The sequence below is a fragment of the Zophobas morio genome, unplaced genomic scaffold (genome assembly GCF_036711695.1).
Source record: "Zophobas morio isolate AGI-343-1 ecotype UQ-CSIRO unplaced genomic scaffold, CSIRO_AGI_Zmor_V1 ptg000018l, whole genome shotgun sequence".
Taxonomy (NCBI): Eukaryota; Metazoa; Arthropoda; class Insecta; order Coleoptera; family Tenebrionidae; genus Zophobas; species Zophobas morio.
The window spans coordinates 1,671,589-2,114,280 of record NW_026972123.1 but is presented as its reverse complement, the minus strand read 5'-3'; the positions used below and the strand labels follow the sequence as shown (position 1 = coordinate 2,114,280).

The 442,692-nt window shown below is 32.3% G+C and overlaps 51 protein-coding genes, 1 non-coding gene and 1 pseudogene across 74 annotated transcripts; 17 read left to right on the top strand and 36 right to left on the bottom strand.

Annotated features, from left to right (window-relative positions):
* Positions 1-4,007: 4,007 nt before the first annotated feature.
* On the top strand, positions 4,008-9,320 carry LOC135130863 (brachyurin-like). Of its 3 annotated transcripts, XR_010280846.1 has the most exons (7): positions 4,008-4,092; positions 4,162-4,331; positions 4,387-4,553; positions 4,621-4,713; positions 4,766-4,905; positions 4,958-5,169; positions 9,258-9,320. XR_010280846.1 is itself a non-coding variant. In XM_064058309.1 (6 exons), the coding sequence occupies exons 1-6, from the start codon at positions 4,033-4,035 to the stop codon at positions 5,099-5,101; spliced, it is 765 nt and encodes a 254-aa protein (XP_063914379.1). In that variant the 5' UTR covers positions 4,008-4,032; the 3' UTR covers positions 5,102-5,265. The 3 variants fall into 3 exon arrangements, 2 of the variants coding, with proteins under 2 accessions (XP_063914379.1, XP_063914378.1); XM_064058309.1 differs by lacking the exon at positions 9,258-9,320 and having other exon boundaries at positions 4,621-4,715; positions 4,777-4,905; positions 4,958-5,265; XM_064058308.1 differs by lacking the exon at positions 9,258-9,320 and having other exon boundaries at positions 4,958-5,262.
* LOC135130861 (leukocyte elastase inhibitor-like) lies at positions 8,337-15,082 on the bottom strand. Its single transcript, XM_064058306.1, has 3 exons — positions 14,300-15,082; positions 14,100-14,250; positions 8,337-9,402 (listed from the first exon to the last, which is right to left on the bottom strand). The coding sequence occupies exons 1-3, from the start codon at positions 15,080-15,082 to the stop codon at positions 9,254-9,256; spliced, it is 1,083 nt and encodes a 360-aa protein (XP_063914376.1). The 3' UTR covers positions 8,337-9,253.
* A 26-nt stretch (positions 15,083-15,108) lies between these two features.
* LOC135130763 (serpin B6-like) lies at positions 15,109-23,238 on the bottom strand. Its single transcript, XM_064058182.1, has 4 exons — positions 23,044-23,238; positions 15,678-16,550; positions 15,481-15,631; positions 15,109-15,429 (listed from the first exon to the last, which is right to left on the bottom strand). Exons 1-4 carry the CDS (start codon positions 23,236-23,238, stop codon positions 15,275-15,277), a joined length of 1,374 nt encoding a protein of 457 aa, XP_063914252.1. The 3' UTR covers positions 15,109-15,274.
* A 955-nt stretch (positions 23,239-24,193) lies between these two features.
* On the bottom strand, positions 24,194-28,632 carry LOC135130762 (antichymotrypsin-2-like). Its single transcript, XM_064058181.1, has 4 exons — positions 28,438-28,632; positions 24,772-25,644; positions 24,565-24,715; positions 24,194-24,513 (listed from the first exon to the last, which is right to left on the bottom strand). Exons 1-4 carry the CDS (start codon positions 28,630-28,632, stop codon positions 24,302-24,304), a joined length of 1,431 nt encoding a protein of 476 aa, XP_063914251.1. The 3' UTR covers positions 24,194-24,301.
* A 1,132-nt stretch (positions 28,633-29,764) lies between these two features.
* Positions 29,765-33,669, bottom strand: LOC135130761 (uncharacterized). The gene is made up of 6 exons (XM_064058180.1): positions 32,448-33,669; positions 32,242-32,392; positions 32,040-32,187; positions 30,357-31,215; positions 30,150-30,300; positions 29,765-30,098 (listed from the first exon to the last, which is right to left on the bottom strand). Exons 1-6 carry the CDS (start codon positions 33,303-33,305, stop codon positions 29,869-29,871), a joined length of 2,397 nt encoding a protein of 798 aa, XP_063914250.1. The 5' UTR covers positions 33,306-33,669; the 3' UTR covers positions 29,765-29,868.
* Positions 33,670-34,807: 1,138 nt separating this feature from the next.
* On the bottom strand, positions 34,808-38,420 carry LOC135131074 (antichymotrypsin-2-like). Of its 3 annotated transcripts, none has more exons than XM_064058601.1 (4): positions 38,338-38,420; positions 35,452-36,357; positions 35,245-35,395; positions 34,808-35,193 (listed from the first exon to the last, which is right to left on the bottom strand). In XM_064058601.1, exons 2-4 carry the CDS (start codon positions 36,307-36,309, stop codon positions 34,964-34,966), a joined length of 1,239 nt encoding a protein of 412 aa, XP_063914671.1. In that variant the 5' UTR covers positions 36,310-36,357; positions 38,338-38,420; the 3' UTR covers positions 34,808-34,963. The 3 variants fall into 3 exon arrangements, with proteins under 3 accessions (XP_063914671.1, XP_063914673.1, XP_063914672.1); XM_064058603.1 differs by having other exon boundaries at positions 34,808-35,187; XM_064058602.1 differs by having other exon boundaries at positions 35,452-36,344; positions 38,338-38,356.
* A 520-nt stretch (positions 38,421-38,940) lies between these two features.
* LOC135131001 (antichymotrypsin-2-like) lies at positions 38,941-41,018 on the bottom strand. The gene is made up of 4 exons (XM_064058494.1): positions 40,854-41,018; positions 39,629-40,476; positions 39,422-39,572; positions 38,941-39,372 (listed from the first exon to the last, which is right to left on the bottom strand). The coding sequence occupies exons 2-4, from the start codon at positions 40,460-40,462 to the stop codon at positions 39,143-39,145; spliced, it is 1,215 nt and encodes a 404-aa protein (XP_063914564.1). The 5' UTR covers positions 40,463-40,476; positions 40,854-41,018; the 3' UTR covers positions 38,941-39,142.
* A 161-nt stretch (positions 41,019-41,179) lies between these two features.
* LOC135131002 (antichymotrypsin-2-like) lies at positions 41,180-42,716 on the bottom strand. The gene is made up of 3 exons (XM_064058495.1): positions 41,780-42,716; positions 41,574-41,724; positions 41,180-41,519 (listed from the first exon to the last, which is right to left on the bottom strand). The coding sequence occupies exons 1-3, from the start codon at positions 42,635-42,637 to the stop codon at positions 41,365-41,367; spliced, it is 1,164 nt and encodes a 387-aa protein (XP_063914565.1). The 5' UTR covers positions 42,638-42,716; the 3' UTR covers positions 41,180-41,364.
* A 1,418-nt stretch (positions 42,717-44,134) lies between these two features.
* Positions 44,135-47,727, bottom strand: LOC135130962 (antichymotrypsin-2-like). Of its 2 annotated transcripts, none has more exons than XM_064058452.1 (4): positions 47,649-47,727; positions 44,720-45,625; positions 44,513-44,663; positions 44,135-44,461 (listed from the first exon to the last, which is right to left on the bottom strand). In XM_064058452.1, the coding sequence occupies exons 2-4, from the start codon at positions 45,575-45,577 to the stop codon at positions 44,232-44,234; spliced, it is 1,239 nt and encodes a 412-aa protein (XP_063914522.1). In that variant the 5' UTR covers positions 45,578-45,625; positions 47,649-47,727; the 3' UTR covers positions 44,135-44,231. The 2 variants fall into 2 exon arrangements, with proteins under 2 accessions (XP_063914522.1, XP_063914523.1); XM_064058453.1 differs by lacking the exon at positions 47,649-47,727 and adding an exon at positions 45,846-46,388.
* Positions 47,728-48,235: 508 nt separating this feature from the next.
* On the bottom strand, positions 48,236-49,800 carry LOC135130915 (antichymotrypsin-2-like). The gene is made up of 3 exons (XM_064058376.1): positions 48,928-49,800; positions 48,717-48,867; positions 48,236-48,667 (listed from the first exon to the last, which is right to left on the bottom strand). The coding sequence occupies exons 1-3, from the start codon at positions 49,783-49,785 to the stop codon at positions 48,438-48,440; spliced, it is 1,239 nt and encodes a 412-aa protein (XP_063914446.1). The 5' UTR covers positions 49,786-49,800; the 3' UTR covers positions 48,236-48,437.
* A 676-nt stretch (positions 49,801-50,476) lies between these two features.
* On the bottom strand, positions 50,477-52,000 carry LOC135130916 (antichymotrypsin-2-like). The gene is made up of 3 exons (XM_064058377.1): positions 51,067-52,000; positions 50,861-51,011; positions 50,477-50,806 (listed from the first exon to the last, which is right to left on the bottom strand). The coding sequence occupies exons 1-3, from the start codon at positions 51,922-51,924 to the stop codon at positions 50,652-50,654; spliced, it is 1,164 nt and encodes a 387-aa protein (XP_063914447.1). The 5' UTR covers positions 51,925-52,000; the 3' UTR covers positions 50,477-50,651.
* A 1,465-nt stretch (positions 52,001-53,465) lies between these two features.
* On the bottom strand, positions 53,466-57,055 carry LOC135130963 (antichymotrypsin-2-like). The gene is made up of 4 exons (XM_064058454.1): positions 56,774-57,055; positions 54,110-55,015; positions 53,903-54,053; positions 53,466-53,851 (listed from the first exon to the last, which is right to left on the bottom strand). Exons 2-4 carry the CDS (start codon positions 54,965-54,967, stop codon positions 53,622-53,624), a joined length of 1,239 nt encoding a protein of 412 aa, XP_063914524.1. The 5' UTR covers positions 54,968-55,015; positions 56,774-57,055; the 3' UTR covers positions 53,466-53,621.
* Positions 57,056-57,495: 440 nt separating this feature from the next.
* LOC135131025 (antichymotrypsin-2-like) lies at positions 57,496-59,299 on the bottom strand. Of its 3 annotated transcripts, none has more exons than XM_064058537.1 (4): positions 59,221-59,299; positions 58,051-58,894; positions 57,843-57,990; positions 57,496-57,793 (listed from the first exon to the last, which is right to left on the bottom strand). In XM_064058537.1, the coding sequence occupies exons 2-4, from the start codon at positions 58,768-58,770 to the stop codon at positions 57,564-57,566; spliced, it is 1,098 nt and encodes a 365-aa protein (XP_063914607.1). In that variant the 5' UTR covers positions 58,771-58,894; positions 59,221-59,299; the 3' UTR covers positions 57,496-57,563. The 3 variants fall into 3 exon arrangements, with proteins under 3 accessions (XP_063914607.1, XP_063914606.1, XP_063914605.1); XM_064058536.1 differs by lacking the exon at positions 59,221-59,299 and having other exon boundaries at positions 58,051-58,233; positions 58,357-58,951; XM_064058535.1 differs by lacking the exon at positions 59,221-59,299 and having other exon boundaries at positions 58,051-58,951.
* Positions 59,300-64,195: 4,896 nt separating this feature from the next.
* Positions 64,196-66,129, top strand: LOC135131086 (intracellular coagulation inhibitor 2-like). Its single transcript, XM_064058617.1, has 4 exons — positions 64,196-64,738; positions 64,794-64,944; positions 64,999-65,663; positions 66,041-66,129. Exons 1-3 carry the CDS (start codon positions 64,292-64,294, stop codon positions 65,151-65,153), a joined length of 753 nt encoding a protein of 250 aa, XP_063914687.1. The 5' UTR covers positions 64,196-64,291; the 3' UTR covers positions 65,154-65,663; positions 66,041-66,129.
* LOC135131085 (antichymotrypsin-2-like) lies at positions 65,670-68,004 on the top strand. Its single transcript, XM_064058616.1, has 3 exons — positions 65,670-66,887; positions 66,948-67,098; positions 67,148-68,004. Exons 1-3 carry the CDS (start codon positions 66,030-66,032, stop codon positions 67,375-67,377), a joined length of 1,239 nt encoding a protein of 412 aa, XP_063914686.1. The 5' UTR covers positions 65,670-66,029; the 3' UTR covers positions 67,378-68,004.
* A 105-nt stretch (positions 68,005-68,109) lies between these two features.
* LOC135130920 (brachyurin-like) lies at positions 68,110-82,479 on the top strand. 2 transcript variants are annotated; one of them, XM_064058383.1, is made up of 7 exons: positions 68,110-68,186; positions 81,362-81,427; positions 81,478-81,650; positions 81,702-81,868; positions 81,935-82,027; positions 82,072-82,211; positions 82,266-82,479. In XM_064058383.1, exons 2-7 carry the CDS (start codon positions 81,371-81,373, stop codon positions 82,428-82,430), a joined length of 795 nt encoding a protein of 264 aa, XP_063914453.1. In that variant the 5' UTR covers positions 68,110-68,186; positions 81,362-81,370; the 3' UTR covers positions 82,431-82,479. The 2 variants fall into 2 exon arrangements, with proteins under 2 accessions (XP_063914453.1, XP_063914452.1); XM_064058382.1 differs by lacking the exon at positions 68,110-68,186 and having other exon boundaries at positions 81,276-81,427.
* On the bottom strand, positions 73,611-75,266 carry LOC135130933 (antichymotrypsin-2-like). Its single transcript, XM_064058401.1, has 3 exons — positions 74,256-75,266; positions 74,050-74,200; positions 73,611-73,995 (listed from the first exon to the last, which is right to left on the bottom strand). Exons 1-3 carry the CDS (start codon positions 75,111-75,113, stop codon positions 73,841-73,843), a joined length of 1,164 nt encoding a protein of 387 aa, XP_063914471.1. The 5' UTR covers positions 75,114-75,266; the 3' UTR covers positions 73,611-73,840.
* LOC135130919 (brachyurin-like) lies at positions 82,421-83,590 on the bottom strand. Its single transcript, XM_064058381.1, has 6 exons — positions 83,486-83,590; positions 83,258-83,430; positions 83,034-83,206; positions 82,898-82,984; positions 82,707-82,846; positions 82,421-82,653 (listed from the first exon to the last, which is right to left on the bottom strand). The coding sequence occupies exons 1-6, from the start codon at positions 83,558-83,560 to the stop codon at positions 82,489-82,491; spliced, it is 813 nt and encodes a 270-aa protein (XP_063914451.1). The 5' UTR covers positions 83,561-83,590; the 3' UTR covers positions 82,421-82,488.
* Positions 83,591-91,099: 7,509 nt separating this feature from the next.
* LOC135130997 (brachyurin-like) lies at positions 91,100-92,226 on the bottom strand. The gene is made up of 6 exons (XM_064058491.1): positions 92,147-92,226; positions 91,912-92,099; positions 91,697-91,863; positions 91,554-91,640; positions 91,361-91,500; positions 91,100-91,311 (listed from the first exon to the last, which is right to left on the bottom strand). The coding sequence occupies exons 1-6, from the start codon at positions 92,207-92,209 to the stop codon at positions 91,147-91,149; spliced, it is 810 nt and encodes a 269-aa protein (XP_063914561.1). The 5' UTR covers positions 92,210-92,226; the 3' UTR covers positions 91,100-91,146.
* Positions 92,227-98,481: 6,255 nt separating this feature from the next.
* LOC135130891 (brachyurin-like) lies at positions 98,482-99,624 on the bottom strand. The gene is made up of 6 exons (XM_064058339.1): positions 99,514-99,624; positions 99,278-99,465; positions 99,063-99,229; positions 98,930-99,016; positions 98,737-98,876; positions 98,482-98,687 (listed from the first exon to the last, which is right to left on the bottom strand). Exons 1-6 carry the CDS (start codon positions 99,574-99,576, stop codon positions 98,526-98,528), a joined length of 807 nt encoding a protein of 268 aa, XP_063914409.1. The 5' UTR covers positions 99,577-99,624; the 3' UTR covers positions 98,482-98,525.
* Positions 99,625-107,073: 7,449 nt separating this feature from the next.
* LOC135130941 (brachyurin-like) lies at positions 107,074-117,826 on the bottom strand. Its single transcript, XM_064058412.1, has 3 exons — positions 117,567-117,826; positions 107,419-107,782; positions 107,074-107,360 (listed from the first exon to the last, which is right to left on the bottom strand). Exons 1-3 carry the CDS (start codon positions 117,797-117,799, stop codon positions 107,193-107,195), a joined length of 765 nt encoding a protein of 254 aa, XP_063914482.1. The 5' UTR covers positions 117,800-117,826; the 3' UTR covers positions 107,074-107,192.
* A 354-nt stretch (positions 117,827-118,180) lies between these two features.
* On the top strand, positions 118,181-119,213 carry LOC135130942 (chymotrypsin BI-like). 2 transcript variants are annotated; one of them, XM_064058414.1, is made up of 5 exons: positions 118,181-118,257; positions 118,307-118,458; positions 118,508-118,668; positions 118,716-118,914; positions 119,023-119,213. In XM_064058414.1, the coding sequence occupies exons 1-5, from the start codon at positions 118,201-118,203 to the stop codon at positions 119,150-119,152; spliced, it is 699 nt and encodes a 232-aa protein (XP_063914484.1). In that variant the 5' UTR covers positions 118,181-118,200; the 3' UTR covers positions 119,153-119,213. The 2 variants fall into 2 exon arrangements, with proteins under 2 accessions (XP_063914484.1, XP_063914483.1); XM_064058413.1 differs by having other exon boundaries at positions 118,716-118,933; positions 118,982-119,213.
* A 4,541-nt stretch (positions 119,214-123,754) lies between these two features.
* LOC135130959 (uncharacterized) lies at positions 123,755-133,752 on the top strand. 3 transcript variants are annotated; one of them, XM_064058445.1, is made up of 4 exons: positions 123,755-123,808; positions 123,872-124,024; positions 124,144-124,568; positions 132,177-133,752. In XM_064058445.1, the coding sequence occupies exon 4, from the start codon at positions 132,183-132,185 to the stop codon at positions 133,692-133,694; it is 1,512 nt and encodes a 503-aa protein (XP_063914515.1). In that variant the 5' UTR covers positions 123,755-123,808; positions 123,872-124,024; positions 124,144-124,568; positions 132,177-132,182; the 3' UTR covers positions 133,695-133,752. The 3 variants fall into 3 exon arrangements, with proteins under 3 accessions (XP_063914515.1, XP_063914516.1, XP_063914517.1); XM_064058446.1 differs by lacking the exons at positions 123,755-123,808; positions 123,872-124,024 and having other exon boundaries at positions 124,143-124,568; XM_064058447.1 differs by lacking the exons at positions 123,755-123,808; positions 123,872-124,024; positions 124,144-124,568 and adding an exon at positions 126,573-126,634.
* LOC135130961 (THAP domain-containing protein 1-like) lies at positions 129,224-138,748 on the bottom strand. 3 transcript variants are annotated; one of them, XM_064058448.1, is made up of 6 exons: positions 138,618-138,748; positions 130,196-130,320; positions 129,876-130,142; positions 129,743-129,811; positions 129,627-129,683; positions 129,224-129,579 (listed from the first exon to the last, which is right to left on the bottom strand). In XM_064058448.1, the coding sequence occupies exons 2-6, from the start codon at positions 130,264-130,266 to the stop codon at positions 129,237-129,239; spliced, it is 807 nt and encodes a 268-aa protein (XP_063914518.1). In that variant the 5' UTR covers positions 130,267-130,320; positions 138,618-138,748; the 3' UTR covers positions 129,224-129,236. The 3 variants fall into 3 exon arrangements, with proteins under 3 accessions (XP_063914518.1, XP_063914519.1, XP_063914521.1); XM_064058449.1 differs by having other exon boundaries at positions 129,224-129,573; XM_064058451.1 differs by having other exon boundaries at positions 129,224-129,567.
* A 782-nt stretch (positions 138,749-139,530) lies between these two features.
* Positions 139,531-147,440, bottom strand: LOC135130849 (uncharacterized). Its single transcript, XM_064058282.1, has 2 exons — positions 147,300-147,440; positions 139,531-141,233 (listed from the first exon to the last, which is right to left on the bottom strand). The coding sequence occupies exon 2, from the start codon at positions 141,225-141,227 to the stop codon at positions 139,716-139,718; it is 1,512 nt and encodes a 503-aa protein (XP_063914352.1). The 5' UTR covers positions 141,228-141,233; positions 147,300-147,440; the 3' UTR covers positions 139,531-139,715.
* Positions 141,538-143,375, top strand: LOC135130760 (synaptonemal complex protein 1-like). Its single transcript, XM_064058179.1, has 3 exons — positions 141,538-142,060; positions 142,543-142,671; positions 143,173-143,375. The coding sequence occupies exons 1-3, from the start codon at positions 141,538-141,540 to the stop codon at positions 143,373-143,375; spliced, it is 855 nt and encodes a 284-aa protein (XP_063914249.1).
* A 626-nt stretch (positions 147,441-148,066) lies between the features above and the next one.
* LOC135130943 (mRNA-capping enzyme) lies at positions 148,067-157,063 on the bottom strand. The gene is made up of 7 exons (XM_064058417.1): positions 156,640-157,063; positions 156,233-156,537; positions 156,019-156,183; positions 155,447-155,962; positions 148,642-148,908; positions 148,406-148,596; positions 148,067-148,352 (listed from the first exon to the last, which is right to left on the bottom strand). The coding sequence occupies exons 1-7, from the start codon at positions 156,823-156,825 to the stop codon at positions 148,231-148,233; spliced, it is 1,752 nt and encodes a 583-aa protein (XP_063914487.1). The 5' UTR covers positions 156,826-157,063; the 3' UTR covers positions 148,067-148,230.
* A 6,623-nt stretch (positions 157,064-163,686) lies between these two features.
* LOC135130907 (uncharacterized) lies at positions 163,687-175,903 on the top strand. Its single transcript, XM_064058367.1, has 6 exons — positions 163,687-163,845; positions 163,961-165,851; positions 173,909-174,456; positions 174,517-175,267; positions 175,320-175,584; positions 175,635-175,903. Exons 2-6 carry the CDS (start codon positions 164,016-164,018, stop codon positions 175,838-175,840), a joined length of 3,606 nt encoding a protein of 1,201 aa, XP_063914437.1. The 5' UTR covers positions 163,687-163,845; positions 163,961-164,015; the 3' UTR covers positions 175,841-175,903.
* A 1,604-nt stretch (positions 175,904-177,507) lies between these two features.
* On the top strand, positions 177,508-183,868 carry LOC135130759 (uncharacterized). The gene is made up of 5 exons (XM_064058178.1): positions 177,508-177,640; positions 177,713-177,765; positions 182,736-183,230; positions 183,285-183,549; positions 183,600-183,868. Exons 1-5 carry the CDS (start codon positions 177,508-177,510, stop codon positions 183,803-183,805), a joined length of 1,152 nt encoding a protein of 383 aa, XP_063914248.1. The 3' UTR covers positions 183,806-183,868.
* Positions 183,869-183,918: 50 nt separating this feature from the next.
* On the top strand, positions 183,919-189,073 carry LOC135130758 (uncharacterized). The gene is made up of 4 exons (XM_064058176.1): positions 183,919-183,951; positions 187,953-188,435; positions 188,490-188,754; positions 188,805-189,073. The coding sequence occupies exons 1-4, from the start codon at positions 183,919-183,921 to the stop codon at positions 189,008-189,010; spliced, it is 987 nt and encodes a 328-aa protein (XP_063914246.1). The 3' UTR covers positions 189,011-189,073.
* Positions 189,074-197,570: 8,497 nt separating this feature from the next.
* On the bottom strand, positions 197,571-198,471 carry LOC135131027 (uncharacterized). Its single transcript, XM_064058541.1, has 2 exons — positions 198,197-198,471; positions 197,571-198,140 (listed from the first exon to the last, which is right to left on the bottom strand). Exons 1-2 carry the CDS (start codon positions 198,434-198,436, stop codon positions 197,673-197,675), a joined length of 708 nt encoding a protein of 235 aa, XP_063914611.1. The 5' UTR covers positions 198,437-198,471; the 3' UTR covers positions 197,571-197,672.
* A 6,760-nt stretch (positions 198,472-205,231) lies between these two features.
* On the bottom strand, positions 205,232-206,558 carry LOC135130858 (uncharacterized). 2 transcript variants are annotated; one of them, XM_064058303.1, is made up of 3 exons: positions 206,316-206,558; positions 205,846-206,081; positions 205,232-205,783 (listed from the first exon to the last, which is right to left on the bottom strand). In XM_064058303.1, exons 2-3 carry the CDS (start codon positions 206,026-206,028, stop codon positions 205,319-205,321), a joined length of 648 nt encoding a protein of 215 aa, XP_063914373.1. In that variant the 5' UTR covers positions 206,029-206,081; positions 206,316-206,558; the 3' UTR covers positions 205,232-205,318. The 2 variants fall into 2 exon arrangements, with proteins under 2 accessions (XP_063914373.1, XP_063914372.1); XM_064058302.1 differs by having other exon boundaries at positions 206,305-206,557.
* A 6,705-nt stretch (positions 206,559-213,263) lies between these two features.
* Positions 213,264-214,708, bottom strand: LOC135131019 (uncharacterized). 2 transcript variants are annotated; one of them, XM_064058529.1, is made up of 4 exons: positions 214,603-214,708; positions 214,143-214,442; positions 213,846-214,081; positions 213,264-213,794 (listed from the first exon to the last, which is right to left on the bottom strand). In XM_064058529.1, the coding sequence occupies exons 2-4, from the start codon at positions 214,174-214,176 to the stop codon at positions 213,345-213,347; spliced, it is 720 nt and encodes a 239-aa protein (XP_063914599.1). In that variant the 5' UTR covers positions 214,177-214,442; positions 214,603-214,708; the 3' UTR covers positions 213,264-213,344. The 2 variants fall into 2 exon arrangements, with proteins under 2 accessions (XP_063914599.1, XP_063914598.1); XM_064058528.1 differs by having other exon boundaries at positions 214,143-214,707.
* An 8,882-nt stretch (positions 214,709-223,590) lies between these two features.
* On the bottom strand, positions 223,591-225,451 carry LOC135130957 (uncharacterized). Of its 3 annotated transcripts, none has more exons than XM_064058442.1 (4): positions 224,618-225,451; positions 224,456-224,569; positions 224,167-224,402; positions 223,591-224,115 (listed from the first exon to the last, which is right to left on the bottom strand). In XM_064058442.1, exons 2-4 carry the CDS (start codon positions 224,514-224,516, stop codon positions 223,651-223,653), a joined length of 762 nt encoding a protein of 253 aa, XP_063914512.1. In that variant the 5' UTR covers positions 224,517-224,569; positions 224,618-225,451; the 3' UTR covers positions 223,591-223,650. The 3 variants fall into 3 exon arrangements, with proteins under 3 accessions (XP_063914512.1, XP_063914513.1, XP_063914511.1); XM_064058443.1 differs by having other exon boundaries at positions 224,456-224,550; XM_064058441.1 differs by having other exon boundaries at positions 224,456-224,557; positions 224,618-225,450.
* A 21,257-nt stretch (positions 225,452-246,708) lies between these two features.
* On the bottom strand, positions 246,709-253,228 carry LOC135131092 (uncharacterized). 4 transcript variants are annotated; one of them, XM_064058624.1, is made up of 4 exons: positions 247,736-248,563; positions 247,574-247,687; positions 247,285-247,520; positions 246,709-247,233 (listed from the first exon to the last, which is right to left on the bottom strand). In XM_064058624.1, exons 2-4 carry the CDS (start codon positions 247,632-247,634, stop codon positions 246,769-246,771), a joined length of 762 nt encoding a protein of 253 aa, XP_063914694.1. In that variant the 5' UTR covers positions 247,635-247,687; positions 247,736-248,563; the 3' UTR covers positions 246,709-246,768. The 4 variants fall into 4 exon arrangements, with proteins under 4 accessions (XP_063914694.1, XP_063914693.1, XP_063914695.1 ...); XM_064058623.1 differs by having other exon boundaries at positions 247,574-247,675; XM_064058625.1 differs by having other exon boundaries at positions 247,574-247,668.
* A 37-nt stretch (positions 253,229-253,265) lies between these two features.
* Positions 253,266-254,500, bottom strand: LOC135131093 (uncharacterized). The gene is made up of 2 exons (XM_064058628.1): positions 254,166-254,500; positions 253,266-254,057 (listed from the first exon to the last, which is right to left on the bottom strand). The coding sequence occupies exons 1-2, from the start codon at positions 254,191-254,193 to the stop codon at positions 253,354-253,356; spliced, it is 732 nt and encodes a 243-aa protein (XP_063914698.1). The 5' UTR covers positions 254,194-254,500; the 3' UTR covers positions 253,266-253,353.
* Positions 254,501-254,649: 149 nt separating this feature from the next.
* LOC135131090 (fatty acid synthase-like) lies at positions 254,650-261,318 on the bottom strand. Of its 2 annotated transcripts, none has more exons than XM_064058622.1 (7): positions 261,156-261,318; positions 258,687-261,107; positions 258,379-258,637; positions 256,804-258,323; positions 256,463-256,748; positions 255,947-256,415; positions 254,650-255,885 (listed from the first exon to the last, which is right to left on the bottom strand). In XM_064058622.1, exons 2-7 carry the CDS (start codon positions 261,095-261,097, stop codon positions 254,720-254,722), a joined length of 6,111 nt encoding a protein of 2,036 aa, XP_063914692.1. In that variant the 5' UTR covers positions 261,098-261,107; positions 261,156-261,318; the 3' UTR covers positions 254,650-254,719. The 2 variants fall into 2 exon arrangements, with proteins under 2 accessions (XP_063914692.1, XP_063914691.1); XM_064058621.1 differs by having other exon boundaries at positions 261,167-261,318.
* Positions 261,319-261,563: 245 nt separating this feature from the next.
* LOC135131089 (fatty acid synthase-like) lies at positions 261,564-270,389 on the bottom strand. Its single transcript, XM_064058620.1, has 8 exons — positions 270,249-270,389; positions 266,496-268,912; positions 266,188-266,446; positions 264,608-266,130; positions 264,267-264,552; positions 262,129-264,219; positions 261,841-262,080; positions 261,564-261,788 (listed from the first exon to the last, which is right to left on the bottom strand). The coding sequence occupies exons 2-8, from the start codon at positions 268,907-268,909 to the stop codon at positions 261,657-261,659; spliced, it is 6,945 nt and encodes a 2,314-aa protein (XP_063914690.1). The 5' UTR covers positions 268,910-268,912; positions 270,249-270,389; the 3' UTR covers positions 261,564-261,656.
* Positions 270,390-270,735: 346 nt separating this feature from the next.
* LOC135130757 (fatty acid synthase-like) lies at positions 270,736-275,442 on the bottom strand. Its single transcript, XM_064058175.1, has 6 exons — positions 275,263-275,442; positions 273,683-275,205; positions 273,342-273,627; positions 271,204-273,294; positions 270,916-271,155; positions 270,736-270,869 (listed from the first exon to the last, which is right to left on the bottom strand). Exons 1-6 carry the CDS (start codon positions 275,440-275,442, stop codon positions 270,738-270,740), a joined length of 4,452 nt encoding a protein of 1,483 aa, XP_063914245.1. The 3' UTR covers positions 270,736-270,737.
* On the bottom strand, positions 275,439-277,981 carry LOC135130756 (fatty acid synthase-like). Its single transcript, XM_064058174.1, has 3 exons — positions 275,633-277,981; positions 275,571-275,580; positions 275,439-275,521 (listed from the first exon to the last, which is right to left on the bottom strand). The coding sequence occupies exons 1-3, from the start codon at positions 277,979-277,981 to the stop codon at positions 275,439-275,441; spliced, it is 2,442 nt and encodes an 813-aa protein (XP_063914244.1).
* Positions 277,982-278,045: 64 nt separating this feature from the next.
* On the bottom strand, positions 278,046-286,786 carry LOC135130754 (fatty acid synthase-like; annotated as a pseudogene).
* A 78-nt stretch (positions 286,787-286,864) lies between these two features.
* Positions 286,865-287,679, bottom strand: LOC135130999 (uncharacterized). Its single transcript, XM_064058492.1, has 3 exons — positions 287,531-287,679; positions 287,279-287,475; positions 286,865-287,229 (listed from the first exon to the last, which is right to left on the bottom strand). The coding sequence occupies exons 1-3, from the start codon at positions 287,598-287,600 to the stop codon at positions 286,909-286,911; spliced, it is 588 nt and encodes a 195-aa protein (XP_063914562.1). The 5' UTR covers positions 287,601-287,679; the 3' UTR covers positions 286,865-286,908.
* A 7,695-nt stretch (positions 287,680-295,374) lies between these two features.
* LOC135130873 (uncharacterized) lies at positions 295,375-296,494 on the bottom strand. Its single transcript, XM_064058322.1, has 3 exons — positions 296,221-296,494; positions 295,931-296,166; positions 295,375-295,878 (listed from the first exon to the last, which is right to left on the bottom strand). The coding sequence occupies exons 1-3, from the start codon at positions 296,252-296,254 to the stop codon at positions 295,408-295,410; spliced, it is 741 nt and encodes a 246-aa protein (XP_063914392.1). The 5' UTR covers positions 296,255-296,494; the 3' UTR covers positions 295,375-295,407.
* A 2,911-nt stretch (positions 296,495-299,405) lies between these two features.
* LOC135130874 (uncharacterized) lies at positions 299,406-301,068 on the top strand. The gene is made up of 3 exons (XM_064058323.1): positions 299,406-300,076; positions 300,149-300,315; positions 300,361-301,068. The coding sequence occupies exons 1-3, from the start codon at positions 299,637-299,639 to the stop codon at positions 300,363-300,365; spliced, it is 612 nt and encodes a 203-aa protein (XP_063914393.1). The 5' UTR covers positions 299,406-299,636; the 3' UTR covers positions 300,366-301,068.
* Positions 301,069-307,299: 6,231 nt separating this feature from the next.
* LOC135131088 (uncharacterized) lies at positions 307,300-309,203 on the top strand. The gene is made up of 5 exons (XM_064058619.1): positions 307,300-308,464; positions 308,537-308,633; positions 308,686-308,796; positions 308,842-308,997; positions 309,048-309,203. Exons 1-5 carry the CDS (start codon positions 308,025-308,027, stop codon positions 309,087-309,089), a joined length of 846 nt encoding a protein of 281 aa, XP_063914689.1. The 5' UTR covers positions 307,300-308,024; the 3' UTR covers positions 309,090-309,203.
* A 592-nt stretch (positions 309,204-309,795) lies between these two features.
* Positions 309,796-311,645, top strand: LOC135131087 (uncharacterized). The gene is made up of 7 exons (XM_064058618.1): positions 309,796-309,844; positions 309,903-310,090; positions 310,140-310,627; positions 310,690-310,786; positions 310,837-310,947; positions 310,994-311,149; positions 311,213-311,645. Exons 1-7 carry the CDS (start codon positions 309,814-309,816, stop codon positions 311,252-311,254), a joined length of 1,113 nt encoding a protein of 370 aa, XP_063914688.1. The 5' UTR covers positions 309,796-309,813; the 3' UTR covers positions 311,255-311,645.
* A 6,228-nt stretch (positions 311,646-317,873) lies between these two features.
* Trnaf-gaa (transfer RNA phenylalanine (anticodon GAA)) lies at positions 317,874-317,946 on the top strand. Its single transcript has one exon. It is a non-coding gene; the product is annotated as a tRNA-Phe (tRNA).
* A 1,445-nt stretch (positions 317,947-319,391) lies between these two features.
* LOC135131113 (uncharacterized) lies at positions 319,392-320,625 on the top strand. Its single transcript, XM_064058663.1, has 4 exons — positions 319,392-320,064; positions 320,115-320,225; positions 320,273-320,428; positions 320,484-320,625. Exons 1-4 carry the CDS (start codon positions 320,044-320,046, stop codon positions 320,523-320,525), a joined length of 330 nt encoding a protein of 109 aa, XP_063914733.1. The 5' UTR covers positions 319,392-320,043; the 3' UTR covers positions 320,526-320,625.
* An 886-nt stretch (positions 320,626-321,511) lies between these two features.
* Positions 321,512-329,543, top strand: LOC135130753 (uncharacterized). Its single transcript, XM_064058173.1, has 12 exons — positions 321,512-321,853; positions 321,906-322,002; positions 322,052-322,162; positions 322,216-322,371; positions 324,985-325,493; positions 325,539-325,635; positions 325,688-325,798; positions 328,699-328,829; positions 328,881-328,977; positions 329,028-329,138; positions 329,186-329,341; positions 329,398-329,543. The coding sequence occupies exons 1-12, from the start codon at positions 321,654-321,656 to the stop codon at positions 329,437-329,439; spliced, it is 1,818 nt and encodes a 605-aa protein (XP_063914243.1). The 5' UTR covers positions 321,512-321,653; the 3' UTR covers positions 329,440-329,543.
* A 9,422-nt stretch (positions 329,544-338,965) lies between these two features.
* LOC135130752 (uncharacterized) lies at positions 338,966-347,398 on the top strand. The gene is made up of 10 exons (XM_064058172.1): positions 338,966-339,002; positions 339,183-339,405; positions 339,458-339,554; positions 339,604-339,714; positions 339,764-339,919; positions 346,291-346,775; positions 346,826-346,922; positions 346,981-347,091; positions 347,141-347,296; positions 347,357-347,398. Exons 1-10 carry the CDS (start codon positions 338,966-338,968, stop codon positions 347,396-347,398), a joined length of 1,515 nt encoding a protein of 504 aa, XP_063914242.1.
* A 29,257-nt stretch (positions 347,399-376,655) lies between these two features.
* LOC135130834 (proliferation marker protein Ki-67-like) lies at positions 376,656-394,558 on the bottom strand. Its single transcript, XM_064058264.1, has 6 exons — positions 394,436-394,558; positions 394,162-394,362; positions 393,971-394,108; positions 380,753-380,844; positions 380,301-380,706; positions 376,656-380,246 (listed from the first exon to the last, which is right to left on the bottom strand). Exons 2-6 carry the CDS (start codon positions 394,345-394,347, stop codon positions 376,740-376,742), a joined length of 4,329 nt encoding a protein of 1,442 aa, XP_063914334.1. The 5' UTR covers positions 394,348-394,362; positions 394,436-394,558; the 3' UTR covers positions 376,656-376,739.
* Positions 394,559-399,955: 5,397 nt separating this feature from the next.
* Positions 399,956-401,441, bottom strand: LOC135130852 (nucleoporin Nup43). Its single transcript, XM_064058294.1, has 3 exons — positions 400,908-401,441; positions 400,392-400,860; positions 399,956-400,337 (listed from the first exon to the last, which is right to left on the bottom strand). Exons 1-3 carry the CDS (start codon positions 401,127-401,129, stop codon positions 399,973-399,975), a joined length of 1,056 nt encoding a protein of 351 aa, XP_063914364.1. The 5' UTR covers positions 401,130-401,441; the 3' UTR covers positions 399,956-399,972.
* Positions 401,442-410,778: 9,337 nt separating this feature from the next.
* On the bottom strand, positions 410,779-434,964 carry LOC135130854 (zinc finger protein 335-like). 2 transcript variants are annotated; one of them, XM_064058296.1, is made up of 3 exons: positions 434,848-434,964; positions 433,966-434,790; positions 410,779-411,614 (listed from the first exon to the last, which is right to left on the bottom strand). In XM_064058296.1, the coding sequence occupies exons 2-3, from the start codon at positions 434,775-434,777 to the stop codon at positions 410,885-410,887; spliced, it is 1,542 nt and encodes a 513-aa protein (XP_063914366.1). In that variant the 5' UTR covers positions 434,778-434,790; positions 434,848-434,964; the 3' UTR covers positions 410,779-410,884. The 2 variants fall into 2 exon arrangements, with proteins under 2 accessions (XP_063914366.1, XP_063914365.1); XM_064058295.1 differs by having other exon boundaries at positions 434,852-434,964.
* Positions 434,965-442,692: the final 7,728 nt, after the last annotated feature.

Below are 442,692 nucleotides of genomic sequence, written 5' to 3'. Positions count from 1 at the left end.
AGAAATATTGATTAACAATCGTAATTTATCTAGAAAATAGATTAAAGACAATTATTATTATTTATTAATAAACCGATCGGACTGGAGCGTACGATATTGCAAAAAATACTTTGTGTACCTTCATTGCTTGCAAATATCTTGTATTATTCATAAATCGAATATCGTAACTATCAATAGTTGTTAGTTTACAAGCTACAACACATATTCATCTCCACGGGGACGAGCTATTACATAATTCACCGCATTATCCTCTAGCATCATATTAATTTAACTGATGATAATTTTCAAAGTCTTTTCTTGCAAAATGGACCAACGTTTAGGATTAGTTTACATGCTATTAATGAATTTTAAGTTTGTTTTGGATTTTTGTCTTTTTTTCTTAATATGTGTAGTCATCTTTTCACAACAAGTGACTTAAAACATGTCTAAAATGGTAAATTTGTATAGAGAAATATCGATTTTGTAATTACGCTCGAGTGAAACATTGATCACGTTTAAGATTGAGACGGATAAAATTATATCATCAGAATTGAGGTAAGGCGGGTGGGCGGGGCTACATTTTTCGTTATTATAACCACTGAGAACTTTAAAATATTTAAGAATTTTTTGAAAGTTTTTAGAAACTCAGGAACTTAGAAAACTTATGAGAATTTTGAGATTTTTCAGAACTTCGAAAATTTCGCCAATTTTGCGAACTTAGAGAATTTTGAGAATTTCGATCATTTAAAAATTTCAAAAATACAAAAAGCTTTTAAATACTGGGGACTGCAAAAACTCAATCTGAGAATTTTGAGAATCAGAAATTTCGATAAGTTTATGAGAATTTTGAGGACTTTGGGAACTTTAAAACTTAACAAACTCTAAGAATTTTGTGAATTTTTAGAAAGTTAACACGATTAAAAAAAATTAAATTTTTAAGGGCTATTAAAATCAAAAAAATTAAGGATTTTAAACGCTTCGAGAACTTCAAGAACATTGGAAATTTTGTGGAGTTTAAAATCTTTGAAAACTTATTTTAAGAATATTAAAATTATTAAAAACACTGAGTGCTTTAAAATATTTAAGAATTTTAGAAACTGTCAGATTTTTGTAAACTTTGGGGGGCTTGAGAATTTTGAGACTTTTGAGAACTTCGAAAATTTCGAGAATTTTGCGAACTTCGATCATTTAAAAATTTCAAAAAATACAAAAACTTCGAAAATTTTGGAAAATTTTAAAGGCTATGAGGACTGCAAGAACAACTTAAGAACCTCAATGAAGAATTTTGGGAATCAGAAACTTCGATAAGTTTATGAAAATTTTGAGGACTTTGGGAGCTTTAAAACATAAAAAACTCTAAGAACTTTGTGAACTTTAAGAAACTTAAAGCAATATTTTTTTTAATTTTTAAGAACTATTAAAACTAAAAAATGTTACGATTTTAAAAGCTTCGAGAACTTCAAGTACTTTAAAAACTTTTGTGAAGTTTAAAATCTTAAAGAATTGTAGAAATTTTGAGAACTTTGATCATTTAAAAAGTTTCAAAAAATACAAAAACTTCGGAAATTTTGGAAAATTATAAAGACTTCGAGGACGGCAAGAGCAACTGTAAGAACCTCAATTTGAGAATTTTGAAGCCTCTGAGAGCTTTAAAACTTTAAAAACTCTAAGAACTTTGTGATCGTTAAGAAAATTGGAACAATTAGAAATGTTTAAATACATTTTTAAGAACTTTTAGAACTAAAAAATTTACGATTTTTTAAAACTTTGGGAATTTTTAGAACTCAAGCTTTCATTTCTTCGATAAATCCAATGGTTCTTCCAGAATCGTCCTTCGAAACTTTCAAAAATATGCAAAATACCCCAATTTTCGACCAATTTTCAACAAAATTTTCGAAATTTCACTAAATTCATTTTCTTGTAGATTTCGGGCCGCAGAAGTCATATCCGCTTTCATTTCTTCTACAACTCCAATGGTTCTTCCAGAATCGTCTTTTGAAACATTGAAAAATATGCAAAATACCCCAATTTTCGACCAATTTTCAACAAAATTTTCGAAATTTCACTAAATATATTTTCTTGCAAATTTCGAGCCGCAGAAATCATATCCGCTTTCATTTCTTCGATAACTCCAATTGTTCTTCCAGAATCGTCCTTTGAAACATTGAAAAATATGCATAATACCTACCCCAATTTTCGACCAATTTTCAACAAAATTATCGAAATTTCACTAAATACATTTTCTTGTTAATTTCGAGCCGCAGAAGTCATATCCGCTTTCATTTCTTCGATAACTCCAATGGTTTTTCCAGAATCGTCCTTCGAAGCTTTCAAAAATTTGCAAAATACCCCAATTTTCGACCAATTTTCAACAAAATTATCGAAATTTCACTAAATACATTTTCTTGTTAATTTCGAGCCGCAGGAGTCATATCCGCTTTCATTTCTTCGATTACTCCAATGGTCCTTCCAGAATCGTCCTTTGAAACTTTAAAAAATATGCAAAATACCCCAATTTTCGACCAATCTTTAACGAAATTTTCGAAATTTCACTAGACACATTTTCTTGTAGATTTCGGGCCGCAGAAATCATATCCGCTTTCACTTCTTCGATAAATCCAATGGTTTTTCCAGAATCGCCCTTTGAAGTTTACAAAAATATGCAAAATACCACCAATTTTCGACCAATTTTCAACAAAATTTTCGAAATTTCACTAAACACATTTTCTTGTAGATTTCGGGCCGCAGAAGTCATATCCGCTTTCACTTCTTCGACAAATCCAATGGTTTTTCCAGAATAGTCCTTTTAAGTATACAAAAATATGCAAAATTCCACCAAATTTCGACCAATTTTCACAAAATTTTCGAAATTTCACTAAACACATTTTCTTGTAGATTTCGGGCCGCAGAAGTCATATCCGCTTTCACTTCTTCGATAAATCCAATGGTTTTTCCAGAATCGTCCTTTGAAGTATACAAAAATATGCAAAATACCACCAATTTTCGATCAATTTTCAACGAAATTTTCGAAATTTCACTAGATAAATTTTTTGTAGATTTCGTGCCGCAGAAGTCATATCTGCTTTCATTTTTTCGATAACTCCAATGAAAAATAATATCCAGAAGTTGAAAAATTGAGAAAGCGAAGTATAAAACACTCGAAAAATTTGAAAATGTAAAGTTTAACGGAAAATTAAAAATCCAAAATATAAAAAATCGAAAAATCAAAAAATACAGGAGTTTAAAAATCGAAAAGTTGAAAAATCGAAAAATTGAAAAATCCCAAAAATGAAGGAAGAAATCGAAAATTTGAAGAATGGAAAAATTGAAAAAACCCAAAATTTACATATTGAAAAATTGTGACATCTAAGTTGAAAAATCGAAAAGCCGAAAAATCTCGATAGCGTATTTAAAAACCACAGGTGTGATACTTTTAACATTTAAATAACATTTATTCGACAAAATTGTAAGATGACATCATCAATTTCTGGGGGGCATGGATGGATAAATTTTGACTAATGATTTAATATGCTTCCAGTAATTATAAATGTAAAATGTTGACTTTTTCCCAAAAATTTGAGGTCTAAGGTAAAAACTCAACACTGCAGGGTTTCTGTAAATGATTATAGGATCGAAATAGGTCATGAAAACGTGCCGCCTTTCAGTTTTAGACTTTACTAAACGCCCAAGGACGCACGACAAATACCAACGCATCTGTATAACTGGTTGCCTAAATGCTTCATATATTACAACAAAAATAAACAACTTTATTGCGGTTAAACATGACAGTAAATGTTGTAAAACTATGACCCGTGTGTTCTACTGGATTTTGACGGCGCAGAAATTGTGTAATTTTTCTCTTTTATAGTTTTTAGACATTATAAAGAGGCTTTATTGATATTTTTAATCCGCAGCAAGATATTATCTTTATCTGTCACTAGCTAATAAAAACCAATAAATTTTTATGTGTCCAAAATACGTTAATCCATATTGTAACCATTTTCTTGTTCTATAAAAAAACGATAGTATAAAAGTTTAGCTGGAATGTGAAACATGACACAACATTATTTCTTATTTCTTTGTATAACAGTCCTGGTACCATTTTTAGAAACTGTAAGTACATACTTAAATTATCGTCATAGTACTTGGGGTACCAAAAACAACACATTGTGAAAATATTAGCGTCAAGTTCCACCTAATGGAGGCCGCATTATTGGAGGTACAGACGCAAGAGTGGGACAATTTCCCTCAGCTGCCGCCATCTACGCAACAAAAGCAGACGGTACTTACTTCTGTGGTGGCACACTCACCAATCCCCAGTTTGTTCTAACGGCTGCACATTGTGTCACTTCGTACGTAAAACTACATTGTTAAAACAAACCTTCAAAAATAGTACCGTTTTTGCAGAACTCTTAACTGTCAGGTGGTCTTAGGATCCACTACGTTGCAAGGCAGCGACCCAAATCGTCTAATTTTGTCTACAAATTCACGGGTTATACATAGAGATTTCAATCCAGAAACTCTTGAGAATGATATTGCGCTCCTCATGTTCCATGTACCCATAAAACTGACAGGTTGTATTTAATAATAATAATTATTATTATTAAATCGAGTACCTATTTGGATTTTTTTTTTGTTTAGATTACATACAACCTATTAATCTACCCACTGAAAGAGATGAATTGTTTGCCAACACTGAGGTAATGGCGATCGGCTGGGGTCAAACCAGTGATGGTAAGTATTCATATACAGGGTGTTTCGACTGATGTCCTTTACGTTGTTGTAGATACCGCTGGTCTTACCAATCACCTAAACTACGTCACCGTTAGTACTTTATCTAACGCGGAATGCCAAATTAGTTTCGGTGATGCAATAATCAACAGTATGGTTTGTGCTGTTGGAAATTATAACGAAGGAGCTTGCATCGTAATTATTTTTGTTATTTTATTTAAATCAAGGATTTGTTTTTCGTTTTTAGGGGGATAGTGGTGGGCCGCTAATAGCGGAAATCAATAACAAGCAGTACGTTGTGGATATCTCCAGCTTTATTAGTACCCGTGGTGCGAAAGTACAGATCCGTCTGGGTATACAAGGACGTCGCCTTATTACAGCTGGATCGTAATGCATATGGATACAGCCTAAACATAAATTTCAGTTTATGTACAATACAAATAAAAATTAATTAGTTAAGTAAGTAAGTAAGTTTATTATACATAAAAAGTCGGAGACGTATTACATGTCATTTAGTTAATATACACATACATACAACATACTTATAACAATTACAACTGGGTATTAAGATATTCTTTTATATTATAATACGCATTTTTTAACAAAAAATGTTTTAGTTTTAATTTTATATGTCTTAAATTTCCTAATTTTAATTGCATTGGTAGAGTGTTATATATTTTTAATGCTGAAAATAAAACATTTTTTTGGAGGTAAGTGTAGTTCATCATTTCACAATCAAAGTTATTTTTGAAGCGTGTATCATAAGTGTGAGTGTGCTCATGTTCTGTAAAAAGATCCTTATGAGTGAGAATAAACATGACACATTCATATATGTACAGGCTTGTTAAAGTTAGTATTTTTTTTTCAAGAAAATATGGTTTACAGCTATCTGTTTTCTTAAGATTGAAAATGCTTCGAATACATCTCTTTTGTATAATGAATATCTTATTTACATCTACAGAGTTTCCCCAAAATATTATTCCGTATCTAATTCTACATTCTACATATCCAGTATACGCCATCATTGCAACTTCTGGTGAGGCTGATTTGGATAACATTTTCAGAGCAAAGCAATACTTTGATATTTCAGATGATAATATATTTATGTGTTCTTTCCAGTTAAGCTTTGTATCGATCCACAATCCTAAAAATTTGGTTTTATTCTTAGCTGGTGGTACGCTTTGATTTTGTGTTGATATATCACAATCTGTATCCGACTTATAATTGAATTTTAGTATAATAGTCTTATTATCGTTTAGCTGAAAATGATTTAACCTACACCAGTGTTGTAGCTTCTGTAGATTTCTTTCAATCGATTTATTTAGATCTTCACAAGACGATTCGCTAATAATAACATTAGTGTCATCAGCAAATTGCACTGAAAAAGATTCACTATATAGAACAAGATCATTAGCATATATTAAGTAGAAGAGCGGCCCGAGAATAGACCCTTGTGGGATTCCTTTACTAATGGGGAGTTTGTTAGATTTAACTTTCTGTCCCATATAGTAATCTATTACACATTGTGTTCTTCCATTAAGATAGGATTTAATGAGTTGTAGAGGGATGCCTCTCACTCCATACATTTCAAGTTTTTGAATCAGAATTTGATGATTGACAGTATCAAAGGCCTTTGTCAGATCGAGACACATCATTGCAGTCTGCTTACCACAGTTTAAAGATGTTATAATTTTGGATAAGGCTTGATAGATGGCTCTTGTTGTAGATTTATTACTTCGAAAACCATTTTGTACATTTACTAATAAGTTGTTATTTTCAAAATATTCCGATATTCGTTTGTAATATATTTTCTCAAAAATCTTTGAAATATTTGAGAGCAGGGCTATCGGCCTATAATTTTCGAAATTGCATTTAGAACCTTTTTTATGAATTGGTTTTATCTCTGCTATTTTAAGTTTATCTGGAAATGTGGCTTCTATAACTGTTTTATTAATGATGTCGGTTAGAGGGTCACTTATTTCGTGAGCTACAAATTTTAATAGTTTAACTGGTATTTCGTCTTCTCCAGTAGATGTTGTGTTAGCTAAACTATTTATAACATTGAAAACTTCGATAGAGTTTGTCGGTGACATAAAAAGGCTTTTATTACATTGGTCTTCAGTAGGGTAGTAATTAGAATTTGTGGGTTTTGACGCTAATCCTTGATTTAGGAAAAAGTGATTTATACTATTTAAAGTATCTTTAACGTCTACATTATTATTATGATTGTTAAGATTGTGAGTGAGTGACACCTGCGTAGTATTTCGTTTCATATAGCTATTTACCAACGTCCATATAGTTTTACTTTTATTTCTAGAGTTTTTAATCATCGCTGCGTTACTCATTCTTTTTGCATCCATTATGACATTTTTCAACACTTTGCAGTAATAGTTATAGTAATCCTTATCGATAAAGCCTCGAAGTTTTAAATGATGCAGTTCACATTTTCTTTTACATGATTTCTTTATACCATTTGTTATCCAACTATTTGTATTGTTTGACTTTGTTGCTAGACGTTTAACTGGAAATATGCGATTAAGAAGGGAATAAATAATGTTATAAAAAGCGTTATATGCAGTATTTGGGTTAGATTCTAGGTATACGTATGACCAATCAACTTTTTGTAATTCCTCTCGATACATAGCTAACTTATCAATAGAAATAATCCGTTTATAGGTTATGGTTTTTTGTTGAGATTTAATTTCAGAGGTAACAATGTTTATGATTTGACCATAGTGGTCAGACAGTTCAAAGTTAACTACGGAGCAGTCACACTCTGTAAAATTGACAAATACATTATCAACTATTGATGACGTTGTGGGTGTTACTCTAGTTGGTTGATCTATTTTTTGTGACATGTTATAGCTATTTAAAATATTTCTTAAATTATTACAATCATTTTTGCTTTTTATGGGGTCTACATTAATGTCTCCACATAAAATAATTTTATACAGATTAAAATTTCGTTCACATTCATCTAAAATCAAACACAGGGTATCGAGAAATGTAGTGAAATTAGATTTCGGTGGTCGGTAAACGCATAACACTATTAATTTTAATTTAACACTTACGACACCAGAACATTCACAGTGGCATTCGATGTTAAACAGTTGGATCTTCTCTATATCTTCAAATCCTAAATGATGTACATCATCAGTTCTCACGTAGATGCAGGAACCTCCATGTTCGACTGTGAGCCTCGTATATGCCGACATTAATGTATATCCGTTTATATTGATTAGGTGAATATTTTGCTTACACCAATGTTCCGTAAAACACATTATTGTTGGTTTAATGTTCATAGTAGATAAGATGACTTCGATGATTAGTGTTTTGTTTCCTAAGGATTGGACGTTTTGGTGTAATATCTTTACTATGGTCGTGCATTCACTGTCAGAAGAAGAGGTTAGGATTTTGTAGTGCTTGTTTCTTTTGGGTTGTCTAAAAAATGTTCACCTTTTCGGAAGTCAAAACGGCTGAATCGTATTCCCATGGGCCAGAATGACGGATTGTATACTGCCTCCTTATGCAAATATTCGACACCGACGAAAAAGCATTTATTGTCAATTTTTTTATGGAAAGTTTTTAATTCTTTCACTTCAGTTTGAGAGGAGTCCTGTAGTTTGCCATTTATATACTGCTTTACTATTGTTTCAGTTACGTGCTCCCGTGCACCCGCAATAAATAACCAGATCTTTTTGTTACGTTGCGTACCTATAAATGAAGAGGTCTCACTAGGGCTGCTTTCACATGCACCAACCTTATAATTACGTTTTCTTGATCTTCTAGGACGGACTTCCTCAAATTTATTTTCTTGGGTTTCACTTTTTTCCTTTTCAGTCTTAGGAGTACGAGAGAATTCGTTTTGGGGCTTTTGTTTCCTATTATCACTTTGGGTTTTCCCGGTTGCATTTACCTTGTTTTCCAAGTTTAATGTCGTACCATTTCTATTTCTTGTTGTTGTTTTAAGAGTATTTAAGGTATCGGTTTCAAGCTCTAGGTTGATGATGTCAGACATCAATTGTTGCTGTTTATTGCTTAATTCCGTTAATGTGGAGGTATCCCTTTGGTTGCAATTTATTCTCGGCAGGGCTTGCCAATCAGCTGATGATTCGTTTGTTTTCATTTCAACACTCATCATCTTTTTCTTTTGATTGAGGTCGTCAGTTTTTGTCGTTTTGTTATCAATTTGCAGGCACTTCATATCATCATGGGTCGCATTTTTACATGTTAATAAGATTTTAATTTCCTTCACTTCTTCGTGCAGATTTTCAATTTTCAGTTGCATAGTTGACACAACAGCATCTAATTTTTCACTAAACATTCTATCGATGTCCCTTGTTTCAGTTTCAGTTTCATTGATTACGTAGTCACACATTAAAAATTTCTCGTTACAACACGATTTCCTTTGGGCACAACTTTTGTGGCACCATTGTTCACAATTTAAACAATATACACGTTTTTTCTTTGCAATATTTGCACACACATTGCAGAACGGATTCTCGTACAACTTGTCTGCGTGCGACATTCTCACTCATTCCATTTAGTACTCTGGATGTGATAACTTTCCACAGAATAAAATGGTTGTGTTTTCACCACTTCCTGCCACGATCATAAAAATGGCTGGGTGGTCAACAATAAATCGACGAGCTGGATATATTTTGGCCCCCGTTGATACTGTAGGTTCTATTTCTACAACAACACTAATACTAGTACTAGATGCAATACGATGAGTATTATAATAACGGGAGCCTGACTAATTTTCAATGCAACACAACATACATCTATCAGTTATTGCTAGATTCCAAAATAAACACATACGTTTTTAGGATCAACGTATTATCCGTTCACGATCTTTATATAGTAGGGTTAGCCATGAAAATCTAGTGAGTTTGTTTTTTTTTGTTGCTTTTTTGTATCTTTTGTTGGTCACGTTTTTATCTCCCTTTTTTATCGCTTCTTTATCACTCTATTTCTTGTGTTTTCTGTTGCCCCTTTTGTATTTTTTTTGTCCACCCTTTAGTAACTTTTTTGTCGAATTCATTTTTTTATTGATCTTTCCCTTTGCTGCCCTTTTTTGTCGTTTTTACTTCCCGTTACTTTACGTTTTCTCGACCATTCATTACCCCTACAGGACGAAGGAATAGGTGCTCCTTCTTTTTGTTCTTGTTTATCGTCTTTTCTTTTGATGCCTTTATTCTCGCCCCTTTTGTGCCTTTTTTTTGTTTTTTTTATCCGCCTTTTAATACCTTTTCTTGTCGATTTCTTTTTTTTTATTGCTCTTTCTGTGGTTCCTTGTGCTGCCTTTTTTGTAGTTTTTTTGTTACCTTTAATTGTGGCTCTTTTGTGGGTTAGGTTTTTGTCTCCGTTTTATCTCCTTTTTTTTCACTTCTTTGTTGCTCGCCTTCTTTGGTGTTTTTTTTCTGTTGCCCCTTTTTTGCTATTTTTTATCGTTTTTGTTGTAATTTTTTTGTCCCCATTTTCATGTTCTTTTTGTCATCTCTTTTGATAGTCTTTCTGTCGCTCCGTTTGCCTTTTTTAGCTTTTTTCAATATTTATGCCTTTTTATAGTTTTTCTGTAAATTTTTGTCGGTTTTTATCGCCTTTTTTATGTCATTTTTTCTCTCGCTCTTTTTGCATCCATTTTTGAGTCGGTTTTTTGATTTTTTATCACTTTTTGTAGTTTTTTTGTTTACTCTTTCTGTCACTCCGTTTGCCGTCCTTTTTTGATCATTTTTGCTTTTTTTTCTGGTTTTATTCTTTTTTTATCACTTTCTTTGTTGCCCTTTTTTTGGTTTATCTGTTGCCTTTTTTGTCATCCATTTTTTTTGTTGCCTTTTTTATAGTTTTTTTGATAGTCACGTTTTTGCCTCCACTTTTATAGCCTTTTGTATCACTCTTTTTGTTGTTTTTTCTAGTCCTCCTTTTGTCGCTTTTTCTGTCCTTTTTGTTCCCTTTTTGATGGTTTTTTTCGTTAATTTTTTTGCTTTTTCTGTCGCTCCTTTTACCATTATTTTTTAACGTTTTTTCACTCTTGTGACTTGTTATTCACGTTTTTGTCTCCTTTTTTTTCACTTTTTGTGTTACCCTCGTTTGTTGGTTTTTCTTTTGCCCTTTTTTTGTCCCCATTTCAATGCTCTTTTTTTCCGCCCCCTTTTTTTGAATCTTCTTGCCTTTTTGTGACTTGGGTTTTTCACGCTTTTGTCTCTTTTTCGCCACTTTTTTTGTTGTTTTTTTTTTGTATCGCTTTTTTATTCTGTCTCTCCGCTTTTTGTTGCCTTTATGTATTTCTTGTTGCCTTTTCGTTCGTTTTTGTCTCCATTTTAAAGCCCCCTTTTGTCATCTTTTTTTGCTTGCTCTTTCTTTTAATTTTTTTTGTCGTTTTTTGTTGCTTTTTTGTATCTTTTGTTGGTCACGTTTTTATCTCCCTTTTTTAGCGCTTTTTTATCACTCTTTTTCTTGTGTTTTCTGTTGCCCCTTTTGTCTTTTTTTTGTCCACCCTTTAGTAACTCTATTGTCGAATTCAATTTTTTTATGGATCTGTCTTTCCCTTTGCTGCCCTTTTTTGTCGTTTTGACTTTCCGTTACTTTACGTTTTCTCGACCATTCATTACCCCTACAGGACGAAGAAATAGGTCTCCCGTTTCCGTCTGTCTGTCTGTCCGTCTGTCCGGATTTTTTTTTGTATTTTTTTTGTGGTTACGTTTTTGTCTCCGTTTTTAACTCCCTTTTTTATCACTTTGTTGCCTTTTTTTGGTGTTTTTTCTATTGCCTCTTTTTTGTATCGTTTTTAATGTAGTTTTTTGGTCCCCTTTTATGCCTTTTTATAGTTTTTCTGTAACTTTTTGTCGGTTTTTATCGCCTTTTTTATGTCATTTTTTCTCTCGCTCTTTTTGCATCCGTTTTTGAGTCGGTTTTTTGATTTTTTATCACTTTTTGTAGTTTTTTTGTTTACTCTTTCTGTCGCTCCGTTTGCCGTCCTTTTTTGATCATTTTTGCTTTTTTTTTCTGATTTATTCTTTTTTTTATCACTTTCTTTGTTGCCCTTTTTTGTTGTTTTTCTTCGTTATTTTTTTTTGCTTTTTTGTCGCTCCTTTTACCATTATTTTTTAACGTTTTTTCACTCTTGTGACTGATTATTCACGTTTTTGTCTCCTTTTTTTTTTCACTTTTTGTGTTACCCTCGTTTGTTGGTTCTTCTGTTGCCCTTTTTTTGTCCCCCTTTCAATGCTCTTTTTTTTCCACCCCCTTTTTTTGTAATCTTCTTGCCTTTTTGTGAGTTTGGTTTTTCAAGCTTTTTTATGCTCTTTCTTTCCGCTTTTTGTTTCCTTTTTTTATATTTTTGTCGCCTATTTATGTCATTTTTGTCCCCATTTTAATACCCTATTTTTCGTCCTTTGTCGTTTTTTGTTGCATTTTTTGTGGCTTTTGTTGATCACGTTTTTTTTCTGTTTTTATCCCCTTACTTTGCCTTTTTTGTCCCCTTTTTTAATAACTTTTTTCTTAACTTGTTTTTTGCTTGCTTTTTCTGTCGTTCCTTTTGCTGCCCCCTTTTATTTGTTGCATTTTTTCTTATTTTTTTTTATTGGTTATGTTTTTGTCTCCGTTTTTATTTCCTATTGTTATAATTTATTTGTTGCATTTTTTGTAGTTTTTTTATTACCTTTAATTGTGGCTCTTTTGTTGGTTAGGTTTTTGTCTCCGTTTTTATCTCCTTTTTTTCACTTCTTTGTTGCTTGCCTTCTTTGGTGTTTTTTTTCTGTTGCCCCTTTTTTGCTATTTTTTATCGTTTTTGTTCTAATTTTTTGTCCCCATTTTCATGTTCTTTTTGTCATCTCTTTTGATAGTCTTTCTGTACCTCCTTTTGCCTTTTTTAGCTTTTTTCAATATTTATGCCTTTTTATAGTTTTTCTGTAAATTTTTGTCGGTTTTTATCGTCATTTTTTCTCTCGCTCTTTTTGCATCCATTTTTGAGCCGGTTTTTTGATTTTTTATCACTTTTTGTAGTTTTTTTGTTTACTCTTTCTGTCGCTCCGTTTGCCGTTCTTTTTTGATCATTTTTGCTTTTTTTTTCTGATTTATTCTTTTTTTATCACTTTCTTTGTCGGTTTTTCTGTTGCCTTTCTTGTAGTTTTTTGATAGTCACGTTTTTGCCTTCCTTTTTATAGCCTTCTGTATCACACTTTTTGTTGTTTTTTCCAGTCCTCCTTTTGTCGCTTTTTCTGTCCTTTTTTGTTCCCCTTTTAATAGTCTATTTCGTAATTTTTTTTTGCTTTTTCTGTCGTTCCTTTTACCATTATTTTTTAACGTTTTTTCTCTCTTGTGACTTGTTATTCACGTTTTTGTCTCCTTTTTTTTCACTTTTTGTGTTACCCTCGTTTGTTGGTTTTTCTGTTGCCCTTTTTTTGTCCCCATTTCAATGCTCTTTTTTTCCGCCCCCTTTTTTTGTAATCTTCTTGCCTTTTTGTGAGTTTGGTTTTTCAAGCTTTTGTCTCTTTTTTGTTGGTTCCCTGTTACCCTTTTACAGGCACTTTTTATGCTCTTTCTGTCCGCTTCTTATTTTTGTCGCCTATTTATGTCATTTTTGTCCCCATTTTTATACTCTTTTTGTCGTTTTTTTGTTGCCTTTTTTGTCCTCTTTTTAATAACTTTTTTGTTAACTTGTTTTTTGCTTGCTTTTTCTGTCGTTCCTTTTGCTGCCCCCTTTTATTTGTTGCATTTTTTCTTACTTTTTTATTGGTTATGTTTTTGTCTCCGTTTTTATTTCCTATTGTTATAACTTATTTGTTGCCTTTTTTGGTGTTTTTTCTGTTGCCTATTTTTGCCGTTTTTTATGTCGGTTTTTTTGCCGTTTTGTTGTAGTTTTTTGTGCCCATTTTGATAACCTTTTTTGTCATCTTTTTTTTTCTTTGTCGTTTTTTCAGTGTTTATGCCTTTTTTATAGTTTTTCGGTTGTTTTTGTCGTTTTTAATCGCTTTTTTTCTGTCGTTTTTTGTCCGCCTTTTTGCTCTTGTTTGCCATATTTTCTTTTGCCGACATTTTTTCTATCGTTTTTTTGCTTTTTAAATTACTTTCTTTGTTGTTGTTTTTTCTGTAATCCTGTTTTTGTTCACATGGAATTTTGCGACCATTTACTTCCCTGTGTTTATAACCCTTTGACTTAAGAATTTTGTATAATATGGTTCGCCCCCCTTTAAATTCCAACTGTTCCCTAGAATATACCAAAAGAGTATCTACAGTGAAATATTCGTTTTTTTCATTAAGTTGCCAAATTTGTAGGTAAAAATAAAATATAAAAAGAGTTACATATGAGATATTTATTTTGTGTTGCATTGAAATTTGATCAAGGTCCCGTTATTATAACACTCACCCTGTATATAAGCACGTACCGGCAACAGCAGCTGCTTCTGTTCCCTTCTCATTAACATCAATACAAGCTTGTTGAACTATTCCATTCACATATAAATTCTCGCCCGTTTCTAGTTCAACCACACCCGTAAAATCCGCCTTGTCTTGGTCATAAATCACTCCAAGTCCCATCTAGAAAAATTACTATTTTATGCACAACGACGACATCGATAATCCACACCTCTTTCACCACGTCGTCCATTACCGTGGACCTCTCGAATTTAAACCTTGGTAAAAACACATCCACTTTCCTGTGACGCAATTCGGTGAAGACTTCCCTAAGATCCATCTTACTCAACGCCACTTCCAGGTTTCCAATCCCATTTTTTTCTTTTGGTAGTATGATCACCATATGGACTTCGTCACCCGCGTATGGCAAAATCAAAATTTGACTATCCAGGTCTTTGTCGTACTTATAGGGAACTTTTTTCCGATCTTTCGTCATCTGCACCTGCACTACGTCGTCGTCATTCAAATAAAAAGATCTTTCATGAGTCTTGCTTTCACAAAAGGGTAAAGCCCAGTCGCTTTTAAAGTAGAGTGTGCTACGAAGAGTCAAAAAAGGAAGAGATACCAAAATTTCGTCGATGCTATTCTTGGTTTTTCTTGTGGTTTCGGTGTTCTGAGTAAAATCCATGGGTTCGACTTCAGAGTCAAAATAGTCTTTGGCGGTGTTTTCAAACGACACCAAGAGTCGTTTTTCTTTTTTAAGGTTAATTTTGAATGCTATAGATAGCTGCACATTTTCTAAGGTTGTTAAGTGGTGGATTATATTTTTGTAACTAGCGGCCGGAATTTGAAGCACTTTTTGGATTGTTTCTAGTGTCACATTTCTTGCTCCTTGGTATGCAATGGCGAGCAAAACGTGGAGGCTGAACGGTGAAAAGAACACATTTCCGGGTTTTCGGGAAAGGATTTGGTAAAGCTTGTTGGTGAAGGCGAAGTTATTTTGACCCGAAGACATTTAAAATAATTTAACAGACTAGAGCACTCATCACAATGTTTACAAAACTTCAGTCTAAAAATAACTACTCTAAAATTATCCAGACATAGGTACACAATTTATTCGAAAAATTAGTATTTTTTAGATAGTGTGACATCTGTTGGAACAACACTCAGAATAAAGCCAGATATCACTAATAAAATTGCTTCTTAATTAGTATTTGGGTTGGGACAATCTTCCATAAAATAAAATGTTTGTTGCTTCACCTTTTCCGGCAACAATCATAAAAACGGCAGGATGGTCCACAACGAATTTATCAAATCGAGGTTTTGGGGGTGGGTGAGATATTTTCACTGACACTGATACAACTATACCAAACATTAGTTGGATTCTCTATGCGGATTAATCAGTACACGTACCTGAAGCAGCAGCAGCTTCTGATCCCTTTTCATTAACATCGATACAAGCCTTTTGAAGTATTTTAGTTACGAACAAATTCTCATACTCTTTGAGTTCAATCATCCCCTTAAAATCGGCTTCGTCTTGGTCATAAATCACTTCAAGTCCAACCTAGAAAAATCACCAAGTGATGCACACTAACACCACTAGAACATACCTCTTTTATATAGTCATCCATGTCCATGGTCGTCTCGAATTTAAACTTAGGTAAATACACATCCAACGTTTTGGCGTGCAAGCCACTGAGAATTCTACTATGATCTATTTCAGACAGTGCAGCTTCCAGATCTCCAATCCCATTTTTCTCTCTTGGTAGCAAGATCACCATGTAGACCTGTCCGCCTTCATACGGCAAAGCCAAAATTTCAGACTTTAACTGATCGTTGGTTCCAACCCTACCAGTTTTTCGACCTTTCATCATTTGCACCTTCACCATATCACTACCATTCAAATAAAAATCTCTTTTCTTAGTCTTAGATTTAGAAAAAGTCTCATCCCAGTCTCCTTTAAAGTAGATCGCATTAAGGAGAAACAAAGTAGTCGAAGCTACCAATTCGGCGTTCACCATATCCTTGATTTTTCCGTGTGTTTTCTCAGCCACCCATTTGTTAATCTCTTTGACACTTCCACTTATCTGATCAAAATCCAAAGCTTCCACTTCAGAGCGAAAACATTCTTTAACAGTGTTTTGAAACGACGGCAAAAGTTCTCGTTCTTTTCTGAGGTAAATTTTGAAAGCAGTATGTAAAACTACTTTTTTTAATCTAGTCAAGTTGCGCGTTATTTCTTGGTAACCATTGGCTGTGCTTAAGGGGTCAGGAATTTGAAGCACTTTTTGGATGGTTTCTAGGGTCCCGGTTCCTGATCCTTGGTACGCCATGGCGATGACAACGTGAAGACTGAACGGGGAAAAGAACACATTTCCGGGTGTCCGGGAAAGGATTTGGTAAATCTTACTGGCGAAGGCGCCATTTCCTTGGAGAATTTCTGTGGTAAAATCTTGAGTGGAAGCCATCAATGTTGTTAATAGCTGAAAATGCACAACTATTCAAACTAATCAACTTTGGAAGTTTACGTCATAGTCAGTTGATGAAGGCTTAAATATTTAATTCGCTTTTCTATAAATCGGCCCCTAGTTTTCTTTGTTTAACACGATTCCTTAAGAACATATTTCACATGGTAATTTCTCGTAGAAAAATAACGATTTTACAATTAGCTCCGCCCCTCAGCTAACGACGAATAAAAATAATCATCAGAATCGAGACAGGGTGGGCGGGCGGGGACTATATTTTTTTTTCTTAATATACACATCCATGTTTTCATCATGAAAGACTTCAAACATGGTTAAAATGATTTTGCAAGGAAACATGGATTGCAAAATCAATATTTCCTTAAACAATTTTTCCATTTTAAACATGTTTTATGTTTCATGTTATGAAAAGAAGCCTACACATATTAAAACTAAAAGACAAAATGTAAGCCCGCCCACCCGCCCCATGTTAATTGTGATGATTTTTTTTATTCACTGTGTACCAAGGAGGCGGAGCCTAACTGCAAAATAGTTATTTTTTACAAGAAATTAAAAACATGCTTTTGAGTATCGTGTAGTTCAAAGAATACTATGCAATTAAGAAAAGAAAGCAAAATATAAACCCCGCGCACCCACCCCATCTAAATTGGGATGATTTTTTTGTTCATAGAAACTTAAAACACGTTTAAAATGATAAATTTTTGTAAGATAATATGTATTTTACAATTAGGCTCCGCCTCTGGGTCTGCCAACGAATAAAAACTGCATTACTATTTAAATCAGAGCAGGTATGGGTGGGGCTTAATCTTTGGCTTCATTTTTTTAATATACATAGTATTCTTTGAATAACACGACATTCAAAAAGATGTCTTATATGGGTAATTTCTTGTAGAGAAATAATAAGAATTTTGCAATTAAATAAAATTAAGATAAAAAAATCATTACAATTGAGATAGGGTGGGTGGGTGGGGCTTATATTTTGCCTTTTTTCTTGATATACGTAGTCGTCGTTTCAGAACAAGAAACTTAAAACATGGTTAAAGTGATACATTTTTGCAAGGAAAGATGGATATTTCCTTATACAAATTTTTCATCTTAAACATGTTTTAAGTTTTATGTTGTGAAAACAAGTCTACACATATTAAAACAAAAAGACAAAATCTAAACCCGCCCACCCGCCCTGTCTCAATTGTGATGATTTTTTTTATTCGCCGTTAAGCAACGGGGCGGATCTTAACTGCAAAATACTTATTTCTTTGCAAGAAATTAAAAACATGTTTTTGAGAATCGTGTTGTACAAAAAATACCATGTACATTAAGATAAAGCCGCAAAATATAAACCCCGCCCACCCACCCCGTCTCAATTCTAATGATTTTTTTATTCTTAGAAACTTAAAACACATTTAAAATGGTAAATTTATGTAAGGAAATATGTATTTTACAATTAAGCTCCGCCCCTAGGTCTGCCAACGAATAAAAACTTCATTACTATTTAAATCAGGCCAGGTATGGGTGGGGCTTAATATTTTAGTATTCTTTGAATAACATGATACTCAAAAAGATGTCTTATATGGTAATTTCTTGTAGAGAAACAATAAGAATTTTGTAATTAAATTAAATTAAGATAAAAAAATCATTACAATTGAGATAGGATAGGTGGGCGGGGCTTATATTTTTCCTTTTTTCTTAATATATCTAGTCTACTTTTCAGAACAAACAACATAAAACATGTTTACAATGGTAAATTCTTGTAAAAAAATATTTATCTTGTAATTAAGCCCCGCCCTTCAAAAATATGTTTTTAATTTCTCGTCGAGTAATAAAGATTTTGCAGTTAAGATCCGTTCCCATGATTCACGACGAGTAAAAAAAATCATCACAATTGCGATAGGGCGGGTGGGTGGGGCTTATGTTTTGCCTTTTACTTCTTAATATACGTAGCCATCTTTTCACAACAAGAAACTTAAAACATGCTTAAAATGGTACTTTTTTGCAAGGAAATATGGAGTTCGCTATTTTGGGGCGGAGCCTAATGGCAAAATTATTCCTTAAACAATTTTTCCATTTTAAATATGTTTTATGTTTCATGTTGTGATGAGAAATCTACACATATTAAAACAAAAAGGCAAAAGATAAGCCCGCCCACCCGCCCTATGTTAATTGTGATAATTTTTTTTCATTGACCGCCGCTTATATTTTGCCTTTTTTCTTAATATACGTACTCGTCTTTCCAGAACAAGAAACTTAAAACTTGTTTAAAATGGCAAATTCTTGTAGACAAATATTTATCTTACCATTAAGCCCCGTCCCTCAAAAATATGTATTTAATTCCTCGTAGAGTAATAAAGATTTTGCAGTTAAGCTCCGTCCTCTTGCCTCAGGACGAATAAAAAAAATTATCACAATTGAGACAGGGTGGGTGGGCGGGGCTTATATTTTACCTTTTGTTTTTCTTAATATACGTAGCCATCTTTTCACAACAAGAAACTTAAAACATGGTTAAAATGGTACTTTTTTGCACGGAAATATGGAGTTCGCTATTTTGGGGCGGAGCCTAATTGCAAAATCGTTCCTTAAACAACGTTTCCATTTTAAATATGTTTTATGTTTCATGTTGTGATGAGAAATCTAAACAAAAAGGCAAAAGATAAGCCCGCCCACCCGCCCTATCTTAATTGTGATGACTTTTTTTTATTCACTGTGAACTAAGGGAGCGAAGCTTAACTGCAAAATAGTTATCTCTTTACAAGAAATTAAAAACATGCTGTTGAGTATCGTATTTTCAGAGAATAATACATATATTAAGAAAAGAACGCAAAATATTTATTAATACCGCCCACCCACCGCATCTAAATTGTAATGATTTTTTTTATTCTTAGAAACTTAAAACACGTTTAAAATGATAAATTTTTGTAAGAAAATATGTATTTTACAATTAGGCTCCACCTCTGGGTCTGCCAACGAATAAAAACTTCATTACTATTTAAATCAGGGCAGGTATGGGTGGGGCTTAATCTTTGGCTTCATTTTTTTAAATATACATAGTATTCTTTGAATAACACTCATCACAATTGAGACAGGGTGGATGGGCGGGGCTTATATTTTGTCTTCTTTTTTCTTGATATAGACATCCATGTTTTCATCATAAGAAACTTCAAACATGGTTAAAATGGTGTTTGCAAGGAAACATGGATTTTGCAATTAAGGGGCGGAGCCTAAATATAAAATCTTTCCTTAAACAATTTTTCCATTTTAATGTATTATGTTTCATGTCGTAAAAAGAAGTCTACACATATTAAAACAAAAAGACAAAAGGTAAGCCCGCCCACCCGCCCTATCTTAATTGTGATGATTTTTTTATTCACTGTCAACCAAGGAGGCGGAGCTTAACTGCAAAATAGTTATTTCTTAAAAAAAAATTAAAAACATGCTGTTGAGTATCGTGTTGTTCAAAGAATACAATGTTAATTAAGAAAAAGAGGCAAAATATAAACCCCGCCCACCCACCCCATTTACATTGTGACGATTTTTTTATTCTTAAAAACTTAAAACACATTTAAAATGGTAAATTTATCTAAGGAAATATGTACTATACATTTAGGACTCCGCCCCTAGTTCTGCCAACGAATAAAAACTTCATTACTATTTATATCAAGGCAGGTATGGGTGGAGCACCATGTCTTACAAGCTTATTTCTTGTAGAAAAATAATAAGAATTTTGCAGTTAAATTCCGCTCCTTTGGCTCTCGACGATTATAAAAAAAATCATCACAAGTGAGATAGGGCGGGTGGGTGGGGTTATATTTTGCTTTTTTTCTTAATATACGTAGTCGATTCTTTAAAACAAAAAACTTAAAACATGTTTAAAATGATAAATTCTTGTGGACAAATATGGATCTCGCGATTAAGCCCCGCCCCTCAAAAATATGTTTTTAATTTCTCGTAGACCGTAGAGTAATAAAGATTTTGCAGTTAAGCTCCGTCCCCTTGATTCACGACGAATAAAAAAATCGTCACAATTGAGACAGGGAGGGTGGGCGGGGCTTATATCTTGCCTTTTTTTTTCTTAATATACGCAACCATCTTTTCACAACAATAGACTTAAAACATGGTTAAAATGGTACATTTTTGCAAGGGAATATGCATTTCGAAATTTTGGAGCGGACCTAATTGCAATATTTCCTTATAAAAATTTTCCATTTTAAACATGTTTTATGTTTCATGTTGTGGAAAAAGTCTACACATTTTAAAACAAAAAGACAAAACATAAGCCCGCCCACCCGCCCTATGTTAAGTGTGATGATTTTTTTTATTTACTATGAACCAAAGGGGGTGGGGCTTAACTTCAAAATAGTTATTTCTTTACAAGAAATTAAAAACATGCTGTTGAGTATCGTGTTGTTCAAAGAATACTAAGAATATTAAGAAAAGAAGGCAAAATATAAACCCCGCCCACCCACTGCATCTAAATTGTGATTATTTTCTTTATTTTTAGAAACTTAAAACACGTTTAATATGGTAAATTTTTGTAGGAAAATATGTATTTTACAATTAGGCTCCGCCTCTGGGTCTGCCAACAAATAAAAACTTCATTACTAATTAAATCAGAGCAGGTATGGGTGGGGCTTAATCTTTGTAGAGAAATAATAAAATTTTGCAATTAAATTAAATTAAGACAAAAAAAATCATTACAATTTAGATAAGGTGAGTGGGCGGGGCGTATATTTTGCCCTTTTTTCTTAATATACGTAGTCGTTTTTTCAGAACAAGAAACTTAAAACATGTTTAAAATGGCAAATTCTTGTAGACAAATATTTATCTTGCAATTAAGCGCCGCCCCTCAAAAATATGTTTTTAATTTCTAATAGAGTAATAAAGATTTTGCAGTTAAGCTCTGTCCCCTTCGCTCAGGACGAATAAAATACAATTATCACAATTGAGATAGGGCAGGTGGGCGGGGCTTATTTTTACCTTTTTTGTTCTTAATATACGTATCCATTTTTCACAACAAGAAACTTAAAACATGGTTAAAATGGTACATTTTTACAAGGAAATATGGATTTCGCAATTTTAGGGCGGAGCCTAATTGTAATATACAAATTTTCCATTTTAAACATATTTTATGTTTCATGTTGTGAAAAGAAGTCTACACACATTAAAACAAAAAGGCAAAAGGTAAGCCCGCCCACCCACCCTGTCTTAATTGTGATAATTTTTTTCTTATTCACTGTTAACTAAGTGGGTGGAGCTTAACTGCAAAATAGTTATTTCTTTAAAAAAAATTAAAAACATGCTGTTGAGTATCGTGTTGTTCCAAGAATACTTTGTATATTAAGAAAAGAAGGAAAATATAAACCCCGCCCACCCACCCTTTCTCAATTGTTACCATTTTTTTATTCTTAGAAATTCAAACACGTTTAAAATCGTAAACTTTTGTAATAAAATATGCATTTTACAATTAGGTTCCGCCTCTAGTTCTGACAACGAATAAAAACTTCATTACTATTTAAATCAGGGCAGGTGTGGGTGGGGTTTAATCTTTGCCTTCATTTTTATAATATACACAGTATTCTTTGAATAACGCGATACTCAAAAAGATGTCTTATATGCTAATTTCTTGTAGAAAAATAATAAGAATTTTGCAATTAACTTGGATTAAGATAAAAAAAATCATTACAATAGAAATAGGGTGGGTAGGCGGGGCTTATATTTTGCTTTTTTTTTTTTAATATACGTAGTCACCTTTTCAGAACTTGAAACTTAAAACATGTTCAAAATGGTAAACTCTTGTAGACAAATGTGGATCTTGCAATTAAGCTCCGCCCCTCGATCTGACAGCGAATCACAATTGGGAATTTTTTCCTAATATACGTAATATTCTTTGAACAACACGATACTCAAAACATGTTTTTAATTTCTCGTAGAGAAATAATAATTTTGCAGTTAGGCTTGCCCCCCTTGGCTTACGACGAACAAAAAAAAATCATCACAATTGAGATCGGGTGGGTGGGCGGGGCTTATATTTTGCATTTTTTCTTAGTATGTGTAGACTTATTTGGACAACAAGAAGCGTAAAACATGTCTAAAATTGTAACTTTTAGTAATAATCAACTTAAACGTTCCACTCTTCTTCTACAACCGCTTTAAATACGGCAAAAGTTGAACATCAAAGTTAGTTTCAACGGCAACTTGGCAAAGGAGCTTATAAATGACAATTTTCAGCTCTAAAAGCGTCAGCGGGTGAATTTAAAAAGAATTAAAGGGGTCCACAGAGAAATTCGAATTAAAAATCGATCTCAAAAGAGGAATGAAAATAACATTGTACACCTAAGTAATTTAGATTCGTCAACCATAAATCGAAATAAAAAAGTCGGCCTGCGTTTAGAAGAAATTTTGTCTTTTGATCGTAAAACTTTTCATCGTAATTAGAAAGCTGCTGAAATGAATCATGAATTCTTGTCTGATTATTTTTACGAAAGCAGCTTTAACTCACCCAAGATTTCACTAAATTTTGTTTGTACCTATGATGGCAGTGTTGTGCGATATACCAAAAATATAAAGTACCAATCAATAGTTTCGCTATACCAGAGAGCAAGTCTTCGAAGCGATTGCGCAGAATTGTGATTCGTTTTATTAGTGACAGTTCAGTTGTAGATATATTGAGATGAGGATTTTCGTAATGTGACATATCAACATTGTTAGATTTGTTTAATTTATAGTGAAAAAATGGGTTTAAAATTTGATCTACCTGTTCCCAATACTTATACTAATGAAGTTAAAAATATTTGCTTTTTTGTTCATTTTTGCAGATTACTTTTACAAACAGTTCTGGTTGAATCAACATTCAGAAGAGAAAAACATCGCTTCAACAATTAGTTCATTTTAAATAGGAACATAAGTGCATTATTAATTGAACATTACCGTATATGAACAGGACTTTCTATGTAACAAACACTTTGAACCATGACTGTCCAGAATTCCAGATGTCAATATTCCAAGTTCATGAACTCCAAGAAAAAATGTGTTATGCAACCAGTGATACTCAAGCGTATGCTTATTCCGCAATCAACAAAATAGCTCAGAACTTCGAGCATTTTTTTATGTCACTAATATTCCAAGTTCATATACACCGAGAAAACAAAATGTTAGAAGATCACTGATGCTCAAACAAGTGACAATCGAAATCACAGAATTAAAAACATTAATAGATTCGAATCGAACAAAAATCAATATATCACACTACAGAAAATGTAGCTTGGTGTAATATAATAACTAAAACGCGGGAGAGTAACACTAATAAATGTGTAAAAAAGTAATACATATTTAAAAACTTGAAAATTATAGTCGAGGTTCTAATTTGTTAGATTATTCCAAATACTTTTTTAGTGAACAATTTTATACAGAATAAGATATTGACTAAACAAAAGTTTGAATTAAGAAAGGGATAATTTCTTTAGTAAAAGCCTTAAAACTAAACAGTTATTCGACAATCTTTCCTGATTTGATTGCATAAAGTAGAATATTAAATACTACCTATTGAGAAATGGATACCGTTTTTTCAAGGTAAGAGCAAGAAATTTCTGTTATTACAATTTTGTAAATTATAAAACGATTACACACAATAAAATACCTCCTCTGATCACTTTTTTATTTTAATTTTCATTTCTACAATTATAGTTTTTCATGTAAAAAAAGTTTTGTAAGAATGCACAGCCAGCGAGTGGATGTTTAGCACATTTAGAAAATTCGCTTTATATTAAGGGGTTTCTCATGAAATTTGCGAAATCACTCAAGATGCCACTATTTGTTACTTCTTCAGGGTGGGACAGTCTTCCATAAAATAAAACGTTTGGTTTTTCAAATAATCCGGCAACAATCATAAAAACGGCAGGATGGTCCACAACAAACTTCAAAGGTTTTATTGTTCTTCCTTTGCTAGATACCTGAACAATCGTTCCTACAACTATACCAAACATTAGTACGATTTTCTATAAGAATTCATTGGTACATGTACCTGAAGCAGCAGCAGCTTCTGATCCTTTTTCGTTAACATCAATACAAGCCTTTTGAAGTATTTTAGTTACGCACAAATTCTTTCCCTCTTCGAGTTCGATCATCCCCTTTAAATCGGCTTTGACTGGATCATAAATCACTTCAAGTCCAATCTAGAAAAAATCACAAATTGATGCACAATTACCTCGCTGATACCACTCGAACATACCTCTTTTATCAAGTCATCCATTTCCATGGTCGTCTCGAATTTAAATTTTGGTAAAGACACATCTACTACTAAAAAATTCAATTCATTGAAAGTTTGAATATCATTCGTTTCAGATAGTAGAGCTTCCAGTTCTCCAATCCCATTTTTATCTTCTGGTAAGAAGATCATCATGTAGATCTGTTCACCCTCATACGGCAAAGCAAGAATTTGAGACTTTAAACGTTTATTGTACTTGTAAAAACCATCTTTTCGACCTTCCATCATTTGCACTTTCACCACATCGTGATCGTTCAGATAAAAATTTCTCACCTTAGTCTTACGTTCAGAAAAAGGTATATCCCAGTTGCCTTTAAAATATATCGCGTTAAGAAGAAGCAAAGAAGTAGAAGCTATCAAATCGTCATCCACGATATCCTCGATTTTTCCGTGTGTTTTTTCAGAGACCCATTGGTTTATGTGTTTGACCGTTGCGCTCCTTTGATCAAAATCCAGAGATTCCACTTCAGAGTCAAAATATTCTTTGACCGTGTTTTCAAACGACGATAAAAGTCGAAATTCTTTTCTGAGGTAAATTTTGAAAGCAGTGTGTAAAACTACTTTTTTTAATCTAGTCAAGTTGCGCGTTATTTCTTGGTAACCAATGGCTGTGCTTAAGGGGTCAGGAATTTGAAGTACTTTTTGGATGGTTTCTAGGGTCACGTTTCCTGATCCTTGGTACGCCATGGCGATGACAATGTGAAGGCTGAACGGAGAAAAGAACACATTTCCGGGTGTCCGGGAAAGGATTTGGTAAATCTTATTGGCGAAGGCGGCATTTCCTTCGAGAATTTCTTTGGTAAAATCTTGACTGGAAGCCATCAATGCTGTTAATAGCTGAAAGTGTAGAACTATTCAAACTAAGCAACTTTGGAAGTTTACGTCATAGTCAGTTGATGAATGATTAAATATTTAATTTGCTAGTTTTCTTTGTATAACACGATTACTTAAGAACGTATTTCACATGGTGATTTCTCGTAGAAAAATAACGATTTTACAATTAAGCTCCGCCCCTCGGCTTACGACAAATAAAAAAATCGTCAGAATCGAGACAAGGCGGGCGGGCGGGGGTTATAGTTTACCTTTTGTTTTTCTTAATATACACACCCATGTTTTCATCATAAGAAACTTCAAACATGTTTAAAATGGTGTTTGCAAGGAAACATGGATTTTGCAATTAAGGGGCGGAGCCTAATTACAAAATCATTCCTTAAACAATTTTTCCATTTTAATGTATTATGTTTCATGTCGTAAAAAGAAGTCTACACATATTAAAACAAAAAGACAAAAGGTAAGCCCGCCCACCCGCCCTATCTTAATTGTGATGATTTTTTTATTCACTGTGAACCAAGGAGGCGGAGCTTAACTGCAAAATAGTTATTTCTTTAAAAAAAATTAACAACATTGTGTTGAGTATCGTGTTGTTCAAAGAATACAATGTATACTAAGAAAAAGAGGCAAAATATAAACCCCGCCCACCCACCCTATCTCAATTGTAACGATTTTTTTATTCTTAGAAATTTAAAGCACGTTTAAAATCGTAAATTTTTGTAGGAAAATATGCATTTTACAATTAGTTTCCGCCTGTACGAGTAGTTATGACAACGAATAAAAACTTAATTTCTATTTAAATCAGGGCAGGTATGGGTGGAGCTTAATTTTTGGCTTCATTTTTTTTTTATACATAGTATTCTTTGAGTAACCCGATACTCAAAAAGATGTCTTATATGGTAATTTCTTGTAGAGAAACAATAAGAATTTTGCAATTAAATTAAATTAAGACAAAAAAATCATTATAACTGAGATAGGGTGGGTGGGCGGGGCTTAAATTTTGCCTTTTTTCTTAATATACGTAGGCGTCTTTTCAGAACACGAAACTTAAAACATGTTTAAAATGGTAAATTCTTGTAGACAAATATTTATCTTGTAATTAAGCCGCGCCCTTCAAAAATATGTTTTTAATTTCTCGTAGAGTAATAAAGATTTTGCAGTTCAGCTCCGTCCCTTTGACTCACGACGAATAAAAAAAATCATCACAATTGAGATAGGGCGGGTGGGCGGGGCTTATATTTTGCCTATTTTTTTCTTAATATACGTAGCCATCTTTTCACAACAAGAGACTTAAAACATGGTTAAAATGGTACATTTTTGCAAGGAAATATGCATTTCGCAACTTTGGGGCGGAGCCTAATCGTAATATACAAATTTTCCATTTTAAACATATTTTATGTTTCATGTTGTGAAAAGAAGTCTACACATATTAAAACAAAAAGACAAAAGGTAAGCCCGCCCACCCGCCCTATGTTAATTGTGATGATTTTTTTTTATTTACTGTGAACCAAGGGGACGGAGCTTAACTGCAAAATAGTTATTTTTTTACAAGAAATTAAAAACATGCTGTTGAGTATCGTATTGTTCAAAGAATACTATGTATATTAAGAAAAGAAGGAAAATATAAACCCCGCCCACCCACCCTTTCTCAATTGTGACGATTTTTTTATTCTTAGAAATTTTAAAGACGTTTAAAATCGTAAATTTTTATAAGAAAATATGCATTTTACAATTAGGTTCCGCCTCTAGTTCTGACAACGAATAAAAACTTAATTTCAATTTAAATCAGGGCAGGTATGGGTGGGGCTTAATCTTTGACTTCATTTTTTTAATATACGTAGTATTTTTTGAGTAACACGATACTCAAAAAGATGTCTTATATGGTAATTTCTTGTAGAGAAATAATAAGAATTTTGCAATTAAATTAAATTAAGATAAAAAAAATCATTACAATTGAGATAGGGTGGGTGGGCGGGGCTTATATTTTGCCTTTTCTCTCAACACACGTAGTCGTCTTTTCAGACCAAGAAACTTAAAACATGTTCAAAATCGTAAATTCTTGTAGACAAATATAGATCTTACAATTAAGCTCCGCCCCTCGATTTGACAAGGAATCACAATTGGGAATTGAGATCGGGGCGGGTATGGGCGGGGCTTATTATTTGGTGTTATTTTTTCCTAATATACATAATATTCTTTGAACACGATACTCACAAATAAGTTTTTATTTTCTCGTAGAGAAATAAGAATTGTGCAGTTAGGCTTCGCCCCCTTGGCTTACGACGAATAAAAAAAATCGTCACAATTGAAATCGGGTGGGTGGGCGGGGCTACATTTTGCCTTTTTTTTAATAGTATGTGTAGACTTAGTTTGACAAGAAACGTAAAACATGGCTAAAAGGGTACATTTTTGTAATCAACTTAAATCCTCCACTCTTCTACGACCCCTTTAAATACGGGAAAAGTTGAACATCAAAGTTAGTATCAACGGCAACTTGGCAAAGGAGCTTATAAATGACAATTTTCAGCTCTAAAAGCGTCAGCGGGTGAATTTAAAAAGAATTAAAGTGGTCCACAGAGAAATTCGAATTAAAAATCGATCTCAGAAGAGGAATGAAAATAACATTGTACACCTAAGTAATTTAGATTCGTCAACCATAAATCGAAATAAAAAAGTCGGCCTACGTTTAGAAGAAACTTTTCTGTTTTGATCGTAAAACTTTTCATCGTCATTAGAAAGCTGCTGAAATGAATCATGAATTCTTGTCTGATTATTTTTACGAAAGCAGCTTTAACTCACCCAAGATTTCACTAAATTTTGTTTGTACCTATGGTGGCAGTGTTGTGCGATATACCAAAAATATAAAGTAGCAATCAATAGTTTCCCTAGACCAGAGAGCAAGTCTTCGAAGCGATTGCGCAGAATTGTGATTCGTTTTATTAGTGACAGTTCAGTTGTAGATATATTGAGATGAGGATTTTCGTAATGTGACATATCAACATTGTTAGATTTGTTTAATTTATAGTGAAAAAATGGGTTTAAAATTTGATCTACCAGTTCCCAATACTTATACTGATGAAGTTAAAAATATTTGCTTTTTTGTTCATTTTTGCAGATTACTTTTACAACCAGTTCTGGTTGAATCAACATTCAGGAGAGAAAAACATCGCTTCAACAATTAGTTCATTTTAAATAGGAACATAAGTGCATTATTAATTGAACATTACCGTATATGAACAGGACTTTCTATGTAACAAACACTTTGAACCATGACTGTCCAGAATTCCAGATGTCAATATTCCAAGTTCATGAACTCCAAGAAAAAAATATGTTATGCAACCAGTGATACTCAAACGTATGCTTATTCCGCAATCAACAAAATAGCTCAGAACTTAGTGCATTTTTTGATGTCACTAATACTCCAAGTTCATATACACCGAGAAAACAAAATGTTAGAAGATCACTTATGCGCAAACTAGTGACAATCGAAATCACAGAATTAAAAATATTAATAGATTCGAATCGTACTTAACAAAAATCAATATATCACACTACAGAAAATGTAAGTTCAGATAAGTTTAATAACGTTTTCAACCATGGCGATTAAATAGTACAAGAGATAATCTCCAGCAAATTTTCTTCGTATGACTTAAACATATACATAAATGTTCAGTAATATTTTTTCATTGGGTAATTGAAGATTATAATATTAAAACAAGTTACAACCAAGTTGACTGAAAATGACCATAACTCAAGTACGAAAGTAATGAAATGTGCTCTGACCTCTTGGTTTAATATAATAACTAAAAAGTAATATTTAAAAACTTGAAAATTATAGTCGAGGTTCTAATTTGTTAGATTATTCCAAATATTTTTTAGTGAACAATTTTATAGGGAATAAGATGTTGACTAAACAAAAGTTTGAATTAAGAAAGGGATAATTTCTTTACTAAAAGCCTTAAAACTAAACAGTTATTCGACAATCTTTCCTGATTTGATTGCATAAAGTAGAAAATTAAATACTACCTATTGAGAAATGGATACCGTTTTTTCAAGGTAAGAGCAAGAAATTTCTGTTATTACAATTTTGTAAATTATAAAACGATTACAGACAATAAAATACCTCCTCTGATCACTTTTTTATTTTAATTTTCATTTCTACAATTATAGTTTTTCATGTAAAAAAAGTTTTGTAAGAATGCACAGCCAGCGAGTGGATGTTTAGCACATTTAGAAAATTCGCTTTATAGTTATTAAGGGGTTTCTCATGAAATTTGCGAAATCACTCAAGATACCACTATTTGTTACTTCTTCAGGGTGGGACAGTCTTCCATAAAATAAAACGTTTGGTTTTTCAAATAATCCGGCAACAATCATAAAAACGGCAGGATGGTCCACAACAAACTTCAAAGGTTTTATTGTTCTTCCTTTGCTAGATACCTGAACAATCGTTCCTAGAACTATACCAAACATTAGTACGATTTTCTATAAGAATTCATTGGTACATGTACCTGTAGCAGCAGCCGCTTCTGATCCTTGTTCGTTAACATCAATATAAGCCTTTTGAAGTATTTTAGTTACGCACAAATTCTCTCCCTCTTCGAGTTCGATCATCCCCTTTAAATCGGCTTTGACTGGATCATAAATCACTTCAAGTCCAATCTAGAAAAAATCACAAATTGATGCACAATTATCTCGCTGATACCACTCGAACATACCTCTTTTATCAAGTCATCCATTTCCATGGTCGTCTCGAATTTAAATTTTGGTAAAGACACATCTACTACTAAAAAATTCAATTCATTAAAAGTTTGAATATCATTCGTTTCAGATAGTAGAGCTTCCAGTTCTCCAATTCCATTTTTATCTTCTGGTAAGAAGATCATCATGTAGATCTGTTCACCCTCATACGGCAAAGCAAGAATTTGAGACTTTAAACGTTTATTGTACTTGTAAAAACCATCTTTTCGACCTTCCATCATTTGCACTTTCACCACATCATGATCGTTCAAATAAAAACACTTGATTTTAGTCTTATTTTCACAAAATGGTACAGCCCATTTGCCCTTAAAATATATCGCGTTAAGAAGAAGCAAAGAAGTAGAAGCTATCAAATCGTCATCCACGATATCCTCGATTTTTCCGTGTGTTTTTTCAGAGACCCATTCGTTTATCTCTTTGACCGCAGCGCTCGTTTGATCAAAATCTAGGGATTTCACTTCAGAGTCAAAATACTTTTTGACCGTGTTTTCGAATGAGGATAAAAGTCGAAATTCTTTTCGAATGTAAATTTTGAAAGCAGTGTGTAAAAGTGCGTTTTTTAATGACGTCAAGTTGCGCGTTATTTCTTGGTAACCAATTGCTGTGTTTAAGGGGTCAGGAATTTGAAGTACTTTTTGGATGGTTTTTAGTGTCTCGTTTCTGGCTCCTTGGTACGCCATGGCGATGACAATGTGAAGACTGAACGGAGAAAAGAACACATTTCCGGGTGTCCGGGAAAGGATTTTGTAAATCTTGTTGGTGAAGGCGGCATTTCCTTGGAGAATTTCGTTGGTAAAATCTTGACTGGAAGCCATCAAAAGTTATTTAACACTGAAGAATGCTCCTCACACTGTTGTTAATAGCTGCAATTGCAGAACAGTTCAAACTAACCAACTTTGGAAATTTTCGGGACACATTGATTTGATGAATTTAAAACAAATTAAATCCACATTAGTTGCGTTGTTAACGAAATTAGCATTGTGTACCTAAGTAATTCTGATTCGTCAAATAAAAAAGTCTGTATGATATTCAGCCTACGCTACGTTTAGAAGAAGCTTTTCTCGACTTTTCTACAGACAGCTCTTTTTGGTCGTAAAACTTTTCATCGTCTTTAGAAAGCTGCTAAATTATGATGTGATGCTTCATTATCTTTACGAAAGCAGCGTTACGAATAACTCACCTCAGAAATCCCTAGATTTTTTTGTACCTACGATGACAGAGTTGTGCGTTATATAAAAATCATAGTGGACCAATCAATACTTTCCCCAAATATCAGAGAGCAAGTCTTCCAAGCGATTCACGCTTGCGTGGAATTGTCTTGTTTTATTGTTGGCAGTCCAGTTGTATATTGACATTTTGATTAAAAACAAACAATTTTGGAAGTTGCGAGTTCAAATTATAACGTTGTTAATTGGTGGCTAGGACCATTAAATTAACTATTCTTCATGTGAATACTATTACGGTGACATACAAAAATCGAAATGAGAATTTAGTTTAAGAAAAAGATGTCTCGTACGAATTTATTTATAATAAATCCAATTATATATTTTTTTATAAAATAAGAGTGTCTGTTTACCACAATTTTACGTATCAAAATAACCAAAAACAACATGTGGTAGATCTTTCTTCTTAATTAGTACTTTGGGTGGTACAACCTTCCATAAAACAAAATGTTTGTGTTTTTAGGCTTTCCGGCAACAATCATGAAAATCGCAGGATGATCCACAACGAACTTATAATTTGACTTTACCACGTCCGTACAGCATACTTCGACTTGCATTTCTATAACTAAACTTCAAACATTGGCACGATCTTGTATTCGAGCATGATCAGAACACATACCTGTAACCGCGGCCGCTTCTGCCCCCTTTTCGTTAACCTCAATACAAGCCTTTTGCAGTATTTTACTAACGAATAAATTTTGCCCGGCGCCTAATCTTATCATCTTCTTAAAATCGGCGTTCACTTCGTCGTACATCACGGCAAGCCCCATCTAGAAAAGTCACCAGTTTATACACAACCACCACATCGACCGTACCAAGACATACCTCTTTTACAACATCGTTCAACTCGATGGACGTCTCGAATTTAAACTTCGGTAAAGACACGTCCACTTTTCTTCGACGCAAGTTAGTGAAGATTTCGCTAAGATTCATCTGACTCAACGCAGCTTCCAGGTTTCCAATCCCATTTTTCTCCTCTGGTAGTATGATAGTCATCTTGATCCCGTTATCACAGTAAGGCAAAACCAAAATTTGACAATTCAGTTGTTCGTCGAACTTGTAGGAAGCGTTTTTTATACCCGTCATCATCTGCACCTGCGCCACGCTCTCGTCATTCAAATAAAAAGGCATCTCTCGAGTTTTATTTTCAGAAAAGGGTGAATCCCAGTCGCCTTTAAAATAGAGCGCGTTAAGAAGAAACAGACAAGAAGACTCAACGGATCTTTCGGTGACGATCTGTCTGATTTTTCCGTGTGTTTTTTCGGCTACCCATTCGTTTACCGTTTTTGCGGTTTCCGTTGGTTTTTTAAAATCGGCGAGTTCGACTTCTGAGTCAAAGTACTCTTTAACGGTACTTGCAAATGACGGCAAGAGTTGTTTTTCTTTGTCGAGGTAGATCTTGAATGCTGTATGTAAGAACCCATTTTTTAACGATGTCAGGTTGCGGATTATTTGTTTGTAACCAATGGCCGTATTTAAAGGGTCAGGAATTTCGAGCACTTTTTGGATACTTTCTAGTGTCTCGGTTCCTGTTGCTTGATAGGCCATGGCGAGAATAACGTGGAGACTGAACGGCGAAAAGAAAACATTTCCGGGTTTCCGGGAAAGGATTTGGTAAATTTTGTTGGTGAAGGCGACGTTACCTTGGAGAATTTCTTGGGCATGATTTTGATCAGAAGACATTTAAAATGATTTTACACGAAAGACCAGTTTTAGCACTGGTGTTGATAGTCGAAATTATAAGAATTCTGTACACGCACTAGCCGCTACCGAGTTCAATTTAAAAATAAATTTCTCCAAAATTACAACTGCTGTGTATTTCGCGACTAAATATAGTTCTTGGCAGACTATTTTTTATTGCGACCTATAAATATTCTTCAGTCGAAAATTGGCATTTTTTACATAGTGCTGACATTTGTTTATAACATCACCATAACATTTTTACGGCAATGATTCCTAGAAAAAAGTTTCGGAAAACAATAATTGATACCTGATAATTGGGAAACGAATTATTTCTTCCACAAGCAAATATATTTGTGAAAGTAAAAGTTGCCAAAACAAAGAGCAAATTTATGTTTTAACTTTGGTTCAACGTTTTGTAAAAGATGGTTCATTCAATTATCTATAATAAGCATACCTGTGCGTAACGCCTGATGAGAATTTTTAATAATAACAATAGTAATAATAATAGTTTATCGTCTAACAGATCAATGCTCCAATAGAGACAACAAGAAAAAAACATGGTTAAAATGGTACATTTTTGCAAAGAAATATGAATTTTGTATTTATCGGGCGGAGCCTAATTGCAAAATCGATATTTCCTTATATAAATTTTCCATTTTAAATGTTTTAAGACGACTATGTATATTAAGAAAAATGGCAAAATATAAGCCCCGCCCACCCACCCTGTCTCAATTCGAAATCCTTGTAGACAAATATGGATCTTGCAATTAAGCCCCGCCCCTTGATCTGATATCCAAAAACAAGTTTTTAATTTCTCGTAGAGAACTAATGATTTTGCAGTTCAGCTTCGCCCTCTTGGATCACAACGAATAAAAAAAATCATCACAAATGAGATAGGGTGGGTGGGCGCGGTAACATTTTGCCTTTGTTTCTTAATATATATAGTTTTTTCGACAACAAGAAACTTTTTTAAAATGGTAAATTTTTGAAGTAATCATCTTAAATCTTCCACTTTACGAAAATAACTAATTGGCACTAAATTTAAATCCATTTAACTTGTCAATTTTCCAGTTGGTGTGACCTATTCCAATTTCTTGTTACAACAAAAATACAGTTATTTTTTATGAATTAGTTTATTTGCAGATCCAGATGAGTCTCCGAAAGTAGAGTGTAGATTGTGAAATGCTTACCAAAATTTGCTTTAATCATCCCTCCAACTCATCAATTTTATAAAATAAAGTGTTCCTGTACTTGTGCTTTATGAATTGGTCTTGTTTTTGTTAATTATTATTATAATTTTTGTTATTTTTTGTCGAATACTCTTTTATCTTAATTTTCATTTCTGCAATTATAATAAGTTTAATACGATTTACTACATCAATGTGGAATATAAAATACGTTATAATAAATTTTATATAAATGTATAATGTATAAAATTCTATTATACTGGAAAATTTGGTTTTTTAATTTTTTAATTTAGAAAATATCATGAGGACATAAGAAGTGAGAGTAGGTTACTTAAATAATAAGAAACAATATTTTATAAAAATACATAGCTTGTATTGATTTGAACAAAAAAACAAAGTTGATCTTAGTTCGTTTTAATAACTTTGCAGTTGAAACGATGCCCAATCTAGCGCGGGGATGTTTTAGCACATTTAGAAAAGTCGGTTTATGGTTATTATGGGGTTTCTCATGAAATTTCCCAAATCACTCAAAATATCACTACTTGTTACTTCTTCAGGGTGGGAGAGTCTTCCATAAAATAAAACGTTTGGATTTTCAAACAATCCGGCAACAATCATAAAAACGGCAGGATGGTCCACAACAAATTTAAAAATTTTCTGTTTCCTCCTTTTACTAGAATACAGAACAATCGCCCCTACAGCTATACCAAACATTAATACCATGTTCAATAAGATGTAAACAGTTCATGTACCTGAAGCAGCAGCTGCTTCTGATCCTTTTTCGTTAACATCAATGCAAGCCTTTTGAAGTATTTTTGTTATGCACAAATTCTCTCCCTCTTCGAGATCGATCATCCCTTTAAAATCGGCTTCATTTTCGTCATAAATCACTTCAAGTCCAATCTAGAAAAAATCACCAGTTGATGCACAATTACCTCGCTGATACCACCAGAACGTACCTCTTGTATCACGTCGTCCATCTCCATGGACGTCTCGAATTTAAATTTTGGTAAAGACACATCCACTGTTACAACATTCAACTGCTTGAAAATTTCAGTATGATTCGTTTCAGATAGTAGAGCTTCCAGTTCTCCAATCCCATTTTTATCTTCTGGTAAGAAGATCACCATGTAGATCTCCTTACCCTCATACGGCAAAGCGAGAATTTGAGACTTTAATTGTTTATTGTCGTTGTAAAAACCATGTTTCCGACCTTCCATCATCTGCACTTTCACCACATCGCGATTGTTCAGATAAAAATATCTCACTTTAGTCTTATTTTCAGAAAAAGGTACAGCCCAGTTGCCTTTAAAATATATCGCGTTAAGAAGAAGCAAAGAGGTTGAAGCTATCAAATCGTCATTCACTATATTCTTGATTTTTCCGTGTGTTTTTTCAGAGACCCATTCGTTTATCTGTTCGACTGTTGCGCTCGTTTCATCAAAATCCAAGGATTCCACTTCAGAGTCAAAATATTCTTTGACCGTGTTTTCGAATGAGGATAAAAGTTGAAATTCTTTTCGAAGGTAAATTTTGAAAGCAGTGTGTAGAAGTACATTTCTTAATGATGTCAAGTTCCGCGTTATTTCTTGGTAACCAATGGCTGTGCTTAAGGGGTCAGGAATTTGAAGTACTTTTTGGATGGTTTCTAAAGTCACGTTTCGTGATCCTTGGTACGCCATAGCGATGATAATGTGAAGACTGAACGGAGAAAAGAACACATTTCCGGGTTTCCGGGCAAGGATTTGGTAAATCTTGTTGGTGAAGGCGGCATTTCCGTGGAGAATTTCTTCGGTAAAATCTTGACTGGTAGCCATCAAAAGTCATTTAACACTGAAGAATGCTCCTCATACTGTTGTTAATAGCTGAAAGTGCAGAAAAATTCAAAGTTTGGAGATTTTCGGGAGACAGTTTAAGGTCATGGTAAGTTGATGAAGGAAGAAATATTTTTGATTTTAAAAAACGACGAAAATATAGAGATCAACTACAGTAGTTGAGAGTTGTTTATAAAAAATGGTCAATATACAACTGAATTTGATATATGCATTCAAAATTATAACAATGTTAATAACATAATAATATTACCTGTCTTAATATTAATAAAGTGGAATTTTATCTGGTAGAAACTAAATCGTTATAGTTATTAAATAAACACAAAAAATGTTTTTTATTAAATTTGTAAAACATTGTCCAGAAAATCCACTAACCATATAAAATAATTTCACTCTTGTGTGTTACAGAATATCTAGTTTGTCGAGATGAGATTCGTCTTCAATTAAGAGCCAATGAAATTAATCACTCAAGTTATTGGTTGTGGATTTTATATAATAAGCAACAGAAAATAGATAAAAACGTCTTTAAAATTAACTCCACCCAACTGCGCATCTGTATTTCATTGGTTTGTTGTATTAACTATGAGATGAAAATTTAATTATATTTTGTCCAATGTATCCTTAAAAAAAATTAAAAATGGCCCTGCAACTTACTCGGTCATTTTGTTGGACACAAAGAGGATTTTCTGGTAATAATCTATGGAATCTAGACAAAAACGGCAACACTAATCCCACCCACCTTCGCTTTCGAATTTCATTGGTTCTTTTGATTAGATGAAGACCGAATTTTATTGCGTCAAGTGAAGAACTAGGCTTAAAAAAGTCAAAGTGGCCCCGCCCACCCACCCGGTTTTCTTTTTGGTTACTCATTTTATTGGACGAAAAGTGTATTTTATATTGAAGAACGGTGGGATCTAAAAGTGAAGAAGTGAATTTCTTTGGCTTATTTGATTAAATGGAAATTGAATTTTAATTTGTCGTGTGGCCAAATGCACTTATAAAAATTCAAAATGACCCCGCCCATCCACCCGGTTTTTCTCCTGATTACTCATTTTATTGGACAAAAAGGGGGTTTTATTTTGATAAACATTGGAATCTAGAGGAAAACTTAAAACTAACCCCACACACTTCCGCTTTTGGTTTTCATGGGCTTTTTTTTATATTTTGTCTTTTTTTTCTTAATATACGTAGCCATCTTTTCGCACCAAGAAACTCAGAACATAGTTAAAATGGTAAAATTGCAAAATCGACATTTCCAAAAAAGCGGAAATATAAACCCGCCCACCCACCCGATCTCAAATGTACTAATTTTTTTATTCTTAGAAACTTAAAACACGTTTAAAATTGTAAATGTTTGTAAGGAAATATGGATTTTGCAATTAGGCTTCGCCCCTAGCTCTGCCAACGAATGAAAAAGCTTCATTACTATTTAGATCAGGGCAGGTATGTGTGGGGCTTAACCTTTGGCTTTAATTTTTTCTTAATATACATCGGCATTCCTTGAGTAACCCGATACTCAAAAACATGTCTTACATGGTAATATCAGTATAATTATATATATTATTATATTATTTACAACCATCATTTTCTAATTCTTGTTGATGCCAAATCCAAATAGCCAGAAGTAATTATGGTTAAAAATTCTCCTACATCAGCGAGCACCATATATCATTTACGACAAATCTTGGATTACCAGAAATATTAGTTAGTGACAATGCAACTATCTTCAAATCCAATAAATTTAGAGTATTTTGTCAACGGAATGGTATTAAACAACGGATGATTGCACCAGGACATCCAGCCAAGAATGGTCAAGCAGAACGATACTGTCAAACATTAAAAAAAATATCTAAACTGTTAAATATGCAACACATAAATACAAAAATAAAAGTCTCTACGTTTAGAAGAAAATTTTCCCGGGTTGTCTACACAAAGTTCTTTTTGATGGTAAAATTCCTCATTACCTTTAAGAAGTCTTGCCTCATTATTTTTACGAAAGTAGTTTTAACTCACCCAAGATATCATTAAATTTTGTTTGTACCAATTATAACAGTGTTGTGGGTTATACAAAAGTTACGAACCAGTCAATACTTTCGTTAAATACCAGAGAGCAAGTCTTCGAAGCGATTCACGCTTGCGTGGAATTGCGTTTAGTTTTATTAGTGACAGTTCAGTTGTAGATTGAGATGCAGATCTTTGTAATGTGACGAATCAACATTGTCAGATTTGTTCAATCTATATTGTGAAAAAATTGGATTAAAATTTGATCTACCAGTTCATAATATTCATTTTTGCAGATTACTTTAACAAAAAGATATACTTGAATCAACATTCAAAGAAAGAAACATCTCCTCAACAGCTGGTTCAACAATTCCCTTCAAAGTAAACAGTTGCTAGAAATTTAAATACCTTGTATCTCTTATGAGAGAAGGATAACCATATTTTCGACGTAAGCGCGAAAAAGCATATCATTTCTGTTTTATATTTTTGCACCAAATTAGACACCTGTTATAACAGTTTTGTAGATTATAAAACGATTATACACAATAAAATTACCTCTGAACACTTTTTTATTTTAATTTTCATTTCTACAATTATAGTAACAAAAGTACGATTTGCTACACGAATATGGTATATAATATCATAAATATCGTGTAAATATATACTATATGAACAATAAATATTTGAAACATTTTAATTCTCAACACATGCTTTGAATATCACATTATCTTTAAATATACACAGCCTGTTTTAGATTTCAGCAAAGAAACAAAATTAATCTTAGTTGGTTTGCCGTTGAGTGGATGTTTTAGCACATTTAGAAAATTCGGTTTATAGTTTTGAAGGGTTTTCTCATGAAATTCACGAAATTACTCAAGACATCCCTCCTTACTGCTTCTTCAGGGTGGGCCAGTCTTCCATAAAATAAAACGTTTGGTTTTTCAAACAATCCGGCAACAATCATAAAAACCGCAGGATGGTCCACAATAAACTTCAAAATTTCTCGTTTTATTGGTGGGTTGCTTACCAGAACACTCTCTCCTACAACTATACTAAACATTAGTACGATCTTTTAGCAGTTGATTAGTACATGTACCTGAAGCAGCAACAGCTTCTGACCCCTTTTCGTTAACCTCAATACAAGCTTTTTGAAGTATTTTAGTTACACACAAATTCTCCCCCTCCTCGAGTTCGATCGTTTCCCTAAAGTCGGCTTTGACTGGATCATAAATCACTTCAAGTCCAATCTAGAAAAAATCACAAATTGATGCACAATTACCTCGCTGATACCACTCGAACATACCTCTTTTATCAAGTCATCCATTTCCATGGTCGTCTCGAATTTAAATTTTGGTAAAAACACATCCACTGCCGTATAATCCAATCGACTGAAAATTTCACTATGATTCATTTCAGACAGTAGAGCTTCCATTTCCCCAATTCCATTTTTATATACTGGTAGGAAGATCACCATGTAGATCTCCTTACCCTCATACGGCAAAGCGAGAATTTGAGACTTTAATTGTTTATTGTCGTTGTAAAAAACATATTTCCGACCATCCATCATTTGCACTTTCACCACATCCTGTTCGTTCAGATAAAAATTTCTCACCTTAGTCTTACGTTCAGAAAAAGGTATATCCCAGCTGCCTTTAAAATATATCGCGTTAAGAAGAAGCAAAGAAGTAGAAGCTATCAAATCGTCATCCACGATATCCTCGATTTTTCCGTGTGTTTTTTCAGAGACCCATTCGTTTATTTTTTTGACCGTTGCGCTCGTTTGATCAAAATCCAGGGATTCCACTTCCGAGTCAAAATATTTTTTGACCGTGTTTTCGAATGAGGATAAAAGTTTAAATTCTTTTCGAAGGTAAATTTTGAAATCAGTGTGTAAAAGGACGTTTTTTAATGATGTCAAGTTGCGCGTTATTTCTTGGTAACCAATGGCTGTGCTTAAGGGGTCAGGAATTTGAAGTACTTTTTGGATGGTTTTTAGTGTCTCGTTTCTGGCTCCTTGGTACGCCATGGCGATGACAATGTGAAGACTGAATGGAGAAAAGAACACATTTCCGGGTGGCCGGGAAAGGATTTGGTAAACCTTGTTGGTGAAGGCCTGCATTTCCCTGGAGAATTTCATTGGTAAAATCTTGACTGGAAGCCATCAAAAGTTATTTAACACTGAAGAATGCTCCTCACGCTGTTATTAATAGCTGCAATTGCAGAACAATTCAAACTAACCAAGTTTGGAAATTTGCGGGACACATTGAGTTGATGAATTTAAAACAAATTAAATCCACAATTAGTTGCGTTGTTAACGAAATTAACATTGTGTACCTAAGTAATTCTGATTCGTTAAATAAAAAAGTCTGTATGATATTCAGCCTACGCTACGTTTAGAAGAAGCTTTTCTCGACTTTTCTACAGACAGCGCTTTTTGGTGGTAAAACTTTTCATCGTCTTTAGAAAGCTGCTGAATTATGATGTGATGCTTCATTATCTTTACGAAAGCAGCGTTACGAGTAACTCACCTCAGAAATCCCTCGATTTTTTTGTACCTACGATGACAGAGTTGTGCGTTATATAAAAATTATAGTGGACCAATCAATACTTTCCCCAAATATCAGAGAGCAAGTCTTCCAAGCGATTCACGCTTGCGTGGAATTGTCTTGTTTTATTGCTGGCAGTCCAGTTGTATAGTGACATTTTGATTAAAAACAAACAATTTTTGAAGTTGCGAATCCAAATTATAACGTTGTTAATTGGTGATTATGACCAATAAATTAACTATTCTTCATGTGAATGCTATTACGGTAACATACAAAAATCGATATAAGAATTTAGTTTAAGAAAAAGATGTCTCGTACCAATTTATTTAAAATAAATCCAATTATATATTTTTTTATAAAACAAGAGTGTCTGTTTGCTTCAATTTTACGTATCAAAATAACCAAAAACGACATGTAGTTGATCTTTAACTTGAGACCATTTAGTACATACGAATCAAATCAGTTTGCTTCACTGCGTTGCATTTCTTCTTAATTAGTACTTTGGGTGGTACAACCTTCCATAAAACAAAATGTTTGTGTTTTTAGGCTTTCCGGCAACAATCATGAAAATCGCAGGATGATCCACAACGAACTTATAATTTGACTTTACCACGTCCGTACAGCATACTTCGACTTGCATTTCTATAACTAAACTTCAAACATTAGCACGATCTTGTATTCGAGTATGATCAGAACACATACCTGTAACCGCGGCCGCTTCTGCCCCCTTTTCGTTAACCTCAATACAAGCCTTTTGCAGTATTTTACTAACGTATACGTTTTGTCCGACGCCTAATCTTATCATCTTCTTAAAATCGGCGTTCACTTCGTCGTACATCACGGCAAGCCCCATCTAGAAAAGTCACCAGTTTATACACAACCACCACATCGACCCTACCAAGACATACCTCTTTTACAACATCGTTCAACTCGATGGACGTCTCGAATTTAAACTTCGGTAAAGACACGTCCACTTTTCTTCGACGCAAGTTAGTGAAGATTTCGCTAAGATTCATCTGACTCAACGCAGCTTCCAGGTTTCCAATCCCATTTTTCTCCTCTGGTAGTATGATAGCCATCTTGATCCCGTTATCACAGTAAGGCAAAACCAAAATTTGACAATTCAGTTGTTCGTCGAACTTGTAGGAAGCGTTTTTTATACCCGTCATCATCTGCACTTGCACCACGCTCTCGTCATTCAAATAAAAAGGCATCTCTCGAGTTTTATTTTCAGAAAAGGGTGAATCCCAGTCGCCTTTAAAATAGAGCGCGTTAAGAAGAAACAGACAAGAAGACTCAACGGATCTTTCGGTGACGATCTGTCTGATTTTTCCGTGTGTTTTTTCGGCTACCCATTCGTTTACCGTTTTTGCGGTTTCCGTTGGTTTTTTAAAATCGGCGAGTTCGACTTCTGAGTCAAAGTACTCTTTAACGGTACTTGCAAATGACGGCAAGAGTTGTTTTTCTTTGTCGAGGTAGATCTTGAATGCTGTATGTAAGAACCCATTTTTTAACGATGTCAGGTTGCGGATTATTTGTTTGTAACCAATGGCCGTATTTAAAGGGTCAGGAATTTCGAGCACTTTTTGGATACTTTCTAGTGTCTCGGTTCCTGTTGCTTGATAGGCCATGGCGAGAATAACGTAGAGACTGAACGGCGAAAAGAAAACATTTCCGGGTTTCCGGGAAAGGATTTGGTAAAGTTTGTTGGTGAAGGCGACGTTACCTTGGATAATTTCTTGGACATGATTTTGATCAGAAGACATTTAAAATGATTTTACACGGAAGACCAGTTTTAGCACTGGTGTCGATAGTCGAAATTATAAGAATTCTGCACACGCACTAGCCGCTACCGACTTCAATTTAAAAATAAATTTCTCCAAAATTACAACTTCTGTGTATTTCGCAACTAAATATAGCTCTTGGCAGACTATTTTTTATTGCGACCTAAAAATATTCTACACTCGAAAATTGGCATTTTTTACATAGTGCTGACATCTGTCTATAACATCACCAAAACATTTTTACGGCAATGATTCCTAGAAAAAAGTTTCGGAAAACAATAATTGATACCTGATAATTGGGAAACGAATTATTTCTTCCACAAGCAAATATATTTGTGAAAGTAAAAGTTGCCAAAACAAAGAGCAAATTTATGTTTCAACTTTGGTTCAACGTTTTGTAAAAGATGGTTCATTAAATTATCTATAATAAGCATACCTGTGCGTAACGCCTGATGAGAATTTTTAATAATAACAATAGTAATAATAATAGTTTATCGTCTAACAGAACAATGCTCCAATAGAGACAACAAGAAAAAAACATGGTTAAAATGGTACATTTTTGCAAGGAAATATGGATTTTGTATTTATCGGGCAGAGCCTAATTGCAAAATCGATATTTCCTTATATAAATGTTTTAAGACGACTATGTATATTAAGAAAAATGGCAAAATATAAGCCCCGCCCACCCACCCTGTCTCAATAGTGACGATTTTTTTTAATCGTCGAGAACCAACGGAGCGGAATTTAATTTCGAAATCCTTGTAGACAAATATAGACCTTGCAATTAAGCCCCGCCCCTCGATCTGATCACAACGAATAAAAAAAGTCATCACAATTGAGATAGGGTGGGTGGGCGGGGTAACATTTTTTCGACAACAAGAAACTTTTTTAAAATGGTACATTTTTGAAGTAATCATCTTAAATCTTCCACTTTACGAAAATAACTAATTTGCACTAAATTTAAATCCATTTAACTTGTCAATTTTTCAGTTGGTGTGACCTATTCCAATTTCTTGTTACAACAAAAATACAGTTATTTTTTATGAATTAGTTTATTTGCAGATCCAGATGAGTCTCCGAAAGTAGAGTGTAGATTGTGAAATGCTTACCAAAATTTACCTAATCATCCCTCCAACTCATCAATTTTATAAAATAAAGTGTTCCTGTACTTGTGCTTTATGAATTGGTCTTGTTTTTGTTAATTATTATTATAATTTTTGTTATTTTTTGTTGAATATTCTTTTATCCTAATTTTCATTTCTGCAATTATAATAAGTTTAATACGATTTACTACATCAATGTGGTATATAAAATACGTTATAATAAATTTTTTATAAATGTATAAAGTGTAAATTTCTATTATACTGGAAAATTTGGTTTTTTAATTTTTTAATTTAGAAAATATCATGAGGACGTAAGAAGTGAGAGTAGGTTACCTAAATAATAAGAAACAATATTTTATAAAAATACATAGCTTGTATTGATTTGAACAAAGAAACAAAGTTGATCTTAGTTCGTTTTATTAAGTTTGCATCTGAAAGGATGCCCAATCTAGCGAGGGGATGTTTTAGCACATTTAGAAAATTCGGTTTATGGTTATTAAGGGGTTTCTCATGAAATTTCCCAAATCACTCAAAATATCACTACTTGCTACTTCTTCAGGGTGGGACAGTCTTCCACGAAATAAAACGTTTGGATTTTGAAACAATCCGGCAACAATCATAAAAACGGCAGGATGGTCCACAACAAATTTAAAAATTTTCGGTTTACTTCTTTTGCTAGAATACAGAACAATCGCCCCTACAACTATACCAAACATTAGTACCATGTTCCATTAGACATTAACAGTTCATGTACCTGAAGCGGCAGCTGCTTCTGATCCTTTTTCGTTAACATCAATACAAGCCTTTTGAAGTATTTTTGTTATGCACAAATTCTCTCCCTCTTCGAGATCGATCATCCCTTTAAAATCGGCTTCATTTTCGTCATAAATCACTTCAAGTCCAATCTAGAAAAAATCACCAGTTGATGCACAATTACCTCGCTGATACCACCAGAACGTACCTCTTGTATCACGTCGTCCATCTCCATGGACGTCTCGAATTTAAATTTTGGTAAAGACACATCCACTGTTACAACATTCAACTGCTTGAAAATTTCAGTATGATTCGTTTCAGATAGTAGAGCTTCCAGTTCTCCAATCCCATTTTTATCTTCTGGTAAGAAGATCACCATGTAGATCTCCTTACCCTCATACGGCAAAGCGAGAATTTGAGACTTTAATTGTTTATTGTCGTTGTAAAAACCATGTTTCCGACCTTCCATCATCTGCACTTTCACCACATCGCGATTGTTCAGATAAAAATATCTCACCTTAGTCTTATTTTCAGAAAAAGGTACAGCCCAGTTGCCTTTAAAATATATCGCGTTAAGAAGAAGCAAAGAGGTTGAAGCTATCAAATCGTCATTCACTATATTCTTGATTTTTCCGTGTGTCTTTTCAGAGACCCATTCGTTTATCTGTTCGACTGTTGCGCTCGTTTCATCAAAATCCAAGGATTCCACTTCAGAGTCAAAATATTCTTTGACCGTGTTTTCGAATGAGGATAAAAGTTGAAATTCTTTTCGAAGGTAAATTTTGAAAGCAGTGTGTAAAAGTACGTTTTTTAATGATGTCAAGTTGCGCGTTATTTCTTGGTAACCAATGGCTGTGCTTAAGGGGTCAGGAATTTGAAGTACTTTTTGGATGGTTTCTAAAGTCACGTTTCGTGATCCTTGGTACGCCATAGCGATGATAATGTGAAGACTGAACGGAGAAAAGAACACATTTCCGGGTTTCCGGGCAAGGATTTGGTAAATCTTGTTGGTGAAGGCGGCATTTCCGTGGAGAATTTCCTCGGTAAAATCTTGACTGGTAGCCATCAAAAGTCATTTAACACTGAAGAATGCTCCTCATACTGTTGTTAATAGCTGAAAGTGCAGAAAAATTCAAACTTTGGAGATTTTCGGGACACAGTTTGAGGTCATGGTAAGTTGATGAAGGAAGAAATATTTTTGATTTTAAAAAACGACGAAAATATAGAGATCAACTACAGTAGTTGAGAGTTGTTTATAAAAAATGGTCAACATACAACAGAATTTGATATATGCATTCAAAATTATAACAGTGTTAATAACATAATAATATTACCTGTCTTAATATTAATAACGTGGAATTTTATCTGGTAGAAACTAAATCGTTATACTTATTAAATAAACACAAAAAATGTGTTTTATTAAATTTGTAAAACATTGTCCAGAAAATCCACAAACCATATAAAATAATTTCACTCTTGTGTGTTACAGAATATCATATTTGTCGAGATGAGATTCGTCTTCAATTAAGAGCCAATGAAATTAATCACTCAAGTTATTGGTTGTGGATTTTATATCACAAGCAATAGAAAATAGGTAAAAATGTATTTAAAATTAACTCCACCCAACTGCGCATCTGTATTTCATTGGTTTGTTGTTTTAACTATGAGATGAAAATTGAATTATATTTTGTCCAATGTATCCTTAAAAAAAAATTAAAAATGGCCCTGCAACCTACTTGGTCATTTTGTTGGACACAAAGAGGATTTTCTGGTAATAATCTATGGAATCTAGGCAAAAACGGCAAAACTAATCCCACCCACCTTCGCTTTCGAATTTCACTGGTTCTTTTGATTAGATGAAGACCGAATTTTACTGCGTCAAATGACGAACTAGGCTTAAAAAAATCAAAGTGGCCCCGCCCACCCACCCGGTTTTCTTTTTGGTTACTCATTTTATTGGATGGAAATTGAATTTTAATTTGTCGTGTAGTCGAATCTACTTATAAAAATTCAAGATGGCCCCGCCCACCCACCCGGTTTTTCTCCTGATTACTCATTTTATTGGACAAAAAGGGGGTTTTATATTGATAAACATTTGAATCTAGAGGAAAAGTTAAAACTAACCCCACACACTTCCTCTTTTGGATTTCATGGGCTTTTTTTTTATATTTTGTCTTTTTTTTCTTAATATACGTAGCCATCTTTTCGCACCAAGAAACTCAGAACATAGTTAAAATGGTGAAATTGCAAAATCGACATTTCCTTATACAAATTTTCCATTTCCAACATGTTTTAAGTTTCATGTTGTGAAAAGAAGTCTACACATATTAAAACAAAAAGGCAAAATGTAAGCCCGCCCACCCGCCCTGTCTCTATTGTAATGATTTTTTATTCGCCGTGAACCAAGGGGGCGGAGCTTAACTGCAAAATACTTATTTCTTTACAAGAAATTAAAAACATGTTTTTGAGTATTGTGTTGTTCAAAGAATACAATGTTTAAGAAAAAAAGCGGAAATATAAACCCGCCCACCCACCCGATCTCAAATGTACTAATTTTTTTATTCTTAGAAACTTAAAACACGTTTAAAATTGTAAATTTTTGTAAGGAAATATTAATTTTGCAATTAGGCTTCGCCCCTAGCTCTGCCAACGAATGAAAAAGCTTCATTACTATTTAGATCAGGGCAGGTATGTGCGGGGCTTAATATTTGGCTTTAATTTTTTCTTAATATACATCGGTATATCTTGAGTAACCCGATACTCAAAAACATGTCTTACATGGTAATATTATAATTATTCTATATATTATTATATTATTTACAACCATCATTTTCTAATTCTTGTTGATGCCACATCCACATGGCCAGAAGTTATTATGGTTAAAAATTCTTCTACATCCAGCCACAAATGGTCAAGCAGAACGATACTGTCAAACATTAAAAAAAATATCTAAACTGTTAAATACACAACACATAAATACAAATAAAAAAAAAGTCTCTACGTTTAGAAGAAACTTTTCTCGGGTAGTCTATACAGAGTTCTTTTTGGTGGTAAAATTTCTCATCATCTTTAGGAAGCTGCTAAAGTAAATAATCAAGTCTTGCCTCATTATTTTTACGAAAGCAGTTTTAACTCACCCAAGATATTATTAAATTTTGTTTATACCTACGATGACAGTGTTGTGGGTTTTACAAAAATGACACCGAACCAGTCAATACTTTCATTAAACACTAGAGAGCAAGTCTTCGAAGCGATTCACGCTTGCGTGGAATTGCGTTTACTTTTATTACTGACAGTTCAGTTGTAGATTGAGATGCAGATCTTTGTAATGTGACGAATCAACATTGTCAGATTTGTTCAAACTATATTGTGAAAAAATTGGTTTAAAATTTGATCTACCAGTTCATAATATTCATTTTTGCAGATTACTTTAACAAAAAGATATACTTGAATCAACATTCAAAGAAAGAAACATCTCCTGAACAGCTGGTTCAACAATTGCTAGAAAATTAAATACCTTGTATCTCTTATAAGAGAAGGATAACTATATTTTCGAGGTAAGCGCGAAAAAGCATATCATTTCTGTTTTATATTTTTGCACCAAATTAGACAACTGTTATAACAGTTTTGTAAATTATAAAACGATTGTACACAATAAAATTACCTCTGAACACTTTTTTATTTTAATTTTCATTTCTACAATTATAGTAACAAAAGTACGATTTGCTACACGAATATGGTATATAATATCATAAATATCGTGTAAATATATACTATATGAACAATAAATATTTGAAACATTTTAATTCTCAACACATGCTTTGAATATCACATTATCTTTAAATATACACAGCCTGTTTTAGATTTCAGCAAAGAAACAAAATTAATCTTAGTTGGTTTGCAGTTGAGTGGATGTTTTAGCACATTTAGAAAATTCGGTTTATAGTTTTGAAGGGTTTTCTCATGAAATTCACGAAATTACTCAAGACATCCCTCCTTACTGCTTCTTCAGGGTGGGCCAGTCTTCCATAAAATAAAACGTTTGGTTTTTCAAACAATCCGGCAACAATCATAAAAACCGCAGGATGGTCCACAATAAACTTCAAAATTTCTCGTTTTATTGGTGGGTTGCTTACCAGAACACTCTCTCCTACAACTATACTAAACATTAGTACGATCTTTTAGCAGTTGATTAGTACATGTACCTGAAGCAGCAACAGCTTCTGACCCCTTTTCGTTAACCTCAATACAAGCTTTTTGAAGTATTTTAGTTACACACAAATTCTCCCCCTCCTCGAGTTCGATCGTCCCTCTAAAGTCGGCTTTGTCTTCGTCATAAATCACTTCAAGTCCAATCTAGAAAAAATCACAAACTGATGGACAATTTTACCTCGCTGATACCATCAGCACACATACCTCTTTCATCAAGTCATCCATTTCCATGGTCGTCTCGAATTTAAATTTTGGTAAAAACACATCCACTGCCGTATAATCCAATCGACTGAAAATTTCACTATGATTCATTTCAGACAGTAGAGCTTCCAGTTCTCCAATTCCATTTTTATATACTGGTAGGAAGATCACCATGTAGATCTCCTCACCCTCATATGGCAAAGCGAGAATTTGAGACTTTAATTGTTTATTGTACTTGTAAAAAACATATTTCCGACCATCCATCATTTGCACTTTCACCACATCCTGTTCGTTCAGATAAAAATTTCTCACCTTAGTCTTACGTTCAGAAAAAGGTATATCCCAGCTGCCTTTAAAATATATCGCGTTAAGAAGAAGCAAAGAAGTAGAAGCTATCAAATCGTCATCCACGATATCCTCGATTTTTCCGTGTGTTTTTTCAGAGACCCATTCGTTTATTTTTTTGACCGTTGCGCTCGTTTGATCAAAATCCAGGGATTCCACTTCCGAGTCAAAATATTTTTTGACCGTGTTTTCGAATGAGGATAAAAGTTTAAATTCTTTTCGAAGGTAAATTTTGAAAGCAGTGTGTAAAAGGACGTTTTTTAATGATGTCAAGTTGCGCGTTATTTCTTGGTAACCAATGGCTGTGTTTAAGGGGTCAGGAATTTGAAGTACTTTTTGGATGGTTTCTAGTGTCTCGTTTCTGGATCCTTGGTACGCCATGGCGATGACAATGTGAAGACTGAACGGAGAAAAGAACACATTTCCGGGTGTCCGGGAAAGGATTTTGTAAATCTTGTTGGTGAAGGCGGCATTTCCTTGGAGAATTTCTTTGGTAAAATCTTCACTGGAAGCCATCAAAAATCATTTAACACTGAAGAATGCTCCTCGCACTGTTGTTAATAGCTGCAATTGCAGAGCAATTCAAACTAACTAACTTTGGAAATTTACGGGACACATGGAGTTGATGAATTTAAAACAAATTAAATTCACGGAGGAATTAGTTGCGTTGTTAACGAAATTAACACTGTGTACTTAAGTAATTCTGATTTGTCAACCCTAAATCGAAATAAAAAGTCCGTATCATTTTCAGCCTACGCTACGTTTGGAAGAAGCTTTTCTCGGCTTTTCTACAGACAGTTCTTTTTGGTCATAAAACTTTTCATCATCTTTAGAAAGCTGCTGAATTATGATGTGATGCTTCATTATCTTTACGAAAGCAGCGTTACGAGTAACTCACCTCAGAAATCCCTAGATTTTTTTGTACCTACGATGACAGAGTTGTGCGTTATATAAAAATTATAGTGGACCAATCAATACTTTCCCCAAATATCAGAGAGCAAGTCTTCCAAGCGATTCACGCTTGCGTGGAATTGTCTTGTTTTATTGCTGGCAGTCCAGTTGTATAGTGACATTTTGATTAAAAACAAACAATTTTTGTTAATTGGCGACTAGTACCATTAAATTAACTATTCTTCATGTGAATGCTATTACGGTGACATACAAAAATCGAAATGAGAATTTAGTTTAAGAAACAGATGTCTCGTACCAATTTATTTAAAATTAATTCAATTATATATTTTTTTATAAAACAAGAGTGTCTGTTTGCTACAATTTTACGTATCAAAATAACCAAAAACGACATGTAGTTGATCTTTAACTTGAGACCATTTAGTACATACGAATCAAATCAGTTTGCTTCACTGCGGTGCATTTCGTCTTAATTAGTACTTTGGGTGGTACAACCTTCCATAAAACAAAATGTTTGTGTTTTTAGGCTTTCCGGCAACAATCATGAAAATCGCAGGATGATCCACAACGAACTTATAATTTGACTTTACCACGTCCGTACAGCATACTTCGACTTGCATTTCTATAACTAAACTTCAAACATTAGCACGATCTTGTATTCGAGCATGATCAGAACACATACCTGTAACCGCGGCCGCTTCTGCCCCCTTTTCGTTAACCTCAATACAAGCCTTTTGCAGTATTTTACTAACGTATAAATTTTGTCCGGCATCTAATCTTATCATCTTTTTAAAATCGGCGTTCACTTCGTCGTACATCACGGCAAGCCCCATCTAGAAAAGTCACCAGTTTATACACAACCACCACATCGACCCTACCAATACATACCTCTTTTACAACATCGTTCAACTCGATGGACGTCTCGGATTTAAACTTTGGTAAAGACACGTCCACTTCTCTTCGACGCAAGTTAGTGAAGATTTCACTAAGATTCATCTGACTCAACGCAGCTTCCAGGTGTCCAATCCCACTTTTTTCCTTTGGTAGTAAAATAACCATCTTGATCCCGTTATCACAGTAGGGCAAAACCAGAATTTGACAATTCAGTTGTTCGTCGAACTTGTAGGAAGCGTTTTTTCTACCCGTCATCATCTGCACTTGCACCACGCTCTCATCATTCAAATAAAAAGGCATCTCTCGAGTTTTATTTTCAGAAAAGGGTGAATCCCAGTCGCCTTTAAAATAGAGCGCGTTAAGAAGAAACAGACAGGAAGACATAACGGATTCTTCGGTGACGATCTGTCTGATTTTTCCGTGTGTTTTTTCGGCGACCCATTCGTTTACCTTTTTTGCGGTTTCCGTTGGTTTTTTAAAATCGGCGAGTTCGACTTCAGAGTCAAAGTACTCTTTAACGGTACTCGCAAATGACGACAAGAGTTGTTTTTCTTTGTCGAGGTAGATCTTGAATGCCGTATGTAAGAACCCATTTTTTAAGGATGTCAAGTTGCGGATTATTTTTTTGTAACCAATGGCCGTGTTTAAAGGGTCAGGAATTTGGAGCACTTTTTGGATTCTTTCTAGTGTCTCGGTTCCTGTTGCTTGGTAGGCCATGGCGAGAATAACGTGGAGACTGAACGGCGAAAAGAAAACATTTCCGGCTTTCCGGGAAAGGATTTGGTAAATTTTGTTGGTGAAGGCGACGTTACCTTGGAGAATTTCTTGGACAGGATTTTGATCAGAAGACATCTAAAATGATTTTACACAGAAGATCAGATTTAGCACTGGTGTTGTTAGTCGAAATTATAAATATTCTGCACACGTACTCGCCGCTACCGACTTCAATTTAAAAATAAATTTCTCCAAAATTACAACTGCTGTGTATTTCGCAACTAAATATAGTTCTTGGTAGACTATTTTTTATTGCGACCTATAAATATTCTACACTCGAAAATTGGCATTTTTTACATAGTGCTGACATCTGTTTATAACGTCACCAAAACATTTTTACCGCAATGATTTCTAGAAAAAAGTTTCGGAAAACAATAATTGATACCTGATAGTTGGGGAACGAATTATATATTTCTTCCACAAGCAAATACATTTGTGAAGGTAAAAGTTGCCAAAACAACGAGCAAATTTTTGTTTCAAATTTGGTTCAACGTTTTGTAAAAGATGGTTCATTAAATTATCTATAATAAGCATACCTGTGCGTAACGCCTGATGAGAATTTTTAAAAATAACAATAGTAATAATAATAGTTTATCGTCTAACAGACCAATGCTCCAATAGAGACAACAAGAAAAAAACATGGTTAAAATGGTACATTTTTGCAAGGAAATATGAATTTTGTATTTGACGGGCAGAGCCTAATTGCAAAATCGATATTTCCTTATATAAATTTTCCATTTTAAATGTTTTAAGACGACTGTGTATATTAAGAAAAATGGCAAAATATAAGCCTCGCCCACCCACCCTGTCTCAATTGTGACCATTTTTTTTAATCGTCGAGAACCAACGGAGCGGAATTTAATTTCGAAATCCTTGTAGACAAATATGGATCTTGCAATTAAGCCCCGCCCCTCGATCTGATATCCAAAAACAAGTTTTTAGTTTCTCGCAGAGAACTAATGATTTTGCAGTTAAGCTTCGCCCTCTTGGATCACAACGAATAAAAAAAATCATCACAATTGAGATAGGGTGGGTGGGCGGGGTAACATTTTGCCTTTGTTTCTTAATATGTATAGACTTTTTTCGACAACAAGAAACTTTTTTGAAGTAATCATCTTAAATCTTCCACTTTACGGAAATAACTAATTGGCACTAAATTTAAACTCATTTAACTTGTCAATTTTTCAGTTGGAGCGACCTAATCCAGTTTCTTGTTACAACAAAAATACAGTTATTTTTTATTAATTAATTTATTTGCAGATCCAGATGAGTCTCCTAAAGTAGAGTGTAGATTGTGAAATGCTTACCAAAATTTGCCTTAATCATCCCTCCAACTCATCAATTTTATAAAATAAAGTGTTCCTGTACTTGTGCTTTATGAATTGGTCTTGTTTTTGTTAATTATTATTATAATTTTTGCTATTTTTTGTTGAATACTCTTTTATCTTAATTTTCATTTCTGCAATTATAATAAGTTTAATACGATTTACTACATCAATGTGGTATATAAAATACGTTATAATAAATTTTATATAAATGTATTATGTATAAATTTCTATTATACTGGAAAATTTGGTTTTTTAATTTTTTAATTTAGAAAATATCATGAGGACATAAGAAGTGAGAGTAGGTTACTTAAATAATAAGAAACAATATTTTATAAAAATACATAGCTTGTATTGATTTGAACAAAAAAACAAAGTTGATCTTAGTTCGTTTTAATAACTTTGCAGTTGAAACGATGCCCAATCTAGCGCGGGGATGTTTTAGCACATTTAGAAAAGTCGGTTTATGGTTATTATGGGGTTTCTCATGAAATTTCCCAAATCACTCAAAATATCACTACTTGTTACTTCTTCAGGGTGGGAGAGTCTTCCATAAAATAAAACGTTTGGATTTTCAAACAATCCGGCAACAATCATAAAAACGGCAGGATGGTCCACAACAAATTTAAAAATTTTCTGTTTCCTCCTTTTACTAGAATACAGAACAATCGCCCCTACAGCTATACCAAACATTAATACCATGTTCTATAAGATGTAAACAGTTCATGTACCTGAAGCAGCAGCTGCTTCTGATCCTTTTTCGTTAACATCAATGCAAGCCTTTTGAAGTATTTTTGTTATGCACAAATTCTCTCCCTCTTCGAGATCGATCATCCCTTTAAAATCGGCTTCATTTTCGTCATAAATCACTTCAAGTCCAATCTAGAAAAAAATCACAAATTGATGCACAATTACCTGCTGATACCACTCGAACATACCTCTTTTATCAAGTCATCCATCTCCATGGTCGTCTCGAATTTAAATTTTGGTAAAGACACGTCCACTGTTACAAGATTCAACTGCTTGAGAATTTCAGTATGATTCGTTTCAGATAGGAGAGCTTCCAGTTCTCCAATCCCATTTTTATCTTCTGGTAAGAAGATCACCATGTAGATCTCCTTACCCTCATACGGCAAAGCGAGAATTTGAGACTTTAATTGTTTATTGTCGTTGTAAAAACCATGTTTCCGACCTTCCATCATCTGCACTTTCACTACATCGCGATTGTTCAGATAAAAATATCTCACCTTAGTCTTATTTTCAGAAAAAGGTACAGCCCAGTTGCCTTTAAAATATATCGCGTTAAGAAGAAGCAAAGAAGTAGAAGCTATCAAATCGTCATTCACTATATTCTTGATTTTTCCGTGTGTTTTTCCAGAGACCCATTCGTTTATCTGTTCGACTGTTGCGCTCGTTTCATCAAAATCCAAGGCTTCCACTTCAGACTCAAAATATTCTTTGACCGTGTTTTCGAATGACGATAAAAGTTGAAATTCTTTTCGAAGGTAAATTTTGAAAGCAGTGTGTAAAAGTACGTTTTTTAATGATGTCAAGTTGCCCGTTATTTCTTGGTAACCAATCGCTGTGCTTAAGGGGTCAGGAATTTGAAGTACTTTTTGGATGGTTTCTAGAGTCACGTTTCGTGATCCTTGGTACGCCATGGCGACGATAATGTGAAGGCTGAACGGAGAAAAGAACACATTTCCGGGTTTCCGGGCAAGGATTTGGTAAATCTTATTGGTGAAGGTGACATTTCCGTGGAGAATTTCTTCGGTAAAATCTTGACTGGAAGCCATCAAAAGTTATTTAACACTGAAGAATGCTCCTCACACAGTTGTTAATAACTGAAAGTGCAGAAAAATTCAAACTTTGGAGATTTTCGGGACACAGTTTGAGGTCATGGTAAGTTGATGAAGGAAGAAATATTTTTGATTTTAAAAAACGACGAAAATATAGAGATCAACTACAGTAGTTGAGAGTTGTTTATAAAAAATGGTCAACATACAACAGAATTTGATATATGCATTCAAAATTATAACAGTGTTAATAACATAATAATATTACCTGTCTTAATATTAATAACGTGGAATTTTATCTGGTAGAAACTAAATCGTTATACTTATTAAATAAACACAAAAAATGTGTTTTATTAAATTTGTAAAACATTGTCCAGAAAATCCACAAACCATATAAAATAATTTCACTCTTGTGTGTTACAGAATATCATATTTGTCGAGATGAGATTCGTCTTCAATTAAGAGCCAATGAAATTAATCACTCAAGTTATTGGTTGTGGATTTTATATGACAAGCAATAGAAAATAGGTAAAAATGTCTTTAAAATTAACTCCACCCAACTGCGCATCTGTATTTCATTGGTTTGTTGTATTAACTATGAGATGAAAATTGAATTATATTTTGTCCAATGTATCCTTAAAAAAAATTTAAAATGGCCCCGCAACTTACTTGGTCATTTTGTTGGACACAAAAAGGATTTTCTGGTAATAATCTATGGAATCTAGACAAAAACGGCAACACTAATCCCACCCACCTTCGCTTTCGAATTTCATTGGTTCTTTTGATTAGATGAAGACCGAATTTTATTGCGTCAAGTGAAGAACTAGGCTTAAAAAAGTCAAAGTGGCCCCGCCCACCCACCCGGTTTTCTCTTTGGTTACTCATTTTATTGGACGAAAAGTGTATTTTATATTGAAGAACGGTGGGATCGAAAAGTGAAGAAGTGAATTTCTTTGGCTTATTTGATTAAATGGAAATTGAATTTTAATTTGTCGTGTGGCCAAATGCACTTATAAAAATTCAAAATGGCCCCGCCCATCCACCCGGTTTTTCTCCTGATTACTCATTTTATTGGACAAAAAGGGGGTTTTATATTGATAAACATTTGAATCTAGAGGAAAAGTTAAAACTAACCCCACACACTTCCTCTTTTGGATTTCATGGGCTTTTTTTTATATTTTGTCTTTTTTTTCTTAATATACGTAGCCATCTTTTCGCACCAAGAAACTCAGAACATAGTTAAAATGGTAAAATTGCAAAATCGACATTTCCTTATACAAATTTTCCATTTCCAACATGTTTTAAGTTTCATGTTGTGAAAAGAAGTCTACACATATTAAAACAAAAAGGCAAAATGTAAGCCCGCCCACCCGCCCTGTCTCTATTGTAATGATTTTTTATTCGCCGTGAACCAAGGGGGCGGAGCTTAACTGCAAAATACTTATTTCTTTACAAGAAATTAAAAACATGTTTTTGAGTATTGTGTTGTACAAAGAATACTATGTATATTAAGAAAAAAAGCGGAAATATAAGCCCGCCCACCCACCCGATCTCAATTGTACTAATTTTTGTATTCTTAGAAACCTAAAACACGTTTAAAATTGTAAATTTTTGTAAGGAAATATGGATAAACTGTTAAATACACAACACATAAATACAAATAAAAAAGTCTCTACGTTTAGAAGAAACTTTTCTCGGGTAGTCTAGTTCTTTGTGATGGTAAAATTTCTCATCATCTTTAGGAAGCTGCTAAAGTAAATCATCAAGTCTTGCCTCATTATTTTTACGAAAGCAGTTTTAACTCACCCAAGATATCATTAAATTTTGTTTGTACCTATGATGACAGTGTTGTGGGTTTTACAAAAATGACACCGAACCAGTCAATACTTTCGTTGAACACCAGAGAGCAAGTCTTCAAAGCGATTCACGCTTGCGTGGAATTGTGTTTAGTTTTATTACTGACAGTTCAATTGTATATTGAGATGCAGATCATTGTAATGTGGCGAATCGACATTGTCAGATTTGTTTAAATTATATTGAAAAAAATCGGATTAAAATTTGATCTATCGTACTAGTTCATAATATGCAATTTTGTAGATTACTTTAACCAAAAGATCTGGTTTAATCAACATTCAAAGAAAAAAACATGTCCTCAACAGCTGGTTCAACAATTCATTTTAAAGCAAACGGTTGATTTGATTGCATTAAGTAGAAAATTAAATACCATATATCTCTTATAAGAAAAGGATAACCATATTTTCAAAGTAAGCGCGAAAAAGCAAATCATTTCTGTTTTAGATTTTTGCACCAAATTAAATATCTGTTATAGCAGTTTTCTAAATTATAAAACTATTATAAACAATAAAATTTCCTCTGAACACTTTTTTATTTTAATTTTGATTTCTACAATTATAGTAACAAAAGTTCGATTTGCTATGGTATATAATATCATAAATATCGTGTAAATATATACTCTATGAACAATAAATATTTGAAACATTTTAGTTCTCAACACATGCTTTGAATATCACACAATTAATCTTAGTTGGTTTTAATAAGTTTGCAGTTGAAAGATGCCCAATCTGTTTTAGCCCATTTAGAAAATTCGGTTTATAGTTTTGAAGGGTTTTCTCACGAAATTCACGAAACCACTCAAGATACCACTGTTTGTTACTTCTTCAGGGTGGGACAGTCGTCCATAAAATAAAACGTTTGGTTTTTCAAATAATCCGGCAACAATCATAAAAACGGCAGGATGGTCCACAATAACCTTCACAAATTCTCGTTTTACTTTTGGGAAGCCTACCGGAACATACTCTTCTACAACTATACTAAACATTAGTACGATTTTTTAACAGTTGATTAGTACATGTACCTGGAGCAGCAACAGCTGACCCCTTTTCGTTAACCTCAATACAAGCCTTTTGAAGTATTTTAGTTACGCACAAGTTCTCGCCCTCTGCGAGTTCGATCATCCCCCTAAAGTCGGCTTTCTCTTCGTCATAAATCACTTCTAGTCCAGTCTAGAAAAAATCACAAATCGATGGACAATTTTACCTCGCTGATACCACCAGCACACATACCTCTTTCATCAAGTCATCCATTTCCATGGTCGTCTCGAATTTAAATTTTGGTAAAAACACATCCACTGCCGTGTAATCCAATTGACTGAAAATTTCACTATGATTCATTTCAGATAGTAGAGCTTCCAGTTCTCCAATTCCATTTTTATATACTGGTAGGAAGATCACCATGTAGATCCCACCCTCATACGGCAAAGCGAGAATTTGAGACATTAATTGTTTATTGCAGTTGTAAAAAACATATTTCACCCCATTCATCATTTGCACTTTCACCACATCGTCATCGTTCAGATAAAAATTTCTCACCTTAGTCTTACGTTCAGAAAAAGGTATATCCCAGCTGCCTTTAAAATATATCGCGTTTAGAAGAAGCAAAGAAGTAGAAGCTATCAAATCGTCATTCACTATATCCTCGATTTTCCCGTGTGTTTTTTCAGAGACCCATTCGTTTATCTCTTTGACCGCAGCGCTCGTTTGATCAAAATCCAGGGATTGCACTTCCGACTCAAAATATTTTTTGACCGTGTTTTCGAATGAGGATAAAAGTCGAAATTCTTTTCGAAGGTAAATTTTGAAAGCAGTGTGTAAAAGTGCGTTTTTTAATGACGTCAAGTTGCGCGTTATTTCTTGGTAACCAATTGCTGTGCTTAAGGGGTCAGGAATTTGAAAGACTTTTTGGATGGTTTCTAGAGTCACGTTTCCTGATCCTTGGTACGCCATGGCGATGATAATGTGAAGACTGAACGGAGAGAAGAACACATTTCCGGGTGTCCGGGAAAGGATTTTGTAAATCTTGTTGGTGAAGGCGGCATTTCCTTGGAGAATTTCGTTGGTAAAATCTTGACTGGAAGCCATCAAAAGTCATTTAACACTGAAGAATGCTCCTGACGCTGTTGTTAATAGCTAAAAGTGCAGTTGATGAATTTAAAACAAATTAAATCCACAATTAGTTGCGTTGTTAACGAAATTAACATTGTGTACCTAAGTAATTCTAATTCGTCAAATAAAAAAGTCTGTATAATGTTCAGCCTACGACTAGAAGAAGCTTTTCTCGGCTTGTCTACAGACAGCTCTTTTTGGTCGTAAAACTTTTCATCGTCTTTAGAAAGCCGCTGAATTATGATGTGATGCTTCATTATCTTTACGAAAGCAGCCTTACGTGTAACTCACCTCAGAAATCCCTAGATTTTTTTGTACCTACGATGACAGTGTTGTGCGTTATATAAAAATCATAGTGAACCAATCAATACTTTCCCCAAATCTCAGAAGGCAAGTCTTCCAAGCGATTCACGCTTGCGTGGAATTGTTTTGTTTTATTGGTGGCAGTCCAGCTGTATATTGACATTTTGATTAAAAACAAACAATTTTTGAAGTTGCGAGTCCAAATTATAACGTTGTTAATTGGGGGCTACTAGGACCATTAAATTCACAATTCTTTAGATGGATGATACCCAGTAAACACACTTAACTCTGCCTACGAACTTGTTAGCTGTTACATCCCAAACTGGGTACATTTGCTTTCCCTGTGGTATGTAATGTAATCAACAGTGATCTATGCTTGTAACATACTGGTGACATCCACATTGTTTCAGACTAGAGACGTGCTCGTTGGTACATCATCATAACGTTGTGTTAGTATGTCGCTAGATTGTCTATATTTTGATGTATCTGTTACGTTTTATTTCAAACGCCAATATAACGTATTAAATGGACATAGACGTTACGTATATATCGCAACATCGTAAACATATGACTCTCAGTATATTTTATTAACATGATCTATGCGATATGAATAGACATTTCAAAAAGTCTAGTTACCATTTAGGGATATGGATATGGAGAGTAAAATTTAGAGCTTACAGTAAATTATTATTTTATTCAATGTTTGAAAAAATATAATATGTAATAAGTAATAAAATACAAAAATTAATATAAATTCATAATATAAATAAATAAATATTATATATGATTTCCTAATTCGAAAATAATACAATATAATTTACACTTAAAAAAAGACACAGAAACCATAAACTGTCGTTGTTTTTTCTTTCTTCAGGCGTTGACTAGAATGCCGTAGCCACTCTGAGCAGCGTTGTTCTACTTCTTTTTCTATTGCGGAATGAGTCTTCATTGTAATTTCTTCACAAATAAAAACTGCAATAATCATATTTATTGCAAAAAAAATACCTTTCATGATATTCATTGTTTTTGTCCCAGTCATTTTGGAATTTTCCAACCGAACAAACAAGCTACAGCAAATTCGCTGATTTTTTTTTTTTTTTTTAATACACGCCCCACATTGTTCTTTTTTCCATTACCACCTATCTGGGACAATAGCAGTTCCTGAAATAAGAAAAGAAGAAAATATTTTAATGTGTATATATCGAGTGACTCTGAAATAAGTTCGGAAAATAAAACCACAACATCACGAAGTAGAGAAAATTTTAAGTAATTTCTTTTATCTAGTCCTAATTCAGGGGAAAAAATATCAAGATCTACACCTCATTCAGTGCCATTTGTTTTCATCTAAGCAACACACAGCAAAAACAAAGAAAAAATTTAATCATTGCCGCATCATTTACATTTAACAAGATGTTCCGTATTTGTTTCTTGAAACTGGAGCAGCAATTTAATTACTTTGAATCCGTGTGACAATTAAAGGATTTTTTCTCCGAATCTATTTGAAAGTCGCCGCGTATGTATAACATACAGGGTGCTTCACTATAAGACTTTTCTGCAACCCACTATGTATGTAACGTGTTAATCGAAATGTGTCATGTTTAGTAGGTTGCTAAAAAGTGTTATAGTATTACAGGCATCTACCTGTATATAATATCCAAAATTGTGTTATATGTGAGTACATATAAATTTATTGTTTTTTTTTAACTTACAAAGTAACCTGCTTGTTGTAGTAGGTAGAGATAATCTTCTAATTCCTCAAAATTTGTTTACCTGTGGTCTTGGCGGCATATCTTCTATTACTGTTTTCTTTTTGATTTGTCACATTTGATGACGTTTTCATATTGGAGATTTGTTCACTCATTTCCTTTAGAATTTCTTTTGTTTCGCACATATTTTTTGTATTTGTTTCAAGTCTAGAGTAAAATAATGTTCATTAGCACCTAGTTCATAAAGAATTGCAGTAACATACCTTTGCAACATGTTATGGCAAAGCGCCTCACTTTCAAAAACAATCACCCTAAGTTCTTCAAAATCAGCGGGAGTATCTTCAGTGATTAATGGTGGTATTTCCAGCTTATCTGAAAAAACTGTTGCTGTTATTTACGTACAGTTATCAAAAACAACAGAAGCATGTCAAAATTAAAATGATTACTTCATTAGGATTATATTAACTTACCTAGTGTAAATACAACCCACACTGAATGGCACAATTTTCACAAAACTGCATTAAAAATGAAGTGAGTTACGGATTCACGACAAAGGTTCGGTGGTTGTGAACCAAATGGCCAAATGGAATTCGACAGCTTCACTGTGAGTGTGAAGTGCAATAACCATAAATACGGAAAAAAAGGATCGTCCGACTCATAGACAAACCAAACCAACAAAGGTCCGACTGCACCCCCCAAACATCTGGTGGATAGTAAATGCAGAAGTTGAGCGTTATTTTTTCATTAGATGAAATAAATTTAATAAAATCAAAATTAACCACTCTCTAATTTTTTTGCTACCCATCATCGCTTTATAAACGTCTTTCTGAAATCAAAATTCGACGAATGAACTCTTCAAAACCTTGTCCCGTTTCAGGGACAATGGGCAAAGAATTTTTATGGTTTTGTTTGTGTCGTTGGGTCTTCCCTATATTACCCCAGATGTTTAAGGTGACCAGACGTTCCGATTTGATCGGAACTGTACCGATTTCAGTACTCTAATTCCGATTTCAAATTTCGTCCAATAAATGTTCCGATTAAAACATTCGTTCCGTGAATGTTCCGATTTCTATAAATCTGATAAGAATAAAGGTAAATCCTCGGATAAATCACTAATTTTCATGAATAGTAATTTTATTTTGTGAAAAATTGGGAACAAAACTTGTATCAATACGGTTGTCAGCACTGTTTTAAATGTCAGCTGATGTCAGTACTGTTAGTATATTACAACTAAAAATTTTCAAAGCAGTTATATATCAGATTACGATGGAAATGGAAACTAATGTTCCAATTTCGGACTTTTGAAATCTGGTCACCTTACAGATGTTCTATTTATAATTTGCCGAGCAGGTACTTACAAAATAAGATTTCAAGTGAACAAGTTTACAGAAATAATTCTTAGAAATTATTACAATGAAAAAAACTTGTCTTTGGTGTATTTCTAATAAAGCCGTTGTATTTTTCGCTCTGAATATAATTATTAATTAAGCATTACGAACTCACTGACGAAGGTCACTTTTTAAAGAATACGACGACCCACATCTAACTGACCATATAATCTTTAACAATAAATTTCAAATAATACCATAGTGGTTTTTTTTAATTTTGATAAGGTGTTGTAAAACTATTTCTGTTTCTGTCTTCATTCCAGATACTGTATTTACGTGGGCAAAGGATGCCGTACGTGGGATTTCAGGGGCGGAAACGTATACCTGCTTAAATACTGTAAATACAGTGGTGTCGAACGAAGACAAAAACAGAAACATACCCGATGTATTGGTTATTAAGTTATTATACATACACTCTATTACCGACATTAAAAAAAGTCTACACTATTTCATCATATCTGCTGCTTTATTATCACATTATCCCAAGGTATACTTGACAAGTCTAACTGAAAGAGATCATTATTTATTTGCTTTAAATTTCGTAATGTAATATACTTTGGTTTTTGTATCGGCGAACAAATTTTTAATTCAGCAAATACCAGTCTGTGGTCTGATATGGCGTCTGCATTTTTCGTACCTTTGTTCAAGACTAAACCCGGTTTGTTAAAAAAAATATGGTCAACTAAAGTCGTTGATGTAACAGTGACTCTAGTAGCTTCATCGATAATTTGAAACATGTCAAAATTAGACATAGAGTCAGTTAGCACATTAGTAATATTTAATAGGTCAATGTTAAGATCACCTACGATTGCAACTATGTCGTACTCTGGTATTGCTTGGGACAAAATATCTTCTACTAAGTTAATAGTATTCATTAAATTACCTTCCGGTCTGTAAATCACTCCTATAAGAATGCTTGTATATTAACCTTATATTTAAGCCACATATGTTCCATACAATCATTATGATCAACGTCAAATTTAACAGTATCACAATTTATGTTATTTCTTACATAAAAACCTACTCCACCTCCTCTTCGCTCATCGGGTCTGTCCATACGAAATAAGTTGTAACCATTCAGACCTACATCAGCAGAAGCAATCTTATTTGAAAGCCATGTTTCGCTAATCCCAACGAAATCAAAGTTATCTGCATTAACCGAGTCACAAAAATCGACAAAACTAGCTGTAAGTGACCGAACATTTATTTTAAATTTTTTTTGAACTTTATGAACCATAGTCAATCTTATTTTGTAAATATTTAACTTTATTTCGGTACACAAAACATTTAGCTTCATCTCCGCAAACATGATTTACGTCTATATTGGAAGATTTGTTTCGTTCGTGGTACTCAAGACACAGATGTCAGCACTATGTAAAAAATGCCAATTTTCGAGTGTAGAATATTTATAGGTTAAAATACACAGCAGCTGTAATTTTAGAATTAATTTATTTTTAAATTGAAGTCGGTAGCGGCTAGTGCGTATGCAGAATTCTTATAATTTCGACTATCAACACCAGTGCTAAAACTGGTCTTCGGTGTAAAATCATTTTAAATGTCTTCTGATCAAAATCCTGTCCAAGAAATTCTTCAAGGTAACGTCGCCTTCACCAACAAAATTTACCAAATCCTTTCCCGGAAACCCGGAAATGTTTTCTTTTCGCCGTTCAGTCTGCACGTTATTCTCGCCATGGCCTACCAAGCAGCAGGAATCGAGACACTAGAAAATATCCAAAAAGTGCTCCAAATTCCTGATCCTTTAAATACGGCCATTGGTTACAAAAAAATAATCCGCAACTTGACATCCTTAAAAAATGGGTTCTTACATACAGCATTCAAGATCTACCTCGACAAAGAAAAACAACTCTTGCCGTCATTTGCAAGTACCGTTAAAGAGTACTTTGACTCAGAAGTCGAACTCGCCGATTTTAAAAAACCAACGGAAACCGCAAAAAAGGCAAACGAATGGGTCGCCGAAATACACACGGAAAAATCAGACAGATCGTCACCAAAGAATCCGTTATGTCTTCCTGTCTGTTTCTTCTTAACGCGCTCTATTTTAAAGGCGACTGGGATTCACCCTTTTCTGAAAATAAAACTCGAGAGATGCCTTTTTATTTGAATGATGAGAGCGTGGTGCAAGTGCAGATGATGACGGGTAGAAAAAACGCTTCCTACAAGTTCGACGAACAACTGAATTGTCAAATTCTGGTTTTGCCCTACTGTAATAACGGGATCAAGATGGTTATTTTACTACCAAAGGAAAAAAATGGGATTGGAAACCTGGAAGCTGCGTTGAGTCAGATGGATCTTAGTGAAATCTTCACTAACTTGCGTCGAAGAGAAGTGGACGTGTCTTTACCGAAGTTTAAATTCGGGACGTCCATCGAGTTGAACGATGTGGTAAAAGAGGTATGTCTTGGTAGGGTCGATGTGGTGGTTGTGTATAAACTGGTGACTTTTCTAGATGGGGCTTGCTGTGATGTACGACGAAGTGAACGCCGATTTTAAGAAGATGATAAGATTAGGCGCTGAGCAAAATTTATACGTTAGTAAAATTCTGCAAAAGGCTTGTATTGAGGTTAACGAAAAGGGGGCAGAAGCGGCCGTGGTTACAGGTATGTGTTCTGATCATGCTCGAATACAAGATCGTGCTAATGTTTGAAGTTTAGTTATAGAAATGCAAGTCGAAGTATGCTGTACGTACGTACAAAAGTCAAATTATAAGTTCGTTGTGGATCATCCTGCGATTTTCATGATTGTTGCCGGAAAGCCTAAAAACACAAACATTTTGTTTTATGGAAGGTTGTACCACCCAAAGTACTAATTAAGAAGAAATGCAACGCAGTGAAGCAAACTGATTTGATTCATATGTACTAAATGGTCTCAAGTTAAAGATCAACTACATGTCGTTTTTGGTTATTTTGATACGTAAAATTGTAGCAAACAAACACTCTTGTTTTATAAAAAATATATAATTGGATTTATTATAAATAAATTGGTACGAGACATCTGTTTCTTAAACTAAATTCTCATTTCGATTTCTGTATGTCACCGTAATAGCATCCACCTGAAGAATAGTTAATTTAATGGTCCTAGCCACGAATTAACAACGTTATAATTTGAACTCGCAACTTCCAAAATTGTTTGGTTTTAATCAAAATGTCAATATACAACTGGACTGCCAGCAATAAAACAAGACAATTCCACGCAAGCGTGAATCGCTTGGAAGACTTGCTCTCTGATATTTGGGGAAAGTATTGATTGGTCCACTATAATTTTTATATAACGCACAACTCTGTCATCGTAGGTACAAAAAAATCTAGGGATTTCTGAGGTGAGTTACTCGTAACGCTGCTTTCGTAAAGATAATGAAGCATCACATCATAATTCAGCAGCTTTCTAAAGACGATGAAAAGTTTTACCACCAAAAAGCGCTGTCTGTAGAAAAGTCGAGAAAAGCTTCTTCTAAACGTAGCGTAGGCTGAATATCATACAGACTTTTTTATTTAACGAATCAGAATTACTTAGGTACACAATGTTAATTTCGTTAACAACGCAACTAATTGTGGATTTAATTTGTTTTAAATTCATCAACTCAATGTGTCCCGAAAATTTCCAAAGTTGGTTAGTTTGAATTGTTCTGCAATTGCAGCTATTAACAACAGCGTGAGGAGCATTCTTCAGTGTTAAATAACTTTTGATGGCTTCCAGTCAAGATTTTACCAACGAAATTCTCCAAGGAAATGCCGCCTTCACCAACAAGATTTACCAAATCCTTTCCCGGACACCCGGAAATGTGTTCTTTTCTCCGTTCAGTCTTCACATTGTCATCGCCATGGCGTACCAAGGATCCAGAAACGAGACACTAGAAACCATCCAAAAAGTACTTCAAATTCCTGACCCCTTAAGCACAGCAATTGGTTACCAAGAAATAACGCGCAACTTGACGTCATTAAAAAACGCACTTTTACACACTGCTTTCAAAATTTACCTTCGAAAAGAATTTCGACTTTTATCCTCATTCGAAAACACGGTCAAAAAGTATTTTGACTCGGAAGTGCAATCCCTGGATTTTGATCAAACGAGCGCTACGGTCAAAAAAATAAACGAATGGGTCGCTGAAAAAACACGCGGAAAAATTGAGGATATCGTGGATGACGATTTGATAGCTTCTACTTCTTTGCTTCTTCTTAACGCGATATATTTTAAAGGCAGCTGGGATATACCTTTTTCTGAACGTAAGACTAAGATGAGAAATTTTTATCTGAACGAACAGGATGTGGTCAAAGTGCAAATGATGGATGGTCGGAAATATGTTTTTTACAACGACAATAAACAATTAAAGTCTCAAATTCTCGCTTTGCCGTATGAGGGTGAGGAGATCTACATGGTGATCTTCCTACCAGTATATAAAAATGGAATTGGAGAAATGGAAGCTCTACTGTCTGAAATGAATCATAGTGAAATTTTCAGTCGATTGGATTATACGGCAGTGGATGTGTTTTTACCAAAATTTAAATTCGAGACGACCATGGAAATGGATGACTTGATGAAAGAGGTATGTGTGCTGATGGTATCAGCGAGGTAAAATTGTCCATCAGTTTGTGATTTTTTCTAGATTGGACTTGAAGTGATTTATGACGAAGACAAAGCCGACTTTAGAGGGACGATCGAACTCGAGGAGGGGGAGAATTTGTGTGTAACTAAAATACTTCAAAAAGCTTGTATTGAGGTTAACGAAAAGGGGTCAGAAGCTGTTGCTGCTTCAGGTACATGTGCTAATCAAATTTTAAAAAATCGTACTAATGTATAGTATAGTTGTAGGAGAGTGTGTTCTGGTAAGCAACCCACCAATAAAACGAGAAATTTTGAAGTTTATTGTGGACCATCCTGCGGTTTTTATGATTGTTGCCGGATTGTTTGAAAAACCAAACGTTTTATTTTATGGAAGACTGGCCCACCCTGAAGAAGCAGTAAGGAGGGATGTCTTGAGTAATTTCGTGAATTTCATGAGAAAACCCTTCAAAACTATAAACCGAATTTTCTAAATGTGCTAAAACATCCACTCAACTGCAAACTTATTAAAACCAACTAAGATTAATTTTGTTTCTTTGCTGAAATCTAAAACAGGCTGTGTATATTTAAAGATAATGTGATATTCAAAGCATGTGTTGAGAATTAAAATGTTTCAAATATTTATTGTTCATAGAGTATATATTTACACGATATTTATGATATTATATACCATAGCAAATCGTACTTTTGTTACTATAATTGTAGAAATAAAAATTAAAATAAAAAAGTGTTCAGAGGAAATTTTATTGTTTATAATAGTTTTATAATTTAGAAAACTGTTATAACAGATATTTAAATTGGTGCAAAAATCTAAAACAGAAATGATTTGCTTTTTCGCGCTTACCTCGAAAATATGGTTATCCTTCTCTTATAAGAGATACAAGGTATTCAATTTTCTAGCAACTGTTTACTTTGAAGGGAATTGTTGAACCAGCTGTTGAGGAGATGTTTCTTTCTTTGAATGTTGATTCAAGTATATCTTTTTGTTAAAGTAATCTGCAAAACTGAATATTATGAACTGGTAGATCAAATTTTAATCCAATTTTGTCACAATATAGATTGAACGAATCTGACAATGTTGATTCGTCACATTACAAAGATCTGCATCTCAATCTACAACTGAACTGTCACTAATAAAACTAAACGCAATTCCACGCAAGCGTGAATCGCTTCGAAGACTTGCTCTCTGGTGTTTAACGAAAGTATTGACTGGTTCGGTGTCATTTTTGTAAACCCACAACACTGTCATCATAGGTACAAACAAAATTTTATGATATCTTGGGTGAGTTAAAACTGCTTTCGTAAAAATACTGAGGCAAGACTTCTTAAAAGTGATGAGAAATTTTAACATCAAAAAGAACTCTGTGGAGACAACCCGAGAAAAGTTTCTTTTAAACGTACAGACTTTCTTCCCAGTAAACACAGTTGTGATGTTGACGTGACTGGTACGTACTCACAAAAGAACAATAAGTACATCGCATGATTATGTCTTAACGATATACCTGGAACGTAAGCTATATAACATCACAATGGAGTACTCATGCTATGTAACCAACACGTAATGTTGACTACATTTACTAGATATCTCATTATTATGTCGCAGCGGTATAGCTTGCATATAAGCATTTAAACATCACACTGTGGTATTCCTGTTATGTAACTAACACCTAATGTTAACTGCATTTACTAGATATCTCATTATTGGGTCGCAGCGATATAGTTGGCAGGTAAGCCTTGTAACATCACAATGGAGTACTACGGTTATGTAACCAATAAGATATATTAACTGTAGTTACTAGATATCTGATTAATATACATATACATGCTTCGGAATGTTTTATTTTTATTAGTTAATTATGTAAAGTGTTTTTCAGTTCATTTTACAAAATGGCATGTTAAATCGAAAATTAACGTTTCTGACAGGGCAACAGCAAAAAACATTTAAAAACATACATATCGAGTATTATATAGCTCTATTTTATATTTATTATTTATGTTTGTGTTGCAAGTAAATAGTATATTCATAAACAAAAGATGCTGAGTCTTAAAAAAAGCAATTTCTTCCCTGTCTTAAATCTGGCACAAGCGAGATGACGCCAATAGTGAGTTGCTCTTAATTTTTTTTTTCATATTATATTTCCTGTAATTATATTTATTTATAATTTTATTTTTATACGTCCACAACGACCTGCGCGTTATAAAACAGGACAAGAGACTTAATGCACATAGTTTATGATCAGAATTAAAAAGTGTCCCATCTAACAGGTAATACGAATTAAGACTAGTAATGAGAGATTATTTTTTAACGTCTGCCTATGCGTCACTTCCAAAACGGAACAATTATACATATACAGAATTTTGAAATGAGCTCGAAAAATAAAATGATATATTTCATTATTTTATTAATTCTAATGCAAAATATGTTGATCGGCAACAAAAGCAACACAAAGAAAGAATCGAAATTAAAAAACTAATCTATTTCAAGGTCAGCGATATCGTTCTTAAATAAAAATGAATTAAATAATTTCTTCACTTTGATCGTAAGGAAAATAGATAATAATTTGAATACGAAACAATAATTGATCATCGAGTTTTGTGTATTGACTTTCGCACTCAGTTATAGGTATCATCTGTTTAACATTAAATTTTCAAAAGTTTAGATTTTTCCAATGTAATCTTGGGCTCTAAAATAAACTGGTAATGTATAATGTATAATTATAATTGAGTATTTTCGTGGTTGATTTTTAAATTATTATTTATTCAAAAAATTCACTTAATTTCATATCCAATATGTAGCTAACTGAAAACTGATAATAAAGCAGCAGATATGACGAAATAGTGTACACTTTTTTTAATGTCGGTAATAGAATGTATGTATAATAACTAGAAAGCGGAAAATATGCAGCAAAATTTTGGGAAATATGATCATATGACATGCATCAAATCTATGCAAATGTGCAATAACTTTCTTAATATATGCAGAGATATGCAGTTACATATGCTCCAAAAATTAAAAAAAAAAGCGTAATAACTGAACTAAATTTATTTACAAATTGCAAAAACACCTTACCTTTTATTACAAAAAATACATAAATCACATTGCAAAGTGTTTAATTAGATCTCACTGACAAATAAATGACATTTTTTAAGATAATATTCTTATCCTAAAAAATAAATATAGGTAAACAGAACGAATTAAAAAATAGTAGTAATCGACTATTTAATTACTATTTTGGTAACAATTTATTTTTAAAATATCGAAATATTCTAACAAAAATTTGTCCGGTGATTCTAAAGTATGTACCTATTTGTAAATAGAAAAACTGCGTACTGCGTCCACAGATGTAAAAATACTTATCGGATTAGGGCAGGCACAACAAAACACAGTTCCTTCTTGAAGAATAAGTTAAGGAAAAGGTTTAATTCATAAATTAATTTGAGTTATCTACATATTGACACACATCTCTATCGCTTTAAATACTTAAATGCAAACTCACGATGAAAAATAATAGGATAACGTCCCTTCGACCACCATAAAACATACCATTAATACACTTAAGTAACGAACAAAAATATTGAAATGAACGGTATTTCCAAAAGTAATTAGGACCCGAATTTACCTGGAAGGATGGTTTAACACCAAGTGGTTCCTCCAAACTACCATAAAACCCAAAAATTCCCAGTTATTTGAAGCTCAGGACAATATTTGCAATATAATTTATGAAATTTCCTCTTTCTAGAAAAATGCCGATCGAATGGCATTTTTTTTTTTCAAAGTAGCACAAAAATTGATAAAAATTCAAAATATGCACCCGTTACGTGAAATATGCAGCATGCAAATATGCAATTTTTTTATAGCTGTTTTCATTTTTAATTAGCATGATTCGTTCACATATTAAATATCAAGACTTATATGCAAAAAATAACGGATATGCAAATTTCATAAAATCCTTTCTCTATTAATAACCAATACATCGGGTATGTTTCTGTTTTTGTCTTCGTTCGACACCACTGTATTTACAGTATTTAAGCAGGTATATGTTTCCGCCCCTAAAATCCCACGTACGGCATCTTTTGCCCACGTAAATACAGTATCTGGAATGAAGACAGAAACAGAAATAGTTTTACAACACCTTATCAAAATTTAAAAAAAACACTATAGTATTATTTGAAATTTATTGTTAAAGATTATATGGTCAATTAGATGTGGGTCGTCGTATTCTTTAAAAAGTCACCTTCGTCAGTGAGTTCGTAATGCTTAATTAATAATTATATTCAGAGCGAAAAATACAACGGCTTTATTAGAAATACACCAAAGACAAGTTTTTTTCATTGTAATAATTTCTAAGAATTATTTCTGTAAACTTGTTCAGTTGAAATGTTATTTTGTAAGTACCTGCTCGGCAAATTATAAATAGAACATCTGTAAGGTGACCAGATTTCAAAAGTCCGAAATTGGAACATTAGTTTCCATTTCCATCGTAATCTGATATATAACTGCTTTGAAAATTTTTAGTTGTAATATACTAACAGTACTGACATTTGGTGACATTTAAAACACTGCTGACAACCGTATCGATACACGTTTTGTTCCCAATTTTTCACAAAATAAAATTACTATTCATGAAAATTAGTGATTTATCCGAGGATTTATCTTTATTCTTATCAGATTTATAGAAATCGGAACATTCACGGAACGAATGTTTTAATCGGAACATTTATTGGACGAAATTTGAAATCGGAATTAGAGTATTGAAATCGGTACAGTTCCGATCAAATCGGAACGTCAGGTCACCTTAAACATCTGGGGTAATATAGGGAAGACCCAACGACAAACAAAGCCATAAAAATTCTTTGCCCATTGTCCCTGAAACGGGACAAGGTTTTGAAGAGTTCATTCGTCGAATTTTGATTTTATAAAGACGTTTATAAAGCGATGATAGGCAGCAAAAAAATTAGAGAGTGGTTAATTTTGATTTTATTAAATTTATTTCATCTAATGAAAAAATAACGCTCAACTTCTGCATTTACTATCCACCAGATGTTTGGGGGTGTAGTCGGACCTTTGTTGGTTTGGTTTGTCTATGAGTCGGACGATCCCTTTTTTCCGTATTTATGGTTATTGCACTTCACACTCACAGTGAAGCTGTCGAATTCCATTTGGCCATTTGGTTCACAACCACCGAACCGTTCTCGTGAACCCGTAACTCACTTCATTTTTAATGCAGTTTTGTGAAAATTCTGCCATTCAGTGTGGGTTGTATTTACACTAGGTAAGTTAATATAATTCTATTGAAGTAATCATTTTAATTTTTACATGCTTCTGTTGTTTTTGATAACTGTACGTAAATAACAACAACAGTTTTTTCAGATAAGCTGGAAATACCACCGTTAATCACTGAAGATACTCCCGCTGATTTTGAAGAACTTACGGTGATTGTTTTTGAAAGTGAGGCGCTTTGCCTAAACTTGTTGCAAAGGTATGTTACTGCAATTTTTTATGAACTAGATGCTAATAAACATAATTTTACCCTAGGCTTGAAACAAATACAAAAAATATGTGCGAAACAAAAGAAATTCTAAAGGAAACGAGTGAACAAATCTCCAAAATGAAATCGTCATCAAATGTGACAAATCAAAAAGAAAACAGTAATAGAAGATATGCCGCCAAGACCACAGGTAAACAAATTTTGAGGAATTAGAAGATTATCTCTGCCTACTACAACAAGCAGGTTTCTTTGTAAGTTAAAAAAATACAATAAATTTATATGTACTTACATATAACATAATTTTGGATATTATATAGAGGTAGATGCCTGTAATACTACACTTTTTGGGAACCTACTAAACATGACACATTTCGCTTAACACGTTACATACATAGTGGGTTGCAGAAAAGTCTTATAGTGAAGCACCCTGTATGTTATACATACGCGGTGACGTCCAAATAGATTCGGAAAAAAAAATCCTTTAATTGTTAAATGTAAATGATGCGGCAATGATTTATTCAGTTTCCATTGTGACTAAATTTTTTCTTTATTTTTGCTGTATGTTGTTTAGATGAAAACAAATGGCACTGAATGAGGTGTAGATCTTGATATTTTTTCCCCTGAATTAGGACTAGATAAAAGAAATTACTTAAAATTTTCTCTACTTCGTGATGTTGTGGTTTTATTTTCCGAACTTATTTCAGAGTCACTCGATATATACACATAAAAATATTTTCTTCTTTTCTTATTTCAGGAACTGCTATTGTCCCAGATAGGTGGTAATGGCAAAAAGAACAATGTGGGGCGTGTATTAAAAAAAAAAAAAAATTCAGCGAATTTGCTGTAGCTTGTTTGTTCGGTAGGAAAATTCCAAAATGGATGTGACAAAAACAATGAATATCATGAAAGGTATTTTTTTTTTTTGCAATAAATATAATTATTACAATTTTTACTTTTGAAGAAATTACAATGAAGACCCATTCCGCAATAGAAAAAGAAGTAGAACAATGCTGCTCAGAGTGGCTACGGCATTCTAGTCAACGCCTGAAGAAAAAAAAAACAACGACAGTTTATAGTTTCTGTGTCTTTTTTTAAGTGTAAATTATATTGTATTATTTTCGAATTAGGAAATCATATATATATTTATTTATTTATATTATGAATTTATATTAATTTTTGTATTTTATTACTTATTACATATTATATTTTTTCAAACATTGAATAAAATAATAATTTACTGTAAGTTTTAAATTTTACTCTCCATATCCATATCCCTAAATGGTAACTAGACTTTTTGAAATGCCTATTCATATCGCATAGATCATGTTAATAAAATATACTGAGAGTCATGTGTTTCCAGAACCTAAAACAATATGCAGTATATCTTGATACATTTCATACATACGAATCAAATCAGTTTGCTTCACTGCGTTTCATTTTTCCTTTATTAGTACTTTGGGTGGTACAACCTTCCATAAAACAAAATGTTCATGTTTTCCGCCTTTCCGACTACAACCATAAAAATCGCAGGATGATCCACAACGAACTTGTAAACTTTGCATTTCACGCGTACACTGCACTCTATGATGTCCATTTCCACAACTAAACCCTTATCATTAGAACGATCTTGTGTTCCAGCATGATCAGCATACTTACCTGTAGTCACAGCCGCTTCTGCCCCCTTTTCGTTAACCTCAATACAAGCCTTTTGCACTATTTTAGTAACGTATAAATTTTGCGCAGGGCTTAATCTAGCCATGTCCCTAAAATCGGCCTTCCTGTCGTGGTATATGAGTTCAAGTCCCATCTAGAAAAGTCACCAGTTTGTACACAACCACCACATCGACCCTACCAAGACATACCTCTTTTACCACATCGTCCATCTCGGTGGAACTGTCGAATTTAAACTTTGGTAAAGACACGTCCACTTTTCTTACATGTAAGTCAGTTAAAATTTCGCTGAGATTGATCTTACTTATCGCAGCTTCCAACTTTCCAATCCCGTTTTTCTCTTCTGGTAGTATGATAACCATGTGGACCTCGTCGCCACAGTATGGCAAAGCCAGAATTTGACTATTCAGTTGTTCGTCGAACTTATAGGGAGCTCTTTTTCTATCGGTCATCATCTGCACTTGCACCACGTTGTCATCATTCAAATAAAAAGGCATTTCTCGGGTATCACCTTCATAAAAGGGAGAATCCCAGTCGCCTTTAAAATAGAGCGCGTTAAGAAGAAACACCGAGGAAGACGAAACGGATTCTTCGTCGACGATGTCTCTGATTTTTCCGTGTGTTTTTTCGGCGACCCAATCGTTTACCTTTTTCGCGGTTTCGGTTCGTTGCTTAAAATCCACGAGTTCGACTTCAGAATCAAAGTACTCTTTGACGGTGTTTTCAAAGGAGGGCATGAGTTGTTTGTCTTTTTTGAGGTAGATCTTGAAGGCCATTTGTAAGAGCACATTTTCTAAGGTTGTTAAGTGGTGGATTATTTCTTTGTAACCAGTGGCCGTGTTTAAAGGGTCGGGAATTTCGAGCACTTTTTGGAGTCTTTCTAGTGTCTCGTTTCTGGCTCCTTGGTAGGCCATGGCGAGGACAACGTGGAGGCTGAACGGCGAAAAGAACACATTTCCGGGTTTCCGGGAAAGGATTTGGTAAATCTTGTTGGTGAAGGTGACGTTACCTTGGAGAATTTCTTTGGCAGGGTTTTGACACGAAGACATTCTGGCACTGTTGTTGATAGCTGAAAGTGTAAAAATTCTGCACACGCACTAGCCGCAGAGAGAATTTCAGTCTAAAAATAATAATAAAGTCCGATTAAATATAGGTCTTAGTACACTATTTTCTATTGCGATCTAAAAATATCCTACACTCGAACATTGATTTTTTACATAGTGCTGACATCTGTTAGAACATCATAGAAAATTATTGTGGCAACTATCCCCAGAAAAAAAAGTTTCGGGAAATAATAATTATTGATATCTAATAGTTGGGAAACGATTTAATTTTTTCGCAAACAAATTTATGTGTCAAGCAGAAGTTTTATTCCTTGCCAAAATTACGAACAAGTTTAAGTTTCAACTTTGGTTCAAAGTTTCGTTAAAGAATCTGTCTGGAATCCATCTAGTGATTTTAATAAAGTTTTTGGTGTTGAAAAAGGAAGAAATATTTAAAAAATTCCTTCACATAAGCTGTTTCCAATTTGTATTTTTTGGTCTATCTATACCATTGACCCTTTATAATACGAGAATAAAGGGTAATGATCTATTTATTATACACATGAAGAACTATATTTATCTTTGTATCTCTCCGCCCAAAACTGAGATATCTAGTTTTGTCCATATTTTTGTAATTTACAGTTATTTAAAGGAAATTTCGAACATTTGTTGATCTTTTGAAAAACTTATTACAGCCTTCATTGTCTTTCTATGGAATCTACATCTTCTACGTTTGGAAACTTGAAATTGCTAGGGAAAAGTCTGGAAGTTCGAAAATATTAAACTTGTTTTATATTTAAAATCATAGGTTTTCAAAAATTGGTTACTTCAAAATTCTGTCTTATTTATATTCCCCTGTTTCCTATCTAACTACTAATTCTAACTAATTTCCAAAATTATATGGATGAAGGATCAAAGATGAAGAATCACGGATGAATGATCAAGGATCAATGAACCAAGATGAAGGATCAAGGATCAAGAATCAAAAATGAAAGATCAAGGAAAAAAGATGAAGGATCAAGGATCAAGGATCAAGGATGAAGGATCAGTGATGAAGTATCAAAGGTAAACCATCAAGGATGAAGGATCCAGCATGAAGGATCAAGGATCAAGGCTGAATGAACGAAGATCAAGGATCAAAGATGAAGAAGTAAGGATCAAGAATCAAGAATGGAGTATCGAGGATCAAAGATAAAGGATGAAGGATGAATGAACAAGAATGAAAGATCAAAGATGAAGGATCGAGGATTAAGAATCAAGAATAAAGAATCAAGGACCAAGAATGAAAGATAAATGATGAAGGATCAAGCATGAAGGATTGGGGATCAAGAATCAAGGATAAAAGATGAAAGATCAAGTAGCAAGGATCTCAATGAACCAGGATGAAGGATCAACGATCAAGAATCAAGAATGAAAAATCAACAACAAAGAATGTGGGATCGAGAATAAAAAACCAAGGAAAAAAGATCAAGGATCAAGGATGAAGGATCCAGGATGAAGGATCAAAGATCAAGAATCAAGAATAAAGTATCAAGCATCAAGGAAGAAAGATCAAGAATGAAGGATCAAGGATGGAGGACGAGGGATGAAGGATCAAAGATGAACGATCAAGGATGAATGAACAATGATCAAGAATCAAAGATGAAGAGACAATGATCAAGAAGCAAGAAACAAGGATCAAGAATCAAGAATGAAGTATCGAGTATCAAGGATTAGTGATGAAGGATCAAGGATAAAAGATAAAGAATCAAGGATGAATGAACGAGGATGAAGGATCAAGGATCAAGAATCAAGAATAAGGGATCAAGAATCAAGAATGAAAGATAAATGACGAAGAATTAAGCATGAAGGATCAAGGATCAAGGATCGAGGATGAAAGATGAATGATTAAGAATCAAGCATGAATTATCAGGATCAAGAATGAAGAATCAAAAATCAAGAATGAGGAATCCAGAAGCAGGAATGAAGTATCGAGGGTCAAGGATCAATGATGAAGGATGAAGTTGAAGGATCAAGAATGAAGGGTCAAAGATGAAGGATCAAGAATCAAGAATAAGAGATCAAGAATCAGGAATGAAAGATAATTGATGAAGGATTGAGGATCGAGGATGAAAGATGAATGATTAAGAACCAAGCATGAATTATCAGGATCAAGAATGAAGAATCAAAAATCAAGAATGAAGAATCAAGAAGCAAGAATGAAGTATCGAGGATCAAGAATCAATAATGAAGGATCAAAGATAAAGGATGAAAAATTAAGGATCAAGGATCAAGGATCAAGGATGAAGGATGGACGATCAAGGACGATCAAGGATAAAGAATGAGGAATGAAGTATTGAGGATCAAGGATATAAGATCTAGTATAAAGGAAGAAGGATCAAGGATGAATGAACGAAGATGAAGGATCAAGGATGAAGGGCAAAAAATGAAGGATCAAGTATCAAGAATCAAGAATCAAGAATGAAAAATAAATGATGAATGATCAAGAATCAAAGATGAATGATCAAGGATCATGGATGAAGGATCAAGAATCAAGAATGAAAGATCTAGGATAAATGATCAAGGATGAATGAACAAGGACGAAGAATCAAAGTTGAAGGATGAAGGATCAAGAATCAAGAGGGATCGAGGATCAAGCATCAAGAATGAAGGATCAAGGATGAATGATCAAGGATGAAGAATCAAGGATGGAGGATAAGGGATGAAGGATCAAGGATAAACGATCAAAGATGAATGATCAAGAAATAATGAACAAGGATCAAGGATCAAAGATGAAGAGACAAGGATCAAGAATCAAGAATGAAGTATCGAGGATCAAGGATAAAGGATGGAGGATCAAGGATGAATGAACGAGGATGAAAGATCAGGAATGAAGAGTCAAAGTTAAAGGATCAAGGATCAAAAATCAAAAATAAAGGATCAAGAATCAAGAATGAAAGATAAATGATGAAGGATTAAGCATGAAGGATCAAGGATCGAGAATGAAAAATGAATGATTAAAGAATGAAGGATGAATGGTCAATGATCAAGGATGAAAAATCAAGAATCAAGAATGAGAGATCAAGATTGAAGGATCTAGGATAAAGGATCAAAGATTGAGGATGAGGGATGAAGTATCAAGGATGAACTATCAAGGATGAATGAATAAGGATCAAGGATGCAAGATGAAGAGACAAGGATCAAGAAGCAAGAAACAAGGGTCAAGAATCAAGAATGAAGTATCGAGGGTCAAGGATCAATGATGAAGGATGAAGTTGAAGGATTAAGAATGAAGGGTCAAAGATGAAGGATCAAGAATCAAGAATAAGAGATCAAGAATCAGGAATGAAAGATAATTGATGAAGGATTGAGGATCGAGGATGAAAGATGAATGATTAAGAATCAAGCATGAATTATCAGGATCAAGAATGAAGAATCAAAAATCAAGAATGAAGAATCAAGAAGCAATAATGAAGTATCGAGGATCAAGAATCAATAATGAAGGATCAAAGATAAAGGATGAAAAATTAAAGATCAAGGATCAAGGATCAAGGATAAAGGATGGACGATCAAGGACGATCAAGGATAAAGAATGAGGAATGAAGTATTGAGGATCAAAGATCAATGATATATGATCAAGTATAAAGGAAGAAGAACCAAGGATGAATGAACGAGGATGAAGGATCAAGGATGAAGGGCAAAAAATGAAGGATCAAGTATCAAGAATCAAGAATCAAGAATGAAAAATAAATGATGAATGATCAAGAATCAAAGATGAATGATCAAGGATCATTCATGAAAGATCTGGGATGAATGATCAAGGATGAATGAACAAGAATGAAAAATCAAAGTTGAAGGAGGAAGGATCAAGAATCAAGAGTGATCGAGGATCAAGCATCAAGAATGAAGGATCAAGGATGAATGAAAAAGGATGAAGAATCAAGGATGGAGGATAAGGGATGAAGGATCAAGGATAAACGATCAAAGATGAATGATCAAGAATGAATGAACAAGGATCAAGAATCAAAGATGAAGAAACAAAGATCAAGAATCAAGAATGAAGTATCGAGGATCAAGGATAAAGGATGGAGGATCAAGGATGAATGAACGAGGATGAAGGACCAAGGATGAAGGGTCAAAGTTGAAGAACCAAAGATCAAGAATCAAGAATAAAGGATCAAGAATCAAGAATGAAAGATAAATGATGAAGGATTAAGCATGAAGGATCAAGGATCGAGAATGAAAAATAAATGATTAAGAATCAAGGATCAATGATCAAGGAACAAGAATAAAAGATCAAGAATCAGGAATGAGGGATCAACAATGAAGGATCTAGTATCAAGGATCAAGGATTGAGGATGAGGGATGAAGTATCAAGGATGAACTATCAAAGATGAATGAACAAGGATCAAGAAGCAAGAAACAAGGATCAAGAATTAAGAATAAAGTATCGGGGGTCAAGGATCAATGATTAAGGATCAAGATGAAGAATCAAGATGAAGGATCAAGGATGAAGGGTCAAAGATGAAGGATCAAGGATGAAGAATCAAGAATAAAGGATCAAGAATCAAGAACGAAAGATAAATGATGAAGGATTAAGCATGAAGGACATGGATCGAGGATGAAAAATGAATGATCAAGAATCAAGGATCAATGATCAAGGATCAAGAATAAAAAATGAGGGATTAAGAATGAAGGACCAAGGATGGAGGATAAGGGGTGAAGGATCAAGGGTGAAGGGCAAAAGATGAAGGATCAAAGATCAAGAACCAAGAATAAAGGATCAAGAATCAGGAATGAAAGATAATTGATGAAGGATTAAGCATGAAGGATAAAGGAACGAGGATGAAAAATGAATGATTAAAGAATGAAGGATGAATGATCAAGGATCAATAATGAAAAATCAAGAATCAAGAATGAGAGATCAAGATTGAAGGATCTAGGATCAAGGATCAAAGATTGAGGATGAGGGATGAAGTATCAAGAATGAACTATCAAAGATGAATGAATAAGGATCAAGGATCCAAGATGAAGAGACAAGGATCAAGAAGCAAGAAACAAGGGTCAAGAATCAAGAATGAAGTATCGAGGGTCAAGGATCAATGATGAAGGATGAAGATGAAGGATCAAGGATGAAGGGTCAAAGATGTAGGATCAAGAATCAAGAATAAGGGATCAAGAATCAGGAATGAAAGATCAAAAATCAAGAATGAGGGATTAAGAATGAAGAATCAAGGATGGAGGATAAGGGGTGAAGGTCTAAGATGAAAGATTAATGATCAAGAATCAAGAATAAAGGATCAAGAATCAAAAATGAAAGATGATGGATTAAGCATGAAGGATCAAGGATCAATGATGAAGGATCAAGGATTAAGGATGAAGAATCAAGAATGAAAGATCAAAGATGAGGGATCAAGGATGAAGGATCAAAGACGAAATATCAAGAATCCATGATGGAACCTCCAGTATCCGGGACTCGAGCCTGGGAGGCAAAGGGTCAGGAGTTAGAAATCATGTTTGATGTTTCAACACTCACGATTTTATCGATTTTATTATATTTTGCCTTTTTTTCTTAATATCATAGTATTTTTTGAACAACACGATACTCTTTTTTAATTTCTTTACAGAAATAATTATTTTGCAGTTAAGGTCCGCCTCCTTGGCTCACGGCGAATAAAGAAAAATCATCACAATAGCGATAGGGCGGGTGGGCGGGCTTACATTTTGTCTTTTTGTTTTAACATGTCTAGACTTCTTTTGACAACATGAAACGTAAAACATGTTTAAAATGGATAATTTGTATAAGGAAATATCGATTTTGCAATTAGCTCCGCCCCATAATTGCAAATTCCATGTTTCCTTACAAAAACCATTTTAACCATATTTTAAGTTGCTTGTTATGAAAAGATGGCTATGTATATTAAAAAAAAAAAGGTAAAATATATTTCTCTACAAGAAATAAAAAACATATTTTTGAGTCAGTAAATTTTCAAAGTTATTATAATAAATCTACTTCTCTCGAATTCACCAGTTTTAAGTTAGACATTAATTTGTACAACTGAAAATAATGTATAAAAATATAGTAGAGCCATAAATTAAACATTTAGGAATGCGTAGTGGTATTCGATACTATCTTTATTAGTTAGAAAAGTCTAATCTACCAAAATCCTTGTTGTCACAGCGATCTCTATTAATCTACATTACAACAATTTTCTTATTCGATAAATAAAAATTGCAACCTAATTCTAAATCGTAAAAGCAGTACCCATCTTCAGTTCTAGAACATGAAACGACTCAGTTTATTAATTGGCATTATTCTCCTGGTACCACCTTCCAGTTCTGTAAGTACCTCATCATCGACACCACCAGCACCTTATTCTGAAAATATTAGACCCTTCAAGCCCAAAACAATGTGGCCCGCATTATCGGGGGATCAGAAGCACGACCAGGACAATTTCCTTCAGCTGCTGCCATCTACGCAACCAAAGAAGATGGTACTTATTTCTGCGTAGGCGCTCTAGCTAATCCCCAGCACGTCCTCACAGCAGCACATTGTGTGATATCGTACGTAAAACCAATTTTAAATTCAAACATTAATACAGTTGTTTCTTACAGTACTATCAACTGTCAGGTGATTTTAGGATCCACCACTTTGCAAGGCAGCGACCCAAATCGCCTAGTTTTGTCAACCAATTACCGTTCTATACACCCATATTACAACCCAGAGACTCTTGAGAACGATATTGCTCTTCTCATGTTCCATCTTCCTATAACTCTGACAGGTTAATTATTTTTCGTTTAGTATGGTTAGAGTTAGAAGTTTGAAAATGTTTATTATTGTTGTCTAGATTATATTCAACCCATTAATCTACCAACTGAAAGGGACGAATTATTCGCAAATACAGAGACAGTGGCCATTGGTTGGGGTCAAATCAGTGATGGTAAGTACTCGTATGTCTGTACGGGAGTCATTTTGGTTTTGTAGATACCGCTGGTCTTACCAACCACCTAAATTACGTCACTGTTAGTACCATATCCAACGCTGAGTGCCAAATTAGTTTCGGTGATGTAATAGTCAACAATATGGTGTGTGCTGTGGGAAATTACAACGAAGGAGCGTGCATTGTAACCACCTTCATTATTTTTTCAAACCTAGATTGTGTATATTTTCGTTTTTAGGGAGACAGTGGTGGTCCTTTAATAGCGGAGATAAACAACACCCAGTACGTTGTAGGTGTTTCCAGTTTTATAAGTACCCGTGGTTGCGAAACCACAGATCCCACTGGATATACAAGAACGTCGCCTTATTACAGCTGGATTGTGATGAATCTGGATACAGCTTAAACTTTGTTTTATTAATTAAAAAGACAAGTACAACTTTATTTTATTTGTATTTTGATTATCAGTTTACCCCTATATGATTCCTAACCCAGCCGGCATAAGGAAACGTTCTGGTGTACCCAGAAGGGTCGGTACTTTCACAACCCCGATTGCTAATAAAGCTAGAAATGCCCACATGGTACTGTTTATTGTCAACTTCCAGTATTAAAGGACCTCCACTGTCCCCCTAAAACAAACAACCGTAACCAAATTTTCATACCCTAAGAGAATGCGACTCACATTGCAAGTACCTTCGTTGTAATTCCCCGCTGCACACACCATATTATCAAAAATGACGTCAGTAAAACTGAGCTGGCATTCCGTATTTGAAATAGTACTAACAGTGACGTAATTAAGTTGACTGGCGAGACCAGCAGTAGCTGTAAACATAAACCCACAAAATCTCGTATCAGTACCTTCGTGGTACTCACCATCATCGGTTTGACCCCACCCAATCGCCACAGTTTCTACATTATCAACGACTTCTTCAGTCGGTAGATTTATAGGCTGTATATAGTCTAGAAACAACTTTATACATTTACTCATACCTAGTTTCACGTTTCTCACCTGTCAGTTCTATCGGAAGATGAAAAATAAGAATAGCTATATCATTCTGAAGCGTCTGGTAGTTGTAATACGGATGGATGATACGAGAGGTCGCCGCCACAATCACCCGGTTTGGGTTGCTAGCGCTACCTTGCAAACTATTCGAACCCAAAACCACCTCATACTTGAAGCCTCTGCAAAAATTTTGACAAGGGTTTAAGTTAAAAGTGCTTTATGTCGTCTACGATATGACGCAGTGTGCAGCTGTTAAGACGTGTTGACGACTGACCAGGGAACCCCCGCAGAAGTAAGTACCGCCTGAAGTGGTCGAGTAGATGGCAGCAGCTGACGGAAATTGTCCAGCTCTGGCTTCGGTTCCCCCAATAATGCGACTTTTGGTTTCGTCATGGTACGACATCTGCAACAAAGTTGGGGATTTTTGACACGACATTAGTGAAAAGTTTGTTCATTACGCAGATTGAAAGTGCGCTTGTTAGGCACAGGATGGCTAAGTACCCTGATGCATGGCAAGTTTCGTGCACTATCATTAATAGTTGTTACTATAATGAATTTTTAGTAAGATAAGCGGGATTAGGTCATATTTTAAATGTGTCATTATTGAATGAACACTAACTACCTGGTGTTTATTACGGATAATCCGTTTATTAGCCAATAATTGTGTATGTGGAAGTCCACAGTTAAATTAATTGTATTGATATTATTTGTAAGATAGAGCTACGGAGATAATTTAGCTGCTATCATTATTTGCCGTATATTTTCGAGGATTATAAGACAATAAAATATAAGTGCAATTCGCAATGCACCTGACCCAATTTTCAGGTTTGTGTTGTCTATGGTTGTAGAAAACTACAAGAAATGTATTTAGTTTAGTTTCGAAAATGTCAAAACTTGGCCGAAATTTGAAGAATTTGGAAAATTTTCGCTTTTACAAACGTTGTCTTAAAATTCTGAAAAAATTCAGGGACGTAGATCTCGACACGCTGATTGCAAAAATATAGAGTGTGGATGGTCAGGTCAGGTCAGGTCAGGTCAAATCAGGTCAGGTCAATATTTTCCGTTTTTTTTTTAATATAGATAGACATCTTTTCATACCAAGAAACTTAAAACATGGTTAAAATGGTTTTTGTAAGAAAACTTGGAATATACATTATGGGGCGGAACTAATTGCAAAATCGATATTTCCTTAAACAAATTATCCATTTTAAACATATTTTAAGTTTCATGTTGTGAACAGAAGTCTACACATATTAAAATAAAAAGGCAACATGTAGCCCCGCCCACCCGCCCTATCTCAATTGTGGTGATTTATTTTTATTCGCCGTGAACCAAGGGGATGAAGTTTAACTGCAAAATAGTTATTTCTTTACAAGGAATTAAAAACGAGCATCGTGTTGTTCAAAAAATACTATGATATGAAGAAAAAAAAGGCAAAATATAAATCTTTGATCCTTCAATCTTGATCCCTCATTTTTGATCCTTCATTCATGATTCTTTATCTTTGATCCTTGATCCTTCATTCTTGGTCCTTGATCCCTCATTCTTGATTTTTGATCTTTGATCCTTCTAAACCTCGAATTCTAAATTCGAATGTTCAATTCTAAATCATAACTCCTGAGTGTTGAAACATTAAACATGATTTCTAAATCCTGACTCTTGGCCTCCTAGGCTCGAGTACCGAGTCCTGGAGGTTTCATCATGGATCCTCGGTTCTTCGTTCTTTATCGATTTGTGGTCGTTGGTCCTTGTTCCTCGGTAATGATTCTTCATGCTTGATCCTTCATCCTTGATCCTTCATCTTTCATCTTTGATCCTTGATCCTTTATCCTTTATTCTTCATTCTTGATCCTTGATCCTCGATCCCTCTTGATTCTTGATCCTTCATTTTTCAAATTTGATTCTTCATCCTTGTTCATTCATCCTGATCATTCATGCTTAATTCTTAATCATTGATCTTTCATCCTCGATCTTTGATCCTTGATCCTTCATGCTTAATTCTTCATCATTTATCTTTCATTTTTGATTCTTGATCCTTGATCCTTCATCTTTGACCTTTCATCCTTGATCCTTCATCCTCGTTCATTCATCCTTGATTCTTCATTCTTTATCCTTGATCCTTGATACTCGATACTTCATTCTTGATTCTTGATCCTTGTTTCTTGCTTCTTGATCATTGTCTCTTCATCTTTGATTCTTGATCATTGTTCATTCATCCTTAATTATTCATCCTTGATCGTTCATCTTTGATCCTTCATCCATCGTCCTCCATTCTTGATCCTTCATTCTTGATCTTTCTTCCTTGATGCTTGATACTTTATTCTTGATTCTTGATCCTTGGTTCTTCATCCTGGATCCTTCATCCTTGATCCTTGATCTTTTTTCCTTGATTTTTTATTCTCGATCCCACATTCTTTGTTGTTGATTTTTCATTCTTGATTCTTGATCGTTGATCCTTCATCCTGGTTCATTGAGATCCTTGCTACTTGATCTTTCATCTTTCATCCTTGATTCTTGATCCCCAATCCTTCATGCTTGATCCTTCATCATTTATCTTTCATTCTTGGTCCTTGATCCTTTATTCTTGATTCTTAATCCTTGGTCCTTCATCTTTGATTTTTCATTCTTGTTCATTCATCCTTTATCTTTGATCCTTGATCCTCGATATTTCATCCTTGATCCTTGATTCTTCATCCTGGTTCCTTCATCCTTGATTCTTCATCCTTGATGGTTTACCTTTGATCCTTGATGATTCATCCTTGATGGTTCACCCTTGATCCTTCATCTTTTATTCTTTTTCCTTGATCTTTCATTTTCGATCCCTCATTTCTTATTTTTGATTTTTCATTCTTGATTCTTTATAACTGATTCTTCATCCTGGTTCAGTGATCCTTGATTCTTGATCATTCATCTTACATTCTTGATTCTTAATCTTTGATCCCTCATGCTTGATCTTTCATCATTACTCTTTCTTTCTTGATTCTTGATCCTTTATCCTTGATTTTTGCTCTTTCATTTTTGAGCCTTCATCCTTGATCCTTCATCCTTGTTCATTCATTCTTGATCCTTCATCCTTTATCCTTGATCCTTCATCATTAATCCTTGATCATTGAGACTTCATTCTTGATTCTTGATTCTTGTTTCTTCATTTTTGATCCTTGATCCTTGTTCATTCATCCTGGTTCATCTTTGATCCTTCAACCTTCATTTTGGATCCTTCATCCTTGATGGTTCACCTTCGATCCTTCATCCTTGATCCTTCATTCTTCATCCTTGATCATGCATCCTTGATGGTTCACCCTTGATCCTTGATCCTTGATCCTTTATTCTTTTTCTCTGATCCTTCATTCTCGATCCCTCATTCCTTATTGTTGAACTTTCATTCTTGATTCTTGATAATTAATTCTTTATCCTGTTTCATTGATTCTTGATCCTTGATCACTCATTTTTTATCTTACATCCTTGATCCTTGGTCCTTTATGCTTGATCCTTGACACTCGATATTTCATTCTTGATTCTTGTTTCTTCATCTTTGATCCTTTTATAGAGTGTGGACGGTCACGGAGCAACATTTTCGAAAGAATCGGTACGAAATGCGTTTTTTTAAGAATTTCAAAATATTTCAATATTTCGACGGTTGATTCCGGAAAAACGGTCGCAGCTATCAAAGAAACGAGTCCGGAAGTGACTTCTGTAGCTCGAAATGTACCAGAAAATGTATTTAGTTAAGTTTCGAAAATGTCAAAATTTGGCCAAAATTTGAAGAAGGAAAAATATCACTTTTCAAAAGTTGTCTCAAAAATTCTAAAAAAATTCAGGAACGTAGATCTCGACACGCTGATTGCAAAAATATAGAGTGTGGATGGTCAGCTCAGGTCAGGTCAGGTCAGGTCAGGTCAATATTTTCCGTTTCTTTTTTAATATACATAGACATCTTTTCATAACAAGAAACTTAAAACATGGTTAAAATGGTTTTTGTAAGAAAACTTGGAATATGCAATTATGGGGCGGAACTAATTGCAAAATCGTTATTTCCTTAAACAAATTATCCATTTTAAACATGCTTTAAGTTTCATGTTGTGAACAGAAGTCTACACACATTAAAATAAAAAGGCAACATGTAGCCCCGCCCACCCTCCCTATCTCAATTGTGATGATTTATTTTTATTCGCCGTGAACCAAAGGGATGAAGTTTAACTGCAAAATAGTTAATTCTTCACAAGAAATTAAAAAAGAGTATCGTGTTGTGTCAAAAAATACTATGATATGAAGAAAAAAAAGGCAAAATATAAATCTTTGATCCTTCAATCTGGATCCCTCATCTTTGATCCTTCATTCATGATTCTTCATCTTTGATCCTTGATCCTTCATTCTTGGTCCTTGATCCTTCATCCATGATCCTTCATTCTTGATTCTTGATCGTTCATTCTTGATTTTTGATCTTTGATCCTTCTAAACCTCGAATTCTAAATTCGAATGTTCAATTCTAAATCATAACTCCTGAGTGTTGAAACATTAAACATGATTTCTAAATCCTGACTCTTGGCCTCCTAGGCTCGAGTACCGAGTCCTGGAGGTTTCATCATGGATCCTCGGTTCTTCGTTCTTTATCGATTTGTGGTCGTTGGTCCTTGTTCCTCGGTAATGATATATCATACAGAATCCTGCATCCTTGATTCTTTATGCTTGATTCTTGATCCTCCATCTTTCATCTTTGATCCTTGATCCTCGATATTTCATTCTTGATCCTTGATCCTTGTTCATTCATTCTTCATCATTCATCCTTGATCGTTCATCCTTGATCTTTCATCCTTGATCCTTGATTCTTCATCGTGGTTCCTTCATCCTTGATTCTTCATCCTTGATGGTTTACCTTTGATCCTTGATGATTCATCCTTGATCTTTCATTTTCGATCCCTCATTCCTTATTTTTGATCTTTCATTCTTGATTCTTGATAATTAATTCTTCATCCTGGTTCAGTAATCCTTGATTCTTGATCATTCATCTTACATCCTTGATTCTTGATCTTTGATCCCTCATGCTTGATCTTTCATCATTACTCTCTCATTCTTGATTCTTAATCCTTTATCCTTGATTTCTGCTCCTTCATTTTTGAGCCTTCATCCTTGATCCTTTATTCTTGTTCATTCATTCTTGATCTTTCATCCTTTATCCTTGATCCTTCATCATTGATCCTTGATCATTGAGACCTCATTCTTGATTCTTGATTCTTATTTCTTCATTTTTGATCCTTGATCCTTGTTCATTCATCCTGGTTCATTTTTGATCCTTCAACCTTCATTTTGGATCCTTCATCCTTGATGGTTCACCTTCGATCCTTCATCCTTGATCCTTCATTCTTCATCCTTGATCATGCATCCTTGATGGTTCACCCTTGATCCTTGATCCTTGATCCTTTATTCTTTTTCCCTGATCCTTCATTCTCGATCCCTCATTCCTTATTGTTGAACTTTCATTCTTGATTCTTGATAATTGATTCTTTACCCTGGTTCATTGATCCTTGATCACTCATTTTTTATCTTACATCTTTGATCCTTGGTCCTTGGAAGGATCAAGCAATCCTTCATCATTTATCTTTCATTCTTAATTATTGATCCTTTATCCTTGATTCTTGCTCCTTCATTTTTGAGCCTTCATCCTTGATCTTTCATTCTTGTTCATTCATTCTTAATCCTTCATCCTTTATCCTTGATCCTTGACACTCGATATTTCATTCTTGATTCTTGTTTCTTCATCTTTGATCCTTTTATAGAGTGTGGATGGTCACGGAGCAACATTTTCGAAAGAATCGGTACGAAATGCGTTTTTTTGAGAATTTCAAAAAATTTCAATATTTCGACGGTTGATTCCGGAAAAACGGTCGCAGCTATCAAAGAAACGAGTCCGGAAGTGACTTCTAGAGCTCGAACTGTACCAGAAAATGTATTTAGTGAAGTTTCAAAAATGTCAAAATTTGGCCGAAATTTGAAGAAGGCCGGACCATTGGAAAAATTTCACTTTTAAAAAAGTTGTCTCAAAAATTCTGAAAAAATTCAGGGATGTAGATCTCGACATGCTGATTCCAAAAATATAGGGTGTGGATTGTCACGGAGCAACATTTTCGAAAGAATGGATACGAAATGCGAATTTTTGAAGATTTCTAAAAATTTCGATAATTCAACGGTCGATTTCGGCAAAACGATTGAAGTAATCAGAGAAACGAGGCCGAAAGTGACTTCTAGAGTTCGAAATCTACCAGAAAATGTATTTAATTAAGTTTCCAAAATGTCAAAATTTGGCCGAAATTTGAAGAAGGGGGGACCATTGGAAAAATTTCACTTTTAAAAAAGTTGTCTGAAAAATTCTGAAAAAATTCAGGGACGTAGATCTCGACACGCTGATTTCAAAAATATAGGGTGTGGATGGTCACGGAGCAACATTTTCGAAAGAATGGGTACGAAATGCGAGTTTTTGAGAATTTATAAAAATTTCGATACTTCAACGGACGATTCCGGAAAAACGCGTACAGCTATCAAAGAAACGAAGCCGGAAGTGAGTTATAGAGCTCGAAATCTACCAGAAAATGTATTTGGTTAAGTTTCGAAAATGTCAAAATATGGTCGAAATTTGAATAAGGGGGGACCATTGAAAAAATTTTACTTTTAAAAAAGTCGTCTAAAAATTCTGAAAAAATTCAGGGACGTAGATCTCGACATGCTGATTACAAAAATATAGCATGTTGATGGTCACGGAGCAACACTTTCGAAACAGTTGGTACGAAATGCGAATTTTTGAGAATTTCTAAAAATTTCGATATTTCGACGGTCGATTCCGGAAAAACGGTTGCAGTTATCAAAGAAACGGGGCAGGAAATGACTTCTAGAGCTCGAAATCTACAAGAAAATGTATTTAGTTAAGTTTCGAAAGTGTCAAAAATTGGCCGAAATTGAAGAAGAGGGGACCAATGGAAAAATTTCCCTTTTAAAAAAGTTGTTTAAATATTCTGAAAAAATTCAGGGACGTAGACCTCGACATGCTGATTCCAAAAATATGTGGTGTCGGATGGTCACGGAGCAACATTTTTGAAATAATCGCTAAAAAATGGGAATTTTTGAGAATTTCTAAAAAATTCGTTATTTCAACGGTCTATTCCGGAAAAACGGTTGCAGTTATCAAAGAAACGAGGCCGGAAGTGACTTCTAGAGCTCGAAATCTACAAGAAAATGTATTTAGTTAAGTTCCGATAATGTCAACATTTGGCCGAAATTTGAACAATGGTCCCTATTGGAAAAATTTCGCTTTTAGAAAAGTTGTCTCAAAATTCTGAAAAAAATCAGGGCCGTAGATCTCGACACGCTGATTACAAAAATATAGGGTATCGATGGTCACGGGGCAACATTTTCGAAAGAATCGATACGAAATGCGAATTTTTGAGAATTTCTAAAAATTTCGAAATTTCAACGGACGATTCCGGAAAAACGTCTGCACTTATCGAAGAAACGGTGCCAGAAGTAAGTTCTAGAGCTCGAAATCTACAAGAAAATGTCAAAATTTGGCCGAAATTTGAAGAAGGGGGGACCATTGGAAAAATTTCACTTTAAAAAAAATGTATCTTACACGACCCGTTTAATAAAACATACTGTGTAAAAGAATACATCAGTTTTCTATAGAATTTTGTCAACACTCTGCACATTGATATCAAGCGTCTACGCCTTTGTTCCTGCCTGAATGGTCCAATTTTTAACCTTGCATTTCTAGATTTTTACATGAAATTCTAAACTATTCAGTGAAACTTGCAGATTTGAAAACGCGGATCATCAAGGAAGTTTTATCTGTCGAAAAAAAAAAGTATGCACTTAATATTTTCCGATAAAACACAATTATCCACTTGACGTTCGCAATTGCACTCATAACTCATAATTTATCATCCGTTTCCATTCATAGTTTTTTTTCGAAAAGCTTTAGATTAAAACACTTAAAACTGAGTAACAGCAATGGAGACACGTAGACTTAGAATTTGCTGTTATATTTCTGAGTCAGTTATTCCAAACACTCCAAAGAAACACAGCTATACTTAAGAAATATTTTATTAGTTAATATGTATACAATCTCAGTGATTTAAGGAATTCCAGCAGTAGTTCTGACCCAGTCGATGTATGGGAAAATTCTGGTGTACCCAGAAGGATCCGACGTTTCACATCCATCGGTACTGATGAAGCTAGCCACTCCCACGATCCAGTGATGATGGTTGAGAACAGTCAACAACGGACTACCACTGTCGCCCTTAAAAACTTCCATTAGTACCATCCTCAACCACAAACCAACAACTTACTCTACACGCCCCTTCGTTGTAGTTACCAATAACACACACCATGGTAGCAAGAATAGGATTGGAGTAACTCAGTTGACATTCCGTGTTTGAAACGCTGGTTACGCTGACGTAGTTGAGGGTATTGCTAAGACTGGGGGTTTCTAGAACAAGAATATAAATAAAAATTGTTTTAAACGAATTAAATTTCGAGTACCATCGTTAACTGAGCCCCAACCGATGGCAAGATTTCCCATGTTGTCGGCCTGGTCCACAGTTGGTAGATACACAGGTTGGATGTAATCTAGAAACCAAATACACGACTGTTTTTTTTTTTTTTTTTTTTGAAAAAGAGCTCACCAGTGAATTCGATAGGAAGATGGAACTTGATGAGTCCAACGTCGGCTTCGAGGGTATCTGGGTTGTACGCTGGGTGGGTGAAGTAGACAGAAGTGGTCACAAGCAAACGATTGGGGTCAATATCAGTCAGAGTGTTAGATCCGAGACGAATTTGGAAAGCAGTACCGCTAAAAGTAATCTGTTACAATCTGTCTTAATTGAAGTAGTTGAAGTACCCGGTGATGCAGTGGGCGGCGGTTAGAACGAACTGGTTGCTGACTAAAGTACCACCACAGAAGTAGGTACCAGTGGGGGTGCTGGCGTAGATGGCAGCAGCCGAAGGGAATTGTCCAGCGTTAGCTTCCTGACCACCGATGATGCGAGGACTCAGTTTTCTTGTAGCCTGGAAACCGGCAACTGCTTTCTGTAAAAATTTGATTAGTACTTAACGAGTGTGTTGGACAATGGTACCCTTGCGAAGGCAAGGTCCGACAGTACTGCCACTACAACAAGTACGAAGAGAGAGAAATTCATAGTTGATGATTTACCACAAGTCACAACCAACTGCCCACAGTTTGTCAGTTCCTCCTTTTATACCAAATTATAAGCAGCCGCAAACATCGCTGGATTAAAGGATTTTTGATAAGATCATCCCTCTCGCTCAATTTATCAGCGGATAAAGTTTTTACCCAACACCAAGTGCATGAGAATGCCAAATTCCAGAAAAAAATGTCAAAATTATCTACAAAAGATAATAGTTACATTGTATTCGAATGGTTCGTTCCGTAAAAATGAAAATGTTATCTTGAAGATAGTAAATCGTGTTTGAGTTTACCTTCTCTGAAAAGATGTTTTGGTTTAGAACGATTTTGAAAGTGATAACGAGTCTAAAAAACCTTAGAAACTGAAAACATCTTGAGAATGCTTGGTTTTTTATTTAGAAGAAAAATTGAAAAAAACTTGGGAGCTCTAGTGTTTTGGAACGATGTTGCAAGAATCTTGAAAACCTTTATTGTTTTGTTCTAGAGCCTATTGTATTATTGTTTATAAGTAACCATAAATTAGTGTTAAATTTTCAAAGTCTTACATCTAGGGTGACCAAAATTAACATGCAAGATATCCGTATCTTCATCTCTACAAGTAATATAATTCAACAAATGAAAACAAGCTACAAGGTTTCTATAACCGATTATAGGGTCGAAGTAGGTCATGCAAGCGTGTCGCCTATCACTTTATATGGATTTTGCTAAAAACCCAAGATTGTTTCAGCAGTCAGGAGTTCCTGTTGCAACATGAAATTGAACAATGGAGCCAAAGCATTTACTTAGACGTTTAACCACAATAAATTTGTTCTTTTTCATAATAATGAATTAGTTTTATTTTTTACTGAGATATGAATAATTTAGGCGACCAGTTATACAGATGTGTGTAGTATCTGTCGTGAGTCCTTGATCATTTAGTAAAATCCGCATAAGTGATAGGCGGCACAAGTCCAAGACCTACTTCGACTCTATAATCATTTATAAAAACCCTGTATAAGGGAACTATTGAAGTGGTAAAATATATTTGGAATATTATATGAGAAACTTATCGACTACGACTGGTCGATCTAGGTATATAAAATTTAATTTCACTGAGTAAAATTTGGCTATAAATTTGTCCAATTACAATCTTTTTTAAAAATACGATAGCTTGCTTATAAAAGACTTTAGGAAAAAGTTAAACTTAGAATCACCCACCCAATAATAAGCTACAATAAGACTGATTTTGACAATTAACATACCTCCCAATAAAATAGTGGCTAAGTGGGCGGGGCTAGTACTTGCTAAGAAAAGACGGAACAATATTTGGAGTACTCACCAGAATGAAGAGAGGGTGGGTGGGTGGGGCCACTACATATTTATAAAAAACTGTAGAAAAAGTTAAACTTAGCCCCACCCACCCACCCGTTTTCCTATTTTATTTTGGTTTGAAATAAGAAGTAAATTTTATAGCAAATAGTACAAAAAAAGTTACAGTTGCCGCATTTTTATTTTTTTTTACAGCCTAGTTCTATGAGTTCCCGCTCTCATTCTACAGAAAAATGTATGATAATTCCCACTCTACACAAGAATAAGTAATTAACCCCGCCCATCCACCCGCCTCCATTTCACTGATTAATTTTATCTGCTCTGATTAGAAGGTGCATATTATAGTGAACAATAATAAAATTAGTCGCTAGAATAAGAAGAGGGCGGGTGGGTGGGGCTAGTACTTGCTATGAAAAGACGGAACATTATTAGGAATAATCGCCAGAATGAAGAGAGGGTGGGTGGGCGGGGCTTATGCATGGTCATAAAAATCTAAAAAAAGTTAAACTTAGCCTCTCCTACCCACTCGTTCTCTTATTTTCTTTTGTTCTGAAATAAGAAGTAAATTTTATAGCAAAAATATTACAAAAAAAGTTACAATTGCCGCTTTTTCATTCTTTTTAAAGCCTAGTTCTATGAATTCCCACTCTCATTCTACAGAAAAATTTATAATAATTCCTACTCTACACAAGAATATGTAATTAACCACGCCCACCCACCCCGCCTCTATTTCACTGATTAATTTTGTCTGCTTTGATTGGAAGGTGCAGCTTATTCTGAACAGTAATAAAATTAGTCGTTAGAATAAGAAGAGGGCGGGTGGGTGGGGCTAGTACTTGTTAAGAAAAGACAGAACATTATTAGGAATAGTCGCCAGAATGAAGAGAGGGTGGGTGGGCGGGGCTACTGCATGGTCATAAAAAACTGTAGAAAAAGTTAAACTTAGCCCCACCCACCCACCCGTTCTCTCATTTTCTTTTGTTCTGAAATAAGAAGTAAATTTTATAGCACATAGTACAAAAAACAGTTACAATGGCCCGCTTTTTTTATTTTTTTACAGCCTAGTTCTATGAGTTCCCACTCTCATTCTACAGAAAAATGTATAATAATTCCCACTCTACACAAGAACACGTAATTAACCCCGCCCACCCACCCCGCCTCCTTTTCACTCATTAATTTTATCTGCTCTGTTTGGAAGGTGCATCTTATACTGAACAGTCATAAAATTAGTCGTTCGAATAAGAATAGGGCGGGTGGGTGGGGATAGTATTTGTTAAGAAAAGACCGAATTATATTAGGAGTAGTCGCCAGAATGAAGAGAGGGTGGGTGGGCGGGGCTACTGAATAGTTATAAAAAACTGTAGAAAAAGTTAAATTTAGCCACACCCACCCACCCACTTGTTCTCCTATTTTTTAGTCTGGAATAAGAAGTAAATTTTATAGCAAATTGTACAAAAAAAAGCTACAATTGCCGCTATTTTTATTTTTTTTACAGTCTAGTTCTATGAGTTCCCAGTCTCATTCTACAGAAAAATTGATAATAATTCCCACTCTACACAAGAATATATAATTAACCCCGCCCACCCACCCCGTCTCCATTTCACTGATTAATTTTATCTGCCCTGATTGGAAAGTGCATCTTATACTGAACAGTAATAAAATTAGTTGTTAAAATAAGAAGAGGGCGGGTGGGCGGGGCTAGTACTTGCTAAGAAAAGACGGAACAATATTAGGAGTAGTCGCCAGAATGAAGAGAGGGTGGGTGGGCGGGGCTAATGCACCTATTCTCTCATTTTCTTTTGTTCTGAAATAAGAAGTAACTTTTATAGCAAATAGAACAAAAAAAAGTTACAATTGCCGCATTTTTTATTTTTTTTAAAGCCTAGTTCAATGAGTTCCCACTCTCATTCTACAGAAAAAATTATAATAATTCCCACTCTACGCAAGAATATGTAATTAACCCCGCCCACCCACCCCGCCTCTATTTCACTGATTAATTTTGTCTGCTCTGATTGGAAAGTGCATCTTATACTGAACAGTAATAAAATTAGTTGTTAAAATAAGAAGAGGGCGGGTGGGCGGGGCTAGTACTTGCTAAGAAAAGACGGAACAATATTAGGAGTAGTCGCCAGAATGAAGAGAGGGTGGGTGGGCGGGGCTAATGCACCTATTCTCTCATTTTCTTTTGTTCTGAAATAAGAAGTAACTTTTATAGCAAATAGAACAAAAAAAAGTTACAATTGCCGCATTTTTTATTTTTTTTAAAGCCTAGTTCAATGAGTTCCCACTCTCATTCTACAGAAAAAATTATAATAATTCCCACTCTACGCAAGAATATGTAATTAACCCCGCCCACCCACCCCGCCTCTATTTCACTGATTAATTTTGTCTGCTCTGATTGGAAGGTGCATCTTATACTGAACAGTAATATAATTAGTAATTAGAATAAGAAGAGGGCGGGTGGGTGGGGCTAGTACTTGCTAAGAAAAGACGGAATAATATTAGGAATAATCGCCAGAATGAAGAGAGGGTGGGTGGGCGGGGCTAATGCATGGTCATAAAAAACTAAAAAAAGTTAAACTTAGCCTCTCCTACCCACTCGTCCTCTTATTTTCTTTTGTTCTGAAATAAGAAGTAAATTTTATAGCAAAAATATTACAAAAAAAGTTACAATTGCCGCTTTTTTATTCTTTTTAATGCCTAGTTCTATGAATTCCCACTCTCATTCTACAGAAAATATAATAATAATTCCTACTCCCACAAGAATATGTAATTAACCCCGCCCACCCACCCCGCCTCCATTTCACTGATTAATTTTGTCTGCTCTGATTGAAAGGTGCATCTTATATTGAACAGTAATAAAATTAGTCGTTAGAATAAAAAGAGGGCGGGTGGGTGGGGCTAGTACTTGCTAAGAAAAGACGGAACAATATTAGGAGTAGTCGCCAGAATGGAGAGAGGGTGGGTGGGCGGGGCTACTTCATGTTTATAAAAAAACTGTAGAAAAAGTTAAACTTAGCCCCACCGACCCATCCGTTCTCCTATTTTCTTTTGGTCTGAAATAAGAAGTAAATTTTATAGCAAATAGTACAAAAAAGCTACTCTACACAAGAATATTTAATTAATCGCGCCCACCCACCCCGCCTCCATTTCACTGATTAATTTTATCTGCTCTGATTAGAAGGTGCACCTTATGCTAAACAATAATAAAATTAGTCGTTAGAATAAGAAGAGGGCGGGTGGGTGGAGCTAGTACTTGCTATGGTAAGACTGATTTTGACAAATGACATACCCGCTAAGAAAACAGACAGCGGGTGGGTGGGGCTAGTACCTGCTAAGATAAGACTGATTTTAGCAAATGATATCCTCTAATAAAATAGAGACCTGGTGGAGGCGGGACAATTTTAAGAGAAGTCACTAGAATGAAGAGGAGGTGAGTGGTGGCTTCTGCTTGCTTATAAGATTGTCGAAAAAAGCGAAATCCAGCCACGCCCACTTCTTTTCTCTCACTGACTTATTTTGTTTACGGTAAAAGGGGAATTGAATCCCCGCCCATCCACTCCCCTTCCGTTTTGATCATTTTATTGGCTCTGAGACAGAAGTTGGCAAAAAAAGACTCAGTAGAAAAAAGTTAAACTAGTGTAAAAAAATTACGATTAGCGCTTTTTTTACAACGTAGGTTCTATTACTTTCCATTCCCACTCTACAGAAGAACATATAATTTACCCCACCCACCCCGTCGTCGCCACGTGACTGATTTTATCAGCTCTGAATGAAAGGTGGATTTTATATTGAACATAAATAAAATCAATAGAATGACAGCAGCTCGAGTGGGTGGGGTTAGAACTTGCTAAGATAAAACTGATTTTGGCAGATGACATACCCTGTAAGAAAACGAAGGGTGGGTGGGCGGGGCTTATATTTGCCAAGGTTAGACTAAACAATATTAAGCGTAGTCATTGGAATGAAGAGGGGGTGGGTGGGTGGGGCTACTGCTTGCTTAACTGACTTATTTTTTTCGTCATCCAATGGTTTGTAAGATAATAAAGTAACATCATTAATACTATTAATGGCTCATGATAAAACTAGAAATATTCCGTGTTATACACTAATTAACAAAGACTTATTTTCATTCAGAACGACTCCCCAATCTATAGCAAGTGAAATTAGATGTTTAATATTTTTCTCTTGTTAATATATGTAGTTTTAACTAGAATTAGGATTTTTAAGAATGTTAATAAAATTCAGTGGTCTTCCAAAATTCAATGCTCTTTCGTTAGTAGGTAAATATACTTTTTAGAAATCTTTTAATTTTTATTCTTTGTGTCAATGCAACTTATTAGAAGTTTCGCCAATGATCAATTCACTAAAGAAAAATCGATAAAGTAATTGTCGAAAGTTACTATTATAGATACTAGACTGGTCTGCCTCCTCACTGGGAGTTTCCATAATCTCTAAACACTTTAGATAGAATAAAGTGGACTAGATTCAAAATTTCCGAATTTGATTACAGAGAACTTTGAATTCGAAACGAAAATGTTTTGAGATAATATCTTAAACCGCGCAATAGATTGTTTGTTTTTTTTTAATAATGATTCTTTATTTAATAAATTTGTTATTGGTTTTCGCTATTTCTGGATCAATTTTAAATTTTCAAGAAGGTGCATTAGTAGAAATTGTATTAAAAAATCCATTGCGCTTTACATAAATAACATATCTTAATAAATAACTGAGTAAACAGGGGCAGAATATTCAAAATTTGTGGTCAAACAAACTTTAGACATTTTTCTGGTCCACTCAAATCTGTTACAGATAACTGAGAGAGCCCATCTTTTAGACAATTCATAATCCGACAATAAAATTGTGCAAAAACTACTAAAAGCACTGTTCCATTGTAACTGAAGACTGCCTTAAATTTTAACTATTGTAGGAAGAATAAGAAAAAAATGACAGATGTAATTATGAAAAATTATATTAGTCAATATGTTCAGTCTGGGGATTTAAACTCCAATAGTCGTTTTGACCCAGTCGATGTATGGGAAAATTCTGGTGTACCCAGAAGGATCCGACGTTTCGCATCCATCGGTACTGATGAAGCTAGCCACTCCCACAATCCAGTGATGATGGTTGAGAGCAGTCAACAACGGACTACCACTGTCGCCCTTAAAAACTTCCATTAGTACCATCTTCAACCACCTACCAACAACTTACTCTACACGCTCCTTCGTTGTAGTTACCAATAACACACACCATGGTAGCAAGAATAGGATTGGCGTAACTCAGTTGACATTCCGTGTTTGAAACGCTGGTTACGCTGACGTAGTTGAGGGTATTGCTAAGACTGGGAGTTTCTAGAACAAGAGTGTAAATAAAGATTGTTTTAAACGAATTAAGTACCGAGTACCATCGCTAACTGAGCCCCAACCGATGGCAAGATTTCCCATGTTGTCGGCCTGGTCCACAGTTGGTAGATACACAGGTTGGATGTAGTCTAGAAACCAAATAAGCGACTGGTTTTTGCATTAAAAAGAACTCACCATTCAATGCAACAGGAAGATGGAACTTGACGAGACCAACGTCGGCTTCGAGGGTTTCTGGGTTGAACGATGGGTGGATGAAGTAGAGCGAAGTGCTCAAAGTCACACGATTGGGGTCATTATCATTCAAAGTGTTAGATCCGAGACGAACTTGGAATGCAATGCCGCTAAAAATCATCTGTTACCATCTGTCTTAATTAAATTGGTTGAAGTACCCAAGGATGCAGTGACCGGCGGTTAGAACGAACTGGTTGCTGACCAAAGTACCACCACAGAAGTAGGTACCATCAGCGGTGCTCACGTAGATGGCAGCAGCCGAAGGGAATTGTCCGGCGTTAGCTTCCTGACCACCGATGATGCGAGGACTCAGTTTTCTTGTAGCTTGGAAATTGGAAACTGCTTTCTGTAAAAAGTTGTATTAGTACTTAACAGGTGCGTTGGATAATAGTACCCTTGCGAAGGCAAGGTCCGACAGTACTGCCACTACAACAAGTACGAAGAGAGAGAACTTCATCGTGATGATTTACCACAACCAACTAACTGCTCACACTTTGTAGGTTTCTGCTTTTATAGAACCTTATCGGATGCTGCAAAGGTCGGCTAGATTAAAGGATTTTTGGAGGATCATCCCTCTTCCGCGCTGATCCTCAACTAGATTATGTACTAAGCACCAGGTGCACGACTTCTCGTACCAAAGGTCAGGGAAAAATCTCAAAGTGCACTTGATGGGATTTTGATAAGAATATGTTGCAGGTGTGACAATTTCGAGTGGTTGGGTGCAAAATTTATTGTTATTGATTGTTTTCTCACGTGTTCTGGAATTTTTTGAGGTGATTTGCGCTCAAAAGGTATTTCTATTGTATTCGAATAGTTCATTCATAAATACGAAGATGTTATCGTGAAGATAGTAAATCATGGTTTATGGAAAGATGTTACTTAGTTAGCTTTTAAAACTTTTTTCGAGACAGTTTCTACTATATAAATATTACAAAAACAGTAGAACTTTTAATTTTTTATTATTCTCGTAATTAAGTAATATTTTCGGTGGCTTATCGAATTATTAATATTATTGCACTTATAAAAAGTTATAGCTACAATATTATCTTAATTCTCAACGAGTAGTTAATACCCAGGATTACAGTTAGATTTTACTTACCCTAAGGTGTGAATATTACTTTACCAAAGGTCGATTGGGTGCTACACTGAATTGACTTGAGCGGTTTTTTTATAGTATCCGTTCATAAAATGGATCTTTTTTACGACTTCGTAACCCCACAATTCCCGAAATGCACACATTTTCAAAACGATTCAAAATGCGGCTTCCAAAGAAAATTACCACGAATCTCGAATACGTTAAAAATTTCCACTTAAAAAAACCCGTGCGTCATAAATTTTACAGATAGGTAAAATTTTAAATGTAGATTTTTATCTAGATGACACTTCCGTTTTAAACGGTTTTAAAAAAATGGATTGGTGTTTCATCTTAAGGACTGCTCACGGGCCTTTATTTTGGCAAAATATTCTAAGACATTATCAAAATTTACTTTTCTCTCTTTTTCTGATAAATTGAAAATAGTTTAGTCGCGCTTTGCTGGTTGTGGACAATAAAGTAAAAACCGGTGGCGTAATTCACACTCCCGAAGTTTTTTTCGTTTCTTCAATTCATTATTTCCAATTTTACTAGTTTTCATGTTAAATGTGTAATAATAATTGTAATTTTAAAAAATTTTTCTTTTAAAATAGTTGATTTTAAAACTTTTTTATTTTTTCGCTTTTTTAATTTTCGAGACGACGGAACAAAGACTAATAATAAAGGTCCCTTAAGGGTCAAGAGTCATAGATCAAGAATCAAGGAGTCCAAGATGCAAAGTCCAGAACTCGGGACTCCAGTCTCGAACACCAAATTAAGATAGGGACTCAGTACTGAGAGTCAAAATTCAGAGTTTATGATTTCGAACTAGATTTTCGAATTTGGGATTGAGAATTTAGAATCTGGGGTGCGGGATTTCGGATCCAAGAGTCAGGACTTGGCATTAAGAAGTAGGCATTAACGATTAAGGATCAATGATGAAGGATCAACGATGAAGGATCAAAGATCAAGGAAGAAGGATCAAGGATGATGGCTCAAAGATGAAGGATCAATTATCAAGAATCAAGAATAAAAGATCAACAAAAAAGAATGAAAGAACAAGGATAAAGGATTAAGGATGAAGGATAAGGTAGAAGGAACAAGGATGAACCAGCAAGGATGAATGATCAAGGATGAACGAACAAGGATGAAAGTTCAAAGATCAAGAATAAAAAATCAAGAATGAAGAATCAAGAATGGGAGATCAAGGATGAAAGATCAAGAATGAAGGATCAAGAATGAATGGACAAGGATGAAGCATCAAAGATGAAGCATCGAGGATCAAGAATCAAGAATAAAGGATCCAGGATCAAGAATGAGAAATCAAGAATGAAGGATCAAGAACGAATCATCAAGGATGAATGAACAAGGAGAAAGGATCAAAGTTGCAGTATCAGGAATCAAGAATCAAGAATGAGGGATTGACGATCAAGGATGAAGGATTAAAGATAAAGGATCAAGAATCAAGAATGAATGATCAAGGATGATGGATCAAAGATGAAGTTTCAAGGATAAAACATCAAGGATGAAGGATCAAGGATGAAGGATGAAGGATCGAGGATCAATGATCAAGGATCAAGGATGAAAAGTCAAAGATGAAGAATCAAGGATCAAGGATGAAGAATGAAGAATCAAGAATGAAAGATCAAGGATGAGTGACCAAGTATTAAGGATTAATGATAAAGGATGAAGGATGAAAAATCAAGAATCAATAACAAGGATGAATTTGTTCATTCATCTTTAATCGCTGAATAATGAATAATCAAAATTGAAGAATCAAAGATCAAGAATCAACAACGAGAGATCGAAGATCAAGGATCAAGAATGAAGAATCAAAGAATGAAGGATCAAGGATGAACGATCAAGGATGAATGAACAAAGATGAAGAATTAAAAATAAAGAAGCAAGAATAAAGGATCAAGGATCAAGATGAAGGATCAAGATGGAAAGGTCAAGACTGAATGATCAAGGATGAATGGACAAGGAAGAAGGATCAAAGTTGAAGGATCAAAGATCAAGGATCAAGAATAAAGTGTCAAGAATCAAGAATGAAAGATCAAGTATGAACGATCAAGGATGGATGATCACGGATGAAGAATGAAGGATCAAGGATCAATGATGCAGAATCAAGGTTGAAGGATGAAGGATCAAGGATGAATAAACAAGGATCAAGGATCAAAGATGAAGGATCAAGGATGAAAAAGCAAGGATGAAGGATCAAGGATAAAAGATTAAGTATGAAGGATGAAGGGTGAAGGAACAAGGATGAAAGATCAAGGATAAAGGATAAAAGATCAAGGTTGAATGATCAAGGAAGAAGGATTAGGGATAAAGTTTCATAGATGAAGGATCAAGGATCAAGAATCAAGAACGTAGAATCAAGAATCAACGATCAAGGATGAAGGATCTAGTATCAAGGATCAAGGATAAGGATCAAGGATGAATGGTCAAAGATCAATGATCTAGGAACAAGTATGAAGGATCAAGTATGAATGATCAAGGATCAAGACTGAATGAACAAGGATGAATGAACACGGATGAAGGATCAAAGTTGAAGGATCAAAGATCCAAGATCAAGGATCAAGAATAAAGTGTCAAGAATCAAGAATGAAGGTATGAAGGATCAAGGATGGATGATCACGGATGAAGGATGAATGATCAAGGATCAAGGATCAAGGATGCACAATCAAGGATGAAGGATGAAGGATGAAGGATGAATGAACAAGGATCAAGGATCAAGGATGAATGATGAATGATCAAAGATCAATGATTTAGGATCAAGGAGCAAGGATGAAGGATCAAGTATGAATGATCAAGGATCAAGGATTGATGATTCAGGATGAAGATTGAAAGATCAAGAGTCAATAATTAGGAATCAAAGATGAATGGACAAGGACGAATAATCCAAATTGAATGATCAAGGATCAAGAATCAACAAGGAGACATCGAGGATGAACGATCAAGGATGAATGAAAAAGGATGAAGGATCAAAAATGAAGAATTGAGGATAAAGAAACAATGAATGAAGGATTAAGGATCAAGGATGAGGAATCAAGGATGAAGGGTCAAGGATGAATGGACACGGATGAACGATCAAAGTTGAAGGATCAAGGATCAAGAATTAAGAATAAAGTATAAAAAATCAAAAATGAAAGATCAAGGATGAATGATAACAGATGAAGGATGAAGGATCAATGATGGAGAATAAAAGATGAAGGATCATGGATAAAGGATCATGGATGAAGGGCCAAGGATGAAGGATGAACCACCAATAATAAAGGATGAATGAACAAGTATGAAGGATCAAGGATCAAGGATGAAGGATCAAGGTAGAAGGATCGAGGATTAAGGATGAAAAATCAAGTATGAAGGATCAAGAATGAAGGATCAAGGATGAATGATCGACGGTGAATGAACAAGGATGAAGGTTCAAAGATGAAACATCAAGGATCAAGAATCAAGAAAGAAGGATCAAGAATCAACAATGAAGGATTGAGGATCAAGGATCAATGATGAAGGATCAAGGATAATGATCAAAGATGAAGGATCATGGATGAAAGATCAAGTATGAAGGATGAATGATCAAAGATCAAGGATCAAGGAGCAAGGATGAAGAATCAAGAATGAAAGATCAAGGATGAAGGATCTAGGATCAAGGATAAAGGATGAAAGATCTAGGATGAAGAATCAAGGATGAATGATCAAAAATCAAGGATCTAGGATGAAGGATTAATTTTGAAGGATGAAAGATCAAGGATCAATAATGAGGGATCAAAAATGAATGGACAAGGATGAATAATCAAAATTGAAGGATCAAGGATCAAGAATCAACAATGAGACATCGAGGATGGAGGATGAAGGATCAAAGACGGAGGATCAAGAATCAAGAATCAAGAATTAAGAATCAAAAACCAAGAACAAAGGATCAAGAATCAAGATTGAAAGATCAAGGATGAATAAAAAAGGATGAAGAATCAAAAATGAAGAATTAAGGATAAAGAAACAATGAATGAAGGATCAAGGATCAAGAATGAGGAATCAAGGATAAAGGGTCACGGATGAATGGACACGGATGAACGATCAAAGTTGAAGGATCAAGGATCAAGGATGAAAAATCAAGGATGAAGGATCAAGAATGAAGGATCAAGTATGAAGGATCAAGGGTAAAGAATCAATAATGAAGGATCAAGGATGAATGATCGAGGGTGAATGAACAAGAATGAAGGTTCAAAAATGAAAGATCAAAGATCAAGAATCAAGAAAGAAGGATCAAGAATCAACAATTAAAAATCGAGGATCAAGGATCAATGATGAAGGATCAAGGATAATGGTCAAAGATGAATAATTAAGGATGAAGGATCAAGGATGAAGGGTCAAAAATGAAGGATCAAGAATCAAGAATGAAGAATCAAGAATGAATGATCCAAGATGAAGGATCATGGATGAAAAATCAAGGATGAAGGATGAATGATCGAAGATCAAGGATCAAGGAGCAAGGATGAAGTATCAAGAATGAAAGATCAATGATGAAGGATCTAGGATCAAGGATCAAGGATCAAGGATGAAAAATCTAGGATGAAGGATCAAGGATGAATGATTAAAAATCAAGGACTTAGGGTGAAGAATTAATGATGAAGGATGAAGGACGAAAGATCAAAGATAAATGAACAAGAATGAAGAATCAAAGTTGAAGTATCAAGGATCAAGGATCAACAATCAGAGATCGTGGATCAAGGATCAAGGATGAAGGATCAAGTATGAAGGATCAAAAATGAAGGATCAATGATGAAGGATCAAGAATCAAGAATAAAGGATAATAATAATAATAATAAAAAAATAAAGGATCAATAATCAAGAATGAAGGATCACGGATGAACGATCAACGATGAATGAACAAGGATAAAGGATCAAAAACGAAGAATTAAGCATAGAGAAGAAAGAATGAAGGATCAAGAATTAAGAATGAGCGATCAAGGATGAAGGGTAAAGAATGAATGATCAAGGATGAATGGACAAGGATGAAGGATCAAAGTTGAAAGAACAAGGATCAAGAATCAAAAATAAAGTATCAAGAATTAAGGATGAAAAATAAAGGATGAACGATCTAGGATGAAAAATAAGTTATGAACGATCTAGGATGAATGATCACGGATCAAGGATCAAGGATGAAGGATAAAGAATCAATGATGAAGAATCAAGGATACAGGATCATGGATGAAGGATCATGGACGGAGGATCAAGGATGAAGAATAAAGGATCAAGGATGAACGACCAAGAATAAGGGTTGAATGAACAAGGATGAAGGATCAAGGATTAAGAATGAGGGATCAAGGATGAAGGATCAGGAATGAGTGATCAAGGATGAATTGACAAGGATGAAGGATCAAAGTTGAAAGATCAAGGATCAAGAATCAAGAATAAAGTATCAAGAATCAAGAATGAAAGATCAAGGATTAACGTTCAAGGATGAATGATCACGGATGAAGGATGAAGGATCAAGGATAAAGGATCACGGATGAAGAATCAAGGACGAAGGATCATGGATGAAAAATCATGAATGAAGGATCATGGATGAAGGATGAAGGATGAAGGATGAAGGATGAAGGATCAAGGATGAACGACCAAGAATAAAGTATAAATGAACAAGGATGAAAGATCAAGAATCAAGAATGAAAGATCAATGATGAAGGATCAAGGATGAATCAACAAGGATAAAGAATAAAAGTTGAAGGGTGAAAGATCAAAAATCAAGAATTGGGGGATCAAGTTTCAAGGATCATGGATGAAGGATGAAGAATGAAGGATGAAGGATGAAAGATGAAGGATGAAGGATCAAAAATGAAAGATCAAGGATGAAGCATCAACGATGAAGTATCAAGGATGAAGAATCTAGGATGAAGGATCATGTATGATATATCAATTACTGAGGAACAAGGATCAAGTGTTAAGGACCTAGGACCACAGATCGATGAAGAAGGAAGACCCGAGGATCTATGATGAAACCTCCAGGACTCGGGACTCGAGCGTGGCCTCCCAAGAGTCAGGATTTAGAAATCATGTTTCATGTTTCAACACTCAGGACTTATGATTTCGAATTGGACATTCGAATTTAGGATTCGGGACTTAGAAGAATCAAAGATCAAAAATTAAGAATGAAAGATCGAGAATCAAGAATGAGAGATCAAGGATGAAATATGAAGGATGAAGGATCAAAGACAAAGGATCAAGGATCAAGAATCAAGTGCTGAGAACCAAAAGCCACAGATCGATCAAGAAGGAAGAATCAAGGATCCATGATGCAAACTCCAGTACTCGGGACTCAAGCGTGGGAAGCAAAAGGTCAAGATTTAGAAATCATGTTTGATGCTTCAACACTCACGATTTTATCAATTTTAATTTCGAGAAGCTTCTTTCACATGAAACCAACGAAACAAATGCTTGAAAAAATCCTAGACACAGCACTAGACTCGGAACAGACTCAGAATAGCCCCATTTTGCGATGAATCTGAAAACTTTGATGTTCAAATATTTCCGTATTTAAAGGGGTCGTAAAAGAAAAGTGGAGGATTTAAGTTGATTTTTAATGTAATTTTTAATGTTAAAATTTACAATTTTAGACATGTTTTAAGGTTCTTGTTGTCGAAATAATAAGTCTACACATATTAAGAAAAAAACAAGCCAAAAATTAAGCCCTACCCATATGCATCGCAAGGTCAATTGTTATGAATTTTGCATTCGTTGTCAGATCGAGGGGCGACCCTAATTGCAAAATCGATACTTACTTAAGAAAATTTACCATTCGTTTCTTACTTCTATTTCAGATGAGCTAGACTCATTTTCATTTGTATTTTCGTTTGAAAAAATTAAAAAAAAACAACAAAATTCTCCAAAATTTTATTCACCTCACGTGTAAGTTACATAGTACAATAATCTTTCACATTTTTATACTAATAAAAGTAACATTGCTGAAAGTTATACAAAATAAATTTGTGTCTTCTACTTTACTCAATTCCGGTAACAGCCTTAATCCAGTCGACGAATGGAAAGACTGGAACGTAGACGTAAGGATCAGAGGGACTGCAAGCATTAGCTAGACCAAAACTGGCTACCCCCATAACCCACTGATCCTTGGCATCAAGCACAGTAAGCATGGCATTGCCCATAGTACCCTTTAAAAATAACACATGTTATAATAATAACACACATAGTAACCAAAAAATACCTTACCCAGCATAACCCTTCATCGTCCTCACTAACCCCACAAGCCAAGCTATCGGACTTGACCATGCACTCATCATTTGGTACAATAGTTACAGTGGCATAGTTAAGATCATTACCGTTACCACTAGTGAACGAGCCCCAAGAAACGGCAACATATATAGACTCAGGGTCAAGCGGCTCAGTCGGTAAATATGCAGGTCGCACGTACTCTACATCTTTAACTGGTTCTCGGAACTGGATGAGCCCAAGGTTGTTCTGGAGCGTCGACGACTCGTAATCTGGATGTAAGCAGTAAGTATCAGCGACCACAGTGATAAGATCATCGCTTCCTAGTGAACTGGATCCAAGACGAACGGTGAAGAGAACAGCACTGGAAAGAGGTATAGTTACAATTTAAGGCAGTATCACTCGACCTGGTTTGGGACAGTTTTCATCCCATTTGAAATGTCCTGTAAAAACGAGAGAAATTGACTTAGGACGATACTTTTTTTTCTTAACAATCCTTATTAGACATATTTTATCCCTCTTATATTAAAATTTGATTTTCAGTTCTGTTTCCTGTGTAAAAAAAAAGTAAAAATATGTAAAAATGACGACATTTACATTGTTGTTACAACGTACACTTGGTAGTGCGAAAAAAATTAAAAAAAGATGTGTCTACAACGAACCTTTCTTAACAGATTGCATCAATACGTTTTTTAATAAGTGCTACACAATTCATATACAACGTCAGTTGTTAAGTAAACGCTGCAGAGCAAAAAATTAGTTCAAGTTTTCAACTGTACCTACTGCGATCTCTGTCGTAGATTATGCAGGGTAAAATACCTACCCTGACAAAAAAGGCTTCAAATTTTACTCGTTTTTTATAACTCTCCAAGTTTCGGTTCTTTCGTCATTCTGTCAAAATAGAAAATACTGATGGAATTAAAAAAAATTAGCAGGACACATTCAAAATTATTCAAAAGCTATCGGTGTTTTATTTTTGATACTCTATGTAAATTGTTGAATTATAAAAATTGATCTAAAGTTATTTACACAGCACTTTCCTCGCTCTTGAAGTCCGGTATAACATATTCAGTTTTGTCAGATAATTGTAAGATTCGATTTAGAGATTTTTTTGCTGATAACGCAATAAAGAGATCCATCTGACGAATAGCCAATTTTATGTCTTCTCGATGTTTCTCGATCACAATTTTTGGTTTATTTCCTTTATTTTTTTGTTGTTTCTTTCGATTTATAATTTTTTATTTATTCAATTTTTCAAATTTTCAGGCCTTTATTTTTCAGTTCCATGATTTTTTGAGTTTTTGGATTTCCAGTCTTCCAATTTTTATATTTCTTTCATTTTCAATATTTTGATTTTACAATACATATTTTTTTTTTATTTTTCACTTTCGAATTTTAAGTTTTTCAATTTTTAATCTTTCAATTTTCCAAATCTTCATGTTTCATTTTCACTTTTGACATTTTTCAAGTTTTCATTATCTAGTTTTTCGATTTTTTATTTTTGATTTTTCAGTTTTACAGTTTTTTGACTTCTAAATTTTTCCATATTTAGAGTTGGAATTTTTTAATTTTGCAATTTTTCGATATTACAGTTTCTCATTTTTTTTTTTTCACATTCTGAGTTTTTAATTTTTCTCATTTTCAATTTTTCGTTTCCACAATTATTTTTCATGTTACCGATTTTTATTTTTAAATGTGACGTCCGTTTTTTCATTTCCTTTATTTTTTGTGTTTTTTTTTCTCGATTTTAAAATTTCTCATTTGTTCAATTTTTCAAATTTTCAGGCTTTGAATTTTCCGTTCGTCCATCTTTCAATTTTTAAATTTTTCGCTTTGCAGTTTTTGGATTTTCAGTCTTCCGATTTTCCAATTTCTTTAATTTTCAATATTTCTATTTCATAATACATATTTCTTTTTTTTTATTTTTCACTTTTTCGATTCTTAAGATTTTTCAAGTTTCCATTTTGTAATTTTTGGTTTTTTATTTTTGATTTTTCAATTTTACAACTTCTCGTTACACTTTTTCGTTTTTTCCTTTTTGTTTTTTCAATTTTACAATTTGTCGACTTCCAAATTTCCAATTTTTCAATATTACAATTTCTCATATTTCCATTTTTTGCATTCTCGATTTTTAATTTTTCCTTTTTTCAATTTTTCGTCACCTCAATTTTTCAACACCCCGATTTTTATTTTGCGTTTTACTGATTTTTTATTTTTCATTTTCTCGATTTTATATCACAATTTTTTGTTTTTTCATTTCCTTAATTTTTGTTGTTTCTTTCGATTTTCCAATTTTTCGTTTATCCAATTTTTCAAATTTTCAGGAGAATGGATTCCAATTCGTCGATTTTTCAATTTTTAAATTTTTCACTTTGCAGTTTTTGGATTTCCAGTCTTCCGATTTTCCAATTTCTTTAATATTCAATATTTCTATTTCATAATACATATTTCTTCTTTTTTATTTTTCACTTTTTCGATTCTTAAGATTTTTCAAGTTTTCATTTTGTAATTTTTTGTTTTTTATTTTTGATTTTTCAATTTTTCAATTTCTGGACTTCCAAAATTTTCAATTTTTCGGTTTGGATCAGTTTTTCAATTTGGCAATTGTTCAATATTACAGTTTTTCATTTTTCGATTTTTCAGTTTCTCAATTTTTAATTTCTCCCTTTTCCAATTTTTTGTTTCCGATTTTTATTTTTCATTATCCCGATTTTTTAATTTTCACTTTTTCGATTTTATCACAATTTTTCATTTTTTCATTTCCTTTATTTTTTGTTGTTTCTTTCAATTTTACAATTTTTCGTTTATTCAGTTTTTCAATTTTTCAGGTTTTTCAATTTTTCTTCAAATTTTCAAGTTTGATTTTTACTTTTTACATTTTTCAATTTTTATTATACACTTTTTCGTTTTTTTATTTTTGTTTTTTCAATTTTAAAATTTGTCGACTTCCAAATTTTCAATTTTTCAATATTACAATTTCTCATATTTCCATTTTTCGCTTTCTCGATTTTTAATTTTTCCTTTTTGCAATTTTTCGTCCCCTCAATTTTTCAACTCGCCGATTTTTCTTTTGCATTTTACTGATTTTTTATTCTTCATTTTCTCAATTTTATATCACAATTTTTTGTTTTTTCATTTCCTTAATTTTTGTTGTTTCTTTCGATTTTCCAATTTTTCGTTTATTCAATTTTTCAAATTTTCAGGAGAATCGATTCCAATTCGTCGATTTTTCAATTTTTAAATTTTTTACTTTGCAGTTTTGGATTTCCAGTCTTCCGATTTTCCAATTTCTTTATTTTTCAATATTTCTATTTCATAATACATATTTATTTTTTCTTTATTTTTCACTTTTTCGATTCTTAAGACTTTTCAAGTTTTCATTTTCTAATTTTTACTTTTTAAACAATATTAAAGAACTGCAAAATCGAAAAATTGAATTATCCAAGAATCAAAAATTTTAAAAATCGAAAAACTAAAATATCGAAAAATAAAAAAAAAGGAAAATCGAAAGTTTAAAAATTCCGATAATAGAAAAATTGGAATATACAAGAACTGAAAATTCGAAAAATCTAAAATTTTAAAAACTGAAAAGTTAAAATATCGAAAAGTTGAAAAATCCAAAGTTTTAAAAGCGAAAAATTGAAAATCCAAAAAGTAAAAAGTCGTGAAATCGAATAATCCAGAACTGGAAAAATTTGAAAAGTCGAAATACTAAAAAATCGCAAAACTCAAAAATATCGAAAAATTTTATACTTTATTTTGCATTTTACTGATTTTTTATTTTTCATTTTCTCGATTTTATATCACAATTTTTTGTTCTTACATTTCCTTAATTTTTGTTGTTTCTTTCGATTTTCCAATTTTTCGTTTATTCAGTTTTTCAAATTTTCAGGAGATTCGATTCCAATTCGTCGATTTTTCAATTTTTAAATTTTTTACTTTGCAGTTTTGGATTTCCAGTCTTCCGATCTTCCAATTTCTTTATTTTTCAATATTTCTATTTCATAATACATATTTATTTTTTTTTTTATTTTTCACTTTTTCGATTCTTAAGATTTTTCAAGTTTTCATTTTGTAATTTTTAGTTTTTTATTTTTGATTTTTCAATTTTACAATTTCTCGACTTCCAAAATTTTCAGTTTTTCGTTCCTTCAATTTTTCGGTTTGCATCAGTTTTTCACTTTGGCAATTTTTCAATATTACAGTTTTTCATTTTTCGACTTTTCAGTTTCTCAGTTTTTAATTTCTCCCTTTTCCAATTTTTTGTTTCCGATTTTTATTTTTCATTATCCCGATTTTTTAATTTTCACTTTTTCGATTTTATATCACAATTTTTCATTTTTTCATTTCCTTTATTTTTTGTTGTTTCTTTCGATTTTACAATTTTTCGTTTATTCAATTTTTCAACTTTTCAGGTTTTTCAATTTTTCTTCAAATTTTCAAGTTTGATTTCTACTTTTTACATTTTTCAATTTTTATTATACACTTTTTCGTTTTTTTATTTTTGTTTTTTCAATTTTACAATTTGTCGACTTCCAAATTTTCAATTTTTCAATATTACAATTTCTCATATTTCCATTTTTCGCACTCTCGATTTTTAATTTTTCCTTTTTTCAATTTTTCGTCCCCTCAATTTTTCAACTCCCCGATTTTTATTTTGCATTTTACTGATTTTTTATTTTTCATTTTCTCAATTTTATATCACAATTTTTTGTTTTTTCATTTCTTTAATTTTTGTTGTTTCTTCCGATTTTCCAATTTTTCGTTTATTCAGTTTTTCAAATTTTCAGGAGAATCGATTCCAATTCGTCGATTTTTCAATTTTTAAAATTTTCATTTTGCAGTTTTTGGATTTCCAGTCTTCCCATTTTCCAATTTCTTTAATTTTCAATATTTCTATTTCATAATACATATTTATTTTTTTTTTATTTTTCACTTTTTCGATTCTTAAGATTTTTCAAGTTTTCATTTTGTAATTTTTAGTTTTTTATTTTTGATTTTTCAATTTTACAATTTCTCGACTTCCAAAATTTTCAGTTTTTCGTTCCTTCAATTTTTCGGTTTGCATCAGTTTTTCAATTTGGCAATTTTTCAATATTACAGTTTTTCATTTTTCGATTTTTCAGTTTCTCAATTTTTAATTTCTCCCTTTTCCAATTTTTTGTGTCCGATTTTTATTTTTCATTATCCCGATTTTTTAATTTTCACTTTTTCGATTTTATCACAATTTTTCATTTTTTCATTTCCTTTATTTTTTTGTTGTTTCTTTCGATTTTACAATTTTTCGTTTATTCAATTTTTCAAATTTTCAGATTTTTCAATTTTTCTTCAAATTTTCAAGTCTGATTTTTACTTTTTACATTTTTCAATTTTTATTATACACTTTTTCGTTTTTTTATTTTTGTTTTTTCAATTTTACAATTTGTCGATTTCCAAATTTTCAATTTTTCAATATTACAATTTCTCATATTTCCATGTTTCGCATTCTCGATTTTTAATTTTTCCTTTTTGCAATTTTTCGTCCCCTCAATTTTTCAACTCCCCGATTTTTATTTTGCATTTTACTGATTTTTTATTTTTCATTTTCTCGATTTTATATCACAATTTTTTGTTCTTACATTTCCTTAATTTTTGTTGTTTCTTTCGATTTTCCAATTTTTCGTTTATTCAGTTTTTCAAATTTTCAGGAGAATCGATTCCAATTCGTCGATTTTTCAATTTTTAAATTTTTCACTTTGCAGTTTTTGGATTTCCAGTCGTCCGATTTTCCAATTTCTTTAATTTTCAATATTTCTATTTCATAATACATATTTCCTTTTTTTTATTTTTCACTTTTTCAATTCTTAAGATTTTTCAAGTTTTCATTTTGTAATTTTTAGTTTTTTATTTTTGATTTTTCAATTTTACAATTTCTCGACCTCCAAAATTTTCAGTTTTTCGTTCCTTCAATTTTTCGGTTTGCATCAGTTTTTCAATTTGGCAATTTTTCAATATTACAGTTTTTCATTTTCCGATTTTTCAGTTTCTCAATTTTTAAATTCTTTCTTTTCCAATTTTTTGTGTCCGATTTTTATTTTTCATTATCCTGATTTTTTAATTTTCACTTTTTCGATTTTATCACAATTTTTAATTTTTTCATTTCCTTTATTTTTTGTTGTTTCTTTCGATTTTACAATTTTTCGTATATTCAATTTTTCAAATTTTCAGGTTTTTCAATTTTTCTTCAAATTTTCAAGTTTGATTTTTACTTTTTACATTTTTCAATTTTTATTATACACTTTTTCGTTTTTTTATTTTTGTTTTTTTAATTTTACAATTTGTCGACTTCCAAATTTCCAATTTTTCAATATTACAATTTCTCATATTTCCATTTTTCGCATTCTCGATTTTTAATTTTTCCTTTTTTCAATTTTTCATCACCAAATTTTTCAACTCCCCGATGTTTATTTTGCATTTTACTGATTTTTTATTTTTCATTTTCTCGATTTTATATCACAATTTTTTGTTTTTTCATTTCCTTAATTTTTGTTGTTTCTTTCGATTTTCCAATTTTTCGTTTATTCAGTTTTTCAAATTTTCAGGAGAATCGATTCCAATTCGTCGATTTTTCAATTTTTAAATTTTTCACTTTGCAGTTTTTGGATTTCCAGTCTTCCGATTTTCCAATTTCTTTAATTTTCAATATTTCTATTTCATAATACATATCTCTTTTTTTTATTTTTCACTTTTTCGATTCTTAAGATTTTTCAAGTTTTCATTTTGTAATTTTTAGTTTTTTATTTTTGATTTTTCAATTTTACAATTTTTCGACTTCCAAAATTTTTCGACTTCCAAAATTTTCAGTTTTTCGTTCCTTCAATTTTTCGGTTTTCAACAGTTTTTCAATTTGGCAATTTTTCAATATTACAGTTTTTCATTTTTCGATTTTTCAGTTTCTCAATTTTTAATTTCTTCCTTTTCCAATTTTTTGTGTCCGATTGTTATTTTTCATTATCCCGATTTTTTAATTTTCACTTTTTCGATTTTATCACAATTTTTCATTTTTTCATTTCCTTTATTTTTTGTTGTTTCTTTCGATTTTACAATTTTTCGTTTATTCAATTTTTCAAATTTTCAGGTTTTTCAATTCTTCTTCAAATTTTCAAGTTTGATTTTTACTTTTTACATTTTTCAATTTTTATTATACACTTTTTCGTTTTTTTATTTTTGTTTTTTTAATTTTACAATTTGTCGACTTCCAAATTTCCAATTTTTCAATATTACAATTTCTCATATTTCCATTTTTCGCATTCTCGATTTTTAATTTTTCCTTTTTCCAATTTTTCATCACCAAATTTTTCAACTCCCCGATGTTTATTTTGCATTTTACTGATTTTTTATTTTTCATTTTCTCGATTTTATATCACAATTTTTTGTTTTTTCATTTCCTTAATTTTTGTTGTTTCTTTCGATTTTCCAATTTTTCGTTTATTCAGTTTTTCAAATTTTCAGGAGAATCGATTCCAATTCGTCGATTTTTCAATTTTTAAATTTTTCACTTTGCAGTTTTTGGATTTCCAGTCTTCCGATTTTCCAATTTCTTTAATTTTCAATATTTCTATTTCATAATACATATCTCTTTTTTTTATTTTTCACTTTTTCGATTCTTAAGATTTTTCAAGTTTTCATTTTGTAATTTTTAGTTTTTTATTTTTGATTTTTCAATTTTACAATTTTTCGACTTCCAAAATTTTCAGTTTTTCGTTCCTTCAATTTTTCGGTTTTCAACAGTTTTTCAATTTGGCAATTTTTCAATATTACAGTTTTTCATTTTTCGATTTTTCAGTTTCTCAATTTTTAATTTCTTCCTTTTCCAATTTTTTGTGTCCGATTGTTATTTTTCATTATCCCGATTTTTTAATTTTCACTTTTTCGATTTTATCACAATTTTTCATTTTTTCATTTCCTTTATTTTTTTTTGTTTCTTTCGATTTTACAATTTTTCGTTTATTCAATTTTTCAAATTTTCAGGTTTTTCAATTCTTCTTCAAATTTTCAAGTTTGATTTTTACTTTTTACATTTTTCAATTTTTATTATACACTTTTTCGTTTTTTTATTTTTGTTTTTTCAATTTTACAATTTGTCGACTTCCAAATTTCCAATTTCTCATATTTCCATTTTTCGCATTCTCGATTTTTAATTTTTCCTTTTTTCAATTTTTCGTTCCATCAATTTTTCAACTCCCCTCTTTTTATTTTGCATTTTACTGATTTTTTATTTTTCATTTTCTCGATTTGATATCACAATTTTTTGTTTTTTCATTTCCTTAATTTTTGTTGTTTCTTTCGATTTTTCAATTTTTCGTTTATTCGGTTTTTCAAATTTTCGGGAGAATCGATTCCAATTCGTCGATTTTTCAATTTTTAAATTTTTCACTTTGCAGTTTTGGATTTCCAGTCTTCCGATTTTCCAATTTCTTTAATTTTCAATATTTCTATTTCATAATACATATTTCTTTTTTTTTATTTTTCACTTTTTCGATTCTTAAGATTTTTCAAGTTTTCATTTTCTAATTTTTACTTTTTAAACAATATTGAAGAACTGAAAAATCGAAAAATTGAATTATCCAAGAATCAAAAATTTTAAAAATCGAAAAACTAAAATATCGAAAAATAAAAGAAAAATGGAAAATCGAAAGTTTAAAAATTCCGATAATAGAAAAATTGGAATGTACAAGAACTGAAAATTCGAAAAATCTAAAATTTTAAAAACTGAAAAGTTAAAATATCGAAAAGTTGAAAAATCCAAAGTTTAAAAAGCGAAAAATTGAAAATCCAAAAAGTAAAAAGTCGTGAAATCGAATAATCCAGAACTGGAAAAATTTGAAAAGTCGAAATACTAAAAAATCGCAAAACTCAAAAATATCGAAAAATTTTATACTTTATTTTGCATTTTACTGATTTTTTATTTTTCATTTTCTCGATTTTTATCACAATTTTTTGTTTTTTCATTTCCTTAATTTTTGTTGTTTCTTTAGATTTTCCAATTTTTCGTTTATTCAATTTTTCAAATTTTCAGGAGAATCGATTCCAATTCGTCGATTTTTCAATTTTTAAATTTTTCACTTTGCAGTTTTTGGATTTCCAGTCTTCCGATTTTCCAATTTCTTTATTTTTCAATGTTTCTATTTCATAATACATATTTATTTTTTTTTTATTTTTCACTTTTTCGATTCTTAAGATTTTTCAAGTTTTCATTTTGTAATTTTTAGTTTTTTATTTTTGATTTTTCAATTTTTCAATTTCTGGACTTCCAAAATTTTCAATTTTTCGATTTGGATCAGTTTTTCAATTTGGCAATTGTTCAATATTACAGTTTTTCATTTTTCGATATTTCAGTTTCTCAATTTTTAATTTCTTCCTTTTCCAATTTTTTGTGTCCGATTTTTATTTTTCATTATCCCGATTTTTTAATTTTCACTTTTTCGATTTTATCACAATTTTTCATTTTTTCATTTCCTTTATTTTTTGTTGTTTCTTTCGATTTTACAATTTTTCGTTTATTCAATTTTTCAAATTTTCGGGAGAATCGATTCCAATTCGTCGATTTTCCAATTTTAAAATTTTTCACTTTGCAGTTTTTAGATTTCCACCCCTTTTTTACATTTTGGATTTTCAATTTTTCGTTAAACTTCAGGTTTTTCAAATTTTCGACAGCTTTATACTTCGATTTCTCAATTTTTTTTCAACTTTTCAATGTTTTAATTTTTCTTTTTTAAAATGTTTCAATTTTTTTTATTTCTCGATTTATCGAATTCAGATGTTTGGATGTTTTGATTGTTCAATTTCTCAATTTATCAATTTCTGAATTTTTTTCTATCTCTCGATTTTTGGATTTTTCGGTTTTTCGATTTTCCAATTTTTCGATATTTCGATTTTTTAGTTATCCGATTTTTCAATTTTTTTAAATTCTGGGGTTTCGATTTGTCGATTTTTCAGTTTTTCGATTTTTAAGTTTTAGATTTTCGAATTTTTCTTTTTTGATTCTTTGATGTTTGGATTTCTCCATTTTTCAATTTGCGATATATTTCAATTGTTCAATGTTTTAAATTTTAGATTTATTAGAAAAGATGTGTGTTGTGTGACAATTCTGAGTGATACCACCTTACCCTTGAATGCAACTAGCTGTGGTTAGAACAAAGAGTTCGCTGATGAGGGTACCACCACAAAAGAAGGTCCCAGAAGGCGCCTGAATGTAGATGCTGGCTGATGAAGGAAACTGTCCATCGAAGGCAATCCCGTGCGATCTCGCCTCTTTGGATATTTTGTCTGGAGTTGGAGATGTTAAAACGGGATCTAACGCGAGTACTACCAAAAGTACGAAAACAGAGAAGAGCTTCATTTTGTTGTTTGATTTCTGCCAAAATGGTCACCCTTTTATACGAGTGGGTGTGTATTGTTTGTGATTTTGATAAGTCGATGGTATCTTAGATATGTCATTCGTTTTGTTTCGAGCTGTGTCGAAATTTTTGATGAATTGTTCAAACATCGGATATTGTTTTAAAAGATAATGTCAATTATTCTTCAAAAATAGGACAAAGTGTTATCTTTTGCCTTTTCACTTTTATGTGCTGCTTGATACTAGCTAGTGCAGGTGACATTATCTTTTATAAACAATAACAAAGACTGTAATTCATCTTTTGAAAATCCACAAAAATGTCTATAAACTTGTAACAAGCCTTATCAAAATTCCCATAAAGTATATAAAAAAAGCGACTGCTCCAGTAGTAAACACAAGACAACATGAAGCGCCTCTCTGCTTTTTTTGTAGTACTCACTTTGGTCCCCGGTTTAGCAAAAGTACTCACTTTTTCGAGAAATCAAACCACCTAACTAGTTAAATTTACAGAACAACGGGGTCAGCACGTATGGTATCGCCACCAAAGGCCAGTTTCCTTCATCCGCCATCATCTACAACTACTCTACTCGTGGAACCCACTTCTGTGGTGGTACTCTCATCAACGAATTCTACGTTATAACCACAGCTATTTGCGTCCAAGAGTATTTAGACCTCTTTCAACTAAACCAGACTACAACATTCCATTTCCAGTGCTCTCCGATTCAACGTTAGTCTAGGAACTAGCGCTCTAATTAGTGCCGATACCGTCACTGTGTTCGCTGTTCACTACATGGTCCATCCAGATTTCGACCCACAAACACTCGACTACAACATTGGGATCATCCAGCTGTTTGACCCTGTGAACTACACCGGTACTATGTAATTCTATAACTGAATGATCGTAACATTTTGGGTTTAGAGTACATACGAGCCGCGTACTTGGCGACTGTGAAACTACCGGACGATTTTAGCGGTGTTGGCGTTTCTTGGGGTTCGTTCAGTGACGGCTCAGGCATTTCGCTTAATTATGCCAATGTAAGTACCATTTCAAAGGAGGAATGTAAGATGCGTTACGGAAAACTTCTTAGCGATAGCATGGTCTGTGTGGTTAGTAACGACGATGAGGCTTTTTGCAAAGTAAGGTTATTCTTTGGTTAGTACGTATGTGACATGTGTTATTTTTAGGGTAGTACCGGTAGTCCACTGCTTAGTGTGCTTAGTAACGAGCATCAGTGGATTATGGGAATAGCCAGTTTTAGTGCGACCATCGGCACTTGCACATCTTATAATCCCTTGATCTACGCTCGACTCTTTCCAGCCCTCGACTGGGTTAAAGAAGTTGCCGGAATTGAGTAATTTAATAAACTGTTGAAATTATCTCTGGTATTAGGTTTTAAAATAATTAAAGCACCGATTTGCATTTCCTGTATCAATTAGTTCGTTTTGGGTTTTCGTAAAGTAAAGTTCAAAAGTGTAAACACATTTTTCACTTTCCCCCAAAGAAAAAAATCTAATGGCGTCAAATCAGAGTTCCGTGCAGCCCAAGCGTACTTTTCTTCTTGGTCTTGGTCTAAACGCTCTGTGTAAACAATTCTAAAGTTAATAGCATGCCTTGTTTTTTCTGAGTTCGAAAACATTTTAAAGGAAACGAAAATGGAAAATATTTAGCTGACAGAAATAATTTTGGGGCTGATCATTGCTTATCCGTTCACGATCTTTATATAGTAGAGTTGGCCATGAAAATCTAGTGAGTTTGTTGGTATTCGATGCAGAAGAATAAAAATTCCCTGAGCTTTTTTCGTTAGGTTATGTTTTATTAAATTAAACGTTAAAAAATATGCCAGAAATATAAACATTGTGCCGATACTTTCAGTTTTCAGTAGCAATAAAATATCAAAGCCTACTTTACTATATTAAGATCGTGAAAGGATAATATAGAAGGAATGTAAATGTTTTAGTTTATCTACGATTCTTCAATAATATAGTCATTAAGGGGGAACACTAGACAAGAGACAAGTTTGAATTGGGCGCCATTTGTTGCCTTAAACGCAACCAGCAATTCTTCTTTAAATCTACCTGACAACATACGTTCAGCACAGAATAATCATTTCTCGTATTCTTTTGACATATTAATTTTAATTTTCGAGATAATTATTATATTATTCAAACACAATTTAGACACTGTAGAGCAAACAAGGCTTATCAAGCCCATCTATTAGTTTATTCGCCTAAATGCATTTTTAATACCGTTTTCAAATTACACTAAAAATTGAAAAATCGAAAACTTAATAAATGAAAAATTGAAACATTTTAAATGAAAAAAATCGGTAAACCGAAAAATTGAAAAAACTATAAATCGAGAAATTGAACAATCTAACAATTAAACAATTTAAAAATCGAAAAATTGGAAAACCAAAAAATCTAAACCGAGACCTTGAAGAATCGAATAATTGAGAAATCAAAACATCCAGGAAAACAAAAAAATTAACGGAAAATCTAGAACTTAAAAATTGAAAAATTAAAATACCTATCGAAAAATTCATCAAAAAAAGGAAACATTGAAGAACCGAAACATTGCAAAATCTCAGAACTGTAATACTGAAAAACTGAAAAATGGAAGGAAAATTGAAAAATCGAGAAATAGAGAAATGGGAAAATCAAAAAATCAGTTAATCGAAAAATTTAGAAACGTCAAAAAATGAAAACTGAAAAATAAAAAAATTTAAAAATCGTAAAACTGAAATATCGTAAAGTTAATAAATTGAAAAACTGAAAATTTTTGGAAAAAAAAATCGTATCAAAAACTAAAAATTCAAAAAATCGAGAAATTCAACAATCAAAAAATCAAAAGATTGAAATCCCAGTAAATTGATAAATAGGAAAATTTAAAAATCAAGAATTTTAAAAATCCAAGAATTGAACAACAAAAAAAATCTAAGCCTGAAAACTCAGAAAATTGAATGATCGAGAACAAAAAATCTAAAATTTAAAAATTCGAAAAATTGAAAAATCATGAAACTGAAAAATCGAAAAGTCGAGATAGTGAGAAATCTAAAAACCTAAAACTTTAAAAACTGAAAAATTAAAATATCGAAAAATTTAAAAACCGAGAAAACACAATATCAAAATTTTGAAAAATTGAAGAAACGAAATATTGCAAAATTCCAAAGCTGAAATATTGAAAAACCTAAAAATGGAAGGAAAATTAAAGAATCGAAACAGTAAAAAAATCCCTAACTGAAACATTGAAAAATTGAGAAATGAAAAAATGGGAAAATCAAAAAAATTGGTCTAATGAGTTTAGACAGTACTTCCCTCTCTATCGGAAACGTGACGACTGCATGCCTATTATGTTTTTCTTTTCACATTAGATTTCAAAGCATTCGGTTTTGTAGTTCCTGATTAAATCAATAAAATAAATTTGCACATTCATTAAATTTTTTGAGTCACCCTGTATATCCGAATCCAAACAATATGAATGGAATGATAAATTACAAGAAGAGACTCATCATATTTTGTAAATTTTAAATAGGATTATACGGCAAACTTTTGAGCTGACGTCATCAATTTTTTTGAGGGGATAAGCAAATATATTTTGACTAAAAATTTATTATGCTCTTTATAACCTTAAAACATTTGCAAGATTTCAAAGCATTGGGTTCTGTAGTTCCTGATTAAATCAATAAAATAAATTTACGCATTCATTAATTTTTGAGGTCACCCTGTATATGCAAATCCAAAAAAGATGAATGGAATGATAAATCGCAAGAAGAGACTCATCATATTTTATACAATTTAGATAGGATTTATTCAGCAAAATTTTGTGGTGACGTCATCAATTTTTTTAGAGGGGATAAGTAAATATATTGTGATTAAAACGGTCCTGGTTTAATAACAAAAAAATATTGTTCGCCTATAAAACAAGCTCGTCTTAGACAAAGTATTCGTAAAAAAAATATGTCGTAAAAAAATTTACGTATGCCGGTCCCGACTGCGATTATGGTTTAAATATTTTTTAGAAAATCCTGTCATGGATGTAGAAACATTTGTGACAGCCAAAGAGGTTTTTTTGAGAAAATTATCTTTGAATTTAGACCAAATTGAAATAGACACTAGGCAACAGGCACATTTGGACAAAAGAAAGAGAAATTAGGGTTACGGCTTCAAATTTTGGACGTATTTACAAACTTAGACCGACTACAGCAATAGCTAAAACTGTGGAGTCTCTGTAGTACAGTACATTTAGCGGTAATAGTCATACATACTATGGACAGCAAAGTGAGGAAAAAGCTGTCAAGTGTTTTAAAATAAATAAAAATCTAAAAACTGAACGGTGTGACTTGTTTATTTCAAAACAATTTCCTTACTTGGCTGCTAGTCCAGACAGGGTTCTAGAGGATAGGAGTGCATTAGTCGAAATTAAATGCCCTTCAAAATCGCAAGATTTGTCTACCGAAGAAGCGGTTAGAAAAAAAATCAAATTTTGTACATTGACAGACAGAGAATTGAAACTAAAAAAAAATCATGATTACTACTTTCAAGTCCAGGAACAAATGCTTGTTACGGGTATTTCACAAGTTTATTTTGTTGTATGGACACCCAAAGAAATAAATATAGAAAAAATTTATAAAGACGAAGAAATATATGTAAAAATAAATAATTTATTAGGAGTACATTTTTCATCACCAAGACTTGCATATTTTTATCATAAATATATTTTGAAAATGATCTCTCGGCAAATGAAAACATATACGAGCACTTTTTTCGAGTAAACAATGAAGGGAGAAGTTACTGGGCGTAGGGCTTTTTTAAAACACCTCCTTTCTGGGATAAGTAGTAGATAGACTTAGCTACTTATACGTGTTAAACTAAAGCTTTATTTTATACATTTTTTATTATTATTATAAATATGTTTATTAGTTTTATTAATTAACAAAGCAAAATATATATATTAACAATAATATTACAACGAATTTTTAGTAATCATGTGTATTGAATTCAGGATCCTGGGTGGAGTAAAAATATTATAGTTCCCCAGTTTTAATTCGGTTTTATTATAGTACCTCATTGCGTAAAAGTTAATTTCCTTAACAATAGATTACTACGGCCGGCTTGTTACAAAATTGAGTTCCTTGCCATAAATTAGAAAAATCAGCCGAGAACTCTAACAATCAGCTTATGGTAGAGCAGGCGATAAGGGTTTTACCTGGAAAGTCGCTTCCGTAAATTTTAGTGGCGCTCCTATCGGCAAAGTACTGAACTAACTGCTCAAATTCTGTCGAATTGATACCCATTTTTTTCAATAATTGTTAGTTTTTGTTGAAAACTCTGCTAACCAATAGATCATTAATTTTCCTCTGATATTCCTGTTAAAATTATTCGACGTATTTTGCATTAATTTGTGGTATATTTTGATTTTAATAAACACACTATTATTTAAACAAATTGTACCACTAACAAACATTTAATGACTCTACGCCCTGTAAAAAGTGATGTTTTATCCAGAAAACATACAATGGTGCTTTTTTACGATATTTCTCAGCCATATTTTTTTAGTTGATTGAACTGGTCTCTGCGCTCTAGAATATGAAAAAAGCTGCAGTTTGATGTATGATACGTCTATATTAATATCATTTTGTATACAAAAAACCAAAAAAATGTTATACCTCGTCTAGCGAGTCCCCTTAAATGCGTAACCATAGGGATATAATCATAATCACAAAACTTAAGTATTTTATGAGTATTTTTACGTGTGTTGTTTTGTTGGTTGCCTATTCATAGATATAAAAAATAAGTAGAAATTATTAATGACGTAATTTGGACATCACCTCCCTTCATTACTTTAAACTTGGTAAATTCTGTTACAGTTTTAATTTATTTGGGTGGAGAAAGGTTTGTCACCCACAGAGGAGGAATATAACTATGTTTGTTGGGTTGCATAAAAACCACAAAGGTGGATGTGTACCACGGTGTATGTGTACGTGCTGATTCAACGAAACTTACAAAACTGATGTAATTACATTCGACTGTATTTTTATTTTAATAAACACACTCAGCGTTTTGTTGGCTTTGCAGTTGTAATCCGGGGATTTTTCTGGAGAGAGTTGGACGCTTTTAACTGTGCTTTTATATTTTACAATGAGGTACCACTGCTCGGTTTTCACTCAAGTTTGTCGTCGTCGTATCTGATTGATATATAAACGTTTGTCTATTTAGTTATCAAAATTGGTAAGTAAATCAATAATTTAATGTGTGACTTCTATGATTTTTTCATATTATTGGATATATACATTTAATGCTATATGGCATAGTATGCGACGTAATAAATAATTTGCTGGGTTGGTTAGTGATAACAACTGTAATATCCCGCTTTAAATTTGAATCGAAAGAAAACCAGCGCCAAAGCAACATCCGAATTTATCCCAGAACGATACTTGGTACGCCATCTGTTGGGTGGTACGGGACGTACCGGGGGATGCGGAGATACGAGGCGAAAAGGAAGGGAGAGAAGTCAGTCAGAGTACTACCTTCAAGGGTGCAAGATCGAACAAATTACTGGTGTCAATCTTTGTGTTTTTCTGGAGTTTTCGTCTGGAAATAGGAAACCACCGACTCCTCCGAGACATTTGGGACGGGTGCGGTGTACCAATAAACTATTTCCTTCCCAGTGAGGTGAAATTTAGTGCGACGCCCGCACGGCGCCTGCGACTTAAGTGCCGAAGCTGAAAGGACGCCGATTGGATTAACCCTTTCCCAACTCGGTGGCTTATTGGTAGGCTCGATTATCACATACGATGTTAGAGGCGAATTATTGTAAGAAGTGTGCATGCATGCGGAAGCGGTGTTGGTATAATAATAATAAATTCGTTGTTCGCGCGGTCAGGTGTCGGAAGGTTGTATCAAAGCGGGCTAGAAACGGAAGGGTTAATTTTAAGACGGACATAGAACGTGGGTAAATAGCATTGTTTTGTTTTGGGTTAGCGTAACTAGGTGGTGGATACCGGGTAATTGGGTAATTGTTAGTTGCGTTAGTTAGAAAGAGACAGCCTGTGACGCTTCACGAATAGTAAAATGGCGACCGACGCGGTACTGGCGTTTTGCTGTCTTTGTCGTTTTGTTAGCTAGAAAGAGAAACCGAGTGACGCTGCGCACAAGCAAAAATCGCGTCCGACGCGATGGTGGCGTTTGTTATTTGTATTAATTAGAAAGAGATAATATGTGACGCTTCACGGAGAACAAAATGGCGACCGACGCGACGGTGACGCTTTGTTATTTGCTTTTTTTGTTTATTGAAGTGTTGTCGTAACACCTAAATTAGAACCTGTGAAAATAGTGACTCCTCTGTTCGTAATCTGACTCGCTTGCACTCAACTACGACCCGTGGCGCAGAGCTTTCTCTCCCCCTCTCCTTCTTTTTTTTTCGTTCTCTTTCTTTCTTTTTTTTTGTGTCTAAATATACCTAATAATTAATGTATGCGCACGTGACTATTAGTTCCTACAGCTGAATTTCCAATATGTACTTACCAAAAGCCAAAACGGCCATATTTGAAACCAAAAAGCCAAAACGGCAATCGGGGAAGCACCCCAGGGGAAATCCCCCACCCATTATTTTTGTATTTGTGTGTTTATCGTCTGCCCTGAACGCGGGTGGCTTTTTATGTGTCTTTTGTAGTTGACTTTTCCTCTTTTCACGTTAGTACAAGGCATGACTGATAGGTCCGGTTCCTTTTTTCTTTTCCGTTCCGCGGGTGATCGATGCGTGATGTACCGCCGACTTTAATCCCGTCGTTGATCGGACGGTACACGATACTACTGAGCAGCGACCTGGTTACTGCGGGGCCATCGGACCTTGTAGACGGGGTGGCAGTTGTATTCGGGGACAGCAGCTTCTCGTGGAACGGCCGGTAGTCAATGGTACATCGCGCCACGAAACCGGCGGGCCCGGACAGGAAACTTTTGGACGGGGGGGGGCGTTCCCCCGGCCCTAACTATCTCTCTCTCTCTCCCCCTCTATCTCTCTCGCTAATGTGACGCTTGTATATCCCTGCACGTCAAATAACCTTCCTGTTCTTGTACTGGCGAAGCGCTACGTTTTTTTTTGTTTTTCACGGCGAAGATGCGAATGGGAGTCATTGTTCCGTATGCAAAATTATTAGTAAAATTTATTGTTAGAAAAGATGTAATTTAATGGGCCTGTTCGGTGTCTTTCTGGGAGGTTTGGACCCGAACCTTGTTTTTTTTAACAATTTGTAAACACAATGATATTAAACTTTGTAAACAAGACGAAATGTGTCGCAAAATAATTGTAACTGCAAACTGCAATGTGTTTAACTCGTTTATTGTGTAATCGTTAAACATTAAAGGCGCCCTCCCGTTAAAAATTTATGTGTCTTTATACCTGTGTTCTTCCCTCACTCGTTGGTTTGCTCACTTCGCTATAGATCTGAACCGCCTGCCGCCATATTAACGTAACACAACTTAGGTTCTAACCTTGCTAGACGTTCACGATCATTGGCCAAATTTTTCATTTGAATTTGCGCGGTTTTTCTTGTGTTCAGAGTGCGCATGTGCAATATTCGGCGGCAGGTTTGGGTTATTACACAACTGATAATATTGACATCTGACACGTAATACATGCGTGGTGATGTGGTGTTCTGCCTACAATTACAGTTACATGCAACAGCGCATAGATCTAATAATTACTTATGGATAGCGCGTAACCCACACCGTACCGTGTTGAGCATTGACGACAACATGTGAGAGCAATAGAAGATCGCGGCTTGGCTAGAGTGGGAGTGAGAGCGCTAATTTGTACCACGTGATTGTAGTCAAAAGGAGGTAAATATGCATTGAAATAAATAGGAGCGGTAGGAAAAATATTTATTTATTAAGTTGGCAAATATATAAAAAGCAACTAAATGTCATAAATGAAGTCTGTAGGATATAATGTTTGTGGTGAAAAGCGTAATAACTGTTATGTGTATGCATAATAACTAAAATCCTCTAATTAAAACATCAGCGCCGCGCGATTTGCAAACTGGTGATAGTGAATTTTCTTAAAAAAGGCATCTAGTCATGAAAATTGAAAGTATTTTTATTTTTAACGTTTTTCATCGTAATAGTAAAAATTCAGAGAAGTTAAGCAGACTAAAATTTCAAATAGCTATTTTCTGAAAAACATATACTTTTCATCGAAACTGAAGTGCGGTATTTTTCAATACTTATTACCATTGGATGTTTTGTAAGGAAATGTAATAATAATAATCAATTTAACACATGGAGAAAACTATACAATAAATCTTATATGAAACTGACTTACTGATGCTTGAAATGAATTAATTTGGTAAACTGAGCTCTGATCCTTTGCTTGGCTTCATTTAAAGTTTGATTAAAATGATGTGTTTTTATAATAAAATACTGCTTTAAAATTAAATAAATTAAAAGATTCAAGTGATTATTAATGGGATCCTGATCCAAAAGATGGTCTCTTAAATTTAAAAATAAATTTGTGAAATTAATTTCCCTCGTTGCGGTAAGGACGAGTTTATTAATGTCCTTCAAAGCTATGTTTTTTTGCTGCCTAAACACTCGTTCAGCGTATTTACATATAATTATCACATCTTTAGAAGGTTTTGTTAGACCCCCTCGGTTTTTTCTATTTAAGAGGGCCGAGTCGGAAACTGTAGAAAGTAAACTGTCGCTACATATGCTGCATTCTAAACGTTTTACTAATTTAGCGCACACAAATCCCGCAATATAAGTTACTACATCACTTATAAAGTCACAATCGATGTCTGGTAGCGTATCGGGTAATGTGATATAATTATCACACTCATCTTCGTCAATCTGGTCACTTATATCTTTGAGAATGTCCAGAGTTGGTATCTTTTGGGCACTTGTTACATGTAAAATACTAATACTGTCGAAAGCCTCACAATTTGTATTCTGTGAAGTTTTTAGTTCAACGTGAACTAAAAGACGTTTATATGCACCTTGAAACTGTCGAGGAGTTGGGTTGTTATTAAATCCACCCCTAGCTCTAATAGAAGAAAAAAACAATTCGAGGTGGTCTTGGCTTAACTTGTATGTCAGCAAATATTTCAGAGTGCCTTGCTCCACGATATATTCTTGAACTATTTGCTGAACACTAATAAGATCGACAATTAGACCCAGAAAACCCAGTTTTCTTCTGGAAAGCAGAATATTTATATTATCTTTTGTTGTAATGCTGCTGATATACGTAACGAATTCGTCGATAAAACTGTTTACTGAGTGGCATGTCTGCGCTGATACTCCCTTTTTAAAAATTTGTCTACTTAGGTTGTTTCTGCTGTTTAAAATGTCAAACGCCTTATTAATCATAAAACAGAACCTCGAAGTGGCTTCTGCCCCTATGAACTGCGGTAGCCTTAAGTCCTGATTGCAATAATTTAACGCATCAGCAACACTTTGGCTAAAAATTTGCACCGCCAATTTAACCTTCATCTTTTCTCTAAAATAGTTTATATGCCGTTGCCGAATTTTAGTGCCCATCATTAGTTGACTTGCATCCTGTATCGCCACGATTTCTTTAAAAAATTGCCAGCGAATGCGCTGTTGCTGACCGTCTAGCAGTTCTCCAAAATCCCCGAGGGTATTTCGCACCAATTTAATCATGTGGCATGCGTCCAAAATAACAAAAACTTTCTCCCCAGTCACTGGATGAGGAAAAAAGGTTTTCAAATTCGGCCAAGTTAAATTGACACCTAATAACTCTGCCATTCCAATGTTAGTAGGAGCCCCATCAAAGGTTATGGATATTACTTTCACTCCAGTATCATTTAGCATTGCAAAGCATCCTTTAATGAGATTGGCTTTTTCTTCAGAAGACAGTTTCGTTATTAAAAAGTAGCCCAACGGAATTTTCCATCGGGCATTTATTGCAACCAACAAGAAGACAATTGCATATGTAGCTTGTGGTAACGAATCGTTGTCTCCGAATCCACAGCCATAGTCTATGTATCCTACTTCTTTCTCACCAACTAGTTCAACATGCTGCTTTACCGACATTTCATCCACCATCAAGCTGCAGATTAACGGTACTCCCTTTTCTTGCATTTCTGCTACCTTAAGTTTTATGGCATTTAACGACTCCCTTGTGTATCCAGGAGAGCCATCGATGGAAGAATACCATTTTCGCAAGGTAGATGGATGAGGAAGGCATTTACCAAAGACTGTACGCACATAGTCATATGCAGCGCTTGAGTAAAAATTTAAAGTTAACGCAAATGATCGCAATTCAGGTGGGTACTGTCTCTTTGTCGTTACTTTAAGCTGTCTCAAAAACAGCTGACGTTGCGCTGGTGGAAGTGTCTCCTAAATTAACAAAACAAGTGATATTAATGTTTAGCTACAGTGTCAAATATAAAGGCCCCAAAAAATCTGTAAATGAAACTTATTCTCAGACACAAATTAGAAGCGAAAAAATAAAATCATTCTTGTTAGTGGCACTACTAGCGGTTAGTACAAATTTCATATAAAACAAGTGTATCACCTGTAGTACCATATAACTGTCAACAGATATTCGTTGAGTATTCTTTAAATGGTTCACTATTTCACCTAGTGTCTTTACTTTGGCTTGGAGTCTTCTGTTTCTGGTATGCAAATACTTTATGGTCTTCCTCTGTTTTCTTATTGTTTCTTTTGCAATACCCCACATAAGTTTTGCTTTCTTTGGGTCTCTCAAATCGTCTTCTTTACAATCCCCAAAATACACAAAGTTTTTACGTTTCCTAGAACTGAAACTGTATACATATTTGTATTTTACTTATGGTAAAATAATAAAAACTACCTGGTTGATGGAAGGCCACAATTTTCAGTAAGAGCGAGGGATTGTTCAAGATTTCGACTACAATTAGATATTATACATATTTCTTTTTTTACAACACTTACGCATTATGCAAATACCTAGTTGATGGCGTAGCTTGAACATACAATTGTTCACCTTCTGCGGGCAATTCAGGGTCAATGGTGCAACTACAATCATAATAAATGTTTCACTAATTGATATAAATTGTTCTTATCTAAATTAATAATAAACCTTTTTGGTGAAATGTTGGGACTAACTGCTGCATCTTTTTTTTGAAGACGCGTACTTCTGGGTTTTGCAGGTGACTTCATCAGATGTTTAGGAAATTTGAATACAGTTGGTACAGCCCCATTTTTTAGTAATTTTTTTCCAAATTGTATAATAAAGTCAGTCTCAAGGAAATGTTGGCTACACAGCCTTGCTGTATTTGATGGCACATAATTAAGGCGTCTCATGGCTTGCAACCATTTGGTCTTTAATTCCGGATCTTTTGGAAACCTATATAGGTAATAAGAACAGGTAACGAACATCTCAATTTCTTCATTACTTACTGATGAAGCGAAATATTGTCGCCTTTCTTATGGCGATATGTGCAGTTATAGGCGGCACAAACCGTAGGCATATTTTTTAAATTGGATTTCTAATTTTTTGTTGTTCAAAATAACCACGCTGTGTCCTAGAATAAATAGAACCGCATGATTTTATTGACACCATTTTTTTTCTCTTTTTTATTAGCTCAAAAATATTGCGCAATTTATGTTTCTCCCACCAAATTTTCATAATAGTAATTTTTGTATAAAGGATATTAATTGGAATGCGTTTTAACCTTCGACCTTCGATATTGAGTTAAAAAGGGACATTCTCATGCGATCAAATAAATAAAAGTACGTACCCGAAATAGGAGCGTTTTTTCCGAAGTTGCTGCTAGTAAATGCAATATGAGTAAAAAAAATGCAAAAACCTTTTTAAGCAGAGTTACGAGACTCGAGCTTGGCTCTAGGGTTAAAAATGCACATTCTCATGGGATAAAAAAATTATTTCGCACCCTCAAGGCAAAAATTGTTTATTTTGGTAAGTATATCTTTTTTACCCATACTTGTAGTGAAAAAGAAAACGAAAAGAAAATTATTGGCCAAGCATAAAAATTTGTTTGTAATTATTTATTTAATTCACTTTTTTTTAAATGTAAGTTAGGTAATGTTAAGACTTCTTTGTAGAATTAGTGAATAACACTCAATAAGTTTTTAATAATTTATTTAATAAAATTTAATAAACTCTACAACACTGGACAACATGAAAATAAATTGAGCTTAAGATTTTTGAATGAGACTATTCACAAGACTGAACTAATGGTAACCTGTTTAAGCACAATAATAATTTTAAGTCCGTATAAATTTAAACGGAGAACCCGTCGGTTACTGTTTATATAAAAAACACTACGTATTATGGTCTGTTTAACACTTTACAACTTTACTCTTACCGTCGTATGTCAATAAACAATATTAAACACAAATTAAAACCCACTACAAATACAAACACATTCACCACTTGACTACAATCAGCTGATCCTCTGTATTGCTTTCCTTTTCTAATGTTGGAGTGTTTCACAAAAATATTGTTCCGTTGAAAAATTTTGGGTCGCAATCCGCGGATTGCCAATGAAATAAAATCAGTACATATTATCGAAAAATGAAAACAAATATACGTTTAGTTCAATAGATAGTAGATAGCGAAGATAATCTGCGTTCGCCCATTGTGTTCCTTAAAAAAAAAACTATTTATAGAACATTATCAACGGAAATACATTACATCGGAAGAATGTCACGTAGACATTCGTTTGATTTGAATGAGTTTATCACCCCAAAACAGACAAGTAAAATTATTCATAAGCTTCCATTGAACAAAATATTCTGAATGCTATTATTATAATTCTTACCTTATCATTATTTTATCGTTATAAAGACGAGCGTATCTCACATTTTCCAGAAAATGGGGTGGCTCGTTCTTAATTTGATTAATAATAAATTGACTGATTCATTAATTTTTTGAGTCATCTGTTTAAGCAAATCTAAAAAATATGAATGCATTGATTAAAAGTCTATTCATATTTTTTGGGGTTGATAAACTGATTCATTTTCATTAAAAAGTTACCATGCTTACAATTCAAAACGTCAAGATTTCAAAGTATTCAGTTTTGCAATTCTTGATTTAATCAATAAAATAAATTGACTCAGTCATTAATTTTTTTCACACACCCCATATAAGCAAATCTAAAAAATATTCATGCAATGATAAATCACAATTATAGAATTTTTTCGGAAAAATTTTGGGGTGGCGTGATCAATTTTTTAGGGGGGGCATGAGCAAATATATTTTGATCAAAAATTTACCATGCCTATGATAACTTTAAAACATCTCCAAGATTTCAAAGCATTCGGTTTTGTAGTTCCTGATTAAATAAATAATAATAATTTACAAACACAGATTAAATTTTATTTACAAACAACAATAATACCCATACTTATGTTCCAGGTTAAAATGGCGACCGGAAGCATACAAGACTTCACCAAGAAAATGCTCTCCGAAAGTCTCTTCACCTGTGCCACTTGCAACAACCTGCTAACAGTCCCAGTAATGATGGTCGAAGACGTGGGAAACGTTTGCCACGACTGCTTCAAAGTCAGAGATAAAGAAAACGATCCGAAAAGCGTCCCCAACACCACTTTAAACTCGTTACTGAAAGAACTAAAGTTTCCATGTAAATTCCACCCTCAGGGTTGCAACGAGGACATCCTGTACGACAATTTAAAAGAACACGAACACCAGTGCGTTTACCGTCTGGTCGATTGTTTAATGCCAAAAAACAAATGCGACTGGACCGGAAAACTGGTCGACTTGCTCAAACACTTCAAAGAGGACCACTCCAAGCACGTCCTAACCGGACCTTTCGAAGAATTCTCTTTCGAAATGAACTTGGAGAAAGTCGGTTCGATAATCAAATTGCTGAGTTACAGCAATAGAACTTGCGTTTTGAGAATAGAGAAATCCGATCGAGATAATTGTTTGGTGCATTGTTTGCAAGACGTCTCGGTGACAGATGGAGATTTGAAAATGGTTGTGAAGTATGTGGGTGGAAGTAGCGTCTACAAGGGTAAACTCGAAGCTTCGCCGTTTGATGCAACGTGCGATGAGCGATACAGCAAAAAAATTAAACTGTCTGCTTTGAAAGAAGTGTCAGAGGGGGCCGACACCGTCAAAGTTGTGATTAAGCCAGGCAAGTGCGAATTCAAGAATACGAATTCTGAAATTATGAAGAATTTGGAGTGTCCCGTCTGTAAGGAAATCATGAGGCAACCGATTTTCCAGTGTCTGACTGGCCACAGCATCTGTCAGTCCTGTCACAAGAGACTTTCGGTGTGTCCGACTTGTCAGGAAGACTTTCCTGAACAACACATCCGCAATTTTTCGTTGGAAGCCTTAACACTCTTTGTGCAATACGAGTGCGCTTACCACCAGTTTGGTTGCACTTCGACGGTTTTAGGAAACGAAATACACAAACATGAGGGAAAATGCAAGTATCAGATGTACGAGTGCCCTAAGAAAGATTGCAGTTTTACGGGCAATTATTCATCGTGCAAGAATCACTTCCAGGTTAACCACAACGAGGATTTGGTTATAGGAACTGCATACAAAAGTAATTTTACGCCGCTTGGAAGAAAAATGTCTGCCACAAAACAAATTGTGTATTTTTTCGAATTTGGTAACTTGTTTGAGTTGGTGTTCTCGCGTTTGCAAGATTATTGTTCCTGGACTGCGCGAATTTTGAATAATTACGCCAAGGATGCGCAGTTTTTCTTCGCGGTTTACGTGACGCATCCGAATATTAAGCAACGATTTATAGCAACGTCTAATTTGTGTATGAACAGGGATGCTACTGTGACTGACAGCGACTGGATTGATTTTACATACGATAGTTTAACGCCGTACAAAAGCACGAATTCTGATCAGATTAATTTTCGTTGCGAAATATTTGCCGAAACGTCGTCTTAAATGTACTCTTTTCGCACTTGGTTTTAACCAAATTTTACCAAACTGTCAGCTAATATAAACGAAGTAAAATTTTTTTTCTACCGAGCACGTTTTTTATTTTCTTGGTTCAAACACCCCTTGTGCGCATCTCCCTCTTATTAGTGGTTTTCGTTTGTTTCCATTTCTACCCCTTTTCTTACCAAAAGTTTGGCGCGCGGAAATTTGATTCAAAACGGCTAACTACAGTGTGTTTATTAAAATAAAATACAGTCGAATGTAATTACATCAGTTTTGTAAGCTTTCGTCATCGGCACGTAAACATCCCCCTTTGTGGTTTTTATGCAACCCAACAAACATAGTTATATTCCTCTTCTGTGAATGGCGGAGACGCGAAAACCTTTCTCATGACCTTTTTTGATGACTTTCGCGCATTCACCCTTGTTTTCTTAGAGGATATGTCATTTGCAAAAATCAGTCTCAAACTTGCGAAGATAAGACTGATTTTGGCAGATGATCTATTCTTTATTTTCTTAGAAGAGTAGGTCATTCGACAAAATGAGTCTTATTTTGGCAAATACTAGCCCGGCCCACCCGCCCTTTGTTTTCTTAGAAAGTAGATCATTTGCCAAAATCAGTCTTACCATAATGAGTACAAGTAGATTTTTCAGTTTTTCGATTTTTCAACTTTCGAATTTTCCAATTTCTCGCCATTTAAATTTTCAATTTTCTGATCTGTCTTTCGATTTTTGATTTCTCTGCGCAACTGAAAAAAACTTTCGATTTTTTAATTTTACAATTTTGATAGTTTTCTGATTTCTCAATTATTTGATTTTTAAAAATATCGAGAAAATGGATGCTTACTTTTTTTTAATTTTCGATTTTTGATTTTTGTCACCGAGTTTTTGGAAGGGAGTAAAAAATAATTTTGATCAGCGATTTGCCATGTGGTACACATGGCAAATCGCTACGGTACGTAACTTTAAAACATCCTAAAATTTTGTTTCAAATTTTCAATTTTTGGATTTTTCGATTTTTCAAAATTTCGGTTCGAATAAATTTGTTCTTTTAGTTAAAAAATCGAAAAATTAAAAATCAAAAAATTCCAAAATTGTAAAGTTAAAACTTGAAAAATCAAAAGATTGGAATTAAAAATTGCAAAATTGTCAAATTATGAAATGAAATATTCAAAAGTTGAAAAATCTAAAAACTAAAAAAAAATGAAAACTGGAATTACGAATTCGACTTTATGAGATTTGTTTTTTTTTCAATTTTTCGATATATATAATCAGTTTTTGATTTTCATAGTATACAGTTGTACAATTTTCCGATTTCTCATTTATCCGATTTTTCAATTTGTCATTTTTTGATTCTTAAATTTTTATTTTTAGCAAGTACCACCCACCCAGCCTTTATTTTCTTAGAAGAATAAGTCATCTGCCAAAATCAGTCTTATCTTAGCAAGCACTAGCCCCGCCCACCCACCCTTTATTTTCTTTGAAGAGTGGGTCATCTGCCAAAATCAGTTTTATCTTGATAGCTACTAGAACCGCCCACCCACCCTTGTTTTCTTAGAGGATCTGTCATTTGCAAAAATCAGTCCCATACTTGCGAAGCTAAGACTATTTTTCTTAGAAGAGTAGGTCATTGGCCAAAATTAGTCTTATTTTGGCAAATACTAGCCCGGCCCACCCGCCCTTTGTTTTCTTAGAGAGTAGATCATTTGCCAAAATCAGTCTTACCATAATGAGTACTAGTAGATTTTTCAGTTTTTCGATTTTTCAACTTTCGAATTTTCCAATTTCTCGCCATTTAAATTTTCAATTTTCTGATCTGTCTTTCGATTTTTGATTTCTCTGCGCAACTGAAAAAAACTTTCGATTTTTTAATTTTACAATTTTGATAGTTTTCTGATTTCTCAATTATTTGATTTTTAAAAATATCGAGAAAATAGATGCTTATTTTTTTAAATTTTCGATTTTTGATTTTTGTGACCGAGTTTTTGGAATGGAGTAAAAAGTAATTTTGATCAGCGATTTGCCATGTGTACCGTAACTTTAAAACATCCGAAAATTTTGTTCCTAATTTTCAATTTTTGGATTTTTTGATTTTTCAAAATTTCGGTTCGAATAAATTTGTTCTTTTAGTTAAAAAAATCGAAAAATTAAAAATCAAAAAATTCCAAAAATGTAAAGTTAAAACTTGAAAAATCAAAAGATTGGAATTAAAAACTGCAAAATTGTTAAATTATGAAATGAAATATTCAAAATTTGAAAAATCTAAAAACTAAAAAAAAAATGAAAACTGGAATTACGAATTCGACATTATGAGATTTGTTTTTTTTTTTCAATTTTTCGATGTTTCAGTTTTTGATTTTCAAATCATACAGTTGTACAATTTTCCGATTTCTCATTTATCCGATTTTTCAATTTGTCATTTTTTGATTTTTATCTTTTTTTATTTTTAGCAAGTACTAACCCCACCCACCCAGCCTTTATTTTCTTAGAAGAATAAGTCATCTGCCAAAATCAGTCTTACCTTAGCAAGTACTAGCCCCGCCCACCCACCCTTTATTTTCTTAGAAGAGTGGGTCATATGCCAAAATCAGTTTTATCTTGATAGCTACTAGCCCCGCCCACCCACCCTTGTTTTCTTAGAGGATCTGGCATTTGCAAAAATCAGTCCCATACTTGCGAAGATAAGACTATTTTTCTTAGAAGAGTAGGTCATTGGCCAAAATGAGTCTTAGTTTGGCAAATACTAGCCCGGCCCATCCGCCCTTTGTTTTCTTAGAGAGTAGATCATTTGCCAAAATCAGTCTTACCATAATGAGTACTAGTAGATTTTTCAATTTTTCGATTTTTCAACATCGAATTTTTCAATTTCTCGCCATTTAAATTTTCAATTTTCTGATCTGTCTTTCGAGTTTTGATTTCTCTTGGCAACTGAAAAAAACTTTAAATTTTTTTAATTTACAATTTTGCCAGTTTTCCGATTTCTCAGTTATTTGATTTTTAAAAATATCGAGAATATAGATGTTAATTTTTTTAATTTTTCGATTTTTGATTTTTTGTCACCGAGTTTTTGGAAGGGAGTAAAAAGTAATTTTGATCAGCGATTTGCCATGTTTACCGTAACTTTAAAACATCCGAAAATTTGGTTTATAATTTTCAATTTTTGGATTTTTCGATTTTTCAAAATTTCGGTTCGAATAAATTTGTTCTTTTAGTCAAAAATCGAAAAATAACAAATCGTGAAAAGGAAAAATTTTAACGTGAGAACTTGAAAAATTAAAAATAAAAAAATTCCAAAATTGTCAAGTTAAAATTTGAAAAATCAAAAGATTGGAATTAAAAACTGCAAAATTGTCCAACAAATTATCAAATGAAAAATTCAAAAGTAGAAAAATCTAAAAACTAAAAAAAAATGAAAACTGGAATTACGAATTCGATTTTGAGATTTGTTTTTTTTTCAATTTTTCGATATTTCAGTTTTTGATTTTCAGATTATACAGTTGTACAATTTTCCGATTTCTCATTTATCCGATTTTACAATTTGTCATTTTTTGATTTTTAATTTTTTTTATTATTAGCAAGTGCTAACCCCGCCCATCCACCCAGCCTTTATTTTCTTAAAAGAATAAGTCATCTGCCAAAATCAGTCTCATCTTGACAAGTACTAGCCCCGCCCACCCACCCTTTATTTTCTTAGAGAATATGCCATTTGCAAAAGTCAGTCTCCTACTTGCCAAGATAAGATTGATTTTGGCAGATGACCTACTCTTCTAAGAAAATAAAGGGTGGGTGGGTGGGGCTAGTACCTTTTCTTAGAAAACGGTAGGTTATTTCACAAGTACTACCATAGCGTAAAACTTCATTTTTGAAAAAGTTGTCTAAAAATTCTGAAAAAATTCAGAGATGTATATATATATCCCGACGTGCTGATTTCAAAAATATAGCATGTTTATAATAACGGAGCAATATTTTCGGAAAATTCGGTGTGAAATTCGATTTTTTTTAAATTTTTAAAAAATGCAGAAGTGACTTCTGCTGGCCAAAATCTACACGGAAGTATTTAGTTAAATTCCGAAAATCGTCGAGAATGGGTCGAAATTTGCGACGTTCGTGATTGGTATTTTGACAAATCTCTAAATTTTTGGGATTTTGAAAGACGATTTAAGTGAATCAATCAAAGCGGATGTCTTTTCCGAGGAATAAATGATATTTAAACATAATTAATATTATTTATACCGTTTAAATGTGATACGTATTAATGTGTCGTCATTAAACCGAAAACCGTTTCCCTACAAACATGTCGTTATTAAAAACAGTTCAATTTGTTTAAACATTGTTAAATTAACCCCGAAAATATGCAATTTTCCGGCAAAATATGTAAAATAATTTTGGCAATCTCATCGTACGTACAGACTCGTCATATTTTCTAGATACATTTTATGTAGAATTTATTCTGGAAAATTTTGAGCTGACGTCATCAATTTTTTAAAGGGGATAAGCAAATATATTGTGATTGTCATAAACTACATGTATAGAACTATGTAATTTTATACAATTTAAAACCCATTTGCTGTGAATTTTGAGGTGACGTCATCGCATTATTGGTGGGGATGATTAGACAAAATTTTGGTTAGCGTTTAAGCATCTACATGACATTCCTAATTGTAAAAATCCGAGATGGCAGACAGACGGAAACGGGAAACCTGATAACAATACTTCCTTCGCTTATGATCGAGAAGTAAAAGCTAACAAAAATAATTGTTCAGTTATTCAATTCTATCTTGAAGGTTATTTAATCCTGTTTTGATGAAATTAAAAACAATTTTTTAAGGAATTGAACTCATTTTATTTTATTGTTTTTTTTAGCAGTCCGTGTATTGCGACGCAAAAGTTCTCAACGGAAATTTCACGATTAAATCGTCGATTTACTTACCAATTTTGACAACCGATAGACAAACGGGATACAATCTGTTGAAGTACCCCAAATGGTCACTAATATTTAATATTATATACACGAAATAGATATTTTTAATACAGCTCTACCACTGCTTTCCAACGCATATATATTAGATACATACAATGATGACAAACTTGAGCAGTGTTGCCAGATTTAAATGATAAAATTCCCCTACATGTCGTCGCAAATTCAGCTAAAACCCTCGATTTTTCCAATTTTCAGGTCTCAGAAAAATTCCGCTACATTTTCAGGTTGTTTGCGCTATCGCCGCTACGCCGCTCTTTGCTCAAAATTCCGCTACGTCTGGCAACACTGTACTAGAGTGAAAATCGAGCAGGGGTACCACATTATAAATTATAAAAAACTCCAACTACCTCCGACAACTTCCCTAGATTTCAAATGCAAAGTCGACAAAACGCTGGTTGTTTATTAAAATAAAATACAGTCGAATGTAATTACATCAGTTTTGTAAGCTTTTGTTACATCGGCACGTAAACATCCCCCTTTGTGGTTTTTATGCAACCCAACAAACATAGTTATATTCCTCGTCTGTGAATGACGGACGTGCGAATACCTTTCTCATGACCTTTTTTGATGACTTTCGCGCATTCACCAGGTTGCGGGAGGTAGAACTTCCCGCACACGTGTATTTTAACCTTCCGTTGCCATGGTAACCTTAAAATATTCGAGTAGAGTCAACATTGTGACGTGATTACGACGCTGTCAATGCCGTTGTTTATATGTAAATAGCTCCCAAAGTTTATTCGTTGCAAAAATGTATTTTGGGTTGCGTTTCAAATTTATTCACGCTCTTAATTACTCGTGACCCACCTGTATTTGTTTCAGTGTGCAGAGGTTTTCGTTATCATAAATACAAGAATAAAAAAAATTTCAGAGAAGCGGGATTTATTCAACTATACAACAGGCTTGCGAAAAACAATCTAGTTAACCAATTTAATTAAAAATTTACATCGAATCAAGTTTTACAGATTGTACAACTACATAGCTTTCGCATATTAGATTAGCTTACAATTTGGCAAAATTTGGTTAAAACTAAGAGCGAAAAGAGTGCATTTAAGACGACTTCTCGGCAAATATTTCGCCACGAAAATTCATTTGATCAGAACTCGTGCTTTTGTACGGCGTTAAACTATCGTATGTAAAAGTAATTTTGTCACTGTTAGTCACAGCAACATCCCTGTTCAAACACAAATTAGACTTTGCTATAAATCGTTGCTTAATATTCGGATGGGTCACGTAAACCGCAAAGAAAAACTGCGCATCCTTGGCGCAATTATTCAAAATTCGCGCAGTCCAGGAACAAGAATCTTGCAAACGCGAGAACGCCAACCTAAACAAGTTACCAAATTCGAAAAAATACACAATTTGTGTTGTGGTAGCCATTTTGTTTCCAAGCGGCGTAAAACTACTTTTGTATATAGTTCCTGTAACCAAATCTTGGTTGTGGTTAACCTGGAAGTGATTCTTGCACGATGAATAATTGCCCGTAAAATTGCAATCATTTACAGGGCACTCGTACATCTGATATTTGCATTTTCCCTCATGGTTGTCTATTTCGCTTCCTAAAACCGTCGAAGTACAACCAAACTGGTGGTAAGCGCACTCGTATTGCACAAAGAGTGTTAAGGCCTCCAACGAAAAATTCCGGATGTTTTGTTGAGGAAAGGCTGTGCGACAAGTCGGACACAGCGAAAGTTTCTTACGACAGGACTGGCAGATGCTGTGGCCAGTCAGACACTGGAAAATCGGTTGCCTCATGATTTCCTTACAGATGGGACACTCCAAATTCTTCATAATTTCAGAAGTCGTGTTCTTGAATTCGCACTTGCCTGGCTTAATCACGACTTTGACTGTGTCGGCCCCCTCTGACACTTCTTTCAAAGCAGACAGTTTAATTTTTTTGCTGTATCGCTCATCGCAGGTTGCATCAAACGGCGAAACTTCGACTTTCCCCTTGTAGACGTTACTTCCACCCACATACTTCACAACCATTTTCAAATCTCCATCTGTCCCCGAGACGTCTTGCAAACAATGCACCAAACTATTATCTCGTTCCGATCTCTCTATTCTCAAAACGCAAGTTCTATTTCTGTAACTCAGCAATTTGATTATCGAACCGACTTTCTCCAAGTTCATTTCGAAAGAGAATTCTTCGAGAGGTCCGGTTAGGACGTGCTTGGAGTGGTCCTCTTTGAAGTGTTTGAGCAAGTCGACGAGTTTTCCGGTCCAGTCGCATTTGTTTTTTGGCATTAAACAATCAACCAGACGGTAAACGCACTGGCGTTCGTGCTCTTTTAAATTGTCGTAAAGGATGTCCTCGTCGCAACCCTGAGGGTGGAATTTACATGGAAACTTCAGTTCTTTCAGTAACGAGTTTAAAGTGGTGTTGGGGACGCTTTTAGGTTCGTCTTCTTCGTCTCTGACTTTGAAGCAGTCGTGGCAAACGTTTCCTACGTCTTCGACCATCATTACTGGGACTGTTAGCAGGTTGTTGCAAGTGGCACATGTGAAGAGCTTTTCGGAGAGCATTTTCTTGGTGACGTCTTGTATGCTTCCGGTCGCCATTTTAACCTGAAACATAAGTATGGGTGTTATTGTTGTTTGTAAATAAAATTTAATCTGTGTTTGTTGTGTTTGTTTTTCAATAGCAATTTTTTTAAATAATTAGTCGCTCCTTAAAAAACATCGAGGAAGAAAACTCCCGAGAAGGTTTTACATTCTAAAAAAAGACACTTGGGGCCCCCGAAAAGGTTTCACCGTTTCACCTTCTTCATAAAAAGACAGATAAACGTAAACACGGATAGGAGAATAACCTCCGAAGAGACGATCTGGGTTATATCCTTCCGCCTGGAAGGAAGTCAAAGACAAAGAGGTAATGAGTAGTAAAGGGACAGAAAGAAAGAAAAGGGATAGAGAAGTAGAGTCGCCGAAAGAGAACGAGCAGGTCTTCCACAGAAGCAAAATAACAGTAAGATCACCTCTGCAATCGAGAGAGAAGGAAAATCAAGAAGATATAGAGATGGAGGAGGTCAAGAAGATGATCTGCGAACTTGTGACACAAATCAGAGGTGATATGAGAGAAAGTAATAAACAACTATTGAACGAATGGAATACACAGCTTAAAGAGGAGCTTAAAACAATAAGAGAAGAATTAAAGCAAACTAGAGATCAACTACAGGAGCAAAATCAAGAAATTAGAGATAAGTATGAAGAATGGAAGAGAGCTAAGGAAAAAATGGGAAAGAGAGTGGGTGAAGTAGAAAGTCAACTAGATCGAATGGAGAGAGAAAAGAGAAGAAATAAAGTAGTGATGATGGGATTGGAAATAGAAACAGGAGAGCAGAAGCAGATAATTGGAAAAGTGACAAAATTTTTAGAAGAGAAAGTCAAAATAGAGAGTAAATTCGAAAACATAGAAGAAAAAATAAATGTAATGAAAAGCAAGAAGAACTTAAAAGGGTCGTCAATTTACATAAATGATGATCTGACGAAAACGGAAAGAAAAATTCAAATCAAGATAAAAGAAGAGGCAATAAAAGAGAGAAATAAAGGAAAAATGGTTAGAATGGGATATAAAAAGTTAACTGTAGACGGCAGAAATTTTAAATGGAATGAAGAAGAGGGCAGACTCAAGAAGGCAGAAAATTTTTAGTAAAGAGCCAAAAGAGAAGGAAGAAAACGAGGAAAAAGGGAAGCAAACAAGGCAAAGGAAAAGGAAAGGGAATAAAGGATGTAGATAGGGAAATCGGAAAAAGGGAACCTGGTACAAAATTAGGAGAAAAAGGGGTGAAGCTACTGTTTTGGAATGTCCAAGGGTTGCGAAAAAAGGAAAAGGAGTTCTGAGACTACGTGGGAAAATTTGATGTTGTGGGGCTAGTAGAGACTTGGGTGCAAAGAGAAAACTGGGAGAAATTGGAAGAGACACACACAAAGGAAAAGAAAAAGGGGAGAGCAAGCGGGGGAATAGTAATGGGAATTCGAAAAGAAATGCAAGAATTGGAAAATGGAAGTAATAATAAAAACGGATTAATGAAGAAGGTAATACAGCTGGATAACAATCGATGGGAAATAGTAACCGTTTATAGCAAGAAAATGGAGGAAACCAAGATAAACATAGAAATGGAAACAAAAGAAAAAGAAGATGAAAAAATACTTACAGGAGGGGATTTTAACGCAAGATTGGGCGATAAGGGGACAAGAATAATAGATAAAGAAAAGGGAGAGAAAAGAGGATCAAAAGATAAAGCAAATAACAAAGAAGGGAAAATATTGTGGCAGATAATAGAAGAAATGGGATGGGAAATTTTGAATGGAAACAAGGAAGGAGATGAAGAAGGAGAATGGACGTACGTAGGGGTGAGGGGAGAATCAATTATTATAGATTATGGGATTGTCAACGAAGAGGCGTGGGAAGAAATAGAGAGTTTCAAAGTGGGGGAAAGGGTAGAATCAGACCACATGCCTCTAGAAATAAAAATCAAAGGAAAAGAGCAAGAGTACGAAAAACAAGAGAGAAGACACGAAAGAAAAGAATTAGAAAAAAGAATATGGGATGAAGAGGGAATTCAAAAATACAGAAGTAGAGTAGAAAAAAGGAAATTCGAAGTAAAAGAAGATATAGAAGCTATGATGGTGGAACTGAGCAACCTAATTGTAGAAGCTACATATGGCAAGGGCGGGATAATGGATGGAACGGAGAATGTAGTGAGTTGAAGAGAAAAACAAGGGAAAATTAAGAAAATGGAAGAATAACAAGGGAAGGAAAGAAGAGTACCTAAAAGCAAGAGAGAATTATAGGAGAAAATGGGCAGAAAGAAAAAGAGAAAAACGAAAAGAAGAAGAGAAGACAATAAAGTCCCTGAAAACAGAAGAGCAAGTATGGAGATATATAAACAAGGAACGGAGAAGGAAGACTGAAATCAGCGGGAAAATCAAAATACATGAATGGAAAACACACTTTATGGAATTATTGGGAGGTTGTGAGGAAAAATGCTGCAGAATAAATAAAGGAATCACAACGACGGAAGAAATGTGGAGAGGTTCGGAAATAACAAAAGATGAAATAGAAAGACAGATTGGAAGACTGAAAAGAGGAAAGGCACCAGGAGGGGATGGAATCCAGAACGAAGCGTGGATGTTCGGGACAGAAGAAGTGAAAGAAAAGATATGGGAAGTGGTAAATGGAGTTTGGAAGGGAAAAGGGTTTCCTCGGCAGTGAAGAGAAGGTATAATAATCCCATTATTTAAAAAAGGGCAAAAAAGTGATGTGAAGAACTACCGAGGGATTACCTTGCTCAATACGGCGTACAAGATATATACAATGATACTCGATGAGAGGTTACGAAAGGAGATGGAAGCAAGGGGTATGTTACCAGACGGTCAGGCAGGGTTTAGGGAAGGAAGAGGTACTATGGACAATGTGTACATCCTGCGGCATTTAGTGGGAAGAGAAATAAGGAAAGAGGGTGGACGAATGTACGCATTGTTCATAGATTTCAAAGCAGCGTTTGATAGCATAAATAGAGAGAAAATGTGGGAGTATTTGAGGAGAAAGGGAGTAGATGCATACTTGGTAACGAAAATGGAAGAAATATATGAAGAAACAGTAAATACGGTGAGAGAGAATGGAATAGAGAGTGAAAGTTTTTATACAAATAGAGGAGTGAGAAGGATGCCCACTCAGCCCCGCATTGTTTGCAGCTTATTTAGGAGATATAGATGAAATGTTCAGAAAAGCACAGACAGGAGGGGTGGTAGTCGGCAAAGAGAAAGTGTGGTTATTGGCGTACGCAGATGATTTGGTGATTGTGGGAAAGAAAAGAGAAGAAATGAAAGCAATGATTACAAGTTTGGAGAAGTATGTAAAAAAAAGGAATTGGAAGTGAATGTGGAAAAAACAAAAATGGTGGTGTTTGGGAAGAAAGTAAGAAAGGAGAAGGAAGAGTGGGTATGGAGAGGGAAGAAGATTGAACAGCTGAAAGAATTCCAGTACTTAGGATATACATTAAAGAGCAATAACTCAGATAGAGCGCATATTCAAAAAATGGTCCAAAAAGCGAACAAAGTGCTAGGAATAGTATGGGGAATAGGAGAGAGAAAATTTGGACATGATTATAAGAGAAGAATAATGATGTTTGATAGTTTGGTCAAAAATGTATTCATGTACGGAGCTGAGATTTGGGGATGGAGGGAATATGGAGAAATAGAGAGAGTGCAAGAAAAATACTTGAAATGGACATTGGGATTGGAAAAGTGTACGCCGGGGTATATAGTGAGAGAAGAAACAAAAAGGGAGAAAATGAGAGTGGAAGCGGGTAAAAGGGCGCTTGGATTTGAAGAGAAGTTCAGTGAGAGAGGTGAATTGCAAGATATTGCAAGAATGTTGGAAAGAAATAAGAAAGGAAGGGGGAAAACATGTTTGGAACGAAAGGGACAAGTATTATGAAGGAAAGGGATATGCATGTGAAGAAATAGAGAGAATGAGAGAAATGGGAAGGAGTATAAAAGAAGAGCTGAGTGTAAGAGATAAGGATATAGATAAGCGAGAACGTAGATCGAGAATATCGGAGTCTAGATATAATGCAGACTATAGAAAAATAGTAAAGGATGAAGTACCAAAGTACACAGAGAGAGAGTATAAAGGAGAAAAGAATGATGGCGAGATTTAGGTGTGGAAATGAAGAGAAAGAGAATAATTTTTGGATGGATGAAAATGACAGAAGGTGTAGGATATGTTGGAGAGAGGGAGAAACAATAAAGCATATGCTGGAAGGATGTGAAGGATTGAGAGAATCGGAGGAAAGTAGGGAAGAAGTGCTAAACGAGGATGGAAGAGGACTGGACTGGATGAAAGAAGTATGGAAGATAAGGGAACTATGGCAAGGGGTGGGCAAGCAGAAAGAATAGAATATTTGTTATATAACACTCGAATTTTTATTTTATTTTATTTTATTTATTTTTATTGTTATGGATTTATCTGAGGTAGATTAAGTTAATTTGTACCCCTACTGGGAATATTATTAAGCCTGCAAGGCAAATAATAAATTAATACTACTATAAAAAGACAGTTGGGACCCCCGAGAAGGTTGTACATTTTTAAAAAAGACAGTTGACAGCTCCGAGAAGGTTTCACATTAAAGAAAAGATATTTGGGGCCCCCGAGAAGGTTTTACAATTTTTAAAAAAGACAGTTGGGCCCCCGAGAAGGTTTCACATTAAAAAAAAATTGTGCCCCTCAGAATGTTTTAAGACACTTGGAGCCCCTGAGAAGGTTTCTCCTTGTTTTTGTCTGTCCGTCTGTCCGTCTGTCTGCCGTCCCGGATTTTTATTACACAGATAATCTCCGAAAGTACTGGGCCGATTGTTGTCTATTTTCTACTTATATTAGGTATATCATGTAGATGGTAAAACGCTAACCAAAATTTGTCTAATAATCCCCACCACTAATGTGATGACGTCACTTCAAAATTGTACATAGTAATTGGGTTTTAAATTGTATCAAATAACATAGTCTTACACTTGTAGCTTATGACTCCGACATGAAATTTTACCCGAAACGTCCAGATTTTTGGAAAAAAATCCAAATTAGGAAACAACATTTTGACATTTAATTTGGAATCTGCAAAACCGAATGTTTTGAAATCTTGCAGACGGTTTACAGTTATGATAAGCATGATCAGTTTTTATTATTTATTATATTTTATATTATTTACATTTTTCCGAAAAAATGCCATCCTAAATGTGCATTGTGCAACGTATGATCAGTCCATAATTGCGATTTATCACTGCATAAATATTTTTTAGATTTGCTTATACGGGGTGTGTGAAAAAAATTAATGACTGAGTCAATTTATTTTATTGATTAAATCAAGAATTGTAAAACTGAATACTTTGAAATCTTGACGTTTTGAAGTTATTGTAAGCATGGTAACTTTTTAATGAAAATGTGTCTGTTTATCAACCCCAAAAAATTGATTACGACATGTCAAAATTTTGCCGAATAAATTCTTTCGCAAATTAATGAATCAGTCAATTCATTATTGATCAGATTAAGAACGAGCCGACCCATTTTTGGAAAATCTTATCGTCTTTATAACGATAAAATAATGATAAGGTAAGAATTATAATAATAGCATTCAGAATATTTTGTTCAATGGAGGCTTATGAATAATTTCAGTCATCTGTTTTGGGGCGATAAACTCATTCAAATCAAACAAATGTCTACGTGACATTCTTCAGATGTAATGTATTCCCGTCGATAATGTACTGTAAATATATTTTTTTAAGGAACACAATGGGTGAACGCAGATTATCTTCGCTATCTACTATCTATTGATCTAAACGTGTTTTTTTCATTTTTCGATAATATGTACTGATTTTATTTTATTGCTTTTTTTAGCAATCCGTGTTTGCGACCCAAAACTTTTTAAGGAAACAATATTTTTGTAAAACACTGTTGCATGTATAATTGTATGCATGTATTACGTGTCAGCTGTCAATATTATCAGTTATCACTGACCAACCCAGCAAATTATTTATTACGTAGCACACTATCACTATGTCATATAGCACTAAATATTTGTCCCAATAAAATGATAAAATCACAGAAGTTACACATTAAATTATTGATTTACTTACCAATTTTGACAACTAAATGGACAAACGGGATGCAATCAGCTGAAGTACCCCAGATGGTCACTAATCTTTAATATTTTATACATGAAATAGACAAACGCTTATATATCAATCAGATACGACGACGACAAACTCGAGTGAAAACCAAGCAGTGGTGCCACATTGTAAAATATAAAAGCGTCCAACTCTCTCCGAAAAAATCCCTAGATTTCAACTGCAAAGCTAACAAAACGCTGGGTGTGTTTATTGAAATAAAAATACAGTCGAATGTAATTACATCAGTTTCGTAAGTTTTGTTAAACATGGTTAAATCAACATGTAAACATCATTCCCTTTGTGGTTTTTATGCAACCCAACAAACACAGTTATATTCTTCCTTTGTGGATGACGGACGTGCGGAAACCTTTCTCCACCCAAATAAATTAAAACTATAACAGAATTTAGCAAATTTAAAATAATGAACTGAGGTGATGACCAAATTCTTAACACAAAGATAATTTCTACTTATTTTTTATATTTATAAATAGGCAACCAACAAAACACCACCTGTAAAAATACCCGTATTTTGTGAATATGATTACATCCCAATGGTTACGCATTTAACGACGATATTATTGAAGAATCGAAGATAAACCAAAACGTTTACATTCCTTCTGTATTCAGAACTATTTTTAAGACAAAAAATTTTCGTAATGATTTTTTTCAATATTTTTTTAATTTACAAAATAACCATTAAACTCAATTCGTACATACCACACAAGAAAACACAATTTTCATTATTAATTTATTCTTATAAATAAATTAAAATTATAACAGCAATTACCAAGTTTAAAAACTGAGTGAGCTCGATATGATCCACCTATCATCTCTTGTATATCATAAAAAAATATTTACGCAAATAAACCAACATTTCATATTTAAAAAAACCAAGCAATCATCTCCTTATCCTCTTTCCAGGTGGCGGCATCATCTCACTATCGTCGTCAAACCTATACCTCTCGATATAATCCAGCAGTTTCTCCTTAGTAATCGGATTCTGAATACTCCCGCAAACAGCTAAAACAACAACCTCAATTCACCTTCGCCCCACAAACCACTCACCCCCATACCTTTGGCAGTATTAAAACTATTCGGATACGACTTATCAGTCCTCTCTCTCATAAACTTCCACTGGTTCTCCTCGAACTTGCACTCGATTATCTTATTATCCAAGTCCTTCATCGCCTTGGTGTACTTCATTTTCGCGAAGGGCGCGTCCAACTGCCCCACGTACAGGAATCCCACCTTCCGGGAGACGATCCTAGAACATAGCGTTAACGCTGGTCAAAAACACGCCTTCAGTTACCCTTCGCCCTCCTCTTTCACGATTTTTAGCCTAAAGTCGACCGAATTCATGTCCAGAGGCTTCCATTTGAGCACCTCGTCGCAGCGACCGGCCACGTAGGGCTCCTTCGCCGGCTGGAAGATCAAGCCGTCGGGTTCGTGGGATAAAGTTCGAGCGAATTTTTCCCCCAGCAAGCTGGTGGCTTGCGTTATCTCCCAGAAGTCCTTCTTGCGCACGCTGAACGGCTCGGAGGTCTTGTTGATGAGACCGTTCTCCATGGCCATGTACCTGAAAGATTGTAGTGATATTTTAACACGTAATAATATATTTTCTACGTTTTACTTCCTGAGGAGGTACTAATTGAGTCCATCGGGGGAATTGCTACTTTCATGTTTTCTCAACGTTTCATGACCACTAGAGTCTGTCGTCTGTATTAATTTTTATTAAACAAACAAATTCCAAAACTATCGGACCGATTGTTGTTAAACTTGTAAAACTTTCATTTTTCTAGTGTTTGATATTGATATTGTAAAATCAAAATTTTTAGATTTTTCAACTTAATAATGTTTAATTTCACGATTTTATAATTTTTCCAATTGACCATTATTCGATATTTCGAATTTGATTTTTAATTTTCACAGTTTAATAATTTTTCGATTATTATACAACCGTCCAATTTTTCAGTTTTGTAATTCTACCAATCTTGATTTTTTTTTAATTTTTAATTGTTCAAAATTTCATTTTTTTAGTTTTCAGTTTAATTATTTTACAACTATCCGTTTTTAAAAGTTTCATTGTCCCGATTTTCCTATTCTTTGATTTTTAATAATTAAATTTTTCGATTACGAATTTTCCAGGAATTTTTAATTTTTCAATTTCACAATTTTGCACTTTTTCGATTTTAGAATTCCCTGATTTTTCAATTTTTCAATTTAAAATTATGCTATTTTTCAGTATTGAAATTTTGCAACTTTTTAATTTTTGAAGTATCAAATTTTCCAATTCCTCGATTTTTCATATTTACAGTTTAATAAATTTTTGAGTTTACAATTATCTGATTTTTTAATTTTTCGAATTTAAAATTATTCGATTTTCAATTTCACAATTATCTAATTTTTTTAATTTTGCAATTATGCAATTTTTTGATTTTTGAGTTTCATATTTTTACGATTTCTCAATTATCCGGTTTTTAATGAATCAATTTTTCACTTACCAGATTTTCCAATTTCTCAATTTTTTAATTTGTCGACTTTTCAGTTATCAGATTTTTCAGTTTTTTCATTTTTCAACTTGATAATGTTTCAATTTTACCGTTACTCAATTATTTTTTGCAATTTTTATTTTTTAAAGTTTAATAATTTATTGATTTTTCAGTTTTATATTAATACAATTTTTCGATTTCTCGATTTTTCAGTTTTAAATTGTTCGATTTTTTACAGTTTAATAAATATTCCAGTTTACGATTATCCAGTTTTCTTAATTTTTAATTATTCATAATTGCAATTTAATTAAGCATTTTTCGTTTTTAAAGGTATCCAATTTTCCAATTTTTCGAGTTTACACTTTTGACTTTTCAATTTTCCATTTTTACAATGAACATGAGTTAATTTCTCAAATTTTCAATTTTATAATTCTTTCTTTTTAAAATTGTCGTTTTTTCAATTACCTACTCCATTTTTGATTTTTAATTTTCCAAAATTTCGATTTTCAAGTCTTACAAATTTTTAACACTTTCATAATTTCGCAATTTTTTTTCCGTTTTTAAAGATATCCGAATTTCATTGTTTCGATTTTTAATTTTTTGATTTTCAATATTTCAAAATTTCATTTCCAATTTTCCAAGAGTTTTTGAGTTTGCAATTTCATAATTTTGCAATTTTTCACTTTTTCAATTTTATATTATTACAATTTTTCAATTTCTGAATTGTCTACTTTTTAATGAATCCGTTTTTCAATTTTTGATTTTTCAAGTATCAGATTTTCCAATTACTCGAATTTCCATTCTAGAATTCGATTTTTTAATTTACTAATTTTGTAATTTTTAATTTTTTCAGTTTAATAAATTTTCGAGTTTACGATTATCCAATTTATTGTGTTTTAATTATTTAAAATTTCAATTTAAACTTTTTGCGTTTTTAAAGGTATCCGTTTTTTCAATTTTTCGATTTTACAGTTTCGATTTTTAAATTTAAAATTTTTAAAATAATTATCAGATGGGTCAATTATTCGGTTTTTAATTATTTTCTCAACTTTCAATTTTATATTTCTTTGTTCTTCATATTTTTCGTTTCTTTAATTACTCAATTTTTCATTCATCCGAATTTAATTGTCTCGATTTTCCAATTTTTAATTTTCCAAAATTTCGATTTTCAGTTTTCCAAGTTTTTAATTTTTCAATTTCATAATTTCGCAATTTTTCGATTATACAGTTATCAGAATTTTCAATTTTTCAAATTTAATGACTTTTCGATTTTACAATTGTCCAATTTTTCAATTCTTGAATTTTAAAATTATAGGATTTTTCAGTTTTGAATTGTTCGATTTTTTAATTTAATAATTTTTTATTTTTTTATATTCCAAATTAATTACTTTAAAATTATTCGTTTTTACAGGAATTCGATTTTCCAATTTCTCAATTTTACACTTTTTTGATTTTCGTGTTTTTTAATTATTCAATTATTAATTAACCAATCTCTCAATTTTCACTTTTATAATTTTTTGTTTTCAAAAGTTTTCGTTTTTTCAATAATTTTTTTGATTTTAAATTTTCCAAAATTTTGACTTTCAATTATTTTTCAGTTTCATACTTTTGCAATTTTTCGATTTTAAATTATTCGATTTTCAGTTTTATATTTTTGCAATTTTTCAAATTTACAATTTAATAATTTTTCAATTTTGTAGTTTTGAAATTTTTTGATTTTTGAGTTTTATTTTACAATTTTTCGTTCTTAAAATATCCGATTTTCTAATTTTTCAATTTTACACTTTTTTGATTATTCAATTTTACATTTTTACAATTTTCGCTTGTGTTAATTAATCGATTTTTAATTAATCAATTTCTCAATTTTCCATTTTATAATTTTTCGTTTCGATTAATTTTCGTTCTTCAATTCTTTATGATTTTTTAATTTTTCATAATTTGGACATTTTTCGATTTTTAACTTTTGTAAATTTTCAATTTTACAATTATTGATTTTTCAATTTTTCGATTTTGAAATTTTCTAATTGTGCAATTTTTTTATTTTTGAGTTTTATATTTTTACAATTTTTCTATTTGTCCGGTTTTTAATGAATCAATTTTTCAGTTATCAGATTTTCCAAAATCTTGATTTTTGAATTTGTCAATTTTTAATTTTATAGTTATCAAAATTTTAATTTCTTGATTTTTCAACTAAGTGATGTTTCAATTTTACCGTTACTCAATTATTCAATTTTATTATTTTGCAATTTTTCATTTTCAACATTTCAAAATTTCAATTTCCAATTTTAGAATTTTTTGGTTTTGCAAATTCGACATTTTACACCTTTTTGAATTCCCGGTTTAGCAATTTTGCAATTTTTTGGATTTCTCAATTATCCATTTCTTTCTTCATGAATCAGCTTTTCAATTTTCGATTTTCACATCAGATTTTCCAATTTCTCGATTTTTCAATTTTGAATTGATCGATTTTCTAATTTAATACTTTGCAATTTTTCATTTTAATTTTCCGAATCTGCAATTATCCAATTTTTCAATTTTTTTATACTTCAATTTAATTACGACAATTTTTGTTTTTTTTTTGTTTTTCAGCTTTATAGTTTTGCAATTTTTAGATTTTTAATTTTCGTAATTTTTCGATGTTACAAAAATATCCTATTTTTCAATTCTGTAGTTTTGAAATTTTTTTCATTTTTCAGTTTTATCTTTTTACAACTTTTGGTTTTCAACAGAGACTTTAAATATATAGACTGGCTGTTAGTAACATTTCTAATGCATTTCGGTGAAGCCACGGCGCATGGTAGTATGGACGCCATTGCTATAACTTTTATGTCAAATTAAGTGAGGTTGTGGTGGTTAGCAGCAGTAGTTTCTAGCACAGAACGTTTCTAGACCTCGAAATAAAAGTGGTTGTGTGTCGGGACTTACGAGATTGTTTGTAAATATGGCCATTAAAAATGATTTGGTAACTAAAATGTTTGCCTTAACTTTGCAAAGTGGGGACCATACATTTTTTTTTCTACATAATGAACATTGTTTAGTATGGATTAGTTGGACGTAAATAATTCTTATTTTCATTTATTGCTTAAATTAATTTTGAGAAATTATTTGACTCTCGGAATAGGTTATGAGTGCCGCTTAAGTACTGAGCGTGAAAAAGCTATCTCTTTAAGACAAAAATTCACGAAATTAATTTTGTTTCAAGGACATTAATATTTTTAAAGGAATTTACATATACATATGGATATTATTATGCTAAATAAATAATTACAATTTGTTGTCTTTTTTATTTAACATTTTAAATTGCATTTTGTGACCGGAAAATTCAAATTTCGCGCACTTACGGTTATAAGCAATATGGCGGTCGAAAAACTTCACGTTTTTCCTGACACAGCCAGTCTATGTATTAAAGTCTCTGGTTTTCAATGATTCAATTGTTCAATTCTCAATTTTATAATTCTTCATTTTTTAAATTTTTCGCTCTTTCGTTTAATCAGTTTTGATTTTACAATTGTTCGAATTCCATTGTTTCAATTTTCCAATTTTTTGATTTTTAATTTTTCAAGATTTCGATTTTCTTTCAATTTTATAGATTTCAATTTTTCGATTTTTACAAACATCCAATGTTTCAATTTACTAATTTTGCAATTTTTTTTTCAGTTTTATATTGTTACATTTTTTTCGATTTCTCAATTAATCCATTTTCAATTTTGATTTTTAAATTATCGGATTTTTCATTTTTCAATTGTTCAATATTTCAGTTTAATTTTTCATTATTTTACAATTTTCCGTTTTTAAAGATATCTGAATTTCATTGTTTCGATTTTCTAATTTTTTGATTTTCAATATTTCAAAGTTTCATTTCCAATTCCAAGAGTTTTTGAGTTTGCAATTGCATAATTTCGCGATTTTTTCGATTTTACAATTGTTTTTCAAGTCTTGAATTTTAAAATTATAGGATTTTTCAGTTTTGAATTGTTCGATTTTTTTATTTAATAACTTTTTTTCATATTCCAAATTAATTACTTTAAAACCTTTCGTTTTTAGAGGAATTCGATTTTCCAATTTTTCAATTTTACACTTTTTTGATTTTTCAGTTTTACAACTTTCCTGTGTGTTAATTATTCAATTTTTAATTATCCAATTTTCACTTTTATAATTTTTTGTTTTCGAAAGTTTTCGTTTTTTCAATAATTTTTTTGATTTTAAATTTTCCAAAATTTTGATTTTCAGTTTTCCAAGTTTTTTATTTTTTAGTTTCATACTTTGCAATTTTTCGATTTTCAGTTTGATACTTTTACAATTTTTCGTTCTTAAAAGTATGCGATTTTCTAATTTTTCAATTTTGCATTTTTACAATTTTCGCATGTGTTAATTATTCGATTTTTAATTAATCAATTTCTCAATTTTCCATTTTACAATTTTTCGTTTTGAAAAGTTTTCGTTTCTTCAATTCCTTATGATTTTTTAATTTTTCATAATTTCGACATTTTTCGATTTTTAACTTTTGTAAATTTCCAATTTTACAATTATTGATTTTTCAATTTTTCGATTTTAAAATTATTTGATTTTCAGTTTTATATTTTACAGTTTAATAATTTTTCGATTTTACAATTATACAATTTTTCAATTTTGTAATTGTGCATTTTTTTTAATTTTGAGTTTTATATTTTTACAATTTTTCTATTTGTCACTTGTCCAGTTTTTAATGAATCCGTTTTTCAGTTATCAGATTTTCCAAAATCAAAATTTTAATTTTTCAACTTAGTGATGTTTTAATTTTACTCAATTATTCAATTTTATTATTTTGCAATTTTTCATTTTTAGAGATTTTCTGAGTCTCAACATTTCATAATTTCAATTTCCAATTTTAGAATTTTTTGATTTTGCAAATTCAACATTTTGCACCTTTTTGAATTCTCGGTTTTGCAATTTTGCAGTGTTTTGGATTCCTCAATTATCCATTTCTTTCTTCATGAATCAGCTTTTCAATTTTCGATTTTTACATCAGAGTTTCCAATTTCTCGATTTTTCAGTTTTGAATTGATCGATTTTCTAATTTAATACTTTGGAATTTTTCATTTCTACAGTTTAATTAATTTTCCGAGTTTACAATTTTCGCTCTTTCGTTTATTCAGTTTTGATTTTTCAATCGTTCTAATTCCATTGTTTCAATTTTCCAATTTTTTGATTTTTTATTTTTCAAAATTTCGATTTTCAAGTTATTAATTTTTCAATTTTATAGTTTTGCAATTTTTCGATTTTTACAAATATCAATTTTTAATTTTGATTTTTAAATTATCAGATTTTTCATTTTTCAATTGTTCAATATTTCAGTTCAGGAAATTTTCAACACAAAAAATTAAACGGTGTCAAAACTCATTTATAAGCTGTCATTTAATTTCTTACTCTGTTACTGGTATTGCCTATATATGTTTCAATATATCGGGAAGAAACAAGAACGACACGATTCCTGAAAGATAAGTCAGACGCAGACTTGACATTAAAAAAACCACGTCAGTCATGTTAGCCAACATAAAAAAAAAATCGCGGCCTACTCACGTCCAAACAGATCGTGAATTATGTCATAATTTACACATTTGTTATTATTATTATTATTATTATTACCTCGGTTTAATGATCTCATTTTCTATGCAGTGCAGACGTGTGGGGTGGAAGGGCATTTTACCGACGTCTTGCCCCTCGAACTTCACTATATCATAAACTAGAAAACGGGGGATGTCTTCGCCGTTGACCTTGTCAATCACCATCTCCCCGTCTAGAAGAGTATCCTTCAGGTGCCTCCGCAGATCCTTCCGGTGCGGAAACGTCAAACCCCGGACCTTGAACGGGTTATGGTCCCGGTCAAAAAAGTAAACTTCGTCAGCGCCATCTATGAGCATCATGTAGCGCATCCCGTCGGCCTTCCACGACACTCTGTACGGCTTCTGGTGCAAAAGGGTGATATTGTGGATGTCCATGGACACGGGCTGGCACCCAGGAAAATTCTTCTTCTTCCATTCGCACATAATCTGCACCTTTTTCTGGACGTGGAAGGACTTGGGTTGCTCGGAGAAGAAGGTCACGCCCGGGACCCCCTCCATGAAGGCCGCCTTCTTCGAACCTCTCCTGGATGACCCGTAACTTAAAAAAAAAAAAAAAAAATAGTTAAACACGAAATTTAAATTGGGTTTTCGTACTTTGACGAGGAAGCGGGTTCTTCGTAGCTATTCTGCTGCGGAGATTCGCCTTCTTTGTTCTCGAAGCACCAATCGGGTAAATTCGGGGCTGGGGGAGTGTCGGCGACGTCGTCGTATCGACTATACAACTCTGTCAGATAGTCGGATTTATAAATTCCCGGAGGCCTGCAACCAGAATTGTTAGTTCCGACGTGGGTTAAAGTTAGGGTTTTACCTCATCTTCGCGAAGGTCTCGATCGCCAACTCCAACTCCATGTCCATTTTCTCCACCAAATACGAGACAATCAAAAATCCCGTTCTGTTAAATCCGTGAGTGCAATGCACCGCAACTTTCTCTAATGGATGGTGTGTGATAAAATTATGCACCAATTGGATAAACGTGTTTGTTTGATCCCTGGAGGGCGTCTCCCCGTGACCCCGGCACTGCAACTTTATATACTTACATCCATCGGTATCCACTTCGCTCCGATCGTAGAACCTTGTCGTGTTTGTCAAGTCCACCCACAAGCCGAATTTAATCTACAAAAACACCAATACAGCCCCATTTTCCGACTTGAAACACTAAAGACGACGAATTTCACATCCACGTATTAACTCGGTTAAGACTACCCCCTGACTAACCTTCTTAGTCCTGCACAAGTCGAACAGCATCCGCGGGGGGAATCTGCATTCTGGGGGCACCACACTGTCGTAGTCTTCGCTCAGCGGAGTCTTGAACGCCATGAAGTGGCCCATGATGAGGTCGGCGGCTTTGCGGGGGCAGTGCATCCAGCGGTTGGGCACGGGGCCTGGGGGTCGGCGGCTCATCTTTGTCGATTTTCACGAGTCGGGCGAAGTGAGGTTAGGGTCGAGAAAATCGGTACGGTGAGGCGGGGGAGCGGGTGCTACCGCGAAAAACGCACGTTGCCTTCGAGAGAGGTTTCACATGGAGCGAGGCGGCCGTTTTCATTCATTTACGGGGAAATACGCACATATTGGTTTGTTGTGGAAAGCTGGGAAACGACCATGAAATGACGTTTGACTGGCTGGGACTGGTTGACGTTTGACGGACTCGGCGAGCCACAGTAAGGTGCCCGGTAGCGGAACTGATATTCCTGGTAAAACTGGTCATCCGTCGGTCTACTCTCTACCTGAAATTTGTTTGTCGCAGCTTAGAATAGAAAGTTTGATTTATAAGGGTGGTTTGGCTTAAGCCGCTTAAGTCGTAAAAGTTTTACTAAGTTTATGTCAAGTGACTTAAGAATACCCCGACAACATTACGAATTTAATGTAATATACAGGAATCGTGAAATACGGTATTTAAAACATAAGGGTTTTACAGAACAGATAATTGTATGGCTTATTAGTATTAAGGCAGCTTGAAGATTTATTGCCTTGAGAATTGATCATCTTTAAAGATGTGTAAGTACTGAGAACTAAAATTTAGAAAATGATGGTATTCAAAATGAGGATTTCTACTTTTGTCTATACAGGTTAACTTTTTTTAGGATGAAAACCTAGAGATGAATTTTGTGGTAAAAATAGCCCTTATTTTGATTAAATGTGTGCATTAGTGACCATTTCCACTTTTTTTTTTATTGTATTAGCTTTAAACCATTGTCTCAACAATGTGTTCCCATGGTAAAAATCCAACTTTAATTTAAAAGCTCCTTTAACTTGGTTATGAAATAAAGAAATAACGTTTAATTTAAAGCATAACTAACTTTTAATAAAATCGACAAAATATGACTCAAATTACATCCAGTAAAAATTTCAACTCTGAATCTTTACTGTCAAGTGCTTGACTTTTACGGATACCTCAAAATAGTACCAGATTAATAAGAGGAGAGCCAGAGAACAGAACGAACACAAAAAACAAATATGTACCAAAAAAAACTTTTGTGGTCGAGTAGTTTGATAATTGCGTTTTGACACAGTAAAATTTGTACTTACTAGTCGAAATTGAAATTAATTTGACGTCTTTCGTCCATTTGACAACTCGATTGAGCTCTAAAACAGGCAAAAAATCTATTCATATTTTTAAAGTAATTTTTGCCATATTTGTCAACATTTCCTATCTTCTCTCTCTCTCTCCACATTCTAAAAAGTTTGAGGGAATTTTCCCCGTGAAAATGGGATTTAGATAGATATACATATCTAGTAACCTTAGTTGTTGGGACTTGTCACATAAAAAGCACAAAAGTATAATCCTTAAATTCTCAGAACACCATAATCCTCAAACCCTCAAAACACCATAATCCTCAAATCACGGACAACAAGGCAAAAAGTATAAAAAGGATAAAAAAGACACAAAGGAAGAAAAGGACGAAATAGGATCAAAAGGACGCAAAGAACGAAAAGGACAAAGAGAACGAAAAAAGACGAAAAGGACGAAAAAGGACGAAAATGTCGCAAAGGACGAAAAGGGCGAAAAAGAACGAAATGGATAAAATGGACGAAAAAGGACAACGAAGGACGAAAAAGATAAATATTTACGAAAAGGACGAAAAAGGACAAAATGGACGAAGCAGGATGAAAAAGGACAAAAAGGACGAAGAAGGACGAAAAGGATGAAAAATACGAAAAGGACGAAATAGACGAAAAAGGACGAAAAAGGACGAAAGAGGATGAAATAGGACGAGAAAGGACGACAAAGGACGAAAGGGGACGGAAAAGGACGACAGAGGACGAAAAACGACGAAAAGGACGAAAATGGACCAAGAAGAACGAAAAAGATAAATAATTACGAAAAGGACAAAATGGACGAAATAGGATGAAAAAGAACGAAGAAGGACGAAAAGGATGAAAAATTACGAAAAGGACGAAAAAGACGAAAAAGGAAAAAAAGGACGAAAAAGGACAAAAACGACGAAGTAGGATGAAAAAGGACGAAAAAGGACCAAAAGGACGAAGGACGAAAAAGGACCAACAAGGAAGAAAAAGGACGAAGAAGGACGAAAAAGGACGAAATAGGATGAAAAAGGACGAAAGGGAGGAAAAAGGACGACAAGGATCAAAATTACGAAAAGGACGAAAGAGGACGAAATAGGACGAGAAAGGACGAAAAAGGATGAAATAGGACGAAAAAGGACGAAAAGGACGAAAAAGGGCCAAAAGGACGAAAAGGACAAAAAGGACGAAATAAGACGAAAAAGGACAAAAAAGACGAAATAAGACGAAAAAGAACGATGAAGTCGAAAAGGACTAAAAAGGACGAGAAAGGACGAAAAGGACGAAAAAGAACGAAATGACGAAATAGGACGAGAAAGGACGAAAAAGAACTAAAGAGGACAAAAAGGACGAAATATGATGAAAAAGGACGAAAAAGACGAAAATGGACGAAGAAGAACGAAAAAGATAAATAATTACGAAAAGGACAAAATGGACGAAATAGGATGAAAAAGGACGAAGAAGGACGATAAGGATGAAAAATTACGAAAAGGACAAAAAAGGACCAGAAGGACGAAATAGACGAAAAGCACGAAAAAGGACAAAAAGGCCAAAATGGGATTGAATAGGACGGAAAGGACGTAGAAGGACGAAAAGGACGAAAAAATACGTAAAGGATGAAAAAGGACGAAAAGGACGAAGGACGAAAAGAATGAATAATTACGAAAAGGACGAAAAAGGACAAAATGAATGAAATAGGATGAAAAAGGACGAAAAGGACGAAGAAGGACGATAAGGATGAAAAATTACGAAAATTACGAAATAGACGAAAAAGGACGAATGAGGACGAAATAGGACGAGAAAGGACGAGAAAGGACGATAAAAGATGAAAGAGGACGGAAAAGGACGAAAGAGGACGAAAAAGGACGACAAGCACGAAAAACGACGAAAAGGACGAAAAAGGACGAAAAAGGACGACAAAGGACGAAAAAGGACGAAAAGGACGAAGAAGGGCGAAACAGGACGACAAGGACGAAAAAGGACAAAGAAGGACGAAAAAGATAAATATTTTCGAAAAGGACGAAAAAGGACAAAATGGACGAAACAGGATGAAAAAGGACAAAATGGACGAAGAAGGACGAAAGAGGACGAAGTAGGACGAAAAAGGACGTAAAAGAACGAAAGAGGACAAAAAAAACCGAAAGATGACGAAAAAGGACGAAAAGGACCAAAAAGGACGAAAAAAGACCAAAAGGACGAAAAAGGACGAAATGTGATGAAAAATTACGAAAAGGACGAAATCGACGAAAAAGGACGAAAAAAGACAAGAGGACGAAATAGTGCGAACAAGAACGAAAGAGGACGAAATAGGACGAGAAAGGACGAAAGAGGACGAAAGAGGACGAAAAAGGATGAAGAGGACGAAAAACGACGAAAAGGACAAAAAAGGACGACAAAGGACGAAATAAACGAAAAAGAACGAAGAGGACAAAAAGGACGAAAAAGGACGATACACCACGAAAACGGACGAAAGAGGACGAAAAAGGACGAAGAGGACGAAAAACGACGAAAAGGGCGAAAAGGACGACAAAGGACGAAAAGGACGAATAAGGACGAAAAAGGACCAGAAGGACGAAATAGACGAGAAGAATGGAAAAAGACGAAAAGAATGACAAGGAGGAAAAAATACGAAAAGGACGAAAAAACGAAAAGGGCGAAAAGGACAAAAAAGGACAAAAAGGGCGAAAAGGACGAGATAGATGAAAAAGGACGAAATGGACGAAAAAGAACGAAAAAGGACGAACAGGACGAAAAGGACGAAATGGACGAAAAGGACGAAATGGGCGAAAAGGACGAAATGGACGAAAAAGAACGAAAAAGGACGAAAAGGGCGAAAAAGGATCAAAAGGATAAAAGGGATAAAAAGCACGCAAGAGACGCAAAGGACGCAAAGGAAGCAAAGTGCAAAAAGGATCAAAAAGGAGAAAAATGACAAAAAGGATAAAAATGACAAAAAGTGATAAAAAGGGATAAAAAGGATAAATAATATAAAGAGGATAAAAAGGATAAAAAGGGTAAAAAGCATAAAAAGGTTAAAACGGATAAAGAGGATAAAAAGGATAAAAAAGACAAAAAGGATAAAAACGATGAAAGGGATGCAAAGGGTGAAAAAGACGAAAAGGACGAAAAAAGAAACAGGATGAAGAATTACGAAAAGGACGAAAAGGACGAAAAGGTTCAAAAGGTATCAAAAATTATCAGAAAGTATCAAAAAGTATCAAAAAGTATTAAAAAATTTCAAAAAGGATCAAAAAGGATAAAAAATGATAAAAAAGGATAACATAGGATGAAAAAGGATGAAAAAGATGAACAGGATGAAGAGGATGAACAGGATGATCAGGATGAAAAGGATGAAAAGGATGAAAAGGATGAAAAGGATGAAAAGGATGAAAAGGATGAAAAGGATGAAAAGGATAAAAAGGATGAAAAGGATAAAAATGATAAAAAGAATAAAACGGATAAAAAGGATAAAAAGATAAAAAAAAATAAAAAATGATCAAAAAAGGATCAATAAAGACTAAAAGGACAAAAAAGATCAAAAAGGACAAAAAGGATCGAAAAGGATAAAAAGGATGCTCATATAATTATGGATGTTACCCAATCCGACCCGACCCGACCCGACCCGACTATAGTTCCCAAATCCTCAAAACATCAATATCCTCAGATTCTCAGATCACCATAATCCTCAAATCCTCTGAACATCATAATCCTCAAATCTTCAAAAGACCATAATCCTTAAATCCTCAAAACACCGTAATCCTAAAATCCTCCGAACAGCATAATCCTAAAATCCTCAAAACACCATAGTCCTAAAATCCTCAGAACACCATAATCCTCAAATTTCCTGAACACCATAATACTCACATTCTCAGAACACCATAATCCTCAAATCCTCAGCACGGATTCATAAACCACATGTGCAGGAGTGTCCTATTTAATAAAAATAAAAATCGAGGTTTTGGCGCGTACATCTAAAATAGAACTCATACCGAACCTTGTGAGTAAATAAAACTAATTAACGCTCCTTACTTTTTTCATATAAATCATTAAATTATTATTTGTAATGAAAGAAATATAATAATTCAGAACTAAGCCACTTCTTGAAAACCACTAGCTTTATTTTGATTTGATTCATGATACAAGTAAACATGGTATGGATATCCCGTGAACTAAATCGAGCTTTTTATGCGCATCAACTGCGTGACGTCACGTGGAATGAACGCCCTTTAAGAGACCAGTTTTGACCAGAGATTTCTTAGTAATCTAGATATGGCTATGGGCAGCAAAGTGTGGAAGAACATGTATGAAAATAGTGTCGACATACTTTTAGTTGTCTGTCTTTCTCTTACTCGTTGTAATGTGCACTACATACTAGTGTTATCTTCTTCTAATTCTAGCGACTGTTAACATTGGTTGATAATTTGGCGCACTGATTTAAAATGGTATAAAAGAGAATCATAACTCGAGTTTTTTAACAAGTGGCAAACGAAAAGTTTCTAAGCAATCTCCAAAATGATTTGTAATGTTAAGATTAAAATATTACACCGACAAGATCGTTGGAATAAATTTGACTGTCGACTTCCCTTTTTTCGTACTTTTTCTTTATCATTCACACCGGCGAAACTCTTGAAAAATGACATAATACAATTTTCTTATAGTCAAAAGTTTTTGTTGCCACGAACGTTTCTAACATAAATAGAGAATCGTATTGTATTTATTTGCATGCACAATGTTGAGAGCTTAAAACGAAAAAGAAAAAAGACGTACAGCTGTGGTATAAATTTATTAACATTATTATTAAATATTGGTGATTTAATGTAATCTTAGTTACTCATTATTAAATAAAATGTATTTTACTAATTTACTTCTTATTCTCGCCTGTTTTGAAGCAAAATTTACCAGTTTTGCTTCGTGATGCAAGCGGACTTTTAAATACATTTGCGCTATTGCCTTCATCAATTGTATTTTGTTGTTATCTAGTAATCCCTGAGAAATGCAATGATTGTTCATGTCGGGATTATTAAAAATCTTTGTAATATTTTTGCGAAACAAAAGAATTATTAGATCTTTCTTTGCATACAACACACACTCTGTAGCCCATTTGTAGAAATTCTATGCAATTTAAACTTATAACCGTGATATAAATCTTATAACCTAAGAAATCTCTTAGAACAAACTAACAAACACACAAGCACCGGCGATTGTATGAATTAAGAACCGACTTGCGCTAGCAGAATTTAAGGGTTTACTGCGCAAAATCGTAAATTGCTAGGTTTAAACAAAGACCTACAAAATCTTACTCCTGCGTTCCCATGCTGTAAAAGAAGATGGAAAGCAAAACGCATAGTGTACATGTTGGCCAAGAACGTATGTTCGCTTTTGCATAGGATCACCGTATCTAGGTAATCTAGGTTACTACTCTGGTTTTGACAGCCACAGTTTGACATGTGTCAAATATTAATTTGTTATTAATCTTATGAATAAATACGTTGTAATTATTATTACTACAAAGTCTGCAAAAATGACAATGGCGAAAGGTAATAAAAATGCCGGTACTATCGGAATCTCATCGACCAGCCACCTGACGTCACGACAACATGCGCTTGTCCATACCATGTTTGATTTGATTGGCCATTTCCTGTAAAACTTGTCGTTTCGTTACCGACTATACCGTAACACAATGACGCAATGTACCAAATTAGTGACAAATTGGCAGCACTGATTCAGGATTCAGGAACTTTAATCGTCACTATGCGATTGTTCCATGGTTGTTATAACAACAATAGAGCGCGAAATTCCCGTTCGGCGTCGAATTTTACACAAATCGTGTCCAAACTTGTTGTGATTCCGCGTTCACTCAACAAAAACCGACCAAAACAGTGAGAAAATGTATCCCAGGTACGTTCCGACACCAAACCATTAATCACGGCACGTAGTAGGCCATGACCGTATTTTGTTTTGTTTGTTGAAATCTAACCAAACTATTCGTACTTAATTCCCCTTATTCCGCCAGATTTCTTAAAAAGGAGTGGGTTTTGCGCGAGAAACGAAACCCATAATCGCCAACAATGCCCAAAACTCGAAAATCAAGCCGAAACAAGCGAAAGAACGGCGTCAGTTATTCCACATCACGGAGCTCTGGGTCAAGCAAGAATCCGAAATCCCGAACGAGACACCAAACGCGTAAGAATGAAAATCTTGATAGTAGTAACTCGGAAACGAGTCCGTTTAAGGGGTTTAGTAACCCCAACCCCCAGCAGTCGCCACCAGAACTTGTCCCGGAGTTAGTAAACTTAGAAGCTCAACCGGAGAACAGCAAGGATGACCTCTTTGACAGTTTGTTGGACGACGAACACAGAAACCACTTTCACGGAACTAGGAAAACCTACAAGAATAAAAAGAAAGAAAATCGGGATAAGGGTTTGCACGAGTTCAGTGATTGTCAAAACCGCACTAACATTCTCAAGTGGTTGAACGACACAAGGAATGTGTTTGACAGGTTGACGCAAACGCAGGTTGACGTTGTCAGCGATGTCGACACCCAGGTGACGTTTGACATGCCATCAGTGTCCCAAAAACCGAGAAAACGGTCAAGTCGCGAGCCGAAAAGTGTGCGTCGAAGCCCCCCTAAAACCCGGGCGAGGTCTCTAGATATACACATTAAAAAAAACGAGGGTAGTGGCAGGAATGAAAGACACTCTTTAGCTGGAGACACGCCGGGTTTGGAGAACTACCAAATCGAGGAAGTCATGACGGATGAAGACGTCGCCGTTCCTGCCGAGAAGGACGCAAAAATTATTATAGACTTGATGGAGGAGGAGTATTTGGATAACATCGAGAGGGAGATGCAGACGGAGAAAAAAAACCAAAGCGGGAATGGCTGGGGGCGGATTAAGGACATGAGTAAGAGTTTGAACAGGCAGCCGAAACAACTCAAGGTTGTTGTCAAAGGTAGTCCAAAGAAAGAGGTTGATTCGTTAAATAATAATCGCTGCTACGATTACGACGTTCTAGAGAGTTATTTTATTGAGAACATGGAGAAGTTGATGAATGATGAAAAAACCGGGTTAGTTTCGGGGAAAAATTTACTACAAGCGGGAAAAGACTTTGTGCAAATTTTACGAAAGTTTGTTGGTTGTGAAGACCGGGAAAAATTGAATGAATTCAAATTCGTTGCAGATGAATTGAAGACAATTTTTAACTCAGTTGAAGACGCGTCAACACAAACTTGTGTCATTTCTGTGGATAAAAATACTCAAGTTGGACCCGGTATGGGGGATATGGGGGTACAAACCGAGACAAATTCGATTCACATGGGGGTACAAACTCACGAACCAGTCGTGAAACACCACAAGTTTATTCAGACTGAAGTCGTTACAAGTAGTGTCGAAATTCAAACAGTGGATGAATCTGACACCAGTAGAAACATGGTCAAGCGACAATTCAGTGCGGCCAGTACCACCCCGTCGGATATTTTCGTTCTAGACGACGAAGAAAGGCGGGAAATAAATGACGCGTTTGAAACTGAGTTTGGAGTTAAAAATGAACAGGAAAATCAGCCAAAGTCTGAAGTGTTTGAGGATGATATAGATTTTGATTTTAATACTGAGGATATGCTCAAGGGGAGTAAAGCGAGTACTGGGGGAAATGGGGCGACTGCAGAGTCTGATTTGGTGGTGTCTGGGCCTAGTACCGATGGGAATGTTAAAGGTACTAAAAGATTTTTGCCTGAAAGTCCGCTTCATGATCCGGATAAGTACCGGTCAAAAAGGCCGTGTGCTCAGTTTATCAATGAAGAACTGAGTGTGGCGTTTTCTGAAGAAATTGTTGAAGAAAGGGGTGTTGAAGTAAAAAAAAGCCAGGTGGTTATAACGTTGTCAGATGACAATGATAGTGAATACAACGTAAGTATTATTTTTCCTAGTTTTGATAATAATAAGAGTAGTAAATAAGTTTTAGCACCCAATTATTTTATTTGTTTGTCTACGACCGAGAAATTTGGATTTTAAAGATATAAAAGTGAAAAATAAAAAATTTCAAAATTGAAAAATTGGATAATTATAAAATCGAAAAATTAAAACACTAAAACTGAAAAATCAAAAACTTGAAATGTTAAAAATAGAAATCTTGAAAAATTAAAAATCAAAAAATTGCAAAATTACGAAATTGAAAATCTAGATAAATTTGTAAAATCGAGTAAAAACAAAAACTTCAAAAATTGAAAATCCAAATTTTGAAAAATTAAAAATCAAAAGTTGGAAAATCGAAACAATTAAATTCGGATAAGTGAAGAATCAAAAGTGTAATAATTGAAAAAACGAAAAATTTTAAAAATTAAAGTTGAGAAATTGATTAATTAAAAACCTAGTAATAGACAAATCCGAAAATTGTAAAAATTAAAAATTAAAAAGTCAAAAAAATTGTAAAATCGAAAAATTGGAAAGACGGATACCTTTAAAAATGAAAAATTGTGAAATAATTAAATTGGGAATCCAAAACCTTTAAAAATTTAATTTGGAATTTTAAACAATTGAAAAATGAAAAATTGAAAAACCCAAGGATTCCAAAGCCGAAAAATTGAAAAATCTAGAAATTGGAAAATCTGATAACTGAAAAATTAATTTAAATTATTAAATTAAAATTAAATTCAAAAACTGATTCATAAAAAGTGGATAATTGAAAAATCGGAAAAGTGCAAAATTATGAAATTGAGAATTTAAAAAATTGGAAATCGAAGTTTTTAAATATTAGAAATCACAAAATTAGGAACTCGAAGCAATGAAATTCGGATGTCTAACAATATATATTTTGTTCATTATTTTATTAATTTGTCAGTTTTCCAATTTCACGACTTCCAAATTTTTCAGTTTTTCGATATTACAGTTTTTCATTTTTCGATTTTTAGTTTCGCAATTTTTAATTTTCGATTTTTTAGTTTTTCGTTTCCTTACTTCTTTTTATTGGGCATTTTCCCGATTTTTTTTTTCTGGATTATGTCACAATTTTTGTGTTTTTTGATTTTTCTTTTTTTTCGTTTCCTTAATTTTTCAAATTTTTGGATCTCCAGTTATCCAATTTTCCGATTTCTTTAATTTTCAATATTTCTGTTTTACAATAGATATTTCGTTTTTTCCAATTTTGATTTGTCAATTTTTCAATTTCTGGCCTTCCAAATTTTTCAATTTTTCATTTCTTAATTTTTAGATTTACAATTTTGTAATTTTTCGATATTGTAAGTTTTCATTTTTCGATTTTTAGCTTCTCATTTTTTAATTTTTAGATTTTCAAATTTTTCGGTTTCTCAGTTTATCAAGCTCTTTTTTTTTATTTTTCATTTTCCCAATTTTTTTAAAAATCATTTTCTCGCTTTTATAGCACAATTTTTGGTTTATTCAATTTTTCAAATTTTTTATCTTCGCTTTTTCATTTCCTCGATTATCCAATCCAATTTTACGATTTCTTTCTAATTTCCAACATTTCGATTTTACAACAGATGTTTCGTTTTTATCGATTTTAATTTGTCAATTTTCCAATTTCTTAACTCCCTAATTGTTAATATTTCGATTTTACAACACATATTTTGTGTTTGATTTTTCAATTTTTCGTTTTCTTAATTTTTCAAGTTCTTGATTTTAATTTTTCATTTTCTCATTTTTTTTTAATTTCATCTTCTCGAATTTATACCTCAATATACGTATTGTAACAAATATAGACAATACCAGTGTAAGAAAATAAATGACAGGCTATAAATAAGTTTTAACACCCGAGAAGTTCAAAAATCGAGAAATTTGGAAATTAAAGATATAAAACTGAAAAATAAAAAATTTCCAAAATTTCAAAATTAAAAAATTGGATAATTCTAAAATCGAAAAATTAAAAAACTAAAACTGAAAAATCAAAAACTTGAAATGTTAAAAATAGAAATCTTGAAAAATTAAAAATCAAAAAATTGCAAAATTACGAAATTGAAAATCTAGATAAATTTGTAAAATCGAGTAAAAACAAAAACTTCAAAAATTAAAAGTTGGAAAATCGAAACAATTTCGGATAAGTGAAGAATCAAAAGTGTAATAATTGAAAAAACGAAAAATTTTAAAAATTAAAGTTGAGAAATTGATTAATTAAAAACCTAGTAATAGACAAATCCGAAAATTGTAAAAATTAAAAATTAAAAAGTCAAAAAAATTGTAAAATCGAAAAATTGGAAAGACGGATACCTTTAAAAATGAAAAATTGTAAAATAATTAAATTGGGAATCCAAAACCTTAAAAAATTCAATTTGGAATTTTAAACAATTGAAAAATTGAAAAACCCAAGGATTCCAAAGCCGAAAAATTGAAAAATCTAGAAATTGGAAAATCTGATAACTGAAAAATTAATTTAAATTATTAAATTAAAATTAAACTCAAAAACTGATTCATAAAAAGTGGATAATTGAAAAATCGGAAAAGTGCAAAATTATGAAATTGAGAATTTAAAAAATTGGGAATCGAAATTTTTAAATATTAGAAATCACAAAATTAGGAACTCGAAGCAGTGAAATTCGGATGTCTAACAATATATATTTTGTTCATTATTTTATTAATTTGTCAGTTTTCCAATTTCACGACTTCCAAATTTTTCAGTTTTTCGATATTACAGTTTTTCATTTTTCGATATTTAGTTTCGCAATTTTTAATTTTCGATTTTTTAGTTTTTCGTTTCCTTACTTCTTTTTATTGGGCATTTTCCCGATTTTTTTTTTCTGGATTATGTCACAATTTTTGTGTTTTTTGATTTTTCAATTTTTCGTTTCCTTAATTTTTCAAATTTTTGGATCTCCAGTTATCCAATTTTCCGATTTCTTTAATTTTCAATATTTCTGTTTTACAATACATATTTCGTTTTTTCCAATTTTGATTTGTCAATTTTTCAATTTCTGGCCTTCCAAATTTTTCAATTTTTCATTTCTTAATTTTTAGATTTACAATTTTGTAATTTTTCGATATTGTAAGTTTTCATTTTTCGATTTTTAGCTTCTCATTTTTTAATTTTTAGATTTTCAAATTTTTCGGTTTCTCAGTTTATCAAGCTCTTTTTTTTTATTTTTCATTTTCCCAATTTTTTTTAAAATCATTTTCTCGCTTTTATAGCACAATTTTTGGTTTATTCAATTTTTCAAATTTTTTATCTTCGCTTTTTCATTTCCTCGATTATCCAATCCAATTTTACGATTTCTTTCTAATTTCCAACATTTCGATTTTACAACAGATGTTTCGTTTTTATCGATTTTAATTTGTCAATTTTCCAATTTCTTAACTCCCTAATTGTTAATATTTCGATTTTACAACACATATTTTGTGTTTGATTTTTCAATTTTTCGTTTTCTTAATTTTTCAAGTTCTTGATTTTAATTTTTCATTTTCTCATTTTTTTTTAATTTCATCTTCTCGAATTTATACCTCAATATACGTATTGTAACAAATATAGACAATACCAGTGTAAGAAAATAAATGACAGGCTATAAATAAGTTTTAACACCCGAGAAGTTCAAAAATCGAGAAATTTGGAAATTAAAGATGTAAAACTGAAAAATAAAAAAATTCCAAAATTTGAAAATTGGAAAATTGGATAATTATAAAATCAAAAAATTAAAAAACTAAAACTGAAAAGTCGAAAACTTGAAATGTTAAAAAAATTAATTTTGAAAAATCAAAAAATTGCAAAATTACAAAATTGAAAAACTAGATAAAATTGTAAATCGAGTAAAAACAAAAACTTAAAAAATTGAAAAACTAAATTTTGGAAAATTAAAAACCGAATAATAGACACATCCGAAAATTGTAAAAAATATAAAATAGAAAAATCAAAAAAGTGTAAAATCAAAAAATTGAAAAGTTGGATACCTTTAAAAATGAAAAATTGTAAAAATAATTAAATTGGGAAACCAAAAACTTAAAAAAATTAAACTGAATTTTTAAACAAGATAAAACAAAAAAGGGAAAAATTACAAAATTGAGAAATTGGATAATTCTGAATTCGTAAATTTATTAAAATGTTGAATTAAAAAATTGAAAAACCCAAGGGTTCCAAAACCGAAAAATTGAAAAATCTAGAAATTGGAAAATCTGATAATTGAAAAATTAATTTAAATTATTAAATTAAAATTAAATTCAAAAACTGATTCGTTGAAAAGTGGATAATTGAAAAATCGAAAAATTGTAAAAGTATTACACTGAAAAATGGAAAATCGAAGCAATGAAATTCGGATATCTATCAATACATATTTTGTTTATTATTTTATTAATTTGTCAGTTTTCAAATTTCATGACTCCAAATTTTTCATTTTTCGATTTTTAGTTCCGCAATTTTCAATTTTCGATTTTTTTGTTTTCATTTCCTCCCTTCTTTTTATTTGTCATTTTTCCGATTTTTTAGAGATCATTATCTCGATATGTCACAATTTTTGTCTTTTTTGATTTTTCAGTTTTTCGTTTCCTTAATTTTTCAAGTTCTTGATTTTTATTTTTCATTTTCCCAATTTTTTAATTTTCATTTTCTCGATTTATCATAATTTTTCGTTTATTCAATTTTCCAAATTTTCAATCTTCGATTTTTCAATTCCTCGATTTTCCAATTTTAATTTGTCAATTTTCCAATTTCTCGACTTCCAAATTTTTCAATTTTTCGTTTCTTAATTTTTGGATTTACAATTTTGTAATTTTTCATTTTTCGATTTTTAGATTCTTCAAATTTTTCGGTTTCTCAGTTTTTCAAGCGCTTTATTTTTATTTTTTAAAAGATCATTTTCTCGCTTTTATAATACAATTTTTGGTTTATTCAATTTTTCAAATTTTCTATCTTTGCTTTTTCAATTCCTCGATTATCCAATTTTCCGATTTATTTAATTTTATAATATTTCGATTTTTTAATACATTTTTTTTCCGATTTTTCATTTCGTTAGTTTTTCAAATTCTTGATTTTTCATTTTCATTTTCTCGTTTTTTTTTTTAATTTTAATTTTCTCATTTTAAACTTTCGATTTTTCAATTTTTCGTTTCTTCGCTTTTTCAATTCCTCGATTATCCATTATTATTTTCAGATTTCTTTAATTTTATAATATTTCGATTTTACAATACATATTTATTTTTTTGAATGTTGCACTTTTTTGATTTTTTTGTTCCCTAATTTTTATAATTTTTCGATTTTTCCATTCTTCGTCTCCTAAATTTTTCAAGTTCTTGATTTTTATTTTTCATTTTCCCGATTTTTTAATTTTCATTTTCTCGATTTTCTATCTGCAATTTTTCGTTTATTCAATTTTTTAAATTTTCAGTTTCGATTTTTCAGTTCCTCTGCTTTCTATTTTGCAATTTTTGGATTTCAAAATTGGAAAATTGGATAATTATAAAATCGAAAAATTAAAAAACTAAAACTGAAAAATAAAAAACTTGAAATGTTGAAAATAGAAAGTTTGAAAAATTAAAAATCAAAAAATCGCAAAAATTCAATAATTGAAAAAACGAAGAATTTTAAATGAAATAAGTAAAATGGAAAGTTGAGAAATTGATTAATTAAAAACACATCCGAAAATTGTAAAAATGTAAAATTGAAAAATCAAAAAAGTGTAAAATCGAAAAATTGGAAAGTCAGATACGTTTAAAAATAAAAAATTGTAAAATAATTAAATCGGGAAACCAAAAACTTAAAAAATTTAAACTGAAATGTTAAACAATATAAAACAAAAAAATGCAAAAATTATAAAATTACAAAATTGAGAAATTGGATAATTCTGAATTCGTAAATATATTAAACCGTAAAAATGAAAAATTGCAGGATTATTAAATTAAAAAATCGAATAATTGAAAAATGAAAAATCGTATAATTTTTAAAAGAAAAAATAATTACAAAATTGAAAAATCGGAAAAGTGCAAAATTTTGAAATTGAGAAATCGAAATTTTGAAAAAATAAAAATCAGAAAATTAGAAAATCGAAGCAATGAAATTCGGATATTTTTAAAAACGGAAAATCAAAAACTTGAAAAATTAAAATTGAATTTTTAAGCAATTAAAAATCAAAAAATTGAAAATATATAAATTACACGATTTTGGATGATTGTAAAGTCGAAATATTATTAGACTGTAAAAATGAAAATTTGCAAAATTAAAATGGAAAAATGGTTAAGTCGAAAATTTCCAAAATTGAAAAATTGAAGAAACATCATTAAGTTGAAAAATTCAAAAATTTTGAATTCGAAAAAATTTTAAAATTTAAATATCAGCCGTTTGAAAAATGCAAAATCGACAGATAGGAAAATGTGATACGTAATTGAAAAAAATGGGAAATTGAAAAATCCAATTACTGTAAAACCAAAAATTGAAAAATCGAAAAATTTTGAAATCGAAAAAATTCTAAAATTTAAATATCAAACAAAAATACTTGAAAAATGAAAAATCGAGAAATTGGAAAATCAGATATGTAATTAAAAAATCGATTCATTAAAAATCGGACAATTGAGAAATCGAAAAATTGTAAAAATATAAAACTGACAATTCAAAAAATTGTAAAAATTATAAAATTGTAAAATTGGATAATTGTAAAATCGAAAAATTATGAAACTGTAAATCTGAAAAATTCAGAAATTAAAAAATTGAAAAATCAACGAACTGACAAATTGGAAAATCTAGGAACTGAAAAATATAAAATTAAAAAAATCGAAAAATTACAATATCGTAAAATTGAATAATTGAAAATTGAAATTTTACTTTAATACTAAGAAAAATAGAGAAATTGGAATATCAAAAAATCGAAAAATTAAAAAACCGAAAAATCTAAAATTTAAAAAATCGAAAAATTAAAATATGGAGAACTTGAAAAATTCTCAAACTGAATTGGTGAAAAATCGAGAAACCGGGATGACGAGAAATCGAAAAATTGAAATAATAAAAAAATCGCAATATCGAAACATCAGAAAATCGAAAGATCGAAAAATTGGAAAATCTAAAAATCAAAAAAATCGAAAAGTTGAGAAATCGAAATAGCCCAAAATCGAAAAACCGAAAAATTTTTAAAAATCGAGAAATTGACACATCAAAAAATTGAAAAATAAAAAAGCTGAAGAATCGTAATACATACTGAAAAATTCCAAAAATGAAATATCGAAAAATGAAACCGAAAATCGATTAACCGAAAAATTGCAAAATCAAAGACAAATTGAAAAATTCTAAAACAAACATAAAAAATTGAGAAATCGGAAAATTGAAAAATCTAAAATTTGAAAGTCGAAAAATCTAAAAACTTAAAAAATTGAGTAGTAAAATTGAAAATGTATCGAAAAATTGAGAAACTGAACAAATCATGAAATCAAAATTTGAAAATTCAAGTTAAAAAATTGAAAAATGGAAAAATCTCAAAGTAGGAATATCGGAAAATTGAGGCTCGATAGTTGAAAAAGCGAGAAATGGAAATATCGAAAATTTGAAAAGTTGTAAAAATTTATCACTAAAAAATAAAAAAAATGCAAAATTACGAAACTGAAAAATCTTTAATTTTAAAAATGGAAAAATTGAAAAATCAGATAATTGTCAAATAGAAAAATTACAAAATTGAAAAATCGAAAAAGTGCCAAATTGTCAAATTGATGAATAAAAAAATTCGACGTCGAAATTTTGAAATATTATACGTCAAAAATTAGAAAATCGAAAAAATTAATTTGAACCTTTTAAAAACAGAAAATTGTAAAATGATTAAATTGAAAAATCAGAAACTTGAAAAATTAAAACTGAAATTTTGAACAATTAAAAATAAAAAAATTGAAAAATTTGTAAAATTAAAAAATCTGATAACTGTAAAATCAAAAACTGAAAAATGTAAAAATTTTGAAATCGAAAAAAAATCAAAAAATGAAAAATTGCAATAAACAACTTGGAAAATTTGGTGATTTTATAATTTTTATCAACCTTATCCATCGCGTTCTTCCAGCACTACATCGACAAAGTCCTCGAAAAAACCAACCCCCCACCACCGCAAGCCCCTGCCAAGACCCGAACCCAAGAACAAATCGAAGAACTGGAAGAAATGATCGCCAACGCTCGAAAAACCACCCGCAATGTCGAAGACCCCACCGACTACTTCAAACCGTCTTCGTACTTTCCAAACCCCGACAAAACCTCAAAAAACATTCGAAGGAACCTCTTCGACGCGAAAAACGACCAAACCAAAATATCCCCGAGCGTGTTCTCCGAGTCCATGTTCGCCAGCGAACGAAACGTGACCGTCGTGGCGAACCAAACATTGACTGAGGATAACGTCGACATCGTGATGAAACAGGTTGACCCCAGCGCGGGTAAAGCCGAAACTTGTGACCTCGACCGAGAGGTGGAGAACATCATGAAAGTAAACATTTTAGAAAACGTGGTCGTGAAAAACGCAGATAGTAAGAAGGAGGAGGATTTGAGTCAGTGTAGCGACGTGGATATTGTGGAGTCGACGCCGCAGAAGATCAGGTTTCCGAGTTTTAGTAGTGAGAGGTGAGGTCTAAATCAGTCAGTTTTGACTTGAAGTATAGTTTTTTTGTTGTTAAATTGTAGAGAGGAGTCGGCGCTTGATGTAACTCTACCTCCACCTATAGAGTTTCAAGACAGTGAGAAACACCACGTTCGGAAAAGTGATGACGTAAGTCAGGTGTTTAGTCCACCACGGCGCCCTCTCGCGATTATTAACAAAATCACCAGCACCCCCGTGTCGCAAAGACAAGACAGCGAGAACATCAGCCTTTCGCCGATTTCGTGCCACGGAAACAACTGCAAAACGTTGCCGAAGACGCCGCACGAAGAACACAAAAAGGTGCGTTTCTCGCCGATTCAACAAACTAATAAGTCGTCGAATCGTGAAAATCGACGGACTCTCGGTCCGTACGAACTAGCGCAACAACAATTCAGCAAGTTTTGCCCACTCACGATTATCAAAAAACCGCTATCTCAGGGTAATTCCACCCCCAAGCAGAAAAGTATTTTGACGTACGTCCGACCATCGCAGGACAGTCCGAAGTCCCACAAATCGGCTTCTTTCGAAGGGTTGGGTCACCGCAAACCCTGCATTGCTTGTAGTAGAGTTAGTAAGGAACAAGTGATTGCGATTTCGTCCCTGACGAACAAAAAACTAGCCAGTTATAGCACGAGTTTCACCCCGAAAGTGACTCACTTGATTGTGGCGACCAACGACAAAAATTGTTTGAAGGATCACACGATCAAGTTCGTCTCGGCTGTCGCCTCGGGTGCGTGGGTGCTGAATTTCGGGTGGGTGCAGCAGTGTCTGGCCAAAAACGCGTTAGTGCCTGAGGTAAGTTTTCCAAAAATCAAGCAACTAAACTATAGTTGGTGAACAAATTCAGGAACCGTTCGAAGTTCTGGACGTTTCTGGAGCGCCGGGACCCCAGAGGTCGCGCTTGAACCGGTCAACGAAGCCCCTGTTCAAGGGGTACAAAATCCACGCAGCTGCGCCATTTGCGTCGACCACTCAACAAGAGGTCGAGAGTGTGGTTAGGTTGCTGGGGGGGAAAGTGGTGCCATCGCCTGAGCATTTGTTGGATAAGCACGGGTTTGTGTGTGTGATAGTCACGGAGGCGAGGGCCACCCAGGATTTCGAGCTTTACGAAAGTAACGTCTTTGTGGTTCGGTGTAGGTGGTTATTGATGGTGTTTTTGTAGCGTGGTTGGAGGCTTTGAAGGTCGTCACCGTGGACATAGAGTGGCTGAGCAGGTCCGTGGGGCAGTATAACCTTCTGAGTCTGCGCCCTTTCACGCTGTGCTCGGACGACACGATCGACAACCTGGGGTACCCGCCGGAGTTGACGGCCAACATGACGTATTCGTTCTCGCAACAAACCTTCAGCAGTGTGCCAAGCTCAACGTAATCTTAAGCAGAAAATATTTATTTTTGTACAGTTGTGATGCTTTATTGAAGTTATTTTTTCACATTTTGTGTGTATTTTTTACTTCCTGAGGGTAAACTAGGGCGGTTAGAGTTTGAAAGAAGTGGGCTGCCGTTTCCGCCTGCCCGTCTGTCGTCTGTACCAATTTTTATTGGATAATCTCTGAAACTACACGACCGATTGTTGTCAAATTTTGAATGTGTATCCAATATTTTGATTTTGCAACACGTATGTCGTTTTTTCTTGGATTTTAATTTGGCGATTGTACAATTTCACGACCTTCAAATTTTTTAATTTTTCGTTCTTTGAATGTTGCAGTTTTTCGATTTTTAGTTCAGTTTTTAATTTTCAGTTTTTCAAGCTCTTTGTTTTTCATTTTCCCATTTTTTTTAAATCATTTTCTCGCTTTTATGTCTCAATTATTCAACTTTTCAATTTCTGGATTTTCCAATTTTGCAATTTCGCAATTTTTGTATTTCCAGTTATCCAATTTTTCGATTTCGTTTATTTTATAATATTTCGATTTTAAAATAGATATTCCGATTTTTAAGTTTCTTAATTTTTATTTTTCATTTTCCCGATTTTTTTATTTTCATTTTCTTGATTCTATATCACAATTTTTCGTTTATTAAATTTTTCAAATTTTCAATCTTTGCTTTTTCAATTTTTGAATTTAGTAAGTAAGTAAGTAAGTAAGTAAGTAAGTATTTATTAATGACCATTAGGGTACATAAGTCAAGTCAGATGAAGTTACAATATAAAGAGTTTAAAATTATACAATTTACAAGATAATTCAAATCGACTGGTAAAAACTACACAGGACATCGCTACAATTTAAAAATTCATCGAGAGAGTAAAATGCGTTTTTTAATAAAAAATTTCTTATAGTACGGCTAAATTGCGAAAAAGGTAAGTTAGCAATACGTTTCGGTAATTTATTGAATAATTTGGGCCCATAATAATTGATGGCATTTCTACTTCTACCTATACGATAGAATTCGGTGTGAATGCTATGGGTAGATCTCGTGATTAATGACATATTTGTGGAATTTTTATAAATGGTGAGATTAGACTTCACATATAATAAAGCATATAAAATATAAAGACAGGGCACGGTGAGAATACTTTTTTCTTTAAAATAATTTTTAACACAAGCTCTGTAAGATAGACCTCCAATAATTCGAACTACTCGGCGCTGCAATTTAAAAACGGTTTTTAAATGACTGCTGTGGCCCCAGGTTATAATGGCATAGCTAAAAATACTTTGAAATAAAGAGTAGTATATCATCATAAGGATCTGCTCACTAACCTCATATTGCAAATTCCTAATAAGAAAAGTTGATTTGGACAATTTTTTACAGATATCAATGACGTGATTATCCCAGCATAATTTCGGGTCCAGTGTCACACCAAGAAATTTGACACACCTCGGATTGTCAATCTCAGAAATGTAACGAAGGGAAAACACCATTTTTTGAGTTTTCAGTACATTAAGCGTTAATCTGTTTGAAGTAAACCATTCACTAGCAGCATTAATATCTTGTTCCATCCTGTCCAAGAGAGACGGGATATCTGAGTCCACACTATAGCAAGTAGTGTCATCCGCAAAAAGTATGATTTTATTGTCTAGATGTTTAGCCAAGTCGTTAATGTATAACAAAAAGAGCAACGGACCTAAAATCGAGCCTTGTGGCACTCCTATGTTAACTATTGTCATTTCGGAGTATACATTATTAAACAGAACAACCTGCTGGCGATTGTGGAGAAAACTAAAAATAAGCTGTAAGGCTCCATTTGACAATCCGTACAACTCAAGCTTGTTTATTAGAATGTTGTGATTAATACTATCGAAAGCTTTTGATAGATCACAAAATGTGCATCCTAAGAATTGTTTTGTTTCGAAACAGGTAATGACCTCATCAACAAGCCTATTAATAGCCATGGTTGTACTTTTGCCATGTTGGAAACCAAATTGGCGTTGGTTCAATATATTTTGTTTATTAACGTATTCCTCAAGTTGTTTAAGCATAATCTTTTCTAAAATTTTCCCAAAAATAGGCGTTATAGAGATTGGTCTATATTTATCAACATCATCTACGTTGCCCTTTTTGTGGATAGGGATTACTTTGGTCACCTTGAGACAGGATGGGATTTCTAATTAATTCCAATTTCCTTTAATTTTGCGATTTTTGAGTTTTCACTTATCCAATTTTCCCATTTCTTAATATTATAATATTTCGAATTTACAATACATATTTCGATTTTGCACTTTCCGTGTTTTTAAATTTCTTAATTTTTCAATTTTTCGATTTTTCAATTTTTCGTTTCCTTAATTTTTCAACTTCTTGATTTTTATTTTTCGTTTTCCCGATTTTTTAATTTTCATTTTCTTGATTTTGTCAATTTTATGTTTATTCAAATCTTCGATTATTCAATTCCCCTATTTTCGAATTTTTTAATTTTTCAATTTTGTAATTTTTGGTTTTCCATTTATCCAATTTTCCGATTTCTTAATTTTATATTTTGATTTTACAATACATACTCGTTTTTTTTTTCGATTTTGCACTTTTTCGGTTTTTAAATTGTTTTTATAATTTTTCAATTTTTCGCTTCCTCAATTTTTGAAGTTCTTGATTTTAATGTTTCATTTTCCCGATTTTGTAATTTTCATTTTCTCGATTTTATGTTAGTTTTATGTTTATTAAATTTTTCAAATATTCAATCTTCGCTTTTTCAATTCCTCGATTTTCGAATTTTTTAATTTATCAATTTTGCAATTTTTGAATTTTCAGTTAACCAATTTTTCGATTTCTTAATTTTATAATATATATATTTCGATTTTTAAGTTTCTTAATTTTTATTTTTCATTTTCCTGATTTTTTAAAAATCGTTTTCTCGATTTTATATCACAATTTTACGTTTATTAAATTTTTCAAGTTTTCAGTCTTCGCTTTTTCAAATCTCCGATTTTATATTTATTTTATTTTTCAGTTTTGCAATTTTTGAATTTCCACTTATCCAATTTTACGATTTCTTAATTTTATAATATTTGGAAATTTAAGTTTCTTAATTTTTATAATTTTTCGTTTCCTCAATTTTTCAAGTTCTTGATTTTTATTTTTGATTTTCCAGATTTTTTAATTTTCATTTTCTCCATTTTATATCACAATCTTACGTTATTAAATTTTCCAAGTTTTCAGTCTTCGCTGTTTCAACTCCTCGATTTTCCAATTTTTTAATTTTTCCATTCTGCAATTTTGCATTTTTTGGATTTCCACTTCTCCAATTTTCCGATTTTTCGATTTTTCCATTTTTCATTTCATTGATTTTTCAAGTTTTTGATTTTTATTTTTCATTTTTCCGATTTTTTAATTTTCCAATTTTGTAATTTTTGGATTTCCATATCAAATTTTTCGATTTTAATTTGTCAATTTTCCAATTTCTCAACTTCCAAATTTTTCATTTTTCGATTTTTAGTTTCTCAATTTTTAATTTTTCATTTTCCTGATTTTTGTAAAAATCATTTTCTCAATTTTATGTCACAATTTTTCGTTTATTCAATTTTTCAAATTTTTAATCTTTGCTTTTTCAATTCCTCGATTTTCCAGTTTTTTAATTTTTCAATTTTGCAATTTTTGCAGTTATCCAATTTTCCGATTTCCTAATTTTCAATATTTCGTTTCATAGCACATGTTTTGTGTTCTTTGATTTTTCCATTTTTCGTTTCCTTAATTTTTCAAGTTCTTGATTTTTGTTTCATTTTCCCAATTTTTTAATTTTGAATTCCTCGATTTTCTAATTTTTCAATTTTGCAATTTTTGGATCTCCCTTTAAGCAATTTTCAGATCCCTTTAATTTTCAATATTTCTGTTTTACAATACATATTCCTTTTTTTAGATTTCCACTTATTAAATTTTCCATCTTTTTTTAATTTCCAATATTTCGATTTTACAGTAAATGTTTCCTTTTATTCGATTTTATTTGTCAATTTTCCAATTTCTCAACTTCCAAATTTTTCAGTTTTTCGTTTCTTCAATTTTTTGAGTTGCATTTTACAATTTTATGATCTTACAATTTTTCATTTTTTGATTTTTTTGTTTCTCAATTTTTAATTTTTCAGTTTTTCAGTTTTTCATATCCTCACTTATTCAAGCTCTTTATTTTTATTTTTTATTTTCCCGATTCTTTTAAAATCATTTTCTCGATTTTATATCACAATTTTTCGTTTCGAATTTCTAAATATTTCGATTTTTTTATACATATTTTTTTTTAATTTTGCACTTTTCCGATTTTTATGTTTCTTAATTTTTATAATTTTTCATTTTCATTTTCTCGTTTTTTTTTATTTTCATTTTCTCGATTTTATATCACAATTTTTCGTTTATTCAATTTTTCGCTTCTTGAGTTTTTCAAGTTCTTGATTTTTATTTTTCATTTTTCCAGTTTTTTAATTTTCATTTTCTCAATTTTATATCACAATTCTTCGTTTATTCAATTTTTCAAATTTTCAATCTTCGCGTTTTCAACTCCTCGATTTTTCAATTTTTTAATTTTTTCATTCTGCAATTTTGCAATTTTTGGATTTTCACCTCTCCAATTTTCCGATTTCTTATTTTAATAATAGTTATTTCGATTTTATAATACATATTTTGATTCTTGGATTTTGCATTTTTTCGATTTTTTTAGTTTCCTAATTTTTCGATTTTTCCATTTTTCGTTTCCTTAATTTTTTAAATTCTTGATTTTTATTTATCATTTTCCCGGTTTTTTAATTTTCATTTTCTCGATTTTATATCACAATTTTTTGTTTATTAAATTTTTTAAATTTTCCTTCTTCGATTTTTCAATTCCTCGATTTTTTAATTTTTCAATTTTGCAATTTTTGGATTTCCAGTTACCCAATTTTCCGATTTCCTAATTTTTAATAATTCATTTTTGCAATACATGTGTTTTTTTGATTTTTCAATTTTTCGTTTCCTTAATTTTTCAAGTTCTTGATTTTTATTTTTTATTTTCCCATTTTTTTTAATTTTGATTTTCTCGATTTTATATCACAATTTTTCGTTTATTCAATTTTTTAAATTTTCAGTCTTCGATTTATCAATTCCACGATTTTCCATTTTTTTATTTTTTCAATTGTAAATTTCCACTTATCAAATTTTCCGATTTCATTTTAATTTCCAATATTTCGATTTTACAATAGATATTTGTTTTTTTTCGATTTAAATTTGTCAATTTTCCAATTTCTCAGCTTCAAATGTTTCACTTTTTCGTTTCTTCAATGTTTCGATTTTTCAATTTTTCATTTCTTTAGTTATTCAAGCTCTTTATTTTTATTTTTCATTTTCCCGATTTTTTAAAAATCATTTTCTCGTTTTTATACCAGTCTTTCGTTTCTTCAATTTTTGAAATTTTCAATCGTCGCTTTTCAATTCCTGGATTTTCGAATGGTTTAGTTTTGCAATTTTACAATTTTTGGATTTCCGGTTATCGAATTTTCCGATTTCTTTAATTTTATAATATTTTGATTTTACGATAGAATACATATTTGATTTTTTCGATTTACCACTTTTTCGATTTTTAAATTTCCCAATTTTTATAATGTTTCTATTTTCAATTTTTCTTTTCCTTGGTTTTTCCAAATTTTTAATTTTCCCTTCTTCAATTCTTCGATTATCCAATTTGTGTTAATTTTGTAATTTTGCAATTTTTGGATTTCCAGTTATCCAATTTTCCGATTTCTTCAATTTTATAATATTTTGATTTTACAGTACATATTTGAATTTTTGGATTTTGCACTTTTTCAATTTTTGAGTTTCCGAATTTTTATAATTTTTTTAATTTCAATTTTTCGTTTCCTTGATTTTTCCAAATTTTCAATCTTCGCTTTTTCAATTCCTCTATTTTCCTATTTTTTAATTTTATAATATTTTGATTTTACAGTACATATTTCGTTTTTTTTTTCGATTTTTTAGTTTCCTAATTTTTATAATTTTTCGATTTTTCCACTTTCTGTTTCCTTAATTTTTCAATTTCCTGACTTTTAATTTTCATTTTCTCGATTTTGTATCACAATTTTTCGTTTATTCAATTTTTCAAATTTTCAATTCCTCGATTTTCCAATTTTTCAATTGTGCAATTTTTGGATTTTCAATTATCCAATTTTCGAATTTCTGACTATATTTCGATTTTGCAATACATATTTTTTTTCGATTTTTATGTTTCTTCATGTTCATAATGTTGAGATTTTTCATTTCCTCAATTTTTCAAGTTCTTGAATTTTCTTTTTCCCAATTTTTTAATTTTCATTTTCTCGATTTTATATGTCACAATTCTTCGTTTATTCAATTTTTTAAAGTTTCAGTCTTTGACTTTTTAATCCCTCGGTTTTCAAATTTTTTAATTTTTAAATTTTGTAATTTTTGATTTCCCACTTATGAAGTTCCGACTTCGATTTTACAAAACATGTGTTTTTTTTATATTTTAATTTGTCAATTTTCGAATTTCTCAACTTCCAAATGTTTCGGTTTTTCGTTTTTTCAATTTTTTTCGATATATAATTTTATATTTTTCGATTTTTCAATTTTTCTTTTTCCGAGTTTTTCAAGTTCTTGATTTTTATTTTTCATTTTCCCGGTTTTTTAATTTTCATTTTCTCGATTTTATATCACAATTCTTCGTTTAGTCAATTTTACAAATTTTCGTTTTTTCAATTTTGCGCTTTTTCGCTTTTTAAGTTTCTCAATTTTTCAAGTCCTTGATTTCGACATGTTAGATTTTTAAAAGTTTTAATTTTACTTTTTCCTTTTTTCATTTTTGATTTTCCAATTTTCCAATTTTTCACGTTTTTTGATTCGAAAAGTTAAAAAATCGAAAGGTGCGTTTCTCGCCGATTCAACAAACTAAAAAGTCGTCGAATCGTGAAAATCGACGGACTCTCGGTCCGTACGAACTAGCGCAACAACAATTCAGCAAATTTTGTCCACTCACGATTATCAAAAAACCCCTATCTCAGGGTAATTCCACCCCCAAGCAGAAAAGTATTTTGACGTACGTCCGACCATCGCAGGACAGTCCGAAGTCCCACAAATCGGCTTCTTTCGAAGGGTTGGGTCCACGCAAACCCTGCATTGCTTGTAGTAGAGTTAGTAAGGAACAAGTGATTGCGATTTCGTCCCTGACGAACAAAAAACTAGCCAGTTATAGCACGAGTTTCACCCCGAAAGTGACTCGCTTGATTGTGGCGACCAACGACAAAAATTGTTTGAAGGATCACACGATCAAGTTCGTCTCGGCTGTCGCCTCGGGTGCGTGGGTGCTGAATTTCAGGTGGGTGCAGCAGTGTCTGGCCAAGAACGCGTTAGTACCGGAGGTAAGTTTTTCCAAAAATCAAGCAACTAAACTATAGTTGGGTCACTAAATTCAGGAACCGTTCGAAGTTCTGGACGTTTCTGGAGCGCCGGGACCCCAGAGGTCGCGCTTGAACCGGTCAACGAAGCCCCTGTTCAAGGGGTACAAAATCCACGCAGCTGCGCCATTTGCGTCGACCACTCAACAAGAGGTCGAGAGTGTGGTTAGGTTGCTGGGGGGGAAAGTGGTGCCATCGCCTGAGCATTTGTTGGATAAGCACGGGTTTGTGTGTGTGATAGTCACGGAGGCGAGGGCCACCCAGGATTTCGAGCTTTACGAAAGTAACGTCTTTGTGGTTCGGTGTAGGTGGTTATTGATGGTGTTTTTGTAGCGTGGTTGGAGGCTTTGAAGGTCGTCACCGTGGACATAGAGTGGCTGAGCAGGTCCGTGGGGCAGTATAACCTTCTGAGTCTGCGCCCTTTCACGCTGTGCTCGGACGACACGATCGACAACCTGGGGTACCCGCCGGAGTTGACGGCCAACATGACGTATTCGTTCTCGCAACAAACCTTCAGCAGTGTGCCAAGCTCAACGTAATCTTAAGCAGAAAATATTTATTTTTGTACAGTTGTGATGCTTTATTGAAGTTATTTTTTCACATTTTGGGTGTATTTTTTTACTTCCTGAGGGTAAACTAGGGCGGTTAGAGTATGAAAGAAGTGGTCTCCCGTTTCCGCCTGCCCGTCTGTTGCCTGTATCAATTTTTATGGGATAATCTCTGAAACTACTGGACCGATTGTTGTCAAATTTTGAACGTGTATTCAATATTTTGATTTTGCAACACGTATGTCGTTTTTTCTTGGATTTTAATTTGGCGATTGTACAATTTCACGACCTTCAAATTTTTAAATTTTTCGTTTTTTGAATGTTGCAGTTTTTCGATTTTTAGTTCAATTTTTAATTTTCAGTTTTTCAAGCTGTTTGTTTTTCATTTTCACATTTGTTTTAAATCATTTTCTCGCTTTTATGTCTCAATTATTCAACTTTTCAATCTCGCTTTTCCAATTTCTGGATTTTCCAATTTTGCAATTTCGCAATTTTTGTATTTCCAGTTATCCAATTTTTCGATTTCGTTTATTTTATAATATTTCGATTTTAAAGTAGATATTCCGATTTTTAAGTTTCTTAATTTTTATTTTTCATTTTCCCGATTTTTTTATTTTTATTTTCTTGATTCTATATCACAATTTTTCGTTTATTAAATTTTTCAAATTTTCAATCTTCGCTTTTCCACTTTTTCGGTTTCCTCATTTTTTCAAGTTCTTGATTTTTATTTTGAATTTTCCCGATTTTTTAATTTTCATTTTCTCGATTTTATGTCACAGTTGTATGTGTATTAAATTTTTTAATTTTTCAATTTTGCAATTTTCAGATTTCTTACTTTTATAATAGGAGTAGTTATTTCGATTTAACAATACATATTTTGATTATTGGATTTTGCATTTTTTCGATCTTCAAGTTTCTTAATTTTTAAAATTTTCAGTTAATCAATTTTCCGATTTCTTAATTTTATAATATATATTTCGGTTTTTAAGTTTCTTCATTTTTATAATTTTTCGTTTCCTCAATTTTTCAAGTTTTTGATTTTTATTTTTCCTTTTCGCGACTTTTTAATTTTCATTTTCTCGATTTTATATCACAATCTTGCGTTATTAAATTTCCCAAATTTTCAATTTTCGCTTTTTCAAGTCCTCGATTTTCCAATTTTTTAATTTTTCCATTGTGCAGTTTTGCAATTTTTGGATTTTCACTTCTCCAATTTTCCGATTTTTAGTTTCCGAATTTCTCGATTTTTCCATTTTTCGTTTCCTTAATTTGTCAAGTTTTTGATTTTAATTTTTCATTTTTCCGATTTTTTAATTTTCATTTTCCCGGTTTTATATCACAATTTTTCGTTTATTCAATTTTTGAATTCCGCAATTTTCCAGTTTGTTTTTGATTTCCAATATTTTGTTTTTACAATAACTAGATGTTTTTTTTTTAATTTGTCAATATTCCAATTTCTCAACTACGAAATTTTTCATTTTTCGATTTTTAGTTTCTCAATTTTGAATTTTCGATTTTTCATTTTCCCAATTTTTTAAAAATCATTTTCTCGATTTTATGTCACAATTCTTCGTTTATCCAATTTTCGAAATTTTTAAGCTTCAATTTTCCAATTCTTTTATTTTTCAATTTTGTAATTTTTAGATTTCCAGTTATCCAATTTTCCACTTTCCCAATATTTAATATTTCGATTGTACAATACATATTTTGTTTTTTGATTTTTCAATTTTTCGTTTCCTTAATTTTTCAAGTCATTGATTTTTATTTTGCATTTTCTCGATTTTATATCACAATTTTTCGTTTATTTAATTTTTTAAATTTTCAGCCTTGGATTTTTCAATTCCTGAATTTTCCAATTTTCTAATTTTTCAATTTTGCAATTTTTGGATTTCCACTTATCAAATTTGTCGATTTCTTTTTAATTTCCAATATTTCCATTTTACAATAATGTTTCGTTTTTTTCGATTTTAATTTACCAATTTTCCAATTTCCCAACTTTCAAATTTTTCAGTTTTTCGTTTCTTCAATTTTTTGATTTGCAATTTTTCAATTTTACAATTATTCATTTTTCGATTTTTTGTTTCTCAATTTTTCAATTTTTCAGTTTTTCATTTTCTCACTTATTCAAGCTCTTTATTTTCATTTTCTCCATTTTTTAAAAATCATTTTCGTTTTTAGATCACAATTTTTGGTTTATTCAATTTTTTTAATTTTCAGTCTTCGATTTTTCAATTCCTCGATATTCCATTTTTTTTAATTTTTCAATTTTGCATGTTTTGGATTTCCACTTACTAAATTTTCTAATTTCTTTTTAGTTTCTAATATTTCCATTTTACAATAGATGTTTCGTAGTTTTGGATTTTAATTTTTCATTTTTCTTAATTTTTTCCAGATTTTTAATCTTCGCTTTTTCAATTCCTCGATTTTCGATTTTTTAATTTTTCAATTTTGCAATTTTTGGATTTCCATTTACAAAATTTTCCAATTTATTTTTAATTACTAGTGTTTCGATTTTAAAATGAAGTTTCGTATTTTTCGCTTTTAACTTGTCAATTTTCCAATTTCTCAACTTCCAAAGTTTTCAGTTTTTCGTTTCTTCAATTTTTTGATTTGTAATTTTTTAGTTTTGCAATTTTTCGATATTACAGTTTTTCCTTTTTCGATTTTTAGTTTCCCAATTTTTAATTTTTCTATTTTTCAGTTTTTCATTTCCTCACTTATTCAAGATCTTTATTTTTATTTTTCATTTTCCCGATTTTTTAAAAATCATTTTCTCATTTTTCGTTTATTCAATTTTTCAAATTTTCAATCGTCGCTTTTCAGTTCCGATTTCTTTAATTTTATAATATTTTGATTTTACAATAGAATACATATTTGATTTTTTCGATTTACCACTTTTTCGATTTTTATATTTCCCAATTTTTATAATTTTTCGTTTCCTTAGTTTTTCAAAATTTTTAATTTTCCGTTTTTCAATTCTTCGATTGTCCAATTTGTGTTAATTTTGTACTTTTGCAATTTTTGGATTTCCAGTTATCCAATTTTCCGATTTCTTCAATTTTATAATATTTTTATTTTACAATACGCATTTGATTTTTTTGATTTTGCTCTTTTTCAGTTTTTAAGTTTACGAATTTTTATAATTTTTTTATTTTCACTTTTTCGTTTCCTTGATTTTTCCAAATTTTCAATCTTCGCTTTTTCAATTCCTCTATTTTTCTATTTTGTAATTTTGCAATTTCTGGACTTCCAGTTATCCAACTTTCCGATTTCTTTAATTTTATAATATTTTAATTTTACAATACATATTTCCTTTTTTTTCCATTATTTAGTTTCCTAATTTTTATAATTTTTCGATTTTTCCATTCTCCGTTTCCTTAATTTTTCAATTTCTTGACTTTTAATTTTCATTTTCTCGATTTTGTATCACAATTTTTCGTTTATTCAATTCTTCAAATTTTCAATCTTCGCTTTTTCAATTCCTCGATTTTCCAATTTTTCATTTGTGCAATTTTTGGATTTTCAGTTATCCAATTTTCGAATTTCTGACTATATTTCGATTTTGCAATACATATTTTTTTCGATTTTTATGTTTCTTCATGTTCATAATGTTGAGATTTTTCATTTCCTCAATTTTTCAAGTTCTTGAATTTTCTTTTTCCCAATTTTTTAATTTTCGTTTTCTCGATTTTATGTCACAATTCTTCGTTAAATCAATTTTTTAAAGTTTCAGTCTTCGATTTTTTAAATCCTCGGTTTTCAAATTTTTTAATTTTTAAATTTTGTAATTTTTGATTTCCCACTTATGAAGTTCCGATTTCGATTTTACAATACATTTTTTTTTATATTTTAAATTGTCAATTTTCGAATTTCTCAACTTCCAAATGTTTCGGTTTTTCGTTTTTTCAATTTTTTTCGATATACAATTTTATATTTTTCGATTTTTCAATTTTTCGTTTTCTGAGTTTTTCAAGTTCTTGATTTTTAATTTTCATTTTCTCGATTTTATATCACAATTCTTCGTTTAGTGAATTTTTCAAATTTTCGTTTTAATTTTACTTTTTCCTTTTTTCATTTTTGATTTTCCAATTTTCCAATTTTTCACGTTTTTTGATTCGAAAAGTTAAAAAATCGAAAGGTGCGTTTCTCGCCGATTCAACAAACTAATAAATCGTGGAATCGTGAAAATCGACGGACTCTCGGTCCGTACGAACTAGCGCAACAACAATTCAGCAAATTTTGTCCGCTCACGATTATCAAAAAACCCCTATCTCAGGGTAATTCCACCCCCAAGCAGAAAAGTATTTTGACGTACGTCCGACCATCGCAGGACAGTCCGAAGTCCCACAAATCGGCTTCGTTCGAAGGGTTGGATCACCGCAAACCCTGCATTGCTTGTAGTAGAGTTAGTAAGGAACAAGTGATTGCGATTTCGTCCCTGACGAACAAAAAACTAGCCAGTTATAGCACGAGTTTCACCCCGAAAGTGACTCACTTGATTGTGGCGACCAACGACAAAAATTGTTTGAAGGATCACACGATCAAGTTCGTCTCGGGTGCGTGGGTGCTGAATTTCGGGTGGGTGCAGCAGTGTCTGGCCAAGAACGCGTTAGTACCGGAGGTAAGTTTTTCCAAAAATCAAGCAACTAAACTATAGTTGGGTCACTAAATTCAGGAACCGTTCGAAGTTCTGGACGTTTCTGGAGCGCCGGGACCCCAGAGGTCGCGCTTGAACCGGTCAACGAAGCCCCTGTTCAAGGGGTACAAAATCCACGCAGCTGCGCCATTTGCGTCCACCACTCAACAAGAGGTCGAGAGTGTGGTTAGGTTGCTGGGGGGGAAAGTGGTGCCATCGCCTGAGCATTTGTTGGATAAGCACGGGTTTGTGTGTGTGATAGTCACGGAGGCGAGGGCCACCCAGGATTTCGAGCTTTACGAAAGTAACGTCTTTGTGGTTCGGTGTAGGTGGTTATTGATGGTGTTTTTGTAGCGTGGTTGGAGGCTTTGAAGGTCGTCACCGTGGATATAGAGTGGCTGAGCAGGTCCGTGGGTCAGTATAATCTTCTGAGTCTGCGCCCTTTCACGCTGTGTTCGGACGACACGATCGACAACCTGGGGTATCCGCCGGAGCTGACGGCCAACATGACGTATTCGTTCTCGCAACAAACCTTCAGCAGTGTGCCAAGCTCAACGTAATCTTAAGCAGAAAATATTTATTTTTGTACAGTTGTGATGCTTTATTGAAGTTATTTTTTCACATTTTGTGTGTATTTTTTACTTCCTGAGGGTAAACTAGGGCGGTTAGAGTATGAAAAAAGTGGTCTCCCGTTTCCGCCTGCCCGTCTGTTGCCAGTATCAATTTTTATTGGATAATCTCTGAAACTACTGGACCAATTGTCAAATTTTGAATGTGTATTTCAATATTTTGATTTTACAACACACATTTCGTTTTTTCTTCGATTTTAATTTGGCGATTGTACAATTTCACGACCTTCAATTTTTTTAATTTTTCGATTTTTAGTTCAATTTTCAATTTTTCAAGCTCTTTGTTTTTCATTTTCCCATTTTTTTTTTAAATCATTTTCTCGATTTTATGTCACAATTATTCAACTTTTCAATCTCGCTATTTCAATTTCTGGATTTTCCAATTTTGTAATTTCGCGATTTTTGTATTTCCAGTTATCCAATTTTTCGATTTCGTTTATTTTATAATATTTCGATTTTAAAATACATATTTCGATTTTGCACTTTTTCGATTTTTAAGTTTCTTAATTTTTATTTTTCATTTTCCCGATTTTTTATTTTCATTTTCTTGGAAGAATTAATTCCAATTTCCGATTTCTTAATTTTATAAAATTTCGACTTTACAATAGATTTTTCGTTTTTTTTCGATTTTCCACTTTTTCGGTGTTTAAGTCCCCTGATTTTTTCGTTTCCTCATTTTTTCAAGTTCTTGATTTTTATTTTTCATTTTCCCGATTTTTTAATTTTCATTTTCTCGATTTTATGGCACAGTTGTATGAGTATTAAATTTGTAAAATTTTCAATTTTCGCTTTTTCAACTCTTCGATTTTCCAATTTTTTAATTTTTCAATTTTGCAATTTTCCGATTTCTTACTTTTATAATAGGAGCAGTTATTACGATTTTACAATACATATTTTGATTTTTGGATTTTGCACTTTTTCGATTTTTAAGTTTCTTAATTTTTTAAATTTTCAGTTAATCAACTTTCCGTTTTCTTAATTTTATAATATATATTTCGGTTTTTAAGTTCCTTAATTTTTGTAATTTTTCGATTTTTCAATTTTTCGTTTCCTAAATTTGTCAAGTTTTCGGTCTTCAACTCCTCGATTTTGCAATTTTTTTATTTTTCAATTTTGCAATTTTTGAGTTTCCACTTATCCAGTTTTCCGATCCCTTAATTTTATAATATTTCGAAATTTAAGTTTCTTTATTTTTAAAATTTTTCGTTTCCTCAATTTTTCAAGTTCTTGATTTTTATTTTTCCTTTTCGCGACTTTTTAATTTTCATATTCTCGATTTTATATCACAATCTTGCGTTATTAAATTTCCCAAATTTTCAATTTTTGATTTTCCAATTTTTTAATTTTTCCATTCTGCAATTTTGCAATTTTTGGATTTTCACTTCTCCAATTTTCCGATTTTTTAGTTTCCGAATTTTTCGATTTTTCCATTTTTCGTTTCCTTAATTTGTCCAAGTTTTTGATTTTAATTTTTCATTTTTCCGCTTTTTTAATTTTCATTTTCCCGGTTTTATATCACAATTTTTCGTTTATTCAATTTTTGAATTCCTCGATTTTCCAATTTCTTTTTAATTTCCAATATTTCGATTTTACAATAAGTAGATGTTTTGTTTTTTTTTTAATTTGTCAATATTCCAATTTCTCAACTACGAAATTTTTCATTTTTCGATTTTTAGTTTCTCAATTTTGAATTTTCGATTTTTCATTTTCCCGATTTTTTAAAAATTATTTTCTCGATTTTATGTCACAATTCTTCGTTTGTCCAATTTTCGAAATTTTTATTTTTCAATTTTGCAATTTTTAGATTTCCAGTTATCCAATTTTCCGATTTCCCAATATTTAATATTTCGATTGTACAATACATATTTTGTGTTTTTTGATTTTTCAATTTTTCGTTTCCTTAATTTTTCAAGTCATTGATTTTTATTTTGCATTTTCTCGATTTTATATCACAATTTTTCGTTTATTTAAGTTTTTTAATTTTCAGCCTTGGATTTTTCAATTCGTGAATTTTCCAATTTTCTAATTTTTCAATTTTGCAATTTTTGGATTTCCACTTATCAAATTTTCCGATTTCTTTTTAATTTCCAATATTTCGATTTTACAATAGATGTTTCGGTTTTTTCGATTTTAATTTACCAATTTTCCAATTTCTCAACTTTCAAATTTTTCAGTTTTTCGTTTCTTCAGTTTTTTGATTTGTAATTTTTCAGTTTTGCAATTTTTCGATATTACAGTTTTTCCTTTTTCGATTTTTAATTTCCCAATTTTTAATTTTTCGATTTTTTAGTTTTTCATTTCCTCACTTATTCAAGCTTTTTATTTTTATTTTTCATTTTCCCGATTTTTTAAAAATCATTTTCTCACTTTTCGTTTATTCAATTTTTCAAATTTTCAATCGTCGCTTTTCAGTTCCGATTTCTTTAATTTTATAAAATTTTGATTTTACAATAGAATACATATTTGATTTTTTCGATTTACCACTTTTTCGATTTTTAAATTTCCCAATTTTTATAATGTTTCTATTTTCAATTTTTCTTTTCCTTAGTTTTTCCAAATTTTTAATTTTCCCTTCTTCAGTTCTTCGATTATCTAATTTTGTAATTTTGCAATTTTTGGATTTCCAGTTATCCAATTTTCCGATTTCTTCAATTTTATAATATTTTGATTTTACAGTACATATTTGATTTTTTTGATTTTGCACTTTTTCAATTTTTAAGTTTCCGAATTTTACAATTTTTTTAATTTCAATTTTTCGTTTCCTTGATTTTTCCAAATTTTCAATCTTCGCTTTTTCAATTCCTGTATTTTCCTATTTTTTAATTTTGTAATTTTGCAATTTCTGGATTTCCAGTTATCCAACTTTCCGATTTCTTTAATTTTATAATATTTTGATTTTACAATACATATTTGATTTTCTTGATTTTGCACTTTTTCGATTTTTAAGTTTCCTAATGTTTATGATTTTTCTATTTTCAATTTTTCGTTTCCTTAATTCTTCAAGTTCTTGATTTTCATTTTTCTTTTTCCCAATTTTTTAATTTTCATTTTCTCGATTTTTTATCACAATTTTTCATTTATTAAATTTTTTAAATTTTCAGTCTTCGATTTTTCAATTCTTCGATATTCCACTTTTTTAATTTTTCAATTTTGCAATTTTTGGATTTCCACTTATTAAATTTTCTAATTTCTTTTTAGTTTCCAATTTTTCGATTTTACAGTAATGTTTTGGTATTTTTCGATTTTAATTTTTCAATTTTTCATTTCCTTAATTTTTTCCAAATTTTCAATCTTCGCTTTTTCAATTCCTCGATTTTCCATTTTTTAATTTTTCAATTTTGCAATTTTTAGATTTCCGGTTATCCAATTTTACGACTTCTTAATTTTCTAATATTTTGAAATTTAAGTTTTATAATTTTTATAATTTTTCATTTATTCAATTTTTCAAATTTTCAATCGTCGCTTTTCAATTCCTCGATTTTTTAATTTTGCAATTTTTACAATTTTTGGATTTCCGGTTATCGAATTTTCCGATTTCTTTAATTTTATAATATTTTGATTTTACAATGGAATACATATTTGATTTTTTGGATTTACCACTTTTTCGATTTTTGGATCTCCCAATTTTTATAATTTTTCTATTTTCAATTTTTCGTTTCCTTTTTCCAAATTTTTAATTTTCCCTTTTTCAATTTTTCGATTATCCAATTTGTGTTTTTTTTTTTTTAATGTTACGATTTATATCATAGTTCTTCGTGTACTTATTCAATTTTTTAGTTTTCAATCTTTGATTTTTCAATTCCTCTATTTTGCAATTTTTGGATTTCCAGTTATCCAATTTTCCGATTTCATTAATTTTCAATACTTCGATTTTACAATACATATTTCGTTTTTTCCGATTTTAACTTGTTAATTTTCTCATTTCTTGACCTCTAAATTTTTCAGTTTTTCGTTTCTTTAATTTTTCGATTTGCAATTTTTCGATTTTTAGTTTCTCAATTTTTAATTTTTCGATTTTTCAATTTTTCGTTTCGTCAGTTTTTCAGGCTCTATTTTTATTTTTTATTTTCCTAAATTTTTAAAAATCGTTTTCTAAATTTTATATCACAATTTTTCGCGTATTCAATTTTTCAAATTTAAAAATTTTCGCTTTTTCAAATCCTCGATTTTCCAGTTTTTGAAATTTTCATTTTTGCATTCTAAGTTATCCAGTTTTCCGATTTCTTTAATTTTTAGCATTCCGATTTTACTATACTTATTTCGTTTTTTTTTGGATTTTGCACTTTTTCCATTTTTAAGTTTCTATTTTTCCAATTTTCAATTTTTTGTTTCCTTAATTTTTCAACTTCTTGATTTTTATTTTTCATTTTCCCGATTTTTTCAATTTTTATTTTCTTGAATTTATGTCACAATTTTTCGTTTATTCAATTTTTCAAATTTTCATTCTTCGATTTTTCAATTCCTCGATTTTCTATTTTTTTAATTTTTCACTTTTGTAATTTTTAGATTCCAAGTTATTCAGTTTTTGGATTTTTAAGTTTCTTAATTTTTATTATAATTTTTCGTGTTTTCAATTTCTCGTATTCTTAATTTTTATTTTTTATTTTCCCAATTTTTTAATTTTCGTTTCTCGATTTTATATCACAATTTTTCGTTTATTCAATTTTTAAAATTTTTAATCTTTGCTTTTTCAATTCCTCGATTTTCCAGTTTTTTAATTACATATACAGTTTTGCAATTTTTGGATTTTTAAGTTTCTTAATTTTTATAACTTTTCGATTTTTCACTTTTTTGTTTCCATAATTTTTCAAGTTCTTGATTTTTTTTTCATTTTGCGGTTTTTTAATTTTTATGTCACAATTTTTCGTATATTTTTTTAATTGCAATTTTTAGATTTCCAATTAATACAATTTTCCGATCTCCTTAATTTTCAATCTTTCGATTTTACAATTTACATATTTCGTTTTTTCCGAATTTAATTTGTCAATTTTTCAACTCCTCGGTTTTTTATTTTTCGATTTTTCAATTTTTGGATTTCCACTTATTTCAAATTCTTGATTTTTATTTTTCATTTTTTTTTTTTAATATACGTTTTTTCGATTTATATCACAATTCTTCGTGTACTTAATTTTTTAAATTTTAAGTGTTCGATTTTTCAATTCCTCTATTTCGTAATTTTTGGATTTCCAGTTATCCAATTTTCCGATTTCATTAAGTTTCAATATTTCGATTTGACAATACACATACATTTCGTTTTTTCCGATTTCAACTTGTTAATTTTCTCATTTCTCGACCCCTAAATTTTTCAATTTTCAATTTGCAATTTTTCGATTTTTAGTTTCTCAGTTTTTAATTTTTCGATTTTTATTTTTTATTTTTCCAACTTTTAAAAATCATTTTCTACATTGTATATCACAATTTTTCGCGTATTCAATTTTTCAAATTTAAAAATTTTCGCTTTTTCAAATCCTCGATTTTCCAATTTTTGAAATTTTCATTCTTGTAATTTTTGGATTCTAAGTTATCCAATTTTCCGATTTTTTTAATTTTTAGCATTGCGATTTTACTATACATATTTCGTTTTTTTTGGATTTTGCACTTTTTCGATTTTTAAGTTTCTATTTCTAGTTCCTTAATTTTTCAACTTCTTGATTTTTATTTTTCATATTCCCGATTTTTTCAATTTTTATTTTCTTGTATTTGTCACAATTTTTCTTTTATTAAATTTTCAATCTTCGACTTTTCAATTCCTCGATTTTCTATTTTTTTAATTTTTCACTTTTGTGATTTATAGATTCCAAGTTATTCAGTTTTTCGATTCTTAAGTTTCTTAATTTTAATAATTTTTCGAATTTTCAATTTTTCGTAGCCTTAATTTTTTCGTACTTATTCTAAATTTTTCAAGTTCTTGATTTTTATTTTTCATTTTCCCAATTTTTTTTAATTTTCGTTTCTAGATTTTATATCATAATTTTTCGTTTATTCAATTTTTCAAATTTTCAGTCTTCAAATTTTTCAATCTTTCGTTTCTTAATTTTTCATTTTTCGATTGTTAATTTCTCAGTGTTTAATTTTTCGATTTTTCAATTTTTTGTTTCCTGGGTTGTTTCTTAATTTTTATAAATCTTCGGTTTTTCGTTTCCTTAATTTTTCATTTTCCCGATTTTTTTTTAAATCATTTTCTCGATATTATGTCACAATTTTTCGTTTATTCAATTTTTCAAATTTTCAATTCCTCTATTTTCCATTTTTTTAATTTTGCAATTTTTGGATTTCCAGTTATCCAATTTTTGGATTTCTTTAATTTTATAATATGTATTTCGAATTTACAATATATTTCGTTTTTGTTTTTTTGATTTTTAAGTTTCTTAATTTTTATAATTTTTCGATTTTTCGTTTCCTTAATTTTTCAAGTTCTTGATTTTTACCCGATTTTTTAATTTTCATTTTTTCGAATTTATGTCACGATTTTTCGTTTATTCAAATTTTCAATCTTCGATTTTTTCAATTCCTTGATTTTCCAAATTTTTAATTTTTAAGTTTTGTAATTTTTGGATTCCAAGTTATCCAATTTTCCGATTTCTTTAATTTTTAGTATTCCGATTTACAATACATATTTCGTTTTCTTGGATTTTGCACTTTTTCGATTTTTAAGTTTCTTCATTTTTCAAGTTCTTGATTTTTATTTTTTATTTTCTCTATTTAATGTCATAATTTTTCGTTTATTCAATTTTTTAGTTTTCGATTTTTCATTTCTTCAATTTTCCGATATTTTAATTTTTCAATTTTTCAAGTTTTGGATTTCTAGTTATCCAAGTTTCCAATTCTTTTAATTTTCAATATTTCAATTTTACAATACCTACATTTCGTTTTTTCCTATTTTTGTTTGTCAATTTTTCAGTTTTCGATTTTTATTTTCTCAATGTTTAATTTTTCGGTTTTTAAATTTTTTGTTTCCTGGGTTTTTCGAGCTCCTTATTTTTATTTTTTATTTTTTCAATTTTTTAAAAAGTTAAATCATTTTCTCAACAATTTTTCAAAATGCCAATCTTCGCTTTTTCAATTACTGGTTTATCGAAATTTTTCATTTCTTTAATTTTATAATATTTCGATTTTACAACACAACGGGTGTTCACATCAAGTTGGCATTGCTTTTTTGATAGAAGAAAACGTAGAGAAAAACGCATGTGTTTTATTAATTCATACCGCTCTATACAATTGATATTTCCGCGTTGTCAGCTGTCATCGATTAAATTTTAGGTTAATTGTAGACATACTTCACAACGTTTACAAAAAATCAAAGCCAACTTGATCATTTTTTAGTTGAACACCCGATATTTCTTTTTTTGGGTTTTGCACTTTTTCGATTTTTTAGTTTCTTAATTTTTATAATTTTTTCTATTTTTCAATTTTGCATTTCTACAATTTTTCAAGTTTTTGATTTCTATTTTTAGCAATTTTTACTTATCCCCATATTTTAATTTTCATTATCGCGATTTTATCTCACAATTTTTCGTTTATTCAATTTTTTTAATTTTCCAATTTTGCATTTTTTGGATTTCTAGGTATCCAATTGTCCGATTTCTTTTTAATTTTCAATATTTGGATTTTACAATAGATATTTCGTTTTTTCGATTTCAATTTGTCAATTTTCCGTTTCCTGAGTTTTTCATGTTCTTAATTTTTATTTTTCACTTTCCCGGTTTTTTAATTTTTATTTTCTGGATTTTGCACTTTTTCCGATTTTTAATTCAGTTTCTCAGTTTTTAATCTTTCGATTTTTTCATTTTTAACTTTTCAGTTTTACAATTTTTCCCGTTTTTGATTCGAAAAGTTAAAAAATCGAAAAACTGCAAATCGAAGAACTGAAAAAACCAAAAATTGAAACACTGAAAAAGTAAAACTCGAGAAACTTAAAAATCGAAAATATTAATCAAGGAGAAAGAACGAATCAAATCGAAAAATTGAAAAATTAAATTTCGATAAATTGAAAAATGGAAAAATTCTGACATCGTAAAATTGAAAAGGTGAATATTTTTAAAAAATATTAATATATATGTATGTAAAATGAAAACTAGAAAAATTGCAAATTAAAAGTTGAAGAAATGAAAGATCTAGAAACTGGAAAATCTAAAGTTGGAAAATCGAAAAATTGCACCTAGAAAAGTTGAAAAATCAAAAATTGAAAAATTTCACATTAAAAAAAAGAAAAAACTATAAAATCAGAACCTTCAAAAATCTAAAAATTGTGAAAATAAAGAAAATAAAAAACCGAAACGAAAAATTGCAAATCGAAAATTTGAAGAAATGAAAAACTAAACCAAAAATTTGAAAAAGTACAAAATCTAAAAATTGAAGAAACAAAAAAATGAAAAATTAAAAAATCGCAAATCGAAACATCGAAAAATCGAAAATTATAAAAATAAAGAAAATAAATGAACAATTGCAAATCGACAAACTGAAAAAAACAAAAAAATGAAAAATTTAAAAATTCAAGTCAAGGTTTTATTTTAATAATAATAATAATAATAGAGTTTAAATTATTTAAAATTTTATTAAAGTAACGGGATTTGGCGAGGGAAGTTCTGCCAAGTTAACCTTCAACCAATTTTTTATACTCTAGAGTGGTCGTGGTGGTTTCTCCCGGAATCTCCAGAACTCTGTCTTTTAGCTCGACTTTCGAGTTGTCATGTTCCGCTGCCACTTGCAGTCCCAGCTTCCTGCCAATCCTCTGCGAAACAGGCGAACTAAAAATTGCAGTCACCGCCTGCGGAACTGGCTCTAGAGTGACCGGACTTCCGTCGACGGGTTGCTTCACGTTAACCCCGTTGTGAAGCTTCTGGGCGACTTCCACAGAAAACCGACACAGTTTTTCGGCGATACCTTGGCGCCGGTACTCGTTCGACGTACCCAGGAGGAAGATTTCCATCACACAGTCGACCTGGAGCAACTCGAAGAGGTCGCACAACTTCTCGGTGTTGATGATCATGTAGATGATGTCCACCGACTTGGAGTTTTTCAGAGTTCGGGCGAAATTTTCCAAGAAGTGGTCGTTTTTTAGCTGAAGTAGCACTTGGTTTAGTCAAATAGAATAAGATAGGTGGTGTTACAACTCACCCAAAATTTGTTGAAGGCGACTCCCGCCACTTTGTCGTTGGTTTTGTCGACGGCTATCACACTGACGCCGTCTTTGGCTGTGGCTCTGGAGAGTAGGTCCAGTTCGGCAAGGGCTTCAGGGTCGTTGGGGATTCCAAGGGCTTCGTTGAGGCTGCCGGGGATGAAGAGGGCGTTTCTGATGACCTCGCAAGCCTGGTCTAAGTATTTTGGGGTCAGGAGTTCGTAGTGTATGGATGCCATTTTTAGAGGAATGTGAACAGACTTGTTTGGACGAGTATTAGTTTATCAGATAAAAGGTTAGGAATTGAAGCTAGAAGTGTGAATCGTGTTGCATACGGGTGCTCACTATGTGGTACCCAGTGTGAAGGTAAAAAACGTTGCTATAATTATGTTTATCGTTTTTTATATTTACTTTTTTGATATACAATTTTTCAGTTTCACAGCTTTTAATTTTTAAATTCTACAATTTTTCCACGTTTCGATTATTGAATTTTTCGTTTTTTCGGTTGTCTTTGCAATTTCTCGATGTGAAAATTTCCGCCTTTTTATTTTCAATTTTTCAATTTTTTTTTAAATTTTACAATTGTTTTCGAATTTTATAAATTTTCGACTTTTCAGTTTTTGAATTTTCCGATCTTTCGGTTTGTTTTTTCAATTTTTCGATTTTTCACTTTCTTGGTTTTTGAAATTTTCGATTTTTTTTTTATTCTTAAGAACTTCCTTTCTTCAGTTCTTCGATTTGCAATTTTCTGGTTTTTAATTTAAATTTTGCAATTTTTCAATATTTTGAATTTTAGAATTTTTCGACTTTCCAATTTTTGACTTTTTCGATCTTTTGGTTTTATATTTTTTCAATTTTTCGATGTGCAATTTTCACTTTTTTATTTTAAATTTCCGATTTTGCAGCTTGTCGATTTTTGAAATTTTCAATTTTTTTTTATTCCTTAAATACTTCTCCGATTTTTAATTTTTCGATTTTTTTCAACGTTTCGTTCTTTCAAATTTCCAATTTGCAATGTTTCTAGTTTTTAATTTAAAATTTTCAATATTTTATTTACAATTTTTCAATTTTCGAATTGTCGGTCTCGATGTGTAATTTTTCACGTTTTTTAATTTTAAACTTTTTTTTAGTTCCCCCAAAGTACCTCCCCGATTTTTAATTATATGATTTTTTTCAATTTTCCGTTTCGCAGTTTTTCTAGTTTTTAATTTAAATTTCACAATTATTATCGAATTTTATAAATTTTCGAGTTTTCAGTTTTTGAATTTTCCAATCTTTCGGTTTGTTTTTCAATTTTTCGATTTTTCAGTTTCTTGGTTTTTGAAATTTTCGATTTTTTTATCCTTAAGTACTTCAGAGATTTTTAATATATTCATTTTTTCAATGTTTCGTTACTTCAGTCGTCCGGTTTGCAATTTTTCTAGTTTTTAATTTAAATTTTGGAATTTTTCGATTTTTCAATTTTTGAATTTTTCGATCTTTTGGTTTTATGGTTTTTCAATTTATCGATGTGCAATTTTTCACCTTTCTTATTTTAAATTTCCAATTTTGCACCTTGTCGATTTTTGAAATTTTCAGTTTTTTTTTATTCCTTAAATACTTCTCTGATTTTTAATTTTTCGATTTTTTTCAACGTTTTGTTCCTTCAAATTTCCAATTGTAATTTTTTTCCTCTTTAATTTAAAATTTTCAATATCATTTACAATTTTTCAACTTTTCGATTTTTGAATTTTCCGAATTATCGATCTCGATGTGCAATTTTTCCCGTTTTCAATTTTTAAACTTTTGGCTTTTCGGCTTGTCGATTTTTGAAATTTTCGATTTTTTAATTCCCAAAATACCTCCCCGATTTTTAATTATATGAATTTTTCAATTTCCCTTTCGCAATTTTTCGAATTTTTGAATTTTTCGATTTTTTGCTTTTACGTTTTTTCATTTCCTCGATGTGCAATTTTTCACGCTTTTTATTTTAAATTTCCGATTTTGCAGCTTGTCGATTTTTGAAAGTTTTAATTTTTTTTTTTTTGATTCCTTAATTAGTTCTCCGATTCTTAATTTTTCGATTTTTTTCAATGCTTCGTTCCTTCAAATTTCCTTTTCTAGTTTTAATTTAAAATTTTCAATATTTTATTTACAATTTTTCAACTTTTCGGTTTTTGAATTTTCACGTTTTCAATTTTCAAACTTTTGATTTTTCGGCTTGACGATTTTTGAAATTTTCGATTTTGTTTAATTCTCAAAGTACCTCCCCGATTTTTAATTACATGATTTTTTTCAATTTTCCGTTTCCCAATTTTTCTAGCTGAATTTTTCGATATTTCGGTTTTGTCTTTTCACGTCCTCGGTGGACATTTTTTCAGGTTTTTATTTTTCGATTTTTCAGTTTCTTGGTTTTTGAAATTTTCGATTTTTTTTATCCCTTAATAGTTCCCAGATTTTTAATATTTTCATTTTTTCAATGTTTCGTTTCTTCAGGTGTCCAGTTTGCAATTTTTCTAGTTTTTAATTTAAATTTAGTAATTTTTCGATTTTTCAATTTCACGATTTTTAATTTTTAAATTTTACAATTTTTCGACTTTTCAATTTTTGCATTTTTCGATCTTTTGGTTTTATGTTTCTTCAATTTTTCGATGTCCAACTTTTCACCTTTTTTATTTTAAATTTCCGATTTTGCTGCTTGTCGATTTTTGAAATTTAAATTTTTTTTTGATTCCTTAAATACTCCAATTTTTAATTTTTCGATTTTTTTCAACGTTTGGCAAATTTCCAATTTGCAATTTTTCTAGTCTTTAATTTAAAATTTTCAATATTATTTACAATTTTTCAACTTTTCGATTTTTGAATTTTTCGAATTATATCGGTCTCGATGTGCAATTTTTCACGTTTTCAATTTTCAAACTTTTGATTTTTCGGCTTGTTGATTTTGGAAATTTTCGATTTTTTTTAATTCCCAAAAGTACCTCCCCGATTTTTAATTATATGAGTTTTTCGATTTTCCGTTTCGCAATTTTTCTAGTTTTTAATTTATATTTTACAATTTTTCGACTTCAGCTTCTCGATTTTTACAATTTTCATTTTTTTTGGACTCCTTAAGTTCTACCCCGTTCTTGAATTTTTGATTGTCAATGTTTCGATTTGGAATTTTTCTAGTTTTTAATTTAAATGTTTCATTTTTTGATTTACAATTATTTAGTGTAAAAACTTTTAATTTTTGAGTTCTACAATTTTTTGACGTTTCGGTTATTGAATTTTTCGTTTTTTCGGTTTTATGCCTTTTCAATTTCTCGATGTGAAAATTTTCGCCTTTTTATTTTCAATTTTTCAATTTTTTTCAGTGTTTTGTTTCTTCAATTTTTCTAGATTTTAATTTAAATTTCTCAATTATTACTGAATTTTGTAACTTTTCGACTTTTCAGTTTAGAATTTTCCAATCTTTTGGTTTGTTTTTTCAATTTTTCGATTTTTCAGTTTCTTGGTTTCTGAAATTTTCGATTTTTTTTATCCTTAACTACTTCCCAGATTTTTAATATTTTGATTTTTTCAATGTTTTCACGTTTTCAATTTTCAAACTTTTGATTTTTCGGCTTGTCGATTTTTGAAATTTTCGATTTTTTTTAATTGTCAAAGTACCTCACCGATTTTTAATTACATGATTTTTTTCAGTTTTCCGGTTCGCAATTTTTCTAGCTTTCATTTTAAATTTTACAATTTTTCGACTTTTCAGGTGCTGAATTTATCGATCTTTCGGTTTTGTGTCTTTTTACTTTCTCGGTGGACAATTTTTCAGGTTTTTATTTTTCAATTTTTCAGTTTCTCGATTTTTGAAATTTTTCGAATTTTTGTGGACTCCTTAAGTTCTTCTCTGTTCTTGAAATTTTGATTTTCAATGTTTCGTTTCTTAAATTTTTCGATTTGGAATTTTTCTAGTTTTTAATTTAAGTTTTTCAATTTTTGATATACAATTTTTCAGTTTCACAACTCTTAATTTTTGAATTCTATAATTTTTCCACGTTTCGATTATTGCATTTTTCGTTTTTTCGGCTTTGTGTCTTTTCAATTTCTCGAAGTGAAAATTTTCGCCTTTTTTATTTCAATTTTTTATTTTTTTTTAGTGTTTTGTTTCTTCATTTTTTTTTTTAGATTTTAATTTAAATTTCACAATTATTATTGAATTTTATAACTTTTTGACTTTTCAGTTTTTGAATTTTCCGATCTTTCGGTTTGTTTTTTCAATTTTTCGATTTTTCAGTTTCTTGGTTTTTGAAATTTTAGATTTTTTTATGCAAAAGTACTTCCCAGATTTTCAATATTTAGATTTTTTCAATGTTTCGTTTCTTCAGTTTTCGGGTTTGCAATTTTCTAGTTTTTAATTTAAATTTTTCAATTTTTGATATACAATTTTTCAGTTTCACAGCTTTTAATGTTTGAATTCTACAATTTTTCCACGTTTCCATTAGTTATTGAATTTTTCGTTTTTTCGGTTTTGTGCCTTTTCAATTTCTCGATGTGAAAATTTTCGCCTTTTTATTTTAAGTTTTTCATTTTTTTTCAGTGTTTTGTTTCTTCAATTTTTTTAGATTTTAATTTAAATTTCACAATTATTAACGAATTTTATAACTTTTCGACTTTTCAGTTTCTGAATTTTCCAATCTTTCGGTTTGTTTTTTCAATTTTTAGATTTTTCAGTTTCTTGGTTTTTGAAATTTTCTATTTTTTTTTATCCTTAACTACTTCCCAGATTTTTAATATTTTGATTTTTTCAATGTCTCAGTTCTTCAGTTTTCCGGTTTGCAATTTTTCTAGTTTTTAATTTAAATTTGGTAATTTTTCAAATGTTCAATTTCACGATTTATAATTTTTGAATTTTATAATTCTTCGACTTTTCGATTTTTAAATTTTTTTATCTTTTGGTTTTATGTTTCTTCAATTTTTCGATGTGCAACTTTTCACCTTTTTTATTTTAGATTTCCGATTTTTCAGCTTGTCGATTTTTGAAATTTTTAATTTTTTTTTGATTCCTTAATTAGTTCTCCGATTTTTAATGTTTCGATTTTTGTCAACGTTTCGTTCCTTCAAATTTCCAATTTGCAATTTTTCTAGTTTTTAATTTAAAATATTCAATATTTTATTTAAGATTTTTCATTTTTCGTTTTTTGAATTTTTGAAGTTATCGGTCTCGATGTGCAATTTTTCATGTTTTCAATTTTCAAACGTTTGATTTTTCAGCTTGTCGATTTTTGAAAATTTCTATTTTTTTAATTCCCGATTTTTAATTATATGATTTTTTTCAATTTTTCGTTTCGCAATTTTTCTACTTTTTAATTTAAATTTTACAATTTTTCGACTTCAGCTTCTCGGTTTTCATTTTTTTTTGGACTCCTTAAGTTCTTTCCCGTTCTTGAATTTTTGATTTCCAATGTTTCGTTTCTTGAATGTTTCGATTTGGAATTTTTCTAGTTTTTAATTTAAATTTTTCAATTTTTGATATACATACATTATTGAATTTTTCCTTTTTCGTTTTTGTGTCTTTTCAATTTTTCGATGTGAAAATTTTCTCCTTTTCATTTTCAATTTTTCAATTTTTTTCAGTGTTTAGTTTCTTCAATTTTTCTAGATTTTAATTTAAATTTCACAATTATTATTGAATTTTATAACTTTTCGACTTTTCAGTTTTTGAATTTTCCGATCTTTCGGTTTGTTTTTTCAATTTTTCGATTTTTCAGTTTCCTGGTTTTTGAAATTTTCGATATTTTTTATCCTTAAGTACTTCCCAGATTTTTAATATTTTCATTTTTCCAATGTTTCGTTTCTTCAATTGTCCGGTTTGCAATTTTTCTAGTTTTTTATTTAAATTTTGTAATTTTTCGATTTTTCAACTTCACGATTTATAATTTTTAAATTTTACAATTTTTCGACTTTTCAATTTTTGAATTTTTCGATCTTTTGTTTTTATTTTTTTTCAATTTTTCGATGTGCAATTTTTCACGTTTTCAATTTTCAACCTTTTGATTTTTCAACTTGTCGATTTTTGAGATTTTCGAGTTTTTTATTCCCGAAGTACCTACCCGATTTTTAATTATATGATTTTTTTTCAATTTTTCGTTTCGCAATTTTCCTAGTTTTTAATTTAAATTTTACAATTTTTCGACTTTTCAGTGTTGAATTTTCCAATCTTTCGGTTTGTTTTTTAATTTTTCGATTTTTCAGTTTCTTGGTTTTTGAAATTTTCGATTTTTTTTTGTTCTTAAGTACTTCCCAGATTTTTAATATTCTGATTCTTTCAATGTTTCGCTTCTTCTATTTTCCGGTTTGCAATTTTTCTAGTTTTTTATTTAAATTTTGCAATTTTTCGATTTTTCAATTTCAAGATTTTTAATTTTTAAATTTTACAATTTTTCGACTTTTCAATTCTTGAATTTTTTGATCTTTTGCTTTTGTTTCTTCAATTTTTCGATGTGCAATTTTTCACCTTTTTATTTTAAATTTACAATTTTGCAGCTTGTCGATTTTTAAAATTTTCAGTTTTTTTTTTGCTTCCTTAAATACTTCTCCGATTTTTAATTTTTCTAGTTTTTAATTTAAAATTTTCAATATTTTATTTACAATTTTTCAACTTTTCGATTTTTGAATTTTCCGAATTATCGGTCTCGATGTGCAATTTTTCACATTTTCAATTTTCAAACTTTTGATTTTTCGGCTTGTCGATTTTTGAAATTTTCGATTTTTTTTTATTTCCCAAAGTAGCTCCCCGATTTTTAATTAGATGATTTATTAATGTTTCGTTTCTTAAATTTGTCGATTTGAAATTTTTCTAGCTTCTAATTTAAATTTTTCAATTTTTGATATACAATTTTTCAGTTTCAAGCTTTTAATTTTTGAATTTAAAATTTTTCGACATTTCGATTATTGAGTTTTTGTTTTTTTCGGGTTAACATTTTACAGTAGGCAACCAATAATTCAGTTTTAACAATTAGTTTGTTACGTATCTCATTGAAATACGAAATAGCCAAATACACACGAGATTTTGCTCCAGCTCAATTTATAAACAAATTTATTAATAAATATATTTATAAATAAAACATTTTAAAAATAAACAAAATTATTGCCACTACAAAACTGATTTATAGCTTCTTATATTCCAACGTGATCTTGGTGGTACCATTAGTAATAACATCCGAAAACTTCGTCCCTTGAAACTCCATCTCGCTGTAAAGTTTTTCAGCACCGATTTCAAACCCCAAGTGTCTTCCAATTTTCTGTGTCGCTATAGTTGCGAAAGTAGAACAAATAACTTTAGGTCTGGGTCCCAGCGGCATCTCGGTACCATCAAGCGACTTCCTAACATTGACACCCTTCGCCAAATTGGTACCAATTTCCAAAGTAAGTTCGCTCAGCTTCTTGGCTATACCTTTCCCTCTATACTCAGTCGCAGTTCCCAAAAACATCAACTCTAAAAGACAATCGGTCTGGTAGTACTCAAAGAGATTGAAGAGGCTGTCGATTTCAGCCATAAGTTCGACGAGAGCTTTAGACCGGGGACTCTTCCAAGATTTTGCAAAATTGTTAAAGATGGGATCATTCTTCACCTTAAATTATTATTAAAATCTCACTTTGTATTGTGGTGTTTGAGTGAATTGTACAGACATACCTGTATTTTATTAAACACGGTTCCTACAACTTTGTTGGTGTTTTTATCAATCGCTATGACACTGATTCCATCTTTGGCAATTTCGTTAGTCATGTCACTAAGTTCGCGAACAGCTTGGGGATCTTCGGAAATACCGAAAGCCATGGAAACATTTTCTTCAGGGTAAAATGAGATTTCTAACATTTTGGTGGCTTCTTCCAGGTAGTCTGTCGTCAAAGGTTGGCAATAGACGTCATCTTAAACAAAAAAAAGTGAAACAATAATACAAACTACATTTTCTAGTTTTTTTTTTTCAACTGAACCTAGAAAATTACAGCAGACAGAGGACACAAATTACGTAATTAGAGTAGTTTTCGTTTGTAGTTTACTAAAATCCAAGGTCTTAATTGAGATTAACAACACACCGCATTTATCTGACGCTATTTTGAGCACACATGATAACGATAATAAATAACTTACCATTAACCCACCATTGAGTATCCATTGTGGCGACTTTCTTGTCGTGTTGTTTACGTGAAAATGTGGAGTTTCCAACTGGCAACCTTCAAGCCACTTGTTTTGCTGTACAAGGTTATCTATCCAAACGCATTTCTTTATGGGAGTATATAAATTTGTGTATCTGTTCTGTTGTTTCTGAGAAACCTTTGGCGATAATTATTATTCACCACTAGAATGTAAATTAGTACTGAAGTATGTATTCAATTTTCCACTTGAAAATTAAACGACCTAGTTATGAAGCCACAAGTGTAGTTAAACATTTCTCCGAGGTCGAATTGCTCCATTCCACCTGGTCACCTTTTCTCTTTAACTTGAATGAAAACCAATCCTCCATTAATTTTTTCTAAATTTTTGAATTTTCGATTTTTTTCAATGTTCGGTTCCTTCAATTTTTTTATTTGCAATTTTTCTAGATTTTAACTAAAATTTCACAATTACTCTATTAATTATTTTTCGACTTACTTAAATTTTTGAATTTTTCGTTTTTCCAATTTTCCGATTTTTGAAATTTTCGATTTTCCGGTATTACAATTTTTCTAGTTTTTGATTTAAATTTTTTAATTTTTGCTTTATCTATCGGTTTTGTCTTTTTCAATTTTTCGTCGTGCAATTTTTTACGGTTTCAGTCTTCAACCTTTCGATTTTTCAGCTTGTCGACTTTTGAAATTTTCGATTTTTTTTTTATTCCTTAAGTACTTCCCTGATTTTTGATTTTTCGATGTCTTTCAGTGTTTCGTTTCTTCAGCCTTTCTGTTTACAATTTTTCTAGTTTTTGATTAAAATTTTTTAATTTTTAACTGGCAATTTTTCGATTTTTCATTTTCACGATTTTTAAATTTTGAATTTTACAATATTTCGATTTTTCAATTTCTCCATCTGTAGTTTTTTAGGTCTTTCATGTTAAATTTTTCGATTTTTCAGCTATGTTTCGTTCCCTCAGTTTTTCGGTTCGTAATTTTTATAGTTTTTAGTTTAAATTTTTCAATTTTTATTTGCAGTTTTCCGATTTAATAATTTTAGTTTTCGAATTTTGGAATTTTTCGTTCTTTCGGTTTTGTGTTTTTTCAATTTCTGGATATGCAATTTTTCACATCTCTGGATATTTGAAATTTTCTATATATTTTTTTTTGATTCAGGAAGTTTTTACTTTAAGCTTTTCAATTTGCGACTTGAGGTCTCGTTTTCTCGATTTCACGATTTTTAATTTTTGAATTTTACAATTTTTTCACGTTTCGATTTTTGAGTTTTTTGATTTTTCGTTTTTTTTTTCAGTTTATCGGCGCATTGCACATTTTAATTTTCAATTTTCCGTGTTTTCACTGTTTTGTCTCTTCAATTTCTCGATGTGCAATTTTTCACGTTTTTGATTTTCTGCTTTTCAATTTTTCAATTTCTCGAATTTTGCAGTTTTAGTTTTTTTTTAATTTCGTAAGTATTTCCCCGATTTTTAATTTCAGTGTTTCGTTTTTTCAATATTTCGGTTTTTTCATTGTCTTGTTTCTTCAATTTGTTATTCACAATTCTTCTAGCTTTTGATTTAAATTTTTCACTTTTCACTTGCACGATTTTTAATCAATTTTTGAATTTTCGATCCTTCGCTTTAGTCTTCAATTTCTGGATACGCAATTTTTCACGTTTTTCGACTTTTCACCTCCTCAATTTTTGAAATTTTAGATTTTTTTCTTTTCCTGAAGTACTTTTACGTGATTCGTTTCTTTAATTTCTCTTTTTTTTTTATTTAGTATTTTCAATATTTGACTTGTAATTTTCGGAGTTTTCAATTTCACGATTTTTGAAATTCTCAATTTTTCAGCTTTTCATTTTTAAAATTTTTCGATCTTTCGGTTTTGTGTCTTTTTAATTTCTGCATGTGCAATTTTTCGCGTTTTTAATATTCATTTTTTTTTATTTTCAACTGCTCGATTTTTGAAATTTTTGATTCTTTTGTATTCCTCAACTTCTTTCTCGATTTTTTTATCAATTTTTTCGTTTCTTGAATTTTTCGATTAGCAATTTTTATGGTTTTTAATTTAAATTTTTGAATTTTAATTTAATTTTTGGATATTTCGGTTTTGTGTCTTTTCAATTTCTCGATGTGCACTTTTTCGCGTTTTTAATGTTCATTTTTTTGATTTTTCATCTTCTCGATTTTGAAATTTTTGATTCTTTGGTATTCCTCAACTTCTTTCTCGATTTTTTTATCAATTTTTTCGTTTCTTCAATTTTTCAATTAGCAATTTTTATAGTTTTTAATTTAAATTTTTTAATTTTAATTTAATTTCTCGATATTTCGGTTTTGTGTCTTTTCAATTTGTCGATGTGCAATTTTTCATGTTTTCCCTTAAGTACTTCCCCGATTTTTAATTTTGTTTATTTTCAATGTTTGGTTTCTTCAATTTTTCTAGTTTTCAATTTTAATTTTAGAATTTTTGATTTGCAATCTTCCGATTTTTAATTTTTCAACTTTCCAGTTGTTGAATTTTTCGATATTTCGGTTTTGTGTTTTTTCACGTTCTCGCTGTGCAATTTCTCACGTTTTTAATTTTCGATTTTTGAAATTTTCCATTTTTCTTGGATTCCTTAAGTACTTCCCGATTTTTTCAGTGTTTCGTTTCAATTTTTCGATGTGCAATTTTTCACTTTTTTATTTTTCATTTTTACGATTTTTCAACTTCTCGATTTTTGAAATTTTCTACGTTTTGTTTTATTTATGAAGTACTTCCCTGATTTTTAATTTTGGATTTTTTCAATGTTTCGTGTCTATTTTCGTTTTAAATTTGTCAATTTGTGACTTGAAGTTTTCATTTTCTCGATTTCACGATTTTTAATTTTTGAATTTAACAATTTTTTGAATTTTGGATTTTTTGATATTTCGTTTTTTTCAGTTTCAGTTCAGCACATTGCACGTTTTAATTTTCAATTTTTAGTTTTTTCAATGTTTTGTGTCTTCAATTTTTGAGTATCTCTCCGAATTTTAATTTTTCGATTTCTTTTCTAGTATTTGTAAAATTTTTCAATTTGTAAATTTTTATTTTCGATTTAACGATTTTTAATTTTTGAATTGTACAATTTTCAGAGTGTTCGATTTTTTGATTTTTCGATCTTTGGATTTTGTGTCTTCAGTTTCTCGATGTGCCATTTTTCACGTTTTTGATTTTATGTTTCTTCAATCTTTGTGGTTTTTCATTTAAATTTTTGAATTTCAATTTAATTTGTCGATATTTCGGTTGTCTTTTCAATTTCTCGATGTGCAATTTTTTTAATCTTTAAGTGCTTCCTCGATTTTTTTTATTTTCAGTATGTTTGGTTTCTTCAATTTTTCGTTTCGCAATTTTCCTAGTTTTCAGTTTAAATTTTATAATTTTTGATTTGCATTTTTCCGATTTTTCAATTTTACGATTTTTAATTTTTGAATTTCATAATTTTCCAACTCTCCAGTTGTATTTTCCGATACTTCGGTTTTGTGTCTTTTCACTTGCTCGCTGTGCAATTTCTTACGTTTTTAATTTTTTTAAGTGGCTTTTTTCAATCTTGCCAGGTTTTTTAATTTTTGAATTTTACAATATTTCGACTTCTCAATTTTTGGAATATTTCGAACTATCGGTTTTGTGTCTTTTCAGTTTCTCGATGTACAAATTTTCACGTTTTTTATTTTCAATTTTTCGTTTTTTCAACTTCTTTGGATTTTTTTTTAATTCCTTAAGTACTTCCCCGGTTTCCAGTTTTTCTATTTTTCTATTTCACGATTTTTAATTTTTGAATTTTTCGGTGTTTCGGTTTCATTTTCTCGGTGTGCAATTTTTCACGTTTTTATTTTTCATTTTTACGATTTTTCAACTTTTCGATTTTACGATTTGTAATTTTCTAGTTTTTAATTTTTGATTGGTTTTTTAAATCTTTTCACGATTTTTAATTTTTGCATTTTACAATATTTCGATTTCTCAATTTTTGAATTTTTTGATATTTCGATTTCGTGTGTTTTTGGATGTGCAATTTTTCACGTTTTTATTTTTCAATTTTACGATTTTCCAACCTCTAGATTTTTGAAATTTTCTATTTTTTTTGGATTCATGAAGTATTTATGAATTTGTTAGTTGAAGTTTTCAATTTTTCGATTACCCGATTTTTATTTTTTGATTTTCTGTTTTTCGATTTTTGCAATTTTCGATTTTTTTTTTAATTCCTTAAGCACTTCCCCGATTTTTAATTTCAATTTTCGTTTGCCCAATATTTCTTTTTTTTTTTCAATGTCTTGTTTCTTCAATTTTTCGATTCACAATTCTTCTTGTTTTTTATTTAAATTTTTCACTTATAGACGATTTTTAATCAATTTTTGGACTATTCAATTTTTGAATTTTTCGATCTTTCGGTTTTGTCTTCAATTTCTCGATTTTTGAAATTTTAAATTTTTTTTGCTTCCTTAAGTACTTCAGCGATTTTAAAATTTTAGTTTTTTCCAATGTTTCGTTTCTTCAATTTTTCATGTTTTTTTTTTTTAGAATATTCAATTTTAGACTTGTAATTTTACGATTTTTCAATTTCAGGATTATTGAAATTTATAATTTTTCAACTTCTCATTTTTTTTTATTTTCGGCTTTGCGTCTTTTTAATTTCTCGATGTGAAATTTTTCGCGTTTTTTATTTCCAATTTTTCAATTTTTCAACTGCTCAACTTTTGAAATTTTTAATTTTTTTAATTCTTTAAGCACTTTCCCGATTTTCAATTTTTCAATTTTCTTAATGTTTGGTTTCTTCGATTATTCAATTTACAATTTTTCTAGTTTTTAACTTAAGTTTTCCAGTTTTTGATTTGTAATTTTTCCATGTTTCAATTTCACGATTTTTAATTTTTGAATTTTACAATTTTTCTACGTTTAAATTTTTTAATTTTTCGGTATTTCGGGTTTGTTTTTTCAATTTCTCGATGTGCAATTTTTCAATTTTTCAGTTTTCAATCTATCAATTTTTCGATTTTTAAAATTTTTTATTTTTTTTTGATTCATGAAATTTTGAATTTTCGATTTTTTTTAATGTTTTGTTTCGATTTCGTTTTTGCTTTAAACTTTTCGATTTGTGATTTGAAGTTGTCAGTTTTTCGATTTCCCGTTTTTTAATTCTTGAATTTAACAATTTTTAGACTTCTCGATTTTTGACTTTTTTGATATTTCGGTTTTGTGTTTTTTCAATTTTGCGATCTGCCATTTTGCACGTTTTAATTTTCAGTTTTTCGTTTTTTCAATATTTCATGTCGACAATTTTTCGATTTGCAATTTTTCTATTTTTTGAATAAAATTTTTTAATTTTTGATTTGCAATTTTTCAATTGCACGATTTTTCAATTTTTGAATTTCACAATTTTTGAAATTTACAATTTTTCAACTTTTCAATTTTAAAATTTTTCGATCATTCGGTTTTGTGTCTTTTTAATTTCTCGATGTGCAATTTTTCGCGTTTTTTGATTTTTTTCTATTCCTCATTTTTTTTAATCTATTTTTTCGTTTCTTCAATTTTTCAATCATCAATTTTAATAGTTTTTAATTTAAATTTTTGAATTTCAATTTAATTTTTCGATGTTTCGGGTGTAATTTCTCACGTTTTTAATTTTTTTAGGTGGCTTTTTTCAATCTTTTCGCGATTTTTAATTTTGAGTTTTACGATATTTCGATTTCTCAATTTTTGAATTTTTCGATATTTCGGTTTTGTGTGTTTTCAGTTTCTCGACGTGCAATTTTCCACGTTTGTATTTTTCAATTTTACGATTTTTCAACCTCTAGATTTTTGAAATTTACTATTTTTTTTTTGGATTCATGAAGTTTTCCAGCTTCACGATTTTTGAATTTTTTTTAATTCTTTAAGTACTTCCCCGGTTTTAATTTTTCATTTTTCAGTTTCACGATTTTTAATTTTTTAACTCTTCAATTTTTCCGTTTTTTCAATTATCCCTTTTTTCGCTTTCTTATTTTTCGATTTTTATTTTACATTTTTCGTTTTTCCGTTTTTTTGGACATACTTGTAGGTTTTTTCAATTTTTCAACCTTTAGATGGCTTAATTTTTCGTTTTCTGGTTTAAAAATCGATATTTTTTTCAACCTCTAGATTTTTAAAATTATATATTTTTTTTTTGGATTCATGAAGTTCCGACTTTTGAATTTTCGATTTTTTCAATGTTTTGTTTCATGTTTTAATTTTTGAATTTAACAATTTTTCGATTTTTGAATTTTTGGATGTTCCAGATTTGTGTTTTTTCAATTTCTCGATCTGCCGTTTTGCGCGTTTTAATTTTCCATTTTTCATTTTTTCAATGTTTTGTGTCGTCAGTTTTTCGATTTGCAATTTTTCTAGTTTTTAGTTAAAATTTTTTAATTTTTGATTTGCAGTTTTTCAATTGCACGATTCTTTAGTTTTTGAATTTTACCATTTTCCAACTTTTCGGTGTTTGGATTAATTTGTCACGTTTTTAATTTTCAATTTTTCGATTTTTTTTAGCTTCTCGATTTTTGAAATTTTAGCTTTTTTTCAATTTTTAACTTGTAATATTCCAATTTTTTATTTTCACGATTTTTGAAATGAACAATTTTTCAACTTTTCAATTTTTTAATTTTTCGATGTTTCGATTTTGCCTCTTTTTAATTTCGATTTTTCAACTTCTCGACTTTTGAAATTTTCGATTTTTCTTTTGAGTACCTCTCCGATTTTTAATTTTTCGATTTTTCGTTTCTTCAATTTTTCTAGTTTTTAACTTAAATGTTTCACTTTTAGATCTGCAATTTTTCGATTTTTCAGTGTCACAATTTTTTATTTTTCTGAACGTTTTAATTTTTGATTTTTTCAATTTTCCAACCTTTAGATGGCTTAATTTTTGGTTTTTTGGTTTAAATAATTAACATTCTCTAAATGTCATGAAATAATATACTCCTGTACTTGTGGTTTACGAACCTACCTTGATTTTATTTCGTTATATTACATTTTTTCACAAACCAAAATTCACAATTATCAGAACCTTTAACTCTTATGCAACACTTTATACTCCAACGTCATCACCGGCGCCTCCCCCTGCGACTCCCCCGACTTCTTCACACTCCTCCGCTTCGCAATCTCGAACTCCAACTCCCTCCCAATTTTCTGCGAAATCGGCGACGTAAACATGGCATACACCACCTCCGCCACCGGCTCCAACCCCACCTTCCCCCCATCCACCGCTTCCTTCACATTAACCCCATCCCTCAACTTCTGCGCATGCTTAACCGAGAGCTCGCACAACTTCGTCGCGATTCCTCTCTTCCGGTACTCCACCGAAGTGCTCAAAAACAAAATCTGCATCACGCAATCAACCCCACAGTGCTCAAAAATATCGAAAAACTCGTAGGTGGTCAGAATATAGTCCACGTATTGGCGGGACTTGGAGTTTTTGAAAGTGGCAAGAAATTTCTGAAAGAAGGGCTGCGACTTTACCTGAAACGCAGAATGTTAGTTTTGGGGTTTTTGGGGTGGCTGTGGTGGTACTAGAAACTTGTTGATGGACACACCGGCTATTTTGTCGGTGGTTTTGTCGACTGCTATGATGGACATGCCGTCTTTGGCCGCCTCGAGGGGGAGTTGCTCGAGTTCGGCGAGGGCTTCGGGGTCTTCCGGAACGCCGAAGCTGCGGCCGATGGTACCTTGTGAGAAGAGAATCTCTTTGGTGGTCTGTGCGGCTTGTTTTAGGTACTTTGGGGTTAATTTCTGGTACACGATTGTTCCTGTGTTAAATTAAAAAAAATGTAAAATAGTATGCTTTTATTGGTGAGAAGCGGCACTTACCATCGTCGCTGGTGGCTAAGATTACGTTTTCCATGGTGCGTTGAAACTCGGATGATGTGATATTTACTTTAATTATTATCTAAGCTGTTTCGTCTTTTTTATTTCCGTAGGCACGTACTTGGATTCAACTCAGTTACATCAGTTTTGTTATTGGGTAATATTGGAATGATAACAGGAAACCAAATCTAATCAAAGTTGAGAAAAATTCACCAGTTATCGTTTTATCAGTGCTTGTAGCCACTTCTGTTGAGTTACGAGTGCGTCATTTCACGTTCCCTTTGTTCGTAATATTCCATTAATCTAATCCAATTTACTTGTTTAGTATTTAAATTAAGCATGTGACTCTAATAAGAGTATTCTGTTATGGTGATAAGAAACAATTCACTTTATTTTTAGCATTTATTCGTAAATGAAGGTTAAACCAAAGTCGTTCTGACCCAAATTTTATAAAATATCATACCTCCACATTTGTGATCAGCTGTCAAGATTGAGAGATCGTTGACACTTTTAATTTGCAAAATGTATCCAAAACATAACCTAAATTTATCGCATATCACGATTGACGTATCTGTCATACATTTACTTCCGTTATGCCAACATAAACTCAAGTCATAGATTAATATAGATGCGACATACAGGCTGATTTTGCAAAACCACCCTTATTGACATTGGGGTCCTCAAGCGCCAAATTTAAATAGTTGATGCCAATAAAAAAACTTGTTTCACTACAACTCGTCGCCTGAGAACTTGTTTGATCTACAGACCAGAGCGCGCTCAGGCCAATGTCGACTCTAAGCGTTCAGAAGCGATTTGGTTGGTTTAGACTATAATTTCTGCGGAAAATAGTTGTTTGCTCGGTTTTTATAACGACTACGTGATTATTTTTGGTACATATTTAGATGATTTTACATATTTTGTTTAACTAAGAATTAATTCTTTATTTGTTTTATATTAGCAAAACGTCTTGAACTAAGAATATTGTTGAAATCGTATTAACCCAATGGATTTTTTCGAGAAAATATTTTGGAAACACTGCGTTTTATTTTATATGAATTTTTAAATGTTTTTAGTGACAATTTTTGTGGTTGTTTTCGATACAAAAATCGAAACCTTAAAAAATCGTAAAACCGAAACATTGAAAAGTCGAAATATCGAAGAACTGAAAATCGAAAAATGAAACATCAGATAATGGAAAAAATGTAAAATTCAAAAATCTAAAATTTAAAAACCGAATAACGAAAAATCGAGAAATCGAAAACTCCCAAATTTAAAAAATCAGATAAGTGAAAAATCGAAACATCGAAAAACTAGAAAATCGAAAAATCAAAAGATCAAGAAATCGTGGAGTCGAAAAGTCGAACAATTGAAAACCCGAAATGGGCCAAAATCGAAAAGTTAAAAATTGAACAATTTATAAATTGAGAAGTTGACAATCAAAATATCGAAAAATCCAAATCTCGATAAATCGAGAAATCAAAACACTTAAAAATTCGAAGAATTGAAAAATTGAGAGATGAAAGATCAAAAGAACGAGAAATCGAAAAGCGATGAAGTCGAAAAATCGAAAAATAGAGAAATCGACAAACACAAAGTTAAAAGTTGAAAAATTGGAAAAGCGGAAAAATCAAAAAACGAAAAAATGGAAGACTGGAAAAACTGAGAAACCGAAATAGGCCAAAATAAAAAATTGAAAAACTGATAAATCGAAAACCTGAACAATCAAATCTCGATAAATCGGGAATGAAAAATTAACAAATAGGAAAATTGAAAAACAGAACATCCAAAAACCAGGAAGTCGAAAAATCGAAAGATTAAGAAATATTGAAAAATTAAAATATCAAAAAGATTGAAAAATTTAAAATTTAAAAATCCAAAAATTGAAAAATCGAAAAAGTAAAAAGGTAGACACATCGAAAAATCCAGAAGTCAAAAATAGAAAAGCCGAAGAATTGAAATATTGAAAAATCCTAAAATTGAAATATCTAAAAACTGAAAAATCGAAAAATCAAAAAAGTGAAGTCGAAAAATAGAAACTTTAAAAAATAGAAAAATTAAAAAATCAAAAACTTGAAAAATCAAAAAATTAAAGAATTGAAGAACAGGAAAATCGAAACACTGGAAGGTTAAGAAATGGGAAAATCAAAACATCGATTAACTGAAAAATCGAAAAATTGAGAGTTTATGAAAGTCAAATTTGAAAAATTAAAAAATCGAAAATTTGACAAAATGACAATTGAAAAACAGAAAAGCTAAAACCGAGAAGACGAAAAATCGAAATCGAAACATTTGAAAAATTCGAAAACTTGCAAAATTCAAATATCAAAGAACTGAACTGAAAAATCGAGAAATCGAAAAATTTAAAATTTTAAAAATTAAAAAATCTAAAATTTAAAAATTGAAAAATCGAAAAAGTAAAATAATCCACACATCGAAAAAGCCAGGAGTTAAAAATCGAAAAGTGGAAGAATTGAAATATTGAAAAATCCCAAAATTGAGATATCGAAAAACTGAACAATGAAAGAAAAACTGAGAATCTAATAACCTGAAAAATCCAAAAACTGAGAACCTAAAAAGTCGAAAAATTGAGCAATCGAAAAATCCAAAAAGTGAAGTCGAAAAATCGAAATCTTGAAAAAACTAAAAAATGAAAAATCGAAAAATTAAAGAATTGAATAACAGGAATATCGAAACCCTCGAAAGTCAAGAAACGGAAAAATCAAAACATCGATTAATTGTAAAATCGAAAAATTGACAGTTTATAAATGCCAAATTTGAAAAATTGAAAAAACGACAATTGAAAAACAGAAAATCTAAAACCGGGAAGTCGAAAAATCGATAGATAATATCGAAGAACTGAAATGAAAAATCGAGAAATTGAAAAATCTAAAATTTTAAATATTGAAAAATTAAAGTACCAAAAAATTGAGAAATCTAAAATTTAAAAATCGAAAATGTAAAAAGTCAACACATCGAAAAATCCAGAAGTCAAAAATGGAAAAGTCGAAGAATAGAAATATTGAAAAATCCCTAAACTGAAATATCGAAAAACTGAAAAATGAAAGAAAAACTAAAAATGGGAAACTAAATCGAAATGCGAATTTTTGAGAATTTTTAATAATTTCGATATTTGAAACGTCGATTCCGGAAAAACGTTATCAAAAAACCTAACCAAAATTTGGCAGTTTATTTTATTAATAAAGAACGACTATAAAAAAATTAAATTGGCACAATCACATCTTATAGTTTTTCGATAAATCTGGATTAATTTACCTTCGAATTCATCGTTCTTCCTTTTTCCGCGATTTTACAATTTTTTGATATCACAATTTTTCGTTTTCTCATTTTCTTTAATTTTTTCAATTTCTCGGCTTCCAAATTATTCCATTTTTTATTTCTTCATTTCCTTTATTTTTTCAATGTTTCTTTTGATTTTATAATGTTTGGTTCAATCAGTTCTTCAAATTGCCAGTATTAGATTTTTAAATTCCTTGATTTTCTCATTTCTTTAATTTTCTTTCAATATTCCGATTTGGTTTTTCCGATTTTGCACTTTTTCGATTTTTAAGTTTCTCAGTTTGTAAACGACTTTTTATTTTAAGTTAAAAATGTTATGATAAAAAAATAAAATTGGCAAAATCAAATCTTATAATTTACCTTCGACCTATTTTTGAATGTCATAATTTTTCATTCTTCCTTTTTCCTCGATTTTCCAATTTTTTGATATCACAATTTTAGGTTTTCTTATTTTCTTTATTGCTCTAATTTTTCAATTTTACAATATTTCGTTTTTTTTTAATTTCAATTTTTTACATTTTTCAATTTCTCGACTTCCAAATTTTTCAATTTTTTGTTTCTTCAATTTTTCCGTTTGCAATTTTTCAATTTTGTAATTTTGCTACGTTACAATTTTTCATTTTTCGATTTTTTGTTTCCCAATTTTTGATTTTTCGATTTTTTAATTTTTCGTTTCCTCAATTTTTCAATTTCTCGATTTTATATCAGAATTTTTCGTTTGCTCACTTTCTTTAGTTTTCCAATTTTTCGTTTTACAATATTTCGGTGTCAAAATTTTCCGTTTTTTCTACTTTAATTTTTTCAAATCTTCAATTTCACGACTTCAAAATTTTTTAATTTTTTGTTTCTTCAATTTTTCCGTTTGCAATTTTTCAATTTTGAAATTTTGCGATGTTGCAATTTTTCATTTTTCAATTTCTCGATTTTATATCAAAATTGTTCGTTTTTTCATTTCCTTTATTTTTTCAATGTTCCCTTCGATTTCATTTTTTTTTTGTTCATTGAGTTCTTTAAATTGTCAATCTTTGATTTTTCAATTGATTTATTAAACTTTTCAATTGTACAATTTTTGGATTTCTTAATTATCTGATTTTCCGATTTCTTTAATTGCCTTTCAATATTTCGTTTTAGTTTTTTCGATTTTGCACTTTTTCGATTTTCAAATTTCTCAATTTTTAAACGTTTGATTTTTCAGTTTTTCCTGTCTTCAATTTTTCAACATCTTGATTTCCAATTTTTAGATATTTTTTTTATACTTTTTGTTTTTTTCATTTTTGATTTTTCAATTTTATAATTTTGCAATTTTTGCACTTTTTAATTCAAAAAGTTGAAAAATTGGAAATTTGAGAGATCTCAAAATTGAAATATCCGTAAATTGAGAAATTAGAAAATTGAAAAATCGAGTAATCGAAAAGTTGAAGAATCAAAAAACCCAAGTCGAAAAATTAAAAAATCAAAAACATCTAAAACTTTAAAATCCAATAAATGAAAAATCGAAAAAGTAAATTGATTTTTCAGTTTTTAATTTTTTAATGTTTTAAATTTTCGATATTTCAGTTTTGGGACTTTTCACTATTTGACTTCAATTATTCAATTTTTTTATTCGAAAAATTAAAAAATGAAAATATTTAAAAATCAAAAATATAAAAATTGAGAATCGAAATATTGAAAAATCCCGAAGAAAAAGTCGACAAATACAAAAATCGAAGTCAAGAGATGGAAAAAATTTAAAAATCTAAAATTTAAAAATCGAAAAATTGAAAAATCGTATTTGTAATTCGATTTTTCAATTTTTGAAGTTTTAGATTTTTAAAAAAGTCGTCTAAAAATTCTGAAAAAATTCAGGAACGTAGATCTCGACACGCTGATTACAAAAATATAGCATGTGGATGGTCACGGAGCAACATTTTCCAAAGAATCGGTTCGAAATTCGAATTTTTGAGAATTTCTAAAAATTTCGATATTTCAACGGTCGATTCCGGAAAAACGGTTGCTGTTATCAAAGAAACGAGGCCAGAAGTGAGTTCTAGACCTCGCAATCTACCAGAAAATGTATTTAGTTAAGTTTCAAAAATGTCAACATTTGGCCGAAATTTGAAGAAGGGGGGACCATTGGAAAAATTTCACTTTTAAAAAAGTCGTCTAAAAATTGCGAAAAAATTCAGGGACGTAGATCTCGACATGCTGATTCCAAAAATATAATGTGTTGGCGGTCACGGAGCAACATTTTCGATAGAATCGGTACCAAATGCGAATTTTCTTGAATTTCTAAAAATTTCGATATTTCAAAGGTCGATTCCGGAAAAACCGTTGCAGTTATCAAAGTAAGCAGGCCCGAACTAAGTTCTAGAGCTCGAAATCTTCTAGAAAATGTATTTAGTTAAGTTTCGAAAATGTCAAAATTTCGCCGAAATTTGAAGAAGGGGGGACCATTGGAAAAATTTCACTTTTAAAAAAGTCGTCTAAAAATTGCGAAAAAATTCAGGGACGTAGATCTCGACATGCTGATTCCAAAAATATAATGTGTTGGTGGTCACGGAGCAACATTATCGAAAGAATCGGTACGAAATGCGAATTTTTGAGAATTTCTAAAAATTTCGATATTTCAAAGGTCGATTCCGGAAAAACCGTTGCAGTTATCAAAGTAAGCAGGCCCGAACTAAGTTCTAGAGCTCGAAATCTTCTAGAAAATGTATTTAGTTAAGTTTCGAAAATGTCAAAATTTCGCCGAAATTTGAAGAAGGGGAGACCATTGGAAAAATTTCACTTTTAAAAAAGTCGTCTAAAAATTGCGAAAAAATTCAGGGACGTAGATCTCGACATGCTGATTCCAAAAATATAATGTGTTGGTGGTCACGGAGCAACATTATCGAAAGAATCGGTACGAAATGCGAATTTTTGAGAATTTCTAAAAATTTCGATATTTCAAAGGTCGATTCCGGAAAAACCGTTGCAGTTATCAAAGTAAGCAGGCCCGAACTAAGTTCTAGAGCTCGAAATCTTCTAGAAAATGTATTTAGTTAAGTTTCAAAAATGTCAACATTTGGCCGAAATTTGAAGAAGGGGGGACCATTGGAAAAATTTCACTTTTAAAAAAGTCGTCTAAAAATTGCGAAAAAATTCAAGGACGTAGATCTCGACATGCTGATTACAAAAATATAGCATGTAGATGGTCACGGAGCAACATTTTCTAAAGAATCGGTACGAAATGCGAATTTTTGAGAATTTCTAAAAATTTCGATATTTCAACAGTCGATTCCGGAAAAACGATTGCAGCTATCAAAGAAACGAGGACGGAATTGACTTCTGGAGCTCGAAATCTACCAGAAAATGTAGTTAGTTAAGTTTCGAAAATGTCAAAATTTTGTCGAAATTTGACCATTGGAAAAATTTCACTTTTAAAAAAGTCGTCTAAAAATTGCAAAAAAATTCAGGGACGTAGATCTCGACATGCTGATTCCAAAAATGTAGCGTGTTGATGCTCACGGAGCTTTTTTTCGAGGGAATCGGTACGAAATGCCAATTTTTGGGTATTTCTAAAAATTTCGATATTTCAACGGTCGATTCCGGAAAAACGGTTGCAGCTATCAAAGAAACGAGGGCGGAAGTAACTTCTGGAGCTCGAAATCAACCAGAAAATGAAGTTAGTTAAGTTTCGAAAATGTCAAAATTTGGCCGAAATTTGAAAAAGGGGAAAAATTTCACTTCTATAAAAGTCGTCTAAAAATGGCGAAAAAATTCAGGGACGTAGATCTCGACATGCTGATTCCAAAAATATAGTGTGTTGATGGTCACCGAACAACATTTTCGAAAGGACGCCCACCTCCCATGGAGTCCAAAGAATTCAAAGAATCCAGAAAACCCAAAAATTTAGAAAATCCAAAAAATCCAGAAAATCCAAATAATCCGAAAAAATCTAAAAAATTAAAAAAAAATAAATAAGAAATCCAAAGAATCCGAAGAATCTAAGGAGTCCAAGGATTCCAAAAAATCCCAAGGATCAAAACGATCCTAATGATGCAAAGAATCAAAAGAAATCAAAGAATCCAGAAAATACAAAAAAATTCAAAGAATCCAGAAAATACAAAAAAATTCAAAGAATCCCAAAAATCCAAAAAGTGCAGAAAATCAAGAAATTCCAAAAGATTGGAAAAAAACAGAGAAATCGAAGAATGTAAAGAGTCCAAGGAATCCAAAGAATCTCAAGAATCCAAAGAGTCCAAAGAATCCAAAGGATCCAAAGAATCCAGAAAATCCAAAAAATCGAGAAAATCCAGAAACCCCAAGATTCGAAAAAATCCAAAGAGTTCAAGGAATCCAAAGAATCCAAATGATCTAAAGAATCCATAGAATTCGTGAAGTCCAAGGAATCCAAAGAATCCAAAGAATTGAAAAAAGCCAGAAAATCCGAATAATCCGAAACATTCTAAAAAAAAATCTAAAGAATCCAAAGAATCTAATGAGTTCAAGGAATCGAAAGAATCGAAAAACTACAAAAAAATCCAAAAAATCTAGAAAATCCAAAAGATCCAAAAAATCCAGAAAATCCAAATAATCCGAAAAGTTCTAAAAAATGAAAAAAAAACCAAAGAATCCAAAGAATCTAAGGATCCAAAGATTCAAAAGACCCAAAGAATGAAAAGAAATCAAAGAATCCAGAAAATAAAAAAAATTCAAAAAATCCAGAAAATATAAAAAATTCAAAAAATCCAAAAATTGCAGAAAATCAAAAAATTACAAAAGATTCGAAAAAGTCGGAAAAATCCAAAGGATCCAAAGTTTTTTTAGAAGGTATGTCATTTGCCAAAATCAGTCTTAGCGGCTACTAGCCCCGCCCACTCACCCTCTCTTTTCTTAGAGGGGATGTTAAAAATTCCAGCCTTGTGCCCATAAGTATGCTCGTAATGTTTACCCGAATTTTGATAATTTTCTTAAAAGTGAGCCATCAGTTCTTGCTAAGATAAAACTGATTTTGGCAAATGACATACTTTCTAAGAAAAGAGAGGGTGGGTGGGCGGGGCTAGTTCCTGCTAAGATAAGAGTAATTTTGGCAGATGAGATACCCTCTACGAGAAAGGAGGGTGGGTGGGCGGGGTTAGTGCCTGCCAAGATAAGACTAATTTTGGCAAATGACATTATATTAGCAGATACAAGCCCCGCCCACTCACCCTCTCTTTTCCAAGAGGGTATGTCATTTGCCAAAGTTAGTGTTACCTTAGCCTGATGCTAGCCCCGCCCACCCTCCCTCTCTTTTGCTAGAGGATATCTCATTTGCCAAAATCAGTCTTAGCGGCTACTAGTCCCGCCCACTCACCTTCTCTTTTCTTAGAGGGGATGTTAAAAATTCCAGCCTTGTGCGCATAAGTATGCTCGTAGTGTTTCCAAATTTTGATAATTTTCTTAAAAGTGAGCCATCAGTACTGGCTAAGATAAAACTGATTTTGGCAAATGACATTCTTTCTAAGAAAAGAGAAGGTGGGTGGGTGGGGCTAGTTCCTGCTAAGATAAGAGTAATTTTGGCAGATGAGATACTCTCAAAGAAAAGAGAGGGTGGGTGGGCGGGGCTAGTGCCTGCCAAGATAACACTAATTTTGGCAAATGACATTACATTATCAGGGTACTAGCCCCGCCCACCCACCTTCTCTTTTTTTAGAGGATGTCATTTGCCAAGATCAGTTTTATCTTAGCAGCTACTAGCCCCAAAATTTTTCCGAGAAAATGCTATCTTAAATATGCGTTGTGCAAAGTATGATGAGTCTATAATTGCGATTTATAACGGCATAAATATTTTTTAGATTTGCTTAAATAGGTGGATCAAAAAAATTAATGAGTCAGTCAATTTATTATTGACCAAATTAAGAACGAGCCACCCCATTTTCTGGAAAATGTGAGAATACGCTCGTCTTTATAACAATAAAATAATGATAAGGTAAGAATCATAATAATAACGTTAGGGCTTATGAATAATTTTAGTCGTCTGTTTTGGGGCGATAAACTCATTCAAATTAAACCAATGTCTACGTGACATTCTTCCGATGTAATGTATTCCCGTTGATAATGTGCTGTTAATAAATTTTTTTAGATTAAAAAACTTATTTGGCCTGGGTGTTTTTCATCTTTTCATCATAATTCGAATTGAAAAAAGAAACCGATGTTATTTTTCTGCCGTTTTATTACCTTGTTTTAAGTTTATGACACAACAAATCTCACTAATTTATAACTTTTTATATTCCAAAGTCAATTTCGTGCTACCATTAGTAATAACATCTGAAAATTTCGTCCCTTGGAAGTCCATCTCGTTGTAAAATTTTTCAGCGACGACTTCAAACCCCAAGCGTCTTCCAATTTTCTGTGTCGCTATAGTGGCGAAAATAGCACTAATAATTTTAGGCCTGGGTCCCAGCGGCAGTTCCGTACCATCAAGGGACTTCCTCGCATTGACACCCTTCGCCAAATTGGTCCCAATTTCAAAAGTAATTTCGCTCAGCTTCTTGGCTATTCCTTTCCCTCTATATTCAGTGGTAGTACCCAAAAACATCAACTCTAACAGGCAATCGGTCTGGCAATAGTCAAAGAGATTGCACAGACTGTCAATTTCAGACATAAGTTCGACGAGAGCTTTAGACCGGGGACTCTTCCACGACTTGGCAAAATTTTCAAAGACGGGATCATTCTTCACCTGAAAATTTCACATTGTGTTGTAGATATTGAGTAAATTTCACAGACTTGCCTGTATTTTATTAAACGCTGTTCCTACAACTTTGTTGGTTTTCTTATCAATCGCTATGACACTGATTCCATCTTTGGCAGCTGCGTTAGTTAAGTCGCGAAGTTCGCGAACAGCTTCAGGATCTTCGGAAATACCTAAAACCATGCAGACATTTTCTTGAGGGTAGAACGAGGTTTCTAACATTTTGGTGACTTCTTCCAGGTAGTCTGCCGTCAAACGTTGACAATAGATATCGTCTTAAATAAAAAGGAAAATGAAACTAAAACTACATTTGTTCATACTAACTTACCATTAACCCACCATTTTTGAATATCCATTTTGTGGTGTTGTGCTTTCTGCACGTTCTGCATTAGTTGTTGTTCAAAAATATATCAGACATGCAACCTTCAAGCTATGTTTTTTACTGTACAAGTTTATCGATGCGCATATTTTAAGCTAGAAATGTACTTACTTTGTTTTTTATCAAAAGCATTTGTTGATAACTGCAGTAATAATTATTTGCACCTTGAATGTAAATTCTGTACTGATATAAGTATATGGTCGTTCCTTTTATACTTTGACAAGAATTATGGGGTGAGTACCTACTGTCTAGTACCGGAGGTCTTCTTCACTGGAGTTGTCACCCAAGTAGTGGGTTTTATTTAAAGTGCAATTTCTTAGATAATAATAATTATTATAGGTTGTTATTACAAACACAAAAACAACAACTTATAAATAGTACCACGTACGATATAATGAACTGTTATTTACATGTGATAAGTATTAATAAAACCAGCACGTGTTGATTTGTGTTTATTACACAAATTCATGTCTTACCTACTCGACTGTCTGTCTCGAAGAGATCCAGTCCTTGCAAAAAACATCAGTACCTACGCCATGCGCAGATGCGCAGTGGCGTTCCTTAACATCTCATTATTAACCTACTTCCTACTTAACCTACTGTACACTTAATCTACGCCTTAATTAATATTAGAGATGTACCGCCTATAGTCGGCCGACTAGTCGGCTTTGTCAAAACCGGTTAAAATTGGTTTAATCGACTGAAAATTTGTGTCAAAGTGTAGATAATCTTCCGCTAGTTACGATTCTGAAATCGCCGTCACGATATCTGGTCCAATAAACACGCAAAGCGAATTCAAAATTTCCAAAAAAGTGGTTAAAATTGGTTAAGTATTGTATAAACTGCTCTAAATTGTGTTATTCTTTATTTTTGTACTGAGTTACTACAAAAAATTAAATGTTAAAATTATCCAAACAAATTTAACACATTTTTTGGAAAACAAAGAAACTTTAGTTATTCCTTTTATTAAAATAAAACAAGTTTTTAAGGTAGTCAGAGAAATAGAAAAAAAACACACTGTCTGTTGCATTTATAAACCGGTTTTAGCAAAGCGGAACAGTCGGCCGACTATAGTCGGTACATCTCTAATTAATACATTACAACATGAAATCTACAACTGCATATCCTGTTTATATTTCAAGAGCTGGTGACCGCTTACATTAACAATATCTTAATAATTCATAGCCTCTTATATTCCAACGTGATTTTCGTACTACCATTAGTAATAACATCTGAAAATTTCGTCCCTTGAAACTCCATCTCGTTGTAAAATTTTTCAGCAACCATTTCAAACCCCAAATGTCTTCCAATTTTCTGTGTCGCTATAGTTGCGAACATGGCACTAATAACTTTAGGTCTGGGACCCAGCGGCAGCTCGGTACCATCAAGCGACTTCCTAACATTGACACCCTTCGCCAGACTGGTACCAATTTCCAAAGTAATTTCGCTCAGCTTCTTGGCTATTCCTTTCCCTCTATAGTCAGTCGCAGTTGTCAGAAACATCAACTCCGGGGACTCTTCCACGACTTGGCAAAATTTTCAAAGACGGGATCATTCTTCACCTGAAAATTTCACATTGTGTTGTAGATATTGAGTAAATTTCACAGACTTGCCTGTATTTTATTAAACGCTGTTCCTACAACTTTGTTGGTTTTCTTATCAATCGCTATGACACTGATTCCATCTTTGGCAGCTGCGTTAGTTAAGTCGCGAAGTTCGCGAACAGCTTCAGGATCTTCGGAAATACCTAAAACCATGCAGACATTTTCTTGAGGGTAGAACGAGGTTTCTAACATTTTGGTGGCTTCTTCCAGGTAGTCTGCCGTCAAACGTTGACAATAGATATCGTCTTAAATAAAAAGGAAAATGAAACTAAAACTACATTTGTTCATACTAACTTACCATTAACCCACCATTTTTGAATATCCATTTTGTGGTGTTGTGCTTTCTGCACGTTCTGCATTAGTTGTTGTTCAAAAATATATCAGACATGCAACCTTCAAGCTATGTTTTTTACTGTACAAGTTTATCGATGCGCATATTTTAAGCCAGAAATGTACTTACTTTGTTTTTTATCAAAGCATTTGTTGATAACTGCAGTAATAATTATTTGCACCTTGAATGTAAATTCTGTACTGATATAAGTATATGGTCGTTCCTTTTATACTTTGACAAGAATTATGGGGTGAGTACCTACTGTCTAGTACTGGAGGTCTTCTTCACTGGAGTTGTCACCCAAGTAGTGGGTTTTATTTAAAGTGCAATTTCTTAGACAATAATAATTATAAGTAGAGTATAAAATGTTACTTCTGGACCAGGGCATTTGGCGTCTTAAAAAACAAGGCAGAATCCTACAAATTTAGCTGTTTGCCCAAAAGCAAACAACCAAAAAAAGGCCTAAAACTTCTCAAAACGCATTAATTTTTATTCACCCCAAAAGTACCCAAATATGTGTAGACCACCAAAAATTGGGCACATGAAAAAACAAGGTAAAATTCTACAAATTTAGTGTTTTCCCAAAAGTAAACAACCGAAAAAGATCTAAAAAAATTAGAAAATGCCTTGTTTTTAAACACGCCAAAATGGCTTTCTATTTCTGGACCAGGGCATTTGGCGTCTTCAAAAAACAAGACAGAATCCTAAAAATTTAGCTGTTCTCCCAAAAGTACCAAATATCTGTAGACCACCAAAAATTGGGCACACAAAAAAAAAACCGTTAAAATCTCCCAAAATAATGCAAAATTATCTCAAGAACGCCCTAAAATACTAACAAAATACCTTGTTTTTAGACACTGTAAAAATGACTTTTTATTCCTGGACCAGACCAATTGGCGCATGCAAAAATCATTGAAAAACGTCCAAAAGAAAGACCATTGAAAAGAATGCAAAACAACCGAAAAAGGTCCAAAATCCTTCAAAAATCATAAATTTTGATGCATCCAATATAGCTTTTCGTTTCTGGATGAAGTCAATTGGCACATGCAAAAATCATTGAAAAACAATCGAAAAAAGGCCAAAAAAAATCCTATCCCTATCTCTCGGTTTTCAACATCCCAAAATGGATTTTTATTTCTGGACCAGAGCAATTGGCGCCTAAAAAAAAAATAAGTCCTAAAAAGTTGTTAAAATTATTGAAAAGGTCAAAGTTCCTCAGTTTTAGATACCCAAAAATGGCTTTTCATTGACGGTTCCGGATAATAATTCTACTCCGTTCGCGGTGCGTGCAACACGTGTGCTGGTGTGCGGTCTGTGAATAGTGTTCAATTTTGGATTTCTGCCCCTGTGGGGTAATCTTGGTTTGCATAATTAATCTTTAGTTATTAATTTTTCTTTTCTGCCATCTTTTTTACTATTTTTTTTTTAATTGTATTTTGGTTACTATCACTGGAATTGTACTGACCTTACTGATATTTTCTTTTGCACGGCCTCCGTTGGAGGTTGTGCATATAGTTTCTTAGTTATAGTACGCCTTAATTATGACTATTAAATGCAGTAAATGCTTCCTTAAGATTGGGCGCAATGACTTGAATGTATCATGCAATCAGTGTAAACATTATTATCACATAAAATGCGGTGGCTTAACAGTAGAAAGTTATCAAAGTATGGATGATAAAGAGTTACTTAATAAGTGGCTGTGCTCATTTTGTAAACTGAAAAAAAATACTTCATCTACTGGTATACAAACTGATTCTGCTGATGACGACATAGTTACCGTTTCTGTTGCTGAATTAAAACATTTGTTTACCAACATTCTAAATCAGGAATTGCAGCCACTTATTCAGCAAATTGATTCTCTTAAGTCTGAGATCCAGCAATTAAGTAATCAGAATACTCAGCTCCGGGAAGATGTTGTAAAACTTGCTAGAGATAATGGTGGCTCGAATAAAACTCCTGATCATGTGCCCACGTCTTCTGCTACTTCAGCCAGGGAAACTTACGCGGAAACAGTAGCTAAGAGCATAAATAATACAGTTATTGTTCGTCCCAAAGATAAATCTCAGACCATCAATAAGACTAAATCTGACATTATGGCAAATATTGATTCTGTTGCATCCTCTGTTAGCAAAGTAAAAAATCTTAAAGATGGCGGTATTCTTCTTGGATGTCAGGATATAACTAGATTTAAACGTCTAGCTGATGATAAACTTGCGGGAGCGTATGATATAAGAGAAGTTAGTACACTTAAGCCTCGTATCAGAATTGCTGGAATTTCCAAGGATATTAGTGAATCAAGTGTCCTGGATTTTTTGGTCAAACAAAATGAGTTTATTTTTAGCAACGATGAAGAGAATGTATACAAGTTGATTAAATTTTTGCCTGTGAAAAATAAGTCTGACCGTTTTCAAGTAATTGTTGAAGTAGACATCGCCTCCTATAAAAAAGCCATTAGCATAGGGCACTGCCTAATAGGTTTAGACAGATGTTATATCTTTTGTGGTATTGATATTTTCCGGTGTTTCACTTGTAATGGTTTTAACCATTCATCCAGCTCTTGCAAAAGTAATGTTATCTGTCCTCGCTGTGCTGGGAACCATAGTGTTAAAGAGTGTCAAGCCGAGAAGCTGCGTTGTATAAATTGTACCAACATGAAATCGTCTGGTAATCACGATCAAATAAATGATGATCATGCTGCTTGGGACCGAGATAACTGCCATTCATATAGTGCTGCTATTAACAAAATAAAACGTGATGTTTTTGGCTTATCTTCATAGCAATTATTCCTTGCAGATTCATTCCACTCCCTAAATTTATCATCATTGCAGTCTAGTAGCGATATATCAATCGACAATTCTGTTGTTGTTGTCTCTCCTTCTATAGTTAAAACTGTTGAGGATGCATTTATCACACTTTATTATCAAAATACTCGTGGTATTAACTCTAAATTTAATGAACTTTATCAATCTTTATTGTGTTGCGATTTTGATTTTATCTGCCTTACAGAAACTTGGCTTTCTAGTTCTGTGCTTAACTCTGAATTTTGCCCTAACAATTATATAGTCCTCAGATCAGACAGAAATTTTGATAAAACTAATGTAACTAGAGGAGGAGGAGTTCTTCTTGCGTCCAAGTTACAATTTTCAACTATCCAACTTGACCTGGCGTCTAAAGGGTTTGACATGCTTATTTTCACAGACATTCTTGGGGCTAAATGTAGTGTTGGCTATTTCAGTTTCTATATCTTCATTGTTTATATTCCACCTAAATCTACGGTTGATGAATACATACTATTGTTCAATTTACTGGGTAATCTAGAAGAACTATTCAACCAACGTGTAATAATTATTGGTGATTTCAATCTTCCTGATTATGACAAAGATTCTTTGTGTGATAAATCTGGCAATAGTAAATTATCTTCGTTGATGTCTTTTTTGAACTTTTTTGAACTTAATCAATATAATAATATCGCTAATAAGTCTGGGAGATATCTTGATCTGGTTTTGTCTAACTTTCATTGTTTTATTAGCTCTTGTGAAGATCCTCTTCTAGAAGAGGATTCACATCACCCAACGTTGTTAGCTTCTTTTAAAAATCGTGAATCTAAAGCTAAAACCATTAACGGTCATCCCTCCTTGCAGCGTTGGAATTTTCGCAGAGCGGATGTTACTGGGTTGTATGAGCATCTATTATGCATTGACTGGTCCTTTCTTAAAAGCATCACTGATGTTAACTTAGCATGTTCCTGTTTTTATAGTAAATTAAACAACATTTTGGATGTACATGTTCCCAAGTCTCGTTCCTCTCGTTTAAGCTCGTATCCACCTTGGTTCTCCTATGACATTAGAAAGAAACTTAAATTGAAGTCCAAATTATGGCGTTTGTCTAGAACCAATAGATCTGAATATAACATTCGCAATTTTAAGACTATTCGCTCTTCATTAAAGAATGACATCAAGTTGGCACATCGCAGATATCTTGAGAATCTGGAAACTGATATTAAAGAAAATCCTAATAAATTTTGGAGTCACATTAGCAACTTAAAGAAACAATCTGGAATACCTTTGCAGATGAATTACTTAAATCGATTAATTGATAATCCAAAAGATATCCTTAATGCTTTTGTTGACCACTTTAGTTCAGGGTTCACTAGCGCTGCCAATGTCAATTCGAATAAGTTTGTTGATGGGTCCGTGAATACTACCATTCATCTAGCCTTTGTAAATGAGTCAGATACTTATGCGGCGTTGAAAAAAATTAAGCCTAACTTAACTTCTGGTTATGATAATATTCCTGGTTTTTTACTTAATGATTGTGCGGCCGTTTTTGCTTATCCGTTATCTATTATATTTAACTTAATAATTAAAACTTTATCATTTCCTGATATGTGGAAATATTCTATTATTACTCCTGTTTTTAAAAAGGGTAAACGTGATGAAATTGTTAACTATCGTCCCATCTCACTCATATCTAATTTTTCAAAAGTTTTTGAAATTTTTCTTCATAACTTCTTATTCTTTCATGTACGCAACTGCTTAAGTAATTCACAACATGGGTTTATCAAAGGAAGGTCGTCTATTACCAACTTAGTTTGTTTCACCCAATATGTATCTGAGTCGTTTGAATTTAAACAGCAACTGGATGTGGTGTATACTGACTTTTCAAAGGCGTTTGACAGGATTGATCATTCTATCTTATTAATTAAGCTACGCAATTTTGGATTTTCTGATAGCTTAGTGAAGCTGATTAAATCGTATTTAACGGGAAGAATGCAATGTGTTAAGTACCTTGGTCATGTTTCTGACAAAGTTCCTGTCTTATCTGGCGTTCCACAAGGTTCTGTTTTAGGACCATTGTTTTTTGCCATCTTCATTAATGATGTAGTAAAAAGAATCGGTTCCGAAGTATTATTGCTTGCTGATGATCTAAAAATGTTTAGGCGCGTATCTTCCAACTATGACTGCCATTTACTTCAAAAAGATATCAATGAATTCTATAACTGGAGTGCTTGTAATAACCTTCCCATTAATTTGGATAAATGCCATGTAATGACCTTCTCAAACAAAAACTTTGTTATAACCAATAACTATACCATCAGCAGTACAGTCTTAAAACGCGTTCATTACTTCAAAGATTTGGGCATTATGTTTGATCCCAAACTTACATTTTCGTTGCATTATGATGCCGTTGTTAATGAATCTCTCAAGAACTTAGGATTCATCATTAGATCCTGCAAAGATTTTAAAGACATAAGTACATTTATATCTCTATTTTTTGCTTTTGTAAGATCAAAGCTAGAGTATGGTAGTGTCGTATGGGCTCCGTCGGCGAATATTCACATTGATATCTTTGAAAAAATTCAGAGGCGTTTTTTGAAATTCCTGGTTTTCAGACTGGATGGAGTTTATCCTCCTAGGGGTTACCCTCAAAACTTACTGCTTGAGAGGTTTGGGTTTCAGGATTTGCAATCTAGGCGCATCAAAGCCTCGCTAAATTTTTTGAAAAAACTTATTAATTCAAATATTGATTGCCCTCCTTTACTCGGTCAGATTAATTTCCACTCACCGCTATTAACATTACGTCATCCAAACTTGTTTTACCTACCCACTCCTCGTCTTAATGTACTGAAATTAATACTCTCCCATTAGCGAAATGTGCAACAACTACCACCAGTTTTGTGATACCTTTGAACTGTTTTAACAGTTTTAATATTTACCTGCTAGCTGACTAATATACCTTTAGGGCACCACAGTATGATAGCTGTGCTATATTAGCTGCCGGTAATATCAGTTTCATTAATAATTGGACTGTAATTGGGTCATGTACCTGTTGTCCAATTTCAAATAATAATAATAATAATAATAATAATAATAATAATGAATAAAATTCTTATTCAAATCCCTCGGCTTTCAACACCCCAATATTTACCGAGTTGATAAAAATAAGTGCAAAACATTCCCCGTTTTCGTTCCGACTACAATCCGATCTATTCTTACAGCATCTCCTCTTTCACGACAGCTTATACCGTTTATAGGATGTGGAAGAAAAAAGATATTTTCTTACTTTGAAAAGAGTATGCTGTGAATCAAATCAAATCATTTTATTAATGTCAGTGACAATACAGAGTTGTATGATATACGTCAAGAATAATACATACAGACAGTAAACATAACTATAAAACGGCCCACACACTATGCAATCTGTCGTAGATCAGACGTGCTTGAACAACAAACTTTTAACGAATGTATATTAAACACGAAACAGTTAATTGTGAAAACTGAACAGATAAAAATGAGTAATAATTGGACACAAAATAGGCTTAGCTGTCAGTAAAAGAAGGCCGTCGTCGGTGACGCAGTATCACAGCTTGGCTTCGAAAATAAGATGGTTGCCTATGGAGTGGATACTTACTTCAATATTTAACAGTCTGAACGTTGCGGTGTTCGGATGTGTTTAAAGTGTTTGTGGTTATTTCTTGTGTAATAGAGAAATATGAGTGCCTTGAGTGGATATTGATATTCTTCCATCTCTTAAGATAAGTGATTCTTATTTTTATTGTCTATTTTTTGTCTGTTGTGACAAACGATATCACCTGCAGCACCTCTTATCTCATTCTCTTTTTATCGGCCAACGTCTTTCTTGGGGCCCCGAAAGGGGTAAATGAGAATCGGCGAATATGGCTATAAAGTGCAGAAAGTGTAATAAGTACATAGGTAGGAGTGACGATTACATAAACTGCAGAAAAGAATGTAATGCATGTTACCATATTGCATGTGTAAATTTAAATAAAGCTGCCTTTAAATCACTTAAAGACACTGAATTGGTAAAAACATGGGGATGTGGCCTGTGTAGCCCATGTACCATATCATCTGATAATGAAGAAAAAAATGCAAATGAAAAGTTGCTTAACAATATTCCCGCTGAAACTCTTGATAAACTTCCTGAAAACTTAAAAACTGTTATTAATGATTTTTCTCGTATAATCTCTGACAATTTCTGTATGCTCAGTCAACAAATTATGGACCTGAAAAAAGAAAATTCTATGCTTCGAAATGATATTGTTAAGCTGACACAAAAAATAACTAATGATGAACATCATGAACCAATAAATACTAGATCCTATGCTGATTCTCTTAAAAATACATCGGCTATTGTCATCAAGCCTAAGGATACAAAACAATCTATTGCTAAAACAAAATCTGACATTATTTCAAATATAAATCCCGATACTTCTGATGAATATGGAATTGCTAAAGTTAAAACGATTAAAAATGGTGGCATAATTCTTAAATGTCATAACCCTAATGAATTAAAAAAGTTAGCACAAGAGAAAGAATTATCTGATAAGTATGAGATTGGTGATTTAAAAACACCGCAACCACGTTTACGTATCGCAGGTATTTCGAATGATATTGGAAAACAACATATTACTGCATTCTTAACGAGACAAAACAAACACATTTTTTCAGACACATCCCACTGTAAACTTCTCAAACATTCGCCCATAAAAAACAACAATGATTTTTCTCAGGTAGTTATTGAAGTCGATATATCAACGTATAAATGTGCATTATCGTATGGTCACTGCTTAGTAGGTCTCGATAGCTGTAATATTTTTGATGCAATTGATATCATACGCTGTTTCAAGTGTAATGGTTATAATCATTCCCTAAAAAACTGTAATAGAGAAACATCTTGCCCAAGGTGCTCATCTAAGCATAGTGTTAAAGACTGTAAAGCTGCTGATAACGAACTAAGATGTATTAACTGCGTAAATATCCGTGAAAAAGAAAGTCTTAGTGAAGTAACTGTTTTGCTTATAAACGTGCAATTAAAAAATTAAAATCTGATGTTTTTGGGTTATTGTAGCAATCAGCGTTTCTACCTACAAGTATGATTAAATCTTCTCTTATGATTTATTATCAAAATGTTAGAGGTCTAAATACTAAAACAAACATCTTGTATAATGCATCTCTTATAGACCATTTCAAGTTGATTGCATTTACGGAAACGTGGTTAAATTCTACTATTAATAGTTGTGAACTTTTTAATCTTTCTCTGTACAATGTTTTTCGAGGTGATCGAGGAAGTATCACTTGTTGAATAAACAAAGAGGTGGTGGTGTTATGTTGGCGGTTGATAAGTCCTATAGAGCAGTCCAATTGGAGGTTCCCAATGTTCCAGACATAATTGATTTATTTTGTGTTAAAGTATTTTTATCATCTAGATTCATATACGTCATTGTGCTATATATTCCACCAGGTATAAATGTTGAAGAGTATGATGCTCTTGTTGACTCTATTATGTCTCTTGAGTGTTTATACAACAACAGAATTGTAATTCTAGGTGATTTTAATATCCCTGAAATAGGAACATCAAAGGCATCACATGCGGTACAGATTCTAGAAAAACTCTTTACCTTAGAACAATCTAATCATATTGTTAATATAAATGGCAGAATTCTAGATCTTATTTTTCATAATTTTACGCGTTGTATTGTCACTCGTGCTAATGATCCTGTATTACAGGAAGATAATCATCACCCACCTCTGTTAATTGACTTAAGTATAAAACATAACACTCATACCTATAGATCGAAAGGTGGCTTTAATTTTAAGAAGGCGAATTTTAGTCAACTCTATGATGAAATATTTAGGTATGATTGGTCAATGATTCATAATTCTAGTGATCCTTCTGATGCTTTGAATTTATTTTATGAACATCTTAATATGTTATTTGAGAAATCAGTGCCCAAGAAAAAATCCATAAAAACATCTTATCCTATCTGGTTTACATTGGGGATAATAAAAAATATAAAATTAAAACACAGAGAATGGAAAAATTATAAGCGTACTAAAAATATTGTCCACTATAATAATATGAGTTCTCTTAGGAAAACTATTAAACGAGATGCTGCTAAAGCATATAACGAATATGTTGAGTCTATGGAAGCAAGCATAAAAACAAATCCAAATAAATTCTGGGCTTTTGTTAACTCCAAAAGGAAATTTTCTGATCTACCACATTGTTTCACCTATAATAATGAAGAACACACCGATCCGCAAAACATTGCAGATTTATTTGCATCATTCTTTGCATCAACGTATAAAGATCATAATGATATAACCGAGGATACAACTAACTACAATAATCTCCAACATGAAGTTCTACATAACTCTTGTCTAAATATTAATAAAATAGAAGAAAATGATGTACTCAAGGCAATTAAGCGATTAAAAACATCCATGACAGCTGGACCAGACTTTATACCTGCATTTATTATTAAGGATTGTGCATATATTTTTGCCAAACCATTGTGTAAGATTTTCAATTTAATAATAAACACATGTAGATATCCAGATATATTTAAATTGACACGTATATGCCCCGTTTTCAAAAAAGGTGACAAATGTTTGGTTGAGAACTATAGACCAATCTCTATAATGTGTAATTTTGCCAAAATATTTGAATTTATCATATCAGACTTAATAGCGTTCCATATGAACAAAATTATATCCGAACATCAGCATGGATTCATTTATAAAAGATCTACAGTCACAAACCTTTTATCTAAAACTCAATATATATCCGAATGCCTTGATAGAGGTAATCAGGTGGACGTTATATATCTGGATTTCTCCAAAGCGTTTGATAGTATTAATCACACATTGCTCCTTGATAAACTTGAATGTTTTGGATTCTCAGACTCTTTTATTCTTTTACTAAATTCTTATTTATCTAATAGGTCTACATATGTGAATTATAGGGGTTTTACTTCTTACACATTTACCCAATCATCTGGTGTACCACAAGGGTCAGTTCTTGGACCTCTCCTCTTTGTTTTATATATAAATGACATCACGGAAACACTTCATACTAAACATCTGTTATATGCTGATGACCTTAAGATTTACCATGAAATAAAAAATACATCTGATTGTTCAATGTTACAGCAGGACTTACAAAATATATTAAATTGGAGTACCCTAAATCATTTGAATATTAATAAAACTAAGTGTTATGTTATGTCATTTACTAGAAATGAATACAAAGTAAATTATCATTATAGCATAGATGATGTTATCTTGAATAGACCTAATGTCGTCAATGATCTTGGGGTAACATTTGACGCTAAATTATCGTTTTCATGTCATATAAAAAAAATTTCAGATGATGCCTATAAGTGTCTAGGTTTCGTTATTCGTAACTCCAAATCATTTAATGACACCTCCACAATCATGACACTCTATATCGCCTTTGTTCGCAGTAAAATTGAATATGCATCTATAATCTGGTCTCCATGCTATAAAATATATTGTTCCGATCTAGAAAAGATTCAAAGACGCTTTTTGAAGTTTTGTGCATTCTTTGTAGATGGTTTTTATCCTATTCGTAACTTTCCACAGGACCTGCTACTATCTCGTTTCGCTTTACAAAGTCTTCTTATCAGAAGATCCATGCAAGCATCGGTAATTTTATTTAAAATAATACAAAATATAATTGAATGTAAATATATTTTCAATCAAATTTCTTTACATACACCTAGAATCAACTGCCGGTATCATCATATTTTTCAGCCACTTCGTGCTAGAACTAATATGCTTATGTTTTCGCCTCTAAATCAGATGATACTCAGCTACTGCAGCGTTGAGAAAGATGTTGATATTTTTAACTGCAAGCTGAATCAATTAAAAAGATGTTTTCATACATGACAGTACAAAGAGGTTAAACACCAACACTGGTACCTAATAGAAAATTATTCATGGTTTCATTACATTTTAAGAGTATACATAATAGTACTTATTGTATTTTATAATTATTATCTGAGCTCACCTAACTGGGACTTGCAGTAGTATAGCTGCAATTGTGCTTAAACTGATGAAATCAATATACTAACATGTTTTAACTTGGCTTGTAATTGGGTTTTAAAAAACCTGTTAGCCAATGTACAATAATAATAATAATAATAATAATATTTCATTTAAAATTTGCAGTCTCTTTATTTTTTGTTGTTCTGCTTCATTCTAGGAAAGAACATAATAAAATTATTGGTTGAAAAGAGAAAGGTACCTATCACAAATGTCACCGATTTAAGTAAGGTGGAACATCACAGGAGACGAACTAAACTTTATTTTCACATGCAGAAACCCAAAAAGTAAAATTACCTTCAAAATGTAAAAAAGATTCCCAAGATTAAAAAAATTACAAATTATATTATAGTATATCCAGTGATACATTCGACTAAAAAAACTGGATAACATTAATAATAGTTAATCCACTATTGGATATTTCAACTACAAACTGTTAGCGCTCGCAACACTATAGTAAGAACAAATCTTTTAGGTTTTAACTAAACTACCATAAATCTCTTGATTCTTCCTGAAAAATAGAGGCAAATGACTCGCTAAACCGTTTAGATAGGAATCTATCGCTGGATATACTATACCATTAACCCAAATGTTAAGCATTAACTCTAACCCAAGATTCCATGTTTGTGAGTATCGGAATTTTGTTTTTAAATTCCACTGGAGGATGTGCTAAGCTGTTTCTTTTATTAATGAAATATCGTAAATCGTTGCTTATACTTGTTACATTAAGGTTTCGCAAAGCGAGTTTACTCTTGAGTTTCTCCCACCTTCTTAAAGACTCACAATTCATTTTTATTTTTTTCTTTCCCTGCACACAGTCCTCAATCTCAGAAACATTCTTAAACTTCACAGGTTCTTTTTGGAATACCTCTTGAACGATCGATTTTTTTAGATAGTTCGCAATTTCCCCCATTTCTAAGATCGATAATCTCGAGCTTAATTCTTTTTGTGCTTTTATTCTCGCCTCTGTTTCTTTGGTTAGCTGTAAGCTTGCTTCTTTGGTTAGCTGTGCGAGTTTGGTTAGCTGTGCATTCAATTTTCTTATTTTAAATATGGATGACATCTTCCTGCAATAATACAAAAGTAATTTTATCTTATTGTAAGTTTAAACCTAGGTTTTATTTACATACTGATTTCTCATTGGGGCCACAACTCTATTTAGAAGATTATAAACCCGTTTACAATAGATATCACTAACATAATTTATAAAAATTAAACAATTATTTGAATCTCCACCAATTAGATAGCATAATATAAAGCATATAGGAAATACATCTGGCTAAAATATGATTAATTAATCTAAACTTTAATTTTTACTCTGGAAGAATTATTTAATTATTTCAATTAATCAAAATATTTCCAATTAATTTAATTAGTAAGGTGCATCTGATGTTATTGAAATCAATTATTTTGTAATTAAATTTAAATATCAATTTAAATCGTGAACTGCTTTTGCCTATTAATTGTTGCACAAAATTGAAACCGTTTTTCATGTTTAAGTTCTTATTAATCATTAAGTCTCATCTTTCGATCGTGAACAATACATGTGAACCATTTATTGGCGCAGATGCATTGAAGGCTGCAAGACTGTTTATACTTCTAATATTAAGCTTCCTCCCTTTTTTAAAGTATTTTTAATATTTTAGTATTGTATCTCGATATATCTCCGATTTTACAATTAAAGTAGATTTTTTATTTATTTTTCATTTATCTCTTCACTGATACAATATTCTTATTCTTAGATTGTTCATAAATCTTTTTTACACTGTTCTTCTCTTACTTAGAAACATCAATATTTTTTGATTTCAGAATATTTATACCATTGAGTTTGTAAAGGTATAGAGGCGCAATGTAAAGGGTAAAACCAGGAATCGAAATCTTTAGTTTTGGACGTAGGCAATAGATGTCGTCCTTGGTTTTGGACGTGAACTAAAGATGTCGCTAATTTGCAATAGAACCACGGCCATCTGAGATCTTGCCTCCGCTGCGCTCAGATGGCCGTGATCCAAGTAATCAGTTTGTAGGTCTTTTAAAAGATTTGGCGGACATTACGACAGAAATTTTCCCATATTTAGCCCCACAAAATATTTGTCCACAACTATTAAGCATTTTAGGTCCATATCTAATTCAAAATCCAATTTTGAAAACTAACGTCATTCATGCTTACAACCATTCACACTAATAGATGGCGCCAGCTAACCCCGAAACTGTTTAATTCATCAGAATCAATTTCAACAATGAAAATTGACATATTGTTATGGATGTATACGGAGCATAGCGAAGTGTCAGATGAAGTTGGCCATGATAGAACATGAATAGAACCATAGCAACAAAACTCGGGTGAAATACTTATGTCGTCGACTAATTTTATTAATGGAATTGACAACATCGCTCCTGTACACGTACGTGTACACTGCACATAACCTACTTCTGACACTGCAGTCAATTGTGAAAAGTGTCAAGGAGCACGCTGCGTTCTCGATTTATCTGTCCGTTCCTCTTCCTCTAACTACTTCGCAACCTTTGTCGCAATTTGCCGTGGATTCTGGATCTAATCAGTCCTAACTTTGAACCACAGCTTTGGACGATCAAAAACATGCGAAGACTGAAGAACTCCGAGCAGATTTCGAACCTAACTTACTTATCCGCACCAGTTAAGAACCGATTCCAAGCAATCAAGACAAACGAACACTTCGAACACTCGTGACTGCGCATGACAATTGGCGCTTTCTAATCTGTCAGGAGTTTCAGTTATAACAAAAAATATGTAATGGAAAAGTTGAAATTAATGTACACATTTTAAAGTAAAAATATGGGGCTGTTGTTATTGTTTTTATTGAAGGTTTAATTATTATTTAAGATAAGTTTTATTAAAAATAAAATTAAGTAATTTGTTAATAAGACTTCGCTCCCAACCGCTTAGGGCAACTTGCGCATTACAAACGAACAAACACAGGGTAGCTGCACTACGTCGCACTAACACAACGAACACCGAATTTCTGCTCTGGATCATTTGGGCAACACAAACGAACACATTTTTTTTATTCGTAATCATGTGAAAGTAACAGACTTTGACAGGCAGGCGTAAAATGTTGCCAAAATGTACCGCGCACACACATTGTCAAAATTAAATGCTGAAAACGTCATTTACAGATGACTTTTAGATCAACTTTCATTCAACTTTTCGACTGTTGCTATATCTGTAGTTCACGTCCAAAACTACTTTGGCCACCTATTATTCCTGTTTGAACTAATATTTTGTATTCCTGACAAGACGTCTCTATACCTTTATAAACTCAATGTTTATACATAATACACTTGACAAAGCATATTTGGTTGCTATGGTACTACAAAAGAAGTAGTACTTAGATCATGGTCAAAGTTTTGTTTTGGCTACTTATCTACATTTTTTTTTAATAAATTATAAATTCAAGTCAAACTGTCAAACACTTAATCTTTATTGTTGCGATTTATCGAAAGCGTAATAATTACACAAATTTTTTATAATAAATAAAAAAAATGACCAATACTAAAGAGAACAAAATTGTAGCAGAATATTATACACCATTAAAAACAAGACAACCATCTGAACTCCAACAATTTAAAAACAGTTACAAATCTTTTACCCAAGATAAAAAAATAAATATACCAAAAAATATCAATGAAGTAACTCAAATGAGAAATCGTAATTTTGCCATTGAATATCTCAATTCGACTGTAAATAAAAAACTAACAAAGACAGAATTTTGCAAATCTAAAAATATTTCTAGAAATTCCCTAAATATGGGACTAAATTCAGTTGGAATTAAGATTGCATGTAAAACGAGAACAAATGAGAACAAACGGGAACAATCCGGGACAAAAGAGAACAAATCGGAACAATTGGGAACAAAAGAGAGAAAAAATAAAATAAAAAATAAAAAAATATTCGATAATGTAGAACATAAAGCAGGTAGTCGTAAAAATATAAGTTTAGATGAAGAAGCAGATAAATTAATTAGTAAATCTTTAGAAACTTTTCAGTCATAAATGGACAAACTAGTTTCATACATTCCCAACGATGAGAAAGAAAAATGGAAAAAAGATTTAAAACCTATTATTACTGAAATAGACAGATTAGAAGATGGAGCAAAAATAGTCGGTTTCAAACAAGAAGTAGTAGATAAATATATTGCAAGAAAAACAGCTAATTTATTCCTTGAACAATTAATTATGACAGACTGTGAACTAGAATCCGCTAATAATAAAATCGATGAATTGGAATATAAATTAGACAATTACAATAATTATGATCCTAAGAAATTAGCAGAATTAAGAAACAAAACAGTAGTAATACCATCAAACATCGATGATGTAAAGAAAAGAACTCTGAAAATATTTGAAAGACATACTAAAAATATGAGAGCAATAAATGAAAAAACTCAAAAATTGTAAATTAAATGGAAAGTACTGTATTCAAGAATTTAAATATATTCAATGAAGAATATCCAAAATTCAGAAAAAAGTTTTCAAGTCTTATTCAACAAGTTCGTAAATTAAATTAAATTATATTTATTCTTACGTTTATTATCGTAATTGTTATTATTGTTTTCTTAATTTATTACTTCAGCGCTAATAAAAAATAGTTCAACAGTGTCCATGAACGTACCTATGATGATACTAACACGTGTCCATAAGCTAATGTATCTATAGAATTAGGTAAAAGGTATCTTTTATCATCTTTCCAACTTAGAGACTTTTTCTTTACTTCTTCAGTAAAAATATCATGTTTATGACTCCTAATCACTCTCTGTCTATGGAAGTATTCAGTTTGATTGAATAAGCAATTTTTGTAATCTTCAAAACTTATTTCTTTCTTCAATACTGCTTTCTTGATACCTTTTAATTTTTTTGAAACACACGTTTCAGTTCTGTAACTGTACATTTTTGACCTTAAACCTATGTATTCTAATATCTTAATACCACTCAATTCATCTTTGAATTTCCCTATTACTTTCTTATTTTTATCAGAATATAATGGATGGTCCTTTGGATAATCAGATGTATCAAAATAGTCGGGATTGTTTTTCATAAATTCATAGAAATCAGCCATTTTAATCTCATATATGAAACTGTCGGTATCTCCATAAAGAAGTTTTATTTTTTCATTAAATTCTTTTTTAATTACATTATAATGGAAGTTATACATTAATAATTTCGATAAATCTAATACGGCTTGCCCAATGTAAATTGGTTTATTAAACAATACTTTGGTTTTATAATTGTGAACTGCTGCCAGGTGTTTGCTAAATATAGTTCTGTGTTTAAAATTAGGTTTGTTTATCGCTTTTTGTAATTTTTCTTCATCACAATATAATTTAATATTTTGTTGGTTTCTAACAGATTGCATAGACTTACCATATGGTGCATTAACCATTAATTTCCAGAAATCTTTTTCAAAATCATTTTTCGCCTTCTGTCTTTGTTCAGTATTAAATTTTACATATGGTGCTATGAAATTTGACTGAGTAAATTTTATACCTCTGTGAACCTTTGTTATTCTAATACCTAAACTTTTGTAAAGTTTTAATGTTTTGTAATGAATTATATAATTTTTTTTATCATAGAAATGACAAAGTAGTTTTTCTACTTTTCCACCCGGAGGAATTCTATTTTCCGGAGCCAAAGGCAAGTCATTGAATTTGTTATGAATAGCCAAGTCTATAGGGAATGCTAAATCAACTTCTAAAACATAACCCGTATCACTATCTGACAACAGTATACCGTCAACATTTTTAATTTCATCACAAGTCAACCATTTAAAGTTTTTTTCTGGTAATCTCTGAGATAAAGCCCATCCATATAGATTATTAGCATCTATATAGATAATCTGAGTATTTTCATCTGCCTGCGAATACCTGTTACTACACTGTGAAATACCTCCTCTAATTCCGTTTTCAAAAAACAAATACATTTCATAATCAGTTAATAATTCCAACTTCATTGAAGTATATTTGAGCATACAGTCCCAAGCTAACCCCGGAGTTGTATAATACCAAACAGGATCCAGTCCATAACTCTTTTCTAAACATAAATCTCTAAAATTTTCAAATACATCAGTTAATAACAAAACATCTAGTTTTAAGTATAAATCATGCCATTCACCCAAGTTTTCAATTTTAAAATATTTCCATACTTTCACTGCATGTTTGAATTCTTCTTGAGAAATTCCTTCTTTTGTGAGCGAAGAATAAAATTTATCTATTGATGGAAGTTTTGTTTCAGAAAATTTCTCAAAAGAATCCATTTTCTAATTATCTTGCTTTTTTCTTTCCTAAATAACACATCTAATTCATGATTTGAAAAGTATTTAATTATTTCTCTCAACTGACTTGATTCCAGATTAGATGACAAATTGTCTAGGCTACTTGCTAAAAATCTAAATGAATCGATAAATCTCAGTTCGATATATCCATTATCATCCATTCTTAAAATTTTACTGAAAGAAATATATTTCTCTTCGCTATTAGGTATTAATTTCAATTGACTTTTATCTTCTCCTAGATTTTTTATAAACAAATGACAATCGTAAGCGCTTAAATTATGAAACAAAATTGGAATAAACAATGGTTGTCTATATTTCAAATTGCATTTTCTACAAGCAGCTCCTCTATATTTTCCAGTGTAGTGATCATGATCTCTTACTTTTGGGTTTTCTATAGAAAACACATTTTCACAAAGATAACAAATTTTTGTTTTTTTATATTCTTCTAGTTCGATATCTTTTATGGGTTTATTTTCTTTTAATAACTTATATATTGTTCTGGCATATTCAGTCATTCTTTTTATAAAACATTTATCACTTTCCTCTCCTCTGTAAATTTCCAATGGGTTATCAATATTATTATAAGCACTCTTAATGTATAATCCATAACCACAGGGAATATGAAATTGTGTTTTATGAGTATATGATGATTCAGGATTTGGTTCGCATGTATGAATAGGTTTCAGAATAGATTCAAAATCAGAATAAATTACATACGGATGTCTTAACATTCTTTGAATATTTTTAAATTTTAATATATTATCTTCAGGCATGTTCGGAACACATGGTTCATTACTAAAGCACACATTTTGATGTTTCTTTAAAACATCTTCAGTTCTAGCGGAGTAGTTTAAACATCTTCTACAGAAATGTTTTTTGTTTCTATTTACTTCCAACTGATCATTCAACAATCGACTCAAATTCTTGATCCAACAATAATGATTTTTATCTTTATTTCCAAAGTATAGTAAGTCGATATTCATTTCATATATTTGCTTATTATTATGATACAAAGGATAAAATATTTGTTCTTCGTAACTAAACACGGTAACATTAATTTTATTATGTGATTCAAATTTAGGTATGTCCTGGATTTTGACAGGAAACTGTATTCCTTCAAAATTTAATTCATTTATATATTCCGGCTTATTATAATGATTCAGTCTATCTACGTGTTCTTTTGCTTGATGTAAACATGATATTACGCTGTACATAAAGCATTTATTATCGTTGTTTTTAACATTAACGCAAGCTTTTTTATCTTTAATCCACTTGGGTAATTCTACATATGAATTTCCGCTTAACGGTGTATATTTGTTTATATTAATGCGCAAATAATTTATATTTTTCAAAGTCCATCCAGATCCCTTATCTTGCAATTCATCACATCTTGATATAAATAAATCCTTTTGTTCATCCCAATATTCCTCCAGATCATCTTGTTCTCTTAGTATAACATTCGGTAACTGAAATTTATGTATCATTATAAAGTCTTCATTTTCCAGTTTCATAAACTCACATTCCATCTCTAAATTGATTTTAATATTTTTATGGAGATTTAAAGCATTTATAACTACTTTAATAGCTTTTTCTTTTATCATATCCATATATGTTTCTATATCTATACCTTCTTCTAGATTATTATGCTGATAGGTTAATAATCTTCCTTTAAAAGCAACCTGAACTAAAATAAAATCTGGCTCTGGATTATGTCTTGCTTTATGCAACTGCATTCGACTTTCCTTAATATATTTTCCACATTCATCACACTTGATCTTTTTTACTCTTTCTTTTTTCGGTTTAGAAAATATTCCATCATTAAACGGAAATATTTCCAAACTCTTTTTGTTTTCTCTTGTTATTTTTAATTGCTCTTCAGCATGAATAATCTCCTTTACCAATTCTGCCTTATTGTATCTTTTAATGTATCTTATACCTAAAGATTTTGCCATATTACGTAATTCGAGCAAACGACGACTATTCAAATCATGTTTTAATTTATGCAAATGTATTCTAGTTTCCGCCCTGACTGAACAGGCCGCGACAGTGGGTGGGCGGGGCTAGCAGCTGCCAAGATAAGACTAATTTTGGCAAAAGACATTATATTAGGAGGTGCTAGCCCCGCCCACCCGCCCTCTCCTTTCTAGAGGATATCTCATTTGCCAAAATCAGTCTTAGCGGCTACTAGCCCCGCCCACTCACCCTCTCTTTTCTTAGAGGGGATGTTAAAAATTCCAGCCTTGTGCGCATAAGTATGCTCGTAATGTTTCCAAATTTTGATAATTTTCTTAAAAGTATGCCATCAGTACTTGCTAAGACAAGAGAGGGTGGATGGGCGGGGCTAGTACCTGTTAAGGTAAGAGTAATTTTGGCAGATGAAATACCCTCGAAGAAAAGAGAGGGTGGGTGGGCGGGGCTAGCACCTGTTAAGATAAGAGTAATTTTGGCAGATAAGATACCCTCTAACAGAAGAGAGGGTGGGTGAGCGGCTCTAGCAGCTGCCAAGATAAGACTATTTTTGGCAAATGGCATTATATTAGCAGGTACTAGCCCCGCCCACCCACCCTCTCTATTTTTAGAGGATGTCATTTGCCAAAATCAGTTTTATCTTAGCAGCTCCTAGTCCAAAATTTTTCCGAAAATATGCTGTCTTAAATATGCATTGTGTCTTTACACAATACATACTTGTATGATGAGTCTATAATTGCGATTTTTAACGGCATAAATATTTTTGAGATTTGCTTAAATAAGTGGATCAAAAAAATTAATGAGTCAGTCAATTTATTATTGACCAAATTAAGAACGAGCCACCCCATTTTCTGGAAAATGTGAGAATACGCTCGTCTTTATAACAATAAAATAATGATAAGGTAAGAATCATAATAATAACGTTAGGGCTTATGAATAATTTTAGTCGTCTGTTTTGGGGCGATAAACTCATTCAAATTAAACCAATGTCTACGTGACATTCTTCCGATGTAATGTATTCCCGTTGATAATGTGCTGTTAATAAATTTTTTTAGATTAAAAAACTTATTTGGCCTGGGTGTTTTTCATCTTTTCATCATAATTCGAATTGAAAAAAGAAACCGATGTTATTTTTCTGCCGTTTTATTACCTTGTTTTAAGTTTATGACACAACAAATCTCACTAATTTATAACTTTTTATATTCCAAAGTCAATTTCGTGCTACCATTAGTAATAACATCTGAAAATTTCGTCCCTTGGAAGTCCATCTCGTTGTAAAATTTTTCAGCGACGACTTCAAACCCCAAGCGTCTTCCAATTTTCTGTGTCGCTATAGTGGCGAAAATAGCACTAATAATTTTAGGCCTGGGTCCCAGCGGCAGTTCCGTACCATCAAGGGACTTCCTCGCATTGACACCCTTCGCCAAATTGGTCCCAATTTCAAAAGTAATTTCGCTCAGCTTCTTGGCTATTCCTTTCCCTCTATATTCAGTGGTAGTACCCAAAAACATCAACTCTAACAGGCAATCGGTCTGGCAATAGTCAAAGAGATTGCACAGACTGTCAATTTCAGACATAAGTTCGACGAGAGCTTTAGACCGGGGACTCTTCCACGACTTGGCAAAATTTTCAAAGACGGGATCATTCTTCACCTGAAAATTTCACACTGTGTTGTAGACATTGGGTAAATTTCACAGACTTGCCTGTATTTTATTAAACGCTGTTCCTACAACTTTGTTGGTTTTCTTATCAATCGCTATGACACTGATTCCATCTTTGGCAGCCGCGTTAGTTAAGTCGCGAAGTTCACGAACAGCCTCAAGATCTTCGGAAATACCTAAAACCATGCAGACATTTTCTTGAGGGTAGAACGAGGTTTCTAACATTTTGGTGGCTTCTTCCAGGTAGTCTGCCGTCAAACGTTGACAATAGATATCGTCTTAAATAAAAAGGAAAATGAAACTAAAACTACATTTGTTCATACTAACTTACCATTAACCCACCATTTTTGAATATCCATTTTGTGGTGTTGTGCTTTCTGCACGTTCTGCATTAGTTGTTGTTCAAAAATATATCAGACATGCAACCTTCAAGCTATGTTTTTTACTGTACAAGTTTATCGATGCGCATATTTTAAGCTAGAAATGTACTTACTTTGTTTTTTATCAAAAGCATTTGTTGATAACTGCAGTAATAATTATTTGCACCTTGAATGTAAATTCTGTACTGATATAAGTATATGGTCGTTCCTTTTATACTTTGACAAGAATTATGGGGTGAGTACCTACTGTCTAGTACCGGAGGTCTTCTTCACTGGAGTTGTCACCCAAGTAGTGGGTTTTATTTAAAGTGCAATTTCTTAGATAATAATAATTATTATAGGTTGTTATTACAAACACAAAAACAACAACTTATAAATAGTACCACGTACGATATAATGAACTGTTATTTACATGTGATAAGTATTAATAAAACGAGCACGTGTTGATTTGTGTTTATTACACAAATTCATGTCTTACCTACTCGACTGTCTGTCTCGAAGAGATCCAGTCCTTGCAAAAAACATCAGTACCTACGCCATGCGCAGATGCGCAGTGGCGTTCCTTAACATCTCATTATTAACCTACTTCCTACTTAACCTACTGTACACTTAATCTACGCCTTAATTAATATTAGAGATGTACCGCCTATAGTCGGCCGACTAGTCGGCTTTGTCAAAACCGGTTAAAATTGGTTTAATCGACTGAAAATTTGTGTCAAAGTGTAGATAATCTTCCGCTAGTTACGATTCTGAAATCGCCGTCACGATATCTGGTCCAATAAACACGCAAAGCGAATTCAAAATTTCCAAAAAAGTGGTTAAAATTGGTTAAGTATTGTATAAACTGCTCTAAATTGTGTTATTCTTTATTTTTGTACTGAGTTACTACAAAAAATTAAATGTTAAAATTATCCAAACAAATTTAACACATTTTTTGGAAAACAAAGAAACTTTAGTTATTCCTTTTATTAAAATAAAACAAGTTTTTAAGGTAGTCAGAGAAATAGAAAAAAAAACACACTGTCTGTTGCATTTATAAACCGGTTTTAGCAAAGCGGAACAGTCGGCCGACTATAGTCGGTACATCTCTAATTAATACATTACAACATGAAATCTACAACTGCATATCCTGTTTATATTTCAAGAGCTGGTGACCGCTTACATTAACAATATCTTAATAATTCATAGCCTCTTATATTCCAACGTGATTTTCGTACTACCATTAGTAATAACATCTGAAAATTTCGTCCCTTGAAACTCCATCTCGTTGTAAAATTTTTCAGCAACCATTTCAAACCCCAAATGTCTTCCAATTTTCTGTGTCGCTATAGTTGCGAACATGGCACTAATAACTTTAGGTCTGGGACCCAGCGGCAGCTCGGTACCATCAAGCGACTTCCTAACATTGACACCCTTCGCCAGACTGGTACCAATTTCCAAAGTAATTTCGCTCAGCTTCTTGGCTATACCTTTCCCTCTATAGTCAGTCGCAGTTGTCAGAAACATCAACTCCAACAAACAATCAGTCTGACAGTAATCAAAAAGATTGCACAGACTGTCTACGGTGGCCATAATTTCCACGAAAGCTTTAGACCGGGGATTCTTCCAAGATCTGGCAAAATTTTCAAAGACGGGATCATTCTTCACCTGAAAATTTTGCTTTATGTTGGAGTGGTTGAGTAAATTGTACAGACATACCTGTATTTTATTAAACGCGGTTCCTACAACCTTGTTGGTATTTTTATCAATCGCTATGACACTGATTCCATCTTTGGCAGCTGCGTTAGTTAAGTCGCGAAGTTCGCCGATAGCTTCCGGATCTTTCGAAACACCTAAAACCAAACAAATGTTTCCTTGAGGGTAAAACGAGGTTTCTAACACTTTGGTGGCATTTTCCAAGTAGTCTGCCGTCAAACGTTGGCAATAGATGTCGTCTGAAATAAAAAGGAAAGTGAAACTAAAACTATACAGGGTATAAGAAGTATGATAGTCGTTGAATATGTTTTCTCATTTGCCAAAATCAGTCTTACCTTAGCACCTACTAGCCCCGCCCACCCACCCTCTCTTGTCGTACAGGATATGTAATTTGCTAAAATCAGTCTTATCTTAGTAGATACTAGCCCCGCCCATCCACCCTCTCTTTTCTTAGAGGATACCTCATCTGCCAAAATTAGTCTTATCTTAGCAGGTACTAGCCCTGCCCACACACCCTCTCTTTTCTTAGAGGATATCTCATTCCAAAATCAGTCTTACCTTAGCACCTACTAGCCCCGCCCACCCACCCTCTCTTGTCGTACAGGATATGTAATTTGCTAAAATCAGTCTTATCTTAGTAGATACTAGCCCCGCCCACCCACCCTCTCTTTTCTTAGAGGATATCTTATTTGCCAAAATCAGTTTTTATCTTAGCAAGTAATGATGAAATTGCCAATTATAAAGTTTTTGACTCTTTCCGAGTAGTTTCGAGAATTGCCTAAAAAGGTTTTTTTTTCTATTTAGACTTGTAGAAGCTATTTTTGCCTTCATTTTTGGGATTTTAAAAAAAATTGATTTTGAAACCGAAAATTTCAAAAAACTTGGTCTGGTTTCATTTAAAGGCTACGTTTCACGAATTAGTCTCGAGATTTATATCCCAGTCTTTTGATATATTTTAAGGCAATTTTACCGAAAGCTCAAATTTATTAAATTTTTAACTTTCTCCGAGCTCTTTCGAAAATTACTCAATTTTTCAAATTTTTGATATTTTTGCGTGCTTTTTGAAATTCATCAAGACATGTTTTTCGTTGATTTCAAGTTGCAGAAGTCATTTTCGGGAACATTTCTCCGAAAATTTCCACCACTTTTTCAAATTCGCCAAAATAACATATTACTATTTCGAGATATATTAAAGATTTTATTTTAAAACCGAAAATTTCGAAAATACCAAAATTTTGTGTGGATTTTTAACCAAAGAAAAAATTTTCAACAATTGCCAGTTATAAAATTGTTTACTCTTTCCGAGTAGTTTCGAGAATTGCCTAAAGAGTTTTTTTTTCTATTTAGACTTGTAGAAGTTATTTTTGCCTTCATTTGTTCGAAAATTCCAACCATTTATCCAGAATCGCCAAGATGAAATGTGAATATATTTGGGATTTAAAAAAACATTGATTTTGAAACCGAAAATTTCAAAAAACTTGGTCTGGTTTCATTTAAAGGCTACGTTTTTCGATTTTGTTTCTCGAGATTTATATTCTAGACTTTTGATATATTGTAAGGCAATTTTATTGAAAGCTCAACCGAGCTCTTTCGAAAATTACTCAATTTTTCAATTTTTTGATATTTTTGCGAACATTTTGAAATTCATCAAGACATCTTTTTCGTTGATTTCAAGTAGCAGAAGTCATTTTCGGGAACATTACTCCGAAAATTTCCACCACTTTTCCAGATTCGCCAAAATGAAAAGTTACCATTTTGAGATATTCTAAAAACTTTATTTTAAAACCGAAAATTTCGAAAATACGAAAATTTTCTGTGGCTTTCTAACCAAAGAAAAATTTTCCAATAATTGCCAATTACAAAATTATTGACTCTTTCCAAGTAGGTTTGAGAATTCCCTAAAGAGATTTTTTTTCTATTTAGACTTGTAAAAGTTATTTTGCCTTCATTTGTTCGAAAATTCCAACCATTTATCCATAACCGCCAAGATGAAACATGAAAATTTTTGCGATTTTTTAAAAATTTGATTTTGAAACCAAAAATTTCAAAAAACTTAGTCTGATTTCATTTAAAGGCTACGTTTTTCGAATTAGTTTCTCGAGATTTATATCCTAGACTTTTAATATATTTTAAGACAATTTTACTGAAAGCTTACATTTATTAAATTTTTAACTTTCTCCGAGCTCTTTTGAAAATTACTCAATTTTTCAAATTTTTGATATTTTTGCGAGCATTTTGAAATTAATCAAGACACGTTTTTCATTGATTTCAAGTTGCAGAAGTCATTTTCTGGAACATTTCTCCGAAAATTTTCACCACTTTTCCAGATTCGCCAAAATGAAATATCACCATTTTGATATATTCTAAAAACTTTATTTTAAAACCGAAAATTTCGAAAATACCAAAATTTTGTGTGGATTTTTAACCAAAGAAAAATTTTTCAATAATTGCCAATTACAATATTGTTGACTCTTTCCAAGTAGGTTGGAGAATTGCTTAAACAGTTTTTTTTTTCTATTTAGACTTATAGAAGTTATTTTTGCCTTCATTTGTTCGAAAATTCTAACCATTTATCAAGAATCGCCAAGATGAAACATGAAAATTTTTGCGATTTTTTGAAAATTTGATTTTGAAACCCAAAATTTCAAAAAACTTAGTCTGATTTCATTTAAAGGCTACGTTTTTCGAATTTCTGTCTCGAGATTTATATTCTAGACTTTTGATATATTTTAAGGCAACTTTACCGAAAGCTCAAATTTATTAAATTTTTAACTTTCTCCGAGCTCTTTCGAAAATTACTCAATTTTTCAAATTTTTGATATTTTTGCGAACATTTTGAAATTCATCAAGGCATCTTTTTCGTTGATTTCAAGTAGCAGAAGTCATTTTCGGGAACATTTTTCCGAAAATTTCCACCACTTTTTCAGATTCGCCAAAATGAAATATGTATTACCATTTTGAGATATTCTAAAAACTTTATTTTAAAACCGAAAATTTCGAAAATACGAAAATTTTGTGTGGCTTTTTAACCAAACAAAAATTTTTCAATAATTGCCAATTACAAAATTGTTGACTCTTTCCAAGTAGGTTTGAGAATTCCCTAAAGAGATTTTTTTTCTATTTAGACTTGTAAAAGTTATTTTTGCCTTCATTTGTTCGAAAATTCCAACCATTTATCCATAACCGCCAAGATGAAACATGAAAATTTTTGCGATTTTTTAAAAATTTGATTTTGAAACCGAAAATTTCAAAAAACTTAGTCTGGTTTCATTTAAAGGCTACGTTTCACGAATTAGTTTCTCGAGATTTATATCCTAGTCTTTTGATATATTTTAAGGCAATTTTACCGAAAGCTCAAATTTATTAAATTTTTAACTTTTTCCAAGCTCTTTCGAAAATTACTCAATTTTTCAAATTTTTGATATTTTTGCGAGCTTTTTGAAATTCATCAAGACATGTTTTTCGTTTATTTCAAGCTGCAGAAGTAATTTTCGGGAACATTTCTTTGAAAATTTCCACCACTTTTTCAGATTCGCCAAAATGAAATGATACCATTTTTGAGATATTCTAAAAATTTTATTTTAAAATCGAAAATTGGTTGTCAACTATATTACTAAATTCACATGGCCCACTTTTGTCTAAAAACATCCTGATACCTACATTTGTTCACAATAACTTACCATTAACCCACCATTTTTCGATTTCCATTTTATGGTGACACTTCCTTACTAGTTGTGGTACTTAAACATTTCAAACTCTACATTTATTGGTGTACAAGGTTATCAATTAATGCGCAGATTTATGAACTTGAAATCTTTGTCGACAACTGTTTTATTTCCACGTCGACAAGAGTTATGGTGTAAGTACCTACTGTCTAGCAATCTTCAAACAAACAAGAGGGCTTTCAGGTTTATCAGTGACTAAGATAAGGGGACTAAGGTACAGCAATAATTGCAAATATTTAATTTACTACAACTTACAACAATATAATAATTTTAAAAATTGTATATTTAATTTTTTACAAATTTTAGTAGCATCACGTAAGTTTCTTATACTCCAACGTCAGCTTCTTCGTCCCACTTTCCGCCACTTTTGTGAAACTCATCCCCTGAAAGTCCAACCCCTCATAATCCAGTTCGACAACGACCTGAAACCCTAACTGTCTCCCGATTTTCTGAGTGGCAATAGAAGTGAAAATGGAACTAATGATTTTGGGTGCAGGCTCCAGAGCAAGCTGGCTACCATCAACGGATTTTTTAACGTTAATTCCGTTCGCTAGATCCCTGGCAATCTCCACCGAAACTTCGGTTAACTTCCGTCCTATACCTTGCCCCCTGTAGTCTGTCAGCGTAGCCAGGAACATCAGCTCGAAAAGACACTCGATCTGACAGTGCTCGAAGAGGTTGTAGAGGTTGTCGATGTAGGCCATGAACTCCACGATGGCTTTAGAAAGGGGACGCTTCCAGCGCTTGGCTAAATTTTCAAAGACGGGATCGTCTCTAACCTGGATTTTGTTGAACGCTACTCCTACGATTTTGTTGGACCGTTTGTCCACTGCGATAAGTGTAACTCCGTCTTTGGCTGCAGATGTTGTTAGCTCGCGAAGTTCGACTAAAGCCTCCGGGTCTTTCGTGATTTCCATAGTCTTGCATATGTTTTCGTGAGGGTAGAACGCGGTTTCGATAAATCGGAGGGCTTCTTCGAGGTAGGCGGAGGTTAACAGCTGACAATGAACGTTGTCTAAAAAAGATAAATAATGCAGCTTATTATATAATATCGATTGTTGCAAGTCAAGGTTATTTCTATGCACTCTCTAGTCGATAAATTGTAAGAATTGTCTCTACTTACCGTTGATCGTCCAAATTTTGTCTCCCATTTTTAAAATTTTGGTTGACGATGTCACTGTTTTGTTTATGTGGGTGTCTTCAAAGAGTTGTAACTGTAAATAATCGAACGCTTGCGTTCACTCAACGATACACGTATTAACGACAACTGAACCGACAGTAGCTGTTTATCTATAGAAATAATAACATAATTGGTGGCTTTGTAGTGGAGGCTCGTCAAACACGCACTCGCAATGTTAGACAAGACGAGGTTTGATGACGTTTTTATTAGGTGTTTAAAAAACAAGCCATTATTTCTTTGTGTTTTAAAATGTGGGCCATCATTTCTCTATTTTTTTTCTTAATTAAAAAAACGGATATGGTTTGATTAAAGTCGAGCACTGAACCGCTCATTCATAGATAAGACGGATAAATAATTATTAAGTGCTTCTGATGGATAAATTTGAGATAAGGATGAATAGAAACGGTGAACTCGTTAATTCAAACCACACTTAAATTTATTACCACAACAAAATACAAAAATAACGTTTAACAAAGTAACGACATAAATGAAATCCTTTAAACACCCTCTACAGGTTGATCAATTTTTGCACCTACTTTTCCTGGTCGTTTGCAGATTTTTTCGTGTTCACTCAACTGTCCAAAACTAAGTGCCCGAATTTTTTCAACACTCAACGCCCAGTCAAATTTACCTTGAAGAGTCTGCCGGATTTCAGCAGCCATTAGCGAATCCATGCCCAAATCGACAAGAGAAACACAATCGCCAACTTTGGAAACATCTTCAATTCCCAAAATATTAGCAACAGCGTCAATCATCCCAATTTCTTTTGTTTTCAAGTCTTCTGTGTGTCTGTCTTTTAATACCATGCTACTGACAACAGGATTCAATTGTTGAAGGAAAATGTCCAACGTAGAGAGACACGAAACTATTCTTTGCGGCACCGTCCCACCTACTTTCACGTACTTATTCCCTCTGGTCTTCTCCATTGCTAAACCCACATCTCCCACAGCACCCCATTGGATCGCGAGTCCTGGAAGACCCATTTCTCGACGAGCTTCACAAAGACGTTCCATCGCTGAATTCGCATATCCGTAATTCGACTGTCCAGCATTTCCGCGACCGCACGATGATGAAGAAAAAGTCACAAAGTGTTCTAACTGTGGGCAAAGCTCTCTCGAAACCACATCTAAATGTTTAGTAATTTCGATTTTCGGAGCACAGACAGTCTTGAAGTCGGCTTCGGTTAAATTTACCATTAGTGCGTCACGAACGACTCCTGCCACATTGAAAATGCCGCCTACAGGTCCTAGATTGTCTGCTACTTTCAGAAGTTTCCTCGTACCCTTTAGTGTCGTAACGTCAGCGGTAAAGATCTGAACGATGTTTCCCGACTGTGTCCAATTTCTGAAACGAAGCGACTGATATCCTGTTCGGATTCCATTTCTTGAAGACAAAATAAACTTTTTTGCTCCTCTTTGAGTCAACCAGTTGGTTAGTTCTAACCCAAAACCGCCCAAACCACCTATTAGGACGTAAGTTTTGTTTGGGTCGAAATAAGACCGTGACGTAGCTAAAACAGGGTGTGGTTTTTGGTCTTCAGGGCAAATTTCCAAAATTGATTTCCCCATATGTGTGGTGGACTCTGCGCAGTGGAAAGCTTCTTCGATTTGGTTGTTTCTAAAGACAGTGCGTGGTACAGGTTTCACGGTACCGTTACTAATACCTAAAATTTAAGAATCACATGTTATTTATTACTTACTTATTAGCTACTAAATATACAGTACCTTCGTCAACTAATCGCCAAATTTTTCTCTTAATAGAAACCTCACTTCTAAATTGCGCATCAAAGACTATACCATAGAGTGATATATTTTTCATTTTCAAAACACTTTTTTTGGGAAAGTCGAAATTTCCTATTTTCAGGAAGCGACCACCATGCGTTAAACAGTTCAAAGATGCTTCCAAGTGTTCACCGGTTGCATAACCAAAAACCAAATCGACTCCGCATCCATTCGTTCCCTTGAGTACCATTTCGTCGAAAGTACTATCATGACCAATGCAGCCATCTGCAAGTTCTGGAAAAATTCTTTCCAAGAAATCTTTCTTCTCTTTAGTGTTGACAAATGTAAAAACTTTGCAACCCATCTTAAGCGCAATACGTATGGAAGCTATACCTATGGTTTCAGAACCATCATGGATGAGAACTGATTCTCCAGGTTTGATTTCGCCTCGAACCACAAGAGCATAATAACTCTGAAATTTTCCTGTTACAGCAGTGTAAAAATAAGATTGTTAGTTACCGTGGCGTAAGCATTAGGGACCGTTGAGGCTTCTTCCAAACTCCATTTCTCTGGTACAGACCACAAAAATTCTTTATCGACTTCTATGGTTGTTGCTAAAGAGCTTGTGATAATTATTCCCATGACACGCTTATCGGTATTGTCGCGTCCTGAAAATTCTGAACCTAGGGTGTGGTTTCTTTTTAATGGTCTCTCCTCTGAAAATTTTCCCATAGCCAGAAGCACGTCGTGGGAGGTAATTGGAGCATAGTAAACACGACATAATTCCAAGTTTGGCTCGTTTTTTCTATAAATTACCAAACGAGGTTAAAATATCACAAACATTCTAAAATTTTATTTACCTTAAGTCTAAGCGGCTTTGTACCCATTGCAAACTTGCCAAGCTTCCAGGAATCTGCGCACTGATGTAGGCGTGCTGAGTCGAAATTTTGTCGTTATCAAATGGAATGTGTCTCAAAGTACCCCAAACGTTTTTCTTGAGCACATTGTGAACCAAATCTTTTCGCAGTTGTTCGGAATACCGAGTCAGTGAGAATGGAGGAGCATTCGCATCTTCGATGAACACAGCTCTTACTTTTTCGCCACCTGGTTCCTGCTTTAAACAATTCACGAAACCGATTAATCCACCAAAGTTGTCTCCTTGAGTGTACAAATAAATTTTGTTTCCACAGTCTTCGTTTCGCTTCATTGCATCTTTTACTAGTTCAATCCAAGACAGGTCTTCGGTTACTTTAATAACAGATGAGTTTGTGTCAATTTCAGTTGGTTTTCGTAAAAGAGTGTACATTTTTGTGGAAGTGACTTGAGTACTAACAACCACTCCCATAGATGGTAGATTGTTGAAATTTAAATCTTCCTTATCTCCTTCTAACAAGAGAAAACTTTCCTGTTTCAAGTTCTGTAAAATGGTTTCTAGAAAACTGAGTTCAGTTTTTATGTTCGCAACGGACACAACCACCAAATCAAAATCAGTCAGAGTTGGATATTTGGATGTAATTATTTTTGTATCTACAGATATCACAAGCTCCCGTTTAAGGATCTCCTCAATTTCGAGCAGCAACTTTTCTTCCATCGGATGTCCACTTTCAATTTTTCCTATTCGAAGAACTCCAACACTGTTTTCCAACACAGTTTGCACAACCATTTTTAGGGCTACATTTTCGCTTACCCAGACTTTATCTTCTAAAGGTACAAACTCATACTTTTCTATTTTCGGAGTGGAATGCGTTAGATGGCACCTTGTAACATAACTGGTTTTTAACCCTTTAACTTCAACACCTCCACATTTAACAACGCCGATGTTGTCAAACGCAGACACCGCCAAAACATTGTCAGATTCTCTAGCTGCTTGAAGATGCATTTTAGGATCAATTACAACTTTTTGTAATTTAGTAGGAAGGTAAAGCTCTCGAGTATGTATACGGATAGCCCAGAATTGTAACATGGCGTCAATACAACTAACCCAGTTGTTCCATTTTATTTTCCCATTTGAAAAACGGTTATCTGTTTCCAGGATTTCTTGGAAGCTACCCCCATATTCAAATCCCCCTAGTCTCAGTTCTTTGAACACATCTTCGTGGTTTAATTTTAACCACGTCTCTCCTGTTTGGGAGTCGATGGGTTCAAGCTTTGAAAACATTTTGGACACATTTTCAGGAACTTGGGTCCTACCCGTGACAACAATGCTTCCACCTTGGCACAATTCAAAATCACCGTTTTGCTGTAAGATGTTGATACTAAATTTAATAGAACCTTGTTTCGGAATAATCGTGGCACGATGAAATTCCACGTTTTCGATTACAAAAGGCATGTGCGCGTAATCTTTGTTTTTGAGTTTTGCTAATGTCTTCCAAATTAAAACCTGAAATCAATTTCGGTCACCCTTTTTATTTTTGAAACGAATTGGCAACATTTACCACATACGCAGCGGCTGGGTAAACAATTTGACTATCAGTGCTATGACCCAACAAAAACCGGTTTTCTTCTTTGGTGACATCTACCTCTACTTCCACCGCACCAGAGCTAGAGTTTTCTTCAACAAAATTAGGCACCGTCCACTCCTCAGAATGGTCCCACTTGACGTACGGAGCAATCATGGGGGTACCTCGACCCACTGGAAAATCCATTGAAGGATAAAGCTTTGCAAATTTGGGTTGGCATCCAGCATTGTGTACCCTAATCGTACATAGTCACTATTAATCGCACATTAAACTAGTAAACTTACCTTCCAAGCGCTGTCAATAAAAACTCAACATCGTTATCACACTCTTTCTTTAAAAGGCTTACAGGTGTAATTTTAGATCCTAACGAACGTCTAATAATTCCTTGAAAAAGCGCCGAAGGTGCTATTTCAATAACGACAGCGTTGTCTGGGACGTGTTGAAGAGCTTCGTGGAACAGAACAGGCGAAAGAAAATTTCCGACGTGATAATCTGGGGAGCTGTATTGTGCAAGAGCCGTCGTCCATTTCGACTCAGGTATTGATGATGAGATCCATTTGGATGTTCGTGGTTTTGGGAAAGGTATGATTTGTTTGAGTGCTTTGTGGAACTGAGGACCCGCTTTTGCTACGTACTTGGAGTGGAAAGCGACATTGCTGACTTTCACTTCTTTGGCAAAAATATTTTCAGAAGTTAGTTGTGCGACGAAAGCTTTTACAGAGTCGCTCAGACCAGAGACTGTGGTGATATTTTGGGCGTTGTGGCAAGCGGGAAATACATTTGAGGGGCACCTTTGGTGTGCTTGGTCCCATGACAGTCCAACTGCAGCCATTGACCCTTTGACAAGATCACTGTCTATTAGAGATTTTCCTCTGTGGTAAGCGGTAAGAATGGTTTGTTCGGCGGTTAGAGTTTCGTCTGCGTAAGCACAACTTATTTCACCAATCGAATGTCCGATTATTCCGTCGGGCTGTACGTCTAAAAATTTTAAAAGGTCTGTTAAGGCTATCTGTACGCCGACTATCGCTACTGTTGTATTGAGAACGTTCTCGAAGATGGAATCCGTCCCGTTGACTATGATATCTTCTAAATCTATTCCAAATTGCTGTAGCACTACAGAACTTTTCTTAATTGAGCTGCGAAACACTTCTATTTGCATGAGTTCTTTTCCTATGCTCTTTTGAGAACCCACCCCACTGTATATAAACCAAACAGGTCTCTTCTGGAAAGAGATATCTCCGATTTCGTCGACTGGTGTATCGTTTAAAAGACAGAATCCTCTGTATTGGTGACCCTTAATCCCATCCTGATGAACCTCATTTACTAGATACAAGAACTCATCGTCGTGTCTATGCTTCTTAACTTGATCGATTAAAGTGTGAACCGCGTCAGAGGTGCGTCCAGAAATCGCCACGACACGTCGTACACCAGGTGCATTTTGTTTAATTTTCTCTTTCGGGTTCGCTTTAAGAATAAGGTGTGAGTTGGTACCTCCGGCACCAAAAGAATTAATAGCAGCTAGACCACCTAGCCAAGGTTCGTTCTTAGTGACCACTTTCAAACGACCGTCGCACAACGCAGGGATGTTTTTATTAGGCGATTGAAAATGTAAGTTGGCAGGTATGAAACCACTTTCCATAGAGATGACCACTTTTGCCAACGAACACAGTCCCGAGGCTGATTCAGGATGCCCCATGTTACTTTTGACAGATCCTATAAGCAGTGGTTCTTTCCGATTTTCACAGAAAAAGTCTGCAATTGAATTGACTTCTTGTGTATCCCCTGCTATGGTACCAGTACCATGAGCTTCAAAATATAACACTTCTGAGGGGTCAACTCCAAATTCCGTGTACGTGTCGCGAATGAGCACGTTCTGCATATTTCCACTGGGAAAAGTAATCCCTTCTTCTTTGTAGCCATCATTGTTGACTTTTATTCCCAGAATGGTGGCATACACACGTTTAGCGCTTTCTTTCTTTTGCAAATAAACGACAACTGTGGCTTCAGACCTCACGTAGCCGTTTCCATCCGCATCAAACGATTTGCATTTTCCTTCAGCACTCAACATACCGATGATTAAAAACTCCAAAGAGGTTTCAGGTCTCAAAAGCAAATTCACCCCTGCTACGATCGCAGCATCACACTCCCCGTTCTTCATTGCCCAAACAGCTTGGTGCAAAGCCACCATACTACCCGAACAAGCCGAATCCACCACATAACTAGGCCCTTTGAAATCAAAAGTGTAAGATATTCTGTTTGCAAACATAAAAGCGCTACATCCATTTAAGCCGTATCCTTTGATTCTGTCTGGGTTTCTTGTCCAATAATCCCTCGCTTCGTTTTGGAAAACTCCAACGTAGACACCCGTTTTTGAACCTTTTATGTCGTTGGGGTTAACACCAGCGTCGACGATTGCTTCGTAAGTTGATTCGAGAAGAAATCTCAGTTGAGGATCCATCGTGTGGGCTTGTTTGGGGCTGACGCCGAAGAAGGTAGCGTCGAAGTGAGATATGTCTTTCATTTTTCCGGTGCGTGTGGGAAGGTTGTGAAGACCTGATGGCCAACGTCTTTCGTCGTCTGTCACTAGGTCGACGCCGTCGAATAGTTGTTGTTTGAATTCTTCCAGATTTGAGCTTTCGGGGAAGCGGCCGGAAATGCCAGTGATGACAATGTCGTCAGAAGTTTTGGTAGCCATTTCGATGACACTAATTTTTCAGCAATTTATTCTTTAATAAATATTTTGGTTTAATTACTAGGTACTTACACTTTTGCACCTATGCCTAGTCGAAAGACGCACAGAGGACGTTTTGCCTATTTTAAAATATTTTAAGCAGTAATAAACCTTTCAATGCAGCTTAAAACATCATAATGGATTGGACAAAAATACTGCAATTGTGAGTGGTATTTTGGCCATTTATAAATGCATTTCTAGGCGTCACTGCAGTAGCTGCACTAAATTCATATTTAAATCATATTGACATATTGTTAATTTTAAAGATTCCATACTTTTTTTCGCACATTGTAGTCTCAATTTATCAAACCTCATTCATTAACACACAATAGGAAATGCAAGTTTAATAAGAGTCAATAACTTAGTCTAGACGGTTTTTGTTTTGTACTCTACAAGAAAAGCTACCAATCGGATGGAAAAATACAAAAGATAACAAACAAACCACACTTATATATATTATCAAAATAAAATACAAAAATAACACTGACAATAATTAAATAAAGTGCAAATCTATCGCTGATTACTAAAATGACTGTGTCTTAATTTCTGCCATGCCACTATTTACAATGTTTGCAATGCCTTCAACACTAGATCCTACCAAAATACTCCTGTGGTCACCTTCAATCGCATCCACTTTTACGTTTAGTTCGCAAATCTGTAATCAACACGACACAGAATACTCAAAATGATCTGTAAATAACTCTTACCTCAGAAAGCCCATAGTCGTTACCCACATCGATATAATTTTCTGTTGCTCTAATAAGAGTAACTTTGCCTTTGAATTTGGACTTGGGTTGGTACTTATTGGCTGCCACCACTTTGTAAAAGAAACTAGCAGCTGCATCTCTTACATCTTCATCTGAAACTGGTACTGCACCAGAAAGAATCTGAGTAATTTTGTCCAATCTTTCTTCCCACGTCTTTAAAAGCATGAGCTCATCAAGGGCCTGAAATAACAAATTTGAAAACTTTGTAAGTACATTTGAAAATCTGACCTTTCTTCGGTCAATTTTTTTAAACTGTGTTGCGAAATAAAGTAAAATTTCACATTCGTGAACTGGTTTATTGGTTTTCAGAATCTCAATTCCATTCTTCTTAGAATACGTGGGTATGTAGGAAGGAGACCCATCGATGAGGACAAGATTTACTTTATCTCCCCGATGCTCCAGCTGACGTCCCATTTCAAAAGCAACAGCGGCACCAAATGAGTACCCGACAAAAGTGTAAGGACCCTTAGGCTGAATTGTTTTAATCTTGTCGTTGTAAAATGCTGCCATGTCCTCAATAGTACCGCCAGGAGTTTCTTTGCTACATTGCAAACCATATACAGGTGCTGTGATACCTTTGGCCAAAGGTATCAACGTACTAACTGTTCCTTCTATAGAATGTATGACGAAAACAGGCCGTAGACCGTTTTCTATATTTTTGTCGTTCAGTCTAATCAGGCACTTAGACGGTGTAACTACCAAATTTAAATCACTATCTTCATGGTGATTTGTACTAGCAACTGTAGTCACACTTTCAGACCGTTCCTCCAATTCACTTAACTGCCTAAAAGTCAATGCTCGAACTTCTGCAACTTTTAGCGCCAAGTCATAATTATATCTAAGAATTTGTCTGATTTCAGCAACCATCGTCGAATCCATACCCAAATCGACGAAAGAGACAGAATCGCCAACTTTAGAGACGTCTTCAATCCCCAGAATAGTCGCAACAGCTTCAGTCATCCCTACTTCTCGTGTTTTCATACTCTCTATATTTTTTGGTTGAAAAACCGTACTACTAACAACCGGATTCGTTTGCTGAAGAACAGCATCCATTGTAGACAGACACGAAGTCATTTTTTGTGGCATCATTCCCCGAACTTTTATTTTAGTCATGTCTATGGCTAAACCTACGTCACCTACGATACCCCACTGGATCGCAAGTCCTGGAAGACCAGCGTCTCGACGAGCTTCGCAAAGACGTTCCATCGCCGAATTCGCATAACCGTAATTCGACTGACCAGCATTTCCGCGACCGCACGATGATGAAGAAAAAGTCACAAAGTGTTCTAGATGTGGACAAAGCTCTCTTGAAAGCGCATCTAAATGTTTAGTGATATCGATTTTGGAGGCACAAACAGTCCTGTAGTTGGTTTCGGTTTGGTTCGCCATTAGTGCGTCACGAAGGACTGCTGATACGTTAAAAATGCCACCAACAGGTCCTAGTTTATTTGCGTCTGCTAGAAGTTGTCTCGCTGTATTTTCTATTGTGATGTCATCAGTAAAGATTTGGATGCTGATTCCTAATTCGGTCCATTTTCGGACGTGTTGGGATTGATATCCTGTTTGGATTCCATTTCTCGAAGCCAAAACTAACTTTTTTGCGCCTCTTTGAGTTAACCAGTTGGTTAGTTCTAAGCCAAAACCGCCCAAACCACCTATTATGATGTAAGTTTTGTTTGGGTCGAAGTAAGAACGGGGCGTGGCCAAAACAGGAACTGGGTTTTGGCTGTCATCGCAGATTTGCAAAATTGGTTTCTCACGATGTGTATTGGACTGTGCGAAGTGAAAGGCTTCCTGGATTTGATTAGGTTTGAAGACGATACGTGGTAGAGGTTTCACAGTACCGTCAATAATACCTTGCTCAACTAATTCCCAGACCCTCTTCTTAACAAAAATTTCACTCTTAAATAACACACCCAAAGCTACACCATGAAACGATATATCTTTCTCATTTGAGATATTTCCTTTGGGAAAGTCGACGTTTCCCAGTTGAAGGAAGCGCCCACCATCTGTTACACAATTTATAGATGCTTCTGAATGTTCACTAACTGTACACCTAAAAGCTAAATCTACTCCGCGTCCACCGGTTTGGTTAAACACCATTTCTTCACTATCACAACCAATACAACCATCTATAAGTTCTGGAAACATTTTTTCCAAGAAGTCTTTCTTCCCTTTAGTGTTGACAATTGTAAAAACTTTACAACCCATCTTAAGCGCAATACGTATGGAAGCTAAACCTATACTTTCAGAACCATCATCGATTAGAACTGATTCTCCAGATTTGATTCCTCCTCGAACCACAAGAGCATAATAACTCTGAAATTTTTCGGTTACACCAGTGGAAAAATAAGATTCTTACTTACCGTGGCGTAAGCATTAGGGACCGTTGAGGCTTCTTCCAAACTCCATTTCTCTGGTACAGACCATAAAAATTCTGTATCGACTTCTATGGTTGTTGCTAACGAGCTTGTGGTAATTATTCCCATGACACGCTTATTGGTAGTGTCGCGTCCTGAAAATTCTGAACCTACTAAGTGGTTTCTTTTTAACGGTCTTTCTTCCGAAAATTTTCCCATAGCCAGTAGCACGTCGTAGGAGGTAACTGGAGCGCAGTAAACATGACATAATTCCAAATTTGGCTCGTTTTTTCTATAAATTACCAAACGAGATTAAAATATCACAAACGTTATAAAATTTTAATCACCTTAAGTCTACGGGGCTTTGTACCCATTGCAAACTTGCCAAGTTTCCAGGAATCTGCGCACTGATGTAGGCGTGCTGAGTAGAAATTTTGTTGTTCTCTAATTGAATGTGTCTCATAGTACCCCAAACATTTTTCTTGAGCACATTGTGAACCAAATCTTTTCTCAGTTGTTCGGAATATTGTGTCAATGAGAATATAGGAGCATTCGGATCTTCGATGAACGCACCCCTTATTTTTTCTCCACCTGGTTCTTGTTTTAAACAATTCACTAACCCAATCAATCCGCTAAATTTGTCTCCTTGAGCGTACAAATAGATTTTGTTCCCAGAAGTCTCGCTTTGTTTCATCGCATCTTTTAGTACATTAATCCAAGAAAAATCTCCAGTTACTTTAATAATAATAGATGAGTTTGCATCAGTTTCTACTGGTTTTCTTAATAGAGCATAAATTTTTGTGTCGGTAATTTGACTACTAACAAGTACTCCCAAAGTTGATAGATCGTTCAAGTTAAAATTTTCCTTGTCTCCTTCTAAGAGAAGAAATCCGTCCTTTGCCAAATTTTGTGAAATAGTTTTCAAAAGACTGAGTTCATTATTTATGCTCGCACCTGCAACAACTACCAAATTAAAGTCACTCAGATTGGCGTCTTTAGATGTAACTGTTGTGGTGTCTAGAGACGCTACAATTTCCTGTTTAAGGGTCTCGTCAATATTGAACATCACTCGTTCCTCGTTGGGATGACCATGTTCCATTTTTGCCATTCTAAGAACTTCGGAACTGTTTTCCAACACAAGTTGTAGAAGGACTTGTAAAGCCGCGTTTTCACTTACGGGAGTCGTATTCTCTAGCGGCACAAATTCATATTTCTCTATTTTAGGAGCCGGGTGAGTTAGGTGACGTTTTTTAACATAAGTCGCTTTGAAGCCTCCAATTTCGACACCGCCGCATTTAACAACACGTAGATTTTCGCGGGCAAACACCCCAAGAATACCACCGCATTCTCTAACAGTTTGGAGATGTTTTTGTGGATCAATGACTACTTTCTGCAATTTCGTAGGAAGATAAAGATCTCGAGTGGGTACACGCATAAACCAAAATTGAAGAATAGCATCAATACAACTAACCCAATCGTTCCACTTTACCTTTCCGTTTGAAAATCGAACATCTGTTTCGAGGATTTGTTGGAAACAACCCTGGTATTCATATCCTCGCAGTCTCAGTTCTTTCAACACATCCTGCTGATTTAATTTTAACTCCGTTTCTTCTATTCTTGGGGCAGTGGAAGGTGAGTTTGCAAATGCTTTAGAAATATCTTCGGGAACGTAAGTTTTACCTGTAACAACTGTACTTCCACCTTCACATAGTTCAAAATCGCCACTTTGTTGCAGGATGTTGATAGTAAATTTCAGAGAGCCGTCTTTTGGAATAATTGTCATGCGATGAATTTCCATGTTTTCAAGCACGAAAGACGTTTGCAGGTAGTCTTTGTTTTTTAGGTTTGCTAGTGTCTTCCAAATTAAAACCTTGAACGTGTCAAGTAAGACGATTGAAACTAATTTGTAGACGACTTATTTACTTACCACATATGCAGCTGCTGGGTAAAGATTTTGACCATCAATAACATGTCCCAACAGATATTGATTGTCCTCTTTGCTCATATCCACTTCTATTTCCATAACACCAGATTTAGATTCACTCTCAAGAAAATTAGGCACCGTCCACTCCTCAGAATGGTCCCACTTGACGTACGGAGCAATCATGGGGGTACCTCGACCCACTGGAAAATCCATTGAAGGATAAAGCTTTGCAAATTTGGATTGGCATCCAGCATTGTGTACCCTAAACGTACATGGTCACGATTAATTGCACATTATAGTAGTAAACTCACCTTCCAAGACCTGCCAATAAAAACTCAACATCGTTATCACACTCTTTCTTTAAAAGGCTTACAGGTGTAATTTTTGACCCTAACGAACGTTTAATAATTCCCTGAAAAAGCGCTGAAGGTGCTATTTCAATCACGACAGCGTTGTCTGGGACGTGTTGAAGAGCTTCGTGGAACAAAACAGGCGAAAGAAAATTTTCGACGTGATAATCTGGAGAGCTGTATTGTGCAAGAGTCGTCGTCCATTTCGACTCAGGTATTGAAGATGAAATCCATTTGGATGTTCGTGGTTTTGGGAAAGGTATGATTTGTTTGAGTGCTTTGTGGAATTGTGGACCCGCTTTTGCTACGTATTTTGAGTGGAAAGCGACATTACTCACTTTCACTTCTTTGGCAAAAATATTTTCAGAAGTTAGTTGGGCGACGAAAGCTTTCACAGAGTGGCTCAGACCAGAGACTGTGGTGTTATTTTGGGCGTTGTGGCAAGCGGGAAATACATTTGAGGGGCACCTTTGGTGTGCTTGTTCCCATGATAGTCCAACTGCAGCCATTGACCCTTTGACAAGATCACTGTCTATTAGAGATTTTCCTCTGTGGTAAGCGGTAAGAATGGTTTGTTCGGCGGTCAGAGTTTCGTCTGCGTAAGCACAACTTAGTTCACCAATCGAATGTCCGATTATTCCATCAGGGTCAACGCCTAAAAATTTTAAAAGGTCTGTTAAGGCTATCTGTACACCGACTATCGCAACTGTTGTATTCAGAACATTCTCGAAGGTGGAATCCGTCCCGTTGATTAAAATATCTTCTAAATCTATCCCAAATTGCTGTAGCACTACAGAACTTTTCTTAACTGAGTTGCGAAACACTTCTATTTGCATGAGTTCCTTTCCTATGCTCTTTTGAGAACCCACCCCACTGTATATAAACCATACAGGTCTCTTCTGAAGAGAGATATCTCCGATTTCGCAGACTGGTGTGTCGTTTAAAAGACAGAATCCTCTATATTGGTGACCCTTAATCCCGTCCTGATGAACCTCATTTACTAGATACAAGAACTCATCGTCGTCTCTGTGCTTCTTAACTTGATCGATTAAAGTGTGAACCGCGTTAGAGGTGCGTCCGGAAATCGCCACGATACGTGGTACATCACCTGTATTTTGTTTAATTTTCTCTTTCGGGTTCGCTTTAAGAATAAGGTGTGAGTTAGTACCCCCGGCACCAAAGGAATTAATAGCAATTAGACCACCTAGCCAAGGTTCGTTCTTATTAGTGACCACTTTCAGACGACCGTCACACAATGCAGGGATGTTTTTATTCGGGGATTGAAAATGTAAGTTGGCAGGTATGAAACCACTTTCCATAGTGATGACCACTTTTGCCAAGGAACACAGCCCTGAAGCGGCTTCTGAATGTCCCATGTTACTTTTCACAGAACCTATAAGCAGAGGTTCTTTCCGATTTTCACAGAAAAAGTCTGAGGCGGAATTGACTTCTTGGGTATCACCTGCTACGGTACCAGTACCATGAGCTTCTAAATATGAAACTTCTGAAGGATCAACTCCAAATGTGGTGTACGTGTCTCGAATGAGCACGTTCTGCATTCTTCCACTAGGAAAAGTAATCCCTTCTTCTTTGTAGCCATCATTGTTGACTTTTATTCCCAGAATGGTGGCATACACACGTTTAGCGCTTTCTGCCTTTTGTAAATAAACGACAACCGTGGCTTCAGACCTCACGTAGCCATTTCCATCCGCATCAAACGATTTACATTTTCCTTCAGCACTCAACATACCGATGATTAAAAACTCCAAAGAGGTTTCAGGCCTCAAAAGCAAATTCACCCCTCCTACGATAGCAGCATCACACTCCCCGTTCTTCATTGCCCAAACAGCTTGGTGCAAAGCCACCATACTACCCGAACAAGCCGAATCCACCACATAACTAGGTCCTTTCAAATCAAAAGCGTACGATATTCTATTAGCAAACATAAAAGCGCTACATCCGCTTAAACTGTATCCTTTGGTTCTGTCTGGGCTTCTTGTCCAATAATCAGACGCTTCGTTTTGGAAAACTCCAACATAGACGCCCGTTTTTGAACCTTTTATGTCGTTGGGGTTAACTCCAGCGTCGACGATTGCTTCATAAGTTACTTCGAGAAGAAATCTCAGTTGAGGGTCCATCGTGTGGGCTTGTTTAGAATGAACGCCGAAGAAGGTAGCGTCGAAGTGAGATATATCTTTCATTTTTCCGGTACGGGTTGGAAGGTTGTAGAGACCTGATGGCCAGCGTCTTTCGTCGTCTGTCACTAGATCGACGCCGTCGAATAGTTGTTGTTTGAATTCTTCCAGATTTGAGCTTTCGGGGAAGCGGCCGGAAATACCAGCGATGACAATGTCCTCAGAAGTTTTGGTAGCCATAATCTGAAACAATTTATTAAAAGAGAAGGGGACAGTTTGAAGGTCCAATTTGTTAAGTTAAGAACCACACAGGCAATTTTATTTTAAGATTTGGATTAGTGTTAAAATTAAATGATATCAAATTAAAAATGTTGTTTTCCTTCTTACCGTTTTATATTAATGTTTTATTCGCACGAAGGAACATAACTTCAACAACGTTGTATTTATAACTTGTAATCCACTACTGCCATTTACGTCTTTGTGTCTAATAATAATTACTGCTTTTACGACATGATTATAACTAAAAAATGAACTGCTTTAACAAAAAAAATTGTTATCAAAATCAGCATAATAAATCTCCTATAACTACCAATTCTACTATTAACAGGGATAATTTTCCCTATATGAAATTAACGAGAATATTATATGTTATATGATTTACAGTATCCACTATTATAAATCACATGATGTTCTTGTTATAATTAAATCTAATTACATAATCATGGCATAAAAATAGTAATAATTATTAGAGGCAAAGACGTAAATGGTTGTGTTTGATTAGAATGAGATATGAATGCAAAATTATAACGTCGTCGAAGGTGTTACATGACGACGAACGTTGTCAGCCAAGTCAAATTTATAGAACTTTATCGCATCAAACGACATTTTCGTAAAACTTTATCCTTATGCTCCCAACATTCAAAGCTTCAGACATGCTTAAAATTGAAAGAAATAGTCGACAAGATAAGATTCATCAAAAAGAAAATTGTTGGGTGTTGACAACTTGATGAGTTGTGCCGGTGCTGACGTCTTAGATCTGCAAGTAAGTAGGTGGGGGTCAAGTAAGGTTGCAAAGAAATATTTAAGACGAAACCTAACTCAGAAAATTTCCAGTGCACAGAAAATCCAGACGGGATGATGTCATCACAACATTTTCAAAGTAAATCCTATTTAAATTATATATAATATTGCACACGCTGTAGTCGCAATTTGTCAAACGTTATTCATTAACATCCAATTGGAAATGAAGATTTAATAAAAGTCAAATTAATTAGTGTCGACTGTTTTTGTTTCGTACTCCAGAAGAAACGCTACCGTTTGAAGAAATACAAAATATAATAAACCACACTTACATTTATTACCAAAATAAAATACAAAAACAACACTGAGAATAATTAAATCATTTTTTCATTTTAGTTACTAAAATGACTGTGTCTTAATTTCTTCCATGCCACTATTTACAATCTTTGCCAATGTCGTCAGAAGTTTTAATAGCCATTTGTATGACCTAATCTGAACACTAAACAAATATTTTATGAACAATTTACTCTTTAAAAAATATTTTGGTTTAATTACTCACACTTTTGCACCTATGCCTAGTCGAAAGACGCACAGAGGACGTTTTGCCTATTTAAAGATATTTTAAGCAGTAATAAATCTTTCAATGCAGCTTAAAACATCATAATGGATTGGACAAAATACTGCATTTGTGAGTAGTATGTTTGGCCATTTATAAATGCATTTCTAGGCGTCACGGCAGTAGCTGCACTAAATGCATATTTAAATCATAATGACATATTGTTAATTTTAAAGATTCCATACTTTTTTTCGCACATTGTAGTCTCAATTTATCAAACGTCATTCATTAACATACAATAGGAAATGCAATTTTAATAAGAGTCAGTAACTTAATGCGGACTATTTTTGTTTTGTACTCTACAAAAAAGCTACCAATCGTATGGAAAAATACAAAAGATAACAAACAAACCACATTTACATTTATTACCAAAATAAAATACAAAAACAACACTGACAATAATTAAACAGAGTACAGATTTATTGCTAATTACTAAAATGACTGTGTCTTAATTTCTTCCATGCCACTATTTACAATCTTTGCAATGTTTTCAACACTAGATCCGACCAAAATACTCCTGTGGTTACCTTCAATCGCATCCACTTTTACGTTTAGTTCGCAAACCTGTAATCAACAGCATACTCAAAATGTTCTATAAGGAAACTCTTACCTCAGAAAGTCCATAGTCGTTACCCACATCGATATAATTTTCTGTTGCTTTAATAAGAGTAACTTTGCCTTTGAATTTGGACTTGGGTTGGTACTTATTGGCTGCCACCACTTTGTAAAAGAATCTAGCAGCTGCATCTCTTACATCTTCATCTGAAACTGGTACTGCACCAGAAAGAATCTGACTAATTTTGTCCAATCTTTCTTCCCACGTCTTTAAAAGCATGAGCTCGTCAAGTGCCTGAAATAACAAATTTGAAAACTTTGTAAGTACATTTGAAAATCTGACCTTTCTTCGGTCAATTTTTTTAAACTGTGTTGCGAAATAAACCAAAATTTCACATTCGTGAACTGCTTTCTTGGTTTTCAGAATCTCAATTCCATTCTTTTTAGAACACGTGGGTATGTAGAAAGGAGACCCATCGATGAGAACAAGATTTACTTTATCTCCGCGATGCTCCAGCTGAAGTCCCATTTCAAAAGCAACAGCGGCACCAAATGAGTACCCGACAAAAGTGTAAGGACTTTTAGGCTGAATTGTTTTAATCTTGTCGTTGTAAAATGCTGCCATGTCTTCAATAGTACCGTCAGGTGTTTCTTTGCTACATTGCAAACCATATACAGGTGCTGTGATACCTTTGGCTAAAGGTATCAACGTGCTAACTGTTCCTTCTATGGAATGTATGACGAAAACAGGCCGTAGACCGTTTTCTATATTTTTGTCGTTCAGTCTAATCAGGCACTCAGACGGTGTAACTACCAAATTTAAATCACTATCTTCATGGTGATTTGTACTAGCAACTGTAGTCACACTTTCAGACCGTTCCTCCAATTCACTTAACTGCCTAAAAGTCAATGCTCGAACTTCTGCAACTTTTAGCGCCAAGTCATAATTATATCTAAGAATTTGTCTGATTTCAGCAACCATCGTCGAATCCATACCCAAATCGACGAAAGAGACAGAATCGCCAACTTTAGAGACGTCTTCAATCCCCAGAATAGTCGCAACAGCTTCAGTCATCCCTACTTCTCGTGTTTTCATACTCTCTATATTTTTTGGTTGAAAAACCGTACTACTAACAACCGGATTCGTTTGCTGAAGAACAGCATCCATTGTAGACAGACACGAAGTCATTTTTTGTGGCATCATTCCCCGAACTTTGATTTTAGTCATGTCTATGGCTAAACCTACGTCACCTACGATACCCCACTGGATCGCAAGTCCTGGAAGACCAGCGTCTCGACGAGCTTCGCAAAGACGTTCCATCGCCGAATTCGCATAACCGTAATTCGACTGACCAGCGTTTCCGCGACCGCACGATGATGAAGAAAAAGTCACAAAGTGTTCTAGATGTGGACAAAGCTCTCTTGAAAGCGCATCTAAATGTTTAGTGATATCGATTTTGGAGGCACAAACAGTCCTGTAGTTGGTTTCGGTTTGGTTCGCCATTAGTGCGTCACGAAGGACTGCTGATACGTTAAAAATGCCACCAACAGGTCCTAGTTTATTTGCGTCTGCTAGAAGTTGTCTTGCTGTATTTTCTATTGTGATGTCTTCAGTAAAGATTTTAATGGTGATTCCTAATTTGGTCCATTTTCGGACGTGTTGGGATTGATATCCTGTTTGGATTCCATTTCTCGAAGCCAAAACTAACTTTTTTGCGCCTCTTCGAGTTAACCTGTTGGTTAGTTCTAAGCCAAAGCCGCCCAAACCACCTATTATGATGTAAGTTTTGTTTGGGTCGAAGTAAGAACGGGGCGTGGCCAAAACAGGAACTGGGTTTTGGCTGTTATCGCAGATTTGCAAAATTGGTTTCTCACGATGTGTATTGGACTGTGCGAAGTGAAAGGCTTCCTGGATTTGATTAGGTTTGAAGACGATACGTGGTAGAGGTTTCACAGTACCGTCAATAATACCTTGCTCAACTAATTCCCAGACCCTCTTCTTAACAAAAATTTCACTCTTAAATAACACACCCAAAGCTACACCATGAAACGATATATCTTTCTCATTTGAGATATTTCCTTTGGGAAAGTCGACGTTTCCCAGTTGAAGGAAGCGCCCACCATCTGTTACACAATTTATAGATGCTTCTGAATGATCACTAACTGTACACCTAAAAGCTAAATCTACTCCGCGTCCACCGGTTTGGTTAAACACCATTTCTTCACTATCACAACCAATACAACCATCTATAAGTTCTGGAAACATTTTTTCCAAGAAGTCTTTCTTCCCTTTAGTGTTGACAAATGTGAAAACTTTACAACCCATCTTAAGCGCAATACGTATGGAAGCTAAACCTATACTTTCAGAACCATCATCGATTAGAACTGATTCTCCAGATTTGATTCCTCCTCGAACCACAAGAGCATAATAACTCTGAAATTTTTCTATTACACCAGTGGAAAAATAAGATTCTTAGTTACCATGGCGTAAGCATTAGGGACCGTTGAGGCTTCTTCCAAACTCCATTTCTCTGGTACAGACCATAAAAATTCTGTATCGACTTCTATGGTTGTTGCTAACGAGCTTGTGGTAATTATTCCCATGACACGCTTATTGGTAGTGTCGCGTCCTGAAAATTCTGAACCTAGGAAGTGGTTTCTTTTTAACGGTCTTTCTTCCGAAAATTTTCCCATAGCCAGTAGCACGTCGTAGGAGGTAACTGGAGCGCAGTAAACATGACATAATTCCAAATTTGGCTCGTTTTTTCTATAAATTACCAAACGAGATTAAAATATCACAAACGTTATAAAATTTTAATCACCTTAAGTCTACGGGGCTTTGTACCCATTGCAAACTTGCCAAGTTTCCAGGAATCTGCGCACTGATGTAGGCGTGCTGAGTAGAAATTTTGTTGTTCTCTAATTGAATGTGTCTCATAGTACCCCAAACATTTTTCTTGAGCACATTGTGAACCAAATCTTTTCTCAGTTGTTCGGAATATTGTGTCAATGAGAATATAGGAGCATTCGGATCTTCGATGAACGCACCCCTTATTTTTTCTCCACCTGGTTCTTGTTTTAAACAATTCACTAACCCAATCAATCCGCTAAATTTGTCTCCTTGAGCGTACAAATAGATTTTGTTCCCAGAAGTCTCGCTTTGTTTCATCGCATCTTTTAGTACATTAATCCAAGAAAAATCTCCAGTTACTTTAATAATAATAGATGAGTTTGCATCAGTTTCTACTGGTTTTCGTAATAGAGCATAAATTTTTGTGTCGGTAATTTGACTACTAACAAGTACTCCCAAAGTTGATAGATCGTTCAAGTTAAAATCTTCCTTGTCTCCTTCTAAGAGAAGAAATCCGTCCTTTGCCAAATTTTGTGAAATAGTTTTCAAAAGACTGAGTTCATTATTTATGCTCGAACCTGCAACAACTACCAAATTAAAGTCACTCAGATTGGCGTCTTTAGATGTAACTGTTGTGGTGTCTAGAGACGCTACAATTTCCTGTTTAAGGGTCTCGTCAATATTGAACATCAATCGTTCCTCGTTGGGATGACCATGTTCCACTTTTGCCATTCTAAGAACTTCGGAACTGTTTTCCAACACAAGTTGTAGAAGGACTTGTAAAGCCGCGTTTTCACTTACGGGAGTCGTATTCTCTAGCGGCACAAATTCATATTTCTCTATTTTAGGAGCCGGGTGAGTTAGGTGACGTTTTTTAACATAAGTCGCTTTGAAGCCTCCAATTTCGACACCGCCGCATTTAACAACACGTAGATTTTCGCGGGCAAACACCCCAAGAATACCACCGCATTCTCTAACAGTTTGGAAATGTTTTTGTGGATCAATGACTACTTTCTGCAATTTCGTAGGAAGATAAAGATCTCGAGTGGGTACACGCATAAACCAAAATTGAAGAATAGCATCAATACAACTAACCCAATCGTTCCACTTTACCTTTCCGTTTGAAAATCGAACATCTGTTTCGAGGATTTGTTGGAAACAACCCTGGTATTGGTATCCTCGCAGTCTCAGTTCTTTCAACACATCCTGCTGATTTAATTTTAACTCCATTTCTTCTATTCTTGGGGCAGTGGAAGGTGAGTTTGCAAATGCTTTAGAAATATCTTCGGGAACGTAAGTTTTACCTGTAACAACTGTACTTCCACCTTCACATAGTTCAAAATCGCCACTTTGTTGCAGGATGTTGATAGTAAATTTCAGAGAGCCGTCTTTTGGTATAATTGTCATGCGATGAATTTCCATGTTTTCAAGCACGAAAGGCGTTTGCAGGTAGTCTTTGTTTTTTAGGTTTGCTAGTGTCTTCCAAATTAAAACCTTGGACGTGTCAAGTAAGACCATTGAAACTAATTTGTAGACGACTTATTTACTTACCACATATGCAGCTGCTGGGTAAAGATTTTGACCGTCAATAACATGTCCCAACAGATATTGATTGTCATCTTTGCTCATATCCACTTCTATTTCCATAACACCAGATTTAGTTTCACTCTCAAGAAAATTAGGCACCGTCCACTCCTCAGAATGGTCCCACTTGACGTACGGAGCAATCATGGGGGTACCTCGACCCACTGGAAAATCCATTGAAGGATAAAGCTTTGAAAATTTGGGTTGACATCCAGCATTGTGTACCCTAATCGTACATAGTCACTATTAATCACACATTATACTAGTAAACTTACCTTCCGAGTGCTGTCAATAAAAACTCAACATCGTTATCACACTCTTTCTTTAAAAGGCTTACAGGTGTAATTTTAGATCCTAACGAACGTTTAATAATTCCTTGAAACAGCGCGGAAGGTGCTATTTCAATCACGACAGCGTTGTCTGGTACGTGTTGAAGAGCTTCGTGGAACAAAACAGGCGAAAGAAAATTTTCGACGTGATAATCTGGAGAGCTGTATTGTGCAAGAGTCGTCGTCCATTTCGACTCAGGTATTGAAGATGAAATCCATTTGGATGTTCGTGGTTTTGGGAAAGGTATGATTTGTTTGAGTGCTTTGTGGAATTGTGGACCCGCTTTTGCTACGTATTTTGAGTGGAAAGCGACATTACTCACTTTCACTTCTTTGGCAAAAATATTTTCAGAAGTTAGTTGGGCGACGAAAGCTTTTACAGAGTCGCTCAGACCAGAGACTGTGGTGATATTTTGAGCGTTGTGGCAAGCGGGAAATACATTGGAGGGGCACCTTTGGTGTGCTTGTTCCCATGACAGTCCAACTGCAGCCATTGACCCTTTGACAAGATCATTGTCTATTAGAGATTTTCCTCGGTGGTAAGCGGTAAGAATGGTTTGTTCGGAGGTTAGAGTTTCGTCTGCGTAAGCACAACTTATTTCACCAATCGAATGTCCGATTATTCCGTCAGGGTCAACGCCTAAAAATTTCAAAAGGTCGGTTAGGGCTATCTGTACGCCGACTATCGCAACTGTTGTATTGAGAACATTCTCGAAGGTGGAATCCGTCCCGTTGACTATGATATCTTCTAAATCTATTCCAAATTGCTGTAGCACTACAGAACTTTTCTTAATTGAGCTGCGAAACACTTCTATTTGCATGAGTTCTTTTCCTATGCTCTTTTGAGAACCCATCCCACTGTATATAAACCAAACAGGTCTCTTCTGGAAAGAGATATCTCCGATTTCGCAGACTGGTGTATCGTTTAGAAGACAGAATCCTCTATATTGGTGACCCTTAATCCCATCCTGATGAACCTGATTTACTAGATACAAGAACTCATCGTCGTCTCTGTGCTTCTTAACCTGATCGATTAAAGTATGAACCGCGTCAGAGGTGCGTCCAGAAATCGCGACGATACGTGGTACACCAGGCGTATTTTGTTTAATTTTCTCTTTCGGGTTCGCTTTAAGAATAAGGTGTGAGTTGGTACCCCCAGCACCAAAGGAATTAATAGCAACTAGACCACCTTGCCAAGGTTCGTTCTTAGTGACCACTTTCAAACGACCGTCACTCAACGCTGGAATATTTTTATTAGGAGAGTGAAAATGTAAGTTGGCAGGTATGAAACCACTTTCCATAGTGATGACAACTTTTGCCAAGGAACACAGTCCCGAGGCTGATTCAGGATGCCCCATGTTACTTTTGACAGATCCTATAAGCAGTGGTTCTTTCCGATTTTCACAGAAAAAGTCTGCAATTGAGTTGACTTCTTGTGTATCCCCCGCTATGGTACCCGTACCATGAGCTTCTAAATACGTAACTTCTGAACGATCAACACCAAATTTGGTGTATGTATCCCGAATGAGTTCATTCTGCATACTTCCACTAGGAAACGTAATTCCTTCGACTTTGTACCCGTCATTGTTAACTTTCATTCCCAGAATAGTGGCATACACACGTTTAGCAATTGTTGCCTTCTGCAAATATATAACGACTGTAGCTTCTGATCTCACGTATCCATTTCCCGAAGCATCGAACGATTTACACTTGCCTTCAGCATTCAACATTCCGAGTTTTGAAAACTCCAAAGATGTTTCAGGTTTCAGAAGCAAATTCACCCCTGCTACGATAGCAGCATCACACTCCCCATTCTTCATTGCCCATACTGCTTGGTTCAAGGCCACCATGCTGCTCGAACAAGCCGAATCCACCACATAACTAGGTCCCTTGAGATCAAACGCGTACGATATTCTATTAGCAAACATGCAAACAGAACACCCAGTTAAACTGTATCCTGTCGTTTCGTCTGGATCTTTCGTCCAGAATTCCGAAGATTCGTTTTGGAAAACTCCAACATAGACACCCGTTTTTGAACCTTTTATGTCTTTGGGGTTAACCCCAGCGTCCACGATTGCTTCGTAAGTCACTTCAAGAAGAAATCTCAGTTGGGGGTCCATCGTGTGGGCTTGTTTAGGGTGGACGCCGAAGAAGGTGGCGTCGAAGTGAGATATATCTTTCATTTTTCCGGTACGAGTTGGTAGGTTGTAGAGACCTGAGGGCCAACGTCTTTCATCATCTGTCACTAAGTCGACGCCGTCGAATAGTTGCTGCTTGAATTCTTCGAGATTTGAACTTTCTGGCAGTCGGCCAGAAATACCAGCGATGACAATGTCGTCAGAACTTTTGGCAGCCATAATCTGAAACAATTTATTAAAAGAGAAGGGGACAATTTGAAGGTCCAATTTGTTAAGTTAAGAACTACATTTCCTTGAATCTACAAACGACAGAACGTGAAAAGTATAAGCATCTAGTTACTGACACGAGTAAAAATGGTGTTTAAAAAATTAAAATTGAATGATACCAAATTAAAAAAGTTGTTTTCCTTCTTACCGTTTTGTATTAATGTTTTATTCGTAAGGAGCGTTGCTTTATTACAAGGGTATAAAAAACTGTACAACATAACTTGAACAACGTTGTATTTATATCTTGTAATTCACTACTGCCATTTACGTCTTTACGTCTAATAATTATTGCTTCCATAACGTGATTATAGTTAAAAAATAAGTTGCTATAAAAAATATTCTAGTTAATAACTAATTATTATATACATGTCATAAAAATGATAATAATTAAAAACCCAAAGACGCAGAAGAACGAGATATTCAAAACTATAACGTCATTGTGGGTGTTACGTTGTCATTTGACGAGTGATTGAAAGGACTAACATTCAATTTAGAGGTTTATCACATCAAACAGCATTTTCGTAAAACGTTCAAAGTAGTATTCTCCTTTATCCTTATGGTCCAAACATTCAAAACTTCAAACTTGCTTAGAATTGAAAGAAAGAGTTGAAGTTGACAAGATAAAATTCATCAAAAAGAAAAATGTTGGGTGTTGACTTAAAAGACTCAAGAGACATAGAATAAGTACATTACTACATTACATCTACCCAAATTGATAACAGAATATTTCTTTTTCTATCCACACTTTTTCGACACCACCGATGAATCACCAGGTGTAGATGCTTAATGTACTTTGATAATGACACGTAAAATGTAATAATTTATCTCGATATTAAAAAAACTTAGTTTTCAGTGTTTACTTCCTGTCGTGTTGCGGGACAAAAAAAGCAACTTCAGATAAACTTATTACCAAAATAAAAAAAATAAGGTATAACATATTAACCCCACTTGATAAAATTAATTACATATATACATACATATATTAGAATGACTTATCTAATCACATGTCGTAGACAAACTGATCTCAGTCTCTACAAGTTGATCTGCACAAGCACCTACTTTTCCTGGTCGTTTACAGACTTTTTCGTGTTCCTTAACTGACCAAAACTAAGCGCCCGAATTTTTTCGACACTCAATGCCCAATCAAATTTACATTGAAGAGTTTGCCTGATTTCAGCAGCCATTAGCGAATCCATGCCTAAATCGACAAGCGAAACAGAATCGCCAACTTTCGAAACATCTTCAATTCCCAAAATTTTGGCAACAGCGTCAATCATCCCAATTTCTTTTGTTTTCAAGTCTCCTTCGTGTCCTTCGTCCAATACCATGCTACTGACAACAGGACTCAATTGTTGAAGGAAAATGTCCAACGTAGAGAAACACGAAGCTATTCTTTGCGGCACCGTCCCACCTACTTTCACGTACTTATTCCCTCTGGTCTTTTCCATCGCTAAACCCACATCACCCACAGCACCCCATTGGATCACGAGTCCTGGAAGACCCATCACTCGACGAGCTTCACAAAGACGTTCCATCGCTGAATTCGCATAACCGTAATTCGACTGTCCAGCATTTCCGCGACCGCACGATGATGAAGAAAAAGTCACAAAGTGTTCTAACTGTGGGCAAAGCTCTCTCGAAACCACATCTAAATGCTTAGTAATTTCGATTTTCGGAGCACAGACAGTCTTGAAGTCGGCTTCGGTTAAATTTACCATTAGTGCGTCACGAACGACTCCTGCCACATTGAAAATGCCGCCTACTGGTCCTAGATTGTTTGCTTCTTCCAGAAGTTTTCAAGTACCCTTTAGTGTCGTAACGTCAGCGGTAAAGATCTGAACGATGATTCCCGACTGTGTCCAATTTCTGATACGAAGCGACTGATATCCTGTTTGGATTCCATTCCTTGAAGACAAAATCAACTTTTTTGCTCCTCTTTGAGTCAACCAGTTGGTTAGTTCTAAACCAAAACCGCCCAAACCACCTATTAGGACGTAAGTTTTGTTTGGGTCGAAATAAGACCGTGACGTAGCTAAAACAGGGTGTGGTTTTTGGTCTTCAGGGCAAATTTCCAAAATTGATTTCCCCATGTGTGTTATGGACTCTACGCAGTGGAAAGCTTCTTCGATTTGGTTGTTTCTAAAGACGGTACGTGGTAGAGGTTTCACGGTACCGTTATTAATACCTGAAATTTAAGAATCACATGTTATTTATTACTTACTTATTAGCTACTAAATATACAGTACCTTCGTCAACTAATCGCCAAATTTTTCTCTTAATAGAAACCTCACTTCTGAATTGCGCATCAAAGACTATACCATAGAGGGATATATTTTTCATTTTCAAAACACCATTTTTGGGAAAGTCGAAATTTCCTATTTTCAGTAAGCGACCACCATGCGTTAAACAGTTCAAAGATGCTTCCAAGTGTTCACCGGTTGCATAACCAAAAACCAAATCGACTCCGCATCCATTCGTTTCCTTGAGTACCATTTCGTCGAAAGTACTAACATGACCAATGCAGCCATCTGCAAGTTCTGGAAAAATTCTTTCCAAGAAATCTTTCTTCTCTTTAGTGTTGACAAATGTAAAAACTTTGCAACCCATCTCAAGCGCAATACGTATGGAAGCTATACCTATAGTCTCAGGACCATCATGGATGAGAACTGATTCTCCAGGTTTGATTTGGCCTCGAACCACAAGAGCATAATAACTCTGAAATGTTTCTGTTACAGCAGTGTAAAAATAAGATTGTTAGTTACCGTGGCGTAAGCATTAGGAACCGTTGAGGCTTCTTCCAAACTCCATTTCTTTGGTACAGACCATACAAATTCTTTATCGATTACTATGGTTGTTGCCAAAGAGCTTGTGGTAATTATTCCCATGACACGATTATGGGTACTGTCGCGTCCGGAAAATTCTGAACCTAGGAAGTGGTTTCTTTTTAACGGTCTCTCTTCTGAAAATTTTCCCATTGCCAGAGCACGTCGTGGGAGGTAATTGGAGCATAGTAAACACGACATAATTCCAAGTTTGGCTCGTTTTTTCTATAAATTACCAAACGAGGTTAAAATATCACAAACATTCTAAAATTTTATTTACCTTAAGTCTAAGCGGCTTTGTACCCATTGCAAACTTGCCAAGCTTCCAGGAATCTGCGCACTGATGTAGGCGTGCTGAGTCGAAATTTTGTCGTTATCAAATGGAATGTGTCTCAAAGTACCCCAAACGTTTTTCTTGAGCACATTGTGAACCAAATCTTTTTTCAGTTGTTCGGAATACTGGGTCAGTGAGAATGGAGGAGCATTCGCATCTTCGATGAACACAGCTCTTACTTTTTCGCCACCTGGTTCCTGCTTTAGACAATTCACGAAACCGATTAATCCGCTAAAGTTGTCTCCTTGAGTGTACAAATAAATCTTGTTTCCACGGGCTTCGTTTCTCTTCATTGCATCTTTTACTAGTTCAATCCAAGACAGGTCTTCGGTTACTTTAACAACAGACGAGTTTGTGTCAATTTCTGTTGGTTTTCGTAAAAGAGTGTACATTTTTGTGGAAGTGGCTTGAGTACTAACAACCACTCCCATAGATGGTAAATTGTTGAAATTTAAATCTTCTTTAAGTCCTTCTAACAAGAGAAAACTTTCCTGTCTCAAGTTTTGTAAAATGGTTTCTAGAAAACTGAGTTCAGTTTTTATGTTCGCAACGGACACAACGACCAAATCAAAATCAGTCAGAGTTGGATCTTTGGATGTAATTATTTTCGTATCTACAGATATCACAAGCTCCCGTTTAAGGACCTCCTCAATTTCGAGCAGCAACTCTTCTTCCATCGGATGTCCACTTTCCATTTTTCCTATTCGAAGAACTCCAACACTGTTTTCCAACACAGTTTGCACAACCATTTTTAGGGCTACATTTTCGCTTACCCAGACTTTATCTTCGAAAGGTACAAACTCATACTTTTCTATTTTCGGAGTAGAATGCGTTAGATGGCACCTTGTAACATAACTGGTTTTTAACCCTTTAACTTCAACACCTCCAGATTTAACAACGCCGATGTTGTCAAACGCAGACACCGCCAAAACATTGTCAGATTCTCTAGCTGCTTGAAGATGCATTTTAGGATCAATTACAACTTTTTGTAATTTAGTAGGAAGGTAAAGCTCTCGAGTATGTATACGGATAGCCCAGAATTGTAACATGGCGTCAATACAACTAACCCAGTTGTTCCATTTTATTTTCCCATTTGAAAAACGGTTATCTGTTTCCAGGATTTCTTGGAAGCTACCCCCATATTCAAATCCCCGTAGTCTCAGTTCTTTGAACACATCTTCGTGGTTTAATTTTAACCACGTCTCTCCTGTTTGGGAGTCGATGGGTTCAAGCTTTGAAAACATTTTGGACACATTTTCAGGAACTTGGGTCCTACCCGTGACAACGATGCTTCCACCTTGGCACAATTCAAAATCACCGTTTTGCTGCAAGATGTTGATAGTAAATTTAATAGAACCTTGTTTCGGGATAATCGTGGCACGATGAAATTCCATGTTTTCGATTACAAAAGGCGTATGATTGTAATCTTTGTTTTTGAGTCTCGCTAAAGTCTTCCAAATTAAAACCTGAAATCAATTTCGGTCACCCTTTTTATTTTTGAAACGAATTGGCAACATTTACCACATACGCAGCGGCTGGGTAAACAATTTGACTATCAGTGCTATGACCCAACAAAAACCGGTTTTCTTCTTTGGTGACATCTACCTCTACTTCCACCGCACCAGAGCTAGAGTTTTCTTCAACAAAATTAGGCACCGTCCACTCCTCAGAATGGTCCCACTTGACGTACGGAGCAATCATGGGGGTACCTCGACCCACTGGAAAATCCATTGAAGGATAAAGCTTTGCAAATTTGGGTTGGCATCCAGCATTGTGTACCCTAATCGTACATAGTCACTATTAATCGCACATTAAACTAGTAAACTTACCTTCCAAGCGCTGTCAATAAAAACTCAACATCGTTATCACACTCTTTCTTTAAAAGGCTTACAGGTGTAATTTTAGATCCTAACGAACGTCTAATAATTCCTTGAAAAAGCGCCGAAGGTGCTATTTCAATAACGACAGCGTTGTCTGGGACGTGTTGAAGAGCTTCGTGGAACAGAACAGGCGAAAGAAAATTTTCGACGTGATAATCTGGAGAGCTGTATTGTGCAAGAGTCGTCGTCCATTTCGACTCAGGTATTGAAGATGAGATCCATTTGGATGTTCGTGGTTTTGGGAAAGGTATGATTTGTTTGAGTGCTTTGTGGAACTGAGTACCCGCTTTTGCTACGTACTTGGAGTGGAAAGCGACATTGCTGACTTTCACTTCTTTGGCAAAAATATTTTCAGAAGTTAGTTGTGCGACGAAAGCTTTTACAGAGTCGCTCAGACCAGAGACTGTGGTGATATTTTGGGCGTTGTGGCAAGCGGGAAATACATTTGAGGGGCACCTTTGGTGTGCTTGTTCCCAAGATAGTCCAACTGCAGCCATTGACCCTTTGACAAGATCACTGTCTATTAGCGATTTTCCTCTATGGTAAGCGGTAAGAATGGTTTGTTCGGCGGTTAGAGTTTCGTCTGCGTAAGCACAACTTAGTTCACCAATCGAATGTCCGATTATTCCGTCGGGCTGTACGTCTAAAAATTTTAAAAGGTCTGTTAGGGCTATCTGTACGCCGACTATCGCAACTGTTGTATTCAGAACATTCTCGAAGGTGGAATCCGTCCCGTTGATTATAATATCTTCTAAATCTATTCCAAATTGCTGTAGCACTACAGAACTTTTCTTAATTGAGCTGCGAAACACTTCTATTTGCATGAGTTCTTTTCCTATGCTCTTTTGAGAACCCACCCCACTGTATATAAACCAAACAGGTCTCTTCTGGAAAGAGATATCTCCGATTTCGCAGACTGGTGTATCGTTTAAAAGACAGAATCCTCTGTATTGGTGACCCTTAATCCCATCCTGATGAACCTCATTTACTAGATACAAGAACTCATCGTCGTCTCTGTGCTTCTTAACCTGACCGATTAAAGTATGAACCGCGTCAGAGGTGCGTCCAGAAATCGCCACGATACGTGGTACACCAGGCGTTTTTTGTTTAATTTTGTCTTTTGGGTTCGCTTTAAGAATAAGGTGTGAGTTGGTACCCCCCGCACCAAAGGAATTAATAGCAACTAGACCACCTTGCCAAGGTTCGTTCTTAGTGACCACTAGAGAGCGGATGTTTAGGTTTAATGCTTTTTGTGAAAAATGTAAGCACTTCAAAACTTTTTTATATCTGTAACTATGATACAATTTGGAGTCATTTGACACATTTTTTATGCTTATTTTTTTTTTTCAATTTTATGCATATTAAAAGTTATATGCTTATTTCGACGAATATGAGTTTTAATGCATATTTTGTTCAAATGCCGGCCTTGTCGGGATGACAAATACTTGTTAGTTAGCCGTATCGTAGCGTATGCATTTTACCTGGACTTGACCATTGAAGTACACGTACTCAAGACCCTTTCTGTGAATAGGTTCCGGTCGTTTGGGTAATAAAATTTTATAATAGGATTGGAAAAATACTCCATAGATTTTATCACTTTAAATCCTTACTTCCGTTGATAATGAATTAAAGCTTTTAAGCAGATGTTCTTTTTCGGCATTTTGCGGCAAGACCGTTGAAGATTTTCTAGAAAAAAGGATTATTGTACCCAACTACCTACCTTAAAATTTTTCTAATGGAAACTTTTAAGTAAATGAACCGTTTATTTCACAACCATCAGTCTATCGCATCTGTCGTGGTACAGTGTTATACGTGGTTCTCCCTTGTTACATGTTGAGTTCTTTTTGGTAATATTACTAATATTTTAAAAGATTGCCGAAAGTAAAATCGACGCCGGATGAGTGGATAAGGGATTTTCCAGAATTAAAATTCGAAAACAACAAAATATTCTGCAGAGCTTGTGTGAAAACCGTAAGCCCACTAATTTTTTTTTATCTATTTTCCTTTGTTAATCCTGTATATGTACGTTGTTTTAGATTCAAAAAATATAAAGTGACGCAACGTGTCAGAACGACTCTTCACGTAGAAAGGAAGAAAATGTTTGAAGTTTCTAAAATTTAACAGCAGACCATACATGAATTTGTTGCATCTACTTCCACAAAAGATGAGCAGTTTCAGTTTAATTTCGATTTATGTAAAATGATGATCCAGTCCAATATTCCTTTAAAAAAATTGGAGAAAGGCCCTCTTCAAGAATTCCTTGAAAAACACTGCAATCGACATATTCCGGTTGAAAGTACTCTCCGAAAAAATTATGTAGGCCCAGTGTGTCAGGAAGTTTACAACGAAATTAAACATCGCATTGGAGATAATTATTTATGGTTTGCTGTCGATGAAACAACCGATAGTTGTGGAAGATACGTGGCAAGTTTAATTGTTGGAATCTTAAATGAAAATTTCCCTAGTCGAAGGTATGTACTAAGTTTGAAAATGTTAGATAAAACAAATGGCAATACGATTACCAGATTTGTAAATGACAGTCTTACGTCACTATTTTTGCCAATAAAATTTTATTGATGATCTCGGATGCAGCTCGTTATATGTTGAAAGCAGGGAATAATCTAAAAATATTGTACCCCAATTTAATTCACTCTACTTGCATTGCCCACGGTTTAAACAGAGTGGCTGAAGGAATACGTTTGCAGTTTCCTACTGTTAATAAATTAGTGGCAAATGGTAAAAAGATTTTTGTTAAAGCCCCACTAAGAGTGCAACATTTTAAGGAAAAATTTCCAAACATACCATTGCCCCCAGAGCCGATTATAACGAGGTGGGGAACATGGTTACAGGCCACATTTTATTATGACAAATGTATCAAAGAATTTGAGGAAGTAGTTACGGAGTTTAGCGAAGATTCTTCTCAATCGATTAAAGATTGCATAAATATTTTGGAAAACAAAGATTTGCGACAAGATCTAGCTTTTCTAAGAAGCAATTATCAACTCGTATGTGAGGTAATAGAAAAGTTAGAAAAACCCAACATTTTGTTGGTAGATGCCATAAACTTAGTGAAAGAATTTAAACAACAAGCAAACGCAGTAAGGGGTGATATTGGTACTAGAGTATCTCGAAAACTTGACGAAGTGTTAAATAAAAATGCAGGTTTCGGTGTTCTTTCCGACGTTGCTCGTGTTTTACAAGGCCAGAAGGTGGAAAATTTGGAGTTAGATTCAACATTAGTTGCAAAATTCAAATTTGCGCCAACAACGAGTGTGGATGTTGAACGCACATTCTCCAATTTTAAACACATTTTAAATGATCGGCGAAAAAATTTTACAGTGGACAACTTGGAACATATTACAATCATAAATTGTTTTAAAGAAAACTGAAATACGTGTGTAAAATATAAAGTCTAGGATTATTGTAATAATATTTTATCCAAAGTTCTAAGAAGTTTTCTTTGATTTGTAATATGATTATGTTTTCAATGCTTTTTTGCTTAAAATAAAACTTTTTTATTGAAAATGTTGTGCTTATTTAAGGGCTTATTCTTAATTTTTTGTGCTTATAAATCCGCTCTCTAGTGACCACTTTCACTCAACGCAGGGATGTTTTTATTAGGAGATTGAAAATGTAAGTTGGCAGGTATGAAACCATTTTCCGTAGTGATGACCACTTTTGCCAAAGAACACAATCCTAAAGCGGCTTCTGAATCTCCCATGCTGGTACTAACCTCCAAAAGCAAATGTAATTTATATCCTTAATGGATAATTTAATACTATAATATAATATCAAAGAATTTACGACCGGCAATTAACTTTTTATTAATAATAATAAAACAGTTTAGTGAAATCGTCTGCCGGGTCCTCGACGGTTCCAAGGCCTCCTCGGACGCTCCCTCGGAGAATCGTACACCAGTACCTCGTACTTATCGGTACTCAGCACCAAATGTTTATGCACGAAATGCAAACACGCTTTGTCCAAATCATAAGACAATATCGGACCTATTTTAATTTCATTTTCGTAGAAAATTCGTCCTACGTGTAAATGCCCCTTGTTCTTCAATTCTCCACCCTGCACTGGATTTTTTCCTATTAGTACCACATGGAAGTTTTCCGCGCTGGCTCGTATCCAGTCAACGGGTTGTTCCGAACCGCAGAGAATCTAAAAAATTATTATATGTATGCCGAAACCAAACCGTCCCAGTACTTACTTTAATGCCGGAGTTGATTTTCTCAACTTTTCCGTCTGAGAACGTCTGAACATCGGAGATGTTGGGATAGATTGGTACCACTATATGGTCTTCGCCTACTTGTGCTTTTCCGATGAAAATGCTGTTGCTATGGATGTCGTACCCTCCTTCTAGGGCGTCATCGGGTATAGTTCCATCGTAGTCCTTCCAGTAATACGCTAGATAACATTTTTAAATTAGTGTCAGTTTAATACATGCATAACAATAACTTACTTTCATCTGTAGATAGCGATTTGTGAGTAAGGAGTGCTACAACGAAGAAAACTATGAAATAGTGTTTCATTTTGCAAGTCGTTTCATGAATTGTTCGTTTATACCACGTTGTTAATAGTTGCACCAATTTATAGAATAATTATTAATAGAAAGATAAAAATTTGATGTTCGTGTTTTGTAAACTTAACCTTTTGATCTGCTTCTGAGAAAAGTCGGCTAAAGATAAAATGAAATCGTTTTCGGAATGTTATAAATATTTCGTTGTAAAAACAAAAATATAAATATTATTTTACTTACTCGTATAGTCGAAGTAAAGAAACATTTTTTGAAGCTTCATCACTTATTATGAAATTTAGTTGGAATCGTTATTCTGAATGTCAAGTTGAAGGTGTTTTTTTTTTTGTTGTAATCGCCAATAACATTTCGTTCTAGAAACTGATATTCTTTCCTAGGAACACTTTTTATTAAAGTTCAAGGGAAACACGATGTTTTGGTTTGAACTCATTTTAACCATTTTTTGGAAAAATTTGAAAATTTTGAACTCACTTTTCACTTCAGGTGTTTCAGAAATGGATCATGTCATATTGAAATTTCGATTTTTATAATTATCGATTTTTCCATTTCTCGAATTTTCGTTTTCTGAATTTTTAATTCGATATTTCGATTTTCGGTTTTTCAAATTTCAACATTTTCAATTTTCGGATTTCCCATTTTTTAATTTTTCGACTTCTGAATTTTTCGAATTTCGATTTTTCCATTTCTGATTTTTTGAATTTCGATACTTTGATTTTTCGTAATTCGAAATTTTGGATTTTCGTTTATTTGAATTTTTCTATCTTTCCGTTTTTCGTATATTTTTTGAAATGTCGACATTCAATTATTCAGAATTCGAAATTTAGACTTTTCAGAATTCGAAATTACCATTTTTTTTAATTTGACGTTTCAAATTTTCGATTTTTTTTGATTTTTTGTTCGAATTCTAAAATTCTAATTTTTCCAAGTTCGGAATTTCGAATATTTCGTTACTTCAATGTTCGATTTTTCGACTTTTCGAATTTTTTTTTAATATTAGTTTTTCAAAATTCGAAATGTTCAATTTTGTAAATTTTCGATTTTCGATTCAAAATTAGAAATTTGTAATTTGATTTGCCGAATTTTCAATTTTTGAATTTTTGATGTTTTAATTTTCGTCATTTCTCAAATTTTCGTGTTTTTGATTTTTTGAATTTTCGATATACAATTCGAAATTTCGATTTTTAACAATTAATATTTTTGAATTTTCGTTTTTCTGAATTTTTTTTTTCCTGAATTTTCGATTTTTTGAATTTGCGAATTTCGATGCTTCGATTTATTAATTTGACGTTGCCTATTTTCTTTTTCGCTGAATTTTGATTTTTGGATTTTCCTATTCGTAAATTCGGATTTTTCTAAATTCGACATTCGAATTATCGATTTCTAGAATATTCGATTTTCCGATTTTAGATTTATTAACTTTTTTGATTTTTTAATTTTTTATTTCTCAAAATCCAAACTCAGAAATTTCAATTTCTCAGTTCAGCATTTTTAAATTTTTCAAATTTCGACTTTTTGAAGTTTCGGATCCTCGTTTTCTGGATTTTGCAATTTTCAATTTTCCAAATTTCGACTTCAAAATTAGAATTTTTACTTTTTTCCATTTCTCGAATTTTCGAATTTTCGATTTTCGGTTTTCGATATTTCTATTTTTGATTTTCAATTTTTCGAATCCTCCATTTACCTACTCAATTTTTGTATTTTTGGTTTTTTAAATTTCAACATTTTCATTTTGAGGACTTTCCATTTTTTAATTTTTCGACACTTGGATTTTCCGATTTTCGATTTTTTGAGTTTTCGATTTATGAAATTCCAATTTTTTAAAATTTGACATCTCGAATTTTCGATTTCTTGAATGTAGGAATTTTCGTTTATTGGAATTTTCGATTTTCTGAATTTTAGATTTTCGGTACTTCGATTTATTTAACGTTTCGAATTTTCTTTTCTTTTGAATTTCGATTTTTTGGATTTTCGAATTCCAAAATTCCGATTTTTCAAAATTCGACAGTCTTTTCGATTACTTGAATGCTCGATTTTTCGACTTTTCAAATTTTTGATGTTTAAAATTTTTTATTTCTCAAAATCAAAATTTCAAAATTTCGATTTCTCAATTCAACATTTTTAAATTTTTCAAACTTTGGGATTTTCGTTTTCTGAAAATCATAATTCAATTTTCCAAATTTCGACATTTTCAATTATTGATTTTTCGATTTTTGACTTTTCGAATTTTTGATTTTTTTTAATATAGGTTTTTCAAAATTCGAATCTTCCAATTTCAGACTTTTAAAATTTTCAAATTATCTAATTTCTGATTTTTTGAATTTTCGATTCTTCAGAATTAGAAATTCCGAACTTTGATTTATCAAATTTTCGATTTTTTTAATCCAATGTTTCGAATTTTTAATTGTTCAAAATTCGAAATTTCAACCCTTTAATTTTCGAATTTCGAATTTCTCAATTTTACTTACCTGTTTCAATTTTCCAAATTTCGACGGTTTCAATTTTCGCATTTCCGATTTTTTAAATTTCGTCACTTCGATTTTTCGATTTCTTGAATGTTTGATTTCGATGTATGGTAGATTTAATTTAATTTAATTTTTAAGGTACTTATTGTCCTCTAAAGGAAATCTTTATGTTCTGTTGACAATAAATCTATTTATTTATTTATTTGTATTTATTGATTTGTTTTTCGATTTTTTAAATTTTCGATTTTCGAATTTTTGTATATCTGATTTTTTAAGCTTTCGACTCTTCAGTATTAGAAATTTGCGTTCTTGAATTTTCGAATTTTTAATTTGAATTTTTTTTATTTCGGTTTTTCATAATTCGAAGTCTCGATTTTTCAGAAGTCGAAATTTCGTTTTTAAATAATTTGAAATATTGAATTTTCGTTTTCCTGAGTTTTCAATTTTCAAATTTTCGATTTTTGATTTTTCGATTTTCGGTTTTCAATATGTCGATTTTCAATTTTTCGAATTTTCGATGTTCCAAATTTCGACATTTTCAATTTTCGGATTTTCGATTTATAATTTTTTCGAATTTCGACACTTCGATTTTTCGATTTTTCAAAATTCATTATCTCAACTCGAATTTTCGATTTCTTGAATGTTCGATTTCTCGGTTTTCAATTTTTCGACTTTTCAAATTTTTGATTTTTGTGAATATTGGATTCATCTTCCATTATTTTAAATTTTTTAAATTTTCGATTTTCGAATTTTGGTATTTCTATTTTTTTTAATTTTCGACTCTTCAAAATTAGAAATTTCGAAATTTGATTTGTAGAATTTTCAGTTTTTCAAAATTCGTCACATTGAAATTTCGATTTTTTAATTACCGATTTTTCCATTTCTCGAATTTCGTTTTTCTTAATTTTCAGTTTTCAAATTTTCGATTTATTGTTTTCGATATTTCTAATTTTGATTTTCAATTTTTCGCATTCTCGATTTACTCAATTTTTCTATTTTCGGTTTTTCAAATTTCAACATTTTCAATTTTCCATTTTTTAGTGTTTCGACCCTTGGATTTTTCCATTTTCGAGTGTTCGATTTTCGATTTTTTGAGTTTTATATTTTTCGATTTATAAAATTCCCATTTTTTTAAATTCGACATTTGCAATTTTCGATTTCTTGAATGTTCGAGTTTTCGTTTCTTTGAATTTTCTATTTTTCTGAACTTTGGATTTTCGATTTTTTTTTACTTTTGTGATATTAATTATTCAGAATTAAAAATTTCCATTTTTCATAATTCGAAATTTCGGTTTCTCAGATTTCGAAATTTCAATTTTTACAGTTCGAAATTTTGAATGTTCGTTTTTTCGAATTTTTGATTTTCAAATTATCGATTTTCGCTTTTGCTCTTTTTCGTTTTGATTTTAGAATTTTCGGTTTTTTGCTTTTCGATTTTTCCATTCCTCGATTTTTCGTTTCGAAATTTTGAATTTTCGTTTAATTGAATTATTCTATATTTCCAATTTTCGCATTTTATTTTTGGAATTGTCGATGTTCAATTTTTCAGAATTCGAAATTTCAAATATTTCGTTTACCTCAATGTTCAATTTTTCGACTTTATACATTTTTATTTTTTTTTAATATTGTTTTTTCAAAATTCGCAATTTTCAATTTTGTAATTTTTCGATTTTCCATTAAAAATTAGAAATTTGATTTGCCGAATTTCCAATGTTTCGAAATTTGTGTTTTCGAAGTTTCCCTTCTATTTTTCGTTTTTAATTTTCGATTTTTCCATTTCTCCAGTTTTCGTGCTTTTGATTTTTTGAATTTTTGGTACACAATTTTTCAGAATTCGAAATTTCGATTTTTAACAATTAGAATTTTTGAATTTTCAAATTTTGATACTGCGATTTATTAATTTGACGCTTCGAGTTTTCTTTTTTTCTGAATTTTGAGTTTTTGGATTTTCCAATTACAAAATTCCAATTTTTCAAAATTCGACATTCGCATTTTTGGTTTCTTGAATGTTCGATTATTCGATTTTCCAGTTTTCGACTTTTCAAATTTTAGATTTTTTAAATTTTTTATTTTTCAAAATAAAGATTTCAAAATTTCGATTTCTAAATGCCACATTTTTAAATTTTTCGGAGCTTGGATTTCTGGATTATACAGTTTTCAATTTTCCAAATTTGGACATTTTCAATTTTCGGACTTTCGATTTTTTAATTTTTCGACACTTGGATTTTTCGATTTTGGATTTTTGAGTTTTCGATTTTTCGATTTATAAAATTGCGACTTTTTAAAATTCGACATCTCGAATTTTCGATTTCTTGAATGTTTGAATTTTCGTTTATTTCAATTTTCGATTTTCTGAATTTTGGTTTTTCGATTTTCCAGTTTTCGATTTCTTATTTTTTGTGATATCAGTTATTCAGAATTTAAAATTTCGATTTTTACAATTTGAAATTTTGAATGTTGGTTTTCCTGAATTTGTGATTTTCAAATTATCGATTTTCGGTTTTTCTGTTTTTCGTTTTGATTTTCGATTTCTCCATTTCTCGAATTTTCGTGTTTTTGATTTTTTGAATTTTCGATACTTCGGTTTTTCGTAATTGGAAATTTTGAATTTTCGTTTATTTGAATTTTTCTATCTTTCCAATTTTCTTTTTTTTTTTTAATTGTCGATATTCAATTTTTCAAAATTTGAAATTTAGATTTTTGAGAATTCGAAATTTCAATTTGACGTTTCGAATTTTCGATTTTTTTTTATACTTTGGATTTTCAAATTCCTAATTCCGATCTTTCAAAGTTCGAAATTTCGAATATTTCATTTACTTGTTGTTCGATTTTCGACTTTTCAAATTTTTTATTATTTTTTTAATTTTGGTATTTCAAAATTCGAAATTTCCAGTTTTCAATTTTTAAATTTTCGATTTTCGATTTATCACATTTCTGATTTGGTTAAGTTTCGTTTCTTCAAAATTAGAAATTTTGAATTTAATTTGCCGAATTTTCAATTTTTCAAAATTTGTATTTTTGAATTTTCGTTTTTTCTACTTTTCGTTTGATTTTCGATTTTTAAAATTTCAAATTTCGAATTTTCAATTTTTCAAAATTCGTCATCAAATTTTCGATGTTTTAATTTTCGAATTTTCGATTTCTCGAATTTTCCTGTTTTTGATTTTTTGAATTTTCGATATACAATTCGAAATTTCGATTTTTAAGAATTAAAATTTTTAATTTGACGTTTCAAATTTTCTTTTTCGCTGAATTTTGATCTTTTGGATTTTCGAATTCCTAATTTCGGATTTTTCAAAATTCGACAATCGAATTTTCGATTTCTTGAAAGTTCGGTTTTCCGACATTTTGGACATTTCGACTTGTTGTCTTCTCTTTCGATTTTTCGATTTTCGATTTTTCTATTTTCGAAATTTTTGTTTTTTATATTGGTTATTCAAAATTCAAAATTTCGACTTTACTTTTTCGCAATTAGTCCTATTGAAATTTCGAATTTTTAATTATCGATTTTTCCATTTCTCGAATTTTCGAATTGTCGATTTTTCGATTTTCGTTTTTCGATATTTCTGTTTTTGATTTTCAATTTTTCGAATTCTCGATTTACCTACTCAATTTTTCTATTTTGTGTTTTTCAAATTTCAACATTTTCAATTTTCGGATTTTCCATGTTTTAATTTTTCGACACTTGGATTTTTCGATTTTCGATTTTTTGAGTTTTCGTTTTATGAAATTTCGATTTTTTAAAATTCGACATCTCTTTTGATCTTCGATTTTTCAAAATTTGAAATGTTCAATGTTCAAGTTTTCAAAATTCGCCATGTCGAATTTTCATTTTATTGCTTTTCGATTTTTCCATTTCAAGAATTTTAGTGTTTTTGATTTTTTGAATTTTTTATATACAATTCGAAATTTAGATTTTTGATAATTCGAAATTTCTATTTTTAACAATTAAAATTTTTGAATTTTCGTTTTTCTGGATTTTCGATTTTTGGATTTTCGAATTCCAAAATTCTGATTTTTTAATATTCGACATTCGAATTTTCGATTTCTTGAACGTTCGATTTTTCGATGTTCGATTTTTCTACTTTCGAAATTTCTGATTTTCAATTTTTTAAATTTTCGATTTTCAAATTTTCGCTTTTCTGAATCTTCAACTTTCAAAGTTTCGATTTTCGATTTTTTGATTTTCGGGTTTCGATATTTCTACTTTTAATTTTCAATTTTTCAAATTCTCGATTTACTCAATTTTTCTATTTTCAGTTTTCCAAATTTCAACAGTTTCAATTTTCGTATTTTCCATTTTTTAATTTTTCGACACTCGGATTTTTTGAATTTCGATTTTTTGAGTTTTCGATTCATAATTCCGATTTTTTAAAATTCGACATCTCGAATTTTCGATTTCTTGAATGTTGGAATTTTCGTTTAGGTATCTGAATTTTCGATTTTCTATTTTTGATTTTTTAAATTTTTCATTTTTCAAAATCAAAATTTCGACTTTTTGAATTTTCAATTTTCTAAACTTCGACATTTTCAATTTTCGGATTTTCGATTTTTCAATTTTTCCAATTTCGGCACTGAGTTTCAATATTCCGATTTTCGATTTTTTCAATTATCGATTTTGCGATTTATAAGATTTCGGTTTTTCAAAATTCTTGTCAAATTTTCGATATATTTTTTTTAATATTGGTTTTTCGAAATTTTCAATTTTCAGTTTTTTAAATGTTTCGAATTATTGTATTTCTGAGTTTTTGGATTTTCGATTCTTCAAAATTTGAAATTCCGAAATTTGATATTTCGCTTTTTCTATATATATTTGATTTTTTCGATTTTCATATATTTTTTTTTGAAGTTTCGGTATTTCAGTTTTTCAGAATTCGAAATTATGAATTTTCCTTTCTCTGAACTCTCGATTTTCGATTTGTTGATTTAGTGTCGATTTTTCGTTTTTTTTTTCATTTCGATTTTTTGAATGTTCGATTTTTCTACTTTATATTTTTTTTTAGTTGTTATTTTGCATAACTTCGAATTCTCGATTTTTCGTTTCAACATTTTTCAATTTTTTTAACTTTGACGTTTTGAATTTTCAAAATTTCAATTTTTAAATTTCGATATTGGGTTTTTTCAATTTTCAAAATTTGAATTTTTCAGAAATAGAGATTTCAAATTTTGGATTCTTCCGAGTTGGATTTTTCGATTTTCCAAATATTTATTTTTTTTTTAATTTTTCGTTTTTCGAAATTCGAAATTTCCAATTTAAATTTTCGATTTTCGATTTTTTAATTCAACATTTCCGAAAATATACGCTCATTTCTTTAGAAGTTTTATTAAAATAAAAACTCTTTAACTCTTATGCAACAACTTATACTCCACAGTCGTCACCGGCGTCTCCACCTGCGAACTCTCCACCACCTCCCCCATAATCTCCAACCTCTTCATACTCCTCCTCGCCGCAATCTCGAACCCCAACTCCCTCCCGATCTTCTGCGAAATAAACGACGTAAACATCGCATACACCGCCTCCGGCACCGGCCCCAACCCCAATTCCCCCCCATCCACCGCCTCCTTCACATCAACCCCATCCCTCAACTTCTGCGCAACCTCCACCGAAAGTTCGCACAACTTCTTCGCGATTCCTTTCTTCCTATACTCCTCCGACGTCCCCAAAAACAAAATCTCCATCACGCAGTCCACGCCACAGTGCTCAAAAATATCACAAATGTTATCGGTGCTCAAAATAAACTCGATAATCTGGCGGGACTTGAAGTTCTTGAAAATGTGGAGAAAATTCTGGAAGAAGGGCTGCGACTTTACCTGAAACCCAGATTGTTAAGTTTTGGTGGTTTTGGGGTTGTCGTGGTGGTACTAGAAGCTTGTTGATGGCCACACCGGCGACTTTGTCGGTGGTTTTGTCGACTGCTATGATGGAAATGCCGTCTTTGGCCGCTTCGAGGGGGAGTTGGTCGAGTTCGGAGAGGGCGTCGGGGTCCTGGGGGACGCCGAGAGTGCGACAGACGGTGCCGGTTTTGAAGAGGGTCTGTCTGGTGACCAGGGAGGCTTGTTTTAGGTACCGTAGTGTCAATTTTTGGTACACAATTGTTCCTGTGTTAAATTTAAAGAAATCAGGAACGCTTTTGGTAGTGAGGAGTAACTTACCATCGCTGCTGGTAGCTAAGACTACGTTTTCCATGGTGTGTGTCAATCAGGCGTTGAATCTTGGCTGATGTAATAATGTAATTAATCTTTATGAAGATAAACTGTAATTATCTAATCTGTTTGGTCTTTTTTATTTAGGTAGTCACGAGTTTGGACTCAAGTCAGTAAAGTATCTTGGAATGATACAGAAAACATAGTGTGTTCAAACTTGAGGAAAATCTGTCAAGTTTGTTATCGTTTTATCAGTGCTTGTAGACACTTCTGTTGTGTTAAGACTTAAGAGTGGGTCACTCAACGTTTCCTTTGTTCGTAATTTTCCACTAATCTAATCCAATTTACTTGTTTAGTGTTTAACTTAAGCATGTGCTGTAAAGGAATGTTCTGTTCTCTGGTGTGGTGATAAGAAACAATTAACTTTATTTTTAGCATTTTATTTATAATGTAGAGAGAGAATTGTACAGCACAGCCAAATATTTCCAGAACGGTTTATCATTCATTCAAAACAATACAATTTGGATTTTTTTTGGATTATTTCAGTTAAAAGTGTTTTTTTACAAATATTATTAACTCTTTTTTATAAATGTTTCTATAAATGCACAGGTGATAAATAATTAATAATATGATATTTTTATATTTTTTGAATTCTAGATCGCTCGATTCTCGATTTTTGGAATTTTTGATTTTCGGTTTTTCGATTTTGGATTTGTTCATTTTTCGAATTTTCGGTTTTTCGAGTTTCGAGAGTTCGTTTTTTCTGCAATTTGATTCTTGGATTTTTAAAATTTTTCGAAATCCCGATTTTCGAATTTTTGATTTTTCGGTTTTTCGATTTTTAGATTAGCTAATTTTCGCTGTCTCGAATATTTTAGTTTTCAATTTTCGATCTCTCAATTTGTTTCCGCTTGGATTTCTTAATTTTTCATTTTATTAATTATTCGATTTTTCAATTTTTTATTCTTCAGTTTTTTGTTTTTTGGTTCATTACTTTTTTTTTTTAATGACGCTATACTTCCCATGATTTTGGGAGCCTATGGAGGTTTTTTTTTTTGTAAATTACTGAAAACAATTTTGGGGGACTTTGGTATTTTTTTTTTTTTTAATTTAAAACAATCTTGAGGTTCTAGGTATTCCTGTTTGGAAAGAATTTGAAAGTGCTTTTGAGCTTCTAGTGTATTTTCTTATAATAATTTAATTAAGTTTCTTAGAGGAAATGTCATTTGCTGAAATCAGTCTTATCTTAACAGGTACTAGCACCACCCACCCGCCCTCTCTTTTCTTAGAGCATGTCATTTTCCAAAATCAGTTTTATCTTAGCGGGTACTCTTATATTGTGGCCTTTTTCTTAATATAGGTAGTCATTTATTTTTTATATCTGTTGTGAAAAGATGACTACGTTTTTTAAGAAAAAAAAAGTCAAAATTTAAGCCCCACCCACCCGCCCTGTCTCAATTGTAATGATTTTTTTTATTCGTCATGAGCCAAGAGGGCGGAGCTTGACTGCAAAATCCTTATTTCGCTACAAGAAATTACCATGTACAACATGTTTTGGAGCATCGTGTTATTAAAAAAAACTATGTACATATATTAAAACTTAAGGCCAGATTGAGATCCAGGCGGATGTGTGAGGTTTATATTGTGGCTTTTTTCTTAATATATGTAGTCATTTATTTTAAATCTCTGTTGTGAAAAGATGACTACGTATTAAAAAAAAAAATGAAAATATAAGCTTATATTTAGCCTTTTTTTCTTAATACACATAGCCATCTTTTCACAACAGTAAATTCAAGACATGGTTAAAATGGTACATTTTTGCAAGAAAATATGGATTATACACATATTAAAACAAAAAGACAAAATGTAAGCCCGCCCACCCGCCCATCCCAATTGTGATGATGTTTTTTATTCGTCGTAAGCGAATGGGACGGAGCTTAACTGCAAAATACTTCTTTACAAGAAATTAAAAACATGTTTTAAAGTATCGTAAAGTATATTAAGAAAAAACGGTAAATTATAAACCCCGCCCACACACCTCTTCACAACTGTGATGATTTTTTTTTATTCTTAGAAACTTAAAACACATTTCAAATGGTACATTTTTGTAGGGATTTCCCTACAAAAATGTATGTATAAATGTAAATCCGTATTTACGGATTTTGCAATTAGGCTCCGCCCCTTAGTCTGAGAACGAATTTTTTTTAATTATTCGAGTTTTTTACTTTTTGCTTTATCAATTTTCGATTTTTCGATATTTGCATTTTCCGGTGTTTCAATCTCGATATTGCGATATTTCAATGGGCAGTTCTCGAAAGACTACAAAACTCAAGAATCGAAAAATTGCAATTAAAAATCAAAAAAATTAGGAAATCGGAACATTTGAAATTCAGATACTTACCTTTAAAAACTTAAAAAAATTATAATATTATATTTTGCACAAGTACGCACATTGACTCTCAGCAATAGCGACAAGCTTTAACTTGAAGTGTTTGTTTATACATCGGAAAAATGTCACGTAGAAGCGATATTATAGCATTTAACTTGTTTATTTTTTATACTTTACAGATTTTTTTTTATTTTAGAAAATTGAAAAAGATACTTTATTAGCTTTAGTATATAATATTAGTCGAGTATTGCAATTTTTATTTAAAAAATTAATAAATTTCTGACTAATATTGTCATTTGTTCACTGGTATAACTTTAGGTAAAATTAAGTAAAGTGTTGGATTTAATACTGATAATAAATGATAATTTATTTGTTCACAAAACTAATCAAACACTTTCCGCTGGTACCTACGCTTTTACACCCAATGAATCTAGTCCAAAACGTTTCGAAAATATTTTTTCACCTCTCGACCATCATCTCAGAATACGTCTGATAATTTTTTGAATCGTATTTCCCATCAATTCATGTAATACAACTATAATTACCCTCATCAGCTATTCTTTGAAAATTACCAAGATTATTAATCGATACGTCTACCCTGACCGTAACCCAAGCATAATACTGCCTAGTCTCCAAAAGCCACGTTAACTGAAAAGAAATGAATTTTAGATATCAAAATGAACTAAAAGGTAAAACTAACTTACTGTAATTAATTAAATTTACTAATTTTACTAAAATATTTTTAGAGGATCCTATAAAACTTGTATATGTTGCAGGATATAAGATTTTTCAGAACAAATTCGTTCAATACATATTAAAAATTTTAATCTTCATCATTCCTCTAATTTTATTCACCCAGATAGGCTTTTGCGTCTCGTCACCAATTTCTCTTAAACTAAGTCAATATGGACTAATCTTCACGCAAATGTCTTATGTAACAATATTCAGGTGGAGCTTTCAGAGTGGTACACGTTTTTTCTAGGCCGTCTTTGCTTCGTTCATTCATATATACAAAATTAACGGAATTGAAGACACCATGAGTAACTTTCCACTTTGGAACATCGACACAGCTGGCGAACAAATCAAAAACAAAATCAAAAACGAAACGAAAATGATCAAAACTTTTGTAATCGTGGTGTTGTTAACAGGTTTGCTATGGGACAATCTAGTTATATATTCTTCGTTAGGCGTTGTTCTGTCCAGAAATTTTCTTCTACATACATGTGACTACATTTTTTCCGTTTTAAGATTAACATCTCACGTGGCTTTTTTTACTATAATGGCCCACCCATTTCAAGTCCTTTATGTAAGTCAACATTTGAAATTTCAGATGTATTTGTTCAACAAGTACATCGAGGACGTTTGTTTTATGGATGGAAAAGAAAACGAAGAAGATTTAGTGGATGATCAAGAATACCAAGAAGAAATTAAACTTAGACTGCGGCTAGTGGTCAGAAGACACTGTGAATTTAAAAGGTAAGTGGAAATTTTTATTTGAAGTACAGAAATTTCACAAAATATGTAAAAATGTCCTGTCCTTATTTCCAGATTACGAATTCAGTGTCTCCAAACTATGGGCAACCTTATAATACCGTTTAGTGTAGCGCTTAGAAGGGTCAGAGACCATTGTTATATGCTACAACGCAATCTTTACTTTTATGACTATGTCTGGATTCGTTATTATGATCACAACATGCGAAACTTTACAAGACGAAGTAAATTTATAACTGCTTGTATTTGTTCTGACTGTCTTTTTTTAGTCTGAGAATACATTCACAACTCTCGTGATGACAAAATGGTATAATTTTAACAACGAAAATCGAAAAATGTTTCTGTTGCTGTTGTGTAACAATATTAAACCCATAAGCATTGACTTCTCCAGAGAAATTACTGTAAACTATCGTCTATACGTTTTATTTGTAGATTGGCAAAGCTGTATACACAGCAGTTTCATTTTTTTTTTAACTACGTATAAAGATTTCCTGATATTGTAACAAAAAAAAAATGTAACCAAACTGTTATTAGTGCGTTCATTAAGCGTGTTACATGTAGTGTATGCTATCACAAAAGCTGTGCTAAAATTTTTAAGATCTATAATTGTTAACCTCAAGTTTTACACCTTTCTTAAATATGGGAGTGACTGAGGCTATATTCCAAACATCTGGTAAACAACCCTAAAGATTTTCCGGCGTATATTCCAAAGTCCATTTTAATTGTTTTTCTTGCACTCTCTCTCTTTCTTCATATTCCCTCCATCCCCAAATCTCCGTACATAAGTACACTTTTGATCAAACTATTAAACATCATCATTCTTCTCTTATAATCATGTCCAAATTTTCTCTTTCCTATTCTATGCGCTCTATCTGAGTTATTGCGCTTTAATGTATATCCTAAGTACTGGAATTCTTTCATCTGTTAGTAGTAGTAGTAGTAGTAGTAAGTGTTTATTTTTTACCCTACGTGCTTAAAAAGATTCTTGACACTACAATTTTTTTCCCTAGTTAAAAAAAAAAACAAATAAATACATTTTATAAACTAAATAACTATTTTTTCTTTCCTTTACCCCATCCCCCTTGCCCCAGCCTTACTCTTGTCCTCTCCACTTCTTTCATCTATTCCACCCCTCTTCCGTCTTCATTCAATATCTCTGTCACACTCTCCTCTCTTTCTTTGCTCTCCTCACAATCATGCAGCATGTGCTCTATCGTCTTTCCCCTTTCTCCACACATCCTACACATTCTCTCACCTTCGCTTACCCAAAACTTATAATTTCTTTCTTCATTCCCACACCTAAATCTCGCAATTATTTTTTTTTCTTTCGCGCTTTCTCTGTCTAGGTACTTTGATATTGTTTCTGTTATTATCTATCTATAGTCTGCATTGTACCTAGAATTACTTACACTCGCTCTTCTCTCATACTCACCCCCATTTCTCTCTTTCTCTCTATTTCCATCCATGCTTATCCCAGTCTTTCATAATATCCTTGTCCACCCTTGTGATGTTCTTTCCCTGCTTCCTTTTTTTTTTAAGCATTCATACAATATCCTACATTCCTCTCTTTCTTTCAACCTTTCATCATTTTTTACAACTCTTTTCCCAGTGTATACTCTTAATTTCTCTCTTTTACATTCTTCTCTTACTATATAGCCTGGCGTCTCTTTCCGTAGCTCTAACATTCACCTCAAATATTTTTCTTGTACTGCTTCAATCTCTGCATATTCCTTCCATCCCCATATCTCCACTTCATACATTAATACACTCCTAACTAATCTATCAAACATTTTCATCCTTCTTCTTACGTCATGTCCAAATATTCTCTTACCTATACTCCACACCATTCCCATTATCTGCATTGCTTTGACCCTTCATTCTCTTATGTGTGCTTTTACCGTGTTAGTTGTTGTAAACTTAAATCCTAAATATTTAAACTCCTTTACTGTGTCTATGATTCGATCTTCCCAACGCCACACTTTTTCCTCCCCTTTTCTTCCTTTTTTTCTAAACACCAACATTTTTGTTTTTTCTACATTTACCTCCAGTTTCTTTCTTTTAAAGTATCTTTGCAGTTTTTTTTTTCATCTCATTCATTCCACATTCATCCTTCGCCAATATTACCAAATCATCTGCAAGTGCCAAACACCATACTTTTTCTCTCCCCACCACAATTCCTCCCGGTTGTACTCCTCTAAACATTTCCTCGATATCGTTTATGTAACAAGAAAACAGACTGGGACTTAATGGGCATCCCTGTCTCAATCCTTTCGTCGTCCAAAATATTTCACTTTCTATTCCTTCCACTCTCACACTAGTCACTGTCTCTCTATAAATCTCTCTTGCTGCTACAATTAACTTTTCACTCAGTCCTCTTCTTTCCATGCATTCCCACAAACACTCTCTGTCCACCGTATCAAACGCGGCTTTTAGGTCTACAATCAGTGCATATACCCGACCTCCTTCCTTTAGCAACTCTTTTTCTATTAGATGATGCAGGATATATACATTGTCCATAGCCCCTCTACCTCTTCTAAATCCCGCTTGACTTTCCGGTAATATACTCTTTTCGTTCATCTCTGTCACCAACCTTTCATTTAACACCATTGCGTTCAGTTTATATGCCGTATTTAGGAGAGTTATTCCCCGATAATTCTCTACTTTTTCTTTACTACCCTTTTTATGAATTGGGCATATTTGGCCTACTCTCCATTCCCTGGGAAAACCTTTACCCGTCCACACATCATTCATTAACTCGCTCAATCTTTCAATCATCCCATCCGTCCCAAATATCCACACTTCGTTTACCAACCTGTCCCTCCCCGGTGCTTTTCCTCTTTTCAGTCTTCCTACTTCCTCTACTCGAATCTCAGCCTCCCTTTCTCTACCACCAATCCCGGTTTTACTATCTTGCACTACAATTCTCTCTTCCTTTCCATTCAACAGTTTCATAAAATGCTTCTTCCACTGTATTATAGGTATGTCTTCACTAATCGTTATTTTGTTCTTCCGTTCTTTATTTATATACTGCCATACCTCTTGCTCAGTTCTTATGGCTTTAATTTTTTCTTCTTCTTCTTGCTGTATCTCTTCTTTCTTTTGATCTGTTTCTATAATTATTTTTTGCTTGCCAGTACTCTTCTTTTATACCTTTCCCCTTTTTCCACCTTCGTAAACATCTGTTTCTCTTTTCTGAATTTTGTCGTTACAATTTCTTTTCTTATGGCTGCTTTTTCAATTTCTCTTTTTAATTCTTCCATGTTCTTTTTAGTTCCTCTTTCTTTAAATTCCACTTCCAACATTTTTTTTTTATAATGCTCAATTCCTTTTCCATTCCATACCCATACCTTCTTCTCTTTTCCTACTTTATTCCTTAAGCATCCGCTCCCTCTACTTATGCCCCTCGCTTTTACTTCTAGTGGCATGTGATCGGAGTCCACTCTTTCTCCTATCTTGAATGTTTCTACCTCTTCTTCTGTTAATCCGTTTACTATTACGTAGTCTATTACCGATTCCCCTCTTTTACCTATCCAGGTAAATTCTCCCTCCTCGTCTCCTTCCTTCACCCCATTCAAGACTTCCTAACCTCTTTCTTCAATTAATTTCCATAGCAATTTTCCGTCTTTATTTTCTACTTTATCTTTCGATTTTCGTGTGTTTTCCCCGTCTTTTTCCCTGCTTTTGTTCCCTATTCTGGCATTAAAGTCCCTACCTAACAATAGAAATTCTTCTTCGGACTCTTCGATTTTTTCTTGTATTTCTTGTGTCGTGTTTCTCATTCCTCTACTATATATTGTGCAGATTCTCCATCTTTTTTTATTTACAATCCGTTTTCTTTCAACTAAGCCTTCCATTTCTATTGCCCCCTCTCCTATTTCTTTTATATCTTTCTTCACTCCTATTATGATTCCACCTTTTGCTCTACCATTGTGTTTTTCTTTTTTTACCCCTTGCAATTTCCACTGAAATTCCCTTGGCAACACGTCTTTCAGTTTGTTCCAGTCTCTCTCTAGTATCCATGTTTCTGTTAGTCCCACAAAATCAAAATTTTTCACGTAGTTCCAAAATAAGTTATCTTTCTTTTTCAAACCCGCAATATTCCAAAAGAGTAATTTTAAACCACTTTTATTTTCCCCGTTCTTCTTTCCCATTCCCCTGTTATGTACAAAATCTACATTCTTAAACCTAAAGTCTTTATTTGTCCCATCATTACTACCCCTCCCCTTTGTGTTTCTTTCTTCGGTTAGTGCTGACTTGATTTGAGAAATTTTTCTTCCAATTTTCCTTTATTTTCATTCCATATATACATTTTGTCCCCTACTTCCAGCTTCTTATATCCCACCTTTGTTGTGTATCCTTTTTTTCTTTCCTCTTTAGCTATCTCCCTAATTCCTTTTTGAATTTTTTGCTCTTGTACTGTCCAATCATTATCAATATATATTCTCTTTCCTCTCAGTTTATTTTTATTCTTCATCACCTCTTGTTTTTCCTCCCAAAGCGTCTTAACCAGTATTTTCTTGCTTTCCTCTTTCCCTATAATTATTGTTTCCAACACTTTTACTTCTACCTCAATTTCTTTTTTCAAAAATTCCTCTTCTTCTTTTGCATCTGTTCTTTCCTTTATTTCCATACCCGTAATTATGAAATTGTTTCTTCTTTCTTACCTCTCTTTTTTTCCACATTCTTCTCTAAATTATTGATTCTTTCTTCGAAGCTTCTCTCCATTTGTTTCCATTCTTCTCTTTCTCTTTCCAGTATTCCGCTTCCCTCACTATCAGCTCTTTCTCGCCAGGCCGCAAAAACGTCACCAATCTGACCACTCTCAATCCTTTCCTGATTCGACATAACCTTGTTGTTTTTCTTGTCTTTCTCTGTTTCTTTCATCTGTTAAATCTTCTTGCTTCTCCATGCCCACTCTTCCTTCTCCTTTCTTACTTTTTCCCAAACACCACAATTTTTGTTTTTTCAACATTTACTTCCAATTCCTTTTTTTTACAAACTTCTCGAAACTTTTAATCATTGTTTTCATTTCTTCCCTTTTCTTTGCCACAATCACCAAATCATCTACGTACGCCAACGACTACACTTACTTTTTGCCCACTACCACCCCTCCTGTCTGTGCTTTTCTGAACATTTAATCTATATCTCCTAGGTATTCTTCTTTCCTTCCCTTGTTATTCTTCCATTTTCTTAATTTTTTCCTTACTTTTCTCTTCAACTCACTACATTCTCCGTTACATCCATTATTCATCAATTGCCATATGTACATATAACTTCCTTTTTTCCGTAGCTTCTACAATTAAGTTGGTCAGTTGTGCTATCATAGCTTCTATATCTTCGTTTACTTTAAATTTCTTTTTTTTTCTAGTCCACTTCTGTATCTTTGTCTTTTTTCTATTTCTTTTCTTTCGTTTCTTCTCTCTTGTTTTTCGTACTCTTGCTCTTTTCCTTTGATTTTTATTTCTAGTGGCATGTGGTGTGATTCTACCCTTTCCCCCACTTTGAAACTCTCTATTTCTTCCCACGCCTCTTCATTGACAATCCCATAGTCTATAATTGATTCTCTCCTAGCCCCTACGTAACTTCTGTTATCTTATCTTATCTTCCACAATATTTTCCCTTCTTTGTTATTTGCTTTGTCTTTTGATCCTCTTTTCTCCCACTTTTCTTTATCCATTATTCTTGTCCCCTTATCGCCCAGTCTTGCGTTAAAATCCCCTCCTATAGGTATTTTTTAATCTCCTTTTTCTTTTATTTCCTTTTCTATGTTTATCTTGGTTTCCTCCATTTTCTTGCTATAAACGATTATTATTTCCCATCGATTGTTATCCAGCTGTATTATTTTCCTTTTCCAATTCTTGCATTCCTTTTCGAATTCCCATTACTATTCCCCCGCTTGCTCTCCCCTTTTTCTTTTCCTTTGTCGCCTCTTGACACTCCCACGCATATTCTTGTGGTAGTGTCTTTTCCAATTTCTCCTAGTTTTCTCTTTGTACCCATGTCTCTACCAGCCCCACCATATCAAATTTTTCCACGTAGTCCCGGAACTCCTTTTCCTTTTTTTGCAACCCTTGGACATTCCAAAACAGTACCTTCATCACTTTTTTCTCCTAATTTTATACCAGTTTACCTTTTTCCAATTTCCCTATTCCTTTTCGTTATCCTTTGCCTTGTTTCCTTCCATTTTTCCTCCTTTTCTTCCTTTTCTTTTGGCTCTTTACTAAAAATTTTCTACCTTTTTGAATCTGCTCTCTTCTTCATTCCATTCAAAATTTCTCCCGTCTACAGATAACTTTTTATATCCCATTCTAACCATTCTTCCTTTATCGAACGTTGTTTCGACAGAACTTCCTTCTCACCAAAAGCATATATAATGAAACTTATTCAGCATCTTCGAGTTGAGTCTTTTCTTCACACAATTTTGTGATGACCTAACGATCAACACGTATACCACCTTGGATTGGTGCAGTGTAATACTAAAAATAACTGTATTGTATTCCCAAAATTATCTGCGAAAATCGAGTGAGCCGTTCCATCAATTTTTTGGGGGGAATAAATAAATATTCTTAACAATTTACCATGCTTACAATAACTTTAAGACGTCTGCAAGATCTCAAAGTATTCATTTCTGTAACTCTTGAGTTATTCACTAAAATAAATTGACTGATCCATACATTTTTTCGAGTCACTGTAAAAGCAGATCCAAAAAATATGAATGCAGTGATAAATTACGAAAATATACTGATGATATTTTGCACATTTTAGATAGAATTTATACGTCATCAAGTTTTTGGGCTTGGAAAACAGATATATTTTGATTAAAAACGTACCATCTCAAACAGTAACTTCAAAACGTCTGCAATATTTCAAAATTCAGTTTTGCAATTCTTGATTCAACCAATAAAATAAATTGACTCAGTGATTAATTGTTTTGAGACACCCCCTATAAGCAAAACTAAAAAATATGAATGGAAGGATAGCGACAAGCTTTAACTTCAAGTGTTTGTTTATACATCGGAAAAATGTCACGCAGAAGCGATATTATGACATCTAACTTATTTATTTTTTGTATTTAAATTTTTTTTTTAATTTTAGAAAATTGAAAAAAAAATACTTTATTAGCTTTAGTATATAATATTAGTCGAGTATTGCAATTTTTATTTAAAAAATTAATAAATTTCTGACTAATATTGTCATTTGTTCACTGGTATAACTTTCGGTAAAATTAAGTAAAGTGTCGGATTTAATAATGATAATAAATGATAATTTATTTGTTCACAAAACTAATCAAACAATTTCCGTTGGTACCTACGCTTTTACACCCAATGAATCTAGTCCAAAACGTTTCGAAAACATTTTTTCACCTCTCGACCATCATCTCAGAATACGTCTGATAATTTTTTGAATCGTATTTCCCATCAATTCATGTAATACAACTATAATTACCCTCATCAGCTATTCTTTGAAAATTACCAAGATTATTAATCGATACGTCTACCCTGACCGTAACCCAAGCATAATACTGCCTAGTCTCCAAAAGCCACGTTAACTGAAAAGAAATGAATTTTAGATATCAAAATGAACTGAAAGGTAAAACTAACTGCAATTAATTAAATTTACTAATTTTTCTAAAATATTTTTAGATGATCCTCTAAAACTTGTATATGTTGCAGGATATAAGATTTTTCAGAACAAATTCGTTCAATACATATTAAAAATTTTAATCTTCATCATTCCTCTAATTTTATTCACCCAGATAGGCTTTTGCGTCTCGTCACCAATTTCTCTTAAACTAATTCAATATGGACTAATCTTCACGCAAATGTCTTATGTAACAATATTCAGGTAGAGCTTTCAGAGTGGTACACGTTTTTTCTAGGCCGTCTTTGCTTCGTTCATTCATATATACAAAATTAACGGAATTGAAGACGCCATGAGTAACTTTCCACTTTGGGACATCGACACAGCTGGCGAAAAAATCAAAAACAAAATCAAAAACGAAACGAAAATGATCAAAACTTTTGTAATCGTGGTGCTGTTAACGGGTTTGCTATGGGGCAATCTAGTTATATATTCTTCGTTCGGCGTTGTTCTGTCCAGAAATTTTCTTCTACATACATGTGACTACATTTTCTCCGTTTTAAGACTAACATCTCACGTGACTTTTTTGACTATGATGGCGCACCCATTTCAAATCCTTTATGTAAGTCAACATTTGAAATTTCAGATGTATTTGTTCAACAAGTACATCGAGGACGTTTGTTTTATGGATGGAAAAGAAAACGAAGAAGATTTAGTGGATGATCAAGAATACCAAGAAGAAATTAAACTTAGACTACGGCTAGTGGTCAGAAGACACTGTGAATTTAAAAGGTAAGTGGAAATTTTTATTTGAAGTACAGAAATTTCACAAAATATGTAAAAATGTCCTGTCCTTATTTCCAGATTACGAATTCAGTGTCTCCAAACTATGGGCAACCTTATAATACCGTTTAGTGTGGGGGTTGCTGTTCTTTTATTTATGAGCATGTATACTTTTTTAGTACGTATTGTGTTTGATACTTCTTATATGTATATATATTTTTTCCCTCTAGCGCTTAGAAGGGTCAGAGACCATCGTTATATGCAACAACGCAATCTTTACTTTTATGACTGTCATTGGGTTCGTTATTATAATCACAGCAGGCGAAACTTTACAAGACGAAGTAAATTTATAACTGCTTGTATTTGTTCTGACTGTCTTTTTTCAGTCTGAGAACACATTCACAACTCTCGTGATGACAAAATGGTATGATTTTAACAACGAAAATCGAAAAACGTTTCTGTTGCTGTTGTGTAACAATATCAAACCCATAAGCATTGACTTCACGGGAGAAATTACTGTAAATTATCGTCTAGGAATGGCTGTAAGTATACTTTCGATGTTGGAATTCTCAAATACGCTTTTTATTTATAGATTGGCAAAGCGGTATACACAGCAGTTTCAATTTTTTTTTAAGTTCGTGTAACAATGAACAACATATAAGTAGAGATTTTATGGTTGCATTGTTATTATTATGTCGATGATAAGTCTTTTACTTATTAACTTGTCGAACAAAATAATGGAATAAAAGTGGTGAAAATGATTGAAGATTTTTAGTATTCCTGTCTCCAAAAATATCACAAATTGAGTGAGAAATGACATCAAATAGTTTTCCCTACGTTCACCAGGGTTAAGATGGGTCTAGACCAATACATTTATAATTTGGTTTATCACAATGGCATTGGTATTTGGCACAAGGGATGAGATAAAAAATTCAATTTTTTGTTTTCGTATCACCGTATCTAAGCTTGTCATAAACAGTGATTCCTGATTTACTGACAACAATCAGTTGCACCTTTTGAACATAATATGGATAAAATAGTTGTTCTTCTAAGATTTTCTTGGACTCTTTCAGTCATCTATGCAGTCGCTCAAAAGTTTTCGGTCAGGTATTCTGCGTTTTGGAAATTGTTGAGCATAAAGACGACCCGCTTGATGAGAGAGTAGGTGAGATGCACATAACTACTATCATCTGCTTTAATAATTACGTTTTCGTTTAATTGACATAATTATTATTGTCTCGTAGTCAATAATTAACACAATAATGAGTTCCTCCTAGATTACGAAAATTGTTAATCAATACTGACTCGTCGTTAACTACGTTCAATTACTTCTCAAAGACCACGTTAGTTGAAGCGGAATGAATTTCCAACATCAAAAAGAAATGAAAGGTAAAATTAAATATATTCAAGAAGCCTTAATAACTTGTGTAATTATGAATATTTTTAGACGATCCGTTAAAACTTGTGTACGTACTAGGATATAAGATGTTTCAGAACGAACGCGTTAAGTTAATTTTAAAATTTTTACTGTGCATGATTTCTCTGATTTTAAGCGTCCAGACTTGTTTCTTCGTGTCGTCACCAGATGTTTTAAAATTAATTAAATATGGCCTTAGCTTTTGCCAAATGGCTTATGTAATATAATTCAAGCGCAGTTTTTAGAATCCTACACGTATTCTTTTAGGCAGCCTTTGTAATATTCTTACATTTATACAAAAACAAGTGGATTGACGACATCATGAATTATTTTCCACTTTGGGACATCGACACAGCTGGCGATACAATCACAAACAAAATTAAAAAGGAATCGAAATTTATTAAATATTACGTAATTTCGAACACTATATCGTGTCAATTTTGGGTCAGTCTAATGATGTACTCCCAGTTGACTAACCTTCCACACAGAAGTGATGGTCGAAATCCATGCTACTATATGTTATCATTAATAGTTTACGTGATAAACTTTGCTATGTTAGGTCATACATATCAATTTCTGTATGTAACCCAACAAGTGAAATTTCAAATGTATTTATTCAACAAGTACGTCGAGGAAGTTTGTCGTATGGATGAAGAAGAAACAGAGGAAGAAAGATTAGTGGATGATCAAAGATACCAAGAGGAAGTCAGACTCAGACTTACTCTACTCGTTAGAAGACATTGCGAATTTAAGAGGTACGAGTAAAGTTTTATCTCCAATAGAGAAATTTGAAGAAAATTTTTCATGTTGTTCCCAGATGGAGAACCATGTGTCTGGATGTAATACGCAACTTTATAATACCATTTAGTGTAGGGGCTGGCGTTCTTTTATTTATGGACCTGTATTCTTTTTTGGTATGATATTTCGGTGTTTTTACGTTTAAAATACATTTTTCTGCTGTTAGACTAGCGATCAGTCATCGGTCATGGATTTATGGTGCAACGCTCTTTTTACCCTCCAAGCGACATCCGCGTTTATATCCACAATAACTGCAGCCGAAACTTTACAAGACGAAGTAAATTTATATCTGTTTGTATTTTTTCTGATTGTTATTTTTCCAGTCTGATAATACGTTCACCACACTTATGCTAACAAAATGGTACAATTTTAATTGCGAAAATAGAAAATATTTTCTAATCATGTTGGGCAACAGTTTGAAACCTATAAACCTTAGCTTTTCAGCTGAGATTGCTATAGACTACCGCCTAGGAATGGCTGTGAGTGTATTTTCAGAAAATGTCGAATCGCTGATGTACCTACTACATATTTCTTGTTTGTAGATTGGCAAACTGGTATACTCGGGAGTTTCAGTTTTCTTTTAAGAATAATCGTGACAGCTCGTTTTTGTCATTTATGTTCTCACGATATTATTTAAATTCACCACGGACCCGGTTATTTCATTCAAGCAAGACTTCTATCACCTAAGACCAAGTGAATGCAAATATTCCGACTACGCCACTTTCACGACCCAGATGCTCGTTATGAATTAAAATAAACATTTTATTACAGACGACTGTTTCTGCTCGTCGACGAGTCTTTCAAGACCGCCGAAGGAAGAAAATGTTGATTTGTAGAGATAGTGTTACAGTATAATTACAACTCAGTATGTATAATTTTCGAGCAAAGTAGAATTATTCTCAAAATTGGAGTTTTTTTCGTGAACCTGCCCTTTAAAAAAACAAAAAAATTTCAGTATTGAAAAGGTAAATCTAGAAGGACTAGTTCTTCGAAAAATTTATTAAGACATTATTGTAATCGAGTCCGTCGGCCGACTCTCTACTTTTACATTTTCTCGACTTTTCATGACCCCTAGAGTACCAATAAATAGGTCTGCCGTCCCAATTTTTTTTTTGTATGTTTTTGCAGAGTGATTTTTCTGCAAGTACTCGTATTCTCTAGTTGTGCGAGTGAGTTGTCGTTGTGCCACATAAATTTAGCAATCGGTTCTGTAATTTCGGAACTTATCTCCACTTTTTGAACATAATATGGAAAAAGTCAATCATCATTTTTAATAATTTACTGAAATACTTTTATTTTCAGCGAGACCGACACTCGAAAATGATTAAAAATATTATTATTATTGTGTCGTGGATATGGATTTTAAAATCATCAACTGACGTTCAGTTAACGTTCGTTTTGACATAATTTTCTTCGCGATGCGTAACATTGGTTGCGAGCCACTGGTCTGCCGCGGTCCATACGCAGCGCATAAATTTCAACCGCCTAGCCCTATTTTTTTTGTATTATACTACATCTATCCAAATTGATATACGTGTCCTTGCAAAAATGTTGATGACGTCATCGCAATTTTTTTTAAAATGCTCCGCTACAAAAATGTAATGAGAAAAAAACGAATAGGCATGCCATCGTCACGTTTCCGACAGCGAGGGCCTAAAGAGTCTCAGGAATTCTCAACGTTTTATTTCTAAAGCGATTTATAGAATCTCAGGGGCTCTCGACGTTTTATCATCTTTAATGAACAAATTAAAGAATCTCAGGGGCTCCCGACGTCCTATTTTCAAAAGAGTTTAAAGAAACTCAGGGCCTCCAACGTTCTGTTTTTCAAAATATTTAAAGAATCTCAGGGGCTCTAATGTTTAATTTCTAAAATGGTAAAGAATATCAGGGGCTCGACGTTTTATTTATCACAAGAGTTTAAAGCATGTGAGTGGCCTCCAACGCTAAATTTTTAAAGCCTTTAAGGGCTTAAAGAATCTCAAGGGCTCTCACCGTTTTATTTCTAAAAGGATTTACTGAATCTCAGGGGCTCCCGATGTTTCATCTTTAAAAGACAATTTAAAGAATCTCAGACCACCAGCGTTATATTTTTGAAAACGTTTAAAGAATTTCAGGGCTCTAAAACGTTCTACTTTTGAAGCGGTTTAAAGAACCTCAGGGGCTCCCGACGTTTCATCTTTAAAGGACAGTTTAAAGATTCTCAAGGCCCTCAACGTTATATTTTTGAAAAGGTTTAAAGAATCTCAGGGCTCTCCAACGTTCTAATTTTGAAGCGGTTTAAAGAATCTCAGGGACTCCCGACGTTTCATCTTTAAAGGACAATTTAAAGAATCTGAGGGCCTCAACGTTATATTTTTGAAAAGGTTTAAAGAATCTCAGGGCTCTCCAACGTTCTAATTTTGAAGCGGTTTAAAGAATCCCAGGGACTCCCGACGTTTCATCTTTAAAGGACAATTTAAAGAATCTGAGGGCCTCAACGTTATATTTTTGATAAGGTTTAAAGAATCTCAGGGACTCCTGACGTTTCATATTTAAAGGACAATTTAAAGAATCTCAGGCCCCCAACGTTATATTTTTGATAAGGTTTAAAGAATCTCAGGGATTTCCAACGTTGCTATTTTGAAGCGGTTCAAGGAATCTCAAGGGCTCCCGACGTTTCATCTTTAAAGGACAGTTTAAAGAATCTCAGAGCCCTCAACGTTATATTTTTTAATAGGTTTAAAGAATCTCAGGGCTCTAAAACGTTGTTCTAATTATGAAGCGGTTTAAAGAATCTCAGGGACTCCCGACGTTTCATCTTTAAAGGACAATTTAAAGAATCTGAGGGCCTCAACGTTATATTTTTGAAAAGGCTTAAAGAATCTCAGGGCTCTAAAACGTTGTTATAATTTTGAAGCGGTTTAAAGAATCTCAGGGACTCCCGACGTTTCATCTTTAAACGACAATTTAAAGAATCTCAGGCCCCCAACGTTATATTTTTGAAAAGGTTTAAAGAATCTCAGGGACTCCCGACGATTCATCTTTAAAGGACAATTTAAAGAATCTCGGGGCCCTCAACGTTATATTTTTGAAAAGGTTTAAAGAATCTCAGGGCTCTAAAACGTTGTTCTAATTTTGAAGCGGTTTAAAGAATCTCAGGGACTCCCGACGTTTCATCTTCAAAGGACAGTTTAAAGAATATGAGGGCCCTCAACGTTATATTTTTGAAAAGGTTTAAAGAATCTCAGGGCTCTCCAACGTTCTAATTTTGAAGCGGTTTAAAGAATCCCAGGGACTCCCAACGTTTCATCTTTAAAGGGCAATTTAAAGAATCTGAGGGCCCCAACGTTATATTTTTGATAAGGTTTAAAGAATCTCAGGGACTCCTGACGTTTCATCTTTAAAGGACAATTTAAAGAATCTCAGGCCCCCAACGTTATATTTTTGATAAGGTTTAAAGAATCTCAGGGGTTTCCAACGTTGTTATTTTGAAGCGGTTCAAGGAATCTCAAGGGCTCCCGACATTTCATCTTTAAAGGACAGTTTAAAGAATCTCAGAGCCCTCAACGTTATATTTTTGAAAAGGTTTAAAGAATCTCAGGGCTCCAAAACGTTGTTCTAATTATGAAGCGGTTTAAAGAATCTCAGGGACTCCCGACGTTTCAACTTTAAAGGACAATTTAAAGAATCTGAGGGCCTCAACGTTATATTTTTGATAAGGTTTAAAGAATCTCAGGCTCTCCAACGTTCTAATTTTGAAGCGGTTTAAAGAATCCCAGGGACTCCCGACGTTTCATCTTTAAAGGACAATTTAAAGAATCTGAGGGCCCCAACGTTATATTTTTGATAAGGTTTAAAGAATCTCAGGGACTCCTGACGTTTCATATTTAAAGGACAATTTAAAGAATCTCAGGCCCCCAACGTTATATTTTTGATAAGGTTTAAAGAATCTCAGGGATTTCCAACGTTGCTATTTTGAAGCGGTTCAAGGAATCTCAAGGGCTCCCGACGTTTCATCTTTAAAGGACAGTTTAAAGAATCTCAGAGCCCTCAACGTTATATTTTCGAAAAGGTTTAAAGAATCTCAGGGCTCCAAAACGTTGTTCTAATTATGAAGCGGTTTAAAGAATCTCAGGGACTCCCGACGTTTCATCTTTAAAGGACAGTTTAAAGAATCTCAGAGCCCTCAACGTTATATTTTTAATAGGTTTAAAGAATCTCAGGGCTCTAAAACGTTGTTCTAATTATGAAGCGGTTTAAAGAATCTCAGGGACTCCCGACGTTTCATCTTTAAAGGACAATTTAAAGAATCTGAGGGCCTCAACGTTATATTTTTGAAAAGGTTTAAAGAATCTCAGGGACTCCCGACGATTCATCTTTAAAGGACAATTTAAAGAATCTCGGGGCCCTCAACGTTATATTTTTGAAAAGGTTTAAAGAATCTCAGGGCTCTAAAACGTTGTTCTAATTTTGAAGCGGTTTAAAGAATCTCAGGGACTCCCGACGTTTCATCTTCAAAGGACAGTTTAAAGAATATGAGGGCCCTCAACGTTATATTTTTGAAAAGGTTTAAAGAATCTCAGGGCTCTCCAACGTTCTAATTTTGAAGCGGTTTAAAGAATCCCAGGGACTCCCAACGTTTCATCTTTAAAGGGCAATTTAAAGAATCTGAGGGCCCCAACGTTATATTTTTGATAAGGTTTAAAGAATCTCAGGGACTCCTGACGTTTCATCTTTAAAGGACAATTTAAAGAATCTCAGGCCCCCAACGTTATATTTTTGATAAGGTTTAAAGAATCTCAGGGGTTTCCAACGTTGTTATTTTGAAGCGGTTCAAGGAATCTCAAGGGCTCCCGACATTTCATCTTTAAAGGACAGTTTAAAGAATCTCAGAGCCCTCAACGTTATATTTTTGAAAAGGTTTAAAGAATCTCAGGGCTCCAAAACGTTGTTCTAATTATGAAGCGGTTTAAAGAATCTCAGGGACTCGCGACGTTTCATGTTTTAATGATAGTTTAAAGAATCTCAGGGCCTCTCCACGTTATATTTTTGAAAAGGTTTAAAGAATCTCAGGGCTCTAAAACTTTGTTCTAATTTTGAAGCGGTTTAAAGAATCCCAGGGACTCCCGACGTTTCATCTTTAAAGGACAATTTAAAGAAACTGAGGGCCTCAACGTTATATTTTTGAAAAGATTTAAAGAATCTCAGGGCTCTAAATCGTTGTTCTAATTTTGAAGCGGTTTAAAGAATCTCAAGGGCTCCCGACGTTTCATCTTTAAAGGACAGTTTAAAGAATCTAAGGGCCCTCAACGTTATATTTTTGAAGAGGTTTAAAGAATCTCAGGGCTCTCCAACGTTCTAATTTTGAAGCGGTTTAAAGAATCCCAGGGACTCCCGACGTTTCATCTTTAAAGGGCAATTTAAAGAATCTGAGGGCCTCAACGTTATATTTTTGATAAGGTTTAAAGAATCTCAGGGACTCCTGACGTTTCATCTTTAAAGGACAATTTAAAGAATCTCAGGCCCCCAACGTTATATTTTTGATAAGGTTTAAAGAATCTCAGGGGTTTCCAACGTTGTTATTTTGAAGCGGTTCAAGGAATCTCACGGGCTCCCGACATTTCATCTTTAAAGGACAGTTTAAAGAATCTCAGAGCCCTCAACGTTATATTTTTGAAAAGGTTTAAAGAATCTCAGGCTCTCCAACGTTCTAATTTTGAAGCGGTTTAAAGAATCGCAGGGACTCCCAACGTTTCATCTTTAAAGGACAATTTAAAGAATCTGAGTGCCTCAACGTTATATTTTTGAAAAGGTTTAAAGAATCTCAGGGACTCCCGATGTTTCATCTTTAAAGGACAATTTAAAGAATCTCAGGCCCCCAACCTTATATTTTTGAAAAGGTTTAAAGAATCTCAGGGGTCTCCAACGTTCTAATTTTGAAGCGGTTTAAAGGATCTCTGTCTAAACTGTTTAGACCAATTTTTTAAACTAGATTTACCTTTTCAATACTAAATTTTTTTGTTCTTCTAAATGACAGTTAAAGGAAAAAAAGAAGCTATAGTTTTCAGAATAAATGTACTATATTCGAAAATTCTACATACTAAGGTCTAACACTATCTTTGCAAATCAATATTCTCTTCTATCGGTTTCCACGATGAGATGAAACCGTTGTCTGAAGTAAAAATTGGGGAATTTGATTCAAACAAAGTGCGACGCTTTTCGTTGTCCAAATCCTGCTGGAACAGGTGAAAAAGCTTATTTTTGGGTCTGCTTCGTGGTAGTTGAACCTCTTTGCTTATCTTTATCAAAGGATGTCAAGGTGATGAACGAGCCGAAGATTGGATCCAATCACTCATCATCATTCAACATTTAACGTTTTTATGTTGCATTCGATCTTAGAATAGTTTCTTCAGATATCTTAGTGTTTTGTAATCATCGCAATTAATAAAATAGAATATACATTGTTTATTTTTATTCATAACGAGCATCTGGGTCGTGAAAGTGGCGCAGTCGGTAACACTTAAACGGTAAATTTTACAAATTCGAATTTGAACAAGAAACGAACTTATTCGATGTATTTCATTAATAAATCTAAATGTACGGTAATTCCACTGTTAATGACTTACAGTTTGAAAAATTGAATTATGTCCTAGGAGATTAAGAAAAAATTCAAACTTTTCAATAATTGTATAACCAAGAAAAGTGACGCTTGTCTTTAATGGAAAACTGAAACTGCCGAGTATACTGCTTTACAAATCTACAAACATAAACAATTGTCGGAGATTTCAAACATCTTCTACATATATACTTACAGCCAATCCTAGTGTAGACTTGTTTTCACAACATGAAACTTAAAACATGTTTACAATGGAAAATTTGTAATAGGAAATATCAATTTTGAAATTACACTCCGGCCCATAAATTGCAAAATTGATGTGAAAAGATGGCCATGTATATCAAATTTCCATGTGAACTATGTATGTTCTTAAGTAATCATGTTATACAAAGAAAACTGACGACATCTATACAATGTAAAATTTAATTTTTCAGTAGTTTCGGAGATTATTTGTTTAATAAAAATCCGGACAGACGGTAGACAGCAGACAGACAGACGGAAACGAGCGACCTGAAAGTAAAAACAATATGTTATTTAATATTTACATGTATCGTTTTTAGAATCTACGAAACGTGTCTGCTTGTTAATCAGGATGATATGAGCTATCAGCCGAAATAGCTCAGTTGGGAGAGCGTTAGACTGAAGATCTAAAGGTCCCCGGTTCAATCCCGGGTTTCGGCAAACTTTTTTTTACAAATAATTTTACCTTATACAGATAAAACTGTTACCATTTTTTTATGACGCAATATAGTTTACTTGTAGCTAAAATAACGAAACAAAAAAGCAATATTTGAAAATTCTACAATAAAAAAAAATTATACCGAAACCCGGGATTGAACCTTTAGATCTTCAGTCTAACGCTCTCCCAGCTGAGCTATTTCGGCTCATGATTAAATAGAAAAGGGCAAACAAGTTTTTCCTCTCTCACAAAAATTACACCTCAATTCAATAAAACAAGATAAAATCGGTATTAAAAATATATTACTGTATTACACATATAAAATACAATCGGTCCGGTAGTTTTGGGGATTATCTGCCTAGTAAAAATCTGAACAGACGGACACAGACTGAGCCACGAGACCTAATTTTTCATACTCTATGGGTCATGAAATATCGAGAAAACATAAAAGTAGCCAGTAGCCCCCCGAGAGACTCGATTACAATACTTTTTTCGCTTACGCTTATGCGAATATCTTGCACTTCATAGAACGTGTATTTCCACAACACCGAGCTAAACGATGTATTTGTTCGACTGTATTTCAAGGGCGAGGGAAGTTGTGTATAAAGTAACCCCAAAGTTCGACCTCCGTATCCTGGTGGAAGCGCGAAACTCATGAAAAATGGTCATGAGTGCAAAAAATATATTTCCAGCACATTATCAACGAGAACAGAGCGTAGTATTAAAAATATTAATGTTCATACATCGAAAGAATGTCACGTAGATATTTGTTAGATTTGAATGAGTTTATCGCCTCAAAACAGATGAAAAGAAAAACTTCTTTCTACATCGACAGATGTATTTAGTGTGTGCTTTAACACACAGTGTTCGGACCTAATTGTACATTAATTTCTGGGGATTTACCACTTAAAATTAAACTGATGTTTTCTACCGTTTTTCGTTGACTCTTACTACTTTAATTCAACTTTTGCGTTCGACCATTCGTAATCTTCGAAACTAATATATTACCATAATTAACACAATAATAAATAATTTCATTCGAAGTTACGAAAATTGTAAATCAATACTGATAACCCTTCCTTAACTAATAAATATATAGGTAAAGGTTTTTTTCTCCGAACGCCACGCCAGTCGACGAGAAATGTATTTCCAACACCAAAATGAAATGAAAGGTAAAATTAAACATATACAATAACAATAATAAATTTATTTCTGATTGTTTATTATTTTTAGATGATGCCCTGAAACTAGTATATGTAGTAGGATATAAACTGTTCCAGAACAAACTCGTTTAATTATTACTAAAATTTTTACTTTGCATCATTCTCCTGATTTTACTCATCCAGATCTGCTTTTTCTTGTCGTCACCATATCTTAGTAAATTAACAAATTATGGGCTAATCTTTTCGCAAATGGCTTATGTAACATAATTTGTGTCCACCTTTTACAAATCTACACGTTTTTTCTAGGCCGCGTTTGCCATCTTTGTGCATTTATACACAAGTAACTGGGTTGACGACATCATGAGTTGTTTTCGATTTTGGGACATCGACACAGCTGGCGAAAAAATTAAAATCAAAATTAAGAAGGAAATGCAGATACTTACAACTTTTGTAATCTCTAATACGACGGTAGCCTTATTATGGATAAGTCTAGTTACATTCGTTTATTCTTCGTTCGCTATTCTTCCACCTAGAAATTTTCTTCTATGTGCATGTGACTGCTTGTTCTTAATTATAAAATTAACATCTCACGTGATCGTTTTGGCCATGATAGCTCACCCATTTCAAATACTTTATATAACTCAACACGCAAAGTTCCAAATGTATTTGTTCAACAAGTATGTTGAGGAAGTTTGTTGTGTGCGCGAAGAAGAAAATATAGAAGAAAGTTTAGTGGACGATGAAATATACCAACAAGAAGTTAGACTTAGACTGAAGTTTCTAGTAAGAAGACACTGCGATTTCAAGAGGCACGAGTAAATTTCAGAAATTTCACAAAATATCTTTTGTCTTATTTCCAGATGGAGAATTCGCACTCTAGAAATTGTTCACAGCCTCATAATACCATTCAGTGTGGCCGTTGGTTTTATTTTATTTATGGCCATGTTTTCTTTCTTGGTATATCGTGCCTTCTCTGTCTTTATCTATTTATCTATATTTCTTTGTAGACTACGACAGAGTCGACGACAATTAATACATGCTGCAACGCACTTTTTGGTTTCCTCGCTGGGTCCGGTTTTGTTACTATGATTATTTGCGGCGAAACTTTACAAGACGAAGTAAATTTACAACTGCTTGTATATTTTCTAACTGTTTTTTTTTTCAGTCTGATAACACATTCACAACACTCGTGATGACAAAATGGTATAATTTCAACTGCGCAAATCGAAAAACCTTTCTCTTGATGTTGTGCAACAGTATGGAGCCCATAAATCTCAACTTTTCAAAAGAAATAGCCATAAACTATGGTCTAGGAGTGACTGTAAGGAATTTTCAGAAAATGTTCGAAACTCAGATTTACTGCTTTTTGGTTGTAGATTTTCAAAGCGGTATACTCGACCATCTCAGTTTTCTATTAACAAACAAAACAAAATAAAAGAGACGAAGAAACTATTAACAAAGTTTTCTTTTCATTAACCTTAAATATACCTGTGGTGAATGGACAATCTACCCAAATCAATACATGTGTCTCAAAAATTGAACAGCAAGGTGGCTTGAGGAGACAAAATCAATCAAATTTAATTTTCTCTTAACCGCTAATACTTGTAATCTGAACGTCCTAATGGCCAAATTCTTTTGGTTTTCACTTTATAGAGGTTATAAATTTTTAAAGAAGCGGAATTTGTCGGACTATACGTCAAAGTCGAGCGAACTTCTGTCCAAATAACCGTCGAGCAATTTTTATGACTTGTAATCGTGGAAAATACATACCTCCAAAAACTTCCCGTTTCTTCCAAAATTATCGTCCTCAAAATTACCAACATTATTAACCAATATTTCTAACTCGTATATAATCACGTACTTATGTGATATGCGTACTTTTCAAAAGTCACGTCAGTCGAGGCGAAATGAATTTCCGTCGTCAAAAGAAAATGAAAAGTGAAACTAATTGTTGTAACCACCGCTTTAATAATTTGTTAAATTTTAATATTTTCAGATGATCCTCTAAAACTGGTATACATTATAGGATATAAGATCTTTCAGAACAAATTCCTCAAATTCGCATTAAAATTTTCGCTTTTCACCATCCCTCCGATTTTACTGATTCAAATCTGCGTTTTCGTTTGGTCATCGAGTGTTTTTAAACTAAGTAAACATGGACCAAGCTTTGCACAAATGTCTTATGTAACGATGTTCATGTCGAGTTTTCTGAGTAGTACACGTCTTTTCTGGACCAATGGACGAACGAAACAAATACTGTTTCGTTCGTCCATTTATACAAAAATAAGTTGATTGACGACGTCATGTGTATTTTGCCACTTTGGGAAATCGACACAGCTGGTGAGAAAATCAAAAACAGAATCCAAAAGGAAACGAAAGTAATTAGAACTTTTACAATCGTGGCATCATTCTTAGCTTTACTATGGGCCACTATAGTTGTATATTCGTCGTTCGCCATTCTTCCACAAACAAATTTGGTTTTCCACACATGTGACTACCTTCTCTCTGTTTTAAAACTAACATCTCACGTGATAATTTTTGCTTTCATGGCTCACTCATTGCAGGTAATTTATACAAGTCACCATGTGAAGTTTCAAATGTATTTGTTCAACAAGCATATTGAGGAAATTTGTACAATGATGGATCCAGAAGAAAACGAAGAATATTTAGTGTATGATGAAAGATATCAAAGAGAAGTTAGACGTAGACTCAATTTCCTGGTCAAGAGACATTGTGAATTTAAAAGGTAGCTGCAAAATTTTGTTCATTTGGAAAAATATTGTTTCAACTATTTCCAGATGGCGAACTAATACTCTCCGAATTATGGACAAGCTAATACTACCATTTAGTGCATGCGCTGCTGTTCTTTTGTTTATGGGTATTTATTCTTTCCTGGTATGTTTATATTTTTTTAGTTATTGAGTCACAGTCTTCCTACTTCTAGTATATAGCAGAGTCAGCGACCATCGTCATATGCTCTGATTTACTCTTTAATATCGTCGCTGGTTCCTGCATTGTTGCCACAATTATGGCAGGCGAAGCTTTACAAGACGAAGTAAATTAATTTACAAATGCTTGTATTTTTTTTGACTGTTTTTTTTTTCTCAGTCTGAAAATACTTTCACAACACTTATGCTAACAAAATGGTACAATTTTAATTGCGAAAATCGGAAAATTTTTCTTCTGATGTTGTGCAATAGTGTGAAACCTATAACTATTAACTTTTCAGGAGAAATTGCCATCAACTATCGTCTAGGAATGGCTGTAGGTATATGTGCAGACGAAGTTCGAAATATTATATTTTCTATTTGTAGATTTGCAAAACGGTATATTCGGCAATTTCAGTTTTCTTGTAGAAATAAATGTGTCTTTTTTGTTGAATCGTGTATGATAGTCTATTGTAACTTGAATTTTATTTTTTTTTATGATAAAGTAAAGCAAAAAATGATAAGAGTGGTAACAAACTGTTCTGGTTTTATTTATAGTTCATGTTATTAGAGGATTATTTAAGAAATTACTTTTCTGATTATAGTTATAATTACTTTGTGCTTTTTGTGGCGAGGTTATGATATTTGTATTCTTAACTCTAAATAAATTACGTCCTTTACTTCACTAATATCACTGTTCTTTCGAAGTTTATTAATCAATACTACGATGACCTTAACTCACACAAAATAATCACCTAATTATACTTAACTTTCAAAAGCCACGTTACCTGAAACGAAATGGTTGTCCAACATCAAAGTGAAATGAAAGATAAAAATAACCACATGCACCACAATTAATAATTTTGTTCTGAATTTTTGGAGATAGTCCTTTAACACCAGCTTATCTTGTAGAATATAAGATTTCTCAGAAAGGACTCAAGTCTATATTGAAGTGTTTCTTGTGCATTATTCCACTAATTTTACTCCTCCAAATCTGCATTTTCGTCTCAACACCAAACTTACCGTAAAATTTTTGTAAATGTTACCGACTACGCCACTTTCACGACCTAGATGCTCGTTATGAATGAAAATACACAATATTTATTGTATTTTATTAATTGCGATGATTACAAGACACTAAGATATCTGAAGAAACTATTCTAGTTCGAATACAATATAATAACGTTAAACTCCTGACAAATCAAAGTAAAACATTTTGACTGACGAATTGAATGAGTGCTTGAATCCATTCTTCAACTCGTTCTTCACCCTTATACACTTTTGCTATTCTTTGACAAAGATAAGCAAAGAGATTCAACTACCACGAACCAGAACCAAAAAGTAAGTTCCATACGTCATACGTACGGTTTCCATGCCGACGGTGTAAACAAAACGTCTAAATCAGCCATGATTGGGTCTCCAGACAGTCCTAATGAAACCATCATTTTGAGGTAGAGATGACAGTGTTGTTGGCTGTAGCATCTTGCTAACAACCCTCTGAGAATTTTTTTCAGTTTTTTAAATTTACCTCTCCCGTCAACGCCATTAATTTATCTCTTTAGTAAACTTTCAATGATTTTTATCTGAAAAACGAGTAGACTTGTGCGATATAGTCCCACTTAAAAAAAAACATTTGGTAAACAGGAAGAGAACACGTTGTTTGAATAGTGAAAGTTGGGAGTTCAATATATTGTAAGTATATAACAATATTTTATAGTTTTCTTTTTATTGTGATGAGTTTGTCAAGTACCATTATCCTTAACATATAAAGACTATTAATCAATAATTCTGACCTGTACTTAATACATACATAATTACGTTCTTATGTTCTATGACTTCTCAAAGGCCACGTTAGTTGATTAATAATTACCTTGTGATAAATAAACGAGAAATAATTCCAATGTCTACTCCAAATACATTTATTATTGTACATCCGTTGTAATTTAAGTATAAGAAAATACAATTCTTCTCGGAAATTTCGTCTTGGCAGATTACCGTCAACTTGAAAGTTTGAATTGATCATAGACAAGACGAAGTAAAATTAATACTGCTTGTAGATACTTATTTATTTATGCTAAGAAAATTGTATAATTTTAATTGTGAATCACTGCATGCTCAGCGAAATATTGTCTTCATTCGTTTCTTATTTAATCTTCTTTCTATTCCAATATCATCTTGCTGCTTGTTCGTATAAGTTCCTCAACTTGCATTCTTCTTCTTAAGAACTTCCACAGCTTTCATCCCTTCGTTGCGGATCACGGTAGAAGCAGTATTTGTTTCAGAAGCGAAGGAAGTTCTCTGGAAATAAACTTGGATCAATTTTCTCCTGTCCCCACAGTGCTTCTGGTAAATTAACTCATTTTCCCTATCTATTATTCATTAATCGTTTCGATTTTCCTTAATTCGCTATTTAAGTTTTTTCCAACATTTATTCCTTCCAGCAATGTTTTGTTTCTAGTCTTGTAGTCGTCGTCGAAGCAAATTGATCATTCTCTCTAATTAATGCTAATTAATCCTCGAAAGAATGTTTTTTGAAAATTTGTTTTCATGTTGTGATGGCACTGCAGTTCTCATTTGAAAATTCTGAAATCAAATTTATAATTGTTCAAAATCGGTATGGATTTCCAACACCAAAATGAAATGAAAGGTGAATTAAACATAACCAATGAACATTAATAAACTTATTAATTACTAATTGTTTATTATTATTTTTAGATGATCCTCTGAAACTAGTACATATGGTAGGATATAAGCTGTTCCAGAACAAACTCGTTAAGTTATTACTAAAACTTTTACTTTGCACCATTACCCTGGTGTTGTTCATCCAGATTTGTTTTTTCTTGTCGTCACCAAATCTCAGTGAATTAACAAAATATGGACTAATCTTTTCGCAAATGGCTTATGTAACATAATTCGAATACACTTTTTACAATTCTACACGTTTTTCTAGGCCGCGTTTGCCATCTCCGTACATTTATACACAAATAACTGTATTGACGACATCATGAACTCTTTTCCACTTTGGGATATCGACACAGCTGGCGAAACAATTAAAATTAAAATCAAGAAGGAAATGCAGATACTTACAATTTTTGTAGTCTCTAATACGTTAGCAGGCTTATTATGGATAAGTCTAATTATATTCACTTATTCTGCGTTCGCTATTCTTCCACCTAGAAATTTTCTTCTATGTGCATGTGACTGCCTATTCTTTATTGTAAAATTAACATCTCACGTGATCGTTTTGGCCATGATAGCTCACCCATTTCAAATACTTTATATAACTCAACACGCAAAGTTTCAAATGTATTTGTTCAACAAGTATGTTGAGGAAGTTTGTTGTGTGCATGAAAAAGAAAATATAGAAGAAAATTTACTGGACGATGAAATATATCAAGAAGAAGTTAGAATTAGACTCAAGCTTCTAGTAAGAAGACACTGCGATTTTAAGAGGCACGAGTAAATTTCAGTAATTTCACAAAATATCTTTTGTTTTATTTCTAGATGGAGAATTCGCACTCTAGAAATTGTTAATAGCCTCATAATACCATTCAGTGTGGCCGTTGGTTTTATTTTATTTATGGGCATGTATTCTTTTTTGGTATATATCGTTCCTTCGTTGTCTTTATTTATTCACCTATATTTCTTTGTAGACAACGACAGAGTCAACGGCGATTGGTACATGGAGCAACGCACTTTTTGGTTTCCTCGCTGTGTCCGGTTTTGTTACTATGATTATTTGCGGCGAAACTTTACAAGACGAAGTAAATTTACAACTGCTTGTATATTTTCTAACTGTTTTTTTTTTCAGTCTGATGACACATTCACAACATTGAGGATGACAAAATGGTATAATTTCAACTGCGCAAATCGAAAAACCTTTCTCTTGATGTTGTGCAACAGTATGGAACCCATAAATCTCAACTTTTCTAAAGAAATAGCGATAAATTATCGTCTAGGAGTGGCTGTAGGAAACTTTCAGAAAATTTTCGAAATCTCAGATTTACTGCTCTGTTTGTAGATTTTCAAAGCGGTATACTCGACCATCTCAGTTTTCTATTATTTAACAACCAAAACAAAGTGAAGTCAACGAAGAAATTATTATATTTATTAAGAATTCACGTAGGATTTAAGCGAAGCTTCAAAATTTTGCAAAATTTTCTTTTCATTCTTCTTTTATGGAGGCGTACAGATGTTATTATTTTTATGTGGATTCTATTTTGAGTTTCTCACTTAGAATTGTAATTTTAATCTATTATGTAAGCAGCTTTAAATATATCTGTGATGAATGTACAGTCTATCTCAAAATTGAGCAACAAAATGGCGCAATTAATTCCTAAGTTGTCGTTCTAAATAATCTCGGTAACAAAGTATCTACTTCTGCTACACTTGGGTTTTGTCGATTCACCATTAAACTAAATTTTAACAAAGTATTAATAAGCCCACTTAAAAAAAAAGATTTGTAAAAACAACTAAAATACGTAGTTTAAGTAGTGGAAGATGAGACTTCAATATATACGTATCTGGAGGAAATCATGTCGACAAAAATATTTCCCATTTATGTACAATTAATACATAATATATAACTATCCGCCTTATCTATTCTTTCAGAATTGTGAACATTATTACTAATCAATAATAAATAAATCTAACTGCTAGATACATAACCCATAAATCATCATTCATTAGGCACTTATTAACGTACTTACTTTTTAAAAACCACGCCAGTCGAAGCAAAATGAATCTCCAACACCAAACTAAACTAAAAACTATATTTGAAAAATAAAAATCGAAAAATTGAAAAATCGAGAAATTGGAACATCTGACCTAATCGAAAAGTTAAAATAAAGTTATAGGTATATATAATCTGAAAATAAAGGTAAAGAAGCATGCTATGTGTATGTTTTAAGCGACTGTTTACATTAAAAACAATTGTGATGACGCCATCAACATTTCTACAAGGACACTTACATTACAGCAACTTGAATAGGTGCAGTGTAAGTACATAATACCAACAATAAATACTCACGATTCCTGATTTAATCAATCAAATAAATTGACTCGTTCATTAACTTACCTGAGTCACCCTGTATAAACAATTCTGAAAAATATTTTGGAACTTATTTGCATTAAATTATTCCATTTACAATCGTTATTAAAACTGAACACCCACCCGTTTCCTCATCAGTCTACGTTCTATTAGTTCCCATTTCCACTCTACAAAAGAACATATAATTAACCCCGCCCACCCACCCGCCTCTATTTCAATGATTCGTTTTATCAAGTTAGAATGAAAGGAGGATCCTATACTGAACAGAATTCGTTAGAATGGGAACTGGGAGGGTGAGTAGGATTAGTACCTGCCAATATAAGACCGATTTTGATGAATGATTTACCCTCTAAGAAAATAGAGGGCGGGTCAGACAGAATCTGCAAAGAAAAAACTGAACACTATTAAGAATGTTCACTGGAATGGAGAAGGGATGGGTGGGCGGGGCTACTGATTGCTCATAAGACTAGACAAAACCTAAACTTATCCCTCAACTCCTTTCCCTATTTTACTGACTTACTTTATTCAGCGTAAAATGGGAAACGAATTCTATTTTGGCAATCGGAAGGAAAAAATGAAGTCACAGTTTTTAATAAGAAAAAGATAGTGTAGGTGGAGTATGTGATCCACAACAGTCGCTCATTTCATCTGCAATAATACTGTTTTTCCTTGACTTAGCACAATTATAGTGAAAGAGATAAGAACGACAATTAGCCGTCTTTATTATTACTACTTTAACTCAACTTTTACGTTCGCTCATTCGTAATCTTCGAAAATATTATATTACCATAATTATCACGATAAGAAATACTTTCATTCCAAGTTACGAAAATTGTAAATCAATACTGATAACCCTTCCTTAACTAATAAATATGTAGGTAATGGTTTTTTTCTCCAAACGCCACGCCAGTTGACGAGAAATGTATTTCCAACACCAAAATGAAATGAAAGGTAAAATTAAACATATCCAATAAACTTTATTAATGGTTGTTTATTATTATTTTAGATGATCCCCTGAAACTAGTATATATAGTAGGATATAAGCTGTTCCAGAACAAACACGTTAAGTTATTATTAAAATTTTTATGTTGCATTATTCTCCTGATTTTACTCATCCAGATCTGCTTTTTCTTGTCGTCGCCAAACCTTAGTAAATTAACAAAATATGGGCTAATCTTTTCGCAAATGGCTTATGTAAAATAATTCGTGTCCACGTTTTACAATTCTACACGTTTTTTCTAGGCCGCGTTTGCCATTTTTGTGCATTTATACACAAGTAATTGGATTGACGACATCATGAGTTGTTTTCGACTTTGGGACATCGACATAGTTGGCGATCAAATCAAAACCAAAATTACAAAGGAAATACGGATACTTAAAATTTTCGTAATCTCTAATACTTTAGCAGCCTTATTATGGATAAGTCTAGTAACATTCGTTTATTCTTCGCTTGCTATTCTTCCACCTAGAAATTTTCTTCTATGCGCATGCAACTTCTTGTTCTTTGTTGTAAAATTAACATCTCACGTGATCGTTTTGGCCATGATAACTCACCCATTTCAAATACTTTATATAACTCAACACGCAAAGTTTCAAATATATTTGTTCAACAAGTATGTTGGGGAAGTTTGTTGTGTGTACGAAGCAGAAAATGTAGAAGAAAATTTAGTGGACGATGAAATATACCAACAAGAAGTTAGACTTAAACTGAAGCTTCAAGTAAGAAGACACTGCGATTTCAAGAGGTACGAGTAAATTTCAGAAATTTCACAAAATCTTTTTTGTCTTATTTCCAGATGGAGAATTCGCACTCTAGAAATTGTTCACAGCCTCATAATACCATTTAGTGTGGCCGTTGGTTTTATTTTATTTATGGCCATGTTATCTTTCTTGGTATATCGTGCCTTCTCTGTCTTTACCTATTTATCTATATTTCTTTGTAGACTACGACAGAGTCAACGACAATTAATACATGCTGCAACGCACTTTTTGGTTTCCTCGCTGGGTCCGGTTTTGTTACTATGATTATTTGCGGCGAAACTTTACAAGACGAAGTAAATTTACAACAGCTTGTACATTTTCTAACTGTTTTTTTTTTCAGTCTGATAACATATTCACAACACTGGTGATGACAAAATGGTATAATTTCAACTGCGCAAATCGAAAAACCTTTCTCTTGATGTTGTGCAACAGTATGGAACCCATAAATCTCAACTTTTCAAAAGAAATAGCCATAAACTATCGTCTAGGAGTGGCTGTAAGGAAATTTTCAGAAAATGTTTGAAACTTAGATTTACTACTTTTTGTTTGTAGATTTTCAAAGCGGTATACTCGACCATCTCAGTTTTCTATTAACAAACAAAACAAAATAAAAGAGACGAAGAAACTATTAACAAAGTTTTCTTTTCATTAACCTTAAATATACCTGTGGTGAATGGACAATCTACCCAAATCAATACATGTGTCTCAAAAATTGAACAGCAAGGTGGCTTGAGGAGACAAAATCAATCAAATTTCGTTTTCTCTTCTTTTGGTTTTCACTTTATAGAGGTTATACATTTTTAAAGAAGCGGAATTTGTCGGACTATACGTCAAAGTCGAGCGAACTTCTGTCCAAATAACCGTCGAGCAATTTTTATGACTTGTAATCGTGGAAAATACATACCTCCAAAAACTTTCCGTTTCTTCCAAAATTATCGTCCTCAAAATTACCAACATTTTTAACCAATATTTCTAACTCATACATATATAATCACGTACTTATGTGATATGCGTACTTTTCAAAAGTCACGTCAGTCGAGGCGAAATGAATTTCCGTCGTCAAAAGAAAATGAAAAGTGAAACTAATTGTTGTAACCACCGCTTTAATAATTTGTTAAATTTTAATACTTTTAGATGATCCTCTAAAACTGGTATACGTTATAGGATATAAGATCTTTCAGAACAAATTCCTCAAATTCGCATTTAAATTTTTGCTTTTCACCATCCCTCCCATTTTATTGATTCAAATCTACTTTTTCGTTTGGTCATCCAATGTTTTTAAACTAAGTAAACATGAACCAAGCTTTGCACAAATGTCTTATGTAACGATGTCCATGTCGAGTTTTCATAGTAGTACACGTCTTTTCTAGACCGTATTTGTTTCGTTCGTCCATTTATACAAAAATAAGTTGATTGACGACGTCATGAGTATTTTGCCACTTTGGGAAATCGACACAGCTGGTGAGAAAATCAAAAACAGAATACAAAAGGAAACGAAAGTAATTAGAACTTTTACAATCGTGGCATCATTCTTAGCTTTACTATGGGCCACTATAGTTGTATACTCGTCGTTCGCCATTCTTCCACCCAGAAATTTGGTTTTACACACATGTGACTACCTTCTCTCTGTTTTAAAACTAACATCTCACGTGATAATTTTTGCTTTCATGGCTCACCCATTGCAGGTAATTTATACAAGTCACCATGTGAAGTTTCAAATGTATTTGTTCAACAAGCACATTGAGGAAATTTGTACAATGATGGATCCAGAAGAAAACGAAGAAGAATATTTAGTGTATGATGAAAGATATCAAAGAGAAGTTAGACGTAGACTCAATTTCCTGGTCAAGAGACATTGTGAATTTAAAAGGTAGCTGCAAAATTTTGTTCATTTGGAAAAATATTGTTTCAACTTATTTCCAGATGGCGAACTCATACTCTCCGAATTATGGACAAGCTAATATTGCCATTTAGTGCAGGCGCTGCTGTTCTTTTGTTTATGGGTATTTATTCTTTCCTTGTATGTTTATATTTTTTAGTTATTGAGTCACAGTCTTTCTACTTCTAGTATATAGGAGAGTCAGCGACCATCGTCATATGCTCTGATTTACTCTTTAATATCGTCGCTGGTTCCTGCATTGTTACCACAATTATGGCAGGCGAAGCTTTACAAGACGAAGTAAATTCATGTACAAATGCTTGTATTTTTTCTATCTGTTTTTTTTTTCAGTCTGAAAATACTTTCACCACACTTATGCTAACAAAATGGTACAATTTTAATTGCGAAAATCGGAAAATTTTTCTTCTGATGTTGTGCAATAGTGTGAAACCTATAAGTATTAACTTTTCAGGAGAAATTGCCATCAACTATCGTCTAGGAATGGCTGTAGGTATATGTGCAGACGAAGTTCGGAATATTATATTTTCTATTTGTAGATTTGCAAAACGGTATATTCGGCAATTTCAGTTTTCTTGTAGGAATAAATGTGACTTTTTTGTTGAATCGTGTATGATAGTCTATTGTAACTTGAATTTTATTTTTTTTATGATAAAGTAAATCAAAAAATAATAAGAGTGAGAACAAACTGTTTTGGTTTTATTTATAGTTCGTGTTATTAGAGGATTATTTAAGAAATTACTTTTCTGATTATAGTTATACTTACTTTGTGCTTTTTGTGGCGAGGTTATGATATTTGTATTCTTAACTCTAAATAAATTACGTCCTTTACTTCACTAATATCACTGTTCTTCGAAGTTTATTAATCAATACTACGATGACCTTAACTCACACAAAATAATCACCTAATTATACTTAACTTCCAAAAGCCACGTTACCTGAAACGAAATGGTTGTCCGACATCAAAGTGAATTCAAAGATCAAAATAACCACGTGCACCACAATTAATAATTTTGTTCTGAATTTTTGGAGACAGTCCTTTAACACCAGCTTATCTTGTAGGATATAAGATTTCTCAGAAAGGACGCAAGTCCATATTAAGGTGTTTCTTGTGCATTATTCCACTAATTTTACTCCTCCAAATCTGCATTTTCGTCTCAACACCAAACTTACCGTAAAATTTTTGTAAATGTTACCGACTACGACCCAGAATGATGCTCGTTATGAATGAAAATACACAATATTTATTGTATTTTATTAATTGCGATGATTACAAGACACTAAGATATCTGAAGAAACTATTCTAGTTCGAATACAATATAATAACGTTAAGCTCCTGACAAAAATCAAAATAAAACATTTTGACTGACGAATTGAATGAGTGCTTGAATCCAATCTTCAACTCGTTCTTCACCCTTATACACTTTTGTTATTCTTTGACAAAGATAAGCAAAGAGATTCAACTACCACGAACCAGAACCAAAAAGTAAGTTCCATACGTCATACGTACGGTTTCCATGCCAACGGTGTAAACAAAACGTCTAAATCAGCCATGATTTGGTCTCCATCTCCGGCTTTTATCAGCAAAGACACAACATCTTCAGATGTAAGTTTTGATACATTTTATACAAGTGGGGCGAGATAAAAAAAATAGTTTTGATAATCATGACACAAATTTCCGGATAATTTGCTAGTCTAGGTATGAATTTCGGTAAGGTTTTATCATTTTCTTAAGTATGTACAGTCCTAATGAAACCATCATTTTGAGGTAGAGATGAGAGTGTTGTTGACTTTAGCATATTATCAACAACCCTCTGAGAATTTTTTTCAGTTTTTTAAATTTACCTCTTCCGTCAACGACATTAATTTATCTCTTTAGTAAATTTTCAAGGATTTTTATCTGAAAAACGAGTACACTTGTGCGATATAGTCCCGCATAAAAAAAAACATTTGGTAAACAGGACGAGAACACGTTGTTTGAATAGTGAAAGTTGGGGGTTCAATATATTGTTAAGTATACATATACATAGTTTGTCAAGTACCATTATCCTTAGTTTAATATTAATTAATTAGCCTATTAATCAATAATTCTGACCTGTACTTAATACAGAAATAATTACGTTCTTATGTCCTACGACTTCCCAAAGGCCACGTTAGTTGAAGCGGAATGAATTTCCAACATCAAAAGAAAATGAAAGGTAAAATTAAATATATTCAAGAAGCGTGAATAACTTATGTTGTTAATTATGAATATTTTTAGACGATCCTCTAAAACTTGTGTACATAATAGGATATCAGATTTTTCGGAACAAACACGTTCAGTTAGTGTTAAAATTTTTATTTTGCATTATTTCTCTAATTTTACTCGTCCAGACTTGTTTCTTCGCGTCGTCTCCAGATGTTTTAAAATTAACCAAATATGGCCTAAACTTTTTCCAGATGGCTTATGTAACATAATTCAAGGGCAGTTTTTAGAATTCTACACGTTTTCTTCTAGGCGGCGTTTGTAATTTTCGTGCACTTAAACAATCGTAAGTGGATTGACGACATCATGAGCTCGTTTCCACTTTGGGATATCGACACAGCTGGCGAACAAATCGAAAACAAAATTAAAAACGAATCGAAAATAATTAAAATCTATATAATCTCGAACACTATAATGTGTCAATTGTGGGTCAGTTTAATGGTGTACTCCTCGTCGGCTATGCTGCCACACAGAAATTATGGCCTGAATGTATGCTACTACACGTACTCATTAATAGCTTACGTGGTAGGTTTAGCTCTGATAGCTCATCCGTATCAAATAGTTTATATAACTCAACATGTGAAATTTCAATTGTATTTGTTCAACAAGTACGTCGAGGAAGTTTGTTGTACGGATGAAGAAAAAAATTTAGTGGATGATCAAAAATACCAAGAGGAAGTTAGACTCAGACTTACGCAACTCATTAAAAGACATTGTGAATTTAAGAGGTACGAGTTAAGTTTTGTCTTCAACAGTGAGATTTAAAAAAATTCTTTCATGTTGTTCCCAGATGGAGAACTATGTGTCTTCAAATAATACACAGCCTTATAATACCATTTTGTGTAGGGGCTGGGGTTATTTTATTTATGGACATGTATTCTTTTTTGGTATGTATTTTTACTTATGAAATATAATTAACCGTTTTTCTGCTAGGCTAGGGATCAGTTCCCGACCATAGTAATATGGTGCAACACACTTTTTACCTTCCAGGCGATATCCGCGTTTATTGGTATAATACGTGGAGGCCAAGCTTTACAAGACGAAGTAAATTTATATCTGCTTGTATTTTTTCTAATTGTTATTTTTCCAGTCTGATAATACGTTCACCACACTTATGCTAACAAAATGGTACAATTTTAATTGCGAAAATAGAAAATATTTTCTAATGATGTTGTGCAACAGTTTAACACCTATAAACCTTAACTTTTCAGCAGAAATTGCCATAAACTACCGTCTGGGAATGGCTGTAAGTGTATTTTCAGAAAAGGTCGAATCGCTGATGTCCTTACTGATTTCTCGGTTTGTAGATTGCCAAACTGGTATACTCGGGAGTTTCAGTTTTCTATTAAGAATAATTGTTACAACTTGTGTTTGTCAATGATATTCTCATGACATGTATCATATCAAGCATTATGTTACGTTTGAATAAATCATTATTTCAGTCTACTAGTGTTTTTAAATTTCTTCCAAAACTGTATTGAAATTTCCAACATTCAAAGTTTGATACCATTTTCGTCTACCCGACAGCATTTAAGATAGTATAGATGAAACCGTCTATTTGTCTACGTAGTCTCCTAAAATAATTACCCTGTGATAAATAAACGAGAAATAATTCCAATGTCTACTCCAAATACATTTATTATTGTACTTCCGTTGTAATTTAAGTATAAGAAAATACAATTCTTCTCGCAAATTTTGTCTTGGCAGATTATCGTCAACTTGAAAGTTTGAGTTGATCAAAGACAAGACGAAGTAAAATTATTACTGCTTGTAGATACTTATTTATTTATGCTAAGAAAATGGTATAATTTTAATTGTGAATCACTGCATGCTCAGCGAAATATTGTCTTCATTCGTTTCCTATATAATCTTCTTTCTATTCTTTTATCATCTTACTGCTTCTTCGTATAAGTTCCTGAATTTGTGTTCTTCTCCTTAAGAACTTCCACAGCTTTCACCCCTTCGCTTACGGATCACGGTAGAAGCAGTATTTGTTTCAGAAGCGAAGGAAGTTCTCTCGAAATAAACTTGGATCAATTTTTCTCCTGTCCCCACAATGCTTCTGGTAAATTAACTCATTTTCCCTATCTATTATTCATTAATCGTTTCGATTTTCCTTAATTCGCTATTTAAGTTTTTTTCAACATTTATTCCTTCCAGCAATGTTTTGTTTCTAGTCTTGTAGTCGTCGTCGAAGCAAATTGATCATTCTCTCTAATTAATGCTAATTAGTCCTCGAAAGAATGTTTTTTGAAAATTTGTTTTCATGTTGTGATAGCACTGCAGTTCTCATTTGAAAATTCTGAAATCAAATTTATATTGTTCAAAATCGGTATGGATTTCCAACACCACAATGAAATGAAAAGTGAATTAAACATAACCAATGAACATTAATAAATTTATTAATTACTAATTGTTTATTATTATTTTTAGATGATCCTCTGAAACTAGTACATATGGTAGGATATAAGCTGTTCCAGAACAAACTCGTTAAGTTATTACTAAAACTTTTACTTTGCACCATTACCCTGATGTTGTTCATCCAGATTTGTTTTTTCTTGTCGTCACCAAATCTCAGTGAATTAACAAAATATGGACTAATCTTTTCGCAAATGGCTTATGTAACATAATTCGAATACACTTTTTACAATTCTACACGTTTTTCTAGGCCGCGTTTGCCATCTCTGTACATTTATACACAAATAACTGTATTGACGACATCATGAATTCTTTTCCACTTTGGGATATCGACACAGCTGGCGAAAAAATTAAAATTAAAATTAAGAAGGAAATGCAGATACTTACAATTTTTGTAGTCTCTAATACGTTAGCAGGCTTATTATGGATAAGTCTAGTTACATTCGTTTATTCTTCGTTCGCTATTCTTCCACCTAGAAATTTTCTTCTATGTGCATGCAACTACTTGTTCTTTATTGTAAAATTAACATCTCACGTGATCGTTTTGGCCATGATAACTCACCCATTTCAAATACTTTATATAACTCAACACGCAAAGTTTCAAATGTATTTGTTCAACAAGTATGTTGAGGAAGTTTGTTGTGTGCATGAAAAAGAAAATCTAGAAGAAAATTTACTGGACGATGAAATATACCAAGAAGAAGTTAGACTTAGACTGATGTTTCTAGTAAGAAGACACTGCGATTTCAAGAGGCACGAGTAAATTTCAGAAATTTCACAAAATATCTTTTGTCCTATTTCCAGATGGAGAATTCGCACTCTAGAAATTGTTCACAGCCTCATAATACCATTTAGTGTGGCCGTTGGTTTTATTTTATTTAAGGCCATGTTTTCTTTCTTGGTATATCGTGCCTTCTCTGTCTTTATCTATTTATCTATATTTCTTTGTAGACTACGACAGAGTCGACGACAATTAATACATGCTGCAACGCACTTTTTGGTTTCCTCGCTGGGTCCGGTTTTGTTGCTATGATTATTTGCGGCGAAACTTTACAAGACGAAGTAAATTTACAACAGCTTGTATATTTTCTAAATGTTTTTTTTTTTCAGTCTGATAACACATTCACAACTCTCGTGATGACAAAATGGTATAATTTCAACTGCGCAAATCGAAAAACCTTTCTCTTGATGTTGTGCAACAGTATGGAACCCATAAATCTCAACTTTTCAAAAGAAATAGCCATAAACTATCGTCTAGGAGTGGCTGTAAGGAAATTTTCAGAAAATGTTCGAAACTCAGATTTACTGCTTTTTGTTTGTAGATTTTCAAAGCGGTATACTCGACCATCTCAGTTTTCTATTAACCAAAACACAATGAAATCGACGAAGAAATTATTATATTTATTAACAATTCACGTAGGATTTAAGTGAATCTTCAAGATTTTGCAAAATTTTATTTTCATTCTTCTTCTACGGAGGAGCACAGATGTTATTATTTTTATGTGAATTCTATTTTGGGTTTCTCACTAAGAATTGTAGTTTTAGTCTATTATATAATCAGCTTTAAATATATCTGTGATGAATGTACAGTCTATCTCAAAAATTGAGCAACAAAATGGCGCAATTAATTCCCAAGGTGTCGTTCTATATCTTCTTTTACGCAGTATTTCTTTTTTTCCAGTCTACTTTTGTATCTTTGAATTAACTTTTCATCCCATATTCTTTTTTCTATTTCTTTTCTTTCGTTTCTTCTCTCATGTTTTCCTTACTCTTACTCTTTTCCTTTGATTTTTATTTCTCCCACTTTGAAACTCTCTATTTTTTACACACCTCTTCGTAGACAATCCCATAATCTATAATTGATTCTTCCCTAGCCCCTACGTACGTTCATTCTCCTTCATCTCCTTCATTGTTTCCATTCAAAATTTCCTATCCCATTTCTTCTATTATCTTCCACAATATTTTCTCTTCTTTGTTATTTACTTTGTCTTTTGATACTTTTTTATCTATTATTCTTATCCACTTATCGCCCAGTCTTGCGTTAAAATCCCCTCCTAGAAATATTTTTCCTTTCCTTTTTCTTTTGTTTCCTTTCCTATGTTTATCTTGCTTTCCTCCATTTTCTTGCTATCCTCCTTTGTCGCCCCTTGACACTCCCACACACATTCTTGTGGTGGTGTCCCTTCAAATTTCTCCCAGTTTTCTCTTTGTACCCATGTCTCTACTAGCCCCACCACATGAAATTTTCCCACGTAGTCTCAGCTTCCCTTTTTCCGATTTCCCTATCCGCGTTCTTCATTCCTTTCCCTTTTCCTTTGGCTTGTTTCCTTCCATTTTTCCTCCTTTTGTTTCTTTTCTTTTGGCTCTTCACTAAAAATTTTCTACCTTCTTGAGTCTGCCCTCTTCTTCATTCCATTCAAAATTTCTGCCATCTACAGTGAACTTTTCGTATCCCATTCTAACCATTTTTCCTTTATTTCTTCCTTTTGTCGCTTCCTCTTTTATTTTGATTTGAATTTATCTCGGCTTTCGTCAGATCCTCATTTATGTAAATTGACGACACTTTTAAGTTCTTCTTTGAGGACGAGAAAAGCACTGTGTAACCTCTTGAGAGTTACGCTGAAACATCAGATTAAGAAGTCAAAATTTGAAAATAATAATTTAACATTTCCTGATGTTAATTGAAAATTTGGAGATAAAATACCCAACTTATGAGTAGTTTTATTACAAACATTGCAAACTATACATGATAACAGGTAGGTTTAGCTCTAAAAAGTAATCTTATAACAAGATAACTTCCTCTATGAGTCAAAGTTAGCATAAGCTTGACTCAAAGCTAATAATTTACTAAAATGATTTGGAAAATTCATACCTCGAAACAAATACTTCCCATGTCTTCAGAAATACTTCCATAACTATCCACGTCAGGTATTCTTTCAAAATTACGAAGATTATTAACCAATATTTCCAACTCGTTGTCAATTCAGAGTCGAGTGAAGTTCTGTCGAAATAGCCTTCGAGCGATAATTATGACTTATAATCATGGTAAATACATACTTCCAAATACTTCCCATTTCCTCCAAAATTACCAAGATTATAAATCAATATTTCTAACTCATATATAATAACGTACTTATGTGACATGCTTACTTTTCAAAAGTCACGTTAGTCAAGCGAAATGAATTTCTGTGCCCAAACGAAAATGAAAGGTGAAATTAACTGTAATCAACTAAATTCAATAATTTTGCTATTAATATTCTAGATGATCCGCTAAAACTGGTATATATTGTAGGATACAAGATCTTTCAGAACAAGTTCGTCAAATCCGTATTAAAACTGTTGCTTTTCATCATTCCTTTCATTTTACTCGTTCAGATCTGCCTTTTCGTCTGGTCATCAAGTGTTTTTAAACTGAGTAAATATGGATCGACCTTCGGGCAAATGTCTTATGTAACAACCTAACAACGTTATGGTCGAGTTTTCAAAATAGTACACGTCTGTTCTAGATCGTATTTGTTTCGTTCGTACATTTATACAAAAATAAGTTGATTGACGACGTCATGAGTATTTTGCCACTTTGGGACATCGACACAGCTGGTGAGACAATCAAAAACAGAATCAAAAAGGAAACGAAAATAATAACAACTTTCACAATCGTGACCTCATTACTAGCTCTACTTTGGGCCACTGTAGTTGTGTATTCTTCGTTCGACATTCTGCCACCCAAAAATTTGGTTTTATACACATGTGACTACCTTTTCTCTGTTTTAAAACTAGCATCTCACGTGATAGTTGTTGCTTTCATGGCTCACCCACTTCAGGTGGTATATGCCACCCAACATGTGAAATTCCAAATGTATTTGTTCAATAAGCACATTGAGGACATCTGTTCGATGGATGACGAAGAAAACGAAGAAGAATTGGTGGATGATGAAAGATATCAAAAAGAAGTGAGACGTAGACTCAATTTACTGGTCAAGCGACATTGTGAACTAAAAAAGTAGGTGCAAAATTTTGTTCGTTTTGAAAAATATCGTTTCAACTATTTCCAGATGGCGGACTAATTGTCTTGAAGTAATGGACAAGTTGATACTACCGTTTAGTGCAGGCGCTGCTGTTCTTTTATTTATGGGCATGTATTCTTTCCTGGTATGTATATATTTTTTTGTACATAGAATCACAGTCTTCCTATTTCTAGTTTATAGGAGAATCACCGATCATCGTCGTATGCTGTGATCTAATCTTTGATATGTTCGCTATTTCGTGCATTGTTGCCACAATTATGGCCGGAGAAGCGTTACAAGACGAAGTAAATTCATTTACAGATGCTTGTATTTTTCTGACTACTATTTTTTCAGTCTGAAAATACCTTCACCACACTTATGCTATCGAAATGGTACAATTTTAATTGCGAAAATCGGAAGATTTTTCTGCTGATGTTGTGCAATAGTGTGAAACCTATAAATCTGAACTTTTCAGGAGAAATTGCTATCAACTATCGTCTAGGAATGGCTGTAAGTAAATGTTCAGACGAAGTTCGAAATATTATGTTTTCTATTTGTAGATTTGCAAAACCGTATATTCGGCAATTTCAGTTTTCTTGTAGACTTTTTTGTTGAATCGTCCCAGTAAACACACTTGTGATGTTGACGTGACAGGTACGTACTCACAAAAGAACAATAAGTACATCGCATGATTATGTCTTAACGATATACCTGGAACGTAAGCTATATAACATCACAATGGAGTACTCATGCTATGTAACCAACACGTAATGTTGACTACATTTACTAGATATCTCATTATTATGTCGCAGCGATATAGTTGGCAGGTAAGCCTTGTAACATCACAATGGAGTACTACGGTTATGTATAACCAATAAGTAATGTTAACTGTAGTTACTAGATATCTGATTAATATATATATATATATATATATACATGCTTCGGAATGTTTTATTTTTATTAGTTAATTATGTGTTTTTCAGTTCATTTTACAAAATGGCCTGTTAAATCGAAAATTAACGTTTCTGACAGGGCAACAGCAAAAAACATTTAAAAACATACATATCGAGTATTATATAGCTCTATTTTATATTTATTATTTATGTTTGTGTTGCAAGTAAATAGTATATTCATAAACAAAAGATGCTGAGTCTTAAAAAAATAAATTTCTTTCCTGTCTTAAATCTTGCACAAGCGAGATGACGCCAATAGTGAGTTGTTCTTTTTTTTTCGTATTATATTTCCTGTAATTATATTTATTTATAATTTTATTTTTATACGTCCATAACGACCTGCGCTTTATAAAACAGAACAAGAGACTTAATGCACATAGTTTATGATCAGAATTAAAAAATGTCCCATCTAACAGGTAATACGAATTAAGACTAGTAATAAGACATTATTTTTTAACCTCTACCTATGCGTCACTGCCAAAAAGGAACAATTATACATATACAGAATTTTGAAATGAGCTCGAAAAATAAAATGATATATTTCATTATTTTATTAATTCTAATGCAAAATATGTTGATCGGCAACAAAACCAACACAAAGAAAAAAATCGAAATTAAAAAACTAATCTATTTCAAGGTCAGCGATATCGTTCTTAAATAAAAATGAATTAAATAATTTCTTTATATTGATCGTAAGGAAAATAAATAATAATTTGAATACGAAACAATAATTGATCATCGAGTTTTGTGTATTGACTTTCGCACTCAGCTATAGGTATATCTGTTTAACATTAAATTTTCAAAAGTTTAGATTTTTCCAATGTAATCTTGGGCTCTAAAATAAACTGGTAATGTATAATGTATAATTATAATTGAGTATTTTCGTGGTTGATCTTTAAATTATTATTTATTCAAAAAATTCACTTAATTTCATATCCAATATGTAGCTAACTGGAAACTGATAATAAAGCAGCAGATATGACGAAATAGTGTAGACTTTTTTTAATGTTCGGTAATAGAGTGTATGTATGTAACTAGAGAGCGGAAAATATGCAGCAAAATTTTGGGAAATATGATCATATGACATGCATCAAATTTATGCAAATATGCAATAACTTTCTTAATATATGCAGAGATATGCAGTTGCATATGCTCCAAAAATAAAAAAAAGCGTAATAACCGAACTAAATTTATTTACAAATTGCAAAAACATCTTACCTTTTATTACAAAAAATACATAAATCACATTGCAAAGTGTTTAATTAGATCTCACTGACAAATAAATGACATTTTTTAAGATAATATTCTTATACTAAAAAATAAATATAGGTAAACAGAACGAATTAAAAAATAGTAGTAATCGACTATTTAATTACTATTTTGGTAACAATTTATTTTTAAATATTTTTCGAAATATTCTAACAAAAATTTGTCCGGTGATTCTAAAGTATGTATTTGTAAATATAAAAACTGCGCACTGCGTCCACAGATGTAAAAATACTTATCGGATTACAACAGGCACAACAAAACACAGTTCCTTCTTGAAGAATAAGTTCAGGAAAAGGTTTAATTCATAAATTAATTTGAGTTATCTACATATTGACACACATCTCTATCGCTTTAAATACTTAAATGCAAACACACGATGAAAAATAATAGGATAACGTCCCTTCGACCACCATAAAACATACCATTAATACACTTAAGTAACGAACAAAAATATTGAAATGAACGGTATTTCCAAAAGTAATTAGGAGTCGAATTTACCTGGAAGGATGGCTTAACACCCAGTGGTTCCTCCAAACTACCATAAAACCCAAACCTTTCCCAGTTATTTGAAGCTCAGGACAAGATTTGCAATATGATTCATGAAATTTCGTCTTTCTAGAAAAATGCCGATCGAATGGCATTGTTTTTTTTTTCAAAGTAGCACAAAAATTGATAAAAATGCAAAATATGCACCCGTTACTTGAAATATGCAGCAGAAGGCAAATATATGCAAATATGCAATTTTTTTATAGCTGTATTCATTTTTAATTAGCATGATTCGTTCACATATTAAATATCAAGACTTATATGCAAAAAATAACGGATATGCAAATTTCATAAAATCCGCTCTCTAATAATAACCAATACATCGGGTATGTTTCTGTTTTTGTCTTCGTTCGACACCACTGTATTTACAGTATTTAAGCAGGTATACGTTTCCGCCCCTAAAATCCCACGTACGGCATCCTTTGCCCACGTAAATACAGTATCTGGAATGAAGACAGAAACAGAAATAGTTTTACAACACCTTATCAAAATTTAAAAAAACCACTATGGTATTATTTGAAATTTATTGTTAAAGATTATATGGTCAATTAGATGTGGGTCGTCGTATTCTTTAAAAAGTGACCTTCGTCAGTGAGTTCGTAATGCTTAATTAATAATTATATTCAGAGCGAAAAATACAACGACTTTATTAGAAATACACCAAAGACAAGTTTTTTTCATTGTAATAATTTCTAAGAATTATTTCTGTAAACTTGTTTACTTGAAATGTTATTTTGTAAGTACCTGCTTGGCAAATTATAAATAGAACATCTGACCAGATTTCAAAAGTCCGAAATCGGAACATTAGTTTCCATTTCCATCGTAATCTGATATATAACTGCTTTGCAAATTTTTAGTTGTAATATACTAACAGTACTGACATTTGCTGACATTTAAAACAGTGCTGACAACCGTATCGATACAAGTTTTGTTCCCAATTTTTCACAAAATAAAATTACTATTCATGAAAATTAGTGATTTATCCGAGGATTTATCTTTATTCTTATCAGATTTATAGAAATCGGAACATTCACGGAACGAATGTTTTAATCGGAACATTTATTGGACGAAATTTGAAATCGGAATTAGAGTATTGAAATCGGTACAGTTCCGATCAAATCGGAACGTCTGGTCACCTTAAACATCTGGGGTAATATAGGGAAGACCCAACGACACAAACAAGGCCATAAAAATTCTTTGTCCATTGTCCCTGAAACGGGACAAGGTTTTGAAGAGTTCATTCGTCGGATTTTGATTTTATAAAGACGTTTATAAAGCTATGATGGGTAGCAAAAAAATGTGGTTAATTTTGATTTTATTAAATTTATTTCATCTAATGAAAAAATAACGCTCAACTTCTGCATTTACTATCCACCAGATGTTTGGGGGGTGCAGTCGGACCTTTGTTGGTTTGGTTTGTCTATGAGTCGGACGATCCCTTTTTTCCGTATTTATGGTTATTGCACTTCACACTCACAGTGAAGCTGTCGAATTCCATTTGGCCATTTGGTTCACAACCACCGAACCTTTCTCGTGAATCCGTAACTCGCTTCATTTTTAATGCAGTTTTGTGAAAATTGTGCCATTCAGTGTGGGTTGTATTTACACTAGGTAAGTTAATATAATTCTAATGAAGTAATCATTTTAATTTTTACATGCTTCTGTTGTTTTTGATAACTGTACGTAAATAACAACAACAGTTTTTTCAGATAAGCTGGAAATACCACCATTAATCACTGAAGATACTCCCGCTGATTTTGAAGAACTTAGGGTGATTGTTTTTGAAAGTGAGGCGCTTTGCCATAACATGTTGCAAAGGTATGTTACTGCAATTCTTTATGAACTAGGTGCTAATGAACATTATTTTACTCTAGACTTGAAACAAATACAAAAAATATGTGCGAAACAAAAGAAATTCTGAAGGAAACGAGTGAACAAATCTCCAATATGAAAACGTCATCAAATGTGACAAATCAACAAGAAAACAGTAATAGAAGACCACAGGTAAACAAATTTTGAGGAATTAGAAGATTATCTCTGCCTACTACAACAAGCAGGTTTCTTTGTAAGTTAAAAAAAAAAAACAATAAATTTATATGTACTTACATATAACATAATTTTGGATATTATATACAGGTAGATGCCTGTAATACTATAACACTTTTTAGGAACCTACTAAACATGACACATTTCGCTTAACACGTTACATACATAGTGGGTTGCAGAAAAGTCTTATAGTGAAGCACCCTGTATGTTATACATACGCGGTGACGTCCAAATAGATTCGGAAAAAAAATCCTTTAATTGTCACACGGATTCAAAGTAATTAAATTGCTGCTCCAGTTTCAAGAAACAAATACGAAACATCTTGTTAAATGTAAATGATGCGGCAATGATTTATTCAGTTTCCATTGTGACTAAATTTTTTCTTTGTTTTTGCTGTGTGTTGCTTAGATGAAAACAAAAGTCACTGAATGAGGTGTAGATGATGATATTTTTTCCCCTGAATTAGGACTAGATAAAAGAAATTACTTAAAATTTTCTCTACTTCGTGATGTTGTGGTTTTATTTTCCGAACTTATTTCAGAGTCACTCGATATATACACATAAAAATATTTTCTTCTTTTCTTACTTCAGGAACTGCTATTGTCCCAGATAGGTGGTAATGGGAAAAAGAACAATGTGGGGCATGTCTTAAAAAAAAAATTCCAAAATGGCTGGGACAAAAACAATGAATATCATAAAAGGTATTTTTTTGCAATAAATATAATTATTACAATTTTTATTTTTGAAGAAATTACCATTCCGCAATAGAAAAAGAAGTAGAACAACGCTGCTCAGAGTGGCTACGACATTCTAGTCAACGCCTTAAGAAAGAAAAAACAACGACAGTTTATAGTTTCTGTGTCTTTTTTTAAGTGTAAATTATATTGTACTATTTTCGAATTAGGAAATCATATATATATTTATTTATTTATATTATGAATTTATATTAATTTTTGTATTTTATTACTTATTACATATTATATTTTTTCAAACATTGAATAAAATAATAATTTACTGTAAGCTCTAAATTTTACTCTCCATATCCATATCCCTAAATGGTAACTAGACTTTTTGAAATGCCTATTCATATCGCATAGATAATGTTAATAAAATATACTGAGAGTCATATGTTTACGATGTTGCGATATATACGTAACGTCTATGTCCATTTAATACGTTATATTGGCGTTTAAAATAAAACGTAACAGATACATCAAAATATAGAGAATCTAGCGACATACTAACACAACGTAAGCATGGGTCACTGTTGATTACATTACATAGTACAGGGAAAGCAAATGTACGCAGTTTGGGATGTAACAGCTAACAAGATCGTAGACAGAGTTAAGTGGCATTAACATCGCTACGACGTAACTGTGTTTACTGGGGTGTATGATAACGCTCCAGTCTATTTTAGGATATTGTAATTTGAATTTTACTTTTTTTGTGATAAAGTAAATCAAAAAATAATAAGGGTAGGAACAAACAGTTTTGGTATTATTAATGTGTTATTAGAGGATTATTTACGAAATTACTTTTCTGATTATAGTTATACTTACTTTGTGCTTTTTGGGGCGAAGTTATGATATTTGTAATCTTAACTCTAAATAAATTACGTCCTTTACTTCACTAATATCACTGTTCTTTCGAAGTTTATTAATCAATACTACGATGACCTTAACTCACACAAAATAATTACCTAATTATACATACTTAACTTCCAAAAGCCACGTTACCTGAAACGAAATGGTTGTCCAACATCAAAGTGAAATGAAAGGTAAAACTAACCACATGCACCACAATTAATAATTTTGTTCCGAATTTTTGTAGATGATCCCTTAACATCAGCTTATCTTATAGGATATAAGATTTTTCAGAAGCGACTCGTCAAGTCTATATTGAAGTGTTTCTTGTGCATCATTCCACTAATTTTACTCCTCCAAATCTGCATTTTCGTCTCAACACCAAACTTCTTTCAATTCGCTAAATATGGGCTACTTTTTGCGCAAACGTATCACGTAATACAAACTTCGTTACACTTTTTAGAACTCTGCACGTTTTTTTCAGGCTGCGTTTGCTGCATTCGTACATTTATACGAAAATAACTGGATCGACGACCTCATGAGTCCTTTTCCATTTTGGGACATCCACGCAGCTGACGAAAAAATTAAAACCAAAATTAAGAAGGAAACGAAAATAATTAAAACTTACGTAGTTTTGACGGCATTGGGTAGTTTATTGTGGGGTAGTCTCGTTGTTTACTCTTCGTTCGGCAGAAATTCTGTTTCATATATACCTGACTACATTTTCTCTGTTGTAAGATTGACAGCCCACGTGATAATTTTTCTTATCATAGCTCACCCATATCAAATAGTTTACATAACTCAAGTTATGAAATTTCAAATGTATTTGTTCAACAACTACATTGAGGAAGTTTGCTCTATGTATGAAGAAGAGAAAGATGAAGAAAATTTAGTGAATGACCAAAAGTACCAAGAAGAAATTAATCTTAAACTCAAGCTACTAGTCAGAAGACACTGTGACTTTAAAAGGTCACAAATTTCATAAAATTTTACCAAATATACTTTCATAATGCTTCTAGGTGGAGAACGCGCTGTTTAGAAATTATACACACTTTTATCATACCATTTAGTGTGGACGCTGGTGTTCATTTATTTTTGGTCATGTACTTTATTGTGGTGTGTATAGCATCTTACAACTTTTTTTTATATACAATCACAATTTTTCTACTGCTAGACTAGAGAACAATCGCCAACGATCGTTATATGTTACAACGTCATCTATATATTCCTCCTTCTGTCCGTCTTTGTTGGTGTAATCGTTGGAGGCGAAACTTTACAAGACGAAGTAATTTTACACGCTTTAGTTTCACGTTTTAACTGCCATTTTTTTTCAGTCTGATAACACATTCACAACACTCATGTTGACAAAATGGTATAATTTCAACTGCGCCAATCGACGAACTTTTCTCTTAATACTGTGCAACAATATGCAACCCATAAAGCTCGACTTTTCCAGAGACATTGCTATCAACTATCGTCTAGGGGTGGCCGTAAGTGGATTTTCAGCAAGGGTTGAAAACTCACACATTTTTTATATTTCTTGTTTGTAGATTTGTAAAGCGGTTTACTCGACCGTTTCAGTTTTCCATTAAACGTGATTTTTTGGTCAAACGAAGAAATAATTATATTTCATAGGAATTCACATAGTGTAAGAATAGTTTGAAAACTTGTAATCATCGTTGTTAATTAAATTTAATTTTTTGAAATGTGTATGCAGTTTTTGAACGTTTAGAAATTACCATATGAAATTCTTCACAATTTAGACTGAGGCAAGTGGGTGGGGCTTAATCTTCGTGTTTTTCTTTAATATATAGAGTTTTCTCTCAACACCGGGATAACTAAACATGTTTTCGGTTTCTTGTTGGAAAAAGAAGACTTCATAAATTAAGAAAATATGAACAAAATATAAGCCCCGCCCACCCACCCGTTCTCGATTGTAATAAATGTTTTATTCATCGTGAGCTGAAGGGCGGAGTTTAGTTGCAAAATGTTCGTTTCTCTACAAAAAATTACTATATGAAATTCATCACAATTGGGACTGGGGCGGGTGGGTGGGGCTTAATCTTGTTTTTTTTTAATATATGGAGTTTTCTTTCAACAACATAATAGCTAAACATGTTTTCGGTTTCTTGTTGGAAAAAGAAGACTTCATAAATTAGAAAATATGAACAAAATACAAACCCCGCCCACCCACCCGTTCTCGATTGTGATGAATGCTTTATTCATCGTGAGCTGAAGGGCGGAGTTTCGTTACAAAATCCTCGTTTCTCTACAAAAAATTACCATATGAAATTCATTACAATTGGGACTGGGGCGGGTGGGTGGGGCTTAATCTTCGTGTTTTTTTTATTATATAGAGTTTTCTTTCAACAACAGGAAAGCTAAACATGTTTTTGGTTTCTTGTTGGAAAAAGAAGACTTCGTATATTAAGAAAAAATGGACAAAATATAAGCCCCGCCCACCCACCCATTCTCGAATGTAATGAATGTTTTATTCATCGTGAGCTGAAGGGCGGAGTTTAGTTGCAAAATCTAGGAAGAAAAAGGACGAAGAAGGACAAAAAAGGACGACAAAGGACGAAAAAGGACGAAAAGGACGAATAAGGACGAAAAGGACGAAAAAGGACGAAAGAGGATAATAAGGACGACAAAGGATGAAAAGGACGAAAAAGGACAAAAAAGCACGAAAAAGGATAATAATTACGAAAAATTAGTTACTCCGGCGGGAGTAACTATGACGAAAAGGGACGAAAAAGGACGAAAAAAAACGAAAAATGACGAAAAAGGACGAAAGGTACCAAAAAAGACGAAAAAGAACGAAAAGGACGAAAAAGGACGAAGAAGGTCAAAAAAGAACGAAAAGGTCGAAAAGGACGAAGAAGGACGAAAAGGACCAAAGAGGACGAAAAAGGACAAAAAAGGATGGGTATGGACGAAAAGGACGAGAAAAGACGAAAAGGACGGGAAAAGAAGATAAAGGATGATAATAAGGACGAAAATAATTAAGTATACGCTTCCTTTAAGTTCCAAGCAAGAAGACTCGTAATTAGCTGGAACTAGTAATTAAGTCATAAGATAAGGCATTTGTAATGGTTTGTTTTATATTTGTTTTAAGTGGTTTTGTGTACCCATCTGGACTGTTGTATATTGTCTTATATTTTTTAATATTTTTGTACGCTGGTAATATCTTATTATTTATTGTATTATTTTATTTGTACTAATGGAAAGTTCTATTCCGTAAATAAACTACTTACTTACTTACTTACTTACTTACTTACTTTAAAAGAACGAAAAAGGATAATAAGTACGGAAAAATACGAAAAGGACCAGTAAGACGAAAAAGGACGAAAAGTGCCAAAAAGGACGAAAAAGAACGAAAAGGACTAAAAAGGACGAAGAAGGTCGAAAAAGGACGAAGAGGACGAAAAAGGACACAAAGGACGAAAAAGGACGAAAAAGGACAAAAAACGACGAAAAGAACAAAAAGCATGAAAAGGTTAAAAAGGATTTTGGGGGGACTAACTATAATTCTTCTGTGGGAATAACTATGATTTTCCAGCGGGAGTTGCAAAATCTAGGAAGAAAAAGGACGAAGAAGGACAAAAAAAGGACGAAAAAAGACGAATGAGGATCATAAGGACGAAAAAGGACGAAAACGACCAAAGAGAATGAAAAAGGACAAAAAAGGACGAAAAAGGACGAAAAGGACGAAAAGGACGAAAAAGGACGAAAGAGGATAATAAGGACGACAAAGGATGAAAAGGACGAAAAAGGACAAAAAAACACGAAAAATGATAACAATTACGAAAAAGTACGAAAAGGACCAAAAAGACGAAGCTACTCCGGTGGGAGTAACTATTAATCTCCGGCGGGAGTAACTATAACGAAAAAGGACTAAAAAGGACGAAATGTACCAAAAAGGACGAAAAGGACGAGAAAGTACGAAAAAGCACGACAAGGACGAAAAAGGACGACAAGGATGGAAAAGGACGAAAAAAGAAGAAAGAGAACGAAAAAGAACGAAAAAAGACGGAAAAGACGACAAAGGACGAAAAGGACCAAAAAGGACGAAAAAGGATGGAAAAGGACGGAAGGACGAAAAAGGACGAAAAAGGACGAAAAGGACGAAAAAGGACGAACAAGGACGAAAAAGGATCACAAGGACAAAAAAGGATCACAAGGACGAAAAAGGACGAAAAGAACCAAAAAAAACGAAAAAGGACGAATAAGGACGAAAGGGACGATAAAGGACGAAAAAGGACGGAAAAGGACGAAAAAGGACGAAAAAGACCTAAACGGACGAAAAGGGTAAAAAGGATTTTGAGGGAGTAACTATGATTTTCCAGCGGGAGTAACTATGACCCTCCGGTGGAAGTAACAATGAATCTCCGGCAAAGGACGAAAAGGACGAGAAAGGACGAAAAATGACGAAAAAGGACGGAAAGAACCAAGAAGGACGAAAGAGGACTAATAAGGACGAAAAGGACGAAAAAGGATAATAAGAATGAAAAAGGACGAGAAGGACGAAAACGGACGAAAAAGAACGAATAAGGACGAAAAAGGACGAAAAAGGATAATAAGGACGACAAAGGTTGAAAAGGACACAAAAGGACGAAAAAGGATAATAATTACGAAAAAGGACGAATAGGACCAAAAAGGACGAAAAAGTACGAAAAAGCACGTAAAGGACGAAAAAGGACGAAAAAGGATAATGAGGACGAAAAAGGACGAGAAGGATGGAAAAGGACGAAAAAGGACGAATGAGGACGAAAAGGTCGACAAAGGACGAAAAAGGACGGAAAAAACCAAAGGGGACGAAAAAGGACGAAAAAGGACGAAAAGGACGAAAAAGGACAATAAGGACGACGAAGGATGAAAAGGACGGAAAAGGACGAAAAAGGATAATAAGGACGAAAAAGGACGAAAAGGACGAAAACGGACGAGAAAGGACGAAAAAGGATAATAATTACGGAAAAGTACGAAAAAGACCAAAAAAGGACACAAAAGGACGAAAAGTACCAAAAAGGACAAAAAAGAACGAAAAGGACGAAAAAGGACGAAGAAGATCGAAAAAAGACGAAGAGGACGAAAAAGGACACAAAGGACGAAAAAAGACGAAAAAGGACGAAAAAGGATAAAAAACGAGGAAAAGTACAAAAAGCATAAAAAGGGTAAAAAGGATTTTGGGGGGAGTAACTGTAATTCTTCTGTGGGAATAACTATGATTTTCCAGGGGGAGTAACTATGACTCTCCGGTGGGAGTAACTATGAATCCCCGGCGGGACTAACTATAACGAAAAAGGACGAAAAAGGACGAAATGTACCAAAAAGGACGAAAAAGAACGAAAAGGACGAAAAAGGACGAGAAGAATGGAAAGGGACGAAAAAGGATGAAAACGACGAAAAAAGAAGAGGACGAAAAAAAACGAAAAAGGACGGAAAGGATGACAAAGGACGAAAAAGGACGAAAAGGACCAAAAAGGGCGAAAAAGGACGAAAAGGATTGGAAACGACGGAAAATGACGAAAAAGGACGAAAAGAACCGAAAAGGACTAAAAAGGACGAAAAAGGACGAATAAGGACGAAAAGGTCGACAAAGGTCGAAAAAGGACGAACAAGGACGAAAAAGAATCGCAAGGATGAAAAAGGATCACAAGGACGAAAAAAGACGAAAAGAACCAAAACGGACGAAAAAGGACGAATAAGGACCAAAAACGACGAAAAAGGAAGGAAAAGGACGAAAAGGACGACAAAGGACGAAAAGGACGAAAAACGACGAAAAAGGATAATAAGGACAACAAAGGATGAAAAGGACGGAAAAATACGAAAAAGGATAATGAGGACGAAAAAGGACGAAAAGGACGAAAGCGGACGAAAAAGGACGAAAAAGGATAATAATTACGAAAAAGTACGAAAAGGACCAAAAAGAGGATAAAGGACGAAAAAGTACGAAAAGTCCCAAAAAGGCCGAAAAAAAGACGAAAAGAACGAAAAAGGACGAAAGGAACGAAAAGGGCAAAAAGTATAAAAAGGGCAAAAAGGATTTTGGGGGAGCAACTATGATTTTTCCTTGGGAGTAACTATGAATTCCCGGCGGGAGTAACTATAACGAAAAAGGACGAAAAAGGACGAAATGTACCAAAAAGGACGAAAAAGAACGCAAAGGACGAAAAAGGATAATGAGGACGAAAAAGGACAAGAAGAATGGAAAGGGACGAAAAAGGATGAAAACGACGAAAAAAGAAGAGGACGAAAAAAAACGAAAAAGGACGGAAAGGATGACAAAGGACGAAAAAGGACGAAAAGGACCACAAAGGGCGAAAAAGGACGAAAAGGACGGGAAAGGACGAAAAATGACGAAAAAGGACGAAAAGAACCAAAAAGGACTAAAAAGGACGAAAAAGGACGAATAACGACGAAAAGGACGACAAAGGTCGAAAAAGGACGAACAAGGACGAAAAAGAATCGCAAGGATGAAAAAGGATCACAAGGACGAAAAAGGACGAAAAGGACCAAAACGGACGAAAAAGGACGAATAAGGACCAAAAACGACGAAAAAGGACGGAAAAGGACGAAAAGGACGACAAAGGACGAAAAGGACGAAAAACGACGAAAAAAGATAATAAGGACGACAAAGGATGAAAAGGACGGAAAAATACGAAAAAGGATAATGAAGACGAAAAAGGACGAAAAGGACGAGAGCGGACGAAAAAGGATAATAATTACGAAAAAGTACGAAAAGGACCAAAAAGAGGATAAAGGACGAAAAAGTACGAAAAGTCCCAAAAAGGCCGAAAAAAAGACGAAAAGAACGAAAAAGGACGAAAGGAACGAAAAGGGCAAAAAGTATAAAAAGGGCAAAAAGGATTTTGGGGGAGCAACTATGATTTTTCCTTGGGAGTAACTATGAATTCCCGGCGGGAGTAACTATAACGAAAAAGGACGAAAAAGGACGAAATGTACCAAAAAGGACGAAAAAGAACGCAAAGGACGAAAAAGGATAATGAGGACGAAAAAGGACGAGAAGAATGGAAAGGGACGAAAAAGGATGAAAACGACGAAAAAAGAAGAGGACGAAAAAAAACGAAAAAGGACGGAAAGGATGACAAAGGACGAAAAAGGACGAAAAGGACCACAAAGGGCGAAAAAGGACGAAAAGGACGGGAAAGGACGAAAAATGACGAAAAAGGACGAAAAGAACCAAAAAGGACTAAAAAGGACGAAAAAGGACGAATAACGACGAAAAGGACGACAAAGGTCGAAAAAGGACGAACAAGGACGAAAAAGAATCGCAAGGATGATAAAGGATCACAAGGACGAAAAAGGACGAAAAGGACCAAAACGGACGAAAAAGGACGAATAAGGACCAAAAACGACGAAAAAGGACGGAAAAGGACGAAAAGGACTATAGAGGACGAAAAGGACGAAAAACGACGAAAAAGGATATTAAGGACGACAAAGGATGAAAAGGACGGAAAAGGACGAAAAAGGATAATGAGGACGAAAAAGGACGAAAAGGACGAAAGCGGACGAAAAAGGACGAAAAAGGATAATAATCACGAAAAAGTACGAAAAGGACCAAACAGAGGACAAAAGACGAAAAAATACGAAAAGTCCCAAAAAGGCTGAAAAAAAGAGGAAAAGAACGAAAAAGGACGAAAGGAACGAAAAGGACAAAAAGTATAAAGTACTCCAGCGGGAGTAACTATGACTCGCCGGTGGGAGTAACTATGACGAAAAAGGACGAAAAAGGACGAAAAATGACGAAAAGGACGAAAAGGACGAAAGTGACCAAAAAGGACGACAAAAGGCGAAAGAGAACGAAAAAGGACGAAAAGGACAAAAAGGACGTGAGACTGGGGCGGGTGGGTGAAGCTTAATTTTGTTTTTTTTCTTAATATATGAGTTTTCTCTCAACAACAGAATAGTTAAACATTTTCAGTTTTCAGTTTTTATTGAGAAAAGAAGACTTCGTATATTAACAGTTGCTTTGCTTGCAAATTGAATTTTACAATTAACATTTTATAATAAATGTAAGTATAATAATAATTGTCAAGAGAGTAACTAGTTAGTCAATAAAATAGCTAGTTAATAGAGTAATAGAATACACTGACATAGTTTTAATTTATAAATATGTAGTGTAAGTCCAAATATGTATTATCTAAATTATGTGTTTTAAGAAATGAAATATTAATATCTAAAAAAGTAATTTTTGTTCCTACAAGAAAACTGAAATTGCCGAATACACCGTTTTGCAAATCTACAAATAGAAAAAATTATATTTCGGACTTCGTCTGAACATTTACTTACAGCCATTCCTAGACGATAGTTGATAGCAATTTCTCCTGAAAAGTTAAGATTTATGGGTTTCACACTATTGCACAACATCAGCAGAAATATTTTCCGATTTTCGCAATTAAAACTATACCATTTAGTTAGCATAAGTGTGGTGAAAGTATTTTCAGACTGAAAAAATAACAGTCAGAAAAATACAAGCACCTTTAAAATAATTTACTTCGTCTTGTAAAGCTTCGCCGGCCATGATTGTAGCAACAATGCAGGAACCAGCGAGGATATTAAAGAGTACATCAGAGCATATGACGATGGTCGCTGACTCTCCTATAAACTATGTAGAAGCAAGAAGATTGTGACTCTATATCTAAAAAAATACATACATACCAGGAAAGAATACATGCCCATAAATAAGAGAACAGCAGCGCCCGCACTAAACGGTAGTATCAGCTTGTCCATTATTTCAAGACAATTAGTTCGCCATCTGGAAATAGGTGAAACGATATTTTTCCAAACGAACAAAATTTTGCACCTACTTTTTCAGTTCACAATGTCTCTTGACTAATAAATTGAGTCTAAGTCTCACTTCTTTTTGATATTTTTCATCATCCACTAAATATTCTTCTTCGTTTTCTTCGTCATCCATCGAACAGATGTCCTCAATGTGCTTGTTGAACAAATACATTTGGAATTTCACATGTTGGGTGGCATACACCACCTGAAGTGGGTGAGCCATGAAAGCAAAAACTATCACGTGAGATGCTAGTTTTAAAACAGAGAAAAGATAGTCACATGTGCATAAAACCAAATTTTTGGGTGGCAGAATGTCGAACGAAGAATACACAACTACAGTGGCCCAAAGTAGAGCTAGTAATGAGGTCACGATTGTGAAAGTTGTTATTATTTTCGTTTCCTTTTTGATTCTGTTTTCGATTGTCTCACCAGCTGTGTCGATGTCCCAAAGTGGCAAAATACTCATGACGTCGTCAATCAACTTATTTTTGTATAAATGTACGAACGAAACAAATACGATCTAGAAAAGACGTGTACTATTTTGAAAACTCGACGTAACATTGTTACATAAGACATTTGTCCGAAGGTTGGTCCATATTTACTTAGTTTGAAAACGGTTGATGACCAGACGAAAATGCAAATTTGGATTAGTAAAATGAAAGGAATGACGAAAAGCAAAAATTTTAATACGAATTTGACGAACTTGTTCTGAAAGATTTTATATCCTATAATGTATACCAGTTGTAGGTGATCATCTAAAAATACTTATTAATAAGAAACTTATTAAACTTAAACTGAGTTGGTTACTACAACTAATTTCACTTTTCATTTTCGTTTGACGACGGAAGTTCATTTCGCTTCGACTAACGTGGCTTTTGAAAAGGAAGCCTCTAGTACATAACTACGTGATTATTTATAGGTTGACTACGAGTTAGAAAAATTGACTGATAATCTTCGTAATTTTTTCTATGGGAAACAACAAAAATGAGAAGGTAACATCTCAACCATTAGATCTAGTTCATCTAGATCTTGCAGAAATGAAGCATAAAGCTACGGACAAACTGAAGATATTTCTGATACAAGTTCAAAACAAGTAGTTCGCTTACCTCGGAATGGAAATTCGCATTGAAAAAAGTATATAGAGAAGATCATTCGACGCTTATAGAGTTATTAGTTGCAATACACCAAACAACTGGCCGCCTGTACCATATGATCTCACTCCTTGTGACTTCTTGTGGTCACATATAAAAAATTCACTTGGAAAAAAATTACAGAATCGGATAAATAGCATTTCATGCATTTTAGATAAAGTGTAATTGATTGGGTCATCTAATACCAAGCAAGTAAGAAGGTTATTATAAAGTTTGGTCCGGTAATTTTAGAGCTCAGAATTTCTGAAATAAAACAAATGATGGCAAATTATGTAATAACTACTATATTTATCGAAGTAAGTAGAAACTAGTCTACAGATATCGTATTTCGACTACATACTTCGCTCGTACCTTTAATATAAAGACACTGTAAGAATGGCGGGCCATTCAGAACAAGGTCAGGTAAAGGTGAATTATTCTGCATTATTAACTACTTGTTCGACTATTACCTGGTTCCGAAACAAAAAAATGGTCCAAAGTTATTTCCTTTCCTTGCGACAAAATTGTCCACCAAAAAAACCGAACATAATCACACTCATCGCATTCTCTTTCAAAATTATGAAGAGACTAATCAATATTTCCAACTTCGCGTTTTCCTACACAACTGTGTACTAACCGTCCGTTGAAACAACATGAATTTCCACCACCAAAATGAAATGAAAAGTAAGTCTAATTATATTCAACCGGAACTAATAACTTCGTTGACATTTGTAGACGATCCGCTAAAACCTGCGTACGTCGTAGGTTTTAAAATTTTCCAAAACAAATTTCTCAAACCTGTATTAAAATTGCTATTTTTCATCCTTCCCCTAATTTTAGTCATCGAAATCTGCATTTTCGCCTCGTCACCAATGGTTTTTGATTTAGCCAAAAATGGCTTAATCTTGATGCAAATTTCTCACGTAAGAAACACAATTTTTGCACACTCGCTGAACTTATGCAGATGTTTTTTAGACCACGTTCACTATATTCGTACATTTATATCGAAACGACTGGATTGACGAAACCATGGGTTCTTTTCCACGTTGGGACATCGACACAGCTGGTGCAGAAATCAAAAAGAAAATCGAAAAAGAAGCGAAATTAATCAAAACTTATGTAATCTGGAACTCGTCGGCAGGTCTGTTGTGGGGAAGTGTAGCTGTGTACTCTACGTTCGTTATTTTTCCGCCCAGAAATTTTGTTTTATATGCAAGCGATTACCTTTTCTCTATTTTTAAATTAACAGCTCATATCGCAATCTTGGCTATGATGGGCCATCCGTTTCAAATACTTTATATAACACAACAGGTGAAATTTCAAATGTATTTGTTCAACAAGTACATTGAGGAAGTTTGTTCGGTGGATGAAGGAGAAAAAAAAGGAAAAAGTTTAGTGGATGATGAAAAATACCAAGAAGAAATTAAACTTAGACTGAAACTACTAGTCAGAAGACATTGTGAATTTAAAAGGTACGAGAATTAAAAAAATTCTAAAAATATTCTTTTATTGATTCAGATGGAGAACTCACACTTTGAGAATTATATACAACTTCATAGTACCGTTTAGCGTAGGCTCTGGGGTTCTTTTATTTATGGGCATATACTTTCTTTTGGTGTGTATTGTCTTATATTCCTCTTTTTTTTTTTATTTTACGTATTCTTCGTACTGCCAGGCTACGGAACAAGCACCGACCATCATTATATGCTGCAACGGACTTTTTACCATCCTGGTCATATCCGCCTTTATTAGTGTAATTATAGGAGGCGAAACTTTACAAGATCAAGTACTTAAACGTTTCAAGTGTAGCTTCTTTTTCTCACTGTTATTTTTTCAGTCTGATAGCACCTTCACAACACTTATGTCAATAAAATGGTACAATTTTAACTGCACAAACCGAAAATTGTTTCTACTGATATTGTGCAACAGTTTGAAACCCATAAACCTTAACTTGTCCACAGAAATCGCCATCAACTATCGTCTGGGAGTGGCTGTAAGTAAATTTTCATCAAATGTTCAAAATCGCAATTTTTGTTGTAGATTTGCAAAGTGGTGTACAGCGTAGTTTCAGTTTTCTTTTAAAAATCAACATGAAAACTTTTGTTTTAAAAGATTAATGGATCCTCATATGCAACCAATTATACACACTTTGCTCACAATTTAAATTCTTCATAGATATGCAAAACTAAACAAGTAATATTTATGATCAATTTCATAAAAGAAACTTATAGTCACTAAATATTGTTTCCAATTATTGAACTATTGGAAAACAATTTTCAATTCAAATATATCGATAATGTACGTAACCTATTATTGCAAACTTTGTCTCTCTGCATTTACAAAATATTTTCAAATAAAATTTAAAAAGGTTGGTTGAAGGTTATTTCGACAGAAATTCCCCCGTCCCTGAAATGCAACAAATTCCATTTTTTTTTGAAAAATTATACAAATTTTGTGTGATCTCTGTTTTCTGATATAACTTCTATTATGTAAAAACCAGTGGTTCTTTTGACTTAAATTTTTCACTTCTTCGATTTATCTTCATTTTTCTTTAAGTGTTTGATTTGCAACTTTTCGAATTTTCAAATTTTGCATTTTTCAATTTTTCGAATATCTAATTTTTCATTTCTTTAATTTTTCGGTTTTTCAATTTTTTTTTTCTTCATTATGAAAATTTTCAATTTTGGATATACAATTTGTCTAGTTTTCACTTTAAATATGCACTTTTTAAAATTTTCCACTTTTCCAATTTTAGAATTTTTCGATTTCTCAATATATATTTCATTTTTCAATTTTTCGATTTTCCTAATACACATAGTTTTCTCTTCGCTAGAAGAGACTGAAAACATGAATGTATTAAAAAAAACGAATGGAGCTTAATTGCAAAATTCTTATTTCTCGACGAGATTCTACCATGTGAAATATATTTTTAAGTATTACGTTGTTGAAAGAAAACTATAATGTCAAAAAAACAGTCAAAAAATAAGCCCCACCCACCCGCCCGAACCTCAAATGTGATGAATTTTTCATTCATTGTCAGAGCGAGGGGCGGAGCTTAATTATAAAATCAATATTTCCCGACAAAAATTTACCATTTTCAGTACGTTTTAAATATCTTGTGAAAAGCAGACTACGTATCTATAGAAAAAGAACTAAACTCAAACCCCGCCCCTCCTGGCTCACGACGAATAAGGAAAAATCGTCACATTTGAAACAGGGTGGGTGGGTGGGGCTTATATTTTGCATTTTCTTGTTTCTTAATACACATAGTTTTGTCTTCACATGAAGAGACTGAAAACATGTTTAAAATTTAAAATTTTATCCCCCTCACTTCTCTACAAATTGACCATTTCTAAGCATTTTTTAGTTGTTTGTTATGAAAAGAAAACTATGTACATATAATAAGAAAGAAAAACAAAATACAAACCCCGCCCATGCGCCCTCATCTCAATTGTGATGACTTTTTTATTGGTCGTGAGCCGAGGGGCGGAGCTTAACTGCAAAATGCGAATTTCTCGACAAGAATCGACCTTGTGAAACCTGTTTTTAACTACTATGTTGCTGAACGAAAACTAACTGCATGTCAAAATCTAAGCCCCACCTACCCGCTCCAATCTCACATGTGATAAATTTTTCATTCGTTGTCAGACCGAGGGGCAGAGTTTAATTGTAAAATCGATCTTTCCCGACAAAAATTTCATGTTTTAAATATCTTGTCGTGAAGAGATGATTACGTACATTCAGAAAAAAACAAGACAAAATTTAAGCCCCGCCCACCCGCTCCCATTTCAACTGTTATGGTTTTTTTTATTCGTCGTAAGCCGGGGGGGCGGAGCTAATTGCAAAATGCTTATTTCTCTCCAAGAAATTACCATCTGAAACTTTTTTGTTTTTTCAAGTTTACATTTTTCGGTTTGCCGATTTTTCAATTTTTGACGTGCAGTTTTTCTAGTTTCCATTTTAAATTCATAATAATGATAATAAATTTTACAATTTTTTCACTTTTTCAATTTTACGATTTTAGAATTTTTCCATTTTTCAATTATTGGATTTTTAAACTTTCTCATTTACACGAATTTTCGATTTTCGATTTTTGATTTTTAATTTTACGATTTTTCGATATTTAATTTTTCGATTTCTTGAGCTTTCAAGTTACAATTTTTCGATTTTGCAATTTTTTACTTTCCCTTTTTTCGGTTTCGTTTTTCTTTTTCTTCGTTCCAATTTTTCGTTTGGTTAATTTTCGATATTTAGTTTTTCAGTGTTTCAATTTTTCACTTCTTCAGTTCTTCGATTTCAATTTTTCGATTTTCAACTTTTCATTTTTATATAGTTTTTCGTTTTTTCAACTTTTCGAATGAAAAAAGTGGAAAAACGGCAACATTATGAAACTGAAAAATCGAAAATGAAGAAAGGAAAAATTGAAAAATCGAAACATTAAATAGGGAGAAATGAAAAATTGTAATACCGAAAAATTGAAGAAACGAGAAATTGAAATATTGAAATCAAGAACATGAAAAATTGAAAAATCAAAAGATTAAAAATTCAAAAACTTGAAATCGAAAAAAGCGAAATATTGTAAAATCAAAATATTCAGAATTTAAAAAATCGGAAAATCGGGCATTGACAAATCCAAATATTGCAAAATTTAGAAATTGCAAAATCGAGAAATTGAAAATCAAAGATTGAAAATTTGAAAAACTGAGTAAACAAAAAATTGTAAAATCTGAAGAACTTCTTCGATCTATTTTGTCTTTTTTTCTTAAGTGTTTGATTTGCAAATTTTAGAATTTTCAAATTAAAATATTTCGTTTTTTCACTTTTCCAAATTTTGAATTTTTCAATATTTAGATCTTGCAATTTTTCGATTTAAGTTTCTCCAAGTGTCAATTTTTCGAATATTTAATTTTTCATTTCTCTATTTTTTCGGTTTGTCAATTTCCCATTTTTCTTCAACATGAAAATTTTCAAATTTTGATATGCTATTCTTCTAGTTTTCACTTTAAATATATACTTTTTAAAATTTTCCACTTTTCCAATTTTAGAATTTTTTCATTTTTCGATTTCTCAATATTTAATTTTTCAATCACTCAATTTTACAATGATTCTATAATTTTTCGATTTTGCAATTTTATTTGAGTTTCTCGAGTTTTTAATTTTTAATTTTTTAATTTTTCGACTCTCTTAATACACATAGTTTTCTCTTCGCAAGAAGAGACTGAAAACATGTATTAAAAAAAAACGAATGATTAAGCCCCGCCCACTCGTCGACATCTCAATTGTGATGACTTTGTATTCGTCGGTAGCCCAGGGGCGGAGCTTAACTGCAAAATGCTTACTATGTTGTTGAAAAAAAACCATATATGTAAAAAAAAAACAGTCAAAAAATAAGCCCCAAGAAATGTGATGATTTTTTCATTCATTGTCAGAACGAGGGGCGGAGCTTAATTATAAAATCAATATTTCCCGGCAAAAATTTACCATTTTCAGTACGGTTTAAATATCTTGTGAAAAGCAGACTACGTATCTTTAGAAAAAGAACTAAACTTAAACCCCGCCTCTCCTGGCTCACGACGTATAAGGACAAATCGTCACATTTGAAACAGGGTGGGCGGGTGGGGCTTATGTTTTGCATTTTCTTGTTTCTTAATACACATAGTTTTGTCTTCACATGAACAGACTGAAAACATGTTTAAAATGGTAAATTTTATCCCCCTCACTTCTCTAAAAATTGACCATTTTTAAGCATTTTTTAGTTGTTTGTTATGAAAAGAAAACTATGTACATATATTAAGAAAGAAAAACAAAATACAAACCCCGCCCACCCGCCCTCATCTCAATTGTGATGACTTTTTTATTGGTCGTGAGCCGAGGGGCGGAGCTTAACTGCAAAATGCGAATTTCTCGACAAGAATCGACCTTGTGAAACCTGTTTTTAACTGCTATGTTGCTGAACGAAAACTAACTGCATGTCAAAATCTAAGCCCCACCTATCCGCTCCAATCTCACATGACAACGAATGAATTTTTCATTCGTTGTCAGTCCAAGGGGCAGAGTTTAATTGAAAAATCGATCTTTCCCGACAAAAATTTCATGTTTTAAATATCTTGTCGTGAAGAGATGATTACGTACATTCAGAAAAAACAGACATAATTTAAGCCCCGCCCACCCGCCGCCATTTCAACTGTTATGATTTTTTTATTCGTCGTAAGCCGGGGGGGCGGAGCTAATTGCAAAATGCTTATTTCTCTCCAAGAAATTACCATCTGAAACTTTTTTGTTTTTTCAAGTTTACATTTTTCGGTTTGCCGATTTTTCAATTTTTGACGTGCAGTTTTTCTAGTTTCCATTTTAAATTCATAATAATGATAATAAATTTTACAATTTTTTCACTTTTTCAATTTTACGATTTTACAATTTTTCGATTTTGCAATTTTTTGGTTTCCTTTCTTTCGGTTTCGTTCTTCTTTTTCTTCTTTCCAATTTTTCGTTTGATTAATTTTTTTTGATATTTAATTTTTCAGTGTTTCAATTTTGCATTTCTTCAGTTCTTCGATTTCAATTTTTCGATTTTTCACTTTTCGTTTTTTCAACTTTTCGAATGAAAAAAGTGGAAAAACGGCAACATTGTGAAACTGAAAAATCGAAAATGAAGAAAGGAAAAATTGAAAAATCGAAACATTAAATAGGGAGAAATGAAAAATTGTAATACCGAAAAATTGAAGAAACAAGAAATTGAAATATTGAAATCAAGAACTTGAAAAATTGAAAAATCAAAAGATTAAAAATTCAAAAACTCAAAATCGAAAAAAGCGAAATATTGTAAAATCAAAATATTCAGAATTAAAAAAATCGGAAAATCGGGCATTGAGAAATCCAAATATTGCAAAATTTAGAAATTGCAAAATCGAGGAATTGAAAATCAAATATTGAAAATTTGAAAAACTGAGTAAACAAAAAATTGTAAAATCTGAAGAACTTCTTCGATCTATTTTATCTTTTTTTCTTAAGTGTTTGATTTGCAAATTTTAGAATTTTCAAATTAAAATATTTCGTTTTTTCACTTTTCCAAATTTTGAATTTTTCAATATTTAGATCTTGCAATTTTTCGATTTAAGTTTCTCCAAGTGTCAATTTTTCGAATATTTAATTTTTCATTTCTCAATTTTTTCGGTTTGTCAATTTCCCCTTTTTCTTCAACATGAAAATTTTCAATTTTTGATATGCTATTCTTCTAGTTTTCACTTTAAATATATACTTTTTAAAATTTTCCACTTTTCCAATTTTAGAATTTTTCCATTTTTCGATTTCTCAATATTTAATTTTTCAATCACTCAATTTTACAATGATTCTATAATTTTTCGATTTTGCAATTTTTATTTGAGTTTCTCGAGTTTTTAATTTTTAATTTTTTAATTTTTCGACTCTCTTAATACACATAGTTTTCTCTTCGCAAGAAGAGACTGAAAACATGTATTAAAAAAAAACGAATGATTAAGCCCCGCCCACTCGTCGACATCTCAATTGTGATGACTTTGTATTCGTCGGTAGCCAAGGGGCGGAGCTTAACTGCAAAATGCTTACTATGTTGTTGAAAAAAAAACCATATATGTCAAAAAAAAACAGTCAAAAAATAAGCCCCACCCGCCCGCCCCAACCTCAGATGTGATGAATTTTTCATTCATTGTCAGAGCGAGGGGCGGAGTTTAATTATAAAATCAATATTTCCCGACAAAAATTTACCATTTTCAGTACGTTTTAAATATCTTGTGAAAGGAAGATTATGTATCTGTAGAAAAAGAAATAAACTTAAGCCCCGCCCCTCCTGGCTTACGACGAATAAGGAAATATCGTCACATTTGAAATAGGGTGGGTGGGTGGGGCTTATGTTTTGCATTTTCTTTTTTCTTAATACACATAGTTTTCTATTCACATGAAGAGAGTGAAAACATGTTTAAAATGGTAAATTTTATCGCCCACACTTCACTACAAATTTACCATTTTTAACCATATTTTTAGTTGTTTGTCATGAAAAGAAAACTACGTACATATATTAAGCAAAAAAAGCAAAATACAAACCCCGCCCACCCGCCCTCATCTCAATTGTGATGACTTTTTTATTCGTCGTGAGCCGAGGGGCGGAGCTTAATTGCAAAATGCTTTTTTCTCGACAAGAATCAACCATGTGAAACATATTTTTAACTACTATGTTGCTGAACGAAAACTAACTGTATGTGTTATGGAAAAAAAAGTCAAAATCTAAGTCCAACCTCACCTATGATAAATGTTTCATTCATTGTCAGACCGAGGGGTTGAGTTTAATTGTAAAATCGATCTTTCCCGACAAAAATTTCATGTTTTACATGTCATGCAGTTTTTCAATTTTACAGTTTTTGAATTTTTAGGTTTTTCAATAATTGGATTTTTTAACTTTTTCACTTTTTCATTTACATGAATTTTCGATTTTTAATTTTTAATTTTACGATTTTTCGATATTTAATTTTTCGATTTCTTGAGGTTTCAAGTTACAACATTTTTTCGATTTTGCAATTTTTAGTCTCCTTTTTTTCTGTTTCGTTTTTCTTTTTCTTCTTTCAAATTTTTCGTTTGGTTAATTTTTTTCGATATTTAATTTTTCAGTGTTTCAATTTTTCACTTCCTTCAGTTTTTGGATTTCAATTTTGCGATTTTCCACTTTTCGTTTTTATATAGTTTTTCGTTTTTTCAACTTTTCGAATGAAAAAAGTGGAAAAATGACAACATTATAAAACTGAACAATCGAAAATGAAGAAAGGAAAAATTGAAAAATCGAAAAATTGAAGAAACGAGAAATTGAAATACTGAACTCAAGAACTTGAAAAATTGAAAAATCAAAAGATTCACAATTAAAAAAATCGGAAAATCGGGCATTGAGGAAACCAAAAATCGCAAAATTTAAAAATTGCAAAATCGAGGAATTGAAAATCAAAGATTGAAATTTTGAAAAACGGAATAAACAAATAATCATAAAATCGCAAGAAACATTGAAAAATAAAGGAAACGAAAAGACGAAAAAATTGTGCTGTAAAATAGAGAAAACGAAAAATAAAAAATCTGGAAAATCTGAAAAATCAAAAAATTATAAATCGAAAATTTGAAGAAAAGAAACCTGAAAAATTGGAAGTCGAAAGTTGCAAAAGGAAAAATTATGAAACCGAACCATTGAAAAATTGAACAATTAAAGAAAATGAAAATTTGTGATGTCAAAAAATTGGTCGAAGGTAAATAACAGATAAATCCAAATTTTTCGAAAACTTATAATATAAGATTTGACTTGGCGAGATTAATTTCTTTACGATTGATAATGATAACTCTTATAAGTTTGAAGTATAGTACTGATAATAACAGTACTATATTCCCACATTTTTCTGATTTAATCGATACAATAAATTGCCGCATCCATTAATCTTTTGGCTCACCCTGTATAAGTAATTCTATAAACTATGATTAAAAATTAACCACATCCTTACGGTCAGTTTAAAACGTCTGCAAGATTTCAAAGCATTCGGCTCTGGAATTTAAAAATTAAATCGCAAGATGTTATTATACAATTTTGATTTTTTCCAAAATAGGGATGTCTCGGCTGAAAACTCAGCACGGATTCATAAACTACACGTGTAGGAGTATATTATTTTATAAAATTTAAAATTCTCTAACAAAAATTGACAGAGGCGACAGACAGATGGAAACGGGAAACCAATTTTTTCGTACTCTCTTAACTTATCCTGAAATAAAACAAATGATAAATAATATAAGTAAGTAGATACTATTCTACAGGAAACGTATTTCGATCACTCCACTCGTTTGAATTAAGTACGGGTTATTATGAAAGGAGAATTATCTTGAAATATTAACTACTTGTTCAGAAGAAAATTTTCAGAAACGCCGCTAAGAAAGTCCTGTTTTGTCCTTTTAAGACAATGGTTTCGTTCGACTATTACCTCTTTCCAGAAAAAAAAAATGGTCCAAAGTTTTTACCTTTCCTCGCGATGTCGACGGAAAAAAACACAAATACCCAAATGATTACCATCATCTCACTTTCTTTCAAAATTATGAAGATTATTAATCAATATTTCTAACTTCGTATTTTCCTACATAACTGTGTACTTACCGTTCGAAAGCCACGTTACTCGAAACGAAATGAATTTCCACCACCAAAATGATCTGAAAAGTAAGTCTAATTATATTCAACCGGAACTAATGACTTTTATTGACAATTTTAGACGATCCCCTAAAACCTGCGTACGTCGTAGGTTTTAAAATTTTCCAGAACAAATTTCTCAAGCCCATATTAAAACTGCTATTTTTCATCCTTCCTCTGATTTTAGTTATGGAAATCTGCATTTTTGTCTCGTTTCCATTTTTTTTTTATTTAGCCAAAAATGGCTTAATCTTGATGCAAATTTCTCACGTAACGAATACAATTCCTGCACACTTACTAAAATTATGCACATATTTTCTAGACCACATTCACTATATTCGTACATTTATATCGAAACGACTGGATTGACGAAACCATGGATTCTTTTCCACGTTGGGACATCGACACAGCTGGTGAAGAAATCAAAAGCAAAATCGAAAAGGAAGCGAAATTAATCAAAACTTATGTAATTTGGAACTCGTCGGCAGGCCTGTTGTGGGGAAGTATATCTCTGTACTCTTCGTTCGTTGTTTTTCGACCCAGAAATTTTGTTTTATATGCAAGCGATTACTTTTTCTCTATTTTTAAATTAACAGCTCACGTCGCAATTTTGGCTATGATGGCACATCCGTTTCAAATACTTTATATAACACAACAGGTGAAATTTCAAATGTATTTGTTCAACAAGTACATTGAGGAAGTTTGTTCTGTGCATGAAGGAGAAAAAAAAGGAAAAAGTCTAGTGGATGATGAAAAATACCAAGAAGAAATTAAACTTAGACTGAAGCTGTTAGTCAGAAGGCACTGTGAATTTAAAAGGTACGAGAATTAAAAAATTTCTAAAAATATTCTTTTATTGATTCAGATGGAGAACTCACACTTTGGGAATTATATACAACTTCATAATACCATTTAGTGTAGGCTCTGGAGTTCTTTTATTTATGGGAATATACTTTCTTTTGGTGTGTATTGTCTTATATTTCTCTTTATTATTTACTTTACGTATTCTTCGTACTGCCAGGCTACGGAACAAGCACCGACCATCATTATATGCTGCAACGGACTTTTTACCATGTTGGTCATATCCGCCTTTATTACTGTAATTATAGGAGGCGAAACTTTACAAGACGAAGTACTTAAATGTTTCAAGTGTAGCGTCTTTTTCTCACTGTTATTTTTTCAGTCTGATAGCACCTTCACAACACTTATGTCAATAAAATGGTACAATTTTAACTGCACAAACCGAAAAATGTTTCTACTGATTTTGTGCAACAGTTTGAAACCCATAAACCTTAACTTGTCCACAGAAATCGCCATCAACTATCGTCTGGGAGTGGCTGTAAGTAAATTTTCATCAAATGTTCAAAACCGCAATTTTTGTTGTAGATTTGCAAAGTGGTGTACAGCGTAGTTTCAGTTTTCTTTTAAATATCAACATGAAAATTTTTATTTTAAAAGATTAATGGATCCTCATATGCAACCAATTATACACACTGTGCTTACAATTTAAATTCTTCATAGATATGCAAAACTAAACAAATAATTTTCACGATTAATTTCATAAAAGAAACTTATAGTTACTGAATATTGTTTCCAATTATTGAACTATTGGACAACAATTTTCAATTCAAATATATCGATAATGTACGTAACCTATATTGTAAACTTTGTCTCTATGTATTCACTAAATATTTTCAAATAATATTTAAAAAAGTTGGTTGAAGGTTATTTCGACAGAAAATCCCCCGTCCCTGAAATGCAACAAATTCCATTTTTTTTTTTAAATTATACAAATTTTTTGTGATCTCTGTTTTCTGATATAACTTCTATCATGTAAAAACCAGTGGTTCTTTTGACTTAAATTTTTCACTTCTTCCATTTATCTTCTTTTTTTTAAGTGTTTGATTTGCAACTTTTCGAATATTCAAATTTTTCATTTCTATAATTTTTCTTTTTTTTCAATATGAAAATTTTCAGTTTTTTTGAAAATTTTCACTTTAAATATATACTTTTTAAAATTTTCCATTTTTCCAATATTTTTCTATAATTTCTCGATTTTGCAATTTTTATTTGAGTTTGTCGAGTTTTTAATTTTTAATTTTTCAATTTTTCGATTTTCTTAATACACATAGTTTTGTCTTCGCAAGAAGAGACTGAAAACATGAATGTATTAAAAGAAACGAAAGATTAAACCCCGTCCACCCGCCCACATCTCAATTGTGATGACTTTTTTTATTCGTCGTGAGCCAAGGGGCGGAGCTTAATTGCAAAATGCTTATTTCTCGACAAAATTCTATCATGTGAAACATATTTTAAAGTAATACGTTGTTGAAAGAAAACTATATATATATTAAAAAATAAACCCCACCCGCCCACCCCAACCTCAAATGTGATGAATCTTTCATTCATTGTCAGAGCGAGGGGCGGAGCTTAATTATAAAATCAATATTTCCGGACAAAAATTTACCTTTTTCAGTACGTTTTGAATATCTTGTGAAAAGAATATTACGTACCTATAGAAAAAGAACTAAACTTAAGCCCCGCCCCTCCTGGCTCACGACGAATAAGGAAAAAATCGTCACATTTGAAATAGGGTGGGTGGATGGGGCTTATGCTTTGCATTTCTTTTTTCTTAATGCACATAGTTTTGTCTTCACATGAAGAGACGGAAAACATGTTTAAAATGGTAAATTTTATCCCCCACACTTCACTACAATTTTACCATTTAAAGCATATTTTTAGTGGTTTGTCATGAAAACAAAACTACGTACATATATTAAGAAAAGAAAACAAAACACAAACCCCGCCCACCCGCCGTCATCTCAATTGTGATGACTTTTTTTATTGGTCGTGAGCCGAGGGGCGGAGCTTAACTGCAAAATGCATATTTCTCGACAAGAATTTACCATGTGAAACCTGTTTTTAACTACTATGTTGCTTGACGAAAACTAACTGTATGTGTTAAGAAAAAAAAAAATCAAAATCCAAGCCCCACCTACCCGCCCCAATCTCACATGTGATTAATTTTTCATTCGTTGTCAGACCGAGGGGCAGAGTTTAATTGTAAAATCGATCTTTCCCGACAAAAATTTCATGTTTTACATGTCATGCAATTTTTCTAATTTTCATTTTAACTACTTAATGATGATAATAAATTTTACAATTCTTTCACTTTTTTAATTTTACGGTTTTAGAATTTTTCGATTTTTCATTTTTAATTTTACGATTTTTCGACATTTAATTTTTCGATTTCTTGAGGTTTCAAGTTACGCTAGAATCAGGGATAAGATATTGAAAATTGAATATTCATATTGTAGTTACTTTAAAGATATAACTAATTATTTATATGCAACCAATTATACACAAATTGAACCACTGTACACAGAAATTAATCTTTCCCATTCCACAAGCTTCAAAAGACGCTTATACTTAGTTTTCATCAGCAATTCCAGACATAAGTTCGCAGTTCAAATTCTTTATAGATATGCAAAACTAACCCAATAATTTTCATGATTAATTTCATCAAAGAAACGTATTTAACAGTTACTGAATTTTATCTTCAACTGAACTATTGTAAAACAACTTTTATTTCAAATTTATTCGATAATGTAAGCAAGCTTTGTTTCTCTGTATTCACAAAATATTTTTAATTAAAGTTTAAAAAAATTGGTCGAAAATTATTTCGACAGAAGTTTCCTGGCCCCGGAAGTGCAACCCAACTAATCCTGTTTCTTCGAAAAATAATAAAAGTTTCTGGAGGCTTTTGTTTTCTGATAACGTCCATTAAGTAAAAACCAGTTCTTATGAATTGAATTCATCAATTTTTCATTTTTCAGTTTCTCCAGAATCGTCTTTTGAAATACATAAAAATATGCAAAATACGACCAATTTTCTACCAATTTTCAACGAAATTTTCGAAATTTCACTAAATACCTTTTCTTGTAGATTTCGGGCCGCAGAAGTCATGTTTTGCATATTTTTGTATATTTCAAAGGACGATTCTGGAAAAACCATTGGATTTATCGATGAAATGAAAGCGGACATGACTTCTGCGGCTCGAAATCTACAGGAAAATGTATTTAGTGAAATTTCGAAAATTTTGTTGAAAATTGGTCGAACATTGGTGGTATTTTGCATATTTTTATAAACTTCAAAGGACGATTCTGGAAAAACCATTGGATTTATCGAAGAAGTGAAAGCAGATATGACTTCTGCGGCCCGAAATCAACAAAAAAATGTATTTAGTGAAATTTCGAAAATTTCGTTGAAAGTTGGTCGAAAATTGGTGTTTTTTTTTTTTTTTATTTTGCATATTTTTGTAAACTTCAAAGGACGATTCTGGAAAAACCGTTAGATTTGTCGAAAAAATGAAAGCGGATATGACTTCTGCGGCCCGAAATCTACAAGAAAATGTGTTTAGTGAAATTTCGAAAATTTCGTTGAAAATTGGTCGGAAATTGGTGGTATTTTGCATATTTTTGTAAACTTCAAGGACGATTCTGGAAAAACCATTGGATTTATCGAAGAAGTGAAAGTGGATATGACTTCTGCGGCCCGAAATCAACAAGAAAATGTTTTTAATAAAATTTCGAAAATTTCGTTGAAAATTGGTCGAAAATTGGTGGTATTTTGCATATTTTTGTAAACTTCAAAGGACGATTGTGGAAAAACCATTGGATTTGTCGAAGAAGTGAAAACGGAAATGACTTCTGCGGCCCGAAATCTACAAGAAAATGTATTTAGTGAAATTTCGAAAATTTTATTGAAATTTGGTCGAAAATTGGTGGTATTTTGCATATTTTTGTAAACTTCAAAGGACGATTCTGGAAAAACCATTGGATTTATCGAAGAAGTGAAAGCGGATATGACTTCTGCGGCCCGAAATCTACAAGAAAATGTATTTAGTGAAATTTCGAACATTTTGTTGAAAATTGGTCGAAAATTGGTGGTATTTTGCATATTTTTGTAAACTTCAAAGGACTATTCGGGAAAAACCATTGGATTTATCGAAGAAGTGAAAGCGGATATGACTTCTGCGGCCCGAAATCTACAAGAAAATGTTTTTAGTAAAATTTCGAAAATTTCGTTGAAAGTTGGTCGAAAATTAGAGGTGTTTTGCATATTTTTGTATAGTTCAAAAAACGATTCTGGAAAAACCATTGGATTAATCGAAGAAATGAAAGCGGATATGACTTCTGCGGCCCGAAATCAACAAGAAAATGTGTTTAGTGAAATTTCGAAAATTTCGTTGAAAATTGGTGGAAAGTTGGTGATATTTCGCATATTTTTGTAAACTTCAAAGAACGATTCTGGAAAAACCATTGGATTTGTCGAAGAAATGAAAGCAGATATGATTTCTGCGGCCCGAAAACTACAAGAAAATGTGTTTAGTGAAATTTCAAAAAATTTTGTTGAAAATTGGTCGAAAATTGGTGGTATTTTGCATATTTTTGTAAATTTCAAACTACGATTCTGGAAAAGCCATTGGATTTGTTAAAGAAATGAAAGCGGATATGATTTCTGTGGCCCGAAATCTACAAGAAAATGCATTTAGTGAAATTTCGAAAATTTCGTTGAAAATTGGTCGAAAATTGATGGTATTTTGCATATTTTTGTATACTTCAAGGGACGATTCTGGAAAAACCGTTGGATTTTTCGAGGAAATGAAAGCGGATATGACTTCTGCGGCCCGAAATCAACAAGAAAATGTATTTAGTGAAATTTCGAAAATTTTGTTGAAAATTGGTCGAAAATTGGTGGTATTTTGCATATTTTTGTAAACTTCAAAGGACGATTCTGGAAAGACCATTGGATTTATCGAAGAAGTGAAAGCGGATATGACTTCTACGGCCCGAAATCAACAAGAAAATGTATTTTGTAAAATTTCAAAAATTTTGTTGAAAATTGGTCGAAAATTGGGCGGATTTTGCATATTTTTGTGAACTTCAAAGGACGATCCTGGAAAAACCATTGGATTTATCGAAGAAGTGAAAGCGGATATGACTTCTGCGGCCCGAAATCTACAAAAAAAATGTATTTAGTGAAATTTCGAACATTTTGTTGAAAATTGGTCGAAAATTGGTGGTATTTTGCATATTTTTGTAAACTTCAAAGGACTATTCGGGAAAAACCATTGGATTTATCGAAGAAGTGAAAGCGGATATGACTTCTGCGGCCCGAAATCTACAAGAAAATGTTTTTAGTAAAATTTCGAAAATTTCGTTGAAAGTTGGTCGAAAATTAGAGGTGTTTTGCATATTTTTGTATAGTTCAAAAAACGATTCTGGAAAAACCATTGGATTAATCGAAGAAATGAAAGCGGATATGACTTCTGCGGCCCGAAATCAACAAGAAAATGTGTTTAGTGAAATTTCGAAAATTTCGTTGAAAATTGGTGGAAAGTTGGTGATATTTCGCATATTTTTGTAAACTTCAAAGAACGATTCTGGAAAAACCATTGGATTTGTCGAAGAAATGAAAGCAGATATGATTTCTGCGGCCCGAAAACTACAAGAAAATGTGTTTAGTGAAATTTCAAAAAATTTTGTTGAAAATTGGTCGAAAATTGGTGGTATTTTGCATATTTTTGTAAATTTCAAACTACGATTCTGGAAAAGCCATTGGATTTGTTAAAGAAATGAAAGCGGATATGATTTCTGTGGCCCGAAATCTACAAGAAAATGCATTTAGTGAAATTTCGAAAATTTCGTTGAAAATTGGTCGAAAATTGATGGTATTTTGCATATTTTTGTATACTTCAAGGGACGATTCTGGAAAAACCGTTGGATTTTTCGAGGAAATGAAAGCGGATATGACTTCTGCGGCCCGAAATCAACAAGAAAATGTATTTAGTGAAATTTCGAAAATTTTGTTGAAAATTGGTCGAAAATTGGTGGTATTTTGCATATTTTTGTAAACTTCAAAGGACGATTCTGGAAAGACCATTGGATTTATCGAAGAAGTGAAAGCGGATATGACTTCTACGGCCCGAAATCAACAAGAAAATGTATTTTGTAAAATTTCAAAAATTTTGTTGAAAATTGGTCGAAAATTGGGCGGATTTTGCATATTTTTGTGAACTTCAAAGGACGATCCTGGAAAAACCATTGGATTTATCGAAGAAGTGAAAGCGGATATGACTTCTGCGGCCCGAAATCTACAAAAAAAATGTTTTTCGTGAAATTCGAAAATTTCGTGGTAAATTGGTCGAAAATTGGTGGTATTTTGCATTTTTTTGTAAAAAAAAAAAACAGTTTTCGATTTTGGATTTGCAATTTCCGGTTTGCAGTTTTTCGATTTTTCAACTTTTAAATTTCATTTTTGGTTTTTCAGTTTCCCGATTTTTCAATTTTAGCTTTTAAAATTATTCACTTTTCCAAATTTACGATTTTAGAATTTTTCCATTTTTCAGTTGTTGATTTTAGAGCTTTTTTAATGAAAGGAAGTTTTTCAATTTTTGTTATGCAATTTTTCTAGTTTTTATAATAAATATGTAATACTTAAATAATTTTTACGATTTTCGTTTTTCCATTTTTCAAATATTGGATTTTTAAACTTTTTCATTTATACGAATTTTCAATTTTTCGATGTTTAATTTACGTTTTCTCGATATTTAATTTTTCAATTTCTCATTTCTTCAAATTTTCAATTTGCTGTTTTTATTTTTCAATCTTTCAAGGTGCCGATTTTATAATTTATTTTCAATTTTACATTTTTCAGTTTTTCGATTTTTCAATTTTCATTTTAAATATGTAATAATGAAAAGATTTTTCCAAATTTTTTACTTTTTTAGATATTTTTTTATTTTTCAGTTACTTTACAACCTTTTCAGCTTAATTTTAGTTTTTCAATGTTTCAATTTTTCATTTCTTCAATTCTTTGATTTTCCACTTTTTCGCTTGTAAAAACCATTGGATTTATCGAAGAAGTGAAAGCGGATATGACTTCTGGGGCCCGAAATCTACAAGAAAATGTTTTTAGTGAAATTTCGATAATTTTGTTGAAAATTGGTCGAAAATTGGTGGTATTTTGTATATTTTTGTATACTTCAAAAGATGATTCTGGAAAAACCATTGGATTTATCGAAGAAATGAAAGCGGATTTCAGTTCTGCGGGTCGAAATCTACAAGAAAACATATTTAGTGAAATTTGGAAAATTTGGTTGAAAATTGGTCAAAAATTGGTGGTATTTTGCATGTTTTTGTAAATTTCAAAAGACGATTCTGGAAAAAACAGTTTTCGAATATGTATTTGCATTTTTCGGTTTGCAGTTTTTCGATTTTTCAACTTTTAAATTTCATTTTTGGTTTTTCAGTTTCCCGATTTTTCAATTTTTATAACAACTTTTAAAATTATTCACTTTTTCAAATCTACGATTTTAGAATTTATCCATTTTTCGATTGTTGATTTTAAAGCTTTTTTAATGAAAGGAAGTTTTTCAATTTTTGATATACAATTTTTCTAGTTTTTATAATACATATGTAATACTTAAATCATTTTCACAATTTTCACTTTTTCCATTTTTCAATTATTGGATTTTTAAACTTTTTCATTTATACGAATTTTCAATTTTTCGATGTTTAATTTACGTTTTCTCGATATTTAATTTTTCATTTCTTCAAATTTTCAATTTGCGGTTTTTATTTTTCAGCTTTCAATGTTACAATTTTAAAATTTATTTTCAATTTTACATTTTTCAGTTTTTCGATTTTTCAGTTTTCATTTTAAATACGCACTAACGAAGATTTTTTCATAATTTTCACTTTTTTAGGTATTTTTTCATTTTTCAGTTATTTTACAACTTTTTCAATTATGGAAATTTTTAATTTTACGATTCTAGTTTTTCGGTTTTGCGATTTTTTACTTCCATTTTTCTCCTTAGTGGTATTTTGCATATTTATGTAAACTTCAAAAAGACGATTCTGGAAAAACCATTGGATTTATCAAAGAAATTAAAGCGGACATGACTTCTGCGGGTCGAAATCTACAAGAAAATGTATTTAATGAAATTTCGAAAATTTCGTTGAAAATTGGTAGAAAATTGGTGGTATTTTGCATATTTTTGTAAATTTCAAAGTACGATTCTGGAAAACCATTGGATTTGTTGAAGAAATGAAAGCGGATATGATTTCCGTGGCCCGAAATCTACAAGAAAATGTATTTAATGAAATTTCGAAAATTTCGTTGAAAATTGGTCGAAAATTGGTGGTATTTTGCATATTTTTGTAAACTTCAAAGGACGATTCTGGAAAAACCATTGGATTTATCGAAGAAGTGAAAGCGGATATGACTTCTACGGCCCGAAATCAACAAGAAAATGTATTTTGTAAAATTTCGAAAATTTTGTTGAAAATTGGTCGAAAATTGGGCGGATTTTGCATATTTTTGTGAACTTCAAAGGACGATCCTGGAAAAACCATTGGATTTGTCGAAGAAATGAAAGCGGATATGACTTCTGCGGCCCGAAATCAACAAGAAAATGAATTTTGTGAAATTTCGAAAATTTCGTTGAAAATTGGTCGAAAATTGGTGGTATTTTTCATATTTTTATAAACTTCAAAGGTCGATTCTGGAAAAACAATTAGATTTATCGAAGAAGTGAAAGCGGATATGACTTCTGCGGGTCGAAATTTACAAGAAAATGTATTTAGTGAAATTTTGATAATTTCGTTGAAAATTGGTCAAAAATTGGTGGTATTTTGCATTTTTTTGTATACTTCAAAGGACGATTCTTGAAAAACCAGTTTTCGATTTTGGATTTGCAATTTTCGGTTTGCAGTTTTTCGATTTTTCAACTTTTAAATTTCATTTTTGGTTTTTCAGTTTCCCGATTTTTCAATTTTTATAATAACAACTTTTAAAATTATTCACTTTTTCAAATTTACGATTTTAGAATTTATCCATTTTTCGGTTGTTGATTTTAAAGCATTTTTAATGAAAGGAAGTTTTTCAATTTTTGATATGCAATTTTTCTAGTTTTTATAATACATATGTAATATTTAAATAATTTTTACAATTATTCACTTTTTCATTTATACGAATTTTCAATTTTTCGATGTTTAATTTACGTTTTCTCGATATTTAATTTTTCAATTTTTCATTTCTTCAAATTTTCAATTTGCGGTTTTTATTTTTCAGCTTTCAATGTTACAATTTTAAAATTTATTTTCAATTTTACATTTTTCAGTTTTTCGATTTTTCAATTTTCATTTTAAATACGCACTAACGAAGATTTTTTCATATTTTTCACTTTTTTAGATATTTTTTCATTTTTCAGTTATTTTAAAACTTTCAGTTAGGGGAATTTTCAATTTCACGATTCTATAATTTTTCGGTTTTGAGATTTTTACTTCCATTTTTCTCCTTCGTCTTTTTTTAAGTTCCTTAATTTTAGTTTTTCAATGTTTCAATTTTTCATTTCTTCAATTCTTTGATTTTCCACTTTTTCGCTTGTAATTTTGCAACACTATAAAACGGAAAAATCAGAAATAAAAAAAACGAAAAAATAAGAATGAACTTTCCAAAATCTAACAAAAGGAAATCAAGGACTTGAAAAATTAAATAAAAAGAACACACTCAGGAAGTAAAATTTTGTCTCTGTATTATCAAAACGCTTTCCAATAAAGTTTAAAAATATGTCAAAAACTCCACAACTGTCAAAAAATCATATACAGCTGGTTTCCCGTTTTTTGTGAAACCAGCTGTAAATCGTCTCACCAAAATAAAAAAAAAACACCAAAATAAACAATCATTTTAATCAAAACCTCACACACATAAAATCTATTCATATGAAAAACTAAAATGTTAAAAACAATAAAACTACTTTCTGTTTCTTGTTCTAAGTGTTCTTGTACTTTTCTCTTCAGTGACATCCACTTTAGTGTCCTCCACTGCATCCCCACCCTTGCTTTTAGCCGTCGTTTTCTTCACATCCGTCTTCGCCTTCCTCCCTCTTTTATTTGTGATTTCTGCACCATCCTCAATCGACTCACTCTTTTTCTTCGCTCTATTACTTGCACTTTTCTCATTCACGTCGTCGCCTCTTCTACTCCTCGTCGTTTTCTCGATCACCTCCACTTCCTCCACCTTCCTTTTCCCTCGCGTGCTCGCCTTCTGCACAACCTCCACATCATTCTTGCTCTCGTTCTCATCCACGTTCTTCCTCCCCCTGCCCCGTTTCTGTGTTTTTTCTTCAACCACTTCCTCGGCACTCGCTTTCACACTCACGTTTACTTCATCCACGTTCTTCCTCCCTCGTCCACGCCGCGGCTTCTCCTCCTCCTTTTTTTCTTGCACTTCATCCACGTTCTTCTTCCCCCTGCCACGTCCCGCACGCTTCTGCGGCACTTCCTCTTCCTGTCCGTTACTCTTCGCATCGTCAACGCTCACATCCACGTCATTCTTCTTCTTCCCTCCTCGTCCGCGCCGATTTTTCTCCTGACTCTCTTCGTTCTTCGCTACCTCCACTTCATCCGCGTTCTTCCTTCCCCTCCCACGCGCTGCACGTTTCTGCGGTACTTCCTCTTCCTGTGCGCTGCTCTTCCGCTTTTTCCCGCGCGTTTTCTTCAGTGGGGTGTCCACCGCACTCACCTCCGACGCATCTTCGGTCGTTTCCTCCTTTCTATTCCTCCTCACTCGCATATTTCGCACTTCTGTGCCGTTTTCGAGCGATTCCGGATTTTTGAGGTTAGGTTGTGTCACCTCTCCTTCTGTAAATTTCTTCCGTCTAGTGCGCCTCTGACTCGTTTCCGCTTCCTGCGCGGGAGTGCTCGTGATTGGCTCTTTGCCTCGGCCACGCCTACTCCTCGTGAGTGAAGTTGGCGTTGGCAGATCGCTACCGGAAATGTCAATTTCTGCAGATTTCTTCTTTCTCTGGGGGCGCGACGGCGCGCGTTTCACACTAGCCGGACTCGAAAATAATTCGCGCACCCCTTCGACGTCCGAAAGGTCGTTCAAAGGCTGCTTTTGGACTTTCGGACTCGACATTAATTTTTTCACGCCGCGGACGTCCGAAAGGTCGTTACGAGGGCTTTTTCGGACTGCGGGCGTTTTGAGCAGTTTTTTCACGCCGCTGACGTGTCGCAAGTCGTTCAAGGGCGACTTTCGGGGCTTCGGTGTTTTCAAAAGTTTGAAGACGCCACTCACGTTTGACAGGTTGTTTTCTGGGGATTTTTGTACTGCGGGTGTGGCGAACATGGTTTTGACTCCCGTCACGTCGGATAAGTCGTTGCGGGGAGTTCGAGCGACTCGGGGGGTTTTAAACACGTTTTTCACCCCCCTGACGTTACTTAAGTCGTTCATAGGCGACTTTTGCGGTTTCGGGTTGGCGAAAACTTGTTTCACGCCGATGACGTTGCGTAAATCGTTGCGTGGGGATTTTTGGACTTTCGGCGTTTTGAGGAGTCTGGCGACCCCGCTTATGTTTAGTAGATCGTTTTTAGGGGATTTTTGTGTTTTGGGGGACGCTAACAACTGTTTTACGCCTTTGACGTCTGTCAAGTCGTTTTTTGGGGAATTTTGTGCTTTGGGAGTTGTCAAGAGCTTTTTCACTCCCTTTATGTCGCGTAAGTCGTTCTTCGGCGACTTTTGAAGTTTCGGAGTTTTCAGGAGCTTTTTCACTCCTCGGACGTCGGTCAGATCGTTACGTGGGGACTTTCTGGGTCTGGGACTTAGCAAGTTCTTCACGCCTCGTAAGTCAGTTAGGTCGTTCTTTGGGGACTTTTGGACTTTGGGAGTTTTCAAAAGGTTCTTCACCCCTCTTACGTCGCTCAGGTCGTTCTTCGGCGATCTTAGTACTCTGGGACTTGTCAAAATCTTTTTCACCCCGCTAACTTTACGCAAGCTAGTGTTTGGCGACTTTTGGACTTTCGGAGTTTTCGCGACCGGCGACTTTTGGACTTCGGGACTTTCGACGTTCAAACTTGTTGCAACAGCGCTCACATTACCGAAGTCCTTTTTCGAAGACCTTGAAACTCTGGGACTTGTTAAAGCCTTCACTCCGCTAACTCTACGTAAGGCAGCCGTTGGAGACTTTTGGACTTTCGGGGTTTTCGCGACCGGCGACTTTTGGACTTCGGGAGTTTCGACGTTCAAAGACGCTCTCAAACTCCTTGCAACAGCGCTCGCGTTACCGAAGTTCTTTTTCGACGACCTTGAAACTCTGGGACTTGTCAAAGCCTTCACTCCGCTAACTTTACGTAAGGCAGCTGTTGGAGACTTTTGGACTTTCGGAGTTTTCGCGACCGGCGACTTTTGGACTTCGGGAGTTTCGACGTTCAAACTTGTTGCAACAGCGCTCACATTAGCGAAGTTCTTTGTCGAAGACCTTGAAACTCTGGGACTTGTCAAAGCCTTCACTCCGCTAACTTTACGTAAGTCAGTCATTGGAGACCTTTGGACTTTCGGGGTTTTCGCGACCGGCGACTTTTGGACTTCGGGACTTTCGACGTTCAAACTTGTTGCAACAGCGCTCACGTTAGCGAAGTTCTTTTTCGAAGACCTTGAAACTCTGGGACTTGTCAAAGCCTTCACTCCACTAACTTTACGCAAGCTAGTCTTTGGAGACTTTTGGACTTTCGGGGTTTTCGCGACCGGCGACTTTTGGACTTCGGGACTTTCGACGTTCAAACTTGTTGCAACAGCGCTCACATTACCTAAGTCCTTTTTCGAAGACCTTGAAACTCTGGGACTTGTTAAAGCCTTCACTCCACTAACTTTACGCAAGCTAGTCTTTGGAGACTTTTGGACTTTCGGGGTTTTCGCGACCGGCGACTTTTGGACTTCGGGACTTTCGACGTTCAAAGACGCTCTCAAACTCCTTGCAACAGCGCTCGCATTACCGAAGTTCTTTTTCGACGACCTTGGAACTCTGGGACTTGTCAAAGCCTTCTTCGTTCCACTAACTCTACTTAAGTCATTCAGCGGCGTCTTTTCAACTTTGGGAGTTTTCATTGGACTTAAGTCAGTCACAGGTGTTCTTAAAATTCTCGCCACACCGCTTACATTACCTAAGTCGTTCAAAGGCGACTTCTGAACTTTGGGAGTTCTTAGGACTTCCGTGAGGTCGTTGCGTGGACTTTTCTCTACCTTGGGAGTTTTTAACAGTCTCTTAACTCCGCTAACGTTGCTTAAGTCATTACGTGGCGATTTTCGAACCTTTGTCTCTTCAGTTAGATCAATGATGGACTTCCTAGGGCTCGAAACTGCCCGTGGAGAGTCATAGAAGCTCGAATCGTAAAAACTGGAGTCCTGCTCTGAACTACTCAGAGGGGACGTGGACTCGTCGAAAATGTCGCTTTCTCCCGAAATCGACACGTTGAAACTGAACTGTGAAACAATTTTTACACTATATACCGTATGTTCGTAAAAATCCACCCTTACCTGTTTGTTCGGTTTGCGCCTTTTGTTCACCCTAGCAGTGCCAGTGACCGACGAGCGCCCCCTTTTCACCCCTCGCGGTGACGGAGTTTTCGCCTTGGGTGAGTTTTTCGGGGAAATGGACCCGTCGACCTTCAACATGAAGGACTTCTGTTCGCCCCTTTCCACCGAAATGGAGTTACTGAAGGAAATGTCGCCCTTGTTTTTCAGGAAGAGAGATTTTCGGACCAGCACTCCCAGGTCGGTTTTTTTGGAAGAGCGCCCAGCGACGACGTTGGGGCTGTTGGTACTTTCCCAGTCGGACATGGGGTTGGGGTGTCTATCGGGTCGTGCGCTGGCGCAGGAACGTCCGGGGGTGTCCTTCTTGGGCTTGGTGGCCGATAGACTTCGTCGGGTGGGGGCGGCCGATCTGAATTAGATTGGTTAGAAGAGAAGGGGCGTTGGCGGGGATTTACCTTGACGGGAGTGGGATTCGCGAAGATGATTTGATTTTGAAGTTGGGGGTGACTGACTGGCGGGTTTTGCTCACCAAGGCGTTGATTTTTTTCTGAAAAAAAAAAAAAAGGTGTCAGGTATAAATTTTTCGAGTTGTTTCCAATTTTTCGTTTCGATTTGTTTTTTGTTTCCCATTTTTCATTCATTAAATTTTTGATTTTTATGTTTCTAGTTCTTAGTTTTTCAATGTTTCAGTTTTTGGATTTCCAATTTTTCGATTTTCCACTTCTTCAATTTTCTAATTTTTCAGTTTTTCGATTTTTCAACTTTTCGAATCAAAGAATGGAAAAATTGCAAAATTGTAAAATGAAAAAACGAAAAAGTATTCGGAAATATGAAAACTGAAAAACAAGAACGTGAAAAATTAAAGAACCAAAAAAGTCCAGAAAAGTTAAAAATTCTAAAAATTGAAGAATAGAAAAATCGAAGTGACAAACCAAAAAAAAACTAAAATTTCAAAAATTGGAAATTAAAAAATCGAAAAACTGGAAAGTCAAAAAACCGGGAAATTGAACAGTCGAAAAATCAGCACATCGAAATCGATTAATCTAAAATTAAAAAAATTGAAAAATCAAAAAATTAAAAGAGCAAAAATTTCAAAGCCAAAACTTGAATGCCATAAATCAAACATTTTAAAAATGAAAAAATCCAAAACCGAGAACTTGGAAAATCAAAGATAGAGAAAATCGAGAATCTAAAATTTAGAAAATCGAAAATTAAAATGTCGAAAATCTGGAAAGTCGAACAGTCGAAAAATCAGCACATCGAAATCCCGATAAATCCAGAAATCAAAAAATTGAAAAACCGAAAAATCGAGATCTAGAAAAATCGAAACACCAAAAAATTTAAAAATCTAAAATTTAAGAATTCTAAAAATTGAAAAATAAAAAATCAAAGAACTGAAACATCAAAAACCTAAAATTTTAAAAATCGAAATTTAAAATGTCAAAAAATTGAATAATCGAAAAAATTGAAAAACGAGAAATCAAGAAAACGAAGAATCGAAAGAGAAATAGAAAAATCTGAAAATCGAAAAATTGAAGGACAGAAAAATTGAAAAATCAAAATATCGAAGTCAAAACATCGAAAAATTCAAAAGTCGAAAAGTCGGAAAATTGAACAGTTGAAAAATCATAACATCCAATTCTCGATAAAACCAAAAAATGGATAAATTGAAAAATCGAAAAATTAAAATAGTGAAAATTTAAAAACCGAAAATTTGAAAAATCAAAAGATCATGAAATCAAGATATCAAAAAATTGAAAAATCTGAAAATTTAAAAATTCTAAAAACTGAAACAGAAAAATCGAAAACTGGAAAATCGAAAAATCTAAAATTTAGAAAATCGAAAATTAAAATGTCAAAAACTGGAAAGTCGAAAAATGAGGACATCGAAAACTACAAAAATCCATTAATCAAAAATTTTGAAAATGGAAAAATTGAAAAACAGAAAAATCCAAAAACCGAGAACTCGAAAAATCGAAACACGAAATCAATGTTTAAAATTTAAAAAATCAAAAATTAAAATTTCAAAAAATTGAAAATCCCAATATTAAAAAAGTCCCCAAACTCAAATAAATCGAAAAATTAAAAAGACGAAAAAATAAAATATCGAAAAATCAAAAATTGCAAAATCGGAAAATTAAAAATCCGAAAAATCAAAAGCTGAAAAGTCGAAAAATAAAGACATCAACAAATAAAAAAAACCTAAAATTTAAAAATTCTAAAAATTGAAAAATCGATACGCAAAGTCGAAACAATTAAGAGTCGAAATGTTGAAAAATTCCAAAACTGAAATATCGGAAATTCAGAAACCCGGAAGCCGAAAAATCAAAATGTCGAGAGAAACCGAAAGATCAGAGAATTGAAAACAATTAAATTAATAAATATAAATTGAAAAACAGAAAAATCAAAAAAAAATTATAAATGCAAAAATTAAAAATCGAAAAATCCAAAAAATAGAACTCGAAAAATCGAAACACCAAAAAACTGAAAAATCTGAAATGCAAAAATTCTAAAAATTGAAAGATAAAAAATCGAAGAACTGAAACACCAAAAACCTAAAATTTAAAAAATGTAAAATGTCAAAAAACTGAATTAATCGAAAAAATTAAAAAATCAAGAAATCAAGAAAACCAAAAATCAAAGGAGAAATAGAAAAATGTGAAAATCGAAAAATTGAAAAAGGCCCAAAACTAAAATTTCGGGAAATTGATACATTGATAAATCGAAAAATTGAAGGACAGAAAAATCGAAAAATTAAAATAATGAAAAAATTAAAAACCGAAAATTTGAAAAATCAAAAAATTGAAAAATCTAAAATTTTAAAATTCTAAAAACTAAAACAGAAAAATAAATCGAAGAACTGGAAAATCGAAAAATCAAAAATTTGGAAAATGGAAAATTAAAATGTCGAAAAATCAGAGTCGAAAAATCAGCACATCGAAATTTCAAAAAATTGAAAAAAGAAAAATTAAGAAAGCAAAAAATTTTACAAAGCGAAAAATCCATAAATCAAAAACTTTAAAAATGAAAAAATTGAAAAACCGAAAAATCCAAAAAATTGAAAAATTCTAAAAATTGAAAAATAAAAAATCGAAAAACTGAAACATCGAAAAACCTAAAATTTAAAAAATCAAATATTAAAATGTCAAAAAACTGAATAATCGAAAAAAAGTGAAAAATGGAATAGAAAGTTTGAGAATCGAAATATTAAAAAAGTCCGAAGACTGAAATTTCAGAAAATTATTCATTAATTGAAAAATTGAAGTATGTATAGAAAAATTGAAAAATCAAAATATCGACGTCAAAAAATCGAAAAATTCAAAAGTCGGAAAAATCGGGAAATTGAACAGCCCAAACATGAAAAATCCATAAATCAAAAATTTTAAAATTGAAAAATCCAAAAAACCGAGATTTCGGAAAATTGATACGTTGATAAATCGAAAAATATCGAAGTCAAAAAATCGAACAATTCAAAAGTCGAAAAATCGAAAAATTACAGTTGAAAAATCAAAACATCGAAATCTCTCTAAATCCAAAAAACCAAAAATTAAACTAGTGAAAATTTGAAAAATCATAAGATCAAGAAATCGAGATAACAAAAACTGAAAAATCGAAAAATCTAAAATTTAGAAAATCGAAAATTAAAATGTCGAAAAACTGGAAAGTCGAAAAACCAGGACATCGAAATCACGTTAAATCCAGAATTAAAAAAAATGAAAAAGCAAAAAATTTTAAAAGCCAAAACTAGAAAAAACCATAGACCAAAAATTTTGAAAATGGAAAAATTGAAAAACCGAAAAATCCAAAAACCGAGAACTCGAAAAATCGAAACACCAAAAATTTTAAAAGTCTAAAAATTGAAAAATAAAAAATCGAAGAACTGAAACATCGAAAAACCTAAAATTTAAAAATTCTAAAAATTGAAAAATCGACAAATCGAAACGCAAGGTCGAAACAATGAAGAGTCGAAATGTTGAACAATTCCAAAACTGAAATATCGAAAATTCAGAAGCTGAAAAATCAAAAGATCGAGAGAAACCGAAACATCAGAAAATTGAAAAAAAAAATAAATTAAATAATTCTATAAATTGAAAAACAGAAATCGAGAAAATCAATTGACAAATCAAAACATCAAAATCTCGATATATCCAAAAAATGGATAAATTGAAAAATCTAAAAATTAAAATAGTGAAAAAATTAAAAACCGAAAATTTGAGAAATCAAATGGTCAAATGGAGATATCAAAAAATTGAAAAATGTATAATTTTGAAATTCTAAAAACTAAAACAGAATCGAAAAATCTAAAATTTGGAAAATCGAAAAGTAAAATGTCGAAAAACTAGAGTCGAAAAATCAGCACATCGAAATTTCAAAAAATTGAAAAATCGAAAAATTAAAAAAGCAAAAAATTTTAAAAATGAAAAAATTGAAAAACCGAAAAATCCAAAAACCGAGAACTCGAAAAATCGAAAGATAGAAAAAACGAAACACCAAAAAATTGAAAAATTCTAAAAATTGAAAAATAAAAAATCGAAGAACTGAAACATCGAAAAACCTAAAATTTAAAAAATCAAACATTAAAATGTCAAAAAACTGAATAATCGAAAAAACTGAAAAATGGAATAGAAAAGTTTGAGAATCGAAATATTAAAAACGTCCGAAAACTGAAGTTTCAGAAAATTATTCATTAATCGAAAAATTGAAGTATAGAAAAATTGATAAATCAAAATATCGAAGTCAAAAAATCCAAAAGTTCAAAAGTCGGAAAAATCGGGAAATTGAACAGTTGAAAAATCAAAACATCGAAATCTCGAAACTCCAAAAAATGGATAAATTGAAAAATCAAAAAATTAAAATGGTGAAAAAATCAAAAATCTAAAATTTGAAAAATCGAAAAATCAAGAAGTCAAGATATCAAAAAAATTGAAAAATCTAAAATTTACAAATTCTAAAAACTGAAACAGAAAAATGGAAAATCGAAAAATCGAAAATTAAAATGTCGAAAAATCAGCACATCGAAATCTCAATAAATCCAGAAATCTAAAAATTGAAAAATCGAAAAATTAAACAAGCAAAAAATTTAAAAAGCCGAAACATGAAAAATCGATAAATCAAAAATTTTAAAAATAGAAAACAGAAAAATCCAAAAACCGAAAACTCGAAAAATCGAACAAATCGAAACACCAAAAAGTTTAAAAATTTTAAAAATTGAAAAATAAAAAATCAAACAACTGAACCATCAAATACCTAAAATTTAAAAAATCGAAGTTTGAAATGTCAAAAAATTGAATAATCGAAAATAAATGAAAAATCAAGAAGTCAAAAAAAAGGTGTCAGGTTTAAATTTTTCGAGTTCTTTCCAATTTTTCGATTCGATTTGTTTTTTGTTTCCCATTTTCCATTCATTAAATTTTGATTTTTATGTTTCTAGTTCTTAGTTTTTCAATTTTTCAATTCTTGGATTTGCAAATTTTTCGATTTTCCACTTCTTCAATTTTGTAATTTTTCAGTTTTTCGATTTTTCAACTTTTCAAACCAAAGAATTGAAAAATTGCTAAATTGTAAATGAAAAAACGAAAAAGTATTCGGAAATATAAAAACTGGAAAACAAGAACGTGAAAAATTAAAGCACCAAAAAAGTGCAGAAAAGTAAAAAATTCTAAAAATTGAAAAATAGAAAAATCGAAGAAGTGAAAAATCAAAAAACTAAAATTTCAAAAATCGAAAAACCGGAAAATTGAACAGTCGAAAAATCAGCACATCCAAATTTCTATAAATCCAGAAATCAAAAAAATGAAAAATCGGAAAATTAAAAAAGCCAAAACTTGAAAAATCCATAAATCAAAAATTGTAAAAATGGAAAAATTGAAAAACCGAAAGATAGAGAAATCGAAACACCAAAAAATAGAAAAATCTAAAATTTGAAAATTCTAAAACATCGAAAAACGTAAAATTTAAAAAATCAAAAATTAAAATGTCAAAAAATTGAATAATCGAAAAAATTTAAAAATCGAGAAATCAAGACAACGAAAAATCGAAGGAGAAATAGAAAAATTTGACAATCGAAATGTTGAAAAGGTCCCAAAACTGAAATTTTGGAAAATTGAAGTGTAGAAAAATTGAAAAATCAAACCATATTGAAAAATCAAAACATCGAAATCTCGAAAATCCGAAAAATGGATAAACTGAAAAATGAAAAAATTAAAATGGTGAAAAAACTAGAAACCAAAAATTTGAAAAATTCAAAAGATCAAGAAATCAAGATATCAAAAAATTGAAAAATCTGAAATTTAAACATTCTAAAAGCAGAAAAATCGAAAAATTAAAAGATTAAGAAATCGAGATATCAAAAAATTGAAAAATCTAAAATTTAAAAATTCTAAAAACTGAAACAAAAAATCGAAGAACTGGAAAACGGAAAAATCTAAAATTTATAAAATCAAAAATTAAAATGTTGAAAAATCAGCACATCGAAATCTCGATAAATCCACAAATCAAAAAATTGAAAAATCGAAAAATTAAAAAAGCAAAATATTTAAAAAGCCAAAATTTGAAAAATCCATAAATCAAAAATTTTAAAAATGGAATTCAAAAACCGAAAAATCCAAAAACCGAGAACTCGAAAAATCGAAAGATAGAGAAATCGAAACACCAAAAAATTTAAAAATTTTTAAAATTGAAAAATAAAAAATCAAAGAACTGAACCATCAAAAATCTAAAATTTAAAAAATCGAAATTTGAAATGTCAAAAAATTGAATAATCGAGAAATCAAGAAAACGAAAATCAAATGGAAAATAGAAAAATTTGAAAATCGAAATATTGAAAAAGTTCCAAAACTCAAATTTCGGAAAATTGATACATTGAAAAATCAAATTATCGAAGTCAAAAAATCGAAAAATTGAAAAGTCGGGAAATTGAACAGCTGAAAAATCAAATCATCGAAATCTCGATAAATCCAAGAAATGAAAAAATTGAAAAATCGAAAAATTTAAAAATCAAAAAATCAAGAAATCGAGATTTGAAAAAATTAAAAAATCTAAATTTTTTAAATTCTAAAAACAACCGGAAATATCGAAAAATCTAAGATTAAAATGTCGAAAAACTGGAAAGTCGAAAAATCACCAATCAAAACACAAATCAAAACGCCAAAAAATTGAAAAATCTAAAATTAAAAAATAAAAATAGAAGAACTAAAACATGGAAAAACCGAAAATTTTTGAAAATCAAAAACTAAAATGTCAAAAAATTGAAGTAATCGAAAAAACTGAAAAATCAGGATATCAAGAAAATGAAAAATCGAAAAGGAAATAGGAAAGTTTGAGAATCGAAATGTTGAAAAAGTCCCAAAACTAAGATTTCGACAAATTGATACATTCATAAATCGAAAAATTGAAGAACAAAAAAATAAAAAAAAAATTAAAGTCAAAAATCGAAAAATTCAAAAGTCGAAAAATCGAGAAATTGAACAGGTGAAAAATCAAAACATCGAAATCTCGATAAATCCAAAAAACGGACAAATTGAAAAATCGAAAAATTAAAATGGTGAAAAAATTAAAAACCGAAAATTTGAAAAATCGAAAGATCAAGAAATCGAGATATCAAAAAATTGAAAAATCTAAAATTTAAAAATTCTAAAATCTGAAACAGAAAAATCGAAGAACGGAAAATCGAAAAATCTAAAATTTAGAAAATCGGAAATTAAAATGTCGAAAATTGGAAAGTCGAAAAAATCAGCACATCGAAAGCTCGATAAATCCATAAATCAGAAACTTAAAAAAAAATGGAAAAACTGAAAAACTGAAAAATCCAAAAACCGAGAACTCGAAAAATCGAAATATAGAGAAATCGAAATACTAACAAATTTAAAAATCTAAAATTTAAGAATTCTAAAAATTGCAAAAAAATCGAAGAACTGAATCATCAAAAATCGAATTTCAAGATGCGAAAAAATTCAATAATCGAAAAAATTGAAAAATCGAGAAATCAAGAAAACGAAAAACCGAACGAGAAATAGAAAAATCTGAAAATCGAAATATTGATATAAAGTTTCAAATTGAAATTTTGAAAAATTTATACATTGAAAAATCAAAATATCGAAGTAAAAAAATCGAAAAATTCAAAAGTCGAAAAGTCGGGAAATTGAACAGTCAAAACATCGAATTCTCGATAAATCTTAAAAATGGATAAATTGAAAAATCGAAAAATTAAAAAAGTAAAAAATTTCAAAAGCCAACACGTGAAAAATCCATAAATCAAAAATTTTAAAAATGGAAAATTTGAAAAATCGAAAAAGCCAAAAACCGAGAAGTCAAAAAATATAAACACCAAAAAATTGAAAAATCTAAAGAACTGAAAAATAAAAAACCAACACATCGAAAAATCTAAAATTTAAAAAATCGAAAAAATTTTAAAATCGGGAGATCAAGAAAACGAAAAATCCCAGGGGAAATAGAAAAGTTTGAGAATCGAAATATTGAAAAAGTCCGAAAACTGAAGTTTCAGAAAATTAATACATTCGTTAATCGAAAAATTGAAGTATAGAATAATTGAAAAATCAAAATATCGAAGTCAAAAAATCGAAAAATTCAAAAGTCGGAAAAATCGGAAAATCTAAGAATTAAAAGAGCGAAAAAATTAAAAACCATAAATTAGAAAATTCAAAAATTGTAAAAATCAAAAGATCAAGAAATCGAGATATCAAAAAATTGAAAAATCTAAAATTTAAAATTTCCAAAAACAAACCGAAAAATCGAAAAATCTAAAATTTGGAAAATCGAAAATGAAAATGTCGAAAAACTGGGAAATTGAACAGTCGAAAAAATCAGCACATCTAAATCTCGATAAATCCAGACATCAAAAAATTGAAAAATCGAAACATTAAAAAAGCAAAAAATTTAAAAAGCCAAAAATTGAAAAATCCATAAATCAAACATTTTTTAAATGGAAAAACTGAAAAACCGAAAACTCAAAACACCAAAAAATTGAAAGAACATTTAAAAATTCTATAAATTGAAAAATAAAAAATCAAAGAACTGAAATATCAAAAAACCTAAAATTAAAAAATCAGGAAATCAAGAAAACGAAAATCGAAAAGGAAATAGAAAAATCTGAATATCGAAATATTGATAGTTCCAAAACTGAAATTTCGGAAAATTGATGACAGAAAAATTGAAAAATCAAAATATCGAAGTCAAAACATCGAAAAATTCAAAAGTCGAAAAGTCGGAAAACTGAACAGTTGAAAAATCAAATGATCGAAATCTTGATAAATCTAAAAAAAAGATAAACTGAAAAATCGAAAAATTAAAACGGTGAAAAAATTAAAAACCGAAGATTTGAAAAATCAAAAGATCAAGAAATCAAAAATTTTAAAAATGGAAAAATTGAAAAATCGAAAAATGCAAAACCGAGAATTCGAAAAATCGAAACCAAAAAATTCCAAAATCTAAAATTGAAAAATTCTAAAAATTGAAAAATCAAAAACTGTAAAAAATGGAAACACCGAAAAACCTAAAATTTAAGAAATCGAAATTTAAAATGTCAAAAAATTGAATAATCGAAAGAACTGAAAAATCGAGAAATCGAGAAAACGAAAAATCGAAGGGAAAATAGAAAAATCTCACAATCGAAATACTGAAAAAGTCCCAAAACCGAAATTTCAGAAAATTGATACATTGATAAATCGAAAAACCAAAGGATAGAAAAATTGAAAAATCAAAATATCGAAACATTTAAAAGTCGAAAAATCGAAAAATTGAACAGTTGAAAAATCAAAACATCGAAATCTCGATAAATCCAAAAAATGCATAAATTGAAAAATCAAAATTGTGAAAAAATAAAAAAATCTAAAATTTAAAAATTATAAAAACAGAAAAATCGAAAAATTAAAATGTCGAAAAATCAGCGCATCGAAACCTCCCTAAATCCAGAAATCAAAAAATTGAAAAATCGAAAAATTAAAAAAGGAAAAAATATCTAAAGCCAAAAATTGAAAAATCTGTAATTAAAAATTCTAAGAATTGAAAAATAACAAATCGGAGAACTAAAACATCGAAAACCCTGAAATTTAAAAAATCGAAAATTAAAATGTCAAAAAATTAAATAATCGAAAAAATTGAAAAATCGTGAAATCAATAAAACGAAAATCGAAGAGGAAATGAAATAGAAAAATTTGAAAATCGAAATATTGATAAAGTTTCAAAACTGAAATTTCGGAAAATTGATACATTGATAAATCGAAAAATTGAAGGAACGAAAAATTGAAAAATCAAAATATTGAAGTCAAAACATCGAAAAATTGAATAGTTGAAAAATCAAATCATCGAAATCTTGATAAATCCAAACAATGAATCAATTGAAAAAGCGAAAAATTAAAATAGTGAAAAAATTAAAAACCGAAAATTCGAAAAATCAAAAGATCAAGAAGTCAAGATATCAAAAAATTGAAAAATCTAAAATTTAAAAATTCTAAAAACTAAAAAATCGAAAAATTAAAATAGTGAGAAAATTAAAAACCGAAGATTTGAAAAATCAGAAGATCAAGAAATCAAAAATATTGAAAATGGAAAAATTGAAAAACCGAAAAATCCAAAACTGAGAATTCGAAAAATCGAAACCAAAAAATTGAACAATCTAGAATTGAAAAATTCTAAAAATTGAAAAATCAAAAATTGAAAAACTGAAACATCGAAAAACCTAAAATTTAAGAAATCGAAATTTAAAATGTCAAAAAATTGATTAATCGAAAGAACTGAAAAATCGACAAATCAAGAAAACGAAAAATCGAAGGGAAAATAGAAAAATTTCACAATGGAATTACTGAAAAAGTCCCAAAACCGAAATTTCGGAAAATTGATACATTGATAAATCGAAAAATTAAAGGATAGAAAAATTGAAAAATCAAAATATCGAAGTCAAAAAATCGAAACATTTAAAAGTCGAAAAATCGAAAAATTGAATAGTTGAAAAATCAAAACATCTAAATCTCGATAAAAATGGATAAATTGAAAAATCGAAAAATCAAAATAGTGAAAAAATTAAAAACCGAAAATTTGAAAAATCAAAAGATCAAGAAATCAAAAAATTGAACAACATCGAAATATTGAAAAAGTCCCAAAACTGAAATTTCGGAAAATTGATACATTGATAGATAAGTCGAAAAATTGAAGGTCAGAAAAATTGAAAAATCAAAATATCGAAATAAAAAAATCGGAAAAATCGAAAAGTCGGGAAATTGAATAGTTGAAAAATCAAAACATCGAAATCTCGATAAATCCAAACAATGAATCAATTGAAAAAGCGAAAAATTAAAATAGTGAAAAAATTAAAAACCGAAAATTCGAAAAATCAAAAGATCAAGAAGTCAAGATATCAAAAAATTGAAAAATCTAAAATTTAAAAATTCTAAAAACAGAAAAATCGAAAAATTAAAATGTCGAAAAACTGGAAAGTCGAAAAATCAGCACATCGAAACCTCCATAAATCCATAAATCAAAAATTTTAAAAATGGAAAAATTGAAAAACCGAAAAATCGAAAACCCAGAACTAGAAAAATCGAAAGATAGAAAACTCGAAACACCAAAAAATTGAAAAATCTATAACTAAAAATTCTAAGAATTGAAAAATCGAAGAACTAAAATGTCAAAAAATTTAATAATCGAAAAAACTGAAAAATCGAGAAATCAAGAAAACCAAAAATCGAAGGGAAAATCGAAAAATTTGAGAATCGAAATGTTGAAAAAGTCCCAAAACTGTCAGTTCGGAAAATTAACACATTGATAAATCGAAAAATTGAAAAATCAAAATATCGAAGTCAAAAAATCGAAAAATTCAAAAGTCGAAAAGTCGGGAAATTGAACAGTTGAAAAATCAAAACATCGAAATCTCAAAAATCCAAAAAATGGATAGTGAAAAATCAAAAGATCAAAAAATTGCGATACCAAAAAATTGAAAAATCTAAAATTTAAAAATTCTAAGAACTAACACAGGAAAATCGAAAAATGGAAAAACGAAAAATCTATAATTAAAATGTCGACAAATTGAAAGATCGAAAAGAAAAAAATCGACAAATCGAAACGCAAGGTCGAAATAATTAGAGTCGAAATGTTGAAAAATCTCAAAACTTAAATATCGAAAAATGGCGAAAAACTCAAAATTCGAAGAATCAAAAAGCCCGAAATTTTAAAAATCCAAAAATTGAAAAATCAGAAAATAAAAAATTGAGAAATCGAGAATTTTAAAACATCCCGCAAATGAAGAAGCCAAAAACTGAAAAATCGCAAAATTTAAGTAGAAATATTGTATTTGAAGAAATCGGAAAATCGAATAATTGGAAAACTCAAAAATGGCAAAATTTAAAAATTAGAAAATCGAGGATTGAAAATTTAAAAATTCTAAATTAAAAATGTATAAACTCAAAAAGCGAAAAAATCGAAAATTGTCATACCGGAATACAAATCAAAACATTGAAGAAACGAAAAATTGAAAAATTTGGAAGCCGAGAATTTGAAAAATTGAAGCTGAAAAAACGAAAAATTATGAAATTAGAACACTGAAAAATGGAAATATAGAAAAGTAAATCCAGATTTTTCTAAAAATCGCAACAATTACAAAATTGAAAAATTGAACTATAAAATCGAAAAACTGAAAAAGCAGAAAAGTCTAAAACCAAAAAATTACTAGAATTTAAAAATCGAAAATTGCGAAATCAAGAACTTGGAAGATTGAAAATCGAAATTTTGAGAATTTAAAAAATCACAAAATTGGCAAAACGAAACAAGAAACTCGGATTGTACTTGAAAAATTAAAAATTGAATAAATGAAAAAATGGAATATTTAAAAAAACGACGAATTACAAAAAACTGCAAAAAAGTAAAAATCAAACACTTGAATTCAAATTTTGAACGATTAAAAATTACAAAATTGTAAAATTACAAAATTATTAAAAATCGAAAATTGAAAAAGTGATTCAATAAAAGTGCAAAATTATAAATGGAAAATTCCAAATCAAAATTTTGAAATACTAAAAATACCTTTAAAAACAAAAATATCAAAAACTTGAAGAAAATTAAATTGAAATTTTAAACAATTCAAAATTAAAAAAATATGAAATGAAAATGAAACATTATAAAATTGAAAAATCGAATAATCATAAAATCGAAAAATTGCAAAATCTCCGCTGAAAACTCAGCATAGATTCATAAACTACACATGTAGTACATTATTTTATAAAATTTAAAACCGATTTGTCATGTACAACTTTGAGGTGACGTCATCACATTGTTGGGAATGATTAGACAAAGTTGGATTAGCGTTTTACCATCTACATTGTATCCATAAGGCACATACAAAGTTTGGCAACAATCAGTTTGGTAGTTTCAAAGCTTATCTCCCTAATTAAACTTAACACAGACGACAGACATACAGTAGAAACCAAGCATCTGCCTGTATTACAATTAAAAGAGGTCTTATTGATGTAGAAAAAAGTTTCTTTTTTGTTTGTAATTTACTCTTTTTTCTTTCACACGTAGCAAAAATTGTGCATATTTTGAACATTTTGACAAATATTTGTGCATATAAATCAGCTCTTGGGTCATGAGACCGGTCAAAATCCAGCCTTTTTATCACAGGTCATGACCCCCACATTATCAAAAAAAACATGAAATACAATTACCACCGTTGCAGCTTTGTTTACATAGCGAAACTGCTTTCCCCCAACCAAAAACTCGTCGTTATTCTTCAAAACTTGCTCCTTCTTCATTTTCGTTCCATTATATAAAACAGCTTGTTTGCACTTATTTTCCAAAACAGCCTAAAACACACTAAATTAACTCCAACTCAACACACAATCCTAGGGCGTCCCACCGTTCCGTTGTCCTTCACATCTAAAACACAAAACACTGGCTCCGAAGCCAGACTTTTCGATTTAATCCGAATGTCGTACGATAAGGCCGATCCGATGGTTGTCGGTCCGGGTTCCAGGAAATACTTCAGGGGCGATTTTCCCGTTTTGGGTTGAAACTCCAAGTATCCCAGCTGGGCGGATTTCATTTTGACAGAAACCGACTAAAATGGGCGGTTATGTATCGAAGTGGTGATGTTTGAGTGAGGGAAGGTGGCTTGGGTGGAAATTACTTACTTAATTAACGCTTTTCACGAATATTTAAACCGTTACAATACGAAAAAACGCGGAAAACTAACACTACTGTTTTCAACCGTTACTTGTAGCGTCCATCGCTTCACTTGGCGTCTGTTGTTTGAAAATAACGGTCAGTCACGTTGCGCTGCAGGGATGCCAACGTATCAACCTAAGAATAATAAAAACTCAATGAAAAACCAGTCTGTTTAGTTTAACGAAATTTTATTAATAAACTACGTATAAATATAAACTTGTATTAAAGGAGAACAAAAGGGCTAAAATTCAGTAATTAGTGACAAATTCCGAATATTTTTTGTTTTTATTTCAATATATACCATAGGTGTTCCAAAATTAAGGAACAGGATTTAGATACAGTTATAAGGGGAGCCATTATTTACAACTTTCTGTTTTTACATCGAAAATCCCTATGTTCCAAAAACGATTCTACACTCTGTATAATAATTCTCTTAAAAATTGTTTTATTTTTCATAACATTGGAAACACCTAAATTTCGTCGAAAAAGCGAAAAATCCAAAAATTGAAATGTTGAAAAGTTAACAAATCTAAAACTCAAAAAAAAACGAGAAATCGAAAAATTGAAAAATTTTAAACATCCAAAAAAATAAGAAAATTGAAAATTGAAAATTGGAAACTGAAATTTCGAGAAATTGGGAAATCTAAAACCGAGAAGTCAAAAAATCGACAGATCGAGAAACCGAAACGTCAAAAATAAAAAAATCTAAAATTTAAATATTCTAAAAATTGAAAAATTGAAAAATCGGAGAAGTGAAAAATAAAAAAAAAATCAAAAAACAAAAAACTAGATCATTGAAAATTAAAAAAGTGAAAAATTTAAAAACTCAAAACTTGAAAAATCGATAGATCAAAAATGTTAAAAATCAAAAAATAAAAAAAACCGAAAAATTCAAAACCGAGCAGTCGAAAAATTGAAAGATCGAGCATCAACGTAAAATTGAAAAATCCAGAAATTGAAAAATTCCCAAAATTGAAATATGTATTGAAAAATGACAAATCGAAAACTTGAAAAATCAAGAAATCGAAAGATTGAAAAATTTTAAAAATCGAAAAATCGAGATGTCGAGAAATCTAAAAAACGAAAAGCCGAAAAACTAAGAAATCGAAAAATGAAAAATTTTTAAAATCGGAAAATTGAAAAGTCGAAAAATCTAAAACCGAGAAGTAATAATAATAATAATAATAATTTTATTCTACCCTTTAGCATACAATATAAGTACATTGGGTCGTCAAAATATTACATTTAGAAAATACAGATACAAGTATAAAAAAGTGGAAAAAGTGGAAGAAGTGGAAAAATCGAAAGAACGCGAAACCGAAACGTGAGAAAATAGAAAAATCTAAAATTTCAAATTTCAAAAAACTAAAAAATAGAAAAATCGAAGAACTGAAGAATCGAAAAATCTAAAATTTAAGAAATCGGAAATTAAAAAGACGAAAAATTTGGAAACCAAAAATATATAAAACCGAGAAATCAAAAATTTCAGAAATTGGAAAATTGAAAAAATTAAAAATCTAAACCCGCCAAGTCGAAAAATCGAAAGATCGAGAGATTGAACGTGAAAAAATTGCAAAAATCTAGAGTTTAAGAATTCTAAAAACTGGAAAATAGAAAAATCGAAGAAGCGAAAAATAAAAAAAAAAATAAAATTTCAAAAATCAAAAATTTAAACGTCGATAAATTGAAGAATCGAAATATGAAAAATCGAAAAAGAAAAATTTAAAAACCCACAAATTTGAAAAATCAATAAAACAAAAATTTTAAACAACGGAAAATTGGAACACTGAAAAATCCAAAACCGAGAAGTGGAAAAATCGGAATATCAAAAAATTGAAAAATCTAAAATTTAAAAATTCTAAAAATTGAAAAATTAAAAATCGAAAAACCGAGAAGGAAAAATTAAGAAAACAAAAAATCGAAGCCAAAAGAGAAAAATTTCAGAATCGAAATTTTGAAATGTCTCAAAACTGAAAATTCGGAAAACTGATAACTTGATTGATAAATCGAAAAATTTGAGAATAGAAAAATTGAAATGTCAAAAAACCGGCAAATTGAATAGTTGAAAAGTCAAAACATCGGAATCTCGATAAATCCAAAAAATGGAAAAATTGAAAAATCGAAATTTAAAAAAAGCGAACAATTTAAGAACCGAAAATTTGAAAAATTTATAAATCAAAAATTGTAAAAACCAAAAAATGTAAAACTGACAAGGCGAAAAATCAAAACATCATAAAATTAAAAAATCTAAACTTTAAAAATTCTAAAATCTGAAGAATTGAAAAATCGAAGAACTGGAAAATCGAAAAATCTCTATTTTAAAAACCGAAAATTAGAATGTCGAAAAATTGAAAAATCGGAAAAGAAAAATCAGGGAATCGAAACACAAAATCGAGAAAATTAAGAGTCGAAATGTTGATAAATCCCAAAACTAAAATACAGAAAAATTGATAAATCGAAAAACTGAAAAATCGAAGAAAAAATGAAGAATCGAAAAGTCGAAAATTTATCAAAAAATTAAAAATTTTAAAAATCCAAAAATTGAAAAACCTAGAAACCGAATACCAAAAACTGAAGAATGGAAAAATTGAAAAATCGTAAAACGGAAATATTAGAAAATTGAAAAATCGAAGAAATTAAAAATTTTAAAAAATCCTGAAATCGAAGAAGCGAAAAACTGAAAAATCTCAAAATTGAAGTAGGTGTCGAAAAACGAAATAATCGAAAAATTGAAAATCAAGAAACTGAAAAATTGAAAAACCGAAAAATTTTAAACCAAGAAGTCGCAAAATCGAAAAATCGAAACATCAAAAAATTGAAAAACCTAAAATTTAAAAATTCTAAAAATTTAAATCTAGAAAAATCGAGGGACTGGAAAATCGAAAAATCTAAAATTCAAAAAATCGAAAATTAAAATGTTGAAAAATTGAAGAATCGAAAATTGAAGAATCGAATCATCAAAATATCGAAAAATTAAAAAATCTAGGAATCGGAATCTAAGAAAAAGTGACGAATCGAAAAATCGAAAATTTAAAAAATCGAAAAATTGGAAAACTGAAAAATCGAAAAATAAATTCGTGAAATCGCAACGAAACGTCGAAAAATTTCTGAAACAAAATGTTGAAAAATCCCAAAACTGAAACACCGAAAAATTGATAAATCAAAATTCGAACTATTAAAAATCCAAAAATTGAAAAACTAAGAAACCGAAAATTTAGAAACGTCAAAAATGTAAATAAGAAAAATCGAAGAAGTGGAAAATCGAAAAATCTAAAATTCAAAAAATCGAAAATCAAAATGTTGAAAAATTGAAGAATTGAAACAAAATATCGAAAAATTGAAAAATCGGAAAAGAAAAATCTAGAAATCGAAATGCAAAATCAAAAAAATTAAGAGTCCAAATGTTGATAAATCTGAAATATCGAAAAATTGATAAATCGAGAAACTGAAAAATCGAAGAAAAAATAAAGAATCGAAAATTTATCGAAAAATCAAAAATTTTAAAAATCGAAAATTTGGAAAACTGAGAAGTCGAAAAAAATTCGTGAAATCGCAACAAAACGTCGAAAAATTTAATAAATCAAAAAATCGAAAAATCAAGAAACCGAACAATCCAAAATTTGGAAATGCCAAAAATTGAAAGCCTGAAAAATCGAAAAACTAAAGAATTGAAAAACTGAAAAATCATAAAACGGAAATACATATCAGAAATTGAAAATTTTAAAAAATCCTGGAATTGAAGAAAAACAAAAAACTGAAAAATCCCAAAACGAAGTAATCGAAAAATTCAAAATCAAGAATTAGAAAAATTCAAAAACCGAAAAATTGAAAAATTCTAAAAATTTAAACATAAAAAATCGAAGAACTGGAAAGTCGAACAATCTAAAATTCAAAAAATCGAAAATTAAAATGTTGAAAAATTGAAGTATCGAATCATCAAAATATCGAAAAATTGAAAAATCGAATTAGAAAAAATCTAGAAATCGAAATGCAAAATCGAAAAAATTGAGAGTCGAAATGTTGAATTAGATAAACCCAAAACTGAAATATCGAAAATTGATAAATCGAGAAACTGAAAAATCGAAGAAAAAATAAAGAACTGAAAAATTGAAAATTAATGTAAAAATAAAAAATTTTAAAAAGCGAAAAGTTGGAAAACTGGAAAATCGAAAAGAAAAAATACTGAAATCGCGTAAAAATTTAAGAATCGAAATGTTGAAAAATCAAAAACTGAAACATCGAAAAATTGTTAAATCAAAAAATCGAAATGTTAAAAATCCAAAAATTGAAAAATCAAGAAACCGAACAATCCAAAATTTAGAAACGCCAAAAACTGAAATACTGAAAAATCGAAAAACTGAAGATTTGAAAAATCATAAAACGGAAATATGTATCAGAAAATTGAAAAATCGAAAAATAAAAAATTAAGAAATTGAAAATTGGAGAAGCGAAAAACTGAAAAATCGCAAAATTGAAGTAGGTGTGGAAAAACGAAGTAATCGAAAAATTTAAAAATCAATAAATAGAAAAAATTGAAAAACCGGAAAATTTAAAAATTGTAAAAATTTAAATATAGAAAAATCGAAGAACTGGAAAATCCGAAAATCTAAATTAAAAAAATCGAAAATTAAAATGTCGAAAAATTGAAGAATCGACATGCAAAATCGAAAAAATTAAGAGTCGAAGTGTTGATAAATCCCGAAATTGAAATATTGAAAAATTGATAATTCGAAAATTTTAAAAATCCAAAAATTGAAAAATCAAGAAATTGAACAATCGAAAAATCAAAAAATCGATTAATCCAGAAATCGAAAATTTAGCAAACGTCAAAAATTGAAATATGTATGAAAAATCAAAAAATTGTGGAAAATATCGCAAAATAAAAAATCCCGAAATTGAAGAAGCGAAAAACTGATAAATCCCAAAATTGAAGTAGGTAGATCGAAAAACAAAGTAATCGAAAAATTGAAAATCAAGAAATCGAAAAATCTAAGACTGAAAATTTCTAAAAGTTGAAGAGCTAAAAAATCGAAAGATAAGAAATCGAAAAGTCGAGAAATCGAGAGTTGAAAAATCGAATAATTGTTATACAATTTTGATTAGCTTTTTCAAAAATCTCAATGTCTAGGATAAAAATTCAACACGGATCCATAAACTGTTAATTTTTAACATTTACATAACATTTATTCGACAAAATTGTAAACCACAAAAGGGTAAATACGTTATTTCATAAAATTTAAATACCATTTACTATTCATTTTTTCGTACTGTGTAGGGGTCATGGAACGTCAAGAAAACATAAAAGTAGTCGGTCGTCCGATGGACTCGATTACAATACTTCCTTAGCTTACCCTCAGGAAGTAAAAAACACCAGCACCCATGAGTATGGTCCCCAACACCAGAAACAAGAATTATACATACTTACTAAATGTAGGCAACCAACTATACACATTGCACAACGTAATCTAAATAAAACAACAAAACAGCAATCATTGCAACCTGTTTATTTATAAATGTTAACTCCATTGATCAAATAAATCGCTTCATTATCACACCCACACAAAACCTTGTTCCTATTAACATCCAAACTATTAACAGGCTTATGCAACTTGGGCATAAGGGTAAAAACGTCCAACTTATTTTTAATGGTCTCCGACGCCAACCAAATATTCTCCGCATTCCCTAGACTCAAACTAGACACGCCCCCACTTTTCGGCGACCAGTGCCAAATATCCCCAGCTGTGGAACACGTAAACAACTGATCCGGATGATCCAGATGGAAGTGTATCTCCATAACTCCCCCCTCATGTGCATCCAGTAAATTCACCGGGTAAGTATTCTGGCGCAAATCCCAGATGGTTATTGACCCTACAACAATCACACCATTACTTCTACCATGAATTAAAAAATTAAAACCTTTACCCTCCTCATCCCCAGCCACCACCAAATGCCTCTGCGTCGGGTGATTTTGCAAACAAAGCGGCGACACTTGGTCCCCACTCAACATAAACGTGTTCGACGCTTCATTCGACGAAACCCTGATGTCAAAAATCTTCAACTGCCCCCGCAAATTCCCCGTCAAAATCTCGCTGTGCTTCAAAAACGTGACACAATGAATCGAGCAACTGTCTGCGTTTTCAATAGTGCGAACGACGTTCTGGTTGTTCGAATTCAACAAATTAATATTCCCGTCCTCCCCTACGCTGACTATGTCGTTGTCGTAGGTGCAGAACGCCGTACAAGGACTGATTTCGTCGTTCGGGAATTTGTGAATGCCTTCCCAACGGATTTTTGACTCAATCACTGGCTCCAGACCGTGTTCTGAGCTGATTTTCATCAAGTGGACGGAGCCTTGGGACGACGATGTCACGAAAAAGTCGCCGTTTAAAAACTAGAAAATATGTAGTGATTTAAGTTGGATGATGTGGGGGCACTCACTTTAAGCTCGGTGATGTCGCCTTTGTGGGGCAGTTCGGTGACTAAGAAGGGGTAGATTTCGGCGTCTTCTTCGTTTTCTTGGAAGTCCCAAAGTTTGATGGCGTTTTGGTCGTTGTCCCAACTCCCGGTTACGAAGTAGTGGGAATCGTTCATGAAGTCGGGGCGCCAGCGGATTTTGTTGATTTTCTCGGAGACGAACGTCCCGTGGATGTTGTGGGTCATTTTGAGTGAAATAGCGCTAAATTGTTCGAAGGGGGCTGTTTGGGAAAAGTGAGGTTAGATTGTAATTTGAAAAATATGTTGGTACTGCTGTTCTAACCAGCGTTAGGGTGCAGGGAGAGCGGTAAATTTAAATCGCAGTTGTGTTGTCTCAAGGTTTGTAGAAAAAAATTCGAAAAATTTGAAAAAAAAATATTAAAATATCAACGATATAAAAAAAATTGAAACATGATTTTGTTGACTCGCATCCCACATCTCAGAGTGAATTATAAATTTAAATTTATGTTGGCAACATCGTCACTAAGCGCGGTGTTTTCAAATTTACATGGACACAGTAGTTAAAAACGTAAAATGACAACCAAAACTGTCAACTTGTCAAATATATAAGATTTTCTCAGCTCAAATGTCAATTAATTCATAACCTCAAAAAGGGTAAGGGCAGTTCTAGTTATAACTAAAATTGCTAAAGGTCGTTTTATAATGTTAGGGGTAGTTAATCTAAGCGTGGCCAACCGAGATGTGAAAAATTCTGAAGTGTACTCTACCTATTTCAATAAAAAGGGCTAAAATAAAAATAAACTGACTAAAAAAAAAGCAAAAAGTGACCAAAAAATGCCACAAAAAAAGGCAAAAAAGCTGACAAAAAGTCAATAAAAAAATGTGACCAAAAAGTCACTAACAAAAAGATTTAAAAAATACGAAAAAGAGAACTAAAAAAGTTCCAAAAAAGGCGACAAAGACCACAAAAAAGACACAAAAGTTTTCCTAAAAATACAACAAAGGAAAGCCACAAGGATGCCAGAAAAATGCCAAAAATTCGCCAAAAGAGTTGGAAAAAAAACAGCAAAGAATGACCAAAAAAGCTAGAAAGAAAAGGATTAAGAAAATACAGAAAAAGGGAGACTGAAAAAAAGGTCACCAACAAAATTGGTAAGGGTGAGAAAAATCAAAAAGAAAAAAATGTCACAAAAAATGTAATAAAAAAAGCAAAAAAAAAATGAGAATAAAATACTTTTAAAAAAGCGACAAGAAAAATTAAGAAAAACAAAAAATCGCTACGAAAAATCTACAAAATAAGAACATTTTTTTTTTTTAACGACAAAAAAGGGACATAAAACGCGTCAAAAAAAGGTGACAAATGCAACAAAAAAGATGCAAAAAAACGATGACAAAAAATTGGACAAAACAAGTAAGAAAAAAACAATTAGAAAAAAAAGGGCAAAAAAAACAGCAAACAAATACAGAAAATAGAATATAAAATATAAAAAAAAATTAAAAACCTAGAAGTCGAAAAATCGAAAGATCAAGAAACCGAAACATCAAAAAATTGAAAGGTCTAAAATTCAAAAATTCGAAAAATTGAAAAATATGTAGAAAAATCGAAAAACTGGAAAATCGAAAATTTAAAAACCTGAAAATTAAAATGTCGAAAAATTGAAGAATCAAAACATCAGAATATCGAAAAATTGAAAAGTCGAATAGAAAAATTTCCTGAAATCGAAACGCAAATTCGAAAAATACCAAAACTGAAATATCAAAAAATCGAAAAACTGAAAAATCGAAGAAAAAATGAAAAATCGAAAAATTTAAAGATTAAAAAATCGAAAATCTTAGAAATTCAATAATTGAAACAATGAAAAATCGAAAAACTGAAAAATCGAAAACTGGAAAAATCGTAAAACCAAAATATTGGAGAATTGAAAAATCGAGAAATCGAAAAGGAAAAATCAAGAAAACGAAACATCGAAGTGAAAATAGAAAAATTTGAGGATTGAAATGTTGAAAAGTCCCAAAACAGAAATTTCGGAAAATGGATAAATTGACTGATAAATCGAAAAATTGAAAAATCAAAATATCGAAAAGTCGAAAAATTGAAAAGCAGAAAAATCGAAAATCTTAAAAATTCAAAAATGGAAAATTCGGAAACGTCCAAAATTGCAATAATGAAAAATCGAAAAACTGAAGAATGGGAAAATTGAAAAATCATAAAACGAAAAATTGAACCGAAAATAGAAAAATTTGAGAATTGAAATATTGAAAAGTCTCAAAACTGAAATTTCGGAAAATTGATAAATTGACAAATAAAAAAATTGAAAAATCGAAAAATCGAAGAAAAAATGAAGAAACGAAAAACTGAAAGAAATATTGTAGAATTGAAAAATCGAAAAGGAAAAGTCAAGAAAACGAAAAATCGAACCGAAAATAGAAAAATTTGAGAATTCAAATGTTGAAAAGTCCCAAAACAGAAATTTCGGAAAATTAATAAATTGATAAATCGAAAGACTGAAAAATCAAAATATTGAAAAGTTGAAAAATCGAAAAACTGAACGATTAAGGAATCGATGTCAAAAATCGAAAATCTAAAAATTTGAAAAATTGAAAAATCAAAGAAATTGAACAATCGAAAAAATTTAAAGTAGAAAAATCGAAGAATTTGCAAATCGAAAGTTTAAAAAGTTGAAAATTAAAATGTCGAAAAATTGAAAAGAAAAAATTCGTGAAATCGAAACGCATAGTCGAAAAATTTAAGAATCGAAATGTTGAAAAATACCAAAACTGAAATACCAAAAAATTGATAAATCGGAAAATCGAAGAAAAAATGAAGAATCGAAAAAGTGAAAGATTAAGAAATCGATAAGTCGAAAAATCCAAAATCTTAAAATTTCAAAAATTGAAAAATCAAGAAATTGAACAATCGAAAAATCGAAAAATTGATTAAACCAGAAATCGAAAATTTAGGAACGCCCACAGTTGAAATAATGAAAAATCGAAAAATTGAAAAATCGTAAAATGGAAATATGTATTGGAAAATTGAAAAATCGAAAAATCGAAAAGGAAAAATCAAGAAAACGAAAAATCGAACCGAAAATAAAAAAATTTGAGAATTGAAATATTGAAAAGTTCCAAAACTGAAATTTCGGAAAATTGATACATTGACTGACAAATCAAAAATTTGAAAAATCAAAATATTGAAAAGTTGAGAAATCGAAAAATTGAAGAAAAAATGAAAAATCGAAAAACTAAAAGATTAGAAATCGATTAGTCGAAACTCGAAAATCTAAAAAATTGAAAAATTGAAAAATCAACAAATTGAACAATCGAAAAATTGATTAAACCAGAAATCGAAAATTTTAGAAACATCCAAAATTGAAATATGTATTGAAAAATCGTAAAACGGAAATATTGGAAAATTGAAAAATTGATAAATCGAAAGGAAAAAATAAAGAAAACGAAAAATCAAAGTGAAAATAGAAAAATTTGAAGATTTAAATGTTGAAAAGTGCCAAAACACAAATTTTGGAAAATGGATAAATTGACTGATAAATCGAAAAATTGAAAAATCAAAATATCGAAAAGTTGAAAATTTTAAAAATCGAAAAATTGAAAAGTAGAAAAATCGAAGAATTGGAAAATCGAAATTTTAAAAAGTTGAAAATTAAAATGTCGAAAAATTGAAAAGAACAAATTCGTGAAATCGAAACGCAAAGCCGAAAAATTTAAGAATCAATGTTGAAAAATACCAAAACTGAAATATCAAAAAATTGAAAAATCTAAGTGAAAATAGAAAAATTTGAGAATTGAAATGTTGAAAAGACCCAAAACTGAAATTTCGGAAAAGTGATACATTGATAAATCGAAAAATTGAAAAATCAAAATATCGGAAAGTCGAAAAATCGAGAAATTGAACATTTCAAAAATCAAAACATCGAAATCTCGACAAATCTAAAAAATGGAAAAATTTTAAAATTTTAAAATAAAAAAAAACGAAAATTTAAAACAGAAATTTCGATAAATCGAAAAACCAAAAATTGACTAAAAAAAGCGCCAAATAAAAGTTCAAGAAGTTATTTAAAAAACTGTAACAAGAAAAAGCCATAAAAACACGAAAAATGGACGACAAAAAAGGCACTTAAAAGACAACAGAAAGGTTTCCAAAAAAGGGCGAGAAAATAGCAACAAAAAGAGGCAACCAACAAAAAGTGACAAAAAAGTCTACAAAAAAAAAGAGAAGAAGGACAAAAAACATAGCAAACAAATACGCCAAATAAGCACGACAAAAAAAGTAAAAAGAAAATAGAACATTTAAAAAAAAATTAAAAACCTAGAAGTCGAAAAATCGAAAGATCGAGAAAGTGAAACATTAAAAAATTGAAAGATCTAAAATTTAAAAAATTGAAAATTAAAGTGTCCAAAAATTGAAGAATCAAAACAACAGAATATCGAAAAATTGAAAAATTTGGAAGGTCGAATAGAAAAATTTCCTGAAATCGAAACGCAAAGTCGAAAAATTTAAGAATCGATAAAAATACCAAACTGAAATATCAAAAAACTGAAAAATCGAAGAAAATCTTAAAAATTCAAAATTTGAACAATCGAAAAATTAAAAATTGGAAAATTAAAAATAAAAAAAATTGGTACATTGAAAAATAATAAAAAAAGAAAAATCGAAATCTCGATAAACTAAGATTTCGAAAAACTGAAAAATTGAAGAAAACCTGAAAAATCGGAAAATTGAAGAATTAATAATCTGAAAATCGAAAAATCGAGACGTTTAAGAAAAGTCGGGAAATAGGGAAATGGGAAAGTCAAAACCTCGAAAAGATGAAAACTCGATTAACTGAGAAATCGAAATATTAAAAAATCGTAAAACAGAAATATCGGAAAATTGAGAAACATTTTAAAATAAAAATTCGAGAAATTGAAAAATTGAAGAAATGAAGACTAAAAATCGAGAAATCGAGACGTTTAAGCAATCAAAACATCGAACAGTCGAGAAATCGAGAAATGAGAAAATTAAACAGAAGAAAAATCGGTTAATAGAAAATTAGCAACGCAAAAAATAAAAAAATCAAAAACACTTAAAATTGAAAAATCATAAAACAGAAATATCGGAAAATGGTGAGAAGCCTAAAAATAAAAAAGTCGAAAAATCGGAAATCTAAAAAATAGAGAAATTGAAGAATCGAAAAATTTTAGAATTGAAACGTTAAAAAATCCCAAAACTGAAATACAGAAAAATCGAAAACTTGAATCGAAAAACTGAAAATCGAATTGAAAAAGTAGAAAAGTCAAAAAAATCGAGAAATCGGAAAGACGAAAAATTGATTAATCGAAAATTCAGAAGCGCCAAAAATTGAAAAATCAGAAAACTGAAAAATCGTTAAACAGAAATATCGGAAAATTGAGAGAAATCCAAAAATGAAAAGTTAAGAAATCGAAAATTAAAAAAAAAGATAAATTGAAGAATAAAAAAATTGAGCAATCCCAAAGTTGATGTATAGAAAAATGAAGTGATCGAAAAATTGAAAAGGGGAAAATCAATCGAAAACTTTAAGAATCGAAAAATTGAAAAAGTGAAAATCGAGAAATCGAAAAATTTAAGAATCGAATGTTGAAAAATCTGAAAACCGAAATATGGAAAAATAGAATAAAATTGAAGAATCGAAATGTTGAAAAATCCCAAAACTGAAATAACGAAAACATGGAGAAATCGAAAAATTGAATCGAAAAACTGTAAAATCGAAAAAATGAATTGAAAAACTGAAAATCGAATTGAAAAAGTGCAAAAGTAAAAAAATCGAGAAATCGGAAAGACGAAAAATTGATTAATCGAAAATTCGGAAGCGCCAAAAATTGAAAAATCAAAAAACTGAAAAATCGTAAAACTGAAATATCGGAAAATTGAGAGGAATCCAAAAATAAAAACTCAAGAAATCGAAAGTTAAAAAAAATATATATAAATTGAAGAATAAAAAAAATTGAGCATTCCCAAAATTAATGTATGTATAGAAAAATGAAGTGATCGAAAAATTGAAATGGGGAAAATCGTGATATCGAAAAATTTAAGAATCGAAGTATTGAAAAGGTGAAAATCGGGGAATTAAAAAATTTAAGAATCGAAATGTTGAAAAATCTGAAAACCGAAATATGGAAAAATAGAATAAAATTGAAGAATCGAAATGTTGAAAAATCCCAAAACTGAAATAAGGAAAACATGAAGAAATCGAAAAATCGAAAAATTTAATCGACAAACTGTAAAATCAAAAAAATGAATTGAAAAACTGAAAATCGAATTGAAAAAGTGGAAAAGTCAAAAAAATGGAGAAATCGGAAAGACGAAAAATTGATTAATCGAAAATTCAGAAGCGGCAAAAATTGAAAAATCAAAAAACTGAAATATCGGAGAATTGAGAGAAATCTAAAAATAAAAAGTCAAGAAACCGGAAATTAAAAAAAAATGATAAATTGAAGAATAAAAAAAATGAGCAATGCCAAAATTGATGCATGTATAGAAAATGAAGTGATCGAAAAATTGAAAAGGGGAAAATCGTGAAATCGACAAATTTACGAATCGAAAAATTGAAAAGGTGAAAATCGGGGAATTAAAAAATTTAAGAATCGAAATGTTGAAAAATCTGAAAAGCGAAATATGGAAAAATAGAATAAAATTGAAGAATCGAAATGTTGAAAAATCTCAAAACTGAAATAACGAAAACATGGAGAAATCGAAAAATCGAAAAATTGAATCGACAAACTGGAAAATTGAAAAAATGAATTGAAAAACTGAAAATCGAATTGAAAAAGTGCAAAAGCCAAAAAAAATAGAGAAATCGGAAAGACGAAAAATTGATTAATCGAAAATTCAGAAGCGGCAAAAATTGAAAAATCAAAAAACTGAAATATCGTAGAATTGAGAGAAATCCAAAAATAAAAAGTCAAGAAACCGAAAATTAACCAAAAATATGATAAATTGAAGAATAAAAAAAATGAGCAATGCCAAAATTGATGTATGTATAGAAAATGAAGTGATCAAAAATTGAAAAGGGGAAAATCGTGATATCGAAAAATTTAAGAATCGAAATATTGAAAAGGTGAAAATCGAGGAATTGAAAAATTTAAGAATCGAAATGTTGAAAAATCTGAAAACCGAAATATGGAAAAACAGAATAAAATTGAAGAATCGAAATGTTGAAAAATCCCAAAACTGAAATAACGAAAACATGGAGAAATCGAAAAATCGAAAAATTGAATCGACAAACTGGAAAACTGAAAAAATGAATTGAAAAACTGAAAATCGAATTGAAAAAGTGGAAAAGTAAAAAAATCGAGAAATCGGAAAGACGAAAAATTGATTAATCGAAAATTCAGAAGCGCCAAAAATTGAAAAATCAAAAAACTGAAAAATCGTAAAACAGAAATATCGGAAAATTGAGAGAAATCGAAAAATAAAAAGTCAAGAAATCGAAAATTAAAAAAAATGATAAATAATTGAAGAATAAAAAAATTGAACAATCCCAAAATTGAGGTATCTATAGAAAAATGAAGTGATTGCAAAATTGAAAAGGGGAAAATCGTAAAATCGAAAAATTGAAAAGGTGAAAATCTAGAAATCGAAAAATTTAATAATCGAAATGTTGAAAAATCTCAAAACCGAAATATGGAAAAACAGAATAAAATTGAAGAATCGAAATGTTCAAAAATCCCAAAACTGAAATAACGAAAATATGGAGAAATCGAAAAATTGAATCGACAAACTGGAAAATCGAAGAAATGAATTGAAAAACTGAAAATCGAATTGAAAAAGTAGAAAAGTCAAAAAAACCGAGAAATCGGAAAGACGAAAAATTGATTAATCGAAAATTCAGAAGCGCCAAAAATTGAAAAATCAAAAAACTGAAAAATCGTAAAACTGAAATATCGGAAAATTGAGAGAAATCCAAAAATAAAATGTCAAGAAATCGAAAGTTAAAAAAAAATGATAAACTGAAGAATACAAAAATTGAGCAATCCCAAAATTGAGGTATGTATAGAAAAATTAAGTGATTGAAAAACTGAAAAGAGGAAAATCGTAAAATCGAAAAATTGAAAAGGTGAAAATCTAGAAATCGAAAAATTTAATAATCGAAATGTTGAAAAATCTGAAAACCGAAATATGGAAAAATAGAATAAAATTGAAAATCAAAATGTTGAAAAATCCCAAAACTGAAATAACGAAAACATGGAGAAATCGAAAAATCGAAAAATTGAATCGACAACCTGTAAAACTGAAAAAATGAATTGAAAAACTGAAAATCGAATTGAAAAAGTGGAAAAGTCAAAAAATCGAGAAATCGGAAAGACGAAAAATTGATTAATCGAAAATTCAGAGGCGCCAAAAATTGAAAAAGCAAAAAATTGAAAAATCGTAAAACAGAAATATCGGAGAATTGAGAGAAATCCAAAAATAAAAAGTTAAGAAACCAAAAATTAAAAAAAAAATGATAAATTGAAGAATAAAAAAAAATGAGCAATGCCAAAATTGATGTATGTATAGAAAATGAAGTGATCGAAAAATTGAAAACGGAAAAATCGTGAAATCGAAAAATGTAAAAATCGAAAAATTAAAAAGGTGAAAATCGAGAAATCGAAAAATTGAATCGAACAACTGGAAAATCGAATTCAAAAAGTAGAAAAGTAAAAAAAATCGAGAAATTGGAAAGACGAAAAAGTGATTAATCGAAAATTCAGAAGCGCCAAAAATTGAAAAATCAAAAAACCGAAAAATCGTAAAACAGAAATATCGGAAAATTGAGAGAAATCCAAAAATAAAAAGTCAAGAAATCGAAAATAATAAAAAGACGATAAATTGAAGAATAAAAAAATTGATATAGAGAAAAATGAAGTGATCGAAAAATTGAAAAGAGGAAAACCAATCAAAAAATTTAAGAATCGAAAAATTGAAAAGGTAAAAATCGAGAAATCGAAAAATTTAAGAATCGAAATGTTGAAAAATCTGAAAACCGAAATATGGAAAAATAGAATAAAATTGTAGAATCGAAATGTTGAAAAATCCCAAAACTGAAATAACGAAAATATGGAGTAATCGAAAAATCGAAAAATTGAATCGAAAAACTGGAAAATCGAAAAAATGAATTGAAAAACCGAAAATCGAATTGAAAAAGTGGAAAACTAAAAAAAATCGGGAAACTGAAAAAGACGAAAAATTGATTATTCGAAAATTCAGAAGCCCCAAAAATTGAAAAATCAAAAAACTGAAAAAAAATAAAACAGAAATATCGGAAAATTGAGAGAAATCGAAAAATAAAAAGTCAAGAAATCGAAAATTTAAAAAAAATATAAATTGAAGAATAAAAAAATTGAGCAATCCCAAAATTGATGTATGTATAGAAAAATGCAGGGATCGAAGGGGAAAAATCGTGAAATCGAAAAATTTAACAATCGAAATGTTGAAAAATCTCAAAACTGAAATATGGAAAAATAGAATAAAACTGAAGAATCGAAATGTTGAAAAATCCCAAAAGTGAAACAACGAAAATATCGAGAAATCGAAAAATTGAACTGAAAAACTGGGATCGAGACATTGAAAAATCAAATAAAAATTCAACACGGATTCATAAACCCCAAATTCAGGTGTCTTTTATCATCTTTCCAACTTAGACCAAAATCATTTTTTGCTTTTTGTCTTTCTTCTGTTTTAAATTTTACATATGGTGCTATGAAATTTTGCTGGATAAATTGTACACCTCTGTATATTTGTTTTTCTCATACCTAAGCTTTTGTAAAGTTTAATTTTTTTTCTACTTTTCTACCATGAGGGCTCAAATAAAAGGATTTTCTCAGATACACATCTATATACAACTTTCATGCATTTGCCCTAAAATCCGCTCTTTATTTATTAATAACACATGGAACATATTTGAACACAACAACTAAACAAAATAACACCGACGAAAAAATCACAAACCCCCCTACCCCCCCTAATTCCCATGCTTCGTCCTCATGTGAATCTTCAAACTATTCCTAAATTGGGCCCGAAACGAGCACAACTGGCACTCGTACCAGCCCTCGTCCTGGTGCACCGTCAAATGCCTCCTCCAGAACCCCTCGGACCTCGTCTCGAACCCGCAATCCGCGCACTTGTACCACCTCTCCTCCTTGTCGTGCTTGTTCTCCACGTGGTGGCGCAACCCCACCTTCTGCTTGAACTTGCACGGACACTGGTCGCACGCCCACCACGTCACCTCCCCCAGGTGCTTCTGGCGCACGTGCCGGTTCAAGCCGCTCTGGGTCTTCAGCTTGGACGAGCACAGCGAGCAGCTGAACGACTTCACCGCCTCCGGGGGCGTGTGCTTGGAGGCGGCGTGGGCGCGCAGCTCGTCGCGGTACCTGGCGCGGAAGCCGCACTCGGCGCACTCGATCCACTGGATGCGCTCGGGGGGAGTGTGGTGCTTGATGACGTGCTTGGTGAGGCTCTGCTTCTGCTTGGCTTGGTAGGGGCAGTGCTCACATTGCTGCCACTTGAAGTCTTCGGGGTTGGTGTGTTTGCACTCGACGTGGCGCTTGAGGTGGCTGCGCAGTTTGGCGCGGTAGGGGCAGTGTTGGCAGGGGAACCACTCGATGTCGGTGTCGGGGGTGTGTTTGAGGCGCACGTGGGTGCTGAGGACGAACTTGTACTTGAATTTCTTGGGGCAGTGGGAGCACTCGTACCTGTAGCGTAAAACGTGACTCTAATTAAAAATTAAGGCGGATTCAAAAACCACAAGTATAGAAGTATGTTTTTATGAATTTGGATCAGATTTACTATGAAGAAGTAAAATCGACAAATTGAGATATCGAAATAGCTAAACATCGAAAAATGGAAAATTCAAAATTGAAAAATTTAAACTTAAAATACCTGATAAATTGAAAAACTGAAAAATTAATTCCGAAAAATCGAAAAATGAGAACAAAAAATCGCATGACTAAGAAATTGTAACAATATAGTGGAAAATCTAAAATGTAAAAATACGAAAAATTGAAAATTTACAAAATCGAGAAATTGGAAAACGAAAAAGTTAAAAAATTGAAAAATGTAAGATTTAAAAAGTCGGAAATTTTTGAAAAATCGAACAAGTAAAAAATCAAAACAACCAAAAGTCGAAAAATCTAGCAATTTAAAAATTGAAATCATGAAAAATTCCAAAATTGAAAAATTAAACAGAGAAATCGAAACATTGTGAAATCAAAAATTGGAAAATTAAAAAATCAATTAATCGAGAAATCGAGAAATCGAAAAATCCAAAAATTTAGAAAAACTGAAAAATTAATTCTGAAAAATTGAAAAATCGAAAAATCTATAAACGAGAAGGCAAAAAGTCGAAACAACAAAAAAGTGAAAAACTGGGAAATCGAAAAATTGAAAAATGGAAGTGGCTAGAAAATCGCAACATTTTGAAAAATCGAATAAGTAAAAAATCAAAGAAACCGAAAGTGGAAAAATCTAGAAATTTAAAAGTCGAAATCTTGAAAAATTACAAAATTGAAAAATCCCAAAACTTAAACAGAGAAATCGAAACATTGAGAAATCTAAAAATTGGAAAATTAAAAAATCGATTAATCGAGAAATTGAGAAATCGAAAAATCCAAAAATTTAGAAAAACTGAAAAAGTAATGCTGAAAAATTGAAAAATCGAAAAATCTATAAACGAGAAGGCAAAAAATCAAAACAACAAAAAAGTGAAAACTCGGGAAATCGAAAAATTGAAAACTGGAAGTGGCTAAAAAGTCGCAATATTTTGAAAAATCGATTAAGTAAAAAATCAAAGAAACCGAAAGTGGAAAAATCTAGAAATTTAAAAGTCGAAATCTTGAAAAATTACAAAATTGAAAAATCCCAAAACTTAAACAGAGAAATCGAAATATTGAGAAATCGAAAAATCGGAGAATTAAAAAATCGATTAATCGAGAAATTGAGAAATCGAAAAATCCAAAAATTTAGAAAAACTGAGAAATTAATTCCGAAAAATTGAAAAATCCAAAAATCTATAAACGAGAAGGAAAAAAGTCGAAACAACAAAAAAGTGAAAAACTGGGAAATCGAAAAATTGAAAACTGGAAGTGGCTAAAAAGTCGCAATATTTTGAAAAATCGATTAAGTAAAAAATCTAAGAAACTGAAAGTGGAAAAATCTAGAAATTTAAAAATCGAAATCTTGAAAAATTACGAAATTGAAAAATCCCAAAACTTAAACAGAGAAATCGAAACATTGAGAAATCGAAAAATCGGAAAATTAAAAAATCGATTAATCGAGAAATTGAAAAATCGAAAAATCCAAAAATTTAGAAAAACTGAAAAATTAATTCTGAAAAATTGAAAAATCGAAAAATCTATAAACGAGAAGGAAAAAAGTCGAAACAACAAAAAAGTGAAAAACTGGGAAATCGAAAAATTGAAAAATGGAAGTGGCCAAAAAGTCGCAATATTTTGAAAAATCGAATAAGTAAAAAAATCAAAGAAACCGAAAGTGGAAAAATCTAGAAATTTGAAAATCGAAATCTTGAAAAACTAAAATGTTGAAAATCCCAAAACTTAAACAGAGAAATCGAAAAATCCAAAAATTTAGAAAAACTGAAAAATTAATTCTGAAAAATTGAAAAATCGAAAAATCTATAAACGAGAAGGCAAAAAATCGAAACAACAAAAAAGTGAAAACCTGGGAAATCGAAAAATTGAAAAGTGGATGTGGCTAAAAAGTCGCAATATTTTGAAAAATCGAAGAAGTAAGAAATCAAAAAACCGAAAGTGGAAAAATCTAGAAATTTAAAAATCGAAATCTTGAAAAATTACAAAATTGAAAGATCCCAAAAGTTAAACAGAGAAATCGAAACATTGAGAAATCGAAAAACTGGAAAATTAGAAAATCGATTAATCGAGAAATTAAGAAATCGAAAAATCCAAAAATTTAGAAAAACTGAAAAATTAATTCTGAAAAATTGAAAAATCGAAAAATCCATAAACGAGAAGGCAAAAAGTCGAAACAACAAAAAAGTGAAAAACTGGGAAATCGAAAAATTGAAAAATGGAAGTGGCCAAAAAGTCGAAATATTTTGAAAAATCGAATAAGTAAAAAATCAAAGAAACCGAAAGTGGAAAAATCTAGAAATTCAAAAATCGAAGTCTTGAAAAATTACAAAATTGAAAAATCCCAAAACTTAAACAGAGAAATCGAAACATTGAGAAATCGAAAAATCGGAGAATTAAAAAATCGATTAATCGAGAAATTGAGAAATCGAAAAATCCAAAAATTTAGAAAAACTGAGAAATTAATTCTGAAAAATTGAAAAATCGAAAAATCCATAAACGAGAAGACAAAAAGTCGAAACAACAAAAAAGTGAAAAACTGGGAAATCGAAAAATTGAAAAATGGAAGTGGCTAGAAAATCGCAACATTTTGAAAAATCGAATAAGTAAAAAATCAAAGAAACCGAAAGTGGAAAAATCTAGAAATTTAAAAGTCGAAATCTTGAAAAATTACAAAATTGAAAAATCCCAAAACTTAAACAGAGAAATCGAAACATTGAGAAATCGAAAAATCGGAGAATTAAAAAATCGATTAATCGAGAAATTGAGAAATCGAAAAATCCAAAAATTTAGAAAAACTGAGAAATTAATTCTGAAAAATTGAAAAATCGAAAAATCCATAAACGAGAAGGCAAAAAATCCAAACAAAAAAGTGAAAAACCGGGAAATCGAAAAATGGAAAAATGGAAGTGGCTAATAAGTCGCAACATTTTGAAAAATCGAATAAGTAAAAAATCTAAGAAACCGAAAGTGGAAAAATCTAGAAATTTGAAAATCGAAATCTTGAAAAACTAAAATGTTGAAAATCCCAAAACTTAAACAGAGAAATCGAAAAATCCAAAAATTTAGAAAAACTGAAAAATTAATTCTGAAAAATTGAAAAATGAGAACAAAAAATCGCATGACTAAGAAATTGTAACAATATAGTGGAAAATCTAAAATGTAAAAATACGAAAAATTGAAAATTTACAAAATCGAGAAATTGGAAAACGAAAAAGTTAAAAAATTGAAAAATGTAAGATTTAAAAAGTCGGAAATTTTTGAAAAATCCAACAAGTAAAAAATCAAAACAACCAAAAGTCGAAAAATCTAGCAATTTAAAAATTGAAATCATGAAAAATTCCAAAATTGAAAAATTAAACAGAGAAATCGAAACATTGAGAAATCAAAAATTGGAAAATTAAAAAATCGATTAATCGAGAAATCGAGAAATCGAAAAATCCAAAAATTTAGAAAAACTGAAAAATTAATTCTGAAAAATTGAAAAATCGAAAAATCTATAAACGAGAAGGCAAAAAGTCGAAACAACAAAAAAGTGAAAAACTGGGAAATCGAAAAATTGAAAAATGGAAGTGGCTAGAAAATCGCAACATTTTGAAAAATCGAATAAGTAAAAAATCAAAGAAACCGAAAGTGGAAAAATCTAGAAATTTAAAAGTCGAAATCTTGAAAAATTACAAAATTGAAAAATCCCAAAACTTAAACAGAGAAATCGAAACATTGAGAAATCGAAAAATCGGAGAATTAAAAAATCGATTAATCGAGAAATTGAGAAATCGAAAAATCCAAAAATTTAGAAAAACTGAGAAATTAATTCTGAAAAATTGAAAAATCGAAAAATCCATAAACGAGAAGGCAAAAAATCCAAACAAAAAAGTGAAAAACCGGGAAATCGAAAAATGGAAAAATGGAAGTGGCTAATAAGTCGCAACATTTTGAAAAATCGAATAAGTAAAAAATCTAAGAAACCGAAAGTGGAAAAATCTAGAAATTTGAAAATCGAAATCTTGAAAAACTAAAATGTTGAAAATCCCAAAACTTAAACAGAGAAATCGAAAAATCCAAAAATTTAGAAAAACTGAAAAATTAATTCTGAAAAATTGAAAAATGAGAACAAAAAATCGCATGACTAAGAAATTGTAACAATATAGTGGAAAATCTAAAATGTAAAAATACGAAAAATTGAAAATTTACAAAATCGAGAAATTGGAAAACGAAAAAGTTAAAAAATTGAAAAATGTAAGATTTAAAAAGTCGGAAATTTTTGAAAAATCCAACAAGTAAAAAATCAAAACAACCAAAAGTCGAAAAATCTAGCAATTTAAAAATTGAAATCATGAAAAATTCCAAAATTGAAAAATTAAACAGAGAAATCGAAACATTGAGAAATCAAAAATTGGAAAATTAAAAAATCGATTAATCGAGAAATCGAGAAATCGAAAAATCCAAAAATTTAGAAAAACTGAGAAATTAATTCTGAAAAATTGAAAAATCGAAAAATCCATAAACGAGAAGGCAAAAAGTCGAAACAACAAAAAAGTGAAAAACTGGGAAATCGAAAAATTGAAAAATGGAAGTGGCTAAAAAATCGCAACATTTTGAAAAATCGAATAAGTAAAAAATCAAAGAAACCGAAAGTGGAAAAATCTAGAAATTTAAAATTCGAAATCTTGAAAAATTACAAAATTGAAAAATCCCAAAACTTAAACAGAGAAATCGAAACATTGAGAAATCGAAAAATCGGAGAATTAAAAAATCGATTAATCGAGAAATTGAGAAATCGAAAAATCCAAAAATTTAGAAAAACTGAGAAATTAATTCTGAAAAATTGAAAAATCGAAAAATCCATAAACGAGAAGGCAAAAAGTCCAAACAAAAAAGTGAAAAACCGGGAAATCGAAAAATGGAAAAATGGAAGTGGCTAATAAGTCGCAACATTTTGAAAAATCGAATAAGTAAAAAATCTAAGAAACCGAAAGTGGAAAAATCTAGAAATTTGAAAATCGAAATCTTGAAAAACTAAAATGTTGAAAATCCCAAAACTTAAACAGAGAAATCGAAAAATCCAAAAATTTAAATAAATAAATAAATAAATAAATAAATAAAGTTTATTGCCCAACAGAACTACACATTCCAGTTACAGGACAATTATAAAGAGTATAAAAACAATGACAACAATTCAGAATCAAAGAAAATAACAAATTAATAAATTAAATGCATAAATAATCAAAGATCTCAATATAATGAAACATAAGAACAGTAACTTAACTTAAATAAAATTAAAATAGAAATAAATGAATGAATGAATAAATTAAAGCCGAAATAAATACCTACATTTATCTGCAATATCAAAAATCAAACACACAATCTGTAAATCTAGGCATATACATCAAGAAATAAATAACTTAAATTAAAATACAACAGTATGAAAACCATATCTGAAAGTAAAGTGTAAACTACTTAAGCTTAATTCTAACAGTGTCTTTTATAGACTTAAGGCTAGTGTTAAAAATGTCAAAATCAGAATTCATTTCTATTTCTTTTAAAAAATAGCTTATTAGATATATCGGTGCTTTTCTCCCAAAATTAGTTCTAGCAATGCTAGTGTATAATGTTACAGAATGCCTGCTGCTAGTTCTAGGTACCAGAAAGGACAAAGAATTAGTTAAGGCCCTGCAATCAATTTGATTATTTAATAATTTATATAAAAAAACGATAACGCCAGTAACACGTCTACAAAATAATGAACTCATATCAAATTTTTCTAGTAGAGCTGTTTGCGGATAATTTCTCGTTGGCCATGTTTTCTGTTCCTTAAAATAGAGGTACTTTAAAAATCTGCGCTGTATGTTCTCAAGGCATACTACTTGATAGTTGTAATAAGGAAACCAAGCTAACGCACAGTATTCTAATTTAGAGCGCACCAAAGCATAGAACAAAGTTTTCAAAGCTTGAATGCTAGTGAAATCTTTGCAGTTTCTAATAAGGAACCCTAGTGATCTTTTAGCTTGTGAAGTAATGCTCTCCACATGTTCTGCAAAACTGAACTTATTATCATACAAAACACCTAAATCCAAAATGGAAGAGCATTTCTGTAAGCTGTGATGATTGATTTTGTAATCAAACTCGCATACATTAAGCTTGTGTGTGAACGAAATAATAAAGGATTTATTCTCATTTAAAGGTAAAAAGTTGAGCAATGACCAAGAAACCAAATTATTTATGTCTTTTTGAAGAAGCAAGGAGTCACTATTACCACTAATTTCACGGTATATTTTAATATCATCTGCGAAAATGAGAACTTTTGAGTAGCGAATACAATCTAGCACATCGTTAATAAATAATGTGAATAGCAAAGGACCAAGAGTGGAGCCCTGCGGCACTCCAGCAGCTGTGATGTAACTGTTGGACTTAAATCCATTTACTACCACAAAATTGTTGCGCTTAGTCAAATAAGATTCAAAAAGATTTGTGAGAGAATTAGAGAAACCAATATTCGACAGCTTTCTTAATAAGAGCTGGTGGTTGACTCTGTCAAAGGCCTTTGAAAAATCACCATACATCACGTCCAATTGACCTCTGTTATCCAAAGCCTGAGATATATCTTGGGAATAGCAAGTTAAATTCGTTAAAGTGGATCTGCCCATGGTAAACCCATGTTGGCCCTCATTTACTAACAACTTAGTTTGGAAGGAGATCTGATTAAAAAGAATACGTTCAAATATTTTTGAAAAATTGCACAGCAACGAAATAGGTCTATAATTGCTCACTGCTGAAACATCACCACTCTTGAAAATGGGCACAATCTTGGCGGTTTTCCACTTATCCGGAAAGCATGAAGTTTTTAAAATTATATTAAAGATATGCATTAGGGGCTTAACGAAAACATTAGAACAGTCTTTAACCAGAAAACTGGGAACTTGATCATCTCCAGCAACTTGACTATCCTTAAGTAATTTTATTGCCCTGCTTACATCATCTTCAGAAATAACCACATTAATGCAACTATTACTAATACCTGTAAGCTGACTTGAATGAGCAAAACTATTCAATGAAGGATTATGAAAAGACGAAGAAAAGAATTTAGCAAAGCAATTAACAATATCAGCTGGGTTATCATGAAAATTATGGTTAAGGTGAACTTTATTGGGAATATTGGAGCGCCCCTTTTTTTCTTTGATATACGACCAGAAGTATTTAGGATCACGCAGTAAAGCATGCTGAACATTTTTAATGTAGTTATTAAAATCCCGACGCAAGAGTTGTTTAACAATACGACGTAAAGAACTGAAGTGATTTCGAAGATGACAGGAAGGCTTTCGTTTGATTTCTCTAAACACTTTATGCTTCAGAATGATTTGTTGTCTAAGTTCAGTAGTATACCAACTCGGGAAACTGAATTTGGAACATTTAAACAATGGTACATGTTTATCAAACAATGAGTACAATATTCTGTATAACGTCTCACAGGCACTATTCACATTAGTGGACTCATACAGGACATCCCAATTAGTGGTTAATAGACCATTATATAAAGAAACATAGTCCGCCTTTTTAAAGTTATAAGTTTTTACATCTGTACACATAGACAAATTTTCGTAGGTACCAGTTTTTAAAACCAAATTAATATTAAGCGCAGGATGGTGTCGATCTTCTGGCACAATAGGACAGGTGTCCTGTTCAACCAAACATTTGCCGTAATTGGTAAAAACTAAGTCCAGTAATACCTTATTACAGTTACGAATATTGTTATACTGTGTAAGGTTCAAAAAAGACATCATATTAAATACTAAATTAGATTTTGAATCCTTTACATTATTCGAAAAAGTAGGAGCATTGAAGTCACCAATTATAAGAATATTATCTAATTCAACAGCAATATTTTCAAAACATTCTAAAAATAATTCATATTCTTGAATGGACACATCCGGAGGAATATATATCACAAAAATAAATAAAGAACTACGTCCACAACATAACTTACAAGCAACTATATCAATAAGATGAAAAGCGTCGAAAACTGATAAATCAACACTCGACACAGGAAATTTGTCACTAACTGCTAAGACCACCCCTCCACCTCTTTGCCGATTACTACATGTAAAATTACGATCGGCACGAAACACACAATAACTAGATGGCATAAATTCACAATTACTGATTGATGAGTCAAGCCATGACTCAGTTAAACAAATGACATCATAATCCGAAACATTTAAACAAAAAAATACCTCATTAACTCTCGACCTAATGCTGCGAACATTTTGGTAATAAATAGGTAGATAATCATTACCACAACTGTTGGGCCGGTTTAGTTTAAAGTAACATTCGTCGCTCTCTTCATGATGGAGTTTCTTCAAATTAACTCCGTCCCTGCATTTTTTCCTAAAAAATTCTTCTTTGGAAAATTAAACCGTCTTACACACACACCTTGTGGCCAAAAATCTTCACGTAATAAATTGTCCTTCAGACTAAAGTTTACACCAACTTTAAAGGCATCATATGTTCCCTGCAGCTTAAGATTTTCGACTATGACCTCATCAGTGGACAACTTTTTGGTTATATAAGCTTTGACACTACTAGTCTCAATGTTTTTAACAACTTTTCCGACGTAGAACCATGCTCTTTTAACGTAAGTAGAACGAAATTCACCATCATCTTCTTGCTTCGAAGTTCCAGTTATAGTGGGTACTTGTTTTCTACGATTGCTTCGATTTCTTCTTAGTTCCATCCACGGATTTTCCACTTTGTCATGAAAATTTATTTCGTCGTCCCTACTCACACGAAATTCATCTGTTTGTTTATTGGTAACAGTAGTTGACTCCTTTTTTTGAATTTTCTTTCCACGATTTCTTGCGCTGTTCTTGTTATCGTTATCGGTGCTTCTCTCACCTTCAGTGAAAGGTTTATTCAAGTTCACATCAACTTTATCACGAAAATTCGGAAAATGTAATGACTGACTTGGCTTATCAATTGATTGTGTAACGACTGACGACCATTTAGGAACTGTAGATTTTATTTCTTGAGAAGAAAAGAGCTTTGGAGCAAGACTGGGGTTACTTTGTGTCATTAATTTAATCAAGTCCACATTAGTTTCTTTTAAATCTCGAACTTCCATACGCAACAACTCAATTTCATGCATTAAGGGCCGAGTTACCTTTTGGATAATCTTTTCAATATCTTCATGGGAAAATTCAAATATTTGCGACTTGTTACTTGCATTATCCACACTTTCACCATTATCGCAACAGATTATTTGCGCATCACCTAGGTACTGCACATTTTTTAATAATTTCACACAGCTGGGATGACTGAGCGAATTGCACTTAACACATTTAAGCCCTGTCACGGGTATAATTTTACATTTCTTACACGCATCCCCAGAGGGATTGTTGGAAACGTCCGCACTCTCCGGACGCATAGCGCAGAAAAACTGAAAAATTAATTCTGAAAAATTGAAAAATGAGAACAAAAAATCGCATGACTAAGAAATTGTAACAATATAGTGGAAAATCTAAAATGTAAAAATACGAAAAATTGAAAATTTACAAAATCGAGAAATTGGAAAACGAAAAAGTTAAAAAATTGAAAAATGTAAGATTTAAAAAGTCGGAAATTTTTGAAAAATCCAACAAGTAAAAAATCAAAACAACCAAAAGTCGAAAAATCTAGCAATTTAAAAATTGAAATCATGAAAAATTCCAAAATTGAAAAATTAAACAGAGAAATCGAAACATTGAGAAATCAAAAATTGGAAAATTAAAAAATCGATTAATCGAGAAATCGAGAAATCGAAAAATCCAAAAATTTAGAAAAACTGAAAAATTAATTCTGAAAAATTGAAAAATCGAAAAATCTATAAACGAGAAGGCAAAAAGTCGAAACAACAAAAAAGTGAAAAACTGGGAAATCGAAAAATTGAAAAATGGAAGTGGCTAGAAAATCGCAACATTTTGAAAAATCGAATAAGTAAAAAATCAAAGAAACCGAAAGTGGAAAAATCTAGAAATTTAAAAGTCGAAATCTTGAAAAATTACAAAATTGAAAAATCCCAAAACTTAAACAGAGAAATCGAAACATTGAGAAATCGAAAAATCGGAGAATTAAAAAATCGATTAATCGAGAAATTGAGAAATCGAAAAATCCAAAAATTTAGAAAAACTGAGAAATTAATTCTGAAAAATTGAAAAATCGAAAAATCCATAAACGAGAAGGCAAAAAGTCGAAACAACAAAAAAGTGAAAAACTGGGAAATCGAAAAATTGAAAAATGGAAGTGGCTAAAAAATCGCAACATTTTGAAAAATCGAATAAGTAAAAAATCAAAGAAACCGAAAGTGGAAAAATCTAGAAATTTAAAAGTCGAAATCTTGAAAAATTACAAAATTGAAAAATCCCAAAACTTAAACAGAGAAATCGAAACATTGAGAAATCGAAAAATCGGAGAATTAAAAAATCGATTAATCGAGAAATTGAGAAATCAAAAAATCCAAAAATTTAGAAAAACTGAAAAATTAATTCTGAAAAATTGAAAAATCCAAAAATCCATAAACGAGAAGGCAAAAAGTCGAAACAACAAAAAAGTGAAAAACTGGGAAATCGAAAAATTGAAAAATGGAAGTGGCTAAAAAATCGCAACATTTTGAAAAATCGAATAAGTAAAAAATCAAAGAAACCGAAAGTGGAAAAATCTAGAAATTTAAAAATCGAAATCTTGAAAAATTACGAAATTGAAAAATCCCAAAACTTAAACAGAGAAATCGAAACATTGAGAAATCTAAAAATTGGAAAATTAAAAAATCGATTAATCGAGAAATTAAGAAATCGAAAAATCCAAAAATTTAGAAAAACTGAAAAATTAATGCTGAAAAATTGAAAAATCGAAAAATCTATAAACGAGAAGGCAAAAAATCAAAACAACAAAAAAGTGAAAACTCGGGAAATCGAAAAATTGAAAACTGGAAGTGGCTAAAAAGTCGCAATATTTTGAAAAATCGATTAAGTAAAAAATCTAAGAAACCGAAAGTGGAAAAATCTAGAAATTTAAAAATCGAAATCTTGAAAAATTACGAAATTGAAAAACCCCAAAACTTAAACAGAGAAATCGAAACATTGAGAAATCGAAAAATCGGAAAATTAAAAAATCGATTAATCGAGAAATTGAGAAATCGAAAAATCCAAAAATTTAGAAAAACTGAGAAATTAATTCTGAAAAATTGAAAAATCGAAAAATCTATAAACGAGAAGGAAAAAAGTCGAAACAACAAAAAAGTGAAAAACTGGGAAATCGAAAAATTGAAAAATGGAAGTGGCCAAAAAGTCGAAATATTTTGAAAAATCGAATAAGTAAAAAATCAAAGAAACCGAAAGTGGAAAAATCTAGAAATTCAAAAATCGAAGTCTTGAAAAATTACAAAATTGAAAAATCCCAAAACTTAAACAGAGAAATCGAAACATTGAGAAATCGAAAAATCGGAGAATTAAAAAATCGATTAATCGAGAAATTGACAAATCGAAAAATCCAAAAATTTAGAAAAACTGAGAAATTAATTCTGAAAAATTGAAAAATCGAAAAATCCATAAACGAGAAGGCAAAAAATCCAAACAAAAAAGTGAAAAACCGGGAAATCGAAAAATGGAAAAATGGAAGTGGCTAATAAGTCGCAACATTTTGAAAAATCGAATAAGTAAAAAATCAAAGAAACCGAAAGTGGAAAAATCTAGAAATTTAAAATTCGAAATCTTGAAAAATTACAAAATTGAAAAATCCCAAAACTTAAACAGAGAAATCGAAACATTGAGAAATCGAAAAATCGGAGAATTAAAAAATCGATTAATCGAGAAATTGAGAAATCGAAAAATCCAAAAATTTAGAAAAACTGAAAAATTAATTCTGAAAAATTGAAAAATCCAAAAATCTATAAACGAGAAGGAAAAAAGTCGAAACAACAAAAAAGTGAAAAACTGGGAAATCGAAAAATTGAAAAATGGAAGTGGCCAAAAAGTCGAAATATTTTGAAAAATCGAATAAGTAAAAAATCAAAGAAACCGAAAGTGGAAAAATCTAGAAATTCAAAAATCGAAGTCTTGAAAAATTACAAAATTGAAAAATCCCAAAACTTAAACAGAGAAATCGAAACATTGAGAAATCGAAAAATCGGAGAATTAAAAAATCGATTAATCGAGAAATTGAGAAATCGAAAAATCCAAAAATTTAGAAAAACAGAAATTAATTCTGAAAAATTGAAAAATCGAAAAATCCATAAACGAGAAGGCAAAAAGTCGAAACAACAAAAAAGTGAAAAACTGGGAAATCGAAAAATTGAAAAATGGAAGTGGCCAAAAAGTCGCAATATTTTGAAAAATCGAATAAGTAAAAAAATCAAAGAAACCGAAGGTGGAAAAATCTAGAAATTCAAAAATCGAAGTTTTGAAAAATTACAAAATTGAAAAATCCCAAAACTTAAACAGAGAAATCGAAACATTGAGAAATCTAAAAATTGGAAAATTAAAAAATCGATTAATCGAGAAATTGAGAAATCGAAAAATCCAAAAATTTAGAAAAACTGAAAAAGTAATGCTGAAAAATTGAAAAATCGAAAAATCTATAAACGAGAAGGCAAAAAATCAAAACAACAAAAAAGTGAAAACTCGGGAAATCGAAAAATTGAAAACTGGAAGTGGCTAAAAAGTCGCAATATTTTAAAAAATCGATTAAGTAAAAAATCTAAGAAACCGAAAGTGGAAAAATCTAGAAATTTAAAAATCGAAATCTTGAAAAATTACGAAATTGAAAAACCCCAAAACTTAAACAGAGAAATCGAAACATTGAGAAATCGAAAAATCGGAAAATTAAAAAATCGATTAATCGAGAAATTGAGAAATCGAAAAATCCAAAAATTTAGAAAAACTGAGAAATTAATTCTGAAAAATTGAAAAATCGAAAAATCCATAAACGAGAAGGCAAAAAGTCGAAACAACAAAAAAGTGAAAAACTGGGAAATCGAAAAATTGAAAAATGGAAGTGGCCAAAAAGTCGCAATATTTTGAAAAATCGAATAAGTAAAAAAATCAAAGAAACCGAAAGTGGAAAAATCTAGAAATTCAAAAATCGAAGTCTTGAAAAATTACAAAATTGAAAAATCCCAAAACTTAAACAGAGAAATCGAAACATTGAGAAATCTAAAAATTGGAAAATTAAAAAATCGATTAATCGAGAAATTGAGAAATCGAAAAATCCAAAAATTTAGAAAAACTGAAAAAGTAATGCTGAAAAATTGAAAAATCGAAAAATCTATAAACGAGAAGGCAAAAAATCAAAACAACAAAAAAGTGAAAACTCGGGAAATCGAAAAATTGAAAACTGGAAGTGGCTAAAAAGTCGCAATATTTTGAAAAATCGATTAAGTAAAAAATCTAAGAAACCGAAAGTGGAAAAATCTAGAAATTTAAAAATCGAAATCTTGAAAAATTACGAAATTGAAAAACCCCAAAACTTAAACAGAGAAATCGAAACATTGAGAAATCGAAAAATCGGAAAATTAAAAAATCGATTAATCGAGAAATTGAGAAATCGAAAAATCCAAAAATTTAGAAAAACTGAAAAATTAATTCTGAAAAATTGAAAAATCCAAAAATCTATAAACGAGAAGGAAAAAAGTCGAAACAACAAAAAAGTGAAAAACTGGGAAATCGAAAAATTGAAAAATGGAAGTGGCCAAAAAGTCGAAATATTTTGAAAAATCGAATAAGTAAAAAATCAAAGAAACCGAAAGTGGAAAAATCTAGAAATTCAAAAATCGAAGTCTTGAAAAATTACAAAATTGAAAAATCCCAAAACTTAAACAGAGAAATCGAAACATTGAGAAATCGAAAAATCGGAGAATTAAAAAATCGATTAATCGAGAAATTGAGAAATCGAAAAATCCAAAAATTTAGAAAAACTGAGAAATTAATTCTGAAAAATTGAAAAATCGAAAAATCCATAAACGAGAAGGCAAAAAGTCGAAACAACAAAAAAGTGAAAAACTGGCAAATCGAAAAATTGAAAAATGGAAGTGGCCAAAAAGTCGCAATATTTTGAAAAATCGAATAAGTAAAAAAATCAAAGAAACCGAAAGTGGAAAAATCTAGAAATTCAAAAATCGAAGTTTTGAAAAATTACAAAATTGAAAAATCCCAAAACTTAAACAGAGAAATCGAAACATTGAGAAATCTAAAAATTGGAAAATTAAAAAATCGATTAATCGAGAAATTGAGAAATCGAAAAATCCAAAAATTTAGAAAAACTGAAAAAGTAATGCTGAAAAATTGAAAAATCGAAAAATCTATAAACGAGAAGGCAAAAAATCAAAACAACAAAAAAGTGAAAACTCGGGAAATCGAAAAATTGAAAACTGGAAGTGGCTAAAAAGTCGCAATATTTAGAAAAATCGATTAAGTAAAAAATCTAAGAAACCGAAAGTGGAAAAATCTAGAAATTTAAAAATCGAAATCTTGAAAAATTACGAAATTGAAAAACCCCAAAACTTAAACAGAGAAATCGAAACATTGAGAAATCGAAAAATCGGAAAATTAAAAAATCGATTAATCGAGAAATTGAGAAATCGAAAAATCCAAAAATTTAGAAAAACTGAGAAATTAATTCTGAAAAATTGAAAAATCGAAAAATCCATAAACGAGAAGGCAAAAAGTCGAAACAACAAAAAAGTGAAAAACTGGGAAATCGAAAAATTGAAAAATGGAAGTGGCCAAAAAGTCGCAATATTTTGAAAAATCGAATAAGTAAAAAAATCAAAGAAACCGAAAGTGGAAAAATCTAGAAATTCAAAAATCGAAGTCTTGAAAAATTACAAAATTGAAAAATCCCAAAACTTAAACAGAGAAATCGAAACATTGAGAAATCTAAAAATTGGAAAATTAAAAAATCGATTAATCGAGAAATTGAGAAATCGAAAAATCCAAAAATTTAGAAAAACTGAAAAAGTAATGCTGAAAAATTGAAAAATCGAAAAATCTATAAACGAGAAGGCAAAAAATCAAAACAACAAAAAAGTGAAAACTCGGGAAATCGAAAAATTGAAAACTGGAAGTGGCTAAAAAGTCGCAATATTTTGAAAAATCGATTAAGTAAAAAATCTAAGAAACCGAAAGTGGAAAAATCTAGAAATTTAAAAATCGAAATCTTGAAAAATTACGAAATTGAAAAACCCCAAAACTTAAACAGAGAAATCGAAACATTGAGAAATCGAAAAATCGGAAAATTAAAAAATCGATTAATCGAGAAATTGAGAAATCGAAAAATCCAAAAATTTAGAAAAACTGAAAAATTAATTCTGAAAAATTGAAAAATCCAAAAATCTATAAACGAGAAGGAAAAAAGTCGAAACAACAAAAAAGTGAAAAACTGGGAAATCGAAAAATTGAAAAATGGAAGTGGCCAAAAAGTCGAAATATTTTGAAAAATCGAATAAGTAAAAAATCAAAGAAACCGAAAGTGGAAAAATCTAGAAATTCAAAAATCGAAGTCTTGAAAAATTACAAAATTGAAAAATCCCAAAACTTAAACAGAGAAATCGAAACATTGAGAAATCGAAAAATCGGAGAATTAAAAAATCGATTAATCGAGAAATTGAGAAATCGAAAAATCCAAAAATTTAGAAAAACTGAGAAATTAATTCTGAAAAATTGAAAAATCGAAAAATCCATAAACGAGAAGGCAAAAAATCCAAACAAAAAAGTGAAAAACCGGGAAATCGAAAAATGGAAAAATGGAAGTGGCTAATAAGTCGCAACATTTTGAAAAATCGAATAAGTAAAAAATCTAAGAAACCGAAAGTGGAAAAATCTAGAAATTTGAAAATCGAAATCTTGAAAAACTAAAATGTTGAAAATCCTAAAACTTAAACAGAGAAATCGAAAAATCCAAAAATTTAGAAAAACTGAAAAATTAATTCTGAAAAATTGAAAAATGAGAACAAAAAATCGCATGACTAAGAAATTGTAACAATATAGTGGAAAATCTAAAATGTAAAAATACGAAAAATTGAAAATTTACAAAATCGAGAAATTGGAAAACGAAAAAGTTAAAAAATTGAAAAATGTAAGATTTAAAAAGTCGGAAATTTTTGAAAAATCCAACAAGTAAAAAATCAAAACAACCAAAAGTCGAAAAATCTAGCAATTTAAAAATTGAAATCATGAAAAATTCCAAAATTGAAAAATTAAACAGAGAAATCGAAACATTGAGAAATCAAAAATTGGAAAATTAAAAAATCGATTAATCGAGAAATCGAGAAATCGAAAAATCCAAAAATTTAGAAAAACTGAAAAATTAATTCTGAAAAATTGAAAAATCGAAAAATCTATAAACGAGAAGGCAAAAAGTCGAAACAACAAAAAAGTGAAAAACTGGGAAATCGAAAAATTGAAAAATGGAAGTGGCTAGAAAATCGCAACATTTTGAAAAATCGAATAAGTAAAAAATCAAAGAAACCGAAAGTGGAAAAATCTAGAAATTTAAAAGTCGAAATCTTGAAAAATTACAAAATTGAAAAATCCCAAAACTTAAACAGAGAAATCGAAACATTGAGAAATCGAAAAATCGGAGAATTAAAAAATCGATTAATCGAGAAATTGAGAAATCGAAAAATCCAAAAATTTAGAAAAACTGAGAAATTAATTCTGAAAAATTGAAAAATCGAAAAATCCATAAACGAGAAGGCAAAAAATCCAAACAAAAAAGTGAAAAACCGGGAAATCGAAAAATGGAAAAATGGAAGTGGCTAATAAGTCGCAACATTTTGAAAAATCGAATAAGTAAAAAATCTAAGAAACCGAAAGTGGAAAAATCTAGAAATTTGAAAATCGAAATCTTGAAAAACTAAAATGTTGAAAATCCCAAAACTTAAACAGAGAAATCGAAAAATCCAAAAATTTAGAAAAACTGAAAAATTAATTCTGAAAAATTGAAAAATGAGAACAAAAAATCGCATGACTAAGAAATTGTAACAATATAGTGGAAAATCTAAAATGTAAAAATACGAAAAATTGAAAATTTACAAAATCGAGAAATTGGAAAACGAAAAAGTTAAAAAATTGAAAAATGTAAGATTTAAAAAGTCGGAAATTTTTGAAAAATCCAACAAGTAAAAAATCAAAACAACCAAAAGTCGAAAAATCTAGCAATTTAAAAATTGAAATCATGAAAAATTCCAAAATTGAAAAATTAAACAGAGAAATCGAAACATTGAGAAATCAAAAATTGGAAAATTAAAAAATCGATTAATCGAGAAATCGAGAAATCGAAAAATCCAAAAATTTAGAAAAACTGAAAAATTAATTCTGAAAAATTGAAAAATCGAAAAATCTATAAACGAGAAGGCAAAAAGTCGAAACAACAAAAAAGTGAAAAACTGGGAAATCGAAAAATTGAAAAATGGAAGTGGCTAGAAAATCGCAACATTTTGAAAAATCGAATAAGTAAAAAATCAAAGAAACCGAAAGTGGAAAAATCTAGAAATTTAAAAGTCGAAATCTTGAAAAATTACAAAATTGAAAAATCCCAAAACTTAAACAGAGAAATCGAAACATTGAGAAATCGAAAAATCGGAGAATTAAAAAATCGATTAATCGAGAAATTGAGAAATCGAAAAATCCAAAAATTTAGAAAAACTGAGAAATTAATTCTGAAAAATTGAAAAATCGAAAAATCCATAAACGAGAAGGCAAAAAGTCGAAACAACAAAAAAGTGAAAAACTGGGAAATCGAAAAATTGAAAAATGGAAGTGGCTAAAAAATCGCAACATTTTGAAAAATCGAATAAGTAAAAAATCAAAGAAACCGAAAGTGGAAAAATCTAGAAATTTAAAAGTCGAAATCTTGAAAAATTACAAAATTGAAAAATCCCAAAACTTAAACAGAGAAATCGAAACATTGAGAAATCGAAAAATCGGAGAATTAAAAAATCGATTAATCGAGAAATTGAGAAATCGAAAAATCCAAAAATTTAGAAAAACTGAAAAATTAATTCTGAAAAATTGAAAAATCCAAAAATCCATAAACGAGAAGGCAAAAAGTCGAAACAACAAAAAAGTGAAAAACTGGGAAATCGAAAAATTGAAAAATGGAAGTGGCCAAAAAGTCGCAATATTTTGAAAAATCGAATAAGTAAAAAAATCAAAGAAACCGAAAGTGGAAAAATCTAGAAATTTAAAAGTCGAAATCTTGAAAAATTACAAAATTGAAAAATCCCAAAACTTAAACAGAGAAATCGAAACATTGAGAAATCGAAAAATCGGAGAATTAAAAAATCGATTAATCGAGAAATTGAGAAATCGAAAAATCCAAAAATTTAGAAAAACTGAGAAATTAATTCTGAAAAATTGAAAAATCGAAAAATCCATAAACGAGAAGGCAAAAAGTCGAAACAACAAAAAAGTGAAAAACTGGGAAATCGAAAAATTGAAAAATGGAAGTGGCCAAAAAGTCGCAATATTTTGAAAAATCGAATAAGTAAAAAAATCAAAGAAACCGAAAGTGGAAAAATCTAGAAATTCAAAAATCGAAGTCTTGAAAAATTACAAAATTGAAAAATCCCAAAACTTAAACAGAGAAATCGAAACATTGAGAAATCTAAAAATTGGAAAATTAAAAAATCGATTAATCGAGAAATTGAGAAATCGAAAAATCCAAAAATTTAGAAAAACTGAAAAAGTAATGCTGAAAAATTGAAAAATCGAAAAATCTATAAACGAGAAGGCAAAAAATCAAAACAACAAAAAAGTGAAAACTCGGGAAATCGAAAAATTGAAAACTGGAAGTGGCTAAAAAGTCGCAATATTTTGAAAAATCGATTAAGTAAAAAATCTAAGAAACCGAAAGTGGAAAAATCTAGAAATTTGAAAATCGAAATCTTGAAAAATTACGAAATTGAAAAATCCCAAAACTTAAACAGAGAAATCGAAACATTGAGAAATCTAAAAATTGGAAAATTAAAAAATCGATTAATCGAGAAATTAAGAAATCGAAAAATCCAAAAATCTAGAAAAACTGAAAAATTAATTCTGAAAAATTGAAAAATCGAAAAATCCATAAACGAAAAGGCAAAAAGTCGAAACAACAAAAAAGTGAAAAACCGGGAAATCGAAAAATTGAGAAATGGAAGTGGCTAAAAAGTCGCAATATTTTGAAAAATCGAATAAGTAAAAAATCAAAGAAACCGAAAGTGGAAAAATCTAGAAATTTAATAATCGAAATCTTGAAAAATTACAAAATTGAAAAATCCCAAAACTTCGAAACATTGAGAAATTGAAAAATTGGAAAATTAAAAAATCGATTAACCGAGAAATTGAGAAATCGAAAAATCCAAACCGAAAGTCGAAAAATCTAGAAATTTAAAAATGGAAATCTTGAAAAATTACAAAATTGAAAAATCCCAAAACTTAAATAGAGAAATCGAGAAATTCAGAAATCGAAAAATCCAAAAAATTAGAGACGTTGAAAAATTGGAAAACTGAAAAATTAATTCCGAAAAATTGAAAAACCGGAAAATCTAAAATCGAGAAGGCGAAAAATCGAAACGAAACCGTTAAATCGACAATTGAAAAATCGAAATATCGAAAAACTGAAAAATTAATTCCGAAAAATGAAAAATCGAAAAGTCTATAAACGAGACGGCAAAAAATCGAAAGAACAAAAAAGTGATAAACCTAAAATTTAAAAATTCAATAAATTGAATATGAATCCAGCAATCAATACATCAACAAATCGAAAAATCAGAAAATTGAAAAATCGAAAAATGTAAAGTTTAAAAAGTCGCAAAATTTTGAAAAATCGAATAAATAAAAACTCAAAAAACCGAAAGTCGGAAAATCTGAAAATTTAAACGAAATATATATTGAAAAATCCCAAAATTTCAAAATCCCAAAACTTAAACTTTGAAAATTTCAGAAATTGAAAAAAGGAAAAAAAAGTAAAAAAAATCCATTAATCGGAGAAATTGAGAAATCGAAAAATCAAAAAATTTAGAAACGCTAAAAATTGAAAAATCGAAAAATCCATATACATACATAAATCCCAAAACTAAAACATGGAAAAATTGAAAAAACAAATAGTCGAAAACAGGAAGAATTTTAAAACTGAACAATTGAGAAATCGAAATCGAAAAACTGAAAAAACGCGAAATTGAAATATCAAAAAATCGATAACTCGAGAACTCGAAAAATCGAAAAATTGAGATATCGAAACGGCTAAAGATCAAAAAATGGGAAAATTCAAAATTGAAAAATTTAAACTTAAAAGACCCGATAAATCGAAAAATTGAAAAATCGAAATATCGAAAAACTGAAAAATTAATTCCGAAAAATTTAAAGATGAGAACCCAAAAAATCGAAACAACAAAATAGTGAAAAATCTAGAATTTTAAAAATTCGAAAAATTGAAAATTTACAAAATCGAGAAATCAAAACATTAACGAATCGAAAAATCAAAAAATTAAAAAATCGAAAATTGGAAGATTTAAAAGTCTCAAAATTTTGAAAAATCGAAATATCTATCGAAAATCCCAAAATTTAAAAATTCCAAAACTTAAACTTTGAAAACTTGAGAAATTAAGAAATCAAGAAAAAGGAAAGAACAATAAAAAAATCCATTAATCGAGAAATTAAGAAATCGAAAAATCCCAAAATTGAAACGTTGAAAAATTGGAAAATTGAAAAATGGGAAAAATTCATAATTGAAAAATTTTAACTTAAAAAGACGGATAAACCATAAACCGAAAAAGTGGAAAATCGAAACATCGAAAAACTGAAAAATTAATTTCAAAAAATCGAAAAACCGGACAATCTAAAAACGAGGAAGCGAAAACGATTTTTCAATTGTTTTCTCAATTTTTTCATTTTTCGATTTTTCAATTTTTAAATTTTTCGATATTTCAAGTTTCATTTTTCAGTTTTTAAGTGTCATTTGTTCGGTTTTTTCAAGTTTTCTTTATTTTTTCAATTCTTCGTTGGTTTTTTGATGTTTTAGTGTTACAATTTTCCTGTTTTTCAAAAGTTCAGTTTGAATAAATTTGCCTTTTTGTTGTACGATTAAAAAATGAAAAATCGAGAATTTGAAAAATTTTATATCAAAAAATTGCAGAATTGCTTCGTTTTGTCGATTTTTCAATTTCTCGATTTTTTATTTATCAGGATTTTGAGGTTTCAATATTACAATTTTTCGATTTTTCAATTATCCAATTCAATTTCTTAATTTTTACATTTTTCGATTTTTCAATTTTTCAATATTTCAAGTTTCATTTTAAAATCTTTGGATTTTGTTAAATAAAAAATTTTAGTATTTTTGATTATTTAATTTATGCAATGTTTGTTTTTCGTTTTTTCAATTTTTCAATTTCTCGATGTTTCAATTGTTTTATCAATTATCCACTTGTTTAATTTCTCATTTTTCTATTTTTCGATTTTTCAATTTTGAAATTTTTCGAAATTTCAAGTTTCAATTTTTGATTCTCATTTTTTCGGTTTTTCCAATTCTTCGACTTCTCAATTTTTAAATTTTTTGATTTTTCAATTTTATAATTTTTAGACGTCTCAAATGTTACAATTTATAGATTTTTAAATTTTTCAAAATTTCGGTTTGAATAAATTTGTCCTTTTGTTGAACAATTAAAAAATGAAAAATCGAGAGAATAAAGAACTAAAAATTGAGAATTTGAAAAATTTACATCGAAAAACTGCAAAATTGTTTCTTTTTGTTGATTTTTTCAATTTCTCGATTTTTAATTATTTAGAATTATTTACGGACGAATTATCAATAAAAATATTCATAAACTAATTTAGAACAAATATAAAGTTCTTCCTCTCCCTATATCTTCTTGCACCCTTGATAGAATAAAAACTTATTTATGAAGTTTATTTACGATTTATTTATAAAAAATTATACGGTAATTTTTTATTGACATCAAAAATAAAAGTGGATTCATAAACCACAAGTACAAAAGTATGTCATCCGCACCCTAAAATTAGGTGTGAATTGATAGTAGAGTAGGGAAAAGAGTAGAGTAATCAATATTGGAATAATTAAAAGTAGAACTAGTTGTATTCTGGGTATACAGGGTGATTCCCGAGTACTAATAAATTTTATTTAAATGATTTAAATTAATTTTTTTATACTTTATCACCCTCATAGATATAGATTACACAAATGAAACATTACATACCACTTAGCGTTGGGGTTGTGCTTCGTGAGGACGTGCGCCGACAAGTGATTCCGTGTTTTGTACTTCATAGGACAGCGCTCACACTGAAACCACTTAACCATCTCCGGGGGGCTGTGCTTTATCATCACGTGCTTCCTCAAAATAAACTTATGCCTAGCCCTATAAGAACACAGCTCGCACTTAAACCACTCCACGCTAGTCGGATCCGAGTGCGCCAACAGCACGTGCCGCTTCAAATTCCCCCGTTGCTTCACCGAGAACGAACAAAACTCGCACTGATAGCGCTCCTGCGACTGCGAGTGCTGATTCATAATATGTGTGCGCAAATTATTCTTGTACTTGGACTTGTACGCACACTGCGCACATTCGAACCACTTGAGCAGTTTCGGACACTTGTGCTGGATGAGCACGTGCGTTTTGATGTAGCGCCAGTTCTGGGTCTTGAAAGCGCACAAACTGCACTGCAGCCACCTCAACTTGACTTTCTTGGCGCTGTGGGCTATCCAAAGCAGTTTCGAGCTGGTCTCGAACTGGCATTCTGTGCACACGTAGATGTTGGTGAAGTCGGAGAGGTGGAAGCGGTCGGCGTCTTGGGTGCACGGGTGGTGGGTTCTGGTGTGGTGGTTTAGAGTTACGAGAAGTTCGGTTTTGAAATCGCAAGTGGGGCATTTGTAGTGGCGGGGTTTGTGGGTGCAGTCGAAGGGTGAGTGTTTTTGGAAGTGGGTTTTTTCGTGGTGGACTAGGCTGCTTTGGAAGGGGGTTTGGTAGAGGCAGTATTTGCAGTGGTGGAGATTTGGTTCTGATTGTTTCATTTCAAGGTTGTAGCTGAAAGTGAGGTTATGGAAGAGTTACTTTTGAGAATTTTAGTGTTGATATTGTTACCTACATATCTAAAATGGCTGTTTTGTTACTTGTATGCCTCAGGGTGTCTGTTGGATTTACATTTCTTGTTAAATCCGTCTGCGGCATGTAGAAATGGGATGACATTTGACACCTATATTTGACAGTTTTGACACGAGAGCAGGGTAGACAATATTTACAAAAATCACTATTTTCGTGCATTGTTGGTTGCATATACAAAGCTTCGGAGAACAACACGTAAATAATTATTTATTTATTTTATTAATAAAATTAATCACATTTGTTATTATATTTCATCTATTACTATTAGTTTTTCAGTTTTTCACAACCAAATTGAAAAGTTTGTCTTTGATTTTACTTCCCGAATATAAACTAGGAAAGTATTGTATTAGGGTCTATATGGGGAAATTACTGGACTGCTTGTTAAAACGCTAACCAAAATTTGTCTGATCATCCCCTCCCAACAATTTATTGACGTCAACTCACACTTTTGCTGGTCACTCCTACCCAAAATACCCAATTTTTTAGCTTTTTGTCGACTCTTTTTTCATTGTCTTGTTTTATCGTGTTTTTTTTTTGACTGCCTTATCTTCTCTTCGCTTTTTCTATACTTTTTGGAGCTTTTTTCGTCTTTTTTTTGGAATTTTTTCCAAGACGTTTTTTTCTGTAGAGTTTTTGGTTCCTTTTTTGTAATTTTTTATTGCAGCGGTTTTCCCCAATTTCTGTTGTTTTCATCTTTTATTTGCCTTTTTATTGTCCTTTTCGCCTCTTTTTACGCCTTTTTATTTTGAACGTTTGTTTTATCGCTTTTTTTGTCGTCTTTTTAATGCCCATGTTTTAGATCTTTCTCCTGTAACGTTTTTTGTCTCTTTTCTTTATCACATTTTTTATCGTGTGTTTTTCTTTTCTATTACCTTTTTGACACCCTGCTTGTCGCTTTTTCGCATCTTTTTGACTTCCCTTTTATTTTGATCGCGTATTTTTTCGCTTTTTTGTAATTTTTTTGTGGATTTTTTAAGCGTTTCTTCACTTTTTCCTCAAATTTTTATTGTTGTGGCTTTTTTGGCTTCTTTTTCCTCCTTTTTTTTTGTCTCCTTTTTTATCACCATTTTTTAATACCTTTTCATGTCGCCTATTTTTTCACCGGTTTTGTAACATTTTTTCCGTGTTTTTTCTTTTCTTTTTGACCAATTTTTTACTTTTGTTTTTTTTAATAATATGCATGTTTTTGTCATCTTTATTCTTTTTTATCGCCCTTTTGTGTACCTAACTTTTTTCCTTATTTTCGCCTTTTCTTGCCTTCTTCTTTTTTTTGTCTCCTTTTTTGTACTTTTCCCCTCTTTTATTGCACTTGTTTTTGCCGCTTTTTTTCGTGTTTTCTTTACGCTTTTGCATTTTTGTGATTTTCTTTGGATTTTTTTGTAGCTTGTTTGGGTTTTTTCTTATCACGTTTTTTTCCCTTTTTTTCTATCTATTTTATCTGCATGTTTTCATGTTTTGTCGCTTTTTCTCCCTCGAGTTTGTTTGTTTCATTTTTTGGGTAACTTTTTTCCTTATTTTTGCTTTTTCGTGTCCTCTTTTTTGATCTATTTTGTCGCCTTCTTTGATGCGTATTATTGGTGTTTTTTGCCCTTGTTTTCGCATTTTTTTTGCTCTTTTTGTCCCCCTCTTTATTCGGCTCGTTTTTAGTACTTGTTTTTGTCGCCTTTGAATCATCCTTTTCGTCTCTTTTTACGCCTTTTTATTTTGAGCGTTTATTTTAGCGCTTTTTTGTTATTTTTTATGGTCATTTTTGTCGTATTTTCCCCCTTTTTAATCCCCATGTTTTAGATTTTTCTCCTGTAGAATTTTTTGTCTCTATTTTTATCGTGTTTTTTTTTCATTTTCCTTTGTTGTCACCTTTAATTCGACCTTTTATATCACCTTTTTGTCGATTTTTCGCATTTTTTATCCCTTTTTATTTTGATCTCGTATTTTGCCGCCTTTTGTTCTCACTTTTTTTGTATTTTTTTGTGTTCTCTTATTTAAACGTTTTTTCACCCCTTTTTTACCCCCATTCTCCTTGTTTTTGTCGTTTTTTTCCTCAAAATTTTATTGTTGCGTCTTTTTTAGTTTCTTATTCCTGCTTTTTTCGCATTTTTTTTTTGCTTTCTTTTTTTTGTCTTTTTTATCACCATTTTTTGCTACCTTTTCTTATCACCTGTTTTTCTTGTTTTTTTGAGAATTTTTTCTTATTGCTTTATTTTAGTTCTATTTTTGCCTTATTTCTGGTCCCATTTTATTCTATTTTTTGTGTTCTTCTTATTCGATCATTTTTGTCGCGATATTTGGACTTTTATTCTCGTCACGTTATTTATCCTTTTTTTATAATTTGCATGTTTTTGTCGTCTTTTCTTCCTGTAGTTTTGTTGCGATAATGGTGAAAGTGTGGATAATGCAAGTAACAAGTCGCAAATATTTGAATTTTCCCATGAAGATATTGAAAAGATTATCCAAAAGGTAACTCGGCCCTTAATGCATGAAATTGAGTTGTTGCGTATGGAAGTTCGAGATTTAAAAGAAACTAATGTGGACTTGATTAAATTAATGACACAAAGTAACCCCAGTCTTGCTCCAAAGCTCTTTTCTTCTCAAGAAATAAAATCTACAGTTCCTAAATGGTCGTCAGTCGTTACACAATCAATTGATAAGCCAAGTCAGTCATTACATTTTCCGAATTTTCGTGATAAAGTTGATGTGAACTTGAATAAACCTTTCACTGAAGGTGAGAGAAGCACCGATAACGATAACAAGAACAGCGCAAGAAATCGTGGAAAGAAAATTCAAAAAAAGGAGTCAACTACTGTTACCAATAAACAAACAGATGAATTTCGTGTGAGTAGGGACGACGAAATAAATTTTCATGACAAAGTGGAAAATCCGTGGATGGAACTAAGAAGAAATCGAAGCAATCGTAGAAAACAAGTACCCACTATAACTGGAACTTCGAAGCAAGAAGATGATGGTGAATTTCGTTCTACTTACGTTAAAAGAGCATGGTTCTACGTCGGAAAAGTTGTTAAAAACATTGAGACTAGTAGTGTCAAAGCTTATATAACCAAAAAGTTGTCCACTGATGAGGTCATAGTCGAAAATCTTAAGCTGCAGGGAACATATGATGCCTTTAAAGTTGGTGTAAACTTTAGTCTGAAGGACAATTTATTACGTGAAGATTTTTGGCCACAAGGTGTGTGTGTAAGACGGTTTAATTTTCCAAAGAAGAATTTTTTAGGAAAAAATGCAGGGACGGAGTTAATTTGAAGAAACTCCATCATGAAGAGAGCGACGAATGTTACTTTAAACTAAACCGGCCCAACAGTTGTGGTAATGATTATCTACCTATTTATTACCAAAATGTTCGCAGCATTAGGTCAGAGTTAATGAGGTATTTTTTTGTTTAAATGTTTCGGATTATGATGTCATTTGTTTAACTGAGTCATGGCTTGACTCATCAATCAGTAATTGTGAATTTATGCCATCTAGTTATTGTGTGTTTCGTGCCGATCGTAATTTTACATGTAGTAATCGGCAAAGAGGTGGAGGGGTGGTCTTAGCAGTTAGTGACAAATTTCCTGTGTCGAGTGTTGATTTATCAGTTTTCGACGCTTTTCATCTTATTGATATAGTTGCTTGTAAGTTATGTTGTGGACGTAGTTCTTTATTTATTTTTGTGATATATATTCCTCCGGATGTGTCCATTCAAGAATATGAATTATTTTTAGAATGTTTTGAAAATATTGCTGTTGAATTAGATAATATTCTTATAATTGGTGACTTCAATGCTCCTACTTTTTCGAATAATGTAAAGGATTCAAAATCTAATTTAGTATTTAATATGATGTCTTTTTTGAACCTTACACAGTATAACAATATTCGTAACTGTAATAAGGTATTACTGGACTTAGTTTTTACCAATTACGGCAAATGTTTGGTTGAACAGGACACCTGTCCTATTGTGCCAGAAGATCGACACCATCCTGCGCTTAATATTAATTTGGTTTTAAAAACTGGTACCTACGAAAATTTGTCTATGTGTACAGATGTAAAAACTTATAACTTTAAAAAGGCGGACTATGTTTCTTTATATAATGGTCTATTAACCACTAATTGGGATGTCCTGTATGAGTCCACTAATGTGAATAGTGCCTGTGAGACGTTATACAGAATATTGTACTCATTGTTTGATAAACATGTACCATTGTTTAAATGTTCCAAATTCAGTTTCCCGAGTTGGTATACTACTGAACTTAGACAACAAATCATTCTGAAGCATAAAGTGTTTAGAGAAATCAAACGAAAGCCTTCCTGTCATCTTCGAAATCACTTCAGTTCTTTACGTCGTATTGTTAAACAACTCTTGCGTCGGGATTTTAATAACTACATTAAAAATGTTCAGCATGCTTTACTGCGTGATCCTAAATACTTCTGGTCGTATATCAAAGAAAAAAAGGGGCGCTCCAATATTCCCAATAAAGTTCACCTTAACCATAATTTTCATGATAACCCAGCTGATATTGTTAATTGCTTTGCTAAATTCTTTTCTTCGTCTTTTCATAATCCTTCATTGAATAGTTTTGCTCATTCAAGTCAGCTTACAGGTATTAGTAATAGTTGCATTAATGTGGTTATTTCTGAAGATGATGTAAGCAGGGCAATAAAATTACTTAAGGATAATCAAGTTGCTGGAGATGATCAAGTTCCCAGTTTTCTGGTTAAAGACTGTTCTAATGTTTTCGTTAAGCCCCTAATGCATATCTTTAATATAATTTTAAAAACTTCATGCTTTCCGGATAAGTGGAAAACCGCCAAGATTGTGCCCATTTTCAAGAGTGGTGATGTTTCAGCAGTGAGCAATTATAGACCTATTTCGTTGCTGTGCAATTTTTCAAAAATATTTGAACGTATTCTTTTTAATCAGATCTCCTTCCAAACTAAGTTGTTAGTAAATGAGGGCCAACATGGGTTTACCATGGGCAGATCCACTTTAACGAATTTAACTTGCTATTCCCAAGATATATCTCAGGCTTTGGATAACAGAGGTCAATTGGACGTGATGTATGGTGATTTTTCAAAGGCCTTTGACAGAGTCAACCACCAGCTCTTATTAAGAAAGCTGTCGAATATTGGTTTCTCTAATTCTCTCACAAATCTTTTTGAATCTTATTTGACTAAGCGCAACAATTTTGTGGTAGTAAATGGATTTAAGTCCAACAGTTACATCACAGCTGCTGGAGTGCCGCAGGGCTCCACTCTTGGTCCTTTGCTATTCACATTATTTATTAACGATGTGCTAGATTGTATTCGCTACTCAAAAGTTCTCATTTTCGCAGATGATATTAAAATATACCGTGAAATTAGTGGTAATAGTGACTCCTTGCTTCTTCAAAAAGACATAAATAATTTGGTTTCTTGGTCATTGCTCAACTTTTTACCTTTAAATGAGAATAAATCCTTTATTATTTCGTTCACACACAAGCTTAATGTATGCGAGTTTGATTACAAAATCAATCATCACAGCTTACAGAAATGCTCTTCCATTTTGGATTTAGGTGTTTTGTATGATAATAAGTTCAGTTTTGCAGAACATGTGGAGAGCATTACTTCACAAGCTAAAAGATCACTAGGGTTCCTTATTAGAAACTGCAAAGATTTCACTAGCATTCAAGCTTTGAAAACTTTGTTCTATGCTTTGGTGCGCTCTAAATTAGAATACTGTGCGTTAGCTTGGTTTCCTTATTACAACTATCAAGTAGTATGCCTTGAGAACATACAGCGCAGATTTTTAAAGTACCTCTATTTTAAGGAACAGAAAACATGGCCAACGAGAAATTATCCGCAAACAGCTCTACTAGAAAAATTTGATATGAGTTCATTATTTTGTAGACGTGTTACTGGCGTTATCGTCTTTTTATATAAATTATTAAATAATCAAATTGATTGCAGGGCCTTAACTAATTCTTTGTCCTTTCTGGTACCTAGAACTAGCAGCAGGCATTCTGTAACATTATACACTAGCATTGCTAGAACTAATTTTGGGAGAAAAGCACCGATATATCTAATAAGCTATTTTTTAAAAGAAATAGAAATGAATTCCGATTTTGACATTTTTAACACTAGCCTTAAGTCTATAAAAGACACTGTTAGAATTAAGCTTAAGTAGTTTACACTTTACTTTCAGATATGGTTTTCATACTGTTGTATTTTAATTTAAGTTATTTATTTCTTGATGTATATGCCTAGATTTACAGATTGTGTGTTTGATTTTTGATATTGCAGATAAATGTAGGTATTTATTTCGGCTTTAATTTATTCATTCATTCATTTATTTCTATTTTAATTTTATTTAAGTTAAGTTACTGTTCTTAAGTTTCATTATATTGAGATCTTTGATTATTTATGCATTTAATTTATTAATTTGTTATTTTCTTTGATTCTGAATTGTTGTCATTGTTTTTATATTCTTTATAATTGTCCTGTAACTGGAATGTGTAGTTCTGTTGGGCAATAAACTTTATTTATTTATTTATTTATTTATTTATTTATCGCATTTATTTTTATTTTCACCTTTTCTTGCCTTCTTTTTGACTTGTTTTTGTAGCCTTTTTTCGTCTTTTCTTTACGCTTTTTAATTTTGAACTCTTTTTTTATAGATACTTTTTTTTCATTTTCCTTGTTCTCGCCTTTTCATCTATCGCTTATTATTTTATATTTTTAGCCACTTTTTCTTTTGTCTCTTTTTTTCTCAATTTTAGTGCTTTTTTGACACATTTTTTTTTTGGTTACTTTTTACTTTGTTTTCGCCACGTTTTTAATACTGGTTTTTGATGCCTTTTTTGGAATCTTTTTCCTCTCTTTCTACGTCTTTTTATTTTGAGCGTTTGTTTTATCGCTTTTTTGTAATTTTTTATCGACTTTTTTGTCGTATTTGCCCCCTTTTTAATCAACATGTTTTAGATTTTTCTCCTGTAAAGTTTTTTTGTCTCCTGTCTTTATCACATTTTTATCGTGTTTTTTTTTATTTTCCTTTATTTTCACCTTTTATTCGCCCTTTTCTATCACCTTTTTGACACCCTTTTTGTGGCTTTTCGCATTTTTTTGATCCCTTTTCATTTTAATCGCGTATTTTTTCGTTTTTTTGTCGTTTTTTTTGTAATTCTTTTGTGTTCTCTTTTTTCACTTTCTTTTTTTTTATTTTTTTATCACCATTTTTTGCATCTTTTCTTGTCACCCATTTTTCACCGTTTTGTAGCCTTTTTTTTCGTATTTTTCTTTCATGTTTTTCGCCAATTTTTTCTGATTGCCTTATTTTAGTTTTATTTTTGCTTTATTTTTAGATCCATTATGTTCGCATTTTTTGGAGTTTTATTCTCGTCTCGTTTTTTATCCTTTTCTTTATAATTTGCATGTTTTTGTCATCTTTTCTTCCTCTAGTTTTTTTATTTTCGCCTTTTCTTGCCTTCTTTTTTGCACTTTTGTCCCCCTTTTATTGCACTTGTTTTTGTAACCTTTATTTATTTTGACCGTTTGTTTTGTTGTTTTTTTCCCGATTTTTTTTGTCACCCTTTTTTGGTTTCTTCTTACCTTGTTTTCGCCTCTTTTTTGTCTCCTTTTATCGCCACGTTTTTAATACCCGTTTTTGTTACCTTTTTTGGAACCTTTTTCTTCTCTTTTTATTTTGAGCGGTTTCTTGTCCCTTTTTTTGTTAAATTTTTTTGGGATTTGTTTGTAGTATTTTCCCCATGTTTTAGTTTTTTTCTGTTCAGTTTTTTGTCTCTTTTTTGTCACTTTTTGGTCGTGTGTTTTTTTATTTCCCTTTGTTTTCATCTT

Bases quoted from the DNA above. Each gene is read 5' to 3' on its own strand.
- LOC135130854 (XM_064058295.1), bottom strand. From the start codon at position 434,952: ATGTCATCCCATTTCTACATGCCGCAGACGGATTTAACAAGAAATGTA. The intron at 434,791-434,851 runs GTAGGTAACAAT...CCTCACTTTCAG, and splicing joins AAAACAGCCATTTTAGATAT to CTACAACCTTGAAATGAAAC. The intron at 411,615-433,965 runs GTATGTAATGTT...TTTACGCTACAG, and splicing joins CACAACCCCAACGCTAAGTG to GTACGAGTGCTCCCACTGCC.
- LOC135131090 (XM_064058622.1), bottom strand. From the start codon at position 261,097: ATGGCTACCAAAACTTCTGACGACATTGTCATCACTGGCATTTCCGGC. The intron at 258,638-258,686 runs GTAAGTTTACTA...ATGTACGATTAG, and splicing joins TTATTGACAGCGCTTGGAAG to GGTACACAATGCTGGATGCC. The intron at 256,416-256,462 runs GTAACTAACAAT...GGAAAATTTCAG, and splicing joins TCCCTAATGCTTACGCCACG to AGTTATTATGCTCTTGTGGT.
- LOC135130959 (XM_064058445.1), top strand. From the start codon at position 132,183: ATGGCGACCGGAAGCATACAAGACTTCACCAAGAAAATGCTCTCCGAA.
- LOC135131113 (XM_064058663.1), top strand. From the start codon at position 320,044: ATGGCCATGTTTTCTTTCTTG. The intron at 320,226-320,272 runs GTAAATTTACAA...TTTTTTTTTCAG, and splicing joins GCGAAACTTTACAAGACGAA to TCTGATAACACATTCACAAC. The intron at 320,429-320,483 runs GTAAGGAATTTT...TTTTGGTTGTAG, and splicing joins ACTATGGTCTAGGAGTGACT to ATTTTCAAAGCGGTATACTC.
- LOC135130962 (XM_064058452.1), bottom strand. From the start codon at position 45,577: ATGGCTACCAGTCAAGATTTTACCGAGGAAATTCTCCACGGAAATGCC. The intron at 44,664-44,719 runs GTACGTTCTGGT...GATTTTTTCTAG, and splicing joins TGGACGACGTGATACAAGAG to ATTGGACTTGAAGTGATTTA. The intron at 44,462-44,512 runs GTACATGAACTG...TGTTTGGTATAG, and splicing joins AGAAGCAGCTGCCGCTTCAG to TTGTAGGGGCGATTGTTCTG.
- LOC135130761 (XM_064058180.1), bottom strand. From the start codon at position 33,305: ATGTCTTCTGATCAAAATCATGCCCAAGAAATTCTCCAAGGTAACGTC. The intron at 32,393-32,447 runs GTATGTCTTGGT...TGACTTTTCTAG, and splicing joins TGAACGATGTTGTAAAAGAG to ATGGGGCTTGCCGTGATGTA. The intron at 32,188-32,241 runs GTATGTGTTCTG...TTTGAAGTTTAG, and splicing joins AGAAGCGGCCGCGGTTACAG to TTATAGAAATGCAAGTCGAA.
- LOC135130999 (XM_064058492.1), bottom strand. From the start codon at position 287,600: ATGAAACACTATTTCATAGTTTTCTTCGTTGTAGCACTCCTTACTCAC. The intron at 287,476-287,530 runs GTAAGTTATTGT...AATGTTATCTAG, and splicing joins ATCGCTATCTACAGATGAAA to CGTATTACTGGAAGGACTAC. The intron at 287,230-287,278 runs GTAAGTACTGGG...ATAATTTTTTAG, and splicing joins AAATCAACTCCGGCATTAAA to ATTCTCTGCGGTTCGGAACA.
- LOC135130863 (XM_064058308.1), top strand. From the start codon at position 4,033: ATGACACAACATTATTTCTTATTTCTTTGTATAACAGTCCTGGTACCA. The intron at 4,332-4,386 runs GTACGTAAAACT...CCGTTTTTGCAG, and splicing joins GCTGCACATTGTGTCACTTC to AACTCTTAACTGTCAGGTGG. The intron at 4,906-4,957 runs GTAATTATTTTT...TTTCGTTTTTAG, and splicing joins ATAACGAAGGAGCTTGCATC to GGGGATAGTGGTGGGCCGCT.
- LOC135130873 (XM_064058322.1), bottom strand. From the start codon at position 296,254: ATGGAAAACGTAGTCTTAGCTACCAGCAGCGATG. The intron at 296,167-296,220 runs GTAAGTTACTCC...AATTTAACACAG, and splicing joins CTTAGCTACCAGCAGCGATG to GAACAATTGTGTACCAAAAA. The intron at 295,879-295,930 runs GTACCACCACGA...TCTGGGTTTCAG, and splicing joins TGGCCATCAACAAGCTTCTA to GTAAAGTCGCAGCCCTTCTT.
- LOC135130943 (XM_064058417.1), bottom strand. From the start codon at position 156,825: ATGAGCCGCCGACCCCCAGGCCCCGTGCCCAACCGCTGGATGCACTGC. The intron at 156,538-156,639 runs GTTAGTCAGGGG...GTGTTTTTGTAG, and splicing joins ACTTGTGCAGGACTAAGAAG to ATTAAATTCGGCTTGTGGGT. The intron at 156,184-156,232 runs GTAAAACCCTAA...TTCTGGTTGCAG, and splicing joins GAGACCTTCGCGAAGATGAG to GCCTCCGGGAATTTATAAAT.
- LOC135131002 (XM_064058495.1), bottom strand. From the start codon at position 42,637: ATGTCTTCTGATCAAAATCATGTCCAAGAAATTATCCAAGGTAACGTC. The intron at 41,725-41,779 runs GTATGTCTTGGT...TGACTTTTCTAG, and splicing joins TGAACGATGTTGTAAAAGAG to ATGGGGCTTGCCGTGATGTA. The intron at 41,520-41,573 runs GTATGTGTTCTG...TTTGAAGTTTAG, and splicing joins AGAAGCGGCCGCGGTTACAG to TTATAGAAATGCAAGTCGAA.
- LOC135131087 (XM_064058618.1), top strand. From the start codon at position 309,814: ATGAATTTCCAACATCAAAAAGAAATGAAAG. The intron at 310,628-310,689 runs GTACGAGTAAAG...TGTTGTTCCCAG, and splicing joins AGACATTGCGAATTTAAGAG to ATGGAGAACCATGTGTCTGG. The intron at 310,948-310,993 runs GTAAATTTATAT...TTATTTTTCCAG, and splicing joins CCGAAACTTTACAAGACGAA to TCTGATAATACGTTCACCAC.
- LOC135130753 (XM_064058173.1), top strand. From the start codon at position 321,654: ATGGCTCACTCATTGCAGGTAATTTATACAAGTCACCATGTGAAGTTT. The intron at 325,799-328,698 runs GTAAATTTACAA...TTGTTCAACAAG, and splicing joins GCGAAACTTTACAAGACGAA to TATGTTGGGGAAGTTTGTTG. The intron at 328,830-328,880 runs GTACGAGTAAAT...TCTTATTTCCAG, and splicing joins AGACACTGCGATTTCAAGAG to ATGGAGAATTCGCACTCTAG.
- LOC135130961 (XM_064058448.1), bottom strand. From the start codon at position 130,266: ATGCCTACGGTTTGTGCCGCCTATAACTGCACATATCGCCATAAGAAA. The intron at 129,812-129,875 runs GTTTATTATTAA...TTATGATTGTAG, and splicing joins CCCAACATTTCACCAAAAAG to TTGCACCATTGACCCTGAAT. The intron at 129,684-129,742 runs GTATTTGCATAA...ATCTAATTGTAG, and splicing joins CAAGCTACGCCATCAACTAG to TCGAAATCTTGAACAATCCC.
- LOC135130942 (XM_064058413.1), top strand. From the start codon at position 118,201: ATGAAGCGCCTCTCTGCTTTTTTTGTAGTACTCACTTTGGTCCCCGGT. The intron at 118,459-118,507 runs GTATTTAGACCT...TTCCATTTCCAG, and splicing joins ACAGCTATTTGCGTCCAAGA to TGCTCTCCGATTCAACGTTA. The intron at 118,669-118,715 runs GTACTATGTAAT...TTTTGGGTTTAG, and splicing joins TGACCCTGTGAACTACACCG to AGTACATACGAGCCGCGTAC.
- LOC135130762 (XM_064058181.1), bottom strand. From the start codon at position 28,632: ATGTCACATTACGAAAATCCTCATCTCAATATATCTACAACTGAACTG. The intron at 25,645-28,437 runs GTGAGTTAAAGC...CTACACTTTCAG, and splicing joins AAAATTTAGTGAAATCTTGG to CTATTAACAGCATTGATGGC. The intron at 24,716-24,771 runs GTATGTTCGAGT...GATTTTTTCTAG, and splicing joins TGGATGACTTGATAAAAGAG to ATTGGACTTGAAGTGATTTA.
- LOC135130834 (XM_064058264.1), bottom strand. From the start codon at position 394,347: ATGAAATCCGCCCAGCTGGGATACTTGGAGTTTCAACCCAAAACGGGA. The intron at 380,845-393,970 runs GTAATTGTATTT...TTTTTTTTTCAG, and splicing joins TAAACAAAGCTGCAACGGTG to AAAAAAATCAACGCCTTGGT. The intron at 380,247-380,300 runs GTAAGGGTGGAT...ATTGTTTCACAG, and splicing joins GGCGCAAACCGAACAAACAG to TTCAGTTTCAACGTGTCGAT.
- LOC135130920 (XM_064058383.1), top strand. From the start codon at position 81,371: ATGAAACGACTCAGTTTATTAATTGGCATTATTCTCCTGGTACCACCT. The intron at 81,869-81,934 runs GTTAATTATTTT...ATTGTTGTCTAG, and splicing joins TCTTCCTATAACTCTGACAG to ATTATATTCAACCCATTAAT. The intron at 82,028-82,071 runs GTAAGTACTCGT...TTGGTTTTGTAG, and splicing joins TTGGGGTCAAATCAGTGATG to ATACCGCTGGTCTTACCAAC.
- LOC135131019 (XM_064058529.1), bottom strand. From the start codon at position 214,176: ATGGAAAACGTAATCTTAGCCACCAGCGACGATG. The intron at 214,082-214,142 runs GTAAGTGCCGCT...AATTTAACACAG, and splicing joins CTTAGCCACCAGCGACGATG to GAACAATCGTGTACCAGAAA. The intron at 213,795-213,845 runs GTACCACCACAG...TCTGCGTTTCAG, and splicing joins TGTCCATCAACAAGTTTCTA to GTAAAGTCGCAGCCCTTCTT.
- LOC135131025 (XM_064058535.1), bottom strand. From the start codon at position 58,905: ATGGCTTCCAGTCAAGATTTTACCAACGAAATTCTCCAAGGAAATGCC. The intron at 57,991-58,050 runs GTATGTGTGCTG...GATTTTTTCTAG, and splicing joins TGGATGACTTGATGAAAGAG to ACTGGACTAGAAGTGATTTA. The intron at 57,794-57,842 runs GTACATGTACTA...TGTTTAGTATAG, and splicing joins GTCAGCTGTTGCTGCTCCAG to TTGTAGAAGAGTATGTTCCG.
- LOC135131089 (XM_064058620.1), bottom strand. From the start codon at position 268,909: ATGGCTACCAAAACTTCTGAGGACATTGTCATCGCTGGTATTTCCGGC. The intron at 266,447-266,495 runs GTGAGTTTACTA...ATGTACGTTTAG, and splicing joins TTATTGGCAGGTCTTGGAAG to GGTACACAATGCTGGATGCC. The intron at 264,553-264,607 runs GTGATTAAAATT...GGTAATTTATAG, and splicing joins CAAAGCCCCGTAGACTTAAG to AAAAAACGAGCCAAATTTGG.
- LOC135130756 (XM_064058174.1), bottom strand. From the start codon at position 277,981: ATGGCTGCCAAAAGTTCTGACGACATTGTCATCGCTGGTATTTCTGGC.
- LOC135130963 (XM_064058454.1), bottom strand. From the start codon at position 54,967: ATGGCTTCCAGTCAAGATTTTACCGAAGAAATTCTCCACGGAAATGTC. The intron at 54,054-54,109 runs GTATGTTCGAGT...ATTTTTTTCTAG, and splicing joins TGGATGACTTGATAAAAGAG to ATTGGACTTGAAGTGATTTA. The intron at 53,852-53,902 runs GTACATGAACTG...TGTTTGGTATAG, and splicing joins AGAAGCAGCTGCTGCTTCAG to CTGTAGGGGCGATTGTTCTG.
- LOC135131086 (XM_064058617.1), top strand. From the start codon at position 64,292: ATGGGTCGCCGAAATACACACGGAAAAATCAGACAGATCGTCACCAAA. The intron at 64,739-64,793 runs GTATGTCTTGGT...TGACTTTTCTAG, and splicing joins TGAACGATGTGGTAAAAGAG to ATGGGGCTTGCTGTGATGTA. The intron at 64,945-64,998 runs GTATGTGTTCTG...TTTGAAGTTTAG, and splicing joins AGAAGCGGCCGTGGTTACAG to TTATAGAAATGCAAGTCGAA.
- LOC135130957 (XM_064058442.1), bottom strand. From the start codon at position 224,516: ATGCAGAACGTGCAGAAAGCACAACACCACAAAATGGATATTCAAAAA. The intron at 224,403-224,455 runs GTAAGTTAGTAT...TTTTTATTTAAG, and splicing joins TCAAAAATGGTGGGTTAATG to ACGATATCTATTGTCAACGT. The intron at 224,116-224,166 runs GCAAGTCTGTGA...TGAAATTTTCAG, and splicing joins CAGCGTTTAATAAAATACAG to GTGAAGAATGATCCCGTCTT.
- LOC135131093 (XM_064058628.1), bottom strand. From the start codon at position 254,193: ATGGGAGACAAAATTTGGACGATCAACG. The intron at 254,058-254,165 runs GTAAGTAGAGAC...TATCTTTTTTAG, and splicing joins CAAAATTTGGACGATCAACG to ACAACGTTCATTGTCAGCTG.
- LOC135131001 (XM_064058494.1), bottom strand. From the start codon at position 40,462: ATGAAATTCTCCAGGGAAATGCAGGCCTTCACCAACAAGGTTTACCAA. The intron at 39,573-39,628 runs GTATGTTCGAGT...GATTTTTTCTAG, and splicing joins TGGATGACTTGATAAAAGAG to ATTGGACTTGAAGTGATTTA. The intron at 39,373-39,421 runs GTACATGTACTA...TGTTTAGTATAG, and splicing joins AGAAGCTGTTGCTGCTTCAG to TTGTAGGAGAGAGTGTTCTG.
- LOC135131074 (XM_064058601.1), bottom strand. From the start codon at position 36,309: ATGGCTACCAGTCAAGATTTTACCGAAGAAATTCTCCACGGAAATGCC. The intron at 35,396-35,451 runs GTACGTTCTGGT...GATTTTTTCTAG, and splicing joins TGGACGACGTGATACAAGAG to ATTGGACTTGAAGTGATTTA. The intron at 35,194-35,244 runs GTACATGAACTG...TGTTTGGTATAG, and splicing joins AGAAGCAGCTGCTGCTTCAG to CTGTAGGGGCGATTGTTCTG.
- LOC135130760 (XM_064058179.1), top strand. From the start codon at position 141,538: ATGAGTAGTAAAGGGACAGAAAGAAAGAAAAGGGATAGAGAAGTAGAG. The intron at 142,061-142,542 runs GTAAATTCGAAA...TGGGGCTAGTAG, and splicing joins AGAGAAAGTCAAAATAGAGA to AGACTTGGGTGCAAAGAGAA. The intron at 142,672-143,172 runs GTAATAATAAAA...ACGAAAAACAAG, and splicing joins GCAAGAATTGGAAAATGGAA to AGAGAAGACACGAAAGAAAA.
- LOC135131027 (XM_064058541.1), bottom strand. From the start codon at position 198,436: ATGGCATCCATACACTACGAACTCCTGACCCCAAAATACTTAGACCAG. The intron at 198,141-198,196 runs GTGAGTTGTAAC...GTGCTACTTCAG, and splicing joins TCGCCTTCAACAAATTTTGG to CTAAAAAACGACCACTTCTT.
- LOC135131088 (XM_064058619.1), top strand. From the start codon at position 308,025: ATGAGTAACTTTCCACTTTGGGACATCGACACAGCTGGCGAAAAAATC. The intron at 308,634-308,685 runs GTACGTATTGTG...TTTTCCCTCTAG, and splicing joins TGAGCATGTATACTTTTTTA to CGCTTAGAAGGGTCAGAGAC. The intron at 308,998-309,047 runs GTAAGTATACTT...TTTTATTTATAG, and splicing joins ATTATCGTCTAGGAATGGCT to ATTGGCAAAGCGGTATACAC.
- LOC135131085 (XM_064058616.1), top strand. From the start codon at position 66,030: ATGGCTTCCAGTCAAGATTTTACCAACGAAATTCTCCAAGGAAATGCC. The intron at 66,888-66,947 runs GTATGTGTGCTG...GATTTTTTCTAG, and splicing joins TGGATGACTTGATGAAAGAG to ATTGGACTTGAAGTGATTTA. The intron at 67,099-67,147 runs GTACATGTGCTA...TGTATAGTATAG, and splicing joins AGAAGCTGTTGCTGCTTCAG to TTGTAGGAGAGTGTGTTCTG.
- LOC135130941 (XM_064058412.1), bottom strand. From the start codon at position 117,799: ATGAAGCTCTTCTCTGTTTTCGTACTTTTGGTAGTACTCGCGTTAGAT. The intron at 107,783-117,566 runs GTAAGGTGGTAT...ACCTCTTTCCAG, and splicing joins ACAGCTAGTTGCATTCAAGG to TGCTGTTCTCTTCACCGTTC. The intron at 107,361-107,418 runs GTAAGGTATTTT...TTATTTTTAAAG, and splicing joins ACGATGAAGGGTTATGCTGG to GGTACTATGGGCAATGCCAT.
- LOC135130757 (XM_064058175.1), bottom strand. From the start codon at position 275,442: ATGATTGCTCCGTACGTCAAGTGGGACCATTCTGAGGAGTGGACGGTG. The intron at 273,628-273,682 runs GTGATTAAAATT...GGTAATTTATAG, and splicing joins CAAAGCCCCGTAGACTTAAG to AAAAAACGAGCCAAATTTGG. The intron at 271,156-271,203 runs GTCAGATTTTCA...TTGTTATTTCAG, and splicing joins AAAAAATTGACCGAAGAAAG to GCACTTGACGAGCTCATGCT.
- LOC135130758 (XM_064058176.1), top strand. From the start codon at position 183,919: ATGAAAGAAGTGGTCTCCCGTTTCCGCCTGCCC. The intron at 183,952-187,952 runs GTCTGTTGCCTG...AAAAATCGAAAG, and splicing joins TCTCCCGTTTCCGCCTGCCC to GTGCGTTTCTCGCCGATTCA. The intron at 188,755-188,804 runs GTAACGTCTTTG...GTGTTTTTGTAG, and splicing joins GGATTTCGAGCTTTACGAAA to CGTGGTTGGAGGCTTTGAAG.
- LOC135130852 (XM_064058294.1), bottom strand. From the start codon at position 401,129: ATGACCCACAACATCCACGGGACGTTCGTCTCCGAGAAAATCAACAAA. The intron at 400,861-400,907 runs GTGAGTGCCCCC...CATATTTTCTAG, and splicing joins GCGACATCACCGAGCTTAAA to TTTTTAAACGGCGACTTTTT. The intron at 400,338-400,391 runs GTAAAGGTTTTA...TGATTGTTGTAG, and splicing joins GGTGGCTGGGGATGAGGAGG to GGTCAATAACCATCTGGGAT.
- LOC135130907 (XM_064058367.1), top strand. From the start codon at position 164,016: ATGCCCAAAACTCGAAAATCAAGCCGAAACAAGCGAAAGAACGGCGTC. The intron at 165,852-173,908 runs GTAAGTATTATT...GCGTTCTTCCAG, and splicing joins ACAATGATAGTGAATACAAC to CACTACATCGACAAAGTCCT. The intron at 175,268-175,319 runs GTAAGTTTTCCA...GAACAAATTCAG, and splicing joins AAAACGCGTTAGTGCCTGAG to GAACCGTTCGAAGTTCTGGA.
- LOC135130997 (XM_064058491.1), bottom strand. From the start codon at position 92,209: ATGAATTTCTCTCTCTTCGTACTTGTTGTAGTGGCAGTACTGTCGGAC. The intron at 91,864-91,911 runs GTACTTCAACTA...GATTACTTTTAG, and splicing joins GCCGCCCACTGCATCACCGG to CGGTACTGCTTTCCAAATTC. The intron at 91,312-91,360 runs GTAAGTTGTTGG...GAAGTTTTTAAG, and splicing joins ACAACGAAGGGGCGTGTAGA to GGCGACAGTGGTAGTCCGTT.
- LOC135130874 (XM_064058323.1), top strand. From the start codon at position 299,637: ATGAGTAACTTTCCACTTTGGAACATCGACACAGCTGGCGAACAAATC. The intron at 300,077-300,148 runs GTAAGTGGAAAT...CCTTATTTCCAG, and splicing joins AGACACTGTGAATTTAAAAG to ATTACGAATTCAGTGTCTCC.
- LOC135130915 (XM_064058376.1), bottom strand. From the start codon at position 49,785: ATGGCTTCCAGTGAAGATTTTACCAAAGAAATTCTCCAAGGAAATGCC. The intron at 48,868-48,927 runs GTATGTGTGCTG...GATTTTTTCTAG, and splicing joins TGGATGACTTGATGAAAGAG to ATTGGACTTGAAGTGATTTA. The intron at 48,668-48,716 runs GTACATGTACTA...TGTTTAGTATAG, and splicing joins AGAAGCTGTTGCTGCTTCAG to TTGTAGGAGAGAGTGTTCTG.
- LOC135130759 (XM_064058178.1), top strand. From the start codon at position 177,508: ATGTATAACAAAAAGAGCAACGGACCTAAAATCGAGCCTTGTGGCACT. The intron at 177,641-177,712 runs GTAAGGCTCCAT...TACTATCGAAAG, and splicing joins GAGAAAACTAAAAATAAGCT to CTTTTGATAGATCACAAAAT. The intron at 183,550-183,599 runs GTAACGTCTTTG...GTGTTTTTGTAG, and splicing joins GGATTTCGAGCTTTACGAAA to CGTGGTTGGAGGCTTTGAAG.
- LOC135130861 (XM_064058306.1), bottom strand. From the start codon at position 15,082: ATGTCTTCGGGTCAAAATAACTTCGCCTTCACCAACAAGCTTTACCAA. The intron at 14,251-14,299 runs GTGTGGATTATC...TAATTTTTCTAG, and splicing joins TGGACGACGTGGTGAAAGAG to ATGGGACTTGGAGTGATTTA. The intron at 9,403-14,099 runs GTACGTGCTTAT...GTGTTGTTGTAG, and splicing joins AGAAGCAGCTGCTGTTGCCG to AAATAGAACCTACAGTATCA.
- LOC135130763 (XM_064058182.1), bottom strand. From the start codon at position 23,238: ATGTCACATTACGAAAATCCTCATCTCAATATATCTACAACTGAACTG. The intron at 16,551-23,043 runs GTGAGTTAAAGC...GTGCATTTTCAG, and splicing joins AAAATTTAGTGAAATCTTGG to CTATTAACAACATTGATGGC. The intron at 15,632-15,677 runs GTATGTTCTAGT...TGATTTTTCTAG, and splicing joins TGGATGACTATATAAAAGAG to GTTGGACTTGAAGTGATTTA.
- LOC135130916 (XM_064058377.1), bottom strand. From the start codon at position 51,924: ATGTCTTCTGATCAAAATCCTGTCCAAGAAATTCTCCAAGGTAACGTC. The intron at 51,012-51,066 runs GTATGTATTGGT...TGACTTTTCTAG, and splicing joins TGAACGATGTTGTAAAAGAG to ATGGGGCTTGCCGTGATGTA. The intron at 50,807-50,860 runs GTATGTGTTCTG...TTTGAAGTTTAG, and splicing joins AGAAGCGGCCGCGGTTACAG to TTATAGAAATGCAAGTCGAA.
- LOC135130752 (XM_064058172.1), top strand. From the start codon at position 338,966: ATGAGTATTTTGCCACTTTGGGACATCGACACAGCTG. The intron at 347,092-347,140 runs GTAATTTTACAC...ATTTTTTTTCAG, and splicing joins GCGAAACTTTACAAGACGAA to TCTGATAACACATTCACAAC. The intron at 347,297-347,356 runs GTAAGTGGATTT...TCTTGTTTGTAG, and splicing joins ACTATCGTCTAGGGGTGGCC to ATTTGTAAAGCGGTTTACTC.
- LOC135130858 (XM_064058302.1), bottom strand. From the start codon at position 206,329: ATGGATACTCAATGGTGGGTTAATG. The intron at 206,082-206,304 runs GTAAGTTATTTA...TTTTTGTTTAAG, and splicing joins TACTCAATGGTGGGTTAATG to ATGACGTCTATTGCCAACCT. The intron at 205,784-205,845 runs GTATGTCTGTAC...TAATAATTTAAG, and splicing joins CCGTGTTTAATAAAATACAG to GTGAAGAATGATCCCATCTT.
- LOC135130933 (XM_064058401.1), bottom strand. From the start codon at position 75,113: ATGTCTTCGTGTCAAAACCCTGCCAAAGAAATTCTCCAAGGTAACGTC. The intron at 74,201-74,255 runs GTATGTCTTGGT...TGACTTTTCTAG, and splicing joins TGGACGATGTGGTAAAAGAG to ATGGGACTTGAACTCATATA. The intron at 73,996-74,049 runs GTAAGTATGCTG...ATAAGGGTTTAG, and splicing joins AGAAGCGGCTGTGACTACAG to TTGTGGAAATGGACATCATA.
- LOC135130919 (XM_064058381.1), bottom strand. From the start codon at position 83,560: ATGATAGTGCACGAAACTTGCCATGCATCAGGGTACTTAGCCATCCTG. The intron at 83,207-83,257 runs GTAGACGACATA...AAATTTTTGCAG, and splicing joins GCTGCACACTGCGTCATATC to AGGCTTCAAGTATGAGGTGG. The intron at 82,847-82,897 runs GTGAGTACCACG...TTATGTTTACAG, and splicing joins GTGGGGTCAAACCGATGATG to CTACTGCTGGTCTCGCCAGT.
- LOC135131092 (XM_064058624.1), bottom strand. From the start codon at position 247,634: ATGCAGAACGTGCAGAAAGCACAACACCACAAAATGGATATTCAAAAA. The intron at 247,521-247,573 runs GTAAGTTAGTAT...TTTTTATTTAAG, and splicing joins TCAAAAATGGTGGGTTAATG to ACGATATCTATTGTCAACGT. The intron at 247,234-247,284 runs GCAAGTCTGTGA...TGAAATTTTCAG, and splicing joins CAGCGTTTAATAAAATACAG to GTGAAGAATGATCCCGTCTT.
- LOC135130849 (XM_064058282.1), bottom strand. From the start codon at position 141,227: ATGGCGACCGGAAGCATACAAGACGTCACCAAGAAAATGCTCTCCGAA.
- LOC135130891 (XM_064058339.1), bottom strand. From the start codon at position 99,576: ATGAAGTTCTCTCTCTTCGTACTTGTTGTAGTGGCAGTACTGTCGGAC. The intron at 99,230-99,277 runs GTACTTCAACCA...GATGATTTTTAG, and splicing joins GCCGGTCACTGCATCCTTGG to CGGCATTGCATTCCAAGTTC. The intron at 98,688-98,736 runs GTAAGTTGTTGG...GAAGTTTTTAAG, and splicing joins ACAACGAAGGAGCGTGTAGA to GGCGACAGTGGTAGTCCGTT.